General features: G+C 48.0%; 4 protein-coding genes, 2 non-coding genes and 1 pseudogene across 9 annotated transcripts; 4 read left to right on the top strand and 3 right to left on the bottom strand.

Annotated features, from left to right (window-relative positions):
* The first annotated feature begins 889 nt into the window (after positions 1 to 889).
* RBL2 (RB transcriptional corepressor like 2) lies at positions 890 to 58,398 on the top strand. 3 transcript variants are annotated; one of them, XM_037066310.1, is made up of 23 exons: positions 890 to 1,233; positions 3,436 to 3,566; positions 5,787 to 5,987; positions 6,993 to 7,057; positions 10,226 to 10,354; positions 13,242 to 13,402; positions 13,494 to 13,558; positions 14,773 to 14,959; positions 17,567 to 17,733; positions 19,904 to 20,013; positions 20,710 to 20,813; positions 22,799 to 22,936; positions 24,483 to 24,647; positions 25,130 to 25,250; positions 26,441 to 26,689; positions 26,879 to 27,159; positions 27,245 to 27,421; positions 31,134 to 31,205; positions 31,772 to 31,874; positions 32,468 to 32,673; positions 33,264 to 33,428; positions 36,933 to 37,104; positions 58,122 to 58,398. In XM_037066310.1, the coding sequence occupies exons 1-22, from the start codon at positions 997 to 999 to the stop codon at positions 37,101 to 37,103; spliced, it is 3,405 nt and encodes a 1,134-aa protein (XP_036922205.1). In that variant the 5' UTR covers positions 890 to 996; the 3' UTR covers position 37,104; positions 58,122 to 58,398. The 3 variants fall into 3 exon arrangements, with proteins under 3 accessions (XP_036922205.1, XP_036922204.1, XP_036922206.1); XM_037066309.1 differs by having other exon boundaries at positions 26,435 to 26,689; XM_037066311.1 differs by lacking the exon at positions 890 to 1,233 and adding an exon at positions 2,248 to 2,753 and having other exon boundaries at positions 26,435 to 26,689.
* LOC119001125 (isocitrate dehydrogenase [NADP], mitochondrial-like) lies at positions 10,866 to 12,521 on the top strand (annotated as a pseudogene).
* On the bottom strand, positions 38,350 to 47,481 carry AKTIP (AKT interacting protein). The gene is made up of 10 exons (XM_037066312.1): positions 47,359 to 47,481; positions 44,915 to 45,030; positions 43,333 to 43,538; positions 41,046 to 41,110; positions 40,865 to 40,965; positions 40,438 to 40,526; positions 40,263 to 40,361; positions 40,070 to 40,177; positions 39,284 to 39,344; positions 38,350 to 39,117 (listed from the first exon to the last, which is right to left on the bottom strand). Exons 2-10 carry the CDS (start codon positions 44,954 to 44,956, stop codon positions 39,010 to 39,012), a joined length of 879 nt encoding a protein of 292 aa, XP_036922207.1. The 5' UTR covers positions 44,957 to 45,030; positions 47,359 to 47,481; the 3' UTR covers positions 38,350 to 39,009.
* LOC119001210 (small Cajal body-specific RNA 1) lies at positions 42,226 to 42,388 on the bottom strand. Its single transcript, XR_005069513.1, has one exon.
* Positions 58,399 to 94,475: 36,077 nt separating the features above from the next.
* RPGRIP1L (RPGRIP1 like) lies at positions 94,476 to 178,231 on the bottom strand. Of its 2 annotated transcripts, XM_037066302.1 has the most exons (27): positions 177,851 to 178,231; positions 175,221 to 175,313; positions 173,493 to 173,637; positions 170,118 to 170,416; positions 166,838 to 166,931; positions 165,419 to 165,562; positions 154,400 to 154,505; positions 151,255 to 151,401; positions 149,699 to 149,772; positions 143,563 to 143,702; positions 138,993 to 139,004; positions 138,551 to 138,657; positions 138,267 to 138,317; positions 137,397 to 137,576; positions 136,799 to 136,916; positions 132,714 to 133,166; positions 128,974 to 129,125; positions 125,738 to 126,116; positions 122,486 to 122,676; positions 122,278 to 122,364; positions 119,566 to 119,667; positions 118,964 to 119,126; positions 117,890 to 117,963; positions 108,188 to 108,371; positions 103,467 to 103,551; positions 99,840 to 99,973; positions 94,476 to 95,893 (listed from the first exon to the last, which is right to left on the bottom strand). In XM_037066302.1, exons 2-27 carry the CDS (start codon positions 175,303 to 175,305, stop codon positions 95,790 to 95,792), a joined length of 3,810 nt encoding a protein of 1,269 aa, XP_036922197.1. In that variant the 5' UTR covers positions 175,306 to 175,313; positions 177,851 to 178,231; the 3' UTR covers positions 94,476 to 95,789. The 2 variants fall into 2 exon arrangements, with proteins under 2 accessions (XP_036922197.1, XP_036922198.1); XM_037066303.1 differs by lacking the exon at positions 138,993 to 139,004.
* FTO (FTO alpha-ketoglutarate dependent dioxygenase) lies at positions 178,122 to 494,077 on the top strand. The gene is made up of 9 exons (XM_037066304.1): positions 178,122 to 178,253; positions 259,015 to 259,092; positions 272,108 to 272,732; positions 285,264 to 285,407; positions 299,823 to 299,902; positions 301,443 to 301,586; positions 308,644 to 308,763; positions 345,349 to 345,473; positions 491,967 to 494,077. Exons 1-9 carry the CDS (start codon positions 178,122 to 178,124, stop codon positions 492,136 to 492,138), a joined length of 1,620 nt encoding a protein of 539 aa, XP_036922199.1. The 3' UTR covers positions 492,139 to 494,077.
* On the top strand, positions 206,407 to 206,511 carry LOC119001209 (U6 spliceosomal RNA). Its single transcript, XR_005069512.1, has one exon. It is a non-coding gene; the product is annotated as a U6 spliceosomal RNA (small nuclear RNA).
* Positions 494,078 to 497,917: the final 3,840 nt, after the last annotated feature.

Raw genomic sequence — 497,917 nt, 5'->3', positions numbered from 1 at the left:
GGGGTGGGGAGGAGGGAGAAGGAAGGAATTACTGCTTTTAAAAAATCCAATGTTTATTTAAATGGCTCAAATACAATTTTTTTTTAATTTTTAGGTTATTTATTTATTTATTTGTCTTTAGAGGGGAAGGAGAGAGGGAGAGAAACATCAATGTATGGTTGCCTTTCGTGCATCCCCTGCTGGGAGTTGGCCTGCAGGGAACCAGCCTGCAACCCAGGCATGTGCCCTGACTGGAAATCGAACCGCGATCCTCTGCTTCGAAGGCTCCTGCTCAATCCACTGAGCTACGCCAGCTGGGGCCTAAATGGCTCAAATACAATTTAAACTCAGGGACAACTAGAAATTAGGGGAAAGGCCAAAAATGAACTTCGGTAAACAGCCCCTTCTTGTCCTTATTCTTTAAAGACACCAAGGTGATGAGTCTTTCTTCTGCTAATAGCTTGGATATTAAATAGACCCACGTCAATGCTTTCTTATGAATAGAGACCCACGGAATGATATCACGTTGGGACGGTACTTGTAATGTTCAGAAACCGCTTTTTATTTCAGCCCAGGTAAGACTAGGCGAACAGATTTAAAAAAAAAATTTCGAGCCTTGACTGGCGTGGCTCAGTGGATTGAATGCCAGCCTGCAAACCAAAAGATCGAGGTTCGATTCCCAGTCGGGGCACATGCCTGGGTTGCAGGACAATTCCCAGCAGGGGACGCAAGAGAGGCAACCATATATTGATGTTTCTCTCCCTCTCTCCTTCCCTTCCCCTCTAAAGATAAATAGATAAAATCTTTAAAAAAAATTTCTGACCCTCTTGGTCCTCTGACCTGGACTACATTTCCCAGCAGGCCATGCTCCGAAGTACGGGTGCCTACGTGAGGTCACGCGCCGTAAGCGCGGCGCAGTTGTCTTATAAGCGGCCGACAGGCGGGCGCTTCGCAGTTTGAATGGCTAGGTGCTTGGACATTCTGCTCACCTGAGGATCGTTCGTCCAGGAGTGCGATATGGCATCCAGAGGCGACGAGTCGCCGCCACCCCCACCTCACCCTCCGGCTGTGGCCAGCTCCGAGGAGGAGGAAGAAGAGGGAGAGGCGGGGGTCGCCGCGCCACGGGCCCTGTCGCCCACCCCTCAGACCCTGCAGCGGTTTGAAGAGCTGTGCTGCCGTCTCAACATGGACGAGACAGCCCGGGTCGAGGCCTGGGACAGCTACCGGAGCATGAGCGAGAGCTACACGCTGGAGGTGCGTTTTGGGGGCAGTCGGGGCGGGCTGGGGAGGTGGGAGGCGGGGGTCTCTCCGGACCGAGCGGTCGCGTCCGCCGCGGGGGTGGGGCTCCTGCTGGTCCCGGACGGGGCGCGGCGCACGGACTCTCCCACGGGCCCTGGGGTGGTAAGGAATACGCTCTGCGCACCTGAGACCTGCACCCCTGACTTTCCAAAAGCTCTTAGCGGCCCTGGAGGCGATTCTCGCACTCCCGCTGTTCCGTTTGGGGGTCCGAATAGGGAACACCTGTTGCCCTAAGGCAGCCCTGCCAGGCTCAGGTTGTGCTGGGGTCGTGATTAGTCGTTTACAACCAACCACCTGGTTGGCAGAACGAACAGGTGCCGTGGTCGAGACCGCACGAAGACGGAGACTGGCTTGGGAGAGTAACCCGATTTTAGGGCTCTGGTCTCCGTGTCCAGTTCCTTGCCTGCCGAACCAGACCGCCTGTATGCAGGCATCGCCTCTGAATAAAGGCGTTAGGTTTCGGGCTGTGTTTGTGTTCGTGAGTTCCAGGGGAGTTTCTTCCAGGGCGAATGTGATGGGTTCTCCGCCTACCTGGGGATTAACACACGACCCCCTTTGTCACTAGGCGGGGGGGTGGGGTGGGGGGGCAGCGACGACCTTGACCACCTTTTGGTCGCCGCAGGCACTGCGCTGGACTCTAGAGTCGCTGTGATGATTTAGGCCTGTTGTGTCCCTGCCTCCCGACCGGGCCTGCGGAGCAGAAAAACGCCCCTTCCAGCCAGTGAGGCTCAGCTCTCGCAGGCCCCGCCCCCGAGCGGGCCAATGGGAAGCCACGCGGAAGTCGGGGTTGTTTATCAGCTGTGCCGCCGGCCGTGGCGAGCCTTTAAACAGGAAGCCACGTGACTTTCTGAAGTGGTTTTACAGGTTGTGGGAAGAGCTGGGCCAGTAGGCTCCTGATGAGAAGGCCCAGCAAAGGTATTTAACCTGAGGGTATGTTTGCCCATGAACCACTGAGGGTATTTTTTTAGTTATTCTTCCATTGGTAGGATTTTAATTCAGCCCTTTCTCTCCCCATTGTTACTATATGCATAGGAAAAGAAGGAAAGCTAGTGCTCTGGTGATTGTGGACAGTTTACTTAACCACTGCAACACTCGGTTTTGTGATATGTCAACTTGAGATACTTATACCTAGGTCCCAGAGCTGTCCTGAAGGTTAAAGGAGGTGACAACGTGAGGTTTCTGGCACAGAGCACTCGGGAGGACGCTGCTGGAGCCCACAGAGCTCTTTCATATGCTTAGGTGATCTAGCTGAGCAGGCCATGCTCCCGCCTGCTCCCCAGTGGTGCCTGGGGTCTGGCACAGAGCGAAGACTCCCTGCTGATGGGCTATCAGTGCCTCCAGATGAGCTCCGGGGTCACCCTCAGATAATCCTGTAAATCACACAGAACTCACCCTGCAGTCCCGCTGTCTCAGTCCATAGAGGTTAAGTTGCGACGTCCAGTGGTGTGTTACAAGCACGTGACAAATAATAAATGGTTAGTAAATTACTTTGTAAAATATGTTTGATTACTTAATTTTCTTATGACTTTGGTCTCAGATTCTTAGCTCAGTTTACCCAATAATGGGTGAGCATTTATTCGTGGATCAAGTATTTTGGGATCCCTGTGCCTTGCCGGACACCGTTGTAGGTGCCGGGAATGGCCCAGTGAACAGGACGGAAAACCCCCCACCCTGTGGTGCCTGTAGTCACGTATCCTGTGTGGGAACGTGACATTTAACACACAATACTGGCTACAGAATTTTATCTTTTGATAAAAATTTCTTGTGTTTTCTGTGCCTCATACTTCTCATTCTTTCCACCCTCAGATAAGAAGATGGAGCCTCTGTGGCTCCTAAGTAATTTGCCCCAGGTGTTCTACTCGGGGTCTCCCAAGGCCTTAGCCCTGACGGAGCCCGGTGGAGTCTGCATTGTCTGTGATGATTGCAAAGTCTCATGGTATCCGCTTTCATCTGTGTTGTTGGTTAGCCTAGTTCAAAGTGAGGGAACACAGATTCCTGCCTCCAGGGGAAAATGCCATCGCAAGAAGAGCATGAGCAGTGGCCCATCACTGGAAATGCAATTCCCCACCAACATACAAATATCACTTCCCCTTTAAACATAAGAGTTTTTTATATTGAAATACAGCTCATTAACCACATGTCACTTTTCTTTTATAGGGAAATGATCTTCATTGGTTAGCGTGTGCCTTGTATGTGGCTTGCAGAAAAGCTGTGCCAACTGTAAGCAGAGGGACAGTTGAAGGAAACTATGTATCTTTAACTCGACTCCTGCGCTGTTCAGAGCAGAGGTAACTTCGTTAGTGTTTGAAACATAGTGCGACTAATATAAAAGCTCGCAACTCACAGTGGTTGTAAGATTCCCTTTATCGTTTTCTGAACATTTGTACCTATGGAGTGCTGAATTTTAAACCTAGGTCATGGTTTTCCTTTACCACATCCAAGTAGTATCCATCGTACTAGGGGGTGTAAGCAACACTATTATACTCAGTTACTATAAGGATCAAACAGTGCTTCAAAGAAAAGGCAGAAATTGCTTTTTCTATCTGTTGTGTTATTGAATTGATTACGTTTATTTGTGTCTTTTGGGTGAATTTTCTCTAGCTTATTAAAGATTGATGGAAAAAAGATGGTTGGCATTTTGGAGACTAAATACCACTTGTCATAATTTATGAACTAATGGTTTTAAAAATCACTATTAAAATAACTAACACAAAATGTAAGAGTTTAGCTGTAGTATAGTTACCGACTTCGAGCCTCATCCCGAGTTACGTTTAGGCCTAGGAACAAGTGGCAGTGCACACAGAGTTGAACACCAGGCGGGGAACTAGAGAAGCGGCCTTAAATAAGGTGCCAGGTGATAATCGCGACGAAGGAGAGAGTGGAGGCAGATGAATCCAGTTACGTGACCGGGAGCTTGAGAAACAAAGGTCAAATGATAAAACTATCGTTATAAACGATAGTTAATGAAATTTATCTAACATTAAATGCAAGTAATACAGTCTTTGGCTTCAGTTTATTTCCCCTCTGAGAAATTCCATTTTACCTCTAAACTCTTAGTTATAGGTTCAGATTATATACTTTTTGGCCGTAAGGGACTACAAGGATTAGAAACAGAGCGGAGTGGGAGAAGATATTTGCAATGCATATAACTGAGAAAAGATTCGTATTCAGGATTATATAAAGAACTAGTAACAAATGGTTAAGTAAGTAATTGACAAGCGGCTACTAAAAAAAGGGTAAATATAATAGGATTTCATGAAGGACAATAGTCAATAGACATAGACAGAGACGTTCAGCCTCACTAGTAAGCAAGGAAGTTCAAAGTAAAAACAAGGTAACATTTCTTTCTCATTAGATGAGAGAAATTTGAAGTCTAAGACCCATATTGGTGGTTCCATACAGAAATGGGAACCCTGTGTTACTAGTACGCATTGCTAAGAGTATGATTGCCACGACCACTTCGGTGCAAATTTGGTAGTTACCTAGTAAAGGTGAAAATGCGCATTTCTCTGACTCAGCAATCCTACTTCTTGGGGTAGTTGGTAAAGAAACTCTTACATATTCAAGAATGTGTTCATTACAGCATTTTTACTTATAATGGAAAATTAGAAAACTCAGTTTCAGTTCATTGGGAAATGAATGCAAAAAGTGGTAGTTCATATGAAGGAATATTTTTTCAATTAGAATGAATAACTGAGATCTACAGGTATCAACATTAATCTCAGGAACCTTACTGATGAAAAAGCAAGTTGCAAAATGCTACTTGAAGTATGATACTATTTATATAAAATTGTAACCACACATGCAAAAGATACTGGGTACTGTTATGGATACAAATATATCCACATAGTAACACTGCTAGTAAGTACAAAAGCACAGATGGGAAACATTCAGGCCAACTTTAGAACAGTGTTTATCTTTGGGGAAGAAGAGTGGGGGATGAAGTTGGGGAGGAGGACAAATGGAAACTTCGGCTGTTTTTGTAGAACCGGTGGCAGGTGTGGCAAAATTGATTCTCTGTGTTGATATTTGTTAAATCTGGCATTTGAATACATGAATGTTGGTTGTGTCACTCTGGTTAATTATTATTTTTTAAATTTGTAATTTAAAAAAGGTAATTTAAGCCCTGGTTGGTGTAGCTCAGTGGATTGAGCACGGGCTGCGAATCAAGGTCGCCAGTTCGATTCCCGGTCAGGGCACATGCCTGGGTTGCAGGCCAGGTCCCCAGTGGGGGCCACGTGAGAGGCAACCACACATTGATGCTTCTCTCTCCCTTCCCCTCTCTCTAAAAATAAATAAAATCTTTAAAAAAATAAAAATTAAAAAGTTAATTTAAGAAAAAATTGATTAGGAAAGCACAAAAATCAATCTGTCGGAGATTAAGCCATTCAGAGGCATGAATTTTGATTTTATAGCACTGTTGGAAATATAATGAGTTCACGTTTATTTATTTTTAGTCGTATTTATATACTTGTGTTAATTTAGCAAATTTTTCTTTTTAATATCAGCTTAATTGAATTTTTTAACAAGATGAAGAAATGGGAAGAGATGGCAAATCTACCCCAACATTTCAGAGAACGTACTGAGAGATTGGAAAGAAACTTCACTGTTTCTGCTGTGGTTTTTAAGAAATATGAACCCATTTTCCAGGAAATTTTTAAATATCCTCAAGAGGAGCAGCCTCGTCAGCCACGAGGAAGAAAGCAGCGGTATGCTTTTATCTTGCTCGTGAGGGGCACACACGTGTCTGTCTGGGCCGCAGTATTGATTCCTTGGTTTCTGTCCTATAGTTTATTTTGCTAGTCATAAAAAATGAATGTGATTTCATAAATAACTTCTCCGATAGCTTTCTTTTAATAATAATTTCTTACTTTTCATTATATGTCAGCCATGAAGGGTTTGGCTTTCATATTGCAAATTTTGTGGGATTTCTGTTCATACAAATTTTTGCTTTTCATTTAAGCAACCAACAATGCAAAAGTCAGAACACATTTTCACCGAAGTAAATGGGTGTGGAATTTGACTACTTGATTTTCTATTACTAAGTATTTCTATCATTTTCTCTGTATTCTAATACATTCCGATTGTTTCTTTTTTTAAGATTTTATTTATTTTTAGAGGGAGGAAGAGGGAGAGAAACATCAATGTGTGGTGGCCTCCCACGTGCCCCTGCTGGGGACCTGGCCTGAAACCCAGGCATGTGCCCTGACTGTGAATCAAACTGGCGACCGTTTGGTCCACAGGCTGGCACTGAATCTACTGAGCCACACCAGCCAGGGCTGACTATTTCTATTATTTGAATTTTATGTCTAAACTGAGTACTAAATAATCCCATGAAGTGGTTTGTCTATATTTTGACTTTACAACCAGTGAAAAGTTGAGAATCTAGATTGGGGGAGACAATGGGAAACTGAAACTGTTACAAATTTGTGCTCTCTGATCATGTCTGCAAAGTCTACAGACTTAACTAACTCAGTGTTTTTCAATGAGAGACCGTTGTTAAGAATTTCCTTTCTGAGATGAGCTCTTTCTCGGCTCCCAGCTAATTCCTTATCTGCATGTGGTTGCAGTAGAAATCCTCGCAGCTTTCCCAGTGAGGTGGATCTGCTCTGACTTTCTCTGACTGTGGGTTTTGTTTCTCATCTAGTGTATAGTCACTGGTGATGTCTTTTCCTAATTCTTCTGTTATCTCCTGGCTTTTTTCTCCCCCGCAGGCGACAGCCCTGTACCGTGTCTGAAGTTTTCCACTTTTGTTGGGTACTTTTCATATATGCAAAAGGTAAGGGAAGAGCACCATCACTTTGGGTATTAGTTTGTTTAGATGTCTGGATGCTACTTGTGCCGCCCTGGAATGTGTTCAGGAAAAGCTTCTTACTGAAAAACTTCCCAGTGGTTTTATTCACAGGTTCTTTTTTAAGTAAAAAAGAACTTTATTTTAAAAGTCTTAACTTTTTTACAAGATCTGAAACTTCTGTTATGAAATGGGAAAGTTTCACATTTTGCTCTTATGCAATATCTCTTCCACCCTCATGCATTTTCTGGATTGTGGCCTGGAAACATGTCACTGTTTCTGTGCTCGTATCTGGAGCTATTCTTTTTCCTGAGACAAGTCTTGTTTAGTTGGTGGGAGGGGTCATCCTCAGTAGATCAGACTCCTTTCTGCGTCTTGTGCGGATGAATGTGCTTGACCGAATGCCCTGACGTACAATTTTAGTTTCTCTCCCTGTTTTCTCATTTCACGTAACCTACTCAAGGTCTGCATTCAGTGAAAGATGTTTTGGGGTTTTTCTTCTCCATCTGTATTTCTTTGTAGAATTGATTCTTGGTAATCTAAAGAGGGAAAGAAAGTACAGTTACATATTGATACTTCACGTAGCCTTTTTTTTCCCTGGAGACTGTCTAGGATGCCTTTGCCATTAAGATAGCCCAATAAAATGCAGTTAAAATTTTTAAAAAAACCATAGAACTGCAGAGTTTCATGAATAAGAGATTCTCATTATTAGGTCAAGTAGCCTAACTTATTTATGTTAAAGGCGAGGCAGCCGAGCCCCAGAAACCAGCTGCTACAAAGCTCCTAGGTCTTGGTTTCGTACAGGGAGTGCAGGCCCTCCAGCAAGAACGTGTCATTCCGTTGGTCTGGCTGTTTCCTTTGTCTGAGTAACTCTGCTCCTATCTGGCTGGCTAGTTGAAAGGTCATCCTGCCCCCCCTGACCTGCATGCTTCACTGAAAAGAAGAACTTTCCATGAAGAATAAGCAGTTAGGTATTTTGCTTTCCGTCTCACTGACGTGTTTCTTTAGTGGAGACAAAGGTGATGTGATCACAGCAGGGAAGAAAGGCTTAGGAGCATGTGAACTGTTTTCGTACTGGCGGCGACGCTTGCTACCACCTCTCGCTGACTGGGGCAGTGTTATATGTGTGTGATGTTAATTTTTGTCATTTGCCTGGGTCTGACTTCTAGGATTCTGGTTTCATGTATGTCTTTTTTGGCATATGCGTAATTGGGAGTGAATAGACTATATAAATTATTTTAAAAGAATTTTATTGTCCTTCCATTGATTTTGGTCTCACTTGATCAACTGGGGTGGCATATTTTTTTTTTCTCTGCAGTTAGCTGTGAGTTTTATCTGACTGTTAATTTAGTCTGCAAGTGCTTGATCCGAACAGTCTTTGTCCCCTCACAGTCCAGACCTAGGATCTTTGAGAATTCCCGAGGGTCTTTGCTAGGAGAGCAGTTGATTCAGTTTCATTCAGTTCCTGGTGGTAGGTGTTTGGCAGAAGATGTTCTCCTTTGTGAACTTCTCGTGGCGAGTGCTCGCCCCAGGCTTGTCCTTGTGAGGGGCTCTGTGGCCCCAAGACCAGCAGGCGCCACTCCCCGTTTCATATGAGAACCCCAGTCTTCTTATCCCGAGAAGTAAGCCAGCTTTGGAGGTGACACGGGTTATTTTGTTGATTGAAAGATGAAATATCTCACAGTGAGATTCTTTCTGAAGCTAGGGTTTGAAATGTGAAGTGTGTCACGTAGCGGCAGTCCTGGGGTGTAACTCAGATTCTGACCTTCAGGGGCATCTTGCTTTGTGTGAGAAGCCGCGGAGCCGCAGGGTTGCCTTCCAGGGCAAGTGCACAGCGATGACAAGTCTGGGCTTGTCCGTGTGACGGGTTCTGGAGCTTGAAACCCGTAAGCGCCCCCGCTTCCTGTTTTACATTTGAGGAACTGAGTCTATTTTAATATTAAAAATATTCAGAGTAGAGCCAAGTAGGTTAGTGTGGTTATATCAATGCAACATTTAACCCATTAATCATCATTTGCCTCTCTGGCAACAGAAAAATATTTTTCCTTGTTAATGTATTTAAGTTGATTTATTGAATGTTTTTATCTGTACAAAATAGAATTATCCTAATAGGCTGAGGTAATGGTAACTTTCTTTGGCAGAAAGAAAAGCCTGAAGCAGAGCAGTGTGAGTGTGTTTGTGTGCATACACTCGGGTGGCCATCCAAGTGTGCAGGTGTTGAGGTTCAGAATAATTATTGTGCATGTATGTTAGCTGTTGCAGTTGAATTCATTCGATGTTATAAGAATGTAAAATCAATATGAAGTACACACATGTAGTGTTCAGTGAATAGGGGGATATCCTCGAAGTTATAAAACTAGAAATATTTCTTAATTTCGAAGAATGACAAAGCTGTTTAATGGCCCGTGAAAACTGTTCTCCGTGTTAGACGTAAACCCGTCCCGCAGACACGACATGTTTCTGTGGGTCTAGGCTTTGGTTTCTGTTTTCCTCACTGTCGAGCATCCACGATTTGTGGGCCACCAGCCCTAGGTCCCGACATCTTTAATTGTCATCCCGTTGCACTAATTTGTATTACCTTGCATTCGTACGTAGAAAAGTATTTAAAATGTTATTGTTAGGAGTCTGCATAGAGGTTATGGTCTTTTAAAAGTACATAAAAAATTACACGTGAGTAATTTTAGCTACTTACATTTAAGTATTTCTACTAATTTTCTTGACAAAAGTATTTTTTTATATAAAGCAATTTCTTACGGTTTGAGATAATTTGTGGAGTTTTATTCCCAAGTTTTCAAAGGAAAAACCAATGATGATAAAATTTTGATCAGCTAGTAGTCACTTAGTAAATGTTTATTAATTAATAAATGTTTATTAATTAACATTTATTAACATTAACTTTATTCATTAATAAATGTTTATTTAATGAATAGTGAGTGAACGAATGACATTTTTAATAAAGTTGTACTTTTCATTAAATTCTTTGTAATTTATCAAAGTATAAGAGTAGTATTTCAAAATGTAAGTTTGCCAAAACTCATTAGTTCTTGAGTCTACTTGGTACAGTGTTGTATCATGTCATTTTAATGAAAGGGAGAAATTATTTTTAACGTTATAAAGTTGACATATTTTCCTCTCTGACTCTTTATAATCCTGTAGGTAATTTCCCCATGATTAGTGATGATTTGGTCAATTCTTACCACCTTCTGCTGTGTGCTTTGGACTTAGTGTATGGAAATGCTGTTCAATGCTCCAATCGTAAGGAACTTCTGAACCCCAGTTTTAAAGGTAAGGTTGTAAATCAAAGATTATTGGCCAACTCACATTTCTACGTTATGTTTACTCTTGGGAGTTTTGTGCATAGTACAGGGTGCTTAGCATTAAAGACCACATAAGTGCTTTGAAGGCTCTGTCATTATTGCTTTCCATAGTACTTATAACTGGGGGTCAGGGTCCCTATAACAATATTTATGGAAAAAGCCATTGCAAATGCCTCAAAGTTTGAAGTGTCACATGACCACTAGAAGTTTCTGAAATACAGACTTCACCAGAAGATGGAGTTTGGAAATCCAGAGTAGCAGAGATGACGTTAAAGCCGATGGCATCTCTCTACATTGGCAAGCGTTGTGCCTGGCGTACTGAAAGGGCTCAAAACGGGCGTACTAAAAGAGTCTTCCTTTTAGAGTTTTGGCCACCAAAGAGGAGTTATGGTTCTAAAGTAAGGAAAATGGACCAGCAGCTCTTAGGGGAAAGCTGTGTGGAGATGGCTAGGTCCAGGAGCCCCCGCCAGGGAGCTGGAGCAAGGGCCAGCCCTCGGATCTCGCCCACCCAGTTTGTTTGCCCGCTCAGGGTGCGGGCTGCCCGCATGCCGTACCTCATTTGGCAGAGCCTGGGGCTCCGGGCCAGTATGGGCAGCAGGCCCCAACCTGCAGGACTGGTCATGGTGCCCCTGTGTCAAGAACAAGATCAAAGCGGCCAGCCAGCGCTGGAGATGGACAGCAGTGAGACGAGCTGAAGTATCTGGCTGCTCATCAAGGAAAGTCCCCCTGCCCCCTGTGGACATTCATCTCAAGTATTTTGACCTGGGGCTCCCAAACCTTGACCAGACCTAAGACCAGGTGACCATTGACTCTGTTGGCCACAGCGTGGCGGCCCAGTGTGCCATCGTCACCCCCGATGAGGCCCATGTGGAAGAGTTGAAGCTGAAGATGTGGGAGTGTCCCTGTGGGACAGAGCATCCTTGGCAGGACTGTCTTCTGGGAGCCCAGCATCTGCAAAAACATCTCCTCCTTGTCCCTGGCTGGACCAGCCCCTTCGCACATTGGCAGGCATGCCCATGGCAACTAGTGGAAGGCCAGAGACTTGGTGGCCAAGCAGGCTGGCCCCTTCAAGGCGGTCCTCACCCTGAAGGACAGCCGCAGGGCTGAGGAGTGGGAGGGGTGTGGGCTCTCCGCAGAGGCACGCGCAGGCACACACAGCACTGACAAGGCCACCTGGGTTTTGCACACAGCATTTCTAGCAGGCCTTCTGGGAGTGGCCGCTGTCCCTGAACACCCAGAACACTGTTCTGAAAGCCCGGGGGGTGGGGGGGGTGCTTCAGGGATGTCTTCCAGGATGTCTTTGAGAAGCTCTGTGAGACCAAGGTTGGCAGCCCTGGCTGGGCAGCTCAGTTGGTTAGAGTGTCGTCCTGCTACATGAAGATCCCAGGGTTGATCCCGGTCAGGGCACATAGAAAAGTCAACCAGCGAATGCATAAGTGGATCAGCAATTTGATGTTTCGCTCCCTCTCTCTCCCTCTCTCTCCCTCCTCCCCACTCTCTCCTGTCTCTTTCTCCCTCCCCCCATCTCTTTCATCCCCCACTTCCTTTCTCTCTACAATCAATAAAAATTTAAAAAAGACTAAGACAAGACTGTGATCTGGTATGAGCACCAGCTCATTGATGGCATGGTGGCTCAGGTCCTCAAGGGTCCAGGCAGTGTTTGTTGTGTGGGTTTGCCAGAGCAATGGTGACGGTGTGCAGTTGGACCTTCTGGTCCAGTGCTTTGGCTCCCTGGGGCCAATGACATCTGTGCTGGCTTGTCCAGATGGAAAGACCATTGAGGTGGTGGCTGTTCATGGGACAGTCACCCTCCACTATCAGAAGGGCCAGCCTACCAGCACCGACCCCATGCATCAGTATCTGTGCTGTGATGCGTGGCGGGGAACACCAGGGGAAGCTGGACAGGAACCAGGACCTCATGAGATTTTCCCAAATTCCGGAGAAGATGTGCCTTTAGACAGTGGAGAGTGGAGCCACGACCAAGGACCTGGCGGGCTGTATCCATGGTCTCAGCAACATGAAGCTGAACAGCACCTCCTGAACACTCGGGCTCCCTGAATGCCGTCCAGAGCAGCCTGGGAAGGCCCCGGGCCTGCAGTAGCGAGCCAGGGAGCATTGCCCGGCCGCTGTGGGGGACACCCATCCTGTGGCAGGCAGTGGAGGGTGAGCCTCACAGACCTCAGTAGGCTTTTCAAGGGGATGTTTTTACTGTCATGTGCTATTACTAGTGTATGACCGTGCTGCCGTTTGAACAGCCCCATGGCAGGGTTGCGAGTGGTGGTCAGTTTGTAAGTCAATGGAGCTAGTTACCTAAATTGCTCCTGGTTTAGTAAATCTGTTGTTCTTCATATTCCGTCTTTCCTCCCATGCCCTTTCTAACCCCATTTTGTATTTCTGTGTAGCTGCTTTCCTTCATATCTCCCTTTTGTTTTTTCCCGACACTAGGCCAAGATTCCTGTAAATTAATACGATAAATACGTATAAGTCAGTGAAAGTGTATAAGCAGGTTGTCTACTTTGGATAGTAGTTTTTTAAATGGTATGTTTTGCTCACTTGCAAAGTTATATGTTTGTAGGTTTTAGATCTTACAGCACAGTACTAAAATTACTTTTTAGTTTTTTTAACCATTTCTAGATACATGATTGAAAAACTAAATCTTTGCATCATGGTACACTTGCTTTCTATCTGCTATTTTTGAGGTGTATTCAGAGTGAAATTCGGCCCCTCTACACCGTTGGCCATGTATGCATATGGTAACTCGTGCTGATTAGACTCCACACTTTATATTGCAGTGTATTGCAGTTTGGTTTAGTGAATGCTGCCTGATACCTCTGTTCTCATTCTGTCCGTCGTAGGCCTGTCTGAAGATTTCCAGGCTAAAGATTTCAAACCGCCCCCGGCCCCGCCCTGTGTCATTGAGAAGCTCTGTTCCTTACATGACGGTCTAGTTTTGGAGGCAAAGGGAATAAAGGAGCACTTCTGGAAGCCCTACATAAGGAAGCTTTGCGAGAAAAAGGTTGGAATTAATAAGGAATAATGTGAAGATATTTCCTGGGGAAAGATTTGATTTAATGTGATGACTTAAGGACCTTTTCTTTCATCCATAGCTCCTTAAAGGAAAAGAAGAAAATCTTACTGGGTTTTTAGAGCCTGCAAACTTTGGAGAGAACTTGTGAGTACTTCTGTTAAAAAAACTATCTTAATATTTAATTGTGTGCTTTGTGGGAGACACAAGGAAACAATAAAAATTTCTATGAACTATTACTCTAAAGTCGTTTTTAAATTTATTTTATTTTTTATTTTAAAAAGATTTTGTATTTATCTTTAGAGGGGAAGGGAAGGAGAGAAGGAGAGAAATATCAGTGTATGGTTGCCTCTCCTGAGTCCCCTGCTGGGAGCTGGCCTGCAGCCCAGGCATGTGCCCTGACTGGGAATCGAACCACGATTGTGTGGTTTGCAGGCTCATGCTCAATCCACTGAGCTACACCAGCCAGGGCTAAATTTATTAAAAATTGTATCGAACCTTTCCCGGTCTGCGCAGTTGATTGGAGTGTTGTTCCATAAACCCAGGAGGTCACAGGCTTGCTTCTCGGTCAGGGCGCGTGCCTAGGTTCCAGGTTCCGTTCCCCTGTAGGGGGCGTACGAGAGGCAGCCTATCAATATTTGTCTTTCACATTGCTGTTTCTCTCTGTCTCCCTTCCCTCTCTAAAATCCATAAGCATGTCCTCAGGTGAGGATGAAAAAAAAGGTTATTGATGTCCTTGAAAGCTTTAGTAGTTAAGCTTTTGGATCATAACTTTTGGAATAAGGAAATGCTTTTGGAACTGTACAGGTGAAAAATGATGTGGGAGAACTGAGGTCTTCAGAGGCGCCTGGAGCAGCCAGGAGAGAAGATTAGGCTTCTCACCGGAAGCTGCGCTCTGGGGCAGGGCGGTGCAGCGGCCCCCAGGCCTGTCCACAGGGCCTCTGTGTGAGGGGTGCGCACAGTGTGGCCGCTCTAGTGTTTATGCTCAACAGTGCTCCCACTGAAGTTGAACTGTCACAAAGTTAACAGAACTTGTAGTAGATAAGAATATGAAATAATTAGGCGGATCACCCTGGCTGGTGTAGCTCAGTTGGTGGGACGTCGTCCCCCAAAGGGAACGGTCACTGCTTCAATCCCCAGTCAGGGCGCATGCCCGGCTTGCGGGTTTGGTTTCTGGTTGGGCCTCTGTGAGACAACCCGTTGATGTTTCTCTCTGAAATTGATGTTTCTCACCCTCTCTTCCTGCCTTCTTTTCTCTAAAAATAAAAAAAAAATTCAAAAAAATAATTAGGCGGGCTACAACGTGAACTGAAATGGCAGTTCTGAGTGTGTATTTTGCCCTTTTTTTCCCCTTCCTATAGTAAAGCCATCAGTAAGGCCTATGAGGAGTACGTTTTATCTGTTGGGAACTTGGATGAAAGGATATTTCTTGGAGAGGATGCCGAAGAGGAGATTGGGACGCTCTGCAGGTGTCTGAATACCGGTTCGGGAGCAGAGAGCGCGGGAAGGGCGCCCATGAAAACCATCTTGCAGCAACAGTACGACAAGGTGGGCCGGGGCGGGCGGTCAGGCGCCGCCGAGGCCTGTTGTGTTCGGCGGTGGCGCGTGGGTCTTCCTCGTTTCCGCTGTGAAAAAGCAAATTCCCCTTCAATTTCCCTCAATTTCTGTGTGCTGATTTAATTATTACCTTTCAAAGTTTTTGGCTAGATCTGAGAGAAAAGAGAATTTCATACAAATTTAAATGAACATTTCATGCTGATGATTGTTGGTTTGAAAACCTGGGGCAGTAATTAACAGCCTTTACATGTCAAAAATAGCAGGCATTTAGAAAATGCTCATTGACCAAAGTAGGTGCCTTTATGTAAGAGACTGGAGAAGCCCAGACTCCATAGGCCTGAAAATCCTCGTAAACTGAGTTTTGGGATTACGTGGTGTTGGATCATGCAGACACTTATGGTGATGAAGACTGAGTCTCCCCTCTGTTGTGTGGTTTTGCCGAAATCAGCTTCTGACAGGACCTCCACAGGCAATGTGGGTAGTAACGTGGGGTAACTCGCCTGTAAGGCCAGACTTAAGACTGGTTTGATCATTCATTCAGCGCGTATTGTTAACGTATCCATGTGCCAGCCAGATTGTGTTCTGCACCCTGGTGACACTGAATGTCCTGTTTTATGTTGCAGTGTAGGGAGGTAGATGGTGCATAACCAACAAGGTAAATCCACAGTATATCAGATGGGTGACATATGAAGAAAAATGGAGGAATAGTACAAAGTACTGGAGAGAAGGGAGGATGCACGGGCCTTGGACTGTGCTAGGTAGGGTGGCCGGGAAAGATGTCTTTGTGGAGGGAAAATGAACAGACCTGAAGTGAGGAAGCGAGTCCTGTGACTGACTGCAAACCGTATCTGAAGCCAAAAGCGCAGCAGGTGCAAAGGCGCGAGGTGGGAACACGGTCGGTGTTCTGGGGGAACAGCGAGCGTGCCAGTGTGGTGGGGACGCAGTGGCTGCTGTAACTGACTGCTGTGGAAACTAATGGCCAGTGTCCTCCGCACCCCTCGGACTTCCTTTCCCTCTTACTCTTAGCATTTGTCACTGTCTGGTGGTAGGCAGGTAGAAAGAAAAGGTTTGTCTGACAGAGAGAGAGATGGAGATGGAGGTAATTGTTTGTCTCCCTGCACTAGACTGTAAGCTTCATGGGAACTAACTGTATTCACGGGGAGAACTGTATTCAGTGCTTGGCACGTAGGCATTCCATGAATACTTACTGTCAGCATTTATTGAAGGGGAAGAGCAAATCTGGGGAAAGAAATCGAGAGTTAGGATTAAGAGCATCTTAAGTTTGGGATGCCTTTTAGGCATCTTAGTAGAGAAGTTGAGTAGGCATCTTAGATATGCAGGAATGAAGTTCTCTACTGAGGGTAGGGCTGTGTGTGTTTGTGTCCTGGGTCCATCCAGACAGGGTGGGACCTTGAGGACTAGGATCCTTGTACCTGTTTCCTTTGTGGAACCACTGCCACCTGTAGGCCAGGCGGTGAAATGCTGCTGGTGCTGTTGCTTCTGGAAACACCCTCCCAGCCAGGACTTGGCTCCAGTGCCTGCAAGAGGCTGGCGCCAGTAGAGCTGTCTGAGGCAGGGAGCAACCTCCTGAATTGTGGTTAATCTGCCTAGATCATCTTACCGACCTAGAAAATGTATAGAATTAATTTCTTTGAAACAAAGTGGAGGTCTTGACTCTACTGTTTAAGTGACAGAAAAGGCGTATTCATTTATTTTTGTATGTTTGATTTCTCTGCTTTTCTGTATTTTAAACTTGAATGGTTCTGTTGCCAGATGAAATTTTTGGTAGGTGTTTTTACAGCTGTCTCTAGAAAAAATACATTTAATGCATTGAAAAATATGCTTTATCTTAAATATTAAAAACACTCTTGAGCTATCTTAACCTTTAAGACTTTGTTGGAAAAATTAGAAAAGATATTTTATTAACATATATAGTCATGCTTAAATTCTTTGATACTAAGTCATATATTTTTCGTGTTTATATTCAAGAGTGTTAACTTAAACTTCTGCGAGGCCCTGTCTACTTGGAGGGGGCCAACTGGGACACAGCTCGGTGACTGCGGGTGGAGGAGGGTCAGGGCGGCCCCTCTGCGTCCGGCTGTGCCCTGCGTCAGCCGTGTGCCTTTTGCCCTGTCTTTAAAGAGTGTGGTTTGATCACTTAGATGGACTTTTGTTAAATCATGGATTTCACTTGGGCCAGGTTTATCTTGAGCTTTTTTTGTTGGTCTTTGGGCATTTACAAAAAACAGTAGATGCTAACTGCTTCTCAAAGATATTCTTAATTTTTTAATGCTTGTTTTTGCCTTCATGCTCAAGTTTTAAGGGAGGGTGTATAGGGAAATGTGCTTTACCTTAATGATTCGACTTTGAAGAGGCGAACATTTCAGTTAGCTCAACACAAATTGTCCTTTCATGTATCTTCACGTGACAAGTGGTGGCTCTTAGTGGCGTTATGTTTAAATTCCAAGAATGGTGATACTCGAAACACTGAAATTTGTAAATAATATACACGTAAAGTCTGATTGCCTTTGATTCTCATTTGTGAAGGAGTTGAACGTCGTTCTGACCTACAGTGGTGTTCTTTTCTCCCCCTCGTAGGCCAAAGCACTTAGAATCTCCGCCCCACTCAGCGGTGTGCGGCACCTGAAGGACGGCAGCCCCTGTGGGACCCCGGGTTCGACAGCTGCGCACAGCGTGGGCCGTCTCCACAACCTGCTGGTGGGCCTCCACGGTGTGCCCGGGGGCAAGCTGCAGCGGATCCTGCGGTTAGTTGGAGCCTCTCTCGCCTTCTAAGATTTGGCTGTTGTCTGTTCCCTAGTTCTTTGTTGTGATTTTTCACCGTGAGTGCCGTCATTTTCTCACTGATAATTTGGTCAGTCGAACGCTGAGGACGGTGGTTAGTCTGCAGATGATGTAGCGATGTAAGACGTATGACTAGAAGATGGGAGTTTTCCCTCAGCATCTTGGTCTGTTCAGGCTGCTATAACCAGGCAGCTTACAAATGACAGAAGTGGATTTCTCACAGTTCAGGAGGCTGCAAGTTCAAGTTCAGGGTGTCAGCAGATGCGGTGTCTGGTGAGGACCACGTCCTTGCTGCCTTCTTCCTGTGTCCTCACCTGGCTGGAGGAGACAGGGACTCTCCAGGGTGTCTCTTACGAGGGCACCAGTTGCATTCAGGCAGCCGCCGCTCTCGCAACCTCGTCGTTTCCCAAATGCTCCAACACCATCACACTAGGGATTGGGTTTGGACGTGAAGTGGGTCACCCGGGAGACAAACATCAGTCCGCAGCACTCAGAATTTCTGAACAGAGCACAGGAGCCAGCATCTCACAGCACGAGGCACTGCACCAAAAAGCACCAGACTGTCTCCAAGCGTTCTGTCTTAGCGTTGCGGGGACGGGGGCCAGTAACGAGGGTAGTTGTCAGGGGCGTTCATGAAGGGGATTGTGCCTGAGCAGATTCCTGGAGGGTGGGTCATGTTTCAAAAGATAGACAGTTATATTCGTAACCAGTTCAAAACCACTGTAACTTTTGTCAACTCTATAAAACACCCTGATCCTGAAAGGGACGTTGGCCCTCAAAGTTTGATTTGATGACACGGTCCCTATGGGAACCCATTTTATTTCAGGTGATAATGGCGTGCGAAGGCCCTGTGTACACACAGTGATGCCTCACTCATAACTGGACGCATTGCATACCCAGGCTGACTAATCCCCCCGTTCCCAGGAGGTCTCCTTTTCTCATAAACTCGACTGTGATTAACACCCCACAGGCTACGTCTGTATGGCCTTTTCCTAAGTCTTCTTTTTAAAAAGATTTTATTTATGTTTAGAGAGAGGGGAAGGGAGGGAGAAAGAGATGGAGAGAAACATCAGTGTGGGGCTTCCCCTCTTGCAGCCCGCACTGGGGACCCAGCCCGCAACCCAGGCATGTGCCCTGACTGGGAATCGAACCAGGCGGCGACCCCTTGGTTTGCAGCCCTGGGCTCAGTCCACTGAGCCACACCAGCCAGAGCCTAAGTCATGTTTTCAAAATGGGTCCTGTTTACCTGGAACACAGAAGCACTTTATGAATACAATTCAGAAGCCTGGTCTGATCTCTGTGTCCTGCAGATCGTTTTACCATGTCTAACCAGATGTGGCAGCTTCTTTAATCTTAAATGCCATTCGTGGTATTTAAATACCAACAGATACTGGGGAAAACCCAAAGGCCCTATTTTTGTAAAAAAGTACCTGTGTGAGTTAATAAATAAAATTGTGTTTGTATATGCTATTCAGTAGCTATCTCCAGCAGGATTATAACTGATTTTTAATGTCTTTGTAATTTTCTAAACTCACTACATTTTTACAGTGAATATTTACGTTTATGACCAAGATAAACGTAGTTGTTACAAAAGTCCGTGTGGTGGTAATCTGTATAATACTTCTGCATTGAACGTATATTGCTTTTCCAGTTAAAAACAAACAACAACAACAAAACACAATGAAATAAATCTAGTTTTGCAGGAAAAGATATAGAATGCCAGTAATGGCTTATATAGTATAGATTATATACCGCTTCATTCTATTTTCTTCCAGAGTTTTAATGGGCATTCTGCTGCCCCCTGGGGGGAAACAGTTGGGAGCAGTTTTTGTCATGGGTAATTGCGGATATTTCAGGTTGGGGGCCAATCCTGGACATCAGATGGGCACTGGTTAGGGTTAAACTTGCTGCGGTAAAAGGTGTGACTTTACACAAGACATTTTTTTCACTGAAAATGGTAATCTCAGCACCTTTGTTAAAGACCGTACGAGGCCCCCGGATCAACTTGGAGGGTGCGTAGTTTGTGTTCATTGTGTTTTATATTTATAGGTTAGTAAAAATACAGAGTTCTAAACAGTTTATCACTTTGTAATTGGTAAGACCTTTAAATTAGATAATTTATTACTTTTTTAGGACATGTTCTAGAGATCCAACCCAGGCTATTGCCAACAGACTGAAAGAAATGTCTGAAATATATTCTCAGCGTTCCCAGCCAGAAGAGGATGCCAGTAACGCTGCCAAAGGTGAGGCTTACTATTGTCTATATTGTTCTCATCTTGAGGTTTAACTGCCTGGAGTCCTTTCTTGGTAACTGATTCTGAAGTATGGAGAAAAGATTTATGCTTTTAGATGGAGGGCTAGAATATGGCTTTTGGGGCGGGGGGCTGTCAACCAAGTGGTTTCTGTTCCCTTCTCAGTAAGAGAAATTTTAGACTGATATCTTTATTATGTTGATCTTCTGGGACGTCTTTTGGTTTGGAAAACCTTAGTTTTCATTTGCAGACTGGAGATGAAGTATAGGAGTGCAGTGACTTCCAAATGTTAAGAACAAGAACCAAGGACAGCTGTTTTCACGCTCAGAGCTGTGCTGGGCGTTGTTTGGTGTTACCAGTTATAAAACCACAGATATGAATGGAAGAATAAACCTCTTGGCGTGGAACTCCTCTGTTCAAACATACTTCCCCCCCAAAAAATGTGAATCTTAGTGGAATGATATTACAGTTTTTTTATCTGAAATTTTAACTTCACAGTTTTAGAAAAATATAGCTTATCATGAGAAAAGGAATTTTAGGGATTGAAACAGCAGCAGGAGAAAGTGCATGCACTAAGCTGTGTTGGTTTTAAATTTGATTTTGTGGATGAGGGGATGAGATAAATCCTCGTTTTTCACAGTGTTTATTTTCTTTGCATGTAACCACTGGTTTTTATTATTCGTGCAGAGGTCGCCAGCAGACAGTTCCGCATCGCAGAGATGCTTTACTATAAAGTGTTGGAAGCTGTCATTGAGCAGGAACAGAGAAGACTGGGAGACATGGATTTATCTGTGAGTAAATAGCCAGTGTATTGATCAGCACTGTAACGTGTAGTTTGCTGTTGGCCCTGGCCACCAAAAAACCCCAAACAAAATGCCTCTACTGAAGAAGAGCAATGATGCGTGGTTTTGAGGGAGTAAGACCGGCGCTGAAGGAGACCCGTGTCCCAGGCTCTGGCCCTGCCTGGCCCGGGCACTCAGAGCCTCACTGTGCCAGGCCGGGCGTCAGAACACAGCAGCACTCCCACCACGGGTTCAAAGGCTCAGTTTTAAATAGCCGAGGGGTTTTAGCCAAGCCCCATGTAGCCTTAAATTGAATATTGACTATTCTTTAGTAGGTATTGAACATTTATAACGGATATTTAGGTTTATAACAAGTATTCAGCCATTCCTCTTTGGCTAAGGTGATTATTTTTTCTACATTTTCCTAGTCAAGAAATGTAAATTGATTTTAAACAAGTGATATTTACTTTTAACTGCGTCAGAGATTTATTTTTTTTTAAGATTTTATTTATTTTAGAGATGGGAAGGGAGGAGAGAAAACGTCATTTGGTTGCTCTCGCGCGCCCCCTCCTGGGGACCTGGCCGCAGCCCAGGCATGTGTCCTGATGGGACTCAAACAAGCCTACCTTCCAGTCTGTAGGCCGGCTCTGTCCACGGAGCCATACCAGCCAGGGCTCGAAAATATTCTTAATTTTTTAAATAACATTCTAAAGAAAACTATAAAATTGACCAATAATTGTTCTAATTCCATTTCTTTTGTGTGTGTATATATACAGGGCCATAGACATTTAAAAAGCTATTTTACGATGACTTTTGTAACACAGAGGGATGATAAAACATGGCTATAGTTTAGCAGTTAATAGTAAGTGTATACCTGTCTACTCACCTGAGAAATTAGTTTAAAAATTTTTTTATTGTAGTAAAAGTTACATAAAATTTATCCTCTTAAGCATTTTTAAGTGCAAAATTCACTAACACTAACCATTCACAATGTTGTGCAACCCTCACCTCTCTCTAATTGTCTTCAGAATGTTTCCATCACCCCAGACTGACCGTCTGTACCCATAAACAGCCACTCCCCAGCACTCCTCCCTGCAGCCCTGGTAACCTTCGTTCTGCTTCTTTCTCTGTGAATTACCTATTTGAGGTACATTCTATAGTCACATGACATTTGTTCTTTTGTGTCTGGCCCATTTCACATAGGTTCATCCATCTTGTAGCATGTATCAGACTTTATAGAGACACATATCACCTCTATATGCACATACTGTATTCTGTTTATCCAGTCCTCTGTTGGTGTGCATTGAGTTTCCACTTCTTGGCTAGTGTGAATAATGCTGTTGTGAACACTGATGTGTGAGTGTCCATGTGAGTCTCTGCCTTCAGTTCTTTTGGGCGCACATTCTGGATATTAATCCCTTTCCAGAAATATGATATGCAGGTATTTTCCCTTCATTGATAGTATTATCTGATACACAGAAGGTTTTGACCAAGTCTACCTGTTTTTTGTTCTTATTGCCTATGGTTTTCGTGTCTACCTAAATTTTTAATTAAAAAATAATAAATAGGTACAATTTTGGAAAATATACAAAGGGAAAAAAGGAAACGTGAAAATCATCTGTGATGGTGTCACCCTGAGTAAATATGTTGACTTTGGGTCCATGGCCACCAGCCAGGCCCCCTGCCTGCCAGCCATCTCTCTGCGCCAGTGGCCTTGCACTGTAAGCACTGCTGTGGGACGTCCTTCCACGTCACCTGCTTCAGAGCACCAGAGTGTGGTGTGTGTTGTAGTTAGTGACGTGATCTTTTGTATCAGCTCTATTCCATAATATGTAAGATTTTTGAAAGTTGCTAAAAAAGTGAACTTACTGTATCAGGAAAACTTTTGTAAGAAAATGAGCACATACTTCTCACAAACTCAGAGAATAACTTGGCTGGGTATGAAATGTCTTGTTTGAGCAGGCTAATGTTTCTAAATGTTAACTGTTTTACAGAACATTCTGGAACAAGATGCATTCCACAAATCACTCATGGCCTGCTGCCTGGAGGTTGTCACTTTTTCTTATAAGCCACCTGGGAATTTTCCATACGTTACGGAAGTATTTGATGTGCCGTTTTATCACTTTTACAAGGTAATTTTAAAAATTCGATATTAATTAGGAAATTGTAGATGAGACCGACTTCCTGTTGTTAGCCATCTAGTTCATTTTAACATCTAAGTACATTTCTTCTAATTTTTATTTACATGTTTAATAATTTCCGCTCTTTGGGGAGCAGAGAAAAAATAGTCTTAAGAACTGTATAAATTCTGCTACGATGACCTGTTCTCAGTAAAGCTTCACTTGATTCCTTTTATTTCATAAAGGCTTTTAGAGTTACTTTCATTTTATGAGCTTAAGAAGGTTTTTAAAAACTAGCAAACGTATCCCTAGCTAATCTTGTATAGCAATCTCTTGGTTTAACTTTATGGAGAGTAAATAGCATTGAATGTGTCTTTCAGAAGCGAAACTTCTCTTTCACGTGAGGCACAGAGTTACGGCATTGATTTGGTGTAGTTCCCTTAATATTTAGTGCATAAATTTAATTCAGATTCAGCAGTCAAAACATTTTTATAGGGACACATACTGAATGTTCACAGTTTTTTAAAAAAATTATTTATATATATTTTAAATTTTTTTTAAAAATAGATTTTATCTATTTTTATAGGGGAAGGGAAGGAGAGAGGGAGAGAAGTATCAATGTATGGTTGCCTCTCATGTGTCCCCTGCTGGGAACTGGCCTGCAACCCAGGCATGTGCCCTGACTGGGAATTGAACCTCGATCCTCTGGTTCGCAGGCCTGTGCTCAATCCACCGAGCTACACCAGCTAGGGCTATTTATATATATTTTAGAGAGAGGGGAAGGGAGGGAGAAAGGGGGAGAGAGTCATCAAAGTGAGAGAGAGACCTCAATCGGTTGGTTGCCTGTCCTAGGCACCCCGACTGGGACCAAACCCGCAACCCAGGCCTGTGTCCGAACTGGGAGTCAAGTTGGTGGCCTTTTGCTTTGCGGGACAACGCCCAACCAACTGAGACACACTGGTCAGGGCTACAGTTTTTAAATATGAAATTTAAAGAGTAATGTTTTCAATCTAAGTAGATAAGATATATTCTTTCATTAAATTTTTTTTAAAATACAGCACTATAGCCCTGGCCGGTGTAGCTCAGTGGATTGAGCACAGGCCTGCAAACCAGAGGATCACGGTTCGATTCCCAGTCAGGGCACATGCCTGGGTTGCAGGCCAGTTCCCTGCAGGCCAGCTCCCAGCAGGGGACCCATGAAAGGCAACCATACATTGATGTTTCTCTTCCTCTCTCCTTTCCCTCTAAAGATAAGTAAATAAATAAATAAAATTTTTAAAAGAAAAAAAAACTAAATAATGTATATAAAAAATTTTTAAAAAGTACAGCACTATAAAATGATTTTATATGTCATTCATGTAGTTTAAATATTTATAAAGACTGTGAAAGGAAGAACAGCTATTTCAAAATAGTACTATTCTTTAAAGTTGTAATTTTTTATAAATTGTCTTTGTTGTACTTATAAATGTATAAAAAATTAAATTTACCCATTTTTTATACTTCAACGATTTTTATTAAAAAAAATACTGATTAAGCCGGGCGCGTTCCTTCATCTCAGGTGATAGAAGTGTTCATCAGAGCGGAGGAAGGCCTCTGCAGAGACGTGGTCAGACACCTCAACCGGATCGAAGAGCAGATCTTGGACCATTTGGCGTGGAAATCGGGGTCTCCTCTCTGGGACAGGATTCGGGACAATGACAGCAGAGTTCCTACGTGCGAAGAGGTTTGTGAAAATGTCTCAACATCTCTCTCCAGCGAAAGTCCATCCATATCTCATCTCTTCGTGACCCTCTTTCACCGGGACAGTCAGTCTTCCTTGTGTAGGGCCGGGGGGCAGTGCCCAGTTTGACGTGGTCCGGTCACCCCTGGGTCTGACAGGACTGGTGACCACCCCAAGTGTCCAGTGACAGTGGGAATTTGGGGTTCTGTCTTGATCCCTTAAGTTCATGTATCTCAGAATGCTTGCTTCTCGACTTCTCCAAGTCCGTCAGGAACGCTGATTTACATTTATTGTCTACTTAACTAGGTTTTGAAAGTTTTAAGCGTTCCAGAATTTATTTTAACTTTAGTATGAAAGTGGAAAAGCCAGGTGCTAGATGGATGAACTGAGGAGCCAAGATAGTTTTTTGACCTTGTATTATTATTGTACTGTTTATTAGAATGCGTTTTTGAATCCTGGCGTTCTGTGTGAACAATTCTTGACAGGTCATGCCCCCTCATAACCTGGAAAGAGCAGATGAACACGGGACCCCTTGTGTGGCCGGCACCCCTTCGAATCCCAGAAGGATGAGTGAGGTTCGGGCTGACACGGGAGCACTTGGGAGAAGTAAGTTCTGTTTAAAACAGTGAGGCGTATGTGTGGGAACCTAGTATATCCTCAGGGATATAAATTGCATCTCAGTCTGCAAGCGGAGTTCCTAGGGCCCAGAGAGAAGATACTTCATCTATTACAGGGCCATGCATTGCTTTTGGAGGCTCTTTAAGAACACAGGGAAGTGCATGATATGACAAGAGTCTTTTTAAGAAGCATACTCTATATTACTGTTTCCTATTTTTAAAGTGTATGTCTATATATTTTTACTTATTTTACCACAATTTAAAATATATATACCAAAAGCATTGAATTATTACATTCAAAACCATTGAATGGGTGAAATGTATGAGAATTCTATCTCAAAAAAGGTGTTTAAAAAAACAAAACAAAGCTTAAAAAATTAAACAAAGCTTAATTCAATCCAAAACATGTTATGGCCATTCTTTCTGAATGACATTATTGAGTTTTAGTAATTTCCTTTTTTTTTTCATTTTGCTTATTCTTAGAAGGTAAGGGAAGGAGAGAGGGAGAGAAACATCAGTGGGGCAAGAGATACATTAGCTGCTTGCCTTTCACGTGTCCCCAACTGGGGACTTGGCCTGCAACCCAGGCACATGCCCTGACTAGGATTTGAACTGGCAACCTTCCAGTCTGCAGGCTGGCACTCAGTCCAGTGAGCCACACCAGCCGGGGCGAGTTTTAGTAATCTTCTATATGTGGACAAAGATTTATAAAAGTGGAGAAATAAATTCTCCCAGATGGTACCATAGGAATATGAAATCCATCAAGTGGCCTTACCAAGTAGCGAGTGGGTTTATGGTGTACAATCACATTTTACATGAGTGTTGGGTAGAAATTGAATAGGGTCAAAAATATCTGGGGAAAACAGAATACTTCAGATTGCCCCTCACTCGTCAAGACCCTGGAGTAGCGGAGGGTAAAGCCAGGTTCGAACTAGCAGAGGGCGGAGTGAAGGAGGGAGCACTGTGAGACAGACAAAGTCTCGCTTTACATTTCGCTCCTAATAGCGTTCACTTGCATTTTTATTACTTGAGCGTGGCCATGATGTGACTCCTGTAATTCTGTTCGCTTTTAAATGATGAAGTAGCTCACGCACTGGTTAATGAACACTAACAGCAGCTTGGGGGAGGCCAGCTCCGCCTCCCTGAGCTGGGCGCGTCGCGTTTCCCCGGCAGGTGCAGGCTGTGGGCGGTACAGCCCGCCCACGCTCAGCTCCACCAGGAGGCGGCTGTTTGTGGACAACGGCAGCCCCTCCGACAGAGGGGTGCCGGCCCGTGCGCCCCCGCAGCCCCTCGTCAGTGCTGTCCCTGTGCCGAATGTGCCTGGGGAGGCCGTTCCTGTCACACCAGTTCCCGGGCAGACTTTGGTCACCATGGCAACAGCCACTGTCACAGCCAACAATGGACAAACTGTGACCATTCCTGTCCAAGGTAAGGCATGGTTGGTTCCTGAGTTTTTTGGTGGCATTATTAGAAAGTTACCCGAGATTTGGCTGGAGTGATGAAACAAGGGTGTAGACAGGAAGGGTTTTGGGGGGGGCCAGTAATTGGAAACCCCCTCCTGGAGAAACTTGCACCGTCAGCGTTTCCCAGCACCTTTTTCTTCGTAACAAACTCCAGGTATTGCCAATGAAAACGGAGGGATCACGTTCTTCCCTGTCCAAGTCAACGTGGGGGGACAGGCACAAGCCGTGACCGGGTCTATCCAGCCCCTCAGTGCTCAAGCCCTGGCTGGAAACCTGAGCTCTCAGCAGGTGACAGGAGCAACCCTGCAAGTCTCAGGTCAGGTGGCCGTTCAGCAGATTCCCTCCGGTGGACAGCAGCAGAAACAGGGGCCACCTCCCAGCAGCAGCAGCGTGAGACCCCGGAAGACCAGCTCGTTATCGCTGTTCCTGAGAAAGGTAGTTGTCCGTGTGCCTTCACCAGGTCATGAGCTCGGGAAACATGCCAGATAAACCCATTGGAAACGTTTCTGTTTCTCACTAGGTTTACCACTTAGCGGGGGTCCGCCTGCGGGATCTCTGTGTTAAGCTGGACATTTCAGACACACTGAGGAAGAAGATCTGGACCTGCTTTGAATTCTCCATAGTGCAGTGTCCCGAACTTATGATGGACAGGCACCTGGACCAGCTGTTGATGTGCGCCATTTACGTGATGGCCAAAGTGAGTGCTCGGGGATATAAAGAAAAAAGATGCCACTTCCTCACTCTCAAAGCATTTTTTAAAGGTTTTATTTTGTTTATTTTTAGAGGGGAAGGGAGAGAGAGAGGGAGAGAAACATCAGTGTATGGTTGCCTCTCATATGGCCCTCACTGGGGACCTGGCCCACAACCCAGGCATATGCCCCAACTGGGAGTTGAACCAGCGACCCTTTGGTTCACAGCCCACGCTCAATCCACTGAGCTACACCAACCAGGGCTCTCAGAGCATTTTTAACAGCCTTACTGAGGTACAAGCCACAGCCCATATAACTTGCTCATTCAAAGTAACTCAGTAGACTTGAGGGCATTCACAGTTTGTACACCTGTCACCGCAGTCAGTAAAACATCATTGCCCATTGTATGACTGCATGGTATTTTTATCCACTTTTCAGTTAATGAACCATTTCCACTTTTTGGCTACTTGTCAACATTTGTGCACAAGTTTTTGCACAGATGTTTCCACTGAAGTGTGGGTCCAGGGCTGGGTTGCCAGGTCACGTGGTGGCCCTGTGTTAACCACTAAGGAACTGCCAGGCTGTGGTCAGGAGTCACCGCGCCGTTTTACGTTCTTGCCAACTGTGAGTGGGGGTCCCGACTGCTCTGCGTTCTCCTCGGCACTTCATCAGCAGACTGTTTTTTATTAAAGACCTGAGGTGGAACACAGGTAACAGCCGTTTTCAAATGGACAATTCCTTGGTGTTTTGTGCGTTCAGTGTTGAACACCCACCACCTCTCTCTAGATTCACACATTTCCATCCCTGACAAGTGAAACTACTCACGGATGACGTGGTTTCCCTCCACTCACTGTCCTCGGCGCCTGGTGACCACCCTCGTGCGTTGTCTGTGTAGTGGTCAGAGGGGCCTAGGCGCCTCGTGGACGTGGGATTGTGCAATACTGGTCCTTTGGGCTAGTTTGTTAGTAGCATGTCTTCTAGAGTCTTCTACAATACTACGTATTGTACTATGAGAGATACTACAAGGCCGAACACTATTTCACTGTATGGATGTACTTCATTTTGTTTACCCATTGATGGACACTTGGGATGTTTCACTTTTTGGCTGTTGTGACTAATGCTACTGTGAACATGGGGCTAAAAGCCCTCCAGTCTTTTCGAGTTTTGGTGTCGGTTCTTTGTGCAGACGCCCAGAAATGGCGTTGCTGGTCACACGTTATCTGTCTTTAATTCTTTGAGGGCTGCCATTTTGTTTGCAACAGCAGTACATGAGACTTCCAGTTTGTCTACACATTGGCCAACTCGTTTTCCATTTTCTTTTTAAAGAGTTTATTTTTGGAGAAAGGGAGAGAAGCATCAGTGTGTGGTTGTCTTTCACAAGCCCCCTACTGGGGACCTGGCCTGCAACCCAGGCACATGCCCCGACTGGGAGTTGAACCTGTGACCCTTTGGTTCGAAGGCCAGTACCCCATCCACTGAGCCACACTAGCCAGGGCACCATATTTTTTTTATTTTAGCCATTCCAGTGGGTATCGACTGGTACTTTACTGTGGTTTGGTTTCTCTTTCCCTAATGAGTAATGGTCCCAAGGGTCTTTTACTGTATTTGTTGGCCATCATCTGAATTTGAGTCTGGCCATCCCAGTGGGTGTGAAGCACTATTTATTTCACTGTGGTGTTTGCATTTCTCTGATGACTAATGATATGAGGAGTATTTTTTCGGTTGCTTGCTGCTCATTTGTATGTCTTTGGAGAAATATAATTTTGTTTAAATCCTTTGCCCATTTTTGAATTGGACTGTTTGCTTTTTGTTGTCAAATTTTGGAGTTCTTATATCTTCTGGATGCAACTGCCTTATGAGATGTGATCTGCAAATATTTTCTCTCATTCTGTGTTATCTTTTCACTCGATAGCATTATTTGAAGCATAAAACATTTTGGTTTTGACGAAGACTTGTTTTTTTGCTGCTTGCACTTTGGGTGTGATGTCTGGGAACACACATGCGAGGGTGTAAAGCTTCATCCTGGTTTGAGAGTTTTGCCAGTGGATTTTCANTCTTATATCTTCTGGATGCAACTGCCTTATGAGATGTGATCTGCAAATATTTTCTCTCATTCTGTGTTATCTTTTCACTCGATAGCATTATTTGAAGCATAAAACATTTTAGTTTTGACGAAGACTTGTTTTTTTGCTGCTTGCACTTTGGGTGTGATGTCTGGGAACACACATGCGAGGGTGTAAAGCTTCATCCTGGTTTGAGAGTTTTGCCAATGGATTTTCATGTACGAAACCAACCCTGCTTGTGTTCCTGGTGTAAAGCGTCCTTGGTCATAGGATCGTAATACATCAGGAAGGGTTCCTTCTGTATTTGAAAGAGTTAGTGAAGGACTGAATTGCTTTCAGTGTCTGGTGGGGTTCAGCGGTGAAGGCACTGGAGCCTCCATTTCTCTTTGTGGGCAGTTTATTGATGACGGCTTTCACTTGTCATGCCTGTTCACATTGTCTACTTCTTCTGGAATCACTTTTGGTTGTGTCTTTCTAGGGACTTGTCTGTTTCCTTGGGACTAATTTGTCTTCTCTCTCTGACATTTTATCATTATGAAATGGCCCTCTTTGGTAATCACTCTTCTCTCGGCAGCTTTCAGCCTGTAGGATTGCGTACTGCTGTTGATGGCAGCACACACAGCACAACACGCTCCACGTTCGCTCTCCAGTCCCTAGCGTTTACCTGCAACTGAACCTTGTACCTTTTGACCATCCCCCACTTCCCCAAACCCCTACATACACACACATCTTCAGCTTCAGTTTTATACTAACCTAATTCCGGTGAGATGTTCAAGTGTTACCTTTAATAGCTGTTTCCTCTTCGTCCTTTTGGTGGTAGTAGTATAATACACTTAGTGTCCGGAAATGTCCTCAGTTCAACAATGCACTGTCACTGCATATGATTTGACTTCTAAGGGAACTGAGAGAGGGAGTATGGTGTAACGGTATCAGTCTTTAGTTAAAGCTTCGTTATTTGACCTTCCCTATCATTTCAGACCCTCATTATTGGTTGCTGTGGCTCCGAGCTGTCGTGTGCAGTTGTCCCCCGCCCCAGTCCTGCTCTTTCTTTGGGCTGCGTTCGGCCTGCAATCCGCATTTCCAGGTTACAGGTCCATGGACGCGGTCTGTGCATCCCATTTTGTGCGGCTGTGAGGAGAAAGGAGCCGTCCCATACTGCCTTCAGAGTCGGATGATAATCTCCACCAGTGCTGCTTTTTCGTATTTGAATTACTGTCCGGAGTTACTTGTTTTTATTTTGAAGAACTTTCGGTAGTATATCTTTGCTGCAGACGGAGTCCTCGGTCTGTCTTTGAGCTCTTGGAACGCGCCCCACTGCTTCGTGGCCTCCCTAATTTCTGAGGAGAAGGTGTCTGTTACTTCACTGGGTCCCTAGTAAGCGGAACACTGTTCGGTTCCTCCAGTGGAATCTTTGTGTCAGTGTCTGTTTCGTCCCAGGTCGTGGCTCAGACGCCACTGACCACCTCTGCTGTGGCCGCACGTTCAGGTGCGGTAGAATGTCTCATTTGTCGTGTGCCCCCAGGGCCATTTCCAGAAACTTTAAGTGACTGGTTTTTAAATATAATTTTCACCAATTTCACTGTGGAGCAAGTTTATAGTGTTCCACACAATATTCTCCTGAAAGTTCCCCTCAAAATACTCCTCCTCTCTTTTCCAGGTCACGAAAGACGACAAGTCCTTCCAGAATATCATGCGTTGTTACAGGACTCAGCCACAGGCTCGGAGCCAAGTAAGTGCGTTTCCTCTCAGGGCTGAAAATAAAGCTTATCCAAAAAATTAGCCAGAGTTGATCTGCAGCCTTTTCTCCAGGCTAAATAAGTAAGATTTGACTTTAAAGGAAGTCTTTGGTGGAAGTCCTCTTTTCTCCAAAAGGTAATGATGTGAAGTGGCTTGTATCTTATTAAATTAGGAAGTTGTTTGGTGTCTTTGTCACCTTTCTGTCTGGTTTAGGAAACATAGCCTATTCAGTCAAATTTTGAAACTCATTTACCTTTAATACTGTCAAAGAGGGTGGGTATGTAAGGTCTCTATTTGGCTTAGAAGGACTTCACTTTACGCCCGGGCACCGTTACTGCTTTGCTGTACTGCAGGCAGTACTTGGAATTTTGAGCCAGACAGCCCCAGGGATAAACCGGGAATCTGTTGTTTGATACACGACCGTGGCTGCAATTATTAACCTCCCCGGAGGAGGACTGTTACACATGGGGTTGTTGTGGGAAGTAACATGCCAAGGTCATAGAGCTTAGGATGTGCTCACTAAAGACTCATTCTGTCTCCGTGTCACGTCTCTCTAAGATCTACAGAAGTGTGCTGATAAAGGGGAAAAAGAAGAGAAGGGACTCCGGCGGCAGCGACAGCAGGAGCCACCAGGACTCCCCGACAGAAGCAAAAGACGGGGGTGAGCGGGACTGCTGCGGGGGCGGGCACGGTCCGGTCAGGGTTCTCTGACCTTTGAGGCCTGGAAAACTGAGGATTACTAAGTGAAATGACAAAGGAAATTATCTTATGGCAAAGAATTTGCTGGAATAATAAACAGAATTCTAAATTTAGTGGCGAAGTTGTCCGTCTGTCCTCCCGTAGCGGTGAGGCAAACCGTGCAGAACATCTTTCTCCAGGGGAATTAGAGGAGGTCTCGGGCAGGAACTCGCGTGTCAGAGTCTGGCATGTGAACTGACACCACGCTGTGGAAATACCGTCCCTAGTGTTTCTCTGCACCACTCAGCACAGGGCCCAGGTCCTAGAAAACTCGCTGTGACTCAGGAGTGGACACTACCCAGTGCGCCCCGCCTCCATTCGTGGCCTGGGGGTGACGTCAGTGCTTCGTGTCGCACCTGTGCTTTGCTCCCTCATACGTAGAATCAAGTGCCCATTTGCTGCCATTGCCCAAGCAGAGCAAGTAGCTGTTGGCCTGTGCCCAACTGAGGTTTCTTTTTGGAAACAGGCTGCACCAGCAGCCTCTCCGTCTCACACCGTCTGTTCCCCGTGCTGCAGCCAGCAGAGACTCCAGCCCCGTCATGCGGTCCAGCAGCACCCTGCCCGTCCCGCAGCCCAGCAGTGCGCCGCCGACACCCACGCGCCTCACAGGCGCCAACAGCGACGTGGAGGAGGAGGAGAGGGGCGACCTCATCCAGTTCTACAACTACATCTACATAAAGCAGATCAAGTCGTTTGCCATAAAGTACTCTCAGGCAAACCTAGTAAGTTGGATGCGGCGCGTTTCGTTTTCCTCTTCACTTGAGAGGGATGAGGGACACTCCCCTTTGAGCCGCTCCGTCTGTAAAGTACTTTTACAAATAGTTCCCTTGTTAAGTGCAACAAGTCATTTGACTGACCCCGTAGCTATTGTGTAGCACTGAACAGGACGACGGCATCGGGCTCCCTACGAGTAGGGGACAGCACGAGGGAGAAGGCCTGGGTTCCGGGTGTCCCAAACGCAGCAGCGGTGGTGCCCCCCGTGCAAGTTCACTTGCTCGGAGCCTTTTGTTTCTCCCGCGTAAAATGGGAATGAGAGCGGTCCCTAGCTTACAGGGGGACTGAGGATTAATGACACACTGCACTCCAAGTGACACACCCTACTAGAAACACCGTACTGAGGGCGTGACCCACTTCCATGTTTGCTGTTCGTATGGTTTTTTTCAGGTTTACTTGTTGCTCTCACTGTTTACCACCCATCAAGCCAAGGATTAATTATATCTCTTTCCTCTTACAGTAAAAATAGCCATTTCAAAAAATACCTGGCTAGAACTTCTGTTTAGCGTCTAAGAAATACTGAATTTTTTTCTTTCAGGCAGATGCTCCTCCGCTCTCTCCCTACCCGTTCATAAGAACAGGCTCCCCTCGCCGGATTCAGTTGTCTCACAATCACCCTGTCTACATTTCCCCGCATAAAAGTGAAACAACGCTTTCTCCTCGAGAAAAGATTTTCTACTACTTCAGCAATAGTCCTGCAAAGGTAAGCCTGACCTACATCTTGGCTCTTACTAACTCCAGAGTGTTTAAGATTCCAGAAGCAGGAGTGATGTTAGGCCCTGGCTGGTGTGGCTTAGTGGATTGAGCACTGGCCTGTGAACTGAAAGGTTGCTGGCACGATTCTCAATCAGGGCATGTGCCTGGGTTGTGGGCCAGGTCCGCAGTTGGGGCCATGTGCAGGGGGCCACAGATCATGTTTCTCTCTGTCCTTTTCTCCTCCCTTCCCTTCTCTCTAAAAATAGATAAATAAAATCTTTTTTTTTGAAGTGACCATTTAAGTCCTAATGAAGCCAAACCAGGTATGTCCCCTGACTGGGAATCGAACCCGTGACCTTTTGATGTGTGTGTGAGGATGCTCCAGTTTATAGAGCTCTGGCCAGGGCAGGCTTGTATTCTTAAAAGATGTTAATAATGAAGAAGGGGTAGACGGTGGAAGGGTGCTGTTACAGAGTGAAGGCAACTGTACAGATACATGACAGCCAAATGCAATGGGTGCTACATAGAAAACCTCAACTATAAAGGACATATTGGGGACAAGCGGGAAAATGTAACATGGACTTCAGCGTTAGTAATTCTAAAATTTCTGGTAAACTTCTTGGGTATTGATGATGGCACTGGGTCATGCAGGAGAATGTACTTGAAGTATTCAGAGGGAACTGTTTCAATGTCAGTAGCTTACTCTCAGATAGTTCAAGTAAAAATTGTAGAGAAAACAAATGACATAAATGTTGATGACTGTAAATGGGCAATCAGTATACTATTTGTCCAACTTCTCTGTAAGCTTGAAATCTTTTAAAATAGAAGTTGGGAAAACAAAGCAAAAAATCTGTTAGAAAATATAATGGGCCCTGGCTGGTGTTGGTAAGTGGATTAAGTGTGAACCTGTGAACCAAAGGGTCCCCGGTTCGATTCCCAGTCAGGGCACAGGCCTGGGTTGTGGGCCAGGTCCCCAGTGGGGGGTGCACAAGAAGCAACCACACATTGATGTTTCTCTCCCTCTCATGGGAAAACATTTCCTGAAATAGCAGCAAAGTATCACATGCCTTATAATAAATTTATCTTTGCAGAAAAATTGTTTAACTTGAATTAGATTTTAAAAGACTGGAATAAATGAAGATATATAACTAATGTTGCTGAATAGGAAGATGAAATATTAAAAAATAAAATTTCTTCCAACTATTGACAGGTTTACTAATAGTCCCAAAAAGCAACTGGAGTTGGATGAAATGATTAATACTTTCTCTAATCTGGTAACCACAAATTCCAAGTAGATTGAAGAGTTAAATGGGGAAAAAAAGTACTTATTTCAAAAGAAGGCTGAAAAAGGGAAAAATGTGTAGGAAAAAAGCAAACAAACAGCAATTAAATGTAAATGGTCCAGATATACCAATTAGAAGGTAGAAATTGTAACAGTGGGAAAAGACCTATTTGTTCCTTGTGTGTAACACTGAAGTTTAAAGCACATCGTTTATAGCACTAAGTACCTATTAGAAAAGAAGAAAGGTCTCAAATTATGACCTAAGCAACTAGAAAAATACTAGTGGTTGATGAAAAACACCTTAAAGCAGAGAAAATTAAGGCCATTGACAGTTAAGGGTTTTTTCTGTTTGTTTTCAGAAGATAAAATTTGCTAGCCGTGTCTCTGTATAGGCCAAGCAGGAAAGACAAGACATGTTACCAGTATCAGAAATGAGAGGCACTGGTACAGCCCTATGGACATGAAAAGTCTAATGCAGGATGAAACCTGACTCTGTTCCAGTAAACGTGATAAATTGAAATGTACCAACTCTTTGAAAGACAAACTTCCAAAACACTGTTACCTTTTAATCCAACACTCCTTCATGAGAAAACTCTCAGGAGAGTTCCTCAACCTGATACAAATGTGTCTTTTACAAAATCTATAGCTAACATCCTACTTAATGGGGAAAGACAGTGCCTCCCCTCTGAGATCAGGAAGAACGTGCGGATGTCTGCCCTCACGACTCCCGTTCAACAGGGTGACTGCGGGCCTGGCATATAAATACAACAGGGCAAGGCAGGGGAGACGCCCAACAAATTCCTGCATAGGAAAACCTCAAAATCCACAAAAAAGTACTGGAACTAGTAAGATGACAAAGGTTACATGATTAATACGCAAAAACCAAATGATCTCTATAAACGAGCAATGAGTAATCAGAAGTAAAGGAACACTGTTTACAGTTAACACTGTAAACAGCATTAAAAAATGAAGTACATGTAAGTCTGCTGAATGCTGTTTAAGGACTTGCATCGGAACACCACGGAGTGTTGGTGAAAGGTTAAAGACTGAGAAAATGGAGAGATAACGTATATTCACAGACTGAAAAACAATGTCAAGATCTCTCCATTTTTTCCCATGTGGTCTATAAATTGAACCTAATTCCTGACAGTATTCCAGCAGAATTATTTGTATACATTAACTGGTTACAAAACGTACATGAAAATGCATAGGAACCAGAATAACAATTTTTGGAAAACTTGAAGCACAGTGATTTCAAGACAGCGTGGTGCTCTGCAAGCGGACTCACAGGTCGACGGGGGGCAGAGGGTGTCAACAGTTGTGAGTACGCCAGCACAGTGTACTCTTGTATTACCTACTCTCGTGTTGTTATTTTCTGTTCAAACAACTGTCAGCCTCCTTTGCCCCACCCTCTATATGGCCAGCTAGTTTTCAACAAATGTGCCCCAAGCAAGTCGCTGGAGAAGTCTTCTCCACAGAAGGCGCTGAAGCCGTGCCAGACACACGGGAACACTGGGTGGCAGGCAGAGGCGTGGTCCACAGGCAGTGGCATGGGGAGGTCTGAGACAGTTTCTTGTACAAGTGCACGTGACTGCTCAGTGTGCTTTCCAGCAAAAAGTGTAGACAGTTTAAGTGGCATGTAGAAATAATTTTCTTAACCAGAAAACAATGTGATAAACTGACTTCTGGGGCTTTGGACAGACTTCATGCTAAAGGCACTGAAGACAGATCCAGTCCCCAGGACTCTGGCAGTGTCCTCTCAGTTCTCCCAGGGACAATCTATGACTGTTGCATTCTAGACCACACTAATAAGTCACTTTACAAGGATGCTGTAGGGAATTAAGGCTGGCTTCTCTTGTGAAACTCAAGTTGAGAAAGGCTGCTAGACTGAAAAAAACAACTGATTAAATGTGGCATAGAGATGTCATGATCTATAACTTGTAAAACGGAATCACAGATTTGTTCACTCATACATTTTGGAAAAGGGTACGTGAAACAAGCCCTGGAGCTTGCTAGAAAAGGGAAACTCCTCCTCTGGCCCAGATGGCCATCAGTCTCTGCCAGCTGAGAGGTGAGACTGGAAGGCTGTATAACTTAGTTGTTTTCTTTACGAAGATGTTCTGACTTTAATTAAACTTATCTCATTTGCGGTACTTCGCCTTAATATGAGTTTAACACTGAATTTGCACGTATTAGCATTTTAAATTTTTATATCTATTTTCCCTCTAGAGACTAAGAGAGATTAACAGCATGATACGGACTGGAGAAACTCCAACCAAAAAGAGAGGGATCGTTATGGAAGATGGAAGTGAATCACCTGCCAAAAGAATGTGCCCGGAAAACCACTCTGCCTTAATCCGCCGTCTCCAAGACGTAGCTAATGACCGCGGTGCCCACTGAGGTTAGTCTGCCGTATTGACTCTCTTTTCACAAACTGTTTGACAGCACCGTTTAGTGCATGCTAGATTGTGGGGCTCTTTTTTCTTCCTCTTTCCAGTATCCTTACATTTACTCATCTCGTCTGCCTTTTTTCCTACCACTCAGTGCTTGCCATCAGTGCTGCTTAGAATCCAAACTGGGATTTTTAACTCTCTGGCAAAGCTTTCACAGGTACTGTAGAGAACCAGCATGCTGACGTAGTGTACGAGGTCTCTGTTGACCTTGCTCCAGCAGAGAAATGTGTTTCAGTTCATTCCTACCTGTTTTGTGGTCTGCTCTGGCTCTCATGACAAGCAACACAAAGACTAGGTATTTTGTTCTAAAACACCGGGTAGAAGTGTGAGAAGTTTGCATTAACGAGGGAGCCCGGACTCCTGGCCCCCGTCCCTGTGTGCTGGTGCGGTGTGTGATGTGTGAGTGAGCGTGTGCGCGGAGTGGCACTTTGGGGCTGAGAAAGCATGACTCCGTAACCCAGGTGTCGCTGTGTATTGTGATGGCACTTTCTACAATGTGAACTTGATATCAAGTACAAAACTAGGCTAAACTCAGTATCTTCTTTGATGCTTTTGTACTTTTTTAAAACCATTAAGCGCCAGTAGCCACCTTTGGGGCATGTATTTTAAATTTTCCAGCCCCCCCAGCCCCCATTAATAGGGATCGGCTGGCTAAGTGAAGATTTTAAATCAAGTTGAATTAATGGAATTAATATTAAAAATTACAGCCTCTTTTAGGAGGTAGTTATCCAAAAGACATGTGTCTACTAAGGTGGTATGTTTTAAAGTCCCTTCGGGTGTGTTCCTGGCATTTTAAAAGAAGTTTAGGTTGGACAGTTTAGGTTTTCATGAGTACATAGTACCACTCATACAAATTAGAAAAGGTTATTTAACAGCTACTGAAATTATCTATATATACCTTTATTAGTCAGTATTGCTCCAGCAGTTTTTAAGTTGAACAAATAACCTTTTTAGGGAGAAAATTCAATTGTAAATTGAATCAGTATAAACAGAGTTACTAGGTAACTTCATATTTGCTCCAAGAGAAATATGGAACTTACACTGTTCAGTTAGAATAGTGTTCTGCAAAAATATTTATAAAACCTCTTCAGATATTTACTGCTACTGTAATTTTATATGAAAATAAGTGTATTTTTCAATAAAGCATTTATAAATTAATCTTTGTTATACTGAGAAAAGGGTAGTTTCCTGCATAAATGACAAAGAACCATCATTTGTTGGTTTATTTTGTCTCTACAAAACACATTAGTCATTCATTGCTTAAATATTTGACTTCATTAGAAACCGTTTTAACACTTTTTCTCCCTCCTGCCACAAAAATACAGTAAGTAATTTGCTTTAAAAAACAACAACAACAAACAATATGAACAAAACGTTCTGGACTCTTCTCACCCACCTAAGGCGCACCTCAGTGACAGCAGCTTGTAAAGCAGCAAGACAGCAGACTGAGGTTCAAATGATCTTGCACGTCAGAGTGCCAGTGAGCTCGGGACCCTGCTTCCCCTCCTCCCCCTAACATGCACAGCTGAAACCGCTGACTGGAACGTCATTAGATAGTGCTAAACTCTGTCTACCCTATTAGTTTTAAATGAATGCCACTTACCTTTACATTCAGAAAAATACTTAAGCCTCAATGTCCCCAAGAATTTGGAGTACTGAACTATTCACCACCCTAAGACACTTCTGACAGAAGTAACGCGTTACTGGAGCGGTCTCTAAAACTTGCCGTTAGAACTAAGCGCACACAGACCACACCGGTGTCAGTCCCCGTTCACAGTTTACTCTGCAGCAGTCCTGGCCGCAGGTCGGCTGGGGCCGCAGGCAAGTGCACGGTGCAGCCGACTCTCCAGCGCCTAAGTCGCTCCTGTTTTCTCTTCTTTACTGAAAGGTTGTACTGAGCCAGGCTTTACCCATGACAGGCCAGCAACGTGAACACTTTTATTGTGCTGTTCTTCAGGCTTCTAGGCACAATCAAAACAAACATCAGAAAGTGACTGATGGTGAGATTCCAGCCCTGTACAAGCGTGTTTCCCCAAAAGTTGTTTGTACAGAATGAGAACTCCCCAGTGAAGACACTTTAGAAAGCAAGTAGTGAGTTAACCATTTCAAAACCGGTTATCTACTTACTTTCTGGGTCAGCATCTTCTCTCTGGCTTCGTTGTGTACAGCAGGATTCCATGGAGAAAAGCTTAAGGAAGAGGAAGATTAAAAAACCCCTTGGCTTATTAAATTTGTGCAGCATCTATTTTTCAGTAGTTAGGTCTTATTGTGGCAACTGTCTTACTAACATTTTAGGATTTAGAGACTGGTCTTTGATCAGGTGTAAGTTGCAGACGTTACCTGTCTCCTCACATAACTGTCCTTCAGGGGGCGCCCTCCGTGGGAGAGCTTGTTCCAGCTGCACTACCCCTGGAGGTGCTGCTGTTTAAAATGGAGCAAGGGAGGCAGAGGAAGACTAAGGGACTGCTCCCGGCCACTGCAGCTGGCACGAGCCGACTAGTCTCCGCACTGCCCCTGACACTCGCCCCGGGGCCAAGCGCCACAGCCCCACAGGAGCCTACTGCCCAGCTTCCTCCTGTCACCCGGGCTGCATGTCGAGGGGCTGTGGCCATTGTAGAGGGGCTCCAGCTAAAACTTCCACCTGCAAACGGAAGTCCTGACGCTTGGCAGAGCACTTTACCAGAACCCTGAGGAAACCGCTGTCCCTAAGTAGCCTGCTATCTGGCACAGTGGGCCAGTCCACATAAAGCTTTCTGTTCATGGGGAGAGCCCCCGAGAGCTGTTAGAGGTCTCGCCGGCAGGCAGTGCTGCAGGCTGACGGACTGCGTGCTTTCCCCTTAAAGCCCCACTTCAGACCAGAGCGTGCAGCACAGCACTGCAGAGGGCGATGTCTGTCGGAAACGGGCCACTTACCTAATGGCATAGGGGTCTTCTATTTTGGGCTGCTCAAACAGCTGGGCCGTGCCCGCCTTGACGCTGTCCACCACTTTACTTTTAAACAGGTGAACATCTTTTTCATACCTGTGTTTAAAAATCAGAACGTTACTACCATGATCTACTTAGCTGCTCTTTCAAATGGATCTTAAGTAACGGAGCAAAGGCGTACAGGACGGCAGCCTCGGGGTTGAGGGGGCTCGCCGTGTCGATCTTGTAGAACACCCTCCTCGCGTACATCAGGACCTGCCAGAGGTGGTTGTAGCTCCGCCTGCAGGGAGACGGGGCGCGTTGCCGAGGCGTCCTCTCACTGACTGCGGTCACTGGAGGAGCCCCTCAGTACTAACCTCCATCTGGCAAACGCTCTCTTCACGTCCAGTTCCCCCGAGGTGGGGTCCACCAGTGGGTGAAAGACAGGAATGTCGAACACCAAGCGCTGTGGGGGGGAGAGGCGTGCTTTTTCCCGGAGCAGTGGAGGGCACGGACCCGTGCAGACAGCAGTGGGGAGGGCCTTGGGACGCGGCTGTCCCCCGGTCAGGGAGCTGCCTGGAGAGCGAGACTGAACTGCGTCCCCACGTCCCTACGGCGTTTACGTTCGCAGTGGGGTACGCAGAAGCTCCTGGCGGAGGCCGCAGCACCAGTGGCACAACCAGGCCCAGTAGTCCCCCAGGAGACTGCGCGGTAGACAGACACTTAGGGAACAAACCACGACAGTGGTCAGTTCGGGAAAGAACGAGAGAGCTGTAAGGCCCTGTGAGCGTGGCTCCTCCTTACCGGACAGTCACCGTCGGGGTAGTTGTCGGGGATGTAAACGGTGAATTTGAACACGCCGTCTTGGTAAAGCCCGTGCCGTATGAAGATCACTCCGAACCACACTGCAGGGAACAGAGAGCGGTCAGGGCCCGTCTGCGTCAGGGAAGCGACCGCTGCGACCGGCATCAGGGGCGGTGCTTACTCAGTGCCGAGCGGTAGGACGGCTGCACGTAGACGCCAGGGAGCCGCTGCTTCACAACCAAGGTGCTGAAACAGAGGCAGCAGAACAGAGAAACGCAGGCCTGTAAACGGCACAGGCCAGGCCACCACACTCATTTCCTGAGAGGCGGGACAGCCCCGAGGGGGGCGGCTGCTGCCCTAACGTGACAAGCTGAGCCATCACAGCCTCTCAGGTGGCCTGACTGCCACCCCTCTCCTGGCCTCACCACCAAGGGCCTCAGGTTAAGAAATTCAAGCCAACAGGGACACACACAGAATCAGGTTTTCCTCCCAGAAACCCCCTCCCCAAAACATCATCGTGGAAACCAACCTGGAGGTAGTTCAGAACAATGCAACCTGATTTAAGTTCTGGATGTTAGGTTTGAGGCAAATGAGGGTATTGGTAGTTACTGCTTTTTGTGACTGGGGAGAACAGAGCCCCCCCCATGCGCGCGCACACACACCGAAGCCATTTGAAACACAACTATAGGTAATTAAGAATGAAATGCTCTCACTCAGGTGTCCAGCCCTTCAGTTAGATCACCCCCCAGGCGGCAGAAGGCCACGTTTCACTTTGTTTGCAGTGCTGACGGTGAAGGTGGGCACCAGAGGAGGCACGGGTGCAGCTCTGTTCCTAACTCTACCCCTCGCTGTAGACACCTGCGCCCTGGGCCCGGGTGTGGGAAGCAGTGGGTGCTGAGACTGGGAAGACCATGACAGACCAATGAAGGCTGCACTGGCTCTTTGGGGACCTGGGCACCCACCCACGGCCATGCTGCGTTGCTCTAGCAGCTGAGCCACTGGGCTGAGCCAGGCCAGGACCAGACCTTGGAAAGAACAATGTCAGTCTAGGGCCCTGGAACACACCAACCTGCCAATCCTGAATTTTAATTGAGAAGTAGCTTATTGGCCCTTAGTTGATAGTTTCTATGACCTATTTGCCATCACTTATTTTTAATCACGTTGAAGTGGTTACCCCATTTTGAAGGCCCTAAATTCGGCACATCGACAGCAGCAGGCTCGGCGGATGTATTTATAAAGGGCCCACCGCCCCCACTGCTGACAGCCCTTTAGGCTGGAGCCTCAGCCCCGTACGGCACTAGTGCAGGGACAGAGGGCTCAGGGTGCCTTTAAAAGCTGCGGGTCCAAGGGGTTATTTTTCCAGTTGCGCCACTGAGCTCTAACTCGGTGTGTCTTTACCCCTGGGCTTAAAAGGCTTGCGACTCAGGCTTCAGCACCGCCCCTGGTAAGCACTAAACCGTCACAGCACATAGCAAGCCTTTGACACAAAGCTAGGACGTCGATTGCTGGATTAGTATCAAGCTGTGTACAAAGGAATTTTAACTAATTGAAATTCAGAATGTGCCACACTTCCAGCCCTTGTAACAGATTAATTAAATCAAATGCCATCGGCACTCCGTCATTCTTGGAGCCCGGGGAGGCCAGGTGCCCTGTCATCACGACCAGCACTCTGCAGGCGTGCTCCTTGCCCTCTGAAGACACGTGCCGCTGTGCTCCAGTTGTGGCTTCTGTGACCAGTCAGCTTCTTCCTACACGGAGCCCTCATCTGTATGACACCCCTATAATCACCTAATTCGGCCTTGGGGGGTCCTATAGAGTAAGTCAGATCGGATCCCCTATCTAATGACTGTCTTTCAGGTGTATAAAGTCCCCCAGCTCTGGTCCCCCCCATTACTGACTCCTAAGATCTGGCTTTTTGACCTCTGCCTACTGGGACCACCCCCTCAGTCTGTCAGGAGGCCTCTTACAATGATGACCCCCAGAAAGGAGGCCACCAGAAAGGAGTACAAGCCTCCAGCTGGGTCTGCCTCAAGGGAGAAGAGACCACCACCCTCCCACTGTCCTGTCCTCCATGACCCCCTCTTCAGGAGGCGGAGTCCTCACTCCACAGAAAGTAAGGTCTTGCCCTGTACTGTGTTTATCTCACTCTGTCCCTCCTCTTGCTGTCCAGACAGACACAGAAATTGAAGCACACATTTGCCTTTAAATATTTACCCAAGCTCTGAATAAGAATCATTACATTTACTAGAGGATATTTAAAAACGCTACTTAGACTTCAGCTAAGAAAAATGATGTTGCCGGTGATAGCCTCCATCTTTCTATCAACATCAAGGCTGGATGGGTGTGAGTCTGAGCTTTAAGATTGAGTGGCTGCGGTTTGCTGAGTCTAGTCCATCAAAACAACTTCCATTCTTTACCTTCAAGAGGCATTCGAAGTCTGAGGGAGGGAGAGTTTGTTAAGAACTTACAACTCGGCAAGGAGTGAGTACTCCAGGTAGAAGGGTCCGTAGGAGGCATGTGTGCCATTGGCGGACTGCGCTGCCGGGGCGGGGGGTGTTGGCTTCGTTATGGGCAGGGCATTTTTAGGGATGGAAGGCAGCTGTTTCTTGGGAGCAGTGCGCGGAGGACTGGTTTTCCCGTCCCCTGTCGGTGTCTTCTCGTCTCCATCAGATCGCTGTTCAAGAGGAAGTGGCGAGAACACTTGTTAGGGTGACTCTTCTTCAGTCACAACAGTATGTGAGATCTTGGTCTTTGACCTAAAAGCTGGAATTACTCTGTTCAAGGCTATTCCAGCACCATGATCGAGATGACTGGAAAGGCCTTCCAGCAGGAGGGTCATCATAAAGAGTAGAATAAACCCAAGCAAGACTAAAGCATTAGAAAATTCTTGTTAGCTGCATCCTATACAGACAAAGCCAACGTTTACAAGATTTAAGTGAAAGAAAGAAGTCGTCTCTCCCAGTGGCCCCCAAAAGGGCAAGGGGTTAGTAAACAATTAGACAACTGGGCAGTTAGACGCTGTAGGAGGTCTGGTGCTGCGTGGCTCTGAATCAGTAGAGATGGCCCTGGCCGGTGCGGCTGCATGGGCTGGGCACTGTCCCACAAAGTGAAAGGTCCCAGGCTCCATTCCTGGTCAGGGCACATGCCTGGGCTTGTGGGCCGGGTCCCTGGTTGGGACCACAAGAGAGGCAACAAGTCTTCTGCACATCAGTGTTTCTCTCTTCCCCTTTCTCCCTCCCTTCCCCTCTCTCTAAATATAAATAAATAAAATTTTTAAAAACTTTTAAAAAATCAATGGAGATGACTGAAATTAGTCACTACTTAACAGCACCTGGGTTAGAAACAAAGAAGGAAGCTAGTGTCTCACTAGCAATGGGTCTAGTTTTGACCTTGTCCCTGATGGGTACGTTCCGACATTCCGACCCCCCTCCCCACACCAACTGTCACCCACAGCAGAGAGAAAGGTCTGAGTCCGGCTGGACTCCATCTGACCGCTGCGTCCCTGGCTCTGGTGCAGCACAGCCTATTTAGTCAGCTGCACTAAAAATGTATGTCCTGTGCATTAAAAAGGATGATCAACAGTGGTGTTCTTCTCACAGAGGTAGAATTACGGGTTATATTTGTTTTCTTGTCTACACGTGTTTGGCCTTCCTACAATGTATTATTTTTGCAATTAAAAAGCATTTTGTTCAGAAAAACCAGTGCCTTCTGGTCTGACTTGACCACATTGGACTGGCCTTTCCCAAGGCTTTTCTAACCGTAGAATCCTGCAGTTCAGTGAGAGCTACTATAGTAACAAATTTCACAGTTATGTAAATATCACCTGTCAAAACAGTCTTAGAATCATGATTACCAGAATGATTTCTATTTTAGATGGGATCTCAGTCTCAGAAACTAACTTTAATCAACAAAATGATTACTTCTCAAAAGTAAAACCTGAACTAGAAAAACAAAATAATCTTAAGATTACAGAGCCATCTCAGTATGAATTATTTTGACCTCTATTCTGATGCAAACTGTTTCCTCACTGAACCTATCAACTATACTTACTTTGCGTCCAGAACTTGCAGACATGCTCCAGAAAGGGTTCATAACGTGTCCTCCACACGAAAAAATTCAGTAGTCTCTGTGTCATCGAACTCTCCCGTCCCCCAAACTCACTTTCCCTGAAAATGAGATGGGAAACACAAACACCACCACCAAAGCTAAGACAACTAAAATAATTAAGAACTAACTCCAACACTCTCTGCAGAGATGCAGTACATTAGGTAACACACAGTTTTAAGAACCTAGGGGAAAAAGGGTTTTCAGAGATAGTCTCCTTCAATATCCTCTCTATCTTTTGACTCCAAATGCTTTCCCACCTTTAAGTGTCTACAGGATTGTGGGTGCCCAGGGCTTGGCCCAGATTCAGAATATTTAGTCACCCAGCTCAGCTCTGGTGCCGGGAATGCAGAAGATACGCACTGTAACGGCTGCCAGTAGCATAACATCCAGGCATTTGACTATGGGGAACACCAGGTTCAGAAGGCACTCTACCCACATAACACAGAAAACCGAGTGCTGTTCTCGGGGTGACAGGGAATTAAAGATCCATTTTTCAGTGTGTATTAAGTCAGTTCTCGTAAGTACAAAGCGATTCTGCCAGGAAGAAAAAGGAGGGGATGCAACAGAGGGGGCTAGTGGAGCCCTGGTGGGACCGTCCCTCCAAAACGGCCTTTCAGCTGCTTGAAGGGTGGAGGCTGCAGGCCTGGGCCCTCGGGGGTCTGCAGCCAGCACACACGACAGCCACAGAGGGCTGTCAGAGCTTTCACAAAGACAGAGCCTCCTCTAGAGCTTTCATCAGTGGGCGAGGAAGTATGTCTCTAAGGTCACAAGGTCAGCGGGTCATTTACTAAAAACACAAGGGAGAGAAGCCAAGGGAAGACGGCAGGCCCATCTGAGAACAGCACCTGTGCTCTGGCGGTGCCCCCACAAAGGGCTGAGTTCCTTCTCTGAATTCTGATTTGCACCAATCAGAATGCTGAAGGTGAAAAGTGTCAAAGGTTAGCAACATCTTAATACATTCGTAAGAAGTAAATCATTAGAGGATCATGTGCCAAATACTCCCCTAGTCAGCAAAAATGTGTTTTCTGACAAGCCTATGACCCCACAGAGGGTACAAGATCTCCCGTACCTGCCAGTGCCAATTACTGCTGCTTTGATGCCACCCAGTAATTAAACCAAAGGAATGAGGACTCCGGTTCTTCCCCGGACCTGTTGACTTACTTCCAGTAAATAGCAACTCAGTACTAAAAGTTTTCTTCACGTTTGCCTTTAAAGAGGGCAGTCATAGCATGAAAGTGCTTGGAACATCAAAAATGTGTCCTGTTTGGCTCACGGGAACACAGCACCCCACTGTCTTCCCAGACAGACCTGATTTCGCAGGGAGGACCCCCGTCCCCTTAGGACAGTGATCACCTCCATGTAAATTTACTGGGGTGGGCCAGTCACCTGTAAGGTCTCCTCCAATTCTAACGTAATGATTCCGTAACTTTACCTTCAAGAAATAAAAGTTGCCCCCAGTTCCTCCTATGTTTCAGCAGGAGATACTGTCTACAGCAACAACACAATCACCTGGAAATAACGACACCATTCATTAGCTGTCTAGTCTACCCAGGCGCGGTATGGCACCTTCCAACTGGAATGACATAAACGAAAGACATACGTCCTAGTCATTAGGAAACAATTTTAAAATTTCCGGTTAGGCCATACAACAAGAAGTCAGGATGTCGGACCTGTAGGAGTGATACATACATGGCATGAGCTAAAACTCAAAGACGGGTGCTGCTTTCCTCCTACGCGCCACAGTCCCTACATAGGCACTACCTTAATCCATCACCTGGAACAGCTGTAAATGCCACGATAAGAGACCACGGAACGGTGCCCAGAAAAAAGGAACAGCCCATGTTTGGCACGGCTCACTGGGGACAGTCAGACGGGCACCCAGGAACAGGGCGGAAACCCATCTCCGTGCACCCAGAGAATCTAGACAAACCTGTCTTGACATGAAGTAAGGCAGGGGCCATGTCCCGGCTTCATGGCTACCTTGAGATGGCCCGGGCCCTCAAGCCCCTGGGGGGCGGGTCTAAAGGTCTCCAAGGCTCGTCCCCCCCCCCCCCCCCCCCAAGTAGGGTGCAAGGACGGCGGGCACGGGGACAGAGCCAGAGAAGGCGGGACCTGGATAGGGCAGGCTAGTCGGCCCTCCTCCTTCTCGGGCCAATGCGGCCCAGCGCCCGGAGGGACAGACCCCAGAGCCCCCCCGCCGGTTGGAGCCCCACCTCCGATGCAGGCGCAGCAGGTGCCCAGCCCCGCCCCGCGCCCCCCCCCCCGCCCCCAATGTACCAGCGCGACTGCCATCGCTATGGTGGCAAAAGCACCCAGCAGGGCAGAAAAATGCCGGCCGAGGACACTGGCGGCCCGATTTAAAGACTCCATGGCCCTCACAGACTTACCCGCCTGCCCGGCAGTGCACCTCACCTCAGTGCCTTCAATGCAGTGCTCCGGCCTGCTGAGCGCCGTCAGGGACCCACGGCATCCCGGCCGCAGCGCCAGCCCGGCCCCCCTGCCTGCTCCCCTCCACGCCCCGCCCTACGCTCCGACTCAAGATCCGCCCCCGGCCCCACACCCCTGGTTTCCGAGACTTCCGCCCAGCCTCCCGACGTCGAGTGGCTTCCGCACCTGTCTGTCAAGGACGTTTTTCCGGGGGCGTTGGGTAAACCACATTCCGCCCTGCCAATGAAATCGCCTCCGCTAGAGTGGGGCACCACTTGGCCCACCTCTTACGCAACAGCGCTCCGAGAATTGTCAAATCCGGAGTCTAAGCCGCACTGGACGGACAAGCGCACGTACATAATTGGTCACAGCGTCAGCCAGTCGCCATTGAGACCCGCCCACATATTTGTGTGTAGCTGCTGCAGCCATTCAGACAGGTGGTGACTGCGGGTTTTCCGAACCTGGGCCAGGGTGGGGCTTAGCTCGGGGTTCAAGTCCCCGCGAGAGACTTGTGGGCCTGTGGTGCGTGGGACCGTCCCGGTCTACCGGATACTTGACTGCTCCTGGCAGCGTCACCAGGCCCCTGACCCCCACGTCGACTGGGAACTAGAGGGTGTGTCAAGTGCGGAGAACCCGGAAGACGGCTCTACGTAATATCGAGGAACACCGGTTTTGTACGTCACCGAGTAGAGAGGCTTGGAGGCCAATGATGGGAACCAAACTCCCAAGTCATCCCGCGAGAGTCATCCTGCCAAAGGAGCTTTGAAAAATGTATGTGTGGACCCTGAGAAAGAAGACATGCAGTAAAAAAGGGCTGCTGGCAGCTGACTGGACTCAAATGTGCACAGGGACCCCTCAACCCAAACCGCACTTCAGGGAGAAGCCTGGACTGAACTGCGTTCCTGCGCCGTGTTCCTGCCCTCTGAGTAGGCGCTTATAAAGGAGGTTCTGAACCTACTTCAGCCATCGCCAATGACTCCGTTCTGACCAATCAGAACAGTACCTTTTGAACCAATCAAACTAAGGATCAGGAGTCCTCATTTGCATGAAGATAGACCAGTCAGGGACCATGGGTGGGGAAAAGTATTTACCATATTTTGCTGTGTATGATGCAGACCCACGTGTTTGTGTGCATTATTACATGGGATTATTATACCCATGGTATGTAGTAATTATATCCCTGTATAACACACATCCTTATTTTCAAAAATCTGGGCAAATAGAGTTCGCATTGTACACTACAAAATATGGTATATAGGTCAGTTCCTCTCTGTCAGAGACGGAATGAGGAGGCATTTCACCACCTTGCCCCCCCCACCCCACCCCCAACCCCCGCGCTACCTTGCTTCTCCCAGCTCTGCAGTTTCACAATTGAGATGTTCCCTTTGCCACCAGATCCCAAACTGGGGATTCCTGTTGGCATTGAATTGGCACCAATGACCATTAGTTGATTCACATACCAGATCCAAAATTTGGGATGGGGTTAGGTAGGGCAGTGACGAGTACTAGGAATTTACATTTGTCACAAATTCTGGTGCGTATTCTAAAGTTTGAGAAGGCCTCCTATGGCACGCTAGCTTCTGATCCTTTTGTCATTTTTATTTATTTCTACCTCTCAAGCCTCTGGAACGCCTTTTCCAGCTCCAACACTGCTCGAAAAGCTTTCCACCAACTCAAGAGCCGTTGCAGACTGGGTCAGGCCTAAACTCAGCCCCACCTCCGAGGCACACCCAAGGCCGACCTCATTCCCGTATTCCCCTCTCCCTCTGATCTCTTGGTCCCCAGGCTCATTCTGAGACTGCTGCCCTGGCTTTCACGCCGCTGAGTTTTTTCTTACAATGGCGCCTTCTCTTGGGAGGCCTGCCCAACCTCCACCAAACTCAGTGTCTCACACTCTGACTTGGTGTTTGTTCAGTTTTTTTGGTTGCTTTGGAAATTCTGGTAAAATGGCCTTCTTGTTAAATGGCAGGCAGCCAAACCCTCCTAATGTTAATCCCAAGGGTACGTTCTGAAGCCCAATTTCCTCCCCTCGCTGGAAACACTCCTAAACCACTTCCTTTTGTCCAGTTTGAATATACTTAGAAGCATAAGTCTCAGTGTAAAAGGCAAGCAAGAAATATTTTCTGTTGGCCACAGGTGGTCTTCCTTGGCACCTCTGGTTAGCAGGCGCATCACCCTCTCCAAAACTTTTTTCCATCTTTCTCCTCTGTTCTTGGCAATCTCACCCCTTCCCCAAGCTACACTGGGGACTCATATTTCTCCAGCTCAGACCTCTCCCCTGAGCTTCAGGTGCATGTATCCAACTGCCCACTAGGCCCTGATGCCTCAGACACATACCAGTTAGAACCCTTACAGCTTCGAATACCAGAAAACCCAACTTAAATCAAGTTACGTGACAAAGTGCTTTCATGGGGCAGGACAGGCCCCAGGGGTGGCACCCCTAGCTTTAGGCACTGCTTTACTTGGAGTCCCTGGGTGCATTTCTAGGTTGGTAGCAAGATGGCTGCTGCCATGTCACGCACACCCAGATGTGGCACTGTCAAACAAAAAGATCTTTTTCTTCCCATAGTCACTCTTGAAGAGCAGGAGGACCTTTCCCAGCAGCTCCCGAGACGCAATAACCATATATCAGTAACCATAAATGAGTCTCCACCCATAGTCAGTCAGGGGCAAGTGGACACTCTGCCATGCTTGGCTCGGGCTGATGAAGATTTACCCGGGACCCCTGGACTTCAGGCAGACGATTTGCATTTGGAAACAGTGACTTTGTGTGGAGAATAGGTCATAGGGCCACGAGAGGAGGAGAACGTTGGGGAAACCACTGCAGTAGTTCATCAAGAGATGACTGCACAAATCCGATGGTGGAGAGGGAGAGGCAAGTGACTTCCAGAGACAATTTGAGGTGGAATGGACAGGACTTGGCCATGGTTGAGATATGGGAGAGGGAGGTGAAGACAACAGGGGTATCATAGATGGCACCTAGATTTTTGGCCTGAGCTACTGGATGGATGATGAGGCCGTTCACTGGGATGAAACAGTAAACCACATGGACTACGGGAGGGTGGGAGAGGGGGACTAGTTGTTTGGGGTGTGTGATATTTGGGGTGTTTCTGTAAGTGCCGCTGCTTGGGTGCCTGATACCCATTGATCTCTTCTTCATTGCTGACAACCTCAACTTTTGCTGAGTCCCCTCCTTCAGTGGGTTCTGTCACTGTTAGATCGGAGACCAAAGGCCTTACCATGGCTATGGGCCCAGCTTAGCAAGGCCAGCACCTGTCTAGGCCCCTCTTGTCCCAGGCTCCAGCCACTGTTAATTCCTTGGAGGCTCGATGTGCTCCCATGTTGCCCTATCACTAGAGGGGGTCTTTGCACTTGACGTTTCCTTTGCCTGAAACATTCTTTTCATTCCCCCTCCCCCCCCCCCCAATTTCAGTGCAGATACCACTTCCTAAGAGCCCTTTTCTGTTTGCTTAGGAGATGGCTTCGTGTCTTTCTCCCGCACTACACTGGACGCTCCATGAGTTGGGAGCCATGTCTGTTTTGCTCTTTGTGGTTTCCCCAGTGTGCAGCCCAAGGCCTAGGTGTCGTGGGGATGTGGGAAATACTTGACAAAGGAGAGGCAGAAGCAATTTAAAGTATATTTAAGACACCGACCCACCTGCGTGGCCCCGGCTCTGCGTCAAGAAAGGTGCTCATTATGAGGGCGACCTATTCAAAGGGAAATGAATGAGGAGGCAGCGTGGAGGTACCGAACTCTTTAAGACCAAAATATAAAGCACTGAGAAAGAAAGCCAGCTGGTCCTAAACTTTACCTAGAAAACACTCTCAGTTGCTTCTTAGAATGACGCTCCTCATTCTAAGCTTTTGGAGCACGTGTGGTGTCCGCGTCTGAATAGATACTCGATCTCTCTGAGTATTCACCTCTGGCTCATTCCCAATCGCCAAAACCGTCACTGAATCCATTCTTCTTTTAGTTTCTGGGTCATCAACTGTACTAAGCAGATCACTGATTTACTACCAAAGGGAGGCCTTCACAGAAGGAAGGGGCAAAGTTACAGCGAGTTGAAATGTGTTTGCACTTCATGAGTGCACACACACACACACACGCGCCAGTGTCTTCATCTCTATCGTTTGCCCCTAAAGCCTGTTGTGAGAGGGAGGTTCCGAGACCGTGTGGGACCTGTCTCACCGAGTGCTGCTCAGGGCCCACGGGGTGATTACTCAGTGATGTTTAGGATGAGACCACAGTAGGCATTTAAGTTGTTTTAAGTGAATGAATTTAAGGGATCTTGAGTAATAGTTCTGTAGTTAACAATAGTCCTCAGGTATGGCTGAAGTCCTGCATTTCTGACAGTGATCAAAGTTTGAGAAACACTGTGGAGAAGGTAATGTGGCTTCTGTCCTGTCAACCTCCCCACTGATCCTTGCCGTTCGTTCTCGCTCATCAACATCTCCAGCGTGTGTCCACTTTTGGTCGTACCCCGTCTTCCCCCGTAACTCCTGGCCCTTGAGTGGATCAGCCAACAGGTGATTAGAGAGGTGAGGGTTGAAGTTTACAGAGCACAGCATTTCAAATCGAAGTCAGAGAAGCTGAGGGGCTGCGGTGAATATATTTACGCTGTAAGGAAAAGTAACCAATATATGACGTTGCAGCCCAGAGAGGGCCGGGAGAGAACTGATTTCCTTTTATAATCAAACAGCACTTTGAACGTGATGCAAAGCTACAGATAACGGCGGCTCCCTTAGCATGCAGATAACGATCCCACCGGCCGCAGGAACAATCTCCTCTTCAATTGCCCTTATCTTTGCAAGACCACCTCCCTCTGTGGTTTCAAAGCATTTGGAAAGACAGTAAAGACTTCAGGTTGGTTTTAGCTAGAGTGGCAGATTCAGAAAAAAAAGCCAGAGAGAGAAGGCAATAGTCACCCACTGATAAATAATTCAGGGCTCGCACTGTGCAGCCACAGACCCCTCCTTTCTCAGAGTAGGTAAATAGCGGTCTGTGAAAAGACTGGGTGTCTCAGCGAGTCGCAGAGTCTGCCACCCAAAGCAAATGACAGTCACTGTCATTTATCCCACCTTCTTGTTCTGAACATTTTCAGTGATATGAAAAAATAGAGTACAATGATACCATCCTACACTCGCCACCTGGGTCCAGCAATGCACAATGGTTTTGCCACGTTTCCTCTTCCCAATTTTTTTCCTCCCGAGTCACTTGCAAATTAGCTACAGTCAACATGACCTCTGTTCCCGAAAACTTCACTGTCTGCTAAGGACAAAGACACCCCTGGAACTCCAGTTCCATCACACTTGAGAAAATCCCCCGAGTTCCTAGCTCCACTGCATGTCAGCACCTATTTAAACTGCCCTAATTGTCACATCATAAAAAGAAGCTTTTACAGTTATTATCTTCCTAAACCGGGAGCCAGTCAAGTTTCACGGACTGCATCTGGTTGTTATGTCTCTTTAATCTGCTTATTCTAGAACAGTCCTCTCCCACCCCTGCCCCACATGGACTGTCTGAACAAACCAGGGTGTTTCGCATTCTGGATTTCTTGTGGTGTTGTGTAGCCTGATTCTCTATCCCTGTGTTCCCTGTAAACTGTGAGGTCTGAAGACTTGACTAGATTCGGCGTTTCCAGCAAGGTGCTTGATGGAGGAGGGGATTACGACTCCCTGAGCTACTGATGGAGTGGAACCGCATCCCAGTGACTGCACGTCACGGCTTGTGCTGACGGTCACTTGAATGTCTGCTCCGTGAACACTGTAACGGAATGCAGGCCCGACCGCCAGCCACCACAAAGCCAGCAGTCGAGAGGGGGGTGCTCTTGGAAAGTGGTTTATTTTTCAGGGCCGGCCACCGGGGAGATGGGGGGCTCACGTATTAGAGTCTGCACTTACAGAAACAAGGTCAAAAGAATGCTGGGGGCAGGTTCCGGTTCCCCGCCGTCAGGGCATTAGTGAATCCGTACGTTTTCCGGGGTGTTTTGGCTGTTCCTACTCCCCACTCTGGAGGCCGACTTGCGACCTGCCCTTGGGACCACTGCCGGGCGGGGACACGCGAGTGCACTAGGTGGCAAGGAGACATGTTCGCAGGACACTAGGTGGCAAGCTGTGGCTGCCGTGCAGGGGGCTGCAGAACCCCAGGACCTTTGCTTCTTCGGGTCAGCCTAACACCTGCTGCCCCCCCCGCCCCCCGTGGCCAGGCCCAGGCCTCAGGGCCCCAAAATGGTGCATGTCAACTTTGACAATGTTCGTGCGCTCCCTCTCTCTCCATCACTTGAAGGAGCATTAAAGCCAGGTGCACTGTCACACTCCCTGGGAATGTGACTGGGCAAGGGTGACAGCAGAGACAGGCAGCAGTTTCTCCTGACACCATCTGTATGGCACTTTCCTTTCAGTAGCGGCATAAAGACAAACCTCTCGCCCCCCCGCCCCACCCCCCAGAGGCTCCAAGCAGAGAAGGCACAGGGAGTTTAAATAACTCAAGGTGAGTCCACTGTAACCCCTGCTAGTGGGTGGTCGAGTGCCCTCTTGTGGGCAGTGGGAAGAATGCATGCAGCAAAGCAGAAATTAAACTTTCTCAGAGAATATATGGACATTTATTATTTTTTTTATTTACTTACTTTTAGAGACGAGAAGGAAGGGAGAAAGAGGGAAACATTAATGTACAAGAGATTTGGTTGCCTCTTGCACATGCCCAGCTGGGAACCTGGCCTGCAACCCAGGCATGTGCCCTGACGAGGAATTGAACCAGTGACCTTTTGGTTTGTAGGCTGCACTCAGTCCACTGAACCACACCAGTCAGGGCAGTGTATGGACGTTTTAAACAAGCCCGTGCTCTTAAAATGAGTCCGAATCTGCATTCCTGAAAACTCACTCCTGGAAGAGTTTTAGGTTTCTGTCAGACAAAGTGCTTAGCGGTCCCCAGCAGTGCTGAGCAGCCCTCAGGGTCCAGGAGCACAGAGGGGAGCGGTGCCCCCAGGAGAAACACTGTCGCTGATCCTTTCATGTAAGACCCTTACACACCCTCCAAGGGTCATCTCAGAAACCCTTCCCTCGGGCGGCCCCGCCCGTGAAGTTCACGTGCTTAACGCCCAGTCCCTCCATAGGTGTCTGTCTTGCACCCGGCTTCGCCTTCCACGGCTACATCCCTCCCGCCTCCATCAAAAGCAGAACTTGGAATCTTCATTCCCTAAAACGGAGACGACCCACGACCCTTCAGCCCTTCACACCCCAGAGGCTCCAAGGCCCAGTGGTGGTGTCTCCGGCCCTGGCCAGGAGCACAGGACGTGGTCTGGGGCGAGGAGGGACAGGAAGCCACTAGGAGAGGTTGCGGGCTGAGAGTGACAGGCGATGGCTGCACCCCTCCTGACTCCTCCCAGTTATCCGGCCCCACATATGCCCATGTGACTAGGGGTGAGGTTGACCAATGGGGACCTGGTGTCTGACCCGCTCGTGTGTGGGCAGAACTGCAGGGGGCAGTGTGCCTGGCAGCCCCTGCCTCCTGGTGACCCCGGTCCCTCCAGAGTTAGCCTGTTGCCAAGGGCCACTCGGGCAGCCCCTCAGGAAAAATGCTCCTGCTGGAAGGCGGTGAGCGCAGGCCAGGAGCCCTCTGGGGTCAGAGGGGGAAGTCCAGCTTCTGAGAGGGTTGGGAGAAGACCACAGCCCAGACCACCTGCCACCCACACCTTCCCCACTGAGGCTGCGTTTCCTGCCTCAAGAAACGGGTCTTTCTGCCCTAAGTCACACAGCACGGGGTGGAGGGGGAGCAGGCGAGGCCTCGTCTGCCAATGTGATTAACTCTCAGCCAGTTTTCAACAGGAAACGGGCTGATTAGAGGGTGTGTTGCTATGCTTCCCTGGCAGTGAAATGCAAGGTCACACATGGGGAGGAAGGGGAGCAGGGGATTGTACCGAAAAACAGATGATCCCAAGGCGTTCATATGCCTCCACTATGACCACCACGACCTCTGACCTCTCACCTGGACAAGACTGCCAGCCTCCCCTTAGTCTGTTCTTTACACGACAGTGAGAGTGAGCACAGTAAGCCCCAATTCAAGGCGTGCTCTGCTCTGCTTGGCCCCTCCGATGGTGCCCATCTCATGCAGACTAAATAAGGCAATAAGATCCGTGGTGACCTAGCTGCTGCCACCCACCCACCCGTCCACACTCCCTCCCTGACTTCATCCTCTGGGACATTTCTTCTCCTCACTCCACTTTAGCCTCCAAGGACTGCGCAGCTCCTGGAACATTCCAGGCATGCTCCTGCCTCAGGACCTTTGCACTTGCTGTTCCCTTGGCCTGGGACCCCTCCCCGGCATTCACTCTCTCGCCGCTTCAGCCTTTCCCCATCAATACGCAGTATCGGTTACACTGCGGGCTTCCTATGCCCACACAGGACGAGTGGCATGGCTAGTTTCTTCTCAGACGTGGCGGAGAAATCTGCTCAGTCTCCGCGGATACCAAAACACTTGCAATTGCCAAAACACAGTTATTTTTGCAACCCATGTATTTCATTTTAAAATGATAATATGGTTAGCTAGCCAAGACACAATTGTGAGTGACTGGGTTTTTTTCATTGTAGGATCTCACCATACTGGGGACTAGAAATTGCTACGTTAACAGTAAAATTTCCATGGCCACATATGCGGCAAACGTAGTTCTGTGATTTCTCTTATTTTATGTTCTATAGTTTCCTTTAAAAAACCCTATTGGGGTGTGATTTGACAGAGAAAAGGCTATACCTAGTTAATGTGTACAAGTTGAGTTTGGAGATAAGTATGCGCCCGTGACACCGGCATCATAGCCCAGGCCATAAACATACCCGTTGCCCCAAAATTCCCCTCCCACACCACTTTTCATGGTACGCACACTTCCCGTAAGATCTGCCCCGTTAGCAGATGTGTGCATGTGCAGATCTGTACTCAGAACCGCACTATGTTGCTGGCTGCAGGCGCTGGGCCGCCCAGGGCCCTGCAGGGTGCTGTGGTCTTGGCCAGCAGACTCTGTGCCCTTGGCCAAGACCTCCCGCTGCCCTCTCCCCAACCCCTGGAAACCAGCCATCTACTCTCTGCTTCTGAGAGTCTCGAGCTGAGCCATTTCAGATTCCGAGTGGCATAAACTTTCGCCAGTTCGGGCTCGCTGCACTCAGCATGGCTTCCAGGGTCCATGCCTCAACCCCAGCTCTGAGAGAGACCCAGGACTGGCCAATCAGAAGCTTCCATTTCCTTCTACGCTGTACTGCCCCATTGGGTCAAGGGCTGCCACGTGATACAAATTAGCCTAAGGAGTCTGCACCCTGGAGTGTCTGCCTCTGGCAGAAGTCTTAGGGCCGAGAGACTGGGGTGACTCCTCCTGGACATCACCTCCGGGGAGACCAAGTTCTTCCTCTCTCCCCGGGCAGCCCGCTCCCAGCAGGCCAGGCCTCCAACACGTCAGCGGGCTGGGGCGGGGGCGGGGGGGGGGGTGCCGGGACCACCACTTCACAGCATCACAGATGCCAAGAAAACAGGGAACAATCCCATGAAAAGCCAAGCTCTCCACAGTCGCTACCTCTCCACGGGGAAAACTGGGCCCCTGCAGGTGTCTGCGTGGATTCTGTGGCCCACCTTTGCCCACAATGTGTTGGACGTGCTAACAGAACTCCCTAAGCCAGGGGCTCAAGGCCGGTGAGCAGGAGGGAAGGTGAATGTGCGACTCGAGCCAAGTGGGAGCCCACGACCGACCCAGCACCTCTGATGTGCCGTGGCCGGGCTGCGCGCCTGCCTGCTTATGGCGCTCTCGCAACTGCACAGGCCAGGGCGCCATGGCCAACGGTGGCCCCCAGGCTCCCGGTTGGCAGACCCTGCCCAGCAGCCCCAAGACCGCGTGCGCCTATGAGCAATTCTGGGCAATTTACCAGTCTCTCCGTGTTTGGGCGGTGGAACCGAGGAAAGAAACCTAGAAACACGGAGGATGTCCTTTCCTGTGAGGGCTAAAGAGTAGGTGCATGTAGCGTTGGACTTCGGAGAGCTTGCCGTGCGGTCAGGAGCGTGGCAGGCCCTTGGATGGCCCTGCCGGGCTCTGCCAGGGGGACAAGAGGCGCCGGAGGTGCACGCTGCTGTGGCCCCTTGAACGCTCTGACACGTGAAGTTTGACTGAAGTTTGACTGGTGAGAAACCCAGCGCAGGAAAGAGGCCTGTTTTTGATAAGAAGACACTCACCCCTCCAGTCCCTTTGGTTTGGGGGGCAGCCCCCGAAGGCGCCAGGGGCCTCTTGTTTACTCAGGAGAAGGACCACGTGTGGCCATTGTCACTGGGCACCCGCGATCCCGCGGCCCAAGCGCCGTCGTGGGCACTTGCAACACGACTCACAAAAGCGGGAGCACAGCCCGTCCCAGGGTGAGGATGTGAGACACGTGCTCGGCGAGCCACGCTGCCCAGTGGGTCACCCAGTGGGGGAGGGAAAGACAGGGACGGGGTCAAAGGAGCTGAAATAGGGTGTGACCAACCCACCCACCGTGGCCCTGAAACCCAGGGTCCTATGATTCGGACTGGAACCGCAGACTGCGAACGGCCACTTTCTGGCCTCCTCTCTCTCTCGCAGGCCCCACTGCCCAGCCCTGCTCCCTCACGTGAGGGTCTGACCCGGCGCAGAAGGCAGCAGCCAGGTTTGGACGGAGGGCCAGGGGTTCGCACCCCAGGCAGGCTAACAATAACATCTCAATCTGAATTATGTTTCAGCTCCTGAACCTAAGACGGATGATGCCTGGCCACTGCTCCTTGAAACCAGTTCTGGCCATGGAAACTGACCTCGGAATTCTTTCTCCTTAAGCCCCAAAGAAATGATTCTTACCCTTTGCTCACCCCTGACCAATCAGCTCCCAGCACGACCCCCAACCCCTACCCGTGTGCTTCTGTAACCCACAGGCCATGGAGGCTGTTCTTCCAGAGCTTGGGCTGGCCCACCTCCTGACTGGCCGATTCTAATAAACTGATCAATGCTTTTCTTTACTGCAAACCCGACTCTCATGCATTTTTGGCGTAGCCTGATCCCCGGGGTCTGGCACCATCTCAAAGGGCAGAGGGCCATGAACGCTTCCTGGGAGACTCGGGCTCCGCTGTGGCTTTGGCTGGGCCGCATTCACTTCGCAGCCTCTGGCGGGGCGGGTGCTGTAGGCACACGGTGCCCCTGGCACATGCAGAGGCTTGACCTGGGTTAGGCCGACCTTGTGCTGTGGCTCTACCCCGTCCGGTTCCTGGAGCCCGATGCATGTCCTCATGCCCCCACACTTTCAGGAACCCCACAGGGGGGGCAGTTCATGCCTCGCCTTCCCCCTTGGTGACACCTTTCATGAGAGGGTACAGCCACCTCCCTCGCATGGGTCACCACTCGGGTCTCCCCACCCAGTCCTGCGAGCCCCTCCCCTCCCCAGTTCCAGCCACACTGGGAGGGCCCCCGCCAAGACGGCCTCAGAGAAGGCCTCTGCCTCCGCCGCAAAGTCTTTCTGCTCCTGGGACAGGCAGGAAAGGAGCCCCAGGGGGAGGGGCTGCAGGCGTGGCTCCTCTGGACGCGGGGCGGGGCACTGCTCCGCAGGAAGGGCCTCAGCCTCCCCACCCGGTTCCCTGCACCCTTCCCGCTCTCGGCTCGGACTCTAACAAGCTCAGCCGGGAAGCACTCGACAGGTAAAGGGGTGCAATCCCCCAAGTTCCCAGGAGGCCTGAGGGCCTGGAGAGGCCGCGTGGGGTTTCCGGCCTCACTGCTGGTTAGCCGCCAGCTGGTGGGCTGCGTGGAGAGCAGGCAGTGAGGCCTGAGTGTGCGTGCACACGCGTGCGTGTGTGCGGGGGCACGGGTGGAAAGGGGCTGAGAGGGTGGGAGGGGCTGAGAGGGTGGGAGGGGCCCGGGAGCCTCAGAGACAGACTCGGCTTCCACGGTTCACCCCCGAGAGTGTTCTGGACTGCACAGGTGGGACCGAAGATGAATGGATTGGCCAGGCGAGTAAACCTGGATTAAAGACTTTCTGAAAAATCAATGTGGAAGAGAATATTTGGGTAATAAAATATGGTCAGCTGTGTGGGACGGCGTGAAGAAATCGATGCCTGCAAGCCTGGCAGGTGATTTCTGACCTACGGCTGCCCTGGCCTCCGGGCCGGGGCAGGTGTCTCGGTGATTGCACCGTGGGATGAGGCCAGGCCAGAACCCACGGCGCTGAAGATGATGTTTCTCCCACTGAAACTGAATTTCTTTGCTGACCAACCAAGACCAAGGTAATTTCAGAATTTTAAGGATGGCGAGACATCATAAAATCGTTGACACTTTTCTCGCCGCCCTGACATTGGACGTGGGACCTGCTGGGAAATAAGAAACGGGCCCCTCGGTCCCCAGGCAGGACGTTCCCACCACAGACGCGGGCGGCCGATGTTCAGAGGCCCTGCTTTCCCGGCGACCGGAGCCTCAGGAGCAGAGGGGAAGGGAGGGCCCTGAGAGCAACGTGGCGAGTCCGAGGGCTTCCCTCCTCTTCCGTGGCCTTGCTACGTGCAGGACCCAGAGGAGTTAAAGAGAAGCGGCTTTGGCACCAGAATGAATCAACCTCCAAAGGAGACCCAGCCCACTGTGGAGATAAATGAAGACCTGGAACCCAGGCAGGAAGGGGAGGTGGGGTGGGGGTGCGGTCGGCCCGGAGGCACTGTGAGCCGAAGGACCCAGAAAGGGCCACGCAGCAGCCAGGGTGATCTTTCTAATTTTGTAAATGTATTTATTTTAGAGAGTTGGGAAGGGGAGAGAGAGAGGAAGAGAAACACTGTGAAATCCGAACGAGAAGGGGAACAACTCCTAACCGGCCCCTTGGCCAGTTTCCCCACACGTCCCTGGCCTCAGCCCGGGGACCTCCTCTCTTTCCTGTCCACATGCGCTCGCCGGGTGACCTCCTCCAGCCTCCGATGGCTCCCCATCTGAGTCTCCAGCCTGCCCTCTCCCCGAACTCCCACCTCCCGCCACCCACTGCTTACCCAACAGCTTCCCTGGACACGGTGGCCTCCAGCACTGTGACCACCTGCTGCGCCACACTCGTCTTCCACCGGCCGCCCCTGCCGTCAGTGGTCAGGACCTTGGGGTCACCCTAGCAAATCTGGGGCAGCCCCACTTCCACCCTATCCCAGATGCAGTCGCTTCTCACCACCCAACCTGCTCCCATGTGGCTCCCCGGATTCCTGTCGAGACTCACCAGTCGGTCCCTCACCGTCTGCCCTGCACACCCAGCCGACAGCGTCCTGTGAAAACCCGCTTCAGCCGGTCACTCCTGTGTTTAGCCACCCGGCTCCCTGCCATGGCCCCCCTCAGTCACTCCCAGCGCCTCTGCACTATTTGCCAAGACCCCACACGGCCTCTAGGCCGGGCCACCAGCCGTGCTCCCCTTGCTTGCGCGGCTGCAGCGAACAAACAGGGCGCTCTACTTGTGTGTTGGTCGGGTGCCGGGTCAGCCTCCCTCCCTCTGTCGTCTGCCCGGCAAGGCAGGGGTCTGGCCCTGGCACTGAGAGCAGGCCCCGCGCTGGGCAGAGGCTCCGTGTGTTCGTTGTTGAATGAGTGACTCACGGGCCTGTCGGCGCCCTGGGCAGCGGTCGGGCGGGTCTGGGGTGTGCGTTACACCCGTCTGTTGTTCTCAGAGGCCGTGGTGATGGGTTTGAACGGCACCTCTGCTCATCTCGCCATTTGCCTGCCCATGACACCAGGTGCAGGCTGTGACTCACCCACAAAGACACGCCACCTGAGACGTGCTCGGCGGGACGGAGGGACTGGACTAAGGGTGGGCGGGGCGGGCTTGGACTAGAAGCTCCTTGAAGTGTGATGTGCCCCCCACTCCTCACCCCAGCTCAAGAGGTCTGCGACCTGTAGAAGAAGCTCCAGCCTCTCGGCTGTGGCAAAGGGGGGTAAGGATGGGGCAGTGGAGAAGCCACCCATACACCCCCTGTCCTGCCAGGGACGGCTGTTCCCACACCTGCCCAGCGCCCACGCCGGCTCTGCTGTCAGAGCTTGGGCCACAGCCTGTGGGCTCGAGTGAGCACCTAAGACAGAGTGAGTTCAGAGTCCAGGCCTTTGAGTTGTTGAGAGGAGGGGATCAGCTACGAGGAGGAGGAGTGGGCGGCGGGACTTGAATGCTCCCCATCGCTCTGCAGTGTGAGTGGAAACCTGCAGACCCCTTTCTCGTGTCATGGTAGCGGCGAGGGGGTCCGTCTGGGGCCGCCGGCTGAGCAGGGCCAGGTGCTGGCAGGCGGCGGCAAACCAGGAAACCGGCCAGGGTGACTGACTGGGGTCATGACCTCAGTGCTCCCTGGGGCTGGTCTGCAGCTGCCCCGCACCCCCAACACTGGAGCCTCTAGGAGGGCAAAGCCCAGGTCCTGGGGGCAGCCCGGCGAGGGCCGTGCTCCCAGAGGTGCTGACGGCCCCTGACGGCACCCGCTTGTTCTGGGGCCTCCTCTTGGCGAAGCCCCGTCTTTTCGCCACCCCCTGCCGCTTTGGGCTCACCCCGGACCGGCTCCATGAGCCTTCCTCATCCCTTCCCTTTGTGTCTCAGCATCGCCATCAGCAGCACGGGCGTGATGCCGACCCCACCCACCGAGCAGTTTCTCATGAAGCACCCCCTACGGGGGCTCGAGGGGCACAGGTGAGACTGGCAGCCAGGGGTCCGCTCCCCCTGAAGGTCACCCGGGGGTGCGCACATGCCTGCAGAGTGGGCAGGCCCCGATTCATGGCTGCCCCAGCGGGGCTCGGGCTCAGCCAGCAAGACGGAACACCCCAGTACTTCCCTCTCCTCCACGACACACAGGTCAGCCCCAAGTTTGTGGGGCAGCCCCAGGACCAACGCAGGGTTTCCCACGGAGCCTTTTCTGCTTGCGCCCCTGCATGCGCGTGAGGAGGCCCTGCGTGACCCCCCGCGGGTCCAGCCCCCATCCAGGGGAGCGAGGAGCGCTAATGCCCGGCACCCTCCGCCCCCCACAAATAGCCACCAGGGGCCCCTTTGACTTGCAGAGAAGTCGGGCCAGCCCTTGGAACGCGCTCGCTCCATGATGCCGAGTTTGACTCTGGCTTTCAGTGGCAGTTAAAAATTGTATGTGGCACTTCACAATGAGATTTCGCTTGACAGCTTGGACATAAAACTAAAAATAAATGACTTCACATCCAAATAATAAGTAATAACAATGTTAGCCTGCATAAGGACAGCAGGGCCAGGCCCGAATGCAATATTAATTTTAGGGAGATGAGTGACTGGGGAGAGACAGAGGGGCAGGGACAGGCCCTTCGCAGGGCCCCCCGTCGCCCTCATCCCCCAGGCAACGGGCTGCCTTCCTCCACCGCCGCTCGGCAATTACGTGGTGTAATGGAGGCAGCGCAAATAAGCAGGAAGATTTTATTAAACCAAATGAGCAAATCATCTGCGTATTATTGCGATTTGATTGACACTGACAAGCGCAGAGCCAGCGCAGAGGGGAATATGATGAAGCAGCTTGCAGAAAGCTCTTGATAATGTTACTCTTGATAAAGTCGCGGGCCACCCTCTCTAAGTAAATAAAGGGGAGAGGAGGGTGACGCATATTAATCTCCCCCGTTTGCAGCCTTCGGGAGGGCGGGGGAGGGGAAGTGGCCTGGGTCTGGCGCGTGGCATTTCCTATGAACACCGAAATTGCATCCGTGATTCGCAGAGACTTGACGATAATATATTAATATTAAAACTAAAGGTCATCCCACATAACAGTTAAGCTGTCTGAGCTTCAACCTTTATACCAATAACAGACTCTGGAAAGTAAGTGAGAAATATTTGAATACTCGGGAAAATATATATATTTTAGAAAGGAAATTTTATTTGGGAGGCAGGCTGGCGAGTGTGCGCCCTGGCGGCCGCCCCCCCGCCCCCTGCCTTTTCCCGGGGCAATTTCAGGGCTACCCCGAGGACGGCTGCATCTGAGACAGTGCGGGCGCCGTCAGGGGAGGGAAGGTGATTAATTGCCACAGGCCTCCGGGCCCTCGCGCAACGCCTCGTCCCACTAATGATTCCCTCGTGATCGGGCCGGCGCGCTGCCTCCAACCCCGCTCCACGGAGTCAGCACAAAACTCCGCTCGGCTGCTTGGGGCTCTGGCCGCGGAGGGCCCAACCTGGGGCAGGCTCTGTCTGTGGCCATTTGCGGGAGAGCCGCCTGCAGGCAGGGGGCCGGCCACCGTGACCTCTGCAGCTCCCTGGAGGGGCTGGTCTGCTCCGATTCTGTCATCAGCACAGCTCTGACAAAAGGGGGTCTCCTGGGTCGGGTGGCAGGGCCCGGGCCCTGACGTGGCCGGGGAAGAGAAGCCACCAGGAGGCCGGCCACACGGAGGGGCTGTCCACTCGCAGGAGGGTTCACTTCCACTGGGCCAGTTAAACCCTCGCGAGAGAAGAAAGGTCCCTGGCTGGAAAGTTTACCAGGCCCTGGTCGCTTGGGCAGGTTCACCGGCTGGTGGATAGAGCCCTGGGGCGCGGAGGCACCCGGACAGGCTCAGCAGCTCCCTAACTCTGCACTCAGTGACCTCACTGGTAGCTTGACAGTGGCTACGGTGGCGCGTTTACACCACGAAAGCTGGCAAACACGGCCAATGGGGGGCCCCCCACCCACCTGCCAGGTGTTACGCTCTTTGCCAGCATCACACCGATGGCGGGGGTGGGGGTGGGGGGTCAGCGTCAGCCTTCCACAGTTGCCATGGCACCAGCCTTACCTCCTGGGCATGGCACGGCTTGTTTTATCCAGCTCATTGCTACCCAGCTCATTCCCTCCCCACCAGCCGCGGTGCAGAGCCAGGGGTGGGGAGGGAAAGACTGGCTGTGGGCCCAGGTAATAGGACAATCCTAACAAACTTCTCTGGGCAACTCAACCTCTCGGGGTGAGGCCTGCCCCGCGGCTCCCCCCCAGGCAGCCCCGCAGGGTGCGGGTACACGCCCACAGGAACTGCAGTGCCGGGTCTGTCTGAAGGTACCCCCTGACCACGGGCTACCGCTCACCTTGCTGGGACCCTGAAGGAGCTCGTGACCTGGCGCCCTGGGCCTGGGCCCTCTCCCTGCCTGGCCCGGCCGCAACTTTTCCAGAGAGATCCCCTCCATCTTCTGCTGCAGGGTCTCCTTGGTTCTCCTGGCGGGGGCAGGGGGGGGGGTGCTTATGGCTGCATCCACACCTTGAGGACACGGAATGGAGGACAGCTTTGGGAAGCCCTGCTGGGGCCTGATCCAACTGGGCAGAGAGGCAGGTGACCTATTCCCTGGGTCCTAAGGGGACCTGGGGAACAAATACCTCCTCCTCTGGCCTCTCGCTTCCTTTGGGCCACGCTCTCACTTCTCTGGGTCACAGGACAGCGCAGAGAATCAGCACACATCTGCTCCCCTGTGAGCCCAGCCCGGCCAAGTCCCCTTCCCTGGTGGGTTTTTTTCCCTTTTCAACCTGAGTCATGACCCCTCGGTCATGTCAGTGGGTCACGATCAGGGTTGATTAAAACAAAAATTTTAATGCTGAAAAAATGCCACCCACACCAAGGCTAAGATTGTTTCCATTACATGCGTCGGCGTGTTCTGGGAAAGCGTAAACCGAACTTCTCACCGAGGGTCACGGAAGAACGTGTGCGGAAGCCACATTCTACATCGTGCCCCCTGTCCCAGGCGCGGGGACACAGCTCCACACGGGACATCTCCAAGCCCGTGGCTTCTGCGCTGGGCCCCTCACGCGCTGCCGGAGGAGAGCAAATCACGATAAAATCTTCCCAAGACCCGAGTCAAACCCTGAGTGACACTTTCCCCGCATCCTTTGTAACCAGCGGTGACCTCTGCTCTCGGGCTGGAGAGAAGGTCGCTGCCAAACAGGGAGAGGGGCAGCTCCGGAAAGGCCGAAGAAGAAGTGTGTTTTCCGAGACGCTGCTCCTGTCGCGCACTAGTTGTCTACGAGGGCCCCTGCCGAGCCCTGACTCAGCTGGCGCCACCCACGGAAGCAATGGGCCCCAAGCTCCACGTTTTCTCCAGAGTCAGAGCTTAGACAGGTCAGTGCTGCAGACCTGCCGTCCCAGACCCTGACGTTGAGACGCTGAGCACGTCCCGGTGAGACTGCGGAAACCCTAACTGACTCACACAGCGAGAGGCCTTTCCCTCGGGACAGGGCTGGGGCTGTCCCTGCAGTCGCTGGGGACCCTAAGCTCCAGGAAAGCACAGAGCATGCCTGCTTGCTTCAGGAGGCGTCCTCGGTGCCAGCAGAGCGCTGGGGCACCGGGCAGGCCCCGACTCAACGGTGTGGGGTTCAGCCAGCCCGGGCGGCGGGGGGAGCCTCACTCCCACTTCCCCGTGTTCCTTTTGATCATGTCCGTGACCGGTTCCAGGGACAGCGCCCGCGGTGCTCACACTCGGCCTCGGTGCTGTGTTCAGTCCGGTCAGAACCGCCTCTCTCTCGAGTTCTTTCACAGATTCCTTATCAGGCAGAAACCTGGGAGGCAAATCCAGTGGCTTCTGCCTCATCTGTTAGTCTTTGAATAAAACCCGACCACTTGGGTTTGTTGTTCTGGAAGAGTCTATCTTAACAGCTCATCATTTAGAGTAAATTCATAGCTAACAGCGCGATGCCCGGAAGTACTGAATGTTCTCTGACTCCTTATACACACACACACACACACACACCCCGTTACCGCCGGCGAAAGTGGGATGCACCCCTGCTGCTGTATTTTACGCCCTTCTGTTCAGGAGCACACCCTTCCCTGTTTAACTCTGAATGCCGGTGCGAGGGGAAAGTACACCATCTACATCTTGGAGTGACGGGGCTTTACATTCGAAGACCTTTCAAGGGATGAAACCGGTCAGGTCTGAAATGTTAGCGGCCGGCTCCCTGGGGTTTTCTGTGCCCAGACGTGGGAACCCGGCTGTCGAATGCTCAGCGGCTGAGATTCATGAGGCTCCCCTTGCCCTCTCTCTGGCCCCCCAGGACAGGAACTATTCTGAAGGAACCGACGTTTCCTGGGGTCCCACTTTCAGCTCTCTCTTCCCACGGCCTCCAGCCCAGGGCCAGCTTTGTAGCCTGGCCCTCAGGGTTTACCTACGCTGAACCCGGGCTGCTTTCCCAGGCCACCTACTCCTCCGCCCGCTCACTCCATCAGCAAATACCTGCAAAGCTCCAGAATGTGCCCAGACTGTGGCAGGACAGGCGGGGCTCACCCCTCCTGGAGCTCTCGTGCCAGGAGGAGGAGCAAGAGGCAAGTGCGCAGGGCGGGGGGTGGGGGGGGATCCATGAGGGGTGTGGCTTTTGGTAGCAACATCAGAAAAGGTGATGTGGTGTGTGAACAATGCTACCACTCCCCCCACGGCAAAGCCTTGCAGAGGCCGGCTTTGTAAACCAGTGGGGAGGGTGGCGGGGGTGCCCGCTGGCACGGTTGGCTCAGGGCAGTTGGTGCCCAGCCCAGCCACATGTGCCTGCCACCTGGGGAGCCTCAGACACTACTGGGCTGCCCTGCCTGGACCGCTCGGGCCATGGCTCTGGGACGGCTGGCCTTCCACGTCACAGCCTCCCAGGTGACTCAGAGGCAGCGAGGCTGGGAACAGAAGCTCACAGAGCCTGCAAATAAAGGGGCACACTCCACCCAGACATCCGCCTCTGCCCGTCACCCTTTGTCCCTAACGCCCACCTCTTCTCTACTTGGTGACCTTGAAAAATGGCAGCTACACAGGAGCTACAGGCTCAAGGCCACCGGTCGTCCGGGAGACACAAACCGAGATGACAGTGAGCTGCGTTTCACGCCCAGGGCTGTTGTCAGTGAGGCACCGCAGGCGTTGGCAGGAATGTGCGCACCTGGTGAGAAGGTGAAACGCTGCAGCCACCATGGGGACCAGGACAAGGCTCCTCGAACAGGTGAACGTGGACCCCCAGGGTGACCCCACAGCCCACCCTAGGGGTGCAGCTGGAAGGACTGAGAAGTTGCTCGAACTCGCACAGAAAGTCCTCATTTCACGCCGACGGGTCCTTGGAAAGGGAGACCTCACGTGAAACCTGTATGGCTCAGCCAGCTCTACTGAGGGCCAACTGCTGTGAACACGAGTGAGCAAGGCTCCCATCGAATGGTTCACAAAACACCACCGAACTCCCAAATAGAGACCCACAGCGCTTCTGATACCAGAGACCAAAATGGATGTGAGCCGTGCATACTTTCCAGAGAGATGAAGAAAAGCAAGTGAGATCACTCTCTCCTTACCTGCCTGTTCCAGGTCAGGGTGGCAGGTGGCCGGAGCCTCCCTCCAGGTGATGCAGGGCGCAGGGTGAGACCCACGCTGGACAGCGCACCCCTCCATCACAGGGCCACCCATGCCCACATGCCCCAAGACGGGGAGAATGCAGACACGCCTGCTCACCTCACCTGCACACCTTTGGGGGGTGGGAGGAGACCGGAGTCCCCGGAGAAAACCCACACGGACGAGGGGAGAGCCTGCTGACGCCACACAGACGGGGCCTCCACTGGGAATTCTTCTTCATTAAAGTTGTAACAGAACGACATCCCTCAGGGACCCACTGTGTGTGTACATTCACGTCCACAGCAGCATTCACAACAACCAAGAGGGAGAAACAGCCCGAGTGACCACCGACACAGAGTGGGTCTCAAAGGTGTGGTGTGTGCACAGAGCAGAGCGGCACTCGGCCGTCACAAGGGAGGGACCTGACACGCGCTGCCACGTGCCCGGACCTTGTGGACGTGACACTGGGTGAAATGGGTCAGGGGAGGGCAGACGAGGCCCGACTCTGCCTGGGCGAGACGCCCAGAGGCCGCCGGTTCAGGGCCACAGAGTCGTCTCCCAAGGCCTGGGAGCAGGGTGGGGAGGCTGCAGTCTACCGGGCTCGGTGTTTCTGTCTGGGGTGATGGAAACACTCTCGAGGCGCACAGTGGGGGTGGCAGCCTGACCAACACTGCACGTTAACACGGTCGAAACGACGGATTTGGTGTTATGCGAGTTTCCCCACAATTTTAAAAACTCAGGAGTAGAAGCCGGGGAAAAAGCGGCGGCCAGGGCAGACAGGAGGCGGTCTTCCCAAACCCCATGGGGAACGGGGACAGACTCACGGAAGCCATAGGGGGCACACACACGCCGCCCGGGTCTGGTACCCCCAGGGGGCCGCTCACTCCACCTGCCGATGCCTCGTTCCTGTGTCAGCAAAGGGAGGAGAATGAGGCGGCCCACCTTTGGGGGGCAGGGTGTAGACTGAACAACGACTCAAGAACACAGACGGCACAGGGGCTGGCGTACAGCCAGCACTCAGAAATGGCCGCTGGCAGCACCGCCACCAAGTCCACGGTGACGTGTCCACCTTGCCTCTGCCCTCCACTCAGAAGGCAGGGCGCGGGTGCATGTTGGGAGTGGTGAGAAGGTTCTGGAATTAGACAGTGGAGATGGTCGCGTGACTTTGTGAACATACCGAACACCACGGCGTTGTTCTCTGTAAAACGGTGAGTTCTACGGTGCGCACACCCTATCGACAAAAAAGAAGGGGGCAGATGTGGTCACACAGTCGTCCACGACGCACACGCAGAGCTTTTAACTTACAGAATGAGAAGACCGCCCACGGAATGGGAGGACACATTCCCCAGTGACACACCCACAAAATTTACACAGAACTTGTAACACTCACCGCCATGAAAACAAACAGGCCAAGTAAAGCAACGGGCAGCGGACCTGGACAGACACTTCCCCAGGGGGACACACAGAGGCCAGCAGGCGCCCGGAAGGATGCTCAGCGTCCCTGACGCCCAGAGAGACGCAAGTGCAAACCACAGCGAGTGAGCATCACACGGACACACAATTGCTCATAGAAAAGGGCCACGTATTCACTGAGCAGCAAAGTCAGGACCCCAACAGTGGAGAACGGCCGAGAGCCTTTCCCTGGCACCCCCACTCCCCTACCACGGTGTCAGGGAGCAGTGGGCTGGGGCCCCCGGCCCTCGGGCACCTCTGCCCCCCAGGGAATGAGAAGCTGCAGCCTGACCGAGACACCCCATCGTCCCAAGACACCCTGATGGCCTGCTCTGAGGTGAGGCGGACCCCTGAGTCCAGTACGATGACCTCTGGCGTGTTCAGCCACACGTGGGGCCCGTACCTGCCACAACTGCTAGAAGTGGGGGTGACCGGGGGCGCTCACCCCTTAGCAGGCGGCAATGAGGCCCACGCACTCGCAGCCCCCGGGGTGGCCATACCGGCCCGCTGGCAGGCACCATGCAGAGCAGGGGACCCTTTCCAAGCACAAAACCAAAACCGTGAGGCCAGCCATGTCCTGCCTGAGCTGTGTCCGCCACAGCCAGGTCTGGGTCCCCAGTGCACATGGGGCGGGAAGGCAGGGGGCTGGACCCGCCTGATGGGGCAAAGCCCCCGGGGAACAGGCATGTGCTGAGATAGACTCAGCTTCACTGACCAGCCCCAAGCCCCTCGCCCCCATCCCCAGCCTCCCCATGTCCCAAGTCACACACCTTCCTCCTGCAGCGACGGCGTGCTGTCTCCTCCTGGAAGCCCTCTGTGCCTGGGCCGGCCCTGCAGGGCTGAAGGGACAGAGGGAGACGGTCAGCCAGCAGCTCCCCCAGGCGCAGTTTCCCAGGACAGCTTTTCCCCCATGGTCGGAGGGAGGGGGAGAGGCAGGCAGGCGCCAGCAGGTGCTGAGGAGGGGCACGAGCCTCGTGCTACCTGACGTTAACCACAGTGGGCAGCACCTGCCTCCGAGGCCACGGGACGCCCTCCACGGGGTCGGCTCTGCCGGGTCAGCACCTGCACACCTGGCTCAGGAAGCGTTTGCACTTGGGAGACCAGGGGGCGGCCCCGCCGGGGGGGTGGGGGGCGCGCACATTCATAGACTAGCCCTTGGCCGAACTGAGGCCAGAGAAGCTGGGGTGCAGGGCCGAGTCTAACATTTCGCTCCAGAGACTCGACCACGGACTCTAGGAAGGGGCTTGTGTGATGGGGCAGAAACCTAGCAAGGCGCACCCTGATGGAAAATGTGCAAACGCAGTAGTGAGGTGGATGGGGGGCAACCTCAGGAAAGGGGAAGAGAGAAATGAGCCCACATCTCAGTCTGGGGGGCGCACTCTCAGGCGCCCAGGGAGGGACCTGGGGGAAACCGCCCAAAGCGATGAACAGGTCAACGTGATTGTGATTATTTAGCAAAGACACACAATGTACTTTAAATAGCTCAATACAGCATTTGATCTAAAAAAGGTGAGCTAGCTAAGTCGCCTGAACCTTGTAGTTTATCAGGTCTCATTCCCTTTTCGAAACAGGAGAAAAGGCAGGTGTGAGCTATATCGGTGGGCGGGCCGAGGTCCTGGCGTTCAGGTGACTTGTTGGAGGGACGAGAGAAGCCGGGCCTCTGAGTCCAGCTCCTGTGAAGTTTCCATAAATACTTACGGGCCAGTCGTTGGCTGGATGGCAGGGAAAACACCGTGGGGAGTGTTAGGAGAGGGTTTCCGTTTGGGATTTGCCCTCTACTCACTGCGGAACTGACCGGCTGGCTTCCCCCGAGCCTCAGCTTCCTCATATGTAAAATGGGTCAGGAAACAGGGCTTCAAAGACTCTTTTTGCTCCAGGAACCCGGTGGACAATCGAATAGTGTTTTGTTTTTTTTAATTTCAAAAGCAGTTCAGCCTTCTCCTTCCCACCTAAGTATTGGAAAGAAACACCCAGTTACTTTCTCAAGTTAAGCAGGAATTTTTCCTTCTGAATGTATCTTGGATTCTGCTCTGAAATTTAGCTTCCTAAATTTCTCCCTCGGGACCCCAACATGGTACATTTTCTCACTCCAGTGTGTTTTTAAGTATCTGTGTATTTTTTAGGCGTTAGCGAAATCCATTTTTAGGGATCAAAGCATGTTTTTGAATGTAAGAATAAAGGGTTTAAATATCTGTTGTTTAAAAGGAAAAAAAAGAAAGAAAAATGACAGTTATCAGCCCTCAGAAAAATCAGCTCACTTCGAGACCGCGGTGGCAAGATCGCCTCCTTTAATATTGCTGGCAGTCTCCGGCAAATGTATCACAAGTTGGCATTTATTAGTGCAAGGCACAAGGACGGGGCGTGTTATTTGATTTGAATAACAGCTCGGAGCTACAGTTTGAGTCCAGAAATATATTCGTCAGAAACAATCTCATTTAATAACACAAAAACTAATAAAAGGAAAGTATTCCAACTGATTCGGAATTGAATTTATGAATATTGCTTTAGCAGGATTAATGATCAAACCCCCAACCTGTTTGTCACGGCACAACCGACTTTTCCATTTAAATGCAAAACCAGAAGTCGCCGAGTCCGAAGGCCTGCGTATCGCTTCGAAGAGGACCAGTTCGCTTTACATGCCAGCTTCCAAATTGGCAATGAACTTTAATTCCAGGGTCAGATAATCAAATTATAATCAAATAGCCTCACATAAAAACCTGTGTTTGAAATGAATGAGACACAAGGCTGCCACTGGGTATCACCTCTGTAACTTACTAACACACATTTCATTTTCATTTAGAAGTCACCTGAAGGACTTCCTCCTCCACTTCCACCCGGGGCCTTAATTGGATTTAGAAAACATTTCATTCTCGGACCACACGGTCCTTTGGATTTCCCTCTCCACCTGCAATTCCCCCTCCTCCTCCCGCCTTGGGGAGGTCTGTTTTGTCACCGACACTGGGATTTCCGAACTGGCCCTATTGGAGGGACACTTTCCCGACTGGGAGGTGAGAGTGTATCTCTCTGCCCGTGTTGGAAAGAACCTTCGACCCGGTGCCGGGGTCGCCTGGCAGAGGCAGCATCTGTACCCCGGGGCTGAGTGACCCCAGGGATTTTGCCAGGGGTGAAAGTGGGTATGGCTGAGAGATACTTGTTACTTTGAAATCAACGAAGACACGGTCAAGGGAACGGTATTAACAGTTATACTGTTAATTAATGGTCTCATTGGCTGTGAACAAGCAGAACTCTAAGTTCTGTTCTGTAGTTTATCTTTAAAACGGTGGTTTCTTTGTCTTCTTCGGAGGGTAGCACTTTTTTTGCACAAAGGATGAGCCAGCTGTGGGGGCTTCTCTTCCTGGCAGGTGAATTGGGACAGAGCACGAAGACCGGTGAGTGGGAGGCTGTCCAAGAGCCTCTTCTCTCCTGGACACGCTCTCTCTCCTAAAACATAGACTTCTCTGAAGCTTTCCCGAGTTACCCTGTAAATGGGGTACACGGCATCTGACAGAGTTGCCAGATAAAAATACATTATTAGTATAAGGATGAGCCAGATATTGCATGGGACGTACTTATACTAAAAAAAAAAAAATAAAAAAACACTCCTTGTTTATGTGAAATTCGAATTTAACTGGATAGCCTGTATTCACATGTGCTAAAGCTGGTGATCCCAGTCTGCAACCCCCCAAATAATTAATGCGCCCCGAACGCTCAGAATCGGTGTCTTCTGATGCAGTAAACTGTGATCACCTCTGTGCTTCCCAGACATGCCCCACCTCCCAGTCCCAAGACAAACGGGAGCGTTTTGAAACCGTGGGGGCCCAGGCCCATCCTGGGATGCTGACTCTGGAAGTCTGGGGTTTGGCCCAGGGGTTTGTACAGCGACTGCCCTGCCAGGTGGTTCTTGGCATTGAACTAGTTTGAAATACCGCAAATGTCTCTTGTCACTACATCCCTGAGAAGCAGGTGGCAACGAAGTGCAGGAGACCAGGCAAAATGCACTTCCGTGTCCAGCTGGAGAAACCAGAGCCCGGAAGAGCGAGGGGCGCTGGGGGCTGCGTGCAGAACTGTGGGCCCGCACAGCAGTGTGCACCACTGTGGTCTGCGGTCTTGGAGGTCTGCGACCACGGAAGTTGTTTCTGCCAGGGTCGCCGTGATCTTCGCTGTTTGGTCTGGCATGCTCAAGGGTCCTACTTCGAGACAAGCAGGTGTGGGGCGTTAGTACCGTCCGCCTCAGGTGTGTCGTCTCCTGGGCCCGAAGCAGGTGAGTGGAGGCACCTCCCGGGCTCCTCCTGTCAGATTTTGTTGAGATGTGCTGTGAAATCCTACGAGGTCGACCTGGTCCGGTCTCGGAGGGCTCTCGGCCAGAACGTTCACGATTAGGGGTTCATCTTGAGGCCTCGCTGCACCAAGCTCGTTCATGTGAAAAGCTGGGGGTCTCCTGTGGAGTTTATAAGCTATGGTTTGTTTGTGTCAAAGAGGCCCCTGCAGCCAGAGAAACCGTGACGACGTGGGAGAATGATCACCCCGCCCTGGGCTGGTGAAAATCTCGGGGGGACCGTGTTCTGAATGAAGGCAGGTGAGTCGGGCCACTTTAAACGGTGAAGCGTGGACGCCATCAGCTGATAGAATTATGAACACTGTCGATTTGCTATTCCTTTTTGTCTTGTTTTCCAAGTTTTCTGCACAGCAAAAGTTATTTTTTGTATTACTTTTTATATTAGGAAATAGCTGTTACACTTCCGAGGAGGACAGGGGAGCAGGGTGAGGTGTTCCGGCCCGTTCCGGAGCTGGCTTCCCACCTCCGTTCTGGGGCAACTGCCGCTCCGTTCACAGTTTCAGAGGCGTTCCCAGCTCTGCCTCCCCGTGTCGCCGGTGTGGCCGGCCGGCCTCCTTTCCTCTCTCTGCAGCCGTGTGGAAACCTCCCAGCCAACCAGCAGCAGCAGCAGCAGCAGGGCAAGGCCTGCGGTGCATCGCGATGGGGGTGTTCAGACCTGGCTCGCTGGGCTCATCACAGCACCCGAGACGCAGGCGGTGCTGACGAAGGGTTTCAAACTCTTCACTGGAACGAAGACAAAGTGCAATCTCGTTATTTTGAGGCTTTTATTGGTTTTGGTGTTAAAATAGAAAAGTGGAGAAAAACCCATTTAATTCACTCCCTAACAAAGAGGGTTGAGATAGAAACGCCAGACCGATGTTGGCTCAAAGGGTTCTGGCACATTCTGAGGGGCTGCTGCCGTGGAGGCGCTCGGAGGCACGGGCCGGCCTGCGCTGGACACGCGTGCCGAGAGGGGCGGGGGCTTCATCAGCGCTCACTGCTGTGGGCCCGCGAAGCTCAAGGCCTGGCACCGGCCGTCCGCCCACAGGCTGTAGATGGAGCCATAACCTTACTAAACGGCACCCCAGCCGGCGGGGGCGTGGGGGTTGTGCCGCCAAAGCCAGATGTTTGCAAGTTCTTTGGCTTGAGTTTCTGAGTGCAAGCAACCAGGAAATGCAGACCATCTTGTCTTCTCCGGCGCTGGCTGGGCTGGTAGAAGCCGAGAGGCTGGCTGGGGCGGGCCCTGCTTTCGCTCCCTCTGAGGTGATCACCTGCCCTCGCCACCTCCGCCCTGTGACAGTCTGTGCTGGAGGCCCCTCCGGAGCTGTCGGTNCCCCCCCCCCCCCCCCCCCCCCCAGGGCTGTCCGTCCCGCCGGGCGGCCTGGGAACTCATCTAGAACAGCAGACCTTCGGTAGCCCCACCTGCCTGATGCAGCTGTGGGCGGGTGGCTGAGCGTGAGCCGTGCACGGGGCACCACCGCCCCTTCCCCAGGGAAAGGCCGCCAACCTGACGGACTCCACGTGGTCAGGCCCAAAGCCTCCCTGCTGGGTTAGCTCATTTTTCCTTCTCTTCCAACTTGGGCCCTCTCTCCCTTCACTCTTCTTCCCTTCTCTTCTGTCTCCCCTCTGCCTTCTCTCCAGGTCCCCAAACTCCTCTCTCTTTCCACACACAGATGCCCCGAAGCTAGAGCCTTGAGACAAAGGTCAAAAGTCATCTCACATTCACACCCCCCCCCATCCCACTGACCTGCCAAATATTCCCTGGCCCCTCCCTGCTGTCATTCTGCGAAGACCCACCTTGGCCTGGCATTCCAGGGCACAGGGTCTCCTGCCCCCACCGCCCCCTGCCAGGTGCAGGCCTGGGTGGGTGAGGCCAACCCAGCCTACCCTGAGGCCCTGTGCCCCCACGCGCACCCCTCTTCCACTGGCTGAGGCCTCACTCATCCTTTGAGGCCCAGGTCACTCGACACGTCTCTTCCGTGCAGCCTGCCTTGCTCGCCTCCTGTGGGGATGTCTCTCTCGCTCTCCCACGCAGGACTTCGTGCTGGCACACCCGATGTTCACCTTGGCGCCTGGCTGCCTGGGGGCACAGCTGTGTGAGAGCTCATTGGAAGGGTTCCCCTGTGTTTTCTTGTACACGGAGGCCTCTTCCACTCACCTGGCCCTTTCCTAGGCTCCCTATTGCGAGAGCAGGGAGAGGGTGTACCAGGACAGTGAGCGGCCACGTGACTTCCTATGTCCTGCGGCCGGTGGGGAGGTCCCTGGCAAATACAGGGGCACACTGTGCAGGCAGCAGGGATGTGATGCATTGCGGGAGAAAGCCACGTACGTGTGAGTGGGTCCTCCATCCCTCCACGCTGGGGCCTTGGCGGGGCCGTCAGAGCTTTCTGGCATGGAGTCCTGAGCAGGCACTGCTGGCTGGCTCTGGAGAACTTCAGAGAGCTCAGGTCAGCCTGCGTCTTGGGGTCTTGTTTGCTGCCTGGGAGGTGATGGCGCTGGTTGGCCGAGTGCCAGACGTTCCTTGGGGGAACCACGTGGAGGCTCTGGACTCGGAGAGGCTCTGTCAAGCCAGCAAAGGCCGGGCCAGGAAGGCAGGGCTGGGGATGGAACGTGGGGGGGTCTCACGGCCAGAGCTGCTCTCGGGGCCTTAAGCAAATTGTGTCCCTGGGAGGAAAGACTCCCTGCCCACCTGGCCCGGACACAGGACAGTTCTTTTTTTGACTCCTTCCTGTCTGTGAGGAATTCTGCACAAACCCAGCCCTCTTTCTGCCTCTTTGGGTTCACTCCACTCCACCCCAGGCCCGGCCCGGGGTCGCAGGCAGTTGGCCCCCTGGCAGAGTTCCAGGGGAGGGGAACGCTTCTGCGCTTGGCGAGGCCTCTGCCCTGGTTTGCTTGACCAAGGCAGCTGCCCGAGGACATGACCCAGATGAAGAGAGTTACCCAAGATTCAACGGTGCGTCATCAAAGAGAGAAAGGACTTTTGGAATTATCTGCTGAGGCCTGGAGAGTCTGGGGTCCTGAAGAAAGAGAAAGGGGTAAAGGGCCCCCCGGCACTGGCTTCTGTGGCCAGGAGCGGTGGCCGGCTGAGCAGGAGGTCCGATGAGACCAGGGAACCCGAGGGTCAGACACCTCCAGGGCGGTGTCATTTCCTGCCAGGGCAGTCATTAGGAACAGCGACTGTACCACCTCCTGCCTCTCTGGTGGTCTTCCCCCCCCCCCCCCCCCCCCGCCGAGACCAGACCTGAAGGAGGGTCACCTGGGGTAGGGTCCCTGGGACGTGATGCTGTGAGTCCAGGCGGTGGACTGAATGACGTATGAGTAACAGTGGGGGCCCAGGCCGCAGTGTACCCAGTGACCAAGGCACAGATTGCTGGCGAACCCCGTTTCCTCCACCGCCCTGGAAAAACGAATCTCAAGAGTGCAAGACAGAGGCCGGGAGGCCCTGGTCCAAGTCCCTGCCCGGCACAGGGCTCAGGGCTGGGACAGGGCGGGGCCAGGGAGGTGGGTGAGGCACTGGCCTCGGGTACATTTCAGGCTGTGCCCAAACACTCAGCCACTAGGATACATCATGTTCTAATGTGACATCAAACAAAAAAAATCAAAATTAATACATAAACCTGTGATGTGCAAAATAATTTTAAACAAAACTAGAGTCAGTATTACGGATTTTTCCTTCGGCCTCAGGCTCTAGTACAGCTGGGCAATGTATCACTATGGATCCCGCCTTTATTCAGAATATGGATAATTTATTTGTAATGAATTTTTGGCATTGTGGTTTTTAAAACACTGCATCAAGATATGATTTATCTGACGACCGAGTTTGGGGCACACCCTGAAATACGCCTCCGGCGAGTGCTTTTTCCTGCTCGCCCCAGCCCTGCACCGGGCTGAGGCATCTTGTCTGGCTCTGGAGAAAAGAGTGTCCCACAGACCTGTGGCTCTGGGGTCCTTGCAGAAAACCTCCGGGGGCTCTCGTTCCCCACCTACAGCTGTCTCTGCTCCGGCTAGTTAGTGCTGTCAGATGACAAGAGAAAACAGTTCAGTGAGCGCAACCGACGTCCTTTATTCCAGAGAAAACAGCGCATGGGCTGGGGAGCGATGTGCCTCGTGAGCAGTGCAGCCCCTCCCGGGGGGTTGGACGAGGGGAGTTTTCTCCAATGTTGGGAGTGGGGATGAGGGAGCAGGGCGGGTTCGCTGGGAGGTCGGGGGCTTCCTCACGTGGCAAGAAGGCCCTGTTTTCTGGGGGAAGGTGAGCGGGCTAAGGCTGAGCTGGAGGATGGGGATCGGGTGTGTTAGGGTTCCTCAGCAGGGGTTCCTGTGAGCGTGGGCTGACTTCGGTTTATATCTGTGACGTGGACTAGGTCCCTGGGGGTTGCCTCTGCAGGGTGCATCCTGGTGAGAGAAACGTCCTGTATCAGCGCCCTGACGGGGACAAGCCGTGTCACACATTGCTGCAGGCAGCAACGCTGGGCCCTCCCTGGGCACAGGCGGTGGACACGGAGCCAACAGGCCCACTGGCCCGAGAGGGGAAGCGTTTGTGGGGTGGTGGGTTAATCTGATTTTGCCTCAATGGGAACTCTCTTCGGCTCTCTCTCCCCAACTCCACCGCGCATTTCCAAACAACATTCTTTTCCGAACCAGCACCGGGACGTCAGACCTCCACACCCTGAGCTGGAAGTGCTTCGGGCCACCTTGCCCTAGTTCTTTTAAATAGTTCTGTGTCAAATCAGATGTTAGCTCTCCGAACAACCCCGAGTGGAAACGCTTTTTTTCCTTGAATAACACCAGTGACAGTCAGAACAGGTGGAAATAATATGAGCCCCTTGGGCTACGGAGCACAGTGGGTTAGCAGGAAAACCCTAAGTTGTTACATATGTAACAAATAATTCTTATTTACTGATGGTGCGCAAAACGAACAACAAGGCTTCCAGGGAAAGCACAGCCGGAGATGGGTTAGCGGGGAGAACGCCTCGAGTCTTCCAGTGGGGCCTGTTTTTGTCACTCACGGGTTTTGCTTTGCGTCTCCGTCAGCACTGGCTTCGCCCATGTCGGGTCCATCGTTGCTGCGGCGTTTCGAAACCCCTGCTTAGCCAGCACGCGGCAAAAGAGACAGCGTCGCCAGGATCTGTGACTCGGGGGATGCTGTGTGTGCCCCTCAGAATCCTGAAATCACGGGATGCTGGACCTGGAGGGGCCCTTGGGGGTCGTCTGCTCCAAGGTTACAATCCCCGCCTTGGCCGCCCTGCAGCCCTTCCACTTCGCTGTGACGAAGGGACTTCGGGCAGCGTCACGCACAGCTGGCTTTGTAGGGACACTCAGGCAAGACCTAGACATCTGTCTAGCTGTGGTTTCTTCTTTCATTTTTTCTTCCTGAAGTGCCCCATGGAAGAACAACTTCGTTAATGGGTGCCGAGCATGGCAAAGGTGGCTTGGATGCACACGCCACCCAGGGGCGCTCCAATCTTCGCTTCCCTCTGAAGATTCCCTTTGGTGAGCGTTGCATCATGTCTCCAAACACTTGAACTTCATGCACGGCACTGGAGGGGCCCTTCAGAAGAGCCCTTGGCTTGCTAACGGTGGCTGAACTGGATTTTAAACGCTGCGAAGGCCAGTCCCCTTGGAAGACGTGTGTGTCCGCAGACCCCGGGCCAGAAGACCTCCAAAAGCACTCGTCATGAACGTGGTCAGTGCTTGAAAATTTCGTGCGGAACAGCTGCTGCTGGCTGTAATCACGCCTGCTCTTCCCTGGGTAAACACCCCGGGCAGGGGAAGGAAAGGCCCTGCCTGCCCCAGGCAGGCTGTACCAGGCTGCGCTGAGGGCTCGGCCGCGCTGCCCACGGCCCCTCAGCGTGACGCCAGCCTTGTGCCTCTTTGCTTCCCGAGTTTCCAGACTTGTTCCCTTGCAACCTGTTNCACGGCACTGGAGGGGCCCTTCAGAAGAGCCCTTGGCTTGCTAACGGTGGCTGAACTGGATTTTAAACGCTGCGAAGGCCAGTCCCCTTGGAAGACGTGTGTGTCCGCAGACCCCGGGCCAGAAGACCTCCAAAAGCACTCGTCATGAACGTGGTCGGTGCTTGAAAATTTCGTGCGGAACAGCTGCTGCTTGCCATAATCACGCCTGCTCTTCCCTGGGTAAACACCCCGGGCAGGGGAAGGAAAGGCCCTGCCTGCCCCAGGCAGGCTGTACCAGGCTGCGCTGAGGGCTCGGCCGAGCCAGCCTTGTGCCTCTTTGCTTCCCGAGTTTCCAGACTTGTTCCCTTGCAACCTGTTCAAAGTTGTTGCACTTGTCTATCTTGTTTTGAAAGTTTTTCATTGCAAATACTATGCATTCATTTTAGGGGAACGAGAAAACACAGATATAAAAGTTCAAAGAGGTAGACGTTGCCTGGAATCCCAGAGATGGCCGACCACTGACATTTTGGAATATGTATTTCTAGACTTTGTGTGTATGTACACATATGTGTGTACATGTACACACACACACACACACTCAAGCACGTCTTCTCCGTAGCAAAGGTGGGGTGGTACTGCGTATGCTTCTGTAATGCCGGTGCGTCCCACCCAGCGTGCCACCGTTTCAGAACCCGCCGAGACTGGCACGGACCCTCCTCCCTGGGTGAGGCCCTCACCTGAATTCTTCTCACTAGAGAGAGAAAGAAGTTTCAAGGTGGCGGAAAAGGGGAGGTGGGACCCAGCCAATGGATTTTCTTCTGCCCTCCATTCTCTGTCCACGATTCCAAGTGTTGCTTCCAGCCTTGGCCGGCAATGGGATTATTTCCAATGTGCAGGTAGCCACGGCTGTGCCCACAGTCCTGCCCCCTGCCCCGCCCCCGCCCCTGTCTCATTGGTTGTCCACCACCAGAGCCACACTCCATGAGCGTGATGGGGTAAACGACCCAGGGGGCCGCCTCTTCCACCAGTGACACGCAGCAGCAGATGTTCCAGGCAGTGACCCCACATGGCCGCACGGTCATCACCCGAGCGCCCAGCCCGCATTGGGCTCACCCTGGCGGCGGCACGTTCTGTGGGCTTGGACAAACGTGTGATGACCCTTACCCCCCATTAAAGCAACACTCACTGCCCCGAAAACCCTCTCCACCCCACCTCTCATCCTTCNCCCCGCCCCCGCCCCTGTCTCATTGGTTGTCCACCACCAGAGCCACACTCCATGAGCGTGATGGGGTAAACGACCCAGGGGGCCGCCTCTTCCACCAGCGACACACAGCAGCAGGTGTTCCAGGCGGTGACCCCACATGGCCGCACGGTCATCACCCGAGCGCCCAGCCCACATTGGGCTCACCCTGGCGGCGGCACGTTCTGTGGGCTTGGACAAACGTGTGATGACCCTTACCCCCCATTAAAGCAACACTCACTGCCCCGAAAACCCTCTCCACCCCACCTCTCATCCTTCCCTCCCCGCTGCCCCTGGCAAACGCTGGTTCTTTGTCTCCATGGCTTTGCCTTTAACAGAGTTCACCTGGTGGAATCACACAGTGCAAAGCCTTTTCCGGCAGGCTTCTGTCACTAAGTGGCAGGTGTTTCCTCTGGGTCTATCTTTGGCTTTCATGGCTCATTTCTTCTTTGTGCCTAATAACGTTCCACTGTCTGGACGAACTGCAGTCTGTCCACTCACCCGGAGAGGTCATCTGGTGGGTCCAAGCTTTGGCAATTCTGAATAAGCCCGCAGCAACCGTGTGTGTGCAGGTTTTTGGGTGGATGCGGGTTTTCAGCTCATCTGGGTAGATACCAAGGAGCTTGACCGCCGGACCGTATGGTAGGAATGCGCTTGGTTTGGTGAGGAGCCATCGAACCGACTCCCAAAGCGGCTGCACCGCTCTGCACACCCACCCACCCCGCAGGAGGGCTCTCTCACCCCCACTGGCATTCAGTGGGGCCAGCGCCCCAGATTCCGGCCATCCTCAGAGGTGTGTGGCGGTTTCTCGCTTTCATTTGCATTTCCTAAGGGCACATGTTCATCATCTTTTTACGTGCTCATTTGCCGTCTGTACATCTTCTTGGGTGGGGTCTGTCCAGGCCTTTCGCCCGTCTTTAAATTGGGTTTGTTGTTTCACAGCTGAGTTTCAAAACTCAGTGCAGTTGGATGAACCGAAGTTTTCAATTTGAATGAAGTCCGGCTTATCAGTTATTTCTTTCATGGATCGTGCCTTTGATGCCGTGTAGTTGGTTTTAATAACCAAGACAGTGGCAATAATGAGACTCACCCGGAGTGAGATGTTAATTGCTGTAAGCGCATCCTTTGCTGCCCACCGATAACGCTCACTGGTAACGTTTTGCTGGGCACGTGAGTGTCCCCGTGTGCAGAGTGTTCCTGTGGAGGCATAACACGCACACACACAAATATTTACAACTGCCCCGTCGCTGTAACCACTGCAATGTGCAGACTAGGCTGCCCGTTTTGCCCTGGCTTGGGAATGGCGGCAGCAACCACTCCCGAGACGCTGCTCCGGGCACCTGGATCGAGCTCAGAGTCAGGCAGCGCCAGCCGAGGTGCCTCCCGCACCCCGGGAAGCCAGGGACGGTACGCCTGCACTGTTCCGGGAAGAGAGACGACGGCTGCAAAGGACGGTCCTCTGCAGACCTTCGGAACCCCGGGGTTTGCCGTAGGCGTTGCTGTGCTGAGCGAGAAACGACCGTGAAGGTACCAAGGCAGTGACATACCCGGGGGCTGGACTCCAGTGAAATCTGTGCCCGGAGACTTTGGGAAAGTGCCGGGCAGCGCTGGTCTAAGGGACGCCGAGCGTGGTTGGACTGCGGACTGAGGAGGAGCGCGGAGGAAATGGGGCCTCCTTGAAGGTGCCCTCAGGACCTGACGTGTGTCACCTCGGCTGCCTTCTTGTGGTCAGGACTGTCACAGGCCCAACCCAGATGCACAGCACAGGAAAAAGAGACCCTGCCTCTCCAAGGGGGCGGGGTGGTCATCGCCCAGGCACCGTGGTGATTTTCTTCCTATTGGCCCATTGGCAGGAGAAACCCAAGGGGATGGTGAACCACATGTGGCATCCGTGGAACTCAGGCTGTTGCCTTAGGTGAGAGGGCTCCCCGCTGGGAACCGGGACCTCATTGACGTCACACTGAGATGGAAGCACATTTCTGCCAGCAGGTGACAGGGAGCGGTGACAGGGGCGCTCCTGTCTTTTAGCTCCTGGGCCCACGTGCATTAGCCACTGGGCACAAGGGGCCACAGCAGCTAAGATTCAGTCCCTGCGCCGCGTCCTGGAGGGCAGCACCTCGGCCTGGTGAGCTGCCTCCGAGCAGACACCTCAGCTGAGCCTGTCGTGGGCCATCCTGCCGTTCTCCTAGGCCAGCGACTCTGGGGCAGCACGGTGCGTGGTGCCAGAGGCCACTTCTCCTCTTCCACCGGAGGGGTCCCTGGACCGGAGGCAACGCCGTTAGGATCTCACTCGGCAAATCAGGCACAGCTCCGGCTGTGATGGCGGTGTGGGTGGAGGCCCCATGGTCAGGGAGGGTGTTGGCGTGTCCGAAGGAGGTATCGGTTCCAGTGAGAACGAGTCCCTGCCTCCTCTGAACAGGGGTCCAGTGTGACCCACTTGCCATCCAGGCTGGGCCCCGTGAGAGGTGGCCCCAGTGTTCATCCGTGCCTTGGGCGGGCTGAGCCTTCCAGGGTGCGGCAGCCAGACCCAGCCCTGGGGACATCAGGCCCATCACATTGGGCCCGGGCACAGCCTCCCCCCAGGCCCTTTGGGGCCCCCTCACGAGAGCTTGTGTCGAGGCCACAACCCACTTTCAGCGCATCCCAACAGAACAGGCCCCCTGACCGTCTCCCCAAACAGGAGGCGCCTTCCTCTGCTTTCTAGCTGTTGTGCATATCCTTCCTGTCCCTTGAGACATAGGCCTGTGCTGGGGACGCGGCAGGTGGCATGGATGTCTGGATACCTTGCTCTCCAGGCTGCTCTCAGCACCGGGCTCTCGGTCCTGGTCCCGAGTGTAGCATCCCACCAACAGACTGCTGTAGCGCACTCGGGCTGGGGCTCCTCCTGGCCTGCACAGCTGCAGGGCGGCCCGAAGCAGAAAGGACAGAACCCCGCGTGCACCTGGGGGAAGAGGGTGTTGTTAGAGCGCAGTGAGCCGAAGCCACTCCCCCCAAAACCACAGCTGGAATATGAATGCGGCACAGGGGACGCGAGGCGGGGCCCAGAGGCACCCAGTAGGCACCCCATCGCATTGGGCTCCAGGCCCCAAACTGATGTTGACTCCCTGGCCCTGACTCTGCCGGCCTCTGGAGAAAGCACTGACCACACAGGGAAAGCAAAGCAGGAGACCTTGCAGGGTCTACAGCCATTGAGAGACTGTGTGACACCCTCAGACATTCCCCGTTAAACGCCTCATGGCAGGCTTTCCTTGGTTGTCCATTTTATATATATACTTGAGACCACACACATCTGTGTTTTCACGTAATTTACTGCACACACCCCACACTATTCTTTACCTTACTTTTTCACTTACAAATGTGTCTTGGAGACAGACACAGAGAGGAGGGCGCCCAGTGAAGAGGGGCCTACAAGCCGAGAAATGCCAGGGGCTCCCCAGTAGCCACTGGGAATTCAGAGGCAGGCCCTTCCTCAGAACCGCCAGCGGAGTACGGCCCTGCCCACACCTTGGTTTTGGACTTCTAGCTGCCAGACCTCTGAGCAAAAGCTTCTGTTGTTTTAGGCCAAAAAAAAACCAGACAAAATGCCTCTTGGAGGTTATTGCATAGAAGCACATCTAAGGCCGACCTCTCCTAAGTAGTGGCACAGTATTCAAGTTTCATGACTGCAATATACTTTAGCTGCTGAATTCCCCATTGGCCCTTAGGGTGTTTCTAATTCTTACTTTTTAAACAATGATGAATAACAATGTGTATATATCATTTCTTACACTTTTCTTTTTTCCTTTGAGGTGTTGTTCTGTTTCTTATTCTTGTTTTCTTTCAGACCTCCTCATGTAACAAGGAATTAGCTGCTCGTTTAATTTTTAGCGAACATTTTTCCTATGTTTTTCATTTGTCTTTTGATGATTTTTTTTTTTTGGCCATGAGGACACTCTTACTTTTGTGTAGTTAAATGTATTAGTATTTTCTTTTGTAGGTTCTGGATTTATACAGGCTACACTCACTGAAAGAGTGTAAAAAATTGTTTACTTCAAGTGCATTTATCAGTTCACTTTTTACATGTAAATATTTATTGAATGTATTGTAAGGTGTAGGTAAGAATCCAACTCACTTTTCCCAGACGCCCTTCTAACAGTTCCAGCAGGATTCCTGAGTGCTCTGCTTCTCGAGAGGTGGCAGTGGAGAGGCTGCCTGTGATGGCCAACTTCTTATATGTATTGGGTCTGTTTCTAGATGTTCCGAGCCACGGGACCTGCCTGAAATAAACGCCTCTTAATCACAGTGCCTTGTATTTTTATGGGGTGTTCCACTGTATTTGCTAATGCTTCAGTTAGAATTTTAGCTTCGGTATTCGTAAGTAAGGCCAGAGTATAGTTTTCTTTCGTTTGCGTGTAGTATTTACCAGGTTTCTAAGTCTGGGACAGTCAGAACAACATTGAAATTATCCAGTCTTTGAAGGCCTACAGAATGTCTGTATAGAACCTTCTGGGCCTGCTGCATTTTGGGGATTAGCTTTTTAATAACTGTACTTCTTCTATGGAAACTGAACTTTTAAATTTTCCATGTCTACTAGGGGCAGTATCGGTGAGCTTTATTTTCTAGAAAATTATTCATTTAATCTAGGTTTTCAAATGTATCTGCATAGAATTGTACAACTTAGATTCATGGTATTTTACTTTTTCTTTTAAATATATTTTATTGATTATGCTATTACAGTTGTCCCATTCCCCCCCTTAATTCCCCTTTGCCCTGCACACCCCTCCCACCCACATCCATCCCCCTCAGTTCATGTCCATGGGTTGTATTTGTAAGTTATTTGGATTCTATATTTCCTATACTATTCTTAACACCCCCTGTCCATTTGGTACCTACCATTTATGCCTCCTGTTCCCTGTACCTTTTCCCCCATTTGCCCCCTTTCACCTCCCCACTGATAACCCCACTTGTGATCCCCATTTCTGTGATTCTGTTCCTGTTCTAGTGGTTCTTTAGTTTACTTTTGTTTTTGTTTTTTTCAGGTTAGGTTGTTGATAGTTGTGCGTCTGTTGTCCTTTCACTGTTCATAGTTTTGATCTTCTTTCTCTTAGATAAGTCCCATTCACATTTCATATAATAAGGGCTGGGTGATGATGAACTCCTTTAACTTGACCTTACCTGGGAAGCACTTAATCTGCCCTTCCATCCGCTACCCACGAGCAAACTGGGCCCTTCTGGTGCTGATTCTGGGTGGGTGGGCTTGTGTACGTTCTAGAAGCCTTGGGTCTCCCCAATGAGCCCTCCTGTGAGGCTGGGAGTTGTTCCTGCCGCCACCTCAACCCCCAGAGGTGTTTTCAGTCAGAGGTTTGAGGTTTTATTTCTGGCGCTGGAGCCCAGGGTTGTGGGTCTGTCTTGCTCCCCAGGTGTTCCTCCCGGTTTATCCTGGTTTATCCTCATGCGAGTGTGGGACCACTCGCTCCACCAGCTGCCACCTGCCCCGGTCCTCCAGCCGCCGCCCCACCTACCGGTCTGGGTGAATGTTTCTGCTTTAACTCCTTGGTTGTCGGACTTCCATACAGTTCGATTTTCCATCAGTTCTGGTTGTTTTTTGTTGTTAAGTTTGTCGTTGTCCTGCTTTGGGTTGTGTGGGGAGGTGCAGTGTGTCCGCCCTCGCCTCCATCTTGGCCGGAAGTAGGTTCATGCTCTTTCAGGATGGCGTCTGGTTCTATAGTTAATCTCCGATCGTCAGGTTCTAATTTGTACTTCTGCTTTCGCTCCTTTAAAATGATTAAATCTATTTTTTATTTATTACTGCTTTTTTATTATTTCCTTCTCTCTCCTTTCATTAGGTTTACTTTTTGCTCCTTTTCACATTTTTGAGATAGGTATTATTATACTTTCATTTTCATTCTTATGTTTAATCTACACTTTTTCTTTTCACCTTTGTTGTAACTGTATCTCCCAGATTCTGATAGTTTTCCTACGCATTATTTTTAAAAAGTTGTTCAGCTTCAATTTTTATCTCCCTTTTGACTAAAGGATTGTTTAATGATTTTTAAATTTCCAGATGGAAAAGACCTTGTGCCTTTTCATTTTTATTTACTTTCGGTCTTATTGCATTGTAATAAGACCATGTTGTTGGTCTGCATTATTTTTACTTGAAAGAACTTATTGAAGTTTTCTTAGTGACCTCACATGTGGTCAATTTTCATGAATGTTCCATGTGTATTTGAAAAGAGGAAATATTCTCTTTGATAAGGGTAAAGAGTTCAATATGTATTCATAAGACCTACCTTGGGATTATATTGTTTAGGATAAAGAAACATAAATATTTTCATCCTCTCAGATATCAAATTCTCAATCCCTGCTTTTTTTAATGTGCATTTGCCAGATACAGTTTTGCCGAGTCTTTAATTTTATTGAAGCTTGTTTTAGAAGTGTCTCTGACAATACGGAGTTGAATTTTGCCCTGTAAAAAAAAATCTGAAAATACTCATTTCATCAGCGAGACCATTTACATTCACTGTTACAACGTACACACTTGGGCTTCGCTCTGCTCTGTTATTTCACATTGTACTCACTGTGCATATTTACATGTGTTTTTCATCCTTTACTGTTTTCTTTGCTTTTTACTTTTAAAAAATATTGTTGATTAGAATGATTTGTATTTTTATTTTAGTAATGATCTCTCCGCTATCTTTATATGGTGTCTGTGTTTATTTAGGCTTCTGCTATCTGGTTTGTCTGCTTTAAATGGTATCTTTGTTACCTAGGATCCGTGTAAAACGGGGACATTTATTCTACTTTCCCACTTCTTTTTCCCCTTTCCTCCAATGAAAAAAAATTGTGTTATCTCTACTTTGTCAGAGCACAGAGCAGCTACACACAAGCCTTCCACCCTGTCCCGTCTGGGTCTGTGTGGGGTCTCACGCAGCCAGTGCCCACCCCCAGGCCTCTCAGCAGTTTCCTCCTCCACCTCTTCGTTGGAAGAAGGTGGCCTTGGAGGAGATTCTTCAGGAGAGACGCATAGGACAACAGTGCCCGCCTTCTCGCATGTCCACGATTGTTTTTCTACACACAAGCACATGGAAAGATGCTCAACCCCATTAGTCATTAGAGAAATACAAATTAAAACCATAACGAGATGCCAATTCACACTCAGGAATGGCTGTTAAAAATTAAAAAGAGGAAAATAAATGTTGCAACAAATGTCGCAACTACGTGGAGAAACCGGAACCCTTGTACCTCGCCGGTGGGGATGTGAAATGATTCAGCCGCTGTGGGAAAGAGTTTGGCCGTTCCCCAGAAGGTTAACCGTAGAATCGTCACATGACCCAGCAATTCCACTTGTGAATATAAATCCAGAAGACGTAAAAACAGGCACTCAAGTCCTCAATCCAAAATGTTCATAGCAGCACTTCCCAAAATAGCCACGAGGGGGAAACCAGCTGCGCGCCCTTCAGAGGACAAATGGGTAAACGAGTTGTAGTTAAACGATGGGACGTTACTTGGCCATAAAAAGAAACGAAATAACAATATGCGCCACAAAACCCTGTGCTAAGGGAAAGCCAGCACAAAGGCCACAAGTTGTACAATTCTGTTTGTATAAAATATCCAGAAGAGGTAAATCCAAAAGTTGGTTTTCAACAGCCTTGGTACTTGAGGGATAGCTGAGCTGGCTGGAGGAAAACCCCTCGGTTCACACTGTGGGTTTTTTTGATAAGAGCATTTCACTGCTGTTTGCTGTTTTATAAGCTGCTCTTGAGAAATCTAATGCCAACCAGATTTTCTTTGTAAATAACTTTTTTTTTGGCTTGGAGAAGCAGAGGACATTTTTTTTAAGTTTAATATCTAGTTGTTTTATTAGAATAAGCTTAAAAAGTTCACCATTTTCAAACAACATTCCTTTCAGGATGGCCCCTTCATATAGGGATTCGTGCCTTCTTTCACTGCAGAGAAGGTTTCTCGAATCATTGCTTTATCTATCAGTTGTATTTCATTGTTTGTGTTTCTCTTCAGCATCTCTATTATACTTAGTTCACCTGTTAAAGCTGTCATTTTCTCACCAATTCTTTCCACCTCTTATTATTTTCTTGGCTCCTTTCATTTCATCCACCACCTGCTTAGTCTGCTCTCAGTGATATTTCTTTCCTTGTAGGTACTTAACAATTTAGCTATTTCAAGATTAAGGCTTTTTTTTCTTTTTAGATTTCTCTCCTAACATCACCTCCTTGTCAATTTCTATTTTGAGTTTTAAATTTCTGATCTGTGCATCCCCCCCCCCCATCTGCAATGGCTTATTTAATTCTAGTTCATTCATGTGGGAATATTGTATTCCGTCTTCTTTTGCATCGGAGCTGCTTTTCTTTGTCTTCTGGAGTTTGTCATCTACTGAAAACTCACTGCACTTTCGCAAAATTTGAAGTACATCAGAAATTCAGAAAAGTAAACAGCTGGCTGATAACCCAATGCTTTGTTGCCCCCGCCCCCGCCATGTTAAAAGGTCACTGTCCAGACTGTCCCATGCCAGGCTCTCTCACAAGACCACTGACATCAGCAGTGTCATCCCTTTTGCCATCTCACTAGTGAGTGACCCCTTTTCGGAGTGCCACCCTGGTGTTCTGTTTCCTAGGGCCACTCCCAGCGCCTACTCAGCTGGGGCTCCCCAGGGCTTGGCCAGGGCTTGGCCAGCCTGGAAGGAGGGCCTGCACGCAGGCAGTCTGTCTGGGAAATGACTCGAGAGAGGAGGGAGGGGGGCAGGAGTCAGACCTCAGAGGAGGAAGCCAGGACAAAGCTGCGTTAGCAGGCTGATCTACGAGTGACTTCCGTCCGCTGGAACCCCAGGGACTTAGCCTCTGGCTTGTCAGCAGAGGAGAGGGGACATATTTATCCACTAGTTCCTGGCTCCCACAGGGCAAGAGTCCCCCTGGGGTGTTTACATCTACGTTTGTGAATGAAAGAGAAACAGGTAGGGGGGAAGGTAGGGCCCCAGGGGTATTTCCTGCTATTTCCCACTGGCTCCCACTGTTTCAGTGAAGGGCTCAGCTGTTAGCCTTGCCTTTTGCTTCTGACTGCTGATAAGATTTTCTTCTTGTCTTTGGGTTTCCCTTGTTCTCTGATGTGCTTTGAGTGACTTTGTGTTTGTCCATTGGGGGCTTATTGGACTGAGTCATTCTCATACCTACGCCCGATGTGTACTCTGGGAAATTCTTAACCATTCTCTCTTGAGATATTGACTCTAATTCCCCTTTTCCTGTTCTCTGATTCGAAGTATAATCTCCCACACAGTCCAGTGTCTTTTAAATCTCCCCACCTTTTTTACTATTTCTCATCATCTTTCTAAGCATCAGAATAAATATCATCTTGATTTTTTTTTTAGTTTCGTCTTAAACTGTGTCTGATTTGCTGCCAGAACCACATAGTGAATCTTAATTTCAGTCACACTCATGAAAGTTCCACTTGGTTCTTTTTAAACGACGTCCAATTCCATGTCAAATTTCTTAAGACTGCTCTCGAACTACGAGCACACGGAGTAACTATCTGAAGTCCACAGGTGACGGCTCCGTCATCCGAGTGGTTTGCTTCCCTTGTCCTCTGGGCCTTTGGCCTTCACGTGCTCTCGTCTCCTGCTGTGCCCAGTCAGTCCAGACGTGCACCCACGCCTGTGACCCCTGCCCTCCGGCTGGCAGACGCCTCTGTCATGCCTGGCCCACCCTCAGGGCTGTCCCCTGTCCCCAGACTGAATGTATAGTGTGTGTGTGTGCGCGCGCACGCGCACGCACACATCCAATCAGCTTTTCTGTTTGTTCTTAACAAGAAAAGGGTTGTCCAAACTATTACATTCACCATTATTAAGGTGGACCTCCATCCTTGTTTTATTTAAGGAATTATGGATGTGGGATTCTTTTTCTTTTTCAATGAAAACTTGTCTGAGATTCTTCTGTACTACCTGGGGCAGATAATCAATCACAGGGGTAGGGGCAGAGCCTGGGTAGCTCACAAGTTTTCTTAGCTCAAGAGTGTCCTCTTCTGTTGCTACAGGGAAGTGCAGTTTTCTTTAATAAGTGGCCATTTTTTATTGCCATTGATGCCGTTTAATCAATCTTGTTTCTCTGGGGCCCACAGTTTCAGCTGGTTTCTTTCACTCAATCACTACATCTCCAAAGCACACCTTGCCCTGGCAAAATGCGGGGTGCATTTTCAAGGCCACTGCCTCCAGTCCTGCGTCCCTCACCCCCACCCCCAACCCCTCCGTTCACTCTCCGAGTAGCCTGTGCTCTGACCCACCGGGCCTCACTCCTGGCCTGAGAATTGCCCCGTTCAGGGGGGACCTCCTCCTCCCAGGGGGGCGTAGTTTCCGCCGAATTCGGTCCCGAGCTCCTCCCTCACACCAGCCCTTGCCTTCCCCCACTTTGGTGGGGGCTTCTGAGCTGATGGGTTTCCGCCACTTACACAGAAGCAGGAGTGTCCAAAGAGGTGGCTGTGAATGTGGCCCAACATGGAATCGTAAATTTACTTAAAACACGGTATTTTTTTGTGATTACAAGTCATGATATATTGAATGTGTGGCCCAGTGACACCTGAAGGTTGGAAACTCCTGGGAAGTTTGTAGAATTTTGTCTCCTCGTTATTTTGTAAAAATGGTTATTTCTTGTCCTGTTAGAATCCAGAACAATAATCACATACTCAGTCCCTCTCTCTCGTCTTACAGCTCGTTTTCCTCTCTGGCTTAGAAGAGTCTCCCAAACCTGCCGTGTGTGGGCTCACAGGTGTACCTCACAAAGGTGTCTCAGTTTCCCTATTGTTTATGATGAATTACATCTGTGATTATGGCAAAAACATTTATACCAAATAAAGCTCAATGTTAGTAACACATTTCCCTAAGTTCAAAATTCACGATGCTTCAGGTCCTTACCAGTGATTCCTGAGGACTTCCTGCGTTACAGCCTCTGTTACTTCACTGTAAATAAAGTACGAGAAGCAAAGACACAAGATTTAGCTTGCTGTTCTCTTCGTTTCAGAAGGGCTAAAACTGACCCTGCCATGTGACATTAAGTAAGACTGGCCTTTTCATTTTCATTTTTAGAGAGACCGGAAGGGAGGGAGAAAGAGAGGGAGAGAAACATCGATCAGCTGCCTCCCATACACGCCCCAACCAGGACGGAACCTGCAACCCAGGCAGGCGCCCTGACCGGGGGTGGAACTGGTGACCTTTCACCTTGTGGGACAGCACCCAAACACCTGAACGACACCGGTCAGGTCTTCACACAAGGAACACCTTGGGAGGCCATTGGAGCAGCCTCGGGTGCTGGCGTCTCAGGAGGTGGCTGTGTCCCCCCAGGAGACGGGAAAGGGTGCTTTCGCTAACTAAAAATGAGTAGGGGGAAGAGGTGTTCTGCTGAATAGAGGCGTGAACAGAACAGATGACAGAAAAATAGAGATGGAGATGGTAAACTCAGTGAGAAAACCAATGGCGTCCAGTGACGCCAGAGACGAAGCAGGTGAACCTCAGCCGGACTGGGAAGGGGCAAAGGGCTGCCGAACAGGCTGGGAGGCATCCCTGTTCCGAGAGAACCAGACTTCGCTTCAGGGAACCTGCGGAGGAGACGGTGGGATACCTCCCTCGCCGCTGCAGGGAACGGAAGGGCAAGAACAAAGGTGTAACAAAGCCGGGAACAGGGGCCGATTCCGGGGGATCAGACTGCCAGGTGCTGTCTGCGGTGGCGCTTTGAAGCGGGGGGAGAATGCTGTCTTGTGAGATAAAAGAGATCAGGATGAGAGGGTGCCTAATTCCATACGCTGAGTTTTTAAAACACGTGTTCCTACAGCTTTGATGTGTGTTAGCTTCCTGGGTGACCCGGGGTGGCCGTGTCCTGAACAAAGGGGGTGCAGGCTGTCTTTGCTCCACCCGTGGATCTGATCAGGCGTGTGGCCCTGTCTCTGGAGACTCGTGGGTGTCGGCTGCCTTTGGGAAAGTGGTCACAGGCCTTCAGGCAGGAGTGACTTCCTGACACGTGTGCACCCTGATACCGTCAATCACCTGACAGCTTTACATCCCCCAAAGCTCTCCCTCGGTCCTTTTAAATGACACAAAGATGCCATTTTACTGTCAAATTTGTTCACAGACATGACTCACATTCTGCTATCTAGTGCATAAGGAAATCATTCAAAACTCAGCAATGCTGCCAGTTTGGCTAAAAAAAAAGTTATTTTCCATATCCGCAAAAATGTTAATCAGATTCTTGTTAGGACATGTGTAAGAAGCGGGTTTCATTGTCACAGCTCTTGATGTCAGATTACTAAAACAATTTATGTTTTGTCGTGGGAACACGGGTGTGCGCAGAGTTCCCCACGGCACACGGCCACTCTCAGCCCCCACTTCCTCAACACACAGAGATTATTCGTGTTTTGTGGTAACAAGTGAACGGCAGGAACGGCAGAATGTCAATGCGGCTGTTCTTTATTTGATTAAATATATTCTCTATTTATTCTTTAAAAAACTAATTTAAGTTAAACAGCAATAAACCATGATGATTTAGAAAACATGTTGAAACTGAGAGTGAAGAGGAATGTTCTCTCCGTAAACCACACTGGGCACCACGAAACCTGCTGCTGTCAACCGCTTCTCGTGACAGCGGCTGGGGACTTGGAGCCTCCTCCACAGTGGGCGAAAGCCACGTGGGCTGCGCTCGCCCACACACCACCGCGCCTCTCTATTGGCATTTCCAGCCAGAGGCCTCTCGGCCTGAGTGCCGGGCACAATATGCACACTCACGCCAGGAGCTGAGGTCCCACAAGGGTCACCTTCCACTGCAGCCTTCCTGAGGCCAGGCCCTGCCGGCGCCCTCCCGCCCCACTCCCTGCAGCAGGCTTTCTCACCGGACCCAGGGGGCAGTGAGCTTCTCAGAGCACACTGGCCAGCACAGGACAGAAGGAGAAACCGCCCTTGGACAGGTCAGCTGCCCAACGGGAGCGTCCACAGGAGAGGGCCCCGGGCCACGTGCGGTTTGCGTGTCAGCGGCGGTTCAGCCACTTGGGAAAACGAGGTTTGTGAACACTTACGCAGTTGGAGAACACGGTGAAACTGGAAAAGCAGTCTTTAATGATCCATTGAGGCAAACAGGAAGGGGGCAGAACGAGGCTATTCCCCTAATCTTATCGGGGGGGGGGTGTGCATTCCATGCCGCCCACCAGGCCTCAGAAGTTTTCTAGGAACCCCCTCTCCACCTACACTTAAGCAGTCAGCACAATCCGGTCATCCCCCCCGACAGAAAGGGTATTTAGTTTGGGATGTAACGTTTTAAAACAATAACACAAACCTCCTGGGAGAATACCACAATAAATGTCTCAGAAACCACTCGGTGAATCCCAGGGCACAGCCCGGCTGTTTCGAATTACTGCGGGGGATCTGCTGGGCCTTAATGACAGTGTCACTGCATGAAAGCCAGAGAAAGCTGGAAGGAGAGGCCGAGAGGATGAGCTCAGAGCCAGCTGAAGTGACAGCAAACACGGGGCTGTTTACTAGGCTTGGAGAGGCTCGGGCCGCAGATGTTCGTGGTCTCTCCAAGGTTCCAGAGGCATGAGTTACGGTGAGGACTCCCAGAGTCTGAGGACAGCACGATTCCTCTCGGGGATGGAAGTCCCCAGACAGGGAGGCCCGGGGGCAGAAACGGAACTGGGAGATTTCCCTGACCGGACCGTGCTCGGCCGCCCCCCGAGGCACACCAACACAGGAACGCCGAGCAGGCCGCTTCAAAGCCTCCCGGAGACGGGGGTGGTTTCTGAAGCCGCTAGAGCACAGACGGCCCAGACCATACGCAGATATTCATACTTGCATTTCTGCATTGTAGCTGCGTTTTTTTCTCTGCTGAACTGTAATAAATTGTCTCATAATCTATTCCATCTTCTTGCCATTAGCGAGCTTTGAATGTTCACAAATAGGAGCAAAGAACTCATTTTCCAGAGCTTTAATCACACAAAGAGGGAATGCCTAATTCTCTAAATGAAACGGTCTGTGCTCACTGAAGCAGAGATTTAATATATCACGGCAAATTAGGTAGATTTTAATAAATTACTTATCTTCCTGAATACTTTACATATGCTTAGGAAGGAACATAGCCTGTTTGCAAACAGTGAAAACCCGCAGCCTATAAAAATCCTTTGAAGAAAATGACAAATAAAAAAGTAAATTAAAAAATGAAATGCATTATAGCCCAGACCTCCAGAGACAATTCCTTCACAGTGCTGATTCACGGCTCCATTAAAAATATCAATTAAATCCTCCAGCGAGATCCGGCGAAAGCTAGAAAATTAACTTTCTGAGCGGCTTTTTGAGGATCTGGTTATCCAGATACACCCAGCATTGTACGAGCTTGATGTACATTTAAAAGGTGATAGAAAGATACCCCTTTCGGGTCTAACGGAGCATATCATCTTGAGCCACACTTTTACTAAGTTCTTTCTCTGTCCAGAGCTCAGTTTCTGAACTATAAAGTTTGCACATACTTGTATCTGTCTCCCCTTTATACACTGTCCCCACATTCCTGGCTCCCATTATCCACATCACCATCACAAATCCATGAAAATAGTACAAACAGGAAGAACTGCAATTTTGAAGAAGGAAGAAAATGCAGAAATGTGCAGTAATTTAGTAAGTTGGTGCCAAGTCTCATTCTTTATATTTAATTGATAGCAACTGCAGGCATCAATGAAAATGCACACTGAGCTGTAATGTGCATAAAATGGATATTAGCATTTTAAAGAGGAGGATTAACACATTAATCCAAGTAATTTTCATATATGGCTTCTAATAAAATCTTCACAGTATAAAACTCCTAATGAGGCTAATCACAGGCATTCCACTTACTGGGATGATGAGGAATAACACAAAAGTATTTCTTTTTCATAGGTTTTCGAAGATGGATGCTGTTGGCTTATTAAAAAGAAAAATGGGACCTGCATTTCAGTGCTTCCTAAGAAAGTGTTGACAATGCAAGAGAACTTCCTCACACTACCGCGCACGTGTAAATTGCGGAGCAGGTGTTCCCCCTGCGGGACCCTGGAATCCTGAGGGGTGGCGGGTGCGGGAAGGCGGGGACAGAAAAACACACAAGTGAAAGGGAACCCCAAAAAGGGACGCCCCAGCCCCAGGCCTCCCCGCTCCCCACGACCTGCAGATCGTGTGCACCGGAGGCACCACACACTGCTCGTCCGGGGGCTGTCACGGGGCGTTGACTCCGGAACAGGAGGCGCGCCGGAGCAGCCTCTCACGCCTCCAGGTCGTCTCTGTACACAGACCGGAGGGCCTGCAGCGCTTCGACCGTTACCCGGAGCCGGCCGATTCTTCCGCCGCCCGCTCGGGCATCCAGCACTAGGGAGAGAGGAGCAGAAAAACGTTCCTATCACTCAACTGATTTCTATTCAGGCAGGGCGGCTGAAATAGTAGTTACAAAGATGAAAGTACTTTTACAAAAGTCCGAAGTCCACTGGCATCTCAGAAACCTCAAAACTGAAGCGGCTGCGTGTGTACACAGACACGCCTTTTAGATAGGTGGCCTGTTTGGGGCACGTTTTGCTCAAGGAGCTAATGACGTCTGCCTAGTGGCAAGGCCACACGACCCCTCCCCATACACACTGAGTCTGCGTTTCTAAGCTGGAGAGAAGTGTGTGTCTGGAAGGGACTGAGACACAACCAAGAAGACTCCGCTCTAACTACTGCAGAGAAGTGACCCGGTCCTAACTGGGACTGGCGACCGTCTTCCCAAGGAGAGCATTGCATTCAGTGAGAAAGTAGGAAAAGCGAAAACGGCAGAGTCGGGAGGAGTGAGGAGAGCAGAGGGTTCTGTGGGGGCTGCCCTGGGGGGGCCGCTGCTCCGGTGGCGGACCAGAGGGGGCTGCTGGGTGAGAGCACCGGGCCCTCTGAGCCCTGAGGGCAGCAGGTGGCAGGCGGACTCGGAACCTGCGACACGCCTCTGTGCACACGGACACTCGCTAGTGTGACTCAAGGCCAGAATCCTGGACTCCGTGAGTCTGATAGCGTGTGAGTCTGTGTAGTTTGCGGTTCGTGTTCCTTGTGGTTTTACTTGAACTTTTTAACATGTAGGGTGTGTGTGTGTGTGAACCTCCAAACAGAGCTTGGGATACAAAGACTTGGGGGGAGAAAGGAACTGAAGGGGCGCTGCAGGGCACCCGCATCCTAGGCTGAGCAGCGCTCAATAGTGCGACTTTCCATCACAGGGCCAGGCGGCTGTCGAGGCCAGACCACGCGACCACCTGCTGTCTTGCACAGCGAGAACGTGGGTTGCTGACCAGAACCGCCCGCAGAGGAGATTACGACTAAAAACACCTATAATTTTGGTCATTTCTGTCAGACCCTCTTGGTCCTGGGGGTCTTTACTGGGGTGGTTCGGGTTAGTATTTTAACTCGTTCACCATTTTCTTCTGTGGCTGCCAAAGTTCTGACCAACGGTCTTGTAACTAGATATGCCTAGTTTATCAAAATTTCTCAGGACAGGTTTCCAATTTGGGTATTTGATCTAGTTTGATTACTTACTTGGCTTGATCATGACTTTTGAGCACTTTTCAAAGGAAGATTTTTAATTTATTTTTACAGAGAGGGGACGGGAGGGAGAAAGAGAGGAAGAGAAATGTCGATGTGCTACAGAAGCGTTAATTGGCTGCCTCTCGTGTGCCCACAGCTGGGACCTGGCCTGCAACCCAGGCATATGCCCTGAGTGGGAATCGAACCAATGACCTTGTAGTTTGCAGGACGTTGCCCAACCCTCTGAGCCACACCAGGCAGGGCTTGGCTCCTGAGCACTTGACACACACACACACACAGAGCAGCCTGACATACAAACCATGGCTGGGCTGTGTGCCTGGTGCTTAGGTGCTTAGTTAATTGGCATTTAATGCACAGATAAATGAGTAAACCAACGTGTACGTTTTTCCAGAGATGGCTCTGCTAACTTAACAAATGAGACTGGGACTCAGCCTCATTTGTCCATGTAGTGTGGAGAGGTCAGGCCACCCTGGTAATGATTTTGGGGAGCCTGATTCCCAAAGAACAATTTCTTCAGCACGTTCCACATACGTCCTCCCAGAAGCGAGGGCAGAAGTTAAGGCTCACTGGGCCTCAAACCCAGTGAGATCCAGCAGGGCGCAGGCGTCAGCAGTCTCCGTCCTCCCTGGGTTGGGGCAATAGGTGACCACTGGGCCTCTGTCGCCCAGCTGCACCCTGAACTGAAGGGAAACCTTGCGAAGGCCCCGAAATGCCCCTTGCAGGGACAGGCCTTGGCTGAAAGGCAGCTTGACAGCAAGAGGCCCCCATAAACAGCACGAAGACGCCCAGTGGCCCAATTTGTCCCATGTCCCCCCAATATGTACAAAATAAATCATTCCTTGTGAAACACAACTAATTTTTAAAAAATTACCGTTGATCCAAAGGAAGACAGAGGGGGAGGAGGCAGTAGGGACGCAGGGAGAGACTTCCAGCTTCCACAAAACGCCCGCCCGTGTTGCAGAGAATCCAGCTAGTGTGGGGCTCACGGCCCTCACAGCCAGCAAGAGAAGGTGTTAGTCAAGAGTCTGGGTTTCAGTATACCGTGTTCATGGATTGGAAGAATTAACATCATCAAAATGTCCATTCTACCCAAAGCAATTTACAGATTCAATGCAATACCTATTAAAGTACCAATGGCATATTTCACAGACATAGAACAAACACTTCAAAAATTTATATGGAACCATAAACGACCCCGAATAGCAGCTGCGATGTTGAGAAAGAACAAAGCAGGAGGGATCACAATACCTGATATCAAACTGTATTACAAAGCCACTGTAATCAAAACAGCCTGGTTCTGGCCTAACAACAGGCACATAGACCAATGGAACAGAACAGAGAGCCCAGAAATAAACCCAACTCTTTATAGTCAATTAATATTTGACAAAGGGGGCAGTAACATAAAATGGGGTGAAGATAGCCTCTTCAACAAATGGTGTTGGGAGAACTGGAAAGCTACGTGCAAAAAAATAAAACTCGAGCACCAACTTACACCATACACCAAAATAAATTCAAGGTGGATAAAAGACTTAAATATAAGCCGTGACACCATTAAAGTCCTAGAGGAGAACACTGGCAGGAAAATATCAGATATTTCATGCAGCAACATTTTTACTGATATGTCCCCTAGAGCAAGAAATATAAAGGAAAGAAGAAACAAATGGAATCTCATCAAAATAAAAAGCTTCTGCGCAGCTAAAGAAAACAGCATTAAAATAAAAAGACAACCAACTGTATGGGAGAACATATTTGGCAATGATACCTCAGACAAAGGTTTAATCTCCAAAATATACAAAGAACTCACACGACTTCACTCTAAGAAGACAACTAACCCAATTAAAAAATGGGGAAAGGACTTGAACAGACACTTCTGCAAGGAGGACATACAGAGGATCCAGAGACACATGAAAAGATGCTCAATATCACTAGCTATCAGAGAGATGCAAATTAAAACTACAATGAGATACCACTTTACACCGGTGAGAATGGCTATCATAAACAAAGCAATAAACAACAAATGTTGGAGAGGGTGTGGGGAAAAGGGGACTCTGGTCCACTGTTGGTGGGATTGCAGACTGGTACAACCATTATGGAAAACAGTATGGAATTTTCTCAGAAAACTAAAATTGGACTTGCCTTTTGACCCAGCAATTCCACTGCTGGGATTGTATCCTAAGAACCCTAAAACACCAATCCCAAAGAACCTATGCACCCCAATGTTCATAGCAGCACAATTTACAATAGCCAAGAGTTGGAAGCAACCTAGGTGCCCGTCAGTAAATGAATGGATCAAAAAACTATGGTACATATACACAATGGAATTTTATGCTGCAGAAAGAAAGAAGGAGCTCCTACCTTTTGCAACAACATGGATGGAACTGGAAAGCATTATGCTGAGTGAAATAAGCCAGGTGTTGAAGGACAAATACCATATGATCTCACCTTTAACAGGAAGCTAAACAACAAAACAAACAAGCAAGCAAAATATAACCAAAGACACTGAAATAGAGAACAGGCTGCCAGTGACCAGAGGGGAGAGGGGAGGGAATTTCAGGGGAAATAGGGGAGGGACTTAGAGGAACATATATAAAGGATACATGGACAACAACAGAGAAAGGTGGAAATGGGAGGGAGGGAGGGAGCACGGGGGTGGGATGGGATGGGAGTAATAGACAGAAAACTGTACTTGAAAAATAATTAAATAAATTTAAAGAGTAAATTTAATTTACAGATGGAGCAGCGCCCCGGCCTGTACCATCGATGTCTTGCTCCACGATGTCTCTCCCTTCCCGAAACACCTCCGCGAGGTCGACGTTCGCAATGCCCACGTCCTCACACTCCAGCTCCTGCTCGTCCTCCGGCGGGTCGCTGACCACAGTGAAGCGGATGCTGGGGAGGAAAGAGACACAGAAATTCACCGGGACACAAAACTCCCCAAAGGGCTTTTATCACTGTGGGTGAAATCTTGAAATTCCCAATTATTCCAATAAAAAGAAAATGATATTAGGCTAGATAAGTTATATGAATCACTAGAATTATTAGAGCACACCACGCCTGTGAATGGACCGTAATCCACTTTCTAAGCCTTGATGACAGGACCCCTCCAACCGGAAGGTGTTACGAGGCAGGGACAGAGCAGATGCTCACCCCGCCACACATTGTCTGATGGCCCTCTGACACTTGTACTTGTAGGGCTAAGCGGAGCCAGTGAACAAGGCCATGGAGTTGGGGCAGCCTTTTCAACAAAAACACAATCTCTTCTACAGAAACGCACAACTTCGGAGCTGCTGCGTGTGTTCTACGAGGCGGAGAGGTCAGGCTTCCCGAACCACGGCACGTACACGTACGCGTCGTAGCTCCGCTCGGCAGACACAGGAGATATTCGTTCTACTTCATCAGTCTCTCAACACACCAGCAGCACCCAAGTCTCATTTTACTTTCAGACACGAACTGTGCGGCTCGACGGAGCTGATGTGAGTTAGTGACGTGTGTCATGGCCAGGCTTACTTGGATGAACCACAGGACAGGAATTTGCAGCGAGGCTCTTTGGACACGTCTTGGCACCGCAGTGCGGACCACGGATGCTTGTAAACTGCAATTTTAACCATTTCCAAAATGCATCCATCCCACATCAGAAGTGAAAAAAGAAACTTGTTTCTTGGGTAGCATTCTCAGATAAAAATCTCAGTGCCTGGGCCTTGGAAAATATGCGTAAATCATATCCTTTCCAAACACACAGGTAAACACGACGATACTTTAATTTGCTGAAAATAAGTATTCAGCACTTACTCCATTACAAAGTCCCCGTTAGGACACAGAAGTCCCTTATGCTGCAGCCAAAGGTAATACCTGCTCACAGAGGAATTGTGAAGGGTGCAGGGTGGGGAAGGTGAATATTTAGTATGACACGTAAAATACTATGACTTCAAATAAACATTTTTTAAAGTCTCGTTTCAATGTGTGATGTCCCTTTTAAAGTGACAATTGTGTATTTGCAAGTGTCGCATGGGGCAGGAGGCCAAGGTCCTTTGTAGAGTTCATTGAACAGTGTATGCCATCCTGCACACGCCAGGGACGAGGGGCCGCCGTCTGAGAGCGCGCGCCGACACTGCGGGGGGAGGGGGGGGCCGCCGTCTGAGAGCGCACTCTTCTAAACCAGGACGGGCTTCAAGTAATGGGACCTCTGGGCATTTCACTGGAATAACAACTGTATTCTGGCCGTGGGAAATGTAATGTAAACCCCTTATTTTTTCCGTAAGAAAGTAATCCTGGCAAGGGAGGGAAGGGGCATCCCCTCCCGTGGCAGTCCCAGGAGCACGCCGCCAAGGTGTCATCAGCCCGGACTCGATCACTTGGCACCTGCCATCCCTCTCTCAGGGCGTCTCAGGAAGGACAGGGGCCCTTGCGTCTCTGTAGCCAGTCAGAGACTTCTAGAGAAACGATGATGACTACGAGGGAGTCTCTACAGTTACCTCGGACTGTTTGTTTTGGAAAATAGTTTTCGTTAAAATGTGCTATTTACGGTGACATGAGTGAGCTTATTTGTAGTATTTTAAAGTACCCTCCGCGCCCTGGCTGGTGTAGCTCAGTGGATTGAGCACGTACCTGTGAAGCAAGGGGTTGCTGGTTCGATTCCCAGTCAGGGCCCATGCCTGGGTTGCAGGCCAAGTCCCCAGTAGGGGACACATGAGAGGCAACCACACATTGATGTTTCTCTCCCACTTTCTCCTTCCCTTCCCCTCTCTCTAAAAATAAATAAATAAAATATTTAAAGTACCCTCCACTTTAATTCATAAGAGGAGAATTTTGATAAAACCTACACGAACGAAAGTGATTCTGAATCCCAGGGGCCCTCAGTGATTCGGGATTCGGGCCCTCAGTGCAAAGGGATTTGGGGCGCTGTGGATTTTTTAATTTTAAAACGACTTTGGTACAACCATGCAGATCTTTTGAGGAAAGGCAGGTTTAAAATCAAAGCTGCCTCTATTCTTTTAAAATTAAGCACTTTTGAGGAAATGGAATTTCGCCATCAAGGAGTGTGACTTCGAGTGTGCACTAACACCCTAGTTATACAGTGAACATGGAGGTGGACGAACACGGCTGGACAGACAGGCCGGCCCAGAGCAGGGCTCGGCCCCGGGGCCAGAGGTCAGTCCTGGGCAGAGACAACCTGGTGTGTGGCCGCAGGGCAGTGGACGACAGGTCTGTGCTGCGCAGTCCTTCCTGCCCCGCCCGGGAGAGCTCTGGTGGCTGGTGGTGTGTGAAGGGGCCTTGGCAGAAGCTGATACACACCAAGGAAATGAGGTAAACTTGAGTGATTCTCCGCCACCCGGGGACAAACAGGGCCCGCGGCCAGCTCACAGGGCGTCGGCAGGAATGATGCGTGCATTTCAAGGAGATAACGAAAAGCTACTCTCAGAGCCTAAGAGCTGAGAATTCCAGTCTCCCCTCTTGAAACAGGAAGAAATGCTAGTGTGGAAGCTTTTGAAAAATAGGTCTTTAACCCACACTTCGTGAGCTCTAGGGCAGGAGAGAGCCCGAGTCTCTCTCAGGGAGTGGGGGAAGCTCTGTTTCCAAGGCAGTGAGAGGCTGAGCCATCTTTGGGCCACAAGGTACTTAGAGGGAGGGTCCCCCAGACCTGCCAGGGACGGGGGGCCAGCTCAGGGATTCACGGCCAGTACTGAGAGTCCTCAAACTGCATGGGTGGCAGTTCACACGAATGTGTAAAGTCACTGAGATCAGGTTTTTCGTTTTTCAAAAGTGCATAATTTCTCTATTGAACCAGAATTGCAAAGTGTCCTGTTGGAGTTCGCCCCTCACCATGCTTTAAAAAAACGTTAAATGATGAATTACTATACTGTGACAGTAAAATAAATATTAGTGTGAAAGGCTGATGAGCTATTAAAATAATAACATTAACATTACTACTCCTTACACTGACTGCAACTAACACTTGCCATGCACTTAAGTGCCGTCAGCGCCGGTCTCTCCGCGGCGCTTACACTCTGTGATCTCTACAACGTCCTCGTCGGCACGGTTCCCTGTCTCACAGAGGAGGAACCGGGGGCACCGAACTTGTCCCAGGTCAGATGCCTAGTAAGTGATGGGGCGGGGGTTTGCACCCACGCCTTTTGGCACCAAAGGGCCCCTCCCTGCAGGCACAGGAAGGCTCCTTAGTCACGTGTACGGACAGTCTTTTGGTTTTGGGGGCATCGCAGGACCTGTGCGGGTAGCCTGTGCGGCAGGCAGGGTGACTGCATTTCCTGGGGGGAGACCCAGGGCGGTCACTCTGACTCCTGGCTCCTGGCCCTGCGTTTTCTGCCCCCGCCATGCTACAGATCTGCTTCCAACCCGTCAGAGAATGTAGAAGGCTGACCGGTACCTTCTGTGGGGCATGTCTTGTTTTTGCAGTATAGCTTTTAGGACGTCTCTCTTCGCCTGGTTGTTCTCTTTATCCACGTAGATCACTGTACCAAAGACAAAGAAACAAGGCCACACAGGAAGTCACTGAGGAATTCGCTACATCTGTCCCCTTCTGGACCAGCATCGACGCCTGTCTAGAGCATACCACCCGGGGAAGAAAGCCCCCCAGCAGGCCCGAGACTTGGTGCCCAGTCCTTGGCAGGCTTCCGTGCGCTCCGTCAGAAAGGACGCAAGCACCACCCAAGAGGGCTGCCACTGTAACTGCCTGTGAGTGGCGCTGGCAGTCACGACAGGAAAGCCAGGGTCTCGATTGCTTTGCATTTGGGGGATTTACTGCGTTTCCTTTCGCCCACGAAGCCAGTGACAGTGATAGTGTACGGCAGGGAGCTTGTCCTCCCTGACAGCCCCGGTAATTTAATCCTCCTCCGCTCCCACTGCTCGCAGTGAAAGAGGCCTCTGCAGTGCGGGCTGGAGGGAACGCGCAGGTTGCCATTTGCCGAGCAACGTGGCGGAGGAAGGAGGCGGGGTTTTCAGGGTGAAGCGGCTCTGGCTTCTAAGCGCATGTGCTGCCCTGCAGGAGCACCTACCGGACCTAGCTGAGGACGGGGACCAGACGGGTGCGCCGCCCCCACCAGGAAGGAGCCCGAGGCCCCCTGCAGCTGTGCGCGACCACCTGCACTGGGGGAAACGGCACCCCCGAGTGTGAGCACACGGGTTCTCACCCTGATCACTTTTTTTCTCCACTCGGCAGCCTTTCAGCCATGTCCCAGCTTCTGAAGACATTTCTTTTTCAGATGCTACCTGGGAGGCAAAGGTGCCCCTGGGGCCAGATCTCAACTCAGAGGCCAGCCCTGATCAGCAGCAGACTGTGACCGAACGGCCCACTGGCAGTGCCAAGGCCAAGCTCCCCGGGGAGCAGATCCACTTCGGCCCGAGAACATTTCCCAGGACAGTCCTCGTTCAGACTCCGTTCTGACACTAGCAGATAATCTCACCATTTGGCTACGATGAGCGAACACTAACTGGGGGGAGAAGACGTGCCGGCACCGAGGTGGGCGCAGGAGGCGGGAGGCAGGAATCTGCGCAGGACGGCGTCGGCGATGGGAGATGAACCCCGGGCGGCAACTCTCTGCGCAGCGCCCGCCGCACAGCGCCATTCGTCATGAGTGAGTGTGCCTGAGCACGCGGGTCGCCGAAGTCTCCAGAGCCGCCTCCTCCGCACCCCCCCCCCCCCCCGCGCTGCACCTCCTCCTTTCCTCTGCTGGGGCCCAGGCCCTGCTGCTGAGTGAGCCGCAGCCCCGCGGTTTGGCAAGGACAGTAGTGTCAGAGCCCGTGGAGCGCGTGTCCTCGCCACGCAAGGGACGTTGTCCTCCGCTCACCCTTCCTAAAGGGAGCGCGGCGCGCTTACAAACCCTGGTCCAGGCGCCTTACATAACTCTCTTGGCTGAACATTTTGAAAAACTTCCTTTTGAAAGAACTCAGGCTACTCAATAAGCTTCTCCAAAGGTACACGAAACGAGAGCTCGGCTCGCCTGCTTGTACAAACCGGCCTGGCCTGGCCATGCGGACACAGCCCAGGGGTTCCAAAAGCTCTGGAGGGCGTGCTAAGGTGCGGGTTGCTGAGGTCACCCCAGTCTCTGACTCAGCAGCCCCAGGGTGGGGCCTGAGAACCTGCATTTCTAACATCTTTCCAAGCGCTGTTGCTGGTCAGGACCCACGCACTGAGCATGCGGGCAAGCCCAGTGTTCCTCTGCCTGGTTTTGAGTGGGGGCCGGAACTAGCCGCACCGTGCTGAACACGTGGTAAGAAGCGCAGTGGCCACTTCTGATTAGGTCTCGGCCCTAAGGACATCCGTTTTGTCCTCTGAAACTTGATGGAAAAGGGCCTGCAACTCCAAAAGTGCAGACACATCCTCTGAAAAGCAACTCTGGTGGTTATGAGAAATATCAGGACTCCCCAAAGGTGAGCTATTTGCCTTTCATTTTCATCAGAAGTCACATTTGTTTAGGACTTGCTAGAACCGGACATAAGCTCACTGAAGGCATCTGTCTCAAAGAGATACAAGCCGGCACTCCAACGGTCCATACTTGAGTTGGCTCTGAAAGGTCTGCCATTAAGAACACGGCCCTGGCTCTTGTGGGGGCGGGTGGGGGGGAGTGCGGACGGTTCCACTGTGAGGCGTTGACGGCCTCCACCCCAGAAAACTACTGTGTTGGAGTGGCGTCCTGCCATCTTCTCTCGGCCAAGTCTCTCTCTCCTTAGCAACACAGCCTGGAGTTCTGCAGCCTTCTCCCACCCCAGGTAAAACTCCAATCGTCCCACCAGACAGGCTCTCCACGCTCAGAGGCGAAGGACCTCGCTCTGTGGAAGTCTCACAAAAGCCCCGCCTTTTCTCTCCCCACGGTCAGTTCCTCACACAACACTCTTCTCACCCACCATTAACCCTCTTTTGAACTTTTTTTTTTACCTTCTCAGAATTTTCAAACCCAATATGATTGTTCTGTTTTTGCTACTACTGCCTAGCCGTGTGTTTTCAGTGTTAGTAACCCAAAGAAGATGATCTGGTTTGTGGAAGTGAAGCCGGTCTTAACACCTCTTACTACAGACCGAGCTAGGTTTTGAACAATCCTGGGGACCAGTGGTCTCAACCTCTACTTGTGTGCGCCTGCCTTGGGCCTCTGTGCGCGGCCCCCTTTGAATGGGTAGGTTCAAGTCATAAAGCGTCGTCACCGCATGGTGCTCAGATAGGAGCACACAGTGACTGTCCTTCGAAGCTCCCCGCGAGAGTTTAAACGTCGGTTTGGAAATGAACTTACTTTCATCGTCACTGTGTAAGATTCGGAAGATGCAAGTGTACATTGTACTGATCTTTTATAACAAGTAACGACTGAATGGTAAATCATGACAATAATTTGATTAGATTGGTTCCTTATTCACCAATGATTCAGGGGGGTTCCCCTGCAATGAAGGCAGGTAAATTAACACTTTAAACATTTTCACTGTGTCATACTTCAGTGAAAAATAAAATAAAACCTACAAGGTTAATATTAATTATTTCTTAAGTTTGATGATGACCTAGGACTTCATTTCTCCAGCTAGAGCAGAAATAAAACAGCACTTTTTGCTTTTAAGCACAAACTACATTCCTCGCCCCTCAATTAATCTTAAAAATTCTCCATAGTCAACTCTCAGTAGGTAGGAAGAGATGAGGAAAGATGAACACCAGACTGAATGCATTTCTAATAGGTTACTGACTTTCTTGTTGATATCGTATAGCCAATTCAGAGAAATCAGCAATTCTGAAAACACCAATTAGACAGTGGGGTCCCTTGCAGTAAAAGAAGGAAACCAAACACACAAAAACAGAACCAGGGCCAACCAACCAACCAAGCAAAAGCCCTGCACAGACCCAGGCCACCAAGTAAAAATGGGCAAAAATTCAGGAGCCGCGAGCATGTATCTCTGGTCTCGCCCAAGGATGCTTTGCGCTGCTCCTTTGGCAAATGGAAACATCTGCTCTGGGGCCGGGCCCAGTTTTTCAACGTACAATCAATTTCTAAAACGCAGTTTTGTTCCCAGTCCAACGAAACTCCGCTGCTGGCCTTTACAAAGAACTACACAGAAACCAGAGGAGTCTGTCACTTTTCTTGGGAGTATCTTCGTTAAAATGAGTTGACTAAACAGTTCTTTCATTTCTAATAATATTTTGATACGGTTTACTTTTCTGGTACTTTGCAGTGAAAACATCTACAGGAAGCCTGGGAAAATATTTTTGGAAATGCTTCTGTCGTACCAAGTCGATGAAAGGAAGGAAGGATTGGAATTTTGCCCTGACCACACTACTTACTTCTCATGTGATCACTCAACCTACCTGCTCTGATAGAATTACAGTGTTTGAGCTGGAATGGATCTCAGAGAGCACAATATTCAATAAGTAAGAAAACAGAACCGCGCAATTTCAACATCTTGCTGAGTCCATGTAAAGTAGTGAGAATTGTGTTTACAGGGAAGAGTAGACCAGGTATCTCGATCCTCATGACTCCTGTCATCACTGTCCGAAGCAGTAAACACACTTCTCAACATGCCAGCTGAGAAAAGAGTGCTCACACACATTTGTAACACTGCCTGTTGGGGCCATGCTGGTCCAGGAGACCTGCATGCCAATTAGCTGATGGAGAAAGCCCTAGATTCAGAGGGAGCCTGCCTGCTGCTGAAAACGGACGTGTGGGAAGAGCTATGTCACCAGATCATCGTCCCGAACACCTGACACCCGGTGAGATGCAGGCATCTGTTCTAAAACACCTATGTGACCGTGTCGATCAGAAAGGTGGGGGAAAAATTAGGCCCCTGAATCGTTCAATCCCCATGATTAATAAACTACTATATTTCCCTCCTTTGAAATAGCGTGCTTTTCTATTAAATTCAACTGTAGTTCTAGGTGGCATTTTAAAAAAAATGGTACTGTGAGCCGGCAGGTACATTCAGAACCATGGTTTCCCCACTGTTTTTATCTTAATTCAGCATTGTTTCAAAATCTCCTTCAATCCTATCTCAATATCTTTACCCTTATGCCCAGGCGTGACTTCTCCCATCTACTCTGACAAGACTCGGGGGCTTTCTAGGGCGAGGAGAGAAGCGTGCTTTTTCCCTGTCCTTCGGCCCGTCTGCAGCCCCACGCACCGTGGCTGAAGTTGAAGTAGACCCACTGCCCACGCTTGGGCTTGGGCAGGGACACGGGGGTCTCCTCGGCCGGGAGGCTGTAGAACCTGCACTCCACGAAGAGCCGCCGGATGGTGTCGTCCGCCGTCACCCGGGAGTCACTGAGGCTCAGGGCTATGATCTCGATCCGAATCCTCTCTGACGTCTGTTAAAAAAAACAACAGCCCAACAAAGAAACGAATATAACAAATGAATAAAAAGCCCTTTACTTTTTCTCACTATCAACTTTCAAGACAGCACGAAGGCCTACGGTGTTCTCTTTTGGAAGGCACCACACGCTACTGTTTAGTTGCACGAGATAGAGGATTCCCGACAGAGGGAGGCGGGGTGGGATGCCAAAGCCCCAGAGTTTGACGTTAACGGCGTCGGGCCAGAGTCTCCTGGTTTGCACGTGGGGCTACAGACGCCCCACCGGTGGTCCGCCAGGAGGGGAGATTATGAGATCTTCATTTGTGCTCTCAGAATGACAAGCTTCCCTTGGCCTTGGTTTACACTGTGTAAGGACGTTTGTGTTGATGCTGCTGTTTTTTAATCTGCAGCGCCCAGGAAAGTCTGGGTTATTTGGAGATCAAAGCCTGCCGAACACTTTATAGCTCCCGTGCTAATACACGCAGCTCTATGAATCCAGATGAACCAGAGCAGAGCCTGTCCCAGTTCATGAAGTAGTTTTCAAACAGAAGAAACAAGTTTTTTATCTAATTTAACGTGTGTTCTCACAATTTTTTATTTCGTTTTCACAGAATTAGCAACTAAAATATGTATTTGTTGGACAGGGCCGTTTGCTCTTCGATTCTAACTTAATGGGCTTCGGTGTCACATACGTTGCTTAGAGGTCACGCGTGTCTCCTTGGGAATGATTTAAAACCAATAATAGACAATGACTCCAAAACGAGATCACGTCAAGGTGACGCCTCGGTTACGTGCTTGTTTTTACAGTTTTTAAGAAAGGGGGACTTCTTTATTCCGCTTTATTGTACTCAGAGGCACGCTGCTGGAGATTACATAACTTCAAATCATAATTAGAACATCCTGAACATTAACCTTGCTTATACGACCAACTTTTAGAAATTCACTGTTAAATACAGATCAGTGTGTAAATTTACCATGGTGAATTACCTAGATATTTCAAAGCATATAAGGTAATTAACCAAACTGAAAAGCACAAGTGTCCCCCTGTTAAAATACTCTCACAAAGAACAATTTCCTTCGCTGTCCAACCCCCTCAATATTTGATGAAGTAATTTTACCCCCTTCTTCCAAAAGACATTTCCTTTTATTATGTATTCTAAGACACTTTAACTAAAAACCCAAATCTGAATATTTCAATAAGGTTATTTTATTATTCAGTAGACTCATGGAAATTTTACTAGGATGACAGAGAAAATTCCACACCATTCTGTCTCCACTAATACAGGTACAAGGCTGCAGCTGGCAATATTACTAGGATTAGCATAGTATGATGAAATATTTAAAGGAAAATTTTTTCTAAAACCTAATAAATCAAATGACTGCCAAATGTCATTAAAGTGATGGTCTTTGACTTGAATATGCTTTTCATATTCAAATTTGAAAAGAAAGAGATGAAAGCCTGGAAAGGTTACTCGGTTTCAACTAATAACCTCAAGCCCTCTCCGCTCACGTGCATAAAAAATGAAATGGGCCCCACCTCCCCCTCTCACTTCAGAAGGCCCCCCTCTGCTTGCAGAGGGCTGACATGGCGAGGAAAACGCCTTAAAGGGTGTTGTTTTTTCTGTAAAATGCATTCTCGCTGCAAAAACACTGCACACAGACACATTCACAATTCCGGTTCAAACGCAGCACAACGCACAGTTAAGTCTTTTACGTAACTCGTACTTTGACAGACTTACAAGTGTTGTAATAATATGTCTCACAAAACCTTCCTGCTTCTGCCCAAAAGAATAAAAAAAAAGCCGTAAAAAAGCCGAAGAGGTCTACATGGTTGTTTTTGCACTGTGAAGATAAACATTTAAGATTGTTTATCACAGAACCCAACGAAGAGATCAATGAACTTTAAATAGCAGAGGAATCAAATTTATTTAAGGCTTATTTTTAATAATATATTAACTGTACGATCCTAAGTGAAAACTTGCATTATTATGAATTTAGGCTGTCAAATAAGACAATTTACAAAAGGAATTCCAACTAAAAGGAGGTGCCTGGATTACAGGCAAATAAACAGACAAACCAAGAAAAACCCACCATGTTATCCAAAGAAATCAAAGAGCTTAAAAACTCTTTTTATGACTCCTGTCTTCCTTCTGGTCGTTTTGTTTTTTCCTTTTTTAAATTCCCTCCCCTCGCCGTATTAATTCTATCCTGTGACCTTTTTAATTCTCTGACTGATATTACCGACAGAAGTTATCAGTTACCGTTTCTTTGGTCCCTTGATGCTTCATGGAGCAACTAAAAATAAATCCAAAACGGGTATGTTTCGAATACAGACCTAGGGAGGCGTGCTCTGAGTAGTTTTCCAAACACTGTGAGTTTGGGCCCGTGGGGCTAGCCAACTTATTTCTCAGCATCGGAACAATTCTGGTTGTATTCCTCCCCGTGAGTCAAAGTTCATGTAGATTCTATGCGAAGCTTTTGAAGAGTAAGCAGCGCATTGGCGGCACCACAGACAACTCGGACTCAGTGTGAGACACGACCTGTCCTCTCGCCTGGCCTCTCCTGTCTCCTTTGTCCTGTCTCCTGTCTCAGGTGACAAGATCACCGTCACTGCTACCAGGGGACCCTGGAGCCACCCCAGCCCTCCCCATTTCTCACGTGCACCCCGTGCCAGAGCGCACCCGTCCCTGTGCATTTTACTTCCTGAATATCTCAGCGACTCATCGAAAGATGAAAAGCTTAGGATATTCGCAACACTGTGTCAGCGATGGGGGACGCAAAGACTAGACATGATGTGGTTTCTTTTCTCAGTTTCATCTCTAGAGAAAGTTCTTTAGGTTCTCACCTGATCTGAGGGGGAAGGAACACAGCAGCTTCCTAGCATTAGAAAGTTGAAATGTGATAGCGTAAGGAGGGAGAAAGCAGCGGGTGTCGTAAAAGACCAGTGTGGTCGGCAGGCTTATGGGCAGACAGACGGCGCACGACCCGTCAGCTGGGCGGCACCGGGATGACCAATCCTCTTGCTCACTGTGACACCGGTGTGGCAGGCAGCCCACACTCAGTGAACGCGTGGGCCCACTCCCGTGGATCTCTGCTCCTACTCCCTCGCCTGCAGCCCCCACCCCCCACATTCTTCCCTAAAAACAAATCAGACACCGCCTCTCTGCTTCCTTCCTACCACCCTGCACCCTGGCTGGTTCCCCAGACCTGAGGTGTGCGGCTGCTATTGCTCAGCTTTTGCATCTGAAATCTCCATCAGACCAACTTCCGCTGATCTGAGGCCCTGGGCCTCACATGCTCTCCTTTGATGAGCATGTCACGGAGCTCCAAGAGCCAGCTGGTTCCCCCTGGGGTCCTCCCCGCACGGTGCGGTCTCGAGGTTCTGCACGGATTTGCCTACGCAGCTGCCTCTCTCTGTGTCCTGTGACTGCTCGGAGGCTGGGACCACCTTGCTCATCGTCGGCTCTTTAACATCCCCCTGCCAGGAGCTGACTCAATGATCCAAAATATCTCTTACATGTTGCCAGACGTATGTGAAGCTGCAGGTATCAGTGTTTCCCCTTTAACAAATACTCTGTCTGGCACGTTTTGGGAAGTGGGCGATTATTCACCGTGGGGAAACATGCAGAAACCTTGCTGTTCTAGGTTATAAGTGAGTAAGAGCATCTCCGACAGGCCACTGCTGTGGAGTCTACGTGGTGGGGTCGTGCCCTGCAACTTGTCCGTATGTTTGAAATGTTTCATACTGAAGAGACAGTGTTCAAGTAGGAGACCTGGAAAGGGAAACAATATGCCGATTCGAACCACAGTGACCGAAGCAAAGCCTTTCAGACAGGTGTGGAACACACCTGCCTGGAAGCCCCTGCCCCGGGTGAGAACTCTGCAGGGAATCTATCAGGTGTGGCAGGCCGCCCAGACGGCTTCGGCTTTGGGCTTCCCTGTTTTGTTTCTTCGCTCTGGGGGCGAACCTCCAGGAGGAGGCCTGCCGCCGCCAGTCAGGACTCTGTCTCATCTGCCAGCCCTCCTGTGAGCGCCCCTGGTTCGCCAGGCGTCAGCATCAGCGTGCAAAGCAGCACATGACAGCCCTGATTGTGACGAAGGGAAACAGTGGAAGTCGCTGGTACAAGAACGCACGTGGCCTGTTTCGAGCGGTCTGTGGAGGTGGAAGTGCACATCACGTGACTGAGTGATCTAGAAACCTGATGACAGCTGGGACTGCTCTCCGAGGGAAAAAAGGTCCAGTTCTCGCGACTTTGGCTCAGCTCCACCGTTGCTTCCTGACGGATGCTCACTCCCATTTCAGGCCGTATTTTTCTACAGTATTTACTTGGGCTTTTATTAGCATCCTTAAATGTTTTATGTTTTACTTCAGAGGATCGTGCTGAATCCTTCCTCTCGTTTCAACCATGACAGCAGCCCCGTCGAGGCTGGACGGCGAGGCTTCTGAACCCAAACTGGACGAGGTGGCCCTCAACCCCGGCTGCTTCCCCGACAGCCGCCTGTGGGTCGGCGCTGGCGACACGTCTCCCTCCGTCAGACTTCAGCCCGACTCTGGGGAGCTCCCACGTGAGCTTCATTTCACTCGGAATTTCTACGGCGACGAAGCGTTTCTCTAACTCTTTAAGTCACGCAGTATAGAAAATAATCTGGCATACTCAAGGTCTCTACATTTTAAACAGATGTTACCGTTTGGCTGTATCTGATTAGAACCTGTTTGTTGTTATTGTTGGAGAGATGAAATACGTCGGGCGCAGGTGAAGTCCTCACCTGTGTCTCCCAATTCCTCACTCCCCCGAGGTGGCTGCTAGCCCGACGCCGGTTGTGTGTCGCTCCCAGACACGCTTTTCTATTTTCCACCACATACGTGTATGTCCCTCAACAGCACGTGGCATCGTTTGTTTTTAGGTTTCATGAGAGTGGCACCAATCTCTGTTTATCATTCTGTAGTTTTGGGCTTTTCCCCATAATACCGTATTTTTGAGCTTTCTGCATGTTTATAATTAAACTCGAATTCTTTCACATGAACAGTGGCAGAATTAACAGAATTCCATTTACATCACACATACAGCCTACAGTCCATTTACTTATTTCTCACCGGTGAACAATGAAGCCATTTACAGTTTTTTTGCTCCTGCAAACGACGCTGTGTTGAACACCCTCTCGCGTCTTCCCGTGTGATTCTCTTAGGAGGAGGGTTGCTGGGTGGTGAGTGGGGACTCCGTTGCAGAGGGTTACCAAACCACTCCCCAGATGGTTACAGGGGTTTACATGAGGACTGTGTTCACCACCATGACCGTGTTTCACGCGCGTGGGCATGTGTAAGTAAGAGCGAACAAAGCCTTCTGACGGGCATGGCAGTGTGTAGGGCTGGTGTCTTTTAACAGGACAAGAGAGACAACATGGTCACTGTTGTCGGTGCCCCCTGAGAGCAAAATCTTAATTACGGTGAGTTCTAGGGTGAGCTCAAACTCACCACAGGCACGGACAGAGCCCCGGGCAATTAGGGTGGAAGCTTATGCTGATTAATGCTGGCTCTTTATTTCAGGCTGGAGGTGGGCAGTGTTATCTCAAAGACTTGGAAAAAAAAAGGCCCCTGTACCTCATGCTAGGCTCCAAAGCTTCTTGTTACAGGCAAGTTTTGATTGAAAAGTGTTTTCTCAAAATAACAGCTCTTTGGGAGAAATAAGTAGAAAGGCCAATTGTTGAGGCAATAATGTTTTTACCAACAAAACAAAGCGAACCCAGTTTTCAGCAGTGGCAATAATCAATCTTTTCTCATGTGTCCTGTTAAAAGATACTATATTGAACAAATAACAAAAATACTGAAAACACCAGTGACGGCAATGAAAATGGTGCCGGGCTTCAGATTACTCTTTTTTTTTCTTCTTTTATTGACTTTAGAGAGGAAGGGGTGGAGAGACAGAAAGACACGAGTTGTTGTCCCACATATTCGTGCACTCATTGGTCGATTCCTTTACATCATCTGCCCGGGGATCGAACCTGTGACCTTGGCGTAATGGGACATCGACTGTCTCCTTTTTAATCTTGGGTAATGTAATTATGATGTGCCTTGGTGTGTTCCTCCTTGGGTCCAACTTCTTTGGCACTCTCTGAGCTTCCTGGATTTCCTGGAAGTCTATTTCCTTTGCCAGTTTGGGGAAGTTCTCCTTCATTATTTTTTTCCAGTAAGTTTTCAATTTCTTGCTCTTCCTCTTCTCCTTCTGGTGCCCCTATGATTCGGATGTTGGACCGTTTAAAGTTGTCCTGGAGGTTCCTAAGCCTCTCATTTTTCTGAATTCTTGTTTCTTCATTCTGTTCTGGTTGAATGTTTCTTTTCTTCCTTCTGGTCCAAACCATTGATTTGAGTCCCAGTTTCCTTCCCTTCAGCATTGGCTCCCTTTATTTCACTCAGCATAGCCTTCACTTCTTCCTCTATTTTGCAACCATACTCAACCAGTTCTGTGAGCATCCTGATTATCAGTGGTTTGAACTGTGCATCTAATAGGTTGGCTGTCTCTTCATTGCTTAGTTGTATTTTTACTGGAGCTTTGGTCTGTTCTTTCATTTGGGCCATTTTTTTGTCTCCTTGAACCTGTTACATAGTGAGGGGCAGAGGCATTCGCCAGGGCAGGGCAACCCACGTGGCTGCGTTGTGACGCTGTATGTGGGGGGGGGGGGTCCGAGAGGGAACGATACCGCTTGCTGGGCTCTCAGTCACGTCCCTGCTTCCCACAAGCAAAGAGGGCCCTTCCTTCTGGTGCTGATTCTGGGTGGGTGGGCTTGTATATGTTCTAGGACCCTGTGGGCCTCTCCAACGAGCTCTCCTGTGAGCCTGGGAGTTTCTCCTGCTGCTGCCGCAACCCCCACAGGTGTCTTCAGTCAGAGGTTTGAGGTTTTATTTTTGACACTGGAGCCCTGGGTTGTGGGTCTGTCTCGCTCCCCAGTTGTTCCTCCCGGTTCATCTGCACGTGAGTGTGGGACCGTTCGCTCCTCTGGCCACCGCCTTGCTGTGAGTTCTCTCCGTCCCCGGCCCATCTCCGCCCCTCCTACTGGTCCGGGTGAATGTTTTTTCTTTAACTCCTTGGTTGTCAGATTTCCATACAGTTCGATTTTCTGTCAGTTCTGGTTTTGTTTTTAAATTTGTTGTTGTTCTTTTGGCTGTGTGAGGAGGTGCAGTGTATCCACCTACACCTCCATCTTGGGATTGAGTAATTTTTTTAATACATGCATTCTCAAAGTAGGGTGTGACTGCAAAGCATTTTGCCTCTGAAAGCTTTAAAATATACTTTGCTGAGCATCATTGTTGCCATCACCTGGAGAGGCCACCTCACATTGTTCGAGGGAACCTGCTACCCAGGTGGAACTGCAATTCAGTCCAGCTGGGTTCGGCGACTTTCACAGAACTGCTGTCCGGAGAAACGGGAAGAGAGCTGTGGAAATACACACTGTATGGAGAAGCCCAGGGTCTCTCGGCCACGGCTTCCCGCGCCCGCCCGTGGGCACACTTTAGGAGATCTGCGAGGGGTCGGCGATGCACTTAGTTGTGACCACCGAAAGCTGCATTGCCTAAATGATAGAATTGGAAATAGTGTAAAAGGAGTGTTACGTTTTTTTAATGCCAGGACAAAGGCAAATTTTCAGTTTTGATGTCTATTTTGAGGGCCTAAAATAAGGCTTTTAGTCAATGTATTATACATCAAATTGATAATGTTAACTCCTGATTATTCACATTAATAAAATATTCATAGGAACATGTCCAAAGTTTCCATCTCTCAGAACCTCCCCCCAAGGTAATGGCTATGCCTAGAAGCCTTTCAGCAGAAGCGGCAGCCGTCACGGGCACACTCGGCGGCACTTTGACGTCCTGGAAACGAAGGGAGACGGGGCACACTGGGCAGCACATTATGTTAATGGCTTGATTTAATCCAGCCACTAAACTTTATGTAGCCTGTTAAAATAGATGCTAACACAAATTACGCCACTTTGGAAAGGAAAAGAGGGGACAAGCATTTTATTCTGACAAAGTGAAGCTCATAAATGTTGTAAATGAAATGAAACAAAATGAAGTAATCTATGATTAATTATACATCACAGACAGGAAGAAGAGAGGAAAAGCCAAGTAATTTGTCTAAGTCCTGGGAAAGCTGTTAGATTCCTTCTAAGGATCCACATTTCTAAGAAATAACTATGAGCTGTCAGATTCTGCAACATTAAAAGAAACACCCTGATCTTAAACTGCTTCCATAGTGTAGTGGATAATTCACAGCCACAGTGTAATTGGCATGGATGATATTTACCTCGCACACGACCTCTGTTCTCACTTCTGTGATATTGTTAGCGTCAGTTCTGTTTGCACTGTCAGAGGCAACGCAAACAATCTGTCAAGTGGGGACAACCGCAGAGCAGGGTCATCTGGGAACTTCTCCACTGGCCTCTGCCCCTAATCTAGTCTCTACATTCCCGAAAGCATGATCTAAAATGCCATTCCCCGCTGTAAACACCATGGTAGCAAAAGACCGACTTCTCTTATTCACTGCGATGTTCCCAGTCTCGAGAATAAGGCTTGGAACACAGTATATGCTCATTAAATATCTGAAGAATGAGTGTTCCCCTCCCTTACAAGTCCTCACTGGCTGCCCCTGGAATTTCAGGAGAGACTTCAGCCGCCTCCATGGAGAGGCTCCCATGCTCTGGACATGGCTGACTTCTCAGTGTATTCCTCTGGGGCTCCCCGCTGTGGGTGCCGTAGGCCCTGCCCAGCCTAAAGCCGCACTGAAGTCCCAGAACAAGCCGTTCTCCACATTCCAATTCTCATGCTCTTGTTCCTTTAGCCTCCGATGATCCCTCCTTGGCTTTTACTGACTCTCCCAATCATCTTCAGCACTTGGTTCCAGCTTCACCACCTCCACAACAACCCTTGAGCGGAGTTAGGAGCCCCCCGGAGTGCGCCCACAGCACCCTGTACCCCGTGCTCCTAGTGCTGACCACCGCGCACTGTGACTGTGTTTCCTCTACAGACTGTGAGTTCTTTGGGGATTGCCTCTGGTTTCACACAACTGATGCTAATGAATGAGGAATTGTGAGCAGGAACAATGTAACTTTAACAGTTTGTCAGACATAATTATATACGAAGAGTCTGTAAGTTCACATTTACACGCGACTGGAGTTTCAATGGCCATCTCACATTCTGAATTCTTTAAAGTTCAGACCTGATTTAATACAGCCTCGTCCAATGGTTCTGAGAAGGAGTCAGGGAGGTCAACTGTTTTTAGCAAGTCCCTTTTGAAGGTACTGAATGTTAGGTGCTCTCAACATGTAGGCAAAAATAATGCGTAGCTGTTCTGGGCCCTTACACAGTGAACTATAAACAAAATTTTCCTACACTAGATGATTACTTGAAGAAGAGTAGGCTAAGGTATTTAATTACTTCTAGAAGTATTTTCGCCCCAACACGTTCACCTACGAAGACTGACGCACTCCAAATGCAAAGCAACTCTGTTTCAGAACATTCCTAGCTGGTGTCACGTCACTGACCTGACTGGCTTGCTTGCAGACGGGGCCAGGAATAATGCACTCGTCACTGTCAGAAGCTGATCTGTTTTCTTCATCTGTTAAAAAATAAAATTGTAATAGTTTGAATCTGTTCAACCAGTTATATTTACACCTTATAAAATGGTGAGACATAAGCACACATTATAAGGATAACCTTAAAAGAACAGTATGATAATCCTATCTAAAACTTTTCTAGCAGCAAATATATTTATATTTATATTACTTTTTAAAAAAGAGAAAAAAATGACTGGAGAATTCCAAGTTTAGCTTTAGTACAAAGGAAAAATATGTAGCTTGTTCTACTATGAACTTAAAAAATAATTTTTAAAAGAGGACAGAGCAATAGAAGTTTTCCAACAGTCTAGTCAATACCGTTGTATAGGAATCAAGTATCCTCACTATTTATAAACATCATTAAAAGTTTTACAGCTTTATTGTGGTAACATTGACATCCAGAAAACCACACGCATTTAAAGTGCAAAGTTTGACATTCCGACAGACATAATCCCATGAAAACATCCTAACAATTAAGATGACGAACGCACCCATCGCCCCCTAAAAGTGCCTCATGCCCGCCTTCCCTTCTCACCAGTCTTCCCATTTGCCCTCCCCCAGGCAACAACTTCAGTGCTTTCTGTTACCGAAGATTAATTTCCCTTTTCTGCTCATTTATTAAGTGAAAGCATGTTGTAAGTTGCTATATTTGGTCTGAGTTCTCGGTTTTAATTTTTGCAAACTGAAGTCCTCCAGAATAATCCAGATGACAGCACTGAACCCAGAGAGAATCTAAGGCCACCTAACATACACACCGGGAATACGGCCGCCAATAACACTTGCATTCCGTTGTGGCTCCCCAAGTGGAAGAGAGAGACAGGCAACCCTGCTACCTGATCATAGCGACCGGACCGGACTACATCCATCATCTCTGTTGAGAAGTAGGTACCATGAAGTCACTCCGTGACTCAGTGAATCAGAACCAGAAGATGCTCTATGACGCATACTATTAAATCAAGCTAAGAGTTAAGTAAATGACGTCAATTTTAAAAAGAAAGGCACCTTCTGGTTCCAGTTCCTCGGTTACTTCTGTTTCATCTTCGGAAGAAGTCAGGCTGCGCTCTGCAAGTTGGCCCTGGGACAGGAAGGACACGTCACTACCCCTCCCTCGTTGCGTCTCCTCGGCGCCCTCTGCCATCTTGTCGGCACCGCTGTCTCGAGAAGCCTGAGGAAGGGAGAGTGCGCTGGCTGTTACCACTGTCTAGATCACAGTGTAGCATTTTTGCTTAAATATTGAATAATAAAGCACGGAAACCTGAGACATCAATATACATACACACAATACATATAATTCAAAGATAATCACTTAAATTGTATGATACTAATGAAAATATGTAAATAAATAAAAATCCAGTAATAAACTAAGAATGGAAAAATACCTTAATTTCAAAATAAATTTTACGTTAACTCATATGTATTTGATATTATGCTAATATAGTATAGTTGTAGCTGTTACACTTGTCATATTTTTATCTTTCTATTCCAAGGAAGTCATATACAAAAATAAGATCAATGCTATGATTTCCTGATCTATGTCCATACAAAGACAAAGTCTTTAAGAACCAAACTGAGTCTTTTGAAATAATGTTAATACAAATACATACCTCAGAAACACGTGAAACAGCCGGCGTACTAATATCCATTTCCGGTGTGTGCTCTACTTCTGGCGAAACGTCCTTCCCATCCTCTGGGGCAGCAGATATCCCCTTATATTAATGTGAAAACACGCATGCCTGTTATTTTGGATTATTATTAAAGCCAAAATCACCCTAACACTTTTACACACTCATATGTGTGTATGTTACATATATAACAGCACTAATAAAAATTGGGACCGAATACGGCAGCTGCCCACGGGACAATAAAAAGTCCAGTTTCAGAACTGCCAGGGTCTTTCACTGAAGCATTGCTCCTAACTCAAAAAACTGAGAGCAATGCAGGGGTCCTCTGGGGCGCTAATTACATCAAACATGCTGCGCCCGAGTGCCAGAGTTTGCGTGACTATGAGAGACCTGGTAATGCAGATCTGTAATTACTGACACTGAAGAGAATGTACAGTAAGTCGGATAAGAAAACTAGTTATCCAAATATATACACAGTTGTATACTGTTTTGTTACTACAGTTTATCATTTTTACTATTTTAAAAGGAAACATGCCCAATATAGAAAATGGGAAAGTTAAACAAGAAAACATAAAATGAATAAGTATAAATCTACATTGCCATTATTCAATGATAATATCTATTAATAAGTAGTTAGATTTCTGTTTCCTTATAATTGATTTTTAATGTAAATAAAAAATTTGAGTTATATAGTGATAATTATATTATAAATATAACATATACTTTTACATTAAAAAAACTTAACATTGTAATACAAAATTTTCTCCTGATATGAAACTTTGGGTAAAAATCATTTTTTAAGCAAAAAACTCCCCAAACAAACCCAAATCACTTTATTAGAGGAATGAAATATAAAGCAGACACACTCCTTTGAAGTATATGATGTCAAGAGCTACAGAATTCTTCCTTATTTGCTGACCAGTTTTTGCCATGATACCGGACTGTCATATTCTAGGGAGGGCCGCTATTCCAGGCTGGAAAACTGAGCTCTGGTGCTTAGTATGTAAAGTGCTTTCCACTGTGCTGTACCTCAATTAAACCTCACAACAAGCACACAAGCATTTGCATCGCCATTTTTTAAAGAGAAAACAAACCCAGTGACAACATAATATTACACTGAGTGGATGTATCATGATTTAATGAACATTTTACTAGTGTTGGACATTTAACTAGACTGTTAGCTGTGTGGCTAGTGTCACAAAAACGTTTCTATGTATAGGTCTTTTATACCAATGATCATTTACTTAGGGATCAGGCTACTTGTGTCTGAATCCCGGATGGAATACTCTGACCTTGAGGAAGCTGCCCAATCTCTGTAGACGTTACTTTCCTGGCCTGTAAGTGGGAATAATTCCAGTACGAACAACATGAAGTTGTGGTGAGAATTAAGTTAGGTCGGTGATTATGAGGCACTAGGTCAGATGCACAGTGAGCACTCAGTAAATGCTGACTATAAAGCAGTGCCTAAATGATGGCTGCATTCATTTATTTAGAACACATCTATTAAACGTCTATGCATGTCAGACATTATTTCAAGCCCGGGGGAGAGGGAATATTTTGATCTGGGTGGTGGTTACACAGGTCTATACATATGCAAAAATTCACTGAGCCAAGTGCTTCAGATCTGTGTCCTTTATGACATAGAAGCTATATTACAAAGGAGTATGTTTTAAAGTCTTCAAGACTGAATGGTGATTCAAGCCGTCATGATGGAGACGATGTGAACACAAGATACGTGTTGAAAGCACAGCTCACAGTTTTGTGGGTGAACTGGATGTGAGACGTGAGAAAAAGGAGTCGAAAACATGCCTCTGAAATCTCATGGCCGCACCACTGGTGCGTGAGAACGTCACTTAGTGAGAAGGGGAGAAATGAGAGAGAAATGTTTCGAAAGGTTGGTCAGATCAGGTTTGGGTCTGCTGTGCTAAGTTGAGATTCCCATTAGACATCCAGTGTACATGAAATAAGCAGTAAGAAAATACGTGTGGAATTCGGCAGCGAGATCCAGACTGAAGATTGTGAATATGGGGGTGTCAGCGAATAGATGCTTTTTAACACGCGGGGACTGGATGAGCTCTCCTGACGTCCACGTGGACTGAGAAGGGAGGAGGTGTAGGTTTGAGGTTTCACAGCTGAGGCGCTGCAGCAGTGCAGAGACAAGGTCTCCGAGAGGGAGAACACCGGGTAAACTTGGAGAACACTCAGGAGGCCGGAGGCCAGGAGAAGAGGGAGCAGGTACCCCACTGTGTGAAGTGTCACCGGAAGATGAACACAGGGAGACCTGACCCCTGGAGGAGCACCAGATGTGGCAGGATGAAGGTCCCTGGGTCTCAGCAAGAGTGGTTTTAATCGGGAGAAGGGCTGACCAGAGTGGGTTCAAGAAATAATTCGAATAAGGGTAGACAGTTTTTGAAGAGGTTTTGTTTATTTGCTTGTTAGTTTTTTGTAAACAGAGAGCAAAAGATTAGGGCAATACCTGGAGAAGGTATGAGGCCGAAAGGAGGATTAGATCAAAGAGTAAGAACAGTTAACACACACAAGACCCAGTTACAAAGCTAACACTTGAGAGAAGAAAGAAATATTTTATTCACCCAATTTTCATTTAAATCAGATAGGGTATACCGAACCTCCATCATTTATTTCCAGCATTTGCTATAGGAAAAAAAATCAGCGTTTTGAGTGTTTATTACTTACGGCGTCCTGGTGTGGCAGGGCATCGTCCATGAAAGACACCTTCTTCGTGACAGCTGTGAGACGCTGTCTAGGTTTAGGTGTTGGGGCCTAGGGTAGAGCGATATGGCAGACTGAGTATTCTGATCGTCCGTTTCAGATAAGACTTCAGCTGTTTTCCCTTTTCGTGGCCGTGACCTTTTATAAGACATTCACAGTCACCGTTACTCACCACAACTAACGTGCTCACAGAGGGTGCGGGAGGTGTCCTCTGAACAACCTCTGACTCCTCCTTGGGTATGGCGTTTCCCAACTCTTCAGAGGTTAGGGATTTACTTGGTGGAAGGTAAGCAAATTTCCACTTCAGTATAACATGAATGGTCCCCGCAGGGTGCTTTTTATGATCTGTCAACTCGAATATTCCTACCAAGTCACAAGAAAATACTGCTAATTAATGCTGGAGTGAGGTTTGGTTACCAGAGTAATTAACGAGAACAAACCACAACTTAAAAAGGGATTCTGGCTTTTACTCATAACCCAGACGACTTAGAGAATAAAATAAAGACAAAAGGATGCGTAAGAGGTTCATCTCTCAAGAAGACTGCTTTCAGAAGTCAAGGCCTCAAAGATGATACTGTTTCAATGTGGAGGAAATTAACTTATAAATATTTTAATCCCCTGAAATGAAATTCAGAGATGATTCAAAATTCTTCGCACTCTTCAAAGACATTACCTGGGGTCTATCTCAAATATCAACCTTCATTTTGATTTAAATATTCTTGCAAAAAACTTGTCTCTATAGAAAAATATATTAAAACTTCAAATTTTAAAAATAATTCATATATCTAAAGGAGTCCTTATATTACTATATAACTCTATTATAACTTTAAATATTTTATTGAGATTTGTTAAATTATTCCAAATTAATAGAAGCACAGCAAAAATATGTCCATAAGCTAAAGCATCCAAAACACAATGCAGTAATAAAAAGTATAGCCTACCTACATCTGTAATACTGAGTCACAGCTTTTAGTCATTATACTAAATCTTTCAGTGTGAAAAGTCCCCGACTGGAAACAAAACAAGCCTACGTTCCAAGCCTGACTTTTGCTTAGAGACGCCCTTCCCTCGGTCTGCAAGTGCACGCCACGTCTCTCAGTGGCTGCCTGCGGAAGAGAAGACAAACCACTGGAGAGCTGAGGTGGGACAGAAGGACACGGATGGCAGGCAGGGACGAGGCCAACTTCTCTAACAGGCACCGGTGAGGCTCCCAGAACGGCCGAGTGACGAGCTCAGCAAATCCTCTCCATAAAGATCAATGACAAAACTGGTCAAAACGACCAAAAAGAACCAGTTAAGGCCTCTGGAAATTGGTCCAAAGTGTACAGCAAGCTAAGAAGCACTTAGTCAAGGCAATCTATTCACCCTTGGTAAGAACAGCGTGAATTAGGACAGACCCTAGTAATCTATCTGCGCGGGAGACTTGTGGACGATGAACCTTGAGTACGAGCCATTCACTGGCCTGCCAGCCCAAGGGCTGAAGCACACCCTTTGACCAGCCACTGGCTGACCACTAACCTACTCTGACCAGGCTTAAAATTAAAACAAGGATAACGCGAGCAAACAAAAACGTAGCAGAGACATCAATGGCCACAGTGAGAGATAAAGACTACAGAATTAGTCTAGGCAAGTCACCAAACAAACCAAAACAGCAACGATAATCACCCCATACAGTGGGAAAGTTAGAATCCAGAGTTGCTACAATATAATATCTACAATGTCCCGTTCTAAGGGGAAAAAAGAGAGAGAGAAGTATAAAGAAAGCAGAGGGTGTGATGTACACACAGGGGGAAAAGCCACCAACAGACACTTTCTCTGAGTGTCCACATATTAGACTTAGCCGACAAAGACTTCAGAGCAGCCATTATAAATATGTTCCAAGAACTAAAAGAAAACACATTTAAAGAATTAAATATGGTTACAGTGACTTATAAAACAGAGAATATAGTAAAGATACATGAATTACTAAAAAAAGAACTAAACAGAAATTCTGGGGTTGAAAAGAACAATTACTGAAATGAATAAATTCAACAGACAGGCTCAGTAGGAGATCTGATCTGGCAGAAAAAAGAACCAGTGAATTTGAAGACTGACCAGTGGAGATTATCCAATTTGAAGAGAAAAATGAAGAGAAATGAACACAGCCTCAGAGACATGTAGGACACTATTAAACATACGGACATATATGTAATAGGAATCCAGAGAAGAAAAAAAGGGCATAAAATAATTCAAGAAATAATGGCAAAACCTCTCCAAATTTGGTACATAACAATACCCTACACATAAAGAAGCTCAACCAATTTCAAGCAGGCTAAGCCCAGAGAAAGTCATACTTAGACACGCCACGGACAAAATGCTGAAAGCTAAAACAAAAAAAATCTTGGTAACAGCAGCAAGTACCAGGGAACTGTAATACCATTGACAGCCGACTTCTCATCAGAAACGATGGATGCCAGAAATCAGCTGTCTGACGTACTCACAGTGCTTTACAAAACCCCCTGCAAGCCAAGAATATTGTATCTAACAAGACTGTCCTTCAAAAAGTAAAAGTAAAATAAAGTCATTCCCAGACAACCATGATGGAGAGAATTCATTTCCAGCGGACCTGACTTACAATGCACATTAGAGGAAGTTCCTCAGACTAAGAGGAAATGACACCAGAGGGTGACTGGAATTGACACAAAGGAACGGGCCAATACAGGTAATCACCTAGGTAATTGGGAAAGCTAGTATAAATAAATGTTTTCCCTAACTATGTCTCTTAAGAGATTTGTAAGACAATGGCATAAAACAATAATCGTAAAGTTATATTGTTGGACCTATAGAAAGACAGAAATATAGGAAAATAATAGCACAAAGGACTGGGAAGAAATGAAGCTACACTGGAGTAAGGAAGGGACCTCAGAAAGGAAGAAATAAAGAATATCAGAAGTGGTAGATACATGTTAACATAAAAGAGTCTCTGGTACTTAATGACATTCTCCCTTCCCTTGGTTTCTTTGAAGGATACGCAATGATTGTACACCATGTTGCTGGGTTTCTAACAGATGCAGGCATACCATGTGTGTGTGTATGCATATACACACACATATGCACACACATGTATACACACGTGTATACATACACATACACGCACACACACATATACATATATGTGTAATGACAAAAATGGAGGTGTGAAATAAAAACTATACTGGAGTGGACCTATATTTTAATGGAATTGGTATTAATTTTAATCAGATTGCGTTAAGATAAATGTTGTACTTCCTGGAAGAAAAATTAAAAAACTAAATGTTATAGGCCCAAAGTTAAGATTATCCGAGATGGCTAGGAAGATTAATTATAAACAGAACAATATACCCATACCATTAAGGTATAACTTAGGCTTCTTTTTATAATTTCACAGATTAAGAAATAGGTTTACCTGAGATACACCTGTCATGTGCCAATGAAATGAGAGGCACATTGGCTTTTCCGATATAAATATTCTCCTGGGTATCGCTGTCATCAAACACATAAAAACTCAGAGACTCTGACTTAAGGTATCGATCCAAGTCCATATTCATTGGCACTGGGTAGCACCTGTGGTCATCAAACTCTGGGTCATTGCTACTGGGAATGATGGCTGTATCGTGGTCGGTGAAATCAAAAAACTTGTACACAACATAGGGGTGTGGCTGAAGGTGGCCTGCTCGGGGCCGCAGCTGGTTACAGCCTCGGACAGTAATGTGAAGTTCGTTTAGGTTGCCGTCTCCGGAATCAGCAGAACTCGGCTGAGCCGTTTTGGATGCTTGTTGACTCAACTGGAGAAACATACATATTTATATTAATAATACAGTAAAAAGATAAATAGCAGCTGTGAACGCTTAAACAAAATAACTTTGTGAATGGCCAAAAATCTGCATATTTTCACTTCATAGTGAATTTCTCAGTTAAAGACTCCTTATTCTTATTCAAAACCAATATTCACTGGAACATGTGTAAACAGATGGAAAAAACCCCACAGAAGACTGAACATATATGTAAAGATTGCTGTTAAAACCAAATAAAACCAAGAGAAAGTTAATCTGAAGTCCTTTGATTCTATTTAATAACTGAGTAAAGGGAGCAGATGGGGGCAAAGACCAACGTTCTCCAGTTCACAATCTTACTGAGAGTTAATCCTTCCACCATGCCAGCTATCTGGAGTACCCCTTCCTTAAATGGGAATCCACTGAGTCTGATGGGCCCCACCTAGAGAGATAATCTTGTTATGTTTGGGTCGGCCCTCATCTTGAGCCAATGGGATTTGAGGAAGCAGACACCTGAGGGCAAAGACTGGCCAGTGTAGAACAGCCGTAAGGAGAGAACAGAATCAGAGAGGAGCTTGGAGCGGATAAAAAGCTAGGATCGGGAACCCACTGCAGACGGGAGAGGAGCAAAAGGACTGTTAGGCACAGCCAGAAACTGCTCTGTGGCCCGCTCTGCTCAGGCAGCCAGCGACTGCACAGGCATTTTAGCAAACAATGGTGCTGCCTGACCGTGAACTCCACCGAGCTCGTGTGCGTGGGACAAAGAAATGCTGAGTTTCAGTGCCCCGCTCACTGTAGAGTTGGAGGGCTCCCTACCTTCCAGAAAGGGACCCACTTTCACTGCATTTCTGACTCTGGGCGGGGCACCCGGGACCTCTGCCTGTGGGCAAGTTTCCTGGAGAAGGGATACTGGAACAGGTCTGATCGCCTGGGTGGGGAGACATCTGGCCCCGTGAGAAGGGAAATGTGAGAAGCAGCTCACAACACTGCTGCCCCAGGGCCAGTGTGCACTCGGCAGCGGAAGGCTGAGTCCGATGAAAAGCGCCCCTCCACGGCTTTCCCAAGGCTACCCACAGAAGCCAAAATTCCCACAGTCACTGACTCATTCCAGCCAGAACCTGGCAGTCTAAAAACCTTGAAACTCCAAAACTGAATAAACAATCCGGTCCTTCTATTTCGAGTCCCTTTCCCACTGCAGCGCTTCCCAAAGCGTGTTTTGAGGAACACTGGTCCAGAAAGATGACCTCTGGGAAGAGGTGCTGTGCTTTCTGAGGGTCAGGAATCTTAAGTGTTCTATTGGTCACAGTTCTTTAACTGAAAGTTACAGAAACTAATTCCATCTAATAAATATAACATAAAAGACTTTATTTTTTAAAAGATTTTACTTATTTTTAGAGAGAGGGTAAGGGAAGGAGAAAGAGAGGGAGAGAAAGGTCAATCTGTGGTTGCCTCTCGTGCGCCCCCTACTGGGGACCTGGCCAGCAACCTAGGCACGTGCCCTGACTGGGAATCAAACCAGAGACTCTTTGTTCACAGGCTGACACTCAATCCACCGAGCCACACCAGCCAGGGCTAAGAGACTTAATATAAGGCTACAGGGCTATTTAGAGCTGTTATAGGAGAAATGTAGTTGGGCCTTATTAGGAAGGGGCTAGGACTGGAAAACCACCAAAATCTACTCTCCATCCACTTTGTTTTTTCTCTGCATGCTTGCTCATTATTGTGTGTCTCCAGACCCACTTGCTCTCCTTTGCTGGTTAACATGGAAGGAACATTTTGCATGTTCCAGGCATGGAGAGTCTTGCTTTCTCTTGATCTCAGAAAGCAGAATCTGACTGGCTGAACTGGACTTGGGTGGATCTTCCTGATTCATTAGTTGTAGCTGGGTGGCGAGTGGGAGAGAACAGGATCATCAGACACAAAGCCTGCCCCTGGGAGCCCAGCCCTGTGGATCGGGAGTGAGGGCAGTTCCAAACACAAAAAAGTAATTAAGGCTTGATCAGACATTCTGCAAGGTTTCTACGATGTTCCATCCCTTTGTTACTCTGAGTAACTCCACACTTTGGGGTTCCTCTTGAGAATCATGATACACACAGGAAGTCCAAAAGTCAAGGATTCTATCTAACTTTGCTTAATTCAGTGCTTTCTGTGTTCATTGGATCATGGCATTCATTCTTCTGAGAAAACAGCCTTTAAGACTCCATGAAACATAGTTTGGAAAACGCTACCTGGAAGAATTGCATTTAAACATCCAATCTTCAGTTAGAATACTCATTTTGCCTTCTATTCTGCACTTCAAAACCTAACATGAGGAAACGATTTGAAAGATCGACTGATAGCCCAATAATAGCTATGTATTTCCTTAACAGTAGGGAGTGTAAGAAGGCACTTAGTGTGTGATGACCGCCCTGCAATTCTATTCTTCAGCAGTGTCCTGGGCCGCAAGGGGACGGGGTCTCTGTGGAAACAGTTCTGCACCTCGATTGTGGTGGCGGTTACGTGAACGCGTACACGGGACAAGACCGCACGGAGCCCCCCCTCCTCTCCCGCACGTGTAGAAGCTGATCACATGTGTCCGAGGTCTGTAGCTCGGTTAAGGGCACTGTGCGTGCGTCCGTTTCCTGGTTTCGATACCACACTATACAGCTCCGTGAGCTCTCACAACCAGGACAAGCTGTGAGGAGGCTGCAGAGGACTCCTCTGACTGCTTTTGCTACTTCCTGCAAGTCGATGATTATTTCAAAATAAAAATTTGGAAAAAGCCACTTGATGGCTATGAAAGAAAATAACTTCAGTTTAAAGCATGACATATAAAGAATATTATAGATTTTTTATGCTATAAAAGAGTCTTAAAGCCAAACAAGCTTACCCATGGTGTTTGCTCTGGCCCCTTAAAATTTGAGGCTATATACCCCAAAGCCTTTGCCCGTTCCCGATAAAGTCGAATTGCTTGGTCCGCAGGAACTCTTAACTGGAGCCAGTACTCCATTGTGCCCAAATTCGGGATGTCTCCTTTAGTTCCTGCAAATCAACATATAATGCGCTGTTAAAATAGTCCCATAAATCAAAATATATACCCATAAAGAATACATCAATGGTGCTATACATTAAAACTATAAATGTTACACTGAGTAAAATGATATATGACGTCCACAAACGATGTGTGATTGGCAAATAACAGAGATGAAGAAAATAAAGTTACTCTCCAAGTCTGAGTGGTACTGTATGGCAAGTATTATTTAAGAACTGTAAACCAGGTTTGAGATCTTCCAGGGTACACTACTTCAATCCTTCTGAAATATAAAGAAAAATCTAAGTATTGAAAATCAAATACCCCAGAGAGTCTTTTTGATGGTGCAGCACTTTTTAAAACACACGTTGCTCTCAGCACAGTCTGACAGATAAAAGACCTCAAAATTATGAATACGATGTTCCGCATTACAATCATCTTAAAGGACTCTCGGGCCCCTTCACACTCCACCGTGTCACAAGCAGAGGGAAAGAGGCCTCGGCCACGCCACAGGCACACACCGTGTCCCACACCCTCGCGCGATGGTGCCTGGCGCCCTCAGCACGCATTCCGACTTGGGCCGCCCTTCGCCTCTGCCCCTCTGTGCAGAGCCCTCTGTGCCCCCTGCACGAGAAGGAAGGCGTGTCCTCACCGGGGCGCCCGACCGACCTGCCCGCCTGCACAGCCGTCTGCTTCCCCACCAGGCTGTGAGCTTCCTGAGGGCAAGGGCTGTGGCCTCCATCGATGGGTTCCCACCAGGGGGATGGTTGAAGAGGTAATATTCCATATAAAAATTTCCTGAGCATAACATATTAAAAATATTACCCCTATTCTCTCTTACTTTATCAGTTCATTCCTGGCCGACAGATCATTCCCATCAATATGCAAACACGATTAAAATCTTCCATCATTTAAAAACTTACCCTAAAATAAGAATATTAACACACACACACATGTGTTTGTATGCGCATAAAATTTAGGGGGAAGAATCTGTAGCCTTTGGTGAGAAAACTCAAGGTATCTGGGGGACAGGGCTGGGAGACAGACATTTTATGGTGTAAACTTTTGTGCCTTTTTGATTTTTGAATCACGTGCATATAGTACCCACACAATCAATTGCTCAATCAATAAAATAAAATCCCTCCCCAGAACCCAGGCCCCCTCCTTCCTTCTTGAAATGTTTTCTTCACTGGCATCTGGGCTGCTGGACACTCTGGGTTCGCCTCCTACCTCACTGGCCCCTCCCGGCTCGTCCTCTTCTTCCCTAACCCTAAATTGGGGATTTCTAAGGCTCGATCCTTCACCATCTTTCCTTTTTAAAAAATATATTATTTATTTATTTACCTTTAGAGGGGAAGGAGAGAGGGAGAGAAACATCAATGTATGGTTGCCTTTTGTGCGTCCCCTGCTGGGAGTCGGCCTGCAGGGAACTGGCCTGCAGCCCAGGCATGTGCCCTGACTGGGAATCGAACTGCGACCCTCTGGTTTGCAGGCCTGTGCTCAATCCACTGAGCTACACCAGCCAGGGCTTTTCCTTTTTTATGTACATTCACTTTCCATGTGATACTGTCTAGGCTCAAGGCTCAACATATGTTCTGTATGTTAATGACCCCCACTCCTCTCTCTCTGACCGTGGCCTTTGGCCCAGGGTCTCCAACCACGTGGGTGTTGCCGCCTAGCAGGCAGGCCAGTCCTAACTTGTCCAAACACAATTCTTGACGTTCCTCTCCAGTTCTGTTCCTTTCCCAGGCCCATCTCAATACATCGCCTCCCCACTCTCCTGGTTTCTCTCCCCAGAAATTCTTGCCGCCTCTACTTCCCTCACTATTCTACATTCAGTCGATAAGCAAGTCTCGAAGAAAGAGGGACTCAACACGCACTTACACCCACCTCTCACCGACACTTTCAGCACCATCTTCCCACGCACCAATGCGACAGCTGCCTGACAAGGGTCCTGTTCTCCCTCCTAGCCCACACGGGCTCTTCTTCCTACAGCGCCCAGGCTGCTTCTCCTAAAACCTGTGCCTGCTCCCGTCCCTTTCCTCCTGGGCATNTGCCTTTTGTGCGTCCCCTGCTGGGAGTCGGCCTGCAGGGAACTGGCCTGCAGCCCAGGCATGTGCCCTGACTGGGAATCGAACTGCGACCCTCTGGTTTGCAGGCCTGTGCTCAATCCACTGAGCTACACCAGCCAGGGCTTTTCCTTTTTTATGTACATTCACTTTCCATGTGATACTGTCTAGGCTCAAGGCTCAACATATGTTCTGTATGTTAATGACCCCCACTCCTCTCTCTCTGACCGTGGCCTTTGGCCCAGGGTCTCCAACCACGTGGGTGTTGCCGCCTAGCAGGCAGGCCAGTCCTAACTTATCCAAACACAATTCTTGACGTTCCTCTCCAGTTCTGTTCCTTTCCCAGGCCCATCTCAATACATCGCCTCCCCACTCTCCTGGTTTCTCACGCCAGAAATTCTCGCCGCCTCTACTTCCCTCACTATTCTACATTCAGTCGATAAGCAAGTCTCGAAGAAAGAGGGACTCAACACGCACTTACACCCACCTCTCACCGACACTTTCAGCACCATCTTCCCACGCACCAATGCGACAGCTGCCTGACAAGGGTCCTGTTCTCCCTCCTAGCCCACACGGGCTCTTCTTCCTACAGCGCCCAGGCTGCTTCTCCTAAAACCTGTGCCTGCTCCCGTCCCTTTCCTCCTGGGCATCCTCCACTGACTGTCCTCATTCAGAGGGGGAAAAAATCAAATCCAAACTCTTCACCGTGACCTGCAAGGCTCTAGTCCACGGGATGACCTGGCCCTGCCTTAGCTGAAACCTCACCTGCGCTCCAGCCCCGGCCTTCCTGCTGCCCCTCCCCCCCACTCAGGCCTCCGCACTCGCTCCTCACTCTGCCTGCGGCCTCCGCACTCGCTCCTCACTCTGCCTGCGGCCTCCGCACTCGCTCCTCACTCTGCCTGCGGCCTCCGCACTCGCACTCGCTCCTCACTCTGCCTGCGGCCTCCGCACTCGCGCCTCACTCTGCCTGCGGCCGCCTTCCCTGGCCCTGGAGCGGCTCTTTATTCAGCCTTCACCAACGTCACCCCACGGGGAAGCCCTTCTCTGAATCAGCAACCCTGCACCTCCCTCTTTGCCACGCGCCCTGAGTATTTTTCGTCCTACACAATGATTTGTTTTACGGCCTGTCTTCCCCTCCAGAAGGTGAGCTATACGACGGCAGGCGCTTTGTCTCTCTTATTTCCCATTGACCACTACATTCCCAGGACTTACTAACAGTGATAACAAGATACACTCTCAAAAAAACCTATTTGGTGAATGTACTGCATTTAATGTTTCACAAACAAGGATATCAATACTGTGAATAAACATTCGCACTTATAGGATTTCAAAGAACTAGCAGTCACCGAACTGACAGCACCAAGACATTTACGAGAGCCCATGCACCCGTGGGCAGCTAATTCAAGAACGCGCCCCTCCCCCTGAAGGGACACCTTGAATCTCCAAAGATGACACCAACCTGGAAGACCAAATTGGTATCTAAACCAAACTGGTGATTCAGACAGCCGAAGTTTACCAAACTGTACTCACCAACCAAACTTGCTGTGCAAAATATTCTCCCGCTTTTTTCTAGAAGTTCGTGGAATCTCAACTGACATGCTGCGATTGTTTCATAATCTGGTCCGTACGCTTGGTGGACCTCCAGAGTGACAGTCGTCCTCTGAATATAGTGCAGAAACAAGTCGTCGACATGGACGAGGTATCGGGAGGTCAAGTTGTACTCCGGGCGAAGGCCCCGCACGACCGGAGTCGTCTGCAGTTCGAAGTCATAGAAAGCATAGGTACAGAAAGTGACAGGCTCCTTGTCGCCAGACGCCTGTAAAACCTCCGAAGAAAAGGTTACTTTGTTGATGTGGATCTCAAGGAGGTTCTCGCCTCGCTCCAAGTGAATGGTTTCATCAAATTCATCAACAGAGTCGTCCGGCGTGATTTCCGGTTTAAATTTGTACTGTTTGGTGCCATAGGCAATGTCCTTCAGTTGGGCTGCAAGAGAAGGCACGCAGTTCAGAGACTTTAAAACGCTGGCAGACGAGCACACACACCGGGTTCGAAGGGCTAGGGAGTCTGAGCGCTTTTGGTTATGACCACACAACTTTTCTCTAGATAATACTGCATCACACCGAAATTCACCATTTGTTTTGACGTCGCCTATTAAACAACAAAATCCCGACTTACGCTGTCACACAGGCTTGCCCGCGAAAGAAGAAAAAAAGGCTTTCGAAGGAGCAGCCGTGGTAAGAGCCGGGGTTGCACCTGCTCCCCCTCCTGCTCTGCCGCCGTCTCTCCTGCGGAGTCCGCTTCCCTTCCCACGGCCCTTCCCCTCCGCCCACCGGAGCACAGGGCGGCCACGCGGGCCAATGGCTGCGAGCACGCAGAACGCAGTTTACCACCGTATTGCTGTCCATCCGAGCAACTGCAAACTCACCTTTATCCCACCCTGGATACACTTTCCTACTGCGTTTTGGGGGGTGAGGGATCTGTCTATGTTGATTACGGTGATGGTTTCACAGGTGTACACACATTGGCCCAAACTCACCAAACTGTATACTTCAAATTATGTGGTTTAAAGTTATGCTATTTACACTTCCCTAAAAAAGATACCATTTTTAAATAAGATCCAGCTCTTTCTAGACACACATTTTCCCCCAAGGTACATGCAAATTTCCAGGAGAGTGACATCTACTGCGTCCCCAACTCTGCATCCAGCAGACACCCTTTAGCCTCCTGCAAGCAGCAACCGCCTTCCTTTCCTCCTGAAACTACTCAAGAAAAGGTCGTCGTCCATGGCCAATTAACTGCTCTGTTGGATAACTTTGGTCCTGGCGTTACTGGATTCCTCTGCATCGCTGACAACAGTAACCACTTCATCTGTCTTCATCCCACCGCGGCTCCTAGTGGCAATCCTGCTTCTCCTCCCGCCCCTCCTCTCATTCCCGCAGGGCTTCCTTTTCTGCTAGTTTTATCTTCCTCTTAGTCTATGTCTCTCATGGGTAAGTTCATCCTGTTATGGGTTTTGGCTACTATCATCCAACGGCTTGCTGAGCCCTCATCCAGATAGTCCGAAGCACATCAAACTCAATGTAGCCAAGAGAAAGCATCCGTCGTGTTCCCTTCCCGTTACTTCTGTGATCCGCCTCTCAGGTGCTGGCGGGAGCACTCGCCGGGCTGCCCAAGCGAGGGCCCACCGTCGTCCTGGCTTCCGCTCCCGACACCTGTAGGGTCCTATTCAACACGGTTTCCTAAGTCTTTGCCCTGTCCTCTCTGTCTCCACTGCTGCCGCCTTACTTAACCTCTAGTGCTTACTTCCTAGATTCCTGTAACCCCCACTGCTTCCCTCCGTCCTATCCAACTCGTTCTTCCCAATCCTGAAGCAGAATGTCCACAATGCAGTCCTGGGCACGTTTCTGGAAAAATGCCTTATTGGCTCTCCAGTTCGGTGAGATTCCCATGCTTCAGGACGGCAGCCCAGGCCTTCACCACGACTGCTCCCGGGTCCCCACTCCATGGGTCCACATGCAGTTCCCCAAAGGGACGACAGCGCTTCCCACATGGGCCCTGCTTCCCGCCCCATCTCCTACCCAGACTGCCTTCTCCAGCTGGTACTTAGTGGTGAGTTCTGCCATCTTCAAACACTCCCTGCCGAGAGGGTGGAGTCTTCCCTGAACCTTCGGGTAGAAACAGGCATTTATTCCTCAATTTTCTGCTGGTACTTTTTGCATATTCCTGGCTCCACGCTCTTCATAGAAAAGTCTATTTGTTCACACCTCCTGAGTTCCCCAAGGCTGGCGCCTGAGCCGTCCCCCTATTTGTGTTCTCACAGCCTAGCACTTTGCTCAGGATTCATCAGGAGCTTGGGCGTGTTTATGGACTGAATCAATGAATGTAGGGAACAGATGAAATATACTGCTAAGGATGTACTACGACCTCAAAAAAATGAAAACCCCAAACTCTATGACCTTGTTAGTCAGGAAAGTTCCATTAAGCAAATTTTTATTGTGTACTACTTGAAATGAACGGTGCACACTGCCTTGTGACTTCTGGAAAACTCTGTCCAGTCAGAAACAGATATTCTCTGAGCCCTCCTGCCTAGAGCAGTGGTTCTCAAAGTGTGGTCTGGGAACCCCTGAGGGTCCCTGACATAGTTTGAAGGTTTGTGAAGTCAGAACTATTTAAACAATAATCCTAAGATATTATTTGCTTTGTACATTTTTATTCTCTCACGAGTGTATAATGAAGTTTTCCAGAACCTACATGATATGTGATATCATAATGGGTTCAATACAGAAGCACATATAAAAGTCCAGCTGTTTTCCATTAAGCCAGACATTAAAAAAATCGCAAAAATGTTAAACAATTTCAAAATTAACAAAAAAGCCCTGGCTGGTGTAGCTCAGTGGATTGAGTGCGGGCTTGTGAACCAAAGGGTTGTGGTTCAATTCCCAGTCAGGGCACATGCCTGGGTTGCAGGCCAGGTCCCAGCATGGGGTGCATGAGAGGCAACCATACATTGATGTTTCTCTCCCTCTCGCTCCTTCCCTTCCCCTCTCTCTAAAAATAAATAATCTCTTTAAAAAAATTAAAGTGTCACTCTTCTCACTACTTTTTGGTATAGAAAATTTTGCATTTTAAAAATACATGCTGTCATTCATGTCAACATGAATGGGTTTCTTATTATTTAACATGACTTGAAATATTTTAAAAATTTCTCACCTTTAATTCCTAATATGATAAATATCACAAGTGTAACCCATGTAAACAAAAGGCCTCTGGGACCTTCAGTAATTTTAAGTGTCAAATTGCTGCTGGCGTAGATCGTTGAATCAAGCACCGTACGGCAAGGGACAGGAAAGAGAGGTAGTGTACTTCCGACCACAGAACTCACACTGTCGTCACAGAGAGCGTGTGGAGCCCAGCAGTGAGGAAATCTAGCATCACACCCCTCAACAGTCTCCCAGCACCCGAGAGGAAAAGTGCCGAGTGCCAGGACAGTATTTGTCAAACCGTGGCCTTGCACCTGCATCGGAGCTGCTTCGAGTTGTTTACAAACGAATAGACTCCTGGGTCCCAGGGTCCCGGGAGGTCCCAGGAAGCTGCAAGAGAACCAAGCCCCCCCTGTAATCCTCATACTTGCTCAAGCTGGAAAACTGCTGCAAGGTCATTTCCAGTCAAGGAGTGGCAAGAAGTAATGGGAGCCAGCCTCCTGGCTCGGGCCTGCACTTGGGTTTTGAAGCAGGGAAGGGTGTATCTTGGAGTCAGGGGGGGAAAAGGTGGTCCCCGTGGAGGAGGCAAAGGCACGGCGACGGGACTGAGCAAGAGCAGGCATGCTTGTTTGGCTAAGACGCACAGGTTACTTAGAAGAGAAATTAGAAATGAGGTGGTAAATTTAGTCTGAGATACTGTATGAAGTGCTTTGAAATCTTGTCTGCAAGCAGCACTGAATTCAAAAAGCCGTGGGGAATGACTCCATATTCCTGAGTAGAAAATAATCAGATCATAACAGCCTTTCTGGAATTTTTATTACAGTTATAAACTGGGGGGGGGGGGCGCGGCGCAAAAATAAACCGTGAGTGCAGATTTGGACGAGATGGATAATGAATGCACTGTGCACACCGTACCTTCCAGTTTCTGGATGCGTGCCGCCCTGACGTCAAGAAGGTGAACGTACTGCTCCGCTCTGAGTTCGTAGTCCTGCTGCAGATTCTCCGTCCTCTGGGTCAACGCCTCAACTTCCATCTAAAATGTGAGGTAAGGGTTGGTACTTGCGATTCGTGCTATTTTTGTTTTTTAAAGCAAGGGTGACTCAAGCATTTCCTAGATCCTGGAGATGCCGGGAGCTGGAAACCACTTTCCTGACTTCAAATAGCTTACAGTTTAGAAAACTGGTTTAGAATTGTTCATAAAATCAGAAATAAAATTGACAAAACTCGGGATTCCCACTGGCGGAGGTCCGCGTGCACCATGCTGGGGCGGGGCTTGAGGACGACTGCAGTCCGCCTGCAGGGGGCGCCAACGGGAGTCCGCTGCCACCACCGCCCTCTCAGATGAGGGCCCTTTCATTTTAAGTACTCAGGTACACGGCAAACTTGCAGGTACGTGATAGACAACACAGGGTCACAGATTACAACAAGATCATACACGATGCTGCTTAAGAAATTTAATCATCCGTGGAACGTCACAGGAAACTGACTCCCCCCCCTCAGTGTATTACCTTACCTGATAATCTTTATTAATTTTATGCTGCATAATTAGCATGTTCCTCGTCTTTTCAAGCTCTTGCACTGTTTCTGCATGAGTCGCTTGCAACTCTCTCAGGGAGTGTTCTGGATCTCTATCAGCTTTATTGTCTGCTTTCTCCAAAAAGGAGAGGTCTCCATTTTTCTGCGATTTTTGAGCCTGAAACAAAACCATGTTCTATTATTGAAACAAGAGCCTCTAAAATGTAATCATGCAATTTACTATAGATACAGCAAGGGAAAATCATTAATTGAAAACAGATATATTTCCATTTTCCATCAGGAATAAAGTAGTCCTGCAATAGCAAATATATTTGGACAGACATTTGGAACAATTATAGAGAATTCAAAAAACAGTTTATTACTTCGTGACATAAAAAAGAATTCATGTACATTTATTTCTATTTCTGTGTCTTCATATGATTAAAATCTACACTGTGATGATCTCAAAGGAAATAAATGCATTTTCTCATGTCTTCCTGTAAACAACAGAATATCCTAGAACTGGAAAATGTCTTCTGGTAACACTTAAAATTCCATCTTTGACTTAAAATGATAGTGTGTACCAAGATCTCTTAGGACAGAACGTTGTTTATTCGTTTTACAGTAAGGCATGGAAAAGCAAAATGTTTGTTACAGTTGGAGAAAGTCCTGAAAGCAAAAGTTTTTGAGATCCCTGTGAGTGTCATTTTGGTGTCATCATGAAATATGTGTGTTCTGTAAGTAAATGTCACCTGACCAGTTTCCTGAATAATTCATTCTCCACCTAAAAGGGTTACAGATAAGGGCCTTCATTAGGCTGCAACAGTTATATGTAGACACGAAATTCACAGTGAAGTTCAGAAGTTACCTTTATAAGTAGAAGAGCTTCACTCAGCTCATCAGCATTAATGTCACTCTCCTGCAAAAGATGGAGGAAGCGGAAGTCCCAGTGAGATGTTGACGGCAAGTACAAGAGACACCCCGACTGTGCAGATTAGCCTCATGGAATGAACATAAGCTGCCTGACACCAAGAATTAATACACGAAGCAATATATTTGTATTCTTTTTCATTCTAGTATAGTGTTCTCTCTGTGCATAAAATACATAGGTAAAAATGTGGGGTTTATTTTGTGAAGAAGGAAATGGCTCACCTGGTTGTAAAACTTCATGCGGTTTTTAAGTTCATCGAGTTGTTGCTTTTGTTCGAGGTAGTGTAACTGCAGTTCTCTGTTTTCTTGGACGAGTTTCTCATTTTGCTCTTAAAAATAAAGTCGACGCAATTAGAAAGGTATGAGAGAATTCAGGATGAGAACACATTTTCAATGAATATAGCTCCTGGTGCACCCCCCCCCCCCCCCCAAGCACGGTTCTGGTCAGAGAGGAAATTGAGCTCGCACCTCAGCGGAGGCGGCGGGGAAGGAGGAATGAACGGACCCTCTCATGTGTCTACCATATGATTCACTGCTTATCGAAAACTTAAGACGTGAGTTCGCAGTACTAATATAAGGAAATTGTGGCCTCTGGGACTTCAAAGGAACATTCTATCTAAAATACCTAAGAAAATATGTTTCTAAATCTATGATTTTTACTTACTTAATAAGGGTCCTGAAAGGCATGCAAAAAAATTTTTTTTATCTTTTAGTTTTTTGAGTTCCTTGAATTTCCTTTTCTCAATTTAACAAAAAGTTGTTTTTTTTTTTTATTCAAACAAGATAATTTCTCTGGTAATAGCTAAAGCCATAATTTTAATCAGCTACACTTTTAACAAATCCGTTAAGGTAGAAATAGATTCTCAACCAGTGTGTGACAGTATCAGTAATAATTCACGTGGGCTGTTGATGAGCTCAGGCTGTTAATGAGAAGGCCACGGACCCCGAGGTCATGAAACGGAGGTGGGGGTGCTCCCCAGGCCCGCCAGCAAGGGTTCAGAGTAGCAGCGTTAATGAAGACAGGAAATCCATAGAGAGACTAATTTTTCTCTCCCTGCATTAAACATGCTTTAAACTTGAAAAAAAGAAAGCACAGTAGCTACCTAACAAGTTTATTCTTTAGTCTCATGTTCTTAAGTGTCCTCTTCACTACAGTTCACTGTGCTGGTCAAAGTACCCCCCGATCTGGCTCCCGGCAGACTGACCCTAAACCATGTCACCAGAGCGTCCCCACTCATTTCAGCCACTCCCAGAGATTTATGATTGTCCTTCGCCCTCAATTCAAGTTCTACATTTTTTGTTTCCTCTTCTTAAAAAAAAAGTAAGCCAATACATTCTGCCAAGAATTCTTTACATGAGTACATTTGCACACTGACTGCTTTTTATACAAAAATATGTTTCTGACATTTAAAATGCTTTCTGTTTCCAAGCTAGAAATACTACATGTAAGTAAAGAAATGGTAAAACACACAGTTAAAAAGAAAGGGAGTACATGTGGATAGCTTTAATGTCACCTATTTCCTGGCAAACTAAAAAAAGTAAAACCAACCAACCTGTGAATCTAGGGTGTGCAGAGACATTTTAGAATCAAATATACAGATACCTTTTCTTATTGGTAAAAGGTTAAAGGTTATCCTACGGTATACATGGCTAACATTTAGTGGACAAAATGGAAAAAAAATTATAATGTGGACAACACTTGGAAACTTTGAAAGTAAAGGTGAAATACTTGTCTTTAAGCTAAAAATTAGGATCCATAACAAATATGAATTCTCATGAAATAAGCTTGCTCTTTGTTTAGAGAGTAGAGGAAGAATGTGGAAAGCTTTCTTTTATGTTGGTCAGCTTAAAACGACCCCCAGACAGAATGGTTAGGTGACAAAAAGGAGGTGGCCGTAGACAGAGGGGGCAGAAGCTTGGGTCTCGAGGGGAACACAAGTTCCTTCTCCGGCCAGCAAAACTTCGAGGGACTCTGAGGGTGAACTGAGTGTAAGGGGCAGCCCTGCCCCGAGCTCATTCAGACGATTATTTCTGTGCTCCAGTTACTCCGCTGTCTCGGTTCTCCAGAGCAGGGCCCTAAGAATGACATGCTCGTCAGTATCAATCAACTTACTCCGATGTTTCTTCTTTTACTTGTTTTTGTTTCAACAACGGTGTCCCCATATGTTCACTGATATTTTTAAACTATGGCATTATTAGTAAGTGAATAACTCAGTGGGAGAAGATATTACTGAGTACCAGTAACTTTCTGTCTATTGAATTTTATGTAGAATTATTCACTATATTTTTCCCTTATTAAACTGTTTATTGGGAGACACTGTAGTTCAAAGAGGAAACAGACCTGCTGAATTATAATATGAAAAATCAAAGCACCCTGTACAAGATGAAAAATAACCTACTTTACCTTATCATTTGACAAAAAGCAGGTTAAACTAAACAGCATTTTATTCAAATGAGATAACATTTCACTCTTTCAAAATTATGTTCTTCAAGCACAGCAGTAATAAGCAGAGTGCAGAGAACAATTCGGCTAAACAATTTTCAGAACGCCTTTGTGTTAATATCTTCAGCTGTGATCAATATAGCCATATGCATTATGCTGAATTATGCATTTCAGCTAAAGATAGAAAGGAGCTTTCAAAAGCCGGCCTTTAAACACATGCAGTTAATTTAAGCATTCACCAAATGCGAACGGCATTTACATATCCTTCCCCCACACATTCACACAATCTGAAACTAATTTGTACCTTGAATAAAGAGGTGAGTATTCTCTAAAAATAATTTGCCCGGGAGATGAATGAGTTCAAGAAGCCAGGGAAACATCTTCTGGCAAAGAACACTTGGTACATGAAAAGGTAAGTGTGTGAAGAGACTTCAAAGTAAAATTAAACGATTTCAAAATCTGTTATACAAAAAGGAACTTTCCAAATATTCAAAGATTTCCTTAAATAGGCAATGTCAATTTTTTGGTTTAGTGTTTCTTTGGGAAAAAATAGTTAAAGGCTGCAATGTTTTTTTATAATCTATTGTGACATTTTCACAAAAAACAAACCCTTAAATCACTGGACCTATAAATTTCAGGTATTCAAGCAAAAAATACCTTAAGATAACAGTGGCTTTACAAATAGAGATTTAGTTCCAGTAATTTCCTTTAGAAAAAATGAATAAATGTACACCAATTTGTTTAGAAAATTTTTATGACACTTAAAAAACTAAAGCAATTAAAAATTCATCAGTAGAAGATTGTTAGATAATCGGTGATCTAGCCTCACACCGAGAAACTATGACAACCACGACAGATCAGGAGGATGTCAATTTGGATGCATACTCAAGGAACTATTTCACAATATAGTAAGCTAAAAAGCATGTTTTAAAACTATCTATACATAGAGAAAAATCTGAAAGGACATACATAAATATTAATAGAGATTATCTTCAGCTCTGTGAATTGAGTGATTTATAAAAATTTTTTTACGGGACTTTTTTTTTATGGTGCACATGAGTTATTTTTATTATTGAGAAAACCCAAAAGAGACATAAGAACCAGTTTTTTAAAAAAGATGAGAAATTGACTAGTTGAAATAAAATAACTTGGCAATTGTAGATGTAATAATTTATAAGAACGCTCAGACTGATTCAGATGTCCATAGATAGGAGTTTTGGAATTCTTAATATCTACAGAAGTACAGAAAGCACAGAAATAAGAAAAGTTTACTTCATTTCTGTTTCCTTTAAGAATGAGACATTTATATGTTTTTGGAAGAGCGCAATTTATATGTTTTCTTCGGGAGCAGGAATTCACTGAGCAACTACTAAACGGGGCACTCTGCTTGGTGGTCAACTCTGCAGCAGTGACATCAGAGTTATGTATCTTTCACATCAGAGCTTTAAATATCCCCCTAGTCAGAAATCACGTCACCATTTGATTTTACTCACACTGTTCTAGAGAAACATTCACAAATGATTTTTCCTGAAATTTAATCACTTGCTAAATAGAAGTGTTTCATTGAAATTAAGACTATCCATCATAAAAGTGTGTTCTGTTACAGCTTTCTTAAAATGTTAAAAAAAATCAGATCATAATTTTAAATGTTATGATTTATAAAATGCATCTCAATTTCAGGAATGTTAAAATGGGGGAAAATCTTTCTTATAGTTAATGAAGAATGTCACTGTGATTTAAATCAATATATAGAATACTGACAAGATATTTTTTCTTTTTTTTTACTGAGCCTGCATTGAACTTTTAAATGGTCTCATAAAACAAACTGCAAATGTTCCAAAGAAGCAACCTTATTATCACATCCCTGGACTTGCCTAGTGGATGAGCCACAGACAAAACATTTGAAGCAAATAATTCAGTTTCTCTGATGCGCATTTGCGTGTGGTACACGTGTGTGGAATACGGTCAGTCACACATGCACTACAATTATAATTCTACTTCTGGGGGACAGGAAGTGTGAGACCAGGGACTCGTAACACGAAACTTCTTAATGATGATTACTCAGCAGGGACATGTGTCCTCTTTGTGGGGGTGGGGGCGTCCTCGGTCCTTGTTTTTATTCACGATACAAAAATAGAAATACAAAGCCAACAAAAACACACCTGCCCTCCTCCAGCTCTCCGGCCACCTCCCCTCACGCACGACTGAATTTTTACAGCAGGGACATCCCGACAAGGCTTCCTGGTTTGGGTGGCCACTGTCACAGTGAGGAATCAGCCTTCCCGCTGTCAGAGGGCCCTTCCCTGCCGACCTGTCAGAGGCTGCCGCGCTGTCGCCTGGCCCTGCTTTGTTTTGACTCCCACTGCACTGGCCACCGCCAGGCACCGACCCACTCACTCAGTCACTGTTGGCTTCCCCTATTGCACTCACGCCGTGGGTGGGCAAGGCCTTTGGTTTACTCACTGCTGTGTCCCCAGAACTCAGAACAGAGTCCAGCAAATAAACACCTGTTGACTGGCAAAGAGAGGCTCCAAGTTTAGGAAGGCTATCCAAGTTAAAGACCACCCGCATAACCCGGAGGAAAACAATCCCTTTGGCCTATAGGCGAGGATGAGTAAAAGGAAATTTCCGCCACCACTAGTCCTCACGCGCGTGGACAGCTGCAGACAGGGCTGCGGCTCCCTCGCGTGGCCAGGCGCTCGGTGGGTGCGCTTCACCCACCGAGTCCGTGAACAGCAGCGCGTCGGGCACAGGTGTGAAAGGGGCGCGTCAGCAGCCATGTCACAGGTACCTCTTTCGGTTTTTAATCTGTCAAGGATCTCGGATTTGTCCGTGAGGTCGGACTGCAAGGCCGTCTCCAGCTGGGCGATCTGCACCTTCAGCTGCTGTTCCTTTAGCTTCCACTGCTCTCCAGGGGCGGGGCTGAAGGCACTGCAAAACACGGGACACGCGAGGAGAGCCTGGGAGTCAGCTTCGACCGAAAATAATACGGGGAGAAGCTGTGGTGGCGCACAGACCACTGTCATCATGTCTCAGGAGTTAGGTAAACATGTGCTGGGCTGCTGCCGTGGAGACCGCGGCGCCTTTCTCAGGCTGCGGTTGGGGGACATGAAAGGGCTGGAGGGATGAGCGGAGGAGCTGGCCTTAATTTAGAGCTCCGAAGTCAGAGCGGTTGGCAGCGCGCAGCCTCTGTGGGGCTGGCCGAGGACTTGAGACCCTGTGCGTGCTCCAGAGGAATCCGCGGTTCCAAACCTCAGCGGTCGCCACCCCGCCGTTCCCTCCCACGCACAAGCCCTCTGCCTGCGGAGCAGGGGGCCTGCTGTTTACCTCTGGGCTCTGACGCGGTTAGAGGGTCTGTGATAATAACACAGCCACGAAAGCCTGGCCTCAGAGCGGGCGCATATTGAATGACAAGGCGGCAATGCTGATAATAAGTTGTGATAAGGCAGTTTTTGTCCAAAAAACCCAAAAAGCACCAGAACAAAGAGAACAAGTTTGACTGGCAACACATGACCAGGAGGAAAACCCAGTGAGAACACCCCGGTGAGAATTACCCCTCGATAAAATGTAGCAGTTTAAACTCTTGTGGAAATCTCCTACAGACCAAGATTGGAAGGACTAGTTGAAAAAGAACTGGTAAACCGTCTACAGAAGATGCACACCCCCCACATTTGTTTAGGCCAGTGGTGCCCAAATGCTGGTCTCCACTAAATGCCGGTGACACGGAGAACAGTTGGGGAGATTTGACCACACAGATCCCGGGGCCCAGGAATCCCTGTTTTTCTACACCTCCCAGGTGATAGCCAGGTTCTGGAAGAATTGATCTTGATCTGTATTTCAGCAGAAAACTATTATCTGTGAGGTTTGATATGACTGAATAATTATCAGCAGCTTTGACCTTTTTACTTATTGGAAACCCAGTAAATGAAACAAAAATGTATAAAATCTGGTTTTGTACTGATGCTGAAGTGCCTGTAAGAGAAACTTGTTACTGAAAATTGCCCTCAGTGTTGCTCCCAGCTAGTCTTGAGATTTGGGGGTTTTTCCCCTCCCCTAAAAGGGATACTTTTCTGGGAGGCATAACTTTCAAAAGAAAAAAACCGTGCTTTCATTTTACATTTTGAATGTTTTTGTTGCATTTAAAATAACACGGCCTTAACGATGAATGAAGCTCTAGTAGTTTTTCTCAGTGTGACATCTGCTTCATCTACCCATGTTCTCCTTTCACACATGGAGCCTTAAAAAACTGCACGGGTCCGATATGCCGATATTTTAAATTAATTTTTTAAAAGGTACAATTACCTAGACTTAAATGAGATCTAAATACAATACGTCCTTTAAATACTAAAGAGCATTCCTTTCCATTTTCATTTTCAAATAAAAAACAGATATAATTTCTCTGTCTGATCAAATTATGTCTACCAAACGCATACATATACACGCATGTGAGTTTATGTGAGTGTGTCTCATATTATTAAGAACATGTACTGCCCAGGAAAAAAATTAGCATGATGAAATAGGCACAACTGTACATTATATCAGACGCCAGAAATTAGAAACAGTAGTGTTCCAATAGCATTAGTACCAGCAGAAAGATCACCAACAGTTAATCTGGCAGAAAACATCAGAAGCTGTATGTGTTTAAATTAAGAACAATTTAGCAGCCTGGTTTCTCCAAACCCACAAAATGCTAGTGTAAATCAGCATAAGTCAGTCTGAATTTAGTGCGTGGCTATCTTCTCCCTGGATGTAGGATTCCATTCCACTGGAGTTTCATGAGGAATTCCTTTTGAATTCACTGTACTCCTCTCTGCTCGGAGCCATCTGTGCAACTATAAATGGGGAGCCACATCTGGCTCCGTTTTCTTTGTAAAGGCTGTGTACATGATTAAATCTGCATAAGAGAACAGGCTTTGAGAGCCTTTTATTCAGGAAAATGTTTCTGTGCATTGCCTACAGTGACAACTGAGGGGATGACAGTTGGTCTTTGTGCGCATTTCCCAGTCCCACTGTGTTGCAGGAGTGATCACGTGTCCATGTGCAGTGGAGGGCCCGCCGGTGCCCACGGGCATGTCCACTGCGACTATGGGCCAGTGTCCTGTAAACACAGGCCCCTGAGCAGCAACAGGAGACCGAAGTGGAGCTGAAGAACTCATCTCTACCCTCGGGCGTTTTTTCTTAGGGGAGAAATCCCACTTACTCCAAGTTCAAGGGCACCCTAACGAGACAGGGAGGTGTAAGCTCTAAATCGCCCCTGGAGAAACCCACAGGGACGCGAGTGCAGTCCTGATGGAAGTGAAATGCGTATCTACGCGAGGCTGTTTCACTTGTTGAAGGAGAAACGATGGCCCAAACAGCCTTGCTTCCTGTCCGGGAAGCACCGGTCCCATGAGCTTCTGCGATTCCTGGCGGGGGCAGGTGCTCAGTGGTGGGGCACGGAGAGTCAGTGGGGGCGGGCACTGCTCCTGTCACTTGTGGGTGTTAGGTGACTGTCACGCTGTAAAAACTTCATTCACCCAAGTCTTACAGTGGTTAACACCATCTTCAAAAACTAAACTAACTCTTTCTTTAACAACAGGCATTAGAGTCGTGTCTCTGGGGAGGTAATATCTTCAAAGCACCTTCAACAGATTCTGTGGGTCCGACCCCCAACTGACCGAATCCGAGCTGCACAGCAGGAGGTGAAGAGGTCTCAGAGGGGCTGTGCAACCCGCATCTTCTGTTTTCTAGGTTATTCGTATACATGATGGTTGAAGGACAATTGCATTCATTCATTACATCACCCTAAAACTATACTGCCTTCAAAAATGGGACACAGCCTTTACTACTTTATCGTATGGAATTTCTCTCTAACCAAATACAAAGATTTAATCTCAAAAAATTTACTCTGAATTTTAAAATTGGCCTTTCTTAAGGCTGCGCTTATTTCTTGGCATTGTCTCAAGAATGTTAGCATATTAGAAAAGACTCATACCAAATACTAGCATGAGGGTTTTACCTTACCAGATGATTTCTAATATGTCACGTGTCAAGTAATAAACACATTCAAAATTTCATCTGAGAAAGGAAGATGAGAATGCAATCTGCAAATCACATTTTTCTCCTGAAAACTGGCCAGTTTGGGAAGACAAACAAGTGCTCTCCTCCTGAAAACATGCTGTCACTGTGATGAACCCAACAGAGTGCACGGAGCTTCTGAGAGAACTGTGGGTGATGTGAGTACCAGGGACACGCAACGTGACAGCCGTAAAGAGTCTTAGGAACGACATTTGTGGCTTGTTGAGTTTTGGTGGGGTTTTGTAGTTTCTCCAACTTCTGAAAACATAGATTTAAAAAACCGTATCGGAGAGTTTCATAGTTCTGTTTAGTCTTATGTGTGCTTGCAGGGTGCCGTGTGTGACAACGTGGTTTTTTGTGACGCGAAATGTTACGACACTCGTCACACACATTTCCTTCCAGCTGCCTGATGCAGATTCAGGTGTAAGCAGCGTACTGAAGTCTGCAGAACGGAATGGAATAAGTGCAGCTCGAGCGTAAAGCATAAAAGAAAAAACACTCAAAGTTATATTTATACTCTTAGGTCACCACCTAATATGGGAAGATAAAGGACTGGTGATAAATATGAGAAAAAGATGTCTTTCTAAAAACTCCATTTACGCATTATTCCCAGCAAAGTGTTTTATTCCAAGAGAGTATGTTCAGGAAATCCCCTAACTGGGGGGAAGTAGAAAATGTACAAGTGATGGCCAACCGGCACTTATTTTCTTGTAGTGAGACTGTGCGCTAAATTATTTGAAATTACAAGATGTTGAAGATAAAAATCAATAAAAATTTCTGAACGTATGACGGTTCTGTTATTCCATGAATGCTTCCCTTTTGAACGCACGATTTTCCAGGCCAATTACAGTCAGAGAGAGAGTGAAGCCCGGGGCGGGGGGGGGGGGGGGGGNGGGGGGGGGGGGGGGGCGGGAATCAAGTTTTAGAATCAGAAGAATTAGGTGGAAGTCGTGTGTGAGAGTCTCAGTCACCCTGTTCTTGAGTCTCAGCTCCCTCATTTGTAAAACGGGAGGGTAACGTCGGCCCCACCACACAATATGGTGGTTGTGCAACTGGCGTAATGAACTTTGAATTCTTCAAGCACACAACTACAATGTACTAAATACTTAGGACATATCAACATAAACCTGTGTTGTTTTACAGAGATGGAAATATAAACCAAGAGGTATAATAAATGCTTTAGGTAAAATTAACCAGGCCGGTGACAGGGACCAGCACAAAGCACCGAGGCCAAAGGCGCAGAAGCGGGCTGCAGTCAGATCCCACAGAGAGGCTGCTGGCCAATGGCTCCTTGCTGGGGAGCCCCAGACGCTCCCTGGGCCGTGGCCTGAACCTGACATTTGTAACCCTCACTGTGATGAGCCCCTGAGCAGAGACCATCAGTTTCTGTTGGTAAATGACATGGGTAATGCACACCCCTGGAATGATGCCTAACATCAATTTATTTTCAAAGTAAAAATGAGTAACAACCTATCAATATACTCTTTAGGTATGATTTGTTTAATTTAAAAATATAATTTTAGTTTACAAAACAAAGTGTACAGATAAAAAGTTAAAGATATATTTGTAGATAAGATGACTACTTTCTGATGGATCAATGGAAGCCACTGTTGTATCGGCTCTAACAGATATGCTTCAGTATANCCAGCACAAAGCACCGAGGCCAAAGGCGCAGAAGCGGGCTGCAGTCAGATCCCACAGAGAGGCTGCTGGCCAATGGCTCCTTGCTGGGGAGCCCCAGACGCTCCCTGGGCCGTGGCCTGAACCTGACATTTGTAACCCTCACTGTGATGAGCCCCTGAGCAGAGACCATCAGTTTCTGTTGGTAAATGACATGGGTAATGCACACCCCTGGAATGATGCCTAACATCAATTTATTTTCAAAGTAAAAATGAGTAACAACCTATCAATATACTCTTTAGGTATGATTTGTTTAATTTAAAAATATACTTTTAGTTTACAAAACAAAGTGTACAGATAAAAAGTTAAAGATATATTTGTAGATAAGATGACTACTTTCTGATGGATCAATGGAAGCCACTGTCGTATCGGCTCTAACAGATATGCTTCAGTATATAGAAAACGTGCTTTCATGTAAACGTGTATTCGTCATTTATCAGTATCATGTCCGAAACACACACAGACTATCACTTAACTAAACTTAGCTGTGGAGCAGAAATCTCTAACAGTAGAAGGGGTTAAGTTTTTAAACACCTTAATTATAAAGCAGATAAAAAATAAAACTGAGACAGCTCTTTAAATGTATGCTGAGATAAAGATGCTTGTGTTTCTCTTTATAGGGAACAGAGACACTAAGAAGTTAACACCTTTGCCTCCACCAGAGAGTGCAGGTAAGAATTCTTACAGGCTGGGCAGCCCAGTGGAAGGGAGCAAGGGCTTGGCGAGACCGAGACAGGTTCAAGTGCAAGCTCTACACCATCACAGCTTTAAGAAGCTCCCAGTTAAGAAGCTGGGCAAGCTACTTAACTGTTCCATTTTCACTGTCTGCAAAATGGGCATTTCCAATGCCTACACTTCCAGGCTGTTGGAAGGAATTAAATAACATATGCAGACTGTTCAGTGCAGTACCTACTGGCTTTGGTCTGTGTTCAGTAAATAGCAACAGTTGTTACTAGGAACAATAATAGGGTTTTCTCAGTAATGATTACCACTCAGGTTAAAAAACTTATTGGCAATGCCCCCCAAAGCTCATTTTCTTTTAGAATATATATATAAACATATATGTCACAGCATATATTTCTTTCATTCATCTGTAGCTAATTCTTTAATAAATATTAGATGTTCCGACACCCAATACTTTGATATAAAAGATCTCAAGAGAATGAGAGAACACATGGAATCAGATTTACCTGTTATAAAGTTTATCATAGTTTTCCTTTAAAAGTTCCCGTTCCTTTTCTAAATCATTAATTCTATCTTGCAGCTAAAATGAAAACGACACATTAGGTGATTATCACATAAAATCACATGGGTTAAAAGCACTCGAGAGGAGCCTAGCACGTTTCGGTCTTACGCTCTCAATGGCAGCTGCTGACTAGTCCACTCATATTGTCTGTATTTAATTTAGCACTGATTTTCCCCCAGCTGTTAAGTAAACACAAAATCAATGTATCTGTTTTAATTTAGTAGAAACGCACGCACTGCTTTACAGTGGCTTGTGCCAAAACTTAATAAAGAGTGTGTTAAAGCTTGCTGTTGAGTCTGGGGAAACATAATATTCCCCCCACCCCGCCAGTGAATTTCATCATTATACTCATTTTGCATTAATTCCCAGTGGGCCCATTAAAAAGGAAAAGGATTCACTTTATTTATGGTTCACAGAAACTTTGTCAAACACTATTTACTCTGAAGATGTCATTTCTCACATCACCTGGAATTGACGAAAAGCCAGCAGCCCATCTTTTAAACAAAACAATGAAAAAATAAAACTGCATACCTTGTTTTATCCCAAGGAATATTTTCAGAAGTTAACTGGGGGTAATAGTTATCTTTATGACTAAAATGTAGCCTGCTGTATTTAAATTTTATTCAGCGGCATATTTTGTAGTTACAACCCCTTCCCATGGATCAGAGTCCTCTTAAAATTCATTTCCGCTCTCAAAGTTCTCTTTGGGTGCTGGCACGAGACCTAGTAAAAGATTCTCCCAAGATGAGAACAGGATGTAGGCATCTTGTTTCACTTCACTTGCTCTGAGAGCGAGAGTCACGGACTACAGACTAAGGCTGCAGAAGCTGGGAGACGCGAGTAACAGAAATAGGAAGGAGATGAGTTTTCAGACAACCTCTTAGGAAAAAAAAATAATTTCACAAAATTGCTCATGTTGCAAAATGCAACATCCTTTTCCTCAGAACAAATAAATTCCTGTAACTTTGTTTTGCTATTGCAAATGACTAATAAACTAAAAACTGAGAAAGTTAAGTTCCACAGGTCATTTGGCATCTGTTTCAAAATGTTTTCTTTTTCCTCAAAGATCCTTAATTCTTATGTAAACAATGGCTGTGGCTCTCGGTACATTTGCAAGTGTTTTTTTTTAATTTTACAAATTTTTAAGTTTATTAATTTGAGAGAGCGAGTGCAAGGGAGAAACACTGATTTGTTGTTCCACTTATTTACGCATTCATTGGCTGACTCTCGTGTGTGCCCTTCAACCAGGAATCGACCCGCTACCTCGGTGCATCTGGACAACACTGTAGCGAACTGAGCGAACGGGCCAGGGCCACCTGCAGGTGTCTGGGCACTGCTTGCCATCTGCATGACATGCTGACTACACTGTGCTGTGTTCAACGTGCTGTGTGTGCAGCTTAGGATATTTAAATAAGCATAGTATGTGAAATGTCTCCACTTCTGCAAAATAGTGCCAGAGAAGCCGTAAGGCAGCGGATGCTGCCCACTCCGGCGACTCACCTCCTCCGCCCTCTTCTCGGAGAACGTGGCGGCCTGCAGCTGCTTCTCCAGACCGCGGCACCTGGCGCGCTGCTCTTTCAGCTGCTTCGTTAGCTCGTCTCCATTCGCCATCAAGGCATCATGGCTGATCCTGAGAGTTTTTTGCTTCTAAAAACCAAAACAAAAAATCTTTTCAAATTATGTTTGGATTCTGATCTGAACTCTATAAATAAATTTACCCCTGAAGTTCACGTTACACAGTTCACGCTTCACCTCACTAACAACATTGTGGCACTTGACATAAGACCCTCCCAGCCGAGGTGTCATCAGGGAGGAAATGCAGGGCCAGCCGGGCACAGAGTCGAGTGACACAAACTGGTCTTGCTCTTTTTACAATTGCTGCCTAGTGTTTCAGCTGTTGACAGTGACCAGTAAGTGAGTTAGCTCTAACGATCCATTTTTCCTCCTCCTGCTGTGACTACAGCGGTTGGACCCGTGTCCAGCGACGCTGCTCCCAGGGGCGAAGGTCAAGGCTGACCACGCATGGTGAGACAGGAACCACGTGCCTCCACAGCATGCCAACAGCCTCGGGGAGGCAGCGCCTAGTTTCAGTTAAGTTAAAATTTTCAATTCAGTAAAATGGTTACTGAAGTCTTCTCAGTTTTTAGAGTGTCTATGGATATTTTACACTCAATCTTATATACTTAAATGCCACATCTTTTATAAATAAGACAGGTGATTACGTTAAAGTCTTTCCAGAGACCCCATGACCATGCCATGCCTTACCCGCTAATTAAAATCACCTACGTTCGGGCCCTGGCTGGCGTAGCTCAGTGGATTGAGCGCGGGCCTGCGAACCAGACGATCGCGGTTCGATTCCCAGTCAGGGCACATGCCTGGGTTGCAGGCTGGTTCCTTGCAGGCTAACTACCAGCATGGGACGCACAAAAGGCAACCATACATTGATGTTTCTCTCCCTTTCTCCTTCCCCTCTAAAGATATATAAATAAATAAAATCTAAAAAAAAAATCACCTACGTTCCACTGCAGTTCTTCAGTCATTTGTAAGAAACAAGTACTAAGCTACCCAAGTCCAATTTTTTTATATTATTATTTTTTTAAAGATTTTTAAAATTTATTTATCTTTAGAGAGGAAGGGAAGGAGAGAGGGAGAGAAGTATCAATGTATGATTGCCTCTCTTGAGTCCCCTGCTGGGAACTGGCCTGCAACCCAGGCATGTGCCCTGACTGGGAATTGAACCTCGGTTGTGTGGTTCGCAGGCCTGCGCTCAATCCACTGAGCTACACCAGCCAGGGCCCAAGTCCAATTTTTGTTAAACTTGGTGTTACTATAAAACGCTGCCTTTCACGGCTTTCTCTGGCCTTCCTACCTCACTGAGGCTGTTGGTCTGAACCCCTCGATCCTCTACCCAATGCCATCTCCCAAAACCTGCGCCCTAGCCGACACTTGTGAGTGCTGGTATTTCACCAGATTCCTGGCACCACTGTGAAATGGTGACCAAAACAGTCAGTGGTAAAAGAATAAATAATCACTTTAATTCCTCCCTTAGTTCTCCATTGTAGAAGTGGTTTTCAACTAAATGTGTTTTCAGTCTCCCTCATCTTCCAATGTAGAGATAGCACGCTATCATTCTGTTCCAATGGGTCTCCCCGATTTCATAAACTCTCTTGCTCATAGGAGAGGTAGGTATATGATTTAACACTGAATTCAGGCTTCAGGTGACCCTATGCTTCGCATTGATTTACTGCTTTCCTTGTCCCAGAACTTCAGAGAAAGCAGAGCGTCTCCCCTCGACCATGGGGTACACGTTCCAATATCTCGGTGCATGCTGAATCACAGAGTGCCAAACCCGAGATATACTATGTTTTTCCCCTATAGACACATACCTGTGATAAACTGTAAATTATAAACTAGGCACAGTTGAATATTATCAACAGTAATGAGCAACACAGTAGGACAATGATAACAATGTACTATAATAAAAGCTATGTGACTATGGTCTCTGTCTTCCTCTCTGGTAATCGAGACGGCTCCTAAGTGCCCGGGAGGCAGGTGACAAATACGGCGTGGGTACTCGGAAATCAAAGGGATGATGCCCGTCCCAGGCGGGTGGGACAGAGGTGGGCAGCCCAAAATTTCATCATGCTACTCAGAGCAGAATGCAGTTTAGAACTTAGGATTTGCTTATTTCTGAAACTTTCCATTTAGTATTTGTAGACTGTGGCTCGCTGTGGATAGCCGAAACCACGGAAGCCGGGACTGCAGACAGTGGGGCCACAGAACTGCGTAACACAGGTGCTGCTCGTGTGGCATGCGTTGGGCTCATTAGTCCTGGAACCCGTGATAACTGCACGGCGCCAACAAAGCCCCCAAGGGCACATTCCCTGGGCGGCAACAGCCCTGTGCGGCCAGCAACGGGGGTGACGAGCTCCAAGCGCCGTGGACCCGAGTGGTCCAGATGCAAGATAAATGCACGGAGAGTTGGCATGACGGACACCCAGATATTTTAGTGGCAAACAAAGCAAAACACCACATCAAAGAAAGGTGGAACAAAACCTGATTATTGGCCTGTTCATAACCTTAGTCTTTCTTGGATATTTCGTAAATGCTTAGAACTGAAGATACATGCAAATGCCTCTAAACTGTCAGCACTCTGTTCCCATAGAGTTAAAAATAATTTTTTAAAAATCTTTAGAGGGGAAGGGAGGGAGGGAGAGAGGGAGAGAAATATCAATGTGTGGTTGCCTCTGGTTTTGTCCCCTGCCAGGAACTGGCCTGCAACCCAGGCATGTGCCCTGACTGGGAATCGAACCGCGATCGTCTGGTTCGCAGGCCCACGCTCAATCCACTGAGCTACGCCAGCCAGGGCAAAAATAAATTTTCTTAACATGAGATGCTTTATGATAAATGTGTTTATCATTTTAAGTTGACACAGATATTTATCAAGTGTCCAACCACTTGGTCATTTCTGTAAGTATTAAATCATAAATAACAGATAACATATAAATTATAAAAAATTGGGAATAAAAATCGTAATCTTAATTTTTTAGTTTTATGACCAGTATACATAAAAATATACTACTTGAACACCATTTTGGACATTTGTATATATGTATCACCATAATAAAATAAATGATCACAGTACCTCTTGAAGTTGGATAAATTTTCCTTCCATTATTGAAAGAGCATTGCTTTTCTCCACTAGTTGCTTATGAAGCTTAATCATTTCTACATTGTCCCGAATATTTGACCTTTAATGACATGTTTAAGAAAAAGAGAGACAGTAAAAAATACAAGGAAAAAGTAAAAATATCTGTCATGGAATCACAATTTTTCATAGAATGTTACCTAAAAAAAATGTATACACTTGCAGATCAGTCACCAAAATTCTCAGTTTATTATATACTTAGGATTAGATTATTTAAAACCTATTAATAACCATTTAGAACTTTATAAACCCAAAGGCTCTCGGGATCTGAAGGAAGCCCCCGTGATGACCTGTGTCACCCGTGTACAGTGACTGATAACACGGATTTTGTGTCACTGCCCAGTGTCCTGAAAGACGGTGCAGGGGACATGAGTCTGGAGCACAGCAGCGGCCCCACCACCAGACCCCGGATCACCACGCCAGCTTTCCCGCTGCGAGAAACACGCAACACCGCCACTTACCTCCCCGCCTCGCCCTCGAAACAAATGGTATCACAAGATTACCGTTTATTGGCGTTTCCTCCTGGAGTCTGAACTTTTCAAAAAATTTCTAAAAAAAGTGACTTAGCATTTTATACTAATAATGCCTGAAGCTGGCATTTAAATATGTTGCAGATGTGCCTTTGGCTGTAAGAGATCGTTTAACGTCCACAGGGTGTGCAGAAACTCTATCCGCTGCAATACCAGTTTGTATTTTTCCCACCGAGATTAAAGCAAATGTGGACTTTAACAGGGAGATCTTATTAAAGGTTAATCATAGATCTAAATGAATACCTGTTTTCAAAAGGCATTTATTTTCCTGACAGAGAAACCGAGGTCCTTAATTTAATACACTGTACATTCAAAAGTATCTTTGAAAATGGGAAGCTTGGTTTTAGGCTTTAGACTTTAAGGAAAATAAACACACACATTTTAAACTCAGAAAACTTTCTCTGTATTGAAAGTATGTAATTTTGCTTCCCAAACCTCTGTAGCGCACACATCTTGGACAAATTGTCACACGGCCCTACTGGAACCAGCAAATGGACTACAAAGCTCACACATGTGTAAACCAGCTGAGGACCTGAAATACTTACTTTTCCTCTTTGATATTTGGAAGTTCACTGCCTTCTGGCTTTGGACAGTCGGTTGTCCTCACACAGAAGATAAACAAGTCCAAGAACCTGGATCTTGCCCAGGGCACAGCCTTAACACAATGTGACAATGATTGTGTGTCTAAAACATGTTATCTCGTAGTTCTGAGCACACCCTCAACAGTGCACAGGCCAAGATTCCCCTGCGAATGAGCCTCACTCTCCAACACAGAACGGTTATCTCTACTCACTAAAGAGAGTGTCACGACTACTATCTTTACTCACTAAACATACTACTGCTGTCTTTACCAAAAAAGTGTAATACGGAGAAAAAATATTTTATAGGTCTAAAGAAAATATCCATTTTTTCTCATTTAAAAGTCAAAATATGATTTATCTATTTTTCCCCAAATAACCTGGTTTGGCCACTCAACAGCGAGTGACATTCACTGACCTGGAAGAACGGGGTTCAAATAATTTCAGATCTTTTCTTATATTTTCAGTTGTTCCTGATATTTCATTTTTCTAATTTTTGAGTATGTTAAATATTTTCAAGATGATATACAGAGTGGGGAAAAAGCAAGTTTATCGATTGTGTGGAAAATAGTAATTAATGAATAATAATACAGGAATAAACTGTTTCATGTAGTCACAGCTGAACATCTACTTTTGCCCCCCACTGTGTATGTCAAGCACATTTAAATAACAACTATGGTTTAATGATGTTAACACCACAGAATGAAGCCCCAGTTACCCACTAGGCCACATAGGGTCCCAGAGACAACGGATTCTAATTTTGAATTTTCTGTGTATGGCAAAGGCCAGTAAGTATCTCAGAAACTTTTAGTGGCTTAATTGATGGATGTTTTCTTAAATATTTTCCTAAACTGCTTGGGGTTTAGACTTTTCGAAGTACTGCGGAGAAGAGCGACAGGGTACTTCATACTAACAACGCCCTGCAGAGGGCACAAACCACAGCGTGAGAAGGCGTTAGCAGCCAGCAACAGCCGTGCCGCGCTGCACAACGCCGGTCCGCTGGTGAGGGCACGGGGCAGGGGCCGCAGGAAGCGCCCGCGGGCCTCCACCGGCTGTGCTGAAGGCTCGGTCTGGGGGCCGACGGAACAGCCAGCCCTGCGAGCGGACGTGGGTGCGGGCTGGCTCCCACAGGCTGCCACGGTCCATCCCACAGTGTTGGGCCAGCGGTGCAGAGGACAGCAGAGGTGAAAGCGACCTTGTGATGGCCGCGGGCTGGCTTTAGGGAGGCCTACTACAGTGAAGAGGCATCGCCAACCGATCACCAGCTGAACATGTTTACAGAGACAAGATGCGGTAAAAAGAATGCGGGTGGCAGAGAGAGACGAGACCAAAGGCCAGGCCACACAACGGTGACAAGGGACGGAAGAGGGGGCGGGGGTCCCCGGCTGCCCAGCGGCCTGTCCTCGACTCCTGTGCCTGTGGAGGAAGGCCTTGGGCCGCTCTCCTCTGAAGAGAGGAGACAGACTAGGTGAATGGCGATGGGTTAAGTGACCTCCGCAGTGTACTGTCCTGCCCCATTCCCCACACAGTGACGGGAACATCATGTCATATCTTCAGGGTGAGGACATTCTAACAGCAGGAACGACGCGGCCCCGACTGCTGTGTCTCCGTGGGTAGGGCATCGCTCTGCACACAGGAGGGTCACGGTCGGGGCGGGTAGGGAGACAACTTATGGGTGTTTCCCTCACACATGGATGTTCCTCTCCCTCTTTTTCCCCTCCCTCCCCCTCTCTCTAATAAATAAATAAAATCTTTAAAAAAAGAGAAAGTGCATAGTAAAAACGTTCAGATGAACTCTGACAGCCGTGTACCAACTGATACACGCGGCATCACACATGGTGAAGTGATTTGCACACAGGTATCAGGCATATCAATTACATTCTTCGTAAAAATAAATTTCTCAACACGGATTTTGGAAAAAAATATCCACATTAAGTTGGAAAATGGTTTCATTTCTTCCTTTTTCTTTTTAACAGACATATTATTTAGAATTATGATAAAATCTTCTCAAGCTCTGAAAAGACTTGTTGGCCCATCTCAAGATTAAAAACAAACTGAAATAAATTAGATTTTCTGTTGAAAAAGTAACACAGCTCAACAACCTGTGTGCCAAGTTTCTCTCCTAATTTGAAACAGTCAAGCAGGAAGCTCTGAAGGAGAGATTCCTAATGGGAGCCCTGAATACACTTGCCTCCAGCTTTGCTGCGGGGCGCCCTAACAGACCCAGGAACGCCCAGCCTTCGATTCGCTGGGGAAGGGAGATGTTCTGATGCACGAGGTAAGGTACAGTCTACTACGAAATCCCGAGGAGAAAAAGAATCTTTGCTTCGATGAGTTTCTTACACTTGTTTTCCCAGGCACACAACTCCCTCAACACTACCACCCCCACCAACTCCCAAAGGCGTTTCATTTTTTTAAAAGATTTTTAAAAATTTATTTATCTTTAGAGGGGAAGGGAAGGAGAGAAGTATCAATGTATGGTTGCCTCTCGTGTGTCCCCTGCTGGGAACTGGCCTGCAACCCAGGCATGTGCCCTGACTGGGAATCGAACCGCAATCGTGTGGTTCGCAGGCCCGCACTCAATCCACTGAGCTACACCAGCCAGGGCAGACATTTCATTTTTTGCTACAGTAAGAATGGTGACTGCTAAAAGATCCTCTTGATTTTTAAAAATATTTTATTGATTATGCTACTACAGTAGCCCCATTTTCCCTTTATTCCCCTCCTCCCTGCACCCCCTCCCACCTACATTCCCCCTGATCCCCCACCTAGTTCATGCCCATGGTTGTACATGTAAGTTCTTTGGCTTCCGCATTTCCTACATGATTATTAATCTCCGTCTGTTTTGTACCTACCAATTATACTGCTTATTCCCTGTACCTTTTGTCCCACTCTCTCCCCTCCCCGTCCCCACTGATAACCCTCCACTTGATCTCCATTTCTGTGATTCTGTTCCTGTTCTAGTTATTTGCTTAGGTTTTTTTTTGGGGGGGGGGTTGTATTTTTTTAGGTTTGGTTGTTGATCATTGTGAGTTTGTTGTCATTTTGCGGTTCATACTTTCGATCTTTTTCTTAGATAAGACCCTTTAATATTTCATGTAATAAGGACTTGGTGATGAACTCCTTTAACTTGACCTTATCTGGGAAGCACTTTATCTGCCTTTCCATTCTAAATGATAGCTTTGCTGCATAGAGTAATCTTGAATGTAGATCCTTGCCTTTCATGACTTGGAATACTTCTTCCCAGCCCCTTCTTGCCTGTAAGGTCTCTTTTGAGAAATCAGCTGACAGTCTTATGGGGACTCCTTTGTAGGTAACATGCTCCTTCTCTTTAATCTTGGGTAATGTGATTATGATGTGCCTTGGTGTGTGCTTCCTTGGGTTCAACTTCTTTGGGACTCTCTGAGCTTCGTGGACTTCTTGGAAGTCTACTTCCTTAGCCAGTTTGGGGAAGTTCTCCTTCATTTTTTTTTTTCAAATAAGTTTTCAATTTCTTGTTCTTCCTCTTCTCTTTCTGGTACCCCTATGATTTGGATGTTAGAGCTTTTAAAGTTGTCCTGGACGTTCCCAAGCCTCTCCTCATTTTTTGGAATTTTTGTTTCTTCACTCTGTTTTTGTTGAATTTTTCTTTCTTCCTTCTGGTCCAAACCATTTATTTGAGTCCTGGTTTCCTTCCCTTCAGCATTGGCTCCCTTTATTTCACTCAGCATAGCCTTCACGTCTTCCTCTATTTTGCAACCATACTCAACCAATTCTGTGAGCATCCTGATTATCAGTGTTTTGACCTGTGCATCTGATATGTTGGCTGTCTGTTCATCGCTTCGTTTTATTCTTTCTGGAGCTTTAATCTGTTCATTTGGGCCATATTTTTTTTTGTCTCGGTGCACCTATTACATAGTAAAGGGGCGGAGCCTTAGGTGGGGGCAGGCAACGCCCGTGGCTGCATTGTGATGCTGTATGTCGGGGAGGGAGGGTCCGAGGGAACAGTGTTGCTTACTAGGCTCTCAGCTGGCTTTCAGTCACTTTCCTCACTTCCCACAAGCCAACTGGGCCCTTCTGGTGCTGGTTCCCAGGTGGGTGGGCTTGTATACATTCCAGGACCCCGTGGGTCTCTCCAACGAACTCTCCTGCGAGGCTGGGAGTTTCTCCTGCCCCCGCAACCCCCACAGGTGTTTCCGGTCAGAGGTTTGAGGCTTTATTTCCCCAAGTTGGAGGCCTGGGTTGTGCGGTCTGTCTCGTTCCCCAGTTGTTCCTCTCGGTTTACCCGCACGCAAATGTGGGCGCCCCCACTCCACCAGCCCTGCCTCACTGGGTCCTCCAGCCGCCACCTGGCAGTGAGTCCTCTCTGCCCGGCCTATTGGCTGGGTGAGTGCTTCTTCTCTAACTCTGTGGTTGTCGGACTGCTATGCAGTTTGGTTTTTCTGTCTGTTCCGGTGGTTTTTTGCTTTTAAATCTGTTGTTGTCCTGCTTTTGTTTGTGTGAGAGGCGCAGTGTATCCACCTACGCCTCCATCTTGGCCTGAAGCCCCTCTTTTTCCTTGCGGTGAAATGTTATAATACAGCGTCGACACCAGTTGGAAGAGAAGGCCTCAGAGTGCAGAAGCGAGGCTCTGAGACTCTGCAAAGCAGCTCGGTGAGATGATTCTGAGCTAGAGACGCTCGTTTTGTGTAACAGTTTCAGGCCGACTAAATTTGGGGGGTGAAGTTGAAAACAACCTTAGGGTTAAACACTGCACGTTTTCTTAAACAGTAGAGACATTCTGTAGGTGTACTGTTAAGAAATGTGGGTCATCAGCCCGTTTGTTAGGGATACACAGATAATAGGCTCTAGGAGGCACCCCTTCTGGAGGGGGTCACAGAGGCTGCTGGTAAATTACATGGAGTAAGTTCCACCAGGAGCTGCTGACAGTCTGTTTGAAAGGCAACAGTGCCACTCAAAACCGCTGAGAGTTCGTAGGCAAACAGAATGCTCCCTGATCCAAGACTGCACAGAGGAAAACGTTTTTCTGTACGTATTTAGGTGCCTCTGGTGATATCTTTCTTGTGGGGTTGGGTCAAAATATAGATCAGAACTTGGTATTTTCTCTCTCTCAACACCCACAAAACATGCAGGGTGCAGGGCGGACCTCTCACACTCTCCGGGCAGTGGAGGGTACTCTCCCTGGGCCAGGCGGGGACAGCAAGAAGCCAAGCCCTGACTCATCTTGTACAGGCCATTTAGAGGCTCAAGTTTCAGGAATTACAACTAGTAATAGGAATCTGAGAATTATGTTTGATATATTAAAAAATTCCAGTGGAAAAATGTAGATTTATTGGCAGTTTGTGGCAAAAATGAGCTAAAGTATTGTTTTGTTTCTTGATGAAATTACACCTACTCAGTAATAACGCAGGTTATTTCACAATTATCAGAAGCGATAGTTGGTATGACACAGTCTTTAAAAAGAATTAATTAAATTAACACTGCTTATTTAGTAGAAAAAATATGTCTGAAACACAAGGTCCCCAGGAACACAAGTGGCTGTTGTTTGAAAGGCAGGGAACCCCTTGGCCGTTTCTACCCTCATGGCGGAGAGTTGAGGGGCCGCCTGAGGCTAAGAAAAGCAGTGAACTTGGCCAGAGTCCTCAGGGAGGGAGCCAGCACTCCGGTCCGGTCCGGAGAGAGAAATTCTTCCCACTCCTCTGAGTCGCTTCCTTCCTGAGATGTTCCTAAGCTTCGGCTGTCCCTCCACTCTCAGGTGTGTGCTCACAGGTGAGTCACTGTTAATTGTGACAATTTCTGTGGTTTGTATAAAGTGCTGAGAAAATACGCCAAGCTGCTATCACAAAAAATTCTGACATAATATTAATAATAAAAAGCCCAGGGATAAAAAATGGAATGTGAGTGACAGTTTTCATGGGACAAATTCTAAGGCATTCAAAACAACAGTAAGAGCTTGGTGAATATATCTGTAAAAAAATGACAGATCGCCTCCCTTGTAATAGTAATGTTTGCATGGTTGCCCCTGGCCCCAGTTACCTTGCCATCCCAGAACCAGATGTGCCCTCTAAATCAGGGGGCAGGGCAATCAGACAAATCCAAATTGAGGAACGTTCTGCAAACAGCTATCAATTGGCTGCAAAAGACTGGGGAACCACTCTAGAATAAAAGGAACCTAAAAGACGTGACAATTAAAACACATCACATGAGCCTTGACTGGACACCAAATCAAAACAGAAACGGCTCTTTAAACAAAATAGCTCTGAAGGGCAACACTGGGACACCTGGGAAGTGTGGATACGGACTGCGTGTTAGACAATGCCACTCCATCGCTCCTTGTGAAATGCCCTGAGTGTGATGGCTGCACTGTAGTGATGCAGGAGGATGTCCTTGCTCCCAGAAGATGCTCTGAAGTGCACAGAGGGCGAAGTGTTCCGGGCACTCAGCTCTCAGACCTGACGGGGTGGGGGAGGGGAGGGGAGAGGGAGAAGGGCTCCTGCATGCGCATGCGCACAGATATGCAGAGGGGCGAAAGGCAGGTGAGTGTTCTCACTGCTCTGTGCCCACCTTTTCTGCAGGTTTGCAGTTTTTCAAAACGGAAAGGTGGTGAAGAACTCAGGAGCACCAAGAAGTAACCCTGTGCCCGTGCACAGACGGGAAACTGGGGCCCTAGAGCGGAGCCCTGTCCTACGCTGCAAGGCTGCAAAAGGCCTGCTTCAGGGTTGGGTCGGTTGCCCTTAACCAAAGGGGCTGCGGTAAGTTAAATAAATGTTTGAAACATTCATGGGTTAAATTTCCTCCACTGGGGCCTTATGGCCATTACATGATTTTTAATTAAGAAGATAAACACCCTAACATGTACTTAAAAAAGGAACACAGTACAAACTAGTTACACATTTGGTAAGAGTATAAATATTTTTGGAGTTGAAAAAGTCAATAAAAGGTAAAATCATTCTGATTTTAATGTTAATGTACATGTGTTCACTGGTTACTGCTGTGCATTTAATTTAAGACGGCCTTTTTAATAAGCAGAAAATGTGCATTTTTATATTGTTTAAATTTTAATGTGGACTTTTGTTCAAAACAACACAGACATTCAGGCTACTTGTAAATGATACAAGATTTTTTGCTAATGAGGCATTATGTAGAACATATGCAAAAATCACAGCTCAGTCTTCCAGAATAGACCACAATAACAAGAAAAAACACGATTTTAATAAAAAGGAGCAGCACTGGGCTTTTACTTCAAAGCAATTAAGGGCTTTGGATAACCAAAAGTTTATGTCAGGCTGATGCCAAACCAAACTGGTCTATTAAACACATACTCTGAAGAGTTGCTATAATATTCTATGAAAAGGCTCTTTGCCATAAATACCCAGCGCCGCACTCTGAAGATTACAGCTATGCTGGGTTCATGTTTGAGAACAAGGAGTCCAACGTTCAGATCAGACTTCTAGAATTTCAAATCTGAAATAATGTATCCGCGAAAGACAAGTTCAAATATGTTTTCCATTTTGTAATTTTTCTCTACAGTAAATTATACCAAGTTTTATATTCTCCCCAACATTTTTTTCAACAGTTTTCCATTAGTCTCAAAAGAAAAAACAAGCCTGCTGTTATACATAAAACTTTGAGCTATGTGTAAACATGTAAGAAAAAATAGACTCGAAGCCTATGATCTGAAGTCATTTCTTCAGTTTTCAACAACCGTAGTTCAAGAAACAAATCTGCCATTCACTACACAGGTACCCTTCCTTCTAAGGAAGTAACATGTAATTTTCAATTTTATAAAATCAGTGAGGTAGGGTACAAATTGGTTTATTTCTTTGGCCTCAACAAACAATAGTGCCTTCGCCTGTAATTCTTGTTTGGTCTTCTAGTTTTCGATGTGACAAAAACCACAAAAAACCAACAGGCTGCTACGGCGTGAATCAGAGAGACCCCGGAGGAGGGCGGCAGCTCAGTTTTTAGGGTGAGCCCTTCCGTGTGTGTGTCGCTGTCTCCTGCTGACAACATTTCGTGTAGAAAACGTACACCTGCGCATCAGTCTGTTTCTGGCGCGGACCAAGTCCCGGGACTGAGGGGCTTCGGGAGCCCTCTGGGTCCCCCCAACCACGCCAGTTCCTGGATGACCCTCTCCCTCTGGAAAAAGGACCAGCCAGCACCGTGTCTACGCTGCTCTCTGGGAAGAAATGCGACAGAGAAAGTGCGGCTGATAGGAGGGGGCTCCAAGCTTGAACTTGGCCTCGGTGCAGAATTTTTATATTCAGATGACACCTTAACTATGGCTGTGGGCGACCTACTGAGGTCGCCAGACTTGGTGTTGCGGTGCGGTCCTTCGGCACCGTTCCTCACAAGGAAACACGGACTCTCCAAGAAGGCCGAGTCTAGATCAGTTCTTCTTAAGGGAACACAAATAACTCCTTGCTTTTCAAGCTGGTTCAAAGCCAATGTTCAAATTATATCCCCTACTATATATGCAATTCTCAAAAACTATTCATTTTTTTGCCATGCACTTGTATGCATATATAAATGTCCCTAAATATACAGAACTTCATCATATAATTTAAATTTACATACAAGTTTCAGAAACAGAAATCATTAGATGGTGCTTGTCTTTTAAAACTCTGAAATACAGTTTTGCGTATATTTTTAACCCTGCTTTGCTTTTTAAAAACAAGTCTCACATCCTGCATCACTTCTTAGCTGCTGAGCTCTTACCACGTGGGGCTGGTTTGCTAAAGGAGAACGAACCTCGGAGCCTGGGATGAAGAGCCAGAAAGCCGTCCCCAGTTTCTCGGAGATCCCAGCCACACGAGCTATCACATTGGCTGGGAAGGGGGAAAGCGGAGGATCTGGGTCTGGTTTAAAAAAAAACACCGAGAGAGAAATAAAGCAGGTATAGCACATGTAAAGCGCAGGCCCTGTACGGACTCTAATCCCACCGGCAGAAAGACACCTTCAGGGAAGTCTGACTACAAACTGGCCAGCGGCCAAGATCAAGGAACTGCTGTTTTTGTTAAGTGGGACAACGGCGCGGTGGTCGTGTGAAAAGAAGATCCCGTATCAGACAGAGATGGACACTGAGGCATTTACAGGTGAGATGACATGGCACCTGGCTGGGGCCAATTCCCTGAAGAAGACAGGGGACGGGACGGATGGAACCAGATGGGTGACACGCTGGTAACTGTTGAACCTGAGCGATGGGAACACGAGGGCTCCACATACTATTCTCTTTACTTTTGGGTCAAAAACCAAACAAACATAAAGAAAAAAGAAAAGTAACAGAAAGAGAAAGGCCGTAAAGGGAAGAAAATATCAAGGAAGAATCCACAGTCTTCTTGGGAGCACAGTGTGAAAGCACAATGAGAACAGTTTTATTAGGAACAACAACGACAAACCACGGGGGCGCTGCCCATTGCGACCCATCAGCAATGGAGAGGCTGCAGGGCCTCCGCCATCCGTAACCACCAGCAGAGTATGACGCAAACTTTGAATCTGGGGAGAGGCAACACCTTTGGGGGACAGAAAATAACTGGTACCGCTGCGAGGAATTTACTGCCTTTTCAGGTTCAGAAACCTCGAGGCTGGACTTATTCAGCAGGTGTGCCGCCAGCCGCTGAGTCCTCGCCACACGGAGTTCTCTGGCAGGAGTAACCGCAGGGCTGAGAGCCTCCTGCAGTCCTGGTGACCGGGGCAAGTGAGTGCAGCCACTGAGGGGCGGCGGTGAGTGGGTGGAGAGCAGGCACACACGAGAATGAGAAGTAAAAACATGATTTTTAAATGGACTAGACTCATCCTTCTGCGACACACGATAAAGTATTTCAGACGCATTTTGACCTCATCGGAGTGAGATTTCGGTTTTCACGTACCTTTGATCCGTAGCCTGCTGCTCTCGAAGCTGAAGCAGAGAGAACTCAATTTCATTTTCTTTTCTCCGTAACTGTGTTTTCAGGATCTCAGCCAACTGCTCTAACTCTTCTATCTGGCCTCTCTGGGACTGAACAACATCTTCTCTGAAATAAAGAACCTTCACATGAGTGTGTCGTTTGAAGAAGTATCTGCAGTATTTAAAATCAGTACAGAGAAAGTTCTTCAAAATAAGGAGAAAGCAAAAGTTCGAAATTTTAGCTGAAGTGCCTCTGCACGGAGGTAAATGGCAGCAGTTCAGAGGTGACGGTCTGGAGGGAGCATTTCCACATGTCCGTTTTACAAGATGATGTCCCAGGCAGGGAAGGGACTGGTGGGAAGATTCAGTTCATCAAGCATTTACTGTTCACCTACTACGTGCTCCTCAATCTGTCCTCCTTCAGCTGAGTTCTAGGCCTTTGTTCTTTCACAGGCAGGTCTCCCTACCCTGCCCACATTAACACTGCAGAGAGAGGGGACAGGAAACCTCAAAACACCACGGAATGGTCTCTAGCATATGTTTATTTCTATCTTGTCGGGCAGCGCCCCAGTGTAATGAGTCTCAGGAAACGGGTGCGTGACCCTGGCTTTTCAGCTAACGAACAGGGTAACAAGATTAGGTGTAGCCTTTTGGTTTTTTTCTCTCACAGTATAATCATCACTGTATCTGGTATTCACAGTATTCAAAAGAAAAACGAAAGCCCATACATCTCTTAAGGAACTCCCTAAAGTATGATACTCGCTCCTCATTCAGAACTGGTCCTTTCTGATGCTCCAGGTGAAGGCCTGTAGGTAAGGTGGAGCCTTATCTTCATTTATGTGCCTCTTGGACACTGAAACCACGAGGCTCTGATTAACTGGAAAGGAAGCTAAACGTGGCAGAAGTAGCTTTTTTGAAACCATAGCAGGACGAAGAACGCAGTACCGTAGAATCACAGGGAAACAAAGTCTGAAATCCATATGTATTTGAACTCCAAACTTTTAAGCCACACCTTCCAAATATTTTTAACCACAAAAAGGCTAATCAATTCAGGATTTTAAAAAAATTACCTGTAATTTTTCTGAGAATGAAAATGTTGCCTCCGAAGCTCATACTATTTATTCTAAATGAGTGGACTTTATACCATTCCTTTGCAGGGGAAAATTAAAATAAAGGACCTTTCTATAAACACTTCCATCAATGCAGTTAGTTCAACTGTTCATTTTCCTCATTTTAATAGAAACATATTTAATAATATGTTCTTATCCTGCAGATACAGCTGTAATTTGGTAGAGCAAATTACAAATCAATTTTGCTTAAAATAAAGAAAAGAAAAAAACAAAACAAAATAAAACATGATCAATACACAAAGTTCCAAAACGACCACAGAAAAAATACATACAAATGTCTTATTTCTCCTCTGGCTTCTCCCAGTAAACTGCTGCCGTATTTTGTAAGCACGGGTTGATCTTCATCTACGTCTTGGAATCTAATACCTAAAAACAAATCAGGAAGATTACAGAAGTTAGAAAAGAGGACCCGTGCTCGATTCAGCATCGTGAGGGAACGTGAGAGGCGATGAGGTTTCTCAGGGGCTGAGACACGCGCTCTGCGGTACAGAGCCCCAGAGACGCCCCGCCAGCAGCGTGTAGCCCACGTGACCGATTCCTCCATGGAAGCGAAGGTACCTAGAGCTGATCTGATTCCATTTAGAGTTCACCCTCCTGACATAATTTCTGAAGGGACCAAAGTCTTCAGTGCAGGTCTTTACCATATAAACTGAAGCAGGGAAAAAAGTTTCAAAAACTTGATTTTTGGAAGTATTTTTGATCAGTGTTACCTATACTTCGGTTTATTCCCCCTCAATAATCAGATCCATATATAAACAGGTAATTTGAGGAGAGATCACCAACGGGATTCTTTTAAACAGAACAGTCTGCTGCTGCACTTAAAATACAGCTTTTCTTATAAAAATAGTTACGTGTAATTTTGTAAGCCTGGTCTTGTGAATAAAAATGAGACATACTTTTAATTATATGAATTAGTTTACGTTTAGAGAATAATTCAATTATTAGAGTTTAAGGTGGATATTACACAGAATTATCAGAGTTTAAGGTAAATTATGACCATTTAGTTTTTAATGGCACATAGTCCCAGATATAAAGGTACAGAAGAAGTTGTCTCCTTAGACATGCCTCCTTTTTAAGAACGACAGTTTTAATCAGAAGAGTGGGACTATCACGGGCTGTTTTCAAAGCGCTCCCCATCTTCTGCTAATATCTAAACTGAGGAACACAAAGCGCTCTGCCTGAACGCTCCAACAGTTCTCTGTTCAAGGCGCCAGTTATGGTCCCTTGGCTGTAATGCTAATTCTGAAGCACTTCCTACATAAATCATGGAAAAACTGAATGTCAACAGTGAGATTGAAAAAACCTATTTGAGTTCAAACTATATCTTAAAACTATGGTCTCGCTGTGAGTTGTCAATGGTTATCTTTTAAAACACATACACTTCATAAAAATCTTCACTCCTCACCCCAAGAACTGTTTCTACATTGCAATGATCACACCTTGAGCCACAACGTTTGTCCCTTATCCCGACAAGGCATAAGTAGAAAATGATAGTATTTGTACAGCAGCTTGGGGGCAAGGCTGACGTGGCCAGACAGGGTCTGGGGTTCTCATCCGGCCACCCCAGGCTGCACGATTTCTGACAAGTCTGGCCTAATCCCAGCCTCAAAGGTGGTCTTAAAGAGTCTAAGAGGGTTACCACGGTAACAACCTTGGCACTGATGCTTCCAGTTCACTCAGAAAGAGAGTGGTTAAGAAAGTACTCATCATGATTCAATGCTTTGTGCAGCTCCTGTCTGGGACTCTGTACCAAATAGTGAAAAAGGTCTGAATTACTGAGTGTAAACACAAGGAGAAATTCAAGCTATATAATTATATTTTAAAGACTGCTACTCTGGGGCTCTTTTTCTCTCCTACAGGGAAAAACTCCCATCGAATTCTTCAAGTTAAATGGCAATTCATGGCACTAGATTAACTTGCCGTGATCTACAATTTGGGCGTTGTGTTCGTCCGAAAGACCTGCAGCCCTTCGAGCGCAGCTTGCCCACAGAGGACAGACTGAGGGCAGGGAGGACAAGGGACTTGGTAAAGGTGAATCCATTCTTGTGCGGCTACCGTCCCCAACCTTTTTTCTAATCTGGCGTTACAGCCCCATTGCACAGAGCGGAAGACGGGGCCCTCAGAGGTCAAGTGCTCTCTTCCATGGAGCAGGTCAGTCAGTGGCAGAATGCATTTTCTGTTTCACGATTCATTGGGGTCCTTCGGTGACACCCAGCCCACTGCCAGTCTCGCGTGGTGAGGGGCAGCCCAGCTCCCTCCTGCTGCGGTTGCCTCCTGCCTGTGTGTGGAAGCCCTCCCGACTTTAAAGGGGTGCCGTCTAGGGAATAAAGTGTTAACATTTGGCTTCAAGAAAAAATAGAACAAATTTATCTTTCTGTTCCTATGCTGTTTTTTTTCTTTCTCAATGAACTGAAATGAAAGTTTACAGCATTTTTTATGTCCCTAAAAATGTTTGGTCTTTATGTGAAGCATATTCCAAATAAAGATCAGTTAGAGCTAAGTTTTATTTCCTTTCCTAGTAGTTGAAATAAAAAAATGTGTTACTTAAAATATTTCCTGATTTTTTTCGCTTCATTATAAATGCAGTTTGCCTGTGGGTGGAGAAAATTGGAACTTTTTTGGGTCTTTCTATAACGTCTTGTCTATGCAGTGGAATTGTTTTATAACCTGGGTAGGTTTTACGGGATTCATTTTCAAAATCAAGAAAGTGACTGGCCTACGATAACTTTTCGAGATGGAAGAGACCCTTAAATGATCACTGGATTGAGTGCTTTCATTTTACGTGTGAAGACCACTCCAGTAGAGAATGATGAGAAGACTCGTCCAAAGTCCCCAGACAGTGAGTGGAACAGCAAGAACCCAACTTTTTAACTCCTAAGTCTGCGCGCATTCCGCTCTACGCCATCTCCACACCGAGAAGGACCCACACGATCCTGCGAGTCTCACGAAGGGCCTTTTGATGACGAACTTAAGTGTGACCACATGTACGCAAACTAGCTGGTCTCCCCATCTGCCTGCATGCCTGGGATTTGCTTCCGTGATATGGAAGAGCCAACTCACACTAAGCAACTCCTATTTTATGTAGTTTCACGCAGGCCTCGCGCGTGTTACAATGAACAGTGACGTTCAATGTTTTACCGAACAAATTTGAGTCTTAGTGACTCTTAAGTAACATGGTCTTCGTGTTAATATTAATGATTTTATCAACAAACAAAGCCCTGGGTGGTGTAGCTCAGTGGATTGAGTGCGGGCCTGCGAACCACACGATCGCGGTTCGATTCCCAGTCACGGCACATGCCTGGGTTGCAGGCCACTTCCCAGCAGGGGACACACAAGAGGCAACCATACATTGATATTTCTCTCCCTCTCTCCTTCCCTTCCCCTCTATAGATAAATAAATAAAATCTTAGAAAAAAAAACCAAAACAAGTCCAAGAATGATTTTTCTTCCTGAAGAAACTTAAAAACACGAACGATACTGACGTAAAACTGTGCGTGTGTAAAATGACCCATTAAAAGACTTCAGCTGGGGTCTAGGGAAGCTTTACGTTACCTTTCCCAGGGCGGTCCTGTGAGCCTGTACTTTCGCCTGCTTTTCTACGCCCGGTGTTTACACGGGAGTGCACGTGATTGTAAGGGGCTTGCCTGCAGCCCTGGACTTGAAGTTGCTGTTTGGCTGCAATCAGCCTGTTTCTGAGGACTTCATTTTGTCTTTCGAGCTCATGCACTTTCTCCTGCAGCTGCTCCATCATCTCCTCCATTTCCACATCTCGTCCCAGCCGCTTGGGGCCGCCACCAACCCGCTCGTATCTTTTCTTGTCATTAACTAGCCGTATTAACTTGGTGGCCATTCTGGGGAAATAATAAAAAGATGAAAAGGAATGTGAGAAGTCAGCATAAAATGCATTCTGTTGAAAGGAACATAATCACTGTGAAGACTTCAGTGCAGAACCTGAATAATAAATTTCAGGTTTTGATGTAACTATTACTGCCTGTGAAGAACCCTTTGATGATAATTGAAACCACTGGGCAGCAATCTGCTTTACAGCTCTGACAAATAACAGTTTCCTAAGGCTTATCATTTAAGGTTGGTAAAGAGAGAACACATATTTACTCCATATGTTCCTCAAATGCGATTTTTAACGCATGACCTTATGTAGGAATGCTGTATGCACTTAAATGCAGCTACAGATTGTGGATGTGGTGGGTTATATCTGCAAGCCACAGTAAGTTAAAACTTTTGAAAAGTGTGTTAAGACTATGCAGCATTTAGGTGATATATTGTTTTCAGTTTCTCTAGGATTAAGACATATGACAAATACAAAAGTGTTAAAATGCATAGACACACACATATAAAAACCCCAATGAAAAATTCAAAAGAAACCAAAATGTGGCATGAACTGTTGCTATAGTGCTCAAGGAACATGTATGCTTAATGGGAGAAAATAATTAGATGCAGAAAGTATGATTTTAATGCTACCTTTAGGTTTATACATAAATTGTGGTTTTTGACACCTCAGGAGTGTATACCTTTGACTCTTTTAAGTTCTGATAAAAACTGGTTCGACAGAACAAAAGACAGAAAGGGCGCATGGGGGTGATGTAATGTACACGCACAGAAAACACGCCTGACAGTGAATGGAAAAATCTTGGCAGGACAAGAAAGAAAAGGTGGCTTTGATGAGAGACACAAGTTCAAGACTTTACAAAATTGGTCGCACATCTTCAATAGCTGACTCCAGTTTATAGTGAATCTATTTTTATAAAGACCCAGACAGGAGATTGAAAATAAAAACTCACTTCATTTTTCTTTAAACGGGGTTTGTTTTATTTTAGCGTGGTTATGGACAGAAGCTTTTACTTAGGAGAACAAAAGTGAAATAAAAAAAACCCCTTAATAGCTTTGGGATGTCACAGAACCACCTTTTTTTGCCCTCCGCGGAGTCCTCTATGAAAGCGGTAGTAATACATGTCTATCTCCACTCCGGGCTTCTCAGCCAACGCATGTGGCACCAGGGAGAGCTATGCAGAACATAATTGGTGGAGACTGTTTGCTCTTCCCCTTGAGGCACATCCATTAAACACGCTTTATAAGGGGTCCAGGATAATAAAAGCCAAGATCCAAGAGGACCACAAACCCCCCAGTAAAATAATCAATGGATTAGTTCCTTTTCCACCTAACCCAGGGAATGACAGATCACTGGGAAATACGGGCATCACAGCCCCACGGGCCACACGCTCTTCACAGCCTTTCAGGGGGTTCAGGGCCCCGAGCCCCATCCAGTGGCTTATCCCTGGAAAGACGGTATCCGTCTAGGTGAGATGCCAGGCTAAGTGTCTGTCCTGGAGAGACTGGCCGAGACAGAGGTAACATTCACAGGAAGGACACAAAGTAAAACCAAATAAACGGAGCAGACAAACAAAAGACAGACCTACTAGGAAATAGCGCAAGAAAGGCCTGTCAATGGACTGGCTTTAAATCCCTTCCAAGATGTCCAGGTAAACTTTGTCAAGAGGCCTAGGATGACATCTCTTTCTCCGGTAACAGGAATAGTAATTTCCATCTGCTTGTTTTATGATGTTGGTGAGTCGTAAGTGCCCGGGTCAAGTTTGAGTCCTTACTTGAAAAGGTGGTTCACCAGGTCCACGTTTACACAACAGAGACACTAATTACGCCTGACGGATGCACGTGAAGGCAGTTTCACCTCGGTGTCTAGGCAGTGTCAGTGGTGTGACAGTGGAAGGAACTCAGAGCTCTGGGTCACAACGGTCATGAGATCATCACTCTCAGGTCCGAGTAAAACAGAACCCCAGGAGGTTAATGGCTAGAACACACCACACGCCAGAGGCAGAGAGATGAGTTGAACACATGCATACAACTTGACTCCTCGCCCAGGCCTTTTCCCACTAAACTACGTGGCTCATTATTCAGTTGTTTTATATTTTCTGGCTAGGACGAATTACTAATGAGGTCAAGGTTGGGAATTCAATTCTTTTACTGACCCATTACGCTTACAAAGAAAAAGAATCGTTTAGTGGTGACAGATCAAATTCCTCATTCTGACAGGCTCACATGTGTGTGTTACTGGTCAGAAAGGGAATCAGGCAAGTGAGACACGTGTCTTGAAAAAAGACATCATCGTGAGTCAAAGACCCAGCCCAAAGTAACAGCCCCACACACAGCAGGTCGGTGGGGCATTAAAACAAAGTTCTCGGAGCAGAAACTGAACTAGAACCACCCCTTCATTTCCCTGCTAAGCAGGGAAACACCCCGTCTTCCTTCCTGGCTGTCTGACCTTGACATTGGACCTGGGACGTGAACAGGAAGGCAGTCACAGTGTTTCTGAGCAAGGCAGAATGAGAGTGTCGGTTCTTAAGAAGTGTTCCCTGCAGAAACGTTTGCATGCGTATCAAAAGGGACACCGTGTCTTCAGAAGCAGTTGAGGCTGGGAAACAAGGACAGAATCTAGACTAACTCGAGCAAAGTTGCATATGTTCCAGATACCGAAGTAATGTTTTCATTAGTAAACCCTAAATTTTAAGGACACAGGCATTTTAACACATTAAAATAGATAATTACTTTTTTTTAAACTTTCATTTTACAATCAAGGCATTTAAAAACAGATGCTTTGGCCATTTGCTTATTAAACCATAAATATTAAACCCAAAGTTATTTATAGACATAATACACTCAGGCACTGTTAGCTCTTCCTCTCAAATAACGACTTCGGGTGTAATAAACACTCATAGCCTTTTTGGTTTATTATTCTAGTTTGTAAGAGTTTCCATTTTTAAAAATTGTATTTATTTACAACCTGCCTTGCTACGAAAAGGATTCAAGGTGGAGTTTTCAATTAAGTTTATAAAAAAGCAAATCCTCTAAACTTTACAGAGTCCGGAAAAAAGGCTTAAAGCTTTTTATCACAACCTTTTAATTTTATCCTCTTGCTTGCGGGCATGCTGTTTGAGAAGGATGTTCTCATCATGCAAACGCAAAAACCTGTCCTCCAGTTCTTCACGACTGACCCGTGACACGGCCTGGTGAGACTTCATCGTTCGTGTTGCAGATGTTTCTGTAAGAATGCCAAGGTCACGAATAGTGGGATTACTTAAAGTATCTCTAAAAAGAAGAACTGTTAATATTACTATGAAATCTGCTGCACGCATCTCAGGTTTTTCCCTTTGTGACCTACGGTCAAGACTGCTTTAGAAAATCCGGCGTTGTTCGCATCGCTGATTGGAGGTGAGAATGAGAGCCTTTGCTATCGAGACTGTATGTGCAGGGTTAAAGGATGTGAACAATAACAGTATCCACCCAAAAATGTGTTCAACGATGTAAGCTGGAACTTTGATTCAATAAAGCTTTTTCAATTTATATGCTATACGTTGAAAAAAACGAAATTAAATGTATTTTTTCACAAAGTGATAACAATAATCTAGTAAACATAATATGATTACGAATATTTTTCTAAGTTAGGGGTGTTGGGTTATAGAAAATAAACTATAAAATTTGTAAGACCAAACTGAGAAAAAAACCCTTCACAAACTATTGGTAATCTATTTTAAATATTTAAAAAGAACTGTTAAATCTTCTAACATGTGCATATTTTTTTTACATAGGCTTAAGTTTGGTATTTTCCACATCACTGTGAAGTTAGTAAATTTTTCAATGATCCTCCAAAAAAAACAAAGAGCAAACGGACCAAGATTAAAGCCCTCTGGTGGGTAGCTGAGGGTGAGAACTGAACTCAGAGTGTCAAATCCCAATAAATGGCTTTGCAAACTTAAAATCTATTTGTATCTGAATCCCCGATACTCTGCTAAAAATCTAACCCAGAGCTTGTACACATTTTTTACTTTTCACAATACAAGCTGTGCAGTCGAATTGACCTTTGTCGGTGAACAATGCACCGATGACCTTTCTGTGGTAGTTCAAGGCGCCCGCTGGCACTGGTCTGATCCTCAGGTGCACGAAGACGCCTCAGTGGGTTGGTTTACATCACCGCCTTCTCAGTGGCAAACCAGCGGCACAACTGCGTGGCCGACACGCGGCATGCACGACAGAAAACACAGCTTGGTACTTGAAATCGTTCTTTAAGCTGTGCTTTCCTTTCCTAATTTGAAAATGCTTTTTAGATCTATAGCAACCACTAAATGTAAAAGGATAAAGAAAACCTTTAATGTCTATTAATTTGACAAATCAAAGTCAGTATCACTTGGATAATAAACAAACCATTTTGAAAGACCCTACTTGAAAGACAAAAAAAATTTAAATACGGCATTTCCTCCCACACAAAATTGAAACACAAAGAAACATTTTAATGGTGAGCGTGACTTAAGCCAGGCAATTCGTTCTGGAGGCCTGAGTCTCTCTCTGTACTTTCTCCTGATGTGTGGAATTTTACAAAGATGATTTATGACAGCTCTTTATCAGGACAGAGGGAGGCTTTACGTTTTCTATGAGCTGTTGATAATTGATGCATGCGGTAAAATACCAGATGTTGTTCTAAACACTCCGTCCTCTCGTTTGGTCCGATCAAGAGCTATATAGTCACTTAAATGGCTTCATTTGTATAAATATCAAAAATCCTTTAAATTGAAAGGAAAGAAGTCACTGATCAAAGTTCATAACTTAATAAAGAACAGCTGGCCATACCTTGGAACCCTCCCACGCCGAGGAGGTTTGGACCCGTATCTTTCACAGGCAGGTCTCCGGCAGTCTCATCCGCTGGACCAGACATGGCCCTATCTACAGAGAAAAGAAAACGCAAATAAAATCTTTCCAACTTATACCATTAACTGTGCAATGGAATGAACCAAATAAAATGAGTAAGGAACTATGACTTTAATGGACATCTTATTGCCCACATGTGCAGCTTGAAGAAGATGAAAGCTATTTTAAAAGTAATACTACATTGAATTATGGAGACAGTGTTCCTTTCAACAGTGTACTTCCTATGGCTTGCTTAGGAAATGAGGTAAGATTATCATCCTTCCTTCTCTCGTCCTCCTATTCCTCTGAAATAAAACAAACTCTCCTAAATTTAGAAACACCTCCTCTCCTTCCACCCTCCATCCCCTTCTGTGTCCCCAAAGGAAAGCAGATAATCTTGGGAAAAACTGAAGTCAGGGACTTGATTCAAATGGTGGTTCTATTACTGTAGTAGCTGGTTGAGTCGCCTAGTCTCCCTGAGTTTCAGCTCCTTAAGTCAAAAGTGGGAAATACCGTCTCACAGTTACTAAGGGTACGTGAGAGGGTAAATGAAGAGCATTTAGCACATTTGCCTGGGATGCTACTATTGCTTGAGTATTCATTTTCAGCCTGATGCACAAATGAGCGGGTGCTTCCAAGTGCTGGGAAGGGGGTTTCATAAATTCACCAAATGGGTTGGTCTTCCTTGTGTTCTGTCTTTGTAGCCATGAGGCCTGGGTCCCAGGGCTTGCTCCTTCAACATACAGCCTGTGCAGTGAATTCTGGCATGTTCAGAGTTTCTGTTCTTCAGAGAGATATACCACAGTAGCTTACTTATATATGTGGATGTGGGTGGCCCATGTCTGGTATGCTTTAAAAAAAAGATTTTTCATTTCTATCTACTCTGAAAGCCAAATGCAAATCGCCAGTGGAAACACCCTAAGGCAGACGTTCTCAATTTCCAAAAGCTTGGTCCTAGAATGTCAAGTCCAAGAAAGTTGCAAGCTTATTGGTTTTGTTGGCCTCTGTATTCTCAGAGGCTGGCACAGAGCTGGGCACATAGCAGACATTCACTTAAATAGTTGTAATGAATGAATGGTGTTCATGGAGCGTCAGGGTCTGTGGCCCCAGAAATGGTTTATAAAATCTTGTATGCTTATGCACAGATGCAGTATCTTTGAGGGCGAGAGGGTTCATAACGGTTGTGATAACCCATCAAAGGTTGAGAACCACTGCATTTTGCCGGGGCATGAATAGCTAACAGATATATACCTGGGTGGTCATCTGGTTCTTCTGGACATAGTGCTATAGGAAAGGTCAATCGCAGGAACTAAATTATCAAGAAATTTCAACACAGGACCCATGTAAAGAAGTAGCTTTTCCATGATAGACTTATGGCAGCTTTTATACAAATAACAAGGATGATGGTGATGGTGGTAACATTTACTGAACGCTTACTAAGATGTGCCAGGCGTTCTTCTAGGTGCTCTGCTAATGGGAATGAAGCAAACACCTCACAATATCCTTCCTTGTGACGTTGTTACTCAGATGGTTCCTACTTCATAAATGAAGTTAAGGGGACACAGCTTAGGACACTTGCCCAAGATCACTCATCTAAGAAGTCACTGTCCTGTCATATTTTTGATTGTCACTACCAGGAAGAGGGCGTGTTCCTGGCACCTAGAGCTCAGAGATGATGCGAAACACCCTACAGGGCACAGGAATCACAATTATCTGGCCCCCAAATGCTAAGGAGGTTGAGAAACCCTGTGTAAAGCTATCATGTCTCCCCAACGCCATCTCACGCTCTCTCTCTTTGCTCACACTGTTGTCCTTCAGGTTCCCCAAATCCAGGGTCCTTTTGCCTTGCCCAGAGCCCCTGCTGGGTCCTCATTCTTTGGGGCTCATGCCACGTTGGAGTACTCTTCCAGTTTCACCACTGTTTATTTCTGTTCTAGCAACCATCTCTATCTGAAATGACTTTGTTTACCAGCTGATCACCACTTTGTCTTCACTAGTAAAGGACGAAGGAGCATGTTGAAATACGCAGCTGCCCTGTTCGGCTGGCCCGGCACAGTGCCTCGCCCAAGGTGGGCACCAACATTAATGGTTATTGAATGAATAAATGAACATCTGGCACTGAGACCAACATGGTAAACAAAACCCCTGTCTTTATGCAGTTAATAGGCTATGGGGTCATACGACGATAAACAGATCACTAGAAAGAAGTAATTGGCCCCTCGGGAGGCTAAAGGATGTACTAACCAACTCCCAACCCACGTCAATGAACTGTGTTTCCGTAACCTTCTGCTTGAAAGAGGCCTTGGAGAAGCCCTGAATTACCGTCAACTCTCATCAGGTGGGGTTTAGGTCTGGTACAAATTTTCAAAAGGGTGCTAAGCGTGGGGGGTAACAGGCGGGGGCTGCGTTTCAGGCCTGAGGATGTGGGGGTGTCTCGCGCTGGGATACTTTTCCCGCGAGAACTCCAGAGCCTTCTAGAGACCCCACGTAGAGCACACCCCACGACCCCGGGTGGTGCTGCACGTAAAGAGTCGACCACCTCTATCGCCCTCACCTTCCCCCATGGTACTCACCGCCACTCTCTCCCGGCGGGTAGCTAACCGTTGCTATAGCGCCGACGGCGTGCCGCTGCTGGCAGAGAGAAGCACGGGAAAAACATGGTAGGCCCCATTGCTTCCTGGGAAGTGTAGTTTTCCTCGGGCCCTAGCCCGCCAGCTTGTTGCCTCGAAGACCAGGGAAATTCTAGGGCTCAAAATCCCGAGGCTCTATGGGCGTCGCCGCTGTGCATTCTGGGAGTGGTAGTTCTCGAAGCTCGGCGGTAGAATAGCGGTGGGCGGGAGCAGGATGCCGAGAGAACTACACGAAGGAGGCGGGGTCCAGAGCGAGAGAGTCTACAAAACTGGCAGTGGCGGAGAAGGTTGCTGCAGCAGCATGAAGCGGACTCCGACCGCCGAGGAACGAGAACGTGAAGCTAAGGTATGCGGGGCCTCCGGAGTCTGGGATCTTTCGTGCACTCGTAGCTAGGGGCAGGGAATCTGAAGGACTTGGCTGGATGGCGAGTAGACGCGAGATCGGAAGCCAAGGCAGGAGAGGGCCTTCTCAGCAAGGGAGCCAGAGAGACTGGGGGTTATAAATTCTTACCGCTCAGGATGCAGGCCTAGTCCTGTTGGATCAGCTCACACATGGAAGACATCCACTCACTTGTTCTGCACCTAATACCTTGGGTCAATCTGTAGCTACCCTTGTGCCTCAGTTTACCAGACTCTCATATGACTGATTGTACCAGCTGTGCTTTCTCTTTGGTAGTGATTCCTGAGGACTGAGATCAGATGTGTTTATTTGGAACAGTTGTCTCAGTGGCTGGTTGGTAATGGTCTGTGTCTTCAGCACTGCGAGATATAAAAATTTAACTACAATCCTATATTATCTACTTTTGGGGTTCCGCCTCTAGTAGTTGTTGCCATTCCATGGGATGAAAATAATAATAGCAATAGCAACTTTTTAAATAGCATGTATGACGTGTCAGGCTTGCATCAAGTTCATAATATTTATATTATTTCATATTCTTACCACAGCAGATTGCAAGATAGATATTTATACAGATGGAGTATCAACAGTCCTGTTTCACAGATGAAGACTTGAGGCCCAGAAGAATTGAGTGTTTTCCTTTTTCTCATTCCCCAGATCAAGTCCTATTTATTTGTCTAAATATATCGGCAACCTGTCCCCTGCTTTTTCCATCTGCACCTTGGACCAAGCTGTCATCTCTAATGGATTGTTACAATAGTCTCCTTACTGGTCTACGCTTTATACCCTAACACTCCATTGTCCCCTATTTCCCCTGCTCCCAAACAGTCACTTTTTTCACACTGTGGAGTATAATCTTTTAAAAATGCCAGTCTAATCATGTTCATTTCCTCCCTTCCTCCTCTACCAACCACCTGCTTAAAAATCTTCCGTGACTTTCTGTTGCTCTCAGGGTAAGGACAAAACAACATGGCCTACATGGTCTGAACACTAATTGCTTCTACAGCCTCATTGGACATGACACTCTCCTTGCTCTCTGCCATCAGCCACTTCGGCTATCTTAAAAGTCCTTCTTTCTGTTACGGAACTCAGGGGTTCCCCACCTAGGGGTGTTCTATTCAAGAATAAGTGGTCACCATTGGGTAGTTTTATTTACTTGCAGCAAGTAAAGGAAATGGGATTCACATCCAAAGCTTTGTCTCCAGGGAGCGAGGCTTAGCCATTGCTCCTATCCAGATTTGGTTAATTACATGTTGATTTCTCCTTTCCATCAGATTGGGTTCCTATCTAGCTCTTTTATTATTGCTGCAGCTACAAAATATGACGCTGTATTTTAACATCTAGCAAGAATAGCATTTAGTAAGAACCGCTCAGACCTTGAGACCCTTGCCCTATGTAAGAATTCCCCCCTGAGATTTTTTTATTCCTCATTCTTGAGGGAATGGACTTGAGGGTCATATTCCTGTAACTGCTTCCTGCTGAAGATGGATGGAGGAGATCTTTGAGTTAAAGGAATGAAATTCTCTGGCTGCTTAAGTAATGAAAATCTTGGGGTCCCATAGCTTCTGGGGTCCCTGAGAACAGGAGTACATAAAGAGACAATGTAGAAAAAAACAGGAGGAGTAAGAGAAGGTTTATGGGACATAATTTACCTTGTAGCAGCTTGAGATGGGACAGGGATCCAGAGGAGTACTGTGGATCTGGTTCTTTATTCTCATTGGGTAGAAAAGCAGGCGTGACTCAAGAGAGATGTATTCAAGAAGCTGCATCTTGTGGTTTAAGAAAAGAACGAGCTGTTAATAATACCAAATGAGAACCTGTCCATATTGGTTGGGTTCAGTTGATCTTGTGGAGATCCTGAGTTCCAGATTTTTAAATATACCCAATTCTTTGGGTTTTATGGGTGAAGTTTAGTGTCTTTTGGTGGGGGCAAAATCAGATTAGCATTTTTATTTAAGTTACCAGTTACCTTTCCTAACTGGCTAATTCAGTACTTCCAATATTCAACAAATATTGGAAACGAGATTATAGGAGCAAAGGATTGCAGGAATAGGAGAAGCCAAGTTATGTTGGGGAGGGTCAGTTTTACTGAGCTCCTCCCAGCAACCCCCAGATCATCTCCACAATTAAAACCACTCCAGCAATTATGTCCTATTTCTTTTTTTTAAATTGATTTTAGAGAGGAAAAGAGAAAAGGAAACATTGATTATTTTTCCACTTATCTATGCATTCATTGGTTGATTCTTATATGTGCCCTGACTGGGGATCAAACCCATAACCTTGGCATATTGGGGACAATGGTCTAACCAACTGAGCTACCTGGCCAGGGCCTATTCCTTGTTTTCACATTATGTGTAAGTTAGTTACTCTGGTATGACAGCTCTGGCTGTATTTTAAAAGTGGCTGCATTTATATTATTAGTTGTCTTTTTCCTCCATTGATCAAGCTCTTTCCTTAAAAAGCATTCCTGATCAGTTATCAGAAATCGGCACTGATCAGTTATTAAAAGCAGCATTGTTCCTGTATTATCAGGTGGTTTGTTGTGCGTATTTCATGCCGTTGTTGGTCCCTGAGGTCAGAGAGGCTCATTCCCAGTATATCATGTCCCACATGGAAGGGAAGGTTGCTCTTTCCCGAAGAACCTCAGGCCACATTGGAGCAAAAACGCCAGAGTACGAGAAGGTTCCACAGTCAAGTTTCTTTAAAGGCAAGGCCTGGATTATGTTTACTTCTAACTTTATTTTATCAGAGGTGTTTTATCCAAGTACAAGAGGTACCAACAACAGAGCAAACCCCACCTTACTTAGAATGTTTTCAAAGAGCAGTTCTCTTGTCTGATATCACAGTGGAGGTCATGGTAATACCCGCTGAAGGAAACGTCTTCTGAAACGCCTGTGATTTCTTGTATGGAAATTTTATAGGTCTTTGTAATCATTTGCAAAGTGAGCAACCTGTATCAGAGGGGTGTCTTTATTACTATCGAGCTATGCAAAAAACCCAAAGATTTATAATAGCAAAAACGTTGAGTTCAGTTTGAAGAAGAGATCTGAATCAAGAGGCAATAACTGGGGGGAAGTAGCTGAAGATATTAAATAACTATAAAGTGTACTGTGTTTAACCATTTGGCTCGTGCTAAATCTGGTGCCTTTCTTGGCCCTGATATCACCAAGACGATAAACAACATCTAGGAGGGAATACCTTCAAGTTTCATCACACAGGGATTGGTTAAGAGTACCTGAAGTTTTGTATTTTAGAGTTTTCTCCATGAGTCTCTCTGAAGATGAAACATCTTTGCACACACATATTTGTCTTATAAAAGCACCGGAGTGAAACAGCCATTGTTTGTAAATGACAACAAACTTAAAAATGGCCTTGGTTGGAGTTCATATACATATGTCTTAAGACCCCTCCTCCGTGAACCTTCTGTACCGTATGCGCACCTTTCCCAGGACGCACACCCCTTCTGTAACTTACATAGATCTTCCCGTTTTTGTCTCATCTTTCCTGTCCTTAGTTTGAAACAGTCATTTTAGTCTAGGAAAAATTACTTTCCTGTGTCTTTCTTTACCAATAAAATCGATGTCTTTGTATTCTTCCTTATCTAAAGACATTCAGTAAGAGCGCATGTCTATTTCCCATACCCTCTACTGCCAAAAATATCCAGCCTGTGCTAAATGTAATCAAACGTTATAATCCAACATTGTGTTTGACAATGTCTCCTGCGTGATTTTAGCATACCAAACAGGCCTACTTACTTTAATGTTTCCCTTTATCAAGAGAAAAATGTTGTGGAGGTATGTCGGGGGTCCTTCTGGAAAAACTCTGAAGTTCTTAAAAATGTCACAAGTCAAGAAAGCGGCACTCCTTAAAGTTTGAATCTTGGGGAGTTTGTGAAATGTAGCAAAAGTTTTAAAACATGTTTCAAGTAAAATCATAGATAACAATACTTTAAAGTTACTCCTTTAGTCAAAATGACAATCAAAGATTTTTGCCAGCAAATGCAGAAAGTCAAAGAGTTGTTAAATCAAAATTTTAGTGTTTCTAATATTAAGGTGATTCAGCGGACTTGAATAATTAAAGGTCTGATGGTAAGGAGTATACCTTTGTCTTCTTTTAGAATTTCTTTTTTAAAAAATAAATTTATTTATTTTTAGAGAGAGGGGAAGGGTGGGAGAAAGAGAGGAAAAGAAACATCAATCTGTGGTTGTCTCTCATGCGCCCCCTACTGGGAACCTGGCCTGCAACCCAGGCATGTGCCCTGACTGGGAATTGAACCAGCAATTCTTTGGTTCAGAGGCCCGAGCTCAGTCCACTGAGCCACACCAGCCAGGTAGAATTTCTTATTAAAATCATACCAATAATACAGAAGACAGAACATTAAGTGTAAGTGGCTTTATGTAAATGCACTGTTGATGCTCAAACTTAATTTTAAAAAGCCCTTGTAATAAAAACTTAATTTTAGCCAGCTTAATACGTAAAAGGCAAAGTCTTCTTTTCTGTTTTTTTATTCTGAAATTTTAACCCTTAGAAACCTTAATTTTAGTGACAACCAAAACTCAAATTTGCGAATAATTTTATAACCCCCAGAAATATAGGCTCCTGGAAAAATATTTCATAATTCTTAGAAACATGTATTTCCTTACTATAGCATAAGACATCTTTATTAACAGCTCCAAACATCTTTAGTTTCTCTGTATTAAAAAGCCTAAAGAGTTGGTAACAGAGGTAGCCATAAACTTATTTTTGTAAACCCTGATAAAATCTGAAACAATTAAATCAGTTTTCATGTTGTTTCTTAGATCATGTACTCCTGAAAGGTATGTGGAATTAATTATTAATTAATTCAATTAAACATTCAAATAAATTCAATTTGAATTGAATTTTAATTCAATTTCAATTCAATTCATTTACTTTGAATTCAAGTTCAATTCAAGTAGACAGAGCTCTTTTCATAAAAACCAATTTTAATATTTTCTGCTAGAAGTAGACAAACATACACACAGACAGACAGACATGAAAGCTTCATTTTAAAAGTCCTTTAGCCATGACACAGGTACAGAAGAACAAAACAAAACATTAGTTTCTATTCATTAATCACATCTGGTAGCTGGCTCTAAATCTCGGGCATGCGGCCCAGGATGGCTGTGAATGTGGCCCAACACAAAATCGTAAATTTACTTAAAACGTTATGAGATTTCCTTGTGATTATGTGTCATGATGTATTTAATGTTGGCCCTGGACAACTCTTCTTCCAGTGTGGCCCGGAGATGCCAAAAGAACGGACTCCCCTGCCAAGGCAAAACAAACTTCAAGGGTGACGGAAGTTACCAAGAGAAGCTCTCAAAGCCTGCTCCCTTAAGACGGCCCCAAGGGGAAATCCCCAGGCCAATTAAATCCTACAGAAAGTCAGAAAACAGGAAAGTCTCGGAGTCCTTGGTCTGCTCCTGGAGAATGCACCTCCTGGGGTTGCATTTGGGGGTCAAGTTCGAGTTTCCGTAGCTGGCACATTCACATACAAGGCAAAGGTGAATGTGCACAGAGAGAACAAAATCCAGCAACCCCAGGACAGATACTAAAAGGGGTCGGACACTATGATTCCATAACCTCTGGCTCACTGAAAATACCATCAGAGACCCAGGGTTTCCCGACACCAGGCGGCCAGCCGGAGATGTCCCCTGAAGATGTCTCGGATGGCCTTGCAAGTGCTTCTCCACCCTCCAGAGCTAAACCTAGGTTGGGCCCTGAGTCCAGAGTCCCAGAGGCAGTTCCTGCCGACCTACCTGAAACCAAGTGCTCAAACCAAAAGTGTCTCTCCAACAACCCTGTACCCCGAACAGGAATGGCACACTAAAGTGACCACAGGGGCTGACCTACTGGCCTTTCTTCCTAAGTGCCAAGTGAAACAGGCTTGGAGGGCACTCCACTTTGCCCCAGAGGCAGGCCAGGGAGCCCTTTCCATCAGCCCCGAGTCGGGAGTCTCTGGCAGACTAGATGCTCTGTCCAGAGGAAGGCAGGTGGGAATCGCTGGCAAGTTCCACTGCTGACTGCCCCGCCCTGCACCCATGCCAGGCTGAGCCAAGGTCCCTTTAGGAGAGTTCTATGGGAGTGGCCAGATGTACTACTGGTGGTAATTTGGGGAAGTAAATCTAAGGCATTTGGGGTGGTGGGCCAATGACCAGGGGACTTAAAAAAATTGAAACTCTCCCTCACAGTTTCTACTCTTCCCTCCCCCTCCAAGTTCATGTTTTTCTTGATCTTTCTTTCAGGGTACAGGCCAGGCATGAATCACCGTTTAATGGTTTGAATTTTCTTCTCTAGGGAGAAGGGTTTATTTGTTGGTAGTTTCCAAATCACTTTAAATATCTTCATTGAAAATTATATTAAGCTTGCCTGGGCTGGTGTGGCTCAGTGGGTTGAGGGCTGGCCTGTGAACTGGAAAGTCGCAGGTTCGATTCCTGGTCAGGGCGCGTGACTGGGTTGCCAACCAGGTACCTAGTTGTGGGGTATGAGAGGCAACCGAATGATGTTTCTCTTGTACATGTTTTCTTCCCTCTCTTTCCCCTTCCCTGCCCTTCTCTCTAAAAATAAATATATATAATACATATAAAAATAAAATTAATTAAGCTCAGTTGGTTATAGTGTCGTCCCTATACTGTAGGTTCAATCCCTGGTCAGGGCATATACAAGAAGCAACCGATGAATGCATAAATAAGTGGAACAACAAATCTCTTTCTCTCTCTCTGAAATCAATAAATAGAACTTAAAAATGTTAAAACATTAATTAAACTAATGAATAATAGTGAATTCTTGTTACTTTCTATTATTTCTAGGTCTGTTTCTTAACAATCCTCTTGTGGGTTTTGCAAATGAAATTTGCCATTTGGAAAACGTCTTAAACACTTTTTAAAACAACCATTGGCTTCGTTGAAGTCAGCCTTGCTGTCTTGTTAATCCTTCCATCTCCCCAGTGGACCTAGCTGAGTGTCTTGCACGTAAGAGACATTTATCTTTTGGAGAAGGATTGAATATGGTCTAGAGTCTGCAGCATCTGTTACCTGTGACAGGCTGACTGTTAATGGAGACCACACTGGCTCCCCGGCTGTGGCTGGATTTATTGTGGCTGAGCTTAGTGGATTGCCTGCTTGAAGAGAGGAGAGCCCGTGTCTTTTTGGTTTTGTTGTTCACCGTTCTGTCCCTAGCACTTAAATTAACAGTGTGCCAGGCACAGAATGAATATTCCATAAATATTTATCAAATGAAAGAGTGGCCAAAAGCATCACCTGTTATTTGTCATTAGGTTTTCTATGAGTGAGACATGGAACAGGAACCTGAAAGAAATAATGGAAAATGGTTAAATCCTCTATGGTAATAAATTGCTGAACATACCTTAGACCTGGGTATTCATTTTGAGAAACAGGACTTTTCAGCACACGCTTTGGCAACTGGCAACAATTGTTTTCCACTGTTCTCTTTCAGATTTAAAATGCTAGTTTACTCCCCAGGCTTTGTTTTGTTGCTGTTTGCTTATTATGGTAGCTTTTAATATTTAAAGTGTGACTTTGTAACTTCTAGAAGAGAAGAACTTCATAGTGGGCATGGTACTTCTGGAACCTTAAACTAAGGCACTGCTTAGAGGAGAATTCAGAGTTCTGTTAAACACCATGCACTTTAACGTTCTCTTATATAAACTGACTTTGTATTGTTTTACAATGTTTTCTCACCAGGTGATTTTCCAGTGTGAGCTGGGAGAAGCCTCGGGGACTGCTGGGTTGGGTCAGGGCTCGTTGTGCATGTTAAGATTTATATTGGCAGGAACTTGACTTTGAACATTTGTCCTTGACACAATGTTTCTGGACAAGACCAGCGCGAATGAGAGGTTCTGAACCATGTGTTGGCGCTGGTGGCTTGCATCTTTGTTTCTGCTGCAAGCTTCTGTCGGGTGGCCACGCCCATCATTTATTTGCTCTGTAGTTTTGCGAATCAACTGCCTGCAAAGCAGTGTTGCCTTCCTTTGGGTCAAGAACTGCCATGCGGGTAAGTGGCAGCTGAGACCTTTACAGCTGGTAGAAACCGAGGAGAAAACTCACTCTGAAGGACCCACTTGTGTTGTGTCTGGCCTGAGGAGGGGACGTGTCACAAGCGCATGAGTGTTTTCATACCTGTTTGTGGTTGGAGGACTCAGAGCTCCGGTTTCTGCATTAGCCCTAAGTCTGCCCTTCGGCACCTGCATTTAGTGGCTGGACTATCCAAGGCTGAGCCTCAAGGGCCAGCATATCAATAATAATAATAATAATAATAGTGGGCCGATGTGGCACCTTAACTCAGGTGGATGGGGCATGGTTAAGGTGTAAGGCTGTACACCTACAGATTTTCTCTTTCTATGTACTGCATCCATCATCTCACTCTTGCCCAGTTTGCCATATTTTGAAAACAGAGATGGAAAATTTTGCTGATGAATTTATTTTTTTTTTCTGTCAGCATGAATGTTCTGCCTTTTTTTTTTTCCTGGAGAAAAGCACCCTGCAAACAAATTCAGACATTCCAGCTTACGTGGACTGTGGCCTGTCGTCGTGTCAATCTCGCTGTTTAGCTAAATAGTGTGCCGTTTCTGCCGAATCAGCAGCCAAGACGCTGCGAGCGATTTCCGCGTTAGTCACAGCATTGGCCGGTAACACTATTAATGAGACAGTAATTGGGAAACCGTAGTCATTGTTCTCATAAAACATGATCCTTGCCTTGGAACCAGCCAGGCAAAGCAGTGGCCTCTGCAGCCTGGGAGGCAGGCCAGGCTGAGTGGCCAGAGTGGCCAGCTTTTAAATTCATCAGACCCCTGCTGCTTAAGTTGCCCCAGCTGTTAATGCTGGGGCCATTACAGTAATGGACTCAGCAAATGAAGGAGAACGAAGACACGCACACTTTATTACCGGAGGGGCAATTTTCTCTTCATCTGTAATAGCAGCCATGCCTCATATTGATCAGACCATCAAGATACTAATCCTCTGTAAAATTACTTGTTATAACCGAAAATGTGTTCATCCAAATCAGTCTGTGTCCTGACTGTCTACTTACCATTGAAAACAGACGATTAGATGGTTTATTTTTCATGATTTGAAGCCTTGGCCCTAAAGATGGGTGGCGTTGCCCCCGCGACACAGAGTGCTTAATCTTCGCCATAGCCAAGGGTTGTCTTTTTGTTTTAAACAGAACATCACCCACTTAATTAAGGAGTGAGTTGTCCGTCTTGCTGTCTGAGTTATGCTGGTGTTTTATGTGCCTCTGGATTTATTAAGCATCTTGTTTTACATTCAGTCTGGGGTTCGCGCTGTAAATAAAAACAGGCCCATCTTGCACATATTAGAAATTTGCAGGTAGCAAATGTCAATAAGTCCCAGGGATGTAAGGTTCTTTGATTTATATTTCAGGCACCAGGTTGTGCTTTGTCGATTGAACCCATAGGCGGAATGCATCCCGGTGTCTTCTGTGTAGCAGATGGGTTTTTTTGCATCATTGTCTCAGAAAGTTTATGGTTATTTCTGCATCCGTGGTTCAGTAGATTGCTTTTTAGACAATGAGGCATATCTACTCCCCCCTTGTGTTTTCTGAGAAATGACTGCAGCTATATATTATGTTATAAGAAGACCTGTTAAAACCTGAGTTGTATGTTTCTTAATATGTAGAATTTTAGGAATGACTCCTTCACATTTCCATTTTTCCTCATTATCGTCTCCACATATATTCTATATTCATTTGTACACAGACTCAAAATGTGTATTTGGCAGTATTTTTTATTATAACATATTGTCATTGCTTAAAGCTTTTGTGTGGAGTTCTCCGTACAGTTCATTCAGAAATAATGAGCCCTCTTTATGAGCCAGCAATGGAGGTAGGGGCTGGAGACTCCAGGGTGGGTAAGATACAGTCTTTGCCATTGAGCGCCTCAGCTCAGTAGGAAGATTGGCATGCGGATGAATAATTACAAGAATGCAGAATGGTGAATGTTAAAATCCAGCCTGTGAATGTAGTTCCTGGGCGCAGATACCACTTAGGAGCACAGTAGTGAAATCAGGTCCTCGATTTTTCTTGCCTTATTACCAAGAGCAGAATTGTGCCATTCAGTCGTGCTTTCAGACTTGCATGTGAATGATTCCTAGCTGTTTGAAAGAAATCTCCTTTTTTCCCCCCATGGGAGACAAGTTTACTGCCCCCTGGAGACAAAGGAAGGATTTCTAAAAATGTCTGGGTCGGAAACCACATTTTGGGGTACGTGTAGATTTCCCCACTTTGAAGGAAGCAGTTGGTGCTTGTTTAATTGTTTATGTTCTGGCATTGGAGCCATGCTGCCTGTTTTCCCAAACCTCCCCTACTGACTGGCTGAGAGATCTTGGGCAAGTCGCTTAATGTCCTTGGGCCTCAGTCTTCTATTCTATAAAATGGGGATAATAATAGTTGCCAGGGTTAAGTGATTCAATACACGTAAAGCATTTAGAATAGCGATGTGCATATATTAGTGTTCTAGTATTATGTGTGTTAATGATAGCATTAAGAATTATTCTAGTATTAAGAATGTTAAGCAATATTCCAGTATTAAGTATAATGATAGTTGCTGGCTTATTTAAACTTTTTTACTGATTCCATAATAATTTATTATTATAGAAAAATTTAAAAATACAGATAAGTATCAAGCAGGAAGAAAAACAGTTTCCTATAATCCCCCAGGGATAATCACTGTGTTACTTAGTATACGTAATGGTATATTTCTTAGAGTATTATTATTATGCTAGTTATATGCACACTGTATACAGTATGATCCCAGCTTCATCTAAAATATATTTGGTACATATTTATATAGGATGTATTTTAAACAATTGGAATCATACTTCCTATTCCATTGTCCCTGTTTTGTTCTTGGGTCTCTACTGTGAATATTTTTTCATGTCATTACAGTTATATAGTATTTCATCATATCGATTTTTTTCCTGTTATTATTAATAATCCTTCAGTGGCCATTCTTGCCTATAAATCTCTGTGCAACATCTCTGGTACTTTCCACCAGGCCAGTTCAAAGAAGGTGTATTGTTGGATTCATATTCGTAAAGATCTTTGGTTTACGTTGTCAAATGCCACCCAGGGAGTTGGTGCCAGCTTCCGCTGTGACAAGCAGGGTGCATATCTGGTGCACCCTTTCCCCCCCCTGGGAGTCATTGTAACAAAAATATTTGTCGGGGTGGAAGAGATGAATTAGGAGCTCATTGTCGGACGAATTTGTATTTTCTTCATTTCTAGGAATATGGTTGAATTCCCTCCTACCGTGTTTCTTGGCCAAATGTAGTTCTACTGTGATTGATTCATTATAAAGTCTTTGCTCATTTTGCTAATGTATATGTATCTTTTCTTGTTGATTTGTAATAGAGCACTTCATAGATTAGGGATATTATTATTTGTTTATTGTGCAATAGAACTATTCCTGGTCTGTTTATTGTTTGTCTTTTACTTTTGTATTTTTGTTATTCAAAAGTTTTCCTTTATGTACATCTGGGGAAAAATTTTCCCTTGTATATATCCAATTAATGATCATCTGTATGTCTTTCCAGTTATTTTATGTTTTAATTTTTCTCATATAACTCTTGTAATGCGTCTGGTGTTTAGTTGGTGTATGACATGGAGGAGTTATCTATGTTTTTTTTTCCCAATGGAAGTTTTCCCCTCTGCATTTGTTATCTAATTTGAATGCTAGAATACTCAGATCTGCTTTTTATTCTCTTTCTTCTTCTTCTTTTTTTGTCTATTATTCTTGACACATCAGTCTCACTATCACAGTTTTATGATACCTTTCAGTGTCTGGAAATACAAGCCTCATGATTCTTTTCTCTTAAGTTACTGGTTTTTCTCTTGCATTGAGAAGACAACTTAACATTTTTTCCAGATAAACTTTAAAAAAAAACATTTTTAAGGTCTCTTGCATATTCCACCAACCCTTTGGTGTTTAGTTGTTATTACACGACGTTTACCACTTAATTGGGGAAGAACTGAAGAATTGATGGTAAATAATTTTTCTCATTCAGTAATGTTTTGCACATTTACTTAAGTTTCCTTTTTTTGTACTTTTATTCAGTCAGGTACTATTTATTACCTTTTGAGTTTACTTTGGGGTATTTTGCATATTTACTATTGAAAACAGGATATTGTTAAATAATGTTTTTTTAGTGGTACAGGGGAAAACTGTGTGTGTATATTGTTTTTGTCATTGGCCACACTATAGAATGCATTGCTATCATTCTGATACTTTTTGGTAGATTTTCTTGGGCTTTCTCGGTGTATGTAAGGTAGATAATTCAATCGTCTGCAGATACAATACAATCTTTCCTTTTTCAGTAATTCTATTGTCCTCCCCCCTGTTCCCTGCTGCGCTGTCACATTGTCTAGACACTCTAGGGGTGACAGCAGATAGTCACGTCCTTAATAGTTACACTTTGGGATTTGAGTATTAAGTGCGATAGTTGTTGGCACTGACTTTCGATCCTTAGTTTACTTTTCTCCCTAGGGACTGAGGTTGAATTTTTATTGCCTATTTTCGACATGTACTTAGAGGGTTGTGTCTTTATGTCTACTGCTAGGATATAATCTATTACTCTATTTTCTAACATTGATTCCTTGGGAGGGACCCTATTCGGTCACATTACATTGGCCCTTTCCCGTAGCACTGCACCCAGCCTTGTTGCAGTTCCTTCAGGAGAGCGAAGTGGACCTGCATCCGTGATTGTCACAGAGGCTGCAAGGGTGGTGCCCCCAGGGGACCGACCCAGGTCTTCACTGAGGCCTGTTTCCTATACATGCTGTGATCGCAAGTCCAACTATGGTTGGTGACTTAATAAAGCTCTTTGGGCTGGTGGGGATAAGCCAACAGTACAGGGAGGGACAGTGGGTGAAAATGTTGACAAACATTTCTTTTCTGTGCTCCTCTCGTAAAATAAATGGCGTCTTTTTCCTCCTGTAGGCAAGAGCCATTTTCAGAACATCATCATTATTTGTCCCTTGGAAGTTTGAACTAAATTCCCTGTAAAAACTCTTTGTGTGATGTTGAGGAAGATGATTTTTGTCTTTTGTAGCTATTGTTTTATTTAGTCTTCTTCTTCTTGCGCAAATTTTGGTCTTGAAGTTTTCTCAGAAATTGAGGTTTCAAATTTATTGGCATGGCATTGAGCATAACATTCTCTGCTTTACTAAGATAGAGTTTTATAATTTTTAAATTCTCACACTTACCTTTTATATCTCCTTTTTAATTAGAGCTTTCTGTATTCATGTATTCTATTCAAAAGTTGATTATATTTGCCTGTGTGGTCTATGTATTCATTTTTAAAAAAAGAGCTGTTACATTCATTTATGCTAACTCATTAATTTCTACCTTTGTCTTTATTGTTTCCTTTTGCTTTGCTTAAACTTCTTCTGTTTTTATTTTACTAAATTCTTGAGATGAATACTTAGTTCATTTATTTATTTTTTTAAATACGGAAAGCACTGCAAACTTAGAAATAATTTATCTTCTGTGTTCTTACAGCAATTTGTGCATGCGTTTGTAGGGCTTATCGCTCAGTATTGTAATGGCTTTTGGTTAATGTCTTTCTCCCCTCCTTAGTTACACAGACTATTTATCTTTATACTGCAGTGCATATAGAGTCTTGAACACAATGGTCACCAAACAATTTTTCTTGAATGAATATTGATCCTGCCCACCTACCCATCCCACCCAGGGATTAACCAAATCCAAAGTTTTCACTGTGCTGCGTAGATCCACGCTCTTTTAAAAATTATTAGCAAATTCTAGGTAGCGTGCAGTGTTTTATTTACTTTCAGTGCCCATCGTAGTGCTCCGACCTTTATATTTCTTGCCCACCATCAGCACACTAAGTCTAGGAACCATCTGTCACCGTGCAAAGCTATCGCACTGTTACTGACTGTAGTCCCCTTCACCTTTTCACCCATGCCTCCGCCCCTCTGGTGACCACCAGTTTGTCCTTTGTGTCCGTGTCTGTTTTGTTGTTGTGTCGTGTTGTTTGTTTGTTTCTATGGCTCTGCAGTGGAGACAGGAGCTGCCGCAGTGAAGGAGCGCCGCGCTGTGGTTAGGAGGCTGAACTCCTGGGATTGCCTCTGCCGCTAACTAGGTCTTTCTTCTTTGGTACTTGTCGCTCAGACTCTGTCTTGGTTTCTTCAGCTGTAAAATGGGATGATTATCAGTTCCCCTTTCTGCTTCATCCGAGATAATCAGGAGAGAACGAATGTGCAAGAATTGTGAACAGTAAACTTGTTATATACCAGGAAACATAAGTATAAGCAATAGAAAGCTTTTACTATTGTCTTATCTGCTGCTCCACCAGTCCCATTCCCCAATACAGAAATGACCAGAAACTGTTACAAAAGTATATGTGTATAGATATATGTCTCCTATATCCTCTGAAATATTTTTTAAAGATTTTATTTATTTATCTTTAGAGGGGAAGGGAAGCAACCATCAATGTATGGTTGCTTCTTGTGAGTCCCCTGCCGGGAACTGGCCTGCAACCCAGGCATGTGCCCTGACTGGAAATCGAACCGTGATTGTCTGGTTCACAGGTCCGCGCTCAATCCACTGAGCTATGCCAGCCAGGGCTATATCCTCTGAAATATTTAGCCCAGAACTTTGGTGACAGGTAGACAGTACATATGTGTTGACTGAATATTTTCTGAGACTCACTTTTCAAACGCTCATTCCCAGGTGATCCTTAAGTATCCTAAGACCTAGGGGCCCTGGACCCAACCGTGGAATTTCTAGTTTACTATTTTTTAAAAAAGCTCCTTGTTTACTTGGGGAAACCTAGGAAGGTGCACCCACACCCTGTTAGGAAAGGGGTGTGTCGTGCTTGGGGCCACAGACCTTTTGGTTCAATCCCATTTCCTCCGGGGAAGAAAGCTGGAGACAGACATAGTCCCTCCCCAAAACACAGACTAAAAAGCTAGTATAATTTTCATAAATTGATAACAAATTATAAAATGGAACAAAAATTGTTTTCCATTTTCATGAGTCTCAGAGCAGTCTTTTTTTTTCATTTAACTTTTGTTCAAGTACAGTTTTCTTTCTTGTATTCCCAGCCCTGCCCCCCCCCAGTGCTCCCCACCTCCCTCCCATCTCCGCCCCCCATCTTAGTTATTGTCCATGTGTCCTTCATACTTATTCATGTGAGTCCATCCCCTTTTCCCCTGTGATTCTCACCCCTCTACCCTCTGGACCCTGTCAGCACATTCTCAGAGCAGTCTTTTAAAAAATGCATATTTAGAGGAAAAATAAATACATGGATATCTCCTCCCTTTTAGTTACAGTTGCACTGCAATTTCATTGTTTCCCTTGCACTGAGGTTTATTAATTTATTTTTAAAAAGAGTTTATTTATTTTAGAGAGGGGAGGGGAGGGAGAAAGAGAGGGAGAAAACATCCATGTGTGGTTGCCTCTCTCATGCCCCCAATGGGGGACCTGGTCCGTAACCCAGGCATGTGACTGGGAATCGAACCGGTGACCCTTTGGTTTGCAGGCTGGTGCTCAGTCCACTGAGCCACACCAGCCAGGGCTGGTTTCTTTTTAACTTACTCTGTCTATTGCTGTGGAAGGGTGATACTGTGTGCATTACTTCAGGTTTCCCATGTTCTTCGGAGAGATGAGTACCATCTAATGAGTTAGTCTTAGTTGAACAGAATGTGTTTAAATTGTCGGATGCCATCCAAAGGCAGAGTGATGGTATTTTTCTGTGCAGTTATTAAATATCCCCCTTTAGGAGAGGGGTCTCTGAAGGACATCATGGAGCCACTGGAATTTCAGTGTCGTGGCTGCTCATGGAACACGTGAGTGCCACCCCCCGGGTTTACTGATGGTACTATTGTAGATGTCCCCCACTTCTTCCCCACTGCCCCCCCCCCAGCTCCTGCCCCCCATTTTTTAGAACAGTTCATTGCAGCTGGAAAAAGTAGGCTTGACTTTTTTTTTTAAGCTGCTTTTAAAGACTTCTGTGGGACTGTGTATCTTAGATCATTGGTAGGTAAATTGTGGGGTTTTTTTTTTAAGCTGAAACTATGGGGATTTACAAAAATAGCTTCATCTTAAAGAAATGAAAACGAATTTGATGATGTTGTATTAGGTTCACCAATCCCCGAGGAACTGTCTCAAGTTCCTTCTCTTTCATGAAGCTTTTGAGGATTATTGCTTTTCCCTCTTTTGTTATTGACCTTATTTCTCCTGTCAAAACATGTGGTAACAACAGAGAGGATGTGCGTGGAACACTTTCTCATGTACGGTAAGTACATCTTTGACATTCGGTCATATTAAATTTGGCGTTTGATTACAGCTTATAGCTATTTAATGTAATTATCTTTTCCCTAGGGAGGTTATAAGCTCCCTCTGGCCAAGAGCTATGTGATAAGTTTATTTTATATCCCTAGCAAGGTGCTAGAGATATGGTTGACTCTTTTTTTTTTAAAAAATAGGTGTTATTTATTTATTTTGAGAGAGAGAGGAAGGGAGGGAGAAAGAGAGGGAGAGAAACACGGATTGGTTGCCTCTTGTGCACACCCTGACCGAGACTGAATCTGCAGCCCAGGCTGGTGTGCCCTGGCCGGGAATCGAACCAGGGACTTTTTGCTTTGCAGGAGAGCGAGCACCCAACGGACCGAGCCACACTAGTCAGGGATAGATATGGTTGACTCTTAACATTTCTGGTCAAATGCAGGCGTATAGAGACTGAAAGATGAGTTGTTGCTTTCCTTACAGAGCATTTGCTTGTCTTCAGGTCTTGATTTGCTCTGCAAAAACCAGCAGCAGCAAACATGGTGTTGAGAACTGTTTTTGTCTAATCCCGTCGGGCAGTCTAGACCTCAGGCGGCCATGACCGTGGACCACCAGGCAGTCTTCGATTTTGGCAGTCCTCTCCCGGTTCCGGTGCCATTTAGAAGAGTCGTGTCCGCACCGCCCGAGAGTCCCGATTCATCCCGCCATTTCTTCTGCTACTCTTCCTCCTGTTTCTATTTAAGACGATAAAGTTACTTCAGTGTAGCTGCCGCTGTCACCTTTGCCCTCAGCTAATCAAATAGTTTACCTTGAGGGAAGCATTTATCTCCCACTTTCATTATTATTATTTTTGTAGCTGTAAAGATATATATTTTATGTCTGCAGAAGGCTGTAACGGTGAAACGAGGTATTGATCCGCCCTATTTAGCAATTTCTTTCCAGCTCGCCATCAATAGCATGTCAGCATCTGTCCGTACCGTGGTTGACCTCACAAATAGCTCTTTATGCTCCCATTGGATTCAAATGATATAGTATGCTGAAAACGAAATCAATGAATGATTATAAAGTTTTTAGTATTATTTCATGACCCGGAGGCAACTGGCACCCCTGGCACGGCAACACTGCGGTGCAGAGTGAATGTAGTGAAATGAGTGTGCATGGCTGTTGTGCAGCCGAAAGGGGAACGCAGGGCCGCCCGCCTGCGTGAGCTCACGCTTCCAGGCTAATGGTCACAGATGCCGAGGGCCTTCCGTGGAGCATCTTGTCACACAGAATCAGACGTGGAGAAGAGCAACCCCTCCAACGAGCCTTACCCCCTGACCCCCACGGCCGCGAGCATGGTGCAGTTCCTAGCGTTATTTAAGCTCTAAGCATGGAGGCTTTTGCTTTCATTCACAGAAGAAAAATAAAGTTAGAGGCTGTGTCATTGTATCCCTGAGGACACACCAGTCAGGGACTGTGCCCTAACAACAAGGCACATGGTAAGAAGAGGGAGAGCCATGTGGGTCCAGGTGTAAGGACGGGACCCTGGGCTGCCATCAGCACCTGGAGCAAATACCAGGATACAGTGTGGAGGCCACGCTCTCCAACCCTCATCCCACTTGTGGGTGTGTTGCACGCTCATCCCTGCTCATCTGTGGAGCATTGAACCAGCAGGAGTCACTAATTAGACTGAATCCAGCAACGAATATTTTTTATAATCTTGCTGAACTCTGTGTGTGTGTGTGTGTGTGTGTGTGTGTGTGCGTGCGCGCGCGCACGCGCATGAGCTATATAACTATAAAATGGTCTGTCCAGAAAGTATCCAGCCACGTACTGTGAAGCATAGAGACGTTTATTGAAGAAGACAGAAGAAACATTGTACATAGGACAATGACAGCTCTGTCCCCTTCAGAGTAGGCACCTTGGGGCCTCACACTGTTCTCCCTGTCACCATCAGCTGTCCCATCGTATTTTCCTGACTCTCATCCCTTTCAGAGGTTATTTCAGTTTTAGGAAAAGCCAGAAGTTGCAGTACGCCAAATCTGTGCGGTAGAGGGGCAGAGTCACCTGGGTGATTTGATATTTGCCGAAACACTCTGCGTGAGACGTGATGCGTGAGTGGGTGCGTTGTTCTGATGACACTGCCCATCACCAGTTGCCCACGGCTGCAGCAGCCTCCTGAATCATCCGAATAGTTTCTATACAGGAATATTTGAGGTTAATGCAAAATTTGATACAGATTTGGTGCTCTACTTGCCCATTTTGAATAGGATGGCCACACAGTCCACATGCTCACTCAACGGCGTCTTCCACCCCCACTGAGTAGAACAGTGAAGTCATGATTGTTCACACATGAATACTCCAGTCCACTCTTCTTGGCTGCCAGGTGACATCGATGTCATGCAAACTGTTCTTGTTACATGAACTATGGCTGGATGTTTTCAGGACAGACTGTTTTCAGACTTCTAGATACAGAAATTTGGGATATGCAGAAAAGTGGAGAGACAGCGGGTGAAATGGGGACTACGGAGCACGGCGGTTGTCTTCCTGATCTCTTGAGGGTATGAATCGAATGTATTTCTCTCTAGAAAACTGCCGTTTTGGTGTATTCCTTTGTCCATCAGCCCAGTTCAGAGTTTGATGATGAGTATTGAGGAAACAGTTACAGATTCATTCCTTCATTCCTCAGTTTATTGAGAATCTACTATGTTCTGGTTTAGAGAGAGAGGACAGGAGGTCTAGCCCTTCCTCTCGAATGTTTGTGGAAAAGATGTCTTGCTCAGTTTATCAAACCTGAGGCGTGTCTACCTGTCTTATTCCTGCCAGTGGCTCTCTCCGCTCTCCCCGCCGGAAGATGTTTGAAGAGGGGAGGTAAAGGGTGGGTTTCATGACCACAGGTTGGGGTCCAGCCAACCTCTGCTGTATGCCATCGGTATGAAAGGAGGAAGCGGGGACCCTGTCATGCAAAGCCACAGAGCGGGAAGGCCCAGGAGGAAGATTAGCCCAGGCTTCTGAATATGGGATTGACAACAGCATCAGATATGATGGGCTCTTTTCCCTGTAAGTTTAAACCTTGCTGATATTTCAGTAACTTGAGCATTGGACTTTTATCTTCATAAAGTTCGTCTTGGGATCTGCCTCTTCTAAATTCTTGGTTTACTTCTGTTGTCCATTAGGAATCCGTGATTGATTTGTGAGCTCATCTGTGTTTGAAGTCATTTTGATTTTTGTTCTGTATCGTCCCTGAAAAGCATTGAGTGGCAGACTCTGTGGCTTCTTAGGGAGTACTTCTTTTTACTTGCCCCGTGTCAACTCACATTAAACCTTGAGGTACAGCCCAGCTCTAAAATAAAAGGATTTAGGGAAGACGTCCCTGTCTCGGAGTTCAGTCTCTGTGGTTTTGTGTACCATTTATGCCTGAGTACCAAGTAAGGGGTTTTCCCCTCAAAACTGTCCTTCAGGAAAGAGAAGCCATTTCATATTCCAATTCTTATCAAGTCTCTCCTATAGCAGAACGCTCACTTAGTTACCAATACTTTATTTTGAACAGCAAGGTTAAATAGCTGCCCCAATAGAATGTGAATAGGTCCTTGTGGCTTAAGATATTTTTCTAGATCAGAACTATGTACGGTAATCTGGGCTGATCACCATCATCTCTGGTTTTGCCTGAGAGTGGAAGGTCGATGCAGGCTCATAGGTCACTTCAAATAACTGATGTTTGGTTATCTGCAGCTCTCTGTGAGAAACTAGCTGTGTTCTGTGAGCTAGAGCACAGGGCAATTAGTTGACCTCTCTCTGTACAGGCTTTAATAACGGGGTGCCTGAGCTTTGCTCCTTATAGTTGATAGGTTATCTTCTTTCCCCAGACTTACTTAAGAAAGGGCCGGTGATAGCAATCAGGGCTTAAGGGGTGACTTCAGTGCTGCAGCTGATGTAGACCAACACCTTTATCTCAGGTTCATTTTCAAGTTCACACCACTAAAGGCTGCCTTGGATGAGGGCTACTTATGGCTCTATTTGTGGATAGAAAGCCCATTGTTGGTGAAAAGGGTATAAGAAGATCTGTCCAACTTAATGCTTGATCCTAGCCAGTCGCTTTTGTGACAATCCTATGGCTTCTAAATAAGAGGAGACACTTCCTGTCACCCAATAAAGATAAAGAAGAAATCTCTTGTTAATATATGTTAACACACACATCTGAGTGGGGATTGTGTAATTCTACTACATAAAAAAGGAATAAGGTTTCCAACTTACAATTATAGATGGATGTATCTGTGTCATATGCTAACTCTCAATCTTTTGTGAACAACCTCAAAAAATCTTACAGAATGTATTGATTAATTACTGTGTACTTAAAATTATGCTGCGTTCATTACATAAATTATATGTGCACTCATATTCCTGTGTTGTCAAAGCAATATGATAATATTAAGATGAAATGATCCCTTTTATCGTAGACATGGACTTTCCTTAAAAAACTGTACCTGGGTTCTTCTGTGCCATTTTTCATTGTATGCTTACTAGAAACTCCCTAAAGAAGAATAAATGAATTTTGCATTTCTCCCCCGTTTTAAGATCCGAGAATGCGTATGTAGCTGAGGCTGCATAGATGTCAGAAAGCATAGCATGCTTAGAAGCATGGCTGCAGCGTTATGCCTAACTGTATACTTTGCATGCATTTGTGATTTGAAATAGGGGGAAAAACAGTCAAATCGGAGACAGCTCGAATGGCACGCTGTCAGTGTGGAGCTTCGTGAATTGGCAGTGGCCTCATTTAGGACCTTCAGATGTGTCTCTGCCCGGACAGAACGAGAACGTTTTGCATGTTCTGGAGGAGACAGCCACTCCTTGCTGCTTCGCTCTAGGCAGTGGTGCATGACAGTTGCCCTTCATCGCTGGCTTCTCGGAGCTTAACCTCCGACCCTCCGCTTAGTTCGCTGCGCTGAGGCTGGAGCAGGTTGGAGATGCCGGTGAATGACGGGCACTGGCCTGCAACGTGCTTGTCATTATTTGGCTGTCAGAGGGAGCCTGCCATCGGCTTCCATCACGGTTTGACGCCCCTGTGCAGCAGTCCATATTGCAGGGCTGTCAACGGCATGATCCAACGTGCATGAAAAATCTGAGGGCTGCACGTATCTTCAGTCAGGAGGGAAGTTTGTCCCTCTTGTTTTCTTTCTCTTTGTCCCCCTTTCCATTTTTTTTTCTTCTGGGTGAAATAGATGCAGACGACTTCCCAGGGGCCAGGAGGTTGAATCCGTTGCCACGGTGAGAAAAGTGCCCTGTTGTCTCCTGTGGTCTGAGCTTCAAACAGCGCAGTGGCGATCTGGGTGGCTCGGCCAGCCAGCTCTCAGGCCTGCCTTGCATATTCTATCAGCTTCTGCCACCCATCTAAGGGGCTAGACCTAGCCCAGTGGTACCTGGGGCGAGCGGATGGGACGAAACGCTTACTCCAGTCTCTCTGGGATGTTGCCAGGGTTTGGTGAGGTCAGTGCACGGGACCTATGGAGCGGGAATTTAAAGTTAAAGCGAGGAACGCAGAGGTGGTGCACGGTTTTTCTCTCATTTAAGATATCTTTTATGGTAAAACATTTAAGCACAGGGAGTTTAACTGGCGGGATCAAGTCTTAGAAACATCAGAGGTCGGTCTTAGGCAGTACATTTTTCATCAGATACAGGAAAAATAAGGCCAGGAAAGCCATCTTTTCTCATAAATTTGAAGCTCTGAATTACGAAACATCCCAAAGGGGAGAGGGATGGAGGCAAGCGCAATGATGTTCTCGAAGTATTTGAACAGGTCTGGTGACTGAACTCGGTTTGCTTCTGGCATGGTGGAGTAGGGCAGACGGGACCCAGAGACCCGCACTTTGGTGGTCCTCCGGCCGTTTTCGGCTGTGTCACCGTGGGTGAGTCAGGTGACCCCTCGGTCTGTGCTCCTTCAAGTGCACAGGTAGGAACGCTGGTGTGTGGATGATGAAAGGCATCGGTTTGGAAGAGTGCTCGCCTTTGTCCAGCTGTTGGGTCTTCCATAGGCACTTCCTGGGCCAGTTGGTCACCAAGCCCTGGCCTCTGTCCTGATGTCTTCCCTTCTTTCTTCGTCATGCCAGCCCTGTGTCAGGCTCTTTCTGTTCCCTTTGGCTCTCGGCTCTGGTTTCCCTCCATCAAGTTATTTAAAAATGTCGAGTGGCCATGGCCTTCCATGGGTTACAATTTCGCAGAGTTTTGCCGCTGGCTGTATATTAGCATTCGGACCCCTGGGCTTGGCATATGCGGTCCCTATTATTTCAGTTTCTCTTATCTGGGGCTTACTCCCCTTGCCCCCCATCATTCCCGTCATACCCGATCCTCCTGCTGGGGGGAGGTGGGGCCTGTCTTTCAACGGCAGCCCCNAGAACCAGTAGAAGGAAGGAAATAATTAATAACAAAGCATAATTAAATTACTTGGAGACTAAAAGAACAATTTAAATGATTGATAAATCCAGGAGCTGTTTTTTTTAAAGAGAAACAAAATTGACAAGTCTTTGGACTTCCGGCCAAGGTGGAGGCATAGGTGGAGACACTGTGCCTCCTCACACAACTAAGTTTAAAGACAACAAAGTTTTAGTAACAAAAATGCATCCAAAACACAGAAAATTGAAGTGTACGGAAGTCTGACAACAATGAACCATTCAGCCAGACCGGTAAGAGGGGCGGAGTCAGCAGCAGAACAAGATCAGGCGGGAAAGATCCTTATGTACCAACCCAGGAGTTTAGGCGCAGTTGGTTGGTGGATCCCAGGTGTGGGGTGGCAACGGGTGGACCCCATGAGGGCACAAGGTGGCTGGCTCACCGAGGTCACACATTCATGCGCAGATAAACCAAGCGAAGGAGCGAACAGTGGGACACGGCTATTCTCTCATTTAAGATATCTTTTCTCTTATGGTAAAACATTTAAGCACAGAGAGTTTAACTGCCGGGATCAAGTCTTAGAAACATCAGAGGTCGGTCTTAGGCAGTACATTTTTCATCAGATACAGGAAAAATAAGGCCAGGAAAGCCATCTTTTCTCGTAAATTTGAAGCTCTGAATTACGAAGCATCCCAAAGGGGAGAGGGATGGAGGCAAGCGCAATGATGTTCTCGAAGTATTTGAACAGGTCTGGTGACGGAACTCGGTTTGCTTCTGGCATGGTGGAGTAGGGCAGACGGGACCCAGAGACCCGCACTTTGGTGGTCCTCCAGCTGTTTTCGGCTGTGTCACCGTGGGTGAGTCAGGCGACCCCTCGGTCTGTGCTCCTTCAAGTGCACAGGTAGGAACCCTGGTGTGTGGATGATGAAAGGCATCGGTTTGGAAGAGTGCGCGCCTTTGTCCAGCTGTTGGGTCTTCCATAGGCACTTCCTGGGCCAGTTGGTCACCAAGCCCTGGGCTCTGTCCTGATGTCTTCCATCGTCATGCCAGCCCTGTCTCAGGCTCTTTCTGTTCCCTTCGGCTCTCGGCTCTGGTTTCCCTCCATCAAGTTCTTTAAAAATGTCGAGTGGCCATGGCCTTCCATGGGTTACAATTTCGCAGAGTTTTGCCGCTGGCTGTATGTTAGCATTCAGAGCCCTGGGCTTGGCATATGCGGTCCCCGTTGTTTGAGTTTCTCTTATTATCTGGGGCCTACTCCCCTCGCCCCCCCATCATTCCTGTCATACCCGATCCTCCTGCTAGGGGGAGGTGGGGCCTCTCTTTCAACGGCAGCCCCCAGAGCCACCCTTCGGGGGCCTCCCACCTGGTTTCCTCCGCCTCCTTAGCTTTCGCCTCCCAGGGCCTGGGCAGCCACTTACGGACCAGCCCACAAGCTCCTCGAAGACAGGCGCTGTGTTTTCATTCATGTCTTGTGTTTTCAGAGTCTGGCACAAAACAGACGCTCAGCAAACTGTCACTGTCGTGGCATGAACTACAGAAATAGGGGCTGATTTGCTATGGGACTTCTTCCGTTAGTTCTTCTTCCTCAAGCCACCAACACCGTGTTAAAAGGAAAGGGAGGTGGAACATGTACCCACTGGAAAATGGAAATATTGTATCAACTTCCGGTAATTAGAATAACGTCAGGATATAGTGGGAGTGAGCAAGTTAGTGCCAGAGAAACTCGTCGACTTTTTAGATAATCCAACAGGTTATGTGTCTTTGGCCGAGGAAGTTGGCATTACATTTCGGATTCCCATTCAGTAGATAAGGAAAGTTTGTAATTTATCCATCCACCTATTTATCTTTGCATTTTCCGGATGCTGTTTGGAGTGGTCATGATTTGTTTTCCCATTTTTTATTATATTAGAAGAATTTTGGTGTCAAAGCACAGTATACCCATCATGTTATGAATATAATGATTTATTTAAACAGTGCCCAATTGTTGAGCATTTAACTTATTCCACTTTTATTAGCATAAGTAGTGCTGAGATGAACCAATTTGTTCAGGCATCTTTAGGTATATTAGTTATTTCTTTAGGAATACATTCCCAGAAATAGAACAGAATAGAGGGCTGTTTTTAAAAGGCCCTTTAATGCATATTGCCCAATCACCTTCTGAAAAAGGTGTGTAAATCTTTGGCAAGGTAGGCTGTAAAAAGTTTTATAGAGTATTTCTTAGGTTACCTGTAACCTATGGGGATTTAATTTTATTTTTTATTCATTTTAGAGAAGGAGAAGAAGGGAGAGAAAGAGAGAAACACTGATTTGTTGTTCCACTCATGTATGCGTTCATTCGTCGATTCTTCTTGAGCCATGGGGATTTTCAACGTAAGAGGTGACCCAGAGGAGAGTTCAGTAATGGCTCTTAAAAGAAAAAAGAAGACAGGATGAAAGAAAGAACGACATCTCACGTTTTGCTCTTCTCAATAGGCATGTCAGCTCCGGTGCCCTGATTTGCTCCCTGTCCTGAGTATTTCTAGGATCCTGGGGTCCCTGGTACAGGAGCCAGGGCCTGAGAATAGCTTGGTTTCTCTCTGTGTATTTTAAATGTTTATACTTTGGGGTAAGATTTTGTTCAGATTAACGACTTACAACTTAAAAAAATTGAAAGCTCTTAGGGTTCCTTAGTACTATTTTCAGACACGTGGCTCAAAATGGCCCCTGTTCAGGCCTCCGTTGCTTATTTGAGAGGCCGGTGTCCTGATTCATTGTGGCCTCCTTAATAAAGGAACCATCCTGCTGACCCAAGGAGAGAGGAGTCACCCGAGTTGGACAGCTCTGCTGGGCTTGACAACTGTCCTGTTGCCCGGTGAGGGTCTGTGTGGTTGAGGCGTGTGGTGTCAATCCACACACACTCCAGCCCCAAGCCCAGTGTAGGAACCCCAGAAGTGTCTTCTTTTTGTTTTTGTGTGTGTGTTTTTAATCCTTGCCCAAGGACATGTTTTCATCGCTTTTAGAGAGGAAGAGAGAGACAGAAACACACAGCAATGACCAGTGGCCTACTGTACACTCCAGGAGCAGGCATCGGACCCACAGCCTAGACGTATGCCCTGAGCAGGAAGTGAACCTGCGGCCTTTTGGTGATGGGATGATGCTCCAAGGAACCGAGCCACACTGGCCAGGGCCGGATGCATCTGTTTTGGACCAGGTAGAGGTTAAGGCACCCTAAGGGCGAAGACTCACCTTGCTTTTATTAGCAGTGGTGTCAGCGCGCAGTAACATGCCTCGACCTCCTCTTTCTGATGAAAGGGAAATGACCTGCCTGGCAAGGGTGGGAAGAAGGGTGCCTGAAGCAGGCTGCATGGTCACCTCTCATGACAACAGCAGGCATTTGGGGGGGGGCGGGGAAAGCCAGCAGATTTCTGTGTACCCGTGGAAAGGGGTTGGCCTTTTTGGCTCCTGGTGTCCGCAGGACAGTGGAACGAAAGAGTGAGGAAGACAAAAAGGGACCAAAAAGGGGGCATGGCTTCCTAAGAGAGATCTGAGGACTGGAAGGGACTTCAGCCACAGCCCTCTCCTGATCCACTGGCAGAGGCCTAAGAGCTCAGACCCTAGAGGGAGCTCCTCTTTCCCTCCATTTTTAATTTAACCTGCATTTGGTTAGGGCCAAGGTCTCGAGCGTGGTTTGGCCGACTTGTCCCTGGAGGTGAGCTGTATACAGGGCTACCTGTAGCGTTGTTCACAGCCTTCGAGGCAGTGCCAGCGTGGAGCATTAGAGAATTGCCCACTCTTCCACAAAGGAGGATTTTCCCCCCCTCAGTTATCTGCCTTTCATTACTTGAATTTGAGGACAGAATCTGAGAACTCTTGGAAAAAGTTGCAGTTATTCTGAGATGTTTGGTGTAACTGAAGTCTTTTTCAAGACAGTCATTAACCTCTTATCTCAAAATAGGAATCGTGTGGAGAGAACATTCAAAATATTTTATACACGACACTTCCAGGTATCTCAGAAAAGAGTCTGAGCTTGTCTCATCTACCATGGCAACTCTCCTGAGTTATTATCATACAGGCTGTTACATTAGGATTTCCTCTAGAGTTTTATATCTGAGAGTGTAACTTAGTTTAGCCAGAATAAAAGCATTTTATATTAGTGGAACCCTGGTCGGAAAGAAGGTAGACAACACAACAGTAGCATTAACAACGAAAATAGTACTTGCTCCATGTGGTATAAACACACAGATTCTACAAACTGAAAGTGTTTTTGGAAATTTAACTCCATTTGAATCACCCCATGACAAGCCCTTTTTTAAAAAGTGTACAGGGTGGAAAAACACTAGAAATGCATTTATTTTTTTAAATCTATCTTTAGAGGGGAAGGGAAGGAGAGAGGGAGAGAAACATCAATGTATGGTTGCCTCTCATGTGTTCCCCCACTGGGGACTGGCCTGCAACCCAAGCATGTGCCCTGACTGGGAATCGAACCACAATCCTCTGGTTCTCAGGCCCACGCTCAATCCACTGAGCTACACCAGCCAGGGCTAGAAATGCATTTCCTGATTTAGTAGTATGACCCAGTCAAATCTAACTGAAGTTCCCCGCCAGACCTTTTCTTTCTCCTTAAGACGTGAAGATTTGCACTCCTTAACGTTATTTGCAAGTGGTAGGAAAACTGGCTAGTACCACAACTTCAGGTTCTGGATTTCTGGTCTATTATTTAGGTTTTGTATGGATAAGGGAGTCAGTCTTTTATTTGTTAAAGAAAGTAATTTGTATTCCTAGCATGGTGCATCCTGTTGTGCGTGTTACGAACCCGCCGTGCAGAATTTGAGAGGCATAGGCATTCTCTGGCAGTGTAGGGCTCTTTCATGCTTCCAAAATGACAGTTCCCTTCCCCTGGGATAGAAGGGTGTAGTGATTCACCTGTCTGCAGATCCCAGATGTGTACAGCTTGGGTTGCGTGGCCAGTATCACATGCGGGGAGGTGTGCGTTCGAGTGTGTTGTGTATGTGCTCAGTATGAATGCGCAGTGGAAGATCATTGCCGTGAGTAGGAGGGACAGCCCCTGAGCCCAGGGGGCTTACAGACTAGTAGGTCAGAGAGGTTGCTCATAGTCCCAAAATCGTAGCTTCAATGCTTTGCATGGTGGAGAGCGGCGTCTGTGTGCAGTGAGTAGAAATGAGCTAACAGAGAGACTCGGTTCACCGCAGAGAATGACAAGTCGGCCATCCTCTTTGTTCTGACGCTCTCGGAAATCAAGGCAAAAACGAGTGTGCTCTTCCTGTGGGAAGAGCGGCAGTCTGAGAATTCTATGTTGTTCTTGCAGCCGGTGATGGAGTCAGCAGCTCGGGAGGCAGCGTAGGGCCGAGCGTAAATAGAGAGGCAGTTTACCTTAGGGTAAGGGCCGGTTTCCCGGAGCCTCAGTTTCTCACCCTATGAAGTGGAGCTCGCGCTCGCTTCGGTGGCATGTGCACGGACATGGGAAGGGTTCGGAGAAGGTTAGCACAACCCCTGCACAAGGAGGACATGCAAATCTGTGAGATGTTGCATAGTTTTTCACTCAAAGAACACGTATGAAGGACCCATGGACGTGGACAATGATATGGGGATTGATTGTGGAAGGGGAGCAGGCTGGGTGGAGGAGGGCGATGGGGGGACGACTGGGATCACTGTATAAACAATGAAACATTGGAAGAATGGAGCTAGTCCGTTGCCGTGTAGATGCCCTAGTAGAAAGAGCCAGCACTGACATGGTGCAAATTGTGTGCAAAGGACTTTTCTAAGCACTGGATCGCATTTAATACACGCCGTTCCTATGAAATGGGTCTTATCATCATCTCTGGTTTACAGATGGAGAAACTGGGGCCAGAGAGGTCAGCCAACGTGCTCCGAGGTCTCCAGCTGGTGGCCGGTCAGGCTGGGTTTATGAAATAGTCTGGTTGTCCCTTGAATCTGTGGTCTGCATTGTGCTGAGAAAAGTCGATGGTGCTTTTTCAGACCCCCACCACTCTGGGACAAACCACGTCAATCTTCCAGCTTCGTGTCTCCGAAATACTCCACAGCAACTCATAATGTCTGCCCTGCCCCAAGGCAATGTTGCCCCCTTTCTGGAAGTCTGGGGGTCACCCTTTTGTCACCAGCCGGCTTCACCCAGTCCCCGAGTCCTCCCAGCTGTCAAGCAGCTCTCTAGTACAGCTGCTCCTCGTCCCTGCTGTCTCAGCTTCGGTTTAGATCTCAAAATACCTCCTTCCACCAGCAAAACTGCAACAGCCTTCTAACTGGTTTTCTTCTAACAGCTGTCCTTCCCTTCTTCCCAGCACCCCCTCTCTTTTCCTGTCTATCTTTTATTCACCTAACAAAGTGTTTTTTCTTATTATCTAGCTCTGGTCTTAATTGACTGTAGGCCTTAATTGAATGTATTTCAGGTGTCACAGGTGCCCTGTGTGCCCCTTTATTTCCAGGCCTTCCCCACCCAGCTCTGCCTCTTCCCACCTCCCCACTTCCAGCCCCTCCCAGCCCCTTCCCGCCTGTCTCCTTGCCATTCCCTGTCACTTCCTCTGTGGGGAAAGCCAGCTCCTCGGTGTTCTTGGGCATTCTCGTTCCCCGCTGCTCTGGGAGCCTTCGTTTACTTTGCTGGCGTGCTGCCCCCTCGGGAGACCAGTATTGGTTCTCGTGGATTGACTTTATGAGGGAAGGTTTGCTCAATGCCGCTTGTAAAGTTTGGCACGTACTTTTTCCGATAATTTTTCTCATCACATTAATAACACTCGCAAGTTAAAAATGATCACACTTGGGAAAAAGGGGACCCTAGTTCACTGTTGGTGGGATTGCAGACTGGTATAACCAGTATGGAAAAGAGTATGGAATTTTCTAAGAAAACTAAAAATGAATATGCCTTTTGACCCAGCAATTCCCCTGCTAGGATTATACCCTAAGAACCCTGAAACACCAATCCAAAAGAACCTATGCACCCCAGTGTTTATAGCAGCACAATTTACAATAGCCAAGAGTTGGAAGCACCTTAGGTGCCCAGCAGTAAATGAATGGATCCAAAAACTATGGTACATTTACACAATGGAATACTATGCAGCAGAAAAAAGAAGGAGCTCCTACCCTTTGCAACAGCATGGATGGAACTGGAAAGCATTACGCTGAGTGAAATAAGCCAGGCGGTGAAAGACAAATACCATATGATATCACCTTTAACAGGAATCTAAACAACAAAACAAACAAGCAAGCAAAATATAACCAAAGACAGTAAGATAGAGAACAGGCAGACAGGGACCCGAGGGGAGAGGGGAGGGAATTTCTGGGGAAAAGGGAAAGGATTCACAGGATCAAGTATAAAGCACACATGGACAAAAACTAAGGTGGGCACGGGGAATGGGAGGGAGGTGGGGAGCACTGGGGTGGGGGTGGGCTGGGCTGGAAGCAAAAGACAGAAAACTGTACTTGAACAATAGTTAAATAAAAAATATTTAAAAAAATGATCACACAGAGGGATTCTGATGGAAAATAACAACTCTCCCCCTCATTGCTCCCAACTTCTCTGTTTAAGGATGACTATTTAAATTACAAAAAAAAAAACACCCCTCTTGAGGTGTAATTTATATACATACAGTTTACCTATTTAAAATGTACCAGGTCTGTGGCCATACCACCCTGAACATGCCCGATCTCATCTAAAATGTACGAGGCAACGTGTGGGTCCTTCACATCTGTCCAGGGTTGGACAGATGGGGGGTTGTTGGCACTGGAATCTGACCGAGGACCTGTCCTCTCTGGGAGAAGCCCTGTGCTGGTCAGATGCCTCTCTCCACTCCCCGCCACCCCCCTCTCCCAGACCTAAGCAGCCACTGATCTGCGCTCTGTGGTCACAAATTTGTCTTTGATAGATAGCATCTCATAAATGGAATACAAATATGTAGTCTCTTGTGACTGGCTTCTTATACTTTGCATAATCTATCTGTCTTCAACATCCATCCATGTTGTAGAATGGATATGTCGTTCATTTCTTTTTATGGCCAAATACTGTTTCACGAAATGGATGTCCCGCATTTTACTTAACCTCTTCATCACTGGGGGGCATTTAGGTTGCTTTCATTTGGGGGCTGTTATCAGTCATGCTGTTCCAAACATTTTGTGAATGAGTTTTTGTAGAGATACGTGTTCATTTCTCTTGGGCATCGATCTGGGAGCGGAATCACTGAGTCACGGGGTCCCTCTGTTGAACTTTCTGAGGAGCTGTCCAAGTGTTTTCCAACACAGTTGTACCTTATCGCGTGCCCACCGGCGATGTGAAAAGGGTTCTGGCTGCTCACGTCCTTGCTAACACTCATTATTGTCCATCTTTGCACTTCTCTCAGTTAATTCTCATAATCCCGTCAGTTAGCCGAAGAAAAATATTCTTACTGTCATTTTATAGGTGGACACTGCAATACACAGATGAATGGGATGCCTGGTCCGTGTGTGAATAGAGAGCAATGGTTGAAAATGACCGCTCGTCCCAAAGTGCTTGCAGCGTCTTTGAATTAGATACTTAGAGCTATGGGGGAGATGGTGTTTCCCACCCCCACTTTTTTTATGAGTATGGTTGTGTTTCTTTTGCCTGCATTTTAAAAAATGAAAGTATTTTTTAGCATCTAGCTTGAAAGTAACCACTTGAAAGTATATGAGAGAACAGCTCTTCTTCGTGTGTATTTCTTCGTGCTTCTAATAGTTCAGTTGTCTTTAAAATATGTACATATGACTAAAACTACCGTGTTTTGTTTAAAAAGGGAGAGGGACAAACACAAACTTGGATCTTAAGGGAGACGTCCTGGGTATGCACATGGAATAAGAACACGAGGACCAGAGGCAAACCAGAAATCGCTTGCTTTGAAGTGACTAAGAGAATTAGGTTGACTTTCTTCCATGCACTAGATGTAGCCTTTTCAAAACCAGAAAGCCACGCCTGCCTCACGGCCCGACATGAATATTTAGCACCGTCATCTCCAACCCCGGGATCCCACGGACTGTGAACAAGCAACACCGGAACTTGTGTTTTCCCTGCGTTACTGTCTGTCTACAGGAACGCAGACGGCGGGAATGGCTTTATGACATTGTGCCTGCACAGCTGAATGTCACATGTGTAGGTACTCGGGGACGCATGGCGGGTAATTTTTTTAAAAAAGAGCTGGACATAGTGACTGGATGTCATCAGGGACATCTGGTGTATAATCCTGAAGAATTTACACACATATAAACAGATACGTATAGACAAAAATGGCAAAAAAGAATTTTTGATAAATTATATTTCCATGTTATGTCTCTGCTAAGTGATAGAGCATTTTATGAAGATGTAAGACTTCCAATTACGTAGAGAATTGAAGAAGTACTTTATATAATAGTTTCAGGTTTTTCTTGTATTTCTTCTGTGGTATAGTTTTCTTTATGTATTTTTTTGGTGAGACATAATGCGCGTTTCACCGTGGGCTCTCCCAGCCTGTTTGGGCTGACCATCTTCTGTTGCTTGTCTCCAGGCAGGTCCGTGGTTTCCGCCTCTGCCGTTTGTAGAATCCGTGTAGGGCCACAGAAGGGTTTCTCTCTGGTGTCGCGGACAATTTTTGTTGCTGATCTGATGGGAACCAGGTCTCCTGCTTTTTCAACACTTCTCAGGGTGCTAATGTCTCCCAGCAAAATTTCCCCTCCTCCCCCTGCCCACCTCCAGTGAGCCAGATACCACTGTGCATTCTAGTTCTGAAATACACAATCCTACGGGCAGACGGTGCTGGAAGGTTTCAAGAAGAAAGTCAAAGCCATCATCCTTCCTGTTAATTCCCAGACAAACAATTGCTGGTGAATCTTCTGGCCCATCATGGGTTAGGCAGCTGCAGCCCGTGGGTAGTGACAAAGATGGCCAGCCACCCATTTTGTGTGTAGCCCGTGAATGAAGAATGGCATTTACATGTTAAGGTGGTTAAAAACAATAAAAAAAACTAGTGTTTTGGGACATACGACATTAATAGGAAGTTTCAAATTTTGTGTCCATAAGTAAAGTCTGGAACACCACCGTGCCCACTCACGTGTTGTGTACGCCCACTTTCATGATGGAACGGCCGAGGCGGACCCTCGTGACAAACCGATGGCCTCAGAGCCTGAAGCATTTACTGTGTGGCTTTTTACAGGAAAATAAAATTGCTGACCTGTTCGTTGTCTGTAACCTTTAAGACTTTACCCCCTTGCAATTGTGTGAATGTGAGTGTGTGTGAATAGGTTTCAAATAATGGGGTCATCCGGTGTGCTTTTGTAAGCTATCCTTTTTACAGAACATTATTTTTACCAGTAACTTCTGTTGAATTCTTTTTCTGCCTGTTTATTCCGTTGAATTAGACTCTGAGAACCACTGCTTTTTTGTTTTATGTGTGTGTTATGTAAACCCACTAGATAGTCGTTGCCTGGGAACTGCCCTAATAATAATGATGGGGCTGACTGCACCGCTGAGACTTGATGGTAATTGCTGAATGAAATAGAGGGGTTTTTTTCTCACCCGAATTGTGAGGTTGGTAGTGGAAATCAGGCCGAGGAGGTCCTGGGGGCCAGCTCGTGTTGAGTCTCCTCTTCTGCTGTCCTCAGCGAATAATGTCATTGGAAGATGACAAATAGACTCTGCCATTGCTGTGTGACAAATGACTGCACAACTTCATGACCCGAAACAACAGATATTTATTGCCTTAGAGTGTCCTCGGGTCAGGGGTCCCATGCAGGGTGCCTTTGGCACAGGGTGTCTCATAAGGGTGCGCCCAAGGTGTTGGCTGGGGCCACAGCTACTTTGATCTGCTTGTAAGCTCGCCTGTGTGGCTGTAGGCAGTCCGCCGACCCTCACTGACTGTGGGCTGGAAGGGACACCAGTTCCTGGGCACATTGGGGCTCTCCGCAGGGCAGCTTGCAGTGTGGCAGCTGCTGTGGCTTTCTCCATAGTGTCTGTGAGTGACAGAGAGGGACAGGGAAAGGAAGGAGGAGGAAAAACAGTCTTTGGCAGCCTAATCTCGGCACTGATACCCCGGGACTTCTGTCGCATTCCATGGGTGAGACCTGGTATGAGGCCCAGCCTGCCGTCATGGGGAAGCGTTACGAGAGCGTATGAGGACTAGGAAGCAGGGATTATTGGGGGGCTTCTTAGAAGCCACTTCCGTCATTCAGCAGGAGGTGTCATTAAAAGTGGTAGATACACCTTCGGGCATTGGTTGGAGGTCCAGTCTCCAATAGCAGACTTGGGCTTCTGTTCTGTCGGCTAGAACTATGTCACCTGGCTACCCCAGCTACAAGGGAGTCTGGGAAAGCAAGCTTTTTGGGTGGGCCCATTGTTACCCCCATCAAAATCAGGATTTCGTTGATAGGAAAAATTGTCAGAATGTATGCTGGGTGGTCAACAGGCAGTATCTACTGTACCTGCCTTCTAAGATGGTCGTAAGGGTTCAGTGCGGTAACGGCCTAGCACTTGTCTGGTTTATAACATGCACTCCATTAAACAGTAGCTGCTGTAACAGGATCCCTGTGCATTGATACTGAAAGAAATAGCAAAGAAAGAAGAAAATGGACGTTTATTGTGTACTGCTTGTATGGCAGGCATTTTATTCATGTAAATGATCTGATTTAACCCTCTTTATAATAACCCTGTGACGCAGATGTTATCTGCCCCATTTTTCAGATGGGGAAACTAAGGCCCGATAATATTAATTGGATTGTTTGAAGAGCACACACAGTTCATCGTTGTGTCTTGCATGGGTTAGGGTTGTGGGGCGTTGAGTCCCCTTAGCTGGTGGCGTGAGCAGCTGGGCACTGGGGCAGCCGGGGGCTGGGACAGCTGGTCCTCCGGGCCCTTCAGCTCCAGCTCTGGAAGCCTCTTCTGGTCACTCCTGTGTGCCATGCAGATTTCGTGCCTTTCTGCGGGCTTCATGCTGTGCAAAAGGTTAGAAAGTATCGCTCTGTCCATGAGCAGGTGGAAGAGCTGGCTTTTGAACCCCGGCGTGCCTAAGTCCAGAAGCCTGCCATCTCTCCGTGACGGGGCCCTTCGCAATCTACGGAGGCAGTGACCTTCAGGTACTCTGAATGGGAGTTAAAATGCAGCGTTGTTTAATTCATCAAGCATTGTATTTCTTTTATACTTCTGTGTCTATTTCTTGCTTTTGATAAACATATCACATACGAAAAAAGAGGGGCTCTTGGATTACAAATTAACTTCATCTGCCGCTTAAGTCCAGTCTGAGTGGAAACTTGCTTGACCACTAGGTGTCTCCTTGTGGTTCTGTCCTTGCTCCTGGGCCACCAGCTTTGAAGGGACCTAAAATGGACAGAAGGAAGGTCTGACAATGAGAGACTAAAAGAATGAATGGGGAGTGCACTGCGGTCATCCCAGGTGCCTTTTTTGTCCTTTCGTCTCTACTTCTGCTCCTCTTTGCTCACAGGCTGATACTTAGGTAATAGATCAGTTCTTTGGAAACAGAGTATTTGATGCTTGTTATTTATTAATGAAGGTAGTAAAGTGAGAGGAAAGAATTTCTGTGTTCATCTAGATATATTAGGTAATAAAATAATTTTAACATTTGAAGAGCATTTTAGGAACATTTTTCGTTTCTCTTTCCTCTTTCTGGGAATAATTTTACTACAGTTCATTATCATGGGAACACTTGGTGTTACTAGGCAAATAATGATTGCATTATTAATATCAATTTCCCTGTTTTTTAATATAATAGTCCTGACTGTAACTAACAAGTATCGTCTGTAATTCTCACAGGAATGCTACATGGTTGTCATTTTTTCTCTGATTTTAGAGATTCCCTGATTTTAGAGAGATTGGTTCATTTGCTCCAAGGTTAGTAGAGCCCAGTTGCTTTCAGAATTTCTCCCCCTCCATTTGGAAATCCTCAGTGTTGGAGTGTTCTGGAGCGTTCGATGTAAAGCTCCTGTGAACTGATTCAGCAGACAGCACCCCTGGACGCGTGGGTTGGCTGGGGGTGCAGAAATCCACTCTGCGGCTGTCCTGTGGAATGATCGCTGCAGCGCTCTGGGTGTAGGCTCCCCTCAGGAAGGCGACGGGCTCTCCGCAGAGTTACAAATCGTGCACACTCAGAGATCACACTCGCTTCCCCTTGCCCTCAACTGCTTCGCCCTATCCTCAGCCCATCCTCATGGAAACAGCGGGACACCTCGCAGCTCTGTTCAGACCTGGAGCCCCACTGGATGGAACATTCTTCTGACTCCATTATGGACACACGAAAAAGACAGGATAGCAGCTCGGCCTAGGGTTTTCTTTGAGACTGCCGGCTGATACGTCCTCTTTTACCTGAATTTGGATTCTGCATTCATTTCCAGATTTCTGCAATTGCCTTAAAAAAAAACAACCTGTCCACGCTAGGTTTTCTTTAGAGTCGAATAATTTAATGGTGCTTAGCATCGCTCCCATAGACCCCCCTCCCCAACCTCCCTAGTGGTGGTGATTTCCATCGGCCACGGGGAAAGGGGTAACAAACAGTCTGCCTCCAACACTGTCAGTTCTCTCTCTTTGTTCCCCTTCCCAACTCCCGTCCTGGCAGGGATTAGTGACATATTTCGGAGCAGATCAAATGAGCCCCTGACACCTGACGGCCCAGTGTTCCTTGTTTACAGTTGCTTTCCAAGGACCCTGGACAAGATCGGAAGCTTAACGCACAGTAATTAAATTTGCATCTGCTCTGGGACACGACTCAAAGGCGTCTTCCCCTCCACGTAGGGGTCCCATTGCAGAGCTCCCTACTGCCTTTGACTGCGCTGCCTCTGAAAAGGCGAGACGTGGACAGGGACACCAGCACCGGACCAGTCTCCTGCCTGTCAGTATAATGAGGGAAATCAAATAAGATCACCGATATTCCTCTCTCACGTGCCTTTCGACTCTTCACTAACTCGTGTAGCCAGATTTAGAATGCGTCTTACATATAAGAACTGGAGCTTGGAGGTGACTTTAAAAAAAAATGTTTTTTAGGGGAAAACAAACACTGCTGAACAATCTGGATGGGTTTAACACACCCTTTGGTTTGGACATTTCGCACAAATGCGATTGAATAATTCAGCAGAGCCAAACACAGTCTGCTGGTGGTATCTAGTGTTATTCACACTTGCTAATGAATAATTCCCTTTGGCTTTTTGGAGAGCAGCTCTAAGCAGTGGCTTCTGAGACTCACATGGGTTATTACTGGGCTATTTGTCAGTGTCTTTGGGGCATTGTGAGCCGAAGTCCAACTTGGGTACCCACCCCGCGTATCTCTCCGATTCTTCTGGGAAACACGCCGCTCTGTCTGTCCCAGATTTTCCGTTCTTGCGTGTTGCTATGGAGGAGGTGGTCCTCTACCAGGGTTCAGCTTCCTCTGTAATTTCATTGAGTCCCTTTCTTCATTGTTTCATTCGCATAAAGAAGTGTTTGTTGGCACCTTACTAGGTACAGAGTTACTGAGCGCAGCGTTGTAGACACACAGAGGTAAAATAGATTTTACGTAACGTGTCCTCAAAGGGAATGTGGGGTATATAGGAGAGGCGCGGGGTCCTGGAAGAAGGTGCTCAGTATTTTTTTTTTTTGTCAGAATGATCAGTTACTTGTTTTTCACCGTGTTCTCAGATACGTATTTCAGTGCATGTGTGCTGTGGATGGTGCTGTGTGATGTCGCTTTAGAGAAATTTAGTTGATCTTGGAACTGTTTATAAGATAAACCTGACAGCGTAATCCCAGAGCTACGTCTGTGCTTATTTCTGCTGCACTGAGGTCCGGACTGTGGTGTGATGCCCTGGCTTTGCCAGCCTGGAGAGTCTAAGGAGGGTGCCTGTGGATTTGTTTCTGCTGGAACCGTCTCCATACTGAGCCCGGCGAGGCACTCCCGGCCTTGGTAGATCATTTCTGGCACCCTCTGTCTTTGTCAGCTTTTTCGGTAGAACTCCTGCTTTTGGCTTTTCTCTTTGAGGACCCTGGGAGGACTGTAATTCCCATCTTCCTTTGCAGTGAGGTAGGATCATATGATTAGTTCTGACCAATGAAATGTAAGCACAAGGGCTGAGTATCATTCACTGTCAAGGCATTTAAGGGCTAGCATGCAATGCTTTCCCTGTCCCCGCCACCGTGACCTTGGGGAATAACTGTTCCAGATACTGGGGTCTCTGGTAGGCTGGGCCCATGAATGACTGTGTGAAGTAGAACCCAGCCTGCATCCCGTTGGCCCTTTGTGGACAGGTTTGGCAAGTTTGTTGTTCTAGGCCTCTGAGATCTGGGAGTCTTTCCACAGTGGAACCTAGACCATTCTCACTAATACAGCACAGATGTGCACCAGCCGATGACAAACTGCGGTGTGTCCATAGAATGTCTGCGTCAAAGGGGATTTGGATCGAAATCAGTTTTGCTTTGGGGGATTTTAACTCAAGAGGGTAGTTCATGTTCAGATGTTACCTTAGCCTTTTTTCCGTTGATTTTTGTATATAGCTTGGCAACCAGTCTTTGCCTCTATGCATGCCCCTTTGCAGTCCGTGTGGAATAATTTGTTTAAAGGCTCCTCCCCCCACCCCACAACCACTAATGATGGAGCAATTATGCGTGGTTCCGCGGGCATCCTTACACCGTCCTCTGACCCAGCTGTGTGGTCAGCGGCGTATCTGCGGGGCAGGAACATGGCTTGCAAGGGACAATATCGGATCGCCTACAATTATTTTAATGTCTCCTGTGATATGATAAATGGAGTTTATAGTTATAATAAGAGTAAACCCATTTCCCCCAAGGTAGAAAGAGTCTGCAAGTAAAATTGACATAGTCAGATGTGACTTTTTTATGTTTTAAAAATTCTTCCTTGAGGGCCTTAGAAAAGAATTCAGGCGTAAGTTTTCGGTGATTTCATTAAGCCAAATAAGGGCAAAAAAAAGCATGGAAGCACAAGATTTATTGCTGCTCCTCCAGGAACTTACACTTTTTTTTTGTTAGTGGCGTCATTGAAACTATTCTTCCAAGTTCTGTATCTGTGTATCACCTCCTTCCTATAACTTACAGCGTATTTGCTGGGGTTTTCCCTGGCCTTGGGAGGTCCCAGAATTTGGCTGTAATTCCTGCTTTTTATTATTGGGGGCCACTTTGGTCTGTGTCTTCCCTAATTGTTGTAAATCCTCCAGCGTGCCCCCACCTTTACTTGGTAGGACTGCCGCTTTGGGAAGCTAGCCGTGTCTCCTCGGAGGATTGGACACAGTGCCCACTACAATAATTTAGATGTCTCTTTGAAATCGGGCCAAGCCTCACCATTCCCTCAGCGGGGAGGTGTGGGTGGCAGAAGTGGCGCCCCTGCCCCCTGCCCCCTGCCCCCTGCCCCCTGCAGCTGCGGCTCTCTGCTCTTGGAAGAAGCTAGGATGTCCGTGCTGTCCTGCCGGCTGCAGCAGGTCTGGAGGCCGTGTTTCCATTGAGAAGGTTCCATCGCTTTCATCCTGTGCCTGCTGCTGGCTACTGCTGACCCCCAGCCAGACGCTGCTCCTGCTGTAGTTTGTACACGGGCACGGCGGGGCACCTTGCTGTACGCAACGGATGTCTTCGTTTAATTTTCACGTCTTTGTGGATTGTTGGTGAACAGGTTTGGAAGTGTCCGGGCCTTCTAGAAACTCTGCTGGGAATCCTCTTATAGTCTTTCTTTCAGGTAGGTCCTCTTACAGATTCTACAAGGTGCGGTAGACTATTATTATTACTGTTGTTATTAAGTGATACCGCGTGTCCTGTTCTTTGAGTCAGACTTCCCCGTGGCACACCTGGGGCCCAGGAACCCCAGAGGGCTTGTTGGCCTCTTTGAGGTCACACAGATGCTTAATTGCAGAGCCGAAGCTGTAGTTCAGAATTCCAGACCCAGAGTTTTTTTTCTTTAAACTGATGTACAAGTTCAAAGGTACTTTGAATTTAAGGGGAGTCTAGAGATTAATGATGAAATAAGATAAACAACACGCCATTGAAATACCTCAACAATGAAATACTTTGGGAAAAAAATAATGCTTACGTGTTTATAATTTTATTTACCTTCATTATAAATCAAAGGAACTAGAAAAACTCCCTGTAAAACACTGCAGACAGTCTTTCAATATCCTTTCAGGAGCTTCTCCAACCTACTGGTAGTGTGACAGTGTTGCTGGTAGAGTTTCTTCCTTCCAATGTCAGTGTTCGCTAGGGGTGGAGAGGGACTAGGGTTCGAACAACCGCAGAAGAACCGTTTCCGGTGGCTGCAGGCACGCCAGAAGCCACATCCTTCCTAGGGGAGCAGGCTCCCTGTGCCTGTGGCCGGTTGGTGTGTACAGCATGGGCTAGAAGAAGTGATTATTTGTAGCCGACTGACTATGACCAAGATTAATAGCTCTTGAAAGGCCTATAATGAAAGGCTGCCCCAACTGGCGTCCACATTATTCTTTATTTATTCTGCTCTCATCCCTGTCACCTTTGGGCATCAGCCAAATGTCGTTTATGTGAGACCTGCCCCTTGGAAGGGAAAGGTCTTTTTTTCTCAATGACGGGAGGTGACTGGGCGGCCGGGCGGATGAATGTAGACAGTTGACCCGACCCAGAAGAGAGTCCCTTCGGGTGCATGGGGGTCCCCAGAACAGGACACTCACTCCTGAGGCAGAAAGACCAGGCGAGGCTTCGGCTGGCTGATCCGGGTCACTGAGGTGCACTTGGAGGATGACAGGGAGGCCTTCAGTGGCCTCATTGTCAAGACCATACATTCCACTGGCTCTTCTGTTTGGAGCGTCGGCAATCTTTTCATTCTGACAAGGATATTTTTTTAAAAATTGAAACCAGCAACTATTTCTACTTTTCTAAACCTTGGGAATCTCCTTGTGTTGGAGACTGAGAACTGACTCCCAAATGGCTTCTCGCTGCCTCCTGTCATGGGTTTTTCAGGGCAACAGCCGTCCAGAATAATCCAGATTGCACTTCCCAGCCTCCCCTGTGGCCGGGGGCGCCCGTAGAACTGAGCAAGAGGATGGATCTTAGGGTTTCGCACAAGTGTCCTTAACACAAATCCCAGGTGCGTCCTTGGCCCTTTTCTTCTCAGGCCCTTCCTTTTATCCTGCTGCCTGGATGTAAATGCTGCACCTGGATGTTAAGGGTGAGGGTCAGTCCTCAGGGATGGGGCTGGAGTCTCTAAGGACAGCACAGAGAACCACCGTATCAACCTGCTTGAGCACCGTCACTTTGGATTTTCTGTCACTTGCAGCCAAGCCTAATCCTCGCTAATACATGGTTTCTATGCGGAAGACGAAGATTAATCCCAAGCTCTTAGATCTTCTCCACTCATCCTAAATATTAATGTCCACATTGAAACAGATTTCTCATCCTTCCTTCTTTCAACTGCTACACGTTGAAACAACTTACAAAAAAAAAAGATAATACGTTAATTCATTTAAGGATGAAAGCCACGAGAGATAGATTAATATGAACGATAGGTACGAGATAGATGGGCAAGAAGGCCAGAATAGAGAATAACTTCTTTAGGAAAATGATACCCAGGGTGCATGTCAATGGCTTTCTGGAAGAGGTGGTCAGGGCGTGGGGGTTGGGCGGCAACAGCTTCTTTCCCCGGGGCTTCAACTTCCTCTGCTTTCTTGAGGACTTGGGAGCTTGTTAAAATTTCGGGTTTCAAACGCCAAGTCTGTTCAGTGCCTCCAGTTGCCTTGCCTGACGCCGCTGTTCCTGTTTTGCCCGCCTCACTGGTTCGAGGCCCTCGAGTTTGCCCGTGGCCGTCCTTCCTCCAGTGGTATCTACCTTAGATAATATGCACTGTATTAGCTACAGTGAGCTGCGGATGGTCAACACACCCCTTTCTAAAGGAGATGCTTATTTTTCACGATTTTGGAAAACTTTCGAAAGAGAAAAGACGTTCCTTGGTTGGCGTGTTCTCATTTGCATTTGTAAGGGGAACCGAGCCAGAGGTTCTCCGCACCATGTTTTTCCTGGCCGTTTCTTGCCTTTTGCTTTGAAGAATGGCAGGATCTTGTCTTTTGTTCACACGAGTGAAAGCCCACTCAGCCGGAAACCAGAACAGGGCGCTCTTTGTGGACTCGGAGCATTTGAATGTGTGCTTGGTCGCACACTAGTTACTGTTTAACTACAATCGAATGGGGACCAAGGGAGATAGACATTAAAAGGATAAATGACAGGGCTGTTAATCCCAAACCAGGTTTTGTGGCACTGTTGTTTTTAGCTAATAGGTATAGAGCCTGGAGTCACAGAGAGGACTTTAAAGGCTGAGTAAAATCTGTTTCCAACCAGTAAAAAAAAAAAAAAAAAATGACGTCAGTGGATATTTTAAATAACTCATCCTTTTGTGTTTTAAAAAGTCATCTGAAGCCCTGGCTGGTGGAGCTCAGTGGACTGAGCATGGGCCGGCGAACCAGAAGATTGTGGTTCGATTCCCAGTCAAGGCACATGCCTGGGTTGCAGGCCAATTCCCGGCAGGGGACACACCAGAGGCAACCGTACATTGATGCTTCTCTCCCTCTCTCCTTCCCTTCCCCTCTAAAGATAAATAAATAAAATCTTTAAAAAAAGAAAAAGAACTTCCTCTGTCTTTACCACTCACTATGGTTTGCCTGCCCTTTGGCACGTGACGACCCTTGGAGCCGAGCTGATTCTGGCTGGGCTGAAGGTGCTCAGAATTTGGAGTGCTGGTTCCTTTCTGAGTGATGAAACACGCAAGGTTTCACTCATTTGTCGTTTCTGATTCACTGGATGTTTCAGCCTTTTTCCAGGGTACCCCAAAATAAGATGAATCCACGTCTGTTTGACAGAGGTCTTTGCCTTTTCTGTAGTCACATCTCATTGAGGCAGGAACCTTAAACTTTGCTTCCTTACCGGGCACAGATGGGGACGGGTCAATGAAAGCTACGGCGCGTCAGCAGGGAGGTAGGTGCTGGGGTGGAATGGGAAGCACCTGTCCTTCCCACCTGTCATTCACGCTGCAGCTTCGCTTCCGTGTGTGAATGTGTTTGGAGAGACTCTGATCTTTCAGAAGAAGGTGAAAATGTGTATTTCTCTCCGAACGTTGTGTATTTTAAATAACTGTCTACTCATTGACATGTAAAACCTGTGCGGTCCCCGTCTCCCACATTGACTGGGTACTTCCTCTGGCTGGAAGCAGCGGGGGGCCTGCCCTCTGCCAGTGCCTTTATTTAGAGAGGTTATATAACTAATAGGAAGGTGACCAGCCCAAAGAAAACCGTGGAGGCTGACATTTGGGGATATCCAAAGAAAAGGCCAGGTTTCCACCGTATTGCCCTCCAGCAGGGCCCACCAGGTGACCACCTCAGTCCCACCGAGGTGGCCTCATGTGTCGTGCTGAAGTGGCTGGTAGGCAAGGCTCATCAGACGTGGAGGAATGCCTCCGACAAGAACAACAGACTACGAAGTAAAAAAATCCTTGCTCTGGCTGGCGTGGCTCAGTGGACTGAACAATGGCCTGTGAACCAAAGGGTCACTGGTTTGATTCCCAGTCAGGGCACATGCCTGGGTTGTGGCTGGGCAGGTCCCCAGTAGGTGACACACAAGAGGCAACCACACTTTGATGTTCTTTTCCCTCTCGTTCTCCTTCCCTTTCCCTCTGTCTAAAAATAAATAAATAAAGTCTAAAAAAAAGTAAAAAACCCAAGGAGAGGAACCCAGAAAAATGGGACAGACAATATAGAGAGCAGAAAACAGTACTTCAAAGACCAATGACATGCCCTTGCCAAGCAGCTGGGTTGATTCGAGTGTTGTCTGGTTACGCCAAGGTGGCGGGTTCGATCCTCCACAGGGCACCCACAAGAGTCAACCACAGGTTGCATTAGTAAGTGGCATAGCAAATCTGTCTCTCTCTCCATCCCCCTCCAAAATCAACATGTAAAAATTAAGAAAGCAATTATAATTATTATTCTTAGAGAGATGAAGAAAGGCATTATGAACATGAAACAGGACCATGATATTAATAAGAAGGAATGTTCATATTGTTAATCTTGTTCAATGTGATAATGTGTTGTGATTATATATATTTTTAAGAAAGGCTATCCTTGTCTGTTAGAGCTACCTACCAAAGAATTACAATGGAAATATCCCATCGAGGTTTACTTTTCAGTAATTCCGGGGGGAAAAAGTGGGCGGGAGAATAGATTAGTTAAGATGAGCCAAAAAGATGAGAGGGATTAAAGAACTACAAACTGCCCGTTACAAAGCAGTCATGGGACTGTAAAGGACAGCATAGGGGTCGTACTCGATAATATTGTAATAGCCAGGTATGCTGTCAGATGCGCTAGACTTATGAGGGGGATCACGTGGTACGGTGTACCTCACTGTCGGATCACTGTGTTGTGTATTCCTGAAATTTGTATACTATTGCCTGGCAACTGTAATCGAAAAATAACTGAAAACAAAAAAGATTAGCAAAATGTCGATAACTGTGGAAGCAGTATAATGAGGACATGAGGGCTTAGTGTACGAATCTGTCTACTTTCGGGTGTTGGAAATTTTCCACTGAAAAATGTTTCATTAAAAAGCGAACATCCAGAGAATGAGGAAGAACTCTTGGGAATTAAAAAATGATAGCAAAGACAAAACTTTCAGGCGGTCCAGGTGGTCCCACATCTTGCCCCAGGAGCTGGGGACTGTGAACCAAAATGTCAGAAGGGAAGAAATTACCAAAGAAATAATAAGAGGTAATTTCCTTGATCTAAAGACACGAATTTGAAGTTGAAAGGACCCACTGAGGCTGGGCCACTTGGTTAGAGAATTGTCCCGAAGCACAACAAGGTTGTAGGTTTAATCCCAGTCAAGGCACTTACAGGAATCAACCAAAGAACAATAAATAAGTGGAAAGTGGAAGAACGAATCAATGTGTCTCTCTCTCTCTTTCCCCCATTCTCCTCCCCGACTCTAAAAAAAGTGAATCATGAAAAGAGCCTACTGAGTGCCCAGCACAGGGATGAAAAACGACCCCCCTGAGGCACTTCCCTCAGGAAGTTATAGAACCCTGTGGGATGAGGGCCATTGGCCTCCAGGGAAGGGACACGGGGTTTAACCTCTGTTTGCAGACTTCCAGCCAGGCTTCCTGTTTTCAGCTCCACTTGTGAAATATTCCTGCCTGCAGAGGTGCCTGGTTTCTGCGACTCCTGAGCCTTCCTGGCTGCAGATAAAGGCCTGAATCAGCTCACTATCCACTGGGCTTCCCCAGCCAGGCCAGCGGGTGTCCGGTTTTCTGTTGGGTTACGTTAGTTAGCGTTCCCTTGTCACCTTCCCAAGTGTGGGCCTGACGTCTTTCATCTGCTGTGCTCTTCCCTCTCGTGCCCTGTGTCCTTGAAGATGGGTGGGTTTGCTTCATTGCTGGTTTTGTTTTAATGCCCTCACAGGCCTTTCAGTGAGGTTTTGTGCGGGAGCAGGGGGCTTGTTTTGTGCCCGCCGCGTTTCAGTGGGAGTTAACGTGTTGTGTTAATCATTCATCGGGGTGTCGGGGTTTCTTTTCCTCGGGTGTATTTGGAAATCAAATGAAGAAAACAAAATTTACTGTATAGAAACCCTTTGTTATTGACGTCTGCCTTGCCTACCGTCCCTCAGATCAGCTCGTTTCCCCCTTCTCTGAAATCCTGAGTCCTTTGAAGCCTCCTGCTCAATACGGCCTTGACTTCTGTGCCGTTTGGGGTCTTTCTCTAAACAGTCGATGTGTGCTGTGTCACCCAGCTCAGTGTTATGGCCCGTGAACTTCCCACGATGTCTCAGTCTGCTCAAGTATCCACCCCGGCTCCTGAGTTCATCAGTCACTTGCCCATCCGAGCCCACCACTCCGATCTTCATTACTTTGCTGTTGCATGTGTCTGGGACCCTCAGCCAGTGTCTTTGCAGCCTGTTGCTCAGAGATCCGCAGGAAGGAAGAATAATAATGAGTAGACTTTGGGAGTAATAGCCTTAAATTACAAATGTCATTGGTCTGCAGCTTCAAAAGTAGTTTGCTGAAATGGTACATTTTCAGTTGTATATTGGAACAGGAGAAATGGAGTCATTATACTGAGGAGGGAGAAATCTGTCTGGGACTTGAGCTCTGCTTACAGACTTCTGTAGACTCTTCACAGTGTATTTGCTTAATGACTCTTACCTGTAACCAGGTACCTGTGTTTGTTTGCAGCTCTTGCCTTTTCGCATAGGACAGCTTCAATTGTCCCGACGCTGCCTCTCTTGTATAAGTCACAATGCTGTCATTTTCTCTCAAGTCACTTTTTCTTTTATTATAGAAATTCTTTAATAGTGCCCCGTATTCTTTAGTTATGCATTTCTGTGAGTGCTTACTGACCCCAGCCCAGTGTTTAATAAATTATTGAACTTTGAGGAACCTTTGAGAAGCAAGGGCTTTATGCGACTGAGCAGCAGACATGAAAAAACGCTATTCTCCAGAGCCTCCCACCGACAGAAATAGAGGCTTGATCAGACAATATACGCGCCGGGTGAATGATGGTGAAACCATGAAATATTTACACCCAGAGAGCGGGCGAGGGTGGGGAGGAAAGAGCGTGTGGGTTTTATCGTTTTTTTGGTTGAACCTGATGCCAGACAACTCACACTCTGTGATCTTAAAAGCAAAACAGAAAATAAAACAGGAGGCGGGAAAGAAAGGAAGAAAGGAAAAGGAAAATAAAGACGGGAAAGTAGAGTATTGGTTTGGTGATAGTTTGTTGTTTGCGGGAACTTTCCACAAAAGCAAGGCTGCTTTTGTAGATGGTAACCTTACTAAGAGCCGAGTTTTGAATCGCCCTTAAAAGAGACAAGAAAGTCACAGTTCTTGCTACTATAAGTTTAATGTTTTAATTGAATCAGTATCTCATGGTCTTACATGCCCTAACAGGCCTCATTTTATTATCTGTATAAATAGAGACTCGAATAGCAAAGAATCAAATAGCTTACTATGTTCTGACTTTCACTAAAGGAATTTATTTATTTTCCATCCTTTCAAATTGTCTAGTGGTGAATTTATTTAATAATGATCCACAGAGAAAAATAATGGAAGAGAGAATTATCTGGAGAGCATGCTTAGAAAAGATGTGGAAGGTATTTAGCTGAGCTGATATATTTAGCGAATTTCCACTACCTTCCAGCACACCAAAGGGCTAAAACGAACATGCTAGGCCAATTTCTTTTGCCCCCCTCTGCCCAGTATTTTATATGTAAATTATTTACTTTTCATGTATTTTTATTTTTTTTAATTTTTTTGTATGTACATTTTTCTTCAAGGGATAAACCTCTTTAGATTTCTTAGTGATAGGTAGCGTTACTGAAAATACTTATTGTTGTTGATGAATAAAAGGTGACAAGAAAGAATTTGATTTATTAAGTTGAGTTGTACTCATGATTTATGTAAAAACCCGCCACAGACTGTGTTTGGAAGGCATTTCCATATGTAATGTTTTTGCGTTCACTTATTAGTGATAGTAGAAACAACGGGATCTTTTATTAATAAGGGAGTTCAGATCGGCCATAGACATCGTTGTGTCAGAGGGATCGTCGGGCTTTGTGGCCTTTGGTGCCTGTCATGAGTTTCCTGGGTGTTTGATACGCATTCGGCTAAACTAGGTTCTTTGTCCCCGTGATCACTTTGACGTAAATTGACAAGCGTCTGTCACTCGTAAAGTCCAGGTTAATGACGTTGGAAGGGAAACTTTGGTGAGACTCTCCTTTGCAATGGTAACATCTTGTCTGTAGCTTATAAATCAGGGATCTTTGAAAGGAGTTTGATTCACTGTTTGTAACCCAAGGACCCACTGCATGCAAAGAAATTCGTAGTCTAAAAACCCAGGATCGGGGCCATGTGATCTGGATCTGTTGGTGACAGGATCTATTGATCTCCAAACAGAAACAGTAGGAATGAAATAATCTTGGTGTGTTTATTATTTTTATTGTTAAAGTGACGATTCAGAAAGAACTGGGATTTTAGAGTTTGAATGATGTGGATTTAAATTCTGCCTCTGCCACTTTCTTGCGGCAAGTCTTGGGCCCCGGCTCGGTTCCCTCACCTGTAAACATGGGGCTAGAGAGAGCTTACTTCTCAGGGAACACACCTCTCAGCTCTCAGCACAATACCCGGCATTTGGGAGATAGTTGTTAAATAGTAGCTGTTTCTCCTTCCTCTGCAGTTAGACCAGAAGGGGTTTTAGCTATAGAAGCGAGACTTTCAGAAGCTCTTGATTGATGGAGGGAAGTCATTGAACTGGAAGAGCACCCCAGGTCTGTGGACGACTTGAAACTGTGTGTGTGTGTGCGCGTGTGTGCGGTGATGGACAGATAGGGAAAGGAAGGACCGAACTCACTGATTTGTAGAGGCTAGTGTGATGTTCGTGACTTGAGCCACCATCTGAGCTTCCATGGTCATTATCTGCAGCTCAGAATTGGAGTGGTGAGCACATGTAAAGTTGAGAATTTGTTTTTAGTTATTTTCTGAAGATTTCTAAAAAAGATTTTATTTACTTTTAGAGAGAAGGCAAGGGAGGGAGAAAGAGAGGTAGAGAAACACCAATGTGTGAGAGGTACAGGAATCAGTTTTTTTTCTTGCATGCCCCCAACCTGGGGGACCTGGTCTGTAACCTAAGCCTGTGCCCTGACCAGGAATCGAACTGGTGACCTTTCAGTTTGCAGGCCGGCGTTTAATCCCCTGAATCACATCAGGCAGGGTGAGAGTTTGTTTCCTCCTGCCAGTCCTCTTGATCTTCTCACTGTTCTCAGATGCCAAATGTTGGACATGTTTGATCCTGCACAAGGCAGCTCAGAGGTTTCTCTGTTCTTAACTTCTGGCTGCTCTGACCAGATGACTTGGAGAGAAAGCACACTGCGGATACTTGTAGCATGACAGGTATTGATAACAGGGTTCCAGGTGCAACCCACGCATTCCTTCAGCAGCTGTTAACCAAGGCCTCTTGAGTGCTCAGTGCTGTCCTGTGCTCCGGACATTAAGCCCTGTTAGAGGACAAGAAGCAGAGCACAAGGAAACCGTATTTAAGAAAATAAATAAATAAAGACCACATCCAATAGTGATGAATCCAGACCATCGCCACGCCCCATGGACGCGTTCCTCCCAGGCAAAGAGAGAAGACGACACACAGGATGAGCCAGATTTGCCCTGACAGACTTGTAAGGAACAAGATAATCGCATTGTGCCTCCTGCTACTTAAAAATAAAGGTAACATTGATTTTTGAGGAGCAGTTCAGGTCCTAAGGCATGATATTGATTAAGCGTCTGATGAGAATTTGCAGGGTGGCCTTCCCGACCAGCCGCTACAGGGCATGTCCCCGCCGGGTCAGGCCTGCCCGCTGACCTCTGCTGTTGTCGGTGATGTTTCTCTTAGGCGTTCTTGGCCCTGTTTGGTCTTGGCCTTGTCCAGAAGCATTTATTTCACCTGATGGATGACTTAATCCAGCCTATTACCTTAATCTGACCTTAAAGACGGGAACTCTTTTGTTCTTAGTAAATATTAAGGTTAATTTTGACTCTGGTTAGAATGACATTCTGAGCCATAGCAGTGGGTTTCATGTTGAATCCTTTGCTGTGAAACTTCCTATTAATTGGTACCTAATCTGCTGTTCTTCTTTTTTTTTCTTTCCTCCCAATGTTTCTCTGGAGCAAGGCTCACTTTATGGATTTTTTTTTTTTAAACAGGGAAGGTGCCTCTTTTAAAGGTGTCATGATGAAGCCCGTGGGCCTCCTCAATGTTCATGTCGCATCAAGGAAAGTAATTTTCTTGCGGTTACTGTGAGATGATGCGTTCAACGTACTCCTTTGACAGGTTCGGTTTCATAACATTTACAAGTCAGGTTCTGAGGATATTCTGAAAAATTTAATAACAGTCGAGGGATAAATTGTTTCCTGGCCTAAAGTATATCAGGCATCAAAAATAACAGTTTCATATAAAAGTTTTGACTTTCTATTGTAATAAGACATATATTTCCCCCTTCCCCCCACTTCCCTGGTACTCCCCTACCCATGTCTGGAAATTCTGGCTGGGTCGTTCCCGGGTGGATCTGAGGTTTAAATGGGTTAATACAGGCTCAGGCAGGTCATACAGTGCCTGAGAGGTGGCAGGAACAGTTAGCTGCTGTTAGTGATGACATGAGCTGCCAGCCACCCGGGCTAGCTCAGGCCTAGGCACGCACGTGGCATAATATTTAGGGAGCTTCCCAGGGACCGACTGGTGTCTCTCACATTTGGGACTTCCTCCCACGCCTGTGTCATCATAGCTGATTTTATGTCTCTTCTCAGACGGTCTGAGTACCCGACATCCTTTCTCCTTCACACGGTTTCTCTCAAAAGGGGTTGCTTGAATTTTGACTGTCCCCTTCTCTGGGGAACTTCTTTGTTCGTTGCCAGATAGGGCTCGGGTTTTAAGTTCTTTGCAGTTAGAAGCGATAATAAATGTTCACATTCTTAGGATGGTGCGGCACAGAATAGGTAAATGCCGCCTGATTCAGCATCAGGCCTGCTGGTCAATTCCCCCTTTGGGGATAATGCCACAAAGTGGGGCGCGTCTGCTCTTGTGGTAGGAGGAGAAATAGTGATTTCTTCTCTTAGTAGATGATACCAAGGGGATCTTCCCTTCTGGCAAATTCTCCAGTTGTTGCACAAAGGGACAGCTCTGAGTGGCCGGACCTTGGAGGACCGGATGGATAGGTGGCTTCCTACGTGGAGAAATGGCCTCTGTTTGGCTCAGGAGCACAGAGTCATTTCAGGGGTGGTTGACGAGTCGTCTGCAACATGCATTTAATCTAGACTTGTGGCCCTCGGGTGACGCTGCTGCTTTTTTACGATCTCAAATGTCCGTGTCAAAACTTGCCTTGTTTCTGTGTTGACTCTGAATCAGAAAAATGTTCACGACCACACTTGGAATTCCTGCTCAAGTGTGCATTTGGTCACATCACCCCTGGCTGCCACCGGTACGTGACTGTTTGTTTTGGATGTGCCTTTCTGATGTTCAGCTCATTTAACCCGCAGTGCAGTTAATCTGTGCCCCTTTGGAAAAGTACAGATTTGCTTGTTAACTACTTGCGGAGACATCGGCATTTTCATGAAAGTGAGTATAGAATTCTGCTGACTTGGGGACCCGTCTGCCCACAAGTGCAGAGGGTGCCTTTTTAAATTCAGGGTTTAGATAGGGCAAAGCGTAAGTTAGCTGAAGTTCTCTTATTTTGAAGTTGAATTTTCATCTTTGATTTTAGGGAGAGGGGAAGGGAGGGAGAAAGGGAGAGAAACATGGATGTGAGAGAGAAACATCAATGGGTTGCCTCTCACTTGCACCCCAACCAGGGACTGAACCTGCAGCCAAGGCGTGTGCCCCAACTGGGAATCAAACCAGTGACCTTTTGGTCTGTGGGATGATGCCCGACCCCACTGAGCCACATCAGCCTGGGTGGAAGCTCTTTTTAAGATCCATAATGAACATGTATGTGGCAAACATGGGGACGTAGTGTTGCATATTCTCTTATGCCCATTTATTTAGCCTCCTCATGTTTAAGGAAGAAGAAAATCAAGCTTCTCTGGAATTCAAGTTTGTACCCCCGTGTCGGCATTTATAGCACGGCAACTAAGGAATGAAGGCACATTCGTGCTGCTTGGGCTGAAGTCCCAGCTCTGCTGTTACGGGTTGTGTAACTTTGGGAAGGTTACTTAATTTCTCTGTACCTCAGTTTCATTATCTATCAAGTGAGGATAATTATAGTAATTACCACCAGGGGTTATCATGAGGATCAAGTGAGTTAATTCATGTAAAGCATTTATAGGCGAACCTTGTATGTAGTTACTGCCATACAGTGTTAGCTATTACTTTTACTAGGAGTTAGTAATTGCACAAATAAAAAGGGAAGGTGTCAATCATTAATCTGGGCCATTTATCCCTGAGACACTATAGGCATTGTGTCTAGCACTGCGGGTTTATATTAGTTGGGTAGGTTCTCGTTGTAACAAAAATATCAAAATCCTGTATAATGGCTGGACCATAATAAAAAATCATGCCTTGCCTATGAGACAGTAATGAGTAGGCAAACAGGTCGGTGGGATGGTTTTCTTCATGCATTCATTTAGGGATGCAAGCTGGAGGGGGTGCTGCCCCTTCAGTAACCTGGGGTCACCCCAGGCTATCCGCCTGCCTGCCAGCCAGTCGGGAGGGGAGGAGGGCAGGCAGGGGCTCGGGAGGGGCCAGTGGGGAAGTGGCCCCCAGCACGTCTGTTCACATTCCTTTGGCAGCCACCAGCCTCGGCCATTGAGCTTTTCCTGGGTCCACAAACACGGAGGAAACGAGGTGTGGAGCCCACATGTCAAACCCGAAAGTGCAGAATTGAAACGAACAAATGCCAAATGAAATGTTGAAAAGCTGTAGCTTTGTATCAGTCAGCTCCGTAATGCGTTCCGTTTAGTGTTTGTAAAATGTTGTCACATTGGAAATTCATTTGTCGGTTGGATTTCCTGGCTTCCCACGTACTCCCAGTGATTGCTGAGAAATTAGAGGCAGTCGCAAACAAGTTTCCCAAAGCCAAACCAATTCAAATGCAAAGTTATGAAAATCCCATTTTTACTATTACAAAGAAACTTTCTAATGTGAAATGTGGCTACAATTTAATATGCTTATGTTGATGTCCAGTGGGGCCTTCAAATCAGCAGTAATAGCAGCTTACAGAGGTCTTTAGTCGGTCCGGTTGTGGAGTCTGGGTGTGTGCTGACCCATCTTGGTCGCTTGGAAAAGGTGTGTAATGGGGATAATGGAAAACACACGTTGAGTTTTGAGCTCAGATGTTTTTAGGCTCCTTTCTCACCCTTTCCCCTTCTTAGTTTATTTTTTTGTCTTTATTTTATTTTTGATTGATTTTAGAGAGGGGAAGGGAGAGAGAGAGAAAAACATTGATTCGTTGTTCCACTTACTTATGAATTCATTGCTTCTTATAAGTGCCCTGACCAGGGATCGAACCTTCAACCTTGGCATATGGGGATGATGTCCTAACCAACTGAGCTACCTGGCCAGGCCCCCTCTTCTTAGTTTTTGATAAAGTATTTGCTGCTGTGATATCTAAGGATGTAAATTACTCTGCATTTAATAACCCGGGTTCTTGGTCTTAAAGATGCCAGACATGAAAAGCGCCATTCTTTTCGCCCGTCGTGTCTGAAGGCTAGGGTTTGACGGGTCTTCCTTTTGAGTCACCCTTTCCCTCTCGGCCCACAGTTTCTTCCTCTTGAATTCCCGTTCTCTTCAAGCGAGGCACTCCTGAATGGGCACCTGGCAGGCGTACTTTCAAAAACCACTCCTGTGACAGATCTTGGCCAGGGTTATTTAATTCCCATACCTTTTGGGTCTTCTGTTTCTTTGCTCAGTCCTGCTCATTGGCATTTGACTTGGTGATTACAAAAGCAACACGTCCCGAATACCTCTGATGGGGGCTCGATGTGGGTTGGGGCGACGGTATAGACTTGGTGAAGGGGCCAGGCGAAGTCAGAAATGTCGCAGTTGCTTCTGAGCAAGCGTTAGCAGCTGTCCCTGCAAGTGGGGTGTGGGCGAGCTCCCGAGCGAGAGGGGGGCTGCGGGGGTGGGGGGGCGTCTGCCGTGCCTCCTACAGCCATCTGCAGCCCCCCCACGTGGCAACTTCATCCTTTCATGTCCTGCATCTTAGCTATTAGCACATCCTGTTGCGTCTGTCTTCAGACTCTGTGTAGGATTTAACCACTTCTCACGGGTGTCATTTCTGGCATTCTCCTCCAAGCACCAGCATCTTTCTCCTGTAATTTCTTCCTGACTCGTCTCTCTGCATCTTTTCTTTGCCTCTCTACCTGTGACAACCAACATCTTAAAAAAAAATTAGATCATGTCACTCCTCTGCTCAAACCTTCTTACGGTTTCTCAAAACGTGAAACAGAGAGTTACTGTATAGCCTAGTGATTCTACGTCTGGTTGCCCGAGAGACAGGAAAACACGCGCCCCCACAGAACTTGCGGGTGAGTGTTTACGGCGGCATTATTCACAGTAGCCGAAAAGTGGAAGGACCCCAAACATCCGTCAGACAATGAGTGGACGACCCAAATAGGGTCTAGCCGTATGATGGAATATTATTCGTCAGTAAAAAGGGTGAGGTAGCCGTACATACGGTAACATGGGCGAACACTGACAACATGATGCTCAGAAGGACAGCAGGCCACATGTTATATGATTCTGTGTTCAGAATAAGCAAACACACAGGGACGGAAAGTAGATCAATCAGTGGCTGCCGGAAGCTACTGCTAGGTCCAGGACTCCTTTGGGGGGTAATGAAAATGTTCTCAAGTTAAGTTGTGATGACTGCCTAACTCTGTGGGTGTACACGCTGAATCATATACTTGAAAAGGGCAAATTGTGTGGTGTATAAATTATGTCTCAATAAAGCTGTTTAAAAAAAAATAACAACCTTTGGCTTTCTATCTGATCTGCCGCCAACATCCTCGCCGCCTTCCTCTCCTACTCCGTTCCTCCCTTCTAACCCACCCAGACCGGCTCTGTTCAGTGCCTCACCCTAGGCACATGCTTTGTGCCCCAGGGCCTTGGTACTTACTGCTCTCGCTCAGAACTTTCTGCCCCCAGGTGTCTGCATGGCTGGTTGCTTCACTCCCTTTAGGTCTCTATTTAAACATCGCATTCGCAAGAGGCTTTCTCTAATTACTCTCTACATGACACCATCTCATTGCCTGTGGGCACGCTCTACTCCCTCAACCCTGTTTTATTTTTTTTTTGGTGCCACTTACCACCGTCTGACACACATTTTGCGTCTGTCTTCCTCCAGTAGGACGGACACTCCACGAGGCAGTGACTTCGCCTCAGTCACTGGTGTGTCTGCAGCAAGTAGGCCCGGTTGCTTCACTAAACCGTTAGCACGAGAAGCACCTGGATCCCTGCGGCACCCGTGAGGTTTGGGGCAGGCCCTGTACTCCAGCAGAGTGTGCGGGTGCCTGTCTGGTGCGGTGTCAGAGAGCAGGGGCCCCGGGGGCCGCCCCTGTGGGGGAAGCCACGGTGGTTCAGCGGAGGCGAATGGGGCTCCTCCAAGTGACCATCAGGTAGTGAGGTTTTCACTTTTTAACCCGTTGGCATTATGCTCGTATATTCTGTACAGCTTGCTGCTTCTCATAATAGGCCTCTGGATTCAGAGTCTTTACCTAAGTCTTCACTGAATCCCCTCTGCTGTCTTTTTCTGCCGCCCACACTCTTAAGGGTTCATTCTGAAGATGTTTTCCACCAGGAGATGACTGGCAAAATCAACTACATTGCCGGAAAGCAACTGATTTGTTTGAGACTTTGAATTTGGGTTAAGAAGAGTTTCTGTTGGGACATGCCTATTTTGTGGTTATTTAGGAATGCACGTGTGGGGGCGAAAAGAAAAGAAAAGAAGGTGTACGCTTTAAAAAAGTATTGCAGTTTGAGGCGCCCTCAAAATTCCATGTCTTCCACCCCTGCTTCCTTTTCCTGCTTCCAGACTTAGGTTACAGACATCACCGGTTGGCCTAACTCTGAAAGTTACAACACGCACGTCAGTAGGTGGCACTGAAGATCCGTCCCCCACACAGCGCAGCCGGGGACCGCTCCTGTGATCTTGCTGCAGCCGACGGGATTTCTAGGTGTCAGGGAAATTGTTTTATTGGCCGAGGGCATAGTGTAATATATTCATCTCCACCCTAGGCAGCTATTTAATGCCCTGAAACATGCCCCTCTGGTGGCCATGGCCTGTTAACCGCGCTTATTTGGTATAATAATTAGCAGGAGTTCTCACTAACAGAGGTACTCACGGATGCCTCACATCTTCACCGCGAGTTTGTACGTGATGGATCGCGCATTCTGCGGAGGGAAGTCGGGAAGGTCACGGCGTCACCCCTGTGTAACAGGGCTGCCTTCCGCAAGGCGGTTCGGGGGAGGTTTATATTAACTCGCTTGTGAGCTTCTTCAGCCCGGACTTGCATGTGGGACAAACACATTGGGCTTTTATGTTATGGCCCAGTGAAGGTCGGTAAACACCACGCGGTTAATTTTCCAACTCTTGGAATGACCGGGAAATAAATGAGTAGCTGCCCAGGGAACTGGACGCCATGCACCCCTTGGACTGTGTGTGTTGGAAGGTGTCACGGGAACACGGGGCCTGCCACAGGCTCCACACTGGAAGTTAAAATCGGAGATGAAAATTACACAGGGAATTTTTAAAAAAATTTTTCCATGGTTGTGAGTTAGGCCCCATTTAATTCTCTGCGGCTTCCCTCTCCTAGCCCTCTTAGGGTCCTAATGTCTCTACACCAACAATTCTAACATTTACTTTAGAACATGGTTTGAGTTAACTGACAGAAGCCCAAATAGGAGAAAATAGGTTTAAAGCAGGAAATACTTCAGCGGGACCACTAACTTACCCTCCGTGACCTTAGGGGGTTGTTTGTCTTTCCCTGTACTTCGTGGTCACGTTGCCGGAAATGGATGCGGTGACACCCACCCTTTTGGTTGCCAGGCCAGGTAACATGAAGTGAGGACACCTCGGAGTGCCTTTGCTCACGTTCAGCGCTCCAGAGAGACACAAGACATTAGACGTAAGACGTTGTTACAATGACTTAAGAAATCTAAGAGGATTTTTCTTTGTTGATTCCGGCTTGGGGAAATTTTGTTTGCAAGCTTTGGTTCTATTCTTTGAACTGCGTGTCGGACATTACATACTTGGCTCGTCTGCCTTTATCTAAACCCACGTATCTGCCTGGCTTTAGCTGGAAGAAACCAGCTACGTGAGAGGTGAAAGGCATTCCTACACAGTATGCGGGAGGACCCGAGACACGGGCTCGCGGCCCAGGCACCAGAGGTGGGCTTCTGCCACAACGCCGTAGACAGCTTGCCAGGTGGGCTGCCGATCTGTCGCACTCAAGGGGGCCAGCAATCAGGAGCCTTTACTGGACTGTTGATTTTTAATAACGTTACCACCGTAGCTGCATTCGGGGAAGAGCAAGGAGCCGCCAGTACAACTGGCATCTGATAGCCTCAGAGCTAATGGCCAGACCCTAGAACGTCGTTGCGGGGGTCTCTGAGGTTTCCATGACTGAGTTGCCTGTACGTCAGGTTGAAGCAGTGAGCGGATGCCCTCCATTTAATTTCCGCCTTCTCATTCTCACCCAAGTCTCATCCAGTGCCCCAGCTGCACTGCAGAGCACTCTGGGAAATGTAGTTTTAAACTTCCCATTCTTTGCAGCAGTCATAGATTAGAAGGGCGCTGAGGGCCCGTCCCTCACATCCACTCCCCCCACGCTCAAGGTGCTAAAAATCACATCTTTCCCTCTAACTCAGTATTTCATTTGCTGCCTAGCCCAGCAACACTCTTAGCAGACCCTCAGTAGATGTGTTGTTAATGACCCTGACGGTTTATTTCTCTGTATGGTGTTGTCTTTTTTATAATCTTGGCGCCACATTAGATTCTAGATCTATTTACCTCCATGCAGCTCTTGGTTCTTTTCCATTTCCTTGCCGTCTCCCCGTTCAGGCCCGGCTCACGTCTGCCTGGGCTTCTTAGTGGTCTCCTTATTGGCCTCCCTGGCCTCTAGTCTTGGTTTCTTTTTAACTCAATCATATTATTAATATATTAGTATTTAAAAAACAAAACAGGAAATAAGGTAGCGTGGTCCCATTGTGCTTCTATCCTTCTCAAAAGCAAAGAATCTGGACTACTTCGTCTGACTTTCAGCATAAACCAGATCACCCTGATGTTCTAATGTTACCTTTTGACCCCCACAGCCCTTTGCCCTCTAAACCAAAGTTTAGCCATAGGGTCTAACTAACACTGATGTCTGAGAGTGTCTGGTCCTTTCCTGACTTTTTGGCTTTGCTCCCTTTACTCCCTGTGTTTAATTTTCTACTTTCTTCCCATTTATCCATGCCCTTGGTCACGTTGGTGCGTGGTTTTCACCTCTTTTCTTCACACTTGCGTAGCACTGTTTACTCATTTTTTATTATTACCTGTATTGTTAGTTTTCTTTGTGTGACTGCATAGCCTCTTCTTTCATGTAGACAGTGTAAATATTTGTTACGGATTTGATGGGCCGGTTGATTCTTCATGGTTGAGACGCTGACTTGCTGGAGGGGGCAGGGGACGGTGGAGGGTCCGTGTGTGGGCTGCAGCACCACGCTCGCTGTGGGATTTTGTGCTCTTCATTTTTAGTGAAAGGGCAAATTAACGATTTGCTTTGAGCAAGCTAATGCTGTGTTGTGTGGGTTTAGTGTCTGAAAAGGGCCCTTGGCTGGAGAACCCTGGAGCGGAGCCCCTTCTCCCCGTTGGCCGGGCTGGACGAGCTCCCTGTCTGCACCGCTGCACTGCAGTTTGCTTAGGCGCGGGTTGTGAAACAGCCCTGGAATTTGTCTGTGGTTTCTTGCCAGGGAGGAGGAGGAAGAAAGGATTCCGAGTAAATCAGACATGCAAATTAGCAAGGCCCATGGGCCTTAAGTAAATGACACAATAGAGCCCAAAGAAGTTGTTTGTCTTCGTTCTGCTTTTCATTTGTGCAGGGTGTGTGTGGAACAGGCAGTGATTATGGATATACTTTAAGCCAAAATTCTCAACTTATTGGCTTCAGGATCCTTTTATACTTACCCTGCAAAAAAACGATGGAGGACCCTTAAGGGCTAAGGGCTCTATCTACTGATACTTACCATGTTAGGATCTAAAATTGAGGAATTTAAAGATAGCATTAAGTCATTAAAAACAGGGAAAAAATTGACCACGTTAACAAGTATTTTAATGAAAAGCAACCATTTCCAGTACAAAAAAAATAGCAAGAAGAATGGCGTCATTTTACATTTTTGTAAATCTCTCTAATGTCTGACTTAATGACACTGGCTTCTCATACCTACTTTTGCATTCAGTTGTTGCAATATGTTGGTTTGGTTGAAGTATATGAATAAAATCCAGCCTTACACAGACCCTAATAGAAAAGGGGAGTATTTCCGTTGCTTCTTTGGCTGTTACAGGTGGGTCTTTTCTGATATTACACCAAAATTCAACATACTTTCGTAAAGGTTTGGTAGCAGTGTGGAATCTGAAACCATATGAGTGATCTTTTCCTACTCTGTTTTTTTATTATTTATATTATTACCCATTGGCCTACTTTTGCACTTTGAATGGACCTATTAGTCATGCAAGATTTGGTAACATCATGCTTTTGGTCCTTTGGAAAATTATTAGCTCACTGATTTAGATCTTTCAAATGTGGACACATTTCATTACACCGTGTCAAAGTTCACATTCATTAATATCACCAGAGATCATATCAGAAAAGTTCTGGAGTACTGGGAACCTGTCCCATTCGAGGAGGCAAATAGAAACTTTCCATATTTCTAAATTTTGACTTAAAAACTCAAGTTTTGTCACTGGCAGCAAATAAGGCCCGTTGAAGCGACTGGCTCACTGTATTGATTTTTGAGGACCCGCCTGTTAAATACCAACATTAGCTGAACTCTGTTTGTTTGCCAGTTATTTCTCCAGTAAGAATGGATTTGCACGAAAAAAGTGAGAAGCCCGGTCCACAACTCAGTCGCATGCCCAAGTGCGTTCTTTGAGACAGCCATTCTGCTTTGCTATTTATCAGAGCTACCTTATGTACATTTGCCACGTTGTCCCACACAGTAGTACAGAGACCACGATTTGATACGATTAACTTTTACTGCTTCATCCAGGACACTGACGTTTTTCTTTTTTCCCCTTGTTCCTGGAAGGCAGGGGGCTGAAGAAAGCAGGGACTGCCAGGGGGCTTGATCTCTGCCCCCCCGCCACCTGCAGTTTTACCCCCTTTAGCTGTGCCCGAGGCCCAAATGCCACCACAGTGAAAAAGACAACAGTGGTATCGCGTTGCAAATAATGCCGATCTCACAGATTCTGTGCGAGAGTAACTAGGAAGACTTGACGAGTTAAAAACTCAAAGAATGGATATGAGAATATTACAAGACATATCTCCCAGGCTAATTTCCTCTTTGCCCTGGAATCTGAGTGTGGCACCCAGAGGAGAAAGCTCCTCTCCTCCTCTGGGCTTGCTGTCACCGTGGGCTTTGTTCCTGGGGCTGGGTAACGATGATCCTTGGTGATGACGGATGTTTAAATTAGACCAGTGGGTTGTGGTCTCGCTGTTGTTTGGGACGGTGGTGAGGAAAGGCTTGTCGGAGAAGAACGTATTTGGGGCAACATGTGAAAAAACATTTCAGGCAGTTGGCCTCCTCAGCAAGCTTTTGATGGTTTTATTAGTTCATCTGTTTGCTTATTTACTTTTTATATTCGAAAGCTAACCTTCCGTCTGACTCTGGAACCCCTGTCAGGCCGTCGGATCTCCCCGCTGGCCAGCATCGTCCTTCCCTGGCGAGAACACAGGCCGGACTCCGGGCAGCAATTAGCTGGTCATGTAACAGAAGAATCTCAATTTTCCAGTTTCTCTCTCTCTCTCTCTCTGTTTTTTTAACTTCTTGGGTGGTTGGGGCACATTATTGAAACAATTATTACATTTACTCAAGAGTGTGTCTTTTCTATTAAAGAAAATTCCATCTAAGTGCCTCCCGGAGAAGAGGAGAGCTTGTGTAACCCGAGTCTGCTCTTAACTCGTCCTTATTGTTAAAGAAGACTGATCCCTTTGTGCTGAAGCTTGGCACGCAGAAACGGTTTTAATTCAACAGCCCGGCTCTTTTCATAGATCAATTCTCTATTGTGTTTGGAATTTGGTGCCTTCCCAGTTTGCTCTCTGAGTTCTGGGCTTCTTTGGAGAAATTGGGGCAGGGGTTGAAAGAGGCTTAGTAGTCATTTTGGGGATGGCTTATCGTTCTCCCCCCACCCCACCCCCAAGTTTCTTATTAATTAATGTCAGACAGGGAAGGTCATTACCATTTGTAAGTGCCTGTTCTGTGTCAGATACTCTGCTAGGTGTTGTATCTGCCTTCCCGTAGTCCTCGCGGTGACTCCGCTGTACCCTCGGTGCGTGTACTTCTCCATGCCGCTGTCACGATGGTGCAGAGCCACCGAGTCCCTGTTGTTTCCTGCCTGGACTTGTGCACCCCCAAATTGGTGTCCCTGCTGCAACTTGTCACAGCCACGCAGCCCGCCCCCCTCCTAATTGTTCCCCACACATCGGATGGACTCACTTTAAAAAGACGAAATCAACAATTGTGACACTGCCTTACTGTGAAGGCCCTCGGATGAGGCCGCATTGCACACAAAATGAAATCCTTGCGCTCCGGCCGAGATCCGGCTTCTGCAGCTCACAGAACTCCTCTACTACCCTCCCCACCCCAGCGGTTTGTCCCCTGTGCTCCAGACACGTCCCCTGTGCTCCAGACACGCTGGCCTTCTTCTTGTCCCCAACAGCCACCAGGCTGGTTCTTCCTCAGGGCCTTTGTACCAAGTGTGCTTCCTGCTTGGAGCACCCTCCCAAGATCTTGCTTCTGAGCCTGGCTTCTCGTGATTTGTGTCTTCCCTGCTCAGCATAGCTTCCCGGACCAGGCAACCTACAGAGACCTCCAGCATATCATTAACTTTATAGAAATTAAGCCACTCGATGCAATATTGAGTGAAGTTCTGATGTCGCACTGTTTGGGTTTCAAACTTGACCCGGTGACTTGTTGGCTGTGTGACTTTGGGAGAGTTACTTAACCTTTCTGGGCTTTGGTTTTCTCCTCTATAAAATGAGTACAATAATAATTTTATGTCCCTCCATTGTGAGAATTAAATTAGTTAACACTTATCTCCTATAGTACTTTTTGACACATTATATATGTGCTCAAGAATGTTAGCTGTTACTATTTTAAGGTGATTAGTATTGTTAAAATAACTTTTTTATTTATATGGCTACTTGTCTCTTTCACCTAGAATATAATAAGCTTAATGAAGGGTGGAACCTTATCTGTTATATTCATGAATATACTTTTAGTGCCTAGAACAGTGCTTGACATAAGTAGGCACTCCCTACAAATGTGTTGATTATAAAAATATGAAATATCATCATCCCCATTTTAGGAGTTGTGTCATCAGGGTTCAGAGATGTGAAGTAACTTACCCAAGGTCACACAGCTACTAAATCAGTCCTGGGATTTAGACTGAATCCTGGTTCCAAAGACTCACGTTCTTTTATCACACAATACATTCCATACGTGATATTTCTTTACTGCAAACTGTCATGTCTGACATGGTTTTTTTCAGACTGCTCTTTATATAGCTCCCGATGTGACTCACAAAATGGAAACGACCATTTGTGCGAATGTGAGAGGTCAAGGCCGGGCGTTAGCCCCAGAGGAAAGCTCAGAAAGTGAGAGGTAGGCAAACCCACCAAATTCAAGGGGTGGAATAACAGTTACCCAGACTCCTGCCTGGGGCCTAGGCTGCCCCAGGAGATTCCCGTGCTTTGGCTTCTGAATGGAGAGGATCCCCGACATCAGAAACCCCTCGTCTGGGGCCCTGTGCTTCTGTCGGCTTATTCCCCTGGGTAGAGGCAGAAGTTGAGAAATGGAAACGCTGGCTCTTGCGGCTTCTGGGAAATATGAGGCTTGAATCCACCTTCAATATAATATAGTTCACGGCACACGCTAGTGGTCCTTGGCCCGCGAGGGCTTCACAGACTTACTCTTTTCAACAGGCCCCTGTCCCCCACCGTATTTTTTGTAAGCGAATAAAGCATGAAAAGCTCACGACAGAGAGAAAAACGCATGGGCTTTGAGGAATGGCAGGACAGGATTCAGGTTTCTGCTGTGCTGCTTCTTGGCTACGTCTTAGGACTGAAGCTGTTTAACCCCGTTTCCTGATTTCCATAACCGGGGTCCGTATGGAGAGATGAAAGCGAGACGCTGCCGGAAGTGTCCTGTGCAGCGTCTCCAGTTTGGGTCATTGACCCTTTGGAGAGTTGAATACCAGCCGTGGACCCTCTCCCCGGAAACGTGCATGTACACTCAAAACGTGGCATTTCATTTCTGTGGGGTTCATGGAAACCCTGATGCCCAGGTTAAGAATCTGTGCATTTCCCATAAGAATACGGGAAAAGCCTGTGGGTTTTTTTTCCCCCTTTCTTTTTTAGGAACTAGGCGAGTCCTTGGCTTTCTGCAGTCTCTTATTAATGTTTGTTGAATGAGGGATTTTAACCAATTTCTGGATTCCTTAATCGCCTTGAACTCGATATTTGGTTTCCTTTGCCCTGGGGCCTATGCAGCAGTGCCAGCTTCATCACTCGGGGCGGGCATGCCCGTGCCCATGGCACCGTGGGAGAGCCATTCGAGCCTGTGGTCTGCCCTGGGTAAACCAAAGAGCTGGGCCCACGAGGTGCTTGGAAAGTATTCTCGGTTTATGCTAATTGAGGGTTGGTAGCTCCAACTGTTTGGACGCTAGATGGAACATGACCTTCCCAGTGCATGAAATTTTGCTCCTGCATCTTTACGAATAGTATATAAAACTTTGGGGGCTGGAAAGCCTTAGAGTTCATGTAATCATTGCTCCAGATGGATCAAGTGATTTGTCCAAAGTCACTGAACTGTTTTAGTGGCAGTGCTCGGGGCATGGAACTCTCAACCTTTGGTGTCCCCCCACCCCTCCACCCCCACCAGGTGAACCTCCTTCAGCCCCTTGGAAGCCAGGGACTTCCACAGACTTCCATGTGGCTTCCCAGCCTTGGAGACTTAAGTGCAGCTGTTTTAATGCTGAGTAACATCACCGTCTGACACTGGCTCATTTCTGAATGCTTCTTCCCTGTCTCTCTCTCCATCCTCCCCAACTGTAAACCGCACATGGGCAGGGATATTGTCTGCCTTATTCAAGTCAGTATCCTTATAGCCTTATACATAGAAAGGGTGTAGTAGGTTTTGGTTAAATGAATGAATGAATGAATGAGGACGAGTTACCCTGGCAGTTGTCTTAATAGTGTCAGAAGAGTTGGGATTGAACTTCATTTTTATCAGTAATTTAGCAAACACCCACTGAACCCACCATACTTTAGGCACGCTGTCAGGCACAGAAATGAATGAGGTAAGGTACCTAGCTTCAAGAAGTGATGGTGTAATTGCACAAGGAACACACTCAAGAGCAGCAGACTGAAGTCGGCCCGCAGTAACTCTTTCTTTAATGCGAGTGCGTGCTGCACGACTTCCTGTGTCTTTTATTCGCCGGCTTTGATCATTTAACTGCCTTTCCTCTGACGGTATTGGAGTTCAGGTTTTAGGTTCTGTAGATCAATGGTTTCTAGATATGATTGATGATCACTTCTGCCCAGCAGCTTCAGGACCAGCATCCACACCTGACTGCTGGAGATTCTGAGTCAGCAGGTCTGGGGTGCGTTGGAAGCTGTACCGAAAGCGGTTAACTCCCCAGGCAGTTGTGATAAGTGGCCGAATCTGGCTAGGTACCTCTGCTTCATAGCTGAGTACCGGTGTTAGGACCTGGACCTCCTGTTCTACTTCTCAGGCATCTTCCTCTGAGATTTTGATGTTTTTTTCAGTACATACTTCTGTTCAAGGGTGCGCTGCAGATTCAGATTGCGTGTTTGCTCTCTGCATATGTGCACTCTGAAGACCCCTCCGAATTGTAGACAATGAATGTGAAGCATCACATGAATGGCCCCTGAACTGGCGGTCGCCTCATTCGGCTCTCCCGGTGTCTTCCTGTGAGTGGGTTCTCTCCTCGGCTACAGTCAGCATGTAAACGGAGCAGGCACTGCTTCCACGGCGACTCTCGGGAGTGCATTCCTGTTTGTGGAACGAGGGGTCTGGATTTGCGGTTCCCCAGGCTTCTTCTTCCTTGACTGGGCAGAGGGGTAGTTGGGCGTCTCTCGGCAGACCTGAAACCAGGGGAGCTGTCAAGGCATTGGCGGTGACAGGCTCCCCTGGGTGGGACTCAGGGCACCCTACCAGCAAAAGAAGGAGAGGAGGCCTAAGAGCTCTCACTCTTGGGCTTTGCTTAATGGCTGCTCGGAGTGTAAATTGGGGGAGACAGACCGAACAGGCAGTTGCCAAGTGTATTTCAAGTCACCAGGCGTGGACTAGGTAAGTGAAGTTCCTTATGTGAAAAAACAAGACCCAAGAAGAAAATGAGCCTGTGCTTAGAGTTAGAACTAGGATCTTGCAGATACGTGTACACATATTAAAACTATTTCGAAGCTGTCCGTGAGCTCAGTTCAGTTATACCTCTGTCTGGGATGGGGATACAGCTTGGGGCAAGGCGGGGAGGGGGTGCGACTTACGAGAAGCTGTAAGAGGTGAGAATCAGTCATCAAAGAATGTTGCTGGTGAGAGTGGGACCTATTCCCAGGCAGCCTTAGGATCACACCAAGCTCCCAGTGCCTGTGTCGGAGCTGCGATTGCTGGCCTTGTGGCGGACTGTACACTGCTTCTGTGTGTGTGACCCGTCTCAGCAGATGTCACTCATTAGTAACCCGATTGCTTTAAAGAACATGTTGTAAAAGTCGTCCTGAGGCACAAGAGTAAAACCGGAGGATCGAGTGGCTGCAGTGTCTTCATCCATTCAGGACGTATTTCTCGAGTGACGACCTTGTGCCGGGGATTCTGGGAGGAGCCCGGCGGGCCGGCCGGGCACCAGGAAGGGGGCCTCTGCCTCGCTGGTTGGTTTACTTCTTGGTCCTGGCAACTCGAACAACGCCTGGCACGAAATGGACGCAGAATAATTACTGAATGGAAGAAGAAGGGGAGGTCTGTTTGATCTCTGTCTGCATGGAGCCTGCAGTCCAGAGGGGAGACAGATGGAAATACGTACAAATACACCAACAGAGTGTGTGACAGCGAGTGACTGGCGTGTGGGTGCTCTTTGGGACAGGATGGCCGCGGCAGGGCTGGTCTGGGAGCGGACTGATGAGAAGGAGGCGGTTTGGCCAAGCAGGGGGGTGGGAGGTGGGGGGGACAGAAGGAAGACCTGTGTGGCTGCAGTGTGGTGAATGAGGGGGGGGGGGCTGCTGTGACTTGGAAAGCTAGGCAGGGACTCGGTCACGATCAGGAGTTTAGTGGGAGCCCGGGAAGAGGGCAGAAGGTTTTCAGCCAGGACAATCGAATCTAGTTTTTCTTTTTAAAAAAATTTTAATTTAATTTTTCAATTATAGCTGATGTTCAGTGTTTTTCCGTGTTTGTTTCAGGTGTACAGCATACTGGCTACTTTACCAGACAATCAGATACTTTACAGGGTGGTCCCCTGCTAGTTTCAGTCCCCACCTGGCCCCATACTGGTGGTTACAGTATTATTGACCGTGTGCCCTATGCTGTGCTTCCCATCCCTGTGTGGTCTGGGTTTTTAGAGATGGGGCTGCTCCGACTGCATTGGGGAGTAGACCACAGTCAGGGGACCACAGGGAGGTCAGGAGGATGCTAGTGGAGTGTTACAGGCAAGAGATGATGGTGACGCGCCCTAAGGGGGTAGCAGGGGGGACAGAGGGAAACAGATGGATTTGGAATATATTTTGGGATAGAAAAAAAGCGGTTTAGCAGTCTCAAAGAGCTGGACGAGAAAGTGGACGTGCACACGCGCACACACACACACACACACACACAAATTCTCTCTCTCTCTCTTTTCACAGTGAACCTTTAAAAAGTGTTTGTTGCACTGTGAGGTTATTGCCCATACGTGAGCCTAGTGTTGCTTTTGAAATCTGGAGAGTGCCCAGAGAGGAGACAGCAAGCCCCGTGCTCCCGGGGCGGGCGCTGCTGTGGGTCCACCCGTTGCAGGTGGTTCTGATGGTGTGGGTTTAAGGCAGAATAGCAGGCAATGCACACACACTGTGTATCTCTTGTCGGATCAGAGCGTCGCAGAAATGGAAGCAGAAAGTTCAGCTCCGGCCCTTGAATGAAATGGGATTCGGGAGAGATTATCTGGAATCTCCTTCATGAGATAACGCGCTTTCTTATAAACACGCACATCAGTTATGCATTTAGAATGTCTGCTTTGGTATTCCGGATTCTTTCTGGCTGCGGTGAAGTCAGCGATCCTCTTGGACAGTCTCTGTGACTGTGAAGTTTTAATAGGTAACAGTCAGAGACAGAGGGAGTGGAAGCACATGAAAGCCACGCACTCGGAAACCATTAACTTCAAGCCGGGCCTTCCTGACCTCATGCTGGGACAAGCGATGGTGGAGAGGGGGCCTGGGGCTGGGGCGCTGGCTCTCTGGAAACGCCACCCCAGAAGCAGCACGCGCCTTCAGTTCCCAGGGCAGCGGACGGCCTGCAGGTCTTCGTGGGGAGGTTGCTGTCCACACTGTCGCCGGTAGAAAGTCAGGCAAAAACGGTTCTCACGCTGTCGGAAGAGGCAGAGCGAGAGAAGGGGCCCCCCTTCGTGGAAGGTGACACTCATATTTGCTAGTTTATTTTGATTTTGGTAGTCAGAAAATCGCCCCAGAAGTCACCCGAGACAGAGGTCATGGACTACCACACGTCATATGGATCAGGAAACTAAGGGTTTGCCTGACATTAAACATTAAGTATAAATGTGCCCATTGGACCAAGGAAAATCAGGCAACTATAATGAAAAAAACGTCTCTTAACTCTTGTGTTAGGGTTCAGAGGAATGGTGGTCAGTGCGAGAAGCCTGATCGTTCATTTCAGGCTGACAGCAGATTAGATCTGAATGATATTTAGTTAGAATGGAGGACATTAATGCTGTGTAGGCAGGCGAAATTTTTTTCTAAGCTTTTGAGCACCACCCCCCCACCTTTGTCTCATCTGCAAGTCTGGTATATTTAACTAACCATATACACGTCTTTCATCTTAGACTGTTTGGTGTGTCCCTAGCAGACTACGTGAGGCAAGTGAAATTATAGTTGAGTCATGCCAAGAAATATAACTTCAGAGGGAAGACAAATGAGTCACGTCTCCATGGTGAGTGGTGGAGGTTCGTTCAGACCAGCAAGGGCACCGACTTACTCAGTGCTGCTGGGTCACGGCAGCAAATCCAGGGATGTGTTGCGCTGATTCCGTGTGATTGGGCAATTCTCGGGCTGGCTCCTTCGCTTCCTGCCTCACTCAGGTCTCCCTCCATCACTGAACCATAAATGGTGGGTGTTCAGAAGTGCCAGGCTTTTGTTTAGAGGAGCAAGGTTGGGGGGAAGGTCAGCAGGAAGCAAAAGGGGCCACATTTCTCTCTCATCCAGCAGTGGTGTTCCGTCAACACTGAACCAGGAGTCAGTTGTACCCACGTCTGAGTGTGGGAAACTGTAACCTGATGGGTCTTCTTCAGATGGAATTCTTGACTCAAGTTTGTGAATTCTTTCCCTTTCATCTCCACCCTTTTTTTGCTCTTGACCTCCTGTTCTTTCCGCCTCTTTGGCTTCTGCTTTTGATACAACGTTCACCTTCTTCGTGCACAACCTCTACCTCCATTTCCCCGTCTCCTTGGAAAATATCTGGTGCCGGATGCTTCTGTAGTTTCCTGGGGGTACCTAACCTCCTGGGGAATAGGGAGAACCTCAGGTCTGTGTCTCTTACTTGGACATACCCTGTGCTGTATCCGTAATTGTGCAAACGCATTGTGTCTATTGCACGTTCCCACTCAAGCATATTGTGTCAGTAATAAGTACCAGGTGTTGGAATAAATTAATCACGTGCCAAATTTCATTTTGGAAATGAAATATTGTAGCTGAAGACTGTAGCACATTTACAAAGCTGTAATATATTGCAGTGCTGAAAGCTTTATAAAATGTCTTATAGCCATGCTCCTTAAAACTCTTCATTGTCACCTGTGTTTTATGCATGTGTGACTTTGTGTATTCTCATTTACATACATGCAGATATATGGATATATATATATATGTATGCGTATGTGTATATAGGTACTCACTGACACACATGCAAATAAAAAGACATTCTCTGAACAAGGCCTGCATGTGCCAGATTTTAGCCCAAAGGGACTTTTGTGGAGGAGAGAAGACCCTGGGAATGGAACCGTTGGCATAACCTCGTGGATCATCTAACCAGCAGCGCCGTAATGACCTGCATGCAACATGAGCTCGAGATCCACAAGATGCTCAGGGAACACAGGCACAAGCATTATTTTTTCCCCTAATGAGCCAGGTCGTCCTCCAAGAGCAACAAGCCCTGCGTGTGTTTTTGCAGAGAGCCGGCATGGAGCCCACGGACTCCTTGTGGTTTCCACTCCACGTGGGGTTGCTCTGCACCCCCCGCCCGGGAAAAGTTCGCAGTGCTCTTGGACTTCGACGAAGGTTTCCTAACTCTGAAGCTTGGGAAGGCTCTCATTTCTGATTAGGTGACTGTTAACATGTTTCTGGTCTCACTGCATGATGCCAAACAGTCGTACATGGCTGTTCTGTTTGGAGAAGAGTGTGTGGCCTCAGACATGTAAGGTCATGTGTCGTTTAGAGCTCAGCTGTGTCTGTCAGTTTTTAGGCTTTTCTCCCCGGACTTTCTGAACTTTCTTCTTTCTTTTCTTTTCTTTTCTTTTCTCTTTTCTCATCTTTTCTTTTTCTCTTCTCTTCTCTTCTCTCTCTCTTTCCTTCCTTCCTCCTCCTCCTCCTCTTCTCCTTCTTCTTCTCCCTCTTCTTCCTATTTGACCTTCACACATAGTGTCTGCAGTGCATTTTTTGAAAAGAGAAAAGTGTGGTAAATAGACGTACCATAAAATTTACCACCTTAACCACTTTAAGTGTACATTTCAGTGGCATCAGTTACGTTGACATTGTCACGCCAGTCTTTCCTTCCTGTATCACAGAACCATCTCACCATCTACCTCCTGAACCTCTTAGTCCCAAACTGAAACCCTGTCCCCATGGAAAAACAACTCCCCGCGCCTCCCTCTTCCCAGCCCCTGGCGATCACCATTGTACTTTCCGTCTCTCTGAATTGGACTACATCTGGCCCCACATACAAGTGAAATCGGATAGTATTTGTCCTTTGACGACTGGCTTATTTCACCTCGCGCAGTGTTCTTCAGGGTTCGTTTATGTTACAGTATGAGCCATAATTCCCCTGTAAAGAATGGATAATATTCCGTCGCAGGAACATTCCGCATTGTGTTTTTCCATTCATCTGTTGACGGATGCCTGGGGTGCACCTCCCCTTTTGGCTGTGTTGTGAATGATGCAGGTATCTCTTCGACACCCAGCTGTCAGTGCCTGTGGCTGTCTGTACAGAGATGGAACTGCTGGATAACACGGGAATCGAACTTTTAACCATTCGAAGAAACACTGCACCATTGTGAGCAGAGGCAAGGTTCAAACCAACAAGGTCTAATTCTGGAGCCGATGCTCTCGACTATTATTTCAGGCGCTGCCCTCTCACCTTGTTTCCTTGTGGTTGCAGGTCGCTTAGAAAGGCAGCTTTATAGCCACAGTTAAAACACGACGAGCTGAGTGGGAAGCCTGGTCCTCTGGCTATGACATCCCAGGTTGGAGGGTTGTGTTTTCCCGCCTAGTGAAATTAAACCCGTGACACTTAGGTTAGGTGGCAAGCCTTGGCATATTTGAAGAAGAATAAACAAGTTAAACTTATTGCTCACTTTTTATCGGCCAAGCCAGCTTGCGTGCTTTTTCATTAGTGATGTCATGAGAAGAGGGAACTTGAGAACATCAGATGCACACGTTGAAATAAGATCAAACACCTGCTGGTGAAGTTGTGGAGTTTTATGCCGTGCCTCAGTCAAGACATTGCAGTAATAACGAGTATGTATTGATTTTTCCAGAATGAATAAATGAAACCAAAAAGGCACACCTCCTTTGTATCAGAAGCCTCTAAAGTAGTCATTAAGTAACGTATCGTTCCAGGTGTTTTTCTCTAACTTTTCATTACAGCTAGGCGAGACTGATAGTTGAGAGCGTGGCGTCTGCAGCAGATGGGATTTTTGTTGTTTTCACAGTGACACGGCATGCCTTGTATAATTCAGTTGCAGCTACACAGGGGGAGGACTTAGTGTCTGGTTATGCAGGGTCTGCTGTGGAAGCAGCCGAGAGCCAGGGAGGGACAGTCGAGAGCTAAGGATTATTAAACCGACCGTCCCCGGGGTTGCCGACTGATGTCATACGGCAACATCACGCTCGTCCGCTTTCCCATGGCGGGTTGCTCGATCACGGTGTAATGGCTAAGCTCTGTGCAAGGACAAAGGAGTCCGAGATCCTGCTGGTCTCCAGACTTGTCATTGACCGTTGGCCTGTTAGCAGGAAGGTGCTTGCTTGGTTTGACAAGGCTAATGCTAAGCCGGGCGTGACGCGTGGCGGGATCTCTAAGAACTCTGTCCTCTGATCTCCAAGTAGGGTGCTAGGGTATAAAATCATGACGCGGGAAGTTCCCTGAGGACTGAAATGTGCTGAGAGAATTTGACTTTTTCATCTAAACAGGTGCGACCAAGAGGAGAGTATTTTTGTCCTCTCGGGAAGGGGAGGGGTGCATTTAGTAGGTCCTTGGAGCTGGAAGGCAGGCGCAGTAGGTCTGAAGGAGTTTTAATTGACCTGTTATCTCCCTTTCATGGTTTGGAGTGGGCAGTAACCCTCGCTCTTGTGTTCATTGACGACGTGACGGGCAGTATCCTGACTGTGCAGGAGAATATTGGGTAAGCGATCATCTCTCTTTTCAGTTGAATACTTGGAGTGTCTCAAAGAAATTCTAGTTTATAAGGCAGTCACTCCAAGCAGAGTCAAAAGATGTTAGGATTGTTCCAAGTCATAATCCCGGAGTTAAGAACCCAACGTTTTGTCGTGTTAAAGGTACTTACTGCTTTGGTACCAATATTAAATCATTCAGATGCGGAAACTGCCCTTTCCCCGGAGCGTCAGTCCTTCCTACAGACCTTGATTTCTTCTCACATCTTGTCTTGCTGCTTTCCATCACAGACGTTTTGCTCTCCGGGAGACTTTCTTTCCCTTTGGAAACTTGGACTACATTCTTACACTTGACAATTTGAAGTAGGAACTGAGTATCAAGTGGGTGAGATAAATAGTGTTTGATATTCACATTATTGTATGAAAAGCAAACCCATATACTTTGTACCTAGTGTTTTACTTATTGAAAAACTTTCCTTTGAAAGCGAGTCATTGATGAGAACGTGCGAGGCCATGGCTGACTCTGTGGAAGATTTGGGCCAGCGAGAGGCACAGTCAAAACTGCTCTCTCAGGGAGGACAGGTTCTAAGTGCTGGAAAATTTAGCGACAGTTTGATGCAAGAGAGGCAACGTCCCCCGGGAACAAATTAGTTTGTTGGAAAGTTGCTCATAAGGAAAGAACGCAGAAGAAATGAAGAAAATTCTAATCAACTCGCATACAACCCAGATTCATTGCCGTTCTATGGAAGCCAAGTATAGATTCTTAGATTGAAGACGGGATGAGATAAACACTCCTGCCCCCCCCCACCCAATGGACAGAAGGCATGATGGGAGTGGCACAGGAGAGCTACTGCAAGTGGCAGTTAGTATAAGAAAAGTTGCTCAGGATCTGATGAACAATCAAAGGAGTGTAGATTAGAGTGAGCTTGTTTTTTTCACTTATCAACTTGCCAAAGATTTAGAAGTTTGATACGATCTGGTGTGTGATCATATGAAGAAATGGATAGTGTCTGCTGATGGGAATGAAATGGATACGGTTTTCCTGGAGGGCGGTTTCACAATATGAATCGATAGTCTTAATGGAGCGTACCTGTTGACCTGGTGAACCTCTTGCTAAGAATTTTTATCACCGAGAAGTCATTGGTGCCTCCTTGTCAAATGGTAAGCTCAGAGTCTGTGTATGCCTTCTGCTCCAAGCATGCATACCGGTGACAGATGACACGGGGAAAGGATGAAAGGTAAGAAGAGAGCCGTGCCTGGGCTCACCCGCCGGACATCGCTGTGCTCTGGAACGAGGACAGTGTGGAGGGGTCAGCTGGACCGAAACTAAGGGCCTGCAGGTGCTCCAGGCATGGGAACAAAAAATGGCCGCTGTGAGTTTGGGTCCTACGGGGCCCCAGGGACTAACAGTTCCCACTGCGGACGGGACAGAACTAGGCCAACCATCTGACGCCAAGGGTGGAGGTGGAGTCATGGTCCCCACCAAGGGAGACTGCGAAGAGACCAGCATGTTGGGGATCCCGCTTATCTGGATATCGGGGTCTTGAGGGGGTGGGGTAAGAGAGATGCGGATAGAAAAGGAATTAGTCTGATTGGTTGCGGAGTAATTGGGGGCCGGGGGAGGTTGTGATGTTCCACATCACCATTTAATGAGGCGTGGTCCAGGACTGGCGGTCCAGGGATCCTGGTGCAGGTGCTGGTGCTGACCTGCTATGAAGGAGCCGGTGAGCACAGATGGAGGGAGGGAGGGAGAGAGGAATGGGCAGGGGGTGGTTAGAGAGAGAAAGAGGTGGAAAAAAGCAAAGACAAAAAATCGTCCGCTCAGAAGGAGCCTTCAAAACAAAATATCAAAACACTTGAAGAAAATAAATGCAAGTAAAGATAGCTAACAGAAACAACAAGAACAAAAGATCATTCCAGATGAAGTTGATGTTATGGAGAAGTTGGTCAAAGACTAAAATAAGTATGTTCAGGAAATTCAACAGGGTAAATCCAGACATCCCACTGATAAAAGTGAGATTTAAAAAAAAATGCTCCAAAATATGCAGAAAAGGGACAGGAACAGCCAGCTGTACGTGAAAAAGAGCCATTTATAAATTTTGGAAGTAAAAAGTATGGCTGTAGAAATAATAACCCCAAAGGATGGGGTGAACGTAAGACCTGACACGCTTGAGAAGAAAATGGTGAACTGGAAGAGAGCACTGAGGAGTTCAGCCAGGATGCAGCTCACCAAGACCAAAGCTTAAGAAGAGACAGAACATCTGAGAGACTTGGAAGGTGGATGGAGAGGCGCTAACTGCGTCTGCTAGGAGTTTTAGCGAAAGAGAAGGAAGACCATGATGGAGAAGAGAAATCTGAAGAGCTAAGAGTTGAGCATTTCCCTTGTCTAGAAAAGACACGAGTCCTCAGATACTTTGAGTAGTGCCGTCATGTGGCTGTGCAGAATACGAGGGACATAAAGAAGGGAAATCCTGAGGAGACTCGGGATAGGAAAATGCAGATTGTCTGTAAAAGAAAGATTCCTGTTACTAACAGCAGGTGCTGGAAGAGCCGGGTGAGGGGAAGAGTCTTCAAAGTACTAAGGGAAGATTACACTTAATTGTAATATTTAAAACTCCAGTAGTCTTTGATTCGGGGATAAGGAAAAAATACGGATATTTTCAGTGATAAAAAAGACCAGGAGAGTTACTATCCACAGGCTCTTACTAGGAAAACCGTGCAGTGTTGCGCTGTAGCAAGAAGAAAAGTGAACCCGGCATAAAGGCTTTTATTACAAGAGACAGGGACGGACATAGAAATTGATAAGATATATTGGGAAATTCACTTAATTGCTGGTTTAAAATACTTTCTGTTTTACAATGAATACAAAAGTAAAGCTCTGGGTGACAACCACAACCGAGAATGTAGAAAGAGGGGGCGAGCCATGTGTGGTACAATATGAGGGACTCTGAAGGTGACACACTCTTGGCATCGTTGGTTTCTGAGAGTCATAGGAAAATATGGTCCATCTGAGAAATAAGAGATGAAATGGGTACAGAGCTAGAAAAATAGACATCACTCAAATTGCCTTAAGTAGTAAAAAGTCTGACTAAAGCAATGAGAGAAAGCAAATGATAATCAAAAATCTAATGCCCTACATGCATCGGGCCCATTCTTGCAGGCAAGATACACTGTCTTTAGGTAGTCCTCACTTTCCCCGTTCCCTGTTTTTAGAAGAACTTTATGGGTATCATTGACATACCCTAAGCTGTACCTATTTAAATGGTACAGCTTGTTAAGTTGTGACATGGGCCCGTACTTGTGAAACCACGCTCAGAATCCAGGCACCTCCCCGAACTCATCGCACCAGGTAACTTCTTCGCGCCTCTTGGTAATACTTCCCTCCTCCTGCAACCCTAGCCCCGGCAACCACTCATTGCCATGTTTCACGATTGATTAATCTGCATAAGTGGAATAAAACAGGATGGACTTTTTGTTCTGCCCTGTCCTCCTTCACTTGGCAGGACTTTAAAAGTCACTGATGTCGCATCCATAACTCGTTCTTTTTTGTTGCTGAGTAGTGACTCTTGGTATGCTGCAGTTTCTTTTTCTCCAATATGCTACGATTGTTTTCTGTTCCCTGGATGGACATTTGGGTTGTTTCCCGTTGTTGGCAGTTGCAAATGCAGCTGCTGTGAACGTTTATGTACAGGTTTTTGTATGGCTTTAAGCTGTCATGTTGTAGGTGTGTATCTTACCTTTTTTAAGATATTAGCAGATTGTTTTCCAAAGTGGTGGAACATGTTTGTTTTCATAAGAGCCGTGTTTAAGAGTTCTAGCTTGGAGCGTTTGGGGAATAGAAGTCCCCCAATTTGATGAAGTTTATCTTTATCACCTGTTTATCTTTTATGGCTAGTGCTTTTGGTTTCAGATGTAAGAAAACTTTGCCTTGCCTAACCTAAACACTCAAAGAATTTTCAGTTTTCTTCTACTAGTATTATAGTTTATCTTTTATACTTACAGTTATTGTTAGGTTTTGCCTTGATGTATTCATTCATTTAGAGTTAAGTTTATATATGGTACAAGATGTGGATTCAATGAAAAACTGTGGGTACCTAATGCTTCAAATAGTATTTGTTAAAAAGGAATTTCTTTCTCCACTGAAGTAATGTTGAATCTTTGTCGAAAACCAATGGACCACAAATAAGTGGGTCTATTTTTGGATTCTATGTTATTCATTTATGTATTTGTCTACTTTTATGCCATTACCACATTGTTTTGATTTCTGTCATTTTAGAATGCCTTCACTTCAGTTGAGGTCCTTCAGCTTTATTCTTCCTTTGCAAAGTGGTTTGGCCAGTTAAAGTCTTGGAACTTGTATATAAATTTTAGTAGTGTGCCGATTTTTACGAAAAGGACTGCGGGGATCTTGGACTGGGACTGCATCCATTTGGGGGATAATTTGACATTCAGTCTTCAGACCTATGAACGCACTATATCCCTTTCCACTTCCTTAAAGCTCCTTTAATTTCTTTCAGCAATGATTCCAGGGGATTAAAAAAACCGTAAGTCGAGAGAAATCTTTCACCAGATTTATAATTCCTGTAATATTTTTGATGTTATTGCTTAGGATATTCTTCAAAAGTTTAATTTCAGGGAGTTGTTCCCTTGTGTGTAGAAATACCTGATTTTTGTGCATTGATCCTGCAACCTTGCTGAACGTATCAGTTCTAAGAGATTCGTTGTAGCTCCTGTCAGATTTTCAGTACAAGTGCTTCATTGCAAATAAAGACCGTTTTATCCATCCTGTATTTTCCCGTAGTCTGGATGCCTTTCGTTTCTTTTTCTGGCCACATTACAGTGCCTGGAACCTTCAGTAGCATCTTGGATAGAGGGGTGACAGCCAGCATCTTTGCATTTTCCCCGATTATGCAATGAGACCATCCTGGCTTTCATCACGAAGCCATGACGTTCCCTGTATGGTTTTCACGGGCTCATCTGTCAGAGTGAAGGAGTTTCTCTAGTTCACCAAGTGTGGGTAGCAGGATTGATGTTGGGTATTGACTGATACTCCTACTGCATCAGTTCAGATGAGCATATGGTTTTTCTCTGTTAGCCTGAGAGTATGATAAATTATGTCGATTTTCAAATGGTAAACCACCCTGGTGTTTCTGGGATAATACTTGGCCATGATGTATTGTCCTTTCTATGTGTTGATGGATTCAATTTGCTAAAATTTGTTAATAATTTGTATATTCCTATTCTTAAGGGGATATTGGTCTGCAATTTTATTGTAATAATTCCGCTTGGCTCGGGGATTGCATTTCATTAATTTTCTGTATGAGTTTGTATAGAATTGATATATCTTTCTTACATGTTTGGTGGAATTCAATAGTGAAGGTCTTGTGCCTGGAGTGTTCTCTGTGGGAAGTTTTTACAATACAAATCCCATTTCATTATTAGATATAGGGCTATTCGGGTTATTTTTTTCTTGAGATAATTTGTGTCTTTCAAGGAATTTTCTTCTATTTTGTCCAAATTTTAAAATTTATTGGTATAAAGTTCATAACACCCCCTTATTATCTTTTTAGTTAGTACGTTGAGCCTTTAGGTTTTTTCTGTTCTTTTTCTTATCTATCTGGCTGGAGACTTTAAATTTCTCAAAGAAGTAGCCTCTGGCCTCATTGATTTTCTTTACTTTTCTGCTTTCTATTTTATTGATTTTACTCAGATCTTTTGTAATTTTCTTTCATCTGCTTACTTTGTGTTTCATTGGCTCCCCTTTTTTCATTTTCTTCAGGTAGAAGCTGAGGTCATTGACTTTAAATCACTTTTCTTTTTTCATATAGGCATTAGTGTTATAAATTTCCCTGTAAATAGTGCTGTGCCTGCAACTTAGAACATTTTGAACGTTTCGTTTTCATTTTTATTTAATTTAAAACTTTCTGATTTCTTGTTAGGTTTCTTCTTTGACCCACGGATTATTTAGAAGTGGGTTGTTTGGTTTCCAAATATTGGGGGAGTTTGGAGATACATCACTCTTATTGATGTTTATTTTGACTTGGGGGAAGAACATTCCCACCCCCACACCCCCTCCCCAGCTTTACTGAGATGTAATCCACATCTGCTGTAACATTGTGATACTTTGGCCCATGTATTTGTAGGGATATGGTTACTATGATAAGGCTAGTGAATACCTCCACCATCTCCCATAATTCCTTTGTCTTACTTCATGCCTTGTGTCTGGGTCTCCCCCTTCTCTGCTGGAGCTCTGGAGACGGGCATAGTCCCCGTGGAAGGGTCTTCAAAATGTTCCTCAGGCCGGGCAGCAGATCGGAGACTTTGGTCCCTCTCTAGCTTTCTGTTTGCATATGTGAGCAGCCTGACGGATCTGACGTGAGTGTGACGGCAAAGACGTGTGCGGTAGGGCCAGCTGTGCAGGTTTATCTGTACCCCAGGCCGAGGGGCCAGACCTGAAGGTCCAACTCGAGCATTGGCCGCCTCCACCTCCAAGTGCGTTTCGAGGTTGTGTGCGTTCACCAGCTGGCTGGCGCTTGGCCTTTGACCCAAAGGGATGGTCACAGCTGTGTTGTTTCCCCTTCACTCTGCATCTGCGATGACTTGCTCCTCGAATCCAAATACTTCGCTGCATATTGGAAAAGTACACACTTTCTAAAACTAAGCCCCAGATCACGTCGTCTTCATCTTTACACCGAATTGTGGGGTAAGAATTAACGGGTAGTACATTGGAGTTGATACTAGGACATCTGTTGACTAGGCAACAGGTTTACCCAGTTCAAAATCAGAGCAATGCAAAATGGATCATTTTGAATGCTCTTGTTCCACCTGTCGCCTTTAGTCATTTCTCACCTACAGGTCATCACTCGAATAGTTTGTCACTGCCCTTCGTGTTTCGGGTGTGCAGACACAAGCAGGTGTTTCGGCCCTGCCTCTTACTTCCCTTAAATAAACCCCAGAGAGCTTTTTAAAATATTCTTTCTATAAAAAGGGCCGGTAAAGAGTCATAGGAGAATGTAGACTTTGCTGAGCTTGGTGGCAACACTGAAATACAGATTTCGATGAAATCGTGATGGGGTGCAGAAATGTGCAGGTAAAATCATGAAAACATCACTAGTTCTTTCTGTGTCCCAAACAGTGGTTAGTGTTGAAAACAGATGAGCCGCTTACGAATGATTTACCTAAACAAATCATTGTCGTTCGCTGTACAGGTCCTTCACAAAGGAAAACGGTTCATAGTTTAACTGGTAAGCTGGTGTTAGTATAAAGCAGAAAATACCTATAGCCCAAACGGGAAGTGCCACTCAATAAACAGACTAGGACGTTGTAGTAGAGTGTGGTGTTTCATCTCTCCTAGGTCAACTGGTGGCTATATCGCTACTCCCTTTGTTTTTTCTTTATTCACTGCGGATAATTACATGCAAGGCCCGGCGGGACGTGGAGTTCGCCCCAAGGTTGCTCTGGGCGGCCCAGCCAGGGTGGGGAGGAGGACGCCCAGGGCTCCCCTGTGCAGTGAGCAGGCTGTCCGCTGCGTCGTGATTCAGCTCGCGGGGTCCCGGTTGTGTCCACCAAGCCGTCTGCCCTGCCCCAGAGCGAGGTGCACCGTCTCCTCCTTTTTATCGAGGCACTTCCGGGGCTGACAGACCGTCTGCGTCGGTGCCTGTTTCATCACAGCGTCCGTCAAATCCGTCCTTTCCGCCACTTCCGGTCTTCTTCCTTTGGGAAATTTCTGTGATATGGAGATGATTCCTATGTATATGTGCCTCTGTGTAAACACGCATGCCATTTATATATCATGTACACACCCCCCCACACCCACCCACACCATATGTATTTGAATATAAGCCCGGATATCCTTTGAACAATCAACCCTCGGAGGAGGGTGTCACCTCACAGGTATTTGATTCCTGAGAAAGCACTTTGTCCCCTGGGGTCCTTCCCTGCTTTCTGTGAGCAGCTCGGTGCCCTAGGCTCGCCCGTCAAAGGAAGGGCGTCCCTCCGGACCCTCTGTAAACGGCAGTGGTGCAAAGTGCGGAAGCAATGACAGTAACTTAGATGGAAGCAGCTTTGAGCACTCCCAGACCCCCCAAATAACCTACTGAATCGTACCAAATAACCCATAAAACCTGAAGTGGCCCAAGTGCATAGTAGCACAAGGAGGAATGATACGGTAAATAGACGGCTTGTATGCAGTAGGACTAATGTAAGTGCAGTATAGTTTCACTTACTGAAAAGACGGACTTCTCCTTCAGTATAACAGAACACCACACCGCATACCCATCCATCCGCTCAAGCAATGAATGGACTTTGTATTTTATCCACTATTAGACGCTGACTTTGCTGCTACTAGAACCGTTAGTACCTTCAGCAGCTTTCAAGATTCTTGCTCTCTGCATGTAAATAGTACAATGGTGAATGCAGGCAAGTTTAATGCCCACTCAATGTCCTTACTTGGTTCACCACAATGAAAACGCTAACTACGTTCCATGCTAAGCGAAATACCCTTACGAGTGGTCTTAGACTTCTCTGATACCTGGGGCCCATCTTGCTAACAGAGGCACAAAGTAACTCAAGATAAAGCAAGGATGCTCACAGGCAGTTCAAGGTTGAGGTGGCTGGATGCTGAGAGGCTGGGTGTGGTCCCCAGGGGAAGGAGCCTGTTGGGGACCTCTCACTGTGGGGTGCCACTACCTCCATAACATCTCACTGCAGAGCAGGTGCTGAACAGTAGTTTCATTTTCTTTTGGAAAAACAAAAATACATGTTGGGTTTGTTTTGACTGGCAAAAACAGGTGCTATTGTGATAGGTCTTTGTAGACATGAAGTGTCATAAAGTGAACTTTTGGAAAGTGGGGGAAACCTCTATTTGGGAAGACACTGTGTTCTGAAAAATCTGGAAGACACTGGTTTCTGACAGTGCAGGTCATCACTACTTAAAAAGATTTCTTCGTAAAACGGGAAAAGAAAAGACGTAAAGGTGCTTAACACAGATTATTCTAGAGGTGAAAGATCACTTTTAAAAAGTAATTGTGTCAGTGGATATGATAGCCAATAAAAATCTACAGGATGAATAAATATTCCAAATGTCCTGTTGTTATGCGCATGGGCACTTGGAGCTTGGCTCGGTATCTCCAGGGGTGGTGTCCTGGGAAAGCGTTCAGACACTCTGTGGCTCCAGCAGATTCTGCAGACACGGAGATTTGCTCTGGAGACTGTACTGGATTGACTCGAAAGGAGACTCGAGATAAAAAGGACCCTAATGTTCAAGATACATATCAGGAGTTAAATTGTTTCATGAAATGTGACAGTGAATAAAATCATTATTTCCAAATCAATGCTTTAGATAATGTATAATGTAAGTGTATGTCATTAAGTTACTACACTTTATAATTGGCATTCAACTAGTTTCTATCTAAAAGTGTAGACATTCAAGTTGGCTAAAATTTTTGTCAAATTTTTTTAAGGGGTTGTCTTATATTTTGGGCCACTTTATAGTCAGTCACCAATAATAATTATTATTTTTATACAGAAACTGAGGCTTCTTGAAGAGCTCGAAGACACTTGGCTTCCGTATCTGACTCCCAAAGATGATGAATTCTATCAGCAGGTAAGGCCTCTTGATACCATTATCAGTTTGTAGGGACTTGTTCTGGTAAGTTTACCTGCAAAGCACCTGCCATCCAGAGAGGTTTCATGAGAAGTGACAGGGTCTGATTCGGCCATCTGGTGACTCCTCATCACCTACAGAAGACATCCCTGACTTTGCTATCAGCTATCCACTGTGACTTCCATGCACAGGGGCCCGGAGTTTTCCCCCCTTCCTGGCCTCTGCTTATGCTGTTTCTTCCCCATCAAATGTCCATTTGCCAGATAGCTCATTCTTCAAGAGTTCTCATAGACATCGCCTCCTTTGTGAGAGTTGCCTCGACTTACCCTCCCTACATGCAGGCTTCACTGCCCTCTCCTCAGTGCTGCTTGCCTTTCGTCAACACCTCTGCGGTCCCCATCACACGGTGTTGCAGTTATGGGGTTCTGCGTCTTTCTCCCTGGGTTAGTTGGAACTCTTTCCATCACGAACAACAAAACCCCAAAGCAACTCACACGGTGGAAGAAAAGGGAATTTATTGACCTACCTGAGATGTCTCGGAGGACAGGGCTGTATCCAGCTTCACCAAGGACGTCGTCTGATCACTGTTGGTCTCCACTTTGTGGGCTGGCTTTCCTGCTGAGGGGGGCCCTGCCTGGTAGCAGAAGAGGCATCTGACCGCCCAAGGGTGATGTGGTCTTAAGCACATGGGGTCTTAGAAGAGCGTAGTGATTTCTTTTTTCCTGGTTCTAGTTGATTCTCCCGGCACTGATCTCATCGGCCTGTTTCGACACGTAGGCTCATCTCCGAAGCAGCCTTTGTGTTTCGGGGTGTGAGGTGCCCTCATTTGCCTGGCCTGGTCTGTGGCCCCCCCTTCTTGAAGTAGGGTGGAATGTGAGCAAGCTGCGTCAACTGTGAGTCAGGGGTGGATGGCTTTTCCCAAGGAGAACCATGCTTTGGGGTCCTGTTCCTCCCCATAGGAGGGGAAGGCAGGCTGAACAGGCAAAAACAGTACACACTCACCACTCCTGCCGACGAGAACGTGAACTCTCAGGGCCTGAGAGCTGGGCCACGGCATCTTCGCGTCAGTAGCAGCCGACTCGCACTTTTATAGCAGATGCTCAGTAATCGGGGAAGGAAGAGAGGAAAGGAGGCCCCCAGCCAGAGTCCAGGTGTCCTTCTCCCCAGGTCACCGTCCATCCCAGACGCTGTCTCTCACCTCCATTCTCATCAGATCTTCACTGTCTTTCACCTCATGGGCCCTTTGACTATTGCTCTTATTTTCCTCTTCGCCCCTCTTCCTTAACCCTTAAAGCGACAGTACATTTTCTTTTTGCCATTGAATTTTTCAATTTCAGTCTACACCCCATATTATTTTGTATTCGTTTTAGGTGTGCAGTGCATTTTCTCACCAAGATATAACTTGGAGCATGCCAGCCGCGCCCCCCCACCCCGGCCCCCACATTTCCAGCCCCATCTCCCGCCTCAGTCACCGTTCCCCACTCCGGATTTTTGCAGTACCTCCGACTGGCTGTGCAGTCTCACAGTGTGGGCCTTCCAGCGGCACCCTCTGCTGACGTGCCTCTTTCTTCTTCCCTCGATGGACTTGTGTGTCATCTCTTCGTCACAGCCCACATGTCGCTTCCTGTAGGGCGCTTCCCTGCCACTTCTGCAGGCCGTTGTCTCTGCTCCCCAGCACACGTGCCTTTATTAATCCTTCTCTCCGTTTATTATAGTGGTTTTCTTAATGTCTGCGTCTGTCTCCCTCACCCTCCGTACTACATACGCTGCCTGGCGCCTAGTAGGTGTTTAATTAGTTTGCTTGAGTGAATGAATGAATCAGTGCACACAGTTAATTTAAAAAGCCAGTTCTATAATAATGCATCATGTGACTTGAATTTTGTTTTCTCTCTCTCTCTCTCACACACACACACACACACACACAGCCCTCCAGGGAGGCGGCATCTGGGCAGATCGCAGGACTTCGGCAGAGACGCTGTCTCCCAGGGTCGGTAGGGAGAAAACCTGGAGCATCTCTAGTTCCCCACGTTACCATACACGACCACGTATTCTTTCGTAATCAGGAGAAAAAATGCCTTTAAGGAGTACCCTTAAAACAGGCAAACCCATGCCCTGGCTGGTGTGGCTCAGTGGATTAAGCTCAGGCCTGCGAACCAGAGTGTTGCCGGTTTGATTCCCAGCCAGGGCACATGCCTGGGTTGCAGGCCATATCCCCAGTATGGGGTGTGCTAGAGGCAACCATATGTTGATGTTTCACTCCCTCTCTTTCTCCCTCCATTCCCCATCTCTCTAAAATAAATAAATAAAATATTTTTAAAAAAACCCCCAAACATAGGCAAACCCAGAAGATGCAATCGGTTTTTAAATCCTTACCCATATTTCCTAGACATGAGCCTTCCTGTGCACGGCACACACTGTGTTGTATAGCGACCGCCGAGCCTGTCCAGCATCTGTGTTGTGGAGACAGCACACGGAGAGTCAAACACCCCAGGTTATCAGCCCACTGTGTGGCGGACCCGCCACGCCTGGGCGGGTAAAAGCGAACTCAAATGCAGACAGGACAACGCTCAAGCCTTCTCTTTTAGCTTTCCACAGCAAACCCGACACCAGGGTCTAATCGCTTTAAGTGCACCTCCTAAGAAGGCTTGGCGCACCAACAAAACCTTAGGAAAGTAAATCTAGTCTCTTCAAAGGCGAAGAGGAACTACTGTTTAATGACATGGATACATAGACCCTTCAGAGCTGCCATCGGGTCAACTAACACAGGCCCTGGCCACGGGAATGCCAGCCTAGCTGGCAGCTAGATAAGTCTCGGGGGTCTGATTAGTCACCCTCCCAGTGGGCCAGGGACTGTGTTTAGTGTCTTTAAAAAAAAATGGAAAAACGGAGGCCCAGGGAGGTTTAAAGCTTTATTCAAGATTTATAAGCGAGAAGTACCAAGACCAGGGTTTGAGCCCAGGCTGACAGGTTCTGGGGTCTGGACTCGGAATTACTTTACTTCCCCCCCCCCCCCGCCCCCGATCTCTTGGGGCTCCTGGGATGTCTGTGCTTCCCTCCCGGCCACCGCCTGCCCCTACCCCTCCCAGCTCCATTCCAACTGTGTACTGGGTGGCTCCCCTTGATCCACATTAATTAATTAATTTAAGTAAATCATTAATTAATGATTTACTTAAACAGTTGTAGTTAGCTCCCCCGGCCTGTGCCAGGTAATGTTATTGGTCCTGAAGATGAAGTCGAGAAAAACAGCAAAAGATTCCTGCCCTCTTGGAGCTTATTTCTTGAGGGTCAGGGAGGAGAGAGGAAGTAGAAAATTTTTTCAAAAGTGGAAAAAAACCCCACAAAATGTCAGAGGGAAGCTGCAGATAAAAAAGCAGGTGAAAGAGGTAGGGAGTCCCGTGCAGGGGGGGCGGCTGCACACAGCACGGTGCAGAAGGCCTCCTGGCCGAGGCGCTTGAACACAGAGCCAGCGGAGGGGTGGGGACGAGTTCTGCGGGTACCTGTGGGAAGAATGTTCTGGGAACAGGGAACAGCAAAGGCCCTAAGGTATGTTTGAGGACACACAGCACCCAAGGCTATCGTACCTGGAGCCAAGTGAAGGCTGGGAGAGTAGAAAGAGATGAGATCACAGCGCAGCGGCCAGACTGTGTAGGAACTTGCTCTCTGCTGAGAATGCTGGCTGTGACCGACCCCAAGGGACGGGCAGTCGAGGGAGGGTTCAGAGCACAGGTGTGGCTGGACGTGACCTGCCTTTTTCTTAAGCCCCTCTCTGCAGGAGCCTTGCTGTTCATTCCCTCCTCCGGTGGCCTGTCACGTCTTATTCTTCAAATTGTCTTATTCTTTAAATTCAAACCTTGCTGTCCTCAACATCTGCCCAGGACTTCCACCCCTCATTCAGGCTCTGGGCCCTGGCTGCCCCGAGTCCTCACAACCAACCCCCCGCCCGGATTGGTTCCTCTTTCCAGTGCCACCCACGCGATATCAGGTTAGCCCCTCTGCTGTCTGCTTCCGCCAACACAGCTTCATCGTTCTCCTCGTGGGTGTCCTGCAGGCCCTCCCCAGTGCTGTGAGAATTGTTCCTATGAATATGTCTGACCTGTCACTCCTTGCTTCATACAGGTGGCTGGGTCTCTCTTGCCACTAAGGTCAAGTTCAAACTCCTCAGCGTATCCTGAGGTCATCGACTCTATGCCCTCAGACGGCCTCTCTGATCTACTCCCTACCTGTCGCCTGACACCATGTCCAACCTTGAACTATCACACAGTTTCTTGCCACACCTGAGCCTGCTGGGCCCTCTCTCCCTCGCGCTGCTGGGCCTCTCATGATCTCCAAATCCCCTTCTCTGTCTGCTGAGCACCTACTGACCCTCCCAGACCTTGCTTAAACACTGCCTCTTCTGTGAAGTTACCGGGAAATCCTGCCTGTTCCACTTCCAGAAACGAGTCTGACCGCTTCTCACTTCCTCTGCCCCATACCCAGTAGCCAAAGCTCCCATCATCTCTTTCTCCTGGGGCGGCTTGACCTCCTAACTTCTCCCCTCGGCCCCCACCGTCAGTCTGTTTTAACACAGCATCTGTAGTGTTCTTCTTAACACATAAATCTGCCTCTCTTGCTGGCCCTTAGGTAGATTGCCATCTTGTTTGGAGAGCCTGTGACCTTCCATTCACCTACGAAGCCCTGCAGGCCTGGCTCCTGACTGCTGCTGTCCCCGAATTTCCTGATCCTCCTGTCCTCTCTCCACCCCCCAAGCTCTGGCAGCCTTGCTCTGCCCGGAATACACCAAGCAGGCTCCTACCCTAAGGCCTTTGCACTTGGTGTTCTCTTGGCCGGAGCTCTCTCCCTGCCCCAGGTATCTGCGGGGCTGGTACCCTGGTCTCTTGCATTCTTGTGTGAGACGTCTCCATCACAGCGGCCTCTGACCATCCTGGGTAAAGCAGCAACCTTCACCCCCCACTCCTCCTGCCCAACTTGCTTGGCTTTGTGTTTCCCCATAGCACTGGGTTCAGTCTTAAATGCTCTGTATTTTACTAGATAAACAGGCACATACTGAATTGAGGGAATAAATGAATTCACATACATCTTTGTATCATTTAGTAGCAAACCAGAGGTCATCACAAGACTCCAGGGCCAAATAAATGTATAGCGCACCCGTCAGGGTGGCTGCAAAGTCATCAGCATTTTGCAGTGAAAGTTATGTAGAAAATACAACTGGTATGATGCACACTTCTAGAGAGTGCAAAATATAAATTGCTACCAGCAGAATTTATTAACAGCCGGATTAGAAATACACTCATGTGAATTGGTGTACCCTAACACTTTTAAATGAAAGGCATTTCCCAAGTCACTTGATGATTTAAAATTTTATTTCCCTCTACTGAAGCTCAAGTTCCATTGGACATCATTCAGGTGAGCCTTCTGTAAACTGGTTTCTTTTTTTTAAAGGATTTTCTTAATTTTTAGAGAGAGGGGAAGGGAGGGAGAAAGAGAGGGAAAGAAACATCAGTGTGAGGTTGCTTCTCACATGCCCCCATTGGAGATGTGGCCTGCAACCCAGGCATGTGCCCGGACTGGGAATCGAACCCTGTGACCCTTTGGTTCACAGCCCGTGATCAATCCACTGAGCTACACCAACCAGGGCTGTAAACTGGTTTCTTAGTCATTTAACACCATGTCTGACTTCTCCATATGATAAAATTCTTTCAGAAGCATCCCTTAATACAAGAGGAGAGGATAGAATTTTTATATAACGGTTTAAAGTTGGTAGAAAACACAGCCTGTGCTCTAGAGAACCTAGAATTCCACGTCTTTCAACCCTTGATAAAGGCCTGGCATGTTGGCAGTTTATATCTAAGATACTTTTCTAAGTGCTTATTAAACTGTATAATCATCACTTACGTCATAGAATCTTTTGTAGATCTCAAGAAATATATAATGTGACCAGACACTGTTAATACAATTGCGTGACTGTACACTCCCTGGAAAAAACGTTAATAGGATCAAATGAAAAAAAAATGTTAACAAATTTGGAAATCTGCCAAAAGCTTTTCCAAATTATTGTGCAATATCTGATGTTCTATACGCACCTGTCCAAAATGGAACGGGGACTTATTTGTTTGACAGCATTAATTAATATTAAATTATTTCATGTTCAGTTCTTTCCCAGAGTTGCTTGCTGTTCTCTTGAAAGAAAAATTTAACAAATGCTCCAGGCACTTTTGTGTATCTGGTACTAACCTCACTCCTTTATAAATATGAAGAGAGGGCATTGAGTTTTGGAGTTTTTTTCTCTTGCATTTTTTGAGATAGTGGCAATATTAGCCAATTGCTATTTATATTAATATTTCTTGTAAACAAGTCAAAATTTCCTAGAGCACCTAACAATATTCCGAGTTACTTTTTAAGGCACTAGAACTGATTTTGAAAATTCAGGGTCCTCAGAAACAGTCTCCCGGCAAACATAAGAAATGTCATGAAATTAAGAAAACTTGAGCCCTGGCTGGTGTAGCTCAGTGGATTGAGCATGGGCCTGCGAACCACACAATCGTGGTTCGATTCCCAGTCAGGGCATGTGCCTGGGTTGCAGGCCAGTCCCCAGCAGGGGACTCATGAGAGGCAACCATACATTGATATTTCTCTCCTTCTCTCCTTCCCTTCCTCTCTAAAGATAAATAAATAAAATCTTTAAAAAAAAAAAGAAAACTTGAGTGCAACATCTTTTCCCTGATTTTTGTTTTAAAAAGTATTTTACATTTATTTCTGTCCATTTGAAAAATATACAGCTATCTAAAGGAGAAAGTTGAAATTATGCCCAAGTTCACCAGACATGAGTACCATAAACTTTTGACCATATTTTCCTCCAAATCTTTTTCTTCTGTGAGTATTTACATATGTACATTTTTTCCCCTTTGTATGAAACTAGGATCCTATTGCCTAATTATCATGATACTGATTTCTTGTAAAACAGTAGCTCTTTTACTTATATTTTCCATAAAACAATATAAAAATTCTTGTAAGGTATGTTACTTTACTACTTCATCTTATGAGTGATATACCATTTTTCTTTCTAAACTGCTCTTGGGCATTTTGGTGTTCAGTTTTAAATCATTATGAAGCAAGGTATGATGAATATCCATATAATCTAGCTAAATTTCTCTATTTCCCTGTGATAAACTCTTAGAAATAGAATAACTAATAAAAAGATGAATATGTGAGGTTTTTGATGGATTTTTGTCCAATTGGCTGTAAGCTGGGTTGTATTAATTTGCTTTTCTAAATCTAGGCTATCAGACTATTTGATTTGCACTCACCAACAATGTGTCTTATTACAATGGCAAAATTTTATTTTTTGCAAATTTAATGGACAAAGCTACATTGAAAATAATCTAATACAATTGTGTTAATTTATAATTTTTCTGACTTCAGTGCAGTTAATTTTTTTCTATATTGAAGAGCCTTCTATATTAATTTGGGTGAATTTTCCTATTGATATATATGTATAGTCTTAAAAGTATATATATTTAAATTCAGGGTGGTTCTTCATTAAAAATTTTAAGCCCATTTCTACCATATAGATTGCAAATATTTTCCCAGGTAGCGTTTGCTGTTTAGTTCTATAATTTTTTTAATGCAAAAGTTTAAATTCTTGTCTATGCCAGTGTACCGGTCCTTCTCTGTGGAACTTTATTGATAAGCCGTGTGCAGGTGCAGTTCACATACGATAAAATCTACCTCCTGAAGTTGTACAATTCCGTAATTGTCGGCAGCGTTAGAACATCTCCAGCTCCCCAGAGAGGTCCCTCCTGCCTCCTTGCGTGGTTTTATTTCCCACCTCTCAGCCCAGACACTCACGCTGCTGCTTCCTATTGGTCTCCGCGCTTTTCTTCTTGTGCTCTGAGAAAGAAGTCATGCTAGCGTATATTTGAGCCACGTCCTGGGGGTACAATGGAGAACAAAACAGTTGCCACCTCCTTCTTTCAGGAGCCTGCCGTCCTGCAGGAGAGATCATTGAACACAACATCATAGTTCAAATACATGCTAGTTCAGAGAAATACAGGGCGGGGCGAAAGGTTTTTAGTTGTGAGTACGCAAAACACGGAGGTTGTTCTCGTATTATTATGTGTTAGTGATTGCATTATTTTCCATGGGAACCAGTGTAAAGCCACTCCTATGTAGTTACGGAGTGATGGCCGATGTGGAAGGTCGGTGAAGAACAGTGACGGGGTGGTGTGGGGGGGAAACTCAGGAAGGCTTCTTTGGGAAAGAGCGCTGGGGGCTGAGAGGGGCCTGGCCAGGTAGAGCTGGGGGACACAGCCTGCCTGGGAGGCGAGGCGCTGGGAGGAGAGGCCGATGTGGGCAGTGGGGAAAGGGACATGAGACATCGGGGAAATTTTTTTAACACTTTCCTATGTCATTATTTTTTATTTTTAGAATGCCGTTTTTAACCTCAAGGTATTTACATGTGATACTCCTGTGGCCACATGAATTTCCCAGGCCCTTAGAGTTATGGTTCCCTATGTTCTATTTATTTCCTATGCTCCCCAGCCCCAGGACGTATTAACACCAGGGAGAGTGGTCTGTGTGAGTGTATCTTTGCAGTCTTCTTCCTCTCAGCCCCACAGGAGTGTGTTCTAAAACAAAAGTTCCTGGGGACTATTGTATCTTAACTTTCTTTAATATTTTTACATTGAGGGCTATTATAACAACACTGGAGTTGTTAAAATGTGGAAAAATTTTCTTCTTAATTATCTTGCTAGTTAGATGTGCTTCAACTAGACTAAGCCCTCCTGGAGGACTTGCTCAGATGATAACCAGTTGAGGAATAACATTGGTTACTGTCCATGGCTCCAGAATGTTCTGTCTCTCGCTCACGACATTTCAGATCTCTGCTCACAAGCTGCGAAAGCAGAAAGCGCGATATTTCTGTTCTTGTGTTCAAACTAGAAATTGTGAACACACCCCCACAGCCTCATTGACAGGCCATAGTGGTATGCCACCTAACTCTGCCCTTTGTCCCTTTACACTGTGACTCCCCAGCTCAGATAGGGGAGCGAGCCATGCCGACCATGCCCTCCTAGGAGACCAATCTCGCCCCATTCGAATTGAGTTTTCTTCTGCCTGCTTCCTCACACTGTCTTCCTCCCTTCGACTTCCTGCACTCTGGACCAGCCAGAACAGGCCAGATAACTCTGGAGGAACAAACAAACCTCAGATCTCAGTGGCTTCGCCCAACAGTATTTCTTGTTCATTTTACACATCATTTGTGGGTTGGCAGAGAGTCACCGCCCATGAAAGTAGTGACTCAGGAATTCAAGCAGCCACCAGCTAGCTGCGGTGCCAAGGAGAAAAGTGTTCTGGAGGGTCTGGCCCTGACAACGGAACGCCCCGGGCTAGAAGTGACAGCCATCACCCCTCATCGGGCAGAAGCAGTCCCTCCCTTCATCCAGCACGAGGGGGCCAGAGGGGGCCAGACGCTGGGCGGTGGGGAAGGAGTCCAGAACTATCTGGCCAACAGCCCTAATGACCAGCACGTATTCTTAGCTACTGATTCGTTTTACATTTTCACTGAGACAAATGGAAGCGCCCCTCTCCCCGCCCTCTCAACACCCCCAGGCTTAGTCAGCTGCCTGTTATCAAATTTACAGTCCTGTGTCTTTTTTCCCTTCCAGCCTCATCCAGTGTAGCAAGCATTTTTTTCTTCTTTCCGAATGCTTGGGATCATGTCCTCCTACCAGTAATAAGTTTTGAGCGTAAGCAGTGGTGCCCTACTAAACGTGTAACAACAGGTTCTCTGGGGTGGGCAACAGCCTTGAGTTTGGGAGTTTCCCGATTTCCTCCCCGTGGCCCTCCACCCTCGTCAGTTTTGACCGGGCGTCACTGAACGTGCCACCAGGAAGAGGTGCACACGATAGGCTGTCTCGGGGTGAAGCCAAGTGACTCCAGAGCACCGTGTGTAGGTTGGAGTCCCAGTACGTACACACATTTCAGCACAGCTTGATTTCTCTCTCTTTTTTTGATTCGTAATAAAACAGTTCTACTCTCCCCTTCAACACCAGTGGGTTGCCCTACAAATCCCAGGGGTGTATCTGCCTCCCTTGGGGACACTGCTATTCTAGACACCCCAGGACTGTGCTCCTGTGGCTAGTCCCCCTGTTTTATGTGACATCAGCCTCCTCCTCTCGTGTCAGCCCCATGAGCATGCTGACAACGCTCTCTTCCACCGTTGGGAACCCCGTCTGATTCAGCCTTCCCCTCCACCAACAGCTCTGTGATTCCGTCCCAGTCACAGCGGGACCGCTCGCCATTTACATGAACCGTCTCCACCTCCTTCCCTTTTGTTCCTCGTGAGCCTACTCTCATGGCCCTCACTCTTCAGAAATGGCATTGTCACCAGTGATTTCCATGCTGCCAAATCTGGTGGGTCCGGTCTGTCCTCCTCTCACGTGGCCTCTCACGGGCAGTTGACATAACCCACGATTCCATCCTTACGGGAAGGCTCTCTGGGCTTCTGCATTAGAGCATTGCTGGTCTCCATTGCCGAGCCCTCCTCTGCGCCTGAGGAGATGGCGTGGGCGCCCTCCGGTATGTGCTGGTTCCTTCGGAGACCCCATGAATGCCCAGGCCTTTAGAAACCCACCGTGTGCCGACAGCTTCCACCCTGACGTCCGGAGCCCGGCTTTCTTCCCTGAGCCCCAGCTGCGTGTTTTCATTGCCCGCTCACTTTTTCCACCTGAGGACTTCATAGGTCCCTTAATGGCTACAGCCCCAGAACAGAGTTCCTCACTGCTCTCTAGTCGTCCACCCTCCATTTCTGTTTTGCCCCCACCTTGCTTATTTCAACAAATAGTGAGCTGTTGATTCATTTGTTCAATTCGGAAATTCGGAAGTCATCCATAACTTCGTTCCTTCCTTCACCCCTCCCATCTAATCCAGAAGCACATCCTTTCGCTCTGCCAATTAAATACGTATTTTTTTCTGTCCATTTATCTCCGTCTCTAATCCAGACCATCCTCATGTTTCTCCTGCATGGGTGTAATAGTACCTAATAGGATATTCTACTTTCATATTAGCCTCTTTCCCTTCCATGCCCGGTATTTTAACTGAGTGATTTTTATCAATGAAAATCAAATTACTGGGACATGGAGAAGGGTATGGGTGGGGGAGGTAAATGGTGATGGACGGAGACTTGACTTGGGGTGGTGATCACACAATTATAGAATTGTACAACTGATACTTATATAATTTTATTAACCAGTGTCACCCCAATACATTCAATAATGAGGAAAAAAAGGAAAAGAAAAAAATCAAATTACTCTTCTCCCTTTGAATCCTCAGTTTACTTGCAGTCAAGTGCAGAGTCCTTACTTTGACTTCCAGGTGTTACCCATCATCCTCTTTCTCGTCTCCCCTCCCTCTGCCTTTGGCTTTTTTGGCTCCCGTGAAGCTGGCCTTCTTCTGTCTCTGCAGCAAGCCAATCTCCATCCCTCCTCCCAGGATGCTCTTTCCCCAGTTGGTCCATGACTGGTGCCTCCTGTCCCTGGAGATCCCAGCTGACCTGCCAGCTCCTCAGAGGGCACTTCCTTGCTTTACGATTTCCCATTGGTTGGTTTGGGATGACTTTTTCTCACTTGTTTATCGGACTTGGCAGAAAGCCCTGTGAAGGTAGGAACCTCCTCTCTGTAGAGTGTTTATTTTGTGGGTGCTCTGTAGACATATTTGAAGTGAAAAAAAAAGTTTGGGAGAGTAGATGGTCTTGCCCTGTTTAATCACATACACAGTGATGGTTGAATGAAGACACAGAAGGAATGTATGAGAAAAGGGTGGGCAGCACAGTACTCAGAAGCAACCCAGTCACACTAAATTCTACCAGGGTAAACGTGAAATCCTGTGCTTTGGTTTAAAAAGAAAAGAGGTCATTCCACTACAGGGAAGGAGGGGACTCTGGCTTGATTCCAATTCACATGTCGCTGGGAGCGGGAGGTGCTGGCTGAGAAGGCAGAGCGGTGTGAAGTTGCGTCAATAAAGCCACGTCATTCCATGTTATAGCAACTCATCTAATAGGACCCTCCTCTGCTGACATCAGTTGAACTAGTCTGACTTTCTACATTGCAGTGGAGCACCCCACTCATTCGTGTACTCACTCACTCATTCATGTACTCACTCATTCATGTACTCACTCATTCATGTACTCACTCACTCATTCATGTACTCACTCACTCATTCATGTACTCACTCACTCTTTCATTCAAACGTTGGCTAGTGTATTCTGGACCCTAGTCTTACAGATGCGAACAAAATCGTCCCGGCTCTTGTGTTCATGGATCTCGGCGTCCAACTCCCAAAGAGAAGTGCTTTCTCCTTCAGTGACACTGTTGGAGCAGAAACCCGAGTGTCATTTATGGAGATGCCCTCCGATCTCGGGGTTAAGAAGCCCTGCTCTGGAGCGATTCTGGAGCCTGCAGATTTCAGCTCCAGGGTTCACCCGCTGAGTGACTTTTGGCAGGCTTTAAGCTGTCTCTAGGCTTCAGTATCCCCATCTATAAATGGAAGGTCGGAATAGCGCTGCTGCTTAAAGCTATGGGAAGTAAACGAGTCTGTGTACGTCAATCTCTGAGAATAGTACCTGGCCCGTACGCAGTAAGCACTGAATGCGTAGGGGACGGGCAGTTAATTAATAGAATCACGTTTCCTGGAGGACCACAGGCTGGAAATCAGGTTGAGGGCGGAAGTGGTCATGGAGGGGGCCTGGGAGATCAAAGCCTAAATTATCACATTATTTTGTGTATGTGTTAAGGACTGCTGCTCGAGCTTGGACCTGCAGTCTTGGCTGCAGAGTTGGAGGGAGTTGTGTTACGTAGTCCTCTGTTTTAGGCTAGAGAGACGTGAACCCTCTTTAGAAGCACCACTGGCCAGGGTTTTCAAATTTATTTCTTTTCCCTCGTGCCTATAGAGAAACGCCTTTTTGCCACGCTGAAATCAGCACCCTCCATAAACACGCATTTTTGCTCTGGTTTTGCTTCAGTGGCAGCTGAAATACCCCAAACTCGTCCTCCGCGAAGCCGGCGGCGTCCCCGAGGGGCTCCACAAGGAGGTCCAGGAAGCCTTCGGCGCCCTGCACAAGCATGGCTGCCTGTTTCGGGACCTGGTCCGGATCCAGGGCAAAGACCTGCTCACCCCGGTCTCGCGCATCCTCATCGGCAACCCCGGCTGCACCTACAAGTACCTGAACACCAGGCTCTTCACCGTCCCCTGGCCCTCAAAGGGCTCTGCCGCCCACTACCACGAGGCGGAGATCGCGGCTGCCTGCCAGACCTTCCTCAAGCTCAACGAGTACCTGCGCATCGAGACCATCCAGGCTTGGGAGGAGCTGGTGGCCAAGGACAGAGCGAACATCGACGTCGTGCCCGTGTGCATAGGGCCGGATTTCCCGCGGGTCGGCTTGGGCTCTTTCGACGGGCCAGATGAAGTGGACATTAGGAACAGGTCTGCATACAACGTGACTTTGCTGAACTTCATGGATCCGCAGAAAATGCCCTACCTGAAAGAGGAGCCTTATTTCGGCATGGGGAAGATGGCGGTGAGCTGGCACCACGACGAGAACCTGGTGGACAGGTCGGCCGTGGCGGTGTACAGTTACAGCTGTGAAGGTACCGTCCGCTCGGCGGAGCAGATGCCTGCATGGCCCGGGGCCAGAGCTGTGCAGGCTCTGGGCGTGCACGTGAGCATGTGTGCGTGCGTGCATGTGTGTGTATGAACACAGGCAATGTGTGTCCTTTTTAGGCCAGCCACAGCTGCCAATCTGCAGAACACACCGACTGCTCACGCAGCTGTGCCGTCTGGCTCACTGTCATACTGACACAGCGTGTGAGCACAGCTGTCACTTTGTCCCTCCCAGGCCCCTCAGAGCGGCGTCTCGGTTTCATACAGTGAGTGCCTTTCTCTCAAGCACAGAGAGGGTTGGGACGCTGCTGATAAAGTACCGGGGAAACAAAAATCTGTCCAGTCTCTCCAGGTTCCCACAGGTGCACGTTTCCTGCCTTGCCAAAGTGTTTTATTGTGGTTGACGTCACGCTCTGGTCGGGAGTGACTTGTCAAACAGGGACTTGTTCTTGGCTTCCTCCCGTCCTGACCGGTGGTTGGTAAGCAGACGGTCCTCTCTGTTTAGGACACGCTCCAGCCCCCCACTTGTCCTGCGCATTGAGACCCAACAGGGGGGGTTGTGGTGGACTCTTCCTCCCGGACCCCTTGCAGCACGGATCACAGGCTAGCTGTTTTGTGTGGCCCGCCCCAGTTCTCCTTCCGTTGCCCAGTTCCTGTGTGTTTGGGGCTCCCAGTGTAGTTTTCCAGGACCGGGCTATTACAAAGGTGACTGAAGCTGCCTAGCGTGGTGTGTTCCCCGCTGGCTCTCTCTGTTTGCCTGATCGTCTGACAAAGGAACACAGGGCGTGGGTTTGTTCCCTCGCCTGTTTCTCTCTCCTACTTGTGTATTGAGAGATGCTCGGAAAACCAGCGTTCTTGACAGCACATGAGGGAATGAACTGGAACTTTTCAGGGTTAGTGTTTTCTGACAACAGTTTTTTTAAATTGGATCGTCTTCTTGTTGCTAGTTTTTTGTTTACTGAAATGACTGTTTTGCAAAAAGGGATTGGAAAAAAAGCAATCCTCACGGTTCTCTTTTGATTTCTTACCATTTCCCAGTCTCAGAGTGTTCCTCAGGATACCCGAGCTATTTTCTAACTTGACCTTAGGCCTTGAGCCCGAAACAAGTCGTTCAGCAGTTGGAAATTTCACCAGGTTCCTTGGCGTCTCAGATACTGAAGCTGACTTAAGAAAATCACTTCGAGGGGATTTGATAAAGCACTGAGATCCTGTGATCTTTAATGAGGCCTTGCCAGGGCTCTGAACTCTCATGTCCGAGAACTCTGATGTGAACCAACAATGAAGTTTGTCGGTTTCCCTCTTCAGGAGGCAGCACTCTGAGACGGAGGCCGGCGGTATGTGGTGCCCCAGGCGGCCACAAAGGTGTCTTTGTGCTCCAGGTCCTTTCGGTCTTGCAGCTTAATAGCCCCATTGTCCTCCCAGAGTGTGGGTGACTGAGTCGTTTCTGAAATCTAGAATATCTCTCAAAAGGAATTTAAATTTTTAATGACTAGTTTCTGTGGTCCAGACTCGTTAAGACTGATAAAGTGTACAAATGCACATAACCTTATAAAGGTTTACCCTTTGGTTTTCACCTGGAGCGGGGAACTGCAGGGCTGGAATCTGTAACCCCTGAGATTCCCAGAAGTCTGTCTAATAATACGGGCAATACTGGGAGCTCTCCCTTATTGTGCATCTACTATGTGCCGTCCGCTAGGATAAGCATTTTACATGTATCAACTTACTTTTTACAACAACCCCATGATCAAAGTACTACCATTAGCCTCATTTTACAGATGAGGAAACTGAGGCACGGAAGGATGCTTCACTTTTCCATGGCTATACAGTATGGATTAGCAGAGCTAGGATTTGAACCTGTGCACTTGGGCTCCAGGGCCCTAACAGCTTTGGCCGATTGCCCCCTCAGCAATAGGTGTTTCCTATTCCTGCAGTGTAGATTTCTCTGGGGTCTGGATTCTTTTAAATGTCTCCCCCTGGACGAGTTAAAGGGATGTTCTGCCTGCTCTTCCCTGCAGGTCCCAAACTCTCGCTTCCCTCTCCCCACAGCATGGGCTGTGTCTTTCCACACAGCCTCTGGGATGGTGAGAAGTCCTCGGCTCTGTGAACTGGAGCCTCGCTCGAGGTCTCGGGCTGCACACGTGAGAGTGGGTCAGGTGGTGCACGTACCTTGAACGTTTTGGGTGGGTCATCTCTCCCAAGTGACTTCCTCCAGGTGACTAGGGACATGCTTGTTTCTCTGGCCTCCTCAGAATCCTGCCAGAGGTCTCTTCACGCAGACTTGAAGGGATCCCTTTGGGTTAAAATTGCATTTGGGGTTGGGAAGGGCTGAAAATGCACAGAGTGGTCATTTCAGACAACGGCACTGTTTTCTGGGCCCTTGAACTTGTTTGATGAGCACTTGGTAAGGGAAGTTCAAAGGTAGCACGGAGGCTCCAGAGGTCAATCACATGCCCTTCTTGCCTGGAAAGTACAGGTGGGGGGAGGTGAGCTCCTGTGATTCCCATGATGAAATGCTGAACATCCGGTCTGGAAGGGACTTTGGAAATCACCTCACTGAAGCCTCTCATTTCACAGATGGAGACATGGAGGTAGGGAGAATGGAAGTGACTTGTCCAAGGTCCCACTGCTGCATAGTGACCAGAGGATGCTATGGGGAAGATTCATGTAAGATGCATTGGGAATTCAGAAAAGAGGAGATTACCTCCTGGTGAAATTGAATTCAGGCGAAGCTTAAGATCTTTCTGGACTTCGCTCTCCATGTCTTTTCCCAGTGAAATTTTCATGTAGGTTTAGAGTGAGCTGGTCACTCCTCCTCGGTTTATTTCTCCGAGAAGTAATTTATGTAGGACACATGCAGTTATACACCAAAGTCATTGGCTTCCCAAGCGGTTCTGGTTACTAGATCTCTCTGGTAGGGAGATTGAAATGGTACAATTTTTAATCAGGAATGGCTTTGGGGAACCAGGTATAAATAGGCAGAGCATTTGATTTTTCTATTCCAGCTTTGCTGGCAGTTGCAAGTTTCCCCAGGAGATTAAAAAACAAAACCAGCCCAATTTCAGCAGGGAAGGCATTAAAAATGCATTGTTTAGTATGGTAATACACCTCGTTCTTACACCGGAACTCCCTCAAAAAGATCACTTATTGGTTACCATTTTTGTTTACTTGGAAGGAAACATTTCCTGGGACCTCATCTTTATAGGAAAAGCAATTCTTAAGATATTTCAGGGCCAAAGATGGCCAAATATTGCAGATTCTTGGTCTTTTTTTTTCGGTCTCATGAAGGGAGGAGGAAGGGAGGCCAATTTTGCCTCCTGTTGCGTAAGCGACAGGCTAGAAAGTCAAGACTCCGCAGTGATTTTTTTTTAACCCTCCTATTCCCGTTCATGTCTTTGACTTGGGATGAGGTGAATCCAGTTAAGGATGGGAATTTGTTCCCATAACTGTGGAATCTTTATATTTCTCAGCCCATCTCTGAGACCATGGAAAGCTAGAGTGTAATCGCAGCTTAGGGTTTCAGAACAATTATCCTTAAAAAATGTTGTGATGTATGATGTTTTCCTTAGCCTGCCCGCATTTCTGTTCAAGGTCTCAAAGCTTACTTACCTTGTGTTGTTTTGAAGTCACTTACGCTGCTCAGTAAAACGGGTTTGGTCTTAGAAGTCACATGGTTTTTTTTTGCCCCCATGCAATTATTTATTCAGTCAACAGAAAGCATCTACTGTTTGCCAAGCTCACTTCTTGGTGCTGAGCATATCACAATGAGCAAAAGTCCCTGCCCTCACACAGCTTACCTTTTAGCAAGGAGAGGCATGAAAGACACAGATCAGTAGACTGTATGGCGGGTGCGAGGCATGGGCTAACAGCTAACTAGGAAAGTCGGGCTTCGTTTAGAAGGAGACGTGGAAGCAAAGGCTAGAAGCCGAGAGTGAGTGAAGAGGGAGCAGGCTACACGTCGAGGGGATTTGGAACGCGAGGTTGTGGAGTTTCGGAAGCAGGACGTGGGGGTGGCATCGTGTGAGAGAAGAGGGGGAGTAATGGAAGTGAGGACAGGCAAGGCTGGGGGTGGGGGTGGGCGGAATTTAGGGCACATGCAGTGTCGTGTGCAAGGTACCGGGCTGGTCCTGGGGATGGGAGCCACTGCATGCGTGAGAAGGAGCAGGGAGGCGCTCCGGCCACAGGAGAGTGGGAAGGCAGGTGCAGTCCCCCACGCTGGAGACGTGGGGCAGGTAAGAAGAGACAGAGGCGGTGGCGAGCCTGGGCACACAGTCCCAGCTTTCCACCGGAAAGGAGTGGCGATGCTCAGTGCTGGTGATGAGGGAAGACCCGCAGGGCCGTCTCCCGTGGGTCAGCGCTGGCCAGCAAGAGTGGTTGATGTCCGCCTTTCTCATTGGCCTCACTGAGGTGTAATTTATAGGCAGTAAACTGCACATATTTCAAGTTTACAGTTGCATCAGTTTTAACACACCTGTGAGGCCATTGCCACCACGGTCAGGATAGGGAACCATATACCCGTTGCCCCCAGAAGTCCCCTCGTGCCCCTGTAGTCCCTCTTTGTGACCCCCCCTTCCCTCCCTGCCCCCTTGCTTCAGGCAGCCACCATGCTGCCTCTTTCACCAGACCATTAATTTGCCTTTTCTAGAATTTTGTGTACACGGAATTACACAGTATGCTTTTTTGGGGGGGGGGGGTGGCTTCTTTCATTTAGCACAATCTTTTTGAGACTCATCCATGTTACCATGTGTATGCGTGGTTTATTTTTTCTTTCTTTTTTATTGTGGTCAGATCTACAGAACATAAAGATTTACCACCACATGTAACCATTTGTTGTAAGTCACAATTCAGTAGCATTAAAGATACTCACGTTGTTGTGTGATCATTGCCATCATCCGGCTCCCTAACTTTTTCATCGTCCCCAGCCGAACCTCTGTCCCCATTAAGCAGTGACTGTTCCTTCCTCCCCATCCCTGGGGTAACCGTTATTCTGCCTTCTGTCACTGTGTTTCCCACTGCTCTAGGGACCTCATGTAGGTGGGACCACACGGTATTTGTCCTTAAGTGTAGGAGCTATTTTACGCACCATAATGTATTCAGGGTCTACCTGTGGTGTAGCACATGTCAGAGTTTTACTTCTTTTTAACAATGAATAAAATTCCACTGTCTGTCTGGGTTCCCTTTTCTTTCTCCATTCGTCCATCGCTGGGCATCTGGTTTGTTTCCCTCTTTGGGCTGTAGGGAATAATGCTGCAGTGAGCGTCGTGCAAACATCTGTTTGAGCCCCTGGTTTTACTTCTTTCGTGTACTTAGTCTGAGATCTCCGGAGCAAGTGATAATCGTTTGTTTATTTTTTTGAGCAGCTCGAATATCCACGGTGATCACTCCCTTTTACATCCCACTTGTCTGCATCTGTACCGACACTTGTTTCTGCTTGTGCCTGTTTTGTTGTTAAGTAATAGCCATCCTGGTCCGCGTGAAGTCATTTCCACTGCCTTTCCCTAACGACTAATGATGCTGAGCATCTTTCATGTGCTCATTGGTCATTTGTTTATCTTCTTTGCAGAAAGATCTATTCAAGTCCTTTGCCCGTTGTTGGCCTTTTTTTTTTTTTAAATCGTTGCGTGTTAGGACTTCTTTATATCCTATGGATCTCAGTCTCTTATCAGATAAGTGAGTTGCAAATATTTTCTCCAAAAATTGGCTGAACTTTTAATGATGTATTAATGCAACGAGCAGGAGACAAGAGGACACACTGGAGTGGAACAAGCTTTATTGTCTATGACACAGGCGGGCAATTAAATCCCGCACGGTTGAATGACATCCTTCCTGTTGATATTAATTAGCCGTGGAACCTTAGGCAAGTTGCCTAAATTCTTCCGGACTCAATGTTCTCATTTGTAAGAGTGATAAGAACCCAGGGACTCCCACTTGAGGGACGCGAGGGTTAAACACCCGGGGAATGCTGAGAAGGTCGCTGTTCAGCGCCCAGTAAGTATTCAGTAAATGTTAAGTTTTTATTCAAATTACCTGTTTTGTGAAGCAAAAACAGCAGCGATCTGTGCCTTTTCTCTCCAGTTGCATTTCCTTGGGAGGCAACCTTCTTACTCTCTTCTCTCAGGCAATGCTTTGGAAAGAAAGCTTTGTACTTAGCATTGTTTGGGGCCACTGTTGATAGGCTTCCAAGGTGGAAAGTGAGGTGTGACTTTGTCCTCTTTGCCCTGCTGTCTCCTTTGCTAGGTGCGGAAATTTCGAGATCTCCACTGTCCTAACTTATCTTTATGCTGCCTCCACGTGCATATATGTTTTAGGTATACAGGTAGGAAGTACTTTTTTCCAGAACTTTCTACAGCGGGCACTGCCCCAGTATATTGAACCTTCCAGTGTTCATGTCTGGCTTTTCTTTATCCTTACTCTGTGACTATTTTTTTGGTTGCACTTTTCCTAATGTTTTATAATTTTTCATGATTTTTTTTTTTCACCCTCGATACTGGCACCTGGACACGCATACTTTTCAATGTGGCACTTTTTCTTGAATTACACTTTGTTAATTATTTCTTCCTCTTGAATTTTTTTCTCTCCTGTAGGATCCATATGTTTTGGTTGTTGAACCTCCTGGGCTGTTCCTCTAATTTTTAAAAATGTCTTCTCTTCTCTTCAGTGTTTTTGCATTTTTAAACCTGCTCTTGGAGAGATTTCCTTAACGTGATCTCCCAACGGGCCTCTTTTCCTTTTAAAATACTGAGATATAACAGGTTATGAATATACAGCTTGACGAACCGTCACAAAGTGAACATACCTGTCACCCAGATTAATAAAGAAAACATTAGCCCCCTCCCCCACCAATGCTCCCTTCCAAGTACTGTCCCCTGAGCAGTAAGCACGGCCTTGACTTGGGCCATCCGCTGGCTTTCCCCGTGTTTGATTTAGAAACAGTGGCTCGTGGAAGCCAGGGCTGGTGTCTTGCTTTTCTTTGTAATGGCAAATTAGTAAGCATTTCGAGCCCCAAATTAATAAGTGTTTTCTGTTCTTGAGTAGCTTCTGCCCGTCAACTACACAGTGCCCATTGTCCGATAACTCTTTGATTTCTGTGGCTCCTGTCTCTGCTTCGAGTTGGGATTCTTCCAATTTCCAATAGCAAATATCTAACCTCAACGGTTCTTAATCGGAAACGGTGAGGATTTGCCTCCCCGAATACTAAGACCAGCGGTCTCACCGGCTTCCCGCGGACCTTGTTCAGACAGCAGCAGTGGGGTGACTTTCCGGCCTCTGCCCTTCATCTTTCGGTTCTTCAGCTGTGCTTCCCTCTCCCGAGGCAAACCAACTTCTCACAACTGTTCCCAACGTGAGTGGACACACTCTCTTTTTTCAGGAGTTTGGGAAAGGAGAGGAACTCTGGATAAAGCTTTGCCTGAAGCTAGAGGAACAAATAATTACCCTGATCTTCTTTCTATGTTATTTACAATGGAAAAGTTACCTGTAAGTGTCCAGGTCTCCCCCTGCCGTCTCCTGGGGTAGCCCTGGGTTCTGTAGCCTCTATTGTTAGAAGCTCCGGTTTGGAGGAAGTATTGTTTGAGACGTATCTCTGCTTCCTTTCCTCATTTCCTATTTTACTTTAGATAATGCAGTGGTTTTGAAGCTTTGGTGAAGAGCCCCACCCAGATCAGTTTTTCTTTCTTTTCCTTACTTTCACTTTCCCCCCCCCACCAAGTCCATGAAAAAGGATGTAATGAGGTTCTCCCATTTATGTGAATATTTATATCTTAAAAAATTTTTTTTCAAGTGCTTAATCTTAAAAGAGCCAGACATCATGGCGAAGGGCTTTAGATTTTTCGGTAAGGAGTTTTCAGTATTTCTCCTGAAATCCCAGAAAACTCATAATTAACTTTGCAATTTATCTGCGTCAGGGGGCTGTGTGTGTCCTGCCTGCTTTTTTGGAGGCCTCTGAGAGCAGCTTCTAGTTGGAGATTCTGAGCTGGGACTGATCAGGTTTGCCCTCCAAACGTCCCTGAATTCTCTATTTTCTCAGACCATGCCCTCCCCAGTGGCTGAGGGAGCAGCAGGTGTGACTCCTGTGTCTTCCCACCCACAGGGGAGCATTTCTACCTTGTGGGACCCTCCCACGGAGGCCTGTCCTCGGCTAGTCTTCCTTTCCTAGGGATGGAGTCCCGCGCGAGGGTTTCCCAAACGTTCCTTGGCGTGGGCCGTTCGCCATTCCTTTGGAAACCTGTCCAGAAAGACTCTGCAGAGTCTGCCCACGGAAGCCTCTGCCTTCCAGACGGGTCATTCTGAGCCACGGTCTCGAGCGTCTGTCACTGTGCTCAGCAGATGTCTGGGTGCCTCATGTGGTTCACAAAGCCCTCCAGGTCCTGGCCCTCCCAGCTCTCTAGCCTCTTCTCTTGCAAATCCTTTCCATTCCGGTGACAGTCACTATTGCAACTCAGCATCGATTAGGTTTGTATGTACCCACCTGCCATTTCCCTCCTCATGTGTCTTCCCGACACTTCGCACCTGCCCATTTCACGTCCTCTTTCCATTAAAAAAAAAACCCCTCAAATAAACAGATTTGTGGGATCTAAAAACAAAGTAAACAGAACAAGCACAGACTCAGAAACAGAGACCAAAGGATAGACACCAGAGGGGAGGGGTGGAGGGATGGCTAAAAAGGGGGAGGGGGTTTATAGTCACTCATTTGTGATAAGTGTACACGGTGACAGATGGTTACTAAAATTAGTGGAGTGGTCACTATTTAAGGTATACCAATGTCAAATCACTATATTGTATGCCTGAAACCAATATAACCAATATAAGATTGAATATCAACTGTACTTAAATAAAAAGAATAAATTATAAAAAAAAGATTCTCCATCGCAAAATGCTGGAATGTCATAGGGCAGCCCTGGGCAGAGAAGGCATCATTAGGTTTCATATACCTGCTGACCATCTGCAGCTTCTGGACCTCTCCTGACACGGGCAGGAGGGGACCTGCCTGCTATTTAAGCTTCTCTAGGTGTGGAATTCAGGGAACAGGGAAAATAATTTGCAGGGCCAGAGTCTTAGAAATCTTAGTGCCTGGCCAAAGAAATGGGGCTATTTTTAATTGTGCGGTGATGATGGATATATACGTAAGTATCAGGGAACTTACGGACATGCAATATTAATGATGTATATTATTGAATATGGTACAAAAATTCAAGTGATGTGTTTTATTTGCTTAGAATGGTCATCTCTTCCTCATGCTCAGCCTTCCTTGTTTCCTGTGTAACAGTGGTTGCATGTAGCTTTAAAAATGTAAACAAAAAAGACTATACTTTCAGGGATCATTTCTATAGTTTGTTAAAAATGTAAACAAAATATTTGCTTGAATTTATCTTTTATTAAGTGGAACTAATTTTTTCTAAAAACTGTAGCGTAAAAATCAAATTAGTTAATTTAGGGGAGGTGAGTTTTAGACGTTTGAAACTTACATTTGAAGTTTGTGGGTTTTTTAAAAAAGATTTTATTTATTTATTTTTAGAGAGGGAAAGGGAGAGAAAAGGAGAGGACGAGAAACGTGAATGTGAGGTTGCCTCTTAAACGTCCTCTACTGGGGACCGGGCCCACAACCCAGGCATGGGCCCTGACTGGGAATCGAACTGGCAGCCCTTTGGTTCACAGGCTAGCACTCCATCCACTGAGCCACACCAGCCAGGGCGTCTTTATTTAGTTTTTGTATTTGGGCACATCATGTACCTCTGTAACGGTCTGGTTAGTGGGAGCTGGGGATGCACCAAACACGCTGAGACGCTGCAGTTCCATTCAGGGGTACGGAGGCATCCAGACAAGTAGGGGCCTATTGCTTCGGCCCGTGTCCAAAGTAACAGGAGGCAAGAGTCATCACTTGCACTTGCCGTAGATAACTGCAGGTTGATTTTATTGAGAAAGAGAGCAGCCCTATATACATACAATACAAAATTGATCAAACCTGCAGCTTCTCCACTCCCTACCCAATCCAAGAGGAAACGAAGCCTCAGCAGAACATTATTTTAATGAGCGCATTTCAGAGGTGCTGGGTCTGTGGGAGACATCAGGAAACACGGATCGCAATTACTGTCTCTGTTTGTCGTCCGGGACTCTATTGGTGCCACATTGAGGAGAGTGTTAGGATGCGTGTTAGAGGGGAAAGTGTTCAACCAGCCCGTTAGCCTGTAAAGGTGACCACTTACTAGAATCACCTTACTCAGTGGCATTAAGACCCCCTTTTAGAATCATTGTATTTGTAGTTTGACGTCATTTCTAAAGTCAAGTTACAGTTGATTTGCCCAGAGAGGGACATAGGGAAACATTTCTTAAGCTATTTCTATTGTTTTTTCATGTGTCATTTGACATGTCTGTTGTCCTTTGGGTCTCACCCCTGCACTCAGCCATGGAGTTCTCAGAAGAGTCAGGCTGGTGTGTCCTTCTTGAAATATTCTATGTACGTGCACACACATGCGTGTGTATGTTTGTGTTCTTCACACAAATTAGAGCCTATGAGTTTGTCTCTCTTAAAAATGTATCAGGTAGTTTTTTATTGTCTGGACATAGCACAATTGATTCAACCAGAAACTTACGATGAGTGTTTAGGTTATTTCCGATATTTTGTTCTTATAAACAGTGCTGCAAGACACATATATCCTTGTTCAAAAGTCATTTTGCAACCTCTGCAAGTAGACATCTTAGTACATTCATAAAAGTGAAATTGTGGAATTCCTCTAAGGTCAAAGGGCTTGTGCGTTTGTCATTTTGATAGGTGCTGTGAAATTGTCCATCACAGAGATTCCGAGTGTGCGAGTTCACTAACCCCACACTTTATCAATGTGTGTGATATTTTCTGCTCTAATAGGTGAAAAAGATCTGTCGTGGCTTTAACGTGAATGTATGTGAGTAAGTTGGAACATCTTTTTTATGTTTACAAACTCATTTTGTCTCCCTTTATGTGTTTTACCTTCATAACGTTGCCCAGGATTCTATTTGATGGTTGCTGTTAAATCTGTGGATGTGGAGAGAGCTGGTGATGCTTATTTATGCCTTCATGTGAGCAGTGTAGTCAGCTTGCCCAGTTACCCACCCCATTCACCCAGAAATCAGGCCTGGTGGTGTTTTTATTGTGCTTGTGTCAAATTTGTAGATGAATTTAGGGAGAACTGACATTTCCATGATGCTGAGTCTTATTTCCCCAGAAAATAATATGTCATTATCTTTGTTTAAATATTCTTTTGTGTCCTTCAATAATATTTTAAAGTTTTACTTCATAGAGACAATGCACATGTAAGAATCTTACTAGGTATTTTTGTATGCATACTTTTATAGCTAGCATTTTCTTAATTCACCTTTTTCTTGGGATATGTTTTTCCTGGTTGATTTGCAGATAAATAATCATATCATTTGCAAAAGAATCTTTCCCTTGTTAAAACATCTTTTACCTCTTTTTGTGTCCGAGTAGGACCCCTCTGACATACCAGTCCAGGGGGCCATTCCTTCCAGAGTCATGGAGAGTCATGGTGGTGAGTCACCCCCATTATGAGTCATGGTGGTGACAGAGACATCGTGTTCTAATCCCTAAGTTTGGGAATATTCCTCATCTTTCCCTATGAGAATATGATGCTGGCTTTTGGGGGAGTAGATGTGTATTTTACCATTTTAAGGAACTAGCCACCTATATCTCTTTTATTGAGATTTTCTTTATGAAAAGGTATATTTTGTTGAGTACTTGAGTGTATATCTGGTGACTCGTGTTTTTTTTCATTTATGAATATGATTAATTTTAGGTATAAATGTTTGTTCACTGAACCGTCCTCGTATTCTTGGAATACGTTCTACATGGTGGTACACTGTTACTCTTTTACTGGGCTGCCGGATCCGAATTCTGTTTGCTTCTATTGTATTTAGGCGTTTTGCCTTGATGTTTTCAGATGTGAGAGACTGGTTGTGTAAGTGCATTTGTTTGTGTCTTTGTGTGTGCACGTGGGTCGTATGTGTTTTCTTTTTGGATTTTGATACATACTATTCTATCTGCACAAAAAGAATTTGGGAACTTTTTCTATGCTCTTAAGCAACTTAAAGGGTATTGAAATTACTCACTTTTTAATCGTACGGTAGTATTCTCCTCTGTCTTATAATTCTCTTGGCCTGTGTTTTCCTGGGTGATACTTCTTTGACATCTTCTATATCTTCTGTGGCTTGTTTAGCTATTCTATCTCTTCTGGGGTGGATTTGGTTCTTAATACAGTCCTAGAAACCAGCCATTTAATCTAGATTTTTCTAATTTATTTGCATGGAATTTAACAAAATAATACTTTTTCCCTGGATAACAGGGTATTTCCTCAACATGTTAAAATTTTTTGATTAAAAATAAATGTTAAAAATATTCTAAAGACTTGTAAAAAATATGTTATGAAAGGACTGGATTTCTGTTAAAATTTCAGTGATTCCTGAGGTGAGCCTTGTGGCCCTAGGATTCGAGCTGCACCCCTTTCTGTCTGATGCCCTCTCCTCTTCCATAGGTCCCGAGGAGGAAAGCGAGGAGGACCCTCAGCTCGAAGGCCGAGACCCTGACACTTGGCACGTGGGCTTCAAGATCTCCTGGGACATCGAGACGCCTGGCTTGGCCATCCCCCTTCACCAAGGAGACTGCTACTTCATGCTGGGTAATTCAGAGGATCAAAACCCTCTGTCGATGCTCTGTTGTCTAAGTGTTACCTTACTGGGTACATATTTTGAATATGTCTTTTGAAGTACGCTTTTCAAGTTTTTTACAGGGATAAGGAAAACTTAGACATGTGCCTGGTTTGTTTGCTTTTTTGAGACATGGCTCCTTTTTGGAAGTTACTTTTCATCCTCAGTGTTTCCGGAGTTCTGCAGATGTTCTAGACAATTTTCAGGGATCCTCATCGGAGCCACGGAATCATCCAAATCAACTTATCGCCGTGAGGTTTTAAAAGTGTTGCCCCGTCTCTGTAAGTTCTTGGTGGGGACGTGCCTTTTCTCCCCCAGCATTGTATTTGGTTTCTTCCCTGGAGCCGCCTACCCGACCGTGAGCACGTGTTCTCCCGGAAGCCCTGTGTCTGCGGAGGTTAAGTGAACCCAAGCTGTGCGGGGTGCAAAGCTTCCTTTTTCCTTCTTTGATCCAAGTGTCGTGTTTTGTTTGTGGGGGTTCGGCTTGTTTTCCAGGGTACAGTGTTTTGTTATTACCCCAGAAGCCTCTCAGGGTTTATTGTCTCCTTGGCTGTGGCTCCTGACCGTTGGGGTCTGTCTCACTCTTACCTGCTTCGGGGGGCGCTACTCATGTGCTGGTTGTAGAGCCAGGATGCACCAAGGCTCCGACCCAGTATTTGTGATGAAATTATTTCCCAATCAAGTATGCGTAGCGTATGTTCTGCATGCGGCATAAGGTTCTAGAGGAGATTCTGGGGATGGATGAACCTCGGTCCTCGCCTTGGAGGAATTCGGATTTCACGATAGCTCTCTGGGCCATTACCTCATTAGGTATTTTCCACCTCTCAGTCATTCGTACCAGCTTCGAGCTTCTGGCCGTATCCACTTGTTTTTATTGTAATTGAATATTTTAAATGGACAACCAGTATCACTTGGTGCAACTAGAAAGTTTTATAAATTGGTCAAGTAAAACAGTATTAAGGGTCTACTACTTTTTTCCCCCCTCAAGACCCTGAGTCTGGGTCCAGTTCTGTCTTTGTTAAAAGGGAGATTAGTAACTCTTAGGAATGAACTGTGTAATGGCGCCTCTCCCAGACTTTCTCTGTGATGTCAGCAGGGAGATGGGGAGATCATTTTGTAGGAAATGAGCTTCTCACGGTGGGATTCCCTGGTACTTACTGTCGTGCCTCTTAAACTCTCCTGGGCTGATTCCTGCATCTGTCGAACACGGATCTCGGTAAGCCCCAGATCTCTGACCTTCCATTTGCACGTCACTTTACAGTTTACAAATCAGTTTCATGTAAGCATCCCGTTCAGTCCCCACACAGCCTCGTTGGGGGGGGGGGATGCTGCAGAATCTTTTCTCTCCTTAAGTAATTTGTCTACGGTCACTCCATCACGCTGAGGCAGACCGGGGACCAAGATGGGTTTCAGGTTTCACGTACAGATGGTCCCTGACTCACCGTCGTTTGACTTCAGGTTTTGTTTTGCCTTTACGATAATAAGAAAGCAATAAACATTCTTCCGTAGAAATCACACTTGGAATTTTGCATGATGGTCTCGTCCTAGGCTAGCGATACGCAGTGCTGTCCTCTTTCACGATGCCGGGCAGCACGCCGATTTTGGCCGACGTGTGGCCACCCTAAGTGTTCCGAGCATGTCGAAAGTAGGCCAGCCTAGGCTACGATGTTCAGCAGGTGAGGTGTTTGAAATGCTTTTTTGATGCACAGTAGTTTCAACGTACATGGGTTTTTCCAGAGGGAACCCATCATAAGCTAAGGAGCACCTGCGCGGTGCTTTCTCTGCTCTGAAACAGACCATTTAGACTTGAACCCAATACACTGGAACCTCCGCGTGGGGATCCTTGTAGGGTCATGTTCGTATCTCCCCCTGCCTGTCCTCTGCTTGCCTCAGGAATGCAGTTTTCTAATGAAGTCTCTGCCCCATCGCTGAGTACCATGTGCAGGTAAACAGATTATTATTTCATTTTTAATGTACCAACCTGATATGGATATTTATTCAATACCTTGAGTATAAATAGGTATTAATTTCAGCCAATAAAACCACTTTCCTTTGGGTAATTTGTTCAGGAGTGTCTATTAGCAATTTGCATCTTTAAAAGAAATGATTTAGAAGGATACCATTTTTTAAAAGACTTTACTTATTTATTTTTAGAGGGGAGGGAAGGAAAGAGGGAGAAAAATATCATTGTATGGTTGCCTCTTGTGCGTCCCCTGCTGGGAACTGGCCTGCAACCCAGGCATGTGCCCTGACTGGGAATCAAACCACGATTCCTTTGGTTCGTAGGCCCACGCTCAATCCACCGAGCTATGCCAGCCAGGGCAGAATGATGCCATTTTAATAGCTTTATTAATTCTCTGTTCATTGAAGTAGTAAATACACATTGTAAAAGTTCAGCTATCTTCCACTTACTTATTCATATCTCATGTGTCCTCTTCTGATTGAAAAAGCAATCTATTCCCGTTCTAGAGAAAAGAAACTCTGAAAAGTATGCAATGGAAGAAGATGAAAAACATCAGGTTCATGCTTGTTTCAGGATATTCTTTTTAAGTCTTTTTTCCGCACACACTCGTGTCTGGAATGATAGCAGTGTATGCGTCACAACGCCCTTTACTGCGACTGACGGCAAGCCACGCATTCTTTTAATCCTTGCAGCAACCCTAGGAAGTAGGTCTTAGCTGTGCTGCCAAGGAAAAAAGTAAGGTTAGGGTGATGTAGTTGCTTTGCCATGGTTACACAGCTAGTAGGCCTGGGTTGGAACTGGCCGTCTCTCCCCGACCCCGGGCTCTGCCACCGCGTGTCGGGCCACCCCTCCTCCAGACTCGGGCGCTGACCCCTGCTCTGGGCTCCGTGCCCTCCTCTCCCTCCCTCAGCACGACGTCCTGCCTAAAGGGCTCCAAAACTAGGTTGTCCCAAAAGGGAAGAGAAGACGATGAGAGGCCATCTGCTCCTTTCTTTTTCATTTCTTTTTAAAGTTACGTATATTCTTGCCTTAGAAATGGGTGAATAGTGACAATATTGAATCATTACGTTGTCCTTTTGGGTTTTGTGTTATAGCGCCTATACATTTGAAGTATGCATCGGCCCCTTTAGCTACTGTAGGCGAGAAACAGGGGAAGTGAGTATTATTTTATGGGAACTGATAGCCAAGCTATAATATCTCTTCCTGATTTCCCAAATCTTGCCTTCAGTTGCAGGGAAGATAGCTGGTAGCCCGCCGAGCAGGCCAAGCCCAGCACAGCGTGCCTTAGATTTGCATCCAGAATCTATTTTCTCATTAAGATGTCATATTGGATTTCTAAACAGAGTTTTCCTTCACTTCCTCTTAAAAACTAACAAACAAACAAACAAAAGCAACCACGGTCAAATGCTCCCTCTGCACTGTTTGCAAATCCACGCACTATCAGGGGCCCTAAGAGGGACCTCGGCCTTGCACTGATATCTGAAATCTGAACTTCATAGCACTTAAAAAGGGAAACAGTTTAGCTCAATTTATAATAATATATTGGTCTGCAGAGGAAGTGTGGGCTGAGCCCTGCTGTCTCAAGTCAATACTCGGGGGGGGGGGGTCTGATGGGGAGTGCGTCGGGGGCCTGCAATAAATCCAGCGCCCGTGCGAGGGAAGGCCCTGCCCACGGTGCCCGAGGACACGCTTAACTGGAGTTGTCACGGTCTGACTTTGAAATCGGAATCTTGGCCCTAATCTCAGAGTGAGACATGACCAGATTTGCAAACAGATTTACAGTTTTCACTAATTTTCCAACCAGCACTTCAAAACACACTTAGGGGAGAAAAAAAAATAGATTCTGGTCTTTTTCAGAGTAGGATGATTTACTTTGCCACAGATGTTTCCCATACACTGAATGTCACCTGGGATGTAGGGACTTAGAAGCGACTCGGGGACAGACTGTAGGTTTGTGTTTTGTGGAACAGATTATACACTTCAGGGGACATTGACCCCATTGTGTTTATTAACCAGGGGCCTGGCATGGAGGTGGCATGTTTCAGGACAGAGGTGTGTGCTTGGTAAATAATTGGGGCGAACCTCCTCCTCCTCTCCTTAATTTATTGTTATTCCCTTTTACACGTGACTCTTTGTAGCTCCCTTCTGTCTTGTCTCTACTGGTGTTTCCTTAAATCCAGCTGAATCCCTTTTTCAAATATCTGTTACTGTAACGATCAGCTACTTCAAAGCTTCAGCTGCCCAGTAAAAATCCCATGCAAGAAAAAAAAGAGAGAAAAAACAACAATGTCAGTTGAAATTCATAGTCTTTCTGTTTTGGGCTTCGTGTTCCCTCACCAACAGTTTGGGGTAAGCTATTGAAAAAGCCACGCGGTTTTCCATCAGGGAACTGGGTTTAGACTCACCGTCTGCAGGGTGGGCGCCGTTAGCCCCTCTCGGAGTTCCTACCCCTGCTCCCCAAACCAGTGGTCCTCACTTCCAGGTTACTATGAGACTAAGTGAAATGTACAGAACAGCGCTTTGCATACTACGATTTGAATGTGGGGCCTCGGGAAGACTGGGACCTTGGAGAACCAGAGAGGCAAGTGGGTGGCCTAAGGGGGCGGAACGTTCTTCTCATCCTTCTCCCCACCCTGAGTTTCGCCAGCTTCGCGCCTTGCTTTTCCACGTGCACATGTTCCGAGCACCCAAAGGAACCCCAGGAAGGAGAAGTTACCAGTCGCCACTGGCGGGAGGGAAGTCCACGTGTGGCCACTGTTGCATCGGAGCTCTGTGGGGACCACGGTCTTCCCTGGGTAGAGGCTGAGTTGATGCCTGGAGCCTGGGCGGGAGTTTCTGATGAATGGGGTTTCCATCCTTGCTCCTTTGGTGGCTCAGAGCAGCAGGCCCTGGCCTGTGCCAGAACCTGGAAGGGCGCCCTGCAGGGCATTGGGGGCGCCCTGGGTGGGGTGTGCCGCCCTGTGAGCAGGGAGAACCGAGGCCCCTGGGAGCTTAGCATCTCTGTCTCCGCTGAGGCCCCTCTGGGGCTTTGTTCAGAGGCTGCGGCATCTTAGTCTTTTCCTTCGGGTGTCCCTTGGTCCCGCCCCTGCTTACACATTTTATTGGAAGGCAAAGGCTTGTGTTATTTTTTCCCTCTGACCCCATTCCCGTCCTCTCCCCAGCCTCTGACTGACCAACTGAAGTAAAAAAGTGCCTATAATTTACAGCTTAATCATAAATTCTAAATAATTACACTTTATTACCTCTCCTGGGTCTTGAAACGCAGGCGCAGTGTTCCGCTCCCTGCCGGAGCGAGGGAATAACACAGCAGCAGCCGTAAATTATAACTCGGGCCGTCTTGGGGAAGCCGGAGGAATCGCCGTCTGGGTGGAAAGTGCTCGAACAGCCAAAGGAGCACCTGTCATGTTAGTTTTCACTCTGAAAAGCGGAGACACCACGGGGCTGTCCTGGCCGCTTGTCCCGGGTGACCTCCTGCCACCCTGCCTGGCTCCGCAGCAGCCGCAGCCTTCGCCCCCTGCTCCTCGCTCTCCGCAGGGTTGGGGCTGCGGCCCCCCTCCGAAACTCTCTCTTTAAAATATGCCCCCAAGGGCTGACAGCTCTGCACAGTGTGCCTTTGGGCTGGATGCCTGATTTTTCTGTACTCAGTGGAATTCGGGAGAGGGCCCGGTTTGTGGAAAAGGCTCTGAGGATAGGAAGCCCAGCTCCTTCCCAGGCGTTTGAAAGGATTCTCCCACCTCCTGCACTTTCTTATCCTAGCCCATCTTTTTGCTGTTTCCGTTTTCATCTTGGACTTTGAGTGCCTGCTGAGGGCCAGGCCCTGTGCCGGACGCTGGGATATATTTTATTTTTCAAAGCAGGCCCGTCAGGTCCCCACTGTCTCCCTGGAAAGGAAAACAGATAGGACAGACGGCTCACATGGACGTGGTTACTCTCAGGGCCGTGAAAATGCTCTGAAGTTGCTTGGTGGTGATGGCGGCGCAGTCCTGCGAACACGCTAAAAAATTCGGTGAATTATGTACTTGCAATGAGGGGATTGTTCGGCGGGTGAATTATATCCCAATAAAGCTCTCTTTTGCGAAAAGGAAATTGAGGCTTAGAGAGGTGAAATGACTTGTTCAAAGTAAGTGACTAGGAAAGCTGGAGGTGGAACCCAGGCTTTTCTGGGGCCAAGCTCTTCCTCCTTCCACAGGACCCTGCTAGCTCTATTAACTATGCCATCACAGAATCTTTTTCCTTTAAAAAAGTAGGGGAAAAAAATTGAACAACTGATGTCAGATGAGGACACGGTTTTCTCATTGTGAAGGATTCCAACAAGATTGAACTACAGAGAATAAAGTGTGGAAGTATTTTGTTACCCTTCTCCCCTATGTGGTCCTTCTATAACTGGTAAGATACATGTGGTTATGCTAATATATTTACATATATGTTGCTGCTTTTTAAAAAAGAACTTTGTTATATATGTTACCACAGCACCTGCTTTTTTTTTCTTTACTTAATAAAATGTCCTGGAGATCGTTTCCTCTCCATACCTCATTCAGAGTATTGTTGGTATTACAAAAACCAACAATAATACCAAAAATAATGCATGCACTAGGAAAAACACACAGTCGAGGATGATCTAAAACAGACAGCGACGAACTCTTTGCGCCTAAAGCCAAGTTCCATTCTTGGAAGTAACTGCGTTTCGCTGTGTTTGCATTTTATTCTTTCAATGGCCACCTCCTTAACTCTGAAACATACGCCCAATGCTTCCGTTTCTTCCCCCGGTGGCTCTGAACACCGTCAGTTTCTCCAGGAAGGGGAATGTGAGATTGGCTCCCGTACACCGTCTCCTGCTGTTGCTGACGCTTGCTAGTTCACATTTGCTCTTTTTTTCTTAATCGATTACCTTTATAACCAATATATAGATTCTCTCTTGACTTTCGGTATGTGTGATAATTAAAGTTCTTTCTCAGCCATATCATTACTTTTACATTTTTGACGTTGATAATGTTTATATGCTAATCTGTCATTTTGATGAGACTGTCTCGCTTTCTCTGCACGTTGATTCTGAAATTTGAAAGCCAGTACATAACTGGGCTTATGTGTGTGTTACTTATTGCAGAACCAAATACAGGGACGGGATCCGTTAGTAGGAGACATAATCCACTATAATCACTACCTGAGTCAGTTGCAGGGGAATGTCACTGATGTCGGGTCCAGACTTTGTCCTTCATCAAAGGCTCAGAATAATCATGCTGCACTTGAACTTGCTTTGTATTTGAACCGTGACTTTCTTGTGCAGCTCCCTCTTCCCCTGGAATTCATAAATACTTTTCTTTATTCTTATTGATAGAAGGATCATGCTGGAGTGATGGCTCTGTGTCACTGGGTGTTTTATCGTACTGCTTAATTAATGTTGGGATAAGTACTGGGTGCTGCAGACCTAATGGGCACGCTGAGATTTCTTCTCAGGGCACTCCTTACCTAATTCCACTTTTATGTGGGTCCCCTGTCTGCCTGTTTCTTGGAATTTTCTAAAAATGCCTTCTACACACTGTATTTTGTGTTTCTAAAAATCTATAACCTCTACAGCACCTAACACAGTGCTTTAAATGTGGTAGGTGCTTTAATGAATAATTATTGAGTTAATGAGTGAAGACTTGAACCAAGAATTAGCTTCTTTAAAAAAGTTTTTATGGCACTATGACTTGGCCATATAGACTGGAGAAAATATTTATCCTGTCTTTGAAAGCTCCTTTCTGGAAAAGGTTCTGAAGTCCTTCCCCCAAACAGGTGGCCATTCACCTCCTGCTTGGGGATCTCCAGAGATGCCCTTGGAGTCTTCAGTCACTGATGCTTCCAATTCTTTCTATCCAGTCCAAATACACGTGTGGCGTCCCAGAATTTGTCAAATCGACACAGTGTGTGGATCAGTCTGTACATCCTCTTCCACATCTTTTATGAGAAAACCAGCAAAGGTAACAGAAATGTGTCGATTTCTTTGACGCTGAGGATGCTGCATTACTGTGAGTGTGAGACCCTTTCACTCTCTTGGTTCATTCAGAGTCTTGCTGTATCGGGATAATTCTGCCCCTGGCTTAGGTGGCTGGGTGTTTTCCTTGGGTGGGCAGCCTTCACACGTTCTCTCTGGCCCTCTGCCTGTGTAACTCCTAAAAGCACGAGCTGTGGAAGGTGATTTTTCAGGCTTGTATTTTGATTGCATATCCTGTGTTTATTCTTTGTCATAAAGACAGTGGAAGATTGACGACAAATGCAGCTTAAAAATAATTAATCCTTATTGAAGGTTTGAACCCAGGACTAGACCAGGAACGACTCTGACTTTTCTAAATCAGCTAGTCCCTGTCGCATATTTTGCGGCCAGGCTATCTACCCCATGATGGATGACTCATTAATGGGAACTTACCACCTCTGGGGAGAGAACATCCTTTTTTTTTCCCTCCCTGGGCTTCAGCTGGAAGCCATAGACACCTTCTTCAATTGCCAGTGGGGAATTAGATGTGAGACAGAAGTGAATAAAGAGGAAGTTGGGAGGCATAGGAAGGAACAATTTAGAGTCTTAGGTAGCTGCTTCTGGTCCATTCACTGACTTATTCAGAAGAGTCTGGTCCCCACAGGCCACTGGAGTCGTGGGCAGAAGTGACGGGTCTGCACATAGGCACGGGGAAAAGAAAATGACGTCACACAGCTTAACCTCTGTCCCTTCTCAACCATGTCCCCGCCCCCACTGTCTTGGGAAGAGTTGCAGCCCAAGTGGGAATGTGTGTGTGTGTGTGTGTGTGTGTGTGTGTGTGTGTAGTAAGAAAGCAAAAATGAATGATTAACCTCAAGAATCTATTCTCCTCACCACCCAACAACAAACTGAGCATTCCATACAAGTTAATTAAAAAAAAAAGAGGGGGAAGCTGTGTGCCCCGAGGTCATCCCCACCTCTGTACGTGTTCTTACAAAAGGGTTTTTACTCCCACGGAGAACTGTGTTTGAGGGGAGACACGCAAAACCAATCCAAGCGTCTGTCGCCTTCACCGATGGCTGTGCGCCATCGTTTCTGTCTGGGCAACGGAGCACCTCCTTTCGGAGCGTCTCTTTGCTGAACGTTGGCTTCGGATCTTTCAAAAATAGTGGCACTCACCGTTTTATTTTTCCTCGCTAAGTGCGGAGGCCGTCACGTATGTCACCCAAAGAGGCCGTGAATTTTAAGGCGTAGGCCAATTTCAGAGATGTTAACTATGAAGAAAAAAAATACGGGCCTTGGAACTGATGAAACATGTATCGTGTGTGCCCTTTTTAAAGACTCGACAAGCCCTAGGAAAAGTATGAGGTAGATAATAAAAATACATCGTAACATCACAGAGGTGATATCATCCACCCCGTTTGGTCCGATTCCTTCTCGTATTTCTTTCTATAGGTGGGAATGTAGGTTTATTTATTTTTTTAGAAAATAGCAGATATAACATTTTGTATCTTGATTTTCTTCTGTATTCTTCTATCGAAAACATTTTTTTCTCATTAAGTATTCCTTGAGAGAATGGGTTACATAAAAGGAGCTGAAGTAATAAGCCTCTACTTTGGTCCTTTCATTCACTTGCAGTGTTTTGGTATCATTCACTGGGCTCCGGTGAACAGCTTTGCCCGTCAATCTCTCTGCATCTGTGATCATTTCTTTAGGGAAAATTACTAGACCTGGGATACCTGGGTGAGGGGAGAGAGTACGGCTATTTTAAAACTGCACCCGTTATACCGCCCATCCTTGGTATACCTGCCTGACCGCCTTCTGACCCCCGAAGTGCCAGGCTCGCTTCTTAAAGTGGCCACTTGTGCCAGCAGCGTGTGCCGAGGTCCGGGTGCCCTGCGGCCTCGTGGGCCCTGCCCCTGCCCCTGCCCCTCACCCCCTGGGCTGGGGGCCGAGCACTCCTCTCAGGGTTCACTTGGCAGACTTACCTGGATGCCCCTCTTTCCGAGAAGCCAGTCATGTGGCAGCCTTCTGGAAACTCATTCCCCCCGCTGCTGTATCCAGCACCACTCCTGGCCCTTTCTGCCTGATCCAGCACCTTTCTCTAATACTTAGTGTTGGAAGAAGTTTCCGTCTCCCCCAGTGTGCCAGGGCCTGTCTCGTTGGGAGTCTAGGGGCGGGGCAGGTGGAGGCTTGAGTCTATGCCGACGTCTCACCGGGACACTTCCTCTTTCCCCTTTCACCGGCTGTTAGGTTCTGAAAATGTTCTCAGTCATGGATGTCGCTGCCTCTAGGAAAAATAAGGTCATACATATTAAGATTGAGGGATGAGGATGGACAGGTGAGTGAGAATGAAAAGGTCCAGTGATTGTGTGAAGCCGGGAAGATTGGATTTCAGTGCTGGGCTTATTTCACCCAGGTGTGCTGTTGGCGAAGCCCTTGATTGTCACTTTAAGAAATTTGGGGTGCAATAGCCACCGCGACACAGTGGACCACAAAACCAAGGAAGTAAGGGCTGGGTGAAATTCAGAGGGATGAACTCTTAGGGCTCCCTCTGAAGCCCTAATAACACAGGGGGCTACAGTTCAGTGCGGGGGTGATGGGGGGCAGATCTGAGTAAGAGAGACCTGGGTGTTAAAACCAAGAAAGCCCTGGGCCTGAATGGGTCACCATGGTGCAAATTAAGCCTTTGTCCCTGTGGTCTTTTATATATGAGATGAGATTTCATGCCACAATGATGGCCTGGGGCCCTCTGCACCCACGACAGGGCGCGCAGCATTTGTCAGCAGAGGATGAGAACTTTCTATTGGTTTGGTCGAATACATTCTTCAAGCTCCAGTTCCACTTGCATGTAAAGTCTGCCAATGTTTTGCTGTATTCTGGGATGGCTCTGGCAAATAGATGTTCTTTAATGTTTTCTTTCTAAAAGTTATTAGGAGTCCACTTTTAAAGTTCGGCACGTCTTTCGTATACACCCTTTGAGAAGCACAATCCGTGAAGCGTGAGCCACTTGTATAGGCTTTGAATGTTAGGTAAATTAGAAGCTCTTAAAGCAAAATGACAAGGTTCCTTCGAAAAGTCATGCAAGGTTAGAGACAGTTGGGAGCAATTGAGAGTTTTTTGATTAGAGAGTCGCCCAGGATTTAAATAAAGGCACAAGCCTCAAAGCAGTGCTTCGAATGTTGTGTTTGCCGCTTGGTCTGTGTTAGATCCGTTGCCTTTCAGTGGAACAAAAGCACTTCACAAATCTGTTCATTAAGATGATTTCTCCCCTTTACAATGTCTGTAGATCCTAGTATTTTTATTGACTGATTGATTGATTGATTTTAGAGAGAGAGTAAGGAAAGGAGGGGGAGAGAGAGAGTTTTCTTGTTCCACTTATGTATGCATTCATCGGTTTATTCCTGTATCTGCCCTGTCCAGAGATCAAACCGGCAACCTTGGCACACCTGAGTGATGCTCTAACCAACTGAGCCACTCAGCCAGGGCTGTGGATCCTGGTATGAATAGCACAGGAGCAACAAGGCTCTCATTTGGGTAGATGAGAACGGCCTTTACGTGTTTCTTAGAAATTGTTTCTCCCCTTTATGGAAATCTGGGCTGGGAACCTCCTCCAGCCTCTGCTTATTTGTCTGTTTGACTCTGAGACCACCCTTAGGGAAGCTAGTCTGGAACAACCAGGGGTTCTCAGGGGTGCCCTTACCCCGAATCCTTAGAGAGGGCCAGCTAGAGGGGAGAGCAGTCATCTGCCCTTCCTCCTCAGGCCTTGAGCCGCACCTCTGGGCCCCAGTCTGCCGAGGCTGGGTCTGCCCTGACCCTCTCTGTTAGCCTTTCCCATTGTCTTTGCACTTGACTCTAAAACTCCAGGGGTATCGCCGATGGTTTTACTTTATTGTGTTTTGTAATGCTGTTTATCCAACACTCGCGATGTTTCGTGACTTCCTGAACTTTCCATCAGTTGTGTTGGTGAGAACCCCCACGTTGCCCCCAACCTCACTCCCTCCTCACTTCACGTACCCAATTCCTTAGCAGGTCCTGTTGTTTCCCTTTAAAACCTTGTGACTCCCGCCATTGCTCACCATCACCCTGCTGTCACCACCGCCCAAGTCACTGTTAGCTCCTGCCAGGAGTAACCGCACCAGCTCCCCAGCTGGTCTCCCTGTTCCAAACCAGGTTCTCCTTCCTGTTCCAAATCAGTCCCCCCGCCCCCGTCACCTCTTTGCTATAAAGTTGCCACTGTGGTCTGTTTTAGGCTTAGATCACATTTTATCCCTGCTTAAGATTTTCTAAAGGCTTCTTGTTGTGTCTAGAATAAAACCGCAGATTCCTAGCACAGCCGACGGAGACCTCCGTAATCTGTTCAGCTTCCCACGTGCCCCTTGCTCACCACGCCTCCCTCGAACTGGCCTGTCTTCCTCCCCGAGCACAACCAGCCCGTTCCCACGCCTGTGCCTTGACCCCGGCCCTGTCTCTGCCTGGAATTGTGGAGTACCTGATTTTGTTGGCCTTTGCTCTAATGAGTGACTAAATGACCTGGAAGAGGTTTAAGTCTTTTGAGGCTTGCTTTTGATCTGTTAGGCGGAGCTATAGCAGCCTTTAATCTAAGGTGCATTTAGCACGACTGCTAAGATGAGGCTTTCCCCTGAAGACTCTATTCATTATCTCGTGTGGTAGGAGCCATTCTGCTGTTGCCAGCACAGCNCTTAAGATTTTCTAAAGGCTTCTTGTTGTGTCTAGAATAAAACCGCAGATTCCTAGCACAGCCGACGGAGACCTCCGTAATCTGTTCAGCTTCCCACGTGCCCCTTGCTCACCACGCCTCCCTCGAACTGGCCTGTCTTCCTCCCCGAGCACAACTAGCCCGTTCCCACGCCTGTGCCTTGACCCCGGCCCTGTCTCTGCCTGGGATTGCGGAGTACCTGATTTTGTTGGCCTTTGCTCTAATGAGTGACTAAATGACCTGGAAGAGGTTTAAGTCTTTTGAGGCTTGCTTTTGATCTGTTAGGTGGAGCTATAGCAGCCTTTAATCTAAGGTGCATTTAGCAGGACTGCTAAGATGAGGCTTTCCCCGAAGACTCTATTCATTATCTCGTGTGGTAGGAGCCATTCTGCTGTTGCCAGCACAGCGGGTTCCCGGCCCTGTGTGCGGTCTGAGGTGTGCTCTGCCCGCAGCTTCCTGGTGCTGCTTTTCCTGCCCTTGGGCAGTTCCCATTCACACGTGCACAGATGTCTGTGTGCGCGCTCTCTCTCTTTCTGTCTCCGTGTGCAGGTTCTTCTATCCCATTAGTCTGCTGTGCACACTCTAGTGTCTGCCTTCGCAACTCAGCAAGAAGGAAAACCAAGCCCTGAGTGTTCTGACTTCCTCCTCTCTACTCTCTGGCTTTGAAACTGTTTTCAGGGAGTGACTTAGGGCAGTCGGAGGGCTCCCTACATATCATTTCTTTTACCCTCGGACTGTATCTTGCCCTGTTTTCCAGTGTTGGAACCTTTGTTTGCTACTTTTGGTCTGTTTTGTAGTTTGAGGTCGGAGGGTAAACCTTGTCACTCTTCCTCCAGAAAGCCCAGAAGTGAGAGTCCTTCCATTGCCGTTTCGCATTTCCTTTCTTATGTTTAGAGGTAACAGTGTAGGTGGTTTTTGCCAGCCTGTGAAGGGTGTAGCGCTCTTGGCTTCTTAGTGTTGTCATTGACTTTTTCTCTTGTGCGTTGCTGGGCAACAGCACCCTTCAGTTCTCTTCTTTGTAACGCAGGAAGCGCCGGGCTAAGTGGACGTGATACCGATTTTGCCCAACATGCGGCGTCATGTCTTAGAACGCATGACAACACCGATGTCCCTCCGCTGCACGTGGTTTTAGGCATGTTCCTTGGCGGATGAATTCACCGTCTTCCCCATCCTTGGGTTGTCGGTCCGTAGGCTTGAATTCTGTTCCGAGAGCCAGAGCTTCGCAAGATGCTGCGTTGGTTGGTTTGTTTGCCTGGAAAATTGTTGGGGCAGAACTGACACTTTGAGGAAAGAGGCAGGTTTTCAGATGAAAGACACTCAACCGCAAGTAACGTGAAAGAATTTCAGCTTATTCTAAAGGCATGGGTAGAATTAGAGATATCCTAAGAAAGAGAAAGAAGTCCAATCTGTAAATTTTTAACTTTGTGGGGAGCAGGTATCATAAGACCACAAGTAAGTAAGGTGACCATACATCCCGTCTGTGAAGGACAGTCCTAGTGTGGGCCTGTTGTCCTGAAATAATACTCATGACACCCCCTTTTGCTCCTGAAAGTGTCACGATTTTGCCAGTCATTGAATTTATAAAGAATGGTTTTAAGAATAAAATGTAATTGTTCAGTTTTTGGCCACTGTCAATTTTTTTGAATGATCAATTTACTTGTTTACTTTGTATTTTAGTTAAATAGTATTTTAGTGAAATAACGACTGCGTGTGTGTGGTTTTGTTTTTAATTTTTGGTATTTTTCCTGCAGATGACCTCAATGCCACCCACCAGCACTGTGTTTTGGCCGGTTTACCACCTCGGTTTAGCTCCACCCACCGAGTGGCCGAGGTAAGCGTAAATAAAAATGTGATTCAGATTGATTGGATGTGGCAGAAGTGGTTGAATGAGCAATTTATCATAGAGCTTTGGAAGAGTATTTGATAGGAAAATTACTTCCATCTCACTTGACTGCAGTCTCTGTTTACTTGCTTTCTTGGCTTTGAGTTGTGTCGAATAGTTTTTAAATATGTATTCGCAGCCTGGGATAAGTATATTTTGCTTATTTGGGTTTATGTTTCTTGGAGAAGGTAAGTGCCATTGGCAGGTGTTGCTAGTTAGAGATTTTCTAAGGGGTTTGTATCTGTCAAGGTCAACGGCAGGAGACGGCCAGAAGGAAACGGGGCGGATTTGTGTGCGCGTGCATGTGTTAGCTGTGATTGGGCTCAGATGGTGGAGAATTTACATCGCCCTTAATTTTTTGGTCAGGCTTCTGGGCATGTGAATGTAAATGAAGGAGAGGGTTGCGGCAGAGCCAAGAAATTTCCAAGCTCCCCAGTTGGGTTTGCAATGCAGACTTGATTGCGAAATTCTGCCACCGCCTGGAGTGGCCGACGGTCAGATGCCTGGACCAGCTCCGGGGAGTGTAAGCAGCGAGGAAAACCCTTTGTTGTCAGCCCGGGGTGCTGTGCGTGTCGTTAGGACGGGTGCCAGAGAGCAGAGGGTCACTCGCAGAGAGGGTCACGGGTCCACCTCTTTCCAAGCTTGTTATAGGTGCTTTGCTTTGCTTTAGAGTTTGCTTTTGCATTGTGCTGCGGTTGGAGAGAGCGGGGATTCAGAAGGGATTCAGCTAAATGTCAGGGAGTGGGGGACCGTTGCAGTGCCGAGACCGTGAGTCCACCAGGCGGTGGCCTGCCTGCTGGGAAGTAGGCGGCCTTTCTGGTGGACTGGTCCTGTGGCCGTACGGCAGGGAGGGCACGGCGTCCATTTTAGGCACGTTGCCAGCAGGCCCATCGGGCATCCCTCCCTCCTTCCTCCTCACCTTCCTGGCTTCTCTCTCCCACTCGCTCACCCACCTAACTGTCTGCGTGCCTGTTACGTGTCCGGCAGCACCACGAGCTCGAGAGAGACAACCATCGCCACAACCGTTATGGCCACGCCCTTTGTTGAACTTCCATTTCAGTTGGGGAGACCAATATTACACAAATAAATGTGGAAACATTATTTTAAAGACCTGAAAATTAGTTCTGTTAGAAGGCAGGAGGGAAGGAAGGAAAAGAGCGAGCAAGCAAGTGTTTTACGGATTGCTTAATACGTGCTTTGTGTTGTATGAAAAAGACTTGACTTGAATGTGAGATGTTCCAGGCATCTGTTTTTCTAGCCATAATCCACCCAAGAATCCTGTTCTTCTGGGTCTGTTGGAGTGGGTGGCTTCTTATGCGCATCCTTCTTGCGCCTTTTCAAATCTAATCTGAAAGAGTAGACAAACTTAAGTCAAGGAGTATAGGTCAGGCTGTGAGGGTGTCAGGTGAAATGCACGGAAAGGGGACCGAGGGGGCCAGTCCTAGACTTGGAAGCTGCCTGTCATCTGGATTTCTGGTTCTCTCTGCAGTGCTCGACGGGGACCTTGGACTATATCCTGCGGCGCTGCCAGTTGGCTCTGCAGAACGTCCGTGACGGGGCAGGCAGTGGTGATGTGTCTTTGAAGTCCCTGGAGCCTGCAGTTCTGAAACAAGGAGAAGAAATCCACAACGAGGTGAGGATTTCGAAGAACAGTGCAGGGTCTGAGTTCCGATTCTACTGGCAAACTTACAACTGCATCTGCCATAGTTTCATATAAGACATGCGACTCCCAGAGACAAAAGGACAGTTTCTTACTCCCAACGGTGGCAGGAAGCAAAGTATCAGAACTTTTGTGCCAGGTCTCCAAGCCTCTATCTCCCCAGGGCAATGCCATGTGGGCCAGAGAACGAGTGCACGTGGAGGGGTCGTGTTATGGGAGAGGCACCCAAGCTGAGGGAACCCAAATCCTTTATAAGAATAGGCAGTCAGCATGGCTGTTCTGTGCTGCAAAGCAAGACCCCGACTTCATCCTCCAAGTCTGTTAGCAAACCTGCCCTTCATTCTGGAGGGAGGAGCCATACCTTCTGGGGCTGCTCCCGGGACAAACGTCCTTGCACTGAGAGTGCAAAACGAAGGGCAGTCACGTCCTTGCCTACAGTGCAGAGGCCCAGGGGACCCGTGAAGCGCAGCCTCCTGACACATCTGGTGAGAACCGAGGGCGCACCCCGAGAGCGAGGGGCAGGGCCTCGCCTTTTGCGTTACTGGCTCCGGTTCTGCCGTCTGTGAGAGTCTGGGTGCCGTGAGTCAGTTTTACAAACACTACTGTCCTCGTTGCTGATGCCCTTTCCATCTTCCTGCGTCTTTGAACCACATAGACTCGTATTTTTAAAGTCTGATACGTTTAAAAAAAACCACTTATTCTCTACGTAAGTAAATTTCTCGAAGAAGGAAGCTTCACATCGTCACGGCAAGTGGAAACCCAGTATCACTGGCCAACAGAAAAGGTGACCAGAAGAATGTCGTCAGTGAAGACGGAGCAGTGTTTTTCTAGCAGCTGGTCCTGCCGCCAGAGGCCGTGAGCCTAAAGTCTTCATTCTTTATGTTAAGAAGGGAAATTAGGGCACAAATTCATAAATTGTCTAAAAGTCATTGAGTTCTATACATAAAATGGGTGGATTTTATGGTGAGTCAATTATACCTACAAAAAAAAAAACTAGTAAAAGAAGAGAAGAGTTTACCAAGTGGTAGAATTATTGATGATCATCGCCAGCCTGAGACTTTCTGTTTGGTGTAATTGGAAGGATTGATGGAGAATTTGGAATATAGAAGTGTTATTACTCAGTTTTTCAATGAATCATTACCGAACATGTGTCAGGCCCTCCTTTGGGTGCTTCAGGATATATGGGTAAAGAAAGCAGACATTCTAGTGCAGGGAGGTGACAGATGTTAAATACATTGGTTAATTCTCTAGTGTGTTAGAGGTTTATAAGTGCTACAAAAACAAAACAGCGCGGTGGTAGACATTGCGAGAGGCCGAGAACATCCCACTGAGAAGAGGTCCTTTGAGCAGGGACTTGAAGGAGGCGAGGGGGCGAGCCTGGTGGCTCTCTGAGGACCAGCATTTGGGCAGAGGGACGTTCCAGTGCAGAGGCTGTGTTCAGGATTAATTCAGGGAGAGTCTGACCGGAGGGGCGGGGGGAAGGCTGTGAGTTACAGGAGATAAGGTCACAGAGACGGCACCTGAAAGGTTGGAAGGTCCCTGGAGAGGACGAGGACTTCCCTTTCTACCCTGTGGGCAGTGGGGAGACATTAAGGGATTTTGAACAGAGGAGACACAGTGTAATATGGAAACATTGCCTTATTTTAAAGACCCCAAAGCAAAGGAGTTCTGCCTTTCGGGGAAGTATTAGCCGGTTCTGCTGCTAGGCGGAGCCCGGGGCTGATGGTCTTCTCTTCACTGTGCCTGATCACTGCCCCATGTCCTCTGCCGACTGTCCCTGCCACGGACAGGGCTGATGGCCAGCACTGTGGGAAGGATGAGTGTTGACGGACCTGGCAAGCCCACTGAAGCAGGCTTGGGAGCAAAGTTAGGTCTTTCTCCATTTCGAAGGTGAAGAAGTTCTGCTCTGTAGAACTGAGAAGACAGCTCAGCTCATTTCCTTCCCTGACAGCCCTGCGGTTTTAGGAGTCAGGCTAGGACGCTGTCACTCACAAGCACGTGGACTCTGCTTCCCCATCCTGTCTGGTCCTTGTTGGTGACTCTGATGTTTTGTTGTCGTTGGTAGGTGGGGGAGATCTGTAAAGTCACACTGCTTATGTATTCGGTTGGCCAAAAAGTCCATATCGCTTCTTTTTCCATAAAATAAAAGGCATTTTTCATTTTCACCAATAACTCTGGATTTGGATGTTTTGAGTATGTCGCTGTCTCCCACACGGTAGAACGTAGGTTGTTCTCAATTGATGTCTCGATGTGATCCCTATCGACGTCATCTGGTCCACCTGACCTCAGAGCGTCATCCAGCGAGAAATCCCCAGCATGAAACCTCACAAACCACTTTTGACACGTTCCATCAGTCACAGCACCTTCTCCATACACTGCACGAAATATTTTTGGCATTTCAGTTGCATTTTTACCTTTCTTGAAATAATAAAGCATATGCCAAACCTGTTGTATATTTTCTCCCACCTTCAACGTTAAAATGGCTACACAAAAATTCACCAATTTTGATGTTTTTTTAAAATGCACACTGATAGGACAGCTGTCACAATACAGCTGTGATAAAAATGGTTCTGAATGAAGTTAAATGGTTTTGAATGAAGTTAAATCAACTAAACGCTGCTAGAGCCATCTTACAGGAAAAAACAAATGAACTGTTGGGCCAACCCAGTCGAATGTCACCATCGGACCACGTTGGCTTCAGAGTGCCTGGCTGCTTTCGACATTGTGCGTGTCAGCAAGGTGGGGCGGAGATGTGTCAGAAGCCTGGGCCCTCGCAGGCTTGCCTGCGATTGAACGGAGAGAGAGAACCTGGGTCTCAACGGCGTGCGTCCCAGTCCTCTCCATCCCCCAGCCTTTGATTCTTCAAGGATATCTCCCGACTCGAGAATTAAATCCATATGTCAGGGCGCATCGTCACACACTGTTCTTTCCCCGTCCAACTTGGCCTGGGATCAAGCATTGGCAGGTTTAGTCTCCGCTCTGCCCAACTGTCGAAGCATAAATGTCCGTAATAGTTACCCTGGGTCCTTGTTGTTTGCTTTGCCTTTCTTAGAGGCCGTGTGCCTCTGCTAGACTGATTACAGGATGAAGTCCTTGGTTTTATAAGCTACAGGCTTGCAGGCTGTGTGGGTTTAGAAGTGGCTTGTTTTCCTTGTCTTAGATGGTTTCTAAGTAAGCAATTTGGGAACTTTGGGATTGGAGCTGAATCCGCAAGAAGCTATTTTTTTTTCTAATTTAAGATGTTTAGAAAAGATTTTTGTTACAGGAAGAATCTTCCTCTGTGTTCTTGAATAGGTTGTTTTCCTTCTTAAACAACGTAAAATGTGGACTCCAGTCTCTCTCACTAGCACATTTCCCCTGGGAGCATGCGTTACTTAACAACACCCTTTGGCTCTTGCTTAGTCCGGGTCGGAGCTCTTGTGAAAGGGACCTTGAAGGGTGGCTGTGTGTAGGTCGGACCTTCGCATCTCCCGGTCTACGGCCCTTCCCGTTATTACAATGAGATGTTGACCCCTCTGGCCGTGTTCACACGTCTCATGAAGGAACACCCCGACTTGGCCTGGGATTGAATTAAGAGCCCAAACTACCTGGAAGAGGAGCAGTATGTGACATTTGCTCCCCTGTAAGAATATTGGAGACGATTTGTAATGACATGCTGATGGAGTAGCTTGGAAGTAGGATTTGGGGATAAGCTTCACTCTCTTAATGCCCAAGTGTCCAGTGACCAAGAAGACTCACCCAGGCGGCTGGTTTCTGTTTCTTCCTGCCCTTCAGACTTCTGCTAGCCATTTCTAGGACAAAAGCTTTTTCCTGATTGATCTTTTCTTTCTTTTTCTCTTCTGCAGAGAAGGGAGGTAGAGATTAGTTATGAGGTTATAGAGATTTCTTCCAAGTCACAGCTATGAAAGTGGCACTGTTATGAACATGTTTTCATTCTCCTCTGATGACTCAGAGGCCCTTCTGGTACCTGTAGGCGTGATCCTGAGTTTCTGTCGTGTGCGAGACAGCAATCAGGGAGTTTGGCCACGAGCATCGTGAACTCTGAGTGGTGGTCTCCCTGTGGCTCACATCTCAGGGGGTCAGATGCTCCCCTCCTGAAGGCTTGTCTCTGATTTCTGCTCCGGGCTCTGTGAGCCACCCAGAGGGACTATGGTGAAGGGGTGAAGTCCCTCCTCCTGTCACAGCCAGAGCCTCAGCTGTCCGTCGGTCTGGTTCGATAGGTTCTTTCTCCCTGGGGGAAGGTTCTGCTCTGTGCTAAGTCCCCACCCTTCGGTTTTTGTGTGGTGTTCGCCTCTCCATAGTCTTCCTGTCTCATCCCTAGAGTTTGGGGGAAAAGCCAGCCAGCATTTTTCGAGTGATGAGTAACTCAAACTCTGCACCAAGAAACTGGATTTTTTTCGGCCTCCTGAATTAATTTTAAGAAAGGAGCCAAGTACTCCTCTTGGCACTGGGGGACCTGGTAAGGGTGGCATTTGATTCCAGTCCTGTAATATTTTTGTCCACAGCATTGAAAGGAAAAAGCCAGGCTGTGGAGCGCAATGACATGCATGCCGGTGGGTCTGAGGCCCACACAGATTGTGTCTCATGGGCAATGCTTTGACTCAAGGATAAAACTCTGTTGGGGATAAGTGCTCAGCGTTGAGCTTTCCTGACTGGCTTCAGTGAAAGAAGTCCACGTGAACTGGCGTGGACATCAGACATTTTTCTGCTCAGAAAATATGACAGGAAGATCCTCGAAGACAGAAAGTTCCAGGCCTGGCGACCTTGTTCACCTCCTAGTCGTAGCCTCTAGCATTATTATTATTAACCCACGTAATACTACCCACTTAAATCTCACCACAGACCTCTGTGGTTATTATATAACCATCTTTATTTTACAGATGGAGTGGCTGTTCAGTAGTGAAGCCCAGTTCTGAGTTGACATCAGAGCCCTTACTCTTAACGATAACATCCTTTTGCCTGCAAAGGTAGTTGTACCACTGAGCAGGAAGATGAAGTCATTGGTTACTGAAAAGGACAGGGTCTCTCTTCGGCATCTTGTTGGAAAGCTGTCTCCTTGCTTCTGAGTTTTCATTCACTGGAATCCAGACTTTCTGGGACCCTGATGGGTGGAATGAAGTCATTACATAGGATCATCTACTTTATTTCCGGGGATACCATGGTTGCCAAGACTTTATGTTCTGTCCTCATTAATGGAAATAACCAGCCCAAAGATACAAAACACTTCAAAAAAATCTTTTCAGCTTTCCTAAACATAGGGCTTGGTGCTTTGCTGACAGTTTATTCCTGTAGTGAGTACCAATTGTATGTCGTGTCTATTAAACAGAACTTTTTTTTTTTCATGTAATAAATGGTGGTGTTGATTCTATACCTTCAGAGAAGTTGAACTGTGTACACTGGCTTTTCTTCTGTTTTCAAAGCAGTCAAGTTCACTTCTGTTAACCACTGTCTTTTGTGCCACAGGTAAGGCTTAGCAACCATTGTCTTCATATTGTCTACATGCCTTTTCTTTGTTGTTTAAACAACTTTAACTGAAATCACTTCCCCGTATCACACATTTAGTTAATGTAAACTAAAACCCTTTCATATGACTTGGTGTTCTCGGGTTAGTTATTTGAGTCCTTTTCACCGTTGTTAAACCTTCACAAGTTGCTTTTGTTTGCTTCATGACAAGTTCAACATGGATAAACAAACAAAAAATTCTTTGTGGTAGCAGGTGAAGATTATAAGAGCTTGGTGCCTGTGTGTGGAACATGATTACATTAGCAAAGCCCGATGACCCGATGTTAGGCTGTGAAAGCTCTACATTTCTTGAAAAAGCATTTGGGGATGAATGGAGTCGTACTTTGATGGTAAAGTCTGATTTTCCAGTTAAGATGAGTGATAGGTGCCTTGGAAAATAGATAGGAAAGAATTTCTTATCTTTTCAAAGCTTTATTTAACCTCTCATGTACATATAAGGGGCTCATTTCAGTTGCAGGGGACAAAAAAGAAACTACCACCTGAACTGGTTTAAGTAAAAGGGGCTTCAGGAATAGCTTGATCAAGAGTCAGTGGATGTTACCAGGACCCGGTTTTGATCAGCTCCTCTTGCAGTTGCTTCCTCGATTTTTTCCATTCTGCCGAATTGGTTGCAGAATCCACTTCCTGTTGACTTCTGACAGTCTACAGTCTCAAGACTTATTCTGATGGAACACAGACAGGCCTATTTCCCCAAAATCCAGTTCTATGGAATAAAGAAATGTGGTGTGGGGCTGACCTCTGGTATCAGAGCCGGAGCTCTGCCCGGACCATGTGGACTGAGACTCGGAAGGGGGTGGGTTACCCAATGAGTAGTGGGGTTTGGCTTGAATAAAAGGAGGAATGCTATGGAGGTGCATAATAGAAATTTACTACAGTAGCTTCCTAGGACGAAAAGAAATCATTTGTTTTTGCCGCTCTTTGGACCTGCGTTCACTGCCCTAAGTTGAAAACAGGCGATTTGAACGGCCCAGTGGGGTACATGGATGCACGCATTCATGGTTAACTTTGGGTCGCTCCGTCGTGTGGGTCGACATTATCACCAGTTCCCCCGGACCCGTGGGTAAATTCTTCATTTTCAGTCTCAGACACTTAATGTCAATATCTCCTAACGTGTGTCTGAATTTGGCTCTTCATGCTAATCTTTGATGAAGATATGTAATAAAAACATACTTTGTCTGATTATATTTTTCCCATTGCACCTACCGAGGGCTGCTGTATGCTTCAGGATCCCAGTACTTGCTGTTGATTGACCGATACATGTGGTTGAAAGTCCCTCCCAGCCCGAGCTGAGTCCTCTCCTTGTGCATTACGTTTTCCCTTCCCCTGGCTCGGCAGGGATGCTCCGGGGACCCCAGGGCGCAGTAGGAACTGGGGAGGCTGAGCTTTCCCCCCTTTTCTCATCCTAGGGCTGTGAAGTCCCTGGAGGTGAATTGAGGGGCAAAGTCCTCCTCCTTGGTCGTCCGTCACACGGGCATGGTAACCACAGCCCGGTCTTTACCGTCCCCAGGTGGAGTTCGAGTGGCTGAGACAGTTCTGGTTCCAAGGCAATCGCTACAGCAAGTGCACCGACTGGTGGGCTCAGCCCATGGCTCAGCTGGAGGAGATGTGGGGAAAGATGGAAGGCGTGGTAAGTCCGCGGGGTCTGTGCGCAGCTCCGGGAGGGGGCGCTGTAGACGTTCTCTGCCGCCTCATTTGCACAGGTGAACACATACTCAGCTATTCTGAATCATTGAGTGAGGTAGGTTACTTCTGGTAAGGTCCCTGAACAGGCAGGATTCCGTCAGTGCAGCCTCAGTGCAGCTGGAGGAATATTTTTTGAACATTTCCTCCATATAAGAGACAGTGTTAGACGCTCCAGGAAATAACCATGAGGGGAGAAAAATGTAAGAATAACATCTAAAATTTATTTGCCTTTTTACACACACTAGGCATTATTCTAAGGGGGTTCCCTCTATTAACTTTTTAAATTCTTACAGCCGTCCTACGAGCCCCAGAAATGTGATGAGCCTTCGTTTCTAGATGTAAAAACTGAGACACAGAGGAGTGAGTGTGTCACCCAAGGACCCCCAGTGAGTGACGTCACGGGGTTGTGAGCTGGTGGGCTGGCTCTGTAGCTTGTGCCCGTACCCACGACCCTCAGTTTAACCAGGAGGGGCCTTAGGGATATCCAGGTGTCACATTGGCGCCAACGGAACATGGTAACGGAGATTTTTGGAAAATCACAGTCCAGCAGAGCGGGTGTCAACCTCAGACCACGGGAGCTGGGACTGCTGCGAAGTGGCAGCTGTGGCTTTGGGGGACCTTGAGTGTGGAGGAGTCGGGTCGGAGAGGGCAGCTGGAGAGGAGTTTACGCCCCGGGAACTGTATAAACAAGATCAGAAGTGAGAGTATCGAGAGGGACAAGGACTTTGGGGGGGCATGGCAAGGAATCTAGCAACTGGAAGGTAAGATGAGGCCACATGGAGGACTTGAATTAGGTCTTAATGTAACTAATAGAAATAATAGCAAATACTTACACAATACTAAGTGCCAGACACGATTCTCAATGCTTTAAACATAACTTGTTAACTTTCATGACGAGCCCATGAAGTAAAGTGCTATTTTTTGCCATCTTGCAAACAAGGACACTAAAGCACAAAAGGTCTACAATGCCTCCTCAAGGTCATGGACTCCAGGTGGGGAGCCGGGATTGGAACTCAGGATGGTGGCTGTAGCTAGGGTCACGCCTTCTGCCGCCTCACTGTGGAATTTGGAGGGCCATGGAAAAGTGATAAACGTCCGCAAAACTCTGGAGAGCGTGTTGCTGCACAGACTTTAAAATGCACTGGAAAGGAGGAACTCTCGTGCAAAAATGGGTCAGCTCTGGCTGGTCCCCATTTTATCATAATGAACCCGTCAAGTCACAACCCTGGAGGGGCCCTGGTTGGCGAGTCTGGGTCAGACCCAGGAGTCCCTGCTTTCCAGACGTCTCCCCAAGTCTGCAGATCTTGCCCTTTCATGGATTATGTGTCTGAGGAAGCGATGCTGTACCCCTTCTTTTAGAATACAGAAAGTGTTCCAAACTGGAGTTCTCCGGGGCAATGAATCAGTACAGACCTGAGCATCGTAAACCTGAGCGGGAGGCGATGAAAAGCCCGTGCCTGGACCTCCTCCGTTCTGTCCCGCCCACTTACCCGTGTTGAGTGTGCTCTGGTTTTATGGGATGTGTGGGTAAGGGCAGCTTCAATTTCCGGCTGTGCGTTTTTTCACTCTGGCTTCGTCCATTTACATCGGAGTCAGAGCGTCTTTCTTTGCTGAACCTTGACTGTAAGACGTCAGCTTGACCTTGAGGGTTGTAATTGGACAAGTCTGTGAATTAGAATCGGCAGACAGACAAGAAAGGAACTCCCTGATTTGGGAAGGAAAAAAAACTTTTCTCAAGGGTTTTTTTTTTTTTTCAAGTGAAACCTTTGGTGTTGGGAGCTTCCCCGTGATGTTCGTTGTGAATTCACGTAAGAATTATAATGCTTTGTAAAACCTGGGTGGCGGTGGCCCCTGCAGTGGACTATCTTCTATTTATAATGCTCGTGTAAAAAAATACTAAAAAAGAAGAGCGGTCTTGGGAATTGTCCAGAGCGAGTTGGCCTGCAGTCGGTGTGGCGTTACCAAGTGTTCTGGGCACAATGAATGGCCCCAGTGTCTCACAGCAAACCTCGGGGACGATCATTATCAGCCCGGGGAAGGTCTGGGAGGAGGTAAAAGGGATAGCACTTCTAAATCAAATTTAAGCATGGCTTCAAGCCGCTTTTAATGACTTTGAACAAATACATCATCATTTATTTGTGCGATTGGAGGAGACAAAGAGAAAGATCATTGGGAAAGTCTGCACTCTGCTTATGCACAGGCACTGGCTGGTTCAGTTTCTGCTTTGCCCCAATCCCACCTCATGTTTTTTTCAGTTGCAATCAGTAGGGGGCAATGTTGAGCTGCCAGTTGGAGGCCCCCAGATGCTAGCCTTTGAGGAAAATACAGACAAATCTACCATTAACTGTCAAGAATTATCCCTGTTGCTTCAAGTTAACGGTAATCTCCAAGATTCCATAACACAGGAAATCAGTTGTGGGTTAACAAATTCAACAGCAATTTAACATAAAAAGTGCAGAGTTTGGTGCACATTTGGATTCTATAGAATTAGACTAATCTAAACGGCATTTCTGAACGCACTCACTTTGCTTCCCGGGACTATATTACTCAAAATTATTATCCTTTAAGACAAATGACTCTTCTTTATCTTTAAGCTTTTTTTTTTGACTTGTAAAATCATGTGTGTGTTGTGGAAAGACTTCTCTAATTAATGTCTTTTGTCTGCTCTGCAACATAGCACCCATCTCTTCGGTGAGGAAATAAAACAGAAAACCCCAGGCCATCTGTACATTGCTTTTCCCCTTCAGCTTATGAGTAAAGCAACCTCTGACAGCCCTCGTACTAGCGAAGAGACTGGCGTCATTTCCCTCCGTCTTTGTGTTCTTTTCTTCACTCTGTGGTTGGAAGGTGCGGTCTCAGGTAGGACCGAGAAGAATGGGAAATGAGCTTTGGAATCGCGTCTCTGACATGAACGGTAATTACTCCGCGTGTCATAACAAGTCACCCGTTTCGGAAAGTTGAGTCAGCTGTCTCCGAAACTCCCCTGGCCTCCATCCCCACCCCCGGGTCGAGAAGCACATTGATATCGGGCTGTGCGTTCTGGCCGTTCTTCTCCCCAAGGGTAGTTTTACTCTGAGAGCGCTCTTGTGATGTAAATGTGAAGCCTCTCCAATTTGAATGACATTCCGATAAAATATCACATTCCCCTTGAATATTTATCGTGAATTAAACCCAAAGCAACGTAGCATCTCTTATAACCCAGGAATTTAGCCTAACCTTTTCTCTCACGCTGCTGTCTATTCAAGAAGGTATTATACCACTAGAACACCATTCACGCACTTGTATTTTATTTTATTTTTTTAACACCCCCCACCCCCCCACCCCACCAGAGCCCTCAGCATAAGACAGAGTTACCATTTGAAAGAGGCTGTACGAGCTGGGCTTTCTGGGTAAAGAGAAAGCTGAAAAGCCTAATCTCCTGTGAGGCGAGGAAGCCTTGCTGTAGCCGGAGATTCAATGGATAGGCCCTTAGTCTCCCAGGGTCTGGTATCGCGCTTCACAAAACTGACATTTATTTTGCCTATAAAATGTTTTAACACGATCACATTCACAGTGATACAGAAAAGAATGCGTGGTGTGGTGTCCTTTAAATTGATGACATTTATTTCCTTCCCTTTGACCTTAAAAAAAAAAGCTTAATTTGGTGTCATCCAATGGAAATATTCTTAGAAGCGTTCCCAGAATAAGCATTTTTGGGAGTGCGGAGGACTTCTAGACTGGAAAGAAATATCCTTGTGCCTTTTTCGTTGCTTTTTTTCCCCCTCGGAGGAGGAAAGGAGATCCCCATGGCTTTGAATGCTTTGACTTGCATTTCCTGTCTCGACAGTTTCTCGGGCTGGGGTAGCAGTGCCTTCCTATGGCCCTTGGCTTTACTTTACTTCATTGACTTCAGTGGGCAGGAGCCATGGCTGGATCATTTTTAATATATCTGCTCTGGAAGCAGGTGTAAAACACAGCGTAGGATCACGTGAGGTAAGCCATCGGCCACATGTAACGTTACCCAGGTCCACCAGAGCCGGAGATGTGCCGAGTGAGTAGGTCTTTTATTTTAAGATCCTTCCCCGGTTCTTGTTGCTGAAGTGCTAAGAGACAAAGGTGCCGAAGAACGTGAAGGTCGTCCTTTCCAAGTCAGTGAGAAAAGTCTCATTCCAAGAGGAGTTGTGCCTTTGTCTTGGTCTTTCTGGCCTGCACGTGCCCTCCTGGAAAATCTCATGCCGGGAGCCGGCGCTCTGAGGTCCGGCTGAGCCTCTCGTGGTGTGGGTCACCCCGTCGCAGGGAAGGGCTCCAGCCTGTTTGTTTTCAGAGAGATTAATGACGCTCTCATCACAGTGCTTTAGGTCGGAATCTCTGTCCCTGAGCAGAGGAACAGGCTGCTTTTTCATACACGGAAACACGTATGGAGAATGCTGGCCTTGGCTTTCATGTTATAGTCCAGTGGGCCAAGTTCATCTTAACCTTTCTGTTAGGATTGGAGATTTTGGGGGGCGGGGAATGAGGATGAAAGTGGATAAATGAGTATTAATTTTTTGTCCATAATGATGGTGAATTCACCCACTTTTATATATATATATATTTGTATACATGTATATTTATGTATATCCCCCTTTAGTGTTAATGTATAAACCAAATTATACCTGCTAGCACAATCCTGTCTTCCATGCTCCAGAGTTAGCATTGCTGATTTGGGAGCAAGAATGTATTATAGTAATTTAGGATCTGGTGTGAGCTGTCCAGTGGTTTTAAATTTAAATTTAAATTCCCTTCTCCCCTTTTTGACTGGTACAGTGCTGAGTGGCTCAGGATATGCACAGATTTGAAGGCAGGTCACACGCACCCAATAATTCAAATTACGTAGGCAGGCTCTGAGTTTTGGGGGCTGCTGCGTTTAGCTTTGGAAATTTGGAAAAAAGGCAGGGTGGGGATGTCATTTTTCAGCCATAGTGGCTTAAAATGCTCGGCTCCGGTATTTTTATTGTCTTAAATATGTCCCCTGAAGGTTTCTACTTTCTGTTCTCTCCCCCCACCCCCCCACCCCCCCCGTCCTATTCCTCACAGCTGCGCTGTTCTATTAAGAGGAAACTATCTGGAGGAAATTGTACGTGTAATTTAGCAATGAATTTTTAACACGTTTTGGTTCCTTCTTTTGATTGCCTTCTGGATTTTGCTCAGAGTTTTCCAGTTTTTCCCTTAGTTGCTACGGACTCGGTAATGACTGGCAAAAAAAAAAAAAGTGTTGTATATCCTGTCTTTTTGGGAAGAAATTTACAATTCCAAGCGAATTCAGGCTTAAGCCTTAGAAACAGAATGTGCATCGAAAGCACAAAGCGCTATGTTTATGATTCTCTTTGAAGTGTTTTTGCAACTGGATAAGGAAAAATTTAGAGCCCGTCTGATAGTGCTCAGGGTAAATACTTAAACCCCTTTAGAGAATTTCACACACAGATACTGTGCAGGAGAAAAAAGGGGTACTTATGTTTCTTAAAGCAGCTACAGCCTGCAGCTTTGTACTTAAAGACAGAGGTGTTGAATAGAATTCTACTGAGGATACATCCAGTGACAGTATCTACGAGAACATCAGAGCCAACCAGTGGGTAGGACTTGCCGGGTTTAACCCTTCCGTGAACTGTGTGAGGGCTGAGCCTTGTTGGCACCAAGTCCTAGGGTGCTCCTGGTACACCCCAGGAATGCTCAGAGGAGGGTCCAGGCCTCTGCTCTGCACCCGAGGGGCACGAGGCTAAAAAATGCTGAAGGCAGTGAAGCAACGTGACAGGAGCCAGGAAATTCCGAGGGAAAGGCTCGTCTGTCTTAACTCTTGTTAGTGTGTGGAGCGGAGAGCCGGAAGCAACAGCCAGGGTTTCTATTTTAGACTTCAGCTCCATTGTGCTAGCCTTTGTCCGATGCATATACATGTTTCTTTCATACACACACACACTATATAGATAGGTATATCCACATATATGTTTAGCAGGGGAATTCTTTTGTTTTTCATCGTTTGAACTGCATTGGAATTCCGACTGATGGAAAGGTGTGTAGATTCTGCGACCTTCCCCTGGTGTGCCGGGGTAGCCGAGCTGCCGGGATTTATTCTGGATGACTGTCCTTTCACTAGTGGCTGTCGCAGCGTTGCAGGTGTAGATCCAGAAACCCTGGTACTGGATTAAGGTTAGGGGTTTCTGTTTTTCCAGGAAAAGATACAGCATAGAACAAATGGGTACTTTATTTCCTCTTGATTTTATTTCAGAGCAGGAATAGAGTGGGGCATTGAATGCAGCTCTAATCTGTCATTGTCTTACTATGAATACCTTTGAAATAGTCTATAAAAATCTCTAGAAAATGAAGTTGTGTTAAAAAAAAAAGACTATTTTGAAAGGGAAGCAAGATTTTAAAAGGATGTGCCAATTGTTGGTAATATTATCAATATTTTAGGATTCTTTCCCCCCACGTTAGTTACTGGAAGGGTTGTTGAAAGTGTTAGCTTGCAAAACAATTATTCCGATGACCAAAGGAGAAGGTCTGTGAAATATCAAACACCGTAGACATGCCAGGCATCACCAACAGTGATTTTAGAAGGAAGAGTAAAGAGTCCTCAGTTCAAGAAGCGTCACTCAATGGCCCTTCACCGTGTCTCCCTTAGAGACAGGCCCCCCCCTCCTTTCCCTTCCTCTGGAGCTAGGGACAGTCCCGGAGCCGTGGGGCTCACGGTGAGGTGGGGCTGTGGGCTACTCCGGTAATGTTTCTGCTCTACCGTGGACTAGATACTTTGGGAGGCAGGGCTGCGAATCTTTCCAAAATTTGCAAAAACCGTCTCGATGGAGCATTGTGCTCCCAGTGCCAACACCCAACTTTGCCAAGGGCTCCTGGACACGTTGAGGGGCCCTTCCGGGCATTGGGGATAATATACCCATCCTTCTGCTCTCCTCTTGTTTGACATCTGCCAAAGAATGAGCTTTTTTTAAATTTTAAATTGTTATTTAATTCTTGTTCAAGTACAGTTTTCTGTCTTATATTCCCAGCCCTGCCCCCTGTGCTCCCCACCTCCCTCCCATTTCCGCCCCCCACCTTAGTTATTGTCCATGTGTCCTTTATACTTGTTCATGTGAGTCCATCCCCTTTTCCCCTATGATTCTCTCCCCTCTCCCCTCTGAGAGGAAACTGTGATATGTTGTCTTTTCAATATGCCTGCGAGTATCTCTGTGATCATTTGTAGAAGATATTTCTAGCACTGTCTTGTCCCTAACGTGTGAGTTAGGGTGGACTTTTTCGTTTTTCTTCTCCATAATCTCAGCCCATCTGGAACCACCTGTGACAGTCTCACCTGTGAATTTTTCCTTGATGTGTATAAAAAGCCTCAACTTGGTTTTGCTCCATTGACACAGTCAGCCTTCAGATAAACATCTGGAGTATCCTGGCAATATTCCAGATGAATTTCCAATTTTTAGAACTCTCTGTTTCAGTCACAAAGACTTAGAACAGGTGGTAGCTTGGTAATATATATCCCTCTTATTTCAATATTATTAAATGAGCAATTACGAAATACCTAGAATTATGCATAGATCTTCTTCAGCAGATGCTGGGGGATTAAGAGGGCTTGTGTTTTGTTTAATTCGTATCATATACTTTTCCTGTAGTTACAGTGAATGTTTTTAATGGTGGGAGTGGCGGATATGCCAATGCCTGTAAATCAGTATTTTCTTGAACTGGGTCTCACATCTTGGGACACCAGAACGGTAGTTTGGAAAGGCAGGCTGTAGTCAGGCATTTAGTAATAAGTATTTAATATCTCAAATGCAATGCATCCAAAATCAGACTCTTGGTTCCCATAATCCCCTGGGCCTTTCTCCCAGGGTTGCACAGTTCCTTTGCCCCATCCAATTGCCCCGCCCGAAACCTTGGAGTCATCTCATTTGATCTCCTGATGCAACAACCAATGTGGGTAGCTCTGTTTGCCAAACATGTTCGTCGTGGGATTCCCCTGCTTTCCACACCCCTTCCGCTGCTACCACTGTTTGCAGAGAGCGCCGGCCTGCGTCCGCCACCCCAGTCCACCTATCAGAGCGCTCCTTCAACCCGCGTCAAGGCGCCGCACTGCCAGGACTCCCCCACGTGCAGAAACCCGGCTGCCCCGCCCAGGGCCTGGTGCGCCCCGCAGGGCTGCTCACCCTCTCCGCTGGCCTCCTTCCTGTCCTTAGAGCTCAGCCCAACTTCCTCCTGCCGCAGGGACGCTGCAGTGCAATAGTCTCAGTCTGGAATCTTCTTTCCTCTTATTTGCATGACCCCCCCCCACCCCCACCCCCATCCCTCCCAGTCAGGCCTCTCTGCGCCAGTCCCCCCAAGCCCTGTCCCGCTGGAGGGATCACCGTGCCCTGCCCCACCACCTGCCAGGCTACTCTGCCTGTGGTCTGTCTCCACCGACCTGAGTCCTCAGGAGGGCGGGGACTTGGTCACCTTCGCTGTTGTGTCCCCAGCTCCTAGATCAGTGTCTGGTACACAGTAGGTACTCGACAGTGTCACTTGTTGAAGAGATGAATGGACGTGAGGTCAGCGCGCTGGACCTGCCATTTCCTCACACACACACACACACACACGTTAACCAGCGTGACCTTTGATCAATTCCCTTCAACTCTGTATATTTCCCGAGGACATTAGGTCCTGCTTAACGGGAATATTTTGGGGTTATTTTATTTTTAAATAACTATGATCCTGCGAACAATGCCCAGAAACATCTTTAACATAAAAAACCCCTCACATATGAACCATGACCAATGTAGCTCTGTTGGTTGGGTGTCGCCCCACAAACCAAGAGTCACTGGTTCAATTCCCAGTCAAGGCACGTGCCTGGGTGGCGGGTTCAGTTCCTGGTCAGGGTATGTGTGAGAGGCAGCTGATGGATGTTTCTGTCTTGTATCAATGTTTCTCTTCTCCTCTCTCTTCCTCTCTCGCTAAAAAAATAAATAAATAAAATTTTGAAGTGCACATCAAGAGCGCAGGGAATGCAAGAATGTCCTGTTTCATGCCTTTGACATTAACACCAAGAAGATGGAGCAATCGCCGGGAAACACCTTATGCAAATATGAAAAATCTTTTTATTTAAATGAGAAAGGAAAGTGGGTTATTAGTTTTCCTGAGTATCCCAGGTGCTAAAACTTAAAATCATGGCGATTTTTCTTATCCGTTGTCATCCTTCATTATTTTAGATTTCCCTGTTCTTGGGGCGGGGGGGGGGGAAGAGCATAAAATTGCCACACAATTAAGTGAGTTCTCCAACCACGCTTGAACTTTTTGTACTAATTCCCAAAGTTCTAGAGAGAAAGCGACCTGCACCGGCCTGGTTTTGGGCACAGAATCAGGGAAATCTCTGAGGAGTAAACTGACTCCGCTAGACAACCTGAAAACCGATTAAAATATTTATCATCCTTTGGGTATGCAAGGCCTTTTGATGATGGAAGCCATATTAATATTCATCTCTGCGGCTTGTCGACACTTCAGACAGATCCCAGGAAAGGGTGTTGCGGTGACCAGTTTTCTTCCCTCGCCAGGAGTCCTTGGGCCCCGGCACAGCTTGGGACCAGCACGCGCCTTGTGATGTGCTCCGGCTTTTTCCTCGGGGGGACGGGGAGCGAGGGAATATACACCAGGAGAGGCTTTGGACCGGGGAGCTTTGAAGGAGTCCCGCTTCCTCACAGGAAGTCTTTTGCTAGAACAAAGGGGATAGTTGGGTTGTGATTTTCTGAGCAGGGGAGCCGACTGTGCTCTCTGAGTCCGTGGGGCAGAAGTGGCTCCTCCGGTGAGCGGGAGGGATGTAAGCCTCGCCGAGGATTTTGGTGGGCGTGCCGCTGGAGGCTTGCGAGCCCCCCCTTTCCCCTGCCGCCCCCTTCTTCGTTGAGGAAGGAGAGAAATCAGTTGTGTTTGCTGCTGACTGGTTGTTCTAGAGTGTTCCATCTATCTTTTGTTGAGGCAAAGTAAATATATATATACATTATATATATAAATAAATAAATATATATCTATATCTATATCTATATCTATATATATATCTATATATATCTCCCACATAGCCAGGCATCAGTAGTACAAGGTAGCCTTACTGGGGTTCCCAGGATCTTGAAAATCTTTTTCCACTCATGGAGAGAAAGAATCTGGCTTATTCAGTTAATTAAGCGGTATTGTCTTCCAGCTAAATTAAAATAGCCTTGATTACATTCTACAGGCAAGAAAGAGCTCTGAGGGAACCTGACCTTTTTATCTCGAGTGCTCTGAAAAACCCGGAAGTGGAACAGACTATTCCCACGAAGAGGGCAGTGGGCGAAGACACTTAGTCCTGGTGTCTGCAAATTCACAGTCCCCCCACTTTTGCCTTTTAGTCTTCACTATTCCGTGTGAAGGTGTTTATTGAAGGGCACTGTAGAAATCGGATGACAATTATATTCGAAACCTGTTTTAATAGAGCGACAGCAGAAGAGAAATCACGTGTTTTGTTTTTCCCATCCTGGTCGTTTCTTCCTTCCTTGTCTCTCCACCTGATACAAGGAAAGGGTAAGGTTATACAGAAGGCTGGGACTTCATGTCTCCCGGGTTGATAAGGCGCAAGACAGTAAGTGATTCGGAGGAAGGAAAACAGAGGAAGAAAGTGGATGCTAGCACAGGCCTTTGGGAATACAGGGGGGTTTTGATAGATCGAGACGGGCGGAGGATGTTTCAAGAGGGCAGGAGTCGAGACAGCTTTCGGGGGAGACACCAGATCGGCTGGCAGACTCCATCGGCCTGGACGGAGCGCGGTTCGTGGGGGTCCAGGAGAGAGGGAGGAGCTTAGGAAGATTAGCAAGGCCCTTCTTTTTCTCAGCGTGCCTTTGCCAGGGACACTGCCTTCACCCCTACGGACTGGCTGCCCGCCAAAGGATCGGGAGCCATGGGCTACACGCGTGCAATGAAGACTAAAATAAAAACTGTTTTCCTCACCCTGCATTTGCAAAGGTTGTACTTGGCACACAAGTCAGAATCGTACAGGTTGCGCTGATTTCCAGACCTGTCCACATCCTGAGCGTACTGCACGGGCGGCCCTGCACATTCTCAGCGGAATTACAAATGAGCCGAGGCATTTTCCTACCGGGGCTCTTTTTTCTCCCATAAATTAAATGCCAGCTTAACCTGCTGGGACTTGGGTCAGAGGCGGGCGTTCCCATGTGTGCACCACTTGCGACTCTTTCCTGTTTAGGAGCCTGGGTTCTGTTTCATTTCGTTCCTTTAATGTTTTGATGTGGGAGGAACGGTGGTTTGAAGGAAATGGCCCCTCCACCACCGCTCCTAGAAGGATGACCCCAAGGACTCACGCAGGCACACGAAAGTATTTTGAAACAGCCCGCGCTTCTTCAGGAGCTACTCGACCCAGCGCGGGACAGTGGGTGCGGTCGCCTGCCGTTCCCACCGCGGCCACGGAGTGCTGTCCTTCCCACGCACAGCCTCCTATCCTTGGGCTCAGCACACGCGTGGCCGTGCCCTCCATGCCGGGCAGCATTTGCCACTGACTGCCCTTCGGCCCGCCCGTCACGCCCAGAGGGATCGCGTCCGTGCTCGGATGGCGTCTCACCCGCCGTGGCGTGTGATCTCCGCCAGCCTCTCAGGCTTCCCTTGTACGTGACCGTATTTGTCTTCTAGTGGCTGGGTTTACGCTAAGGCACGAAGCGTTCATCTTGAGTGGTTGATCGCTCCGCTAGTTTGCGCTTCAGACCTCGGCCTCTGAAAGGTGGCCTCCTCTCGAATTCTGTTCCAGCATCTAAGGTCCGGAGTTAACTCAGAGGCCACCTTATGTCTCAGTGAGATGGAGGAAGGATATTTGAGGGCCACCGTTTCGTGTTACCAGGTAACCTTAGGAGAGAGTTACACCCACGTGGCGCTTCCCTAGAGAACAAACAGGTTTTGTGCCTTTTGGGTGTGTGTTTCCTGTTGATGCCTCTCTGTCCCTCGCAATGTCAGGGATGTGGCCATATGTGCCATGGCTTCATTCCTTTCGAGGTCTGGAACCTGCCGTCCAGGCTCTCTGTGGAACAGGCTGGTGATGCCCACCCTCCGAGGCTCTGAGAAGCCGAGACCCGCCCCCCACCCCCGCCGCCGTGCAGTCCTGGCATGTCAGCGTTGGAAGGGGCCCCAGAGGTGGTCACCCCGTTCTCTTCATTCTGCAAAATAAAGGGCTCAGAAGGAATAGAGCCAGGGCATCCGAGCCAGACAGTGGTGTGCACAAAACTCACATTTCCCAATTCCAAGTTCAGTGCTTTTCGTCATTTTCCAAGTGTCCCCGTGGCCGGATGCTAGTATCAAAATACGATACCATGAATGTGTTCCCTGGAGCTTCCTCCACCTTGAGTTCCGGTGGGGCGCACCAGTGTGAGAGTCTTGCACGCTGACATGGACTCCTCTTTGCTCTTCCAGCGTTCACGTCTCCTTCTCTGACAGCATCTGGGTGTGACCTTGTGGCCTTGAGTCCTTCTGTGGCTGCAGGTAGAGGTGCTCGTGGCTGCCCCCCCTGAGCAAGTGGCCCGGGGAGCTGGGTCTTTCCAAAAAGTGAGTCGGCCCCCTTCCCCGATGGCGTTTCCCTCTCTCAGGGGCCAGCGCTCTCCCCATACTCTCGGTACCTTCCCACGGATACTCCACGTGCTGAGAAACACTGATGCGCTGTGCTCCCAAGTGACTGACACCGCCCCCTAGAGATTTACTCCTGCTTGTGCGTTCTTTTAAATGACTACTATAGCTTTTCACTGCACGGTTTTTTAATTTATTCAACGAGTCTCCTACTGCCTTCAGTCTTCTGCTTTTACGCGGAATGCTGTAGTGCCTGTCCTGGTGCCAACATTTCCACGTGTGACGCCCGTGGTGATACCGAAGGGTAGAACGGTTGGATCAAATGATATGTGTGTTTTGGGTTTTAAGAGAGATGCTCAAGTCGCCTTCTGTAATAGAGTTTGTAGCAGAGTTTGTGCATGTGTGTGTGTGTGTGCATATATGTACACAGGTAGAGTTCATGTGCCACAGCACCTGTTACCCCCATGAAAGCTGCGTCCAGGAGCGTGGGCTCTGTCCCAGAGGCACCGGATAATTGTGGTGGGTAGAACTTGGAGCACTCGCTGTTTTGTGGTTAATCGGTAGTTAGTGTGTGAGTCTCGCGAGGCATCCCTTGACAGAGCGCTGGGCGTCGCTGGCCAGACTGTGAGACAGAGCGTGAGCCGCCACGCCGCTTCTTTGCCTGTGTTTCCCCCCATTGTTGGGACACGGTCCCGTTCCACCGTGTGGATTCAGGCACCGTTGTCTGCAATGAGACAGAACACGGGAGCTCTTCTCGGTAAGAGGCAAGCCCAGCACGTACGACCAGTCCATGTAGACCAGGGGTGAAGATGCCGTCCAGCTCCCGACACACGATGCCCAGACGAGTGAATTGGCCAGGACGCACCTCCTCTGGTGGAGGCTGAGTTGGACCCTCCGTGGGGCTCCTTTCCTGATTTCAGTGTCTCCGAACCTCACTCACCGTAGACTTGAAGGAAGGCCAGCACCCAGGGGGTGGTCACAGTTTTCTTTCCCTTGACAGACATAAGCAACCCCAGGAACCTTGGCCACCAGCCTTTGCCTGTGGGAAAGGCCAGGGGCCAGTGTCTTCGCTGCTGCCCCCTGGTTGTCTGGGTGGGGAGTCATGTTGCAAATGAGGAAATGTCAAGGGCCCATACGTTTTGGCGCTGACGAACCATGCAGCGTGTGGGCAGCGGTTCCAGCTGGAAGGGACTGGAAGTTTCCTGGCCCAGGGTGCTCTGGGCACGTGGACGAGAAGCCTTATGCTGTCCGAGTGGGAATCTCCCGGTGAGAAGTGATTCGTGGCCCCGACCCCACTGTAAATGCCGAAGTTGAGTTTTGCCCCTCGCGTGAGTTCTGCTGTGGCCTCCTGTGTTTATAAGTGTGTCCGGAGCATGAGGGAGAAATGCGATAACCTCCGGGCCCCACGGGAGTGCCCCCCGTTTTCTCTGTGGCTGGAATGAAGGGGGCTGAGCCACCTCCTCCGGGAGTCCCACGGCCCTCCTGCCCCGGCCACTGGCCTGGGACGGTGCCCACACTGCATTTCCCGGTGCTCCCATCCACTCCCAGGAGAGTCCACATGTTTCCTCCTCAGCCACCACCTACCAGCCGGGCACGGAGTCCAGGCGAGGCTTCGGTTCAACCGGGCAAACAGCCATTTGACATTTTTGTTCAGATTCAATGTGTCTGGCGTTGGCGGAAATGAAGACTGCAGTTGTGACGTGTGCACACGTGTGAAAGAGATAGACACACACGTAAACGAGGCATGACGTGTCAAATGACAGGTGGAGACACAGTGTTATGACAGTGCCCCTGAGACTGTCAGTCTGGTTGGGAAAACTCAGGAGGTCTTCACGGAGGAGGAGGTGCCTGTTGATTTACCTTGACGAACGAACTGGCCCTTAGTAGGCGGAATTGTTGCAGGGGAAGACGAGAAACAGGGCGTGTTTCAGGCAGTGCGAACAGCAGGCACTAGGCTCAGATCTAGGGCAGCCTAGGGCGTGTTTGCCCAGGGGACAAGGGGCCTTGCAGACCTGGGCTTCAAGTACGTGTTGGGGGGGGGGGCGTGGCAGAGGGGGCCAGACACCAAGGAACTAGGGAACATGTGGAAAGAGGACCATGTGGCCAGCTCAGAAAGAGCCTTCCATGGTGGGCTCAGAAATTTGGCCTTTATTCTGGAGAGAAGGGCGGGAGTGGGTTTCAAAAACTTCTGAGTAGGGAAGTGGTGGAGTCGGGTCTGTTTTGGAAACCGGGCCCGACAGTGGCGCAGCGGATAGATAATAGGGGAGGAGAGGCTGGGGCGTGAAGACCGGTGGCAAATATTCTGGTGAGAAATAACAGAGCGAGGTTCTGAACCGAGGCGGTGGGAGAAGGCAGGAAAAGGAAGGCTGAGTTCCAGTGTTTCGTTTTTAAAGAAGTACAGAAACGTGAGAGCCACAGGTGTTACACAGAGGCGAGATGAGGAAGAGCCCCAGGCAAGTCTCCAAGGTTTCTAGCCCTGTGACCAGGCGCATGACGATGCCACCCGCCAAGCTGAGGAGCAGGCACGGAGGAGCCCTGGTTGGTACTGAGTTTGAGGAGCCCGTGGCGCATCTGAGAAGATCAGGAAATCCCAGTCTGGAGCTCGGCAGAGCCGTCCGAGCCGAGTGTGGATTTGGGAATCTCAGACGCGTCTTCAGTGGGCGTTCCTCACATGCCTACCATGTGCCAGGCGATGTTCTCCTCCTGTGGCTCCATGCTCGGAAGTGCTTGGCCCGTGGAGTACTTTCCATCGACTCATCTACAATACGTGGAGGCAGTAGCTGAAGCGGTTAGAGAGAGAGAGAAGGCAGGTGAAACAGTCAAGAGCATCCGAGGGGGAGTGTGGAGCCCTCTGGGGTAAGGTCAGGCCCAGGAGAGCCAGCAACACAGAATGGTTCCAAGAAAGCACAGAATGGATGGGGCAGCCGGGGAGACGCACAGTGTCAGACCCTGCGAGGGAAGTCCTAGGGCCCCCAGCGACCTGCTGTTGAGTTCAGCAAGGGAAGAGTCGCCGTGGAGAGGCTGGGCCGGGGACAAGGTGGGAGACGACCAGTGAACCCGTCTCTACAGTTTTGGGATCCGACCTGAGAGGAGGGTTCTCAGAGCACTGTGTCTGCCAGGGATGTTTATTAGTCACCCCGAGGGGCCAGGGAATAAGGACATTTCAGCCAGATGGGGGTGCTGCCGTCAGCTGTCCCCTGAGTCCCTCCAGACACGAGCCATAGACATTTCAGCTGCCCAGGAACCGGCTGAAGAGAGGCTGACCCAAAGCAGTAAACATTTTCATTTGCAAAACTGTCATGGTGAATCACAAACAGGAGGCCGTATAGCTATGCCTCTGCAGAATGGCACTGGACACTGGCTGTGGTTTTGCCCTTTATGGTGAGAGCTGAAATTGAGCTCTGTGGCCCAGAAACAGGTGGTTGATTTGGGGATTAGTTTGGTCTGCAAGGGCCAAGGAAACGAGCAATGCCTTAGATCAGTTACCAAGTTGTGCTAGTATTCGCGGAGCAAAATAAAAACTCAGGTAACTACATAAAAAAAAATTCTAACTACAGGATGGCTGTCTTAAAAACCAAGGTGTGTTTTGCTGCAAATTCCGTGGAAGAAACTGCCCCCCAAAGGGGACAGACACACCTTGGTTTCTGCACAAGTGTGCGTCTGTTTCGGAAAAGCTGAGGACAATGGATGGTTATTATACAGTGTAGCTGGGGGTGCTAGGAGAAGGACCACAGTGTTGCAATTCTGAGTGAAAACTCACCGTTAAGTGCGCCCTAAGGCAGCCTCACCTGGAAATCTGCAGAAGGGCATGGCAGTTAGAAGCCAGGACACCTGGGTTATCCTTCAGCCTCCGCAAATCACAGGCAGGTGTCAGACAAGTCTTTCTCCTCCCAGAGCCCTGCGGTTTCACGTGGAAGCACTTCAGAGACACGTTGACATGCCTGAGTGAAAGGGGGGTGTCTTCCATCAGCATCGCGGGGAGTAAAACACCCACGGGGCTGATCGGCTTTTCCGCTCCTGGAAGCAGGACTAGACGTCTCTTGTGTCAAGCCTGTGCATTTAGAGGGTGGGTGGGGGATTCCTTTCTTGTTTTGCCTTTTGTTTTGGGCAAAAGGGTATGATCCCCGCTCGTCCGGACAGGAGAATCATCCTAACAGACCGTGTTAGACACCTAGAATGCCAAGGGTAGAACCTTGTTTTAGATGAGCGTGGAGAACCCAGAAACAACTTGCTGACCTTGAACTTGGCCCCGGTGCCAGGGTGAGAGGCTGGCATCTCGACATCCAGGCAGAGATGTATTCTGTGACCGGATCTGCCGTTCACCCCCGTCGAACGGGAGTTAATCACACAGTCCACGGTCCAGTCGAGGCTGACCGGCGGCTTCTTAGCCTAGGACATTATGAAGTCCTCTCCTTACCGGTCAGATCCCACTTTGAGGCCGGAGAAGAAGATCCAGCTCAGAGAAAGCAGAGTGAGGCGCAGTGGCAGGAGCTCTTTCCACCTCCAGACCCTTTCCAGTGCTTCTGTCCCCCCCTGCCCCCCCCCCCCCCCCCCCCCCTTNCCCGCCGGCCCCCCCCCCCCCCGCCCCGATTTGCCCGAGTCCCAGGGCTGTGGTCTGGGGGGGGGGGGCCGCCCTGGAGGCAGTGGTTTCCTCCCTCCCTCCCTCCCTTCCTTGCTTCCTTCCTCTTTCTTTTCTTCCTGTCTGTCTTTCTTTTGTCTTTCTTTCGCCTTCTCCTCCACTTCTTCTCATTTCCACGGAAGCCATGGACTGCATGGTCTTTTAGAAGGTGAAGATGAGTGCAGCCATTTTTTAAGTCCCTTCTTGTGATTTTACCAGCTAGCTCTTTGTAAAGACACTCTCTTGTCTTGTCAGAGTGACAGCAATGGCTCCCCAGTTGGGATCGGCTCCAGCAGCTTTGTTCCCTGAAAAACGACCTTGACTTGTTGAATTAGAAGTTCCGGGTGTCTGATGAGTCAGAGGGCAGGAACCTGTCCTTGTCTTGGGTGAGGCTGTCACCGTGAGACACGCCGAACATCCGGGGCAACACAAACCTTAATCGCCCGCCACGCCCCCACTAAAAAGACCCTGGAGCATGAAACTGTTCCCACTGGAAATGCTGTGAGTCTTGCAAGTCGTGCGGGTTTTCCGTTTGGGGCTCCATTGAAGTGCAGTGACTTTAGCTATGAAAGCGTGTTTGACAAGCCAGGCTTTCCCCGTGCCCCACCTGTCTCTTGCTTTGGTTTTGTCTCCCTATGACTTCCTTTCCCCTCCTCCCACCAGGGCTCCCATTGGGCTGCCAGGGCTCCTTTCTTTCAAACCAGTTGTAGGCCCAGGCGAGCACTGTCCTGCCCCCAGGGTGGGCAGCACCTTCTCAGGGTCACTTCCCAGGGGCCCTCTTATGTGCGAAGGAGTTTCAGAGCCCGCACCCTGAGCTCCGCCCAGGAGCTGGTCTCCGTCCTTAGAATCTGTCACTTGGTTGAACCCCTCTTCTCTGCCACGGCCAGAGGACCCACTACTCTGCCTGCCTGCTTGTTTACCTGTCTGTGACCGAACTTGGACAGTCTCTGTGCCTTCTGTTCTTTTTTTTTTTTAAAGATTTTATTTATTTATCTTTAGAGGGGAAGGGAAGGAGAGATGGAGAGAAATATCAATGTATGGTTGCCTCTGGTGTATCCCCTGCCGGGAACTGGCCTGCAACCCAGGCATGTGCCCTGACTAGGAATTGAACCTTGATCTCCTGGTTTGCAGGCCCGTGCTCAATCCACTGAGCGACACCAGCCAGGGCTCCATGCCTTCTGTTCTGCAGACTAGAAATACAGGACGCTGTGTTTGTGCCAATAAACAAAAAATACTTTTCCGATACATTATGTTGTTGAACAGCGGAAAAACTTAAGAACTATCTTCTGTGGGAAGGAAGGTGTGAGGAGATTTCGCTCCCAAACCAAACCCCACTAATCTAAAGGACTTGCATTCTCTCGAGTCAAACCTGCGACTGGACTGCAGGCTGCATCTCGGGGAGGTCACACAGCAAGTGGGGGGCAGGCTGGGAGGCCAGCCCTGGCTTTCCGGGGAAACCCCACGGCGGAGAATCTCACCCCTGGAAACGTGCTTTGTGACTCAGGGTAGAGAGGTATTCCCAAGTGGGACGCTGGCCACGGTGACTGCTTAGGGACTCACTTTAATATCTGAAGTCGTCACCGTTAAGCATGCAGCCGCCTTAGAGGTCAGGCAGAGCCGAAGCGTCAACAGCTGTATGACAAGCACCCGAGATTGTTTTTAATTGTGCCCCCTTTCTCTAACAGCAGTCATTCTTGTTTATATTGTCAAGAACCTTTCCACCGAGCACAAGCGCACCATACTCGCAGGTCAGATGCTTAACCTTTCTGCGTGCTTACAATGAAAACGGGCCCTTTGTCTGCATTCACGGACACCCCGGCCACGCATACGGGGTGAACGGGGGCCTCCGGCGTTCACCACGCTGAGGCAACGCATTGTCCGAGTGCCACAAAGAGAGCATATTTTCTGTTTCTCTACGACAGTTGCTCGGCCTTTGCCTGTGCACCCAACCACGAGACACTGTGCCCATTTATCAACAGGCAGAAGTTGGGGGTACCGTTTTGTTCCTTTGACCTGTGTTACTTTTTACTGACCCGACCAAATTGCTTAAAAATTCTCCCTTTCTGCTGTCAGTGTTTAAAGCTGCTTAATGTCTCTGAAGTGACCCCCCCACCCCTGCTTTCTTTTTAACCCTTTACGTTCCCGTTTACCACAGCACCTGTTACTGTAGTGGGCCGTGAAATCGCAAATGTTACGCAGCTCTTCGTGACCGATAATCACTTATTAAATATAAACAGAGCATCTCCTGACTCTGGGGTCGCATTGAAGGGTGAGCAGGCTGTTGACTCAGTCCAGGGACCCACATGTATTTATTTATTTGTGGGCGTCTAATTAAGACAGTACATCGGTGTATTTGTTGGTTGTGGCAGGCAAGGAATATTTCTTATTCTGCTCCTTTAAGAGTTAACGAAAACCAAAGGGGGCCAGTTGAGCAAACACTAAATGTGAGCCTCAGACGTGAAGGCTGCTTTGTCACCGAAACAAAAACGCCGCAGCAGGTGGTGGACTCGAACACAGGAGGGAGGAGGCCATTGAGTCGTTGCCCATTTTTCTCGTCCTTTCAAGACACCCATTGTCTCAAGCCCCGGAGTGCACGTCTTCCTGCTCAGTCTCACGGAGACAGTTGCAGCCTGAAAGGCCAGTGCCCGGCGCGGGTTCTGTCCAGCGGTTCCGTCTCTGCGTGCGGAATGTCCAACCGCTACACGAGGCCGCGGGGCAGTTTACTCTGGAAGACGAGCCACTCGTGTCTGCTTCTCAGAGCACAAAACTGTTCTCCGGCCGCGGCACGCCGGGGTGACGGAGGAGCCCGGTGCCCTCAGACGTTGTATTTTGCAGGTGTCGGGTTGTGCTCCTCTAGACAGACGTGTGGCTTTTGTTGTCTTTGGGCTGGGGGGGTCTCAAAGCCCCCTCGTGGTGACCACCCAGCCTCCTTAAAAATAAGGGCCAACTCTGCCTGTTTGTGTGACGGTGCTCCATGGGCGGGGCGAGGGTAGCTCCTCGAAGGCATTTGTCATTGACATTGGAATCATTGCTTCCTTTCCCCACAAATGGGTGAAATGTCGCTTGTAACTCTGGAACCCAGAGCACCCTGGGTGGGAGGTATTCAAAGACGGGGTGGAGGGTGAGGCAGAGCCCTGGGCAGATTTCCGTTCCTGCTCCTGATTCCTGACGACGCTGCCCAGTGGCCCCCTTCTTCCCAGCCCCGATGTGTGCTCCTTGAGCCGTCCTAATGGTTTCCTTTATTCCGAATCCCGGTTGGAATGATCGAAGACGATGAACACCTATACTGGTCGTTTTCTGCTGTAAGTTCCTGAGAGGGCTGCAGTGGAAGGCCTGGTCTCCGTGAACTTGAGGAACTTTCCCAAGCTTCAGACATGACTAATTTGGATACGTGCCCAGATGCACCTCCGACAAATGTCCTGACCCTCGTTGCTCGTGTGAACGCTGGCTGTTGTCCTCCCTGGAAAGAGCTGCGTTTCCGATGCCTAGGCCACGTATCAGATCGAATGGCCACCGCCATCGGTGCCACTGTGGCTGTAACCGGAACAGCACCTGCCGGACTCGAGGGCTCTGCAACTTTCTGGAGAACAACCCCAAGAGCCCGCAGTTGACATGAATGTCAGACACTCAGATTCCTCTCATACGTAGTATTGATACCCATGAGGAAGGGCGAAAGAACCTTTAAATGACCCTATTATTTTAATCTCCACTCAGGACATTATAGCTGGGAAGGGCCTGACATCCCAGAGTGGGTCTTGGTGGAAAGATAGTTTGGTAGATCTGAGACTCAGCAGCCACCTGGTTGCTGTCTTGTGTATTCCAAAAACGGAGCTGTTCCCTGTGTCCCTCAGGCCCTCTGTCCAAGTGTCCAGGTGGGACTCCAGCCAGCCCGGCAGTGAGCCACTGTGTCACTCTGATCCCTCATCTGTCACTGAAGTCATTGTCAAGAACTTAGCGTTGTTTGTAACGGCTCTGCTAACGACCCTCACTCTGGCAAGGAGATGCTGGGCCAATTACTGAACTTGTGTGAAATGAGCTTGCTAACGATACCAACCAATCTTGTCGGATTGTTGGAAGGATTACATGAGCCGCTGTATCCCTGTCTCATAAAGAATGCTCTGTCGACTCCTCGCCGTTACGTAGTTTAGTGGGTAAGAAAGTGAGCTCCGCAAGCGGACGGCCCAGGTTCGAATCCTGGCCCAGGATTCGAACTTACCAGTCGTGGGATGTGAGGCAAGTGACTAAATATTTTTTTGTGCCCTGACTCTCTTATCTATAAATCAGGATAATACTGAAACCAAGTTCACTGAATTGTTATGAAGATTTAACGGATGGGGAATACACGAAAAGGAATTAGGACAGGGCTTGGCAGGGGATAAATGTTTGGTACATGGTAGTTTTTATAACCTTGCGAATTATATTGTGTGGAGCCCCTGGGAAGTGTTTTTCCTTTCATTGTCACTGTTAATGCACTGGTAATATGCACTTAACATTGCTGACTTAAGGGTCGCTTACATGGGCTCTGAATTCCTATTTGAGAACTGGGTCCCCGGGTGGTAGGTGTGTGCATGTGTCTGTCTCCCCTGAGTGGACACGTGCTGAGTAGCAAGGAACGCTGACATTGAAGACACCCGAGACAGCGGTGTTTACAGAGTGGCCTGGGCAGGGACGGCGTCTGTCTTGGGTAGATGTCACCTGGGGACGAGGGCAGCAACTCTGCCCACGTGATTTCACCAAATTCTCTTTCCCTACCAGGTTGTTACTTTATTTAGAGTTTTACGAGTCCCCTGGTCAATAGCACGAGCCACTTCAGTATCGTGGGACATAGCTGTAACCTCAAGAATCTTAGGGAAGATAAGAATTTTTTCAGGGTGGGTAGATGTATACAGTGAAATTAATTATATCTCTGTTTGCTCAGGTCTCAAAATTAGAAGGATAAGATTGCTTAGCAGATTGGCATTACATGATATTGTTAAGGCTATGGTAGACAACGAGCAGGGCATTTTAGTAAATTTTATGAACGATTTCTATAAATACAAATGAATTCTAAGAGCTTTATTGGATCGGGCAGTTATTTTGTATAGCCCCCCGGTCACCTTGCACCCCGTGGAGGTCTTGTATTTTTTTCTACCTGGATCATAAGCTGCCACTGGCCAGTCGTGTGATCGGATGGGTGTCCACTGTGTCGTAGGAGTGATACACAGAGTCGGAATCGGAGTCAGAACAACCGATTTCCAGTCATAACTCCACTTGTACTAATGTGGATGTCGCATGAGCCACTGAGCTTCGCTGAGCCCCACATTCCGTGTGTGTAATAATGCGGTTGGTGATTCCCGTTCCACCTGACTCACAGAGTTTTGGGGGGATTATAGGAGATAAGAAAATGTTCATGAAAGCGCTTTTCAGAGTGTACGTCTGATGCCTGGGTTGGGTTTAGCTCTACTTACTCATGGAGGAAAGTTTGGCGAGTTGCTTCACTTTCTGCATCTCAGGTTTTTAAGTCTCCGAAACAGAGCTGACAATCTCTTTACCTCATGGACCTCGTTTTAGAAGTCAGTTATATTACAGCACCTGGCACGTAGTAAGTGCTCAGTCATGTTAGCTGCCGTATCACCTTCATCATCGTCGTCACCACCGTCACCATGAGCACCACCACCGTCTCCATCACCACCCCCCTCACTACCATCTCCATCACCACCATCACCACCCTCACCCTCACCCTCACCCTCACCCTCACCATCACCATCACCCTCACCCTCACCATCGCCATCGCCACCACCATCACCGTCACCATCCAGAAGGCATCCGGATTAGAGATACTGATCTCTCTGGTGTAGATGGTTAATGCTGAACAGGGGCTTCAGTCGCATAAAAATGGCAGTCAGTTGTAGCAGCTGTACTGTGGCTCCGAGTGACCAGCACTCTAAAGGACCTCACGCTGGCCGGCTGCTTATCATGTGTTGGGCACCGTTCCCTTCCGAGGACCTATGTGTGAAACTCGAACCCCGTCCACCCCGTGAAGTAGGTGCTGCAGACGGCTTCACCTTGCGGGTGAGGAAGCGGAGATACGGAGAGGGCGGGCCCCTTGCCTGCGGAGCTGTGTCCTTTCTCCCTGCCCTGCTGAGACCCACAAGGACACGAGAGACCTCCCGACTGACCAGCCGTTATTTTCTCTTCACTGCGGCCGAGACCCGAGAAGCCCTCCCCATCAGCTGTGCTTAAGTCTGAGTTCTGTGCCGAGTCCCCAGCTGAGATGCGGTGACATTTACAGTGCAGAGTGGCATTTGTGTGTGTCTCATCTTCCCAAATCTTCAGGTTTTGCATGGACATTTCTCTCCTGCTCCGTACCCCCGTCTGCCGAATGCCCCACACTCATTCCCACATCCACGGGTGGCTCTGGAGAGTTTCTTACTCTCTCTGAGCCTCAGTTTCCTCATCTTTGAGACAGAGACACCTCACATTTGGTTAATTGCTGGGTGACATGAGATGAGGTTGATAAAAATGCTGTCGCAATGCCTGGCACATAGTAAGTGCTCACTAAATATCTCTCTTGCTATTATTGCCACCACGGAGGGACCCATGGTCTCAACGTGCAGGCGATGGAAGGGTCTCAGCCGTGCATTCTGGCCTCACCCTCCCGAGCAGCAGTTAAAATTTCCACTAGGGCTTTGGTTTGGATGTTCCCGAATGAAGGAGTGGGCAGGAAGGGGGTGGGGAGCTGAAAGATACAAAGGAGTGAATTATAACAAAGAGACTTTCTGCTTCAGCTCTTGTGCAGAAAACATATGTTCAGTGATGCAGGCAGCAGTTGGGTTAAAGACACACTGTAGGGCCGCAGACAAAAGGCCCGCGCCCTCCCTGCATTTACAATGTTTCCAAACATATTCACTTGTCTCACTTGTTAGGGATTGGGCTGTCAGCTGGATCCTCTTGCCAGTGTGATTTCTTTTTCCCCTTCGTTCTCTTTCAAAGGCCTCCCGGCCTCCCCTGCTCCCCCAGTGTTTTACACTTCATATAACCCAGTGAGCCTGACAGACCACTTCACCTCTGTGCTAAGATACCCAGGCAGCGGTGGGGGGCGGGGGCTGGGAAGCAGGGAGCCGGTCTGACAGCCCCTGGGGACCTCGGGGAACTTTTCACTTGCCCCAGGATCGGAAGGTGCTAAGTCACTTTTAGGACAGATGTCACCAGGAGCAGTTACTTAGAGCTGGGTGTGGCTAAGCCGTTCTTCACCTTCAAGTAGCAGGCTGACCCCCTGATCAGGGCGGAAGGTATCAGCAGCACAGGCTGGGAACCGGGCGCCTGTGCTCTCTGCCGTGGGGTTGGGGCCGTTCTCGCTGTCATCTGTAGGGTGAATCGTTTTTGATGAAAAGACACAGATAAGTCAAGGGCCCGCAGAAGGAAATGTGGAGAAATCTCGGTCATTCCCGTACTCATTGTATGGAATACAAATGATAGTTCTACGTCCAGGGAGAATGTTGCTCTGTGAGTGCCTATAGTTAGACTTCCTTACTTTTTAATTGAAGGTTTTGTAGCTGTGATAGGTTTATTTCCCTGGATGAGACTTTAGAAATATACTCTTATGTGAATTACTCTGTAATTATATATGTGTGTGTAATGTAAAAGTTATCATTTATAACACTTTTATATATAATCCATTAGAACCTGCATGGCCGTGAGCAGTCAGCTGGAAACGTACAAAATTCTCACGCCAGTGGCTCTTGGCCATTTCGTCGTCCCAGTCTCAGTTTTCCCATCTACAAAATGGGAATTCCATGACCACTATACCTTATAAAACATACCCTAATCCAACAAAATCAGTATCTGCAACGTAATGGTCAGTGGAAACGGTCTGTGTAGAAATCTTGTGGCCTCGTTGCCCACGACTGAGTCCACTTCATTGCTTTTGTTTCTTTTTTCTTCGAAGTCTCTTGCTGCGGTTCTCCGGCGCGTGATCTTGTTAATTAGCTGACTTGCTCATCCTGGAAAGGATTCTGAGGAAGGAGGGAGGCTGGGTATTTCCCATTGGCTTAGAGCGCTAAAAGGGTTGTTAGCTCATTTCAGCGGTAGAGGCAATTACCGCCCTGTTAATGAATAGGCAGTCAAGTGGAATTTCCCATATAGACTGTCTTCTGGTGTGAGGATAGTTTCAACACCTAAAGAGCCCCAGACATAAAACATTGTATAAATAGTTTCTAATGAAAGGTGCCAAAGAAGTCACCCCCCGCCAACCCTGACAAAGGAAACGACCGATGCTGTTGGGAAAACGTGGGAAAGGAAAACATTGTGGAAATGTATCTATATTACCCTCTGGGAGGGAAAATAAGTCTGCAAAGATTTTACTAATGGAGGAAGTTAATAGCCTGCACATTGGGATAGAATGTTCCCTAAGCTGGTCCTGCCCTCCTTGCCTACAGTGGAGCGTTGCCCACAGCCAGCGGTAGGAAAACACATTGATATTCTCCCCCGAATGGATTCATTTCAGAGTGATGGGAAGGGAAGGCGATGCTCAGACGAGCGTGTGTGTGTGTGTGTGTGTGTGTGTGTGTGAGGCTTGTGTACAGGTTTTTTTTCTTTCTTCTTGTTTTTAAACAAAGCTGATGCTTCAGAAGCTAGAATGATTCCTGGACTCTCTCAGCAGCAATAATAATTATGCTGTTCTTTCACCTGTCTGTGAATCAGCTTTATTAGACGGACTGTGTAGGAGCCACAAAGAGGAGACGATGGAAACAAACGAATCTATTAGGCTACCTGGAAAACAGAGAGGGGGGAGAAAAAGAACAATGATTTTGTAAACTCCATAAAGGTCAGAAAAAAGCTCTCCGTAAGTATGCGCAGACCAGAAATCAAATCCCATTTCCTATCATAAGAAGCCCGTTGTTTTAGCCACGGTAGTTAATGTACTGTATGTGAAAGATTTAAGACTCGTTGGAAAGCTTTGCTTCTGTTTTATTAGGGCTGCTATTGAAAAGCCAGCAGCATAACTCGGACTAGGTGCTTTGAGATTTCTTAATGGGCTGTCGGGGGCAAGACACCGGGGCTGTGCTATACTAGCTCTTTCCTGTACATTAAAACAACAGGGGCCAAGCGATCACATACAGAAGTATGAATTACTTGATGCTTTCTCTGTTCCATATGGCCAGCCATGTCTTTGGCAATTAATCATGTACAAAATCAGTTGAGTGCTTTCTGAAGCATTGAAGTCAACGTTTAGTTGTACCTGTGCCAGGGGGGCAAGGGGTTGCAAGCGTAAAATAGCGGGGTAGGGGCTGCCGGCGCCAAGGCCCACGCAGCTGGCTTCTATAAACAACACTTTTTTTCCCCCTCTTTGCCTTTTTTTTTCTTTCATTTTTCTTTCTTTTTCTTCTTCTTTTTTTCTCTTCCCTTTTCTTTTCATTTCTCTTTCTCTCTTTCTTTCTTTTTCTCTTTCTTTCCCCTTCCTTCTTTCCTTCCTTCCTTGCCTTTTCTTTCTGTTTTCCTTGACAAACGCATGGACCATTTAACCAACCGCAGCTCTGAGGTTCTGACTTCCATTCTCTACCCTGGCACCGCAGGTTAAGCGCATCGGGTGGGATGTCTTCTGCTCCACAGCCTGGGTGTTCCAGCAGCACCCACCCACTGCCCTGGGCACCCACGCGGTACCAGCCCGGCTGCCGTGGCTTGGGAGCTTGTGGTGAAACACATGAGGTCCAGTGATTTCCGTACTGGTGGGAGGAACAAAATGGGAGGAACCAGGGAAGTACTCTGCAGACACGAGTAGCTATTCAAGTTCACGGCTGTAGTATTTTAGCATAAAAAAAAAATCAGCGTCCCTGTTTTCTGCGATCCTTTCCCCCCCCATTGTTTTATCCGCAGTACTGCTGATAATAAGAATAATAACAATTTGTCACATTTATCAAGCCTGTTGTGTGTACCAAGCCTTGTGCAAAGCACTTTACCTGGATTATCTCCTGGAATCGTCCCAAGAGCTTCAGGCCCAGTTCCTTTGACCCCTTTCCAGATGAGGAAACTGATCAGAGGAGCATTTCCCCCGAATTCCTTCCCCGTGCCCGTTGTATACTGTTCTCAGCTCCCTGAGCTCACCGGTACACGGTGGAAAAGTGCTGAGCTGTGCCTTGCTGGTACATGTTTGAAGATTTCATCGGATAAACTCGGCTGAGATGTTCATGGAAATAAAGTGCGTCTTTGCAATGAGCTGAACCAAGTGTGTTCTTAAGTGGGAATAAAAGGCTGCTTTGTCGGCAGCCTCTTGGAGACTTCTGCCTTTGTGCCTTCCTTTCAAGACAGTCTAGCTTATCTCCTGCTTTCCAGGGTAAGGAGACTTTGAAGGGTGGGGGAGGGGAGGGAGGGATGAAGACAGCAGCCTTAAGTAGCCCAGTGGACTCGCCCCCCTGCCAGGGACTGGGTGTTATCTCTGAGCCAGGGGTCATCCAGGATGTGTTTTCTCAAATTCAGGAAACAGGGGAAAGAAAGTTTTACCATTGTGTAAACATTAGCACCCCCAAAACCTCCTGCTCTGGGGGAGGGAGATAAAGTAGGCAAAGAGGCCGAGAGGCATGTTTATTTGTTCTGCGGGGCTGTGGATCCAGGCGCGCTGGAGATCCTTGGTGGTACCCAGTCCGGTTTAGGAAATGCAAAGGCATCACTCAGCGCCGAGCCCACAGGCCTCACAAAAGGGCCATCTGAAACTGACAATCAGTAAATGAAGGAAGACCCGCAATCGACCTTTCTTTGATGGGACTAAGGCTATCTCAGTGGGTTCTGTGCCTTTCTTCTTTTAAAAAAAAAAAAAAAAAGAGGAAAGAAAGAGAGGGGGAAAAAATGTTCCTGGACTTTTGAAGAGGGGCGTCCTGGTCGGCTGTTTGACAGCCCGGGGCAATGTTGACGCGAGGAAATGGCTTTCCCAGCTGATAACATCTCCAACCAAGTTTCTTCACAAGTTGAACCTTTAGCCCTTATTATCGGCCCGGCATATCTTTGTAATTTGTGTGTGCAGAGGGAAACACAGCCGAACATGAGGCAGATATGTATATATAAAGCGTTAGGATCGCCATTTCGTCTGTAATGACAGGGTTCCTTTTTTGGTGGTGGGGAGGGAGGGGAGGCGGACGGGTGGGGAAAATGTGGGTCTGGCTTGCTGGTGTTTATGTGCCTTTTGAAATTAGAAAACCGGTAGCAGAGTTTTCTTTTTCTTTTCTCTCTCTCTCTTTTCTTTCCCTTTTTTAAAACAGACTAAGCAGTGGGATGTCCAGCCCTAGTTGGTGGAGTGCTTCCCGTTGTCACACATTGCCAGAGACAGAGTTCTCTGATTGGTAACCAGGATGGAGAAATCGGAGTTTCAGAGTTGAAGGTCTATTAGAAGCTGTTACAGTCACCCCATGTCAGAAAGGAACCCAAAGAATTGAAGACACATGGAATATTTAGGAAGGAGTAAATGCTGTAATTCTCCCTTTAAAGCCCCGGAGTGTCAGAAAGTGTTGCATGCTATGAATTCTGCAAACGTGCATTTTTGTCATGGCCTAGAACTAGGGCAGGCTGAAAGTTACTTAAACATAAAAAACACCTCCACCAAGAATTTGGCGAATTGCTCAGTCTTGATCGAATAAACTTAGAACTTGTGAAGGAAAATGTGCACGTAGAGCCTAAGAATTTTGGTTGTTCTTTTCTATCTGTCCACCTCTGCCCTCCACACCCCACGTGGGTTTTTATACTTTGGTTTTATATGTGAAGTTTCATGGGCCAGGGGAAACTAAAAACGCCGGGGAATGTTTGGAGGACCTCAGGACGCTGCGGGTTGCCAGAGTCCAGAGAAGCTTTCTCGACTGAAGTGGAGAAAGGCAGGCTTCTTCCTTTGTCTCACCAGAATGGTCTGCGTGGATTAAGTGTTTTTCACAGTGAAGTAAGATTGTACGTGTGTGGACACAGCCACCCAGATGGGCATCACCCTCCTAAGTAGTCACCTAGAGATTGCATATATTTTTCTTGGTGCTGTGGCTTCAAAGATAGTTTTTTACAACTTTCCTTTTAAAGAATTATCTTCAGGAATGGTTGGACTCAGAACCAAAGCTTGCTTTCCATATCGTTTTTTTTTTTTTAATCTCAAATGGCACTCGATGGCTTGATTGTTCGCTCTGGCCTGGCACCGGGCCCCGCTGACTCAGCGAGCATCCATGCGACCCACTGAGGCCATGCTTGGCACCGTGGAGGGTATCAGGACTACATGGGTCTGGACCCTGCCTGGCTCACCGAGCCCTCGTGCTGGAGGAGGCCACATCTAGCGGAGAAGTAGGTGCAGTGGATGGGTCACGGTTTGTAGGGCGCTCAGGGGGCAGGCGCCCTGGAAGGGCTGGCCGGCTCTGCCTCATTGACTGCCAGGATGTGGTTTGTGGGAGACTCCACAGAGGAGGTGTTACTTGAGATGTTTCTCAAAGAATTTGTAGTTGCTGCTAAGTTATGCGGCCGGGTACAAGTACCGGTAATTGTATAGAGCCCAGGGCAGCCATGTGTTTGGGGGGAGCTGCCATTAGTTTTATATGGAATGGAAGATGGCAGGAGATAAGATTTAAGAGGTAAGCAGGACCTAGATGAAGAAGAGTTTCTTGGGTCAGGTGAAGGAATTTGGCCTTTTCGCAAAATTACTATTATCTGGGGGTCCCTCAAATACCAATAACCGAAGCGCAGATGGACGGAGGTGCTCCGGGTTTGCTGGGTTCTGGAGACTGAGGCCTCCTGGACCCCGAGGTTCTTCCTGGAAAGGCCAGGTCTTCGCGAAGGCAGCTTAAAACCACTGCCGTCTGTCACGCGGGCCTTGAACTGGAAGGGCGTGAACATGCTCAGGCTTGTGCCTCTAAAATCCAATTCTTTAAGAGAACAACTCACGAAAGCGGCGAGGCTGACACAGACGTGATTTCGGACACCGTTTCACAGTCCAGAAGGGAGGTGGGCCTGCACGAAGCCGCTGGCAGTGGGGACAGGATACGTCTGAGCTCCACCGAAGGGAGGGGAAGACAGGACTTCACGTTCAAGTCTAGGGGGTGCAGAGAGGGGGAAGGGAGGAGCCTAGGATGATTCCTGGGGGTCTAGTTGGGAGGACGGCATTAACCGTGATGTTATCTGCCACTCTGGGGAAACGCAGGAGATGGATTGGAATGACCAGGAGGAAAGAGACGGGAGAGCAAAGATGGTCAGTTCAAAATGGCCCAGTGAAGATGCCGTGTTTGAGTTACNGCGAGGCTGACACAGACGTGATTTCGGACACCGTTTCACAGTCCAGAAGGGAGGTGGGCCTGCACGAAGCCGCTGGCAGTGGGGACAGGATACGTCTGAGCTCCACCAAAGGGAGGGGAAGACAGGACTTCACGTTCAAGTCTAGGGGGTGCAGAGAGGGGGAAGGGAGGAGCCTAGGATGATTCCTGGGGGTCTAGTTGGGAGGATGGCATTAACCGTGATGTTATCTGCCACTCTGGGGAAACGCAGGAGATGGATTGGAATGACCAGGAGGAAAGAGACGGGAAAGCAAAGATGGTCAGTTCAAAATGGCCCAGTGAAGATGCCGTGTTTGAGTTACACGTGCAAGGAGAGATAGGCAGTCATTGGCTCTCTGGGGCTAGAGCTCAGTGGAGAGTCTGTTTAAAGGTAGACACGTAGGTGGCATTAGTCCACAGGGTCCCCTAAAGCCATTGGAGGGGGAGGTCACCCAGAGAGAGAGCAGAAGAAGGGACGAGAGGCGAGCTGAGAGGGTAGCTCTGAGGTAGCCGCAGTCGAGGGCCCTAGAATGAGGGACCCATAGGAGCCCTAGAATGAGGGACCCAGAGGAGACCGAGAAGGACAGAACAGGCTTGGGCGTGGTGACCCCAGTGAGAGAGGCATCTACTCACAGAGAAGCATCACGCAAAAGCTGGACCAGCTCAAAAAATGAAACCTGCTCTCAAAGGACACAGATTTATTACCACGGGGGGGTTTGCAAAGGGAGACGCCTGGAGCTCCCAGCGGAGGCTCTTCCCAGCTGGGACTGTTCAGCAGTATCCTGATTGCCTTTTGGAGGTCTTCCTTTAAAGTAATAGACATTTCAGGAATCCTTTGGACAAAATAGTGCCACCTCGCACTGAGGTTGATGAGTGAGTTCAAGAAGAAACTGAACGATAACAATCAGAGGGGCATCGGTACTGGGCAGTTGCCCCTCGAGCCCCTGTGGACAGGCCCTGCTGTCCCTTCTGTGGGAATGGCCTGCAGCCAGGGGGTGGCCGCTGGGGTTTGAACAGCCAGCCCCCTTACCAATACTCTCAGGCTTTTCCCGATTGGCCAGCGTTTCCATCGATGGCTGTTGAAAAGGAATTACAGTGAGATGAAATTCAACCTCCAGAGCACGAATCCCAACTCTGTGGTTTCCTTTCCCTACAATTTGAGGGGAGAAGTGGAAGAATGTGTTTTTGGTAATAAGATACTGTTTAAAAACTGGTGCTCGCTTGGAGACAGTTCTGCGTTGCTACCGATGGGAAAAGGACCTATTAACATTTCCTGTGCAAAGTCAGCCCTCGAGGAACCAACACTGTATTAGGGAGAAAAATCCCACCGTAAATACTTGTAAAAAGAATGCTCCTTGACACTCTGAAATGTCCATTTAGGCAGTGACTTCTCTTTACTTTGAATCCCATGAAATACTATATTTTGGGGTCTGAACGCTCAGTCTAAGTTCACCTATCCTTTCCCAATAGTTCAAAGTATCTATATTGTAAGAGATTTTGTTTTATCATCCAGATAGAAATTCTTCCTATTTTTTAGTAACTATTTAATTATGAAATATTTCTGTATGTAGGTGTGTTCTCTACATTCATTCTTGTCCTCACAATGTGATGAAAATGAATTTTTAAAAAACCACATTACATCGACTTTTCATACAATCACATAGACAGGTTGGGGACCTACAGTTTGTGAGTTTTAACATACGTGACAACGCCATTTCATCACCCCTGCAGACAGCGCACAGAGCGCTTTTGTCACCCCCAAAGCACCCTCATGCTGCCCCTGTTGCGATCACACTCATCCACCTGGACCCTGGGCCAGTGCCGATCTTCTCTCCGTTCCTGTAAGTGGCCTTCCCCAGAAGGTCAGACCGATGGGGTCACTCAGGGTTTCTTTACCTTTGCACTCAGCGTACAGCCTCGCATGTCCATTCAAGGGGCCGCACCGACGGTGCTTGTCCCTTTGCACTGCTGGGCAGTCACTACTCCGTCGTGTGGACAGGCCACCGTGTATTCGTCCACTTACCTTCCGAAGGACATTCCGGCCGTTTTCAGTTTGGGGCGCTTACGAATGAAGATGCTGCAAACATTGGTGTGCATGCTTTTGTGTGAGCATGTGCTCTTCCTGTCCTTAGAGAAACCCCTAGAAATGGGGTTTCCGGGTCCCACGTGAAGGGTCTCTGTACCTTTTGTAAGAAGCTGCAAACCATTCGCCGGGATGGCATAATGTTGTCTTCCCACCAACGACGCCCGCACTTCCAAACACTCACATGCTATGTAAACACTCTCGGGTTGGGGCTGGCGGATTGTGTGCCACGGTTCCTTGGGGTTTTGAAGAGACGCCTCTCGGCAGGGAGATAGATCCTCTGGGTGCCCCATACCAGCTTCGAGGAGAACTGCTCCAGTTTTTTTTTTTAATGTGGAGCCCTATGGAAGAATACATATGGGGAGAAAAGAGGCTTAACCATGAAGAGTTTAAAGACCATTGCCCTAGGGTGATGCATCCAGAGCAGGGTGTGGGCCAGGGGGCGCTCCAGGGCTGTGCCCTCCATGAGGACCACATGGTGAGGATGGAGTTCCCTCTCAGCGGCTCCCTCAGTCCCTCATTTGACTGACGCATCCCTAACACTGTCCATCGCGCGTCCGTGTCCTCTTTTACAGACGGGGCAGCAGCGGTCCCCCGGCCGTCAGTAAGCGCTAACGTCTGCCCACAATGACATCCATACACACCCCCCGCCCCCCGTGTTTCTAATGTATTATTTCTGGGGTTTTCTGCTCCTTTATGACAAGGGCCACAAGTTTTGCATTTTTCTTCTGAACTGAATTTATGTTACGGTTTCAAAGTTGGGTCAATCTAAAGAAAACTATGAAATGGTATATGCGTTATACCCAGAGATGGCAAGGATTATGAGAATGTGCCAGAATGGCTGGAGTTTGGGGAAGCCTGAACTAGGGGATCTGGCTATTTAAAAAGACCACAGAATGAATCCTTTCAAGAAGCAAAGAGAGATCTTTGGTAAAGTACCTGTCTCCTAGTTCACCTACAGTATTTTATGGGTTTATATGTTTATATAACAGCGATTTCTGTAAAGAGGACAGTCTCTCATTGCTCTTTTTTTTTTTTTTTGCAATCCTTGATTCTTAAGTGCCTTCTTTATTCACTGATTTAACAAAGGTTCGTTCGGCCAGTAGTGGGGACACGGTGATGAACTAAACGGACGAGGTGCCTTGTCCTCGTGAAACTCGCTTTCTTCAGCCTCATTCCTCTCTTCAAGGCTGGTTATGGAAGACCCAGCCTCCGGGAAAATTTAGGTGTTGTGAAAGGCAAAGAAGATATGAATGACATTTTTATTTTTACTTTTTATTTTGCAATTTCAGCTCACATTCGGTGTTACTTTATTAGTTTCAGGTGTGCGGCGTAGCCGTCAGACAGTGAGATAATTCACAACATGATCCCCCTGGGGATGCTAGGGCCCAGTAAGAAGTTATTTTAATACCGCCAAACTGAGAAATAGTTTCATTTCCCCCCTGTCTTTGGAACCATCGAGATGCGTAGTCTGTCTTCTCTGGGAAGCATTTTTGCATTTGGGGGACTATACTACATACCTGCAGACATAGTGATAAACTGCGTGGCTTTTTGAGGTCCCTTTCAATTCCCGGTGCATCACGGGGGGGGGGGGTGTCACAGACAGGATGCAACCCGGGACAGTGGTGAACGTGCCCCCGCGTGCCGGGACCGCTCCGAAACTGGACGTCTTTCACACCGGAAGTCGCACTTCGGCAGCCACCCGAGTTCCGTTCAGCCACTCGGTGTTTCTAGTTTGGCCCACATGCTGTTTAAAACAAGTCGAAAAATTAGTGTCCAACATTTAAAAACCAGAGGTTTTCGCATTAAACAAACAAATTTCATGTCTGTTTTGAAGAAAATAAAACCTCGTGAATCCCGCACCGCCAAATGAGCTTCGGTGACCGGCAGAGCAGGCTGCTTTGGAATAGTGGACACTCTCCCCGGCTGTCCCCTGCCTCACTCCTTCAAGCTGCCTTCCTGGCCCTCGTGGATAGTTGGATTTACGCCCCCTGCTTTAGCCATTTGGATCCCCGGCTTCATGCGGTGGAATAGCCTGGAGAAATTAAGCCTGCCCCTCTACCCCCAATGCTGGAGAGCTGAAAGGTTGTTGCCCTGGAAGCTCCTGGATTGCCCAGCTGGGTGGGCATCCTTCTGGGCCCCAGAGGCAGCGGTCAAGGTGCTTTCTCTGGGTAGTGCTGGTCAGGTTATCTCGGATCTTTCACAAGGAGATGCTCTTTCCCATCGGAACCTCTGTGTCTTCATTTCTTCCCATCCTCCCTTAATCCCTTTGTAGAGTTTTTTATTTGTAAGCCACAGAAACAGATTCCGGTGAATTCGACCAAAGTGGGACTTTAATGGAAGAGAATATTGAACAACTCAAGGATGGAAAGAGAAGAAAATGATCTGGACTCGGGAAGTTCGAGAAGCCAGGAATACTTGGAGGACCACGGGTGGCAGGAACTAAGGAAATTGATAAAATGCCTCCAGATTTTTCCCCATTCTTTGTCATTCTTCTTGTGTGTCTGAAGTCCCGGAGAAGAGAATGGGGTTGGCCCGGCCCCTGTCCTTGATGAGGGCGGTGCACTTTGGCTGACGACACACGATGAAAGCCTGCCCCACGTGGAGGTCTGGGTGCTGTTCCAGGAAAGGGAGCCGGCTGTGGAAGGAAGGCAGCCCGAGCAACAACTGGTCCCTGCCCCTCTTCCCAAGAGGGGGTTAGGAGGAGATTCAGTGTGCCCTGTAAAATGTGACAGAGGAGCCGGGAAGCAGTATTTCGAGTTACTCGAGAACCAAATCATGGGCGTGCCCTTTAACTGAAGTGAGGAGGTGTGGGCCTCCGATAAGGAACACGCTGAGTGACTCGAACAGACAAAGTGACAGTTTCGGTCCTTGTAGCAATTGCTTGGGTTATGGTAGCTCCCGAGAAGCTATGCCAGCCTCACATGAAAAACATCTGTAGGTCCTAAAGGTTTCTCCTCCAGTTACGTGTGATGAAAAGTTCCACAATTAAAACTTGAAAGGCGTTTGCTCACTCCAATTTTTAGTAGCAATAGGGTACTTTCCATTGTCTTTTTGACTGTTTTTATAAGGTTACATCAGTTTGCATGTTTAAAATACATGCATACGAAAAGAGCATGCTAGGGTGAGCTACAGACGAAATGACAGTTTCAAATTTGACCTCTGACGTAATGCTACTTGTTAGCGTGAGCAGGGTGCGATGTGTTTTGGACTCCAACCTCTTCTGAGAGCAGAATCGGACATTTCCCAATGCGAGGCAGGGGCTTGAGTGTTTTTGTGCTCATCTGTGAGCCTAGTTTTTTAAAGGATCACAGTCATGGCCATGGAATAAGCAATCCTCCCCAAAATTATAAGTCTTAAGAGCATAAGAATCCCTGTACATAATCTTTGAACTACATAGTAGATTTTCAAAACTGGAAGGCTATTCACTGAGCTGTAATACTTTTTCATTACTGTGCTCTTACTTCTTTCTTCGCAAGATCTTGGTTTATAAAAAGCAAGGAAAATCAGTGAACAACAACAACAGAAGTTGCCAGTGTGTCTGAAAATAGAAATTAAGGTTTCAAAATACGAGAGGCCATGCAGACAACCTCAGCTGGGGGGGAGGGGGGCAGGAAGTAGACAGAAAGTCAGAAATGGCTCTTCTTTACAAGGCAAAACAAACACTTCACAGCGAAGTATACATGAAAATCATTTCCAATCATAGCTCTTGGTAGGCAAGTCCCAGGGAAAAAAATAATCACTGCTGCCCTGAGAAAATCAGAGCAAGAAGGCACAGGGTGCTGGTGTGTTACTTAAGGCAATGGGGCTTTGGTGCTTACCTCGTACCATGTACATTAATCAATGCAGACTATATGCTGGCCATTTTTGACCATCATTTACTGTATTGATTCGTGTGCAGGAGAACTGTAATAAAAAAGCTATTGATTTACTGTCCTTATTTGTTTATGGGCTTTTTGGGCATTATTAACTTTTCACCCTTTCTCTTTTGGGGGGAATCATTTCCTCTAGACAAATGCGGTGCTTCGTGAAGTGCGAAGAGAGGGGGTCCCCACGGGACTCAGGAACGAGACCTTGACCGCCATCCTGGGTGCTCTCAGCACGCGCCAGAGCCTGCGGAAGGAGTGGCACACCAGGTGAGTCCCCGAGTGGGCGCTGTCGTCCCTGAAAAACAAGGGCGCTGCCCGCCTGGCGTAGCCCTTCCTCGCAGCTGGTCTCCTCTGGCTCACTTGGGGGGACCTTGAAGAATGAGCCAGGTTATGTCTGTCTGCAGCCGAAGTGAGCCTCTCCTGCTCAGGGGACCCGCGTGCCTTGCGACGATCCGCGGTGTCCTCTGGATGTGCGTGTGACTCGGCCCCGAGTACGACATTTAGCATGAACGCCAGCACCTGGAGCCGAATTCAATATAAGTACCTGAGGCCAAAGAACCCTTTTAATCAATGGCCTAAAAAAGATCAGCGTTGCAGTTTGGAGAGGGGGTAGGGGGCAGATGTCTGGGTTGCTTGGAAGTCGTCTGTCTGTCAGCCCCCTTTTAGAATTGACCAAGTGGGAATTATGTCGGCTCCCACCTAGTTTCCTGGCACACGGGCTTTCCTGTGGTCACAGAGCTGTCGCTGGTGGAAAGTTTGTGCAAATCACCAGGTTTTACAGCATCGATTCTTGCGTGCTGCATATCATGGTGCCCTGCCCTGATCTGGCAAACAAGTGATGGATGGACCGATGGAGCGACTTCCCCCGTGGGTTAGGGTTAGCCCTCAGGCCTGTAGTTTGTAAAAAAATTGTTGAAATATTGTGTGTCTCTGAGCAGGAGGGAGAGGAATTGGGAAGAATAGGCTGCACGTTGTCTCCGAGTCCTATTTGATGCTTAAAAATTCTGTGTGCTTGGGAGTCAGGAGCGTTTATTGATAGCCGTAATATTCGCCAAATGAGTTCATGCAACAGAATTTGCAATAATTGATGGCCTTACTAGTAACCATTATCATAAAAATAGATTTGTCTCAACAAGGCTGGAGAAGAGCATTTTTCCAAGGACAGGAGACGGTAAAGAGGAGGGACTGTCCCTCGTGACTGGGTATCGGAGAGCTTTTTTTCCGAATTCGTGTATTATCTCAAAATTCAGACTTGCCTTGAAACAATCAGTCTAATATTCCCAGTGATGTTCTCCCCTTTCCCTGCCTTTCAGTTGTGTGGTCAGAGTAAGGAACAATTTTCAGCCGCAGTCGTTGCGTTTTCCATTTAAGTTTCAATAATGACATTTAGATTTGCTTTGTGTTACGGTGTGAGTATGTGTCGTCAGGAGAGTAGGCAGGTTTCATTAAATAACGCAGCATCGGTGTGGGGACATGGAAGAGGCTCTTCTCTCTGGGTTCGACCTTTTATAGCTCTGCCCCCGGTGAGTCTTATTAAACGGGAAAAGGGGAGAGAGCGAAACTGCCCCGTACCCTTTCTCCCACCACTGCCCACCCCTCCGAAGACAGCGCAGCTCAGAGAACAAACGTGGAGGTGCGGGGAGGCCTTGTGCCGAGTGCCTTTGGTTTGTGAGCGGGAATCGCCTGATGCACCAAACCGTACCACAACATGCCCCGTGGAGAAGGGGTCTGGTCTCAGCCTCTCTGGCCCTTCCTGCTAACAGTCCTATCAGGGGCTGGAGCCGACGTGGAAGTCGGTGTCGTCTGGCATCTGAAACAAAACTGTTCCAGTGCTCCGTGGGAGGGGCGGAGGGAGAAAGAGCCAACGCAGCCGCTGACACACCGCAGGCCTTCCTTAAATCCCAGCCCCTGGAAGAACATGTCAAGAGCGTGCTGTCTGCAGAGCTTGGAAGGAAAAGTGTCCCCAGAGGGGTAACTCACCCTAATTCTGGGCCCCCCTGCCCCGTCTTCGTCCCCCCTGGATATTTCCCATCCCGGGGGCCTAGCTTAAAGGCTCACCCAACATGACCCGTGTAAACACGCCGTTCCCACACAGCTTTCTTTCCCTCCTCAAAGCTGCATTGGGCGGCCAGGGGTCGGGCGGCCAGGGGTTGGGCGGGGCCTCGCGTGGCCCTCAGTGGGGCAGGTTGCAGAGCATCCGCTGCTTTGCCTCCTGCGTGGCCTGCATTCCAGAGAGCGGCCTGTTGTGTGCGTTCGAGTTGCATGCGGAGAGATGTGCTTTGACAGAAAATAATTAGCGCTCGCCAAAGGCCAGGCAGTAGGTTGCAGCGTTTTACTTTCGTCACAGCTCCCAGGGGATCGGTTAGATTAGGTCATAGAAATTTGTTCCTCTGAAAGTTAAAGGCAGAGGACGGTAATTACCTTCTATTGCGCATTAGAGAGTGCGTGATGAATAGTCCCACTTCGAGAAATTTGGGTCGCCCGGCACTCCGCAGCTGGCAGCAACTTCGGTCCAAGTCAGCTGAAATCACGGTTCCCACCCACACCCCCCGTCAGCAGGTTCATTTGTGATAACAGTATCATGGAGACTTTGAAGCGAGACTTGTGACTTGGTTTTGAAGCATTTATGGTGATTACCAGTGGGGAAGTGGGGGGCAGCAGGTGAGGGTATGGGGACATAGATGGTGCTGGAAGGAGACGGCTCGGGGGGTGAACACACAGTACAGTATAGAGATGATGGATTATAGAATCGTACTCCCCAAACCTGTATAGTTTTATCAACCAGTATGACCCCAATACAGTCAGTAAACATTTTTTTAAAAATAGAAACAAATGTGTGTCTCTCTCGGGCCAGGAGCCAAGCCATTGTTTGGGGCCGACTCGCCCAAGTCCCCTAAACTGAAAGCACATGTTCCCTGTAATTTAGCTTCTGGAGGGAAGTGTCAATTCCGCATGACTCGGGGTAACCGAGTTTGTCACAGTGTCACACAACCCTGCGATTTCAGAGGCCCGTCGGAGTGCCGTGGGTCTCCCTCGCCAAGCTGGGTAACCCCATAAACAACCCTCTCCAAACAGGCTCATTAGGGCTGTTGGCTCGCTTCCCCCGAGCTGCATGATTCCAAAGGGCGTCGGGAGCAGCCGTGTGAATGCAGCGTAAGTGTTAACAGAAGCGGCCCAGAATTTCTGGAGACGAGGCTTTGTTTATCCAGTCCACTCTGCCTGATGGACAGCTCGCGATAGCTTTTAAAGAACTGGGCAAGCCCTCCGCTCTGACCCCTTCTCGACCCCCGCAGCCCAAAGGTCAGTCTGCAGCTAATAACGTCGGAGGCTCTTTGGGCCTACCGTAGGAAAAGGCAGCGAAAGAGCAGCTGGAAGGACTGGCTGTCTCGGGGAAGGCTGTTTAGAGTCCCTCTCTGATAATGAAAATGATTACCAAATTATATGGAAGTTTAACCGCAATAGTGAGCGAGAGGAGGGTGGAGCCCCGCGTATTAGGTTTGATAAATGAACTGTGAAGAGGCCCATCTGGCTCCCAACATCTTTTCTCCCCCTCGCTCCCTACCAAGGGGAAACATTTTAAAGTAACAGCAGTACACATAGGCTCAATGACCCATGCAAGGAGCTGGAATGGATTAAGATTTAATGGTGACAGTGGCAGAAATTATCATTTGAAAAGTGCACTGAAGAAAAGGTACAGTTCAGTGTCGGTGCCCAAACGGTTTCCCCCAGGGAAATGGAGTAAAAGTCGGCGCCTTTGTTTCTCTTACACAAACCCCTCGCGTCCTTCCTCGACTGCTGACAGTTCTGAGGGCGTGTGCATCTTGGAGTCACGTTCCGTGGCCAGTTTAAGGAGAGGAATGGGCTTCCTTTGCTTCGAACATCTCGGGATGAGAGACAAGTGTTTTATTTCTGGCCGCTCACTCTGTTTGGAGAATGTGGGCGAGTCGCATGTTAGAGAAGAGGCTTTACAGAGTCTGTGTGATCCGTTTCCGCATCTGCCCACTGAGGGTTCTGTATTTTCTGACACTGAACATACGTGTGACTCTTGCACAGTGTTTCACTTTCACTACCCCTTGGCCGACTTTCTGGGAGAGTAAGGAGAAAGCGCCTGCCGGCGATTGAGTAGACCTGTTTGCTTCTTGCTCGCTTTTTCAAAGAGGCATCCTGACGATGCTAATTAGTCCCAGCGATGGGTAGGTCACGAGCTAAATGTTTGCCAACTGCTAATGGGTAAGAGGAATCTGTGTAAAGGCCTCTCCCAGCTTCCCGTGACCAGTGTCCTGGTTTCTGCCCAGTGCCGTCGGCGTTCCCAGAGCTCTGCCATCGTCTTCAGGGGCAGCTGGCGCCTCCCATGACTCTCCATTCCGAAGCAACAACAAGTTTATGTAACGAGCATTTTTGTGTGTTTCGTATGCCTAGCCGGTACAAAATGCTACCTGAGAGGATGTGCTCAGTGGCCAATTTAAGAACGTGTCCAGGGTGGAGAATGGACTAAGGTCCTAGAACGAGGCTGCGGGAGGCAGCAGAAAGGAGGGTGATGGGGTCCGGTCTAGCCCACTCAGGAGAGTATGGAATCATGGACGTCTGTCTCTGAAGGCTAGAATTGCTGTCCTGTTGAAAGCCTGTATCTTGCACTGCATTATCTACGTAATGCAAGCCTTGCCCAGACAATAACTATATTTAAAATAGAAATAAAGAGTTCCTAAACATTATCCCGAGTTAGCATTCACCTCTGGTTTTGATTTTATGTGTATACACGGGGATTTACAACTGCGCAGAAAGCTAGGTGACGGATAATGCAGGGAGATGAGGGACTCTTTTAGAACTCACTGAGCTTTTTAACTTCAAAATAATGCCCTTAAATTTATGCTAAGGAAGGTACGAATTCAAAAAGTAAGACAAAACCCAGGCCATGAGGGGTTTTTTTTTGATGGAGACATAATTCACCCTGCTTCCTGTGGCTTGGTTGGGTGTCAGCCCACGAAGCAGAAAGGTTGCCAGTTCAATTCCCGGTCAGGGCACACACGCCTAGGGTGCAGGCCAGGTCCACCCGTCAGGGAGCAGGGGAGAGGCAACTGATGAATGTTTCTCTCTCACACTGATGCTTCTCTCCCTCTCTTTCTTCCTTCTTTTCCCCTCTCTCTGAAAATAAATAAATAAGTAAATCTTTTAAAAAAACCAGAGATATAACTCATAAAATAAAATTTCACATAGCGTAAACTTAATCATTCTAAACTACACAATTAAGTGACTTGTTTAGGACATTCACAGCACGGTGCCACCATCGCCATCATCCCACCCCAGAGCGTCCCCATCACCACACGGTGCCACCATCGCCATCATCCCACCCCAGAGCGTCCCCATTGCCCTGACGTGAAGCCTTCCACCTGTTGACAGCCGCTCCTAATTCCCCTCCTCCCCACAGACCCTGGCAGCCACTCATTGGTTTTCTGTCTCCGGAGGTTTGCCTATTCTGAACACATTAAATGATGAACATTCTGTACAGGAACCATACAGCGCATGGCCTTTTATATCCGGCTTCTTTCATTTTGCGCATTGTTGGTAGAGTTCGTCTGTGATTGCAGTGTGTCGGTACTCGGTTCCTTTTGGTTTATCCGATAATAGGCCCCTGTGTGGAGGTACCACATTTCGCTGATCCGTTGATGGAGCGCTAGGTCGGGTCGCCTTTTGGCAGTTGTGAATAAAACTGCCAAAAATAAATAAAGCTGTGCACGCTCGTCGGTTTTCGAGTGGCAGGTTTTGGTTCCTTTGAGTGTATACCCAAGGGTGGAGTCGCTGAGTCGTAGGGTGACTCTGTGTCCTGCTTTTCGGGGGCTGCCAGACTGGCGTCCGCACCTGCCACGCCACTGGACATTCCTCCCAGTGGACCCCAAGGTCCCCTGTTCCACAACCTCGCCAACACTTGTTACTTTTTAAAAAACGACAGACACCCCAGGGGTATCGTGTGGTTTCGATTCGCATTTCCCTGATGACTAATCGTGTTGAGCATCTTCCCATTCGTTTTTTATTCGATTTCCAAACTCGGCCGACTTGTGCTGGGCTTGTTGACTGGATGGAGTCCCAAATGGAGTTGCTACCAGAAAGAGGCTGTGCCCACTTCCCACTTGTCATGGGTAGGGCTGGCCCTTCACTTATTTGCACGTGGCCCAGCCGATGTGTTTCTGGAGGCCGCATGCTTACAGCTTCCATCCTTCTCTCACATGTCTTCCACCCCAGCCTCTCTGAGCCCGGCATACCGAGAGGGACGTGGCCCTGATTAAAGGGAAGCTCTGTCCGCGTGTAACTCACCCCCCAACTTCTAGGCTCAGACAGGACTCACTCTAATTCCTGTGTAGACAACCTTATCTGGGTCCAGAGAGCCTGGGTCTATGGTGCTGAGAACTGTTTGAAGAAATGTGTGTGGCAGTGTCTTACAAAAGCTTGTAGAATTACTCACTGCCGGTTGACAGTAACTCTCTGGACCGAGATGGCTGTGTGTGTGTGTGTCTTCCCCACACTGGGCTCCGGCGACTCAAAGAGTTGCCCGGTCAGCACTTCTTTCTGGACATGTAAACAGACATCTTACTACTGACCATCCTCCATTCCCCACACCCCAGCCCTCACCTCCTACCTCCAGGATGGACCCACTTTGGATCTCTTTTTAAGGCTCTGAAATCTAGTTGTCATAAACCAGATCTTGTAACGAGTAGGGTTTGCTTTTCCAAGGGAATCAGCCTCACAAGTCAGGTCTGGGTACCACAGATGCAACAGTTTGTGTAAATCACTTGTGTGGATCAACTTGGGTTCTAAGGTTTTATCCGTGGATGTCTGGTTTCTCCTTTCGCTTCCTGGAGGGGCTGGGTGTGTGTACTGAAAACTGACAGGTTGGTCCAGTCCAGTTTAGCAATTAACTATTAGCCTCTGAGTGCTTAGTAGGTGCGAGTAACTGCTAGATGCTGGGAGAAATACCAAGGTGAGCATGAAACGGCCTCAACGCTGAAATAATTTGTAGGTTACTGTGGAGGAAGGCGGGGAAGGTTAATAAGAACATAAAGGCTAGCATGCCGATTGGTATTCTGTTTTGCGTGAGGCACTGTCGGAAACTGAAGGATGGCTTAGCCATGGGCCCCTCTCCAGGGGAACTTAGTTGGTCAGAGCTTAGGAAAAGGAGAAAGCTGTCGATGTGGTCTCTCCCTGAGCCAGCCGTTCCTGATCCCCAGCCCTTCAAGTCTGCATTTCGCCTGCTTTGGGCAGGTGCTCTTTGCTGGTTACCCGCTGATGTCCTGACGTGGCTTCAGTGATGTCAGTGCAGTGATGTGCCCCAGCCTTGGGGACTTGGCTTGTGGGCCCATGCTAGGGAGCAGTCATCACAAAAAGGGGACCCACAAGCCTTGAGAGTGGGCTATGGGACATTGAGACTGATGGAATTATCCCTTGGGACAACATGTGACTGAGTCATCGGAACTTCCCAAATGCTGTCACTAACGCTACGGAGAGTGGCTGCTGGCGGAGATGGCCAGGAGCTAGTTCAGTAGCTGCCCATTGTGCCCGGCTGGCGTTGTTGGCAGGTCAGGGCGGGCACGGGGAGCGAGTGGAGGCCATCCCAGGGACAAGCAGGGAGGAGCCGGCCTCTTTCTTTCTCAACACATCTGTTCCTTCTCCTTTAATAGTTGCTGTCTCTGCCTTCTGCTGCCCTTCGCAGAAGGGTGTCCTCTGTGTCTCCATAAAACCAGATAACTCCATAAAACCTCCTCATAAATGTGTAGGAATCGAAACATTGTGTAAATTTAGGACAAGGATTAAATGAGTCTAGAGATAGGGTTGCCTTTTATCTGAGACACAGCAGCTTAAGGAGTCCAGTGTTGTTCATGTTATTCCCATTGTTACTGTCATTATCTGAACAGTTTTATGGGGGATGAAAGCCAGTGGATTCGTGTGCATCTTATTTATAAAATCAGCACATCAGCCTCAGGCAGCCTCCGCTCCCGGCAAGTTCCTGACTGTGACCGGGTGCTGGCTGTTTCTTCCAGGCAGCGCTTCTTAAACTTTTTGAGAAAACATCGATCCATTCATTTATTTATTCAACAAACACTGTGAAGTGCCTGCTATTTGCCAAGCGCTCTCCCAGATACTGGAGATACAGCAGGGAAGGAAACCAGTGAAAACTCTGCTTTCACAGAGCTGCCGTCCCGTGCAAAGGGACAGGCAAGAGCGGGTCACCTAGGTGGGGCTTAAAACTCTCTGTTAATAAACGTATGTGGTTGCCGTGTCCTGTGTTCCAGCAGCACGCCATAGAACCAGAAGAGCACTGGTCACCCAGCTGAGATCAAAATACACAGCTTTCTTTTCTGATCCTCACCCTCAAACGATCGCTTAAAGTTCAAGTCCCAGTGGGTCGTCGGGATGTGCTGTTCGCGGAACCCCAGCATTCGGAGGCCCCCACTTCGGGGAGCGCACCACTCTCCTTTCTCCTTAGCCAGCCTGCACCCTGGCACCCAGTGACTTTTCAAAAAAAAATGCCACCTTAAAGGTTTTCACCTGAAGGAAGGCTGAAATGCAGGGCACACTAGATTCATAAATATCTGCTGAGAGAGAGAGCTGAGGAGCGCTGCCTGTCTCATAGGCGTTGTGATGACGGCATGTTACCGGGGGCGGTGGTTACAGTTGCTGGTGGTGATCGGTCGGTCATACACTGATTCGGGAAACATTTACGGAGGCCAGCCTGGTACCAGGCCACGCGGTTGTGGAGGTGGGTAGTACCTGAGTAGGGGAGGGAGGTGGTACAATACCGTGTAGTGAAGGCTGTGGAAGAGGTGAAGCTGGATTCTATGGAAATTCTGTTCCAGGAAAGAGGCAGGTTCTCCTGAAACATTCTTATGTGCGTCTCCCGTACACCAGCGTGAAACGTGTTGGCTACCAGAGGGTGGGTAGCTCTTTGTCTCTGAAACCAACTGAGAAATAGGGGAGAAATCGTAGGTGGTTATGGGTTATTATAGGATACAATTTGGGGGGGCTACGCTCTCTCCGGTGGACCTAGTGCTCAATGTTCAATGGTGGGGGAGTGGCTTTTTCTTTCAGATTTTCTGCGGAAGATGGGAGCAGGAGTCAGGTGGCCTGGGCCTGAATTTTGGATCCACTTCTCTGACTTCAGGCGTGTTACAAGGATAGATTGTAACTGGACTAGTTACTTAGCCCCTCTAGATGCAGGTTTCTCATCAGGAACTTGCCTGGGGACAGCAAGGGAACTGATCTCATAGGGCTGATTAGGGGGTTGCCTGTCAGTCAAACACCCAGAGCAAGTACCTGCAACATAGTAGGTATTCAGCGAAAATGACCCATCCTCTTCAGGTCAAAGCAAAAATGTCAAGAATGAGCCCAGCCACACTTATTCAAACTTGCCCCTGCTCTGAGAGAGGGCTGCAGGTGAAATCCCGGCCTCATGGTGGGTCTGAGAGTGCTGGCCGGGGAGAGAGAGGAACCCTGGGTGGAGCTGTGCAAAGCACTGTCGAGTGGATTTAACAAGCAGGGGCCCAAACTCCAGTGTGAGTCCCATCTCCAGCTGGCTGTGACTCCGGGCACGTCCCCGACTCTCTGGGTCTCAGCAACTTCATCCAGAAAAGACGGAACTCCATCCAGGTGGCCTCAAAGGTACCTGCGGCTCTGACAAGGTGTGTCTCTGAGTTAGACACGGGGCAGCCGCCGAGGGCAGGCATCGCTCCTGGCGGCTTCTCCCTCCTCTGTCCTTGTACCACTATTAGCGATAAGAGCTGCCAACATTTAACAAGAACTCACTAAGTACCAGACAGAGTTTAGATATTTTACGTGGTGAGAAACGGAGGCATAGAGAGGCCGCACAGCAAATGAGTGCTGGAGATGGAATTTAAGCCAAGGCAGCCCAGCCCAGCCCTGTGCTGTGTGGCCGCCACCGGAGCAGTAACGAGGCTTTGTTCTCGTAAACATGGGTGTGTTCACTCAGTACCTTCACCAGGTTCCTCAAGACAGAACTTACAGACCTTCCAGGATCCTCCCCAGTGTAGGGACACGCCGGTGGCCTCTGTAAATACCCATTTCCTCTGGTCCGCAAACGTCTTTCACACAGTGTAGTTGTGGGGGCGTCTCTCTCTCTAGGAGGAAGTACTTTCCAGCTCCTGCTTTATAAATACTCCTTATGATGAATACTTTAAAGGGAGGTTACAACTTTATAGTGGTGCCGTTTCTTTTGTCTTAGTTACAATCTTTTGGAAGGTGGGAGGTTGGGGTGCCGATGGGAACATGAACGTGGAGCTCCCAAGAATCTGTAAGTCCTCTAAGTGGGGTAATCGGGGGCCAGGTTAGTCAAGGCTGATTTTGGCAAAACGGGGGGGTTGGCATTCATACCCTCTCTGATGTGTTAATTACCCGCTGCACATTATGTTTACACCTAGGAAACAGTTTACGGCACATGAAGAGTTAGCAACTGTACTCTGTCGTGGAGTGTCCCAGTGTTTCACAGATTTCCTCTGTAGTGTGCAGTCCAGGCCGTAGATAAAAGTTGACTTTCCATGGAGGATGTAAAGGGGGTGTGGAAGGGGTAAGGCACGGCTCCGCTGGCCTGTAGGGGACACTGTTGCCTCATTTATCAGAAAGATCTTCAGTATCTTGTCCCAGGACAAGAAACGGAACGAACAGGTCAAAAAACCAACCTGGGTCCTTCTCCTCCACACTGTTCGCTGAGTGATTCCAGCGTGTTTGGAATGGTCAGCGTTCTGGGGTCTCGATCAGGCTGTTTATTAAGTGTGCACACAGGGGGACAGTCAAGCATTTCTTTTGAGGACGGACGTGATTGACAGAGCCTTCCCGGTCCCTTTTCTCCCGTGGACAGGGTGCTCAGGTGAATGCTTGTTAGTTTAACACACTTTGTGCTCTAGTGGACCGCCTTCATTTTTTGCTAAGGTGTGCCCACGTGGAGTTGGCACGTGTCCGTTCTGTTTCCTAGGCAAGTATCATAAGCCCTCGCAGGTCATTTCGGAAGTTCTGATGGTTCTTCCCAGCCACCTCTCTGTCTCCACTGAAAAAGCTGCTATTTTCCACGCAAATGAAGTCACATCTGCAGCACAGGCGCGCGCAGGGCTCAGCGTGAGCAGGACGCCAGGTGCTTGGCCCGGCTGCCTGTTCGCCCGGCTCTCCTTCCAGACTGCCGACAGCCTCTGTCTCCGTCCAGGTGCCCGTGGCCTTGGCAGCGACACCTCCACTTGCCTGCCCTGCTCTGGCCTCGTCCCGTCCAGAAGACGAGCCCTGGAAGGCGACTGCAATTAACCCTGGGAGAGCGTCGGCTTTGCTAAGGCGGCGCGCACGTGATAGCGCTAGCCGGCTTCATTTCCAGTTTCCCCATCAATTACGCCATGTGCTTCCTCCAGTTGGTGCTACCCTCCCAGCGTTAATTATAACCTACAAGACTGTTACAGTTCATTTTATGGCAAGCATATTGTCTCTTCAAGGCTCCAGAGCAGCTCATAAATTATCTTGAAGGTAAAATGTAACTTGGGGAACTAGTTATGAAAATTCCATCCATCTCGCTTAGGAGCTGCAGCTGCTCCTGTCAGCTGCCTCGCCGTGGCATTGTGAAGGAATTACCGTGGGTCAAGTTTAAGAGGGTAGGCCCGGGCTGTCACAGAGGAGAAAGGCTGTCCTGGCCCTGTCAGACAAGTACCTTCTGCCAGTCCCTGGTGATTTCCCTTCGCAGGCAGGAGGAGGCAGTCACGCAGGTGGACGGTCCCCAAGCTGTCTGTATTCATTACCTTACAGAAACTTGTTGTCGGTAGGCAGGGCCAGAGACCTTTCCTCTTCTTTCTTGTCATGATGGGAGGCGTCATCTGCAAAAGTGCAAGGGAGGTGGCTCTGTCCCTCAGTCTGGGCATGGTTCAGGAGACCACCAGAGGAGAGGGGACAGAGCCGTCTGAGACAATACCGCCCTGCAGCCCCGTGCGGGGCCCCCTACCTGGTGATCCGTCTTGCAAAAGCCCCGGCTGGAAGGAGCATTTCATTCCGGGTTGTTATTTTTCGTATAATCTGATAAAGTGAGATTTCACTGTGAACAAACGGACTCGGAAATTGCCTCCTAAATAAATTAGCAGGTTATCTTATTGGGATAATAAACACACTCCTTCCTCCGTTTCCTCGCACGAAGGATAAGCTTTACATTTCAGCCCTCAGGGCTGAAGCATTATTATTTTTAATGACTGAACACAAGTCTTTCATTTAGCTTGTTTGTGTAGTTACTGTAAATGATCTTTCTGCTGTTGGTCCGTCATTTGAAATTCTGCGCTTTGTGCTCGCTTTACGAGCTTTGAGGGGGCCTCTGAGCACTGGGAGCTGTGCTCGGCACGGCCTCTTCTGCTGCATCGGAAAGGGGCTGCAGCGGGGAAGTCGGAGAGGGCGTGCAAGAACGTGCGCCTGTGCGCGCGCATCCAAGTGCAAGTTTGAGTGATGTGCACTCAAGTGGCACTGTCCTGGGAGGCTGGTTGTGAGCACAGGAGAGCGAGGGAGACGTCCCCCCCTCCCCAGCTGGTGACTTCTCCCTGTCTGTTTCAGAGAATTTCTGTGCGTGTTCACACATTCACTAGCCTTTGTACCGAGGGCCCCCAAGACTGTTAACACCAGGCTACCTCACAAAGAGAAGGAGGCCTGGCACTGAGGGGTGAGGAGGCACCCCGCCCCCGGGTCGGTGAGATCTTTGCCCCAAGGGGCACTGGGCTTTCTCACGGATGTGTTCTTCTGAGCTTTCCCTGATCCCTGGATATCTGTGAGTTTTCTGGTGAGTTCAGACAAGACGCTGCAAACACGAAACGTCTGCAGGGCCTGGCAGCTCACCTGGACGAGGGAAGGCAGGGGTGGGACCGAGGTGAGCGGGGGCGTGCACTGCACCCCTGTCTGAAGTGGGCAGCATCTTTCAGCCTTGCAGAGGAGGCTGACCCGTGTTACCAGGGCCTCCGTTTTCAAAGAAGTGGAGCGTTTCTCCTGTGCGTGTGCAGGAAGTCTCTCTCTGAGTTACCCGTTTGCAAAGACTCAAGTGTGCGTCCCTGCTACTCAGGCTAATTGGTGCATCGAGTCCAGAGACTGGATGGTGTGGATTCCGATATAGAATGGAAGTCCTGTCTGCTTCGAGTGAAAACTCTCCTCAACCACCCGCCACCCGTCTCTTAAACACAGAGATGTTTAGAGGCATCTCTTAAACATAGAGGCAGGGGCCCGGGGCAAGACACCAGAGTGCCACCTGGGCACTGCCTGTCCTGACCTCGTAACACTGGTCTGCTCCACGTGTCGACAGCTTCTTGCTTGGAGCAGATATTTGTGTGGGTTTGTTTGTTTGTTTGTTTGTTTTTTGTTTTGCCTTTAACTTGCCCTAGCCTTTTATTTTTCCTTTTATAGAGAAAGCCCAGGAGAGTTTTCAAAAGTGAATGAAGTGTATACAGTGATCACTGTCACCCTAAAAAGGGTGTCTGCAAACACGTTGGTAGTTTTGAATCCGATGCAGGGTTTTGATTCTCAGAACCAAAAGGCGTGGGTAGTGACCGTCATCTCTCCTCTTCCGCCTCTGAGTCTGAGCCTCATTCCCAGCCCCTCCGCGGAGGAATCCAGCTGTGCTTCCAGGGCCCAACACTGTGCCGTGGTCAGGACAATCCTTCCATCTCGCCGCTCAGGGCAGGTGGCCGCACAGAGGCGTGGTCAGGCCTGGCGCTCCACACACGGGGGTGTGGTCTCTTGGAGAAGAGGAAAATAGAAAAATGATTTCTTTAATAAAAAGAAAAAGGCAAGCCCAAACCTTGGCTGCCACGAAAGGCAACTGTTAGCCCTGCGTGGTTGGATTTCCCTGTAAATATTTCACGAGGGTTATTACAGGGAGGGCCGCGGTGACGTCACAGCCCCAGCTGCACTGGAGGAACTGTTTCATGAACACTCGGCCAGCGTTTCTGAAGGGACGTGGATTTCTAACGTAAAGTTAACGTCAGGTCAGAAAACCCTCTGGAAGAAATGCCTGTATCGATGTTTATAACCTCTGCATTTATGGATTTGCAGTTTGTGCAAAAAAAAAAAAAAAACCTCCCAAAGAGACTTTATTTTCGTTAAATCAGACTAGCTTGTAAGACAGTCTGTATAGCCAAATCCCTCCTAACCCCATGTGTTGGCAGCCCCTTCGTATAAATAATGTCTTTTCCAACATGAGTGTATTTGAAAAAGGAAGAGGAAAATTAAGGGGCAAACCATGTCTCTGGGTTGCCATGAACTGACAGAGCCCTAGAAACAGAGCGAAGAGGCCGGGTTCCTTCGTTCTTGGAGCAGACTGCAGAGCTGTCCATTAATTTGCTGATTTTTATGGATGTCTGAAAGGTCGCAGTGATGAGCAAAATGTTTATTCTAACTAATTTCATTATTTGGGGGTGGGGTGGGGACAAAAGTTGATTTAAGCATGTGGTTTGGGGGGTACATCACGTAAAATATGTACAGGGTTTGGAGGCATTTGGCAGGGGGAAGAAATGGAAGGGTATTCCCCTTTTGTTGTGACTTAATCCATGCTCACAGATGGTCCTGCTCAGGTGCAATTTTAATTATGAGGTAAAGAACAGCTCCACACAGCAGGGAGTCATCTTAATAGATGGAGAGGGGCTTTTGTCTTCCAGCCTCAGAAAGCCTTGTTACTGAGAAATGGAAATACTTTGTGTGAATGGGGGAAGAGTCTCAAAACGACCAAGGCACTTGGAGAAGGGACAACAGTGGGGTCCCAGAGACCCAATGAGTGCCCTCAAAGCACCTACCATGTGTGTCATTGTGAGCTGCCTTAATAGCGGTCATTTTAGCGATGGCTTTTCCAGCGATAAATGTCCGCCAAAGACACACTTGTGCGATCAGAGGGAACATAAACAGAACAGATCGCAAATCCATTTTTAAAAATTTTAATCCCGAATGCAAGTGTTACTTTCCGCCTCTTAGGCTCGAAGGGCTGCTTCTCCCTTCGAGTGAGAAAGTGCCCAGAAGGAGTAACAATAACTCAGACGCCGTCGTAACGTGCGGCTTGCATTCATAACCCACCAACAGAACGGCCCTTTGTAGTAAATATAATAATGGGTTATAATAATGTCCTACTGTCCTCCCCGTAGCAGGGGAGCTGTGAAGACCTTGTGTTCGGACCTCCGTGTCCTGACACAGTGAATTATCCACGGAGAGTGCTTCTTGTCCGTCGCGGCTCTGAATGATGCAGCGTTGCCGTCCCGGACTCGCCGAGTGTGTGCAGACACAGGTGCAGCGCACCCACACGCTTCCTGACGGAGGCGAACAGCTGTGTTTTCTTTACCGTGTTATACATCACGGAGAGTGTCTCATTTATTACAGCCGAGCTAATGATGCAAGTGCAGACCTATATGTCCCGATCTATACAGTGCGGATATACGGGCTGTGGGGGTGTGAGCTTGTTCTCCATGAGTAATTCCTCTTTTCTCGTACCAAATGCATCACATGGAAATGGGGCGACACAGGGGGTCAGGATTCATCGAATTGGGGCTGCAGGGGTTAGGAGAGACCGCTGGGCGGGAAGCCTCTTTTGCTCTCACGAGGGCCTCAGACCATCCACAGTCCCCCCACCCACACAGGGCTCCCTCCACAAGGAACTGAGGCTGGTGGAGGGCATCGCTGTTCTTCAGCACACAGAGAGGCTTCAGACCCGGATATGTGTGGAGTGAAGTCCGCTTCATTACAGTCCCCTGCATTCGGGGCCTGGACAAGGCTAAGTGTTGCCCACGCGGAGGGTTTCTGTCACATCTGAAACGTCTCCCTGACCGGGCGTAGGTGGGTCCTTCGGAAATGGGCCACGGCCAAGTGCAGTGGCTCCCAAAGCCTCACAGACTTGCTGCTGGTGACCCACAATGTGGTTTTGTCATACGCCCACGAATACATTTTTTTAGAAGTTATATATATATATATATATATATACACACACACACACATACATGTATATGTACATGTATGTGTATATGTGTATTGCTTTAGATTAGGAAAGCATAATTAGCATTTAGATCCATGGTTCTCAAATAATATTTTTGAGAACCAAAGATATAAGTCGGTCTCTAAGTTATTATTTTAAAAAATTTTAAGCCCTGGCTGGCGTAGCTCAGTGGATTGAGCGCGGGCCTGCGAACCAGAGGATCGCGGTTCGATTCCCAGTCAGGGCACATGCCTCGGTTGCAGGCCGGTTCCCTGCAGGCCAACTCCCAGCAGGGGATGCATGAAAGGCAACCATACATTGATGTTTCTCTCCCTCTCTCCTTCCCCTCTAAAGATAAATAAATAAATAAAATCTTTAAAAAAAAAATTTTAAGTGGATTTCAAGGAGAATGCTAGAAATGTAAAAGCGTTGGTGGTGCGTCACTAAAAATCACGATGGCGAGCCCTGGCTGGTGTAGCTCAGTGGATTGAGCACGGGCCTGTGAACCACACGATCGCGGTTCGATTCCCAGTCAGGGCACATGCCTGGGTTGCAGGTCAGTTCCCTGCAGGCCAACTCCCAGCAGGGGACGCACAAAAGACAACCATACATTGATGTTTCTCTCCCTCTCTCCTTCCCTTCCTCTCTAAAGATAAATTTTAAAAAATTGTAGCAAACAACTTGAATCATAACACACTGTGAATAAATATTTTTTAAAAAATCATGATGGCGGACTCCCATCATCAACGTCTCGGAAGCGCAGGCCTTAAACTCAGGAGGGGTTGGACACCAGATCGCGGTCTGAAGTTCGCTGTTGAGGAGGAGGAGGAGGAGGAGGATGGCCGTGAGTAAGAATAGCCGACGCCCGAGGACCCTGCTCTGTGCCCGGCACTGTTCCCAGTGTCTCCCTCCCATTTCCTTGTTTACGCTCCCTGAGACCCCAGAGGGCTGGCTTCGTCTTCATCTTCCAGTCCAGGTCCCAGAGGCCCAGAAAGGCTCAGGAGTTTATCCCCCATCACACGGGCTTAACCGGCCAAACCAGGCCCCGCGTCCGGGCACTGAGCTTCCGGGGCCCCCTGTTCAGCCGCTGCATTTTCCTACACCCCAATGGCCGAAGAGAGAGGACCCCATGTCCGTTCTTTAAAGCAGGAGAAAGGCGGAGAAACGTGAAAACACGCAGCACTGCATGGAATAACACTCTATCAATAACACATAACTTACATGCGTTGTCATATAGGATGTAATGGTGCGGTGATGGCTCCTGTTTTGTGAGGGCTTTGACCTTGGCTGCTGGCTGGGCCCTGCTGTGACTACATTCTGAGCCCTTGGCTTCCTTGCGTGGCATGCCGCATGCATGCTAGCACTAATGTGCCTTAGGGCTTGACGTTCTTGATTTGAATAAATGGAAGAAAAAAGGGGTGCAGAAGACTTAACGTTTCAATTAGCACTGCAGGATCCCCCCCGATACATTCCATGAGGAGGCAAGTAGCAGTTCTTCTTACAGGGTGGAGCGAAAGCAGGGGTGGAGTGGTTTGTGTGGGAAATGATGCAATGAGAATACATAACGATGCAAGAACACGCTCAGGTCCCCACACTCACCTCTGCAAACCTGCCTTTGCCACACCCCGCATACAGGGGTTTATGGGGCGAAAAGCCCTTCGGCAACTTCTCATATTTTTGTACTCAGAAAAGCATCAATAATTCTTTTCCTCCTTCACTTCAAATATATGTAAGCAGTGTCTAGTCTTGCCCGAAAGTTCAAGTGAAAGTCTTCAGCAAATAGCCGGTTATAGTTTCAGAAAGAAGAGACAGCATCAACCTATAAAACCTTCATCTTGACTCTCAACCAATGAACCGAAGTGACCAGAACGACCCAGTGCACGGGACCGGGGCGCAGGTGTGAGCTCTGTCGCCTGAGTTCCAGAGCAAGGGTGAGCACCCCCATTGGCAGCTCTTCTGAGACTCTTGGTTTAAAGCCCCAGCCAAGGGCTCGCAGCACAGGCACGCACGCTCATCTGTCCTTCTCATCTGATACTCTCCCAAGCCAGGGAGCTCGGTGTTCCGCACCGGTATTTACGACCAGTTTCGTTGCTCAAGGAGACGTCACTCGGGTGAGGCGTTCGGGCGTGGAGAAAGGGGCGACTGGGCCACTCGGAGAGCCCATGCACTGAACGTGTCCAAGCCAACCTCCACGCGGGCCAGGAGTCATCGGGAACAATTACTGGAGAATTGTGAGGGGCGCAAAGAGGAAAATGGGAGAACAAAATGGGTCGAAAGAATTTAGACTTTCGTCATTTCAGGTCGGAGCCAGCGGCTAAAACTCCCGTCTCGCGCCATCATAATCTACAACCATTTAATTTGCTAACAAGACTTAACTGATCCGGGTCTGCAGCCTCCTCCTCCTCCGGTGTAATCAAAACAAGAAGCTTTGGGCTCCGGAGAGTAAATGTTGTCCATCTCTCATTGTCGGCCCCCCCTTCCCCGGCCCCCCCTTCCCCCCATTCTCTTTCTGGCAGGCTGAGACGAAACAGAAAGCTGATATTCGGAGCCACTGGAATTGCAGGCCTTGTAATTTAGAAATATCCATTTTATCCCATGTAATTTCTTCCCTAAGATTCCCAGTCTAAATCTGATACAGGTAGGAGCCAAGACAAACAGTAACCATTGATAGCCACCCAGGCCAGTTTGAATTTCACTCTAATGTAAAGCAAAGAGAGTTTTTGGCTTCATTTCAGGTGTGTAACAGGGGTAGAAAATGCATTTAAAATTTAGCAGCAAATGTTCCCATATGTTTCCATAACAACTGCAGACTTTTATGTTAGAAAAGCAATAATATAAACACGTAGGAATCTTGGAACAGTAAACTATTAATTTACCAAATATAAAAAATCCAGCATGAAGGGGCTTTTATGGCCACAGAAGCCAGGAGGGGGTCCAGCATCCTGTGAATTTCTCCATTATGTGGCAGAAAATGCTGCCGGTTGGTTTAAATGAGCAAATCTTTTAAAATTATGGGTACAGGGTCAGCTCTCCACCGTGCATTTTTTTTTTTTCTGGAACAGCGTGTGGTGGTGCCAGCTCTGGCTGATTTCTTTCACCATGTGAACCAGAAAAAGACCCTTTCGTAGCTATCTCCAGTACACATCTGTAAAATAAGTGCTTTTTTTGTCTTCACTCGTAGCTTCAAAGGGCAGTGCCCAGGCGCTGGGTCTATTGCTCGTCAGGACCAGAGGCATTCATTGACTGTTGATAAATATGAAGAAGTTCTGCTTTCTCTCCTACCCATTTTGAAACAGAAACGAGATGGGGAGAAAGAAGAAAAAACGCATCTACTTGACCAGATCTTAAGACTGGGGAGTTAGTAGCGAGAGCCGTTCTGATCACCACCAAGGCACACCCAGTGTTCTCTGATTTCTCTGGGGCAGAGCGATCATCTTCTTTGAAGGGGTGTATTAGAAATCTGACCCCCTGTGGATGGGTCTTGCATCAAAGAGAAGTACAACTTTTGTTACTAAACCCAGCTCGGAGTGCGGTCGGCATTTGGAATCTTTTCCTAGGGCAAAACAACATGCCCTCGCCATTTCAGGCAACACGATGCCTTGAATGACCAACGGTCATTGAACGTACTGATCGATGAAGGTTGCAGTCAAGTAGAAAAGAGGGTCAAAGGGTGGTGGGCTGCCCTAAAAATGCAGTGCACAACCCCAGGAGGGCGTGCATCCAGGAAGGGTCCTGGTGTGGTTACAGATGAGACAAGGGACTGACATGCTCTGAGTGGCAGGAGGTGGAACGACAAGACTCCCCGGGTCCAGCTGCGGTAGGACGTGCCTCTTGGTGGCCCTTCAGCTGTTCCAGCAGGGCGCACAGGCTGTGGGGCCGGAGGGGACATAGCCAGGGGCACTGACCAAAGCAGGGCTTGTCCTGTTAGAGGACCAAAGCGAAGGTGGAGGCTAGTGTGTAAGGAGCCGAGAAAACTTGGCCAAGCAGCAGTGAGAGCAAGAGTGTGGTGGTGGGTGGAAGAGATGTTTGTGGAGACCTGATTCATTCCTGAGCCCTCCGTGGGGGGCTTCCCTGTAGGCCCTGCACCTGATTTCCCCATGTTATCAGCCTTCTCTCACTGTCTTGGGTTTCTCTCCATGCTGGGTGTTTTATGCTATAAAGCTTCTTTTGAAGAATTAATGAGGTCGGAGTCTGGCATGAATGTAATGGGTCCTCAATTAACTCTTCGGTAGCGTGGAGATGGATGGATGGTGAAGAAGAAAGCAGAGTGCCATTTGTTTACTCAACGAACACTCGGTGAACGCTCACCGTGTGCCTGGCACTGGGAGCACAGTGATGAACGAAGAGTACGGGCCAGTCTCTCTACTGGTGGAGTTTCCTCGTCCCATGGTTGGGGAGAGACTAAAAACAAGTGAGCTAATGCTAGGAATAAATACTCCAGAGAAAAGGGAGAGGGGGGAAATTGGGAAGCGGCACAGAACTTTCTAGGGATGTCCGAGGAAGCCCCAGTGGAGCTGAGCTGGGGACAAGAAGGGACCACCCAGTGTGACCGGAGCACGGTGACCCAAGGGAGCAGTGACGGCGGGGGCGGGGGGGGGGGGTTGGAGAGGCAGGAGGGGCAGAGCGGAGGGCTGCGGTGAAGGTTTCATTTCCACCTTGGCGTTTGCTGACTCAGAGTCAAAACGAAGCCAGATGCCACTTACAGAAGTAGTTTTGGAAGTTTCCATTGTGTGCCCAGGGCGGTGATGGGTCTTCTAACCCAAGGCTTTAGTGTAGTTGTCAGAAAACAGAGACAATTGACTGTGAGATATGCCGAATGGAGTGGCATTGACCACCAGTAAATCAGGGGTGCTTTGGAATCAGTGGGCATTCTGAGTTGGCGATGTTTTTTTTTATGGGGAGAGAAAGGGAATGGACGTGGAGCATAGCAGCAGGTACTGAGCACCCACTGTGTGCTGACGCTTTATCTGTAGTTTCGTGTTTATCCCTCAGAGTCATCATACCGAGGCCGAATGCCGTGCTCTTGATTTTTATGGATGCCGAGGCGAAATTCAGAGAAAATTAGTTATTGACAAGCCTAAGCTCAAACCAATTTAACCTGTTACGAGAGAATCAGAACTCAGAAGCCATTGACCATTCATTTAAACTCAGCAATCACTGACCCCTCAGTTCAATGCTTGCAGTCTTCGGACCAGCCCTGCGTTTGCTTTCTCTCTCTGTCCCCCTCTGCCTGTTGATGTGCTTGCCGGTCCACACAAAAGCATCTGTGTGTCCGTGTGTAGGGATGCGGGGAAGAAAGAAAGAGGACTCCGGGGAGGTTGTGGCCCATCATGAAGCTGGTCTTCAGGAGGAAATCCTTTCTAAGGGAGGAGGCGGTGGCAGCCACCCCGGGGCACGAAAAGCAGGCCTCGTCCCTGGAGGAGGAAAGGACAACCAGTGGAAGTGGAGGTGCCAGGTGTGACCCCGCAGGGTCGAGGAGGGCACCGGGGTGGCAAGACCCCTAAGCCATCGGCGTGTACAGCGCGTCATCTCTCATGTCATTGCCCGGAGTCTAACAGCAGTGCCACACAAGGAGGCATGAGACACTGTCTTCCCCCCTGGTCTCGGCATTTGTTTCTGTGCCGTTCGGACGTTTGCTCCGGGGGTCCTTTCCTTAGGTGATCTTGGAGGGTCGGCCCTGGGTGTCTGTAGGTCAACATTAAGGTGACTCTTTTTTCAGCCGAGGCCATCTCTCACCGAAAGCTTTCTCCCCCGGCTTCGGCTGGGCTGGCATTTCTGACAGACGTGTAAACAGATGCAAGCATCGCCACTAATGACAGGTGATTATAAGAGGCACGGGGGCCAAGGTAATTAAACCGCGGTTTGACAGGACCATTTGGCAATGCAGTCTTTCAGCGTTAGAGGTATCTTTGCGACACGCTTTCCCCACTCGGTTTGGTGAGTGTAATCCATCTTGATACGTCCGAGTGCGGCGCTTTGGGGTCTGGAACTGTCCTGCCTGAAGCCTTCCTGGCTCATTGTGGGGCTCTGGGAAGTGGTCACCATGGAACGGTGCGTGGCTCTTGTCAGGACCTTGGACTGTCCCCAAGGTCTGCTGTGGACAGCCAAGGAATACGGGCGAGGGCTCTTTTCTGGCATTGTACCTCACATATTGTGTCCAGTTTGATGGCGACAACGCATTTGAAGAGAAACGTGAATTATTTTCAGGTGATATCATTTCAGCTTCTCTATCACCTGGCTCTACCAGGTGTTGTTCCTAGGGGTCAAAGGGTAGCTCATTCAATTCTCTCGTCCCCTAAGTTCCTGCTACTGGAAACAGGGAACAAAAAGTCTCGTATGCCCAAACGCCTATTGTTGGAAGAAATGGTAGTAGAAACAGTCTTCAAGATACAGAATTTGTTCTTGTATTCATGTGATTTAAATGTAATTTTTAAAAAAATATTCCCCATCTCTTCTGCTCTCAGGACGAGGGCAGGGCCCGCGGAAATGCTCAGAGACGGCCGCCTGCTAATCGCTAATGGTGGCCAGCGTGTTCTCACGTGTTTGCAGGAATCCCCCTCTCCCGGATAAGTCACAGACCGACACAACGTCACACTCACCGTTTCTCTGTTGCACTCGCTCTAAGAGTCTCATTTACAGGAGAGGGCGTAGCACCGTTTCTTCTAAGGAAGTGCAGCCGCTAACATGGACCTCCACTTATGGTCCCGGCCCCGGTCTAAAACGGGAGCTCCCCCCATGGAGCTGAGAGCAACCTGGCTGATCTTGCCCAGGCCGGGCTAAGGGGTTGGGTGGCTGCCAGAGGAGCGTCGAGTGACCGTGACCCTGTGTGGCTTGCCCCCTCCGTCATGCCGGCTTTCCCATTCTGCTTCGGGCTGAGTCAGTTTCTAAGAAGAGGCTTTTAGAAAGCTTTGTCAGGTAGGTTAAAAGGTGTCCCACCCCCGGGGTGTTAAAAGAGAGAGAGAGATTAAACTCACTAAGCCTGCCACATTCCCTGAGAAATAGCAAGTCAAAGTGATTTTTAAATCCACAGTGACTGGGTTTCGGGGGGCGACCTTTAGTGACAGCAGCCTCCTGAGAGGGGAGAGTGTGTGCAGAGGACCGTCGGCCCCCCGGGGTGGCCGCCTGGGAGAGCTGCTGCAGCCAGAGTGGGTCATCTTGTCGCCCTGCCTTCCGGCCATCAGAGCTCGAACCCCCAGTAAGCACACCTCTGGCGGCCTGCCGGGCCTTAGGCACCACCGCCCGGTCCCAGGCAGCGAGCCGGTCTCCGAATGCCTGCGCCAGGCAAAGCCCGGCCGAGTGCGGGGGGGTTGGAGACGGGACCAGGGCAGGCACTGTACCCTCAGGAGGTTTGAAGTCGGAATAGCTCCTGCTGAGCTGCTCCCGACGCAGCCCAGTGCTTTGCTGTGTCATTAACTAACTCGCTTAATCCTCAGTAAGGACAGGACTTTCCGGTCCTACTGTGCGCCTCTCAGTACCAGGCATTTTTGAAGTGATTTGTGTGAATGAACTATTACAACTGGAAGTGGTTTTTGTTTTCAGTTTTTTTAAAAATTGAATTCCTAATTTTTAACAGGGGAAAACCAAGGCAAAAAAAAAAAAAAAAGCCAAAAGACCTTAAGTGACTTTGCCCAGGACACAGACCTGGGAGGCAGAGGAGCAGGGATTCCAGAGGATGAGTGGGGTCCTCAAGCCCGAGCCCCTGAGCCAGCCAGGTCCTGGGGGACAGTCTCGGGATTGGCCCATAGGCGTGTTCCCGGGAGGGGCGCTGACACCGACGGCTCCATGCTGAGTGGCACAGGTCACTGTAAAGCCGAAAGGAACTACCGTATTACTGGGGTACATGGAGTGCTTCGAGAACACTGGTAGCGTCACTGTTATTTGTCATTGTTACCATGATGACCAGTATTTACTGAGTGGTTGTTCTGGGGCACTGCTGTATATCCACGCCACCGTGTAACTGTCCCTATGGGCTGTCTTCATTTAATCCTCACAGCAACCCTATGAGATAGACTCTCCTGTTAACCCATTTTGCAGCTGAGCGAACAGAGGCACAGTATATACCAACAGGCCAGGATGAGGAGTCAGACTCCCCTGGCATAGTGCCAGAGCCCAAGCTCCTAGCCACGAAGAGAGCGGTGAGCAGCGGCGGGGACGCAGAGCTGCACCCACCGAGCAGGCAGCGTAGGAGCCGAACCCGGAGGAGAGAGCAGAGGAAGAGCCCCCCAGATGGAGTGCAGTGTGCAGAAAGGCCCAGGGCTGCAAGGTGTGCTAGGGCTGGAGGGCGGTGAGCCTGGGAAAGGAGTCTGAAGATCTTGAAAATGAGGAGTCACTGCTTAGCGTGGCCCTTGAGGTTTTGAGCACCTGTCTGGGGTGCACTGTGCCTCAGAACTCACCTCGAGACTTCCAAGCAGAATGATGGAGTCCTTCTTTGTTAAGGCTGGGGCCAGCCTGTCTCTTCCCTGCCTTTCATCCTTGGCGAGTGTCTGACTGCTGGGAGCAGAGTCTGATTTCCGAGGTTAGCGACCCTGTGCCTGACGTCCCACCAAGAGAGAAGTAGGAGTTTTGCACACCGGCAGCAACAAACACAAGTGGCAGCGTGTGCGCAGGTCCCTGCGTGTGTCCTTGTGTAATCCACGCAGCACGCTTAGACGACGCCGGCGTGCCACGGGCTCGGTGACAGCTTCGGAGCTGCCAACTTGTTTTATTTCTGATAGCGCCTGGCAGCCCCCGAAGGAGAGAGCATGAATTTTTATCTCCCTTTTACTAGCCTTTCATTACAGTGTGCTTACAGACACAGTGTCAGCACATAAAATGTTAAACATCACCGGTCTGAACTCGGCTCCCACCGCCGTCCTGCGGGTGCTGAGGGGGTCGGGCCGGCCTTGCTGGATGGCTCTGTCAGCGTGCTATGACATGAAGCATTTCTCAGTAATGACAGACACTGACTATGAGTGACAGGAACTCTGACCGCGAGGAATGGGTTCAATTACCAGACACGGGGGGCTACCTGAGATAAAACCAAAGGGCCCGATTGTTCTTGGTTTCGACCCCTTGACTCCCCGGTCCAGAGCGGCAAAGACAAATGGCTGATTAACCGGCCTCTAACCCTCTTTTTTTCGGTGATAAACTTGTTTGGATTTCCCTGTCTGGAGGAAAAAAAAAATCTCCGGGTGGCGTGCTTCTCAAGGAAATGTGACCAGAAACCAGCAGGGCTGGTGCCAGCCTTTTTCTGTCTCTTGCAGGCGCAAACCCAAAAGCTGCCATCCTGTCTTGGGATGGATCTGGGACACGGTGTCCAGAAATCAATACAAGATCAACGATTGCCACATTAACCTCCCTTTTCTCCTGCTGCGCGGGCTACACCGAGCCGGCTCACCTGGAGCCGACCTGACGCCAGTGTCACCCGGAGACCCTGCCATCAGAAGCGCCCCCTGTTTTCCTTTCCCCCTCCCCCACCCCCGCTCCGCTCCACTCAGCACCACAGGCTACTTGTTGTCGTTCCTAGCCCCCACTTAGAGCTCCAGCAAGCCGCCCAATTAAACTGTCGCGGGCCGCCCTCGCTCACCACAGACATTCCTGACCACGAACGCTGGTAGCGGCACGTCTCCGGAGCTGGAGATGAAGTGAATGAAATTTGTTCTGGGCCGACACTTGATCCCAGCTGCCGAACCAGTGCTGCTGCACCTGAAGTTTGTCTTTGTGGTAATTGCTGTCTGTGTTATTATTTCATGCACTAAATTGGAGAAAATTGCAACAGGTATTAAATTCTCCGAGCTGATTTCGCGGGAGTTCTATTGTGCATTCTTCCAAGGTCAACGCCAACTTCTCTGCAAGGCCGGGAAGACGGGATTTTGTGCGCCAGATGCATTGGCTTGTGTTTCGAGATTACCAGAGACATTCCAGTTTTGGGTCCGGTCAGGCATTTATCAGCTTTCCCCGAAATCTGTGGTGAAATCGACCGGTGTTGCTAGTTCAGGCAGCATATGTCGGGACCGGCCCTGGGGAATTTATTTATGATGACCGACAGTGACAGTGATTTGTACTAGTCTGGTTGATCTGTGACACATCCTTGGTGGTGTCATTAAGTCTCTTGCACCTGGTGTGTGTAGGTAAACGGGCAGCGTGAAAGGAGACTTCCCGAGGGGTGCATGGGAAGACCTCCTGCCGTAGCCGGTAGTTCTTGAACAGCTTGAGTAGAACCTCTTCTGTGAGAACCCGTTGGAACCGGCCTCCCGAAGCACCCGCCCCACCGGTCCTCCCTGCCTGTTCATGCTCGCTGTCTGCTGACTTCTGTCCACCTCTTTCCCTGGTCTCCTCCCGGAACGAGGGGAAGTTATCTGCAGACTTCCCACAGTGGCACCCACTGCACAGGCGGCGTTCCGTGCTCTGACAGAGGCCTCTGTGCTGTCTGGTGGGCAGCGTGGGAGGCCGTGTACTTCACCACAGCCGCTTGTCTACGTAGCTTTGTGGTCCGAGCTGCTGGCGGAGGCCCCAGGCAGGACCCCATGTGAGAATTCTGTCCAGTTAATGGCAGGAGCACTGTGCTTGCCTTCAAGTTACTGCTTTGGAGGGACAGCGCCCCCAAGGATGTTGTCGGTTTAATTCCTATCCAGGACCACATGTGGCAGGCAGAGCAGAGCTTGTCAGTTTCAAGAGCGTGGGTCTTTAGAATCCAAAAGCTTTGTCACTGTCCCCTCCAGGAAGCGGTGGTAGGAGGGTTCTGCTCTGCATTTTGATTAGAGGCAAATGTGAGAAGCTCCAAGTAATGGAAGATGGACACAGGGCTGTGTGATTATGTCCACTGCGTCATTCCACCCCGAGACGTGGGGTCAGTCTGCAGACTTTGAAACAAGGGCACCTGGGAAGCCATAAGGAGGCATCAGAAGTCCTACTCGGGCTTTTCTTCCCAACCTAGACCTCTATACTTTGAGTGCTGATGGCTAGACCCAGGCTGTCTGTGGTGGAAGATTTATAGTTCGAGTTGAAGTCCATAGAGTTCATTGGATCCCAAACATCCCGCATGTGTGGGGTCCAGATATTCATAAAGTTTGTTTAGACAGTATGTTCTGAAGACTCATGTCTGCCGAACTGGGACTGCTATAATTTACAGCAAAGTGCAGCATGAGAAATCTGTATTTTCATGCCCCACTGAGAAAATGAAGACGTATTGGTCTTCATATATGAAATGTATACAATATGTAGAGAGCATCCAGTATAGAATAGGTTTTAAAATCCTGGGAGACTGATTTTCTCGCCCTCACATCCAGTTGGAAAAACTGGCATTTTCATCCAAACTAAACTGAGAGTAATCATTGTTTTATGTCTTTAAAATGGCCAAATGTACACCGGTTTGGGGTATTTGTAAACAATATATTCACAGGCAAACGTGAACTTGCTCCCAGAGGCCCTTCAAATGCACATCCATCCTCGTCACTGGTCTTTGAGAACCCTGATGGCGCCGTAACAACGCAAGTACAAGTTGTTATATAATAACTGCGTGTGTGCGTCTCACGTCCAGAACTAATGCTTCATGTGCTTGCCTCTCCGGCACGAGCACTGAGCCCTTTCTCCCACCGCCCACCTGCACGTACTGTTCTGTGTACTCGGAGTCACCGCTGGGCCCGGGGCTTTGTGACCTGGTAGAGAAGGAGAGCAGGAGAGCAGGCTGTGGAGAGCTGGAGAGAGCGGGCTGCACACTGTGGCCTGAGCCTGCGTTTGAGCTTGCTTGGCTGCTTGGTTGTTCTAACAGTGTATCTAAAATAGGATTCAGAATTTGGAAGATTCCCGAGAAGAGGGGAGCGCAGAGATGACTGAGGCTTGGGCTTTCCAAAGGCAAAATGAAAGGAAAACGAAGACCCTTGAACGTTTATCCTGCAAATTCAGAAATAATTCCATTTTCCTCGTCATCCGCTCATATCTAGGGGGTCAGTGGGTGCCTCACGCTCACTGTACCAGTTCCTCGGTTCACCGAGGAAGGTTATATCCCCTCTCCCCAAAAAGGAGCTTGGCCTTTGAAAGCCTCCCTAGTGATTCCCTCCACCCACTTTTAAAGTCATTGTAGAAGGTGGGCCTCGAACCTGGGTCTGCCACTTCTAAAGGCGTGTTGCCGGTGTTGGGTCTGCGTGTCTGGGACGTGAGCTGCTCTCATCTGGGGAAATAGATCATTGGCAAGTTCAAGCAGACTGCCGAAATCCCTCGTCGTCACCCCTGATGGTACTGCCAACCTAACGCTAGGCTTTCAGCCACTGCTGTGACAAGCAAAGCCTTCCAGGGGATGAACCAAAGGACGGTTCTTCACCTTTCAACTTTATCCAGCCTTCATGAAGGGGGACATATTTGGCATCGCTCGAGTTCCCTGCCCTATGGATCACAGCAGATCCTCATCAAGGTCAAGGGCTGGCAGACTCTTTCTGTAAAGGCCAAAGAGAGCCTTGGGCTTCGCAGACCACGTGCAGTCTCTGCCTCAGCTGCTCCACTCTGCTGCTGTAGCAGAGAAGCAGCCGTGGACGATATGGCCAAGTGTGGCTGTGTTCCAATAAAACTTTATTTACTAAAACAGGTGGCAGGGTTTGGCCCACTGGCCATAGTTCGCCAACGCCTGGTCTAGGCCCGGAGGAAGCGTTCTATTGAAAGGAACCAGGACGCAACAAAATGTTCTATTCTCTTTTCCTTTATTCATTGTGTATGCAGATTGCTGGTGAGAGAGCTGTTCTCTCAGCATAATTTGAAACTTTTCATTGGTTTGGATTTTAGAGGGGTTTTTTTTAAGCACATGTTAAATGTGTCCATGTTCTTTCCATTAAATATCTTGGTTGCTTTCCCAGACTTCAAATTGCAGTGAATTTATCCCCAAAGGATGTTTGGTATCAATTCTCAAAATGCAGTCTGAGTGTAGTCTGTTTCTGTAGTGGAAACAGGATTCCAGATCTTCACTATTTGAGTTCCATATGTAATCACGAGTCACTGAAACGGCTCTTGCTCAGCCCTGTCCAGGTAGACTGAGTCCTTTGTTTTCTTGTCTTATAGCTTTATATCAGCTCACCGGATAAAAGAGTAGGAAGATTTCATTTTAGGGCTGCCTATAAGGCATTAGGTTATGATTTCTAGGTAAGCGTGCTGAACTCAGATGATATGCTAATGAAACTTTTTTTTCCCACCACGCATTTTCTAACAAGTAAAACTAAAAACAAACAGCAACCCCCAAAACCAATGGTTTGTGATCCTCGAATTAGTCACCCTAATGATTGCGATGACTTCCTTGCCGTTGCACCCCTCCTGTGGTGAGGACCCCCTTTTGTGGGACAGCGCCTCATGCTGGCCCTTCTGCTAGGAAGCAGTTGCATCAACCTCCTTTATGAAGGGGAATTTGGGGCGCCACCAGTGACGGCAGTCCTGGTCATCTTTAATGGGTGGCGTGCTTGGGGCGTTCGCTTTTCCCTTCACAACTCCTACGGAAGACACCAGTGGAGCCCTCCCCTCCCCCAGCCAAGAGCAGTGGTGGGGGGAGGCGGGGAGGGGGCAGTAGGAATTGCATTCTGAGCACCTCTGCCTCCTTGCTCCCTGCCTCAAGCGTGTGCACCCCCCAGACTCCTTCTGGACTCCCCCCAGCTCACTGTACAGGGATGTGCCTGTGTTCTCTCGATTTATCCAACACTGTACATGTGAGATGTTTAATGACCCCTAGTCTGTCTTTCCTCTATGTCTTCTAGGGCGGCAGTGTAAGGCAGTGAGAAAATACGGAATTTGAGGTCAAAAACCCTATTATCTAACTTCTCTGATTTTGAAACTTAATGAGGATATGTGTTTAAGAGCTTTGCAAATTGGACTTATCATGCGATGAGTTGTTTTTACTGTTTAACCAGCTTTCTGGCCCTGGTGTGGACACGAGGCTCCTTCATCGTCATGCAAACCACTAAGCAAATCCATAGCCCCTTCAACTTGGAGCCCAGCCTGCGGAGCTGTCCATCACCCGAGGACTGCCTATCATCCGGGGTCACTGTGTGACAGAGTACCAGAGGGGCCCCTGTTCCCACTGTGTTCAATGAACAGTACCCCCGGAAACACAATTTCAATACTAAAATCAATGAGTAAAGTTCCAAGTGCCTGCCTTTGTAACTTCTGGCTTGGGGCTCACATTCTAAACTACTGTTTGCTTTGGTGCAAGAGCTTCGGTGTATAATATTTTAATACCCAGGGCAGATCTTTGTCTATTAGGACTCTCTCAAGCTCTTTTGTTGATCTTGGTTTCTGTAGCTCCAAAAGACAGCTGCCTTCCAAAGCCCCTAGAGTAAGTTTTGTATATGCCTTAGCCTGTGGCTGGAGTTAGACCAGACCAAGAATAGCCCCCGAGTTTGGCGACCATCTTTGCTGCCATTTACATGTGATACAATCACAAACAGAAAGAAACGTAACTTCCGAGGGGCAGCTGGATATGAACGTAAGGCTCTAGTGCCTCCCAGGAAAGCATAGGGTACCATTCGCAAGGGTAGACGGTTGCATGCATTCTTCTGTGATTGTAACAGCCTGATCCATGTGGGGTGAGTGAGTCTTGCTTAATAGTCATTCATCTATTGAGTCTAAGTATTCGAGGCCCATCTTGGGAAGCAGCAATATTTACTTGGCTGGACAAGTAGGGCTTTGATTTCCTTGTCAAAAAGGACAGCTTCCTGAACATTCTGCTGCTCGCTGGTGCCTAAGGATGCTTGGAAGAAAAGGTTTTTCTTTTCCCTCCTTTTTTTTTTCCTTTTTGCACGGTGGGAATGAATTGTTTGTCTCTTCCATCCCCTAGGGTACTCTTTATGCTCTGCCTTGTTCTCCTGCTTGTCCCTTTATTCCTCCACCTTGTGAAAGTTTCTTTCTGTGTGACCAGGAGTCTGTTTAGCAGACCATATTGTGAGTGAAGGGCCAGCTTTTGTTGCCTGGTTTTGGCAACACCGGGCAGTCAGCTGGGATATAATTAAGACTCTGAGAACAGGCTGTCTTCTCCACGGGAAGGGCGTGTTAGATGGTGCTGGGGTTTGGGGCTGTCAGCTCGGCCAAGGCTGCAGACAGAGAGCCAGGGACGGAGATGTTTCCTTTCATTTATAATCCATTTATGTACAGCGCATGCACTTGGCGACGTTTACATATATAACCTAGTGGTGTGAGCTTACGAGCCGATGCGGCCAAATTAGCATATGTTACATGTATATTTTAATGATATTTTAAAGCAAGGGCCTGTGTCCAAAGTGAATTATGCATGGGCGACAGCAATTGGGTTGTGTTGCGCTGGGTGTCAAATCCCACAACTTTTTGTCGAGACCGTGGGTTTTACACTAAAAAGGCAGAAAGACTAAACGAAGTAAAACAGTTTTAATTTTTAACAGTTTGGTTCGGCCCAAGGAGCCCGGCTGTGACAGATATAACTGACATTTGAATAATTGGATTAATTTAGAGGAGGGCAAATCCAGTTTTGACGGTCGGTCGTGCTTGTGTATGTCTTTTTCCACCCCCAGGCGTGGAGTTGTGTGGCTTAGATATGCACTTTTAGCGATGCTAAGCAGAGTGCAAGGAAACTCCACAAGGTTTATAAAATCGTCCTCGAATCAGTCTGTTTTAATATGTGTGTGTGGGTATGCCTGTGCGTTCCTGTGGTATCATGCATTCTTCATACGTTGTGTCCAAGTAACACACCGTCTGGGCTTCATTCAGCTCCATCAGCGATAGCCGTGTACACGAGCCGCGTACACCAGCGCATTGTACGTGCTCTTCTTGGTGGCTCAGCAAATACAGGGTGAGACCAGTGCAGGCCACTTCAGAGGCTGCTAAGAAAATGTGCAGACAGGGAAACCCACCGAGACATGGACAAGCTCTTTCTGTCCCGGCCTCCCTGTGTCAGGGACAAATAGAAGCCTCACTGGGTATCTGAGGTATCAGTCACCAAAGTCCACATGCTGAGGTCCTCAACCCTATATTCCTTCAGGCTATGGGGGCTTTGAAAGCTTCTTGCATGAAGATAATCTTAGCAATTTCAAACCAAATACAGCCCCCGCCCCTCCATGCTGCTTCTTCCAGAAATTCCATGAATGAAATGCACCACCTACAGGCAGCGCGCCTGGCACTCAGGGAGGGCAGGCCGGAAGTGTGGTTCGGGGCTGGCTCGAAAAGCCACTTCCCAGCAGGACATTAATAGACATTAACACCCAGGCAAGAAGTGCTGATGTGTGGTTTATGATGTTAGCACCCAGTTAGGCAGGTACAACGCATGCTGTAGGCATCTTGTACCAACACGTGTGTGTGGCGAGTCAGATTAATGAGAGCCATAAAAGGAGAGACATTCCTCTCGAGCTGGGGACTGCATACTGTCCTCCCTCCGACACCCAGCAGTCCTGGCGCCCAGCCGGGTAGAAAGGCTTCACTTGGTCTTTTCCGATACTCGCAAAAAGGGGACGTTTGAAAGTTTCACTTTGTTCTGGTCCTTTGTCATTGCGGAGCCCAGATATACTTCATGTTGAAACTCCTTTCCATCTAGTGCCCGAGAGGAAAAACACCTTCCACCACACTCACGACTCAGGGGCCAAGCAGACGTCACCGTTTTCCTCCCCTCGGCTTCCCGTGGCTCTTCTTCCAGTGTTTCTGAACACTCGAAGGGTGCGGAGACCCTTTCTGGCTTCCTTTGTAAATGAGGCAGTGAGGCGTTCTTGTCTCCTGACTGGCTCTCCTTAGAGGATTCTCAAAGCCTTTTAAAATTGTGTGTTTTTCTGGGACAGCCTCAAGAGTCCCAGGAGGGACGTTGCCATCTGTCCTTTATAGGAAAAGAATCCTCTGGGTTGTGTTCCTGATGTGCTTGTCCCCGAGATAGATGTTGTTAATTAAAGCACAGCATTTGTCCTTTATCTGAAGCAAACCTTCTCTCTCGCCTGAAGAACAGGTTTCTGAGCTGAGGAAGCAGGTAAGGACCTTCCGCCTGGGTCTTGGAGTTTTTGCTCGAGGTCCTCGGGCCAATTTTACTCTCTCAGCTTCCATGGGCTCAGACACATAGAATAGTAAAGTCCTTTTTTTTTTGCTTCTTTTCTAGTTAAATATCTACCCATATTTATAGCTTTTGCAGGGGCTTATGGAAATGATTATACTATACAGCGTTGGTGGTGACATGAGACCTTTTTGTGGAGATTCACACATAGCAAGCTCCCAGACATTTGTCATCACGCGCTACCTTTATGCAGCAGATGTGACAGCACCTCTGTCCTCCAGTGCACCTCCCCCTTTGCTGCAATCTCTGTTCTGTGCCCTCGGCCCCCCGGGAAGAGAAAGATGCAAACATCTGCCCGAGCCAGAGTTCGGTCCAGTTGTAGCTAGAACGTTACAGGGAGAAAGAATGCATCTCCCCTCACTTGCTGGCTCTCTGTCTTGAGAAGCTCCGAGAAGAATTTGGATGCATCATATAGAGACACAACTCAGGTGAACTGCTGTCCAGAGGGCGTCTGCCTCTGCAGGTCTGTACTGCCCGGGGGAGGGAGGGGTCAGGGCCTTCCTGGGGACTCAGCTTCCGGGACAGAATGAGGTGAGGGGTGAGCAGAGACTGTCGACTGTGGCGCAGGTCCAGGGGTGCCGACAAGATGGGTGTCATGGTCCTCTTATTGGGGGGGGAATGACTCCAGAGTCACCTGTACCATGATGAGGAGACAAGTGGAGGTGCCTTCAATATTCTGGTGGAGGACAGTCCAAACGAAACCGAGTTTTATGTGCAACGGTTCACCTTCCAAAGGGGATTCCGGTTGGGTGTAGACCTCCATGTATGGACCAGGAATCGGGCAGGTGAAGAGACAGTAGGAGTTGTGGCAGCCATGACAATAGGCCAGCAAGGGACCACTGTGTCTTAACTCCAAGCAGTTGTCACCTTGCAGGAATGTGAAAAATCCTCAGTTTTCCATAGAAGCTGTGGGTATGAAACTTTGAGTCTTCCATATTGGCAGATAATTCACTGTTTTTTTTTTAAAGGCCAAATATCCTCACCTGTGGTAAGACATGCTTTAGGGGCTGCCAGGTCTACAGCCCTGATATACATGTACATGTGTATCGATACATGTACGTGTGTATTGATACACATCGCATGGGAACATGGCCATAGTGGGGGTATTCGAAGTAACAGACAGACCATGTGGAAACATTTTTTAAAAAGAGAAGGCAACTCAGTGTAAAACAACAATTCACATTTTGGGGTATTTCCCTTTCAGTCTTTGCCTACTTCATATGTACTTTATATGCACGTCTGTAAATAGTTATAATCATAGGAGCCAGTGTTTTTCATTGTTGTGGGCAGATAACTTAAAATGCCTACAGGATATTCCATCAAGAAAATATATCATGAAATGCAAAATCATTCTCCTGTTGTTGGACATTTAAGTCGCTTTTGACTTGACATCATTATAAACAATGCTACAATTACATATTTACTCATATCACTTTTTCTCCTGATTTCAGATTATTTCTTTAGAATCTGAATGGAGGATTGCTTAGTCAAAAGATGTTAATGTTTTTATGGCTTTTGGTACATTTTGCCAAATTGCTTTCCAAAAGTGCTGCCCCGGTTTATACTGCAGTCAGCAAAATATGTGTAAATGAGTTTCAGTTTATCTTTGTCAGCATTAAAATATTTTAGGGAACCGCCACCTTCCCAGATTTGTAGGTGAAAATTGGGCTTCTTTGATGTTTGAATTTGCTTTTATTTTTATTTTTTTGAGATTTTCCCATAAATCTGTTGACTGATTATATGTGCTCCTAGAACAACTGTATTTTTGAAGGCTAAATTTTGTTGCAGTTTTATTTGCTTTGGTGGTTTCTGAAAGTTCTCCCTGCTAACAGTCGGTCAGTAATTTGGGAAGCGCCCGCTTGGCAAGGCCCTCCTCCAGGGGACCCTGATCCGAGGCATCGTGGCAGCTGCTGCTTGGAGCCGTGCGTTCACCTGGACGAGGTCCAGAGCCCACGCAGGAGCCCCCACCTGAAGATGGGCTCCTGTGTGTCTGGTAAACCACAACCTCAGGGCTCTTTCTGCCAATGTGTTTTTCGCAGAGCTGTCTAATACATTCCCCTCCGCACTGTTCTATGAAATGCGGTCACAAATTTGGATGGCGACAGCCTGATGCCACGTTTTGGTAACAGCTAATCCCCGTGTCATAGAGGGTTTTTGTCCATGACCTCCCCCTCCCCTCCTGCCCCACGCCGCTAACTGCCGTGTGGGTGATGTATAATCCCGAGGTCCTGTCCCAGGGTCTAATGGGAAGGGCACTGAGCCAGAAATTTGAAGGAGACGGGTTCTTCTATCAGCTCTGCCCCTTGTTTAATAATAGCTTAACAACAACAGCCATGTCACTCTTTACGAACTGACTCCTCGTAACAATCCGATCAGGTAGCACATGTTATCATCCCCGTGTAGGTGAGGAGCTAAGGCTCAGAGAGACGGAGTATTTGCCCAACATCGTCCTCATTTTTCTGAATTACAGTGAGTTTTTCATTTCTCAACGTCTCAGCCTCCTCCTCTCTGGAGTGAAGCTGCTTCTCTTGACCTCTTAGCGGTGGCCTGAGACTCGGGTCACGTCTCGTGTGTGTTCAGGATGTGTTGAGTATTGGAACCCAGGGCATATAATACATTGTAGTTATTAACTCACACACGTCTCTGGCCCTCCTCTTCTTCATTCATAAAACGTGGGTGCAGATCCCAGGTGATTTTCATTGGTTGCTTTCAGTGGTAACATTTCCTCATTGGCTACAGACTCAGCTCTTGGCGGGAAAAGCCTCTGTGGTTCCAGGGGCTGCTTTTAGCAAGTGCAGAGTCCGCTCTGCCTGCCGGTACGCCTGTCTCCCTGAGCTGTTTTCTTGGGGAAGAAACACAGACTTCCAAGAAGGGGGAATTTCACTTTTTGGCACATGTGGAGAAGGTAGGGAAATTCTCATAATGGGGTAGCTGAGATACCAGTGTCCACTGGCCACGTTAAAGCTCTATGGAATTGCTTACTTCGGCTCCGAGGATATTGAGGCCTCTTAAATGTGAAAGTGGGAACATACCTTATTTCTCTGTTGCCTCAGATCTGCCCACAGGTGGGAACGAAATGAACCAAGGTGGTCAATAGAAAAATTGAGACACTGAGTCAGCTCCACACAGAAGTGCATTCTAGCTCAACTTCATCCATACTGTTTTGTTTGGGGGTTTTTTCTAATAGGGGTTCAGGAATCCACAGGACACTTAGCCTTCTAAACAGAGGTCATCAGTCCTGGACGAGAAGCAGGTGGCCTGGCACGGGGAGCCGGGCTATTTTTGCCCCTGGGCCCCGGCCATTTCAGAGTCGAACGGTGGCAAGGCTCCCCGAGGGAGGCCGATCGAATGTGCTCTGTCACTGGTGGGGGTGTGGCAGTCCCCCCTCCACCGCAGGCAGCAAACCTGACGAACTCTAGGTCATGGTTCGGAGAAGGCTCCGCCCAAACTTACTCCCGTTGGCCACTTACCTGCTCCTCACTCTTTCGGAGTGAGGGAACAGCCTCAACCCCGGTGTCTCTTTAAAGCCTGGGGTGAGGGTGATACCCTCGGCATCTTCTTTGAGACCATCCCTTGGGCAGTAGGTTGAAAGCTTAGGTCTGAGGATGCTTATACACCAGAAGTTTGGAAACCTTGATTTTACTTCCGGCCTGGCCTCTCCCTAGGGGTCTGTTTCCCCACTTGTAATCCGAAGGGATTTGGATGAGGTCAGGAATTTCAAATTCCCATGCCATGGGCAGGGGACAAACATGAGTGAGGACAAGTGAGAAAGGAAGAGGGGTCGTAATTGGAAACAGCATGAGGGGACTTTGGCACAGGCGGGGACACGTTCATCTTGATTGGGTGATGGTTGCAGGGCACACACACTTCAGAACTTGTTGAACTTGCACTAAAGGTCTCTGTGTTTTACTGTGTCTAAATTAAGTGTGCACAGAGAGAGGTGGGTGGGTCAGTGAGCTGGGGAGTGCACTCTTCACTAAACGGGGGGTGGTGGGGAGCCCTAGCCAGTTGCTTCCCTGCACAATGTGGGCCCAGCGTTGCCCTGTTTTCAAGACATCCAGAAATTTGGACATTCGCAAAATAAACTCTCAGGACATGTAGATTTGTGGGCCCTGCTTGGTCAAACAATATCAGTTCATGATTGCTGAACCAGGGGATTCTTAACGTATCCTGAGGGTCATTTCACCCCCCAACGTTGAAGGATTCTGGCTCACTACCAGACCTTGAACCAAAAAAATTAAATTTGCCATGCCTCCATTTTCCTTGTCTACAAACCGTGGATTATTCACACCCGATCTTACAGGGATCTGGTGAAGAAAGCACCTATGAGGTACCTTGTACAAAACCATGTTGAGACACGAATAACTACCACAAACAAAAATCCAAGCCACGATTGCCTTTATTATTGCCGTAAAGAATTGCTTAAATGTTTTCAAATTAATGATTGTTCAGGATTGAAGTGCCACACTTATGAAAAGATGGCTAATAAAAGCATCAAGAATTCACCCTGAGTCTGTTGCTGGCTTGCAAAAGAACAGGCAGACTTTTCATGATCCCTGGAGGGGCACGTCGCCGGGCTCCGTGACAAAAAGAGAAGGCGTTTCATTTGTGCAACTGCCCTTACGCATTGCAGGCGCTCCGAGAGCCGGAGCCCAGGGCGCGGCGGTGGCTGGGTGGCTGGGCAGAGGGAGACAGCGTTGGGGCTGCATTAAAGTTCCCTCTCACGTGCCCACACTGCCTCTCGTCACTGACATTTTGTGAACAAGCAGGCTGTATTGGATGGTGATAAATGGATTATCTCAAATGTCATTCCGCACTGTTTTAGAGTTGCAAGGAGAGTTTTGATATTGAGTTGTTGGTTAGTATATGCGATACCAATCCTCTGTGATGAAATAATCTCCTCCAGTTACATCCCCAAATGTCAAAGTTGCTTATTTCTTCAGTCACCCGTAGCCATGTTTCTATTACGAGATATGCAGAGAAGATTGTGTAATAATGTCAAACTATTTATAGAAGCGTTTCCTCGGAATCTCTGCTCTCCTTGAGTTGTTTGTGTATTTAATACGAGGGGTTTCTTTTTGTATTTATATGTTTTTCTATTCCTAAATTGACTTCAGCTGAGGATGTGTCACTGGTTTTTAGACAGAGCACATTTGAAAGTGAGTAATAGCATTAAAAAAACTAAAACTAGGCCAGTCTACCCTTTTTTTAAATATAAAGATTCACGTGACTCGTTTCAAATATTGTGATGTGTGTATGTGTGTGTGTGTGTGTGTGTGTTGTGGCTGTTCTAAACATCATGCAGATGTTAGAATCATCACAAACTTAAAACGTGCTGTTTACTTAGGACAAAGTCACATGTAATACTTTGGCAAAAAGAAGTTTCATGACTTAGCTTGTGCTCATTGGTGCATTATTTTATTTTTAATTACAGGTTTAACAAAGTTATTACTGTTAGAATGTAGTGATTTGTATAAAGATTCGGTCCAGCGGATTTACATGGAAATATTCCAAGTAGATTTTGAAAGCATGTCTCAGGTTTTACGTGGCAGCGTTACTCTAAACACTGGCCTTCTTCCCTACGGAGACAAGATCTCCCTGTAGACGCAGATATTGAAATCACTTCATACGTGTCTCTGGGCATAGCGGCTCTCTGGCTGCCCTGCACCCTGCTGATCTTACCCCATCCTTCCCGTGCTACAGTCCCGAACAAAAGGCATGTAATGTGCATTTTTAAAAATCAAACCAATAGAAGTAATAACATTGAGTTGAACCGTATAAACCACTGTTTTTGTAGCTCGCAGATGAGTAATTTTATATGGCTGACCGTAGCATCTCATATGCATGTTGCATTTTCTATATGCCAGACATGTACTTAATGCATATTAATTAATTTATTGATCGCAGTAATCCTATGAGTAGGTACTGTTATTTCCCCTACTTACAGATGAGAAAGTTGAGGCACAGATTGATTTACTTAGCTGCTGGAACCAGGAATCCTATGCCATGAATTGATCAAGCTCAATTATTTTGTTTTTTGCTGCTTTCATAGATGAGCAGTTTTATCTCATGATATTATTTTTCTTGATTTTTCATGAGCTCTTTTCATTATTATTGGACAGTTTGATTTTTTTGTCTCATAGTGCCTCTTCATGTTATTTATGCATTTCTCTGTGAAGTTTACCTTTAATCCTGTTGATTTGTGGTTCTTTATTTGTTGTGGACCTTTATTCTCTTCTATTTTATGTGTAGCAAATACGGCCGACCCTTGAACCACTGACGTTTGAACTCTGTGGGTCCACTTACATGTGAACTTGTTTTTCAGTAAGTTCTGTAAATGTTTTTTCTCTTTTTATGATTTTCATAATTACATTTTCTTCTCTCCAGCTTATTCTCTTATAAGAATACAGTATGTACTACATACGACATCCAAAATCTCTGCTCATCCACTATTTATGTCATCGGTAAGGCTGGAGGTCAGCAGTAGGCTACTGGTCGTTAGGTTTCGGGGGTATCACGAGTGATACACAGGGGTGGGCACCCCTGATCTTATGTTGTTCAAGGGTCAACTATGTGTTCTCTCAATCTGTCCCTTGTCATTTGACTTTTGAAAATTTAATTGTATCTGTAATCTTAGATGTCTTAATACATTCTTATTTTCAGATAGTTTTGTCAAATATGTTCTTTTTCTTTGTAGTTTTTGCATATTATGTCTTTCTTAAGACACCTTTTTTGAGACCATTTATGGAATAAATCATTCTCCATTAACTTGAAAAGACATTTCTGTCATATGCTAAATTCCCATAAATATATGATCAGTTTCTGCATTATCAGTTCTATTTGATTTATGCTTTTAGTCCAATGACCAAAGTTTTAGGTTTTGCTATGGGACCTGCTCCCTCCCCTTTTATTTAATTTTTAAATAATTTTGTTGCTGTTCTCATGCCTTTCTTGTCTAGATCACTTTTAGAATCAAAAGTCAAATTCAATACTTAAAATTACTCTAGGCATTTTTATTCTGACTAGTTTATAGACTTAGGTTAGAAAACTTTTTAAAAATTAGGGTTTTTCTATCTATTAAAATGATATATCCCTTACATATCATCTCTTCTGTCCATCAGGGGAGTTTTAAGGGTTTTCTTCCATCTTTCTAAGTATATTTGTAGGTATTTCATAGTGTTGTTGTTATTATAGTGGAATTACAAGTATGTGGGATACCTGTTAATTTTTATATTTATTTAGTACTGTACCATGCAGTTTTATTAGTTGTAGTGGTTTTCTGGTTGGTGTCCTTGGCATTTCTACACGAGGAATTATATAGTAATCTAAAATAACCATGACGTTGCCCTTTTCTTTCCAACATAGATGCTTTTTATTTGTCTATCTACTGTCTTAGCTGAGATTTCCAGAATAATGTTGAGTAGTAAAGGGAATGATAGTGAGCATTGTTATAGGTTTCCTTTTATTAGTTAGAAGAGCTCTAATATTTTACAAGTAGGTTTTGAGATGTGCTGAGATTTCTGGGAAACCTCCTTTATCAAGTAAAGGATCTTTTCTTTTCTCTGTAATGGGTATTTCATTTAATTTCCTATTTTTAGGTGGAAGTTGTCTAGTGAGAGGATCCCATGGTTTTTGCCTGTAATTTATAAATGTGGTCTATCACATTATTAGATTTTATGTTGTCGAACCATCCTTGCACTCCTGGAGTAGACCTTCCTTTGTCCCGATGTAATGTATGGAGGGACTGGATTGGCTGGTATTTTACTCACTGTTTTCATATCCACTTTCACGGGTGAGATTTCCCTCTGGAGGCCTGTTTCCTATAGAGACTCTAGTTTAAACAGGTCTTAGTAGAACGCATTCAGTTCCTAACTTTTCTGTGAAGTTGACCCGTTTGAAGTTCCTCAAAGGCTTGATTGCAAGCTTTTGGCTATTGTAACCTCAAGGCGTTTGCATGCAGCTCCCTCACGTCCTTGAACTTTCTTTCTGTTTATAGCTCTCTAGAGGCAAGGCATGAAGTTGCTCTTTGAGCTTTTGCTCTTGCCTTTCGGCTTCTTTATGGGGCAAGAGTGTAAATATTCCACGGAAGTGTGATGCTGTACCTTACTGAAACCTGCCGTTGTTCCAAACGAAAGTTGGAAAATATAACGCTCTTCGTTCTTTGCTCATGGCGGTTTTATTTAGTGCCAATTATATCCCTAAAAATAGACGTTGACTATTTTATAGGGACAGACATTTGGTCTGGAGAGGACCTCTTAATGCAGTTTTCTGTGGGTATGTGAAATACCGGGCTGTGCCCAGCGCGACCCCCCTCCTGCCCAGGACGTGTATCATCATCTTCTAGCACCTGTTCTGCTCCAGAGCTGCTCCAGTTCTGATCCAGTTGTGGTTCTGATCAACTCGGCTGATCGAACCACACCCCCAGAGGATCTGCACGCGTCACGTAGACGAGGCCTATTCACAGTCCTGGTGTGGCGGAACTGGCGTAGTAGGAAGCCAGGAGTCCCGGCCTCTCTGTCCCTGCTCGCCGTGTGAGATCTGGGCACCTGCATGCATGCCCTTCGTTCCCGCAGCTCTTGGTGAAGAGGCTAAACTCCGAGACCACTGGTGGATCCCTGTTGCGAACACTTTCTGATTGTGTTTGCGCACGTGTCTCCCACCTTGCTTCAGGGTCCCCGATTGATTTGGTTTCGGGATCCGTACGTCTCCGCCCAGCTGTCCATTTGTGGTTTTTGGTATCCCTGTCATGCTGTTTTCTCGTTCAGTCACGTGGTTTTGAGATTCTAAGTCTATCTGCTCTTTAGCTGATGCCTCTTTAGCCGATGTTCAGCACGCCCTCCTGCTTCTAAGTCGATAAATGCTCCTCTAGAAATGTTAGCATTGAGTGTGTGATTAGAAATACTTCTGTTTTAAACATTTCGGTGCCCTTTCTCCTGGGACATCATTTTGTCATTTTCTCATAATTGTACTGGACTTCATTCAAGAAGAATTTCTCTCAAAATACCTAATAATTTATTTAACACTATATCTTTTGTTTTTTACTTTTAGATACTATGATAAACATCCTTTTGTAGGACTCTCTGACCCTTTGTGGACCAGATTCCTGGTAGGGAATGACGAGGTGGAAGGCAGTGCACATTTCAGGTGCCCCCCCAATCACATACGTGTGTAATGTGTGTTTGGGAAAAACATCACCGGTTTGATTTCCAGCATGCCATATACCAAGTTGAATTTTCACCAACAGTTTTTGGCAATGCTTCCCCCACTCTCCTGTTTTAGGAGCAAGGAATGTTACTGTTGAAAACATTTTGCCAATTTTATGGACAAAAAATGACATCTCATTTTGTTTCTTCATCACCACTGTGGGTGAGAACATTTTTTTCATGTTTATTGGCCGTGTATGTTTGTGAATTCCTTGTGTCTTCCACCCATTTCCCTTCCTCTTGAAGCATACATGTTAATTGTTCGAAGCTAGGATGGCCGTGAACTCTTTTCCTAGGTGCTGCGAATAATTTCCATCGCAGCTCACCTTTGGGGGAGAACCCCACGTGGAGGTAAAGAAGGACCTAAAACGGCTGTCCCCTGCCGACCTGACCATGGCTAAGTCCGCTGTAGTCTCCTGCCTTCCACCCGCTCTCTGCCTTGGGAGCTCCTGGGCTTCTACAGGAAGCCTTTAAGCCAATGCACGTTGGCTCAGTAAGTCTACTCCCTGGACCTTTAAACCCGGCTTCCCCACTGACGGTGCTTGCCAGCGGGACTCCATGTGTGGTCCTTCATGCCACCAACCCACGGATCTTCACTCTGAGTCGAAACAGGTAGCCCTTATCACAGGGCCACCCGGACCCTGATGTCCAGAAGAACTGGAGGGAAACCTCGTGACCTTGCTCTTTTCTGTTTTAGTGTCTCCTGATTCTTTCTGATTAGAATTCCTTGATGTATTCCTCATTCTTCTAACATGATGCTATTCAGGTCTTTCGGCCAAACCCTCGTGAAAGTAGTCGCTGACCTCTTCTGCTCCCTGGTGAGATTCTCTGACAAGGCTTTTGCTACCAGGACACCGGCGTTGAAAAGAGACCTGTTTATGCATTTTTTTGCATGTTCAGTACCAGGCAAGCAGGTTATCATCTGCCTATGGGCCCCTAGCTCAGGGCACTGACTTGAGGGGAGAGAGGCTGAAATCCCCCCCGCCCCGCGTGCTCTCCTCTCCCGGCTGGACCTCTCTCTCTCTCTGCCCACGGGGCGGGGGGGGGGGGGNGCCCCAGGGGGGGGGGGGGGGGGGGTGGTCGTTTTTTCCAGTTCGCCTGAAGGTGCTGGAGAGGCTTGCCAAGGCAGTGTACGATATACAGAAGTACTCCTCCTTCCAAGCAGGTCAGAACCCAAAGAACTGGCCGTAAGAACCTCCATCAGTCCCGATGGGCATTAAGCAGCCACCAGCAGTCCAGTCTGTTAGAGAAATACTTTTGCTCCCGTATTTAGGTTTGTTCGTATCATTACATGTACATTAAAAGTTGCCAAGTAGAGGAACGGCTATAGTTCAGTAGTTCAATAAACAACCAGTTGTATTTTTTATTGCAACATTGTTCCCCCCACCCCGGAAACAACCATAACTGATACTGGATTAGACGGAGGAGGGAAATACAAGCAAACATTCTCTGGTAGAGCTTGAAATGACAGAATTCCAGAGTTCCACAGGTTCCTATTGTACACAGTTCTGAGTAGTGGAGCCGTTTTCCTCCCAGCGAGAGGACGAGGGTTCCGGGCAGTATTTTAGGCACACGCTCCCCTGCTACTGCATGTGGAGGTGCCGTTCTCAGGGCATCTAAAGGTAAAACCTTGTGTGCCTTTGTGTCACCAGATCACCGCGCCCCCGGGTGCAAAGCCATTTCCCCTTTCGGAAGTGTCGGGAGAACTGAAGCCCCTCTGAGCTTCATTTCAATATCTCCACCCTGGGCCCCCAGGGAAGAATTGAGCAGAGGCTCGCCCAGCGCACTGTGTTATTAGAAAGCCTCCTGGAGGAGGCCCCGGGGTCAATCTCGGCCTCATTGTTGATGAAGGTTGAGGGTCTCCCTCGGAGGAAAGGGCGTGGCACACTCCGGGGGCGCCTCTCCCTTTTGTCCGCAGGACATGGCGAATATGATGCGGCCGAGCCCGTCATGTGAGATTTAGATTTTCCTTTTCACAGTGGAAATTAAATTTTAAGTAATTTTCAGTAGGCCTCTGGTTCCAAGACCGTAGTGGACGGACGGCACTGAAGAAAAACTCACCTTGATGATCGTCACGTGCTCAGTTATAATCAGAGGTGCTGCCGTGGAAAAGCCAGTGTTCTGGGTTCATCCTCTCCCGCACGGCAGGCAGGCGTTACCGTTACAGCGTCTGCCTGCGAGAACTTGTTCATCCTCACTGGTACAAATTCGCGTCTTCAAGTGACAGGAGGCTCAGAAGTATCGCTCTCTTGGAAGCTGTGCCCGAGAAACACAGTTGTCTAACGCGGCTTTGCAGCTGGTGAAACTTCCTCCCCTTTCACCTGAATCCCTGTTATGTTTTGCAAATGAGGAGCAGGTGAGAAAAACATGCAGCTCGGAGCTGGAGGAGTTTTAAGTGGGCGTAGCTTGTAGTGTTGAGATCAAGAGGGTCTGCTAACGTGGAAATAAGACTCTTTGCTGCTGAGAGATTGGATATTCGGATAGATTTTTTTATGAAGGAATAAATATTTCAACGTGCAGACACTCCCCAAGTGGGTGGTGATGCTTCAAAACGGGGTCCGGAGGTCAGGGTTTTTTTTTTTTTCTGTTTGTTTTGGGGGATGGCTCCAAGTTCAAAGGTATTGCACATGACTGCCTACCCTGAGCCTTACATAGTAGAGTAATTACTGCTAGCTAGTGTAAAATACATACATTCGTTTTTATTTGCAAAGATAAGGAGATTTCTTTCTGTGTTTTTTGCGCTTTTTTTTTTGTGGTCCTCATTACAAAAAAAATGGGTCATAGGGAATGATGGTTTTTCTCCGTCATAACTGTGGTGGCTGAACTTTGACAAACTCACTTAAGAGGAATAGATGAGAGTAAATAAGAATTGGATGTGTTTTTCCTTTAGAGAGTGGTATGGCTCATTTGCATAGTTTGCCTTTAAAACATGAGCCAGACCCTTAGGGGGTTGGCTCTGCTTTCTAGAGGAGAAGCTGACCTTCGGGGGCAGCCGGTTGAGTGGCCAGGGGCCCAGGAGGGCTTGGGGTGAGCAAAGGAGATGTCGAGTCCGTTGTTCTGAAGCCCAAGTCCTGACTCACTCAGCGCTCTGGAATTTGTTCACTGTTGGAATTGCCAGACAGGACTTCAAGCTCCTGAAATCTTCCTCTCCGCCTGTAAGGAGGGAAAGGAAGGATTTGCTGGGCAGTTCATCAGTGGTCACAGAAAACAGCAGAGATGGTAAGCGCCTAGCTGCATGGGAGCCAGCAGGGAAGGTCAGTGCATGAGGCCGGCCAGCCGGGCATGACCCCCTGGGGAGTGTGGGGACTGGGCAGACTCGGACAGCTCACCTTCATTGTCAAGAGCCCAGCCAGGCCTCCTCTCCAGCTGGCCGTTGCCACGAGGGAATGGGCCCACCTGTCAGATTTCTTTTCTCCAAAAGGAGATGGAAATCCAGATTTGTATATGAAAAGTGCCTTTGGAAGAGTGTCGGCGACTAATTTTTAGAAATGCTTGCAAGCATATCGAGGGCTGGACTTGGCCTGCAAGCCACATGGCTGTGACCCCAGCTTTCAAACTCTGCGAGAGGCGGTGAACTCTGTTTCATGAGTGCAGAACCTTCTCCATGTCACTGGATGAACTGCGGGGTGGGGAGGCACCCATAGCCAGCTGGGTGCTGACCAAAGGCTGATCTGTGGCTTAAAACCCTGTGGCGAAGAGCAGAGTGATTCTGAAACTGAGGGCAGCTTGTCACATTGATATCATTTCTTTTTAGTGACACAGATCCTTTGACAAGGCCGACTTCAGGGAGTAAAGTTCCAGAAAAGTTTACAGGGCAGAGCCGTCCTCCACTTGCTTTTCTTACCAACTCTTAACTCACTGCCAAGTAATTACTTTCTCTCCACCCCCAGCCAGTCCCCATCATTTGGAATGTGGTCATTCTTTCAAGTTCCTCTGGACGTGGGATGTCATTCACATTTCCTTTCCCAGAGCTGAGAAGCATCAACAGAAGATGATATTCCTGCTGCAGCCAAAGACATAAATCATCAATTAATATGCACTTTTGAGTAATGATGGGTTCGGTAATGATCACACAGACAAGAAAAGGTCCTGACTAACTTCAGCGGTACCGGGATGTGATTGTTGAAGAGTCATATCTTTTGGTTTCTTGGGGGTTGTCTAGCCTTCACCTTCCCTCCCGTCCTCAGAGGTTCTTGGGCAGAGCACAGTGGTTGGGACTGTGTTTGTTTTTTTGGGGGGGGCAGAGAGGAGTGGCGATGAGCAGAAAAATTACAGTGTGTCCTCAGCTGCCGCTGATGACCTTCCAAATAGGCGAAGTTCAGTTTAAAACCTGCCATTATTTCTTGGCCTCTGGCAAGAGTTGGAACAAGGTTGCCTATTTGTTCCAGTGGGTGTATAGTGGAGCAAGGGGGTAGGCGGGGAGGGCAGCAATTAGTCAGTGACATTTATGACCGATTTATAAAACACAAATGAAGTAATTGGTTACAAAATCACAAGTTTTACAAACTCGTTCCCAGCACACTGTGAAACTGGATGAACACGCTTTGCAGAAAAGCAAACGCCAGCCAATGGGAAAAGATCAAGCCAGAGAGCCCTTCACTTTGGGAATAGCCATGGGAGCAGAAGACTCTCAAAGTGTATTTCCTGTTCGTTGTACAAACAAACCTCGTTGGTAGTTTCAGAGACCGTCTCAGGGAATCCCCCAAGTTTGGGTGTAGCATGTCTGTCTGGGGGAAAAGAAAGGCTTTCCCACCGAACTTTAGATACATAGAGTCTGTGATAGTCTGTGCTGAGATTCAAGGACAGGACGTCTGCAGGAGACTTGGGACTTGATGTGACATGGATGCAATCAATGCCAAGGTTGACGCCAAATCAGTAGCCCTGGGCGATTTTCTGTTTTTCAAATCTCCTTCCCATTCCCTACCCCTGACCCACAGTCATTTCATTCTGACCCACCGCCAGACAGACAATGAAAAGGGAGCAAGAAGCCGATGATAGATTTAGAGTCAGGGTAAATTGGGTATCCGCTGAAGCTAATTTTTAAAAGCATGTGTCCCTGTCTTTGATCAGGAAGTTCCCAGTGTGAAGAGTTTAACCCCAGGTGTCCGCAGAGATGGTGCATTTAGTTTTTTACACATTCTTCTTTGACATTTCAGACCGATTATCAGAAAAGAGCTGACTGGACCGAGTCTTTTATTTTCTGCGCTCCAGGAAAACTGGCTGGGGCGGTTCACTGAAGTAAGCTAACTCGAGAGTGTTTCTGTCCTGCGTGCCTACTTCAAATGCTTTGCGTTTGGTGCTAGACTCTCCTAAGTTGGAAATCATTTTAGACTGCTCTCACGTTCTGAACGTCCGGTTTTCTCCTCAGACTGTTGGAAATAACCCCTCTCGCCAAACCTCTGAACTGTGCTTTGTTCAAAACCGTGTTGGAAATCACAAAGGAAAAGTGAGGAATGGACATTACCCTGTAAATCTAGGTGGAACTGGTTTGAGTTTTTCTGGAATGCTCTGTTTCGGAGGGCAGCCGTCTCAGATCAGCAACGTGATGCTGTGCCCTGTTCTTTGGTGAAGACTAACCGCATCTTCCCCCCATCGTGTTCCCAGGACGAAGACGGACCACCGTCCCAAATGCTCTGGATACTGTTAAGAGCCTTTGTGTGGCGGACGGGGAGAGCTGCGTCATGAATATGCGATGGCCGACATGTAAGGTCTCCTGCTAAAAATACAAAGAAGGGGCTCCGCTCTCCGAGTTGGGAGCTGATTTCTGATTTCAGCCTAGACAGATCTGCTTAGAACTATAATCAGGCTGATTGTATTGCCCTGGAATGCTAATTTCCAATTTAGGGTTTTGCTATATAATCTCTAGTAGAGTGTGTCTAATCTTCATGAAACCCAGCGTCTTCATATAAACTGTACGGGTTTTCCCCCATGCGTCCAGGCTGAGCTGGGCAGCGTCTTTAGTCCGAGCAGTAGAGACATTAAATTACCATGTAAGCGAAGACAGAGTTGCTATGTTACTCTGGCTCCTTGAAAGACCAACTCGAACTGTGTAGGCTGTAGCTTTGATCCTTTTCATTTAATTCTAAGTACACTTGTTATTATACTAACTGTTGTTTGTATGTTATTTTAGCTTTTTTACTTAAGTAGCTATTTAGCAATTTAAATGAAAACGTAATTAGGTTACATCTGTTTTACATGCATGTAATACCACGCAGATGTAAACTTCTATTAAAGCCATATTTTCTTTTTGGCAAGAAAAGGCAAAACAAAATTGTACCAATCATAGGAGTACATCTTACTCTTAAAATTAAAAAAAATATATATATATAGTGTGTACAAAGTTCTGCCAGTGTTTGTGTGGTGGCAAGAGGACATCACTTCTATTTTTTAGAAAAGAAGAAACTAACAAGCGCCTCTTAAATGACCTGGATGCAGAGTTTAGAATGACAGAGCAGCTTCCCTCCTTCTGTGGGTCTGTGCAGGCTGGGACGGGCCCCTCTCCGAGCTACAAACACGGCCTTCCTAACCGTGCACACCGGGCCAGGCGTCCAGCCTCACCTTGCTTTAAAGCGACTCCGGCAAAGCCACTGGGCCCTTCTCTGTTATTTAAAATCCCCAAGAGTAGCAATAGTCACCCAACCTGCCTCACAGGCTTCTTGTGAGGACATGCCCAGGTATTTTGAAAAGTATAAAATATATTTGTTTTAGCGTATTATAAATATATTAGTGTGACAGTAGCAAGAACAGTCAGCCTCCCCACCCCCCCCATTTCTTCCACAATTTTTTTGGTGTGTGTCCAGGGGGAATGAACTCAGAAATTAATTCTCCTGTTTGGGGGACTATTGCCTCCCTTATTGCCTGTTAATAGGATTTATAAAACATCATTTCAGACAAAGTCATAGACCTTATTTGCTCACGAGACACAAACTTCGGACCGTCTGGAACCGGGCAGGGGTTTAAAAGTCGCCCATTTGTTTCCTGCACGTTCAGCCTTTCAGTGCAGTCATTTTTAATGGCGGGTTTTATAGCGTCAGTGAAAGTGTTTTCATATAATTCTTCCTTGTAAATACGGTTACACTTTCAGCTTTCTGCTACTTGGTGACCTGTGAAATAACTGAAGGCACTTTCAAACGGATTGTTCCGCGCCACAGCAACACGAGGCCGGGAGGAGCCCGCCATACGGGATTGCTCTTGTACGTTGGGGCCGCAGGCTGAGCTGCGAGGGGAAAAACAAATCTAGCAAAATTTCCAGTGCCCAGCTTTTCAGAACACTTCATCTCTGATTCTGAAAGCGGGAGCCTGCGTTGTAATTCCAACTTCTCCTGTTTTGAGAAGTTAGTGTTCTAATGGCCAAGAAAGTGAATGTTCTGTCCATGCAGGGATACAGCCACTACTTCTTGAGCGCCTACTGTGCGTCAATGCACTTGTAAATGCCTCCTGTGTATATTCTCTAATCCTTGAGAGCAACCTCCTGGGGTAGCTACTGTTATCCCTCATTTTTTGAGGTGAACCAGTTGAACCCTAGAGAAGTTTAGAATCCTTCCGGAAGTTGTATAGCTAGTGGGTGGTGGCGGTGAGGCCTGGGTGTGTGCCCACCGTGCTTCTCCGAACCGCCTGTAATACTAGGGTTTTTGTTGTTGATGTTACTTCCTTAATTTTTATTGGTTGCATCATCTGAATCAACATCTGTGGGTCAACATCTGTGACCCGGAAAGAATCTTGAGATAGTCTTCCTCCCCCCGGTGCCTTTGTCCAGCTCAGAAAGACATGTTGGGACGGCCCACCTGACACAGAAACGAGAATAAATGGGACATGGTGCTCACGGTGCTTACCTGTAGTTCATGAGGGGTCTGGGCGAGGGGCCTGGATGGACAGAACACCCAGGAGGATGGAATACGTACTAGGCGTTTAGCTGATGTGCTCTGGGGTCACAGAGGAGACCGTCATCAGGTCAGGGGCAGCCTCATGTGACCTGGGGTTGTGACAAGCAAAGGAGGCAGGTGACACCACTTCAAGCTCCGGGAACAGAGTGAGCAAAGAGAAAACCCAAGCTGGCCCATTGCCCACGTTCAAGTAAGAGCTGATGGATCTCAACTTCAATAAGGAGCCAAAAGAACTCAAAGCAGGAAGTGAATGACCCCGCGGAGGCGGGCCCACGGGATTTGGCAGTGGCTTAGGAATAGGGAGGGAGAATTGGAGGAGGGGTGGGCTCTCTAGCCCCCTAGGCTTGCAGTTACGTGAGTCATCAAAGGCGGCTCAGATTCAAGAAACTCAGGCAATGAGGGTGGGACCGGCTGGAAGGGAAGAAAGATGGACCTTAGATTGAGTGCTGGTCTGCCACTTACTGGTACGGTGACTTTGACCAGGTTCCTTGTCTAATTCTCTCTAAGATGGAAGCAATCTTAGCATGTTTCCTTCTAAGACAAAAATACACTTAATATGTATGCAGTCATGTCCTTGGAGAAAAGTGAATACTCATAGAACGTGTAGCCTAGCGCCCCCTAGCGCCCCCTAGCATCCCTGAGGTCAATACCAGTTTGTGGCCTCTGGGTTTGGGTGAGTAGGCTTTTATCCCCATTTCCTGGTGTGAGGCCACCAAAGCCTGAGTCAGCGGAGTGACTTCACAGAGTCTGACCGCAGCAGGGGGCGTCCAGACCCATCCTCTGCCCTGCTGCATTCCAGGCGCCTCCCCGCCCGCCCCCCACGAGTCAGGGTCAGGTGGAGTCTTGTAGGGGGGTTACTCCGGCCCTCCTCCTGCAGAGGGCGGGCCTCACAGAAGCCAGCGCTGTCTCTTCCCTTTCCAGCACGAGCACAACTGATGGGGCGGCCGTGCTGTGACAGTTTGCATGCGTCTCTAGTGACCAAACGTAGCCTTTCCTGTCCTCCCTCCGCTTTCTGTCAATTAGACATTTGTGCCCACCCGAGGCGGTTGGACCCGGTGTGCGCCCCATGGGATCTTCGTGACAGTATAAATCATATTTCTCCATGACCTGCTGGGACAGGAAGGCCACCCAAACGGTACTCTCTTCTGTAACCTAAGTCTCTGTATATCGTTTTTTTCCCTCCTTTTCAATGTGCCCAAGTTAAGCTGTTAAGTCCCTAATACACCGTTAAACCCAGATCACGGTGCTTGGGAAAACAAGACCGGGGACTGGTGAATGAATGGTGCACACCGTTAATGGTGGAGCTGCTGATGTAGGGTGGCCGACCTCACAGCGACTATGTTGTGACCGTTCCTTCACGTCAAGGAGGTAAATGGGCACCGGCCATGGTGGCCGGAGTCAGGGATGAGTCTGCGGATGGGGACCCAGCCTCCGGTCGCATTTCACCAGGAGAAAACGATTGGCTGATCCTGTTACTCGAGGGTGCGGTGGGCCCGGGCACGCTGTCTCACCCCCTTGCCTGCCGAGTATGCAAGTACAAACAGCTTTAACACAGTTTTTTACCTCGCAAGGAGCCCGGGGCTCCATCCAAGTACATTTAACATATGAAAATTGAGCTGCTTTGAACTTGTATGTTTTTGATAACTGCTTGGTATGCTTCCTGGAGGATCACCTGTAGGCCTTTCTTTCCAAACCCTAATCCCTTTGATTGAGTGCCAGGACAGATAGCTCTCATTGAATAACTCCAGCCTCATAATTCTCCCTCCATTCAGAGTTGAAAGGGAACAGCCCCAGATTCAATAGGCAAATCCTCAGACTTAGCCAAAGTAATTCAAACACTTTAAAACTGAAATCGTTTCGTTCTGAAAATCGGGTTCAGATGGGCTACTGACTGTTTATGCACGCCGCTTACTGCCCTGAACACAGGGTGGGGAGGAAAACCGCATTTTTCTCCAGTCTTGCTTCCACCCCGCCCCTGCCCAGCCGTCTCTCCGTGACCGAGGATTCAGAGGACACCTTTGGGGGTTAGCAGTTCCACAGCAACCTGGCCCCGGTTTTTTTTTCTATTTTTTTAAAACGGCATACAGACACACTTGACTCTTCTGTTTTCGGTGCTCCATCAGGCCAGGCCGGAGGGTCCTGTCCTCACCTCCCTCGCCTCCCAGCCCCCTTGCGGAGGAAGGAAAACCGCCATGTTCTTTTTATCTTTACAAATGTGCCTGGTGAAGACTAATCCAAACCAGTTCAAGATGCTTTCATTTCAAACTGTTCAGAGGAGCGGAAGGTGAGGCAGAATTGGAAGGAAAGGGGTATCTGGGCCCCTCTGCCCTCCTGCTCCCAAACCGGCTGCCTCTTTCTTGCTTCCTTTTTCTTTTCTTTCCTTTTTTTTTTTCTTGGCACCAACCTCCATTTCTGCTGAGATCTGTTTCGATTCTTTTCAGAGATCATGTTTACCGAAAGCCGGGGCCTTTCTGCCCAACATCCTGTGCCTGTCCTATTTGGCCAGAGAGCACCTCTGTGGGGAGAAAGGCCGTCTCCTCCGTGCCCAGTGCCCCAGTTCCAAAAGGGAGCCCGAGCGAGCAGTCGGCGCCACGGTCCCTGGGCTGCTGGGCCCCGCGTCAATTGTCATAGCGGCCTTCCCCCTCCTGGGGTGAGCCATCCTCACCCTCCGCTTGGCCACCAGCTGAAGAGAAGGACCGGAACCCATGACCAGAGAAGGGGGGATCTGAGTGGCCCACTTGGGGTGAACCTGAAGCAAGCCCAGGAGATTTTGTCTCCCCTGGCTGCTTTTGCAATTATACAAAACAGGGCTCCTTCACCGATTAGGGACGCCAACCCATTGTGAGGAACAGGAGTCTATTGGCGAAGTGAAGTGAAATGATGTTGTGTGGTTATTATGAAAAGGATTCAAGAACGGAATCCGCCCCCGTAAAGGAAGACGAGAGGATTCGACAGGGACCCATACCAACCCCGTCTGGACACGATGTCCAGTCTCCCGTGGGACTGCCCATTCTCTCCAAGTCTGTCCTAGGTCTTGACCCTGCTTAGCCTGTGAATTTTGACCCATTGAGGGTTTCAGCTCATTAACAGCCTTGTTCATTAGGTCCTTCCCCTGTTTTTCCTTTTCTGTTTCTCTCCCTGCAAGGTTTTTATGACACAGCCATCATTTATAATTTGAAAATGCCTCCAATAATGCTTAAAAATGGCATTTGATTTTAATGAGCTGCTTAACCACAGAAGGATTGTGTCTGCCTTGCTGTCCCTTGTCCCAACAATGCCGTGGAATGAAAGGAGAAAGTTTATGGCACATTTTATTACATGCCGAAATGCGAAAGAGGATTCTAATTTAAAAATAAGCGGCTGTACTTTTTAATTCTCTGTAGCTGTTTTAATGTCCCTTTGACGGTTGGCTGGTCGATGTTTTAAAGCAAGTTCTTCAGAGGCCTCCCCACCCATTAGTCTCTGGCAATAAAATCTGAACTTTTACTAAAATAAAACATGATGCCTTGGAGCAATCAGGAGGGGAACTTTCAGAGATGACTGCGAATATGAAATACAGTAATTTAGTTTATTAATGGATTTGGGGGAAACCAGCCCACCTCTTTTAAGCTCAGCTATGTGGATTTGGGGGGCTTTTATATTTTTAATTTATTTCTTTGTTTCTCTCCAGGCATTAGGGAGCTCCACGGTGGGCTCCTGAGGTACACCGGTTCCCCTTCTTCGGCCCGCTGCTTCTGAATATGCGCCTTTATTTTTTCATGTTTTGCGGAAAATGGGGTGATGTCACTTAGGGAAGCATTTTTCCCTGAAGTAGTTTTGGGGACCAGAATCCAGCGATGTGTTATTTAAAAGCGATAATGTACTAAAGCTGGGCTTTGTGCTCTAAGTAATTGTAGGATTTATGGGACATACCCAGACCCTGTTCAGTTTTATGGGAAGGACAAAATGCAGGTATTCATTCCGTCATCGTTTCTTGAAAACCTAGAAACGCAGTCGACAGTTATTGCTCTCACAGTTATAGTGACTTCTTTGTTTATTAAACATAGTTTGTAGTGATTTAGGAGGGTTGCAATTTAGTAGTTACTTAATTTGCAAATAGGATTGGCCTCTCTAACCTTGGAAGGGAAGAGTTACTTTTAATGCCTTAAAACTTTCATGGACACTCAGCAACCAACTAAGGGATAAGGTTCAGGTTTGAAAAGGCTTACGTGTCTTTCAGCTTCCTCTCCACACCCCCTCCCCTCCCCCCACCTAAGCCCCGGCTTTCCTTCCACGGGGGTCTGTTCCAGAGCCTTCCCTTTTTTCCCCCCTGGTTCATCTACTGCACGTTCAGGTTCCCACACTCTGCTCATGTTTTCTTTTCTGTATGGGTTTCTTCTTTACCTTAGCCCCCTCCGCCCGACCATTGTACTCTTTCTTTGCATTTAATGCAGATGTTGCCTCCAGGATCCAGGGCTCCCTCTTCCCTACACAAGATGTGCAACCCAGCCCGCACTGTTGTATGTGTGGGAAGGGGGGTGAATTAGGGTGGGAGGGGGCACCCCTTCGGCATCCTGCCCCTGCCCTGCCAATAAACCTCCTCTCCAGTTCCTGGAGCTTTCCATGGGTCTGACTGATTGCTCTTGTCTCGTTCACCTGAGCTATTTGTATAAAGGTTGGTCTCGTTCACCCATGAGCCAGCCCCCCGAGGACAGAGGCTGTCCTTGCTGTCTTTGTGGCCCTGCCTGCCACGAGGGAGACACACAGTAGCTGCCAGGTGACGGTCCGAACAAACGTTTTCTTGCCTTCAGAAATGGCACGAAATGCTTAACCTAAGAATTTGGGCGAACGGAAACTTTTTTCCTTCCTGTTTTAAAAGTCATTAGGCACACTACTACTGAGGACACCTCACGGGAGAGCTAGCGAACAAGAAGCCCAGAGCGCGCTGGGAGCTGGCCGAGAACCCGGGGTCGACTGGTGACAATCCTCGGCCCCGAAGCCTGAGTGGTTTGGTTGCACGCCAGGTGCCCCCGGCACCCACGCCAGTGTGACCCTGGCAGGCACGCTCATTGCCTCGCCAGCAGCCGGTCTCTGCCCCTGCGCTGCCTCCTCCATCCTGGCAAAGAGAACACCCCAGTCATGTTTATCCGGTGGATCCAGGCCTCTGAATTTTTTTTTTCCTTTTTCTAACCTCAGTTCTGCAACATGGAAGCTTTGGGGAGAGTTGGTATAGATTTCTTCAGAAAGCTTATAGGGTGGCACCTAGAAGGGGGTTAGGAATAAAGGGAGGCATTTCATAAAATCGCAGAATCAAAAGCATGTGTGTACGCCAAGGGCCGAGGAGTGGGGGCGGGGCAGTTAAGGGCCAGGAGCAGAGGTGCATGATGGGTAGGGCCAGCACGATGCTCGAGGTTACCAGCAGGATGAACTGTTGAAGGGCCCCGACCAGCATCTCTGTTCCAGTTATCCAGATTGCTATACCGTTGTGTTTCTGTGTTCTAGGAAAAAGCAGGACTCTCGACCCGAGACTCCACGTATGTACTGTGATCTATTTACTGAATTTAGGGATCAGTATTCTTCCATCTGTAAGAGACAGAAAAACCCAACTCAAACTGAGTAAACAGAGTTTATTGGTTCAGGTAGTGGGGGCGTGCACGGTAACTGGCTTTAGGAATAACTTGTTCTAAGGGTTTGCCACATCACCAGGGCCCATCTGCCCATTCTTGGGTTCTTTGTAGGTGGTTCTATTCCTCAGTCGCTTGTGGCTCTGGGCAGCTTTGGCCTCTTCCGGCTGCGAGGTGGCGGCAGCTCCAGACTTCACACCGACCAGCACGTCTAACCCTATCAAACGAGACACTCTTCCCTTCCTCAGAAGCCCCAGTGCCCCCTGAGTCTGAAAGCATTCTGTGTGCATCCCTGTCAGTCCCTAGACCCAGGAGATGCCGACGGCTACAGTCAGCCCAGCTCCCTCCCCTCAAAGGGACACCCAGAGTTCTGCATCTCAGGAGTGGACTGTGTTCGGAAGGCAACTAATCCCATCTCCAAAGAGGGAAACCCCCCAGATGGAGCCTTTAGACTTTGCCCAAGATGATTTTAAATCCGGATGCCGCTTAGGGTCCCAGATGGGATGGCAGGAGTGAGACCCCTGCGCCGGGAGCACCCACGCGAAGGAAGGGTGCTGAAGCTGACTTCCCAAGGAGGTCCTGGGTAGGCCCTCTTTGGGAATGAGCAAGCAGCGGTTTCTGAGAAGCCAGCTTTCACCAAAGACCAAACCGGCCCGCCCCAGGGTTTCTACGTGCCGCATCTGCGTTGAGTCGGCCGGAGACGCACACAGGGCTTTCTCCCCCCCCTGCCTCTGGAAACCCACCCGAGGCATGAGGAAGACTTTCCAGGTTGAGTTTCAGGCAACCTTATGCGTAAGTCCCCTTAACAAACAGTGGGATTTGAGTTTGAAACTCATCCCTGTCAGCGTAGGGCCTGGAGACCAGCGGCCTCAGCAGCCATAGAGCTGACCAACCCAAGCCAGGAAGAAGGGGTAGGGTGGGTGGTGAAAACATGGCAACCACTTAAATTGGTGACTTGTGGCCCAGCGTGCATGTTCGCTTTCAGGACTCTTGGAGTCCCTGAGAGTTGTTGGCACCAAATGCCCCCCACAGCCTTTCTCCTCCGTTACAGACCAGGCCGTACCCTGGCTGAATCCCCCCAAAACTCAGTGGCGAGTGAGCACAGGAAAGCCGGGATTCTCACCCTGTCTGAGTCACAGGGGGCGCCATTAACCTGCGAAGTTTCAGCCTCCCAGGGAAATTAAAAAACCCAGCGTACTTCTTGTCCCCCTAGACTGACAGATGGTCTTCGTGTAGGTGCCTTCGTCTTGGGAAACTCAGCCAGTCTCTGCCCCAGCAGCACGCGGGGATCTCTCTCGGCCTGTGACTGCAGGAGACACAGAGTCAGAGCGATCGGCGGGTCCCGAAGAGGAGATCCAGAAGGCAGCCCGCTGAAGGAGAGCGCAGGACTGATCTCGCACGGTGATGAACCCTCTGCTGGTTCCTTGGCCGTGGCCTTGGCTGCCGTTCAGCAGCCTCCATGGCTGCCTCGCTCCGAGCTTTTTCGTTTCCTCCTCCTGTTTGGTTGCAAACTTATTTTGACTGATGATTTACTTGTCACCTCCTGTTGACATTTCAAGTTATTGCATTTAAGAAACACCCAGGAGAAGGCAAACAAGCCAGTGTATTCCAACAGGTCCCCAGGTGTGGAAGCCATACTCCGATTTCAAAGAGAAGGCGGGGGCGGGGTAGGTTGGGCAGGAGAACAGAGAACAGATACGTTTATAAGGGGAAAAGTCCCCCTCGCTTTGGGGGGCCCCAGTCAGATCCTGGATTGTGAATATTTATCTCAGCTTCCGGTGACCCCCGGGGCTGTGAAGGGGAGGAGCTTCTGGTCCCACCGAAGCTGCCCCTGAATTCTGTGGGCTCGCGCCCCTGTTCCGACTCCTGTGCCTGTGAGGGGGTAGGGGCAGCAGCAAAGAGACTCCACTGTGCGACTGTTTCCACAGCGTCTCCAGGGGACAGGTTTGCTCTGGTCTGTAAATTCCCCAAAGGCAAGCGGAGACCATGGAAAGTAAAGAAGCAGGGCCAGTGACGACCAGCTCTGTGGTTTCATTTGATTTTCCAAAAAGGCACGTCCGTCCGCACGTCGTGGACAACACAATGTGGTTAAAGCGCAACAGCGATCACCCGTCTATTGCGTTTTAATTGGTGTAACGTGCGATGAATGGTAGGGTTGGAGCTGCTAGGTGTGCTTTTACCTTGGGGCTATTTCTTTCATTCATCAGAATCTTCTAGCAGCGTAAAATCGGAGTCAGGAAGTCGGCACTCAGAGCTGGGCTCTGCCACTCACCAGCCTTGTGACCCTGGATAAGTCACGAACTGCCTCCAGGTCCCGTGTCTCTCGGCTGTAAACTGTAAACCGGAGGGCGGGGGAAGGGGTGTCAACCAGAGGAGACCCCGTCGGCCTTCCACGTCCAAGCTGCACTTTTCTAAGGCCTTTGCGGCCCCTGGACTTTCTTTACTGAATTCTGTGACCCAACGTCATCCTAGCAATTGCATTCATTCCTTCCTCATATGTGACAAAGGTGACTTTTGTCACAACTTTGGATTTCTGAAACTGATTTCATGAGTTGAATCATACATATTTTTAACTAGCTTATAGTAAACTAAAGAGGGGGAGACAGAGAGAGAGAAGTCCCCTCTCCTGTGACAGCTGTCAGTCTGCACTCTGTAGCTATGAGTCTGTTTCTATTTTGTTGGTTAGTTTATTGTGTTTGTTAGATCCCATGTATAAGTGAAATCATGCGGTATTTGTCGTCTTTCTCTGACTGGCTTCTCTCACTTAGCCTAACGCTCTCCAGGTCCATCCATGCTGTTGCAAAAAGTAAGATTTCCTTCTTTTTTACAGCCAGGTAGAATTCCATTGTGTGAATGCACCACAGTTCTTTTTCATCCACTCATCTACTGACGGGCACCTGGGCTGCCTCCCAGTCTCGGCGACTGTAAATAACGATGCAGTGAACCGAGCGGTGCACATATTCATTCAAATTAGTGTTTTGGGTTTCGTCAGATCTAGTCCCAGAAGTGGCCCATGTCATGTCCCTGCTTCTCAGTCATGCCTAGAACAAAGCCAACCCTCCGCTCCAGTGTCTGGCTCCTTCCTGCTGCCTGGCACGCTCCCCTGCCATTCACCTCGCCGCTCTGGCCTCTGCTGTGCTCCCCCAGCCTCGGGGGTGGGTTTCTGTCTCCAGGCCTTTGCCATTGCTGTCCCTTTGGCCTGATGCTCTCTGCCCTCTGCCCTTCGTTCAGATGTCACCCGAGAGAGGTCTTGCCTGACGACCCTCAGTAAAGTTGCCTCCCTGTCCCCAGAGTCACGTCATCTTGGTCCCTCTTCTGCAGAGCACCCAAGTCGACCTGAAATTCCTATTTGTTTATGGACAACCCTGTGTCTCCCACACAAAATGGAAGCTTCTCTCACCAGGGCGGGGCCTTCATCTGGTCAACAGTTGTGTCCCCTGACTCTCGCCCCGTGTCCCCTGACNCTGGCTCCTTCCTGCTGCCTGGCACGCTCCCCTGCCATTCACCTCGCCGCTCTGGCCTCTGCTGTGCTCCCCCAGCCTCGGGGGTGGGTTTCTGTCTCCAGGCCTTTGCCATTGCTGTCCCTTTGGCCTGATGCTCTCTGCCCTCTGCCCTTCATTCAGATGTCACCCGAGAGAGGTCTCTTGCCTGACGACCCTCAGTAAAGTTGCCTCCCCGTCCCCAGAGTCACGTCATCTTGGTCCCCTCTTCTGCAGAGCACCCAAGTCGACCTGAAATTCCTATTTGTTTATGGACAACCCTGTGTCTCCCACACAAAATGGAAGCTTCTCTCACCAGAGCGGGGCCTTCATCTGGTCAACAGTTGTGTCCCCTGACTCTCGCCCCGTGTCCCCTGACACGGGCACTGGCTGCTCGTGCGGGGTGATGGATCCAGCTTTGTCTGCTGATCCCACTGGTCAGCAGACAGTGGCCGCCCCAGTTTTCTCACGGCGCCCCGCTGCATCGGGGCTGCTCAGAGCCTTCTCCCTGGGTGCCCCTGTTTCCTTTCTGTGATGTGTCCTGAGACGCAGGGGAGGCGGGGACGCCACATCCTTCATTGCCAGAGGGGACCCAGAGACATGAAGGGAACACCAATGGGCCTTGTAATGGGACCCAGCTGAGAATTTGAAAATACTGTTCATGGTTCAATGGACTTCCATTCATTCAGTCCCTGGAATACTCTTTCTCCTCTTAACACGTTTGTAATTACACATTGTTTCTTTCTGTCTATACCGCTATATCGGAAGCTCCTTTTTTTTTTCTCCAGTTTTTTTAAAAGATTTTATTTATTTATCTTTGAAGGGGAAGGGAAGGAGAGAAACATCAATGTATGGTTGCCTCTCGTGAGTCCCCTGCTGGGAACTGGCCCGCAACCCAGGCATGTGCCCTGACTGGGAATCGAACCTCGATCGTGTGGTTCGCAGGCTCGCGCTCAATCCACTGAGCCACCCCAGCCAGGGCTCCGGAAGCTCCCTGAGGGTAAGCAGAGTAATCACTGCCCACTGAGTGCTCCTCACTCAGGGTCCTCAACACTGTACAATGTCTTATGTCTCGTGGGCACACAGTACACCTGTCACTTGTGGACTCAAATGACTTAGATGTTAAGAGGTTAAAGTGAATGTTTCGCCGAGGAGGAGCTGAAGCAGTCATGGGCCTTTTCCTGCCTTTCACCAAACCTGGAGGGAGGCTCTGCGGCCTGGCACCGGCCGCCCTGAGGACTTGTGTGCCCGCGTCTGATGAGAGCAAAGGGCTCCCTCCAGGACAGTTGGGGTGAGCCCCCAGGGAGACCATGAGGGCCTGGGCACGGATTTACGAGAAGAGAGGATGTAGCCGACATCTGTCACTATGTTTCAACAATTAACTAAGTTAATTTATCCATCACTGGTCACTCATTGTCACCCACTTCCATTGTTAACCCTTAAGCTTATGGTAGAGGAATCAGCTTTATGTTGACTATCCCTGCGTTTCATTTCTCTGGTCCACAACTCCATGAAGAATTCCCTGTAGACAGACATGCTGTCCTGGGAACTATGGCAGAAACAGTTCCGGTTTGAAAAAGAGGACCAGCCTTTTCTCCACACATATAACCTATGGCTGACAGCCTTGGTGTAAAAATATATCTTCGGTCCCTTTATATTTTATATTCTGACATCTCTTTAGTGAGCACCACGCCTAATGCGCGTTCTGAAGAACTAGCATCGTTTCTGTGCGAACATTGAGCGATGTGATGCTGAGGCTGAGAGCGAAACAACCTCTGAACCTCGATTCTGGGTGGGCCACACAGCTTAGTGACGTGGAGATTCCGTGGAATGCCTTGGCATTATGGGATATCTCTGGGCGGCCCCAGGCTCCTCCTCTTCACATCAAGGTCAGTGTAAAACGAAGGAGAATCTTTGCCCCTCCCATTTTCCTGTGGCCTTCGAGAACGTGGTGCAGTATTTTTGTTTTATGTATGTAATTATCCACATGATCGATGGCGGTTATATTAATTACGTTATTCATCATATTACCAAATTGAGAGCTATATAACATAGCCGCGTGTGACTGTTACATTAATTACATTATTTGCGATACTGCTATATTAACAGTGATGGAGTGGGCACAGCACGGGGCTAATGCAATGCACAGGGTAAGTATCACTCGTGTGGTCTCAGTCCTCATGCGAGCTCTCGGAGGAAGAGAGTACCATTTTAGAGATGCGAGCACCTGACGAGGACGGAAGTTGGGGGACGCGCCGCGCCCACTCTCCTGCCTCACTCGTTCAGGATGCGTGCAGCATCCAACCAGCGACCACAGTACCCTGGTGGGAAAGGAACACAGACGGACCAAGCACGATTCCTACCTTTAAAGAACTTAGCTACGTCATTTCGAAGACGCAGGGACTTGCACCGGGGCGTTCTCCCTCAGGACGGTGCGGCCAGGACGAACATGACCCACAAACACCAGTGCCAGGGTGCTTAGTGGGAGGGGGTCGCCTGGAACACGGTTCTGTTTTCTTTTTAATGTGCGTAGGACTCTTGGGAACTCCTCGTTCCGTATTAAGGTCTTCGATGACACAGACCATTGCTCAGGAATCCTTCCCAGGGCCGCTGATACATACGAAGTGACTTTTGTGACGGGCAGCTCCAGAAAGGGTTAAAGTCCGCTTCCCTGGGACATCATGGGCAAGTAGCAGGCACGATTTCAAAGGGATTTTTTTAGGAGAGAATTCCAATTACAGAGAAGGAATTTCCCTTTCTAGCTTACTAAGCTCTGTTTCAGACGCAGGCAGCTTCCAGACCCACATCCCTTCTCCCCTTATTTCAACAGATATTTTGAATATGCAAATCTTATGTCAAAACTTAGCAGAAGCCTTCATCAGGCTTTTGAAAGGCTAAGTAAGAATTCTGTTTCTTGGAGTAAAGAGATTTGGATCAGAAAGATTCTTTGCCTGCGAGAGCCCCTTTTTGGATGGTAGTTCAAGCAGTCTTTAATCCTATTTTTTGTTGATTATTTATTAGTTTTCCCTGGGAAATCAAAGACTCGGTCATGTAAAATGTATTTTTTGAAGATATTTTATGAATCAGAATCCAGAGTAAAGAAGTAATGGAAAATACATTTCCTTTGTGGATACGGACTAATTGGGCATGGAAACACCTCTCGTTAGTCTGTGCCCCACGTGGAAATTCTCCGTAACCCAACGGGCCGGTCGGACCAACCACAGTTTCTGCCCCCGCCAGCTCTTACGCCACCAGCAGACCAAGAGAGCGCCTTGTCAACCAATCAAAACTGTAGGGAACCAGAACTCATTTAAGTGGAAAGATGAGGACAGGCTCCCGGCAAGCTGTCTGAGTAACCCTCCACTGAACCAAGTGGCGGGAGGGGTTCTGATGGAACAATACCTGTGTGTCCCAGCCGTCAGCCTGGAGTCTGTGTGATGCAGGCCATGGTGTTTGTTCCTGAGACGCGTGAGGCAGACGCCCATTCCCCTGCCGCATCGGGGTGTCAGCCGGTGGCGTCTCGGGCCGATATTGGGCCCGCTCTTGGGGAGCCAGACTCTGGCCGTTTCCTGGAGGAGGCTGGGGAAATTGCGAAGTGAGTTTGCTTCTATAGCTCTTCCTGATCAAGTGAAATCAAAAAGCATACCGTGGGGTGGGGGGGGGGGGCGCGGGGAGAACCTGAAGTAAAACACAAAGGAACTACGATGCATTTTGTGCCATTGAGATCGGCATAGTGTGGGGGATACAAGGTGTTTTTGAACATGGAAAACTAGGAGACAATGCAGAGAAACAAAGTACGTCTGTGCAGCCGGCGCAGACCATGGCGGTGAGGAACGTGCTCTGGAGTCCGGTGATCTGAGTTCAGAACCCGCTTGGCCCCTTCCTTCCTGGGCACGAGGCCCAGAGCAAGCTACTTACCCCTTCTCTGCTGGGCCCCCCATCTGGGAAGTGGGGATGCGCTGAGTCCCCGCCTCCTAGGGTAGCTGTGAATGCCTCGCTGTGAAGGTGCTCAGAGTGGTGTGCGGTTATTGCCGTTGTAAATCGGGAGTCTGAAGCCGAGATGGCCTGCCATGCCCTGGACCACCAGCTCAGTGATCACACTGGCGAGGGAGACACAGCCTGGTGGCGTGGGGACAGCAGAAAGTGGTGGGGACAGGGGCTAACTGCTCTCCAACTACAGCCAGCTGTGGCCCGATGGGAATGCTGGTCGGTGTGGCCCTATCTTCTGGTATTTCAGAAGAAGCTGGAAATCTGAATTTCGTTGAAAATCTCCCATCTCGTAAATGTTGTCGATTCATTGGAGAGCCCTCTCTCCAAGCCAAATAAAACACCACCTGCTGGTCACCGTCACCAGCTAGTGACCGCTTGCTTCATCTAGTAATGAAACATTCAAATGGAGCGTGTGGAGATTCAGCTGGTGGGGTTGTTGTCATCTCCCTGGGAAACGCTGAGGTCCTACTATGCGTCAGACTGTGTGAGGGCACTGAGGATACAGCAGGGACCACAGCGGGCGATCTGAAGAACATACTCACTTTATGAGGCTTTGGAAGAGAAAGCACCGCCTGACACCTGCCAAAGGCTCAGTAAATGTGGGTTTCCAGATCCTTCCATCGTGATGGATGAGTTAAGTCCTGACCCAGTGAGTATTTGTGAGCCAATTTCAGTTTCTGAGCAGTGACGGCGGTGCAGTCAAAGAGCAATTCAGTCAAAAACAGACGAGCCCCCCCCCCCCCACCCCGTGATATGGCAAACACTCTGCTAACACTCTGCCTCTCACGTTGCTTTTTCTTCGCTTCATCTTCCTCTTTTACGTGGTATCTCTTCAGTCCGGGCTGCGGTATTTTGCCATGGTTTGCCTATGGCTTCACACACTTTTTCTAGTTTTTTTCTTCGCGAATCTGCTTTTTCTTCCCACTCCCAGCGGTTCCCAGGAACCCTCAGTGTGTGAGCCAGGTCAGCAGCACTTGGGAAATAGGGACTGTTAACTCCCTCCCTTTCTTCAAGATTCACGAAGCCCGTTCACAGGGCCCACTGAAGGCTCTGAGGAAAAACTGCACTCTAGGAAACTACTGGATAAACGTTGTCTAAATAAACGTCTCCCACACGTACGGGACGGAAGGAGACCCTCTCCCTTCCCCCCACTGAATGCATGTTCATATGCGTGGTCATCGATATTGTTTGACCCATTTGGAGGAAAATGCTGGGTTGTAAGGTTGTAGCGCCTGCTGGGGCCGAGGTCCTTTGACTTCTTCCCCACCCCAGCATTCACAGATAGAGATATCTCCAAAGGCTCACACTTGGTTTTCCAGGCGTCTGGCAATGGGAGTGTGGCAGCGGCCGTCTCGCCGGTGCCCGGTGACAGAACCGTAAATTCTTTGAGGAAAGAGGCTGACTCATAGTCTCTCCCCAGCACAAGCACAGGGTTGCTGTGCGTTCTGTGGTGGGTGTTTATTGACGCACGTTGAATGCTATGAGATCCCTCGCCACTGTGGTGGATTCGTGGACCAGGGAATAGCTACAGAAAAAAAAAAGTGCTGGAGATGTTTGTTTTTCTTTTCAAAGAGAGAACGTATTGCAGAGTTTGGCAACCTTGGGAGATAAGAGCGAGAAAGGAAGATGGACAATTCCCATAAACAGTGAGATCAAGAAAAGGGGGTGAAATGTATTCGGCAGAAGAACAAGTGAACGACAGAATCAGCAGGTCGGGATTTTCCAAAGATCAGTGCTTATGCTGGTTTCCAAGACGGCATCTCCCAAGAGCGCAGTTTCCAGGCTACATCCCAGACTGGACCTGCCCAGCCACCCTCCGAGCCTATACCAGTGGCATTTGCCAGTATGTTCTGCCTTCACAAGCTGCCAAGCCCTCCCCTCCCACCCTGTCCCACCTGCCTCCTGGCCAGACACATCTGGCCTCTCAGCCCAGCAAGCTCCCCTGCCATCCTTCAGCCTCCTCCGGGCCTCACACCCACCGCACCCCCCACGCTGCTCAGGGCTGCATACAAGACCCAACCCAACCCTTCTTTGGAGAAAGAGGAATTAGTGTCCAAGTCGGGGGTTTTGCTGTAAAAGGACATTTCCCACACTCACGAGCTGGCATGCCAGTGAGCGACTTCAGTTTATTTTTGACTGTCGCTGTGAGCTCTGGGCAAACCCCGAAAGACAGGGGACCCCTAGCTGTCAGCACCTTCCTGAGCCTCAGTAGCTCTAATACGTCTTTGGGGCTGTGGGCAAATTCTTTGGCTACAATACAGCTCCTTCTCACCCAGGTCTTCCTTCACACTGGAATATTCTCAGGAAAGTGGGTGGGGAAAGTCAACAGGCCACATTCCCACCCGTGGTCACGGAGGAAGACCATTCCAGCCTTTAAAATCCGTGCTGTTGCTACCCATAGCTTTACCACCGCTCCCCGCCCATCATCCTCATGTCCTGGTTTTTATGAACACGAGCGATTTAGGACACTCCGAGTCACAGGATTTTTAAAAAACTCAATTCCTAGGTGTGTTCAGTAGGGAAACAAAGATAGCCCTGTTCGACAGTGAATGCGTGCCTCTGGGTGAATGGCCAGGTGTTCTTTCAACTGCACTGTGAGACTAATTTCTTCCTGGCCTCTGGAAACCAGCTGAAGCCGCGGGCCCGCCGCTCTATCTTCAATCTTGCATGCCAACATCTTTCTCTGATTCCCAGATCGCCTGGATCCCCGGGACTTCCTCTGGTACAGGCATCCCCCGACAGTAAGCGATATCTCGCGTTGGATTTGGGCATTTTTGAACTGTGAGTCTTTTTTGGAGGGGAGGGGAGGGGAGAGGAAGGAGGCTGGGTGGTGGAATTGGAATATTTCCAGAAAGAACCTCCCTTGCACCTCACCCATCTGTGATTCTCGTGCACCCATGGTCTCCTCCCTCACAAGGAGAAGTAACCGAGGCCGACTTCGTGAGCATTGTTTTTTAAAATGCTCCAACAGCCGCCTTGAAAACAGAGCGAATGTACATCCCGTCGCTCTGATGTCCGTGGCTGGGAGTAAGCAACCACAGGAAGCTGTGGAGATTCCTAAGAAGAGGAGAAGTTTCTTTTGGAAATTCTCTGATGACTTTCGGTTGCAAAGGCCAGTTGTTTCAGTGTCTTGGGGTGTGGAGAGGCCCAGAGATTTGCCTGGTCATGTCACAAAGTAAAACTCGGTCTTAGGAAGCAGGAGCCAGCAGCTGGTGGTTCTCAGAATACAGGATCGTGTCCGTGATCTAGGTTCCCAGACAGCGGTGACGTGGAAGATCCTCCATGCACTAGGAGGGGCGTGTGCAAGTCGCAAGTGAGCAGTGGAGGGCCTCTGGTGAGCACCTGGCACTTCTCGTACACTCCGCGTCCTGTCTTACACACAAGCATTGGAAGGAAAGTGTGTTTTCTCTGCTAGTGACACGTGTGCCTGGGGTTTCCAGAGCCTGCAGTGCTTCGGTAGACACTCTCTCTGTTTTGGAGAGGAAATTTTGCAGGCACCGCCCTGTCCCTCTACGTGAGCCGCACCATCAGGCAAACTGGGGAACCTCTGTTCGTCAGGCGTGTGCAAGCGTTTTGGTCAACTGGATGGAGTCACCACTATCCTGGCTCCACTGGAGAAGGCCGTCCGCAGGCCACGTGCTCAGATCTCACGCCCCAGAAATGTGCTATGAGATGGACCCGGACCTCCATGGGGAGAGGGGCCCTGCACGGGGTCAGGGTACCTGCACACCCCCTTGAACCGGGTGGTATCAGTAACTCATATGTTACATAAAAGATTATGTTTCATTGTTTATTATAGCAGCTTTCACTCTTAAGAATGTACATCAGTCTTGGCTGGTGTGGCTCAGTTGGTTGGGCAAACTGAAAGGTCGCTGGTTCGATTCCTGGTCAGGGCACAGGACTGGGTTGTGGGTTTGGCCCTGGTTGGGGCAAGTACCAAAGGCAACTGGTCAATGTTTCTCACATGGATGTTTCTCTCCCTNGGTGGTATCAGTAACTCATATGTTACATAAAAGATTATGTTTCATTGTTTATTATAGCAGCTTTCACTCTTAAGAATGTACATCAGTCTTGGCTGGTGTGGCTCAGTTGGTTGGGCAAACTGAAAGGTCGCTGGTTCGATTCCCGGTCAGGGCACAGGACTGGGTTGTGGGTTCGGCCCTGGTTGGGGCAAGTACCAAAGGCAACTGGTCGATGTTTCTCACATGGATGTTTCTCTCCCTCTCTTTCTCCCTTCTTTCCCCTCTCTTTAAGTAAAAATAAAGTTAAAAGAGAATGTATTACCTAATCTGTATATACAGAGGAGTGTTGTAGCAGGTCCTTTGCACTCAGTAACAATTGTAATAGTCAAAGTAGCACTTGAAGAAGCAACATAGATTCACTTCCACAAGGGAATTTCTCATGGTTCATAACTAATGATTAAATAATACAGCTTTGCCCAGGGCAGAAATGCTCATAGCAGAAGGGCCTGGGTTGGGAGCAGGAAATTCAGACCAGGATTTTAAAAAAAAGATGTAACATTCTAAGACTGGAAAAATTCAACTTAAAAAAATAATGTGAATAATGACTGAATATTTATGGAGAGTTCACCGTATGCTGAACACTGTGATACACGCTTCATACAGATTTTCCAGTTTTGTCCCCACAACCACCTATGAAGCAGGGCCTTTATCATCCCTATTTGTCAGGTGAGAAAGCTGAGGTTTCCCAAGGTCACTTACAAGGTCAGGTAGCCTCCAGCAGGTAGGGAGAATGGAATCTCACCTGGTACAGTAGGCCTTGGAGTGGCTGCTCTCGGCCACTTTTCTCTCTTGCCTCATAGGTCAGCAGAGGTCACAAACTAAGAGCCATCAGGCCACACCAAGCCTCAGGTGACAGTTGCAGCCATCGAGCCACCTATGAGTCAGGGTTACTTTATGTGCACTCATTTACCCCTTCATTTCATCCTCAAGACAACTCCATGAGTTAGGCAGCATCTATTATCTCTATTTTGCATATGAGGAAAACGGACATTCAAATTAATTAACGTATCCCAAATGTTAACAGAGCTAATGTCCAACTCCAGGCAGTCTGGTCCCAAGAATAGACAGCAGGGTGGTTAAGAATAGTGTAGGAAATGGAAAAGCCAAAGAACTTGTATGCACAACCCATGGATATGAACTAAGGTGAGGGGTGAATTGCTGGGGGGGTATTGGGTGGAGGGCAGCAAAGGAGGAAAAACTGGGACAACTATAATAACATGATCAATAAAAAATATTATTAAAAACTGAATCTGCTGTCTTAACCATAATGCTAAAAAATGCACTTGTTTGCCAACATTTTACAGCCTGGGTATTTTATATTACAAATGAAGAAGTCTGACTTCTCTTGAAAAATACTCAAAACAAGACAGGAGATCAGAAAACACGGGTCTCCAGTCCTCTTCCACCTGGCAACAAGGACCAGGCAACAGTGGGGAGCTGCCCGTCTGAGAGGGGACCACTCTGGCCCCATTGCCACCAGCCCCTCTCTTTCCGCTCTGCCCCGTGCTCGCCCACCTTGACTTGGGGGCATTTGACGTTGCAGCCCCGGCCTCGGGTCTGCAACAGGGCCTGTCTCTGCAGCAGCTCACGTGCCTGTGGTTTGACATCTCAGTTCTCAGCACGAGCCCTTCAGTGCTCCGTAAAGCATCCCGTACAGACTCCTTCTCCTGGTCTCCCTCCCCGCCCTCTTCTCCCAGAGCAGAGCAGCTGTGCGGGTCTGGTGTCTGTGCCCTGCCAGGCGGGGGCATGCAAGGTCTGTCACCTTTTGTCTCTGCCTCGTGGACGGCACTCTGGTGGGGCTTGTGATGCAGAGACAGCCAGCCTCCGTACATGTCAGAACAAAATACAACGATCGCGTCCAGAAAGGAAGAGAAGGATTTCGGCACGAACACATCTCCTCCTCAAACCAGAGATTTATATATTTAAAAAGGGCTTTTCGAACAGCTCCATGTTGATCATTTGTTCCCTGTTGGGCCAAACCAGTGCACTCTGGGTAAGATAATGCACGGCATGCACCCCGGGGTAATCCTTTCAGGGATTTTGATGATGCAGTAAATCATGGGCGTAAAGCCTGAGTGGTTTTATGCCATTAAAACCTCAAGACAGAATTAGACTTGTAATCACCACTTGCCCATGTTTTGTCATTTATGATAATTATAGTAGTAATAATCCATGTATTGTTGAGGAGTAGCAGTCAGAAGCATCCATCAATTTTGTATTGACACCAGATCAAGCTGATACTTCATCTTGGCTGCAAAAATGTAGATTGCACCAATTAGTCTAAAGAAATTGCGCAGTCGTTAGCAATGAAGTAAGCAGTTAATCTGCAGAACACTCTGGGCTCTCTGATGCCAACAATCCCTCTGAATTATGTGGGATGTTCCAGGTTTCCTTGGGACTCTCTCAATAGTGCCATTGTGGGCTTAGGTTCGGAGAAGCATCTCTGTGGCTGCTTTTACTTAAAGGAAGGCTCCAGTGCTCCCCAGCCCCCACCTTGTACCCTTCTGCGCTTCCAGGCAAATTTATTCTGAAGCAGAGCACTTGAATCAAAGCAGTTGGCATTTTCTTTTTCTTATTTAGAAATAGGAAGCCTCCCCAGTGGGCCGGCCGCTTGCAGTGGGGATGTGTTAGCTCACCATCCCGTATTTGTTAACTGTTCTTGTTCACCTTCCCCAAATCATGGAATATTCATCTTAAACCAAAAAAAAAAAAAAAAAATTGAAAAGAGTGGACTGTGGAAGTGGGGGATGGGGTGGGCGGAGGAGAGCAAAGGGGGGAAATTGGGACGACTCGAATAGAAAGACAATGAAATATTTATTTTTAAAAAAGGAAAAGACAGAGAGAAAAGTCAGGATTTAAGAGGAAAATTCAACTGGTTGTGAAGAAACCCGGTGCTAATGAGCTTTCTACATCTGCCTCGAGACTTCTCCCCAGGCTAGCCCCGTCTGCTCTCTAGACGTTTCCAATCAGCAGCGCCCACCACTTCTACTAAGCAGCTGAATAATACAGGGTGGAAAATTTAAATCTATTTTTTTTCTACGTAGGAAGTTTGGAAAAGAAAGAGCAGGAAAAATAACTCACCCCTGATCTCCTACCTCAAACCACTTCCCTGCAGATTTTATTTAAAATCATGTGTTTATTCTAACACACGCATGTGCGGAGCTTTGTCGCCATTGGTATGTTGGTGTTGTTATTATGGTGTCCTCTCGTTCACTGGTCATGATAACTTGTTAACTCTGCTAACAGTTTTTAAGCAGCATTTTTAGCGGATGCATAATACTCTTAGTAAGTGTAGACGATGTATTTCTTTATGTTTTGGATGATTTCCCTGAGATAAATCGCCCAAAGTGCAATCCTAAATCAAAACTTACAAACTCCTTTGCAGCTCTTGATACGTAGTGACAAACTGCTCTCCAAAAAGACTGCGTGAATTTTTAAAGCCCCACCTCTCGTACGTGCAGGCAGCAGCTTAACGTGAGCAAACGAGATTTCAACTCCAGTGTGTCGGCACACGTGTGGCTTAGCTAAAGACCCACATTCGGCCCCCGCAGAGTGGACAGACAGGGACAGTGTCAAACTGTGCTCTGACTCACGGGCTTCAGCTACGGCACCCGCTAGCTCACGTTACAGGAAGTGCGGGAGTAGGACAACTGCAGGTGCGACAGGATCACAGGGCCCACGAAGTCGTCAAAGCCCTGGCTTCGTCCCTCCCGAGCTGTGCCGTCCTCACCTTTGCCCCCCGTGCTGGTTCCCTTTGCGTTTCAAGTGGGCTGCAGCTGCTCCAGGCATCGCGTCCAGATGTAGGAACGACAGAGGCGGAAAGGGATCAGCTCCGCTGGTGTCCGCTTCCACAGGGGGAGGAAATCCTTCCCGGAAACCCCCCAGGGACCTCCCCTCTGGTCTCACCTCCCAGTTCTGGTTCAGACGACTGTTCAACTATTCAGACACTGAAGACTGGCAAGGGAAGTGGAAACACCATTATGGGCTCATTAGCCAAGCTTTGCTTCGGAGCTGGCGAAGGAGTCACTCTGCTCTGAATGCTGAAGGCTGAATAAAATAGGGGCTCTGTTAGCAAGGACCGGGGGTGGCGTGGGTGTTGGGGAGATAGCCACCACGCCTCCCACAGACACCATGATTTTCTTTCCTCAGTCTCTGGCACACTCTTAGAACCATTTAAAATTCTTTAGTAACGATTTATGCATTTTGTGGATCTGTGTACAATAGACATGAGCAGTGCGGACAAGAGAACAAATAGGGTTCTCTCAGGTACAGAGTCCACATTCCATGTTTCCCTCTGGCCTTCCTGAAAGCCTAGCACAGGGCCGGGCCCAGCAACCGAAACCAGGAAGACCTCCACCCTCGTACCTTCGGTAGGTAGGTCTCCCGGGGGCAGCAAGCAGGAGCATTCCCGTTGGTGGAGATCTGACCCGTGGTAGCGCCTTTGTCAGGGCTTCTGCAGAATCTGGAGGTGTGTGGGCTGGTGAAACAGGTCTCGCTTCGCAGTCCCAAGGATGAGAGGTCTTGAGGACTCGTACTCCAGCTCTGCGCCTCTTCTTCCAGCCGTTGGAGCATCTCACGGCTCATGAGCACCTGCTGGGAAAGACCTGGGAAGGAGGGGGTTGGGCGGGTGTGAGGAATTCAGAGAAATGCCCGAAATGTCTGCCTCAAACCAAGTATTTGGAAAATTATCTAGGTTATTTCTACATTGATTTGCACTCTCATTGTGCAAATCAATGGGAACATTTCATTTTAGGGGAAAATAAAGAAGAAAAAATTTAAAAGCAGTGACAGAAGAAAATATGGCCCCAGACTGAAGAAAGCAGCCCACATACTACATATATATACATGTATGTGTGTGTGTGTGTACACACACACACACACACACACACACACTTGATGCCTCCGAAATTCAGTACTGTTTTGCATATCGGGTGCACAGTTGGATCATAATGTGGAGATGATGTTTCTTCATTAATGCTTCAGTTGGAAATATTATTTGGCACCAGGGAGATCAAGGTGAACTTGAGTTAGAGCTGCCTAGTCCTTCAGCCAGGTAGATGAGGGCCCAAATAGGCCTCTGCCTCTCCACGCGGTGGCGTCTTTACTTCAGGTGTTGCCTGGGCGGAGACCAAAAACAAGCACACACCAGAACACCCCAACCTGTGTACTTTTTGTTTTATGGTTATGTAAGTATTTTTACAACCTAATTGCATGCTCTAATTATGAGATTACTACGTTCATTTTCTTCGCTTACATAATGAAGCGTAATTACACCAGCTCCTTGAACAGACAATGGTAAAAATTACTCGCAGCACAAATGACGAAACGCAATGCCATTTCAGAGAGGTTTCTTGGAGCCAATGCTGCACAGAGGTGGGTCAGATGAATCTAATCGCCTTCAAGTGGCCGTGAGGGTTTTCATAGACTACGGCACCAAGAAACAACTTGGATCACTTTAGACGACTTGCCTTTTGCAGGCGTTTCCCAGACATAGGGCTCCTGTACATACCAGAACTGCAGTAGCTGCGTGGAAGCTGGCTGAGTTCTGGGATTGCCTTCTCCCTCCCCTCCGTTCCCCTCCCTCAGTCGCTCTGTGCTTCCTTCTCCTTTGCATCTTTCTTTCCTCCTCCCCACTTCCTCCTTTCCTTTGGGGACTAGCAGAGGGGTTTGAAGGAGTTGGCAAACTGGGGAGAAACGGCACAGATTCCCCGGACATTATTTCCCACTGAAGAAATCCGTGGATCCAACTCTTGGGCAGGAGCCGGCGTGGAAGAGTCTCTGTGGTCTTTAAAAACCTCCCGCTTACTCCTCCTCAGGGTAGACGGGGTAGAAAGTCAAGGTCTGCTGGGTTCCATGGCCTTTAGGAGTATTTTTAGCACGGTGTCATCGTGGCATAGGAGAAATGGCAGAGAGGGGAAGATAAAGTACAATATCTGCAAAATCAGGAGCCTTCAGAAGGAAAAATAATCACCGACAGGTCCTTAGAAACAGCACGCTTACGTGCTACTTCATTGTCATGGCCTCTAACAGCCCTGAAAAGAAAATGTCTTCCAAGGGCAATTCTCCTCCAAGTTGACTCCTTTTCCTCTGCTGTTTCTTCAGGGGAAAAAAAATTAAGCAAAATGTTCTGAAATCGCTTTTTTAAGTTATTTATTTGCGGGCCATTATTAGATCACTAGGATTTCTCCAAACCCTTTTCATTATTTCAGCTATTGGGTCTTGTTTATTTAAAAATAATAAGATTCTTAATCACCTGTCCTCAGTTTATGGTTCGGAGCATAGGTTTTTGTGGGGGGTGTGTTGCTCAGAGCCCAGATGGAGCAAATTAGAGAGTGAAAGAACGGAGCTGCCACTGGTTCTGATTGGTTACGGTCATATTAAAAAAAACTTGACTTGCCTCGCTCTGGAGAAGAAAGATGGATAAAATGCTCTTTGAACACACTGGTCTTTTTTTTTTTTTTTTTAATGTCGGTACAGAAGGGTTGCATTTATATGTGGCTTTCCAGACCTGTCTCTTGACCTTCTAATTACTTTATTTGAAACAGCACTGAGGGTATAATAAACCTGGAGGTTGCCTCTCCTTCGCTTTATCATAAATTAAAGTTGCCGGTTTGTTGAGGTGAAAGTGGAGGCAGAATGTTCATTACGGCTCAAGTGACGGCTTGTCAATAGCTGTGCTTTTTAGTTTGTTCTAGTCAGCACTTGCTGCGCATTTTGTCGGGCCGCTGGGAAATAAATACAACAAGATTATACATTTGGAATACCACAAGAGTTCACGGGGAGAAAAAAAACACACAAATGATAAATTATACACGGGGTAGAAAGTGACGTGCTATCTTGTGCTATTAACAACCAAAGATAATTGCAAGGAATTGTAATTGCAGCTTGCAACTTGCAGCACAGTGTGTCCAACATCAATCTTAATAGGGAACAAAGCAATTTCTATTAAAACTTAATTCACTGGGTAACTTTCCGCTGTATACACGGGAGCTAACAGATGTAGCTTTTCAGAAAGTTCAGAGGCATGGGGAACGTGGCAAGAAATGCTAATGCACCGAGCCTTGGAGAAATATTGCATTACTACTTGTAATGAAAACAAATGCATGTCATTATCTCCTAGTTTGTGTTTATTTAATAAAATATGCAGTGTGCGCGTCGGCGAATTCACTGCTGCTGGATGGATAGAGACCGATGTGCTCTCTGGAATCACAGGCCAAGCAGGGCCAGCAATTATGCATCTGGTATGAACAGTCCACTCTACTTTTTTAGTAGCATTCGCCTCATGCTTCAGTGGGTTTGGCATGAGGTTTAACAGCAAACTGGGCTAACTTTATTCATGACTTTCCCTAGATTGGATGTCTTTGAAGCAAGAAAAGGGGATCTCCTGGAATTACTTAAGAGAACAAGCATATTTGTTTCGTGAGCTTGACCGATGGCCAGCCCAGCAGTGGAGTGAAATCTCTAAACTGATTAGGGCTTTAGTTCAAATAATCTTCTACCTTTTTCATTAATTTATTCCTTAATGCTGTTTTGCTGCTCTCCTACCAAGGATAATAATCTCACACTCGCTGACCTCCAGGAGTGGGTGACCTAGCTCCCATAACTAATCTTATTTACTCTCCCGACCGGCCGAACTTCATTTACCTTGACTGGATAAGGAGCCCCAGTTGCTAAGCCTCCCCTCCGTGGCGCGTTCTAGTTAATCTGCGGTGCAGGGTGGGTGCTGAGCATCCTGGGCCCCTGCACACTTTGCACCATTCCTCTTTCTTTCTGGAGAGCCTTTTTTTTTTCCTGCTTCATTTTCCTCCTTTTTGAAATTTAGAAAATAGTAGAGAAAACATGAGGAGTGAGATCTTATCATAACACAACTCTTGAAAGCCAGTCCGCAGCCCTGGGCCCTGGGAATACATTGTTTAATTCAGCTGTAATTGTTGACGACATACAAGTCCGCGTGCTGCTTTTTTGTTTAATACCCAAGTGTTCCCCCGTGTCGCTTCATAATTTAATCACCGTGCGTTTTATTGGCCATAGTGATCCATTAAGTTTACAGACTCTATTGTATCTAATTATTTCCCGTTGTTGAAAAGTTGGGTTACTTCTACTTAGTTTCACTACTTTGGATAATATTGCAGTTTTTAGAAGCGTCCTTAGTTGTTTTCTGCATTTTGATTGTCTCTCTGGGATATATTATTAGAAGTGTAATTATTAGGTGAAAGGTGTAAATGTTTGTGTGGCTTTCTGCCTTGCATTACCAAAATGCATCCTGGCCCAGCCAGAGTAGTTTATGTGGCCACCAACCACGTGGGGGGAATAGACAATTTTATTGCAGTGGCACTGACATTTGTCCCGGTTCTTCCATTTATAAACTAAATGACACTGGGCAGGTCAACCTCTCTGCCTCCTCTGAACCTCGCGACTCCCCATCTGAATGATGGGGTCACAGTGCTTACCTCATGGACTATGATGAGTCCGTACACTGTGTGTATATGAAGTTTTGGGGTTAGTGTCCATCATATGGGAGGCACTCAGTAAAGGTTAGCCGTTGTTAGTATTGTCATTATCTGTGTCATTTTCACCTCATTGAGTGTCACCATGTATTGAAGCTGCAGTTTTTAAAGGCAATGGAGTGAGTGGCCCAGGGAAGTCAGTAGACTCCGTAATCAGCAACTTCTGTGTCTGTTCAGTGGAGAATGTCAGTCGCTTGGGGAGTGAACCATCAGGAAAAACTTGGTCAAAACGAGTGTTCTCCTGGCAAAGTAGAGGCTTTGGAAGTGCTTCTCTACATTTTTAACCCTGAAGTAGCTCTTATTCCAGAACGTGCTGCTTGGGCCTTGAAGTTGGTTCTGTGATTGTCGTCTCTGGTGAGAACCCAAGACCCTACATTCGGGTGCTGGGCTCTGCGTTAAGTCCTGTCAGGTGCTGGGTAGTTGTGCAGTAACACAAGGAACTGGGCCTCAAAATTTTGAAAAACTGATTTCAAATTCGTTAGTTTTCGAAGACAAACTGGAACGAACTGTATTATCTCTTGATGACATGCATGGGCTACATCTGCCTGAGACCCAAGCACAGCCCCTTCCAAAGCAGAAGTCAGAGCGGTTTGCCCTCTGGGACCACGGAGGCTCTGGTCAGACTCTGTCCCCAGCTGGGCGTTACCTACCCCCGGCCAGGGCTGGAAGTGACTTTCCCGAGGCCTCCTTTTAAACACAAGGCACGTGGATGCCTTCTAGCTCCCTTCCGATGACAGTTTGTGAGTTCAAATTCTTTGGTTGCAAGCAACAGAAACAAATGCTGGCTACATTAAAAAGCGGGGGAAAGCAAGAGAAAGAGCATTTCTCTTTTCCTTGCTCATCGTTCTTTCATTCACTTTGAATGGCATGGGTCGGTTTACACTACCTGTGAAAGCTAACTCTGAGAGGAGAGGGAGAGCGCAGCTCCAGGATCCAGGCCTCGGGGTCATTGGGGTGCTGCTGTTGAAAGCAATAAGCTCTGCGCGACTCAGGACTTAAAGCCGAACGGCGCCCAGGCTGGACCTTGTGCCTGATTCTCGGTCAGGGGAGGCCAGAGCACTTTGAGGACGGTCCTGTTAAGACTGCATCCCACTGGGGGACAAATTTGCCTAGAAAAAAACTGGAGCCCCATGACTGGAAGAAGAGGAACTTGGGGGCTGGGCTGCTGAAAAATAACCAGGCTACCCTGGACTTCTCATGGAGTGTAGTACTGTAGTGCCTCAATGCCATGACCAGGAAGCAGCTGAAGTATTTGCATCACCCAGCAGCCATCACCTATGACATTAGCCCTAGAGGTGAATGTCACTCACTTTTTATTAGTCAGTATGGCATTGAGGACGCAGAAAATCAGGCATTTATTTTGTAGGAGAGACATCTCCTGTTTGGCTGGAAATAGCATGGATCGGAAAGACTGTTGCGTAAATCCCATGAGGATTTCTATTTCCCTCATGTGAAAGAAATCCATAAAGGCTGGGGCCTCTATTGTGGCTCCTCCACCTCACCAAGTTCATGAGGGCTCCCGGACTCTACTCTGCCATGCTTGTGACAGGGCTTCCAGCTTCCGGTTTCTTTCAGGGTCACAGTGGAACCGTTGCGGGTCCTAGTATCTCCTGCACATTACAGGTAGGAAGAAGGAAGGAAGGGCAGGAAGGCAAAGGTACTTGGCCGTTGAGTCACCCCCTAGCTCCCTCCTTTTAAGGAACTTCCCTGAAGCCCCACCCAGCAATCTCCACCTGGATTCCACAGATTAATAAAGGAAACTGGGAAATATCTTTCAGCTGGGTGCACTGCCGCTCCCAACAAAGTCAGGATTCTGTACGGAAGGGAGAAGCGGGGAATGGATGCTAGGAAGGCAGCCAGCACTTTCTGGCACAGCCCAGGTGTCTGGGACAGACAGTCCTCTGCTCTTGAACTCCCGTGGCAGCCCCTGGTGCTGGCAGCGTTATTGACGAGAAGGCAGGAGAGCAGCAAGGCAGCGCCTTCCAGGGTCCAGAGAGAAGTAAGCATATTGAATGATGAAAACTTTAGGTCATTAAATAGAGCTCCAACATTTTTTTTTCTTGCCCCAAACCTTCACAACAGACTGCGTGGAGCAGGAATCGAGGGGAAAATGTGCCATTTTTCTCACGCCTTTTTGCAATGCCACAGGACAATCAATAGAAATCTTTGCAGTAATCATATATTGATTTTCCTAGAATATAACTCCATTTAAAGCACTTTTATCCCCAAGAGTAGACACAGTGGAGGCTATCAAAGGAGGAAGTAGGTTTCCTTGACCCCATCTGCAGTGCACAATTGATTAACAGGGAGGGTAGTTATGCGAGAGAGAGACGGAGAAGAGAGAGAAGTCAGCGGAAGGTTAACACTGGCTGGAGAGAAAGAAACCTGGTTAGAGGACGTTAGGCTTTTGGTAAAATCATAAGGTAATGATACCTTCTAAAATTACGTGAGATTTTGAGTATTTAGCACCTTCCCGCTGTGTACCCACACTCCCCCAAAACCACCACAGCCGAACCCCTTTGGGGCGGTCGGCAAAGCTGTAAATAGACACAGATAGACTGACATGTTCAGGTTCCCAGCTGACGAGTGGGCTTGATAGGGGAATGAATCTCACCCTTTCAGTTTTTCTGAGTCGTTTAGTCAGTAAGCAGTAAACTAAAACCAGCGTGTGTCTCGTTGTATGCTTCTCTGCTTCAGACAGAGCTAAAAGAAAAAAGAAGGGGAGCTATTTTTTAAGCTCTCGTTTTTATGCCTTTTCTTAAGAAAACAAAACACAAAGTACTACTCCCTTCCCTCCTTCTTATCACTTCAACCCCTAGACATAACAACACAAACAGCCCACATTCTGAAAAATCCCAAGAGTCTGGGTCTGCTGAGTGTTTCTATGTGCGGATGTCTCTAGCCCAGAGACAAGGAGCATCATGGGAGGTGATGCTGGCGTAGCCTGCAGGGTCGGCTCTGCTGCTGGCCTGAGTGTGTGGGGTATCGCCAGGACTGGGGACCAGGCCTCCAGCAGCCCCCCCCACCCACCCACCCACCCAGCCCAGGTCGCCTCTCTTACACACAGTTTGCTGAGAGGCAGAAGGGCGCCCGGCGGTCTGTTTGCAGTATATCATTCTCAGGACCGTTCTCTCCCTAAATCCTGCTCCGTTTTTCTATCGAGGCTGGGTCCTCACAAACAGTCTCTTTATTGAACTAAAAGGTGCACGAGAGCCTCATTCCCCTTCTCGATGTGCCCTGCTTGATAGTGTTGGTTTTACTAGCTACTTCGGGAGTCAGTGGCTTGCGTTTGGGGCAGGGGGCTTGTTTTTGGCCTCAGGCAAAGCAAGCAGTACACACTGTCAGATAAAGTATCTTATCTGTCAGCAGCACCCTTGTGAATTCATCATAATTCGATAGGCTTACTAATCAAGGTTGGAGATGGATGTTTTGATAGAACAACCAGATTCGTCCTATCTGTCATCAGCTGACAGTCGCTGCGGGCAGAGCGCGAACTCAGGGATAGAAGGCTCCTGTCTGATCCCCTGACCCCTTCGGCCCGGCCCGCCAGTTGGGCTGCCACATCGCTGGTCGTGGAATTGGACCCAGGCCTTACACCTCACTTAAGTTCTGGTTCTTACTCCCCACTGTCCTCCCTCCCCACCCACCTATTTTCAGAATACGTCAGGTGGACTTCAGTTCTTGCGACACCCCTCAGGGGATGAACAGATTTGGGGACCAGGTGCACCAAGCCCAGTGACAAATCTCAAGGATGATTATGGTGTCACCTGCACATAGTGGTCAGAGAAGGATAAATAGCCAAAATGTATTTTCAGATGTGACTGGTTACAATGCTCATCATGCCAAACGTCACTAAAACGTGTACCCCATTTGACTGAGTGCGGTGTTCTAGGGACTCGTTTGCAGCGTAGCTTACACATTGGTTCAGTGGGGTCACGTCATTGAAAACGTCTGTAGGTTAATATTTTATTTTACCTGGTGTTCTAAGTTCTGGGATAAAATCCTGAAATAATAAGTTACAGTGTATTTTACAAGGTCATCGTGAGTACATCACTGTGGAAAGTTAAGGATGGGGTCATTTTGCGGAGGAGAGTCGTCAATTTTTCTTTTCTTTCCTATGGTTTTATTAGTGAGAAAGGTAATGTTTCCTCACTCTAGAAAGCTTGGGGGATTCCAGAAAAAGCTAAAAAACTTTAAAAAATTTCCCCTAATACCATCAACTCAGGGTTAAGCCATATGAATACTATATTGTCCTGTGAGAATTAGAGAAATAACAGTACCAATTCCATAAGCAGTGGGGGCCTGAGGGGCTGTTCTGGAGTCGGTGGAAGGACCCAAAGAAACCACACAGGAACCCAGGAGGCTTCTGCTTCCTCTCAAGGTTTCCGCTTTCGCTGGAAAAGCACACGGCACAACTCATGCAGGCCATTAGTGTGTCTAACTTGCTGGAAGTGACAACGTCTCCATTTCGTAGACACCCCATGAGCTTCACTAAGTAAATGCTGGGCCCCCTTGGAGAGGTACGTGGCTCGGGTGATTCAGACGTGGGGTAGTGGGGAGTTGCCTCGTTAGCCTGCAGGTGTGATTATGCACGGCATCCCAGGCGGCAGCGTGCAGCGTGTTAATTAACTTCCGTGCTGAACACGCAGTCACTCCTGAACAGAGAACGGGTCACGGAGGCGAAGCTGCCTCCCCTCGCCGCTTTGGACTCGAGACAGGAGGCAAAAGACCAGGCTACTTTACAAGAAGTCCCTCTTTTGTCCTCACGTCCTGCTTTCTTCCATAATCCTAGCACGTTCTTTGGAATAATCTTTTATAAAATAAAACGATGTGTGCGGATTTCATCCTGGTTTCCCTGTTTCGGGAGGGTGAAGCCTGAGTAATTTCCAGCCTTGCTTTTTGCTCTCCGTGAAGCTCCGCCAGACTCTTTCTGGGGTGAAGAATGATGGTCACTGACCACAGGACAAGCTCACATCCCACTAAGCCTTGTGTGCGGCCCTCCTGGGATGACCTGGCCCCGTCTCTGGGTCAGCACCAGGCGATTGATTCAGGCCCGACGTGGTGCCGCCTCAGCTGTCCATGACTCCTAACTAAGGCAAGAAAGCCAACTTTGTCAATCCATGGAAATCAACTCTGCGTACTCACGGGAGAAAAGATTCCTGGGCATCAGGGCAGCACCATGAGTGGCCAGTGCATGTTCCAGTCCTCCTGCCGTTCTCAAGCAGGGAAGCCCCACATCTAGGGTCGCTGCTCCCTCTCATCCCACCTCCCTGGCAGTGCCCCCTGGCTTCGTTTTGCTGCTGATGACATCTCGGGTGGTGTACAGCGGCATATGACTGCCCTGTTCACAGGGAAGATGAATGGAAGTCCCAGAATTCTCTCTACGTAGCATAATGTTAACGTAGGTTGAGGGTTAACAGACATATTAGGAATATGTTGATTGACACTTTGTTATTCTAGTACTGCCTACCAGTTATGAGAGAGAAATGCTTCAATGTCACTGCTCAGTGGTAAACAGTCTTGATTTGTACTGCCTTGTGGAAAAAAAGGAATAATAAAGACTTTGGTGACTGTATGGGAAATGCTTCTGGGTGATGAAGCCCTAGTGAGGATGAGGGACATTCAGACAATTTGAATGCTCCCTCGCCATAATTTTCGGTTGTATATCTAGTGGCACTCTGTCTCCATTGTGCTCTCCTCCCCACCCCACCCCCACATGGGTGGACTAGGTCAGGCCTTTATAGTCAAAACCAGAGCAATCGATTTTGACCAAGCACCTGCCCTTTGCCAGATTGGTGCATCAGGAATCCAAACAAGTGTAAGACATGCCTCCTGTCCCCAGAGAGGTGACCATCAGTTTGGGAAGACAAAACATAAAAAGTTGAACAGTAAAACTTTGATCAAGGATTTAAATAACTGTTCAAGACAATGCTAGGAGAGATACACCACTAGGAGATAATGCTAGGAGATATAATCCCTGACTATCAGATGCATTTATAGATTTCTTTTGGAAGAAAAAGGTCCTTAGACCCTTCCAGTGTAGGGGCTCATAGACACCAGTTGTGAATCTCTGAAATATTAAGAAATGGAAGTAATTTTCTATAGTAATGCTTTTTGGTATTGATATTTCAGTGCAAAAGAGAAATCGGTTGCATGTAACTGGTAAAATTACTATTTTGATTATCATTGAAATGAAGGCATACAATCTAAAAATTTTCATAAAACTTGTGCGTGTCTGAAAACGCCAACGGTCCCCAAAGACCCGGGCAGTCATTTCATGAGTGAGCTCCAAGTTCAAATAGCGAAGTTCATTTCAACCTACATAGGTAAGATTTTAGCGGAAAGATGAATTTCAAGTTGGGTAAAGAGTAGACGGATAGGAAGAGGGCGCCCCAGTTAGACAGAATTTGCTGTGAGGGAGGGAATAAGGAATGGAAATCAGAGTGGGTGTCTTGGGCTGCCTGGCTGAAACAGAAAGTTCAAGGTCCTTAGACCAAATATGCAGGCGGAAGTAACACCTGCTTGAGTGTGGTTGGTAGGGCAATAATATGAGTGTGATAATTTATAGTTTTAATTTGAACATTTTGCCTAAAATGACCTATGGTGTGCTTGAATGTGGTATGGTTATGTTACAGAATTACATGCTTATGATTTTATAGGGAAAAAAAGGGGAGGCGTTATTTGTGCCAGACCCTGAATGTGAGGGACTGCAAGATGGCTGAGTTCTGGAAAGCCGTGGAAGACTTCCAAGTCCCAGAGTAGCTCAGTGCTGTGATATTTTAGGGAGGTTACTCTGGTGGCAGGATGTATAATGGATGATTTGGGTTGTTTTTGCTTAAGGGAGGGTATTTGGAGAAAAGCAGTGTCCCTGAGATAAATCAGCGTGGTCCTGCGCTAGGTGGGGCGGGGGTGGGGGAGGTAGCAATAACAGAAGGGAAGTGTCAAGTTCAAAGGAGTTCTCACGGGAGAGAACTTCATAACCGATTGCTTATGGGGATGAAGAGGAGGAAGGAGGCACCGGCGATGCTCCGGTTTCAAACTCGGAAGTAAACGGACGTTAGGGGGAGACGGTGGAAGGGCATGGAGTCTGGGGCAGCTGCTGGGAAGACCACAGGTGCGTGGAAGGAAGCACAGGCTTGGCATTCTCCCGCTGGCCACAGTGACAAAATCATTCCACGAAAGATGATGTGAATCTCGGCATCAACTCACTAACTTCAAGGTATATTAGTACTAAAGAATGCAGCCAGTTATTGAAAGAAAAAGATTTCCAATTTTTTTTTTAGTGATCTTAATATTTTGTGGTGGGTTAGTCATCGTCCTGACTGCTTGCAGGGTCCCTCTTTGTTCCTATTTAGGTTGAAAGGTTTTCACATCACCTTGGGTTCCAGAAACAGGCCGGCTGCCAAGACTCTGTCAATTCCAGGTTGACTTTTTTTTCCCTGCCTCCTTAAAGAGATGCTGTTGACTCCCAAGAAGCACTGTTTTCTCCAGTGATGTGGTGAAGCCCCTGTCATGTTCAGCCACTTGATGAAGTTGAGACTGTCCAGCTGGGAAATCTCCAAGGCCACACCCTCAAGTTTGAAGAGCGAGAAAAACGGAGCAGAAAAGCCCTGTCCATTTGGCCACGCCCCTATTCTAGATCTCAGCCTCTGGCCCTGGGGGAAAGATTGAGTCCCGTGCTGGTAGTTACCTAGAACAAAACTCTTTGTATAAAACCTGCCGTCACCTCACTGCAGGGAAACAGGAAGAGGCCCATGTTTGTCAGGAAAAGCTGAGCCCCGTGAGCCCCAAACAATGTGACTCTTTAGTGCTGTCCTTCCTACAAGGTCCCCAGCGTCTAACGGAAGACGATGTGTTGGGTACCCACGTGTAAGCCATCTCAGCATCGCCGCTGAGTGGTAGAGGCACGAGCTGGGCAGCAGGGGGCGCTGCCGCGCGCCAAACTGAAAATCCACCTGAAAATCAGAAGACGAAGGCGGAATGGTGCTGTTTCCCCTGTTTCCGAATGGGAAAGGGGAAATTTTGCATCCACCTTTCCAGACAGGCTTCCATGTCCGTGTGACAGGGAAACAGGCTGCTCTCAACAGCCCTTGTCCAAGATAAGATCTCGTGGTATTTCCGTCTCAAAACCAGAGCGCAAGCACTTGATGGCTGCAGAAGGGAAACAGCGAGCCATGGGAGGCTTTCGCCAACAAAACACGCGTTACTTTACCGCCTCCGCGCAGCCTGCTGGCAGGAGTCTGCCGGAAGGAGGGAACTTTCATTAGGACGTCATTGTTTCCAGTTCCCGTACACTCATCACCCAGAAAAGTTTCCCAATGCCATGCACCATGGGGCTCCCTGGAATCCGTTCAGCTGGAGGTGGAGAGTGAACTAAGTTTCTGAGACCAACAGGAGGGTGTGAACATCGGTGAGGTTACAGAACTCTGCTGGTAGTTTGAGGATCTAGAAAAGGAACGCCGGTGTTTTCAAGCCCAACTGAAGTTTCATTCTTCCAGAGCGGTGTTTTCCTCCTTTCACATCTCACAGTTGCACATGAACTTGCTTGAATGCATTTTTAATAAGCCGGTGCCCGTGGCTAAGCATATTAGGTGATCGGCCCCCACTGGCCGCCTGTGCTTAAGGAACGCAGCACACTGAGTCACCAGCAAAGTGTAATCGGGAGCGTAAATCCCTTTCAAAGTAATTGTAAATGCCGCATATAGAATTTGGCGTCATCTACTTTGATTTCATTTTCTGGAGTCGTGTAACCATTCGATTCAGGAAATGCGGAGTCGGTTCCAAGTTTTTCCTTGTGGTTTGAAAGAACTCATGTCCCAAAGTGACTAATGTTCAGCAGGATCTGATTTGTCAATTTTGTTATTTTTGCTGTAAAACGGATAGTCTCTTTAGTCAGACCTTCTACTTTGACTTAACTGTATTCCTTGATTCAAACTTGCAAGATGAGGAGCAAGATCAGTATTTCCTAGGTACAAACAACGAAGCCTCGTGAAAACAGGTAACGTTTCCAAGACCACATGGATGTTCGCCTCCAGAAATGAAATGAGACACCCTCCCATCCCCAAAGGCCTCTTCTGCATTTCGGTGGGGCCACTGTATTTCTGGCCCCTGAATCTGGCTCCTGGCAACATGAGGGGCATCTCAGATGACTGCAGGGTGTTCGCTAGATGTCCTGTAACTCTGTCTAAATGCAACTTTCCGAAGATCTCTTAGCTACACACTGGCTCGAACGACCCCTCCCCGGGGAGAAAAGGGTCTTGGTGGTCTTTTGCAGGGAGGACAGGGGTTAAGAGGTCTAACCCGTAACTCTAGACCCCCAATGCTTGGGGGCGCTCACTGACATGGGAGGTTTCCAGGTCTCCCTTGGAGCCATTATGGTTTGTCATGCTGAAGCCCACCGGAGGACACTAAATTGTAGATGACGGTCCCTGTGTGTCGCAAGGCCTCAACATCTTTGACAAAGCAGCTTCCTGCCACTTACGAGAAACCTTGGGAATTTTTTTTTTTTTTTTAGTTTGTGCTCTTAAATTAAATAACTAGACTTTTCAGGTGTTTTTGTATTTTCCCTTCCCTTTTTTTCTTTCTTAAATTGAACCTCAGGTGTACCTAGATCCCTGGGTGCTGGATATATGTTGATTGATTTCTTTTCTAATTTCTTTGTTTTTGAGGTTGGGATTTTTTTGTTGACGGTGGTGGTGGTGATAGAGATGGTGTAATGAGCAAACGCAATTATCACATCCAGGGGCCGCAAAACTTTGATTTGGAAATGCAATAGAGATCACATCGTCTCACATGGAACCAATTCCCCCTCGCCGCCTTCCCCGGAGGAGTGGAGGAAATATCTCTGGTATATGGTTAAACACCTCCTAGATTAGACCTTCAGATAGGCTGGTGGATTAAGGCAAAGCACAAACACAACACAAAAGAAGCTCGTGTTTTCAGCCGTCTATCCTATTTTAAGGTTCTTACTGCCCCCTCAGTATTCCCAATTTACCAGATTAGTCCTAATCTAATATTCGGCTCTTTAATGTTTTAAACATTTTGGCTGGACTGAGCTCCCAGCTTGCGAGTGGCCTATCTCCGTTAACATCGCTGCCTGCATCAGAGGGCATTTGACAGGGCTGCACTGAGGGAAGGCCCTCAGAAGGCCAGGCCCCTTTTCTTGGGGCTGGGGATCCAAGGCCCTAGAATTGAGGGCAGGCTGAATTGAGAGGACTTCCCGGGTTGTAAAGATCGACCGGGAGGGGTCAGAATTGAGAACCTCGAGCCTCCTCTTGCTGGAAGTCCCGGCTCATTCAGAAATGAGTGCCTCTCTGGACTCACGGAAGCTCCGCGCGCTCTGGCTCCTTCTCGTGGTTTCCCACCCGGTGAAACGGAGACTAACCTGTAGAGTCAGAATAACAGCATCTTCGTGCTAAGCAAGAGTCCGTGGATTGAGCTTGAGCTCAGCCAGGACATTTGTAGGTTTGTTTGTTGTTTTACAAGCTCATCGGTTCATCTTCCTCAGGTGGGGCTAATCATACAGCTTCATTTCTGTCTTATTGAATTACCGAGAGGCGTAGACGTGCAGCAGCGCGGGAGCCGTGGAGACCGCCAGCTCTGAGTCCCTCCTGCTGGGGGCGCTCTGCCCGTGGAATAGGGGACTCGGTCCTTTTGGGAGAGCTCTACGGATCTAGGATTATCTCATTAAACCCAATCTCCGGAACAGGTTGAGAGGTCGTCCCTCTTTGACGTCTGCATCTCCCCACGTGTCTGCGTGCCCCCCTCTTCCTGCACACCAACTTCTGCCGTATCTCACGGCCGCGCAGCTGAAAGATGGTGACCACTTTCTGAGACAGTCAACTCTGCCTGGGGGTGGGGTGGGGTGAGGCCACACAGCACAAACAAACATGGCTGTCGGGAACCTGAGACCGAAGTTGTGCGCATGTTGGAGAGGCCAGTTTCCAAAAAGGGGACAGAGAGACACAACCCAATGTATTTCCACCGTATTTCCCCTTTCCCGGAGTTAAGGCACCACAGTTCTTTGTATTCCTCAGAGTAATGTTGCTTTAAGTAATGCACGTAAACTTTTAGAGCAAGGAAGGATTTTAAAGTTCACCCAACACTACTCACCATGTCACATTAAGGAAACTAAGGTCCAGTGATTAATATTCCAGGGGTCCTAAAGCTAGTTCATGGTGGCTAGCTTAAAATGTGTCCTTAATTTAATTTTCTTCTGTCCTGTCACCTCTGTACGTATTACAAATGCTACGCTTTCCTGTTGCCTAGAAGTTTTTTGCATTTTATGGGATTTATATTTATAGTCTCTCATTTAATAAATGCTTTGTTTTAGGTTTTTATAGATTCTTTTCTACTCTAGGAAAAGATAGATGATGTTTATGAAGACAATGCAGAAACATGAGAAAACGCTGGTGGTTACCATTAAGTGAAAACAAAAACTTAATTATATAGCCTTTATGTTGAAAAATACGTGACAATTATGTATGCGTGTGGATGTCATTCTAACTTTCTTAGAATGGTGATGGTGATGTATAACTTGAAGTTCTCCCTAATGCTGTCATTGACTTATTTTTAGAAGTTTAGAGAGCATATTTAACCAGTACTAACTGAACCTGCGTGCTCTTGCCGGTTGGAAGGGAAGTGTCCCCAGGGTAAGGCATTCCTTTATTCCAGCAGTGCGCACGTTGAAAATGACATCCTGGTAGCTATGGCTACGGCTGCATGAAATTAGGGTTTTAGTAGAGACTTGGGCCCAGAAAGATGACCCACCAGAGGCAGTCAGAGGAGGAGACGTTTCCACAAAGAGATAGAATCAGAATCTAGGAGCTGGGAGGAATCTTGCGTCATGTCATTTGACCCCTGTGGGCTTCAGAGCTGGTGACAAAGGCATAGAACAACTCTGGTCTTTAGAGGCACAACTCGGTTCAAATTCAGATGGCGGATCCTCAGTGACTGAGTTCTGCAGCCATACCACCATACCAGACACATCATGGTTGTGCTCACTTTCCCCACCCTGCCCCCCAAAGCTCTGCTGCCTACTTCTGACTGCACAACTACAGGTCAAAATCCAGTTGCTTAGACACCATCTAATTTCGAACCTGCCCTCGTGACAGTCCATATTGTAAAGCAGGATAGTGGCAGCAAGAGCAGCCGGCGGGGCTTGCGGGGCAGGAGGACCCACCTTGGAAAGGGGGCCTCCTGGTGGCACTGCTTCTTTCCTCCTCCTTGGAAGGAGGAGAAAAACTGGCTTCCCAAGGGGATGAGAACTGGAGGGAGCAAGCAGAGCCCAGCAGGCACCACACCTGTCAGATGCCTTTAAACCATTAACTCCCAGACCCCAGCCACCTGTCATTTCCAGCTTTTTGCACACAGAGCAAGCGCACTGTGTGGTTGGGGCTTCATGGAGGCAAGGTTGTCAGGAGCAACCCAGGGCCTCTCTGCTTCTCCAGAAGTTGAGTCTCTGTTTGAGTGTTAATACAGTTGGGTTGGGGAGGCAGAAGGAGACTTTGCTTCTGGAACAAAGCTAGGTAGAGAGAGAGGGGAGGAACCTGGGGATGGAGGTAGGATTTCCATCTCTGTAGGATTATCAGGTGGTTGGCCCTATGGGAATGACTCGACCCATTCATTCATTCACTGATGAATTTTCTTCACTGGCTTCTGTTTTCCCCTCAACAGACTTTCTGTGAGTACCTCTCTCTGTACGGAGCCCTGAGCAGGAACTGGAGAGAGATGGCCCTCCCCCAGGCAGGCCGTCCTCCAGACTCACTCCACTGCGTCTGTCCTGGGTGCTTAGTGTGTTAGACACTATTGGGAGTTACAATGATGAACCAGTCACAGTGCTAACGCAGTGTAGGTGTCGGTGGATTTATCCTAATCGTAGTCTCTCTGGAGATTTTTTTATCATTTCTCATTTCTCTAGGCACTTATTAGGTCTCTCACTTCCTGTAGGAATTTGTTTTCCTCTGTTAGGTTCAAATCTGCCTGTGCTATATCATTTCAACTTCGTTTCTTCTGTCCCTGGCTAGTCCTCGGTGCACTGGACAGCCATCAGTCTCTGCTGTTGGAAGCAGGCGTGTTGTCGAGCCAATGATTCTAACCCTGGCCACAGGAACACTGAGCAGCTCCTCTCGGAAGCTGGATTTGTTTGAACTTCTGCGAACTTCGGTCCAAATCAGAATTCAGGCTGAGTGGTAGGTTGAGTGAACTGCTGTAATGCCAGCAGTGGAAAGAAATTTGACTTTAAAATAATCCTTTTTAGGGACACAAGATGAGTGGTTTGACCTTTTATTAGTATTCTCTTCTTTTCAATAGTAATGGTTTTAGGTCAGCATCTCTCTAAATTTGGTTAATTCCATCAGGGTCACTCCAAAAGTGAGGTTCCATGGGTGGCTTTGAAATCCTAATGGGATGAAGAAAAATCGTGTGGTAGAAATCCCAGATATACTCACCAGATTAAAGACTAAGACTTTTTACTGAATTGCAGAAATAATTCACACACAGGTTACTTGAAACTAGTTGTAGATATGTTTATGCATATGTTTCTCTACATATGTTTATGTAGAGAAATCGACCCTGAAGTTTTACTATTTCCAAGTTCTCTGGGAGCTTACACTCCAATGGGAGAGACCCCCGTTAAATAAGTAGTTAAATAAAATTATTTCCAATAGCAAACTAGGAAGTAGGGGGTAAAAAGGTGGGCAGTATTAGTAGATGTTCAGGTCAGAGAAAGCTTCCCTGAGCTGTGACATTTAAGCTAGGTCTGAAAGACAAGGAGACAGTCACACAGAGACGTGGAGCTAGTGTCCCAGGCAGAGGGACCAGGAAGGGCAACGTCCCAGAGGTGGGAATGGGCTTGATGTCTTGGAGGAACAGGAGGCTGGAGAGCAATGTCCAGGGGCCAGTGACGGCAGCTGGGAAGGGTCACAAGGGAAGGTGGAGCCATGGGAAGAAGTTTAGATTTTATTTGACGCCCAGAGAGTAATTTAGAAAGCTAAACGCTGACTTCTTGACGCTATCAGCAAAGAAGAAATGTGCCCAAGGTATGTATTTTATTTAGAACCAAAGGAGAAAGTGCTGAGGTTCCTCCGGTTTTATACCTCAACATCCAGTTATACGAGTATTAGTAAAATGAAAAAAATACTTTACAAAAGTGCTTTGAAATTTTTAAAGCAGCCCGTAAACTTAAGAATATTGTTATGAAAGCATTTAAGCTAATTAAGGGCATTATTACTTGGCTGTAGAAGAATCAGGCTGGACCGTAAGCAGATTCTCCTTCCCTGGCGATTCCGTGAGACCTGCGTGGTGCTGTGGGACTCCTCCGCTGTTTTCCCTGCTTCACGGAGGTTTGGGGGTGCCGGAGTTCCACCCCGTAGCCCCACAGACCCTGAGGACAGGAGCCCGTTTGGCACCCTGCTCTCCAGCGAATCCATGCGGGGGCAAAGATGGGGCCGCCCTGAGGCTCTGATTCCCAGGATGTCTCCACTTCTGGGGCCACACTAGCTAAATGGAAATTATGAAAATAACCAGGGCAGGCAGCTAATAAATAAGAAGTGACAGGCATCACATACTAGGGGATTACTGCTCGCACTGCCTCTCCTGCAAGACACACGGGGAAGGGTGAGGGCGTCTGATAATCCCCTGAAATGCGCTGCCTGGTGCGGAAGGAAACCGGTCCCATTGGGAAAACAAGCCTGAAGCTGGGTGTCCTATGGATGACTGTTCCCTCTGACATGGGTCCCTGGGACGCTTCTCAGAGCTCTTTGGAGACCTTTGGGTCCTAAATGTAGTCCTTGGCTCTGATCTCTGGGAAACATAAAGGAATTATGTACCTGGTCTGTCCATCTGCCCCAGAAATAAGGAAGCTGAGATCTGTGTCTCTCAGGTGGCGCCGGTACAGGGTAGTGACCGCCGCCATTCCGGTCGGCTGTCGTCTGGGCGTGGCCCCCTCCAAAGAAGACCCTGGCAGGGTTGCCGTAACTGCCCAGTGAAGGCAAAAGCCATTGTGATGTCTTTTGTCTGAATAGTTCCACCCGTGCCGCCCGAGCCATAAGTGTGGCACAAATTAATTGAGCGAAAAAGGGCCTCGCATAAGGTTGGCACTTCTGTTCTTATTTGGATCAGAGAGAGCAATCGCGTGAGGAACAGTTTGGGGGGAAAAGAAAAACGCATGGGTTACTTATTGTTTGGGGTGAATGTGGTGAGGAGAAGAGGGGATGCCGAGTCATTAGTAACGGGCACGCCATACCGATGCCGGTCGGCCCGGCGGAGTAAACGTGAGCTTTCTCAGGATTCCGGCAGCACCGGCTCGCTCTCCAGGCTAATACGTATTCCATGCACAGTCAAGCCTCGGAGTTGACATCTTCTTCTAAAACTGTTTGGCTGTAATAAATATAAAACTTTCACCACTGATGTAAAGCATTGCTGGTTGGCATCATTTCCTACCCCCTTTTAATTATTCCTGACACTGTGGAGAAACATCTAATATAAATCTGTAATGTGCACTGATGACAAACTACACGGTTGAAGGACCATGTAATTTCTCCACAATTAATTAAAGTGCATGGAGATTTTTTTCCCCCTCTTTCTTTCTTTTTTTTTTTTCATTTTTTTCCCCTAGCAGCCAGATGCCACTGACTGGCTCAAATAACACTGCTGTCAACTGTAAAAAATTAAGATCCAAACCGTAGGCAAGGTACTTAGATAAAGAAACCAGATGCCGGGTTATTGGCGGTACCCGCGAGCATCCTGCTGTAAGCCCCCATCGTCCAACATCTGTAGGATGGGCTGCCTTCATTACGCACTTAACTCAGCAAGTCTGTCGGCAGTTTATTTGCACGGGTCTCGTCACTTTTGTTAAGTCTTTTTATTAAAAATTGGATGGTGCCAGTCAGCAGAGGGGAAGGGAGACCCTGGAAAAGCCCGTGCAAGAATGAGGCGGCTGCTTGTTGGCGCCGGCAACGCACGCTGGTGTGTACGGGCGCGTGCGTGCGGTCACTGAGAAGAAGAAAACATGCGTGCTACCATTCCAGGCTGATCTACCACCTGGAATTGATCAAAAGCAAATTAATTTTCATTTTCAATTAGGAATACAATTAAATTCAAAGTGGGGGTGGGGAGTGGTTGTAATGTTTACTACAGCACCCGTGGTGGGAGGGCTTGGGGAAATACCAGACGAGATGAAATACACGTCTTTGTATCTTTGCATTTAATTCATTCACGTGTGTTAAGGGGTGACCGGGGTGGTGGTGGTGGCTGCTGCCGAGTTCTACCTCCCCAGCAGCGGTCCCCTCTTCCCCTCCGGCAGAATTTCAGGAAGACAGCGGGTGGGAGTAAAACAGCAAGCTGTCTGCTGGCCGGCCCTGGCCGAGCCAGCTCCTGTCCCAGCCAGCTCCTGTCCCAGCATTCCGCTCTGCATCCCAATGGCGGTGTGTCCGTGACCAGGCTGAGTTAGGGAAGAGGACTTTGGCTTTTCATTCTGTCTCCGGCTTGCTGGCTCTCCGTGTCCGAGCCATACCCGGTCCTGCCATCGTCCGAGATGCTGAGCGATTGTGTGAAAGCAGTCTGGCCCCTGAATGCCTCGTGTCATAGGATCCCAGCTCTTTTCACTTGACTCTTCTCTCCATTCAACGGCTGCCTTTTGTTGGAGTCACCGAGTGGGGGGCCTGTGGGGCGGGCAGGATTCCTCCCGGCTGCCCGGGGAACAGTTGGCCCAGTGTGCTCATCACCAGGGGTGGCCATGTGGGCAGCGTTGACCCTGATTTTAAGGAAAGTCAATTATTTGTCAATTATAAGGCCTAGACGTCCAGATAGGAGACCCGAATGTTAAATGCCCAGCTCTCTGGTTGGGGGATGAATGACAGGGTATTGGCAGACACAGAGCAGACATTTCCTCTCCATCTCTACCTGTCTCTCCCAGGGCTTGCCTCAAGCAGCCTGCTGTGCTCATGAGACTCTGTAAGTATCCATCTCTACGATCAGCTTCTTTGAAAAAGCAGAGTGGGTGATAAATATTTTGTCACATGAATAACAATGAAGATAGCTTTAGATAACAGCTTACATCTTTCTAAAATTCTCTGGGTGATGGATTAAGAGGGAGAAAAGGTTGTGGGTCATGGAAACCCAGCTACTCTCAGTGAAAGATTATTCCAAGCAGTGCGATGGCCACAGATCCCCAGGACTCCAGTCCGTATTTTACTTCATACCACCCCCACCTCCCTAGTCCCCTTGCAAGGGTTTACGTTTCCTCCCTGCCCGGTATTTGTGCTTTAAAGGAAGATTTTATTACTTCTGCTACATTGGAATTTCTCTTTTTACTAACAGTTGGCATGACCGCAGCCTGAAACCGCGATGGAGTTAACACGCTGGGATCAGTTTTTCCCCCTTTAAAGCTATTCTTTTCTTTATTTTTTTAAAGAAAAAAAAAGAAAGCTCCGACAAATCAACAGAACTATTAACTTTCTGATTTATTTGCTAGAGGGAGCGAAAAAAGTCAATGCGAAGTGACAGAAACACCAGAACAGACGGTAGGAAAACATTCTACGTGCAAGTTTCCAACTGACATCGCAGGGGCGCGCTGTTCCTTCTCTGGAGATAGACATCTGCGATCTCCTGATTGCATCGTAGAAGTGGGATTTCTTTCTCCTCTACAAAAGAAACTATCCATAGCTTTGATAAAGTTATCTGTGCCTTGGTTTCCAAAAATATCTTTCTCTCGAGAACAGGCTTGCCTCTTCTCGTTCACTAACGGGTTCTACCATGCCAGGGCAATGCAGCTAGCACGAGGAAGGCCAGCGGAAGTCTTCAGGGGCCTGGGACGTGAAGTCGGCCCACCTGGCAGGTGCCGGGACATTTAGTCAATAGACTCCTCCAGCATGAAGTGAAATAGCACTGAGAAAAATTAATCACGTTGTGGATTGGCAACCCGATCGCGACATAGACGTCATTGCTTTGCAAGTCTCTCAGGGGTGGAAGTTTCTAAGGATGTGAGACTGTGGCCTGGGGCAGTTCGGGGCAGTTCGGACAGCTGTCCGAGCCGGGCTTGGGCCAGGGTTGGAAGTGCACCCTCGCTCCTCAGGACTGTGGCACAGGTGATCTGTGGCCCTTCGATGGACGTGTCTCCCCAATGCCGTTGGGGACCAGACACTGGGTTTTCCTCCCTCCTGGGCTGCTGATGACCCATCTCTGAGAGGGAAAACTCTTGGCCTTGGCCTCCAGCTGACATCACTCCTGCACTTAATAATGCCCGTGATCTCAAACGCAGTCCCCATTTTCTAAATCACTCTGCGTGTCAATACTTCATTTTATTTAACACAGTGTTTTAAAATTATATTTAAAAGGCAGTGCCTTTTGTCTCGTGCGCCCTTGGCCCGGACACAAAGGCAGTCTTTTTTAAGAGGTGTTTTACATTTTACGACTACTGGGAGAGACTGTAGTTCTTTAATAGGTATACGTGTACGAGTTCCACGTGATAGGTTTTCAGAGATTAAAAGCTGTGGGGCGAGGTGGTTTGATAATATCTCTGAAGGGCGAAAGAGCACGTGGAAACCTTAGAGGTTTAGATGCGAAAACACGACACCCCCTAGACGTGTCGTGTGGGCCACGGGGGCCCTTCTGAGATCATATTCTTCTCACTGAGAAGAGCGTTCTGCCCAGGCCACGGCCGAGGGCTGGGCAAGAGGGATCGTTCTTGTCTTTTACTTCATGGTTATGGGCATGTAATATGTTCTTCATTGAGCCGGGCAATTGGCGGAGACGCCAGCGCATTTAAGACCCGCGTCTACTGGAAATGAGACTTGCGCTCTTGCCAGGAATGGATGCTGTTCTGTGTCCACCACTATCACACGTCTTGATTTTTTTCTTAATCCTGACTCTTAAAACAATAATATCAAACAACTCCAGGGGAAAAAAGTTAAATATTTCCATATGAAGAGCTGATTAAATTTGTATGGTTTTCTTTGCAGTAAAAATGATACGGGATGAAACACAGTGCAGCTGGCTGGCTGGTTTGGGCTGGTCCTCTCCGGTCCTTAGAGCTCTGGACCCAACTCGGACGCCGGGAGTGCCCGGCGACTGCCCGGCTGGGGCCCAGGTTTGACATGCCCACTCCCAGGGCATTGGACCGAGGCATGCAGGTGCTGAACGCAGAGGCAGCGGTCACCTGGCTGAGGTCTTTCCTCTTCTATCATGTGGTTCCTTGTGTCCACTCCTTTTCAAGGGCAGGAGGAGTCCCTGCGAAGCCTCATGGTTGCTAGTGGGCATGATGCTCCACCCGTTGGAATTCTTTTAGTTGAGGATGGGATGGCGGCAGGGAGGGGGGTGCGGCGGGGGGCTTGGCTGGGATGGGGAGGGAGGCAGTGAGGAGGACACTTGAGTGGCTTAGGTGTCTGAAAAGGCCGAAGGTCTGGCTTTAGCACAGCACAACCTTGGGTTCCGATGAGGCGGCTGCCGCCCACGTCCTTTTGCTTCACAGGCCACCTGCACTTCCTCAGTGTTAGTCCCACTTTCAGTCCCACTGTCCTCTCTTGGTTGGCTGCCAGCAGTTCTTGGGGGGCTCTGTCCTTCAGTGTTTTCATCCCCTGGGGTCCTCGCATTCTCGGCACAGGCGCTCACTTGCCTGGATTGTAGCGGTTTTGGATGGTGGGGGAAGGTGATGCCAGGGGCAGAGGTGGCTACACCGGAAGCCTGGGCCAGAGGTTTCCTGGCTGAGCTGGTGGCAGAAAGAAGAAGGTCCCTCACCAATGCTGATGACCATTCCACTGGAACGGCAGGACAGGGATGTAGACCTCTTTCGTTAGGACGCTGGGGTGTTTGGGAGGATCACATTCATGGCTTCTCTTTTCATTCTCTTTGTAGTTTGAATCCTAAGAGCCAGGGACCCCATCAGGCCTCAGCCAGCTTTGGCCCCTGCCAGTCATGCATTCTTGGGGTTCTCCTCGTCTGGGGGGCAGGAGAGCAGCCCCTGTTCTTAGTCCTCGTTCAGATCCTTCTTGGCACCATCTGCCCTCCATTCCTCTCTCCCCGGTATCTCTGTCTGGGTTGCCCCTTCCGCCTTCCAAAGCTCATCCCCCACCGGGTCTCAGCTCAGAGCTCACTTGGTTCCATGGCCTGGCTTCCAAAGACCGAACTGCATGGCACCACCTCTGGTCTCTTCCTGAACGAGGTCAGGCACTCAGAAAACTGATGGGGGGCCTCCATGCTACAGCTCCTCTTGTGTCTTCCTCAGCTGGGCACGGTAAAGACCCCCTGCACTTGGGGGCTTCAGTTTTGTGGTAGAGCAGGAGACAGACCTGACTCTGCCCATTCGTCAAGGTCCGGGCAAGCCTTCGCGCACCGCGCATGGGGCGCTTCTGTCTCTGGTCACCACACTGCATGTTTACCATGGGTCCCACCAAAACATTTGCCCTCCGAGGATTTCTCTCCGATTAAAATCGTACCTACACCAAATGAACAAGGGCCCGTCTGAAATGCCACTGTGTCAATTTCACAGGCAGGGCCGGCCCCACCTACCTGCAGAGCGGCTTCTCCTCCAGCACAAAGCCACTAGCCCATGGTTTCTATCCCGTGCTGAGCGGCTCACCTGCCCTGTGCACGTAGATCCTGGCGTGTGTATGGGGCGGGGGGGGGTTTTTCCCCTCAATACTTTCTGCAGTTTAGTTATTTGTTGTAATTATCAAGTTCATTTTTCTCTAATAGACGTGATTAAGTATATTTAGCACTGTGTAATGAGTTTTCTGCCTGGTTGCGCCTTAGCTAATAAGGAATTCCTCAGCGGCATCTCCGACAGCTGCTGCGGATCCCAGGTCTGGGTGGCCACGGGAGACACCCCCCCCCGTGCACGGCTGGCATTAGAGAAATTAACTCCATTACACTCACCATAAAATCGAGGCTGAAATTTGATTACTAATAGATCCTCAGTTCACGTAGACGCCAGAAATGGGGTGGTGCCAGGGGGAAGGAAGGTGAATGCGTGTGAAATGCCAGCGGCCGCATTCTCGCCAGTGCAAGCGCTCAGGTGTTCCTGCCCGTCCCTCCGCCTCGCACCCTGAGCGGGAGCAGAGAGGTGCCCAAGGACGAGCCCCGAACCTCGTGATTTGGAGGGGATGGGGATGGGCGTCTTGTGTTCTTTCTCAGTGCCTCCATCCCCACTCAGCTGAAGAAAAACCTCTGTGTGTGTTTCTGGCCCTCCAAACTACTCGCCATTGTCACAGGCGGTCCGGATTTGTCAGGCTAAAGTGCTGAGGACAATTAGTCATTGGCGACTGGCTGCTATGATGTATGGTTGCTTAGCAACGGCCCCTGAATTAAGTCTCTGGAAGAGGCATACAGGAAAAGACAAGACAGGAAGATGAAATAGGTACCATTTCAACATGTAGGTGAGTCGGTAATGAAGAAAGAGTAAAAGGTATTTGTAATCACAGAAATGGCCGAGTGGAAAATTAGGGTGAAGGGAAAGGAGAGACCGAACGTCATTCCTCTCTTGCTACATAAAACAGGGGTGAGTGGCAGCTGAACCAGCCCCACAAATATAAGGGCTCGTTCCCTTCCTTCGACGCTTTACAATGATTCCGAGGTGAGCAGAATCCAGGGAGTGTTATTTACCCCAAATGCAGGTGGAAATTCATGGAAGGACGAGATGGAGCGTCCTGCTTCATTCTGGAAATCTTTCGAACGTGCTAGGATGTAGCTTTAGTCAGTTCCTACACGTGAACCAGGATGGATGGGGGACAGGGCCCGGCTCTTACTCCGCCCAGCTTGTGGGGGCACCACGGGGAGATGGTGAGCTCGTGTATGGTGCTCAGTCTTGCTCTGTTTGAAGCAGAGACCTACCCCGAAGAAGCCAAGAACACCGTCTCCATTTCATTAGCCTCGGCTGGGTTCAGAGACTCTTGGCAGGCTAAGTTATCACCCTGAACTCTGAGATTCAGCGAGCGGCTTTAGCCTCTGAAAGGCTAGATGAGCCCATGACGGCGGAAAAGCAGGCAAAGACCTTGATCCAGATACTGAGCCTTGTTCGGGGGCCGCCTTATCTGCGCAACAAGCCATGTCTGGACGTCTGCAAAGGGCTGGGGACTCATTACTGTTCCGAGGGCTGTTTTGCAATTAGTGTTGAAACACTGAGATAAAGAAAGGATATATAGGAATTAAAAACAGATAAGGTAAACACTAACAAAGAGCCTTAATCCCCTCGGCTGAGCGGCTGGTGTGTTTACCTCTGATCAGAATCCTTAATAATATTGAGTGCGTTGCAATTCAATAAAGATGCCCCGGGAAGGAAGAAGCCGATTCTTGGATTAGGAAAACGGAAGGAGAAAAACTTCTACGCCGCGTCTTTCCATTGCTTTAAAAATAAAAATTAAGAAACTGTAAAGAAGCAGGAAACCAATGAAATGACCCGGGAAGGTCTGTGTTTGTTCACTTCGGTTGGGATCCCTCGTGGGCACGACTCAATCCCCCGATGCCCAGTGAAGAGAAGGGTGTCCCGAGGGCTCTGAGGGCGGCTTTTCCGTCTCCACCACCCATGACTCGTTTTCTCTCCGAAGCATCAAGGTGGCCGGTGAGAAGGCCCGGGCCCTCCTGTCCTGCAGGTGCTCACTGGAGAGAGGAAGCCGACAGCCACCTCTGATCCTCATGAGGTACCTGTCAGGGCTCACCCTCACAATACCAATGCTGTATTTTCAGGACCGTGTATAACTGTTTGGGGAAAAAGCCAAAGATGGCTGCTAGGGCCTAACAATGGCGTGCACAGGGACACAATCTGTCTTCTGGCCCGTGATTCCAGTTTGACTGTCTGAGGCTAAGGGCCCTCTGGACTCCTACGTCCCCTCCCCCAACCCTGCCACTGGGCGATCCTCATAGTCTACTTGTTCAACGCCCAGACGCCCCACTGGATCACAGACTCTGTGGTGGCACCTGCCGTGTCCCCAGCACCCAGGACAGGGTCTGGTATGTAGGGGGACCTCAGTGAATGTTGGTTGGATTCAGTTATCATCCTAGAAACTAGCAGTGGGCGCCCGCCTCCAAGGCAGTCCCCGATGATCCCCGCCTCCTGGTGTTCACAGCCTCGGGGAAGCCCCTCCCTTCTAGTGTGGGCTAGACTTGGTGGCTTGCTTCCAACGATAGACTCAAAGTGGGTAGACGGGGTCATAAAAGGCATCGTGGCCACTTGCCGTCATCTGTCTCTGTCTGGACCACTCGCTCTCTGGGGAACCAGCTGCCATGCTGTGAGCTATCCTTCGCAGAGGGCGTCATGGTGGGGACAGGGGCCCCCAGCCCACTGCCATGTCCGCGAGTCCAGAGCACGCCTCAGCGCACGCTGGTACATCGATGGCATTCTTGGGAGAGACCCGGACCAGAGCACCCAACTCCTAAATTCCTGACTCGGAAAATGACATAATTACGTTTGTGGTTTTAAGTCCTTAATGTTTTTAGGGGGGGGCATTAATTTATCACAGAGAATAAATAACAAATGCACTGGCCATTTGCTGCATGTATCCCTTCGCTCACCACTCCGCAGTAAGTGCTGGTGGGATGCCAGCTCTGCCAGAGAGAGTGCTGGGTGCGGGGGCTCCCAAGGAAACTGAGGTGAGGTCCCCGCCTTCTGAAACTTCCGGTCCAGGGGAGGGAGATGGGTGTGTAAACAGAGAGCACGGAAGTGCAGCAGGCTGGAAAGAACAGAGCCGGAGCCCAGGGGCGGGGACTCCCACAGAGCGGCCCCCTCCGTGGCCTCCCGCCATCCCAACGCACATACATCACAGCAAACACTTCCCTGACGGTGCTGCACCCCGCTGAGCCTGAGACAGTTCTAAGAAGCCTTGTCCCATTGCTTCGTTCTGGAGTTGGCTGGCCCGCACCAAGAAAGGAAGCTCATCCAAGTTCTGGGCCCAGCATCTGAAGGCTCCTTGCGGAGGCTGACTGGGTTTGGGGGACCTCTTCTAAGTGTGCCAGTTTTCTTTATCCACCCCCCGGTCCTTCCATCACTGCCCCCCTATTCTCTAGGTACGTTTTGAGTTGAAACAAGTAGCTTGATGATCTAGAACAAAAAAACACCGAGATGTATGATGATGCTTTGAATAGCTGCTGTGCGTACACACACAGTTTTACTGCAGCTGGAGGCTGACTGTGGGAGGAAGATGACCCACGCGTTGGGCCTACGAACCAAATACTTCTCGGGAACGCCGAGGTGATAAAGACATCAGCCAATAAAGCCCTGATCTCTGGATGGTCAGTGATAAATCACAGCGGAAGGAACATATCTCCAGAGGGACCCAGCTATAATGGCCCTTCTAATGGCTGATTCATTAGTAGATCCATTTCCAGGACCTCGTCCCCGAGCCACACCGAGCTTGCCCTGTGCATGCACGGCGTGGAGTGGCCAACCACAGCCTGGGGGTAAGAGGCAGAGGTGTAGGTGGGAAATTCCACTTTGCAGTAAAGAAGCAGCTCTGTGGGCCCAAGAGCCCCGCCCTCAGGGGCGGGGAGGGGGCCCCAGGCACCAGAAGGAACGAACAGGGGCAGGAACTGAAAAGCCCTAATAATACTGTCATGGTTTAGAGATGACACCCGGGAGGACGAATGCCGATGGGTTCTTTTTCCGTTTCCCACAGGGAAGCAATAAAAGGCTGATACCACCCTCTTGCAGGTCTGACTGATTTAAGTGGGAAAAGGCAGACAGTCTGGGGCAAACACTAAAGATTACTTGGCTTGTCCCCGGCTCCTGTGCGTGAACAGGGCAACCATGGAACAATTTGCTGCATTTAGGACCTTTCTTTGCTTTTTTTATCCCCCTTTCCTTAAAAAAAAATTCTTCCTTTGTATGCTGCCACGGTGTCTTATTTTGTTTTTTTGCGGTGGTGGTTGTTTGAAATAGGAGAACTTGTGAAATGAGGCTGCATAAAAGATGGACTTGTTTTATATAAGGGATACTGCCCGTCTTTCAGCTCTGTGTACCTCGCTTATGGAATGAACCCAAGTAGGAGAGATAAACTAATATTTGGTATAAGCTCAGCCAGACAATACGGATGATAAAGATGTTTCATCTTCTTATGCATGCAGAAAATATGAAAAATCGTAGTTTACACAGCCTTGCTCAATTCAAGTGTAAAATCGGGCCCCTGGATTGCCCTGGGCCACAGAGGCTGTGCTACGGAAGTGGGATTTACCTTGCAGCCGAGTGAAAAATGATGGGAATATTAGACTCATCTAGCCCACATTAAGGAGCCATTGCATTTACCGACAATTTTATGCTATCTCAATATGAAAACAGAGCAATTTCCACTCATATCAGGTTATGATCGGCAATTACAGTTGCATAATTCACCTCGGCGTCTCTTGGCGGGGCCTTTATTTTCCCTCTTGGTGACATTCCTGAGAAAGTGCCTGATAAAAATGTCATATATCATCCCAGCTTTAGAACTCGTGAGGGGGTAATCTGCTATGCCTTGCTGAGCCCATATTCATCACCGGATTTTTGACTCGGAGGGGTCACGGCACTCATAATTTCCCGTTTGATATTGTCCTCGCCGTCTCTGACAAGGGCTGTGAAAGCGTGGTCAGCGGCGGCGGCGTCTCAGCGCCGTTCCGGTGGGGGCCCATCCCCAGCAATAACACTGCATTACTGTGGCTCCTGCTGTAGTCGGCCGTTTCCGAGATAATTAGATCTGATGTCAACATTTCTTTATCACCTGCATCCTTTTGTGCATCTGTGTGTCAAGTTGTTATTTCCGGATTTATTAGCGCCCTCCGCGCTCCTCTCTATCTGTCAGCCTGCGTGGCGTTCGCACTGACAGTTGTAAAGTTAATTACTGGTACTAATGAGCATCGGGCTTTTGGTGGACACGGCATTTTGGACATTTAAAACTATAATTAGTGTTTTTTTTTCCTTGTGTAAGTGCTCCAGTGCAGAAAACAGTGTTTTATAAAACATATCTTCCTTCCTTTCCATTTTTGACATTCTGGGTGCAGTCAACTTATCTTTTATTCAAAGCCGCGCCCCCGGCCCCCCAATTCAGTTCTGTTTATTTTTAAAAGGGACTGTCTTTCCATCGTAACTCTCTGGGTGATTTGTTTGGTTCCTTACTCCTTTTCCAGCTCAATAGTATGACCACGGTACAGGCCTTGGGAATTAAGGGTCGGGCTGTGGGATGGTCAGAACATGGGCTTGAGGAAGGTTGGCCTCCACTCAGTCAGCAGGCTAAAACTTTTCCCCAGAGACCTCTCCTCTCTTCAAACCAGACTCTGGATTCAGTGGAGAGGCCCAGTGAATGAGGAAGACTGGGTGATATTAAAAGCGTTATAAGCAGCTCTCCGGGTGGCTGGCCCCTAATGAATAGTAAGAGCTAACACGTAGGTAGCGTCAATTCTGAGCCAAGAACCACCATTGCTCTTTCCATGGCGTCCTCATTTCATCCGTACAGCAAACCTCAGAGGTCCATGCCGTCACCCCCCACTTTATAGGTGGGGAAACTGAGGCTTAGGAAGGTTCGGGAATGTCCTCCAGGTCTAACAACGAGGATGCCGTGCTGGGGTTTGAATCCAGTTGACGCGGCTCCGAGCCCAGCCTCGTCATGACTGCTCCGTAGACACAAAGTGTGCTTTCAAGAAAAATTAGCAGGCTCCCGGGGCATGTCCCCGGGAACAACAGAAAGCAATCACTTACCACATCGGACGGGCTCATTTGTATTTGAGTCCCAGTCACACACGGACGCCGGCTTGAGTGTAACGGCAATTATCTGTGGCATGTACTTTATGGACGTATTTTGTCTGCTCTATTCCGGCAGCAAAGCCCCACCCCCTTGCTGCTACTCATATTTACTTTCTATTCATCATTATCTGCCATTTTGCTAAGTAACTATCCTTCCCGGACATAAATCATCTATAAAAATACTCCGGCTCGGAGAAAATTTCACCCTGGCACCGCGATCAAGAGATAACCATTTTCATCTCTCGTTGAAGCATTGAGATTTATCGGCTTTCGATGGGCAACAGACCAGGCATCCCTCTCCGCTAAACAGACTGCCGCTTGCATTTATTCTTATTGCATTTAGAGATTCCAAATGGAGCTCCCGGAATCCCTGGAGGGTCCCTTCCCGGACCGGGTGGGGTATTATTACTTTATATTAGATAAGGGAAGGGCACACAAAGAAACATGCGGTGATTCGGATGATTTTTTATTTCCGTTTAGCAGTGATGACAGGATGTCATAGTGAAATGACTTCAAAAGTCATTCCCCCCCCCCCCGCCCCCCGCCGCCCTGGTTCTGCAGCCTTCTCCCTCGAGGGCTCTTCCATTGTACAGCGTTATTAATTCTGCTAACTTTCAGACTTCGTTGCTGACAACAGGCCTCTCGGCTTTCGCAGCCTATTACATTAAATTTCCCATCAAACCATGTCAGCCTCTGAGGTCACAGATTTCGAGAGAAGCTTTCGATGTTTCGGCATCTGACTTCATGGGCAGGTGTTTTCTAAATTGCTTTTAGGTTTGTTTTTCCAGTGTCAGAAATCAGATTGAACCTATTTAAAAAAAAACAAAAACAAAACAAAAACAAAACTCGAGACAGTGAGTGCTCATCAGGGTAAGAACAAAGCAGAGCGGGAGGCACGCCTGGCCGAGGTGCGTGTGTTCGCGTGGGTGCGTGCACCCGCCCCACGTGCACGCGCGGCCGACCCCGCCGACGTGCACTTGCCTTCCCGTCGACCTTTTAAAGGGAAAACAGAGCCGGCCAAGTAGACTTCATCCCTGACCCCACCTGGTGGGTAGTGTCTTGTCCACTATCTATGTTTCTAATACGTATTGAAGCCTCCAAATGCAATGTGGCCGCCCTGCTGAACAGAGCTGTGCCCCGCTGACCTTGACTTTGGAGGGATCTGTGAAACTGTGGAGCAGCATTAGAAGGCCGCTCTGGGCAGGCCAGAGAAAGGCTCGCGGGCCTGCCTTAGGGTGCGCGTGTCTTACTGCGTGATCCCCCAGCAAGTTCGCGGTGGCCCAAAAAGGCAGTGTTCCCTGGGATGCACTGAGTTTGACCTGTAACTCCGGGGTTAGAATAAAAGCAAGGCCTACACCTCCCTTCCTAGGAACGTGGCCACAGGCGCCACGCTGCTGTCAGAATTACGTTTCGAAGGGAGCCTGTGGAGGAAATCAGAACTGGGGCTCCATTTAAAACCAGGAAAAAAACATGAGATGTTATTTTGGAGGCAGCCAACTCTCCAAAATCATTACAAAGCACGTGGCAAACCCAGGCAAGGTACCCTGGAAATTCTTATTTCTGATGTGTTCCAGGTACTGTTCCTGCACTACAAATGATGACCTTGAAATCTTGGTTTTCCCTGGGAGTTCAGGTACCGGCCTTGGCCCCCAAACGGCGGATGTATGTGTGTGCTCGGGAGGGCAGGACAGTGACAGGCCTTGGGAGTTGAAGGGAGAGGAGGGTCCACCCATCCGCTTGCTTGGGGATCCATGTGGGGGCCTCCCCTATGAGCAGGTGACTAGAGTGTGGGCGCCCCGCAGGAAGCCCCGAGGTCAGCGCCGCCCCGGTCCCTTCTTTATCCCTTCTTTAGAGACCCCACGCACCGCTGCTCGCTGCGCCCAGCACCAGCCCCGTCTTCCTGCAGGAGGAGGTGCTGAGCCAGGCAAGGGCCAGCCGGGGAAGGGCGAGCTTGGTGGGGTGGTGTCACTGTGCTTCCCCCCAGCTAGCAGCCATCAGGAGAGAGAATCATTTGTGGCACTCTGGGGACAGTTTTGTCACCCTGACAGTAATGCTGTTATGCGCTGGCTTGACACACAGGATGAAACCATAAAGACAGATAAGTAACTGTGAAAGTGGCTGGGGATCAGGCGGAGTGCCACCACTCACCTGCAGTGACAAATAGATAGTCGTGAAGGATTGGAAATCCCGCCCAACACGGAGGTCTGTCAGCAAAGAGATGGACTGCAACCCCGCGACACCGGCCGCTGGAGGGGAGCGCGCGCACGTGCGCGCCCCCCGGATGCGCGGGGAGGAGGGTTTGGAGCCCCATTGGGAGCGTTAGGCCTTTTCGGAGAGGAGGCCCTGGGTTGGGGCACGAGGCGGCGGTTTCGGTACTCTCGCTTTTTCTTTGTGAAATGGAAACGTGGGGGTTGCGCCTTTTCCTTGGGAAGTTCAGACATATTGGGCTAAGAAAGCTGAGTTTCCGTTTTCCGTGGGATTCTTTTCAGACCAATAGGGGTCCCCATCTGCAAATGTAATGACTCTAAGTTTTGATAGTTAGCAAAATATTACTGCGGAGCTGCTGCTGTCGGGGTTGGGGGTGGGAGCCCCGGGGCAAAGGGCAGGCGGAAGCAGGGGCCCTGGTATTTATCTTTTGTGCTGAAAAGGTTTGTTATTTCTGGTCGGGAATCTGCTTCTCCTCAGTGGAAGAAATTCCGAGGGGATCGTCTGACCAAACAGGCTCTGGGCTGGAACTCCGGGGTCCCACTCGGGTTGGCTGTCCAAACAGAACTGCATTCTGCACTTTTCAAATCCACTGTGTCTGTTACACAGAATAGGCCGTCTCTTGTTTTAATTATTCCCGAGGTTGCAAATGCCTGGCTGTGCCCGACAATCTTCCTGGAAAGTCACGGCATACATTTGGGGTGAAAAATAAGCATAGATGATACGAGGCGAACCTCCTTAAGCCCTTTTCAGGGGGAGGGACAGCAGCCTAGAGGTTTGTACAGCCACTTGGTGCGCTGTCCTTCACCTTGAAAGAATATTTTGACCCACACCCCCGCCGTCAAGGTGACTGTACTCCGGCCCCAAAGGTTTCAGTCAGGGTGGGGCCTGCCATTGGATGGCCCACCAGCAGGAGGCAGGAGTGAGAGCAAACCACCAGTGGATGGTGTGCTTTCTAGAACAGTGACCAGGGTTGCTTGTGTTTGTAAGATGGGTGCATGGGCTGAGGTGGGGGGAGGGGCGCGGGGTGCGGAGGCTCATCTCTGAAGTCCTCGTTCTGACCTTTCCATGCAACTTTTTAAACCTATGAATTACAGGTCCCCCAAATGAGTCCTCTGGCCCTTCCCCCCCCCACACTTTCATTCCTGCCACCTCCCTTTATCATGAGTGGAAATGTTCTTCACCCGTCTCAACTATACGCACCCTGCTGATTTTAGTTTCAGGAGCTTCATGCCGGGAACTTGTGTTTCTGGAACTTGTGTTTCTCCAGACTGGTTACCTGTAGCTTACGTCCCTCCTGCTGCTGCGGATGCCGCCGTGGTCACGCCGCCGTGGTCGCACCGCCGTGGTCGCTCCATTACTGTTACTACTTCTGGTTGAGGACTGTTGTCCTGCCAGGCAAACCCGTGCAACCAGATGTTTCTCTAGAAAATCCTGGGCCCTGTTTGTTGCTTTTAAGATTCTTTGTTTTGGTTTACAATTTTTAGAGGCTAGAAATGTTTTAAAGCAATTCAGCTATAATGAAAACATTGTTTTGTTTTGTTTTGTTTTGCCGGGGCAGGGGGAGACCCTAGGTTCTCAGTTTGCCATGTGTTCACCCTAGCTTTCTCACCGTGATTTAAATTCCGAATTTCCAGAAACCTTATTAAAGATGTCAATTTGTGCCCCGGAATGGTAAATGTCCTTGTGAACTTTGACTCCTAAAGGAAACTCTGTTTTGAAGGAGTAAAAGGTTTTACTGATAAATATGTTCCTCATTTGGGGCTAATACTTTCGGTCTGAAGGCTGGGTGGGGAAGGGCCAGCCAGCCCGTGGCCTGACTCCATTTACTACCTGAGATTCTGCGACCCGGAACCCTTCACAACCCACAGCCCTGCGTTTTCATTTTTGCCCAGATCACTTTTGTAATGGGACGTCAATCTCCCAGCGTCCACCTTATTAAATAGGCCCGTTGGGGAAGAAAAGAGAGGGTGGGCCCCTTGCCACCTCAGGGGCCCCAGGTGAGCGTAGCCACTCACTGGAACTCTGGCTCCTTTTGGTAACTTGGGAGTCGAGGTCCCGCTGCTCCCCCAGGTTTGCCCCTGGCTGCTGGCCCCTCACTTTGGTGTGCACAGACGCTTCTGGCTCCTCCCCACCTGTGTTCCTCCGGGGGACCCCAGCTGCCACTGTCCGTGGACGCTAGGGGCTGTGGTCACTGGAGCCAGGGAGGCTGAATGGTGCTTACACTTGCCGTCAGGGCTATCTGTGGACCCCATTCTCCCGTGGGTATGCCAAGTTCATGGTCAGGACACTGAGTCCCAGGGTGTGTCATTAAAGAAAGTGTCAAATGATGCCAGTTTCCCCAGTTTGGGCTCCAGACCCCACTTGTCAGTGAGACAGGTTTGGGAGAGGAATTGCTTCCGGAGCACTGTGCTTGTCCCCAGCTGCCCCTGGCCGTCCCTGTGTCCACCAGGTCAAACAGTTCATGGAGAAAACTGAGCCACATGCAGCACTTTCCCAGGAATGGGGAAGTTATTCTGGGAACAAGGCACAATTTTTTAAAAAACCGATTGTGCCCAGCCCACGGTGTGTCGTGCCTGTCAATGCCTGGCATCACCTCAGCCTCCCCTGAGTCCTCCGTGCCAGCCCCCTGCGTGGTTGTGAGGGACGTGGGTGTATTTGGAACCCATGGGCATGGATGGCTTTGGAGACCATCAGTAGGAGACCTGGTTTACTAACTGACACAGGAATGCTCTCTGGAGGCGACTGGCCGCTTGGCACGTCATCGCTCTTGACCCTCTTGACATGGTGACGTAAACAAGGCCGATGCCTTTGGTCCTGCTTTATGGTGGGGAGACTCAGCTGACAGGCTGGGCTGGAACTCAGCCCAGCATTTTGCTGTCCCGGGAGACTTTCATTGTCCCCTGAGCCCTCACAGTAATCTGTGCCGCAAGGGGGACACAGAATGATGTCCCACTTTGTAAATGGAGAGGAGGAAACTTAGCAAGGCTGTCTGGCTCTTTTGGGGACACAGCAGATGACAGGTGACACAGCTGGGAAAGTCTCCCAGACCTGCCCGCTCTCAGACCAACACCCTTCCATTACACCAGGATTAACTCCACAATCAAGGAAATCTCAAGAACCAAGCTCCTCTTAAGTCTCTGTAGAGCTTCACCCTTAATATGATTCCAGATTCCCATGTCAATCAAGCTGCAGTCCCCTGGGGGAGATCTCGGGAGGGGCAGGTCCCCTTGGGTGGCTGCTCAGACCAGGCCGGGGAGGGCTTAGCAGAGTGCCCCACGCCCAGGGCACACGCACCGACCAGCTGGCCTTGGAGATGCTGCCGATCCAGCAGTTGCTCTCCTTTCGCTGACTCGTGCCCTGCCTATTTGCAGAGCGCCTGGGCTGAAACACAAAGATAGGGAGTGGGTGTAAATATACAAGAAGGGTGTCGGGCATTGCTGGGGGCTAGCAGGCAAAGTGTCCCTGTCAGCGGGGACAGAGTAGATGCAACTGCCCCTCAGAGCAGACGCTGGAGGCAGAGACTGGACGGAGAGACCCCCCCCCATGCCCGAGCTGTGCCGGGCTCATGGGGTGCCACCGTGCTGCCCTGCAGAGCCGGCCACCACTGCGAAGGTCCGGCTTTCATTACCTGCACAGTTAAATGGAAGTAACCACAGAGGTCGCATTCGTATTTCTCTGGCGTTCATTCATGTTACGGCTCTGTCACTCTCTCTCCCCTCGAGTTCGTAAATGAAGTTTCCCTTAGTACCTTTCAAGGGATTATTTATCTTTAATTGTTTTACCTCTGGAGGGAGAGGGCACTCTTTTCTTCGAGCAGTTAAAAAAAAAACAATGAATTTCGCCTATGCATTTCTTGCTAATTTATTTCAAACCCTGTGCTTTTTTATAGTCGTATCTACTAATGCTTTTGATGAAAACACAAGCAAAAAACCAGCCAACATGAACAGGTTGAATGCCACATCTGTGGAGAAGATAGCAGCTCACTTATTTATGGCTCAAAGAAATGGGGTCTAAATTAAGCTAGCTATTGCCGGAGAGTGGATAAGCGGCCATTATGAATTATCCTTAATTATAGCGATTTCCTAAACTAATAAACCTGCTAAATCTTTATTGCAAAGGTTAGTGTACGCGGCGCGTATAAAACCCGCATGTGCTCCGCATCAGCCACCAGCTGTCTGACGGTGTGTTGCTATTTTAGCGCGTGCTCACATAAATTTTATGTTGGTTATATTAACAGTCAGTCCATATCACTACCCACAGATGCCGGCAGACATAAAAATTGCTCTCCAGTGAGCCTAAATATCCCTAGAAGCTAGTTGTGTCTAATGTCCCGTGTAGTATTTGTACGGGAAAGCGCCAGATTGGAGGGTTATTTACAGATGAGCATTTCCATCCAGTTAGTTCATACAGGCCTACTTAGCCTTCTTTGCTGGTTTATTTGTATGCTAAATAATTCACCGAAGGTTTGTGTTTACTCTCGATAGTAGTTTTCTATGAAATGCAAACAAGGAAGCCAACTTCGGGTGTTGCCAAGTCCAGCCAGCCCTGCGTTTAAATGCAGGTCAGAGCCACAAACGCCGCTGTCTCACCCATGGGCTGTCACTCAGTTTTACCCGTTTTCTCTCCTTCCTTTTTTTTTTTTTTTTACCCCTTCCCTCCTCCAGATAAAACGGGAGCTTGCTGCTTTCATAGGAATTTCTAGCTGGACTCTCTTTATTCTAAATTTATCTTTTGTGATACCTGCGACCACCCCCTTCAGCTTGCTCAATTAGCGTCCCCNAACCTTTCCCCTTCCCCCCCCCCCCCCCCCCCCCCCCCCCCCGCAATGTCAGCCAGTTCGGCTGCTGTTGAAATGCCCTTGTTTTCTTCCTGCATTGTTTTTTTTCTTTTCTCCCCCTCAATGTATTTTTGGGGGGCATTTCCAAATCTTGAGATTTGAAAGGACAGCAGATAGGACCTTTTGCTTTTCCTGGACAGCCCTGAGCCTGCCCGACCTCCGTCATCCTGAGGACAGAGGAACAAAGCCCAGCTCTAAATGATGTAGCCTTTAGCGGCGCTCGGAATAGACGGTCACCTGGGTGGGAGGGATGGTGGTGTGCTAGCGAGGGGACAGGTGCCTGGCGCTATTACCCAGGTATTCCCAGGACTCGAGTTCCACGGGGAAAAATACATCTCTGCCCCCACAGCGTGTCAGCGTTTATGATCCCAAACATTTGCCCCGAAATGGATCGGAAAATAGCCTCCTTCATTTTCTGCCAGGCGCTGCCAAGATCGTGAGAGAGTTCAATAGCAGTGCTAACTTTTTATTGAATAATATTGATTTTATCATTTTTACTACTTACAATGGGGATTGGGCGGCTGATAGTTATTTGACCTCCCTTTGTCCACGGCTGTGGAGTGCTTCGTTGGGGCTATTGACGTCTCTCTCTCTTCCCCCACTCCTTTCCCAGCAGCCCATCTCGGCAAGTGATATTGAGATGCAGTAACTGGTCCCTGGTATTGATTTCAGATTGGGTTCATCACGCCTTTCCGGGGCCAGGCAGAGAGCAGCAGCCCCATTCTGTAAACCCGTGACGGCTGCAGGATTGTTTCCGTCTTCCCAGCAAGAAAATCACCCGTATGTTTCAAAAAAAAATTCACCCCAGAAAAGGAGAGTGTTCTTTGATCTCTATTTTTTTTTTATGCATTCATAATTAAACTGATCTCATCGGGTTTAGGTTGGGCTTTTCCTGTCATTTCCTGCCCCTCGCCACCAGCAACACTAGAAGATCCTGGGTCCCTGAGCTGGTAGGAGGAACTCCGATTACATCTTCAGCTTCTGAGGTTCAGAGTTTGGCGCAAGCAGCCTGAGCCGAAGCCACTCTAACCTCCTGTCCCCAACCAGCTGGGGCGGTTCTCACCACCTGGGCCTAAAAAAGCTCCAGGTTTCGCCTTCATGGTGTGCGTTGAGGTGGTAGCACATTTAAAAGAACCGGGGGTTTGACAGTCAGGGAGAGGCATCTCCTAACCCGGTGATCGTAATCACCTCTATGCGTAGGAAAGACGTGATGTGGTCTGGATGGATTGTGTATTCACTGAGGAGAACCCCAAATACCGAGCACCTCATGCTTGAAATCCTAAGTTTTATAGACCCCCCCCCAAAAAAGGCAATAGAGAATCTGCCCCAAGAGTGATTATATCTGGGTGGTGGAAGTGCAGGCTCCTTATATTTTCTTCTTTGCACGTTTCTATATTTTTGTCCTTTTTTTTTTGTAGTTAGGAAAAAGCTCCTACTCACGTGTGTTGTTTTTTGAAAAATGGAAATGTTAGTAGAAGGATTGGAAGTCCAGCACATTCTAGTTCACCCAAGTGGATGCTTTAGCCAAGGCTGGAGTGGACTCTCCAAGGACTCTCCGGCCACGCTGACCTTTGCTCCAAGAAAGGAGGACCTGCTGGTGCTCGCTGAGTGAATCAGGGTGGGGGGGCGCCGCAGAACCCAGCCTTTGCCACTGAAACAGAGGCGCGAGATGGTTAGGAAGGAAGGCTGTGGAATCCGACAGGCCTGGGTTTGATGCTTAGTTCTTTCTCTTGCCAGCCATGACTTTGAGCAGCTTACTCAACTTTCTCTGTGCCTCACTTTTCCCATCTGGAGAATGGGTTATCCAGAGGATTCAATGACATAGTCTATGTAAGAAGCTCTTAACACAACACCTGGCATCTAGTCAGCAATCAATGAATGGCAATTGTCAGTGCCGACATCCAGATCCCAATTTCCTCCTCAAACCAGAGCTAGACCGGGTGAGCATGCTGAATCCACAGAATGTTGATTTTTTTTTCCCTGAAGCCCACCCGGGCCTCAGCTGAGCTCTGTCCAGGATCTGACACACAGATCTCGAGGATGGACCTGATCGCAAATAGCACCCCTGATCAAAGGCAATTCCTTTTTCAGTACGTATCTAAATGTCCTCTTGTTTATGTATTTTTTTCTTTTTCTTTTTTTAAAAATATTTTTTTAATTTATTTTTAGAGGGGGAGGGAAGGAGAGAAATATCAATGTATGGTTGCCTCTCGTGAGTCCCCTACTGGGAACCAGCCTGCAACCCAGGCATGTGCCCTGACTGGGGATCAAACCGCGATCGTGTGGTTCGCAGGCCTGCGCTCAATCCACTGAGCTACACCAGCCAGGGCCCTATTTTTTTTTCCAACAAATAAGTATTTATGTCAGGAAAGAAAGTTACAGGTCTATGCTTATGGTTCTGAAAAATATAATCACCATCTTGCTAGGTGTGTAGCATAGAATGCACACACTCTCCTCCCCAAAGCAAGAGCTCTTCCCAAGAAATGCCGGAAGATGTAACAGGAACCCTGGGAGCATTAGCTCTCTTCTGTCACAGTCACAGCTTTCTCTTCGGGAGTGGCATCCATTTGTGTGGTCAGCACACTCCCCGCTACCACAACGGCCTGGGATTCTCCCCTGCAGACAGCCACCTCCGGAGCTGAGGGCTGAGAATAAAAAGTGGCTAAATGAGCAACTTCACGCTGTTGCTGGAGGCGGCTTAATGAGAGACATCGACCATTGTCCAGGCTACTGAACTTCTGAAATGGGACAATCTGAGCAAATGAAATCACGGTACCTCTTGTTGTTGTTTAATTGGACTCAAACTTGGCATGCGGGGCCGTTGAGAGCTCCCTTCGGGGAGATGGACAGGGAGCACACACCTAACTCAGCCCGCACAGCCCATCTCCCAACTTCAGGACTGAGTCTTTGGGTCAAGAGACAGACAGAACAGCAGCGGGAAAAGGCTGAGACCAAACACCGGCGTAGCGAATGGCGTACCTATCACCCCAAGTTAGGTGCTGGAAATAGCTCAGCTTCGTGGCAGCCCGCACAGGCCGATTTATTTTAAAGAGGCAAAGAGAAGGGAAACCAACTGGGCCCTCTCTTCGGCCTGTTCGCGTGTCAAGGCATCAGCGTCAAGGACTCATGACCACAAGGGTGAGGGTGAGTTGGGCATAAACACTAATAAGAGACGAACGAGGCGCGGGCCTCCTGTTGAGTGTAGCTTAAGTGGAGATCCCAGCCAAGTAACCTCCCCCCCCAAAAAAAAGCGGAACATTACCAGAGCTGTCAGGAATGGGACCAAAATCCTGTCAGGCAACAGGAGAGGGAACGGAGGCCGCGGGAGGGAAAGGTTGCGTTTTGAGAGGGGGATGAGGTTAAGAAGCAGGTTGTTTTCAGAGGCACGTGTCTGGGGTTCAGAGGCTCTTAGGAAGGTTAGAAGGGGGTCTTTTCCTCTCTGTTTTGTCCCTGCGTCCTCTGAGTTGTCTGGGTTGAAACGGACGCTGTGGCCTCAGCCTTGTCCGGTCCCCCGCCGTCTGCCCGCCTGACCACTCGGTGCACGTTCACTGTCATTGCGGCGCTAGGTGTGGCCTTGCTGAACCAGGCGTGTGGACACATTGGGTGCCTGCGTGGAGCGGGCCGTCCTAGACATCGATTTTTGAAGGTTCATTAGATAGATGCTGACATCACAGATTGATGTCTCTTTAAACCGGTACCTAGAGCTGGCCCGTCCGGGGAATCAGAGACATCGATGCAGCGTGTGTGAGCTGAGGGCCTGCGGGAGAGTCCTACGGCCTAAATGGGACCCATCAATTTAGGCTTTCTTTAATTATTCTCATTCTGTGCATCACATCGGGAGAGTGTCTGTCCGCTGAATGTTTGGGGGCTTTGTTTGTTTGTTTGTTTGTTTTTATGGGGAATGTTGCCCCTACTTTAGGGGCAAAGGGAGGCCAGACTAGGTGCACACATGTTTTTCATTGGTGTTCCGAGCGGCTGTTTAGTAATTAAAATTTTTTATCATAGCCTGAGTTTCCCATACAGCATGGCCATGGAATCGACAAGGGACTGATTAATGGGCCGACCCCGGGGCCAGGAGGCTGCTGGGCTGTTCTTTCATGGAAGGCATGCAGGCAAAATAAAGTTGATGGTTTTGTTTGTGCTTAACTCTTCACCTTGGCACTATCAATAGATTGAAGACATCATTTGTATCTGCAAGTGTTTCTTTAATTAAGACCTTCTAAAAATCTTTCCTATTGATTCATTCCATTATCCTATTGATTAACTGCAGTGGATCATGTACTTGGTCTTCAGCGGAAGGCAGCCAGCTCGGCCGTCCGTCATGACTGCAGATGCACGCTGCAGACAGCTAGCATCCAGCGCCCAGGGCTGGCCGGAGCCTCTTGCGGCCTAATGAGGCATCGGCAGCGGCTCGGTGGGGCTTGCTGAACACCTCCGAGAAAGCTGGTCGTCTCCCGCTGGAGGGGCCCCCAAGCCACTTAGCGTGTGGAATCGGGGTGCCAGCAGGCAGGAGGGGTGGAGGGGGAGAGGGAGTCCACTCTGCCTCTGAATTTGGAAACGTTGCGCTTTGCAACAAAAGCACAGGCAGAGATCTAAGTGCCAGGCGCAGTTCAGAGAGAGGCCACTATCTTCCTTTACTGGTATCGTGGCCTGTAGCTTTGCGCCCCCAACACCCACGTTGACTGGCCTCCTCGCCAGACCGTCTGTGGGTGCCTCAGTGGGCTTCCCGTGCCAGGGCAGGTCCCCATCTGCTCAGGTCCGATCCAAGAGCTGGCCACCGCGCTACCTTCTGCAACTGGGTGTGTGTCTCAGTCATCCCCTAGGGTTAAAAATGAAGAAACCGGCAGCCAAGCGAGTTCTTAGAAATAATGTTTTGAAATGTTCCTTAATATTGATAGTCACAAAGAATTATTCGGGCTGGAGCTTGAGGAGAGAAGGACTTGCTAAGGGTGGAGTTTGGCATTCTGGGATATTCAGAATCAAATGAGATCATGCACCAGGGAGATAAAGCCCTCAGCACGTAGTAGGCACTCAGTTAATAAACCAATAGTTGTCGGCCTGCCAATAATTCATGTTCCCTCCTCTCATGCATGTTGCATGGCCTCCCCCATGCATTCTCCGCCTCCCGGCCGTCAAACAGACCAAGTCAGGTGGCCCTGGAGCTGATGCCAGTGGCTTCTCTGTTGTCCCCAAGAAAGGAAGTCAGAAAGTCCCTCCCTGAGTGGTTCGGGGTGCAGATGGAGGCGAGGGCACTGCTGGCTGCTGGAAGGATCTCTCCTTTGGAATGCGCGTATTTAAAATAAGAACGTCCCCATTTTGAGAATTTTAAAATCAAAATTGAGTGCACGTTCCGCCCTGGTGTATGTTATTTCAGTTATTAATTGCTGATTCTCTGTGCGGAACCAAGTGCCCAGTGTCCCCCGTCACCAGATTCCATGTGTCGGGCGTCCTCCACTCTGTCCAGTGGGCAATGTTGTGCAGCAGACAGATACTTTCTCAGGCCGGGCCCTGGCTGTCCTAACTGCCAGCACCTTCCCCTTGGTGAACTTTTTTAAATGTCTGATTTCTGCCTGTCTGTAAAATGTATCATTGTATACCTAGATATCCCAGATTCTGCTGAAAAACAAACCACGGGACTTAGTTAGATCTAAGTGTACTTTGCGTAAGGAGCATCATTTAGGGGACGTGGTAGGAAACATTTTTAAGGCTCCACGTTTCTGTATTTGCTTTTTTTGACGAGCAGTTTTAAACTCACATGTCATCTGTGCTAATCAAAGTCATTTTTCGAAAACTCCACAGGAGTTTAAAAGGGTAAGGTCTCCCATAATCTCTCAGTTCAAGGTGAGCACTGGGAATACGGTCGTGCATTCTCATCCACTCTCCCATCCGCGCACCAGTGCGCACACACACTTTCTGAAGCGAAACTGGGATCACAGCATTTCATGAGCTGCCTCTCCTCACTTGCTCTAGGTCACGAGTGACTTCTCATTTCTCTCTCAGTGTTCTCTGGAACGTGATTGTCAATAGAAACTAGAATCCCCGTTTCCAGAGTTGCCGTATTTACTGAACTTTTCTCCTGTGGTTGCGTATTTGGGTTGTTTCCCATATCTTCCTTATATAAAGTGCCAGGGGGCATACCCTCGTTGGAAAATGTTCTGTGGATCTCTGTCACCTTGGGACAGCGTCTTAGAAACCGAATTACCAGGTCAAGGGATGTGTACGTTTTTAAGGTTTCTTGCACATAATGCCAAAATGTTCTTCCAAAAGGTTGAACCCATGGTAAAGGCTCTGTAGCCATCTGTGAGTGGATGTCTGCCATCCTCCATCTTCAAGGCCCTGGGAAGTGTGCATGTGTGTGTGTGTGTGTGCACACGCGTGTCCACACATCGTCGGTTTCAATGCGATCGATTAAGAAAACAGTATCTTCTTGATTTCGTTTACCTTCTTTGGATTACTGATGAGGTAGAGGTATTTTCTTAGGTTTAAATGACTATCTTTCTTCTATTGGGGAGATATTTGTCTAAGTCTTTTGCCTGTTTTTATTGGAATGTTTGTTTGTTTTTTTCTCATTATTAGCCAAATTGTTTTTTCTTTTTAATTAGGAATTGCGCCCCTTTTCAGAGATAGATTCGACCGTGATAGATAACCAGATTGGGTTTTTCGTTTAGACAGCGAGCTGTAGTTGAAATACCTGCTGAAAATGGCATGTGATGAGTGTACTTCTGACTTTTTAAAAGATGGCTGGTCGGCCTCTGATAAAAAAAGATATATGAAAAAGAATCTGACAGCGTCAATCCGGCCCGAGTGAACCCCCCCAGGACACTGCCCGCATTTTATTACAGTTGTCAAAAAAACAGAACCCAATCATTTTATTGTTTTGATTATTGAGATCCAGCCGCAGATCAACTGAGCAATTAAAACCTCTAAATAACATTCTCTGAATTGTCAAACAAATGCTTGGTTCCCAGTGGGAAGGACTTTAAAAAAAAAGAAGGGGAAGATAGCTTTCTCTGTAAATGTCTGTGCCAGTAAACGGCTGCACTAATTGGAATATACAAAAATATCTTACCAGTTTAACAATGCGTGACATCCTAATAAGACTGTGGCGACAAGCCCTGTGTTCCCTGAAAGGTGACGTTGCCGCCTGTTTCTCAGGCACACGGGCTCGTGTGTCGTCCTATGGCCTGTTCTAAATGAAATGTTTACAGGGAATGAATCTGCCTTCCCAGGTCTTCCCTGTACACAAAACTGTTCCTTAAAAGCAGGACAACAGACTCTGGATTTCTGTTGTTTTTATTTCAGTACTTGGAATAAATCGGTTTATTGTAAGGGATCTCAAAGTGGAATAGACAGGGATCGCACAAGATGCATATTAAACTGCTCGCCCTGAATCCCAGTTGTCCGCCACCAGGATGTGTAAAGCCCGATTCCCATCTTCCCCCAGCTCAGGTGGCTGGCTGAGTGCAGGCTTGGGACAGTTAATGACAATCTCCCAAGACAAGCAGGACTTAACATCAATATCTCTCTGCCTGATAATCTATAGACTCTGGAGGTGGTGCGCCCTGGCAGGGTTTTGATGATTTTATGATGGCTCGTGTATATTTACAGTGTGTTTAAAATACTCTTTTTAATTATCGTTTGAGTGACAAAGCTTAATCTTTCGATCTTTATCTGTGCCTCCTGCTGGGGTCTGTTTGTTAGGGAACTAAAAAGCAGAAATTTCAAGAAGCCAGAGCTTTCTGCCAGTAATAACACCGAGGAGTCGATAGATGATTGACCTGCCTTTCTCCTCTTCAGGAGAATAAAGGGGTCACTTTCTAAAATCTTTGGGGGTGACCCAGATTTTTGTAAAGCAGTGCCCCAGAACTACAGAACATACAGGAGCCAACAACACTTGGAGGGCACAGAGCAAGTGTGTGTGGAAAAGAATATCAGAAAAACATGTGAATACTTTTCTTCACACACAGTGATCTCAACCCCCCCCCCCCGCATTGAAACTATGTTCCACGCATTTTGGGTGCACGTATATTTCATATGTTTATGCATATATGTGCATGTGTACATGTAAACACATAGACACTGTATATACATGGCACACATATAAACTATCATGTGGAATTAAGCAGTGCATATGATTTGAAAACAGACTCTTCTTAGATTTTAGGGGCCAAATAAATAGGATACAATCATTATTTAGCCTGTCGGAGCCTACCTTAAAGTGCTTCTTTAGTATTATTTCATCTGGAACCGGAGGAAGGGCTGAGTTGATTATTCCTTGCTGCAAATGAGTCAAGGCACATGTGTTAATAATGGGCGCTTAGGACTTAGAATTAAATATTGAACCTCTGTCTCAATTTTCCAGAGTGATGAGGCATAACCACCACCCTTTTTGAAAGCTCTTGTTTCATATAATAATAGGTCAAGTTTTTAAGCCAAAGCAGGGGAATACAATTTCAGTGGACCAGTCTGTGTGGTTATTGACATATGTGATTAACTGATAAAGTTAATGAGTACCACCATCATCCTATATAAAGGGACTCCAGGCTGCCTAAGACTCCTCTCAAAAAAAAAAAAAAAACTTAAGTCATGGATTGATTTGCAGATTTAGTGGGATATTAAAGGCTGAGGTTGTGCCTGAATAAGATAAGCATTCTATATTAGGCTGTCCTGGAGGAAGCTCTCACATGGCCAGGTGGTTTTATTGACATCTCAGAAGTAAAGACCGTAAATCCTGCTTTCGGGCACCATATTGTCCTAAGAAACAGACATCGTGATGACCAGAGCCACCACAGGGAGCCCAGGAGATGAGCGTGGAGTGAAATAAAGCCACAAACCTCAGACCAAGCCCAGCACCTGCAGAGTGGTCACCTGTTTTGGTCTTGATAGTGATAAGCGAGGCTGCCATGGGTAGCTTCTTCATTGCTTGTGTTCTCTAGCATCACCAGTGAGTCCTACTCAAGGTCAAGTGTGCATCCCCACCGCCCCCGCCCCATCAGGCTACTGACATCAAAATGATGCGTATACGATTGTGACTTTGGGGTGGAGGCAGCAACAGGACAACGAGGGGGTCGTGCCAGCACTTGAGCTTGACCTGAAGGAAGCGAGTGCCCCCAGGCAGGCAGGCAGGTGTTCGTGTCCAGAGGAATCATCGAGGAGAAGGACAGTGAGCTGCACAAAGCAGACAGCAAGGGTGCAGGGGGGTGCAGGAGGGGTTGGTGCCGGGAGCTGAGCCAGAAGGAAGAGGCAAGCCAGGCCTGGAGGCTCGAAGGCTGGGCAGTCGGGTCAAGAATCCAGGTGAGTGGATTTGGGAGGAGAAGATCCAAGACTCGCGCAGAGTTCTGGGTCAGAAGGGGCCGGGAAACCAGACAAGAATGTCTTGATAATCGAAAGTCAAAATCGAGTTAGGAGATGGGCAGTGATGGACCAAGGTGGGGCGGGGAGACGCGTCCACCCCAGCCTGCCCTCCCCGCTCCAGCATGAAGGGGGCACATTGCCTGTAGAAGATTCAAAAATAACAATAAATGTCACAGCCAGTCTGCTTTTCATGATCTCTGTTCTCTATCAGTTCTACACAGTATCAGTGATAGAATAATTCTCTGTAAAAATACCTTGGTGAGTCTAATTTCTATACAATTTCTGAATTACTCCTAACATTTGCTAATAGATATGTACCTGTGTGTGCATATGTTTCAAATGAACACATTTGAGTAACACGCCCTTTCATAAACGTTGCCTTCCCTGGACACATTAATTTCTGAGAATTCTCAGTTATACAATCAGCAGCTCATGCGTGCACACCCTCAGCTACACCCCTTCACTGCAAGAGTGAGTGCCTCGCCATTTGGAATTGTCGTAGCTCTCTCCCTGTGCAGTTTCTGCCTTCAGCCGCTGTGGTGCCAGGTGGGCCAGCATCTAAACAGCAGGTTGAGACTAGGCGGTGATGGGCCGTGGTCAAGACGAAGAATCGACAGCTGAGGCACTGCTGCAATCACACCACGTGCCCACTTAAATCCAAAACATCGAGGCTCTTTCCAGACTACTCGGTGTCATACTCACTGAGTGAAAACTTAAGTTCTCTACACAAAATATTTGACTGAATTGAAGTAACATTTGAAGTTGCAATTTATTCTTTACTTGTGAACGGAGTATTTTAAACTGATCAATCAAGAAAGTTATTGTTGCCAACGATGATATGATTGTTGTTGAGAATAATTTTGGTCCATGGGGGAGAGGGGTGGTGTTTCTGAGGACCTGGTGACTCGGGTGCCCCCTGACACAATCAGGGACAATAAGGACACTTAAGCACAGGATGGCCAAGCCCAGAAGGAAACTTGATTCTGAGCTTAGGGATCTGGTATCTCCCTACATTCTTGGGTCTGAACAGGCCTCAAGGCGAAGCCAGAAGGAAATATGTAAGTCAGTTTGACTTGAGAGAGGGAAAGGAAATGGGGAGAGGGGCAGACTAATCATTGGTGGTGGTCACCCCACATAGAGGCCACCCAAATATTGCTATGCAGTGGGGCCACTCACAAGACTAAGCTAACGTAACCCCAGGGCCCACCTGAACTGAAAATTTGGAAAGCAAAATGGCCAAAATCTGGAAGAAGCCAAACAGACCAACCCCTGAATGGCTCAATGGCAGCAGAACCGGGCTGGCTGTCTTCCAGGCCAGGGAACCGGAGCAGCGCCTGGTGACAGAGACACAGGGAGCACGGAGCAGGCCAGGCCGGGCGGCGGGATTCATTTCTGCTGCAGCCTGGGTGTCTCCTCTCTGAAGGGGCGGCTGCTGCAGCCGGTCTCTAGCCAGTGAGCACCGTGGGCACCTCCGCCCAAAGAAGCAGAGCCTCTAGTTTTTCCAACAAAGTAAAAAATCTGGTCTGAATTTTTTAGCAAAATCCCTAGATTTCTTTCTATTTGCATTTCTTAAAAAATAACTAATTCACGTAAAAAAAAAAAAAAAACTATGAGAGCCAGTACTGTCAAATGGGCAGGTACATATGAGCCCCAGTCACCATTTTGTCACCTCTGTGCCAGCGCCGTGAGCCGTGTCAGGCGGGCGCTCCAGCAGGCGTGGGGTGGCGTCCATTCTTGGGGACACCAGGAGAGGGCTGATCCTCATGGTGGTAAGAGCAGAAACACATGCCTGACTGTCAGAGACAGTGACGGGGTGATGGTCTCAGTGTGCAGTCCCCAGTGCCAGGGAGGGAACGGCACCAACGACCGTAGCCATCACCGATGGAGCCGGTTACTGCGTGCCAGGCTTCGTGCTCCACGCTGCGCACCCACGACCTCGTCGAATGCTCACAGCGGCTGGGGGACAGCGGTAGTTGTGTCCCCACTCCCAGAGAAGGGAACTTAGCAAAGTTTTGTGCTTTTCCCCGTCGGGACCCCAATGCAGTCCTCTCTTGGACTTCAGAGCTCAGGGTCTTGGCCACTGTGGCGAAGCTGCCGGCACTCAGGGGACTCCCCTGTCCTGGGAAGCCCAAGCTGAGTCACCTTGAACACTGCCCAGGCTCCTTGGTGATTTCCCCAGGGCACACACATGACCAACTCATGGGGTGTTTTCTGTTACCTGGTCGATCATTCTAGTTTGAGCACCAAAGTCGGGGTGGTCCTCGCTGTGCACGGAGAATTCTCTTTACGAAACAACCCCCGGCAAAGGGCCTGACCGATGTGCAGTTTGGCCTGGAGCCCTCGCATCAGGATTCTGCTCAGTGGGCGCTGTGACTGGCGCATTGCTTGCTTAACAGACCCCAGAAGTCAGCGTCCCTCCGGAAGAACGCCCGGGCTCCCAAAGATCCTGCTGAGGCAGGGTGTCGTGGGAACCCTGCAAGTGGAGCAACCCCCCCCCCACCTCCCCCGTCTCCTAATATTTAAGGAGGCCTCAGAGTCCTCCTCTGAGCTTCATCCCAAAAAAGGGGCTGGGATTTGTGCTTTCCCTTTTGCTTTTCAAAACCAGAAGGGCATCAATTTTCTTTCTTTTTTTAAGTGTCTTTTCCCTGGGCATATGGCGTATGGCACGGCTACAAAGAAGGAGAAGCCGCCTCGTGGAGGGGCAGGAGGGGGTGACCCATAGAAGTCCGCACACATTGGAAAGAGACCCAAAAACGGGTGCGTGGCACAGCCCCCCCTGCCCCCTGCCTACTTCCCAAAGAAGACAGGTCTTGGGTCAGGATAGTTTTCTCACTGTGTCCTCACCCCATTTTTCAGGAGCCTTGCAGTGGCTCCCCAGTTCCGGTCATCCTCTCACCCAGTCTGGGGCTGGCCTTATGCTAGGGCCCCAGGCAGCCATGCTGGTGCTGGCGTGGCAGACACAGAAATGAAATCCGGCCCGACACCCGGTCAGGACGCATTCCCGAGCAGGTGCGTGGCCCCCGCGTGCCGTCTGGTAGGCCCTGGCTGGCCGTCTTGGGTACACAGAGGATGTGAATAAGCCGAGGCTGTGAGCAGTCCCTGCCAGGCCCTGCGCCAGGCGCCAGAGACGAATTAAATTCCAACTACAAATAACAAGCATTATAAATCACTCGATGCCCCAAACACGGTGGCATCGTCTGGATTATGGCGCACAGAGGATGGTAGGAGGCCTCCAATCAGAAGCTCGGAATGAACGGGCTCGCAGAACAGATGGGCAAACTCTAAGGGCTTCCCTTCCTTCATGAGAGGGAGGGCGGTTATTTAAATTTATACATGGCGGAAGCCACTGGAACTCCATCCTGGTGATTAACTCTGGGCGATCATAACATCCAGACGCATTAAACAGTGACCTTCTCAAGGCAGACACGAGCAGAGATGCCAGCCACACGGCGCTGGCCAAGGACACACGGAGTTCATTCGATAGGCGCTTTAGTCTGGGTGCTGGGTGGGTAGAGAGACTGATTTTCACCATCATCTACCTGCCCTTTCAGACGGGGCAGGCAGGGGTGGGGGGGTAGCCATTCTACCTCAGTTAGAGCCCCCCCCCCCCAACTCTGTTCATCTGAGAAGTGGCCTTGACCCGATGCTCCCACCCGAATCCCCGTGGAGTTAGGGATGGCAACTCTGCAATGTCCAGTCGCACCAATACCCACTACCAGCATTTTATGTAGGAAACGTAAAACCCGGGGCTTGGGGTGTCCAGTCCAGAGTCCTGCCTCTGGTTACGATAAGAGAAGATTAGGAGCAGTAAAAACTCACAATATCCTTCATGGCGTCTCTGTATGGGCTGTGGGTCACTCCTGCGCCGTTCATGAATTATGCAACCTCCCTCTCCCCGCAAAGCTAAGGGAGAACCCTTTATCTCCTCTTCGGGGTTTGCCGATCGTCTGTAAGGGGAAAACGCAGCTTAGATTTAACAGGTAGAGGGGCCGTATTATTTCACCTGCAATTTTGGGAATCCTTCGGGGTCAGTTTCTGACAATAAGCAATTTTTGGCTTAAAAACTTGATCAGATGGGGAGGGGTTGTCCTGCATTCCTTCATTTGGGTTCAAGGACTCATTTTGGTTGCGGCTGACAAAAGAAACCCTTTAAGGACAGACTTTACAAGGAAGGAGAAAGGGTGGCAATTTGGGGACTTCTTTTTTTATTTTTAATTGGGCTCACTTTCTTAGTCCTTACCCAGAGTGGAAAACAACACACCACATACGTGTATTTTCTCCCTTGTAAAAAGTAGACACTCGAAACGTATTTTTCAAAGTGTGCTTATGTTACCGTGGTTTCTATGTACCATGGATTAGATTTTTATTAAGGGCATTATTAAATAACTGGTGTTTCACCAACATCTAATTAAATCTTCCATCTAAATTGAACAGAAAATCATGGGCGAAAAGAAAGCATTTGTAGCAGACTTTATTACAGATAAGACTATTATTTGTTCATCTTAAGAATTTGAGATCGAATTTACAAGCCGCATCCTCATCAAATTTCTTTTCTGGGCGGCTGCGCCCTGGCCCCTTGAAAGCAGCCCATTATCCCCCCCTCCTTTTTGCTCCTGTGTCCTGCTTGCTGGCAACACGCCCACTGTTTAAGGTTACTTTCATTAATTAACCGAAAGTTAATTTCTTTGCAAGCAAAATCTCTGATCTCATTATGTTGTCTTTAAAGCCGAGAGCTTCAGGTTTTCTGGCCTCCTTTGATGGCACAATAAAAAGCAAACTCTTTATCTTAGGGGAAACTGTCTCCAGGGTTTAATTTAATAGTCCTTGGAATAGTTACAGCCCAGCCAGGCAGACTACAATAACATGCCCGCTTCAGAAAACCTTGGCTTTGTCATGGTCAGCGAGCCCAGCGGCTGGCACAGATGTGGACTGCAAGGGACCTGTGTCCAAGGGAGTTCTGCATTTTATGATACCTCTTTAAGGGCCCTGTTTACACCCCCTCGGCGTCCTGTCTGAGAAGACAGGGCACAGGGCCCCACCAGCGTTCCTTCTGCATGGTGCCTCTGCATAGCCATCGTCTACCTGGGCATTTCGGAAGTTTCGGGGCGGGGGTGGGGTTGGCATGTGGTCGCTCTGTGCGTTTACCGCGTTCGGTAAGCTGTCTTCTGTCCCTCTGGTGGAGACGAGGCCACCTGGGGGGTGCAGAGAGCTTTGGGAAGTGATCTGGAACCTGGCAGGCCTGGATTTGAGTCGCCCTCTCCCCTGGGCCTGGCCTCTGTGTCCGTGGACGGGTTCTGAAGCCCGTGAGCCTCAGTTTCCTTCTCAGTCAACTTGAAATGATGGCGCAGCGTTGAGAAAGCCGGATAAAGAAACTAATCCCTAGTCTCTTTCCCTCGATAGATCTATGCCGGCTGCAAATGTGTTTCTAGATTTGGGGTTCATTCTGCTATTCGGGGGGCTGGCCTCTAGACTGCTGCATCAGTAGGAGCCGTTTGGGGAGGTGCTCCGACTCCATGGCGCATGTTCGGTGTGGGTCCGAGGACCCGGGGTCTCTACTGCCCCACACGCTCCTTCATAGCCTTGGGGACAGGAAAACTGTTCTTGTCTCTCTGAGTTAGCTTCCTCCCCAGTGATGAAATCTGGTTGCTTTCTGGAGCATTAAATTCAACGAGTGAAGAGCAGCCCGAATGTCTTTGGAGAGCCAGCAAGTCAGGTGTAGGTCACACGGAGGGGACAGAACTCTTCGGGTGGCTCAAGTCTCAGGAGCCATCCAGGTACACGGAGAAGCCATTTGTACCCCACTGAGTCCAGCCAATGTGGCAGACACACAGCTGAGAGTTTCAGGGTCTGGGGTTGGGGTGGGAGGCCTGTCAGGACCATGCAGGTGCTGGCTTCAGATGCCCAGAGACTGGGTCTGTGCCATTTGCATACGTCCCCTTCCTACTGAAGGACCCAATCAGCTCAACTCAAGCAGATCAAAGTCACTTAGGCGGAAAATCCCTGGTCTCGGGAAGAAAAGTCAGGTGCCCCCAGGGCCTGGGGCAGAAGTCGGAGGTCCGAGGTAATGTATTGGCAGAGATGCTGTCTTCTCTGGTGTCTCACTTACAGCTCCCCCATGCTTTTAGGCAGAAGTATTGTCGATGCTATTGATTAGTTGATCTGATAATCCAGCGTGCTCCCTGATGTGTTAAGTTCCCTACTTTCCTCCGGCTGTAAGTGTGGACAGAGTGTGCCAGCGTGCAGGCGGAACTCTCTGTGGGCCTCGCTCAGAGCTGCTCTCCAGTGGGAAGGCCACCAGTGTGACAGTTCCGATCGTCCGTTTGGCTGTCCCGTTGAACTCTTCCTGAGACAGTTCTTCCCCGTCATCCATGCTTTGTAGCCTGACTGTAGACGAGGGGGGAAAAAACCCAAAACACTTTGCCTTCTACACTGGGCTTTGAGAGTCTCCTGATTTATTAGCATGGATTCCATTTTTATGTTTCGATTTTTACTTTCTAACTGTTTTCCTGTTGTGAGCATGCACTCTGTGCTGTGTCTTGTCTTCCTTCGCATGCCCTCCATGGCAAAACTCACGTCTGCCTTTTCCTTTGTCCTCTGCCCATCTTTAAATGTCCCCTCAGCCATAGCCCTTGGTTTAAAACTCCAGCGCACCTGTATGAACGGCAGGTGATTCATGATGTGCACGTATCCAAAGACAGGGTGACCGTGGGCCAGGACGGTGGCGTTTTCTACAAGGAGCATAGCGGTGGCAAATAAGCTAGCTCCACATCCTCCAAGTTTGCTTGTAAGTTGTTTATTTATGAGCCCGATCTGGAATAGCTAGGAACTTAAATCCCCTCTGATCCTGACTTCCTTCAGTTGCCTGTTCACCACCCTCTCTCTCTGGCCTCCCTCTCCAAGCCTTTCAGCCTCGTTGAAAAGGTGCAAAGGTACCCTTGGAAATCCCAGCTACCGCGTGGATAAATCACGCCCTCAGCTGAGGGTGTCTAGGGTGTCCGTTTATTCTCCATCCCCAGCTACTGTGCAGGACCTCCATCGCATCCTCCGCCTTGGCGCAGAGGAGGCTGCCTGACTTCGTCAGTGCCCTGTGCAAAATACCAACAACGACAAGGCCTCCAAGCAGAGCAAGGGAAGCCAGGTTCAGACTTTTTTAAAAAGCGAAAAATGGATCCTAAACACCTGAGAAATGAGGCTCATAATGGGACCCCCAAGAAGCCCTTTCACCCGGGCAAAATCCTATACCACAATTAGACAATTTCACCCTTGCCTGGAGCTGTCAGTTGAGCACAAATGACCACTTTTCCGCTTGCACTAAGTGAACCACAGGGCCCACGCATCCTGCTGCAGAAAAATACCCCGTTTGGCTGGGGTGTCACCGGTGTGTCACCGGTGGGCTTGGTGGCAGGCCGCTGCAGGACCGAAAGAGTTAATCATTGGTTCCTGCTCTCAGGGACCACACAATTAAGGGCGAGATTAGCAGAGATGAAAAATGTATTGTGAAAACACAGTGCTGGTCTGCAAAACCAAGTGATTTCGCCGGGCAGTTGCTCTCTTGCTATAATCCGAACAATCAACCCTATTTCACTAATAATTGCAGAAAAACTAATTGCAGTGGGGACAGGACAAATCTTTTTTAATCTGCGTTGTCATCCCAGCTAAGTCCCAACCCATTTGTATTAACCTCTGCTGACAGAGTCACATGATGGGCATAATTTCTTATAATTTACCAGCTATGGATCTAACCTTTCTTCATCAAATATTCATAAAGGCAGGATTCTCAATGATTTTCTGTCTCTCCTCATATTTACAGCTTGTTGTCTTCTTCCTTTTTACAGTAATTTGGTCACAATTGAAGTCAAGTGGAATTAAAGTTAAATGCCTTTAGCAACTAAGGTGCCTAAAAGCGAAGGCTTAGGGGAGGGGTGGTGAACCCCGAGGGGGGAAGCTTGTGTTCCCTGAGACCCTTGGCCTCCCAAAGGTGGTCCAGGGGGCTGCCCCTCCCCTGAAGGGAAAAAAGGGAGTCCGCCAGAGAATAGGAGAATAAAATGCAGTTGCCCCCTCTTGGCCTGCTCAAATGTAGCTCTCTTAGGCCTCTTGCTGGCAGAAGGGGGGTTGGGGAGGGGCGTGCTCTGAGGTTAGGTCCAGAGCCAAGGCCCTCCTGTCTTCAGGGATTGCTGGAAACTCCGGCTGTGTGGCCAGGCACCGTTGGATCGGGTGTGCCCAGAGGGGCTGGAGAAGCATGCCAGGGGCTGTGATGGTGGACAAGAAGAAATGGTGGGTACAGTTGCTTAAGAAACAACTCTGACTCTCTGACACCATTCCCTAGAGCATTTTTGGTAGAAAAACATCTGTTTCCACTTTGCCTCTTTGTTGCTTTGACAGTTTTCTTAAGAGACGTGTAGATGAAAGAAGTTTTATAAAGCTTAGGTGTTTAAAATAAGCCTAGTCCCGGGTCTTTTATTTTTCATTCTTCCTTGCAAGGCTTCAGTTTCTGCGGGATGGCGGGAGGCTGGGGAAGGTGAGGCAGGCAGTCCCAAGAACTCCCCTTTTCCTGCTCCAATCCTCAGGTGACCCTGCCTTTGCTAGGTTGGTGGTTGTGAATTCCCCCCAGTTAACTTCAAAATCCTGTATGGCCCCAGCCAAGAATTTACTACTTCTCATTGAGTTCCCAGAATTCTGACAGGTAGACCAAAAATTAGAGCTAAATACAGTTGAAGAACTGAGTCACAGCCTCAGCTCAGGCATTTTCTTTCTTTCACCAAATATATTTAATTTTTTAATGCTTTTTAAATTTATTTTTATTTTCTTTTTCCCATTACCTTTTATCAGCCTTATATCCCCTCTCCCCACCCGGCAATCACCACACTGCTGTCCATGTCCACAAGGTCTTTTTCCTTCTTGCTCAGTCCCTTTACCCCCTAACCTCCCCCCCAACAACCCCGTAACTACCATCCTGCTCTCCATATGAGTCTGTCTCTACTTTGCTTTTTAGTTCATTTTGTTCATTAGACTCCACATAGGAATGAAATCACAGTGTATCTGTCTTTTCTCTAATTGGCTTCTTTCACTCAGCATAATGTTCTCCAGGTCCATCTGTGCTGTCACAAAGAGCAAAAGCTTCTTGTTTTTTTTTTTTAAGATGGGGTAGTATTCCATAAATTAAAACTTAAACAAAGTGCTCCTTGACCACTACCCCGCAATCTCAGACCTTGCCCTTCCGACTACTTTTCTGTGCATTTACAGACATATAGATATACCCACAGACAAATACATGTTTTCCTTGCTTGTTCTACATGAATGGTTATTATGCAATTCAGATCAATTCCCAACTTGCCTCTGTTACTCAATTATATGCCTTATGTTTGGAAATCTTCCCCTATTAGAACATATAGCATAAATCAGTTTTCTTCTATTTAATTGTGGCAGAGAAGCCCATGGTGTAGATAGACCAGAGCTTAGAATTATTCCCACAATTTAGGTTGTTTCCAGTTTTTCAAATTATAAGCAGTTATGCTAAACATCATTATCTATTTGGAACCGAGATAGTTCAAGTAATTTTTTTTAAGAGCCTGCTGGCTTCTGCAGGTACAGTTTTGAGAAGGTTTTCATTGCCCTGCTAGCTCAAAATACTTTCTGAGCATTTTCTGCCAGGCCACACTTCCTTTCTGATGGTGAGAACATAAACGATTACGAGATACTTACTATCCTCAGTGCCCCACAAATAAACAAACATTCCAAGTGGCCATGCATTCAGTGATTGTGAAGGGGGAAAAACGATGATCAGCTGTCAGAAATGCCCAAGTGGAGCTTGTTGTGCAAGGAGGGCATTATTACAGTAAGTTCCTTGTTACACAAACGCAGTTCTACCCAAGGTCAGACTGTCCCCTGAGCCGCCACGGCCTGTCAGGAGAGGCCCGCCCACACGCTGGCATGTGCCTGCGCGGTGCTAGGTCTCTCTGCCCTCTTTGCCGAGACTTGTGGTAGAGGTGTCACTGACTACGTGAAGAATGGTTTTCCAGCCCTGGCTGGTGTAGCTCAGTGGATTGAGCGCGGGCCTACGAACCACACGATCGCGGTTCGATCCCCAGTCAGGGCACATGCCTGGGTTGCAGGCCAGTTCCTGGCAGGGGATGCACGAGAAGCAACCATTCATTGATGTTCCTCTTCCTCTCTCCTCCCCTTCCCCTCTAAAGATAAATAAATATTTTTTAAAAAAAGAATGGTTTTCCGCCAAGGAGATGGACCCATGCATGGTCTTAATAACCACTGCTCAGTCTCTCACAGATTTAAAAGCAGGTGACAGGGACTTCTGTAAAGAATCAGAAAAATTTGCCAGGAGGCCTGAGGGGCAAGTCCCATGAAAAGTTTTACTGGGGTCTCCAACACAGCCGTCCCTGTAGACTGGAATCTGCCAAGTGCCGAGATGTCTGCCCGTCTCCTCTGAGTCAGGGGAGGAAATCAGGCACCCATACAGTCAGGTCTCATGAATAGAAGTGCAGAATGGAAACTTCCAGGCTGGGTGAGTGTAACTTAAAGATGCTGGGGTATTTTTTTAAATCATTCACATTCCTTACTGTTTGAGTTAGGGAAAAGCTCAAAGTTGTGTTCATAGTGTGGTCAAGTAGAGGTTTCGCTTTGGGGAAAGCTAAGCACTGGCTTGAGCGCGGCACGTGTGTGGGAAGGACCCTCCCAGCGTGCGTGAGACATTGGTACCTAATGTTCCTGCCACTCCACTCAGCACAGGTAAGCGGCCCAGTCTTCCCATCCATGCTGGGCACGCCCATCCTTCCCTTTAAAAGGGGAAACTGAGAGATTCTGTCCAAAGTTAAGGGAACCTAAAGAAATATAAATTGTACATCAAAATTAAAAACTTTAGGACATCAAAGAACACTTTCAAGAGAGTGAAAAGACAACCTTTAGAATAGGTGAAAATATCGTAGATCAGGTAAGTGATAAGGGTTTAATATGTAGAGTATGTAATGAGCTCCTAAATCCCAACAACAAAAGACAAACAACCCAATTTAAACAAGGGCAAAGGACTTGATTAGACATTTCTCCAAGCAAGATACACAATGGCAAATAAGTGTACGAAAAGATGCATAGCACTGTTAGTCATTAGGGAAATGTAAATCAAAACCGCAATGAGAGATGGCTTCATTCCTACTAGGATGGCTGCAATCAAAAAGTAAAAATGAATAAAAAATAACGGGTGTGGGCAAGGATGTGGAGAAACTGGAACCCTCAGCCATTGCGGGTGGGGGTGTAAGCTCACCCAGGACCACCAGGTGACCCAAAGGGTTCGCTCCTGGGTGTAAACCCAGGAGAATGGGAAGCCTGCTTCCCTAATCAAGGGGCTCAGACACGCAGCACCCGTACATCACAGCATCCGTCGCAGCAGCCAAACGGCGGACATAACCCAACTGTTCACGAACAGGTGAGTGGATGAACAAAACGTCATAGAGACATGCAACGGATATTGTTCCGAGACGTGCTGCCGTCTGGATGAACCTCAGAAACATTGTGCACAGTGAAATAAGCCAGACCCCAAAGGGACAAGTTGTTTGATTCCGCTGACATAGGCCATCCAGAATCAGAAAGTTCATGGAGACCCGTGGGAGATTAGAGGCTTCTCGGTGCTGAGGAGGGGGAAGGGAATTGTGGCTCAGTGGGGGCGGGGTTTCTGTTCAAGGCGATGGAACACGGTTAGAAGTGGACAGTGGGGATGCTTCCACCGCATCATGAATACAGTCCATTCATGAGGCTTGTGTGCCTCAAAGCAGTTAAAATGGCAGATTTATGTTATTTTTTAACACAATAAAAAGTTAATGGAACCAAACATAGAATTTGAGCATATCACCTGAAGTTACAAAGGCATCCAAAAAGGAACTAGAAACACAGAAGAGACTATTTCACTTACCCATTGCTACCCCACAAACCACGCAAAGCTCGGTGCCTTAGACAATCACAGCGTTCATTCCGCACGATGGACTGCGGCCTTCTGTGGGGTGGCTGGCGCTCAGCTGGGTAGCTGGTCCTTCTCCCAGCCTCACTGGGGGCCTTGCTCGTGACTAGAGTCAGGTGACAGCCAGGCCTGTCCCTCTTCGAGTGGCCTTTCCATGTGGTCTCTCCAGGTAGCCAGGCATCAAACATTGAGGCTTGGGACTCCTGGGAGCACAGAAAGGGAAGCTGCCATGAATTGGTGTCCCCTCTGCTGTAGTCTGTCATTGAAAGCAAGTGACAGGGAGGGCCAGCCAAGACTCCATGCAGGAATGAGCACTGGAGGTTTGGCGCCGGGGCAGACGCAAATACCATGCACGTGCGTGGGGTGAGGGCAAGCTGGGTTCTCCCGTAACGTTGCAGGGAGCCAACAGGTAGTGTCAGAGCTGATGAATCAAGTCATGGCAGTGGGTGCACATCAGTTAGAGACAGAGGGAGCCACCATTAGACACAAATCCGGGGTGGGTGGGACCGCAGGGGCAGACCCTGGCTTTATAAACCCTCCTGTACCATTAGATTTGAGACTGAGAATGTGCATTGTTCCAGGGACATTATATCCACATTATAAAGTGGTGGTTCAGAGCCTCACCCTGGGGCCAGGCTGCCCGGGTTTGCAGCCACAGCACTCACGACCTCTGTGACCTTGGGCACATCACATAACCACTCGGTGCCTCAGTGTCTCCACCTTCAAGATGGGGCCGATAACCCTGTCGACTCACAGGGCCGTCAGCATCCCGTGAGTTACGTGCTTCACCAAAACACCATCTGGCACAAAGCGTGCCCTCAACATTCACAATTAGAACATTCAGCAAGGAAAAAAACAAGCAACAGTGAATTAGGGACCCGGGGGCCTGCATTCCTGTCTCCTTACCTGCCGTGACTGTGCTGAGCAAATCCGAAAACCTCACCTGGAGACAGAGAGGGGGACACGAGGTAAGACCAGCTCCTGAGAAGAGAGGTTCTGTCACATTTGAAGTTGAGAAAGATCTAGCCATGGGTGTCAAAAGATGACTTGGCTGAAAAATGGGAATTGCTCGCTTTTAGGAGAGCGCTTCAGATTCTTTGCCCTTAGACCTGTTCCTTCATCCTCATACTATTCCCTCTACAGAGAATAATTCACAGACTCACTCGCTGCCTGTCCAAAGACCTTTCTCCTGGGAAAGAACTTCATAAATCATTTTAAGTTAGTGGCCGTGAGTCCCAGGTGCTTCCATGAGACCAAGCGGCAAAGGACATTAACTTGGAACCTATTAAATTGCTTCTAGTCTGTAGTTTCCAGCCTCCTGAACGAATCGCTCCCTGGAGGCTGTTCACGTGGTCGACCCCAGGTAAAGCTGGGAAAAAGGTAAAATTGAGACCCTTGCTTCTTCCTCCATCCCCAGGGTGGGCCCAGCCCACGGTGCATCTCTGCCTCACCGGGAAGCAACGGCATCTCTCCGAGAGGTGACTTCGAATGTTGTCCTCCTTAAAGTAGTTGCATTTTTAAGTATCTTTAGCTCTCCCCTCCCCCACCATGGATTTTTGGGGTGGGGATGAATGGGACACTTGGTGGCATTGGTTGGAGGCCAGAGCAAGAGCTGTTCTCTGAGGGAGCGCCGAAGTGGTACCTCTCCGTTCACACCACGTGGACCGGCCACTCGCTGACGGCACTTAGGTGACCCTGGCTTTGCAACTCTCTGGGGGGCGCCTTGGGGCCAAGGACCCTTGCAAGCCGGTCTCCAGCTGGAAAGAGCAAGTTGCATTAGGGGCAGCGGCTCGTTTCCCAGGTCTGGCCTCCCCGCTAAGCACTGCAGAGAGAGTGTGACGTGTTCTGTGCCAGGTCCCGGGTGGTGTTGACTGCTGACGGGTTTGTTCAGAACGTGTAAGTTCCAACTTTCCAGTCTGCTTGGAAGCCCGGCTCCTGGCAGGCCAGGCACAGGGACAACACGTCCCAGCAGCCAGTCAAGTCCTGGCTGCGCTGGCCTGACCCACCCTCCGAGGACCCCACTCCTGTGCTGCTTGCTCAGTGAGGAGCTGACTCCTTCATTCACTGGCCTGGTCTCAGGAGCCGGAGAGGTGGTTTGTCACAGACCTCTTGCTCCCAGCCTCCTCTAGCGTGACATTCTGCCAACAAGGTGCATATTTTGATCCTTCCAATAGGCGTGTCCAACCCGAGGCCTCATGCAGCCAGACGGCCGTGAATGGGGCCCCACACCAAATCGTAAATTTTCTTAAAACACGATGAGATTTTCTGTGATTACGTGTCACAATATATTTAATGTGTGGCCCAAGACAACTCTTCTTCAGTGTGGCCCAGTGACACCGAAAGGTTGGACACCCCTGCCTTAGGACCTCCTGCGTTTGGGGGCAAAGGAGAAGGTGCCTGAGACCCGCAGAGGCTGAAGGGTGCCTTCCCTGCTCAGAGACACTCCTGTCGGCCACCTCGCCCCCACCCCTAACCGGCATGTGGTGAAAAGGTGACCTCACTCATTGACCTCGACGGAAGAGGCCCTCTTCCTGGGCCTGGGGACTCTGGCATTAGGGGGCCAGGGCCAGTGTCTGTACTGGAAGGAACCCCAGGGCTCTGCGGCTGCCTCAGCTTCACAGAGGAGAAAATGTTCCTTATGGGCCCTTTCCAAGGTCACCCCGTAAGCGTGAGACTTCGCACTGGCCCACTGAGGAATGGGGGGAGAAGGACTGTGCATAATAAATGGATAATGGCTTGTCTCTGGGCTGGCCGGCGTTGTCCTCAGAGATGCCCCGGTGGGAAAGCTGTCCTTGGGATGATGAATAAACAGACCCTCCCAGGTAACCCGCAGTTCGGAGGCCGCCCGGCAACGCATCCCGCCTGTCCCAGGCGCTGATGGGCTTTGTCCACCGGTGGCGTCGTGGGCAGCCCAGCGCAGATGTCCATGGGAGGGTTCCGAATGCAGTCTGTGTTCTATGGAAGTGCGGTTTTTAAACACTCCTTTCAAACCGAGTCATGTTAGAAGTACAGCCGGTGAGGATGCAGGCTCCCGCTCAGCCTTCCGTGGCCCTCAGCAGATAGGGTTACCCGCCCTCCCCAGCCGAACCCCCGGCTCTGGCCAGAATAAGGACGGCGTGAGTTGGATGTGAGCTGAGTTCGGCAGGTACACACCAGGTGAACTTAGCAGCTCGGGGAGGCCCTGGCATTGCTCCTTCAGAGCCTGCCCCCGTCTCGGCCCTGTGTGGGGAGTGGCCGTTGGGCCAGGGAAGGGTCTTAAGGAGGATATTTTTGCTTTATCGGTTGAAAACTGTGTATGGGTTGAGCTTAGAAGTTCACTCCTCTCAAAGGACCCGACTCCTGGAGAAATGAGAAGCTTTCTGCCGAGGACTGGGACGGAGGCCCGGCTGAAACCCTTCCGTCGCTTCCCATTTTAGAATGAAGCTGTGTAGTGGCCCCCAAGACCCTCTCTGACCCTGTCTCCTCCCTCCCGGGTCATCCTCCTCAGCCTTATCACCCACAGTGGCCTCCTTGCTGTCCCTTGAGGAACGGGTGACTCCGGCGATTCACTCTTGACTACAACCCCCTCCCCCAGGTGGCTGCCAAGCACAGCCACTCTCACCGGGACCGTCGTCCCCAGGCCACCGCCTTCTTTCCCTCGGTCAGTTCCCCATTGGATGTGCTCCAGACACTTCGCTGTGGCGGAAACTGTCCCCACATCTATTTGCTTACATTGTGCGGCAGAGGTTACTGGTTTCTCGTCCTGTCCAGGTTCTTCCCTTCTCCCTTGGTATGGAACCTCAGTTTTGGTGGAGACTCGCTAGAGCCTAGTACCTAGGAAGTACTTGTAGAATGAATGAGTGAATGTGTGAGTGAACGGATGAATGAGTGGATAAACACACATACACACAGAGCACTAACAAAGCTCCTTCTGCCTAAATCCTGGCTCTGTGATGAGAAAGGTACTTCAAATGCTACACTGAGTTGTCACCATTCTTGGCCACCGACCCAGTGGCATAGATGTTTACGTGGGCCAGAGCAATCTGATTTCTCAACATTGGCGGCAGAAACAGTGCCCTCCAGTCCCCAGGGGGACACATGACAACTGGCGGTGGGTTTTACACTCTAGGACGTGCTGCCACGGCTGCTTGGGTGTCTTGTCCTTCCACGGACGAGCTGAACCGAAGTGTGATCCTGTTTCTATCCCAGAACTTGCGTAGGCAGATGGCGCGGTTCATTACCGCTGGCCTTGAAATGAAGAGGCAGCTTAGAGAACCTACGGAGACTTTGGCTGGAGGAGGAGAGCGCCTGGTGGGATCTGTGACCTGTATGTCTCGTCTCCGAGGGGGTTAGAGTTTGCCCGAAGAAACGGTTTTTGAAGCAGAGACACAGGGGACTGGTACCGCTTCTGATTCCATCAGCAGAGCAAGTGCAGCTCAGCGGGAAAATGCTGGACTGTGAACGACCCATGTTCTGGTCCCAGGGGTGTGGCTTACTAACCATGTGACCCAGAGCAAAGCTTCCACTTCCCTAGGTCCTGAAATGAGGTAGCTCTTCTCTGCCCTGCCCTAGTAGTGAAGGTCACCTGAGACGAGGTATGTGGAGGTAAACTGTGATGTTTATATATGAAACCCCACTTTTTTAGAGATGGGAAGAACCTTAGGGATTGTTCAACCTAATGCTCCATTTTACAGATCTGAATACTGGGAGCCAGAAAGTCAAGGTTCTGCCCAAGGTCACAGGGTGAGGTCCTGGCAGAGCTGGGTCTTGAATTCCCAGACCAGTGTTCCTGGTACCACAACCTCCTCCATGCCAGTGGGTAGTAAAAGCGCTCATATTATTCCTCCTTTGGTCGTACCTGGTGTGCTCACTGTCGTGGTTATAAAATTGGTTCCGTTTGGAGGAGGTGCAGTCCATGTGCACGTTGCTTTCAGTCATTTGTGCATTCCACTGTTTGTGGTGGCCGCAGTGGGCCCGACTCTGCTCCAGGATTGGAGGACGTACACAGAAATCCCTGCCTTCAGGGAGCTCATGAACACACGCGTGCACACCACACCCCCCAAATGGCATCGAGTGTGGAGGAAAATGTGGCAGGGCAAAGGAAAGGGGCAAGTGGCGGGTGGGAGGAGAAGGGAGGGGTGATGTTGGGGTGTTCAGTCGAGGAAGGGCTCATGGATTGGATTATGTGTAAGCGCGACCCCAAGGGTGGGAGAGCAAGCCACAGGGATACATCAGGGGAAGGGCTTTCAAGGTCAAAGAGACAGCCGATGCCCATCCCCTGAGAGTGCCCTTGGCCTGTTCAAGGAAGAGCAGATGAGCAAAGTGAGCAGTGGGACACACGCAAGGAGAGAAGGTCCAAGAGTCGGGTGGGGACAGCGGCGTGGGTCCTGGGGACGTGTGACCAATGTTGACTTCTACTGAGCTTTTAAATCAGAGCCCAGCATAAATTCATCGGGAGACCAGAATGTCTTTGCTAAATCGGCGTTTGATTTCGGCCCACCACGTCCCCCTTAATTCTCAGTGTGGAACGCCCCGCTGTTGGCACTGGGCTGCCCTGAGTTTCCCACTGCAAGGTGCTCGTGACCTGTCCGTGAACGTGCCTGAAGAAGAGAAGGGGAACAAAGGCCCAGTGGCCGCCCGTTCTGAATAAGGTGAAAATAAGCTTGGGAGATGTTTCTCGGCATCCACAAACCAATTAAGCAGGGTCCACGGAAGTATTTCTAGAACCAGCGGCGCAGTGGAAAGAGACTGACAGGTGAGCAGATGGGGGAACCATCAGCTCAAATTTATTTCGCAGCTTCCAACTCAGATGAGCGTTCCAGAGTCAGAACAGCTGGCCCTTTGTCCTGTGAGCCATTGTCCTTCCCTGGGCCCGTCTCTCAGGAGTGTGCGTGTGGATTGTGCTCCGATGGCCGTCTGTCTGTCAGCCTTTGCCTGCAGGGGAAAATCTTTTGGAGAAAAGAGGCTCTTGGTGTTCGCCAGATTTCTCTGTGGTATCTGCTGCTTCCGTGGGTTATGGAGTTTCTGGAAACTGGAAATCAGTGACGCTCGCCTTGTAGCTTTCATTTCCGTTAACCGTTCCCAACCCACGTGACTGTCGTGATCTGATTCTGGAGCGAGTGGACTTGAACCAAAGAGCCAAAAATTAAAATCTGCAGATTTCTCAAAGAGAAACTCTTCAGAAAAAAAAAAAAAAACATTGCAGTGCATCTGACAGTCACAGCTGCCTTGAATTTCTGATCACTAAGTTATTCTGGAATCTGTCTGAAGTTTGAGTGTCTCGTGCAGACCGGACTTCAGTTTCACCCAACAGGGAAGTGGCGAAATTTGGAAAGGGTTGTCTTTTGTCAATCATGGCCCTTTGCGGGACACTGTGCTGACAGAGAACAGCAGAGAGGCCGCATTCTGTGGCTGAAAGGAGGGCTTGCTGTTACCCGGTGGGGATTTTGTTCCAGTAATTGCATCAAATTGGACCGTCTGCCTCACTGCAGGTATAGCATTCGCATCACTCATTAAGTCATACGCCCGTATGCCTTCCCTCCCAACGGCAGAATCACTGGCGGAATATATTTTCTTCCAAAGTGTTTGTTTTCATTGTTGCCCTTTAAAAATAATGAGTTCATTCTATTCCCTTGCAAGGAGAGTTACTCTAGACCGCTTTGAAAGCGTATATCTTTTGTTGAACGCCGTTCTGCGGTGGTTACATATCTTTGTGCGCTGGGGAACCCAACCCGGCCTCCGCCAAAGCTCCTCGGCGAGCCTCCTCGGACTCGATCCGTATAATTGTCCAGCCTACTTGACCTTTATATTGTTACCCTTGGCCAGGTAGAAGTCACGCAAGTTTCAGGTGACCCTATCATGTGACCAGAGATCAGAGGTCAGCGGCTCCTAAACGGTCAGCTGTCAAGGTAGCCCATTCATCGAGGCCATTATGTAACTGACAAGCCGACAAATGAACCTGGGCATAAAATTGTCCTCCGCCGGCCACCGCCTGGGTTTACTCCCCGCGGCGGCCGAGCAGTCCCACATGTTAAGTGGCTCCACGAGCCTGTCGGAGTCCCTGGCGTGGGAGGGGGGGCTGCATGGGGCCTGCTCCAAGTGCCGGGCCCTTCGAAGTAACAGTTGCAGGTCTACAAGAGCCGCCCCGGTGAACGTCGTGAGAGTTTTTTACGGACCCAAAGACCCCCACGTGTCCCCCCCCCCCCCCCCGCTGCTTCCCATCTGCAGCATCTTTAAGGCCCTTTGCGGAAGTATGTCCAAGAACTGACCTGATCCAAAGAGCAGCTTGTCACCCTTCGGACTGATGGGACGCCCCTCGGGAGAGGCTGGCTCGGAGCTAGGCGCCTTCTCAAAACTGTCCCTTTTTAAACAGGGACCCAACCTGATTCTTTCGAGGTCTGTAGTTTGGAAAAGTACAAAGAACTTGAGATTTGGAGTCTGAGAATGTTGCCAGATCCTGACCACCCCCTGGGTAGCTGTGAGCTCTCAGACAAGTTAGTTCCTCTTCTGGGCCTCCGTATGCGTCCCGAGGACACACATTTAAATAGGAGCTGTACACTGTGCCTGGTGCTTTGTAGTTAACTCCTGGCTATTTCAAATGTGTTTATTAGCGCTATTCCTAGTCCTTCGGTCTGAGAGGAGACGTCATTGCATGAAATAGAACATCTCTAGAGTATGTCCTGTATCCATAGAAACATGAAAAGTTCACAAGGGCAGCTTCCGGGGCGAGGGAAAGGCGGGACAGAGATGGCAGGTTACACGGTGCAGTCACGCCGGCTGAGGGTGATGGCCCTGTAGGAGGCAGCAGGCATCTGCAGTAGAAGGGAAGTTAGCCGGCACTCCCTTGGGCCCTGGGAAGAAAGAGCAGCTATGCCTTTGAGGAATTTCAAGACCAAAAAGTGTCCCCAACTTTTCTATCAGCAAGGGGCTCTTGTGACCCCTGTGTCTTCATCTCCTGACGACCTGGAGGTCCTGTGCAGGCACCTTTACCCCTCACCCCAGGGTCTTCTCTGCTTTGGCAGAGACCAGAGGAGCTCTCTGTGTGACCAGCAGGGCCGGAAAGCCTCGCCAGAGAAGATGTCTTCTTGGAATCCCAACTTGGAACTCTGACCGTTCTTCCTCATTGAACAACACAGAACAAAACCTCTGCTATTCGTGGTTATTGGTGGTATGGTACATTAGTGTTACCTTTCAGAGACACTGTAGGTAGCATCGCTGTTAAGGAACAGAATTGGGAATGGCGAAAGCCATCGTTTACATAGAAAATGCCTTTCCAGTTCCAAAGACACGTGTTGGACACAGCCCTTGGCAGGAGTGGGGCTTTGTTCTGTTCCCTTTCTCCTCCCCATGAGGAGAGCAGGGCAGACCCCAGTGGGTGCCCCGTAAATAGGCTGATTGCTCAGCTAAGACCCAGACAAGCAGGGTTATTGGGCGGGATGGCACAATGACTTTTGGAAAAATGGCCGATGGCCCACATTGGCGCAATCACATTATCTTGGTGTCCCAAAGCATTCCGGGGACACTTGGCTTTTAAAGCCCCTGAGAAGGCCCTTTTACTTCCTCCCTGAAGTGGGAGGCCCAGAAGCAGATTCTTACACACCTTGATGCTAAGTCAAGTCCAGCTTTTCGAGTGGTCATGGTCATGGTCATGGTCATGGTCATTGAAATATACCAACTGCTACAAAGCTATATTGGCCCAAGACATTAAAAAAAAAGAAGCAGCAGCAGCTGACCCACGGGCCAGAGTTTGGCTTTTCCTCCCTCCGCTGTGTGTTGACTTAGCTGATCTAGAAACATTAACATGTTTCTGCTGCGGAGGCAAGAGGCTAACCGCCTTTCAAAGAGAAGGCGCGCGTGCCCCTTGCTGAAACTCATCCAGGCACTGGTTTTGCGTAGCGGGGCCGCAGCGGGCACACCGCGTTGTGCAGATTCAACAAGCTGGCTGCATAAAACCAGCTTTGTCAGAGAAGACCCTTGTGATAGATACGACAAGGAGCTATTTATTTGCCATGGTGTCCACAGTAAGTAAAAGTCCCAGAAGACAGATTATGGAGTCATTAACTCACGCTCCTCTTTTCAGAGGATTTAGAGTGTCCGGGGTGAGATTATTAGAAGCCAGACTCTCTACTCTCCTCACCGCAGACGCAGACCATTTGGCGCAGAGCATAGAGAAACTATAAAAAACAGCGCAGTGGGATGGCCTCTTTGGGGATGGGTGAGATTGCAATGTGGTGTTTAAGGTAGAGGCCATGGAGAGTCAGAATTGCGCACAGAAATTCCCCAAAATTGTCCCCAAAGTACTGTCAAGGGTTTTAGATTCCGTGTTATGTGAAAAATACCCATCTTTTTTTTTTATCCTCACCCGAGGACATGCTTATTGATTTGAGAGAGGGGAGGGGGGAGAGGGAGAGACATAGATGTGAGAGAGAAACATCGATCGGTTGCCCGTCATACACGCCCCAACCAGGGAACAAACCCACCACCCAGGCCTGCGCCCCGATCAGGGATCGAACTCGAAACCTTTCAGTGTGGGGACGACCAATGGAGCCACACCAGTCAGGGCGGAAAATGCCTGTCCGTGAACACCGGCATCACAGTGCAGGACAAGCTGCTGCGACTCCTGCGGGCCCAGCGAGACTGAGAAGAACAGAGAACATTCCGTCCCGTGTGGGTCTCACGCTCCCTCCAAACACAAGGCCACTGGGGACATTGTCCTCCCTTTGCCCGTCATCCCCCGCTGCTTCCGTGCTGACGGAAGCAGGAAGGGTCTGCGGTTGAATGTGGATGCCATCTGACGAGATGCCAGCGTTTTCTGTGCGCAGGGAGCCTCCAAGCCCTAGTGCGGGCATGGGCTGTTTGAGGGGATGCGCTCCCCTGCGGCAGACACCCTGAGGACTCCTGGGCAACCTGAGACAGAGTGACGGCCACCTCCTCAAGGTCAACGACAGTTCCAGGGAAAACCCCAACTGGAAGAAGAGTCCTGCTTTTCTGTCTCTGGGTGTTTTCCAATGGCGTCAGTTTGCACGGCTCTCATCTTTAAATGGGCGGCCACTTTCATTTTCTGCGTGGACGTTACAAGCCCCTCTGGCTGACATCGTGTGATCAGTGCGCTTTAAAAGCAAGATCTGCGTCACCCAGGAAAGTGAATGGCGAGGCCTGATTGCGCGTCAGGGCGGTGCTCACCACGTGTCAATGGGCTTTTATGTACATCATTTGAGTTTTAGTTTCACATAAGCCACGAAGCAGAGTGTATTAACTTCATAGAACAGTTAAGTAAACCGAAGGGGTGAAGAAGGCTTTCTCAACATCCCCCCAGAATTTAATTGGAAGTGGTATAGTTTGCGGTCTTCAAAGAGGAGCGTGTATCTTTGATTTCTATAGACACCTTATAGAAGATTACATAAGAAAACGTCTTGTCCGTCATTTGCTGTAATAATCACCTTTCTAGAAATGTGAACCAAACACAACACGTGTTTTGCTTCTTTCTCTCCTCAGACACGGTTTGGAGCCTCCTGAGTCTGTAAATCTGGCACAAAGAGCCAGCTAGTGGGGGACAGGGTCCACTTTAGTCCAAATGGAAGTGCCTGGAAAAAGCAGAGCCCCGTGGGAAGGGCAGCCCAGTGGAAGTCCAGGGTCCAGCCCAGCCCCCTCCCTCCCACTGCCAAGGACTGACCTTGGGTGAGACAGTCTTCACTCCACGTAGGGATCAGGTAGCCCCCTCCCGTCTCTCTGGGGTCATTGTGAAAACTGAACCGAGTAAGACAGTGCCATGTATTGAGTCTTTGAGGTGTTTAAACAGCGAACAACGCATAATTGTTATTTTAATCAAGAGTTGCTCGCTTCTTTCCCATTAAAGAATTCTCTCTCAGGGGTTCCTTTTTCTTGTCTCCTCAATGGCCTGTGCTTGGTAACATTTCTCCACCAAGCTCTAGTTTCTTGGGCGTTTTTAAAGCTCGCTCACCGCACCGAATCTATAGCAGGAGTCATTTCTCCTGAAATCTTTCTTTCCTGCTCCATCAAGAGTGATGGAAACAGTACCTGTCCTTCCTTATTTGTGGCGAAATTTAGCGACAAGGAGGAAGACTGTGTGTGTTTTCTTAAAATCGATGGCCAGCACATTACTGTAAAACCTATTGATTAAAAACACAGAGACTGGTGTTAGTCATTTAGTCGGTGAAATGATGCAATGAGAAGAGAAATTCCTCCTCTGACTCTTGCATTAACCTTTTATTGACTGCTTGCGTACCCATAATTAACACACACTTTAGCTAAAGTGGTTAATTTTAGCACGGCGACCGGCGTCCACTAATGTAGCCGTAATCCAGGACATCCGAATGTGAGTGTCACCTTGGGGGGAATCAGCGGGCGGTGGCCCCCCTGAGCTGCACCCGTGGGAGGAAGGCGGACCCTCTGGGCGGTTGTCTGCTCATGGGCCACCCATGGGACTCCTGTCGGTTGCTCCCCGCATGTCCCTAGATCATTCAGGGAGGCTCATTCCTAAGTCGCACGAGTCTGGGGGTGGCACACAGGGTCCTCTGGGTTGAAATAACGTGAGTTTGGGAGGGAGAGGGGTGACGTATGTAGTCTTTTCCTTTGTCCCCTTGGAAGCCTCCATGGAAGGAACAGGGTTTCCCCGAGTCGGTTCAAGTTCACTTGCTCACCCAAGGCTTTAAAAAGATTTTCTCTTCAGGATAGAAGGCGAGAGGACAAAGTGGAAAGGGAGAATGGCAGTGACCGTCACTTTCTTACTGGTTAGCTGGGTTCAGAGTGCTCTGCTGTCCTTGGGGACACTGGAGGGAGGAAATTGAACTTCCCTTAGAAAGGTCACGCAGCTCCGGTCATGAAAACTGGCTTGTTGTCATGCAAAGACCCCTGGGGACGACGCCCGCTCTCTGTTGTTTTCTGCATAGAAATCTGTCCCAAGTAGAAACGTGGTTTGAACCAAAAACGAAAGCCAAGGTTTCGTGCTTTTCTACCCCGATGAGCTCTGCACACGCTGCCCCCTGCCAGGTCCTCAGTTTGGCGGGAGGGCCGGCAGCAGCCACCTGGCAGGCAGGGCCCCGCCACTGTGGATGTGGTCGAAGGTTGCAGGCCACACCAGCATGTGACCCTGGAAAGGCCCAAGCCCCCCTCGTGGCTTGGTGCAGCTGCTCTGGCTCCCCAGGACCCAGGCCGGGGTCACAGGAGACCGAATGACATCGCAGCTCCGGATGGCACCTCCTCATCGTTCACAGACCGGGGGGCTAGAAAATCTTTTTCCTTGGCTCCACACCAGGCCTCCGGTTGTCAGTCTTCTCCCTTGCCCCCAGTTGGGTCCTGAGCCTTCCCCTGACCCACTCCCTGTGGCTGGGAGGAGGGTGTGTACTAATTAGGATTAACCAGTCACGGCCGTCCCCTGACTCTGGAGGCCTATCCCACTCAAACCACTAGGGTGGGGAAGTCTGGATTCAAGGGAGAATTTGAATTCTCTTTGTGGGAATGGTGGGAAGAGACAAAAGACAACAAATGTCCACCTCTCGGTTTTCTAAAACATTTTCTAAGAGGACGTGGGGCCCCTTTACTTTGCCAGGACCTGTTGAGTGTATGTGCTGAGAAACAACCCGGCCTTATTTTTTATCAGTACCACTCAGCCAATCCGACGACAGCACCTCGTGTTGATCCCAGGACTTAAGGAACAACTGCTAAGTTCTTCTGAATCTGAGCATCCTAGCCTGTCCCTGCAAAGTTGTGGTGGCTTGAACACGTAAGCCTCCTTGTCCCAGGGGGCCGCTTCGTGATGGGATTCGGCTGCACTGTAGTTGCTACGGGCTCAGTTCCACGCAAGCCAGAAAGCAGAGCCGCTTCTGTATCTCCACCGAGTCCCCGAAAATGAACCCGTCCAGAGGGAGGGGCTGGTCACAGGAGAAACAGGCAGCTGTCTCGTTGGCATGGCTCACTGTCACTGGTACTCGGTAGAAGTAATATTAGCAGTAATCATAGTTTGTAATCACTGAGCGCTTACTATGTGCCAGACAGTGTTCTCAGCACCTCCCACGTGTTACTGAATTAATTTGTTTAACCAGACAACAACTCCGTTAGCAAGGTCCTATCTTCATCATCCTCATCACCATCCCCACCGGCCAGACAGGAAATGGAGGCTCAGCCAGGGTCAGACCCTTGCCCAGGTGTCCCGTGTCCAGGTAGCAGCTCTTCAGGTGTCCAGAGAGCGTCCTCTTAACCACTCCCCTTCGATCTCCCGGCTTCCCCGCCTTAGGAAACGGGGACTGAAGCGAGGCAGGGTGGGTGATTTGGGCAAGGGAGGTTAGGGCAGGAATTCTCCATTCTTTTCAATCCCACAGTCTGGCAGGATGTCGAATCGGGCAATATATGATCATTGGAGTTGGGGTGACTGTCCTTGCTCGTAGATACGCACCTCACCTCAAACAACAGGCCCTCTACCGGACCCTGTATTTGGAAATTGGCCGGGAGCTCAGGGAGTTAAAGGAAGAGCTTTACAGATCTAAACGAAGATCCCCGAAGAAACCCAGTAAGGGGTTCTACCTCCAGCCCAGAGGGAGGCGCTCAATAGACTCAGCTCCCAGCCCCTCGGGGCTGCACAGACAGCTGGGAGTTCCCCCACCACCAGCTTTTCAATGAGAAGAACCATGGGCAGAAAATCGGGAGCACCTTCTTGGGAAAGAATAGCCACGGGGCTCGGGAAGCCCACCCACTGTGTGCATGCACAAACAAGCCTGGAAAACCAGTTGTAATAGTTTCAGCCCTTTCTCAGAGTGAGGGGGCAAAACCCACCTGACGGGTAAAAAGGCCTCTATGGATAAACCCTCTGATATTCCGATACCCTGGGTGGGTCAGCACTTATTACGACCCTTTCATCTGCCAGCCAGGGTAACTCTCGTGTGTGCAGACCACTGCTGCACCGCCAGACTGAGATGCCCAATTGGGAGTGACTTCCGCTGGCTCGCGCCAGTTGGGCATCACTCTCCGATTCCCAGGCAAGGGCGAAAGCACTGTTGAAAAAGCTTTGCAGAGTTTTTCGTAATTAGCCTCGTCTTCCCTTGAATATTAATTTGCCCATCCCTTTTGGGTGATTCCGAGGCTGTCTGCAGAGCCGAGCACCGGCACCCTCAGGCCCACGGGGGCAAGCCGCACCAGCTCCAGGACCCCTACTACTGACAAGGAGCCTGCAGAGTGCACCCTCTGTTCGCTGGCGCTGCGCGGGGCTTATCAGTGCAAACAGTTTAATATTTATGTTAAGAGGATTGTCAAAAGTAGCTTCTGTTGCTTTAATTCTTGTTTTAAATAAATAATGAGGACATTTAAACGCATTACTCTTCTTGGGGCCCGGAGGTCAGCTAATCTTATTATTTATGAAGTGATGCGCTGCATAACAGTACTTAGTGCGTGTTAACAGGCGCCATTATCAGGGCCTGATGCGGGGCGCTGAAGATATATTGGGATGTTCCGTGTAATGTACGGCGGATTGAGTGCCGGGGATGCCGGTGCGGCCATTAAGCACACGAGAAAATAGGTGTTAAGTTGAAGTATGCTTTCCTGGGGGGGGTCCCCTCACCATTAATAATTCCCCAGAGAAGAGGGTGTCTTTTAGTGAGGGGCCTGCTCTGCCGTCACGCTCAGAAGTAGGGCCAGGGCATTCCGCTCTTCCGTCTCTCCGTAGTGAGTCCCACCCAGCAGACAGACAGCCGTGGGCAGGACCTCTGCCGAGTGGATGGAGAGGTCAACGCAGAGAGATCGTGGGGCAGCGGCGGGGAAGAACCCCAGCGATTCTTCCAAATAGACTGCACACAGCCCCCCACTTAGGATGGTTTGACTTCTGATTTTTGTTTTTTGACTTTGCAGTGGTGCGGATGCAACAACCCGTCTGGAAAATCGGTGTGTGAGATATTCAGCACTTTATGATAAAATAGGCCTGGTGTTAGGTGATCGGCCCACCTGGAGGCAGACGTCAGTGATCTGAGCACATCCCAGGTGGGCCTGGCTGAGCGAGGATGCTCAGCAGGTTAGGTGGATTGAATGGATTTTCGCTGACAGTGTTTTTAACTTAGGTTGGGTTTCTCAGGACGGGAGTCCATTGTAGGCCCAGGAGCCTGTGTATTTCTTCTCAGTGCCCGCACTGGCCGCCGTGTACACTGATGTTTCTTCTTGGTTGCAATTTGCGTTTCCTTCTCTCTGCTCCTCAGTTCTCTCTCAGAGAAATGAAGCTGAAGCCAATTTTGAACACTCTGGTCTTGGTGCCCACCGAGGTGCCGGGAGGCTGCCCCAACCCTGTCCTACGAGGCTGTGCTGTAGTCGTAGATGATAATTAATTTCTCTACTATTGATGAATAATCCATTTAATAAAAAACCGTGATTTAAGTGTTTTCCTTAGGGAGTAACTCTTGCTAGCCTCTTAATTTAATTTTGTGGAAGTTTTCCCCACCTATTCATCAGCGGAAATGATTATTAACCTCTATTTGCATACATCCTTATAAATCGGCCTCTCCTTGGAGTGCCTTTTCCCTCCGAGCTCGGCAAGCTAGGGCGCTTGTAAATCTCTGGGATCTCCAAAGTCAATCCTGGCCTGTAATATTGTTTAATCTGTCCTCGGACGTTTTAATGCAGTAAATTTAATTTAATCTTTCCCGGTAATCTAGTAATACATTGAAATCCCACAAACATTTAAATCTGATAATGGCTTAATCACACACTTTAAATAACAGTTGAGATAATGAAAATAAAACTCGCCATTTTAAAGGCAGAGTAACTGAATTTCCCTGGCGGTTGGCTTTTCCGAAGCTGTTAGAGATACCGAAAAATGTGGGCATTGGGGAGGGGGAAAAAAGACTAAAGAAGCTCTAGGACCGTAAAAGAACAAATCTCGCTTATTATAAACACCTGCTTCCTGCCTCTCAAGGTCGCTCCTCCCCATGCCCCCCACCCCCACCCCCACCACCAACAAGGACTGTCCTTGGAGCCCTTGGCCGTGTGCCTCCAGCTGCCCGTGGGTTCCGGTCTTCTGGGAATCCCCCCCTCCCTCCACGGATGTAAGAATTGCCTGTTCTTACTTTTCCAGATGCCAGTCCCGCACGGCTCGGACCCTGCCCGCGGACCAGAGGCCCGAGTGCCGGCCGTACTGGGAGAAGGATGACCCCTCGATGCCCCTGCCGTTTGACCTCACGGACGTCGTCTCAGAGCTCAGAGGCCTGCTTCTGGGAGCGAAGCCCGAGAAGGAGCACAAGGCTTAGGTGGAGGACCAGAGAGACACTTCTGGCCCCTCTCCTCCATCGCCATCCTGGGCTTGGGCGAGGGGGAGGCCGCCTCCGGAGAGCAGAGCCTGGGCTGGGGGAGGCCACCTGTGAGTGTTATTCCGACAGTGTTTGAGAGTGGCACAGGGCTGTAATCTGATTCGGTGTCAAACACAGTTTGTTCTCCCATGTATTCCCCACTTGGAATCATTTTTATCGTGAGCCATTCCACTGCCAAGGCCAAGGTCCGGTGACAGGGGTGAACCCAGTCTGTGACAGCACCTGACCTACTTTCTCCCTCCTTAAGCCTTTACAGAGACTCAAAAGCAGATGACCCTGACGTCATCTGGGGGACACAGAACTCTGACACAGCCACCCCAGTTTCTCACCATGCCGCTTGGAGGTGATGCACCCCGTGCAGCAGCCACTGGCCACATGTGGCTTCTTACATTTAAGTTCAGCTTTAATGGTTATTAAAAATTCAGCTCCTTGCGGGCACTAGGTGCATTTCCGATGCCAGACGGCCCTGTGTGGCCCTTGCTCCCGTGCCGGACGGCACAGGTACAGAACAGCTCCATGGCCACGGGAAGTCCTCACGGGCGACACCCCACCACAAACTTCAGGGCAGGGCACTCTCTGCCCCAGCTCCCTGTGGCCCCTGTCCTCCCAGGCAAAGTAAATAAAAAAGACGAACGTCTCCTTGAAGAGTAGCCTCCTTCCCTTCTCCAAGAAAGACCTACACAGAAGCCCACGGTGGGCATTCCGTACTCTGCACACCTGAACGGGGGCGCGCAGAACGTCAAAATACCGCGGGCATCCCCCATTTAGGAAGGTGCCCCGATCTAATGAAAGAGACATGGCCGGCCCCATTGACACTGCTTTGTGGGTGCACTTGGCACCTCACTTTTTTCCTTCTAGTCCCCCGTTTGCATATAATGACAGGTGGGACTGAGGTCTGAAGAAACCTGGGCCCTGGCCAAAACCCCCCACTAGCTTTGTGACCTTTGGCATGGTACCGTGCCTCAGTTTCCTCATCTGTAGAATGGGGGCACTGGCTCCCAAGGTGAAGACTCAGTGAAATTGTCTAGCTGCAGACTTACGTGAACAACTTCTGACATGTAGTTAAATATCCAAGAAACATGCGAATGATTGTCGGGACGCTGGCCTGATGGAGACGGGTGCGCCCCTCCCTTCCCCAGTCCTTGCACTAGTTGGGTCTGGTGATGCCAGGACATGTCTCCTGCCCTCTGTGCCCCTAGAGACCGTGAGAACAGTGTGCCCCTCCCCCAGCCCATCGCGACCTTTCTCTCATAACCGTTTGCTCTAGTGGGAAGGTGAAGAGCATTTCCACCCATGGAGGAACGCTGAGGACCAAGCTCTCTCCTGTTGCCCTAATCTCGCTGGTTCAAGGCGTGCATTTGCTCACAGGGAGCTCACACCCCAGAAGGGTCCCCTCACCCAAAGGAGCCAGGCTTCTGCACTTGAGACTGGGTGTGTTCGCGAGCCCCCACGTCCTCACCAGAGGAGGAGGTAAAGCCTTGCCTCGCAGGGTCCGTAGGTTAAAAGGCATCACGTAGGTGAGGAGTGCCTGACACAGAGAAGTCACCGCCTGGGGGCCATCCAGCCTCCTGCTTTACTTAGCTCCCACTCTGTTTGCTCTTTGTTACATTTCGCAAGGGCCAATATGTGAAAAATTGGGAGATTTCATAGAAAATAAAAATGTGCACTGAATCTCTAGGGTTCAGGAGATCTGGCAGCTCACGGCATGGCAAACAGCTAGGTGTCTTCTCTCTCTTGGGTGGGGTGTGACTGCATCGTGGGTGGCTCCTGGGTGTCATCTATTGTAAACCTGGCCTGTCCCCGCTTCCTGTCAGCCCTCTCCACGCCTTGCTTGTGCCCTGTAGTAGAAATAAATGATGCTGTTTAGTGCTCACCCCAATATACGTGTGTGTGTTGCGCTGTCTTCGTGGGCTGCCCATACCAGTGTGTCTCGTACGTCCTAAGACAAGCATCAACAGCAAAAATAGTAGCGGATGAGAGAAGAGACCAAGAGAGGTTCTGCGGTTTTCTCCTTGCACACCAGTGGGGGGGCCTTCTTCCTTGGCCTGGGTGGGGCCCAAGTGGGGGTAGTTCCCAAGTTCCCAAAGTCCCCTGGGTGGGACCAGGGGATGGACAGCCAGTGTTGGAGAGCCCTCTACCTACAGTGAAGCCGAAAGGGAAGGTCACGTGTCCTCGGAAGAAAGGGTGGCTTTCAGTAAGCATGTGCTTGGCGTGTCTGAGGGTGGCGCATGCTCTCCTGAGAGATGTCCGGGACGTGGGAGGAGGAGAGGTGACCAAAAGGGGCTGCCAGGAGTCCCGGCAGTTGGCTCAGTGCCTGCGGAGCCAAGGACAGGCCCTTTCCCCCCCGGTGAGCTAGGGAAGGATGTTCCTGGGAGCGTGGGCACAGGGTGTGGCCTTGTCCCCGCCAGCCCCTGGTCCCTGCCTGCTCCCTCTCTCGCTTTCCCCAACCCCAGCCATCTTCAGAAAGTGATCTGAACACAGCGCCCCCTCCCGCCCTTCCACAGCTCAGCGGTGCCGGGAGCCCAGGGCACCCAAGGACAAGGTCCCTGTCTCCCGGGGGGCTCCTCTGTGCCAGCCCCATGCCAGGTGCTGGGCTACCAAAAGGGGACTTACCCTGCAGTGGGGGGGCGGACACTAGGCCAGCAGGTACATAAGATGCTGTGAGTCTAGGGAGGGAGCCCCCCCCACCAAGTGAGGGGGTGGAACATAGCTGGGGGCTGACCGAGGGTGGTTTGGGCTAGGAGGTCAGGGAAAGGTGGTGACAGGAAGAGCTTTCCAGGGACGGGAACAGCGGGGACAAGGACCTGAGGCAGGAAGCACTCAGGGTGGGCTGCTCGGGAAAGAGATAGGGCCTCTGCGTCTGAAGCAAAGACCCAAGAGCACAGTGGGGGAGATGCCGGCAGAGCGGAGGCCGGAACAGCTCATGGACTTGATTCCTGTACCCAGAGAAGCACGGAGGGCTTCCTGCAGGGAGAGGCGCGGCAGCTAAGATGGTGTTCTCAGGCTTCCAGGGGATCGCTCTGGCTGTAGCTGGATCCCCAGGGCTCTCTGACAGCAGGTGACTCTGTCCAAAAGCGCAGCATAGCCCTCGTCCTAGAGTGAGGTCTTGGAACCTGCACTGGGTCCCAGGAGCTCCCTCACCCCTGCTGCCCCACCCACCGAGGTTTTTTTCTGCAGCCACCAGCCCAGGGGGCTTCGCTGGACGGAAGAGTACCCGGTCACGGCATCTCTTGGGACACAATTTTATTAAAAGCTACTAATCCCATCACTCACGGAATCGAGGGGTGCTAGCAATGCAGCTGCACAGGCCCTTGCTGACGGATCCCCCAGGTTCAGGAGGTTTTGCATGTGTTTCCAGGGCGGTATTTTCAAATGCAACTCTTTTTTTTTCTTTGGTTTGCCTGCTCTAGTTAGGGCTGATTTAACCACTGGGCAAATTGCATACATGCAGACCCCTGCCATGCTAAATACTGTTTATTTTGGAGATCTGTCAGAGGCGGGCGCAGGGGAGGCAGGATTCTTATTTGAAAAGGCAATTCCCCAAACAGACTGAGGAGGAGAGGAGCTGTGCGGATTAAAATGCGCCAAAGTGTTCATGCCGTTTATGCAGTTTGCCTTTGTTCCTGGGTGATTAAGTGGTGTTTTTAATTATGTTTCACTGGGAGCCGTGGGTATCGGCGGTGGCGAAATCGATTTGACAACCGTAGAGGGGAGGGGAGGCCCGGGAGTGCCGTAATGGTTTCGGCTGCAGGAGGAGCAGGCGGCCTTGCGGGGCTGGGTGGGGAAGGGCAGAGGCAGGGGAGGCCACCGGTAATGACTTCCTGCAGGCCAGCCAGGCCACCTGTGGCCGCTGCTGTCTCTGGGAGGCAGGTGTCCATGCTTTCCGGAAGAGGGATGCACCTGGCTCTCGCTTGCCTGGGAGACCCACATAGGTCCCCAGGCTGGCTGGGGACTCCCAGAAAGCCTCCAGAAGGTCCGTCTCTCATTTCTCTCTCATGGACAAGGGAAAGCATGAGTTCCCCCCCACCCCCCCACCCCCTGCACCGTCCTTCAGCCTGGAGGCCCCTTCTCACACAACAGTCCCAATGCCGCTCGGGACAAGATGTCCTTGTGGGCACTGCACCCCAGTGGAAAACCAGGCCCCTCTGTACCCCGTGTGCCGTCTCTGCTGCTGTTCTCGATCAGGTTTCCGAGTCCTCTGATGCTTAGGGGGCTATAGAGGCTCCTGGCTGCAGAGCCCGATGACACTGAGGCTCCTGATGCTTTCAACCCTGTTTTCTTGTCTACGATATGGGAATAACAGTAACGGGCCCGTCACCTGGGCCTGTACGAAGACTCAGAACATGCCTCCAGCAGTGCCTGGCACACACAGGGCTTCCGCACTAGCTCTCCAGATGGGTACCCCAGTTTCCCGGGACAGCCGTGTCACTCCGCGACTCAGGCAGATGCCTGCATGCTCTGTGCTCTGTCCATGTAACAGGGAGGAGGATATGACCCCTGGCTCTCTGGACTCTCAGTCACCGCCATCATGCCTGTTAAGTGGTTCACATCCTGTCTCATAGGAAGGACCAGACTAATATGTTACCACCCCCCACACCATCCCGTTTGCTCCTTACAGCTTCCTCTTTTTCCTATGCAGGCGGCGTGGACCTTCTTATACATGAGATACGACAAAAAAAAATGACTCTTTAGTTCCCCCGTGGCGGTGGCAGGATCAGGTCACCCATTGCAATTTGAGATTTGCTGAAAAAACTCTCGCCGTCGCCGTCTAATGGATGATCTGGGGACAACAGTTGTTTATTGACTGCGCATAGTCTGAGTACCGGGGTCGGTCTGTTTCAAGGGGAGGGGAGCATTAATGAACTTCCCGCGTGAGGTCCGGGGATCCTTTTCCGAGGGCGCGGTTCATGACTCCACTTGCATTTGCTCTTCCTCGGTCCTGCAAGAATCGAGGTCAAATAGTTCCTCTACGCATGGGTGTCAAGCTAAATGGATAACAGCAGATGCAGATCTGTTTGCCTGTCTGCACTTGCCTTTAGACAAAATTCATCAATTTTACAAAAGCCGCTGCCTGAACCTGGCACCAATACAAATGAGCGCTTTGGGCCTGTGGCCCAGCCGGGGCTGCTGTGTTTAATCTGGTAAGTGCAGTAGCTTCCTGCTGAGAGGGGGGGACGTGCTGGTGGAGGACGGCACTGTGGCCCCCCCAGATGGGGACAAAGAGGTCAAGGCCGTTTCATGGGACCGTGGTTCCGACCCCTGGGTGCTCAGAGCTGTGCTTGGTTAGTGACTGGAACACAGGAAGTACCTCTGCTGTCTTGCAAGGTGTTGAAGATGAAATAAAGACCACCCCGGTGGTGGTGCCCACTTCAAAGGTACCCTGCTTGCCCTTCCCAACTTCTGAGACAAGGGGGGTTGCATACTGGAGGAAACCCTGCTCCCCGGAGAAAACTCCCCCAAGCGGTGCGGCCCCCACGTTCCCGGGTGGAGACCCCATGGGGGAGGACTTTTGTGCACAATAAAGCCCCGTGCGCATCCGCAGAAGGAGGAGGCTTTCTTTCGTGAACCAGTTCAATCTGGGTGGGCGGTGGGAGGCTGGGCGAACAGGTCTCTCACTTCGCAGCAGGCAAGGCCAGTCCGGCAGGGGAGCGAGCGGCCCACGGCGCACGTTCAAGGCCACCAGAGCAGCCTCAACAACAAAAGCTCCAACCTCTTCAGT

The sequence above is a fragment of the Sturnira hondurensis genome, unplaced genomic scaffold (genome assembly GCF_014824575.4).
Source record: "Sturnira hondurensis isolate 20B ecotype Veracruz unplaced genomic scaffold, ASM1482457v3 Scaffold0016617, whole genome shotgun sequence".
Taxonomy (NCBI): Eukaryota; Metazoa; Chordata; class Mammalia; order Chiroptera; family Phyllostomidae; genus Sturnira; species Sturnira hondurensis.
This window is presented reverse-complemented; position numbering and strand designations above follow the sequence as displayed.

Coding starts and splice junctions, on each gene's coding strand:
- RBL2 (XM_037066309.1), top strand. CDS start 997: ATGGCATCCAGAGGCGACGAGTCGCCGCCACCCCCACCTCACCCTCCG. Junction 20,014..20,709: donor TGCCAGTAACGCTGCCAAAG/GTGAGGCTTACT, acceptor TTATTCGTGCAG/AGGTCGCCAGCAGACAGTTC. Junction 20,814..22,798: donor TGGGAGACATGGATTTATCT/GTGAGTAAATAG, acceptor ACTGTTTTACAG/AACATTCTGGAACAAGATGC.
- AKTIP (XM_037066312.1), bottom strand. CDS start 44,956: ATGAACCCTTTCTGGAGCATGTCTGCAAGTTCTGGACGCAAA. Junction 41,111..43,332: donor TACTCACTCCTTGCCGAGTT/GTAAGTTCTTAA, acceptor CCTCTGTTTCAG/CACCTTGGTTGTGAAGCAGC. Junction 40,527..40,864: donor ACCCCGACGGTGACTGTCCG/GTAAGGAGGAGC, acceptor TCCCCCCCACAG/CGCTTGGTGTTCGACATTCC.
- RPGRIP1L (XM_037066302.1), bottom strand. CDS start 175,305: ATGTCTGGTCCAGCGGATGAGACTGCCGGAGACCTGCCTGTGAAAGAT. Junction 133,167..136,798: donor ACGCATCCAGAAACTGGAAG/GTACGGTGTGCA, acceptor CTTCTCTTGCAG/CCCAACTGAAGGACATTGCC. Junction 126,117..128,973: donor GGCCAGAGCAAACACCATGG/GTAAGCTTGTTT, acceptor ATGTTTCTCCAG/TTGAGTCAACAAGCATCCAA.
- FTO (XM_037066304.1), top strand. CDS start 178,122: ATGCCGAGAGAACTACACGAAGGAGGCGGGGTCCAGAGCGAGAGAGTC. Junction 178,254..259,014: donor AACGAGAACGTGAAGCTAAG/GTATGCGGGGCC, acceptor ATTTTTATACAG/AAACTGAGGCTTCTTGAAGA. Junction 308,764..345,348: donor GGGGAAAGATGGAAGGCGTG/GTAAGTCCGCGG, acceptor CATTTCCTCTAG/ACAAATGCGGTGCTTCGTGA.